At 38.7% G+C, this 576,716-nt stretch overlaps 2 protein-coding genes across 4 annotated transcripts; one reads left to right on the forward strand and one right to left on the reverse strand.

Moving 5' to 3' along the window:
* The first annotated feature begins 1,428 nt into the window (after positions 1 to 1,428).
* Positions 1,429 to 89,737, forward strand: SLC12A2 (solute carrier family 12 member 2). 3 transcript variants are annotated; one of them, XM_070412573.1, is made up of 27 exons: positions 1,429 to 2,214; positions 26,486 to 26,605; positions 29,399 to 29,474; positions 29,781 to 29,876; positions 36,188 to 36,327; positions 38,029 to 38,139; positions 40,342 to 40,450; positions 46,352 to 46,479; positions 46,595 to 46,679; positions 49,983 to 50,134; positions 56,322 to 56,429; positions 57,742 to 57,865; positions 58,878 to 58,979; positions 60,169 to 60,324; positions 61,613 to 61,712; positions 63,365 to 63,476; positions 65,272 to 65,412; positions 69,804 to 69,910; positions 72,504 to 72,583; positions 76,111 to 76,236; positions 79,616 to 79,663; positions 81,041 to 81,163; positions 82,566 to 82,677; positions 84,285 to 84,371; positions 86,617 to 86,752; positions 87,064 to 87,131; positions 88,940 to 89,737. In XM_070412573.1, exons 1-27 carry the CDS (start codon positions 1,486 to 1,488, stop codon positions 89,073 to 89,075), a joined length of 3,612 nt encoding a protein of 1,203 aa, XP_070268674.1. In that variant the 5' UTR covers positions 1,429 to 1,485; the 3' UTR covers positions 89,076 to 89,737. The 3 variants fall into 3 exon arrangements, with proteins under 3 accessions (XP_070268674.1, XP_070268675.1, XP_070268676.1); XM_070412574.1 differs by lacking the exon at positions 79,616 to 79,663; XM_070412575.1 differs by lacking the exon at positions 76,111 to 76,236.
* Positions 89,738 to 171,448: 81,711 nt separating this feature from the next.
* On the reverse strand, positions 171,449 to 415,837 carry FBN2 (fibrillin 2). Its single transcript, XM_070411499.1, has 65 exons — positions 415,587 to 415,837; positions 414,735 to 414,817; positions 410,126 to 410,224; positions 407,240 to 407,335; positions 395,669 to 395,764; positions 340,326 to 340,523; positions 325,975 to 326,100; positions 298,419 to 298,544; positions 285,383 to 285,535; positions 283,599 to 283,832; positions 282,517 to 282,654; positions 277,227 to 277,346; positions 276,221 to 276,346; positions 275,329 to 275,451; positions 273,305 to 273,427; positions 267,431 to 267,583; positions 265,623 to 265,676; positions 263,903 to 264,028; positions 260,978 to 261,103; positions 255,677 to 255,796; positions 248,585 to 248,722; positions 247,673 to 247,723; positions 247,072 to 247,197; positions 243,758 to 243,985; positions 243,118 to 243,243; positions 240,750 to 240,878; positions 239,842 to 239,967; positions 237,545 to 237,670; positions 237,007 to 237,129; positions 236,726 to 236,851; positions 236,253 to 236,378; positions 235,390 to 235,512; positions 232,786 to 232,908; positions 231,018 to 231,143; positions 225,396 to 225,518; positions 224,731 to 224,853; positions 221,569 to 221,730; positions 220,820 to 220,888; positions 220,262 to 220,387; positions 219,017 to 219,142; positions 218,024 to 218,176; positions 215,727 to 215,795; positions 214,792 to 214,917; positions 214,482 to 214,607; positions 213,895 to 214,020; positions 211,504 to 211,620; positions 209,564 to 209,692; positions 209,022 to 209,141; positions 206,195 to 206,320; positions 205,405 to 205,557; positions 204,482 to 204,547; positions 204,061 to 204,186; positions 203,360 to 203,479; positions 202,089 to 202,211; positions 201,354 to 201,485; positions 191,115 to 191,240; positions 189,585 to 189,791; positions 188,371 to 188,496; positions 186,413 to 186,535; positions 184,956 to 185,072; positions 183,994 to 184,122; positions 182,052 to 182,171; positions 176,765 to 176,996; positions 173,986 to 174,157; positions 171,449 to 172,158 (listed from the first exon to the last, which is right to left on the reverse strand). Exons 1-65 carry the CDS (start codon positions 415,835 to 415,837, stop codon positions 171,784 to 171,786), a joined length of 8,736 nt encoding a protein of 2,911 aa, XP_070267600.1. The 3' UTR covers positions 171,449 to 171,783.
* Positions 415,838 to 576,716: the final 160,879 nt, after the last annotated feature.

The following is a 576,716-nucleotide window of genomic DNA, read 5'->3' on the forward strand; positions in this document are numbered from 1 at the left end:
GCATATCAGATATTTACATTACGATTCATAACAGTAGCAACATTACAGTTATGAAGTAGCAACGGAAATAATTTTATGGTTGGATCACCACAACATGAGGAACTGTATTTAAAGGGCCAGAAGGTTGAGAACCACTGCTAGAGAAAACGGACCTGCAGAGGACCTTTCTGTTTTGATGAAAACAGAGGATTCTTCACCACCTCCGTGATGCTGAAACTTCCCGCTTAGTTACTGCTCTCACATTCACTTCTGAACTTCCTCTCAGCTTTGGAAATACCGCGTTAAAAGTCGTCATGAGACCACAGGGCATCCTAACTGATCTCCCTCCTCCCACCTTCAAACATCGCCGCCGGTACAGTAAGGTGTCCCCGGAGTGTGGACACATCCACGGCATCTCCACTGGCGAGTCTCCGGGTACGCAAACCTCAGGCTGCCCTGCGGGTGCGTTTACACCTCGAAGGCGGCAGAGGAAACCCTGCCTTCCCCCCGGCTCAGGCCTGGAGCGAGCGCGAGAGTCGCCGCCGGCGGGAGCCCCGCGCAGGCCTCCCCGGGGGCGCGCCTCGCCCGCCGCGCCGGAAGCACCTGCGGGCCGGACCGGAGCGCCCCGGGCGTCCTCCTGAGGAGCTCGGGTCCAGCACCGCCGCGGGTACCACGCGCCTCAGGGGAAGCGGCCCTGCAGCCCTGCAGCATCTCGCGAGATCTCGCCGGCTCAGCACAAGTACTGCGAGTTCAGAACTTAAAAAAAAAAAAAAAGCCAGTGGGCTCGAGCCTCTCGAGCGTCCGCGATCCGCGTGAGCCGAAGCAGGGCCCGCGCGCCTTTCCGCCGCCCGTGCCGGGCGCCGTCCGCTGCCCGGTTTCCCGAGGTCCCGGCTGCCGGCCCGCGGACCGCACCCCCGGAGGCGGGGAGAGAAGGAGACGGCCGAGGGCCCACTCCTCAGCACCGCAGAGCGGGGCGGGGGAAGGAGGTGGAGGGGTGGGAGGAGGGCGACGGAAGAGGAGGCAGCGGTGCGAGATCTTCCCGGCGACGGCGGTCAGGCGGCGCGCGGCCGCTCCCCGACCGCGTGGCTCGTGCTGCGTGAAGCGGGGCGCGGGCTGGCCGGACACGATCCTCGCGCGGGTCGCTCTCGCGTGGGGTCACGCAGGACCCCAGACGGGCCGGGCGCCCGGGGAGCGTCCGCGGGCGTCACTGCAGGACCGCGGTGGGCGGGCTGAGGGGTGGGGCGCTCGGGCCCCGCCTCCCGCGTGCTGCAGCGGCAGCCGCCACCGCCGCGGCCGCGCCGAGCCTTTAAACAGCGGGCCCGCCCCGCGCCGGCCGCACTCTCGCGCTGACTCGGCTGCCGGCGGGTCCGTGCCGGCCCGGGCTAGCGGCGGAGAGCCGATTCCTGCCTCTGGCGTTGCGACCGCGGCCACCGCCGGCCAGGGGCGCTGAGGGCGTGCAGCCCGCCAAGTCCGCCAGGCTCTCTGGTCCGCCGAGGGTCGGAGGCGATGGATCCGGGGCCTCCGGCGCCCTCCTCCGGCGTCCCCAGGCTGGCCGGGGTCGGAGAGACGCCGCGGGCCGCCTCCGGGGTGAACCTGCCCGGCACGGCCGTGTCCTCGATGCCGGAGGATGCTGCGGCCGCGAGCCGGGGCGGCGGCGAGGGCGTCTCGGCGGCCGGGGACGGGCTGGGCAGACCGCTGGGGCCCACCCCGAGCCAGAGCCGCTTCCAGGTGGACCTGGTCTCCGAGAGCGCGGGGCGGGCTGCTGCTGCTGCGGCTGCTGCGGCTGCTGCGGCGGCGGCGGCGGCTGGTGCCGGGGCGGGGAGCAAGGAGACCTCCGTGGACGGGAAAGCCACCAGCGAGAGCGGGCCGGCGAAAGGCAGTGAGGAAGCCAAGGGCCGCTTCCGTGTGAACTTCGTGGACCCGGCTGCCTCCTCGGCAGAGGAGAGCCAGTCGGATGCGGCGGGGGTCGGCGGCGACGGGCCCAACGTGAGTTTCCAGAACGGCGGGGACACGGTGCTGAGCGAGGGCAGCAGCCTGCACTCGGGCGGCGGCAGCAGCGGGCACCACCAGCACTACTACTATGACACCCACACCAACACCTACTACCAGCGCACCTTCGGCCACAACACCATGGACGCCGTGCCCAGGATCGACCACTACCGGCACACTGTGGCCCAGCTGGGCGAGAAGTTGCTCCGTCCCAGCCTAGCGGAGCTGCACGATGAGCTGGAGAAGGTGAGCTCTCCCGGCCCTCCCCCTGCAGCCCTCTCGCCAGCCCTCCCTCCTTTCCCAACCTCTGGTCAGCGCCGGCCACAGGATGTGGCCTCCTGCTTTCCACCGGTGAGGTGGCGGGAATGGATGTGCATGACTCGCTGGCATCTCTGGATTCAGCTGTCAAGGGTGGAATTGCAGAGGAATGTAACTTAATCTCTTAAAAGTTTGCAGCGGGTTAGGCTACTTACGGGATACTGGAGAGGCTGTATTTAACAACCTTCCCCATCCAGTTATATATCTCAATTACGCTTGGTTTCTCAGCCGCGTTGAACAATTAACCATCTCTCTGCATGACAGTTATGCTTGTGGGCCCGCAAGGGAATGTGCAGGAGGTTTAGGTGAGGACATCTCAGGAGAGCACACCTACCATTTGTGTCCTTTTTAAAGGTTGTATTGTTGTATGGCTCATGTACACCCATTAGGGATCCCAAGAGTAGGAACTTTAGTGTTGGAGGGAAAAATCTTAACAGGGCGTGCTTGCGGTCCATGAATTATTAAAGCTCAATTCCTGCAACCTTGAATATGCAAAGATCATAAATCTAGAGACAAGCTGTTCTTGATAATGCTATAACTCCATTTTAAATGTAAACTTTTAGGGAGAGGGCTATAAAAAATAAGATGGGGGAAGGGGCGCACAGGAGAGATTGAGAGAGGGGCAGTGAGTTTTTTTTTCTATGGAGGAAGTCCAGAAAGACTTTCTGGGGTCTTGCATAGATATACTTTGTTAACAGAAAATCATCCCTATACTGTTTTTGTAATTCCATTTTATGGCCACATATGACTTTTATTTCTTGATGGTACAAAATCGTTATTTCGAGATAACATTGATGCTTTTGAGTTTCAACTAATTAACTATTTTATGGGAATACTTGAAGTGTGCTTTTACAATGTGTAATGACTACATTGATGAAATCTGGTGAATGCAAAGAGTTGGTACCATACAGATTGAAAAGATCTTAGTGTGGAAAGTTTAAATACAGAAGTATGTAATTTCTTTTTTATGTGATTATTTGATCTCATACAGTCATTTCATACAAGACAACTTGTCCCGATGTTTGATAATGTAACATTCATACAGTTTGAAATAATTACAGAGGTCTCAACCCTTAACAGCTTATTGATTAGAAGCCTGACATCATTTGGCTTTGGATAATGCTACTGTTATTCTATTGTGGTATTTTGTTATAGTAGTATAAGAAAAACACATTTTATAATACTCATATTCTTGTAGTTTCTCTCAAATCTGTTATTTTTTCCTTTCAAAAATAATAATTTTTGTAAAGTAGTTATATAGCTGGTAATTTTCCTTTTTTTTTTAGAGAACTTTTATTGAAATTATTAATGCAGGTAAATTTCAGATATATTTCACCAAAACGGAGTAATTTGGCAGTAAAGCACTCTAAATTTACCCATGATTTTTAGAAAGGCTTTAAATATATATATAAAATGTTTTGTTAAGTTTCATTAAATATATATATATATTTAAAGCCTTTACTGCCAAATTACTCCGTTTTGGTGAAATATATCTGAAATTTACCTGCATTAATAATTTCAATATATATATAATTCAAAGAGGAAGGGAGGGAGAGATTGAAGCTTCAATGATGTGAGAGAATCATTAATTGGCTGCCTCCTGCACGCCCCCTACTGGGGATGAAGTCTGCAACCCAGGCATGTGCCCTGACCTGAATCAAACCATGACCTCCTGGTTCATAGGTCAATTCTCAACCCCTGATCCACATTAGCTGAGCTAGAAAGACTTTTTAAATTAAAGGATGTTATATTCCTTGAACTTGTATGCTTCCTAGGAAAGCTTTTGTTATTTTAAATTCAGTAACCAAGCATTTGAAGTTCTCCAAAACTTCAGGGTTTTTATGTTTGTTTTGGCATTTTTAGTTCAGTTTACATTGTCTAAAAAAGGAACACCTGTATTGTAAGCTGTATAGTAGTTGAAGTCACCCAGCTTTTCAGCCTCAGTTTTTTCAACTTTCAGGGTTATTTTGAAGATCTGGGGGGGGGGGGGGGGGGGGGGTGGAAATGCACAGAAAGGCCCATGTGCAGCGCTTGGAAAATAATTGCTAATGTAGTTATTATTTTGATCTTATATTGGTCCTTCAGAAAGTACATAGTTAAACTCTAGGATTTCAATTTTTGATCCTCTTAATACCTGCATTATTAAATGAATGTAGCATGTAAAATGTTTTGTTAAGTTTCTTTTATGCAACAGATAGTATAATGAATTCTTTGTAGTTTTTTATCATCTACCACTCGGGTCCTTTATGGCCAAAAAAAGTTTCATTAATATATGTTAACTAAGCATAGAATCTCATATTGAAGATAATTTTGTTTAGAATTCAGCAAATGGATTATAGAAATGTTTTGTGTTAAGGAGTACAAATCTGGCCATACTGCTGTTGAAGGAGGGCAGGTGAGGGGTGATAGCATAAGTTGGGCAGATCCCTAAAAGTTAGTCCTTACGCTATCTAAATTGAGTTCTAGCTCCTTAAACATTTTTCTAATGCTTCTAGCCTTCAGTGAACCCTATTATGTAGAATTTTGTGACATTTAATTCTATCACTTTGATTATCATGTAGTATTTGGTCACTAAATGCTTTAAGTATCTCCCAGGGATCTGACTGTGTGCTAGGAACTATGGAAGAACAAAAAAAGTAAAAAGACAGGCACTCCAGAAACTTCTTAGGAGAACTTGTCTTCCTTCTACTTGAATTCCTTTCATTGCCTAGCACTGTGATTTTTAAAAAGTATTTTGCCTAAAAATTCAACTGAAGGGAAATAGTTAAATATCCATGGCATATCTTGCTGTATTATGCAGCCATTCTAGGGCCAGGACTCATGAGTTTTCTGTTTCAGATATTTATTGGTGAAAGGACACATGGCTATGGCACTGTGAAATGATGCAGTGATTAGGGAAACAGATACTGACTCTGCTTAAACATACATTAATCAAATAGTTGTACATATAACATAGTTATAATTTTTTTTTAATGCTAGGGAAGAAAAGTATAGGCTTCTAGTGAGGATATAATAGGACCTAATTTTTTTTTTTTTTTTAAGGAATTATACTGAATATACTGATAAGTATATTCTTTTTTTGTTTAATATATTTTATTGATTTTTTACAGAGAGGAAGGGAGAGAGATAGAGAGCCAGAAACATCAATGAGAGAGAAACATTGATCAGCTGCCTCCTGCACGCCCCTCACTGGGGATGTGCCCACAACTAAGGTACATGCCCTTGACCAGAATCGAACCCGGGACCCTTGAGTCCACAGGCCGACGCTCTATCCACTGAGCCAAACCGGTTCTGGCATAGGACCTAATTTTAATTGGGTTGGAGAAGCCTTTTTCCAGAAGTATATAACATTGAAGCTGAAACTTTAAGGATTTTGAAGATATGGTAGGAAAACATTCCAGGCTGAAGAGACAGCATTTGTGAAGGTAGTGAGGTGAGAGAGGGATATATTAAAGAACATAAGGTGACCAGTGTAAGATTTCACCATAAATGTAGTCTGAAGTGATTGAAGGATTTTATGTGAGGTAGCAACATGATCTGTTTTGTTTTAACATTGCTTACTGCTGGGAGGAGAGTGGATTGGCAGGAACAAGAATGGAAGCAGGGAGATCCAAGCTATTAACTGTGGTCTGGGTAACTGATAATAAGGCTTGGTGGCAGATAGAATTGGATGTAGGTGGATTGAATGTGGGAGTGGAAGAGAAGCTGATTCCCTGGTTTTGGTCTTGAGCAACTGAATAGATGGCAGTACTGCAGCCTGAGATGGGAAATACTGGAGAAGGAATAGATTTGAGGGATGAAAAAAAGAATTCTGAGTAGCCTGTAAGACATCTTAGTCCATGAATCATTATGAGGAAGGGGAGTAGAAAAGTATATATATATATATATATATATATATATATATATATATACACACACACACACACACATATATATACATATATATACACACACACATATATGTGTATATATGTATGTATATGTATATATGTGTATATATATTAGAAAGTATAAAAATCATATATATGTGTGTGTGTGTGTGTATAGTGTCTAAGGTTATGAATGAAATTATTTAAGGAGAGTGCGTAGATAAGAGAACAGGTATATGGTCTGGGATTAGGCCTAGAAAATGTCTAAAAGGAAGGTCTGTTAGAGATTGAGGAGACACTAGCAAAGGAAATTAAGGAGCTGCTATGCTGGTTAGAAATAGCTAGGAGAGCTGTTTTAGGAAAGCTGAGAGAAAAGTTTTCAAGAAGGCAGAAACTCTTCAAAGCTAATGCCTGGAATTGTGTTGTTTTTTAAGTATTTCAAAAAATCAACCCAAAGTAATGATTCCTGCTTCTACAGGAAGAAAAAAAGTGGAGGGAGGGTAGCATGATTATCAAATGTGGAAAAATATGGTGTAGACAATCTATAATAGCTCCTACTAGATTTAAAGCATTAATGTTATTTGAAATCACTGTGTTTTTTTTTTTAAAAAATGATTGATTTTTAAAAAATTTTTTTTTTTAGAGAGAGGAAGGGAGAGAGAGAAACATCCATTTGTTGTTCCACTTAGTGGTGCATTCACTGGTTGTTTCTTGTATGTGCCCTGATTAGAGATCAAACTCTGAACTTTGGCATATCGGGACGGTGCTTTAATCAACTGAGATACCTAGCCAGGATAAAGCATTATTAAAACAGTTTTAAAAGGTAGCATTACCTTGGCACAGTTGTCCTTAGGCCATGGCTTGGGAGCCTTTTGCTGATGGTATGTGGCCTATTTTAGCCTTTTCTTTTCTTTCTAATTGCCCTTGACCAGAATCGAATCTGGGACCTTTCAGTCTGCAGGCCGACGCTCTATCCACTGAGCCAAACCGGTTAGGGCTTTAGCCTTTTTTATTAATAAAAAGGGAGTATTAAAGAGAACAGCTATATCATCAAGTGTCTTTTATGTCTTACTGAGCTTGTGGATTTTTTAATTACTATGAAATAGGTCTTATACACATTTTACTCATGATAAAATGGGCTCATAGAAGCTGAAGAAATTGCTTAGTGTCACTCTCATAGAAAGTGATGCAGGTGGAATTCACACCCAGGTTTTTCTGACTCCAATGCCAGGATATAGTATCCTCTTTCTTGTTATCTTTTTTTGTTTTAAAGATTATTTAAAATTGATTCTTAGAGAAGAAGGGAGAGGTAAAAACATCGATGTGAGAGAGAAACTTTGATCTGCTGCTTACTGCACACCCCCTACCAGGGATCTAGCCCACACTCCTGGGTATGTGCCCTGACCAGGAATTGAACCTGCAACCTTTTGGTGCATAAGAGGGTGCATAGGACGACACTCAACCAACTGAACCACACAGGCCAGGGCTTTTTTATTACCTTTTCTTCGTGCCTATCCCCCAGACCTGCTCTGAGATGGCAGGGGGGTTGAGGGGGACACAATGGGGATTACCACCATCACCTCTCTACCATGACCTCCTGAGAATGGAATCCTTATATAATAAAAGGCTAATATGCAAATTGACTGAATGGCAGAATGACCGGTTGCTATGATGTGCACTGACCACCAGGGGGCGGATGCTCAACACAGGAGCTGCCCCTGGTTGTCAATGTGTTCCCACAGGGGGAGCACCGCGAAGCCAGAAGCTGGGCTCATGGCTGGTGTGAGCCTCTCCTGCCTCTGTGGCAGTGCTAAGGATGTCTGACTTTAGTGGGCCTAAGGACATCCCCTGCGGGCTCCTGGACTGCTAGAGGGCACAGGCTGGGCTGAGGGGACCCCCCACTCCCACCCCCAGTGCACGAATATCATGCACCAGGCCTCTAGTGACTACATAACAGAGAAACGAGGAGGAATTCTTGTGATGATGTATCATATGACTGTCTCACTGGATCTGAACTTGTATCTCATTCATCTCTATACAGAGAATAGGTACTTAATAAAGATTTGTTCATTGAATGTCTCAGGGTGGACAATTCCTCCCACTTAACAAAGACTTACTGTAAAACAGAAACAAGTATGTTATCTCCTCTAATGTCTGTAACTGCTTCCGAGTGGGCTGTATTGATTCTTGAACAAGAAATTTCATCCACTAATTCAGTATATAGCTTGAGTTCTTAAAAGTCACCCTGAAGGAACAAGAATGGGCCATATCCCTGGGGTTAGGGAGTAGAGTAGTTCCAGGATTGAGTAAAGTTAGGACCCTGATATGAAATACTTATATATAGCAAAGTCAAGATTGGATTATTTCACACTTTCGCCAGAGGCTTCACCCTGTTAAACCCATGCCACCAGCGCTGAAGTCTGGTTTACCCATAATACTGTATACATTCTCCAAGTATACACCAACTGACTGCCTGGGTAAAAGGAAAAATAAATTTGGGGATTTAAAATGTGGAAAATAATCTGTGCAATGCTATCATAATTGATGTTTTCTCTATGTATATTTGTGTTCAGATTCATATTTCCAATGCTGGGCATTTGGAGTCTAAAGGACAGAAATAATGTTTCTTGGTTCTTGTGTATTGAGTATGCTTGCTTCATTAATATTTAATTACATATTTCATATATGTGTTTGGAAAGTCTGTGGTACTAATCAGATTGGTTCCTTGCTGAAGTGAAACGAATATGAATTTGGTTATTCAACAAATTGGGTACCAGTAACACTATTGTAAGTGCTGGGGATAATACAGCAATGAACACAACAGAATCATGGGGCTTTCATTTAATAGTAGGAGACAATGAACAAATAGGTCAGATATAATTGAAGGAGATAGATGGTTATGGCTGGGGTGATGCTGTTTTAGAGTAGTTAGAGAAAGCCTCTCTGATATGTGAGCAGACCCTAGAAGGGAGTAAGGGATCACCCCATGCAAAATACCTGGGGGAAGAACACTCTAGGCAGAGGAATTGCACACACGAAGACCCTGAGAGGGAGTGTGCTTGGTGTGATTGAGAAATAAGGAGGCCAGCAAGATGAGTGACAAGGGGGAGAGTGATAGGAGAGGAGGTCAAAGCAGGAGTGAGGAATAAATAAGTAGATCATGATAAAGATTTAGGTTTTTACTCTGAGTGAGATAGGGAGTTGTGGAGGGTTTAATGCACAGACTTGACATGATCCGACTTATGTTTTTAAAATATCACTCTGATTATTCTGTGGAGAATATCCTTCTGTAAGGGGGTAATGGTGGAAGCTGGGAGACCAGTTAGAGCAGTATTTCAGTCACGATGATAGGACTTTTATTAAGGTAGTAATAGTGTTTGATACAGTGAGAGGTGTTCATATACTGGGTATGTTTAAAGGGTAAAACTGTTGGGATTTGCTGATGGTTTAGATGAAGGGGTGTATGGAAAGATCAATGCCAGGGTTTTCTACTGTTTAGAATGGAGTCTGTAGAAATGGAGATGGGGAGGGCTGTGGGAAGAGCAAGTTGAGAGGTGGACGAAAGAGTTGGGTTTCATTCTATAAACTAGTTCTACAATGGGGCAGACACATAAAATTGCAGCTACTGGTTAGTGAAAGAAAAGAACTTAAGAAAATGGTTTTTTAAATAGTCGCATAAAAATGTGCTTTTATGCTACAAATTTAGGTAAAGCCATGAAAATCAATTTTTCAAAGAGAATACAAAGGGGTGGGGAACTAATAGGCTGAAACATAAAGTGAAAGTGTTGAGGGACAGACTATAGGGAAAACTACTTAAAATACTGAAGTTGAAAACATCAATGGCTTCCTATTTAAAATATGAAAGCTGTCATCTGCCAGTGGCTTTATTATTCTTTCATTTTTCACTAGAACCAGTACTGTCTTAAAGCAATTATACAAACCATGGAGCTGATAAAGAACTTGGGGATTTCTAATTAGAAGAAGGGGAAAATCTGAAAAGCAAAAATAGCTTAGTGGAATGTTATCTCTCTGCAGAAGCTAATAACAGGCAGGTGTGTTTGTACCACCCTTGGGCTCAGAAATTTCTGTGCTTTAAATGTTCACTATGCTGTTTCTGAACATTCACAAATTAGATATTCATTTAGGTTAAGAATTCTAAAAACCACTGGCATGGTTCTTTGTCAGTTGGTGTGAATTAGTTCTTTGATTAGTGTAGCTTCGAGTTTAGTATGCAAATCATTTTGGAGTTTTTTGGTAAGGTGGCTTGGTAGGTCAGGCTTGGTTACTCCTGTGGAGGGAAACTTAAAGGATCCATGACCATCTGCTGTAGTATGACTTCTACCCCATCATTTCACCTAAATAGTTGTTAAAGTCACCAGTCATCTCCATTCTTATCACCAATTCCAGGACACCTTTTTTTCCTCCCCAGCAGCATTCAAACTTCCAGTAGCATTTAATGTTCTTTTCAGTCTTTTCATCACTTCCTCAGCTTCCATATAGCACTTTCCTTTTTTAAAAAACTTACATTTATTGATTTTAGAGAGAGAAAGAGAGAAACATCACTTTGTTGCTCCACTTATTTATGTATTCATTGGTTGCTTCTTGTATGTGCCCTGACTGGGGATGGAACCCACAACCTTGGAGCATCATGATGGTGCTCTAACCACTGACTCACCAGGCCAAGGCACTACTCTGTCTTTTCATTTTTCTCCCTCTCTGGCTCTTTCAGCCCAGTGTCTTTTGCAGTTTCCTTTATCTCTAAACTGAGCCACCTTCAAGGCTTGGTTCTGGCTTTTCTTCTTCTGGCTTCTTTCTTCTCTCCCTAGATAATTTTGTCACCCACCCATACCCCTTTTCTGAGTTCTAGGCATCCAATGCCTGCTGACATTTTTGCTTTGTATCTCAAAGGTACCCCAGACTCACAAACCTATAATTGCCTCCTTCCCCCTTCAGAAACAGAACAACCCAAGTCTTCTTTCAGTGTGTCCTGTGTCTCTATGAATGGTACCACCATGCATCATATTGCACAAGTGAGAAACGAGTCATTCTTGACACTTTCTTTCATTCCTCCACATCCAATTCATCTCCAAGTCCTGTCACCTTTATTTCCTAAATATTCTTTTTACCTTCACTGCTACCAACCTAGACCCAATTGAGGCATGTCCCTCCTACAGTAATCTAACTGGGTTCTCCGAATTCACTGTGCCCTCCCATCACTATTGTGCCCAGAAGTATCTTTTCAAAACAGAAAATTGATTATGTCATCCATTAGCTTAAAACTAGCCCTGCATTGTCTAGCTCTGGCCTACTTCTTGAGTGTTAAAATTACTCCAAGGCACAATACCTTTGACCATAGGAACTATTTATGATACTGTGAACTCTTCCTCACTTCCACCTTATACACACAGTTAACATTTCAGTTTAGAGATTTCACTTTAATCCTTATTTCCTCAGTGAGGAAGCCTTATTGTCCTCTGGTCCAGAACAAGCCCCCTTTCCCTTAAAGCACTTATTTCATGTATATTTATTAATGTGGTTATTTGACTCAACTGGATTGAACTTCAAGCTGCATGGGAAGCAGACTATGGCTATTTATTATATTCACGGTACCTTGTATATAGGCCTGACACAGCACACCCTCAATCAATATATGTTGGATAATAGAACTAGTTTTTTAAAATAAATTAATGTAGTACAAAAAAGTCTTAAGCTCTTTCATATATCTTATATTTGTTATGTAGACTCTCTATAGTTCATTTGACAGGCATATTGCCCCAATTTGCATAGTTGGAGTTTAACACTCAAAAACAGCTAAGGAACCCTTACAGAATCATAGGGTCTGTAACAGGCAGCACCAGGGTTGGAACTTGCAGCAAACATTCTGACTCCCAATTGGTGCTACTTTCAAAGATTTGTACTCCTCACTTTCACTGTATGGATATATCTTTTCCTAATAGAAATACCTTCAAAAAGAAATATAAGAAAGTATCTTATAAATGGAATCTTCCTAATTTTTTTTTCCATTTCCTCTGACTTTCTTTATCCATGTCTCTCAAAAGTGCAACCTAAATTTTTTAAAGTTTTAGGGTTGTGTTTTTTAAAATTCTGTAATCACTAGTCACATGTGGCTGTTAAACTCAGTTTAAATTAAAACTAAAGCTTCAATTAAATTACTCAAGCCATATTTTAAGTGATAATTGCCTACATTTGGCTGATGCCTATTGTATTGGACAATGGAGATATAGAACATTTCTATCATCACAGAGGTTACTATTATACATTCCTTTTCTCTTCCTTCTTTCTTTTTTTCTTCCACATTAAATACTCACCACAAGTTTAAAATTATTCACATTCAAATTTTCTTCTAATTTTGTATGGGATTCTTTCTCAAAGGTTTCTAGAACAGAGCCCTCAGTGAAGTGTTTGTTGAATCAGGGAATTCATATTTTTTCTTTCTGAGAATTAATTGGAAAGGCTGTGGAATTTAATATTGTATAAATTGTTAGATTTTCTAAAGCACTCTTAAGCTGCATATCTGTATTTGGTCTTCAAATCTATCTTTGGAGGAGTTGGGTTTTCAGAAAGTCTTGCAGTAGCAGTATCATTTTGCAAGGTTGTGATTTGCCTAAAGCCACATAACTAATACTTGATGAAGCTGAGTTTTTTTGAAATTAGGTTTCTGTCTCCCTATCCTTTTCTTCTAGACCAGTGACCCCCAAATTTCTAAAAATTTGGAGAAAAATTACAGATGTCTCTCTTTCAAAGAATATACAGGTAGCTTTTGAAAAACTTTCTGGTGATTCTCAGAAAGCCAGGTTTGAGAAGCAGTGTCCTAGAACATGATGAGAGATGTACACTTTGATTGCCCCTATAACTTAGTACATAGTTATTTTCTTTGATGTGCTGATTCTCCATTTTGAAATACCCTTATATAGACAAGTGTTAACAATCAAAGATCTGGCTTTAACCATTAGATAACTGTATACTGAATTGTATTAAGTATTTTTAAAATTTTACTTATGTATTTATTTTTAGACAGGAAGTGAGAGGGAGAGAGAGATAGAAACATCAATAAGAGAGAAACATACATGTTCAGTTGCCTCCTGGGAATTGAGGCTGAAACCTAGGCATGTGCCCTAACCCAAATTTGAACCGGTGACCTCTTGGTGCATGGGATGATACTAAACCAACTGAGCCACACCAGCTGGACTTTTTCTTTTAACTTTAGTAAGGTTCCTAATAGTCTTCTTTTTTTAAAGATTTTTTTATTGATTTAGAGAGAGAAACATCGATGTGAGAATGAAACATCAGTTGCTTCCTGCACCCCCCTACTGGGGATCAAGCCCACAACCTAGGTATGTATCCTGACCTGGAATTGAACCAGCAACCTTTCAGTGCATGGGATAATGCTCAACCAACTGAGTCACACCTGTCAGTGCTCATCAGTATATTATCAATTAATACTTGAAGGTACAAATTTTCTGGTAATTTGAATTAAAATATTTTCAAGTTATTAGCTTGACATTAATAAGTTGTATGGGATCTGAAATGATAATTATGCTATTCTTAATGCATTCTGTTGTAACTCAGTCTTGAATGATTAGTAAAGAACATGATGGGCTAGGTAGAGGACTGAATTTTTTCATTGCAATCAGCAGTTCTGACTCGGTTTATTGTAAAGTCACATGGCCACACCATCACTTTTATCTGTGGCACTTGAGTTTTGAGCTTTGCATTAATGCCACTGGATATTAATAGACCATTGTTAACGAGAGCAGATTGGATTCCTGCAAAACAATACTTGGTTTTGAGAGAGTAGTCTGTATGGGGAGCATTACACTGAATACACCAATCACCGACAGCACGGATAGGAAAAGTTGGTAGCTTTGGGATGAAATAATTGGCTAAGGCTTGTTGAAAAAATTGTTAGAATAAATCCAGCCACTTTGGCATCTAAATTTGCATATGTGTGCATCATTTTTAGTTACTCATTTGAGTATGTGTCATATTAACACTTTGCCTTTGCTTACCTTAGTATCAAAGCAGATGCTATTAAAATATATTAGAAATTTTTATCTTTAAAGTATCTTTATTAATACTTTATTTCAGAGGTTTGTTTTTAGAATTTTAATCATAGTTTTGGGTGACCTTGAACATTTTTGAAGTGTAATTTGGAGTTTATTTAAATCAATAATAAGATGCTTGTAAACAAAACAATAAATTCTTTTATATTAACCGTGCCCTGAAATAAAGACTTCCACTCCTTTGGCTGTCATTAGCAAAGATTTAATTTGTTTAATTAAAGCTGGGTCCAGAGGTTTTGCTAATCCAATATGAACCTAAGCTAGCCCTGCTGTAAGGTGCATGTTGGTTGCCACTAAAGGAAATAGGGAAGGGGAGAAGTTATTTACTATGCACATTTTTAGTTATAGAGAAGTTGCAAAACATTTCTAGAATTGCTATGGCCAGTGTGGCTCCATTAATTGAGTGTCATCCTGTGCACCGAAAGGTTGCTGGTTCGATTCCTTGTTAGGGCACAAAACTCAGTTGTGGGTTTGATCTCCGTGAGGGGGTATGCAGGAGGCAGTGGATCAATGTTTCCCTCTCATATTGATGTTTCACCCTTTCTCTCCCTTTCCCTTCAATAAAAACTCTGTAAAAAAACAACAACAAAAAACATAGTTCACTCTTCAATCCTGTTTAAAAAAATATTTCTAGTAGTGCCATCTTTGATCATCAAAACCCACATTCTTCACACTATACCCTACTGACTTGCTGATGGTATCTATAATAATAAAAGCGTAATATGCTTATTAGACCGGACAGCCAAATGACCTTCCAGATGTCCTTCTGGACAACCTTCCGGACAAAGCCAGGGCTGTGAGGGCTGAGCCCCTTGCACGAATTTTGTGCATTGGGCCTCTAGTAGATAATAAATCCTTTCTCACCAGGCAGAATGGTGATGCCATGTTTGTATGTAAAGTTCATCCAGAGGTAATCTTAAACTCTGCCAATATCAAATTATAAGACCTATGTAGTAGAGTCTAGATGACTGATGTTTTGCAGTATTTATATTTATGTGTTTGTTCAACATGCAGTTATTTAAACTCATTACATGGGCAGTTGTAATAATAGATCACTTATTTCTTGTTTATAATATTAGGCAAAATTTATTTAGCACTTACTCTGTTAATGTCAGGCAGTATACCAGACACTTAACATATTTTTTGTTTACTCTTTTAAAAGCCTTTCTTTTTATTGTGGAATATAGCAGAGAGAAAAACCCATAAATATATAACTTAATCAAATGATCACCACCCACGTCAAGAAACAGAACCTTGCTGGCACCCCCAGCCTCTGTACACTATTTTCTGATCCTTCCATTAAAGTAGCTGTTATCATGACTTAAGGGTAATAATTTCCCTTGGGCCTTTGTCCTGACTTTTTCCCACCCAAAATGACTTTTACTACCTTTATGTATTCCTGAAGAATATTACAGTTGACCCTTGAATGGCACAGGTTTGAACTGTGCTGGTCCACTTACATGTGGTTTTTAATTGGAAAAAGAAAATCCTAGGTACATAGAAATGGAATGACTGGCCTATTTTACCTATTCTCTCTACCACAATAGCCTCCAAGTAAACTTCCAAAGTTAAATAAAACACATAACTCTCTCAACTACACAATTTCATACTTAAACATTGGACATGCCTTCCAGATGCATTATGTCTGGACACTAGCAATTCTTTCTCCTCCATGGGTGGTCGTTGCAGTTGTCTAATCATCCTGTAGGGCAGAGTATCACAGACACTGTAAATCCTGGAGGAATTTCTACAAAGCACAGAGATTTAAAAAAAAAAAAAAATCCCTCTAGTGCCATCCAGTGCAGAACTGATGTCGTTTTTATGAGGATCATGTCAGAAGCCCTTAGGTTTGGAAGCAGAGAAAGAAGGAAAGGTAAAGCAAGGTGATGAGTGAGAATAGCTGGGTAATTGGGAAGTTCAAGCAGGACAGTTTCCTGAGTCGGGTGAGTTGTCTATCTTTTGTCCCCTTGCCCAAAATAGGTACCTAAAATAATTTTCCTTGTGTAATTCTACCATTTGGAGGATTCTCTGCACTGCCACATTATAGATATATGATTTGGGGTAAGTTAACCTCTCAAAAGACTGTTTCTTCATTTGTTAAATGGAGGTAATAGTACCTACCTCTCAAAGATGGACAATAGGACAATCTGCAAAGAAAGAAAAAATATGAGATCATTGTCAATTCAGGACAGTAGGACACCTAAGCGTTAGGGAAGTGTCTGACACACAATTGGCTTTCAGTAGATTGTAGTTGTTATTAAAGTAAGCCCAGCAGATTATGAGGGTCTCACAAATGAAGAATTCTTGGTTTATCGAATAGGTAATCAGTAACCAGACCTGGATGCTGTACAACCAGATTTTATAAGAAACACTTGTTTCTTGAAGGCAGAAAAACTATTTCGTTATATCTTGCAATATTACTTAGCAAAACCCCAAATCTGGTGTATGTCACAGTAAACTTGAATTGTGTTAAGGTTCACTTCACCCCCAAATATGCAAAGCCAAATTATTTCCTAACCTACAAACCAGTTCTTATCAAGAATTATACTGGGATGTTCAGTTGACATGTGAAAAAAGTCATCCCTTCCCATTGTATTTTCAAAGTGTTTGTGTAGTTATATCAAATTGTAAGGGGATTGCTAAGAAACATATGGCAATAAAGTATATTTAACTACTAAGGCAGTTTGTTACACTGCTAACTAGGCTTTTCCATCTTGTTTTTCATCCAGTGCAAGTGTTAATTGGGATAGAATTTAAAATTAACTTCTGGAAGAGATTGCTGTATTATTGGCTTTATTTGTGTGTGCTTTTCCTTAATGTTGGACTTGTAATTCTTTTGGTAGTTGTAGAATTTTTTTAGCATTTAAATGATGTGGTCTTCCAGAATAATTTGAGTTTGGATAACCTGAATGAGGTAAACGTTTATATTTTAAAATTTCTGAATGCTCTACCATAGCTTATACCTTATACATAGCACCTTCTTCTGAATAAACAGTTGTTAAATGCATTGAAACTTTCTAATCCCCCCCCATTTTTCCCTGTTCATGTTTTTTTTTAAATATATATTTTATTGATTTTTTACAGAGAGGAAGGGAGAGGGATAGAGAGTTAGAAACATCGATAAGAGAGAAACACCATGAGTGCCTCCTGCACACCTTCTACTGGGGATGTGCCTGCAACCAAGGTACATGCCCTTGACCAGAATCGAACCTGGGACCCTTGGGTCCGCAGGCCAACGCTCTATCCACTGAGCCAAACCGGTTAGGACTCCCTGTTCATGTTTTTTCTGTCACTTTAGATTATTGAGTAAGGTTGATTTACTGTGTAAAGAGGTACATGAATGATGATTGGGATCTAAATGGTATTTCCCAGATGAGAATGTTAGACACAGTATGGTTTCCTAGTCTTCATCTGGCAGGATTAGTCATTGTTTGACCCATGTTTTGTGACAGCCTGAAGCTGATTAGCCAATATATATGACTTGGTCTTAATGAAAAACTAAAATGATCTCATATTTTTTTCTTTCTTTGCACCTTTCTTCATCTTCAATAAATAATCACCCTTGTTTTTTAGTATACGTGCTGCTGAAGTGAGCACTCACCCTTGTTTATTTTTTGTAAACCAATATCTTGTCTTACACAGTCTTTACATTAACTATGTAAGTTAGTGTATTAGTTTAAGAACCACTTTCTAGTTGCAGAGATGATGCTAAAAGCAAATTTTGTTCTTTTAAATAAATGGACCTTTATATAGAAGCATAGACTCACAATCCTATCTAATAAAAGAGTAATATGCAAACTAACCATCACTTCATGATAAAGATGGAGGCACCCACAGCAGTAAGGAGGGAATATACAAATTGACGTGACAAAGATGGCGGTGCTGGCCAGAGCCATGGAGCCAGCTGGAGAGCCAAGCCTGGCTGGGGAGTGGGAGAGCGTGCGGGAAGCGACCCAGGAAGCCAAGCCTTCCTGCCCACTCTCCCACTCCCCACACTCTGGCCAGGCCTGGCTTCCTGGGTCGCTGGGGCTGGAGCCAGCAGATACACCCTGCATCCCTAAGTCTCCTCTCTTTTCCAGAAAATAAAATGTCCGCTGTGTACCCACCTTTTGGCACAGCCCCTGCCCGCCGCAGGCGCCCCCTCCCCCATCAGGCAGCGCCACACGGCTCCTGAGCACCCGTCTTCCCATACCTTACATGGTTCCCATACCTTACATGGACAAATGCGTGCAGGCAAAGTCAGGAATTCAGGCTCCTGACGTCAGCTTCCAGCTCTTAGGGCACCGCACGGGAGACCAAGGGGAGAGGGTGGGGATGGTGGGAAGGAAGGCCAAGGCCCTTGCATGAATTTCGTGCCATTGGGCCTCTAGTAGTGAAATAAAAACCCAAACATTTCTCCCTCCTTGGAAATTAACCCCTAGAGTGCCGGGAGCACAATCGCGCTCCTACTGTCTTTCGCCAAAAGTGCCGGGAGCGCTGTCGTGCTCCTCCTGCAGTGTCACTATTAGATGCCAGTAGTTCACTCTTTATTGACAGATGGCACCTAAGTCCAGAAAACAAATGTAGTAAAGGTTTCCTTAAGTTTTTGAATATGTAACTTCATTTACTTGAGATTCATAATTTTTTTCCTAAACTGCTGTAAAATCAGCAAAAATGCCTTGGCAATTTTAGCATAGTTCCTAGGATACTGGTTGGCACTCAAAGGGTTAAAAAAATAATAGGTTACTGTCTTTTTGCCCACTATGGCCTAAAATTGCGGAGCAGACCCTTTTGCCCAGGCTTTGTCAGTTAAACTGTAAAAATACAATAAATTAGTATGAAAAATGAATAGATTGGTAATAAACAATGCCAGAAATGTGTTGTATTAGTATTTTAACTGTTATTTAGAAGCTGCACTGTTCAAATGATATAGATTTCTCTTTGCACAATGATAAACACCTTTGTTAACTTACTCTGGAAAAAAATGTGATCACAAATCATTTGATTACTATACAATCATCTTTCATGGGTATTAAGTCCTTGGCTAGTGACATTGCAAAGACCACCCATGCTATGCTACAGTGCATATCTGAGATAAAAATTTTGTGAACTTAGTAACTGGGATGTTCAAAGAAAGAGAAAAAACCATGCTATTTTAATGTAAATTATACTTAAAGCGTTTAAGAATGAGAAGCACATTAGTGTACACATTTGGGAAATGAGAAGGATGTAATGTACACAGAAAACAATCCTGCACTCTAGGATACAGAGCTGGTAAAAGCACTGTTACAGGTTTTTATTGTAAGTTTTTAAAAAACTTAAGTATTGATTTTTATCCATTATTTTAAAAAGATATCTGAGCCTGGTTTGGCTCAGTGGATAAAGCATCAGCCTGTGGACCAAAGGATCCAGGGTTTGATTCCGGTCAAGGGCACATACCTTGGTTGCAGGCTTCTCCTGGCCTGAGCCTTGGTTTGCTCACGCAGGAGGCAACCAAGCCTCTCAGTCTTACCTTCTGTCTTTCGCTCTCCTTAAAAATCAATGGAAAAATGTCCTCAGGCAAGGATTAACAAAAAAAGACAGCTGATTTCATAATAGGTTATTGCTAAAATACTGAAGGAAATTCTAGTGTTAGGGAAGAAACAATAGCTTAATTTTTAAGAATTTTTAAACTGAAAAATCATTATTAAACCAAGTCATTGGTTATAAGCAGTATTTTCTCAAGCATAATTGAAATATGACCTTTGTTATGTAAAAGAATTTGAATTTGTTAAAAGACAAGTTAACTTGGATAATGGAAACTGAGAAAACTTTGTAAATATTTAAGACTTGTGCAATAAGGAATAAATATAAAATGTATTTTACATTATAAAGGCTTTTAATTATTAAAAATTTACTATCTTCCTGGCCAAATTCTTTTTTTTAAAATGTTTTTATTGATTTTTAGAGAGAGCGATGGCGAGGTAGAAACATCCATGAGAGAAAAACATCATCCATTGGCTGCCTCCAGCATGCCTCCTACTGGGGATCGAACCTGCAACCTAGGCATGTACCCTGATTGGAAATCCAACTGGTGACCTCTTGATTGGGTCAACACTCAACCACTAAACCACTCTGGCTGGGCCAAATTCTTCTTTCTTTTTTCAAAAAATATATTTTTATTGATTTCAAAGAAGAAGGGAGAGGGAGACAAAGATAGAAACATCAATGATGAGAGAGAATCATTGATTGGCTGCCTCCTGCATGCCCCCTACTGGGGACCAAGCCCGCTACCTGGGCATGTGCCCTTGACTGGAATCGAACCCAGGACTCTTCAGTCCCCAGGCCAATGCTCTTATCAACTGAGCCAAACCAGCTAGGACCCAAATTCTTCATTTTTTTTTCTTTTCTTGTTATTTTTAATCCTCACCCGAGGATATTTTTTCCCATTGATTTTTTTAATTTAAATTCTTTATTGTTTGAAGTATTTTACTAGTCTCCTTTTTCCCCCATTGACCTCTCCCCAGCCGCTCTCACCCCCCTACTGTCTGTGTCCATTGGTTATGCTCATGCATACAAGTCCTTTGGTTGATCTCTTACCCCATCACCCCACCTTCCCTCATAGGTTGGACACTCTGTTGGATGCTTCTATGTCTCTGGTTCTATTTTTGTTCATCAGTTTATGTTATTCATTATATTCCACAAGATATCATGTGATACTTATCTTTTTCTGACTGGTTTATTTCACTTAGCATAATGCTCTTCAGTTCCATCCATGCTGTTGCAAATGGTAAGAGTTCCTGCTTTTTAATTTTTTTAATATATTTTATTGATTTTTTACAGAGAGGAAGGGAGAGGGATAGAGAGTTAGAAACATCGATGAGAGAGAAACATTGATCAGCTGCCTCCTGCACACTCCCTATTGGGGATGTGCCCGCAACCAAGGTACATGCCCTTGACTGGAATCGAACCTGGGACCCTTGGGTCCACAGGCCGACGCTCTATCCACTGAGCCAAACAGGTCAGGGCAAGAGTTCCTGCTTTTTTACAGCAACGTAGAATAACACAGTTTCACTCATTTACTGATGGGCACTTAGGCTATTTCTAAATCTCAGCTATTGTAAATTATGCTGCTATGAACATAGGGGTGCATATATCCTTTCTGATTGGTGTTTCTGTTTTCTTGGGATATATTTCTAGAAGTAGAATTATTGGGTCAAATGGAAGTTGCATTTTTAATTTTTTGAGGAAACTCCATACTGTTTTCCACAGTATTTCTGATAGTTAAAGTATTCACTGGAAAATTCAGGAAATAAAAACTAATCAAGAAAGATAAATATTTTTCTTTATATTTAGGAAAAGTTGCTGTTCATCACACATTGACAATTTCTTATTCTCATTTGGTAAGAATTAGAATAGTAAACATTATGAAATTTCTAAGTGGCAACATCAGTATTTACCTATACAGGGCTGAAATTCAGAGGTGAGGTCTGATCCAGAAATGAATGGAGGCCATCACTTATTACTTAACACATTTAGATGCTGCTTATAGCTACAGGTCTGGTAAGAATCCCTTACAAAGAAAATATAGAGTGGGAAAAGGAGATGGGGTTAGGACCAAGTTGAAGGGACTCTTACTATTTAATTGCTTGGTAGAAGAGGCTGAGAGAAAATGTGGTATTTCAGGAAATGTTTCAAGAAAGAGGGAGTGGTAACAATATATCTATCGTATGTCGTTTCAAGCGAGACAGGGACTGAAAAATGTACATTAGATTTGGCAGCAGAGAGGTCTATGGATGTCTTAAAAAACTAGTTCAGTGTTGTGTGGCAAAGCTAGGTTGCTGTGTATTGAGGAATGTGCTGTAGTATTTTAGCAAGTTTGGCTGGGCTTCTGGTGACAGGTAAGAGAAGTGGTGTGCAATAAAATGTTAACCACAGTTAAAGGAGAGAGAATGATCAAGTTGAGGTGGAAAGTTGAGTATACAAGAGAGATATTATCTACAGTGTAAAAATTCTTTACTCCCTGCAAAGAAATAATGACCATGGAGACCAAAGTTCCCTTTGTATTTTCTATATCCCCAGAAAAATGTTTAACTCCTCTTGCCTTCTCTCTGTAAGTTTCTCTTTTCATTCTGTTACCATAGCTTCACCCACTGGCTTGTTAGCCTGGCCCCTCTCCTAAGTTCCAGTCATGAATTTTTTAACTGCCTGGTAGAATTCTTTAATCATCTCATGACTCCTCAAATTCTGCATGTCCAATTTCAGGCTGACATAATTATTTACTAGTTCTCTATTTCTTTCATTAAGAGATCCTTTTAGTTACTGAGGGTCTTCCTATCTGGGTCTTCCATTATCTCCTCTCTTTTCCTCGCTTCCCCATTCTATTCTCACCTCACTCACCCTCAATCCCTGCTTGGTACATTGAGAATCACAGTACTCCTTTTTTTGAAGGGTTAATTCACCAAATAAATTCAAATTAATTTATCCCACCTCATTTAATATGGTGTTATGCATAAAGTCATTTGTTATTTTTTTGGCATTTTATTCATTATGTGAAAAACAGTAAAAAAACAAGCCCATTATTTCTGTGAAAATGGGAGATTGAAGATTTTATTTATGTACCTTTGTATCAGCATAATTTATAGTTCATAATTGTGTGAAATTTTCCCGATTGTAAGTTTTAATGTGCAGACCAAATGTCCTACCCAACAATTTACTTATTTCTCTGAAACTGATGTATTTAAAGAAACAAAATACAGGTACCCCTACTTTTTGAAAGTTTGTTTTATGCCACTTTGTTAAGACCTGCAGCCAGGCTGGTGTGGCTCAGCAGTTGAACGTCCACCCATGCACCAAGAGGTGGCTGGTTCGATTCCCAGTCAGGGCATGTGCACTGGTTGCAGGCTCAATCTCCAGTAGGGGACATGCAGGAGGTAGTCGGTAGATGTTTCTCTCTCTATCCCTCTCCCTCTTTCTCTAAAATAAATAAATAAAAAAGACTTGCATTAGTATCTATTTTCACTAACCGAAAAACAGCAACAATAACAAAACAAAACAATTTGCTTTTATGGAAAAAAGGCAAAAAGCAAAAATAGCATTCCGTATTTGTTTTGCAGCGAGCCATTGTGGAGGCAGGGCACAGTGAGAGTGGCATCACCAACCTGCTTCTCTGGGAACTGTACTCAGCAGCTTGGTATCAAGCTATCATAAGCTTTGAACTAATTGTCTGTGAGCATCTATTTTTTATCTCAGTTTATTTTGTGCATTTGTTAGCAAGATGCATTTTAAAGTAATTACTTCTTTGCTTTATGCCATTTCAGCTTATGAAAGGTTTCATGGTCACGGTCTACTTCTAGATAGTGGGAGAAACCTGTATGTGTATTCTACTTTGGTTTCCTATTACTTCAGGAAATTAATACAGTTGTAAACCCAATTTTATTACATTTAAATATATTGATTGAACTATAAATAATAGCATATTTGTGTTTTAATTTTTGAGTTGTATATCTGAGATTACTACCACACTTTTTGAAATATAACTATCAGAACATGATGAGGATTCCACATTTTATGTGGACCCCATCTGTTAAAATACTATTTCATATATTATAGAAAATCTTACTCTGTTTTTTAATATAGTTGATCACAATATAGTGGAAATTAGCATAATTACTACTAAACCTTCAACTTTGAAGTGGAATTCTGATAGACACCCACAAAAAATTTTAAGCTGCCTGCATCCCTTTGCATTGTAAGATACCCACATCAATATATGGCCTTGGAGAAAGTAGCCTACTACATACACACATCTTTAACTTTCTTTTAACAGAGATGGAAAAGGAGATGTCTTTTTGTGTATACTATGCACAGTTACTTTTTCTGGTGATACTTGGAGGTTATGTAATATTTTAAAGTCATAAATTAACTGAACAGTATCAGAATGAAAACCGAGCAACTGCTGTCTACTTTAGTTATTTGAATTTACACAAACATTTTTTGTTCTGGCTTTTATTTGAATAATTGAACAGTTAAGTCATCAGTCCTTATAAAGGATCTTTTTTAAAAAAAATCTGGGATCATCGTTGATACTTGACCATCTAGAAGACATCTAACAGTAGAAGTAGCCAAAAGTGGATTGCTCTTATAAAGAGCAACTTTCTTTTCTATTTATACATATTCTAACAAGTTTAATGGTTATTGGTTTCCATGTGTACATGAGTCTAAGCAAGGGAAAGAAGTAACAATAGACAGACACATTGACTGAAATGAGGAGTGACAGTCTGCAGTCTGATACAAGAGATGAGAAAAATTATCAGAAGTAGTCATTTCAAAAAGTTTTCATGACCCCAAAATTCCGTTCCTAGGTAAATGAAAACCAATGTCCACAAAGAAAAATTGTAGACAAATGTTCACAGCAGCATTATTCCTAATAGCCAAAATGTGGAATTAGCCCAAATGATCATCAATTAATGGATGGAAAAACAGAAGTTTTTTAAAAAGTTTAGTAGATTGGGATAATTAAAAAAATTTTTATGTGAGTGGTTAGTTCTATATAGAATAGTACATAATAATTGATACAGTAGTTTTGAAACTGTTGAAAGGTAAATTATAATTTTTTCTTAGGATTTATCTTAGATTTTTGAATCATCAGAAGTGGTTAACATTAAAATTCATTTAAGTTCTTAGTGATCTTTAAATGATTTATTTTCTATGTATTTCACATAGTCAAAGTTATAGCTGTCTGTTAATGCAAATATGGGGATTAGTTGAAAATTTGATTATTTTTCTGTTAACATTAAAAAGCTTAGATAAAGTAATTTTCAAAAGATACACTTAAAGACATTGTTGGATCTAACTTATTATAATGTTTCTTTTTTGCATAGAAATCTAAATATTAGCAGTAGTTAAAATATATAAATTGGAATCTAAGAGCTACTCTAGGTTGATAGTACTTTGAAAAAGGATATAGCAATAATGCATTGAACAGAATTAAATGAGTCTACTTGGCTAACACATTGGTCAAGGAGAATAGGGAAGTTTGATTATGACAGGTTTTGCTCTGAGGTAACACAGAACTTGCAACAGCTCGTTTCTGTGAAAATGTATTTGTGTTGAGGATATCAACCACTGAAAATGGTTTTTTAAAAAGTGCTATAGAAAATCTAGATCAGTTTTCAGGATTAAATAATAATTAATTTAGTTGGCTCTTCTGTATTTAAAGAATGATGCTTAAAATATAGCATCATTTGTTCCCTGCTGTTAAGAATATGGGTAGAGGAAGAACTATGGGGATAGTGTTAGGGACATGACTCTAGATCCAGAACATTTTCTGTCTCTTAACTCCTCCTTTTACCCTTTTATGACCTGTTTAAAGCACTGTTCCTGGTTTGGAAATTTGTCATGACTTGGGTGTATTGAGACTGAACAAAAGTTGAGAACAAAGGACAGAGGGAAAGTGAGAAAATAGAGGACAAAAAACTAAAAATGATAGAATCAGACATGAAATACAAAAATTTAAGAAGGGAACACCGTTTATGGAAATGCATGTATAACTAGCTCATGTATGAATGTGAGACAGATTACAAAGGAAAAAGTGAAGAGCACTGAGTAACTGAATGCAGATAAGGAGTAACAGGAATTGTGAGTGAATGTTGGGATCCTGGGTAATCCTGCTGTCATGGATTATAAAGAGAAAATTGTTCATTGTTGATGAAGAGGAGTTTTAAATTTTTTTATTATTATTGATTTTAGAGATAGGAAGGGAGAGAGAAACATCCACTGGGGATAGAGCCTGCAATCTGGGTATGTGCCCTGACCCGGAATTGAACCCACCACCTTTTAGTGTACAGGACAACACTTCAACTGAGCCATGCCGGCCAGGAAAAAATTGTTAACGTTGAAATTTCAGATATGGTAAAGATGTCAATTAGGCAATGTGAATTTGTGGCTGGAGAGACAAGGTCTGAATTGACTGACCTAGCTAGCCTATACTGAGCAAACAGTATTCACTGTGTTGTTCCAGACACTGCCAGAGTGTAACTAAAATTGGAAATGATTAAAATGGGTTTACTGTCATAAGATTTAAATTTTTCAAAACTTAATAATTAAAGTTTCTTTCACTTTATTGCTTTACATTTTCCTCAGGTAAGATATTCAGAAAACCTTGGTCCTTGGGAATCTGTACTATGTCCTTCTAAACATGGTTAAGTGTATTTAGTGATGTTTGTTTTTATTAGGTGATTTTAAATAATTCCTAAGCATAATTCACATTTTTCCTTTTATAACCAGGAACCTTTTGAGGATGGCTTTGCAAACGGGGAAGAAAGTACTCCAACCAGAGACGCTGTGGTTACATATGCTGCGGAAAGTAAAGGAGTTGTGAAGTTTGGCTGGATCAAGGGTGTATTAGTATGTACATATAGACTTAATTTTAGAGTTACAGCATTTCTATTATTTATAAAATCTTCCTATTATTCTCATCAATCGTCGAGAACTTTTTTCTTTTTTTTAAACTTTTTTGAATACTATAGAAGACCAAATAAATAACTTGTACTTCCTTTCCTTGTGCATATTAAATTCAGTAAAGTAAACATATTTTTAATTTAATCATATTATATTTGACTAGAGTCCCGGTGCACAAAAATTTGTGCACTCGGGAGAGGAGGGGGGTCCCCCAGCCCGGCCTGTGCCCTCTCGAAGTCTGGGACCCCTCGGGAGATAACGACCTGCTGGCTCAGGCCTGCTCCCGGGTGGCAGAGGGCAGGCCCAATCCCTAGGTGCAGCCCCTGGTGGGGCTCAGAGCAGGGCCGATTGGGGAGTTGGGGCGCCGCCCCGTCATGCACAGAGCAGGGTGGATCGGGAGGTTGCGATGCCACCCTCAGTCACGCTCAGGGTAGGGCCGATTGGGGGGTTGGGGCACCGCCCCCTGTCACACTCAAGGCAGGGTCGATGGGGAGGTTGCGGCGCCACGCCCTGTCACGCACAGAGCAGGGCCCATCAGGGGGGTTGGGGCTCCGTACCCTGTCACACACAGAGCAGGGTCAATCAGGGGGTTGGGGAGCTCCCCCCTATCACGCACAGAGCAGGGCCCATCAGGGGGTTGAGGAGCTCCCCCCGTCATGTACAGAGCAGGGCCGATCAGGGGGTTGAGGAGCTCCCCCCTGTCACTCACAGAGTAGGGCCGATAGGGGAGTTGGGGCACCGCCCCCTGTCACACACAGAGCAGGGCGGATCAGGGGGTTGGGGCGCTGCACCCTGTCACACTCAGGGCAGGGTCAATGGGGAGGTTATGGCTCTACCCTGTCACACACAGAGCAGGGCCCGTGGGGGAGAGGGGGTTGGGGTGCCGCACCCTGTCATACACAGAGCAGGGCCAATCAGGGGGTTGGGGCGCCGCACCCTGTCAAACACAGAGCCGCAGGGCGATCAGGGAATTGGGGAGCTCCCCCCTACCAGGCACAGAGCAGGGCTGATCAAGGAGTTGGGGCACCTTCCCCTGTCACGAACAGAGCAGGGCGGATAGGGAGGTTGTGGCCCTGCCCCCTGTTACTCACAGAGCCGAAGGGCAATCAGGGGGTTTGGGCGCTACCCCCTGTCACGCTGATCCCAGTGCCGGGAGGCATATTACCCTTTTACTATATAGAATAGAGGCCTGGTGCACGGGTGGGGGCCGGCTGGTTTGCCCTGAAGGGTGTCCTGGATAAGGGGGGCGGTCCCCACTGGGGTGCCTGGCCAGTCTGGGTGAGGGGCTGAAGGCCGTTTTCCCGCTGGCGGGTGACTAAAGCTCCCAACAGCTCCTTTTTTTCTTTTCTTTTTTTTTTTTTATTCTGGGCCAGCTTTAGCTCTGAGGCCTCTGCTGCTGAAAGCCTGTTTCTGGCCTTTGTTTTTCCTTCTGTATTTGATACAGTGTTGCGGTCCGGCTGACTGAAAGCTGGTTTCTGGGATTTTGTTTAGCTTCTTATTTGCAACATAGTACATAGTTGCTTAGAGTTGCAGCTGAGAGGCCGGCAACTCAGGCGGGGAACGTTAGAGTCAGCCGTCACTGGAGCAAGCAAGCCTCCCTGTTCGCTTCGGTGCATGGCTGCTGGCCGCCATCTTGGCTGACAGTTAATTTGCATAAGGATATGCTGATTAGCCAATGGGAAGGGTAGCGGTTGTACGCTAATTACCATGTTTCTCTTTTATTAGTGTAGATTAGCTCTAAACTGTATTTTATTGCCTCTTGCAAATTTCACATATTGTCACCTTTCAGTACAGGTGACAGGAGCATCGGAATCAAGCAAGCTGAGCAGGCAATAGAGTTGAAATATGCCTGTTTCCTTTTCTGCTACCCCCATTACCTTTTGATGAGAAATGTATAGAAGTTACAGGGAATATAATAAAAGGAAAATCCTTTTCTTAAGTGTTGGGGTCACGTCAGTAGACAGTTATAGGCGACTAAGGTTTAGATTTACTTCTGTTTTTCTGTGTTTGAATAGCCACTAAGGATCTGATTAGAGTAGATAAGCTAAAATAAGCTCATTGGAACTTTGAAGGCACTTAATTGGAGTTGTATTAACAACTTTAGGGGAGGGGTAGAGGGAAATCCCAGTTCTGGTAGTAATTTTATTGCCTAGCTAATAGAGTAAATGTGAAGGTCTAAAAAGTTTAATTTGCCTATTCTTAGATTTTAGTATTTTAGAAGACTATGCTCTATGAATGAGCATAATAAACAAAGTAAAAGTAAATTGGGGAAACTGTCTTTTAAATAGTTAGGATTTTTGAAAGATATGTGAACAATTGGCATTTTGTGTTGATAAATATATAAAACTTAAATCTGTAGAAATCATGAAATGAGGATGTTATAAAACAAACAAAAATTAAACTTACATGGATTGATAAAGGGGAACATGAACTACTTTTTTTTAAGGATAAGTCTACCTACTTTGGTTGCTTCTACTGCTTCAGATAATTGTGATGGGTATGTGTATATATAGGTTAATACACATAGTCACATATTATACTTACATTAGCTCACATTTAAGTTCTCATTAAGCTCTTTTAAAAAACTGTTAAGGAAAAGGGTGCAGTAAGAGTTATATTTAAAAGGACTTTCTACATTTTAGATGTAGGTATTCTACTTTTGGCTAGTTTAGCATTTATTGCTGTATCATACTTGATTACTTTTTTTCATCTATGAATTGGCCTCTTTTCCTTTCCCAGGTACGTTGCATGTTAAACATTTGGGGTGTGATGCTCTTCATTAGATTGTCATGGATTGTAGGTCAAGCTGGAATAGGTAAGTGAAGTTACATACTTCTTGTTTCATTTGAGAATGAATAAACAAAAGTAGCTGTGTGCATGTCTAAGCTCTGAACTTCATAAAATACAAGCAACTGGAATCATTTTAAGCTTTGTTCTCCTTTGTATAAGATTATTGTTTTAATGTTACTTTTTTTCCTCATAATTCTCATTTGATTTTTCTAAAATGGGATAAAAACAAGGTTATTATTATGAAATTCCACATAACTGGACTAATCATTTCTAAATATGGCAGGTTAAATAAGGTGTAAGTTTTCTCAGTCCCTTTTCTTCTTCTCTAAAGGTCTGTCGGTCCTTGTAATAATGATGGCTACTGTTGTGACAACTATCACAGGATTGTCTACTTCAGCAATAGCTACTAATGGATTTGTACGAGGAGGTAAATTCAGTCTTTTCACATCATTGTCATCAGATTACTGTTACTAAAAAAATGAGATTTAAATCTTATTATTTTTTTACCTTTAAAAAGCAGCATATTGGTCTATATAGACAAGAAAGTTGCTACTAAGCACTTTCAAACTAGTATTTGAATATAAAATTTTATATTGACCCAACATGTATGCTTTAAGTTTTTAGGGTGTTGAATGTATTTGGTAGCAAGAATGGAGCTTCTAGCTAGGTTTCTTCTCCACAGGGCTGCCCCTTGTTTCTTCCTCTTAGGCTTTAGCCCTTGGATCAATAGAGCTAAAGGATCATCTTGCATTTGGTCTGTATTGTACAAGTATAACCTCATTCCTTCTCATTGAAGGAAACAGGCACAGTTCTTTCCCCATTATCTAACAACTTTTGTGAGTTATACGTGGGACCCTGAATTCACATCCTCAACTCTAACTATCTTCTGAGGTTCCTGAGGCCTCTTTCATTGGAGTTCACAAGATCTGTCTAGTAAGATTTTACCCTCCCCAGGAAGAGCACCCAGGAGACCAGGAGAGTGGCCATGGAGCCCCTATGAACAAGAAGAAAAGAACTCCATTTTTCAAACAAAGCTCATCATCCAGCTAGAGAAAGGGAAAAGAAATATGTACCAGTTTCTGTAAAGTTATCATAGCAGATCACCTGAGAAAAAGATCAACCTGTCCCATCTGCCTCCACTATTTTTCAGATCTGTATTGGACATTATATACACACTAGAGGCCTGGTGCACGAAAATTCGTGCACTTGGGGGGTCCCTCAGCCCAGCTTGCACCCTCTCGCAGTCCAGGAGTCCTTAGGGGCCTAAGTGCAGTCTGGCCTCCCTCTGCAGGAGGCAACCGGCAGGCTGATCAGGGGATAGCGCCGGCCGAGTGGCCAGCCCCGCCACCCAATTGCCCCTCTGCTGCTACCGTTGGTTGCCACCCCCTGATCGCCGCCCCCTCCCTCTGCCCGCTAGCACCCACCTTGGCTGGCCTGGCACCACCCCCTTGCTAGCCCTGCCCCCCGCTGACCTGTCATTTCGCCGTTTGGTCACTGCATATTAGGCTTTTATTATATAGGATAATTTATTTATCTGTATTCAGTTTTGGGTTTTTTTTTTTGTGTGTGTGTGTTTTGAGAGAGAGACCCAGACTGAGTGTTTCATTTCCCCCCATTATCTTCATATTTCTTACTTACCAGAGGATTCAAATCACTGTTGTCCTCAGGGAAGGTGGTAGCTCACATCAATATGATTATGACTATGCTGAACATGAATCACTATTTGCTGAAGTTCCATGTGTACATGAGTCTGGATTGAGTGATATTTGAGTGTAAGATGTGTATATATCCAAAGAGTTATCAGGTAATACCGGAAGTTGCTTTTTGGCTTATGTACTGGATGCCCCGTGTTTCATTTCTTTCTGTTACTATTGGGGAATAGGAGTGGAAGGAGAAAGGGAATGGGATATTAGCTACTTGAGGGAATCAGAAAATCATCAAATAATTTCGCTGTTAGCTCTTCAAATCTAGGTTGTGAGCCTCAAGGGGAATGGGACATGAAGCCACTGGCAGCATGAACCCTGGACAGTTTTCCACATGAATCCAAATTTATGGGAAGTATCAATTTTCCTGCATTATGACTAAAAACCCATTTCATCTTTCAATACTACCAAAAGTTTTCATATATATTCACAAGTATATCTCAGAGACTGTCTAGTCCTCTGTCCTGAAATACTAAGGAAGTATAAGAACATGGAGTGTGTCCCAACAACTTATCATATGTTGCAGTTTTGCCTGCATTCCCTCCAAATGATAGAATCAGCTCACTAAGGAAGAAACTACAGGGAAAAACCCATTGGATCATACAATTCAGAATTCTTCTGTTGTTTTCAGATATTCATACAAATGAGAAAGTAAACACATTTGTTGAAATAATGAAACCAATAGAGGAAAAAAGGGAAAGGCATTAATTTAAAGAAATAACCAAGTACTTGGAAGCTATGCTAGAAGGTATTCATTTTTCACTTGCCAGTTGTTGACTGGACACTTGGCTGGTCCCTTACAGAATATAAATGAGCTGTGTCATCTATATTAAATGTTCCCTGGAGATTCCTTCAATGAATATAAGCCCCTTCTGTCTTCTCTGCTTTATGCACTTGGAGAATTCTTAACAGGATTTACTGGTTTCCTGAGAAAACCATATTTTCCACGTGGAAGTAAGTAAATATAGGCATAAAACTAATGAAATTACATTTGCATCCTGAACTCATGATTATAAATTGAAAGTATTAAGTCAGTATGACTCATATCCAGAAAGGACATATTTCTTAGCTTTGTTCATGCTTTAGACACACACACACACACACACACACACACACACACACACTATAGGACAATAACAGCAAATAACACGCTGGCAATCTCCCTGGAACAAGAAATTTTAATTCAACAAAATTTTCCAAGGAGCAAAAGAGATAGGGAGTTATGGTTGAGAACAAACTTTTAAAGAGTGTGACTTTGTTGTTCTTAACAGTAAACCATTTTATGTTTTAATATGGTAGGACCAAAATGCTGGATTGGCTCTCTTCTAGTTCAACAACTGAGGGCTTAATTTGGAATGTTTCCTTATTGAAAGGTCTGCACAGAGAGTAATAGAACTAGAACTGTGCAGAGGATCAAGGTGCCAAAGGTTTAGATAGGAGAAATGGAGGGATTCTATGGGAATAACGATGTGTAGAGACCCCTAACAGGATTTATTTTGGTTTACTGAGACCCATCTTAATTTTCTATGAACTTAAAGTTGTTAATAAGGGAATTAATAGGGAAATATTTAAAATTTTGCTTAAAGATTGCAGTTGTTCTGTTTAGTAATTTCAATTTGAAGAGCTCCTTTTTAAACTTGTGTAGTTTTCTTATTAATAGAACTATTGAGGTAGTACTTGATAGTTGAATTTTATTTATCTTGATTCTTATGACATTTACCTATATTTTATATTGAATAATATTTTATTCTTGTTTTGTAAGGTATGTGTTTCCATTCCTGTGAAAGTATGTGAAATGTGTACTTTTCCTAATGTTGTGCTTTTTGCCACAGGAGAGATTTAATATTACTAAATTGGTTTTATCGACATCTTTTAGAGATTAAACAGATACCAATCTAGAAAAATGTAGGTTGATTTCCCAGACAGAAAGTGCTAGGAACCTTTTTGTTCCTTGTATCAGCAGTGGAAATCATTTTTTAAAATATGAACTGCTTGTAAACATGTAATAATGTTCAATTATGAAGCCTGGCATAAAAATAATATGGAAACATTCAGTTTATGAAAAAAAAAAGAGTCAAAACTTAGAAACAAAAGAGGCTTAAAGATTTCAGGCTTGATTATATTCTAGTGATGATTTTTGGGGGGTACTGCTTAAAGTTACTGGCAGCAGATTAATTAATCATCTCCTCAGTTCTCTGTCTCCACAGAGGAAGAATAGTGTCACACCTTACCTTCATCTCGGGCACAGTCCTGCCTTAACAGACAGTTATGTTCTACAGATTATTGCAGCTGGCTGGGAGCCCAGAGCTCTTTCCTGTTCTGCAAATCTTGTCAGTCTGGAGAGTTTGGATTTGACAGAATTTACTTGGGCTGTGGGCAACAGGTTCTGTGACGTAGGTAGTCCTGGCCAGCAGCCACTTTCACTCAGGCCAGTATTTCCTAGATTCACAGACCAGAGTTCTCCCGTCCTCTGTCTGTGATATGGACTCACTTATGAATTAGGGGACATCCACATCTTTTTATAAGATGAAAGTGTAAATTCCGGTATTTTCATTCCCTTAAATGTGTCATTCGAAGAATAGTCTTACCTTTTTGTTATTGTTGTTAATCCTCAACTGAGGGTATTTTTCCATTGATTTTTTTAGAGAGAGTAGAAGAGAGGGGGAGAGAGAGAGATACATCATTGTGAGAGAGACACATTGATTGGTTGCCTCCCACATGCACCCTGACTAAGGCTGGGATCGAGCTTGCAACGAGGTACATGCCCCTGATCGGAATTAAACCTGTGACCCTTCAGTCCTCAGGTTTTATCCACTGAGCCAAACTGGCTAGGGCGAGCAGTCTTAGTTTTGATTATATCTAATTTATCACTTTTTATTTCTTTGTTGGATTATACTTTTGGTGTGTTATATAAGAAATCCTGCCTTGTCAAAGGTCCCAAAGATTTTCTTCTAGAAGTTTTATAACTCTAGGTTTTCAGTTATATCTCTCATTATTTTTAGTTAATGTTTGTATATGTACAAAATAGGAATCAAAGACCATCAAGAGTCATGTGGGTATCCAGTTACTCTAGCACAATTTGTTAAAAGATTATCCCTTTTTTATTTCATTGCTTTAGCATTTTCGTAAAAAGTTAATCGACGCTAGTTATCCAAAGCCATCTAATAGATTGAATGCAATTCCTATCAAAATTTCAATGACATTTTTCACAGAAATAGAAAAAAGTAACCTAAAATTAATATGGAACCACAAAAGACTCCGAATAGTCAAAGCAATCTTGAAAAAGAACAAAGCTAGGTGTTAGGAAAATTGGATATTCACACGTGAAAGGATTAAAATGGACTCTTTTCTTATACCACTCATAAAAGTCAACTCAACAACTATTAAGGGCTTAAATGTAAGCCATGAACCTGTAAAATTCCCAGAAAGCACAAGGAAAAAGCTCCTCGCCATTGGTGTTGACAGTGAATTTTTTTTTTTTACATCAAAAGCACAAGAACAAAAAAGCATCGATGTATTTCTCTCACATCGGATATTTCTCTCTGTCTTTCCCTCTCTCCCACTCTCTCTAAAGATCAATGGAAAAATATCCCCGGCTGAGGATTAAAGAATCAATAAAAAATTTACAATTTTTAATTATAAACCTGTGTTTTTTATCAAAATTACTTCTTGTGTGAATTTTGGGACACCCTATAGAATCCAAAAAAGTTGAACTCACAGAAAGAGAGTAGGAAAGTGTGCTACGGGGTGAGAGAAATGATAAGATGTTGGTCAAAGTGTGCAGATTTCCATTAATAAGAAGAATAAATTCTGGGAATCTAATAGGAAGCATAGAGACTATAGTAAACAATATTGTATACTTGAAAGTTGTTAAGAGTAAATCTTGAATATACTTTTAACAATAATAAAAAATGGTAATTATGTGAAGTGAAGAATATGTTAACTAACCTTATTTTGGCAAACATTTTGTAATGTATATGCATATCAAATAATCACATTGTACATCTTAAACAATGTTATATGTCAATTATATATTAATAAAGCTGGGGGAGGTTAATTGACCCTACATGCGTGATTTTATTTCTGGAATCTATGCTGGTCCATTATCTATAGATCTATCCTCAATCCAGTATCATGCTATCTTGGTACTGTAGCTTTATAGTAATTCTTGAGACTAGGTTGTGTGAGTCTTCCAACTGTGTGTTATTTTTCCAAAATTGTTTTGGCTATTCTACCTTTTCATTAAACATTTTAGAATTACCTTGCCAATTTCTGTGAAATATCCTGGTGGGATTGTGATGGGAATTGTGTTGAATCTAGAGATCAATTTGGAGAGAATAAACATCTTAACTATGTCTTCCATTCCATAATCATGGTGTACCTATTTAGTTCTTCTTTGGGTTTAAGTTGTTCAGTACACAGATCTTGCAAATATTTTTTAGACTTAAGTATTTCCAGTCTTTGAGTACTATTGTAAATAGGTTACTTTTTAAAACTTCAGTTTCTAATTGTTCATTGCTAGTACATGGGAAAATGGTGGATTTTTATATATTTACCTTGTAACATGTCTGTATTAGCCTTCTTCAGAGAAACAGAACCGTGTGTGTGTGTGTGTGTGTGTGTGTAGATTTATTTGAAGGAAGTAATTCCTGTGATTATAGAGCCTGGGAAGTCCAAAACCTGCAGAGTGGGTTTGCAGTCTGTAGGCCCAGAGAAGAGCTGATGATGTAGTTCCAAGTCTGAAGATTATCTGCTGCAGATTTCCTTCTTCCTTGGGGAAGGTCTGTCTTTGTTCTATTCAGGCCTTCAGCTGATTATAGAGGAGGACAATTTTTTTCATCTTTATTGTTGGAAGTATTACAGATGTCCTCCTCCCCCCGGCCATTGATTTCTTCTAGCTGCACTCACTCTCACACACACACACACACACACACACACACACTCACACACACACCCACACCCCTCCCCCCCCTCATTGGAGGAGGACATTTAAAATACTAACTTTAGTACTATTCTTTTTTTCCCTTTTCTTTAGGAGGAGCATATTATTTAATATCTAGAAGTCTAGGGCCAGAATTTGGTGGTGCAATTGGCCTGATATTTGCTTTTGCCAATGCTGTTGCAGTTGCTATGTATGTGGTTGGATTTGCAGAAACTGTGGTGGAGTTGCTTAAGGTAATTCACCTTTCTTCTAGTCATTTGTTTCCCACATCTTTATTGAGGGCTTAAATGCCACTCTCCATGTTAGATGCTAGGAAAGCAGTGATGAACACAAAACTCATCCTTCAAGAAGTTCAGTGTGTGAGGTAGACAAAGGAAAATCATTATAGAATGTCAGAAGTGGGTAACTGTAGAGACCTTGGCAACACAAAGGAGGATCACTTGACTTACCATCCAGAAATGGGGGTTGCAGAGGAGTGTCAAGGAAGGGAGTTTAGGCTTCAGTAGGCAGATAGGAGAGTGGGGATGTGGAATGGGGGGAACAGTGAAGAAAGGGAAACAGACCTGGAAGGATGGAGTATGGTGAGTTAAAAAACCCCCACTATATTTCTGTATGACGAGTACAAAGTGGCAAGAGATTTAAGACTAGAGAAAGGAAAAAGTATCAAGTCAGGAAGGGTCTTGTTTGCTATTAAAATAGATCTTATCTAGATTGGACTGGGGGACCATGACATGATCAGATCATCATGACGTGACCTAAATAAATATCTGATTACGGAGTAGAGATTGGATTGAGTGATCACAATGGGAGATTGAGACCATTTAAAAGGTTGTTGTAGTTATCCTGGGAGAGGAGATGTGGCTTATATTGAAACAATGATGAGTGGGGCTGGGGAGGTGTAGGTGAATTTGACAGATTTAAAAGATGTTGAATAAGTGAATTGATGATCAATGGGATGAGGGAGACGAAAGAGAAAGAAGGATTTCAAGTTTATACATAAATTCTGAGTTGGGGATTTAGACAGAATGTAATACCATTCACTTGAGATAGAGAACATAGGACAATTTAATTTCAGGTGTCTAATTTGAGGAACCAGAGGTGTATCTAAGTAAAGCTGGCCAGAAAGTAGTTGATATACTGCTCTGAAGTTTACTAGAGAACTTGTTTGGAAAGAGTCATTAGGATGTGTTGAGTTAAAGCAGAAGAGAAATAGGATTTAATATTGTTAAATGATAGGAACCTCAACTGACACAGTTGTTCATGTCAGGGCTATTGTAACTCTTCTTCTCCAGTAGTATGTGGTACATTAGCATATGTAAAATCTGAAAACACTGACATTTACGTTGGCATTGCCCTCACCCATGTAGGCTAAATGGATGAATGAAAGGTAGGGCTGTAAGCAAGCAAGCAATATAATCAATAAGAGTTCATGTTCTTTCATTGTTTAATTTAGTATATGTTTCTAATTTCATTGATACTCAATCACAAATACTTGTTTGCTTATAGAATAGGAACAGTGTATTTTGGATTACTGCATGAAAGTATATTCACCTCCTTTTATGCAAACTAAAAGACTATTTAAAGCTTGACTTCACTAATCAAAATGAATGCAAAATATTTCTGCTATGTACCTTAAGAACATTCTATTAGAACTAGTTATATGATTTTTATTTACTTGTCAGCAGTTCCCTTTTTGATATACCACATCTGATTAAATATAGCATTATTAATTTAATCATATTCTTGATGTCATCATATACTTGAATGACACATCAATAGTAAATATTCCTTTTTCATTGGTCTCCCTATTCATTTGTTAAATAGGCCTTTATTCACCTACATGTAAGGCACTATGATAGCTCTAAAATGTTCCAAAAGAAATAAAGACTATCTAAAAGAACTAATATTGCTTATTTATAATTTTCTTTTTCTAGGAACATTCTATTCTTATGATAGATGAAATCAATGATATCCGAATTATCGGAGCCATTACTGTGGTGATCCTTTTAGGTATCTCAGTAGCTGGAATGGAGTGGGAAGCAAAAGTAAGTAATGATATCTCTGGAATATAGGTAAATATTTAATATATGCACTTTTATAGCTTTTATTTTAAGAATGCAATAAATTGTGGTAACATTTTTAGGTTTTAAAAGTTCCTAAGTGGCCTTTTTCAGGGAAATTTATGTATAGGGTTATTTTCTAATTGACAAGACAGGGGATATTTGAAGATAGCCATCAGTTCAGGATCTAGTTAAACACAGTATTTTAAAAATATTTTACTTCCTATCTCCCCTCCAGCCCCTATTGTATGACTTAAATTATTTAGAGATGCTCAGGTTAATTAGGTAGCCCAAATTAAACTGCTGGCTTTATAATTTATTTAAAAGTTCAATTTCAAAAATAAACATAGGGGCAGTAAACTTCAAGTTAGTGCCATTAGGGATTAGAGAAGATAATCTTGTTCCTTGCTTTTGAAATCTTAGAAGTCATGACTACCCAAACAGGTACCATTGTTTCGGGGGGGAAACTGCTGAATTCACATGTTACTATATAGGCAAAGCACCCGAATACATATATTTCTGTATCTTTGAGGGACTATGCCATAGTACAGCTCTTGTTTCCTGAATAATGCATATCTACAAAGATACTACTGAGCATCTCAAAGTCACTTCAGGTTCCTTTGTGTTTATAGATTGTATAAAATCACATATTTGTATTGTATATGAGCTATGATAATATTTACCAGATCAAAAATTAGCAAAGTCTGAAAGAATAATTTTTCCCTGGTAGGTAAGTCATTAGTATAAAATTAAATCATTTACTTATACATTTAACAAATTGACTTTACTGAAAAGAATTTCATACAATATAAGTGGTCCTTATTCCCACAGATGACACAGTTTTTCATGAGCATCTGCCCAGTGTTATTGGGAGGTTAAGAGTGGAGGAGAGGTGGGGTGGGCAAAATGGGTGAAAGGGGTCAAAAGGTACAGATTTGCAGTGAAAAATTAATAAGTCATGGATGTAATGTTTAGCCATGGTGACAATCCTATCTAATAAAGAGGGAATATCCTAATTGACCCTCATGCTATGGCAAAGATGGCGGCGCCCACAGCCAAAAAGGAGGGAATATGCTAATTGACTGGCACGCACTCAGAGATGGCGGCGCCCAGTCCCCTCAGCCCCCTGGCTTTGCTGCTTGCCTGCCTCCAGAGTCCCCCAGTCCCCTCAGCTCCCCAGCCGCCCAGGGCTGGCCCAAGGCACAGGCAAGCCTTGGATGGCGGCTGCCCAGCTGCCCAGGGCCGGCCCAAGGTGCAGGCAAGCCTTTAATGGCAACTGCCCAGGGCCACCTGAGGCTCAAGTAACCAGGGCTGGCCGAGGCTTGCACTGTCGGTAGTGGCAGCAGCTGAAGTGTGATGGGGGCATCACCTTCCCCTAATCGCCGGGTTGCCTCCCTCGCCTGAAGACTCCCGGACTGTGAGGGGGCAGGCCGGGCTGAGGGACCCCCCCTACAGTGCATAAATTTTCATGCACTGGGCCTCTAGTAATTAATAACACTCTATTGTATACTTGACAGTTGTTAAAAAGAGTATATCTTAAAAGTTCTCATCACTGAAAAAAAATGTATAGCTATATAGTGATGGATGGAACTTCTTATAGTGATCATTTTGCAATATATAGAAATATCAGATCATTATGTTATATACCTGAAACTAATATATTGTTATATATCTGTTAAATCCAATAAAACAAAACAAAAAAAGTGAAAGAGGAGAGGTGGTAGTTCGCATGGATTATTCCTTTCTTCCAGTCCCACTGCTACTTGAATTCCCCTCCTGGGTGTTGTCTTCTTTTTATACTTTTCCTTATTTTCATATCGCTGTCACACATTCAACATTGTGTTTGGACTTGGTATAAAACTTGGGTTTTTAGCAAATATATTGTACTGTATGGTGGAGGGGACAGGAAAGAATGATGCACAGAATGAAAAGCCTATGGTGTTTTGGAATTTATAGTGTTTTATGATTTGTGGGAAGGCATGTGCATCATTAATAAATTTCAAAATATATGGCATCATTCTACTTCTGCCATCATTTTTTTATGGCGTGCCTACCCTGTGCTTAGCATTGTTTGATGCTCTGAGCAAACAAGACAGAAATCCTTTCCCCCATGGAAGTTGTATTCTAGTGGAACTGAATGTACAACATAAGAGATTTGATTTTGATTTTTAATGTTTAAAATTTCAGGCTCAGATTGTTCTTTTGGTGATTCTCCTACTTGCTATTGCTGATTTCGTCATAGGAACATTTATCCCATTGGAGAGCAAGAAACCCAAAGGTTTCTTTGGTTATAAATGTAAGTAAAAAAGCTAGAATATTTTTAAAGGTGTATATTATACCATTCTATTAGTAAATTTAGTACATTTTAGATATTTTGTAATGTAAGTAAGTTTGGTATAATAACTCACTAATTGGCAATTCAATTTAGTTTTGTATACTTATGTATGTTACAATTGGAGTTAAAAAATCATTTTTATTTGTATCTTTCCTTTTCATTATTAGCAACAAAAGGTAATAGAATGTAAAAAAAAATCAATGCTACTGAAAAAAGATGCTTTAGTTCTCACTAATTTTGGGAATTTGTAAGTGAAAGGTAACTTGTTCTGATGTTGACTTTTTCATTATTTTAGTTGTATTTTAGCACAACAGTCTAAAAGTGTCTGAGACTGAAAGTAACTAGAAGTTCAGTTTCTGTGTAATTGCAGTTTTTAAGTTTTTCTACAATTTGCAGTATTATTGTTTTTAAATATATTTTTATTGATTTCAGAGAGGAAGAGAGAGGGGGAGAGAGAGATAGAAACATCAATGATGAGAGAGAATCATTGATCAGCTGCCTCCTGAACGCCCCACACTGGGGATTGAGCCCGAAATCTGGGCATGTGCACTGACCAGGAATCAAACTGTGACCTCTTGGTTCCTAGGTCAATGCTCAACCACTGAGCCACACTGTCTGGGCTGCATTATTAAATGTGTGAGAATTACCCAGTTTTTGTCTTCTATAACCCTTTTCATTCCACATCTAATTGTCACTACTGGTGAAATTTACTTGTTATTTTTTCCTAAAGGGTCTATCTGTATCTCCCAGCCCCCACCCTTACTCCTTACCCCAGTCCTTATCTTCTCCCCACTTAAATGAGCAATTCTGAACCTATTTGCACAAAATAAAATGAAAGTGGGAAAGAATAGTTGCAGTAGCATCAGAGAAGCTTATTACTTTGGGTGACAAGTCTGTCTGTCTTCAGTTGACAAAGCACTAGGCAGCGGTTCTCAACCTGTGGGTCGAAACCCCTTTGGCGGTCAAACGACCCTTTCACAGGGGTCGCCTAAGACCATCCTGCATATCAGATATTTACATTACGATTCATAACAGTAGCAACATTACAGTTATGAAGTAGCAACGAAAATAATTTTATGGTTGGGTCACAACATGAGGACCTGTATTTAAAGGGCCAGAAGGTTGAGAACCACTGTCTAGAGCAGTGGTTCCCAAACTTATTTGGCCTACCGCCCCCTTTCCAGAAAAAATATTACTCAGCGCCCCCTGGAAATTAATTTTTTTTAGAATTTTAATAGCAATTAAACAGAAAGATATATGTATTAATGTTTCTACCTTTTTCGTAAAATATAGTAAAGTGTAAATTAGAAACATTAAAGTTTGAAATTATGAAACTATTTATTGAACTCAGAATAGAAAGGTAATACAAAAAAAGTTAAAACAAATGCACCTGTGGCCATCACCGCCCCCCTGGATCGCTGCAGCACCCACCAGGGGGCGGTAGCGCCCACTTTGGGAATCACTGGCCTAGAGGAAAAGGCCAGGTTCTCCTGCATCTTATTGCTGACTGGTAACAACATATAGTCCTTGGATCATATGTGAATAAAACTGGTTTAGTCTATATCAAACTCTGGCTTAGTTGGCTGGGCATTTTTCTGATATGAATTGTTTCAAGGACCTTGCCCATTATTTGTGCCTACTGGTCCTGGGTTGATAGTGTGATTTTTGTTCTGACTACTTGTGCTCTTGCCACCTTCTAAACTGGGCATTAAATTCCCGATTTCCTGGATTGGGGGAAGAGGTGTCTACTAAGCATTCCAGGAGTAAAAGTTTGTAACATTAGTTAGGTAGGTAATTTTCTGTACTTTATGCTCTCATAAATTATCTAATTATGAATGATTTTTATTTAAGTTTTATTATATTATTATGCATGTTTCTGAACATTAGTTTTTGTCACTTTTTTCTAAAGGAAGTATTAAAAGTTATAGTGAATGATTACTTAAAATATTCCTAATAATTAATATATTTCTCTTTATGACTTTAATTGATTTAAGTATATTTTCTAGGCCACATTTTTCATTTCCTTATTTTCAGAAATTGGGCCACTTATAGAAGTATCACATAGTTAGCTAGAATAATAATAATTTATATTTTGTTTAAATAGCACATCTGGGCCTATTTCAGTCTGAGATAAATAAATCTAAATATACTTTGGAATGTGACTTTTCTTTTTTTGGTGGTTGATACTGCTTGGTTCTCCTCTTGTTATACTAAGGCAGTGTTGGCAGTAAACAGGTTATATTGATAAACTTGTCAGTTCAAATGACTACCTAATAGGGGGATTCATTTTTCCTCTTTTTTTCTTTCTGACACAAGAAGTCTCTCTCCAGAGCCTCTCAAAGGCATTTATCCTTTTACTAGAGGCCTGGTGCACAAAATTCATGCATGGTGGGGTGGGGGAGTGGAAGGGGTCCCACAGCCTGGCCTGCACCCTCCCCAATCTGGGACCCCTCAGGGGATGTCCGATTGCCAGTTTAGGCCCGATCCCACTAAACTGGCAGTCAGACATCCCTCTCGCAATCCGGGACCGCTGGCTCCTAACCATTCACCTGCCTGCTGGCCTGATCACCCCTAACTGCCCTCCCTTGCCAGCCTGATTGCCCCTATCCACCTCTGCCTTGCCCCCCACCACCATGGCTTTTTCCGGAAGGAAGGCAGGACGACTGGAAGATGTCCGGTCAACCCGGTCTAATTAGGATATTACCTTTTATTAGTATAGATAATTGACTCTCACTTCCTTGTTTCAAAACTCTCACCTCTATATAAGCTTATGAACTTGCTCTAGTAATTCTCATCCTTGAAATGCTATCACGTCTTTTATTCTCCTCTAGTTACCACCTCATTTTCCAGTTCCCTTTCATAGACAAACTTCTCACTTATTTATTATTCCAGAATAATGTCACACTTACAGAGAACTTGGAAAATTGATACAATGAATTCCTTATATCCTTCATCTAGATTCACTGATGAATGGTTTTATATAGTCTCTGCCACATTTGTTTTATTACTTCATATGTATCTATTTATTACTACTATGATGGCTAAAACTTTTAAGAGAAGTTGCAGAAATCATGACTTACTTCTAAACATTGTACTTAAGCATTTATCTTCTAAGGAAAAGGACAATTCAAGAAGTTTAACTTTGGCACAATGCTAATATCTAATATATGGGTTGACAAAATTTTCCAATTGTTTCTATAAAAATCTTTATAGTAGCTTTTTTCCCCTTTTCTTTTACTGTTCCAGGATCCAGTTCTCTAAAAAAATTTTTTTTTTGTTAATCCTCACCCAAGGTCATTTTTTCCATTGATTTTCAGAGAGAGAGGGAGGGAAGGGGAGGAAAAGGGAGGAAAGGAGGTGGAGAGAGAGAAACATGGACATGAGGGAGACACATTGATTGCTTGTCTCCTGCATGTGTCCCTACCCAGGCTGGGATGGAACCTGCAACCCAAGTATGTGCCCTTGACCAGAAATCAAACCTGAGACCCTTCAGTGCATGGTCCAACACTCTTACCACTGAGCAACACCAGCCAGGACCAGGAGCCAATGAATGATTATGTATTGCATTGAGTTGTCATGTCTCTTCTTTTTTTTTTTTAAATGGTTCTTTACATAGTCTTCAATCTCCTTGAACCTGAAACAGCTCCTTAGCCTTTGTTTTTCGTGATAGTGACATTTCTCAAGAATATAGGCCATTTGTTTTGTAGAACTCGCTCCAGTGGGTTCATCTGATTTATTTTCATAGATTCAGGTTATTTGTTTTTGCCAGGAAAATAGCATGAACGATATGTAATGCATCACATTAGGAGACACATCTTTTTATCCCTGTCAGTGATGGTTTTAACTTTGGTAACTTAGTCAAAGTGGTATCAGAGGTTTCTTTATTGTGAGATTGCCATTTTCTTCTTTGTAATCCTATATAATGAACTAATATGCAAATGATCATAATGCCCTTAAGCCATAACGGCTCAGACATTCAACACTGGGGAGAGAGGATTGGTGATCAGCCAGGCACAAATGAGCTTGCGAGAGAGGAATGGGAACCAACCAGGCTGTGGCCTGGGAGAGGGACAAGCTGCACGCCCCACGGTCCCTGTGGTCCTGGGCACCAGGGCCTGCCACGTGGTCCCGGGTGCCTGGGGCTGTGGCCCAGGCGAAGCCACCCACCCACAGTCCCCTGTGGCTGAGGCCAGCCCAGGAGAAGCTGGCCTGGGTCCTGGGTGCCTGCGACTGGCCGGAGGAGGGAATCCTGGGTCCTGGGTACAGGGTGATCAGGCCAGCAGGGGAGCAGTTAGGGATGATCAGGCAGGCAGACAGGCAGGCAGGCAGGCGAGCGTTAGGAGCCAGCGGTCCTGGATTGTGAGAGGCAGTCGGATATCCCCAGAACATCTTGTTTTATTACTTCATATGTATCTATTTATTACTACTATGATGGCTAAAACTTTTAAGAGAAGTTGCAGAAATCATGTCCTGTACTGGAGCCATCTCTCCTACATAATCCTTTTCAGACTTTAACATTTGAGTACAGTATGTGGAAAAAGCCAGGATCTCAATGTTCCCTACCTGCCCCTTTACTTTCTAATCTTCCTCTATATTATTCTCCCCTCATAGATTGAACCATTGGAGTAACCTCCTAGTGGGTCTTCCTGCTTCAGATGTTGATGCCATTGGTCCATTATCCACACAGCATCCACACAAGCCTTAGTAACATCATGTCATTTGCATGTTTCTTAGCCTACCTTAGCTTTTCATTATATTTAGAATAAAATCTAAAATAAAATTTTGCATAGTCTCACCCCCACTGATTTTACCAACCTAATTTTATTCTCCATGTTACTATGATAAGAGCTTTACATTCTTTTAATTCCTCAAAGAGCTAAGCCTTTTGCCTACCTTTGGGCCTTTATAAATGTCATTTCTTATTCCTGGTGTAATATTTTCCCTAATCATCACCTGGCTGATTCTTGCTCAGTAAAGTATCTTTTAAGTATTGTTTCCATAGTTACATCCTTTAGCCTTCTGTAACCACATTGAATTAGGTTCTCTCATTCTTTATCACAACATCCTGTTTCCATCAGTCTATTTACTGCTATTCGTAATGACTTGCTTCTTTACTGACTGTGTAGCTCCCAATTGGGATTCTTAAGTTCCATAAAGGTAGGAACAATGTCTAGTTTTTTGCTATTCTATTTCTTGATATAACTAGATGGCTCCAGTACAGGACCTGACACATTGATGCTCAAGGATGGGTGGATGGATGAATAAAAGACTGTTAATTTGGTTTAGTGTCAGGACCTATCAGAATAGATGCAAACAGTAGGATTAGTTGAAGCTTTCATTATTGTTGAAATGGAAAGGACCTTTACCTAATTTACTTATGCTAAAATTATTTGGAAGGCCCAAAAATAGCCTCAAAAATCAAACAAGTTATCACTACAAAATAGAGAAAACTGTACAGATAGTATTTATGTTGGATGTTAAAAAAAAAAAAAGGTTCCAGATTAGTATGATGTTACTTTGTTTTCCTACCTCCTTTCTTATTTCTTTGACCTCTGAGATTGAGGGATTTATCCACGCTTTGATTTACATTTGGACCAGCGTTAATAATCAAGTTAGAGTTACTCAAAACTTGATTATGAAGGTACACAAAGTAGTAGGAAATGTCCCAGGTCAAATCATCATTTTGGTATATACTGTTCCCTCATATAAGAAAAGAATTAGGTGTGAATTAGGAAATATTCAAGAGTTTATCAGTTACCTGAACTGAAGAAATGTCAGGGATCATGCATACCACTTACTCTTGACCTAATTATTATGGTCTAATCTATCTATTAATTACAAAAAATGTTTTGTTCTCTACAGCTGAAATATTTAATGAGAACTTTGGACCAGATTTTCGAGGGGAAGAGACTTTTTTTTCTGTCTTTGCCATCTTTTTTCCTGCTGCAACTGGTATTCTGGCTGGAGCAAATATCTCCGGTGATCTTGCAGTAAGTACTGTATTGATTTATATTAAAAAGCACTATATTGATTATATATTAAAAATGGTATACATGTATTTATTTTTAAAGGTATACTTAAAAAAAAAATCTTCTTGTCTTCTAGGATCCTCAGTCAGCCATACCCAAAGGAACACTCTTAGCCATTTTAATCACTACGGTGGTTTACGTAGGAATTGCAGTATCTGTAGGTAAATAGCTTTACATTTCTTTATGTTTCAGAAATTTTAGTTATTTTTCAATTCAGAAATATTTCAGTCAAAAGACATGGTGTTGCATATTTTAATTAAAACTAGTTTTAAGTAAACTAGTAAGTGATTTTATCTAGACATTATCTAAACCACCAAATGCTCCTCCTCCAGAATTTAATTATATTGTTAGAAAATATATAAAATCTTATCTGCAAACTCTTAAATTTCAGAAATATATTTATAGAAAATATCATTTATATGTAAAAGTGAATGCATTTAACTTTGATCTTTACACATTCTTGAATATTTTTGTTTATGGTGGTTATTTAATATTTTCTCATAATCTTATATGAAGATTGTTTCAAGGCCATTAAGTGCTGTGCCTAGCATTTTTTTTTTTTACCATAAAAACTGATTTTGATGAACAGTACATAGTACATTGAATTAAAAAACTTACTAATGTCTTAGTAAATTGAATTAAAATGGTATTTAACCATTTTATTACATTTATGGACTCATAGCATTTTAGAACTTGAAAGGACTTAAGTGGTCAACCAATCTCTAAAATCACTTATAGATGATGGAATTGGAGCTTAGAGATTTCACTACCAAGGATAACTGGTGCTTGCTTTATAGAATTGCTTTCATAGTAAAGTGGGTTTTGGTTTGTTTGTGTTTTTTTTAAATAAAGTCTTTAAAGGCTATTTATAATAGTAGGTTTTTTAAGTAAACATTCTAGTCTAGAAAAAAATTAAATAACTTAATTTACATATAATTTCCATGCAGTGATTAGAGGAATTGTCTCAGATTTACTACACTTTCATTAAAGTATATACCCAGGAAACATTCTTAAGATGTAAGCATTGCTTTTAATGTATAAACTCTAATTCAAATTTTATAGTTAAATGTTTTAAGCATATTGCAAAAGTAAATCTTATTTTAATACCAATTTAAAGAATCACAAACTCTAAATTCATAGACTATAGAATAAGGTTTCCATAGTATTTCACTAAGAAAATTTTATTTTTGCTGTACATTCCGTCATTTTTGGGAAGTCCTGACAGAACTGTTTTTACAAACTCTTCTGCTAATTTTCACAAATGTAATCCTATATAATAAAAGGGTAATATGCAAATTGACCCTAACAGCAGAACCACTGGGAATGACTGGTCACTATGATACACACTGACCACAAGGGGGCAGACGCTCAATGCAGGAGGTGGCCCTTGGTGGTCAATGCGCTCCCACAGGGGGAGCTCTGCTCAGCCACAAGCCAGGCTGACAGCTGCCAGCACAGTGGTGGTGGCAGGAGCCTCTCCCGCCTCCTCAGCAGCGCTCAGGATGTCCGACTACAGCTTAGGCCTGCTCCCTGCTGGCAAGTGGACATCCCCTGAGGGCTCCCAGGCTGCCAGAGGGATGTCTGACTGCCAGCTTAGGCCCGATCCCCTGGGGAGCGGGCCTAAGCCAGCAGGTGGACATCCCCCGAGGGGTCCCTGACTGCGAGAGGGCACAGGCCGGGCTGAGGGACCCCCTGAGTGCACAAATTTTTGTGCACTGGGCCTCTAGTATTGAAATAATCAGTAAATGAGAGTTGGAAATTCTAATAATCAGTATTGTAGCAGGTTAAACTAAAATTTAAAAAAGGAATTAGATTTCATTTAGCCTTAAAATCCATAGATAAATCTAATTTTTTAAAAACAAACTATATGCTATTTGTAATCTTACCAAAATATTTTTGTTCCCTTAAAAGTTTCTACCTAGTGTTCTTATATATTCTATACATAAGCTAAAGAAAATTTAGTTTTAATTTCACAAATGATATAAATGATTATATTTCAAATTAGAAACTAATTTGTTATAGCAGATAAGTGTTTTCTGTTTGTTTCTGACCCTCTAACACTACTGGCCCACATACTCATTTTATTCTGCCTACATTAGCCCTTGGAGCAATAGAAGTAGCCCTTTCTCCCTGGTCTTCAGTGACTGAACCAGTAAAGATTGCCTCTACACCAGTGATTGTGTAACTAGTTCAAAGCAATGAAGCCTTTTTCTCCAAAGCATATTTTGGAATGTGAAACACATAAAACACATAAAAGCATAACTGCTTTAGGCATAGACAGGCCTCCATCCCTATGGTTTCAGAAGTACCTTCAAGGAAACATGGTTTTTCAAACATTGCTCTGAAAGTTAGATGAAGAAATTTAAGAATAAAGAACCATGTGTATCTCTTGCTGGTGTGGCTCAGTTGGTTGAGTATTGCCCCATGTATCAAAAGGTCACAGGTTCAATTCCTGGTCACAGCACTTACCCAGGTTTTGGGTTGGTCCCTGGTCAGGGTACATATGTTTCTCTCTCTACCTCTCCCATCCTCTCTCTCTCTTTAAAAAAGAAAGAAAGAAAAGAACTATGTGTAGTCTGTTTAGTCATTAAAATATTCTTCCCTTTATTGGTCAGTTTTTGCTATAATGACTTATATCTGATTAGATAGTATTAAAATGCTTTAAAAGTAAAAATATATGAGGTCTAAGAAACCATTATTACTTACTATACATCATATGTTATTTCAAATAATGAATTGCTTTCTTCAAGAAAACTTTTACAATTTTTATTATGGGAATTTTCAATTTTGCACAAAAGTAGAGAAAATTTTCTAATGAACCCAATATAACTATTACCCAGCCTCAAAAAAATTTTCAAGAATTATTAGTACATGGTTAATCTTGTTTCATCTATACCCATTCACTCTGCTCTAAAGGTTATTTTTAAGCAAACCACAGATAACATATTTTCTTAATATCAGGTTAGACTTATTTGAGACAAAGGTTTAAATAGAATTATAATTTATTAATATTCAAATTGTTTTCCTGTACAGAAGAAATTACCTGAAGTCTGATCTTTGATAGGTTTCAAATATAAAGTACTTGAAGTATAGGAAAATGCTTCTGCCATGTGGAACTCTTTCAACACAAGGTTTTTATATTTGCTTAAGGACACATTAACCAAATAGGCCAGGGAATAGTTTTCCTAATATACCGTTTATAAACAACTATATTTCACAAACTTGTTAAGTGTATATGTGTAGATACTACTCTTTGTAAGGTTCCATTTCATTAAGATATTGGGGACAATGATGCTTTCCCAATTCTGTTCCACATAAAGCTATCTTAACTGTAAATGCAGTGTGTGCTAATATAAGCAAGTTTATATGCAGTCAGTATCATAATTTCTTTATGGGTATATATAATTTGAAATGAACATAAACATTAGCTATATTATTTGTTCTCATTGTCACTTGTGCTTCAGGTGCTTGTGTTGTTCGGGATGCTACCGGGAACATTAATGATACTATTGTGACAGAGCTAACAAACTGTACTTCCGCAGCCTGCAAATTAAACTTTGACTTTTCTTATTGTGAAAGCAATCCTTGTTCCTATGGCCTAATGAACAACTTCCAGGTGAGTATTAAATTTATGTTATACACATTCTATATTTATCTAGAGGTAAGACTACTATCAAATCTTACCATTCAGAGTACAGCAGTAACTTAGAAAGGAGGACTGTTTTTATATTATATCTAGATTTTTTTTTTTAAAGACTGTAGGTAACTAATTGGACAAACAGAAAAATATGAAAAGTTAAAATCTGAAGCCATTCAAGAGCAGAAGGACCTCCAAGGGTAATACCAAGAGTATAATATATGTAGTATACTGTTTCAGAAAGGAAGAAAGCATCGGAGGCATCTCACATATGGTTATGTTTGCTGAGCCTATTTCTGGATTCTCTGTCTATTCCATTGATCTGTGTATCTGTTCCTCCACTAATGCTATACATTATTGATTACTGTAGTTATAAAAGTCTTAAAGTCAGATTGATTGATTTTTCCCATTTTATCCTTTTTCAAAATTGTTTTAGCTATTTTAGTTCCTTTGCTTTTCCATATAAATTTTAGAATAATCTTAGTTTTTATTCTATCTGCAAAAAACTTGTATATCAATTTGGGGAGCATTGACATATTTACTGTGTTGAGTGTTCCAATCTATGAACACAGTATGCTTTTCCATTTACTTAAAACTTATTTGATTTCTTTCATTAGCATTGTGTAGTTTTCAGAATACAAGCCTTAAACATATTTTGTTAGATATACACCTAAGTATTTCATTTTTATTTTGAGCAGTTTAAATCCAAACTAACCGAAATGAGTTTAGTTTTCTAATTAAAGTATCTCAATTACTTTAAATATAAATACTCCTTTAAAAGTACTGGTTATATATATATATAAGCCTAAGTGACCCTTATGACCGAATGACCGGAATGGCCGGTCAACCAGTCGCTATGACTCGCACTGACCACCAGGGGCAGGCGCTCAACGCAGGACCTGCCCCCTGCTGGTTAGTGCGCTCCCAGAGCCAACCTCCCGCAGCCGGCCAACTGCCCGCGGTCCCTCCCCCCGGCCTGCCGGCTTCCTGGTGCTAAACCATTCATAGACGACCAGCTTCTGGGTCAGAGTTTCATACGTAGCAGAGCAGTCCCCTTGCTACGATCTATTGAAAATCAGCCCTCAACACAAGGATTTGTCTTGCTGCTGTCCTCTCCCTTCCCAGGGGGCCACCCACCTGCCACGGTGGTAGCACGGCAGCAAGGGAAGGGGGGGGAAGGGAACTGGGAACCACGCGGTGGCGGGGCGCCGACGGCAGTGTCCTTTCCTTCTGTGCCCAGCAACCATCTCCCAACACCGCCAGGACCTTTGGGGCCCGGGCTGGGACAGGGAACCAGGGGTGGGTGGCAGCAGATGCGGCATTTTTCCCAATGGGGCCAAGGGCCAGCTCCCTCCTTGGGGCCGGCGGCCAACCTCCCACAGTCCCTCCCCCCACCGGCCCCAATTAGCCCTGATAGCCAGGCCTAGGGACACCGCCCATGCATGAATTTGTGCACCAGGCCACTAGTTTTTTTAATATAAGTTATAGGTTTTAGAAACTGAGAGTCTATATATATAAAGAGCCAGGGTCTGTAACATCCAAAATGACTGAAGACTTGACCGAACACTGGAAGTCAGTCCTGCAGTCAGTGCTGGGTTGCCATGGTGACCCAGCACTGACTGCTGAGGGGGTTGCGGATCAGGCCCAGAGAGAGGCATGGAGAGAGAAGCAGGGTCTGATCTACAGCCTCAGTGGCAGCTGTCGATCAGCCCTTGTCCCTCTTTCTCTCCAGGCCTTCCCAGCAGCCTCGGGGGCTGCTGATCAGCCCCACATCTCTGATCAGGCCCGGAGATAGGCCTGGAGACAATGACTGGCATAGAAACCAACCAGAATCAAATCGGTGAACTGCGAGGAGCCAATGGCTGCCTAGGTGGAGGAGCTTTTGATGCTGACTGGCATAGAAACCGACCAATCAGAACCTAATCTGGGAGAACTGCAAAGGCAGAATCTAAGATGGGGGCTGAGGAGGGGTTTTAAGGGCAACAGCTGTTCGGTATAAGGTGTAAGAAAGCGGTTTCATTTTTTTTTCATGATCAGTTTGGCAGTATTGTGCATATAGCTGGCTATCAGCCCAGATATAGGGATTACGTGTTTTTGTTTGCCAAGAGCACCTCCTCCTCCTGAAAAAGACCCCCTCCCCCCCCATTTAAGCAATCCTATCCTATATAATCTATCTATACTAATAATCTATACTAATAAAAGGGTAATATGTTAATTATATCGGATCAAATGGCATCTTCAGGACATCTGACTTCCTTCTGGACAAAGCAATTATGATGGGGGCCAAGGCAGAGGCAGTTAGGGGCAATCAGGCCAGCAGGGGAGGGCAGTTGGGGGCGAGATAAGGCCGGCAGTGGAGGGCAGTTAGGGGTAATCAGGCAGGCAGAGGCAGGTGAGCAGTTAGGAGGCAGCAGTCCCAGATTGCGAGAGAGATGTCCAACTGCTGGTTTAGGACATCCCCCAAAGGGTCCCCGATTGGAGAGGGTGCAGGCTGGGCTGAGGGAACCCCCCACCTCCCCCATGCATGAATTTTGTGCACTGGGCCACTAGTAGGTTATATAAAGGGCGAAGGAGCCCTAACCAGTTGCCTTAGTGGATAGAGCACTGGCCTGCAGACCGAAGGGTCCCGAGTTCAATTCTGTCTAGGGCATGTACCTTGGTTGCAGGCTCCTCCCCACCTGGGCTGCATGCAGGAGGCAACCAATTGATGTGTTTTTCTCACCTCAGTATTTCTCTGTCTTTCCCTCTCTCTAAAAATCAATGGAATAATATTCTCGGGTGAGGATTAAATAAAATAATAAAAAACAAAAAAATAAAGGGAGAAGGAATTACTAAGATAATTTTGAGAGCTGCTTGTTAAGTCATAGAATGCTAGAAGGAAAATAACACAAAAGATGTAATAGATTCAGGAGACTAAAACATCTATTTTTATAATAGATGTAAATTTTTACAATAGATGGTTCTACTAATTCAAAGTAAAAATTTTGCTTCCTAATGTGTTCCCAGTATTATGTAAACACATTAAGCAGAATAGTTGAGGATTTAATATATTTCAGAAAATTATAAATTTTATTTAGAATATATAAATTTTATATAAAAAATCTGGGACTTAAATTTTTAATGGCATTATTTTTATTTTCTATTGTATCATTTCAAGCAATTGACTACACTTTCTGTGGTTTTAAATATTGAACCCAATTATGTAACAGAAGTTTGTTTTTGCTAGTCACAAGACTAGGCAAAATCATAGGAATGAAAGAAAGTATTCATGTCCAGCTAATGATTCAGGCCAATTCTGACATTGATATTGTGTATGAAACGCACAAATGTTGGTCTCTCCCTAGTGACTGAAATGCCAATCAGATTTCTGCGTTGCTGCCTTAAAATAGAAAAGTACGTTGTCTTTATCAAGTCTAGTACGGACTCATTCAAATAAAGAGGAGTTTTGTATACATAAATCTGATTTTCTCATTAATAGAAATGAAAGAGAGAGAAATTGCCTCCAACTATGTGCCCCTACCAGGACTGAACCTGCCTCCTAAGTATGTGCTCTTACACTGGGAATCAAACCTGAGATGACACTCTAACCAATTCAGCCACACCTGCCAGGGCTCAATTTGGTATTTTGACAAATTTCAAAAATGCAGAAAGAACAGTGCAATGAATATCTGTGTACCTACCCTTCACTTATATTTACTAGTTGTTTATATTTTGCCCCATTCCTTTCTATGTATGTCTATTCTTTCTCCTCTCAAACATATAAGAATAAATTGTAGACATTGCAACATGACAGTCACTTTGAAGTATTTAAAACATTCTGTACAAGTACAGTACAATTATCTCATTCAGGCAATTTAATGTTGATGAAATACTTCTATCTAAATATACCATATTCATATTTCTCTGCCTGTCCCACAAATGTCGCTTATAGCTATTTTTCCCCACATTTAGGATCCAAACTGGGATCATGAATGGCAGTTACCATGTTATTTTAAAATCCTTTAACCTAGAGGAGTCCCCAATTTGCCTATTTTAATCTTTCAATATGCTGACACTTTGAAGAGTTAGGGCAGGTGTTCTGCATTGTACCCCTCAGTTTGGATTTATCTGATTGTCTTATGATCTAAATGATCTATCCATTTTTTTAAAAAATACTTCATTATTGGGAAATGTTTGAACATGTACAAAGATAGGGAAAGCAAAACAAACACTCAAAAATCATAATACCAATTTATTATCTTAACATCCAAAAAATAACCTTCCTGATGGAAGTATATCACATCACCTTGAAATATTCTTGCTAGAAAATTTATACTTCAATCTGATTAACTCCATATCTACTGAGCAGTTGGCTAAAATTCAGAGGTGAGAAGAAACAGGTTAAACAACAAAGTGGAAATGCAGTCAGCAAAATCCAGAGTGGGGGGAAGGTTTATAGGAGAAATGACATAAAAATAATAAAATGTAAAAGGAAAAGATGAACCTGCAGATTTTTAAAGAGACTTTTAAGAGACACATTAATTGTAAAGTATAATCTTTTTGCCAATCCTGATTTGCATAAACCAGTTTGAAAAGCAAGAGAAGAGGGATAATTTGGGAAATTTGAATGCTGTGTGGCTATTTGGTGCTGTAAAGAAATTAATTTAGTTTTTAAGCAGTGACAGGGCTTTGCAGTTACAGGTTTTAAAAGTTCTTACCCATCTATATATATAAAAGCCTAAGCGACTGTCCAGCTGTTCTACTGGTAGCTGTGATGCGCACTGACCACCAGGGGCAGATGCTCAACACACAGGCATGGAAACATGAAACAGACTGATGAATCTCAGTGAGAAGGGGAGAAGGGGAAGGCCAGGAAGAGATTAACCAAAGATCTTATATGCATACTAGAGGCCAGGTGCACGGATTCGTGCACTGGTGGGGTCCCTTGGGCTAGCCTGCTGGGATCAGGCCAAAACTGGCTCTCTGACATCCCCTGAGGGGTCCTGGACTGCGAGAGGGCGGTGCTTGGGTAATGCACCCTGGAATCGGGCTCCATCCGCTCTTCTCCCAATATTGTGTCACTTTCTCTCTGTATCTGTCTCACTTCTTTCATCTCACTTTACCCTAAGTTTGGCAGTAACTGATGACTTGTGGGCATTTAACTGCAAAATGTAATTATTTAGCAAACAGGATTTACTTAGCCTGGAATATAGTTGGCCTAGGGCAGGATTCTGCTCAATGTCAGGCTCCCACACAGGCCCTTCCACCCAGGTGGAGTACTGCGGCAGCGGGAACCTCCTTCTTCCCACCTGAGCTGCTCTTTCGCCTCCTTCCCTTCCCGGAGGTTGCCCACTGGTGCTATTGTCCACCCAGAAGGAGGGAAGCCACAGCCAGTTTCCCAACTGAGACTGGTAGTGGGAAAATATGCTGTCTCCACTGGAAATTGATATTAAGTGGATGGGCCAGCATGGGTGCCAGATGTCAGGGCCATAGCCAGTAGGTCCTGCACTTCTCATCATTTAACTAATTGAATCGAAAAGTTTCTGTAAGGCCCAGACCTACAACCTCTGCAATGGGCAGAGGACTCATGCACATGTGGGGTCCCTTGGCCTGGCCTGCGGGGATTGGGCCATAACCAGCTCTCCGACATCCCCTGAGGGGTTCCAGACTGTGAGAGGGTGGTGCACCCCCGAATTGGGCTCCCTCCTCTGGTTCCAGGTGCATCACCCGGGAACCGAAGCTGCCAAGTCACCCCAGCTCGGCAGCTCCTACGTTGAGTGTCTGCCCCCTGATGGTCAGTGTGTGTCATAGCTACTGGTCAGCTGGTCTAATGGTCGGCCTGTTGCTTAGGCATTTATATATATAGATGATATCTGCAGTTTGATTCACCATAATGTGTAGATTGGCCCTGAGTAGGTCATTGTTGAAACTAGGTGATGGATCCTTGATGATTCAATATGCTCTTCTCTCTGTCATTGTGTGTCATTTATTTTATAAAATAAAAAGTTTTTTAAGGTAAGTGCTAGTGGTCGATCTATTTCTGAATTTGTAATGCCCATAACAATTTATTACTGTTTACTATTATCAAATTTTTCCCAATATTAGTCTCCTTCATTAGAATAATGATGTATAGTATTATGTTCTTGTTTTTAAGACTTATTTTTCCATTTTATCACTTTTTTTTAAGGTAATGAGCATGGTGTCAGGATTTGCTCCATTGATTTCTGCAGGTATCTTTTCAGCCACTCTTTCTTCTGCATTAGCATCCCTTGTGAGTGCTCCCAAAATATTTCAGGTAAGTACTTTCATATTACAATCTTTATTAAAGGAGAGTTCAGGTAATAATGTCTGCGATTGTTAATATTTTTAAATTAATTGCTTCTGTCAATCCCAGATGTATATTATTATAACACACACACACACACACCGACTGGTATATTTAATTTTATGCATATGAATGTGGATATTTATATATTTGAATATGTATATTTATATAACATTTGTGCATTTACATACTGTTAGAGTGTAGTCTTTGAATTGTGTTTCTGGAAGTAGTAATAAATTTTTGCTTTTTTGGATATTCTCTGTTAGTATAAATTTTCATAATGTTGTACCAAAGATAAGGAGTGCGGTCCAAGACCATAAATCAGAAGAATTAAAGTATCTTGTTTCCAATAGCATGACGCCAACCTAAATGTTTTATTTTACAGATGTCTGAATGCCTAATATGTGCTACACATTGAGTATAATGATGAATGAGATAGATATTATCTCCCTTTAATGAGCATTAAATGAATAGCTGATACTGAATAGGAAGTATTTTTTATTACTAAATCAAATCAAAACGTTGATTCTGCAGCTTTGTTTTTAATGTTGTAGTTGTAGCCAGTCAGTACACTGAAGATTTAGGATATCTTTCTTAAAACAGTTTTCAGGCCCTGGCCAGTTTGGGTCAGTGGTTAGAGTGTTGACCCAAAGACTGAGGGGTTGGAGGTTCGATGCTGGTCAAGGGCATGTCTCAGTTGCCCCGGCCCCAGTCGGAGTGCATGTGGGAGGCAACCAATCAATGTATCTCTCTCACAGAGATGTTGCTCTCTCTGTCTCTCTCCCTTTCTCCCACTCTCTCTAAAAATCAATGGAGAAAATATCCTTGGGTGAGGATTAACAAAACACACACACACACACACACACACCCTCAACCAGTTTCTACTATTGTTTTAAGAAAAATAAGTTCTGTAATTAGGATTCTTATCTGCTTTAAGTCTAGTATTTGGACTTGTTGTAAAGCAGTTCCCATCTCTGTCATACTTCTCAAGCTTCTAAATTTCTTTTATTTGTATGCCTTCTTTCCTGGTTCCTTCTTCATAAAAGAATTTCAGCATGGGGAGGGAGTAAGGCGGATAAAAACTTCTGGTATTCTATACTCTTTCTGGTTCTTAAAATGTTTGACTCTCCTGTACAGTATGTAGGTGAAGCAGTATGAGATAGGGGAAATGAAGAGGACGAAGAATTAGAAACATGGACTCCATTCCTGACTAACCAGTTGTCACTATAAGCAAATCTGTATGTCAAAATGTTTCATTTTATTGTTTACATTTTTTCATTAGGCTCTATGTAAGGACAACATCTACCCAGCTTTCCAGTTGTTTGCTAAAGGTTATGGGAAAAATAACGAACCTCTTCGTGGTTACATCTTAACATTCTTAATTGCACTTGGATTCATCTTAATTGGTTAGTCAAATAAATGGTGTGCTAATGTAGGTTTTGGTGCATTTATAATGTTAGCTCTAAACATTGAATTATTAAATAATAAATAATGCTACTTTGCCTAGTTTACTAAATTAGTTTCTGATCAAATGAAAGAGTGTTTAAAAAATACTGCAAATAATAGCACTCAATACATATTTTCTTAAATTTTTACTATCACTAAGTCCCCATTAGGGGTAGAAAGAACTCTTAGGTTGTTGTCCCTAAAAAAAAATTCAATAATAGCATAAAGAAAAGGATTTCAGCATCTGCCCTAAAAGTGGGGCCTCTACTTATCTGCTCTTTGCCTCTGATCACCAGTCCATTCGACTTTTATTAAAAGTCTGATTATGCCACCAGGTATGGAAACTAACTCTCATGTAATGCTAGGTATGTATTTGGTATAGCTGCTTTTTGAGAACAAGTTGGCAACATTTAGTAAAGTTTTCCAAAATTCAGCAATTCTCTTTAGGGGAATGTGCCCTACAGAAACTTGCATTTGAGCCCATATACAAGAATATTTTAGTGTTAATTATAATAGTAAAAAATGTAAGCAACCTGAATGAATATCTATCAGTGGAAGAATGAAACTGCAAAATAATATTTAGCAGTAAAAAAGAATGAACTTGGTTTTTACATATCAATATGGATAAACTTCAAATATAGAAAGTGTAAAGTCGAATTGCATGTAACTTTTAAAATACCCCAAACATTACTACATAATACTGATTGACTATGTATGTAGTAAAACTATATAGCATTGGAAAAGAATATACCAGTTTTGGAAGAGTGATGTATACAGGGGGTTTCAACTGTACGTTTCAGATTTGATTTCTTAAAAGTACATGAAGTATACATGGCAAAATGTAGTTATTAAATCTGGATGGCCAATATAGGAGTAGCTTTATGCCATTATCTAAAGTTTTGAAATAATTCATAATTTTGAAAAGTTAAAAATGTCTAATATGTCAGTAAATATGCCTTGTTTCTTTTGCAGCTGAACTGAACGTTATTGCTCCAATTATCTCTAACTTCTTCCTTGCATCCTATGCTCTGATCAATTTTTCAGTATTCCATGCATCACTTGCAAAATCTCCAGGTGATTTTATACTTTTAAAAAGTTTTTTAAATGTAATGTCTTTGATTCTAGAGGAAATAAAACACATTTTAAAAAATAGTATGTGTGGGATTAGCTCATTAATGCTCAGTCTGCCTTTATAATCGAGTCAAATTGAGTCTTTAAAGATCTCTTTATTGTGAACTTTACTGATAATATTCTGTATTTTGTTTTAAAAATCTGAGCAGCACTGTGAAAGACTTACTTTGCTTTATTTTTGTTTATTTATCTGCTTTCTCTTTCAGTTCTAAGAATATTATGATACTGGGGGTCCACTGCATAAATTTGTGCACCTTGAAAGGAACTGTGGGCCGCAAGGCTGTGGTGGGCACAGGGGCGGGTCTTGGCCAGCCCCTTCCGCTGTGGCCCCTGGTCCCCTGTCTGCCAGCAGCCCTGCTCCCACCACCACCATTCCCATGCGCTGATGGCGCCAGTCCCGTTTGCACCCGCTTGAAGGCGCAGAGCGATTAGGGCCAGCGCCAGTAGCAGGTGCAAGCAGGATTGGTGCCATCAGTGGGTGCGAGTGGCGGCTGCTGCCCCGATCACCCCTCAGGAGCCAGGGGAGGTGGAGAAGCCCTCAGGGGCAGTCAGGGCCAGCAGCTGCTGCTTGCACGCGCTGATGGCACCGAGCGATTGGGACTGGCACCAGGCGCTGGCAGTGGGTGCAAGCAGGGCCGGCACCAGCAGTGGGTGCAAGCGGGGCCATTGCTGGCAGCGGGTGTGAGAGGTGGCTGCTGGCCCCGATTGCCCCTCAGGAGCAGGGGGAGGTGGAGAAGCCCTAAAAATCAAGAAAGAAAACCACCACACTATTTAAGACTCAATTTAAACTTCTTTTTAAAAAACCATCTTTAGTTTTAAGTGTTCACTATGGTAGGTTGATTAACACTTTTTTTTGGTAAAGAGTTTACTGGATACAGAACTAGTAAGATAAAATAATGTGGAAGTAAATAGGTGTGCCCTTTTCATGGCTGTCAAGAATTGTGAAATTAAATCATGATCTATGCTCTATAATTTTACTGTTATGTATTAGCTTTATACTTACTGTTTAAAGCCCTCTCTTGTAGCAGCCATAAAGAAAGTTATTTTTTGCATACATATGAACTATTGTCTAAAGCAGATAGATGATGTATGTGAGTGACTTATATTAATCTATTTTATTTGTTATTGATAGGATGGCGTCCTGCATTCAAATACTACAATATGTGGATATCACTTATTGGAGCAATTCTTTGTTGCATAGTAATGTTTGTCATTAATTGGTGGGCTGCATTGCTGACATATGTGATAGTCCTTGGGCTATATATTTATGTTACCTATAAAAAGCCAGGTCAGTAAACTTTTCTATTTAGAATTTTAAGCTACAAACATCTAGAAGTTCTTTGTTACTTTTCATATCTAAGCATCATCTGATATATAATTAAATGGTACTTTATATAGCCAAATTGGCCAGGGCTGTGTAAAACTTCAAATATTTTATTTCCAAATACATGTAGTTTTAATGAAAGAATTGTGACATTTTATTCTATGGAATTCCATTATTTTCCATAAATTAAATTTAATTTTATTTGTAGAAAAATAACAAATTCATATATTTAACATTCTGTTGCACTCAACAAATTTTAAAATTATTATTTGAAAGGCTTTGATTTGCAGTACTATAGAAGCTTGATAGCTTAATAAGCATATGTATGTATGCTCAATCTACCTACTGTACCTACTGTAATACCATGGAATTCACAAAATACCAGGACACCTATTATCTTCCCACTAGTTTACGTGTGGTGGGGAAAATTGGACAAACGTGTTTTAACTGGAAAATGGTCACAGATTACCTTGAATGTGTTTTATTAATAACTATTGGTATATCTTCACATAACAGGATGCTAAGATATATTAGGATTGGTCCACTATTCACTATGGTGACCTGTAACACAGAAGAAAGATCCAGTGATATAGGTTTAAAAGGTTTTGGCTTAACAGAATAGATTAGGAAGAGATTACAAGAGTAGTTGCAGTGTAGTCGTGAGGAAACATTTTGTAATTATAATACTACAGCATGAGGTTTTGGATTACAGTGGTGGTTTTAGAAATGAATTGGCAAAGGATACTATTTTAACCATCTTGGAAGCAATAATTTCTCTAATATGCCTATTAAGTCTCTAAAGTAACAAATGCCTAAAATCATTTGTGTTTAGACTGTTTATCAATAAGAAAAAAATTTCCCTATTAAAATAACTTAAAATTGTTAAGTACTATAAATAACATTTGGAGAGCTGCCTCTTTTCCTTTTAACCTTTGGCAATATAAACAATAATTTTAAAATGTTTCCTTTATTTATAAAAGACTCTTGAATTGCATGCATAGCATTTCTGCAGCCCTGTCATCTCCTTCTTTTCTAAATTGTACTTTCTCTTTAAATGCAATTATAGTTCACATTAGCATTTTCTTAATGTCATGCTGTGAACTTGAACTATTAAAAGTTTCAACTATAATAGTTTATTTTAGCAACTGACTTTTTAAATGGGAAAGCATTGTTTACTTCTCTGTGTGTCTCACTGGTTACTGATTGGCTGTTAATATTGGTGTTCTGCTGCATGAACACTATCTTCCCACAGATGTGAACTGGGGATCCTCCACACAAGCCCTGACTTACCTGAGTGCACTGCAGCATTCCATTCGACTTTCTGGAGTGGAAGACCATGTGAAAAACTTTAGGTAAGTGATAAGGTAATATAGAAACATTTGTCTTAGGTGGCAATCAGTTATTCACTTATTGTTCAGTAACATTTTTATATACTGATACTTCAGGAGAAGTTCTCAAAAAGTATACATAGAATATTTGTTGTTGTTGGACTTGGGCAGTTAATTCAAGAACAAGGTTGAGGTTCTTAGTTATCAGATTTTACAAAGAGGTAAATTATCATCTACAAAATATCATCTGAAAACTTCTATTTTTATATTTTTCCATTGATTTTTAAATTTTATTTTCAAGAGAGTGTGGAAGGGAGGGAGGAAGGAGAGAGACAGAGAGAGAGAGAGAGAGAGAGAGAGAGAGAGAGAGCGCTATCACTGTGAAAGAGATACATTGATTGGTTGCCTCCCACACATGCCCCAACCAGAGCCAGAGATTGAACCTGAAACCCAGGTATGTGCGCTTGAGCGGAAATCATATCTGTGGTCCTGTGGTGCTTGGGTCAACACTCTAACCACCTAGGAGCAACAGTGGCCAGCTTCCTTATTAAAGGACACATCCTGGAAACAGGAATATCATGTGGGCTGTAAATCAGTCATGAGGCTAGTTTTAGCTGCTAGGAAGGCTAGAAATGTAATCTGTACCTGGGAGCCCACCTAACCTGCTAAAGCTCAGATGGGGACAGTGGACTATATTAGCAGGCTGGGCCAGAGAGGATGATTTCACGTTTGATTACTCCAAAGCAGTTCTCCCAGACAGAATTGTTTTTTTAGATAGCTTGCTAAAATTATGAATGTTAGTATATTTTCCATTTTTATTCAGGCTTTCATGCTTATTTTATGAGTACAGTCAGTAACTACCCCAATAATTAGTGATTAAAGCAGAATTTTTAGTCTGTTTGCTTTTTGTTATTTTAATTGTACAAATTCTTGTTTTAAAGAATATTTGCCTATCTGTTTGAACTTATAAAAAGGTACCTAAATGTTTTTTCATCAAAAAACTGATTTCCATTTGTAGTCAGGGAAAATAAATATGAAAGTCATGCCACTGTCATTTTAATTGAATTTTGGCTCTCGCCATAATTAATTAGATTCAAAACGTTTAGTCCAAATAGAAGCCATAGAAGCCTTTTTTTCACCATAGGTGCTTTTACTTATATGGCAGCAGCCATAAAAATTAAGCTAGAATAGAGAGGGCTAATATTACAAAGCCGAAGTAATTATCATGTCATCAAGCTAAGAAGGACAGTGACCTGTTTTTTGTACATGAAGTCAATGCCATGCTCTGAGGAAGTTTTGTGAATTCCTTGAAAGAACTGGGATATTTATTACCTTTACAAGATGCAAAGTTGTTACATAATTTTTAATCAGTATGGTCATTTCCTTCTGTAATACCTACCAGAATCTTGATGTATCATATTACCTATTACTTTCGAAGAACATTTGGCATGATGTTTGTTCTAAGAAGGTTCTGTTTCTGCATTTCTCATACATATATCAAGAAACCCTGACTAAAAGTCATCTTTTATGAGAATCCTGTGGCATATGTCTTAAGGACACCTACTTGAATGAGATTCTAGTGTAATAATATATTCTTAGAGAAACAACTTAAAGTCATGTGCATGTTACCAAAAACCTAAACTCTAATTTTGTTTTTATTTTTAATCATAAATTAGGCCACAGTGTCTTGTTATGACAGGTGCTCCAAACTCACGCCCAGCTCTACTTCATCTTGTCCATGATTTCACAAAAAATGTTGGTTTGATGATCTGTGGTCATGTACATATGGTAAGTGTTTGTTTTGTTTTCTATATTAAAACATTTTTTACTCTGTATATAATTTGTGGGGCTTTCTAGACCTGAAATAATTTGATAAGATAAACAAATCTGTTGCATGTATTTTTTTAAAAAGGCAGTTATTTTTGTCAAAATATTTTTGCTACTAAACTGTCTTAAAATCTTATTTCTAAAACGATATTAGAATTTGAAATCTCGCCAAAACTGGTTTGGCTCAGTGGATAGAGCGTCGGCCTGCGGACTGAAAGGTCCCAGGTTCGATTGTGATCAATGGCATGTACCTGGGTTGCGGGCACATCCCCAGTAGGAGATGTGCAGGAGGCGGCTGATCGATGTTTCTCTCTCATCGATGTTTCTAACTCTCTATCTCTCTCCCTCCCTCTCTGTAAAAAATCAATAAAATATATTTAAAAAAAAAGAATTTGAAATCTTAATTGTTTTTCTTATTTATTTTGGGTAGATTTTAGCAACCTATATTGCCCTTATGGAATGGTTTGGTTAAGCAAAGTAGCTTCTTGATAACTAAGTAAGGGAGCTAAATGAAATGTAGTATGTATTTTTTCTTACTGATATTTCCCATAAAGTCCTGAGAACACTGGGAATATTTACTTACCAGAAAAAAAAGTTGGAGGAGGTAGACAAATCACCATGAATATCTCTAGTATCCAGTATATAAGAAGAATAGAGCGAATGCTGAATTTCCAAGTTCAAACACTTTTAATTACTCATTAATTTTTGTTTTGACCATGAGTAAAACAATATTAAAAATAGTGGTAAACTTTTGTCTAAAAGTAGTTTTCTGTTTTTTGGTCTGTTGGCTATTGAAAATAGTCACTAGAAGATGGATCACTTGTTATGCATAAGAAATTGGAGTATTTATCAGGTTAGCTTTTCTCCCAAGCTCTATTGTTTGGTGCTAGAAATGTGTGTTGTATGCCCATGTCCAAGCCCCTGCTAGAGTTGCTCTTCTACTTAAATAGTAGCAAAGTCAAAGCTGTGTTGTGTGTGTAGGGTGGTGGAAGAAGACATTTAGACACTGATCCCACTTGGGACCTGAGGAGTTTCCTAGTTTGTCTCCAAGTTCATCAATTCAAGTTGGGATCTTGAGCACAAGAAATTAGATATGGGGCAATTTTTCTATGAGGAAAGATAAGTTGTATTTTTCTTTTGCGTATTCATGTGTAATTAGGGAAGGCTCTTAAACTTATTTTTAGATTTTTGCTTTATACATTTGTATATTACACATTTATGTGTTGCTTGCAAGGATCAAATTGAATTGCAAGTTTAAAAAGCTCATTTCCTGCCCTGGCCAGTGTGGGTCAGTGGCTAGAGCGTCAGCTTGAGCACTGAAGGGTCTTGGGTTCCATTTCTGGTGAAGGGCATAATAACAGACATTTGGGACAAACAGCTGGGAAACTTTCTCTGGAACAACAGAAAGCTCTTTTTTTCTGCATAATATTTTCTCCAGATTCGATAACTTCTATTTGCATTTACTTAATACAAAAAACTTCTTGTTTTTCAGTCTGTGTTTCTTTCTCTTCTATTCCCTCTTCTACAGGCACTCCCTGTGTGCCTTTACTATTTCATCAACTCCATCTTTTTATAATCTTTTTATAATCAAGTATTGGAAAGAATTCACTTACATGAAAATGAAATGCCGTTATTATACTTTTCTCCCCAACCCCCAATGTTTAGGCACCTTGTTTAAGCCAATATAATAGATTTTTATAAATGTGGAATAGATTATCTTTCAATTAAAGTTATTATTAATATTTTTACCTTACAGGGGCCACGAAGACAAGCCATGAAAGAGATGTCCATTGATCAAGCTAAGTATCAGCGATGGCTTATTAAAAACAAAATGAAAGCCTTTTATGCTCCAGTACATGCAGATGACTTGAGAGAAGGAGCACAGTATTTGATGCAGGTAAATTTCTTATGTCTTTCAAATGACATTTTAGTTTATTGTAAGCTTTTAAAAACTCTTATGCTAGGTTTCATTCTTCATATTGATATAGATGGTAAACCTTTTAAAATATCTTTATTAAAGTAAACTAAGATTTGTATAATTTGAGAGGTAAAGGGACTATAAAAACAATGTGCTTTTGGCTTATTGAAGAACCTATTATCTTAGCCTATTTCTCTAACCTTAATGGGTTTTTGTTTTTTGTAGGAGTATGATGTAATGGCAGCCCTTATTTAGTTTGTTTTTTTTTTAAATCTAGTTCTTTATTGTATTTTTCACTATTTATTTACTAGTACTAAACTTAGACTTCTTTTTCAGTTTTGTGTATGGCATAGTAGCCCGATTGTGGAATTTAGAGTCAGCTGTAGGGTTAAAGGCTAGCACTGCCACTTCCTCATTATGGATTTGGGACTGAGCAAGTCAACAAAATACTCTGAAATTCAGTTTCCTCTCCTCTGAAACTCTAAAGGTTGTGGGAAGAAAAAAAATGGGTTGATACAGTGTTTGCCAACAGATTTTTACAGGAACCCCTTTCTTCAAAAAAAGCTTTCTCATTGAGTTAATTGTGGAGCTATTTTGCTAAATAGAAGTTGTAGGCTCAGTACTGTCATCTAAGCCCTTTCTGTTTTGTGTTTCTTGAAACTTGACAAACATAGGGTTAACAATAGGCTAGGCCAGTGGTCGGCAAACTGAGGCTTGGCAAACTGCGGCTTGGCAAACTGCGGCTCGCGAGCCACATGCGGCTCTTTGGCCCCTTGAGTGTGGCTCTTCCACACAATACCGATTTCTGCGCATGGGCCACGAAGTTTCAGTCGCACTGTATGTGCACGCCTGCACGTGGTATGTTGTGGTATTTTGTGGAAGAGCCACATTCAAGGGGCCAAAGAGCAGCATGTGGCTTGTGAGCCGCAGTTTGCTGACCATGGGGCTAGGCAATCCTCAGGATTCATAAGAGGTGAGAGTGGGGTTGCTTTGGCAGATATCATGAGACCATAGTAATTAAGACACTGTGGTATTGAAGTAGCAATGAAAGAAAAGAGAAGAAATAGAGCCACCCATTTAGGAAATTTAATATTTGACCGAGGTGGCATTGAAAGGATCAGCTGGGACAATTGATTATCCATGGATTAAAGACTTGTATGAAAGGCAATTTTTAAAAACTTTTAAAAGAAAATATAGGGAAGACTTTTTAAAAAATGAGACAATGCTTTCCTGCTTATAATGAAAACGAAAAAAAAGGAAGCCACACATCAAAGGAGATAGATCAGAATATACAGGGTGGGTTTACAGTTATAAGTACTTTTATTATTATTTATTAACTATCATATTATTTTCCAAACGAACAACTGTAAACCTACTTTTGTCCACCATGTATAAAGCAATACTATCTATATATAAAAGGCTAGTATGCTAAGTGTCCGACCGTCTGACTGGTTGTTATGATGTGCACTGACCACCACGGGGCAGACGCTCAACTCAGGGGCTGCCGTGATGTGCACTGGCCATTTACAGAGAAACAGCACCGCGGACCTGGCTCCCACAAAACAATACTTGGCTTCCCCCAAGTGAGACACAGGCCCCGCCATCACCCCGGAGCAACACCAAATCGCAGCCCACACTGCCGAGACCACATGGCACAAAATGCGGCCCACAGCCCAGCCCAGCCCAGAAATGGTGGCTGTGGGCACCAGGTAATAACATCACGTAGCAACGCCCGGCTTCCTCTCTCTAGCGACTAGCCTTCTTGGAGTTTGTTCAGCCCAGGAACACGACTGGCTTTATAGCCAGGCGGAAACATTTTACACTTTAACCAAATGTCTGTGAAGTGTTTTCCTACGTCCCATCTCATTTGATTCTCACAGAAGTCCTGGAGTAGGTAGATAGGAGACTCAGTGGAATCCTATTTTCTTTTCATTAGCTGGAAAATGGAGATTTAGAAAGCTTAGAAACTTGAACTGACTGAAACGAAGAAATGGTGAACCTTGAAAATGACTTAAGGTTTTCTCACTGCGCAGAATATAGTCAAATACTGCTGCAGTTAAATATTTTACCTTTTGTTCTCCCTGCATCTATAATAATAATAATAATCTGCTTCATGTTGATGTTTACTGCTGTGTTGTTGACAATTACCTGAAAGAGAAGTTGGGGTGCTTCATTCAGCTGGAAAAAGTTTAGCTAAATCAGAAAGCAGGTCTAATTAAGCAAATTTATCTTTATATATAAAGCTCTCCCTGGTGCCAATTGCACACATGTGTTTCAGTCTGTCATTGTTGATCATGAATTTGGTTGACACTTCTATTATAGAGAAAGGGCGAATAGCGATATTAAAATATTTCTTCTAATTAATTTCCTTTCAATGTGCACAAATTTGTGCACCAGGCCACTAGTAAATTAGTAAGAGAAAAAAGGAAGCAAAAGATAACAAGGTGAAGAGGAAACCCAAATGATAGACATAAAAATTAAAACTGCATACCCATCAGAGTGACCAAAATTAAGCCTGCCAAGTGTTAAAAATTGTGTAGAGAAATTGGAATAGTTGAACTGTGTGGTAGATTGGACAGTTACTTTGTACAGCAACTTGGCAATGTCCTGCAAATTTCAAAGTGTGGATATCCTAGGACAGTGATGGCGAACCTATGACACGCGTGTCAGAGGTGACACGCGAACTCATTTTTTTGGTTGATTTTTCTTTGTTAAATGGCATTTAAATATATAGAATAAATTTGAAAAATATAAGTCTTTGTTTTACTATGGTTGCAAGTATCAAAAAATTTCTATATGTGACACAGCACCAGAGTTAAGTTAGGGTTTTTCAAAATGTTGACATGCCCTAACCGATTTGGCTCAGTGGATAGAGCGTTGGCCTGCGGACTGAAAGGTCCCAGGTTCGATTCCGGTCAAGGGCATGTACCTTGGTTGCCGGCACATCCCCCGTTGGGGGTGTGCAGGAGGCAGCTGATCGATATTTCTCTCTCATCGATGTTTCTAACTCTCTAGCCCTCTCCCTTCCTCTCTGTAAAAAATCAATAAAATATATTTAAAAAAAAAAAAATGCTGACATGCTGAGCTCAAAAGGTTCACCATCACTGTCCTAAGACATGGGTACCCTAGGACATTCCATTCTTAAGTGTATACCTTAGAGAAAATTTAACATGTGAAAAAGGCTGTCTGAAACTTCTTACAAACATCATTTGTGATAGTGGAAGAAAAAAAAAAGAAGAAACTTCAGCCTTCAGCTATCAATCACAAAATTAAATTGTGGTATAATAATACAATGGAATTCTATATAATGGTAAGAGCTATATATATCAACAAAAATAAACTTGAAAAAGTATGAAGGAAAAACTGCAAGTTATATGAATAATTTTAAGATATGAACTTTTTAAATATATAAATTTAAAATATATACATATGTGTGTCTAAATAATGGAATACATAGTGAAAATAAAAAAGGGGCATGAGAAGGATACATGGGACACTTGATGAGTGTTTGTAATGTTTATTTTTTTAAGCTAGGCGGTGGGTACATGATTATTTATTACTTTATTCACCTTTGTGTGCAAAATATGTAAATATTTCAAGTAGAATGTGACTCCTGTTTATAAAGTTGGTTCTAGTGGGTAAATCTTGCTTGCTTTTGTACAGTTTATAGGAATATTTTGATACTTATATATTTAATAAATGTTATGAAAGAAAATATTTACTTAGAGCAGTGGTTCTTAAACTTCATTATGCATGAGAATCACCTAGTAGACTTGTTAAAACACACACTGCTAGGCCCCACCTTTGAAATGATTTCAGTAGGTCTGGGGTAAGACCCAAGAATTAGCATTTCCAAAAAGTTTCCACGTGATGCTCTTGCTGTATATTCCAGGCACTATACATTGATATTTCCACTTGTAGGAAATATCTAGGATAAGCAAATTCATAGAGACTAAAGGCAATGTTACCAGGTCTGGAGGAAGGTGAGAATGAGTGATTATTGCTTAATGGTTACAGAATTTCTCATGTGATTGTTTTGGAAGTAGGTGGTGGGGTTAGTTGTACAACATTGTGAATATAATTAATGTCAACAAATTATACATTTTAAAATGGTTCAAATGGCAAAATGTTTTAATTTTTTACAATAACACACACACACCCTGGGAATCAAATTTTAAAATTTTACAAAAGGAGTGCTTCATTGGCTTTTGGGGCATTTAGTGTTGACGTGATTCAGAACTGTAACCAACAATGCATTTAGTCTTTTGCTTATAGGTTTTAGTTTTCAAAATATATAACAGAAAACTGTTACTATGATTTTTATAAAACACTAAGTATAACTTTAAAGTTGTATTTTTCATTTATTTTAGGCTGCTGGTCTTGGGCGTATGAAACCAAACACACTTGTCCTTGGATTTAAGAAAGATTGGTTGCAAGCAGATATGAGGGAAGTGGATATGTATATAAACATGTTCCAGTAAGTATCCTTTTAATTCAATAACTTGGTTCAGAAAATGTTAGTTTTGAAAGCTTGCACTGATTTTTGAAGCCTGTTTTTCATAATAGTCTCTAGTAGAAGCATAAGAATGAAAAGAATCACACACTTACCTGGGTTTTGAATTGATCTATTAATGAAACATTTTGACTGATCTTTTCTTTGTCTTTTTATAGACATGAACATTCATACACATATAGAGTGTCCCAAAAAAATGTACACACACAATTTGAATAATTATAAAGGCAGTGTTTATTTTTTATTTTTTAAAATTTCTTTATTGGTTAAGGTATTACAGATGTGTCCTCATCCCCCCATTAACCCCCAAACTCCCCACTCCCCACTTGTTATCAGCTAAGGTGTGTATACATTTTTTTTGGGAAATCGTGTGTGTGTGTGTGTGTGTGTGTGTGTACACACATATATATACATATATATATACATACACACACGTGTGCACGCATATAATTTGGCTTCCCATTTAAGTTAGTTGGCTTTTTCACATCCCTACAGCTATTGTCGAGCAGAGTTCCTGAATGTTGTCAGACCCATCCCCTTTTAAGTTATCCTATATAAGAGAGGGGTATGCTAATTAGCCCTGGTATGCTGATTAGTCATGACCAGTATGCAAATTGACCATCACTCAAACACACAAGATGGCCGCTCCCATGTGGCCACAAGATGGCCGGCAGGGGAGGGCAGTTGGGGGCAACCAGGCCTGCAGGGGAGGGCAGTTGGGGGTGATCGGGCTGGCAGGGGAACAGTTAGGCGTTTATCAGGCTGGCAGAGGAGTGGTTAGGGGGTGATCAGGCTGGCAGGCAGAAGCGGTTGGGAGCCAGCAGTCTGGGATTGTAAGAGGGATGTCTGACCAGGAGTCAAACATCCCCTGAGGGGTCCCAGATTGGAAAGGGTGCAGGCTGGGCTGAGGGACACCCCCCCACCAGAGCATGAATTTTGTGCACTGGGCCTCTAGTGTCATTGTAATATCTGATGCTGAGGAAGGCATTTCATCACTGATATCAACCTCAGAGGTTAGATTTGTTTCCCACTCAAACTAATTTTGCAGTTAATTATTTGGTTCATCTATTAGGTTATTTACTTTTCTTCTTTGTTGTTATCTTTTTTTAACTTATTGGGGTGACACTGGTTAACATAATTATACAGGTTTCAGGTGCATAATTCTATAACACATCATCTGCACACTGTATTGTGTTCATCACCCCAAGTCAAGTCTCCATCACCATTTATCCCCCCATGCCCTCATCCACTTCTTTCATCCCCTTCTCCCAAGCAATCACCACATTGTTGTCCATGAGTTCTTTTTTAAAATGTACTAATATGTTTTGCTTTTCCATCCCTTAAAGTATAAGTTCAGAGTTCACTATTCACGGTTAGTGCTATTTCCAATGATCTTTACCAGGTGGCTAAGTTTTTATTTACATCATTTTAACTTCACTGTTAGGGGTTTTCTAGTGTTTGTTTTGTTACTTTGTCTTTCTGATTTTACTCTGTTCATGTTATTATTTATTTCCCTTACTGGAACGCCTCTTGTATCTATAGATAAAAGCACATAATTATTTGCCTGTATCACATAGGATAGTTTTGTCTTCACATATGCCTTAAAACAATTTGAGGAAGTAGGCAGATCTCATACTTTATTTTTAAAATCTCTTTCTATTGATTATGTAAAGTAGACGATAAAAAAATAATAATAAAGTGTACGATGAATAAGATTTCCCAAGTAATTGTTAAATGCTTTTCATAAAATGAAAGCTTTGCTGGTTTGTCACACATGTGTAACTGCCCTTCGGCTTTGGGTTTGTACTTTATTGTAACCCAGGATTCTCCTACTGTAAGCCGATCGCCCCTCAGTGGAACAACCTGAAGTTTTGCAATTTGGAACTTTTTTAGTAGGTCTGATGAGAACTTGGGTTTATGTGATTTATGGTGTTAACAAAGTTTATAGAATTTAAGCCTGGTTTTAGAGTTGTGTACAAAGGCTTAATGTATATTATGTACGTATGGGATGCTCCCATTTGTGTTTAAAAAAATCAAAACGACTTTTGAATACATGTCTGCAAATGCATATAAAATCTTAGTACTTTTTAAAACTAGTTTTGTAAAAAATTGTAAATTACTTAAAAATACCCTTTCTCCTTTGAGAAATGATCCCTTCATCCTCTACAATATGATCTCATTCTCAGTAATAAAATCCATCTTTGTCTTCATGTATTTCTCTTGACTTTAGGGGTTTAAGTTTAAATTAAATAATGGTTTGACTCCATAATTTTAGCTTGTTTCTAATAGGATAAAAATAGTTACTGCTTTAAAGAGCTGCTTTAAGTAGATTATCAGTATTATAAAGATCTTCATGTAAATTGTTTTAGAGGCATTACAGAAAAAGGGAAAAGGAATGGTATAGTATTTGAAACTATCTTGGCTCTCACCATAATATTTTAAGCATATTAAAGAATCAGATGTTAAAGCTAAAAGTAATTTTAAATATCTTCAATTATTGCCTTCATTTTATAGAGGAGGGACAAATTTTTTTTTTTATATATTTTTCCTATTATAGTGACGCCTTTGACATACAATATGGAGTAGTGGTTATTCGCCTAAAAGAGGGTCTGGATATATCTCATCTTCAAGGACAAGGTAAATCTTTTTTGAAATTTTTTATTTTAAATATATAAATTACTTTGTTAGAAAATTATAGGTCTTACAAGTCCTTCAATAATTTTAATATTTACCATCTGTTGTGAATGGCATTTTAAGATCAGATCTGGCCCTGCCAGTGTGGCTCAGCGATTTGAGTCAACCCATGAACCAGGAGGTCATGGTTTGATTCCTGTCAGGGCAAATGGCTGGGTTGTGGGCTTGATCTCCAGTAGGGGGCATGGAGAATACAGCCAATTGATGATTCTCATCGGTAATATTTCTATCTATCTCTCCCACTCCCTTCATCTCTCAGAAATCAATAAAAACATATTTAAAAAACACACAAAAAAAGTCACATGTTTGGCTCCACCAAAGTTTGTGCTTTTTCATTCATTATACTAACCTGGATGATGGCTAGTGATTAGAGAATAAAATTCAATCCAGATCATCAGTTTAAGAAAAACATAAACATTGGTAATGATTCTAAATCGGCCAAATTTGTAAAAATATCCTATATACTAAAACCCTAATATGCAAATTGGCCAAACGGCAGAACGACCGGTTGCTATGACACACACTGACTACCAGGGGGCAGACGCTCAATGCAGGAGCTAACCCCTGGTGGTCAGTGCACTCCAGGGGGAGTGCCACTCAGCCAGAGCCGGGCTCACGGTTGGTGAGTGCAGTGGCAGGAGCCTCTCCCGCCTCCGCAGCAGCGCTAAGGACCCCTTGGGGGATGTCCTACTGTCGGCTTAGGCCTGCTCCCAGGCTGAGGGACATCCCTCCCTCCTCCCCAGTGCACAAATGCCATGCACTGGACCTCTAGTATCCTATATAATAAAAGCGTAGTATGCAAATTGTCCCCTTCACCAGAGTTCTTCCGGGAGTTTGGCCAGTGGGTGGGCAAGCTGGGGGGAGGGAGGAAGGCCCTGGCCAGCGGTGGCAGCAGGTGGCTGGGGGATGGGAGGGAGTACCTGGCCAGCAGCCGGCAGCCGCTAGGGACCCTACCAGTGCATAAATTTCATGCACTGGGCCTCTAGTAATAAATAAAATTGTTGGATAAAAACAAAATTAATGAGTGCTAAATTGTTAGACATGTTCATGTTTATGAAAGTCATGCTTTATATATAGAGGCACATTAATAGTGAAAAACTAAACTCTCTCCGGAAAAGACCCTAGAAATCATTTTTAAATCATTTTATTCTGAAATAATTATAGGTACACAAGAAATTATAAAAATGTAGAGAGGTCTTGTGTACCCTTCATTCATACCCTTCGTTCTGCTGTTCGGTCAATTTGCATATTAGTGTTTTATTATATAGGATATTTTTACAAATTTCCCCCAATGGTAACATCTTACATATCTGTAGTTCTGTACATGCACACACATGTGTACTTTGTGGTATGTATCACATATTTTGATTTATGTAACCAGCACCATAATCAAGATACAGAACTGTTCTATCAACACAAAGATCTCCCTTGTTCTAGCCCTATACAGCTTTCACCATACTCTTCCCTGCTTCCCATCCTTAAACTCTGACACCCACCAATCGCTTCTCCAACAATATAATTTTCAAAGCATTTATAAAACAAACCAACCATTTTTTAAGACGTGAACACTGAAACCAGTTATGGTATAATATTAGCTTTTGCAAACTTTTAAACTATGGAAAATTCCATAGCCTCTAATGATTTAAAAAAATATTAGAAGCTTAAGAAAATTTGCATACCTAATATTTTACCATTATCAACTGATTAACCAAATCATCCAAATTAGCTAAAGCCTAAATAGCTGAGAGACATAATGAACTTTTGTCATCTGTTTCTAACCATAATTTAAACTATTTTATTCTTCCCACTCCCTCCACCATTTTAAGGATATTGTGCATTCTAGAAAGGAATGCTTTAAGATCTTTATCCATATAACACAAAAGTATGGCTTGCTGAAAATGCACTTTCTTACTCTATCTAGAGTAGGCCTTGCAACATACTACTTTAATTCTCACTTGCTCTGAGAGTAATTTAGGTTTAGGGTTAACTCTGCATAATTATTTGTAGTGTCCCCTTTCATTCAAAAATATCACAGTTTGGCCAATAAAATACATAATTCTATAATTTACTGAGATTTTGAATATTGGAACTTGAAAGTATTTTTATGTGTTTACAATCATGAAAGTTGTTTTGAAATCCTTGTTATTCATCATTAAGATTTGAAGACAGGGATTTGATTTAGCACAAGGATTAAAGAACAGAGTCATATCTGCTTTAGACATCCCAGTATTTTTTCCTAGGTAGTTTTGTAGTCTGGGCAAATGTATTGACATCCAAGCCTCAGTTTTCTCATCTGTTAAAACATAATTACTTCATAGGGTCATTGTGAAGATTAAAAAGGAGGTAAGGCCTGTGAAGCTTTTAGCAGTGCCTGCACGGAAGCTCACATAGTTTCTACTGTTATTTCTCTTAATGCACAAATCAGTGATGAGGATTATGGATAGATGATCAAATTCATATTATGTTTGTCTTCATGAAAATATTTTTATGGTGGAAGTTAAATATTTCCTAACTCTTCCCAAAAAAAACAGAAAATGAAGAAATGGTACTTTTACAATGAGTTTGGTAAAGGACTCGATTCCCTAGTTTGGCTTTGTAGTTATGGGTGTAATTTTTCAGTGTTGTCTGTCCTCTTACATTATATATTAATATCTGTCACATTTTACATTTTTTACTTGTGTAAATGATTTTGAGAGTAGAGTTGACTCACATTTCAAACATCATTCTTTTGTCTACCAGATTCTTGTGTTTCATGAATCTCATTCATTACTGATTCCCCAGCACCTAATTCAGATGTCTGACACTTAGTTGTGGCTCAAGATATTGAAGTGAATAGTAATTTCAAAACAGATTAGCACATTTGTTTAAATCAGAAATCACTTATTATAAACTTACTAGAGGCCCGGTGCACAAAAATTTGTGCATTCTGCGGGGGGGGGGGGGTCCCTTATCTGGCCTGTGCCCTCTCGCAGTCTGGGACCCCTCAGAGGATGTCCACCTGCTGGCTTAGGCCCGCTTCCCGGAGGAACGGGCCTAAGCTGGCAGTCAGACATCCCTCTGGCAGCCCGGGAGCACTCGGGGGATGTCCACTTGCCAGCGGGGACAGGCTTAAGCTGCAGTCGGACATCCTTAGCGCTGCTGAGGAGGCGGGAGAGGCTCCCACCACCACCACTGTGCTGTCAGCTGTCAGCCTGGCTTGTGGCTGAGCAGAGCTCCCCCTGTGGGAGAGCACTGACGACCAGGGGGCAGCTCCTGCATTGAGCATCTGCCCCCTGGTGGTCAGTGTGTGTCATAGTGACCAGTCATTCCCAGTGGTTCTGCTGTTAAAGTCAATTTGCATATTACCCTTTTATTATACAGGATTTTATAATAAACTTTGCTTGAAATGGTCATTTAATTGATATTATACCATCATGCTTTCCTTATTGCTTAAAATAAGGTTTAGATCATATATACTTTCATATCTACAGAAGAATTATTGTCGTCACAAGAGAAATCTCCTGGTGTCAAGGATGTGGTACTAAGCATGGAGTATAGTAAGAAATCAGATTTAGATACTTCCAAACCATCTGCTGAAAAAACCGTTACACATAAAGGTAATTTTTATTCAAACAAGAAATTTCATTAATGGTAATGTTTTAATTTGGAGAGAAATAGCTGTATTACATAACATAGCTAATAAGGTAACCTGTCCTCAAATTTTTACTTTTCATTTCTAGTTGTTCAAAATGTATGGCTTTCAAAACTATCTACAGATGAACAAGAATAGATCCAAAGACAAATGAGTTGGGGGAGGGGGGGGTTAGAGAGCAACCAAAGGACTTGTATGCATGCATATTAGTATAACCCCGTGGTCGGCAAACTGCGGCTCTTTGGCCCCTTGAGTGTGGCTCTTCCTAAGCCTTAGGAGTACCCTAATTAAGTTAATAACAATGTACCTACCTATATAGTTTAAGTTTAAAAAATTTGGCTCTCAAAAGAAATTTCAATCGTTGTACTGTTGATATTTGGCTCTGTTGACTAATGAGTTTGCCAACCACTGGTATAACCAATGGACACAGACACTGGGGTGGTGGGGGCTTGCCTGGAGTGGGAATGGCTGGCGGGGGGGCGGTAAATTGGGGAAAAAGGAGACACATGTAAAACATTAGACAAAAAAAAACTATCTACAAAATAATTAATTTATAAGGCATTAAAGTGGATCACAGAACAGAAACTATACTAATTAATTACTTACTAATATGCTCTTATATGTTTTTATTTATACTTGCTTTAAAGAAAACATTTTAATTTGAAGCATTGGTTAAATCTGAACTTGTAAAGAAACATAATTTTAGAACAGCAGTTCTCAACCTGTGGGTCGCGACCCCTTTGGGGGTAGAATGACCCTTTCACAGGGGTCACCTAAGACCATCGGACAACACATATATAATTACATATTGTTTTTGTGATTAATCATTATGCTTTAATTATGTTCAATTTGTAACAATGAAATTGGGGGTCACCACAACATGAGGAACTGTATTAAAGGGTCACGGCATTAGGAAGGTTGAGAACCACTGTTTTAGAGTGATGTACCTATTATAAGCACGTGATAATATTGAAAGAAATTAAGTTTATGTAATTGATTAACCTTTTTTATTCTTTTTAGTAAATCAAGGTATTTAAATGCCAAGACTTTTATTTATGTGTTGGTATATTCAGAATATTTCTACTTCTGCATCTGAAGTTTAGGTAAAACAATGTAATAAAAAATCAAGTGCAATTTTACTTCTTAATTTAGTCTTTCTGAAGAAACAAGCTATTTGTATTTGGGTGCTGAACTATTCAGCCATAATTACAGACATAATACCACTGGTGACTTATGTGCTCTAAGCCACAAAACAATTTCCAGGTTTCATGAGACTTTCAGATAATTTCATCCTCAAATCTATATGTAATATTTATGAGAAGAGAGATGACTTCCAAATCTTACTCTCCCACCCTCACTCTCCTACCTCTGTTTAGTTTAGTATCTCCATCTGTCCTATTCCCAGTTGACATGCAACAAGAAAAATCTGCACTGTAAATCATCAAACCATATCATATTTTTATTTCTGTAAAATAATTGCCATTCTTTGTCTGAAATTGATAGCATTGGATAGTTCCTGTCTCAGAAAATTGATCATTTCTAGATTTAGAAGCATGCATTTATTTATTTTCTCCTTATTTATCTGTTTGCTTAGAGAATGGTAGTTGAGAGCTTAGTTGAGACCCATTGTCCCTTTCAGTTCTTTGCTGGCTTGGGATTATAATTTTTTCTTTTTCATCTCAAAACTCTATAAACTGATTATGTCAGCACTGTTCTTATGTTCCTGCATTTATTTTTAGTTTATGGTATTCATTCTTTCATTTCCTCTTACTTTTCATTTGTCCTTTTCTCTTGCCGAAAATAAATCCTTTCCTTTACAGAATCTGTTAGAAATTAATAGATAAAACTATGATGGAAGGGGAAGAATATTTATCAAGCATCTACTTTGTGCCTTCCACAATTTAATAGATGTTACCCATACATTAGCTCATTAATGTGTGTCATAATCTTATGAATCATTATTTTTATGAAATAGGAAACTGGGTCAGTATATTTCTATTTATCTTCTTGTTATAAAAATGTAAATACTTTTAATTTAGTTTAAATCAAAGTGTTAATATTTCCTTGAAATTTCTGAGCTCTTTGAAATGAATACAGAATGTCCATAGTTATATTTATAAATGTTTTTTATCTTCAAAGACAGATAATATCAAATATCTATAGGAACAATAATATTTAATACTAAGAAATTAAAATAATTGAAATGTCTCTTGTTCCATAACAGGCATAAGAAATTAGCATTCAAAAATAGCATTAATATTTTTTGTGTTTATTTTCCTATTTTTCCAATTATTTTCAAAATTATCATAGAAAAGTTTATACAGTTTTAAAAGTCTTCAGAATTATAAACATTCTGGTATGGTTATTATGTAGTCATAGATATTTGATATTTCTGCCTTGATTATTGAGTATTCAAAAGAACAAAAAGAGCACCCTTTTATTTTGTGCTAAGCACTGACTTAAGTGCATTAATGTTTGCAATATAATAACATTAAGAGGTAGGTATTGTTCATCCTCTTTACAACTGAGGAGAGTGAGGAGTTAAGTCACAGCCAGGAAAGGGGTCAGTGGTAATACTGGAATGCTGGGAGTCTGGCTCAAGAGCCCACTGCAGTGTACTCTTCCCTGACCAAGTTGGGAGTTTTATGTGCCTTAAACAAATAATCCAAGCTTATATTTAAAAAAAAAAAAAAAGAGAGAGAGAGAGAGAGATTAGGAAAACTGTTAACTCCAGGAAAACATTTATAGGTATTTAAATGTAAACGGACAAGTATATGCAGACATACTTGCATATGCATATATACAACTTTATGTATTTGAAAAAAAAATTGCTCCTGTATAACCTGGCATTTATATAAACCAAGAGACTCTGGCTGATCAAATTCATTAATATTTCAAGTGGCAAATGATTTGTACAAATACCAAATATCCCTTTAGTGTTTCCAAAATTACTTTTCAGTCATTTGCATAATGATTAAAGTTTATGTGTTATCTGGAACATCAATTTTTTAATGCCATATTCCTACTCTATTAGCCATAGTTAAACATCTTGTCATCTGATTTCAAGCATAAAAGTTTAAAAATTCTGCTAAAGTTTTGGTCAGTTGTAGAGGAATAAAAGTTTAGGGGTGTTAATCAGTAGCCCCATTGGAGAGGTCTAAAATGTTTGCTTTTTTAAATCCTGAACACTCAGTGCAGAAAATATTGATCTTCAGTCTTGATTATTTTTCAGACTGTTTCTTCGTACTATGTTTTGTTTATAAATGTGCTCTAATTACATTTTCATTATTTTATTAATATAAAGGCAATTAACTTATATTTTGTGTTTTTTAAACATAATCTAGATGAGGAAGAGGATGGCAAGACTCCAACTCAACCACTGTTGAAAAAAGGCAGGCATTTTTCATCATTTTATTTTAACCCCTTTTTCATACTTTTAACTCTTTATCTCCAACCTTATTATTTTCTTTTTTATCTTAGTTTTTATTTTCATGGTGAGGTGATGTTACAGTTATTTATTAAATGCAGATTAGAAAAATTATCATTAGTCTAATTAAAGCGTTAAATCATCCCAGGAAAAGGTGATATATCAAATACAAATTCTTTTAAGTCATCATAGCATTTCTGAAATATTCAAACCCTGAAAGTCAGTATTAATTTTTTAATTTTAACTGCATGGTTTAGATGATAAGTAGAGACACTGAAATAGGTTTATTCACAGTGTCACTGCATTCTTTACCATCAGTGGTACCAAGTCCTTAATTTTGATACTAATATATTTTTCATTTCAAAAATTACAATATTTCTCACAGTCCTGCTGCGTTTGGGAGATACACAGTCATGTCAACGTACATGAATTTTATGAGAAGGAGATAGAGGTGAGAGTTATGGAGCAGTGTGGTTTGGTAGCCATATTACTTCATCATGCAAATCATTCGTCATGTTTGCATACATCGTGGCAGCATGAAAAGTGAATGATAGGCATTCTGCAAACGTGATCAGATTTCCTCCTATGGATTTTTGCTTTAAAAATTTGGTCTAGGAGTTTCACAATAGTCATTTGCTTACTCACAGAGCCAGTGTTGATTTCTTTTTTTTTAATTTACTGGGAATATAAATGGGAACTCCCTTGGTATATTGCTCTTTTGACTTGCAGCATATGGGTGCCCTTCCAGGGAGTTCCCACCATCTTTCTGTGGTTCAAAGAAAGATGTGATGGTTATGTGGCTTTATAAAACTGGGTATCACATACTAATGGGACAAATGCTAGATAAAAATGAGAGTTTTTTTCCTTAGACTAAGGTTTCGCTGTGATAATTGTAAGATTGTATTGGTATGTCTTCCATTTCTGTCTTTCATATAACATTTTATTTAAAAAATTTTTTTGAGCTTTAAATGGTTTAAAAACTAGACTACAAAAGAAAAGGCATAAACTGAATTTGTCCAGTTAGCCTAAAACATCTTTTCACAAATCAAAATTCAGCAGTTATAATTTTCTTGATTGATATTTATGATTCTCTTTCATTCAGAATGCTTCAAAATATTGGAAATTAGGCAAGATGGTCTGAATAAGTTTAACTGTTGTGAAGATGTGTTTATCTCTAGCCATCTTAATCATATGTTTAAATTATAAACAATTGAAAGCTTATGATTGATACCATATACTACTATCTGCGAAATATGTAAAAGTTAGGAAACTATAGGAATGCAGCAAAAGGGACTTTAATATTTAGCTTCCTTACATCTTCTTTTTCTGCTTAATCCTTTAGAATCCAAAGGCCCTGCTGTGCCTTTAAATGTAGCTGACCAAAAGCTTCTTGAAGCTAGTACACAGTTTCAGAAAAAACAAGGAAAGAATACTATTGATGTCTGGTGGCTTTTTGATGATGGAGGTAAGGTTGTTAATACATTTTTTTTAACAGTTTTAAATTTACTGAAGTTATGGGAATAGTACTAAAAATTGGCATGTATTCCTTACTCATAGACCACATTCCAGTTTAGCCAACATTCCCAAAAGCAACAGGATTAATTTCGGAATCAGGTGTTGCACTTAGTTGTCATCTCTCTTCATTGTCCTTTAATTTGGGAGTTGCTAGGTCTTTCCTTGAGCTTCATGACCTTAATATTTAAAAAAATATTATAGACCAAATATTTTATAGAATGTCACTTAATTTGGAGTGCTATTTGATGTTTCACCATAATTATTTTCAAGTTATATATTTTTAGCAAAAATATCACAAGTGATGCTGTGCTCTTCTGTCTGTATCTCATCAGGTGGCACGTGATGTTGCTTTGTCTCATCACTGGTGAAGTTAGCTTTGACTATGGAGTAAGGTGGTTTTCACCAGGGTTATACACTGAAGAGTTACTGTTCTTCCCTTTTATAATTACAGGCATTTGGGGGATGAGGAGTTACTTTGAGACTATGTAAATAGACCATTGTTACTGCAACTGTTACCACCATCTTTAGCATCCATTGATATTTCTGCCTGAATTTATTGTTGTTATGGTTTGTTTGTGGTTGCCAGATGATAATTTTCCAGTCCTATTATTTCTTCCCATGGATTCCTATTTTATTCACTGGGATATGATTTGTCATTCTCATTATTTGTTTTGATATTCAAATTGTCTCAGATTTCCTGTTTAGTCTGACTGCTATGTCCATGTGGCATGTCCCAACTCTTTGTTTTCTAATACAGTAAGTTGTTCCAGGCTCAGTTTTGTACTTCCCTACAGCATCCGTTGAACCACCCTTTATCTAAGAAGCCCTGATTACTTTTAGTGGAGAGTGGTATTGAGGAACCAAAAACGGGGCATTAGATGTGCTCGTTGGTATTAGGGTGTCATTGCTCCCAAGCCCTCTCAGTGGACAGATCTATGAAATACACATAGAAGTGTCTGTATGTATATTTACAGGCTGAAAACTAATTCCAGCCCAACACTGCAGGGTTCAATCCAGCTTCTCCCTCTAAGTTTCTCATTTTAGTGAGAAATGTTGCTCCCATTAGCTTCAGCAAATATTCTCCTTCCTCCCTCTTCCTGTAGGGGACTAGTCTCCCAACTCTGCCAGGCCACAATCCCATTTCACTGACTTCCTCACATGGGCCCTGACTCCACTGGGTCTCCCTCCTAGTTCAGTCCTGCCTTATGGCTTTATGACTGAATCAAGGAAGGACAGAAAGAAAAATTTAGTTTTACAGAGTTGTTGTAAACATGTTTTTAGAGACTAAATTGAATTAAAAGTTTTTATTTAAGAAATTAGCACTTAGTATATGATTTATTTTTATGATTCAGGTTTGACCTTATTGATACCTTACCTTCTGACTACCAAGAAAAAGTGGAAAGATTGTAAGATCAGAGTATTCATTGGTGGAAAAATAAACAGAATAGACCATGACCGGAGAGCGTAAGTCTACTTTAAATTGAAGGACATTTATCTGTAATACTTTATTATTACTATATAGATTTGATAGAATAATCCATAGGGAATCCATAAGATGTCAGTTACTCTATTCTATGCTGAAGCTGGAAATTCTCAAATAAACCATCTTTAATTTTAAGTTAGTCTTTATGTTTAAGTTGTAGATTGTTTTACCGATATGTAATATTTTTTAATATATTGACATTTTAGAAAGTATTAATATTTTTGGCAAAGTGTTAAGCAGCTCTTTTTTTTAAATCGGGGGAGAGTGTGCAGCCATTGTCATCTACTCCCTGTCTGTGTTGTCACAGTTCTGGTTCTGGGTTCATTGCTTCTCTAAGTGCCTGTGGTGTCTCTGACCTGTTTGCATATATTTTGCACATTGCTCCCAAATTCAGGTTTGGAAAGCAAAGCTTGATCTCATGATTCCTCTGCTCAAAATACTTCATAACGTTTCCTCTGTAACATAACAGAGAAGGTCTATGCTAAATGTGGCAATCGAAGTCCTTACAATCTACCCTCCTATTCCCTATTGTTATCTCTTGGTCCCCCAATTGCCTTATACTTCAGTTTACATTTCTGTACCTGCCTTAAAAATGCAGATGGTTTCAGACTTTCACTCCTTTGCTTACTCTCATCTCTCTACCATTAATAGCTTTGTACTTCTCGGTTAAAATACTCCATCCTTTAATGTTCAGGACAGTTGCCACCTTCTTCATTACACCTTCCCTAATTTTCTCCCTTGTCCCCCACTAGTTGTTACATTTCCTTCCTAAATCACAATATACTTGATACCACTCATCACATTCTGGGCTTCTGTTATATTTATTTTATGCCAGAATTCAATTAGGTGTTTATTCATTTCAAATAGTGAATTATGCAAGCAGTATTAGAAATAACCAAAAAGTTAGACCTGTTTCTCATCTGTTTTCTAGTATATTAATTTAGAAAACTCATTTTATTAAGAATAAAATCCTGTTTTGTTCATTGCTTTTCCTGTTTGTATGTTTCAACTTTTCTATTGTTGCCACCAAGGCTTCATTGCCAACTCTGCCTCCAAAAAGGTATTTACTGAAAAGCCAGAGGCTGTTGGAGTTCCTATCCCATGCCTGTCCAAGTTCAATCCCCTACCCCTCCCAAATACTGTGAACTTAACCTACTCTCAGTTATAACTTCAGTTTGGTCCAAAAGGTCATATTTGGACCTTTTGGGATATGCATTCAACATGGATGGAAGAATAATCCAGAAATAATTAAACAAATAACTAGTTTTTATTGAAATCCTTATACTTAATATAATTCCACTAAAATTAAATTTTAAAATACTAGTTGTATTCAAATTTAATTATTAATGTCTTTCACTGTCCATTACTGGATAAGATTCAGAAAATGTAAAATAACAGAAGTCTCTTCTCAAGGAATTTTTTACATCTACTTTGTTAATGTACAATGGAAATTAATTCAGATGGGTTTGTTTTGTATGTGATATATATTTTTCCTATAAATCATGCTTTTCAGATACATAGATTCAGCTCTAAATAGAATAGAAATATCAGCCTTCATGTGTCTAAGTGCTATTTATTTTTGTTTTAGGATGGCTACTTTGCTTAGCAAGTTTCGGATAGACTTCTCTGATATAATGGTCCTAGGAGATATTAATACTAAACCAAAGAAAGAAAAGTAAGTTATTGAATAAATTACTTTGTACAAATTTCTGATACTTTTGGATAACCTACTCAGACACTCGAGTAACAGATCATTCAACTTAAACTAATATATGGCCTTTTGGCCTGCTGTTAGTTATATAACTTTTTAAATTTAGCACTGAGAGTTGGCATGCTTATAGCAGATTTCAAAGTAAGTCTAAAGGCCTTCCATTTTCAGAGAATTCAATTACCGCTTTATAAGAAATTTCTGAAAATCATTAATACCACAGAAATTCCACATGGTTCTTTAAATTTCCATTGTTTATGCCCACATTCATTATGACCACTCAGTCCCTACTCCACATAGAAATTATTCACACTGTTTTATTACTAAAATAGGAAAGTCTAAGAATTTGCCTATAATAGTTGCATTTACAATTCTCAAGAATTAAAAGATTTGTGGAATAGTGTATCTGAAAATGGTAATATTATGGTTGTTATCATATGTATATTACTGGACAGAACTTTAATAATTCTCAGATAAACGTTGAATAAATGATGAAGTTGGTGTAAAGAATCCACTTTAAATTTTAAAAAAATAGTAAGATTATACTGTGTAAGGTTGTAATCAGGGAGAGATTTGTTTCCTGTTATAAAACAATAAAAACCAGGAGCTTTGTATGAGACATACTTGAAAAGGGTGTTCAAGGACTCAATTCCAATGTATGTGTGGAGGCTTCCCACACCAACCAATTGTCAGACAGAGCAGAGTATCGAGAATTCAACTCAATTAGGACACCATCTACCCAAAGATAGAATCGAATTACACAGGTAAAGGGCTCAGCCTCACAAGAACTGCCCTCCACTTAATTTTTTTATTTTTAAAATATGTTTTTATTAATTTCAGAAAAGAAGGGAGAGGGAGAGAGAGATAGAAACATCAATGATGAGAGAGAATCATTGATCAGCTACCTCCTGCACACCCCACACTGGGGATTGAGCCCGTAACCCCGGGGCATAGCCCTGACCAGGAATTGAACCACGATTTTTAGTTCATAGGTCAAAACTCAACCACTGAGCCACACCAGCTGGGCTGCCCTCCACTTTAGATTCCAGCCACAAGCACAGGTTGTTACCTATATTTCTGACAGACTAGCTATAAATCAGAGGTTCACATGACTTCCCTCTCCAATTTTAGTTTGCTAGAATGGCTCACAGAACTCAAGAAAACCCATTTACTCATTAGATTACTAATTTATTACAAAGGATACAAATTAACAATCAGATGAAGGGATACATTGAGTGAGGTCCCCAACAAAGGAGCTTCTGGCCTTGTGGAGCTTGGGGCTCAGCAAGGTGGCACCTGGAAGCATTCTGGTCTCTAACAAAGAGGGAAAAGGACCAAGGAGCTGTCCTCCCAGTTTTTCTGAAGCTTCATTACTTAGTCATGATTGAACTTTTGGTATAATAAAAATCAATTCCATAATTAGTTAAAAATTAGTTATGATTGACTAAGTCATTGGTCATTGGCAATTATACTCAATCTCCAGCCCTTTCCTTTTTGTGGGACATTGGAGGTTTGTAGGGGGAGACGACTGAAAGATCCAAACCTCTAGTCACAAGGTGGGTTCAACTGGCAACCAGCCCCACCCTTGGGGTTGGGTCCAAACTTCATCTCATTAATTTAAAAAAAAACCTTTATAACTCTCAACACTTGGGAAATTCCAAGGGTTTGGGGGAGCTGTGAGCCAGGAACTGTAGATGAAGACCAAATATCTTATAAATCACAATATTGCAAAACTGAAAAATGTTTTTCACATTCATAGAGGATTAGAATGCTGTTCATGTTCTTTTAATTATCTTTTGTCCTATTAAGTATTTCTGGATCTAGAGATTAATTCTCCATCTACTTAAATGTTTAGTATCTGCCCTTCAATCCCTTCAAAATGTTCTAGTACCTTTTCTAATACTACTTTTCTTTAGTGGTATTTGAACTAGGAAAGGGAAAGCCTTTGAGTGTTTTAAGTAAAGGAATAACACAATTTGACTTACTGCTCAAAGGGATCATTCTGGCACTGTGGTGAAAATTTACTTCGATTGGGGTGGGGAGTTAGACATAGGAGCAGGGATAGATGAGAGAGACCAGAGTAGTTAAGGGTCTAGAGGGGAGCACAATAGATGGAAAACAATAACTGCTTAAGTTATAATTTTGTGTTTCAAGATCATACCGTTAAGTAATTCAAAATAAGGTTATCAGTATTCTTTCTATTGTTTTTAAGTATTATAGCTTTTGATGAAATGATTGAGCCATACAGACTTCATGAAGATGATAAAGAACAAGATATTGCAGATAAAATGAAAGAAGATGAACCATGGCGAATAACAGATAATGAACTTGAACTTTATAAGACCAAGGTAATCTTTTTTTTTCCTGCTTACTTTTCATTAACCTTCCATGTGATTTTTAAAAAAATACTAAGACATAAAAGTATCAAGAACTGCAGTTTGTTACAGAAGGACCCAGTTGTATAAATTAAATCTACTTTAAGTTGGATTTATATGTGGTCATTGTAAAGAATGATTTTTTAAAATTATGGAACTGATTTTTATTTACCAAAATTGATTTTGGTTTCTTTTTTTTCTTTTTTCTATTTATAGTTTTATGAACCATGATAGATTCCAATTTTCAAATGGTCTAGGAATGACTTTGTCTTGTTTCATTTCAGACATACCGGCAGATTAGGTTAAATGAATTATTAAAGGAACATTCAAGCACAGCTAGTGTCATTGTCATGTAAGTAATACCTGCACTAAGATTTTCTTAGGTATTAATTTTTATGATAATGCAATTAGGGTTAATTTCTATACAAGTACATATCTATTTAACATTCATAATGACCTAGTAGTTGTAAGGAGGAAAAACAAACTTTTTAAAATACACTTTGTTCTAAGCATATGGGAAGAAATTAAGTAGGAGGAAAGAAAAATCTTAAGCTTATATGAACCTAAGTAATTTTTTATTATTGTATATTTTGCAATTTTCCCACCTTTTAACTGTGTTTAACTTTGCCATCAACCATATGGGGTATGATGGCCTGAAATTCAAATTTGGACCCCAGGCACCTTGGTTCTCAAACTTAATTCATTACAGAAGGCAGTACCAGAAGCGATTTGTTTGCAAACAGAATCATTTTTTCCCCATTAGAAATAATGTAAATTAAATTAATCCATTCCAGACCCCCAAATACAATGCATGTCTATTGTACTGTTTAGTCTATAAACTTATTTTCTTAAATTTATCGAACAAGCCCCCTACTAGCCTTAAAGGAATCAGTCACCTTCAGCACTTGTTACAGAGATGTCTTTCAGGTCAAAACGCTGTATCTTTGCTTGTTCATATATCACTGCCTCCAAAATGCAGTCACTAGCTCACTGCTTTTCCTTTATCCAAATCAACAACAGTTTTTCTACCTCTTCAATTACCTGTGATCATTGCTTCTTTCACAACCTTAGCAACATTAGCAACTCTTGATGGCCTCTTTATGTTTTAAAAGTGTGCTAATTGATTTCGCCAGCAACATAAGCATCCTCTCCTTTGTTACCTTGAGACGCTTTTTGTCTTGCTGAGGTATCAGCAGAAAGGGTTGTCAGTTCAAAAACTGAAGTTTGGTTCTACCACTGAGACATTTTTTCTGTGAACAACTTGGTCGAGAACCAAATTGTTTAAGATGGGAGACTTTGAAAAATGAGGTTTGACTGTAATAAAGTTGCTTGGAGGTTTAAATTTTTTAAATGGTTTCCTGTCTGAATCCTGCCCCAAGTTCCCACACACAAGACTTTACATATAGACACATTGTCCTGGCAGTGAATATAGCTAACTCTGGCTTTCATTCCACTGAACCAGGTTAGCTAGATATTAACTTGAACCCAAATTCCCTCAGTCCTGTAACCTGGGTTCTTAAATGGGTGAGAAAAGCTCAGGCCTTCAAAAACATGGCAAATGATTGAATAAAGTTAACACCAAAGGATTGTGCTTCTGATTAACAATAAACAGTTATTATTATATCAGAAATTTTTAAGTTTTGCCAGTAATCATATATCTGTAATGGAAGATGGTAAAACATAGAATCTAGAAACACTATAGAGCAATTGGCCACTACTACTACTGTCGACAAATAGAAGTGAAAGCACAGAGAGACAAGAAGATAAAAATGAATATCTAGAAATAATTATGTTTGAATCTTATTTATGTATTTTAGTTTCCACTTTTACATTCAGATGGAAACATCATTTTCTCTTAAAAGAATTCTATACTTACTGAAGAAAGGGAAATTTAGGGCTTAATGTTAGATACCAAATGGGTTATGCTAATCGTGGGAAGAAATTTTTAAACATATTTTGTTAGAACTTGAAAAAAATAGGAGTAGTGTTATGGTAGTATAGTAGTTGCTATACTATATGCAGGATTTCCCCACACTTAATAATATGCTGTAACTATAGTAACTTTTAGTTACTATATTTTGACATAATCTAATTTTTATTATATTTTATTCTTCTCAACTTAAATGCATTGCTGAATTTCCTTTCTTCTTTTGATACCAGGAGTCTCCCAGTTGCACGAAAAGGTGCTGTATCCAGTGCTCTCTACATGGCGTGGTTAGAAGCTTTGTCTGAGGACCTGCCACCAATTCTCCTAGTTCGTGGGAATCATCAGAGTGTCCTTACATTCTATTCTTAAACTTTCTACACAGTGGACAGCCCTTCAGACAGTACTGCATTGCCTAGTGAAGTAACTGAAATCTTCAATGACACGTTAACATCACAATGGCGAACTGTGACTTTTCTTTCACTATTTCATTAATTTGAAAGCACACAGGGAAGTTGTTCCATTGACATGTATATGGAGACTTCAGTTCTAGTCATTAATGTATCTCAATTTTAATGATGATTCCTTGTTGTTGGACTAAAGCTCATGAAGTAAAGTTTTCCTTTGCTACTTGAATAGCAATAAAAGTATGTTATTTTCTGATTGATGAAAGAAATACAAAAAGCCTTTAGCCTCGAGGTGCCTTCTGAAAATAACCAAATTTCATCCACATATCCTCTTTTATAAATTTATAGAATGTCAAACTTTGCCTTCAGCTATTACTTTTATTTCTAGTCTCTTCTACCTTAAAATGGACACTGCTTTTCTTCCATTGACCAGTTAGTGTTGAGTACTGTATGTTGTCTATTATTTTTGTAAAGTTTTATGTTAGACATTAAAGATGAGAGTTAGGGCAAGTTAATGGGGGGGAAATATGGGAACCAAAAAGTGACCCCAAGTTTAGACTGTATGAGTATGTAAATTTGTAGACCTAGGGGGAAAAGGTCCAATAAATCTTTTTTTTTTTTTTTTAACTTCTAAGTGGTTCTTATTTGTATCTTCATTCAATATTACTAAAACGTTAGGGAAGGTTGGAGATTTATCTAGTACTTCTATATACTGCTGAAAAATTACAGTCATTCTTTAGACAAATTATATAGTTATTCTTTTGACAGAAATTCTCAATCATTTGTATTTATTAAAAGAGATTTGTCCTAATTTAGAGTTTTCTTTAAATCTGAGGGACTTTTAAGAAATCCTAAATAATTTTTCTGGAGGAAAATCATTGCCATTTCATAGAATATTTCAAACACTACATGGAATTTCACTATACCATCCTTTATAAGTCATTAAAATAATGTTTCATCAAATGGTTAAATGGACCACTGGTTTCTTAGTGAAATGTTTTTAGGCTTAATTCATTCAAATGTCAAGTACACTTAGTCTTAATTAATATACTCAGGTTTAAACAGATTATTCTGAACATTTAAATTTAATCCATTCTTAATACTTTAAAACTTTTGTGTTAAGAAAAACTGCCAGATTGTGCTTTTGAAATGTCTGTTTTGACATCATAGTCTACTAGTACAAATATGACAGTGCGTATGTACTGTTATTAAAAGCTTTATATACAATTATTAATGTAAAGTTTTTCAGTTTTTATTCAAGGAAGGATTTCCTAAAAACATTTCAAGGGATCTATATCTACATATATGTATGTGTGTGTGCATATATATATATACATACACAGATGCATATGTATATGTAATGACATTTATGTTGCTTTTTTTTGCATTTTAAATGATCGAGATTCATTATATTAAAATGGGTTTTGTTTTAGTAAATGTAAGTTCAAAATTAGATTGAAAGAGACAGGTTTCCTGAAGAACAAAGGTGATTATTTGAAGGGCATGTAATTCACACAGTTATCATTCAGATAGAAAATGGGGAACATTTCATCTAAAGTACTGTTTAGTGGGTTCATTGGTATAAGTTCCAATGGTGAAGAATTTATGCAGGTTTTAATAAATCTTGATAGAAAGTATAAAATTACTGTTAACAGTGCAGTGTTTTTGCTGCATAAGTATGAACTAAGTTAATATAAAAATGAAGATCTGATAATAATTTTGAATTCAGAATGTTAAGAAAATGAAATAATTGTTTTTTTCCAAAATATTTTTTCCTCTGTTATAACGCACAACATTGTTGCATTTATGGCAGGTTTTGTAGTGTTTGGGGGTAAGGATGGTAGAAATGTCAGATTAGTCAATAAACTATTTATGTTTGAATTTTTAAAATGGATAATAGGGCATGAAATAAGTGCTGCTATCTTGAAATGTGCACAGGTACACTTACTTTTTTTTTTTCTTCAAGTTTTTCCCATTCAGGAAAACATCATTGTGATTTGTACTGCAGGAACCAAACGTCATGCATCATACATTGTGTATAAAGTACATAAAATATATCTAAATATGCATAATGGGGGGAGGGTAATATTGTCTGTGAAATAATGTAAGAAGCTTTTCACTTTTTAAAAATGTGCATTACTTTAACTTAACACTAGACACCAGGTCAAAATTTTTAAGGTTAATATAGTGCTCTAATAAAATTCAATAATTAATTCTTAGAGATGCTAGCTAGTGTCAAAGCTATTCTAGTCTTTTATTTATACTGAATTTGATTATTTTAATGCCATTTTTTTTTTTTTTTTTAGTTCTAATCATTCGTGGTAACTTGGAAACAAATAATTATGCAATGGCATTTGAGCAGTCATTATTCCTAGAGGTAAAAATTCAATGGGTTTAGAGAGAATGGTGGTGTTACGCTGATAATTAATGGTTAATTAAATCAGATATTTATTTGTTACATTACTTCATTTGTATTTTAGGTTTTCTTTTACATTCTTTTTATATACTTTCTGATATTACGTATTTTTAAAGACTATGGAAATAATTTAAAGATTTGCGCGCTGGTGGATGTTTACTAAGTTTGAAAATGTAATATTTTGATAATATTGTATGATAACTGTCACACATGCTTTTCTAATGTTTTAACATTGAGTATTGCAGTTGCTGCTTTGTACAGAGGTTACTGCAATAAAGGAAGTGGATTCATTAAAACTATACAATGTCTACTCATATTTTATCTGTTTTGTAAGTCTATGTCAGCTTTAACTTAACCTCATTTATATAACTACTAGAGGCCCCGTGCACATTGAAAGTAAATTAATTAGTAATTAGGAGGTGGCTGGCAGTCAGGACTGGGCAAGACGGCAGGACATGCCATGGAGCCAACCTCCCACGGTTTCTCCCCAGCAGGCCGCACCTGGGGCAGCGCAGGGGCTTGAAGGGTGTCTGTGGAATGAGCGGGGCCCCTCTGGCAGGTGGGGTCCCTCAGCCTGGCCTGCGGGGATCGGGCTGAATCTGGCAGTCCGATATCCCTCGAGGGGTCCTGGAGTGTGAGAGGGCACTCTGCAAGGTTGCTGTCGCTTGGCAGCTCCTGTATGGAGCATCTGCCCCCTGGTGGTCATTGCATATCATAGTTACCAGCCAGTCGCTTAGACTTTTATATATATACTAGAGGCCTGTTGCACGAAAAGATTCATGCAATAGGCCTTCCCTTCCCCTGGCTGCTGGCACCGGTTTTCCTCCGGCACCCGGGACCCAGACCTTTGCTCCAGCCGGAGCCGCCTTCAGTCTTCACTGCTCTGGCCGGAGCCGCCTTCAAGCCTTCGCTGCTCTGGCCAGAGCCACCTTCAGTCTTCACTCGGCTGCTTTGCGCCTACGTATGCAAATTAACCGCCATCTTTGTTGGTGGTTAATTTGCATATCTCGCTGATTAGCCTACTGAAGGTGTAGCGAAGGTACAGTCAATTACCATGTTTGTCTATTATTAGATTAGATATAGATTATTGACTCCTCTAAGTTTTTAAAATGGCTTTTATCTTAATATTCATGCCTTGAGAAAGTTGTCTGAAATTCTTCACTATTCCTAAGCCTTTGGAATAATCACTATTGATACTGATAGTGTGATTGCGCCATATAAGATGCAGCTCATTTTGATTTTTAAAAAAATGATTTAGTTTTTTAAATTCTGCTTTATCTTTGGGCCAAATCATGGATTTATAGGGTGTCCCAAAATTCACGCAATAAGTAATTTTGATAGAAAACACAGGTTTATAATTAAAAATTGTAAATTTTTTATTGATTCATAAAGGATATAGTATAGGGTTATGTAGGAATAGCACATCGGGTAAATGGCCTCCATGGCTTTGCTGGCACATACACAAAGCCGTGGTCTTCATTGGTCTTCATTGGTCTTCACTGTCCCTGCTCCTGGGCCATAATTGGTACTTGGTAATGCTTATCAAATTGAAGGGATTGAAATCAAAGGGCAACAGATATTAGAATCTGATTCAATAAACCAAGTAAAATTAGGCTTTTATTTATTTTTGTTGTTAATGCTCACGCAAAATTCAAATCTTGCGTGAATTTTGGGACACCCTATATAAATGAGGAAACTAAAGATTAAATGGGTTCATAGTTCCCTGAATATAATCTAGTTCTTTTCTTCCTAAGATATTTGTTTGGCTAAGCTGATTTTATAGTTTTAAAAGCATTTTCACTCTCATTTGAACATTACAGTAGGTGTGCTATATACACAGGTCAGCAATTAATCCCTTTTTTACTCTTGAAAAAGCATCTTGGAGCAATGTAGGGAGTTTCCCAGATCAGGTGGTAAATCAAGGAAGGATGTTTGCCTAGAGCCCAGGTCTTTCATCTCCAGGAATATTTCTGTTATGCATGTACTACTGACGAATCCATAACTTAAGAGGGTTGTGCTAGATTTGCTAGATTGGTAATTTCCAAATTTTTATACAGTTAAGAAAATATAGATTGTCCATTGTATGATCTTTGCTTCTTGCTTATTCTCTATAAGTTACTATTCAGGCTAGTTTATTCACTGCTTTGGGGAGTTAAGAGACTTCTAAGGCAACTATGAATATAGCATTTCCTAATATCAGGAATGTAATTCCTAAAACAGGAATGTAATTCATCCTTGATCTAGCAGGTTTTTTTGTTCATTCATTAGGAAGAAAGATAAATGCATGTGATACACTTCTGTCTTTATCTAGTAAGAAGATATTTGTAGGGTTTGAGCAAATAGTTGGTAGTTTAATGTTTAACTATCTGAATATGGCTCAAGTCCTAGGATATACTCATCAGAAAATACTGTTTAATTTATCTAGTTCACATACATAAAATGTCTTAGTGGCTTAATCAATTTGATACATATATGACTACTAAAATACCTAAAGATCTAAGTCTCAATACTCTTAATATAATTCGAAGGCAATGGTCATAGCTCTGTGTTACATGTGTAGGCTATTAAATGCAAGCATTAAGAACTTCAATCCATTTTCCCCCTCGAGTCTACCATTGAATTTTGTTTTACACAAGGTAAGAGTTAGAACTATTGTTTTAGGGAAAATGTGAAGGCCTCTGAATATGCCACCTGCTATTGTGCAACCTTATTTGTGGCTGCTGTCCTCACAGATCAGGAGCTCATTCTCAAAAATGAAAGTGTCTGCTCAACACATGCTTTGTTCCACTATTCTAGAATATGAATGAAAAATATCAAGATATTCTGCCCATGGCTACAAAATGAAAATAAACTTACTTTTTTGATCTATGGACATGCAAAGACAGAGGACCCCGACTCTGTACTTGTCAAATTTCATTAGAATATTGCTGAAGCCTTTGAGGTAGAGAATTGTGCGTATTTTGTCATGAAAGTGTTAACTTACCCAGTATAAGAAGGAAAGTAGGTTGCTGGGCAATTTTATATCCAGCTCTTATATCGCTAATGATAGATATACAAAGGAAAAATTTTTAAATTAAGATGGCAGTGTTTTTTATTTGCATATGGTACATATAATGGCATAGAATTACTACAAGACACATAATTACACTTGCTCTTTTACATTCTAAATGAAATTAAGCCCCAAGTCATTTTTAAAGGAGACAGTTACAATTTGAAAAGCAATGTGTTTTAGTAATTTATCTAAATAACCAATAATCCACGTTATTTTAAGCCCACAATTTTGCTTAAGCTATGAAAAATTCTCCTTTGAGTTTCTAAGAAATGTCACTAGTTAAGAAATTTAAAAGATGACAGAAACAATTTTGGGAATGGGGGTTTGACAATAGGATGGGAAGTTATGCTCTAAGAAAAGAGGCTCATAGATTATGGAAGATTTGCTTCTTTCTGGCTAAAAGTCTTGCTGTCATATTTTTTGGGAGAGAATCATAAATTTTGAAGAATGGAAGTGAGGTGTTGTGGTTTTTGTTTTTTTCTGAATTTTTACATATGTTAATCAGCACCTCCTATTAGCTACATGGTACCAATCTCAGAGGTATAACCTACAGCTTTCAGGTAATCTATTTATGGCTTTTCCATTAGTAAAGATAATCTTTTGTTTACTGTCTGTGCACCTGTGAGTTTAGCACTGTTGATATAAAATTCACACTTAGGTCTGTGTGTTTTTAAATTGATGGTAAGGAAGCACAGGTGTATTATGTATTGAAACACTCGAACAGTGGTTTCCAAACTTTAGTGTGGTCAAAATCACCTGGAGGATTAGTTAAAATGTACTTTATTCCTGCCAAACAAACTTCTGAGTGAAATTCCTCCCTGTCACAAGTACTGCTTCTCAGTATAACCCTCCCTTATGTTTGCTTTGTCCTTTACCCATGCTTCACCTACTGTGTATCTTCCACAGCTATACGTTTGTTCATCTCCTCACCAGCTTTGAATTCAAATAATGACCTCCCAAATTCAGGGTTCTCCTTTTATAATAGTTATATATTGGTCAGTGGCAGGAACAGAACCCAAAGTAACCCAACAGAAAAAGGAAGTCCAGGGAGACAAACTGAGCTCAGGAACTCAGGTCAGTGTAAGCAGGGAGACAAGACCATGTCATGAGGGCTCTGTCCCTACCTTTCCGTCTCCGGTTCTTCAGGTAAGCTGTCACCATTCAGTGTCCTTGATGGCTTCTGAAAATACCATACTCAATCCCATTGTTCAGCAACAACTGTAGTTAAAAAGAAAAAAGTGGGTGTTGGCAGCAGAATAACCTCATCATCTGTCAGGAGCCATACCCTCTCCCTGGGGTTTGCCCTTGGAGTCTGGGTATTATATAGCCCAGGAAATTAGGGAAAGGCCTCAGATTTCCAGCTCACCATGGCTGGCTGCTCCAGGTGCTAGGTTGCCCAGGTTCCAACTATTGATTTAAAGGTGAATAGCTTTGTAGGCCAAACCTGGGCTACTGACACCATTACTAGGTTCCCAAATCTGCAGCTAAATGCTTATCAATAGACACTCCCAGCTTCCACTCCAGCCCAGCAGCCACACAGCATCCCCAACTCAAAAGTCTGTTCAGAAGGCATTAGGCAGAGGTTTCCTGCTTCCTTGCCTGCAGCAGCTGGATCTGCAGCACCTCTCTTTTTATTTATTTTTATTGTTTAAAGTTTTACATATGTGCAGCACCTCTCTTGTCCTTTCACCTCTGCCCACACGAGGGGGCAGCTTATCCATTATTTTCCTTCTCCTTTCCATGTCTTCATGACCCATGGGAAAATGCAGAAAAGCTCAGCTAGTAGGCTCTAGATCACAGAAGTGTCTGCTTTTCCTGCAGCACCTAGCAATGCAATAACCACTTAGCAATCCCTTTAGAAATGCAATAGCAGAGTCTTCCCTCAGCAAAAACGGCAGAGTGTACTTTTTCTAAAGCAAATGAAAACAATCTGGTTGATTTTTCCTACTATGTTGCATTAAATTGTTAAAACAGCCCACCCTGTCTCCCTTGAATGTCATACCCAAGCAATTGTAACCCAGCATAGGTTGTTGGGAACATAGGTTGTTGAGAAGACATTCATTAGTACCCAAACTAAAGTGGGAGGGAGCCAAAGGACACAGGTGGCATCAGTACCAAATAGGTCCTTACAACAGTTCAAGTGAGAGATGATGGGAGGGAGGGACTGAACCAAGTGAGTAACAGAACAGAAAAAGAGTTTAGATTCAGAAAACAGTAAGAAAGAATTAAAAAAGCAATAACTTATAACACTCATAAAAGTTAAAATACTTAAATGTAAGACCTAAAACCATGAAACCAGAAGAAAACATAGGAATAAAACTCCTTGACATTGGTCTTGGAAGTGATTTTTTGGATATGACAACAAAAGCACAAGCAAGAAAATTAAACAAGTGGACCATATCAAACTAAAAAGCTTCTGCACATCAAAAGAAACTATCTACAAAGTGAAAAGACAACTTTTAGAATGAGAAAAAATATTTGCAAACCATATATTTGATAAGGGGTTAATATTTAAAATATATAAAGAACTCATGCAATTCAATAGCAAAACAAAACCAACCCAATTAAAAGAAGGGCAAAGGCCCAGCTGGTGTGGCTCAGTGGTTGAGCATCAACACATGAACCAGGAGGTTACAGTTTGATTCCTGATCAGGGCATATGCCCATTTGTGGGCTCAATCCCCAATAGGGGGCATGCAGGAGGCAGCTGATCAATGATTCTCATCACTGATGTTTCTACCCCTCTCTCCCTCTCCCTTCCTCTCTGAAATCAATTTAAAAAACATTTAAAAAAATTGGCAAAGGACATGAATAAACATTTCTTCAAAGAAGATACACAAATAGCCAACAGTACATGAAAAGATGTTTGACATCACTATCATTAGGGAAAGGCAAATTAAAACCACAACTGAGATATTATCACACCTGTTAGAGTGGCAATCATAAAAAAAGGCAAGACATAATAAACGCTGGCATGGATGTGGGGAAAAAACATTGTATACTGTTGTTCTGATTGAAAATTAGTACAACTACTATGGAAAACAGTATGGAGATCCTGAAAACAAAAAAAAAACCAGAACTACCATATGATCAAACAATTCTATTTCTGGGACTATATCCAAAGGGAATGAAAACTAACTTGAAAAGCTATATGCACCCTCATGTTCATAGCAGCATTATTCACAATGGCCAAGACGTGGAAACAATCTAAGTGTCCATTGATGAATGAATGTATAAAGTAGTTGTAGTATGTTGTGTGTGTATATATTATATATATAAAATGTATACACACAATGAAATGTTATTCAGCCATAAAAAGGAAATCCTATCATTTTCGACAACATGGATGGATCTTGAAGGCATTATGATAAGTAAAATAGAAAAAGACAAATCCTATATAATAAAAGCCTAATATGCTAGGTGTCCAACCTTCATTTGACTGACCAGTTGCTATGATGTGCACTGACCATGAGGGGGCAGACGCTCCAACCAGTAGGTTAGCTTGCTGCTGAGGTCCGGCTGATTGGGAATGGGCAAGATGGGCTGGACACATCCTGGAGCCTTCCTGCAGTTCTTTCCCAGCCTCTAAAATATTTCTTCTAATTAATTTCCTTTCAATGTGCACAAATCCGTGCACCAGGCCTCTAGTACTGTATAATCTCACTTATATGTGGAATCTTACAAAATATCATAAAAAGATATCAGACTTCCGGTTTCCAGAGGCAGAAGCTGAGGGAGGCAGAGTTGAAGGAAGATGGTCAAAAGGTACAAACTTCCAGTTGTAAGATAAATATTAGGGATGTAATGTATGACGTGATGATTATAGCTAACACTGATGTATGATATACAGAAAAATTACTAAGAAAGTAAATCCCAAGAGTTCTCATCACAAAGAGAAAATTCTTTTACCTTTTTCTTTCTTTTTATTGTATCTACACAAGAAGATGGATACTAGCTGAACCCATTGTGGTAATTATTTCCCAATAAAAATCAAACCATCACACTATATGCCTTAAACATATACAGTGATGTATATCAGTTATTTCTCAATTGAACTAAGGGCAGGGCAATAGTGTAGATAGGAGGAAAGACTGGGTCATGATATGAGGATGACATTCTGGCTAGGGCCATGAGTGGATGCTGAGATTGATAAAACAAGAAGTTGAGTAGGTTTGGGGAAAGGTGTGCATGTGGGAGGAGAAAAGGAGCTCTTTAGTGTGGAGACAAGTCAGAATGATGTAATATGGGAGACAAAGAGACAGTCATTTTGTGATTACTATTTACTTAGGTTTTCTATTTCTTGCTGTGTCAATTTTAGTAATCTTGTTATATGTTAATTCCTATGCATCGATTTTTTTTTTTTACCAATTAGGTAGAGCATGCTTTTATAGTTTCAAATTTTATACACTTAATATATTTTTCTTTCTTTCTTATTTTACTTTTTCTTCCTCATTTCTTATTGGATTTCTTTCTGTTCCCTAGAAGTGACACATTTTTAGATTTATCTATCACTTTCATTAATGTTCTCAGGTGTCATGGCTGAAGAAACAAATGCAGAGAAGCAAGGCTCTATGTTTTAATTCTCATCCTCATTAGAAATGACCTAATTTCAATGGAACATGTTTTTTTTTCTCATAATCCTTTAAAAATACACTATAAGATATCAATCTATGAAAATCTATTCACTGTGTTTTTAAAAGATACCAGTATCTTGCAAATCTGTTAGCTATAATCATCTGTTAGCTATAATCATCAGATAAATCTGTAAAGGAAAACTCATGCTCTTATCTCCAACAGGCTTAACTGTTTCAAAACATCAAAGTAACTCTCCTATTTCTAAAACTGTGGCACAAAACTAGCTCCTTGGCAGGAAGCTGCACATTGAGCTCAGGTTGCACAGAGAGCGGACGTGTTCTGTTGGATGAACTTCTTGTACTGGGATAGCTGATAAACAAGAGTTATCTCTTGAACTTTTAAAAAAGTGATGAACCAGTATGGTTCAGTGAAAGAAATATTGTCTGCTTACTACAGGAGACCATGTTTGTTCTGAGAAGTTAACAAGTTGAGTGTAAAAATACTGGAATGCCCTTACAAGAGAGGAAATAAAAATGTAGACATGGCTTTCCTGAGCCGGGTTTCAGTCCTACTGCCCTGCTTACTGTGATCATGGCCCCTCTAAGCCTTGCTTCTCAACTCAACAAGAAGGATAATTCTATCCACTTCAGAGTGGTAGTGTGAGATCTAAATAAGTTAAAATATGTAAACTTTATGTGAACTCTCTCTTCTCCATCTTTCCTGAATTAGAAGAAGACAATACTCCACCAATCAGAGCACCGTGATGACTCCAACTTTTTGCTCACCACCCAGGACAATTCATCATCCAATCCTATTGATGGTTCCTCTAAACATCTCAAATCTTTCTCTCTCATCAACCAATAAATTAGCTACAACATCAGTTCCGGTTTCCAGCATGGTGAGATTGGCCATGTTAGTACAGTTCTAAGCCTAACGTTATGAGAAGGCAAAGTTGGGGATTATAAAAGCCAGCGCAGAGGAAGAACTCCCCAAATCTGGGGGAGGTGGACCCTTGGGTGTTGTTGCAGACCACACTTGTTGGCTCCTCCCTCCTGAAGGCTCTCTCCCTCCACATGCCCTGAATGGGGTGGGTGCAGACCCAAGGAATCAGGGGCCACCTCAGAGCTACGCCCACCAACGTGTGCCTTTATACTGTCCCTCCTTTGCACTATTTCTCTACTAGTTCTTCAGCAAACCCATGCAAAGGCCACTTAATATGATTCCAAATTTTTATTTTCCATAGTGCTATAACTCAGACTCAGACTTGTGGATTGGCTAACATCAATACTATTTTTCTCTCTCATTACTGCAAAATATGTTTCTCATATGACCCTTCACCTCCCATAATTACATCATTCTGACCCATATCCATTCTAACGCCAGGGTGAAGTTTTTAAAACAAAGATTTGATTGTATCACTCTTCTGCTTAAAACCTCTTTTGGACTCCCCATTTCACCTATTTCCAAGTGCTTCCGCACCTTCTAAGTCCTTCATGCCTCTCTAGGTTAATTTTGAGCCACTACTGCCCCTTGCCTTCAAGCTCTCTACTCCAGTCCAGCTGCAGAGGACTCCCTTTGGCTTCTAGGCAACTTCATGTTCCATTTTCTCTGGCTGGTCTGTCCTTGACCTCCCTCTCTTCAAGAGGAAGCTCAAAATCACCTGCTCTGGGAAGTTTTCTCTAATGCCACCAGAATGCATTAGGGGCCCCTCTTCTCTGCTGTGCTCACTCATTTTCCCCTCTCATAGCCTCACCAACTGCAGTCTAGTTACCTTGCCTTGTTTTGTTTTACACCAGTCTGGGAGCTCCTGGCTAGCAGTGACCTCACACAGGGTTTACATCTTAATGTTGTGGAATATGTCAGTAAATGAATAAAGTGAATGAATAAACAAAATAACTTACTTTTTTTAATCTTATGAACCCTTTGGACCAAGTAATTAATTTTGTTTTTCACTTAACCTTGACTAATAGTTAAAGGACTATCAGGAGTTTATGGTGGGTAGTCAAGATATTAGGTCTACCCCTGTCTTTTCACATCATTTTTCTTCCTTACTCCGCTCCTACTCCTTCTTCAATGATACTATAATATCAGTACATTTCTGTAACTAAGTGGAAGTGGTAAAATCTGTAAAAACTAAACAAATTTGTTTTATCATTGTGAAAAAGCCAACTGAGCATCTACCATCAATGCCTTATCTTGTCAAGTATCTGAGGACTAAATGCCTCTTAAACCCATGCTTTTTTAATTATTATTATTGATATCAGAGAGAGGAAGGGAGAGGGAGAGATAGAAACATCAATGATGAGAAAGAATCATCAATCAGCTGTCTCCTGCACGCCCCCTACTGCAGACTGACCTCACAACCTGGGCATGCATCCTAGACAGGAAATGAACCATAACCTTCTAGTTCATGGGTCCACGCTCAACCATTAAGCCACACTAGCCGGGCAAACCCATGCTCTTTATACATACTTTGTGAATGAGAAAATGCTATGTAAACATTATTCATGACTTTTCCTAATTGACAAAATCCTGCTCTTTCTATATGACACAGCTCAAGTCACCTTCTCTGTGAAACTTCTCTGACATCCTGTAGCCATACTCCTGAAGCCCTCACCTATTCTCCTGAACCATTTCATTGTTACTTATTTGATTTCCCAATTAGATTGAGCAACTGAATCACTTCATATCTCCAAAAGCTTATCTTATTTGTGAGCAGCTAGGAAATTTCAACACAGGATTTAATTAATATTATAAATATCTATTGAACTACCATGTCATAAGTACTGTGAGAAGGGCTGGGGACATAAAAAGGAATAAGACACAGTTCCTGTCCTCAAGGAAATCACAGATTCCTATTGTAAATAAGTAATTGCAAAGCAATGCCAAAGTCCAAGAACAGTGAAGCAGGTTTTTTAAAATGCTCTAGCAAAAACACTTGCTGGGGGAATAGGTCAGAAAAATTGGCTATTATGGGTCTTGAGAGTTACACATGGATACCTTTTTCATCTACATAGTTCATGAGTTGGGACACAAAGAAATGCAGGAATTTGGATGCCTAACATGAAGGAACAGTTAGCAACTATTCCCATGTGTTATCTCATTTATTCCCCAAATCTCCAATAAGACAGTTTCTATTATTATCCCCATTTGACATAAAAGAAAAGAGGAATTCCAGAGTTTAAGTGATGTCCTTGCCGAGGATCCTTACTTTGACCTTAGAGAAAAATTAGGTGTGGTGTGCTGCCAGGTGACAGAAAACTAGGAAGCCCTGACACTGGGAAGACGTCAAAAGGAGAAGCATAAACATGCCCTGCAGCCCTGATTTCAAGAGGGATGTGAACCAGACCTAGCATGTAGGATGCTGAGCCTCATGGGAGATGAATGTGGCCTTGTGTTCCCTTTCTGTGCTAAGCAACTGAGGAGTGGGAGAGGGGAGAACAGGAGGAGAAGAACTGGGGATGGGACCTGGGACCGGAGAACTGGACATCCTTAAGAAGCCACTCACAAGTGACATGAGCCACCAAACCAGACCAGAGAAGGAAGTTGGGTGGGCAGTGTGGTGGGGCAGCCAGCCCTGGGGCTCCTGCCCACGTGGCAGGGAGACAGTGGGGCTGGGAGTAAAATGCTGAAGTCCAGAAAGGGAGCCAGTATTTAGCTAGGCGTTTAAGTATTTGCTTAAGAATTAAACACCTGCTCGGCCAAGTTCAGGCACCAGTTTATATTTTAACTGCCCTTTAAATACTTCTTGGTGCATTTGTTCTTTGAGGATTATTGAACATTTGAGTCCCACAGGTGTCTGCTGTTTTGAGAAAACTTTATGCTGCAAAGTACACAAAGAAAGTAAATCCTTATTTATTATTAAACCTCCAGTCTTTTGAGAGGTTCTTTTCTGAGACAGGTGCCTCTGAAGGTTGACCTAAATGGAGCAGGGGATTCCTGCTTAACCAGTTGCTCTCAACTCAGGTGCAGACCAACAGAAGCCTTGGTGGTGGTGTTCTTCCCTCCCTCCCTCCCTCTTCTCTCTCTTCCCCTCTCCTTTCTTCCTTTTTCTCTCCTTTCTTTCTTGTCCCCTCTGTTCCAATTACTATAACTGCAGTTCTGACTTAGTTCATTCTTTTCTGTCTTCTTTGTGACATTTCTCAAGTTTCACCATTTTATTTATTTATTTATTTTGGAGGCGAGTGTTTTGAAGGGGGGAAAAGTGACTTGAAAATATTTTCTTTTAAAAACAGATCTTTTTTCCTTATTTTGACTTGTTTTATTAAACGCCAGCCTGCAAAGTGAAGACTAGATGGGGGCCCTTGCTTGCTCTCTGGGGTGCAAGGTGGGGGGAGGGGGAAGAGTGAGGGCAAGTCTCTCTCATACATTAACCTACTGCAACCCGGCAGCGACCTCCACTGGAGCCCGGGCGGCAGAATCTGATTTTATGCTGACAAGGGCTCCCCCATGTGGCTTCAGGGTTAGTAAGATCTATGACATGAATACTATTTACTTCTGTTCTCTTTTTAGCAGAGGAGACACTCTTATTTTCTTTTGAGCACATTTTTGTCTCCAATAGAGCAGAAAAAATTCTCAGCTTTTCTCAGGATAACATGGACTCTGACAGAGGAATTTAGCTACGTCCAGTTTTAAGAACCAAATCCTGCCTGGGAAACAAGTTGGGGTAGAATTATTACAGGATGCACAAGGCTACTCTTGCCAAGCAAATGAGGTAAAGGGGAAAAGACCTAGATGAGCTGAATATTCTCCAAGGGCCCAGCACTTTACATCATTATTTAATCTTAGAATATCCTGATTTAAGTAGGGATTGTCCCCATTTTACAGAAGAGGAAACTACGGCTCTCAGAGGTCCAAGGTCTCAAAATGATATAGGCAGGTGTCAAACTTAGACCTTACTAAGTCCAAAGCTTTGCACTAATGAGACCTGATACAAGAAGGGATAATTTCCTCTCTCTAGAGTCGTCACACTCAGAGAAAGTTCCTTATGTTTTAAGACTAATAGACTCACATCGTTATGGCATCTATATGAATTTTTTTATTTTAATGGAGCCAAATTTAACAATTTTTTATTTTGTTGCCATGCTTTTGATGTCAAATCTAAGAATCCATTTCTAAATCCAAAGTCATGAAGATTTACCCTTATTATTTCTTATAATAGTTTTAGCTTTATATTTAGGTCATTGATCCATTTTAAGCTAATTTTTGCAAATGGTGTAAGAATCCAATTCAATCTTTTGCATGTGGCTATCCAGCTGTATCAGCACCATTTGTTAAAAAGTCTATCCTTTTCCCCACTGAATGGTCGTGGCAGCCTTGTTGAAAATCAGCTGACCATAAATAGATGGGCTTATTTCTGGACTCTGATTTTACTCCATTGATTATATGTCTATCCTCATATCAGTATTACACTGTCTTGATTGTTGTTGCTTCACATTTAAGTTCTGCACTTCTTTTGTCAAATTTATTCCTAAGTAATTTATTTTTTGTTGATGCTATTGTGAATGGACTAATTTCTTAATTTTATTTTCAGTGTATAAAAGTATGATTCATTTTTGTATATGGAGCCAATATATTTTTAACCTTAATCTGTTGGAATTGTATTTTTGGTACTTGAAACTGAAAGAATGCTAACTAATATTTTTCTTTAGACCTTGCCATGACTGGCTTCCCCAGAGGTTGGGATATAGAAATATATTTAATAATGTTTACAAAATGCTTTCACATGATTTTACTTATCCCCACTCACCTTGTAAGGTATACAAAGTGGGTATTTTTATCTGTATTTTAAAGGTGAGGAAACTGAGGCTTTGAGAGGGTAAATTACTAACGGAGGCCTGAGCTTAATAAGTGACATATCTGATACTAGAACCCAGATCTTCAGACTCCTGCTCCACAGCCTTTTATGTAGTGTCATCCTGAGAACCTCATTAGGCCTCACAGATTCACTGTCCTAATGGGCCTGCTGGGAAGCAAGTGCAGGGCAGAGAAACAATGCCCCAAATAATGACACAGAAGCAAGGTCTCAGAGAATGAGTCTTGACTGAGTTGAAACTCAAGGGACTAAATTCTAGTGACCATCCCAAGGAAAAATGATTACTTATCAATTGCAGGACCTTTTTTTAAAAAAAGTCATAAGAGTATGGAAAATGAAACCACAACTCCCCTTCCCTCCCAAATGGTTTGGAATATTTGTGGTAGATAATTTACACCATCTTAGGAACTATACAAACTCTTTAAACTTTAAGACCAATAGCTGAGAAGGCCAAGTTGGCATTGCATTTTAAAAAGAAACATAATTATAATGAAAATTGAGAGTTTCTCCTCACAGGACTTGTCGGCCCCGCCCTCCCTCCACTGCAGCCCAGCTGACAGACAGGGGAGAAGTAAGGAAACCCCAACTGGCAGGCGGTCCGTGAGGTCTGAAAGGTTGGCGACCACTGGTCTAGAGGACTGCCTGGATATTGAATTGGAGTATTCAAGAACTGGTTTCAGGACTGAAGAGCTCAACATTCAGGCAGAGCAGAAGTGGACCCCTGAATACCTAGGCAGAAGGTCTTCATGCTAAGCCTCTCGTATCATCTCGGTTGGACAAAGCAACTTGTTGACTCTTCTCAGCAGCTCTCATCACTCCCCTCCCTTTTCCGTTCTCCATAGCACACAATCATTTGTAGCAGCAAGAACTGCTTTTTCATTCTCCCCTTTTCTTATTGTTCGGCCTTCTTCTAGGGCAGTGATGGCAAACCTATGACACGCGTGTCAGAGGTGACAAGCGAACTCATTTTTTTGGTTGATTTTTCTTTGTTAAATGGAATTTAAATATATAAAATAAATATCAAATAAATATCAAAAATATAAGTCTTTGTTTTACTATGGTTGCAAATATCAAAAAATTTCTATATGTGACATGGCACCAGAGTTAAGTTAGGGTTTTTCAAAATGCTGACACGCTGAGCTCAAAAGATTCGCCATCACTGTTCTAGGGACTGATTGGACCAATCACTATGTCCAGGACACATGGGATGCACAGTGAGGAGATTAATCTTACAGTTTTTTAAACTTTTGAATCACTTTTCTAAAAGACTGACTTTAGGAGGTCTCTAACCTACTCACAGTTCTTTGATACCTAGAGGGAAAAAACAAAAAATGCTTACACACAACTAGCACATCGGCACAGCAGCACTGACTTTCCAACTCACCCCATACTATGGTGCTACAAGGGCCTACAAGTAGTCAAAGTGAAGACAGGGGTAGGAACAATTCTGCAGCCTTCCACACTGGGATATTATGCAGAAATTGGGAGGCTCCTGGAAGACATCCTCTCAACCCCCTTGCTACAGGACCAGGCACAGCACTTCTAAATGGGGAACCTCAGGAAGATGAGCCTCCAGGACTACCAGAAACACCCATCAGTTAGGCTCAATGGACAAGCTGTAATGTTGTCAGGACCTGAGCTTAGGAGGAGAGAGGCACCATTCTTTCCATCCCAACACAGGCCTCTCCTCTTGGCATGCAGATCTGTAGTAACAAGAAAGAATTAGGGTCCTGGAATACTCATCAGGTGTTGGAGCAAGGCCAAAGCAGAAAGACATAGCTATCACATGGAACCGCCCAAAGCTTTTTCATCCCTGTTCTGTGTGTCACTTTATTGCCTCAATGATTGTTGCAAAGTCCCAAGGGCCTCTTTAAGCACTATAAGCAGTGAACTATAGATGCCCTCCCCAAAGTCTGGATGACAACAATAATAAAAACTGTCATGGCAAATGATTTCTTCACTGTTATTATCACCAACTGCGTGATCTGGGCAACCCCAGAACTGTAACCAAAACAAGGCAAGGAGAATAGCTTAAGAAGAACTCTTCCACAGAACTTTCTTTGGTTGTTGTTCTAAAGTTCAGGAGACAAATCTGAGGTTAGGTAAGTGTGCATAACAGGAGCAGATGCTATAGGTCTGGAACATGTGAGTCCAGAACCATGAGTTGTTATTCTAGCTCTCAGTGCAGGAAAAGACAATCAAATTTAACTTTAAACCTGCCTGTGAAACTGACAGTCAACATTTTACTAAATGGGCAAAAACTACAAGCAATTATCTTAAGATCGGGAATAAGGCAGGGATGTCCGCTTCCACTACTCTTATTCAACACAGTACTAGAAGTCCTAGCCACAGAAATCAGACAAGAAGAAAAAAAAAGCATCCAAATTGGAAAGGAAGAAGTAAAACTGTCATTATTTGAAAATGACATAATACTGTATGTAGAGAACCTAAAGATTCCACCAAAAACTACTAGAACTCATATGGTTGGTAGAGGTTCGAGGAAATGGGGCAAGATGCGTGGATGTTGCAGATTTTTAGGGCAGTGAAACTATTCTGCATGATACTGTAATGGTGGATTCATGACATTATACATTTGCCAAAACCCATAGAATTATACAACACAAAAAGTGAACCTTAATGTAAACTATGGACTTCAGTTAATAATAACGCATTAGTATTAATGCATTAGTTGTAATGAATATACCACACTATAATACAAAATATTAGTAATAGGGGAAACACTGTGTGTGTGTGGGGTGGGGGGGGAAAGAGGTGGTATATAGGAACTGTGCACTATCTGCTCAATATTTGTAAAAAATAAAAATTCTTTTTAAAATATGAAAAAAAAAAACACCTCAACACCAAAACCCCCCAAACAATCCAATTAAAAAACGGGCAAAGTGTGTGTGTGTGTGGGGGGGGGGGGGGGGCGGGGATGGGGAGTAATGTGGGGATAAGGACACATATGTAATAACTTAATCAATAAATTAAAAAAATAAAATAAAAAATAAAAAAATGGGCAGAGGACCCGAATAGACACTTCTCCAAAGAGGACATACAGATGGCCAATAGCAGTGGTTCTCAACTTCCTATTGCCGCGACCCTTTAATACAGTTCCTCATGTTGTGGTGACCCCCAATTTCATTGTTACAAATTGGACATAATTAAAGTATAGTGATTAATCACAAAAACAATATGTAATTATATATGTGTTTTCCGATGGTCTTAGGCAACCCCTGTGAAAGGGTCGTTTGACCCCCAAAGGGGTCGTGACCCACAGGTTGAGAACTGCTGCGGATATGTGAAAATATGCTCAATGTCATTAGAAAAATGCATATTAAAACAACGAGATATTACCTCACACCTGTCAGAATGATTATCATCAATAAATCAACAAATAACAAATGTTGAGGATTTGGAGAAAATGGAACCCTCGTGCACTGTTGGCAGGAATGCAGATTTTTGCAGCCACTGTAGAAAGCAGTATTGAGTTTCCTTAAATAATTCAAAATAGAACTGTATTATTACCCAGTGATTCCATTTCTGGGAATTTATCCGAAGAAACCCAAAACACTAATTTGAAAGAATATATGCATACTTCTGTTCACTGCAGCAGCACTATTTACGACTAGAAACCTGATGCACGAATTTGTGCACAGGTGGGGTCCCTCGGCCTGGCCAGCCATCGGAGCCAATCGGGGCCGTCTCGCCCAGTCTGGGGGGAGGAATTGTGGGAGTTGGTCGGCTGGGGGGAGGGACTGTGGGAGGTTGGCCGGCTGCCCCAATCAGGGCTAACTGAGGCCAGCCAGCCAAGGGGTAGGGACCACAGGAGGTTGGACGACTGTGGGAGGTTGGCTGTGGAAGTGCACTGACCACCAGGGGGCAGCTCCTGCATTGAGTGTCTGCCCCCTGGTGGTCCATGCGTGTCATAGCAACCAGTCAATTGGTCATAACGGTCGCTTAGGCGCATATATATATACTAGAGGCCCAGTACACAACATTCGTGCACTCAGGGCGGGGCAGGGGTGGGGGAGTCCCTCAGCCCGGCCTGCACCATTTTGCAGTCCTGGAGCCCTCAGGGAATGTCTGACTGATGGTAGTTGGACATCCTTAGTGCTGCCACAGCGGTGGGATGCTATGCTCGCCAGCCGTGAGCCTGGCTTGAAGCCGAGCAGTGTTCCCCGTGTGGGAGTGCACTGACCACCAGGGGCAGCTCCTGCATTGAGCATCTGCCCCCCTGGTGGTCAGTGCATGTCATAGCAACCGGTCGTTCTGCTGTTCAGTCGATTTGCATATTAGGGTTTTATTATATAGGATATCTCGCCAGGATTTGCAAGCAGCTCAAGTGCCCATCAGTAGATGAATGGATAAAAAAGTTGTAGTACATTTACACAATGGAATACTATTCAGCCAGAAAAAGAAAGGAAATCTTTCCCTTTGTGACAGCATGGATGGACCTAGAGAGCATCACGCTAAAGTAAAATAAGCCAGTCAGATAAAGCACCATATGATTTCACTCATATGTGGAATCTAATGAACAAAATGAACCTATAAACAGAATAGAGACAGACTCATAGACAGAGAGCAGACTGACAGCTGTGGTAAGGTGGGGGCTAGCTAAGGGAGTGGAGGGATAGAGCAAAAAAGAAGAAAAAAAAGAAACCAAAAAAAATTAAACTGCCTGTAAATAATCGATTTAAAGGTGAAGTCTATTAATATCTTGACATTTTTGCATTAGAGTTTTCTTGGAATATTTAAAGCAAAGAATATGGAAGGTAAAGATGCAGTAGAAACTCTGAGCAAACAGGCAGGAAATTGTCTGAATTTTACTGGTATTCCTTTCATTTTGTTAGCATTTCTGTAAGTATGGACAGGCATATTGCCCATATTTTTTAATAGTGTTTTAAGAAGAAATTGTAAGTTATCTTTGAGCCTCCTGGTGGTATTCCTTTATCGTGTCTTTTTACTTCCTTTTGTTTATATCTTGGAAAAATGCCTCTTGGATTTTAAAGAAGAATGTTAACTCTTTATTTGTAAAATAAAAATGTAAATTTTAAACTAAAAAAAAAGTTGAAGCAAAGGAAATTTGGTAGAGTGTGTGCTTTATTTGGCATATAGCTAAACTGGAGTTAAGGCCAATGAGGGAGGTTCGTTATTTGGTCTGAGTGTTGAAAAATTTCTTTGTAATTGTTCTCTACTGTGGGTCTTTTTTAATTCAAAAACTGTTCAGCCATATTCTCATATTTTAGTAGGGCTATGCCATATGTAATTGTATGCATTAATAGTGTCTGTTAATTTGAAAAGAAAAATGGTTACAAAATTCTCCATCGTACTCTTGAGTCAAATTCAAATAGTTCCACTTAAAAGATAATGTATTTTCTTTTACTTCTTATTCATCTCTCATGGTGGACAGTGATTGAGAGCAAGTAGGTGGTGCCAACAGTACCTCTGCTTGGTTCAGTTCACAACTGAAATGCCAGTGGTTCACCCAAAGGAGAAGTGGTACTGATGGAGGTGGAGAGCTGTAGGCTATTTCATAATTTATAGTAGGGAGGGGTTAGAAAATTCCTCATTCATTAGAGTCCTCCCCGACTATAATTAGCTACATTTCTAATGACTCCATATCTATTTGAGAACTAGAAATCCTGTTTACAATGATAAATTATTGCATATGAAGAATATAAAGAAGAAAACTTTGGTATTTAGAAATAAGTACACACATATTCATCTTTATACACTACCTATATAACGGCAGAGAAGTCATAGATAAAAATGTTAGACGCAATTTGATGACCAAGTTGATATTCAGAGGGACCATTTACTAAGTGAGAAGGACTAGATTTCAGAGCAGAGGGTGAGGTAGAATGGATATCCACACTCAGTCCACAAGCTGGAAAATATAGTACATGCACCTTATCTTCACTATCCTGTGTCTCAATGACCCAGTTTAGTGGGTAAACCTTCCACGAAGGCCCCCAAGCTGCAGTGCTTTCACAGCCTGCTCCCATCTGAGAGTTCTGTGGAGGACAGCCTTGCTGCTGAGTGTGGGTCCAAAGGCCCAGAGCAACTTGGACTCCGGCTGCCACCAATGGGGTGCTCCCTCCTTCTCTAGGGGAAGCAGCCAGCCACCTGTACCCTCCTTTATTTCCCTTTCTGTCTTCCTTCTCTCATATGGAAAAAGAACCAGAAAGAAGTTTTATCCTTGTTTTACTTAGGAAAACCTCCCCTTTCTCCTGACATATAACAGAGTGTAAGGTCCTTATGTCCCCATTGTCCTAAGAGAGTTCCTGGCATATAATTGATTCTCATTGAATTTTATTTTATTTTTTTAAAATATATTTTATTGATTTTTTACAGAGAGGAGGGGAGAGGGATAGAGAGTTAGAAACATCGATGAGAGAGAAACATCAATCAGCTGCCTCTTGCACGCCCCCTACTGGGGATGTGCCTGCAACCAAGGTACATGCCCTTGACCTGAATCGAACCCGAGACCCTTGAGTCCGCAGGCCGACACTCTGTCTGCTGAGCCAAACCGGGTAGGGCTCAATGAATTTTATTAAAATGAACTGAATATGTAATCACTTTTACTGCACTTGTGATTCTGCTTACTTTACCTCAACAATGCCGGGTGGTTTTGCGGGGCTTTCCACTTAAATGTTCACCTCTGCTTTTGCTTTTGAAGATCAGGAAGAAGTTAGTACTTCCCTGTTCTAGATGAAGTCCTGAGTCCCGATTATGTGTTTATTTGGCAATAGAGAAATGTTCATTTCAAGTAGAAGTGGCCATTTTCTTGAGATATCACAAAAGGCTGAGCCAATATAAAGATCCCTCAAAAAAATTTAAATGCCAGTTTATACAAAAAAAGCAAATGCAAATATTTATCTAGGAAAAAATGTTCTCTCCAGTACAAATGCAAAGAAATGCAAATTAAAGCAAATTTGAGGTGTCATTTGCCACTACTAAATTAGGAAACATCTTAATTTGTTAATCAGATATGCTAATATGTTTGTAGTGAATCTGATTTATTTTTACAGCATACTGGGAATCAATCTGACAATATTCTTATCTACCAAAAGGATCTTAGTGAGTACAATTTCACAATGTAAATGTGGCCCTCCACATAATGTGTATATCTTGTAACCTTTGCTCCCAATTTTTTTTTTTATAGGACATAATACAAAGAACTTAAAAACTGTATGTGAAGGTATTGAGGACTTCTACTATTAGTAACATTACAGACTTGGTTACCTGAAAACCTTCCTACTAGAAACATCTTGAAATCACAGATAAAATATAATACATATAATAAATATCAGTTAAGATAAATAAATCAGAGTTACATGTATCAATATGACTACATTTCAAAAATGTTAGCCAAAAAAAGTTGTTCATACAGCATGATGACATTTAGGAAAAAAATGTAAGTGCTAAATAATATAGCATATTGTTTTTAATACATCTATAGAAAAATGTAGAGCCAGCCAGTAATAATACCCAATTCACAATACCAGTTACCTCTTCTGAGACAGTTGGGAGTGCTTTATCAAGAATGAACTTCCGCCCTAACCAGTTTGGCTCAGTGGATAGAGGGTTGGCCTGCAGACCCAAGGGTCCCAGGTTCGATTTTGATCAAGGGCATATACCTTGGTTTCGGGCACATACATACTCAGTAGGGAGTGTGCAGGAGGCAGCTGATTGATGTTTCTAACTCTCAATCCCTCTCCCTTCCTCTCTGTAAAAAATCAATAAGATAATTAAGAAAAAAAATGAATGGGCTTCCTACAATATCTTTAAATTTTATTCGTTTAAAAACAAAATATCTGAAGCAATATGGCAAACACTTGGTGAGTGTTAACATTTGACAAAAGTAGTTGCATGCTAAAAATATTTTATAATAAAAAATATAGTCACTCTAGTATTTAAACAACAGAGACAACAGAAATGTTCAATAAATTCTGGAATGATTAGATAAATCATGCCATTTAAATTTTATACATTATGCAGTTGTTAAAAATGAGCATTTATAAGGCATATGGTATAATCAGAATAAAAGGAGGCAGTTTTATAAATAAATTCCATAGAAAAACTCATTCAAAGAAATATCACTCTGAAATCTAACAAATTATTAGAAATACAATCTTCCAATCTAAATCTCTCAAACCAGTATTAAAAGCACCTCCATTCTTAAAGCACAATCTGCTCTGTTGAAGATGGTGGCACAGGTAAACGTGGCACTGGCATCCTACCGCCACCGCATCAAAATTACGGCTAGTAAACTTGAGAAAATTATCACTGAGAATACTGTATTTCTGTATCTCTTATTACTATCTCACAGGCGAGATTAGCTACCTAGAAAGCCTCTATCCCTCTTTCCTCCACATTTTTAACATGACTCCAAAAACATTTCATTACTTTCTTGGGTTCTGGATTTATTTAATTTTTCTATTGCCAGTAACTCTGAGCCTGTTCCAATATAAACCACTCAAGCACGTTTCAAAGCCTTTTATTCTTTCGCCTGATCCATTGTCTCAATTCTGCAAATTAAAGGCCCTGAAACTGAACTGACAAAGAAGGAATTCTTAACCGGTGAAGGAGGGGGAGTAGCCATGAACAAACTTCATTAATAACTTATTTTTCCTGCTAGTAAAAACAAGTAAAATGTTTAGGATCTATTGTTAAGCAAAGAAAATTCATGTTTGCTATGACTTAGTATAGATTTAAACTGAAGTTCCCACTTCTAGTAATAAGGTGAGCGAGATATTTGAATCAACCTTCCCAGTGGAGGAAATAAAAAATGGAAAATATTAAAAAATATTTTTAAAAAATATCAAGTGCTAAAAATAAATTATTGGGCCAATATCTAAGTGAAGGTGGGCACTGGAAAAGCTAAGTAGACCCCTCAAGACACAGTGCCCAGAAAGCATTTTCCATATCTTCCCAACATGAGCTACAGTTTTTAGGACCTTAAAGGGCACATGAGACCAGCGGAAAAACTTCCTGGTACACTCAAAGTAGATGTCTAGCAGAAGTTCCTCTCAGAAATGCTGAGATCTCAGAGGTTCACACCCTCAAGTAAGGGTTCTCCAGAAGTTAATCAGTCTAAACTCCTAACTCTAGAATAATACATTGACAATTGCTTGAGTAAAAGAAAACAAACAAAAATAATCAATCGCCAGAAGCTCATCTCTACAAGGATGTGTAACCCAAATTTTTATCTTTGTGGTCCAAAAAACTCTATGAGCTTAACTGATAATTATCCCAGAATAGTAAAGCCCTCAGGTACCATGAAGAAAACAACACTTGATAAACTTCACAGATCTTCTTTGAAGGTATGTACTTCATCCTATGCCTCATTGAACTCTCGTAAATGATTTTCCCAAGAAATAAAAAGTTAACTGGACTCGCTGTGATGCTTACTTTCACATGTCAACTTGACTAAACTAAGGGATGCCCAGATAGCTGAGAAAGCGTTGTATCTGTGTGTGTCTGTGACAGTGTTATTGGAAGAGATTAGCATATGAACCAGTAGACCAAGTAAAGAAGATCAACACTCACCACTGTGGGCAAGCATCATCCAATTCCTTGAGGGCCCAAATAGAACCAAAAAGGTGAAAGAAAGGCACATTTTTGCTCTCTCTTCTTGGGCAGAGAATTCCATCTTCTCCTGATCTTGTAGGTTGAAGCTCCTGGTTCTTGGCCTTTGGACTTGCCTGGACTGAATTCTACAAATGGCTTTCTTGGTTCTCCAGCTCGCAGACAGCAAATTGTGGGATTTTGTGGCCTCCATAATTGCATGAGCCAATTACTACAATAAATCTTTCTGTTTCTCTAAAGAACTCTGACTAATGCACTCACCATAAGCAAGCACTTGTCGAAACAAAAGAGGAACAGACACACAAGCCTCATACTGGAATTTTCACACACAGGCTATGAAAATTTTTGTTTACTTTATTGAACAAAAGACAGTGTACAAAATATCTATGGGAACGCAAAGCTGTAAGCTTTTAAGAACAGAGTTATTTAAAAAAAAACAACTAAAAAGAACGTCTAGGCTTTAACCCTTTGCACTCCGAACCATTCTGGACATTGGCTACCAGCTACTCGACGCTACTTTGCGGCGGAAACGTGCATTTACAGACCCTCGTATTATTTAGTATAATTTTGGAACCAAGTAACGTATTATAATGATATTGGACTTATATGAATTGGGTGACATCGAGGAATGTATATTTGCAAAAAAAACAATATTTTATTGTTTATAATTTTGTACAGTATGATAAGTTTTGTAACACTCCCCAATATGCATTGCAGGCTGATTAGTGCATGTTTGACAGTGATAAGTGGTTTGACGCCTGCCACCAGGTGTTTTCCTGTTAGAACACACAATGCAGTCCCGTTTTCTTTGTCCCACCACATCGGGAATATGTAGTTTATTGTTTAATCCGACACAAAACCCGCTGACATTTCTTGTATATATCTTAGTAATTTTACGATATTTTGATTTAATTTCTTGTGCCATTTTAAGATAAAACTTCAGGGAAACATGCATGTCTCAAAAAGTTGCGTTGAAATAACTCAAATCCCCGTAATCACTAATAAACTGCAATGTCCCCTGAGAGGGGACATCCGAGTGATATGCTAGAATTCCGATGTCCCCTGAGAGGGGACAGCGGAGTGCAAAGGGTTAAAAAATACTTAACATTTTAAAAATTATTTATTGAAAGTATTACATGTCTCCTTTTCCCCCCAGCCCGCTCCCGCCCCCCAGCACATGCCCTCATCCCCCTACTGTCCATTGGTTATGATTATATGCATGCATACAAGTCCTTTGGTTGATCTCTTACATCCTTCCCTGCCTTCCCTCTGAGGTCTGTCCATCTGTTCGATGCTTCTATGTCTGTATCTATTTTTGTTCCTCAGTTTATGTTGTTCATTATATTCCACAAATAAGTGAGATCATGTGATATTTATCTTTCTCTGACTGGCTTATTTCACTTAGCCTAATGCTCTCTAGGTCCATCCATGCTGTTGCAAATGGTAAGAGTTCTTTCTTTTTTACAGCAGCGTAGTATTCCATTGTGTAGATGTACCACCATTTTTTAATCCACTCATCTGCTGATGGGCACTTAGGCTATTTCCAAATGTTGGCTATTGTAAATTGTGCTGCTATGAACATAGGGGTACATATATTCTTTCTGATTGGTGTTTCTAATTTCTTGGGATATATTCCTAGAAGTGGGATCACTGGGTCAAATGGCAGTTCCATTTTTAATTTTTTGAGGAAACTCCATACTGTTTTCCACAGTGGCTGCACCAGTCTGCATTCCCACCAGCAGTGTATGAGGGTTCCTTTTTCTCCACATCCTCGCCAGCACTTGTCATTGGTTGATTTGTTGATGATAGCCATTCTGACGGGTGTGAGATGGTACTTCATCGTTGTCGTTTTTATTTGCATCTCTTAGATGATTAGTGACATTGAGCATGTTTTCATATGTCTCTTAGCTTTCTGTCTGTACACTTTCAAGAAGCATTTAAGTCCTTTACCCATTTTTTGATTGTATTATCTTCCTTTTGAGTTCCCTATAAATTTGAGAGATTAAACCTTTATTGGATGTAACATTGGCAAATATGTTCTCCCACACAGTGGGTTCTCTTATTGTTTTGCTGGTTTCTTTTGTGGTGCAGAAGCTTTTTATTTTGATGTAGTCCCATTTGTTTATTTTCTCTTTAGTTTACCTTGTCCTAGGAGATGTGTTGGTAAATATATTGCTATGAGATATGTCTGATATTTTGCTGCCTATGGATTCTTCTAAGATTTTTATGGTTTCTTATCTTACATTTAAGTCCTTTAACCATTTTGAGTTTATTTTTGTGTATGGTGTAAGTTGGTGATCTAGTTTCATTTTTTTGCATGTATCTGACCAATTTTCCCAGCACCATTTATTGAAGAGACTGTCTTGACTCCATTGTATGTTCTTGCCTCCTTTATCAAATATTAATTGAGCATAATGGCTTGGGTCGCATTCTGGGTTCTCTGTTCTGTTCCATTGTTCTGTATGTCTGTTCTTGTGCCAGTACCAAGCAGTTTTGAGAACAATGGCTTTGTAACATAACTTGATATCTGGTATTATGATCCCTCCAACTTTGTTCTTCTTTCTCAGGATTGCTGGGGCTATTTGGGGTCTTTTTTATTCCATATAAATTTTTGGAGAGTTTGTTCTAGGTCTGTGAAATATGCTGATGGTATTCTAATGGGGACTGCAATGAACCTATATATTGCTTTGGGTAGTATGGACATTTTAATGATGTTGATTCTACCAATCCATAAACACAGTATATTCTTCCACTTGTTTATATCTTCCTCTAGCTCTTTTTTCAGCATCCTGTAGTTTTCCAAGTATAGTTCTTTTACCTCCTTAGTTAAGTTTATTCCTAGGTATCTTTAATTTTTTTGTTGTTGTTGTTGCAATGGTAAATGGGATTGTCTGGGGTTGGTTTTTTTTTAGTTTCTCTCTCCGTGAGTTAATTATTGGTGTATAAAAAGGCCATAGATTTCTGGGTGTTAATTTTGTATCCTCCTATGTTGCCTAATTCACTTATTAAATCTAGTAGTTTTTTGATGGAGTCTTCAGGTTTTTCTATGTAAAATATCATATCATCTGTGAATAATGACAGTTTTACTACTTCTTTTCCAATTTGGATACCTTTTATTCCTTCTTCTTGTCTGACTGTTATGGCTAGCACTTCCAATACTATGTCAAAGAAGAGTGGTGAAATTGGGCATCTGTGTCTTGTTCCTGTTCTTAGGGGAAATGGTTTTAGTTTTTGCCCATTGAGTATGATGTTTGCTATAGGTTTGTCATATATGGCTTTTATTATGTTGAGGTATAATCCCTTTATTCACACTTTGCTGAGATTTTTTTAATCAAAAAAGGGTGTTGGATTTTGTCAAATGCTTTTTCTGCATCAATTGATATGATCACGTGGTTTTGAAAGGGCGAGGGCTACGCCCTCCACCTTGCCCCAGGGTAAGGGCTACGACCTTGGCCACGTGCTTGGCAAGAAGGTTCTTCCCGAAGTCTAAGACTCTGCTAGCCACACCCAGGAACAAGACATCGACTTGCGCCTGGCCAATCGGCAGAGCACAGTCCTTTCTCCTCCCCTTACTCCAACCCCTCCCTTTAAAACCCGTCTCTAGGCGGGGTTCGGTCTCTTGGTCACTTGGCTAGCTGATGTGTCGGTGGGTCTGGTGGATGGAGAGCTCAAGCTAGCTTGAAATACAGATTCTTATGCTTTTGCATCGGATTGGCTGGCTCCCTGATGTGGTTTCTTGGGAATCTTGAAATCTGGGCATAACATTTGGGGGCTCGCCCGGGGTTCCCAAGACCATGTAGGGACTCCCCCAATTCGTAGAATCTGCGTGGCCGCGGTAAGTGTATTCTGTTCTGTGTGCTTTATCTGTTCTGTGTGAGCTCACTTCTGAAATCTGTATCGCCCACATTGATTGTGGATGCACATGGGGATCAAAGGGCGGGAGGAGTCGGGGGACGCCTCGATCCTCCATCTGTATCTGTAGGGGTGTAATTTTGCTTCCGAAAAGTCGGAAGGTCTGTAGAAACCCCAATCTGAGACGGGCGGGTCACACCCGCTGGTTGGTCTGCAGCCACTGGGTGGCGAGCAGCCATTGTTTTCGGTTTACAGGCGGTTCGCTCCCGCTTCGGTTTTCGCTTCCATAGAGTTGGAAGACTGTATTTTCGGGCCAGTTTGTTGTTTATGTTTGTGTTTTTTCTGTTTTGTTTTGTGGACTTACTGGACGGACGTTATGGAATGGACTCAGACTGCTCTTTGGGTATTGTAATTGATCAGTTCAAGGATATTGCGGGAGGCTTTAGAGCTCCCTCAGAAATTGGGAAGTTGTTAGGAATTGAATGGATTGTTTAAACTCTGAATGAATGTCTGGTGAAAGTATGTGAGTGTAAAGGCAGGGGAGGGGTCCCCGCCCGCCTGCGCGCCTCCCACGCAGGGAAGGTGAGCAGGGATCGCTGTGCCTCGGGCCGCAGGAGAGGAAAGATGCGCCTGGATGCGGAGGCTGAGGCTGGCGCACCGAGGCCGCTTGCTGCACAGTCGGGAGTGTGGCGCGCGGTGAGCGTAGCCCTTGCCCCGGAGCCCGTCGGTTTGGCGGCGGCGGCGGTGGCGGTGGCGGGTCGGCGTTGGCCCCCGGACTTGTGGCGAGCGAGTGGAGCGCAGGGGGCGAGGCCGGCGTGTCGCTTGCGGGAGGTGGGAGCAGCGAGGCCCCCCGTCGGCGTCGGGTCTGGGGGAAGGTCCCCCGCGGAGCCTGAGGGCCGGACACCTGGGAGGCTGGGGGCGACGGCGGCTCTGGATGCGAGCTGGCCTCTTCCCATGGAGATTGCCCCAGCTAGAAATGTAAAAGTTTTAAAATGCATCCGGGATTTCTGTGCACGTGTAGAGGGAAAAGGCCAGTTTAAAAACGAGTGCGCATAGTTTTGAGCTGAACCTGACCTTTTGCTGTGTACAGAATAAAAACCCGAGACTGTTTTGGCCTTAAAAATGGCAGAGATGAACCTGACAAAGAAATGTTCGGATTGAATTGGGAAAAATTGTGTTATTGTGGTAACTAAATGCCTTTGCTTATTGGTACAGCCACCATTTTGGGCTCCAAGCCTTGGCAGCCGCCATGTTGGCCGCATGGGTTGCCGCTCCCCTGGGGGCCGCCATCTTGAAACAGCAAAGGCCCCGCCCTCTGATTTAGTCAGGGGTGGAGCTTTAAGGTGGAGTTTTATGGGGCTGCAAGCGTGCTTGCTTCGAGGATTTATTTTTAAGCTAATCTCTTAAATCTAGAAAACCCTGCTTTATGTCAAAGTCTTTAAGAGGGACTGATAGCAGTAATCTAATTTCTAAAGTACGATTATTTCAGGTAGAAACTGGTTTCTGTAAATTGATCTGTCCTTATTGCTTAAATATGTATCCTTGTTGTTAAATTTGAATGTATTGTTAATCTGAGGAATGTTAATTATTTACATGTCACCTAAAAATTAAGGCTAAAAGTTTTAACTGGAAAGCATGGCTTTGGTGTGATGGGAGGAAAGAAATGTTAAATGGATGATAGGCCAGTAAGCTGGAACTGGTCACTGGTGGTGGATTGTGAGAAGGGCTGGACACTGCCTAACTTCTCCTTCCTTGGTACCCCTAAAACATCAGAGGGTACTTCTGGCCTTGATTTTCTTGGTTTTGGATTTGTTTGTTTGTTTGTTTGTTTGTGATAAAAACCGTTTCTATCTAAATAAGACATAGGTCAAGAATCCTGTCCTGAGATGTGGGAAAGGCCCCCATCAGGGGATTTGGGGGCGGTGTTCCTGTTATCTGCTCAAGAGCCCAAGACTGTAAAGATACTTGTTCACTGAAAAGGTGTAAGTATGTTTGTAAACACCTCTGTCTGTTTGTCTGCTGGGAACTTTGATTTGCTATGTGATATTCTGTGCTGGGTTGGAATTTTGAAATTCTGGGGTAAACTTAAAAGGTATTTATGGCTTTTACATTTAACACTTGGAGTGCGGGTGAATTTCCCGCCAAAATATAAGATGGCTCTGTCTTTTGGTTTTGTTCCATCCACCAAAAGGGTGGATTACAAACAAATATTTGGTAATACGCAGTTACAATCGGCCCGAGTTTACACGTTTCCCGCACTCCACCGCAAATCTATATGAACCGAGTTAAAGACGGCTCCCGCGGAGTACGCGCAATTCACACAAGCCGACTTAACTCGTTTCCCGCACTCCAAGTGTTAAGAATGGGGCTCACAGTTCCTCAAGGCAAAGATTTAATGGCCCTTCCCCATGCCTGTGCTGAATTAGGTAATACAGGCCAGTACTGATTAAAGGAAGACAATGGGCCTTGGAATCTGTAAAGATGGGCGGGAATGAAGCTGGTCAAATATACTGAAAGGATTTGGTACCTATTGCTGCTAGCAAAGAAGGGGCTGATATCTCCTTCTAGCGCATTCCCTTGAAAGAGGCCTGGTTGCTGCTCTGCCACAAAGGGAACTGATAGAAAAGAACCATGGAAACTGGCGAGGACTGGGTGGCTCTCCTATCATGTTTGGCAGACCACCCCCTGTCATTCCTAACCTTAAAGCTGACTTTTTTGCTGCAAGAATTGTCTCTTTCCTTGAAAGGGCTCCAGAGGGCGCACGAGGACATTTGGCCACGCCTCGGCGTCACCCAGGAGACTGGCCCAACCCCAACTCCTCATCAGCACAGACCAGGAGATTGGGTCTACGTCAAAAGGCACCACCTGGAGCCTCGATGGAAAGGTCCCTACACCCTACTCCGTGGTGCTGACGACCCCACTGCTCTCAAGGTACACGGCGTCACAACCTGGGTCCATCACACCCACGTCCGGTCAGCGGACCCATCCACGGTCCAAAAAGACTTCATCACCAAATGGAGCGTCGATCGAGATCAACGCAACCCACTCAAGCTCAAGATGCCTGCATCTTCATGGACATGGCTCCAAAGAGACAAAGACAATTTATAGGAAGGCCAAGAATAGAATTCAGTAGAATTTGACTGCCTAAAGCGGCCATGATGCCAATATTATGTTTCATTGTATTGATGTGTTATATTGACTTTTAATTCTCTTGCAGGTTTGAATGTATGTTGGCTGTCCTGGAAGGGAACTATGTGGGGTAACCCCCCAAAAGTAAAGGATGCCAGCTGCCAAAAGGGCAGGTGCCCAACTGGGCAGGGAACGGTGCCCATCAGGTTTTAGTCTCTGTTGGGAGACAGCTAACAATTGGCAGCCTGTGTACTGCTTGCAGGCCTTTGTGACCATGCCCATGTCAGGGGTAGTCTGAAAAAAGCCTGTTTAGAACAGAAGGTCTAAGGCATGGTTATGCATAGAAAGAAAATTTAATGCCAACAATTACTGTTTTATCAAAAAGAATTGGCAAGGAAAGTCAGAAAATCTTAAAGTAGATCAGTATGTCTTTCTTCTTATGTAATTCCTCCGAAATTTGGCAATACTAACATGGCAATACATTTCTTTGCATAGATTCAATAAGACCAGTTCCTAATAGTGGTTTTATTAACGGAAAACTTTGACTGGAGTATCATGTTTTAAAGAGCCCTGTCTGAGCTCTAAAGACTTGAAGCCAGTAAAAATGCCACGAAGAAAGCCTGGTATCTGCTTGGAAGCCCTGAAGATGGCTGGCGCTGGAGCGTCAGGCCCATGCCCTACCATCATTGGCGGTTGGTAAGAGTAGAAGGGGAGCAGTAGGGATGCCTCTGCGTTCCTGCGGAACCCCCACACACTCTGGGCCGCAACAAGTAGGAGGGCTACTGAGATGGGCCGTAAAGCCTGGAGCGTGGGCTCAGGTGGAGTTGCTACAGGTGAGGGATTCACCTAACTCAGCAGATACTGCAGGCGGGCCTGATGGCAGCTGGGTGGCGTGGCTTCCTGGCCCTACGGGGCACATCAAGATTCAACCATGAGATTCCAGCAAAGGTAATCAGTTACCATTCTTGTTGTGTTTATGCAAACATCAGGACAGTAGATAAATTAATCTTGATTTGGCTTTTTGATAGCCATGGAGGAATTTTAAGAAGAAAAATCCTATTTCAATAGAAGTTGTTAAAGCTAAAATGGTTTCTTCCCCTTCCACCAGACCACTTGTTAAGATATGCCCAGTACGGGCCTCTAGCAACGGTGGAATAGAAATGCAGTCCATCTCATGATTGAGCCGGAAGTTCCAAGACAAAGGGGGGAATGAAAGGGCGAGGGCTACGCCCTTCACCTTGCCCCAGGGTAAGGGCTACGACCTTGGCCACGTGCTTGGCAAGAAGGTTCTTCCCGGAAGTCTAAGACTCTGCTAGCCACACCCAGGAACAAGACATCGACTTGCGCCTGGCCAATCGGCAGAGCACAGTCCTTTCTCCTCCCCTTACTCCAACCCCCCCCTTTAAAACCCGTCTCTATGCGGGGTTCGGTCTCTTGGTCACTTGGCTAGCCGATGTGTCGGTGGGTCTGGTGGATGGAGAGCTCAAGCTAGCTTGAAATACAGATTCTTATGCTTTTGCATCGGATTGGCTGGCTCCCTGATGTGGTTTTCTTGGGAATCTTGAAATCTGGGCATAACAGGTTTTTGTCTTTCAATTTGTTTATGTGATGTATCACATTTACTGACTTGCGGTTATTGTACCAGCCTTGCATCCCCAAAATAAATCCTACTTGGTCATTTATGTATTGCTGGATGTGATTTTGCTAATATTTTGTTGAGGATTTTAGCATCTATGTTCATCAGGAATATTGGCCTGTAATTCTTTTTGTAGTGTCTTTATCTGGTTTGGGGATTAGGGTAATTTTGGCTTCATAGAAAGAGCTCGGAAGTGTTCCTTTCTCTTGAATTTTTTTTGGCATAGTCTGATGAGGATTGGTGTTAGTTCTTCTTTGAATGTTTGGTAAAACTCCCCTGTGAAGCAATCCAGACTAGGGCTTTTGTTTGCTGGAAGTTTTTTGATTACTGTTTCAATTTCATCGGTAGTTATTGGTCTGTTCAGGTTTTCTGATTATCCCTGATTAAGCTTTGGAAGACTGTATTTTTCTACGAATATGTCCATTTCGTCTAGGTTGTCCAAGTATGGTAGAATAGAGTTGTTTGTAGTATTTTTTTTACAATCCTTTGCAATTCTGTGGGGTCAGTCGTTACTTCACCTTTTTCATTTCTGATTTTATTTGGGTCATGTCTCTTTGTTTCTTGGTGAGCCTGGCTAGAGGTTCATCAATCTTGTTTGTCCTTATCCCTTCAAAGAACCAACTCTTGGTTCTATTGATGTTTTGTATTATTGGGTTGATTTTTTGTTTTGTTTTGTTTTTTGTTTTGGTCTCTCTGTCATTTATTTCTGCTCTGATCTTTATTATTTCCTTCCTTCTACTTACTCTGGGCTTTTCTTGTTGCTCTTTCTAGTTCTTTAAGTTGTAGAATTAGATAATTTATTATCAGTTTTTGTTGTTTTGTGAGGTAGGCCTGTAGTGCTATAAACTTCCCTCTCAAGACTGCTTTCATTGTGTCCCATGGATCTTGGGTTGTTGTGTTTTCATTTTCGTTTGTTTCCAGAATGTTTTTTTATTTATTCTTTGATCTCTTTGGTAACCCATTCATTGTTTAATAGCATGCTATTTAGCCTCCATGTGTTTGATTGTTTTTGATTGCTTTTATTATAGTTGATTTCTAATTTTATGCCATTGTGTTCTGAGAAGATGCTTATTATGATTTCAATCTTCTTGAATTTGTAGAGACTTAGCCTATGTCCTAATATGTGGTCTATCTTTGAAAATCTCCAATGTGCACTTGAGAAGAATGTATATTCCATAGCTTTGGGGTGGAATGTTCTGAATATGTCTATTAATTACATCTGATCCAGTGAGTCGTTTAGGATTGCTGTTTCTTTACTGATTTTTTGTCTAGATCCGTGGTCGGCAAACTGCGGCTCGCGAGCCACATGCGGCTCTTTGGCCCCTTGAGTGTGGCTCTTCCTAAGCCTTAGGAGTACCTTAATTAAGTTAATAACAATGTATCTACCTATATAGTTTAAGTTTAAAAAATTTGGTTCTCAAAAGAAATTTCAATCGTTGTACTGTTGATATTTGGCTCTGTTGACTAATGAATTTGCTGACCACTGGTCTAGATGATTTATCCAGTGGTGTCAATGGGGTGTTAAAGTCCCCTATTATGAATGTATTACTGTCAATCTCTCCCTTGATATCTTCCAGAGGTTGTTTTTATGTATTTGGGTGCTCCTGTGTTGGGTGCATATCTGTTTACCAGAGTTATGTCCTCTTGTTGAATTGCTCCCTTTAGTATTATAAAGTAGCCTTCCTTATCTTTTGTTATGGCCCTCAATTTGAGGTCAATTTTGTCAGATATAAGTATTGCTACCCCAACTTTTTTTTCATTTCCATTTGCCCATAAAAATTTTTTCCATCCCTTCACTTTCAGTCTGTGTGAGTCCTTTGTTCTGAGGTGGGTTTCTTATAGACAGCATATATATGGGTCATGTTTTCTTAACCATTCAGCTACCCTGTCTTTTGACTGGAGCATTTAATCCATTTATGTTTAAGGTTATTATTAATAGGTACTTGTTTTTTGCTATTTTTATTCTTTATGCCTGTATTCCTTCTTCTTTTTTACAGCAGTCCCTTTAGCATTTCTTGCATTGCTGGTTTGGTGGTAATAAACTCCCTTACCCCCCTTTTTTTTTCCTCTGTGAAGCTCCTGATTTCCCCTTCAATTTTGAGCAACAGCCTTGGTGGGTAAAGAATTCTTGGATTCAGTCCCATGCTTTGCGCCACTTTGTATACTTTATTCCAATCCCTTGTGGCCTGATGTTTCTGTTGAGAAATCAGCTAATAGTCTAATGGGAAATCTCTTGTAGGTAACTTTCTGTCTCTCTATGGCAGCCTTTAAGATTACTTTGTCACTGATGTTTGCTAATTTTATTACGATGAGTCTTGGCGTCGGTTTTTTTGGGTTCATCTTGTTTGGGATTCTGTGCGCCTCTTGGACTTCTATGACTTTTTTTCCCCCAAAGTCAGGGAAGTTTTCTGTCATTATTTCTTAAAACAGGTTTTCTATTCCTGGCTCAGCTTCCTCTCCTTTTGGCACCCCTATTATGTGGATGTTGTTTCATTTCATGTTGTCTCAAAGCTCCCTTAGACTCTCCTGCTTTTTGTTTTTCCAGTTGCTGCTTTCTTGGGTGTTTTTAGTACCTTGTCTTCTAACTCACTGATTCAGTTCTCAGCTTCTTCTAGTCTACTGTTGAAACCTTCTCTACCACGTCGTGCCAACCACTGTGGAGGTGCTGACTGAACAGCACAAAATACAACACAACACGACACAAAAGGAACAGAACACAAATGTACACAAGACACCTATAACCCCAATAAAAGTGACCACCAGAGAAAAGAGGACTAGTAGAGAGAAAAGAGAGCAAAAATGATAGCGAGAAACGACAGTAAGAAAATAAAAATAAAGAATATGGGAGAAAACACAATGAAACAAACAAACCAAAAAATGCAAATAAAAAATACCCAGAAAAAGTGGGGGCAGAATCTATAGAGGCAAAGCTTAAATACAGAAAATAAGGTTAAAGAATTGGATGAATAGGGGAAGTACTATGGTTTAGTATAGAGAAGGGGAAAAAAGAATGAGTGGATAAGAAGAAAAAATTTAAAAAATATATAAAAATGAAAATATAATAAATTAATTAAAAAATTATTTATTTATTTTGAAAAGGAGAGAGCAGACAGGCCTGAATTTAGGAAGTCACACTAATTAAAACATTAGAAGAAGAGAGCAAGAGAGGAGACAGGGGAAAATTGAGTAGCAAAGAAAGAGAAAAGAGAAATGGAAATTGAGTAGGAGCTGGGAAGAGGAAATTTTAAGTATGAATAAGCCAACAGAGACTACAACAAGAACATATCAATAAAGCAAATAAAGATGATCAATTTTTTAAATATTGATTTCAGAGAGGGAGAGAGAGGGAGAGAAATATCGGTGATAAAAGAGAATCATTGATTGGCTGCCTCCTGCACAGCTTCCACTGGGTATCAAGCCCGCAACCCTGGAATGTGCCCTTGACCAGAATTGAACCAGGAACCCTTCAGTCTGCAGGTGGACACTCTATCCACTTAGCCAAATTGGCTAGGGCAAGAAGACCAATTTTTAGCAAGGGGCAAAAAGAAAGGAAAGAGAAAAGCTGAAGCAGGGAAAGGAGAAAACAGGATGAAAAAGTGAGAAGGAAGAAAAAGGTGATAAAGAAAAAAAAACAGAAAATAACAATTAAAAAGTAAAAAAAATATTAAAAACGTTTTTTTAATTAAAAATAAAATAATATAACGTGAAGTGTCGTTTCCTTTAGCCGTGTTTTAATGCCCCATAGGTGCTGGTTTTGGATCCCACTCTTCCGTTCTGTGTGCCAATTCTGGGCTTCCTGTTAGGTAGTTAGGTGCTGACCACTGTCAGGCACTGTGTTTGGCGTTTAGCACCCTGTTGAAGCTCCAAGTGATCCACTGCTCCTCTGCATGTGTCTGTCTCCACAGGCCTTGGGCTGCAAGCAGATGGGACCAATATTCCCGCTTTGTCTGCCAGCTGTCTATCTTAAGCACTCAAGCATCTGTTTCTGACAGGGCTTTCGGTGGGGGTGGTGTTTCGCTTTCCAGAAATCAGACTGATGTTTTTTCCCTGACCGAGAGCTACTCCTCTGCGAGTGGTCTAAGCTATTACTCTGGCCTTGGTTGGTCAGAGATCCTTGTATGAAGACCAGTGGGGTTGGCTGGCAACCTGGAGTTTAATCAGTCTGGTTCCAAGAATAGTGGGGCAGAAAGCTCCTCTTCCAACCCAGTCACCAAAGGCCCTTTGGGGCTATTCAGAGCCTTTGTTTCCTCTGTATAGCTCAAAATGCAAGCAGGGTGTGGCAGGCTGTATTTCCTGCCTTGAGGCTACTGGCAGAGGCTGGCTGGCTCTTCAGGAGAGAAATGGTCACTTAGGTTTGGAAGGTTACAAATGTCCCAACACTGGAATCCTAGGGATGTCTCCCTGCCCTGCTTCCCTCCATAGCTTCTCCTCAGGCACCTCAAGTCTGTGCTTTTCTCCCTGCTCCACAGTCTCGGGTGAGTTCTTGTAACTGAAAAGTCCTACTAGTATGTTCTGGGTTTAGCAAATAAAGGCAAAATAAAAGCAAAACCACCATGAAACTGTGGGTTTCTCTCCTGCCTGCACTGCGCTGCTTGGGCTGCTTTTCAGGGTGCCTGTTGGGGCACGCCTTTTGCAGCTGCGGTCTTAGGTCTAGATTCCCGGGCACTAGCAGCCCTGTGGGTTTTCTTTTTCTCAGTTGGGTATTATACCTTTTGCCAAGGGATGAGGCTTTGGTGCAATGCAGCTTACACCTCACCCTCTCGGCCTGGTGGCTGATAGCCCTCTCCTGCCCAGATTTCTGTTCCTACTGTTCTCCAGGCATCCTCTGCCCTTCCTTGATGATAACTAGTTGTCTCCTCAGCTGTGTCTAATTTGTTAATTCCAGGTGGATGATATCTGATTTAGTTCTTTTTCCAGTGTGGCCCTGGGACGACGAGGTGCATGACACGTCTTTCTATTTGGCTGCCATTTTCTTCTCCAATACTTAACATTTTAAAAATTGAATGGACAGATTTAATAACAGTTTCAACATGGCTGAAGAGATGATTAGTAGGCTAGAAGGTAGGTCTGAAAAAGTTATTCAGAATGGAGAAATGAAGAGGTGGGAAATATGAAAAAGAGAATGTGAGCTAGAGTGAGAAGGTCAAAATACATTTATTAGGAATTCACAAATAAGAGAAAGAATGACATGAGACAAAGGCAATTTCTGAGATTAGAACACAGATTTTCATGGGGATTGCATTAAATCTGTATATTGCTTTGGGTAATATGGCCATTTTAAATATGTTGATTCTTCCAATCCATGAACATGGAATATCTTCCCATTTCATTATGTGTTTTTCCATCTCTTTTAATAAGGCTTTGTAGTTTTCAGTATATAGGTTCTTTATTATCCTTTATTAAGTTTGTGCCTAGTATTTTAATCTTTTTTTAAATTTTCATTTTAGAGTACGTTTATTAAAGGTGGGGACAGTGAAACAAGGAAGGACCTATATTAGAAGAAGCAGCAGGAGAGGGACTAGGTGGGGAAATGAGTCTAGGCTTGGTTGCTTTGGTTCACTACAATGTCAAAGAAAGGGGGGCTTGGGGTCAGGGTCAGGAGGTTAGCTGGGGATGAACTGCCACTGTCCATTGCTACCCTGGTTGCAAGCCTCATGGGGTCCCTTAGATTTTAGTAGATGCCCTGCACCTGAGAGGGAAGAAGAGAAAGAAGGGAAAGGCATTGTATTTTATTCTTTTTGTTGCAATTGCAAAAGGAATTATTTTTTCATTGTTTTTTTTTAAATTTCATTGTTAGGAATGCAGAGGATTTTTGTACATTTATTTTGTATCCTATAATTTTATTGTATTTATTATTTCTAATAGCTTTTTTGGTGGATTCTTTCTTTATAAAGAATCATACCATCTGCAAAAAAAGTGAAACTTTTACTTCTTCCTTCCCAATTTGGACACTTTTTATTTCTTTTTCTTGCCTGATTGCTCTGGATAGGACTTCCAGTACTACATTAAATAAGAGTGGTGAGAGTATACTTCCTTGTCTAATTTCTGATCTAGGAGGAAAAACTTTCCATTTTTCACTATTGAGTATGATACTAGCTGAGGGTTTGTCATATATGACCTTTATTATGTTGAGGCACATTCCTTCTATACCCATTTTATTGAGTATTTTAATCATAAATGCAATTACATATGTATCTTATCAAATGTGTTTTCTGCATCTACTGGTTATACTCCAGAAAACAATAATCAAAACAGCATGGTACTGGCATAAAAACAGACACACAGAGTACTGGAACAAAATTAAGAGCCCAGAAATAAAACCATATGTATATGAGCAAATAATTTTTGACAAAGAGCCAAAAATATATAATGGAGAAAATGGTGCTAAGAAAATTGGAAAGCCACATGCAAAATAATGAAACTAGACTACAGTTTATTCCTATGTACAAGAATTAATTCAAAATGGATCAAAGACCTAAGTATAAGACCTGAAACAATAAATTTCATAGAAGGAAAGATAGGTACTGAACTTATGAACCTTGGTCTTAGAGAAGATTTTATGAATTTGACCTCAAAGGCAAGAGAAATAAGGGCAAAAATAAGCAAATGGGACTATATTAAATTAAAAAGCATCTGTACAGCAAAAGAAACTGTCAACAAAACAAAAAGGCAACCAACCAAATGGGAGAAGATGTTTGCAAACAACAGCTCTGACAAGGGGTTAATATCCAAAATATATAAAGAACTCATACAGCTCAACATCAAACAAATAAACAATCCAATTAATACATGCGCAGATGACCTGAATAGATACTTCTCCCAAGAAGACATACAAATGGCTAACAGGTAAGATGCTCAACTTCACTAGCTATTAGAGAAATATAAATAAAAACTACAATGAACCCAGTTGGTATTACTCAGTGGTTAAACATCAACCTTGAAGCAGAAGATCCTGGTTCGATTCCCAGTTAGGGCACATGCCCGGGTTGAGGGCTCGATCCCCAGTGGGCAGCCAATCAATGATTCTCTCTCATCATTGATATTTCTATCTCTTTCTCCCTTCCTATCTGAAATACATAAAATTATATTTTAAAAAACTACAATGAGATATCACCTCACACCTGTTAGAATGGCTATTATCAACAAGACAGGTAATAACAAGTGTTGGGGAGGTTGTGGAGAAAAAAGAATGCTCATTAACTGCTGGTGGGAATGTACTAGTAAACTGGTACAGCACTATGGAAATAGAATGGAAGTTCCTAAAAAAATTAAGAATAGAGTTACCATATGATCCAGCAAGCCTCTTCTGGGTATTTACCCCAAAAAGTTGCAAACATTTATTTGCAAAAATATATGCACTTCTATGTTCATTACAGCATTATTCACAGTGGCCAAGAGATGGAAACAGCCAGTGTCCTTTGATAGATGAGTGGATAAAGAAGATGTGGTACACATATATGATGGAATACTACTCAGCCATAAAAAAAGATGAAATACTGCCATTTGGGACAACATGAATGGACCTTGAGAACATCGTGCTAAGTGAAATAAGTCAGTCAGAAAAAGCTAAGAACCATATGATTTCACTCATATGTGGGATATAAAACTGAAACTCATAGACAGTATGGTGGTTACCAGTGGGAAGGAAGGTGGGAGCATAGTAAAGGGTAAAAGGGTCCAAATATATGGTAAAAAAATGATTTTACTTTTGGTGGTAGGCACATAATTCAATATACAGATCATGTATGATAGAACTGTACACTTGAAACCTATATAATTTTATTAACCAATGTCACCCCAATAAATATAACAATAATTACAAAAGCACACAATATGTAATTACACTAAACCCAAATGAATTGCATCCTCTAGTTAAGAGCAAAAATAATGCCTGCTTGAATATACAAAATCACAGCCATATGTTGTTTAACAAGAGACATATCTAAATCATAAGGCTAAAAGTAAAAGGATGGAAGACAGTACACCTGATAAAGTCTAAAAATATAAATGGTGCATTTATATTAGTATTCAACCAAAGAAACTTTCAGGCATAAAGCATTACTAAGAAATAAAGCAGGTTGCTCTTAAAGGATAAAATGTTCAATTTACAAGGGATATATAATAATTTAAAATGTACATGTATTTAATAATATATCCTCATCCTATATAATAAAAGCCTAATATGCTAAGTGTCCAGTTGTCTGGCCATTCAACCAATCAAAGCATAATATGGTAATGATATGCTAAGGCCTCTCAACCGCTCGTGATGACATGCACTGACCACCAAGGGGCAGACACTCTGACTGGTAGGTGAGCTTGCTGCTGGGGTCTGGCCAATCAGGACTGAGTGAGACAGGCCGGACACGCCCTGGAGCCCTCCTATGGCCCCTCCCTGGCTGGCCAACCTCCCATGTCTCTTCCCAGCCCTGATAATGCATCAATGGGGTCTCTTGGCCTGGCCTGCACCCTCTCGCAATCAGGGACCCCTCAGGGGATGTTGGAGAGCCGGTTTCGGCCCTATCCCGCAGGCCAGGCCGAGGGACCCCACTGGTGCACGAATTCATGCAATGGGCCTCTAGTAATATATAAAGTAAAAAGTGACACAGGGCCCAAGACAAAGAGACAAATCTAAAATCATAGATTTTCTCACACCTCTCTATAGTTGGTAGAAAGAGCAGAAAGCCACAAGGAAACATGCAAATAAGAAAATACTGGTGGGGTAATGCTTGATTTTTTTCCTTTTTAAAAATTTTCCTCACCTCATACTTGTTAGAATAGCTATTATAAGACAGACAAGAAACAACACGTGCTGGTGAGGATGTGGAGAAAAGGGAACCCTGGTGCACTATTGGTGGAAATGTAAAATGGTGTAGCCACTATGGAAAACAGTATCTAGTTTCCTGAAAAAATTGAAAACAGTAATATCATATTACAGCAATTCCACTTCTGGGCATTTTATCTGAAGAAAATAAAAACATTAAATTAAAAAGATACAGGTACCCTATGTTCACTGTAGCATTATTTTAATAGCCAATATATGGAAATGACCTAAATGTCCATCAATGGATGAATGGATACAGAAGATGTGATCTATTTTATATCCTATATAATAAAAGAAAACATGGTAATTAGCCGTAACTTCGCTACCCTTCCCATTGGCTAATCAGGGCGATATGCAAATTAACTGCCAACCAAGATGGCGGCCGGCAGCCAGGCAGCTGACGCGAACAAGAGGCTTGCTTGCTCCAGTGACAGAGGAAGCCAAGGTTCCCCGCCTGCCGCTGCTGGGCTCTGAGCTGCTCTCTAAGAAACATTGTTGCAAATATAGAAGCTCAACAAAACCCCAGAAACCTTGATTTCAGTCAGCCGGGATCTCAGAGCTGGAGTCACAACAAAGTTTCAAATACAGAAGGTAAACAAAGCCCAGAAACCTGCTTTCAGCAGCTGAGGTCTCAGAGCTAAAGCCGGGTCTCAGCTCCAGTGACAGCCATAGAAGGTAAATAAATCCCAGAATAAAAAAAAAAAAGAAAAAAAGGAGAGGTTGGGAGCTTCAGTCACCCGTCAGCCTGAAAACGGCCATCATCCCCTCATCCAGGCTGGCCAGGCACCCCAGTGGGGACCCCCACCCTGAAGGGGGTGTGACCAGCTGCAAACAGCCATCATCCCCTCATCCAGGCTGGCCAGGCACCCCAGTGGGGAGCCCACCCTGAAGGGGGTGGGGCCAGCTGCAAACAGCCATCATCCCCTCATCCAGGCTGGCCAGGCACCCCAGTGGGGACCCCCACCCTGAAAGGGGTGTGACCAGCTGTAAACAGCCATCATCCCCTCATCCAGGCTGGCCAGGCACCCCAGTGGGGACCTCCACCCTGAAGGGGGTGTGACCAGCTGCAAACAGCCATCATCCCCTCACCCAGGCTGGCCAGGCACCCAAGTGGGACCCCCACCCTGATCCAGGACACCCTTCAGGGCAAACCAGCTGGCCCCCACCCGTGCACCAGGCTTCTATCCTATATAGTAAAAGGGTAATATGCTTCCCAGCACTGGGATCAGCAGAGCAGCAAGGCCTCCCAGCACCGGGATCAGCGGAGCCCCAAGGCTTCCCAGCACCAGGATCAGCAGAGCAGCAAGACCTCCCAGCACCAGGATCAGCAGAGCAGCGAAGCCTCCCAGCACCGGGATCAGTGGAGCCACAAGGCCTCCTGAACCCAGGATCAGTGGAGCCGCGAGGCCTCCTAGCACCGGGATCAGCTGAGCAGTGAGGCCTCACTGCCCCTGTGTCAAGCGGAGCCGAGAGGCCTCCCAGCACTGGGATTAGCGGAGCAGCGAGGCCTCCCAGCACCGGGGATCAGTGGAGCCGAGAGGCCTCCTGGCCTGGGATCAGCGGAGCCACAAGGCCTCCCGAATCCGGGATCAGCGGAGCCGTGAGGCCTCCTGGGACCGGGATCAGCAGAGCAGCGAGGCCTCCTAGCACCGGGATCAGCCTGACGGGGCAGCGCCCAAACCCCCTGATCGCCCTACAGCTCTGTGTGTGACGGGGGGTGGGGGGAGCACAACCTCCCTATCCGCCCTGCTCTGTTCGTGAAAGGGGATGGCACCCCAACCCCCTGATAGGCCCTGCTCTGTGCCTGATAGGGGGGAGCTCCCCAACCCCCTGATCGGCCCTGCTCTGTGTGTGACAGGGTGCGGCGCCCCAACCCCCACATGGGCCCTGCTCTGTGTGTGACGGGGTGGAGCCGCAACCTCCCCATCAGCCCTGCCCTGAGTGTGACAGGGGGAGTGCCCCAACCCCCTGATCGGCCCTGCTCTGTGGGTGACAGGGGGTGGCGCCGCAACCTCCCCATCAACCCTGCCTTGAGTGTGACAGGGGACGGCGCCCCAACCCCCCAATCGGCCCTACCCTGAGCGTGACTGAGGGTGGCATCGCAACCTCCTGATCCGCCCTGCTCTGTGCATGACAGGGGGGAGCTCCCCAACCCCCTGATCCGCCCTGCTGTGCGTGACAGGGGGTGGCGCCGCAACCTCCCCATCGACCCTGCCCTGAGTGTGACAGGGGGCGGCGCCCCAACCCCCCAATCGGCCCTACCCTGAGAGTGACTGAGGGTGGCATCGCAATCTCCTGATCCGCCCTGCTCTGTGCATGACAGGGGGCGGTGCCCCAACTCCCCAATCGGCCCTCTCTGAGCCCAACCAGGGGCTGCGGGGCAGGCACCTAGGGATTGGGCCTGCCCTCTGCCACCCGGGAGTGGGCCTAAGCCAGCAGGTCGTTATCTCCCGAGGGGTCCCAGACTGTGAGAGGGCACAAGTGGGGCTGAGGGATAACCCCCACCCCTGCCAGTGCACAAATTTTTGTGCACCGGGCCTCTAGTATATTATAATGCACACACAATCGAATACTAATCAACCTTAAAAAGAATGCAATCATGCCATTAGTGACCACATGGATGGATCTTGAGGGCATTATGCTAAGTGAAATAAGTCTGATAGAGAAATGTAAATACTGCATAAACTCTCTTATATGTAGATCTTAAAAAAACAAAACACAAAAAAACCAAGCTTATAGATACAGAGAACAGACTGATGGTTGCCAGAGGCAGGTGGTGTGAGATGGGAGACATGGGTGAAGGGGTCCAAGGGTAAAAAACAACCAAGTCCCCTAATTTAAATTTACAATTACAGTTGAACAAGACACAGAGGAGCTGAAGTAAGGCTCCCATGGATTTGTGTCTTGAAGGAGAATAGAAGCTGAGGTTGCCTATCTGTTCCTGAACATCTCAGTGGCCATTAGTGACTATAAGCAGCAGAGGGGGAGGGAAGAACGTGTGGGTCAGGTATTAACAGCATTTTTTCCTAACATTCTCCTTCCTGCTTTTACCAATAACTTTGGTTTTGGAAAGTCCTTCATGCTGCTCTAAAGTAAACTACGCTGCCTCCCCTGGGATGTGCCGTGGCCTGGCTCTGGGCTCTATCCACTTTGATCCTGATTCCAGGAGGGAAATGACCTGGAAAGGAGTTGGCATCCAGTCCTGTGGTGGAGACAAACTCACTTCCAAAGATGTGAAAAATACCACTCATTCTAAGTCATTTTGCTTCCTGCCTCAGACATGAAAAGGGGCCCTTGTTCTCAGTGAGGGGGTGTGCAGTGTATCCTGGTATGAGGTAAAGGCACTTTATATTATTTTATTGTCTGTGCAGAATGAACTGTCACCTCCTCGATTATTACACAGGAGTCGTACAGTCTTACTTAGAATCAGAGGAACACACCCAGGGGCCAGAACAGTTCACCAGAGACTGAGCTAACAGCAGAGTGTGGAAGAGAGCCATTCTAAGATGAAAGATGTTTCCTGGTGCCGAGTGAGGTGATGGAAAAATAAAAAGCCAGACAAGTATGTACACAAATGTAGAAAGGGTACCTCTTCTCCAACTCCACGTAGTACTTAGGGCTTGCTTTTGCGAAGTGCCTTTCATACAAACTCTTTCCAAAACCACTTTACAGTTAATAAAAAGCTCTGCATTAGCCATTTGTTGGTGTGTGGTAATAAATCATGGTAGAGGCAGGGGAAGAACTACATTCAGGAGATGACACTGCTTCAACTGTCTATGGTGGGGACAGTTGAAGACCTGGTGCTGGGGCACAGTAGGACTAACTAACTCCACTCTTGCAGGGTCTTATGTGGCTCTGTCAAGTGAGGGTAAACACTGTGAACAGTAGCCATAAAATTGACTTCTTGATATTTCTCAGACTTCCCCCACCCTCCCTGTGTTCCCTGCCTGCCCAATTTGTAAGGTGGAGATACAAATTGCCATTCTTTAGGTCAGTCTTAAGTATGACGATTGAGGGTGAAAGGTTGAATAAAGACAGATAGACAAGGTACAAAATTTAGAAGAAATCTGACTAAATTTAGCCAAGACTCGTTCTCAATCTAGAGCCACTTTTGGGTCTCAAAAAGAGATTTTCAAACAGTGAGCCTCTATAAGTCAGAGGTTATCCTGGAAGCTGAAATATAAACTGAAGTATTCGTTTTAAATAGTAGAAAAAGTTTTGCAGCTTTACTTTGTTCAGAGCAAGTAGTTTCTCTTCGGTGATTGTGAAGTGGAAACAGTAGATGGCAATGTTGCCCTTATTTTGGGGGATGGAAATAGCTATTTGAAGCTAATGAACTAAGTCAAGAACATTTAAAATCTGGAATTAAAATGTTTGTTGTGTTAAAAACATTATATGTACTATATCCCACTGGAAGATAAAAAGTTTCCCTAAACTTTTCATGAGTTTTTTAATACCTTTCTGCAATGTTAAGGTTATACTTTTATATTGCAAGTTGTAATCAGAGAAGTAGGTAGGTATAGATAAGGTAGGAACTGATACTAAACCAAGGCCATTTGCTCTGACCTCCTAATATACTCATCAAAGGATGCAATCAGGAGCTGACAAAAATCTACTAAATTACTATTTTTGGAAAAAATACCATATATTTTTTGGATGAAATGGTAGAAAAATTGCAGGATTGATATGCTGTCACAATAGCAAATTTCAGGAAATGATAATAAAAAAGTAATGACAATAATATTACAAATATATCCACTATTTGAGTGTTTTATATGAGCCAGGCATTGTGCCAAGTATTTTACATGTATACTATTATGTAATTCTCAGAAAAATCTATAAGGCAGGTGTCATGACTCCCATTTTACAGATGAGGTCACTGATACTCAGAAAGATTAAGGACTTTTTCTGAGGTTTTAGTCAGTGGATTGGCCAAATTCAGTGTAAAGCCTGTCTGACTTTTTACTGGCCACTCTGAGACATAAAAAGAATTTCTCTCGTCCTAACCGGTTTGGCTCAGTGGATAGAGCGTCAGCCTGTGGACTGAAAGGTCCCAGGTTCAATTCTGGTCAAGGGCATGTACCTTGGTTGCAGGCACATCCCCAGTAGGGGGTGTGCAGGAGGCAGCTGATCGATGTTTCTCTTTCATCGATGTTTCTAACTCTCTATCCCTCTCCCCTCCTCTCTGTAAAAAATCAATAAAATATATTTTTTAAAAAAAGAATTTCTCTCACTTGTCTATAACAAGTCAAGATAAAGGCAAGTTTACTGTTTTCAGAATGAACTTTCAAAATTTAGATATGAGACATATAAATTTCAGAAACGGGAAATAAAGAAGCCTGTGGGGTAGAGGAAATTCTTAAAAATTTTTTTAGAACCTCCTGTATCCTATCCAAAATAATCAGATCGAGTGTGTGTGTGTGTGTGTGTGTGTATGTGTGTGTAATATATACATAGAATCCTGAAAATAACTAATATGCCAATGGCTTTATGTGCTGAGAAGCCTGCCCACTTCTCTTCTAGTGGTATTATTGCCAATTCAAAAGAGCTATGTGGTGGCAAACATAAGTTTCACAAACTGCTATATCATAAAATCAATAAAAATCTTTCTTAACCATTATATCCTTAAGTATAAATTTATTTCAAGGAAACACTCTTCCCATAGTGAACCAGGCAATAAATTTTCTTTACTGGCAAAATGCTATTGACTCTGAGTCCATAATGATGCCTGGCATTACAACCTTGCATGCTTCCTTCTACTGGGAGGTTCAGGCAACGATGGATAAGCCCATGGTCAGTACAGGTCACTCAGAATCTCTGCAGCATAGAGTACATGTGCTTCCCTTGTGAAGTCAAGGGAAATCCTTAGAGCCAATCAAATTCTTCTGAAATGTCAACATGATAGGAAAGAATTCCCCGAATATGTACTTGTGAAGGTAGTCACACTTCAGATAAGCACAATGAGCAAATGTATAAAAACCTTTAAAGGTTGCCTTTGAAATATCTGGACTTGAAGAACTTAGGTTGAAGCATAGGAGAGGCAGAAAAAAAAATCTGCCAATCTAGTTGCCACTTGGGGTTTGCTCATTCCTTTGAATGTGAATCAAGGCCAAGCAAATCACACCACATCTCCTTTAATTTACTTCAGAACAGTCTGTGAGTCTTTGTGGAAAGTGGACAGATCTGGGTGAACATGAACTCCAAATCCACACAAGTGTCGAGGCCCACCCCTCATGTTCGCAAGGTTGGGGCAAGAGTACAAATGAAAGCCCCGGATCCTATTTTCTCATTTTAATGTTATAAATCACACGAAAACACTGTTGAATAAAATATGTTCTATTATCCTAAGTTGACAAAGATACCTTTCTAATGTCCTGAAAAAAGTCTGAATTCTCAGAGCCCTCAAGGTTCTGCACGGGAACATGAACATGCAGGGGAAGCTGACTCCTGGCTGCTCAAGAGACCCTCTGTGCATGTGTGTGGACACCCATCTACATGTCCATTCTCCAGGTCTGTCCATTCTCATCACAAAGAGCTGTGCCTTGCACTTCACCCCATTCCCACCCTCCCCAGGCCTTTGGAGTTAGGACTCAAAGAAGAAACTGGCACCTCTTCTAGAAACTGTCTGGGGCCATTGGAGTAAGAAATTCTGGGAATCATGTTTGAGTTGGGGGTGGGGTAAGGGCTCTGGGTCATCATGCTCCCTTGACCCTACAGACTTTCCATTCCATGGAGAAGGGCAGGGCACACAAAACATGTGTCCTGGCTGAGGCCCTCTTGAATGAATCTAAATGCACCAAGTGTAAGATGCTTGATAACTGGTCAAAAGTATCTTTAAAGCTCAGCTCTTTCTGTAGAAAAGAGGCCATGAGAAGAGATAGAAGATCAAGAGCAGGTAAGGAAGAAAGGAAGAAGAGTCAATAGAAAGTTTCTCAAAAAAAGCAGGAGGGGTATAAGGTGATAACATTGCATGGCTCAGGCAGATGACCCAAGTAGCTCAAGGAAAGACATCCATTCCTGAATTGTGAGACCAGCATTTTAGAAATTAGAGATGTGCATCTTTTAGAAGCACTGTCATTAAAAGAAAAATCCAGTGTCATAGGAGTTAACATTTTGGTCACTGAAAACATAAATTACAATCATGCTACTATTTCAAGTTGGGAGGGACAGAGACGTGCAGGGGCCCTCAGTTACATATAGAGGGAATGGCCGAGCCCACAGTGATCTCTCCTGGGAGGTGCCCTGCTGTCATTCACCTCAGCTTTTGCTCTCATTTCTTCAGGTGGCCATTGCTCATACATCCCCAATCTTAAGACTCAGCCTTCCCCCTACACCATTTGCTATTTCTACTCCTTAGTGTGGCCCATAGGCAAACCTTTCCAAGAGGCACTCAAATTAGATTGTCCTTACCCACTATGAAACACAAAATCTTCTCAGGCCCCTCCAAGCATCCTGCTTCAGGAGGTGACGATTAGCTGAGCTACTGAGTACTTCGAATCCACCCTGGCCAGGGGGACTGGTCACTTGAGCTGCGGCTGAGTGTGGAGAGCGGCTACAGTGTTTGGACAGGTTCAAGCCTCGGACTAATGAGAGGGCACAGTCCTCTCATTGCCACGTGCAAGTCCCACCTTGGAGGGCAGAGCCCTCCCAGCACAATTATACCCAACAGCTATAGCTGTAAGTTTGAACCTATGGTCTGAACATGTGGCCCCCACGTGTCTGAGTAATGTGGGCTTGATAGAGTTCAGGTGCATGTAGTTGAGTAAGATTGAAACCCATGAGAATGTTGTAAACATCTTGACCACACCCTTACTTTGCCTCGTGGGATATGTCTATAAAATAAAGACACGGCTTGTCGTCCATGGCGATGTCTCTCCATCCAGGAGCCGCATCCAACCCAGACCCAGCTTTTATTCTCATCTGTCTTTTCTCCATCCTTCACCGCCCCCTCTCAGGGTCACTGAACCTGGCTGAGCTGGTGTGGCACATAAGGCGCCCTGGGGCTGAGTATGCCATGGCCGTGCCGGCTTGCCACAGCTGAGGTAGGTCTCTGGCTCATACCCGACCTAATTCATGTGCCCAGCTTCTTTTCCAAGGTTGGCTGCAGGATGTAACCTAGGCTAGTCCAGACCTGAGGCCAGTAACTTAATTTTGTAAAATAAGGCAAACCTTGCCTATGTCTTTTAACGCTCAGCAAAAGGCAAACACACAAAGGAAATGATTGAACGTAAGGGGAGGCATCACAGTGGCCAAACTTTTACCAATATTTTGCTTTGGCTTGCTGCTCTGTGAAATGAAATGTTTGGATTCAGTGGTCTCCAGGTCCTTTCAGGGAGTACATTTCTCCAATTTGACTTCATGTCCTGGGCTGCGTTGAGGCCTCGTGGAGGTGAACGCAGTGTTCGCTGATGCTGTGTAGCTCCATTCCCATGCAGTAACCGCCTGCTCTGCTTTCGTTACCCCCTTGGAGAGCGGCGTCACCTCCCTGTCCTCTTTCCTCTAAGAACTAGTTGTGTGCCAGACCTCAGGAGGTCATTTTCAAAATCCACATCTCAGAAAAAAACACAGACCTTTGGTGACCACAGTGTTGAGGGGGCCTGGCAGAAGCTTTGCCAGGAGCCACTCTGTTGATCCTGGCAGGGTTTCTGCCCTGATGTGGACAGGGCATGGGAGACTAGCCTCGCCTTGCTCTCACTCCCTGTTCCCGCTCCCCTGCTGTGCAGAAAGGCCTGGGTTTCGAAGACTCTCAGTGGGAGCCAAGCAGCTTGCCTCAGGCCAGGGGTTTGTGGCCTGTGCCCGTGGTCTCCCGAGCCAGCCTTAATGTGCTCAGATGAGCTTATGCCCAGAGACCCACGGCTGGAAAATGACTCAGGGCCAGATGCAATCAAATCCTGGGCCAGTCAGGTTTTAATGAAAGCTGCAATACTGCAGATCACACCTAAAATATACATCATATAAAACAAATGTAGTGGGAGGATGTGAATTACTAACTGGAGTTCCACCTCTTTCCACCACTATGTCCTCGCCAGTTGGGCTGAGACCAGAGCCTGGCATTGTCCCTCAGGTTGGGGAGGAGTATCAGGAAGAGAGCTGGAGAACAAAGACAGCAGTCCGAGCTCTTAATTTCAAAATACCTTGGGTTTGGGTATTTTAGGACCTTGAGACAATCAGCTATACCTAGTACTCACCCCTACTAGATAAAGGTGCTTTCTAGGCTGGGGGAGAGGGATATTGAAAAGAGAAAGAAAAAAACATTTTTAATTGACTTTGCCTATAGTGATGCTTGAAGGGGAGGGAGGACTCAACCTGAGTCCTAATACTTCCTGGGCCAGATCTGGGGAGGAAATAATATCCCCAGTGGGTCTGGTGACCCTATGACTTAATTCCAAGAGTGCAGCCTTGGGAAGCAATTCCACGTCCAGTGTGTGTTCTGTGAGGCCAGCAGACCTAGGAGAAGCTCATGGAGGCTCCAGCAAGCCCAGCCTCATCCTTCAAAGTGCTGGGAGAGACCACCCAAAAGTTTCCAAGGCCCTTTGATTAGGCCATAGAAGAGAACAGCAAGAGAGAGCCTGCAACCCTGGGGGTCATGGCTGTCAGGTAAGGTGGGCACAGAGTAACCTGCACAGACCTGACAGATTGAGGCCAGGAGTCCCTGGATACAAGAAGAGATGCCCATGGGGCCAGGTTGAGGGCTGGTAGAGGGCAATGATAAGAGGACTATGATAATAGGACTACAAATGTCACTGGGAATCCGGTGAACTGCTCTCTGCTTGGCACAGCCTTAGGTACACTCCTCAGCTCTTCTCTCTCTCTCCCAGGGTTTTGGTGGCAGGTTTCTGGGGGTAATCTTATATTTGTATATGTGTAATCTATATATATTTTTTATTTCATAACTTTTTGAAAATTATACTTTAGCATCTGCACAGTCCCCCTCTCTGACTTAATAACTCTCTTGGTATAAACAAATGAGTCTAGATCTACCTACCTTAGAATGTATGTATGGGTACTTGTTACTCTTTGTCCTTGGTTGCAATTCCAAGAGAGAAGACATCCCACTTAATATCCTGTTTCGAGTAGATATCATCACCATTTTACACATGAAGAAAGAAAGGCCAAAGGTCACACAGATAATAGCAGCAGAGGTGGGATTCATACTCCAAGCCTGCATGTTTCCCAACTCTTTGCTTTTCCATCACATCACACAGACTTCCCTACTACTAGCCTGAGTCAAACATCAAGTTATATATGGAGAAATAATCCAACGTGGAGTAACCATTCACACACAGACACACACACACACACACACACACACACACACACACACACACACGACAGAGCATAGGTGTGAATAGGAATCCAGTGGACTACTCTGTGCTTGAGGAAAGGGGGGGGGGGGAGGATAGGGAGAAGGGGGTGGGGGAGGGTTAGGAAAGAGAAAGAAGAAGGAGGAGGAGGAGGAGGAGGAGGGGGAAGGGTGGGTAAGGAGGAAGGGAAGAAGAGAGGGAGGGGGAGGAGGATAAGAAGAGGAAGAGAAAGAGATGAAGAGAGAAAATCTCCAACCAATTCGGAACAAAACAATACAAACTTAAACCTCATAAAATAACTACTTTTTGCTTTATCCACAGGCACCCCAAATAAAACATGACTCACACTGAGTTCATGTCTTGTCTTCCACTCCAGTCTGCTCTTCCTCAGATATTTCTGAAGTTGATTGGTACCAGTAACACCTAAACAATGTCCCCCTAAATTAGAAATTAGGTTGTCATTTTTTTATTTCTTTCTTCCCAACCCTCCTGTCTGCTGGAGCCAAACTATTAGCCTTCAGAGTTGGAATACTCCTCAGTAAATCCTTTTCTTCCTGTTTATTTCTTCTGCTGATATTTAAGAGTGGTCTTGGCATTTTCCCCCTCAAGTCTCTCCTAAAATAAATTTTTAAAATGATCTAACACCTACATACTATCAATGTTTCATCATAATTTCAAGTGTCTGCAAAGGATCTAATCCAGCATATTATGAATACTCACTATTGTAAAGGAAAGATTTTTATTACTTACTAGAGGCCTGGTGCACGGATTCGTGCACACTGAAAGTAAATTAATTAGAAGGTGGCCAGCAGGGCAGGACTGGGCAAGAGGGGCTGGATGTGCCCTGGAGCCAACCTCCCTCAGTCCCTCTCTGGCCAGCCGCACCTGGGGCGGCGCTGAGGCTCAAAGGGCGTCTGCTGAGTGTGTGGTCTCCCTCTGGTAGGTGGGGGTCTCTTGGCCTGGCCTGTGGGGATAAGGCTGAAACAAGCAGTGTGACATCCCCCAAAGTGTCCCTGGGTGTGTGAGGGCACTCTGCAAAGTTGCTGTCGCTCAGCAGCTCCTGTGTTGAGCGTCTGCCTCCTGGTGGTCAGTGCACGTCATAGCTATCAGCCAGTTGGCTGGTCACTTAGGCTTTATGTATATAGATTGTTACTCTTTAACATCTATTCAATAAGATCTAAATACTAGTGATTGAGACTCAGTATAAATTCATTAAAAAAATATGTCTCAACAAATGGCATTGGTACAAATGGATGTATACATGAAAAAATTTGAAACTCACTCCATACATCAAATTTTACAAAGGGATTAACTCAAAATTATCACAGACCAGCCCAAGCCAGGTAGCTGAGTTGGTTAGAGCATCATCCTGATACACCAAGGTAGTGGATTTGGTATATGGTCCCAGCACATACAAGAAGCAACCAATGAATATATAAATAAGCAAAAAAATAAATCTCTCTCTCACTCTTTCTCTTCCTCTATCTCTGTAATCAATAAATAAAATTTAAAAAATTATCACAGACCTAAATTTAAAACCTAAAACTATAAAATTTCTAGGAGAAAATTTTTGTAATCTTGGGTTAGTAAAGTGATTTTAGATGTGACACCAAAAGCACATTCTATAAAAGAAAAACACTGATAAATTAAACCTCATAAAAATTTTGCTATGTGAAAGATACTGTAAAGAGGTTTAAAAGACAAGCCACTGACTGGGAGAAAATATTTGTAAATCAAATATCTGGCAAAAGACTTGTATCTCTCAAAACCCTATATTAATAACAAAAAACCCCAATATAATTTTGACAAAATATTTGAACACCAAAAAAAGATATATGGATAGCAAATAAGTACATGAAAAGATTCTCAATGTCATCAAGGATACCCTAATTAAAACTATACTGTAACTAGAGGCTCAGTGCACAAAATTCATGTATAGGAGGGGTGCCCCTCAGCCTGGCCTGCACCCTCCCCAATCTGGGACCCCTTGGGGGATGTCCAACTGCCGGTTTAGGGCCGATTCCTGTGGGATCAGGCCTAAACCAGCTGTCAGACATCCCTTTCACAATCCAGGACTGCTGGCTCCTAACCACTAGCCTGCCTGTCTGCCTGCCTGATTGCTCCTAACTGCTTCTGCCTGCCAGCCTGATCATCCCCTAACTGCTCCCCTGCCGGCCTGAACACCCCCAACTGCCCTCTCCTGCTGGCCTGGTCGCCCCCAACTGCCCTCCCCTGGCGGCCTGATGGCCCCCACAGCCCCCACCCCCTGCAGGCCTGATCTTGCCCCCAACTGCCCTCCCCTGCCGGCCTGGCCACCCCCAACTGCCCTCCCCTGCAGGCCTGGTCACCCACAACTGCCCTCCCCTGCCGGCCATCTTGTAGTGATCATCTTGTGGCAGCCATCTTGTGACGACGTCACATGACACCACCTAGGCTTTTATTATATAGGATACCATTAAACACCCATTTAAATGGCTAAAATTAAAAAACCTAAAATAAAAATCTGACATGATCAAGTGCTGGTGAAGATGTGAAGCAACTAGAACTCTCATGCATTGCTGATGGGAATGTAAAATGATACAACAAAAAGTCTGTCAGTTTCTTTTAAAGTTAAACTCATAGTTGCTACATGATTCAGCAATCCCACTTCTATTTACCCAAGTGAGATGAAAACCTATGCTCACACAAAGGCCTGTATGCATATGTTTAAGGAGTTTATTCATAATGGCCAGAAAACTGGAAATATGCCCTTCAAATGGTGAATGGAAAAACACACTGTGATCTGTCCGCATAATGGAATATTACTGAACAATAAAAAGGATGAATTATCTGATGAGTAAAATAGAATGGTTACAGTCAGACCCCGAAGGTGGTATGATTTCATTATATGACATTTTGGAGAATTTATCACAATAACACTATCAATCATTACTACAGTGGGTACCAATGGTTGGGAATGGAGGAAAGATAGACTACAAAGAAGCATATGAGGATATGGGGGCGATGTAACTGTTCTACATCTTGATTGTGGTGATGAAATCATTTGCCCAAATTCACAGAATGGTAAACTATAAGAGGAAATTTTACTGTATGCAAATTTAAAAATATACATATATATATATGAACTACATCTTCTTAATTGAAGATTTTACACCATTCCATTTTCCCTTTAAATATGTATTTCCATTTTACTGCCTCCAAGAATTTTATCCTAATGTAACATATTTTTATATTTGAAAGTCTGTTATTGAAATCATTATGTTTTCAGTTTATATAAACTGAAAATTAAAATTTTTTTAATTGTGTATATGTGATTTAAAAATGCTGGTTAGAGTTATTTCTGACATTCATAATAGTTCATAATGGACCAAATTAGCAGAAATAGACTATGTATTCTGGTAATAAATAAAAATTTATATAAAAAGGCATTACATAAAGAGTAACTATTTTTTGGAAATGTTATCTCCTAATGAGATGGATGTTTATGTTTTGACTTGTCCCTTTGTTTGCATCTTCTTCCTCCCTGCCCCAAGTATTTCCAACTCAGGATATTACACTATAGTAACACTCTGACTGCTTCACTTGCTTTCATGAGGTGGGAGAGGGTGATTGTGGAAGCAGAATCAGTCCACCACTGCAGGCATGTTCTTAGGCTGGACATGCCTGCAGTTTGAGGAAAAAGGATATAGGGATATCAAATAACTGCTTGGGTAGCACTTGGAATGACTTGGATACCTGCTGCGTTAGAGTTCATCCTTCCCCATCTCTGCCTTGGCTGTATCAACAGCTTCAATCCCCCAGCCCCCTTATCTGTTCACTACCCAGCCATCAGGCTTATCTCTCTGAATGACAGACTTGACCATTTTCCCCCTTGGCCTTTAAAATTCACTGTCTCCACCTTCCATACACAACACCCTCTTTATCTACTATATCCAAACTCCTGAGCTGCTCCTTTATGACCTGGGGCATGAACACCCTCATTACATCCTTACCTGCTCCCACTTCTGCCCTTATTGCTTTGTCTCCCCTCTAGTCTGAGCATTTTGAGAGCACATCCCATACATTTCTCAGCTCTATTCCTAGCAGAATGAAAGGCTTTTTTTGGGGGGGGGGGGGCGGGGGTAGCAGAAAATTGAATGTCAGAGAAAGGGAAAGAAGAATACTGTTATTTTTTAAAAAATAGCCATAAAGTGTTTTAGTGTGGAATAGAAAGGGACAGAGAGAACTTACACCTATCAAACATAAGGTTTATAGGACCCTAAAATGATTGGTCCATGCCTGTGTGGCATTTTAATATTTTTATGGAAAGGATATGCCAGATGTGGGCCTTGCCTCTTTGGGCAGTAAAGTCTGATTGGGAAGGGGCCACGTGTGTGTTCTCTCTATTGCTTCACACAGGGTGGGCTCTAAATATATATTAAATGACAATGAATTGCCAGAGGGTTAGGCTGGTTTGTTAATCTTGGCACTCAGGTTAACCATGGTGATGTTAATAACGAAATTCCCTTTCTGAACACAGCCCCTTTTCATCCACAACATGACATACTGTGGCTTTGAAGTCTCATTTTATGAAGGGAAGAACAAAAAGAATGTTAGTGTTATAAAGTCCCAGTACTGTTTCCCATAAATGCATCTTTTAATTGTACTTCCATAAAAAATATGCTCGATTGCAACAGATAGGGACCTTTCTTGTTCTGTCCAAAAGGAAACTGAATGAACAGAACACTTGCCAAGTCACTTGGAGTGTATGGATTTGTACAGTGGCATCAGCCCATGGGGGAAGGCTGCGTGCTGTACCCTGGACTCCAAATCAAATCTGTGCCACCAGAAGGGACCAGGTAAGTCTCAGAGGGAAGGGAATGCCATGTAGTCCAGTAAGCAACCAGTCAGCAACCTTCACGGTGGATCAAGGTCCAACCACAGAATACCTTTGGGTTCTGGCTCCCTTTTCCCACCAGAGACTTGACTGGCAACCTTACAGTATTTCAGTTTTACTTATTTTTAAAAATTCACCAGTCTTTATTCAATTTGGCATCTCCATGGCCTCTCCAGATAATGTGCCACAGACACACATGGGCCTTTTGGAAACCCTGGGGCTTCCTGGCAAGGTGAGGGAAGGAAGCATTAGCAGAGGCAGCTACAGGCAGGGGATTTAGCTCCATCCATTGTCAGCCTGACCTTCCCTCTGGTCCCAGGCCAACAGTTGCTCTAAGACACACAGCTTTGACAGATCTCCCAACTTACTGAGATTACCAACAGCTTTAACAGGCTTCAGTGCTGAGTGTAAAACCTATAAGTGGAATGAGTCCAGAAATTCAAGTAGAGAAACTTGCTGGCTTTTTAACTTAAAAAAGACAGTGCTATATACAGGTGGGGGACTCAGGAGAGGTGGTGGGAAGGTAGAGAGAAATTGCTGAATGTTCAGCAATAGGAAAGAAAAAAAAAGACGGCCTTCTCTATCCTGTAGCCAATGGTATGTGCAACTCCCCAGTATTAAATGCCCTTAGAAAAAAGCTAAGAGGACAGAGAAACTTTTTAGTGTCCTACTTTGGCCTGGTGGCAGTGGCAACTCAGAAGAGGTAGATTTGGAGAATGGGGATAGGCTGAGGAAGGGGGCAGGTTTCAGGAGGGTGGAAGGTTTCAGGAGGGTGGAGATAGCAATGCCGTAGCCTTTGAGGGCCCCGGTTCCTGGAAGTGGGAAAGAGACTACTTTTCTGGGAGAGGGAATTAGGCTAAAAGAGGTGGGAGACCTCAAGTGTAGGCCCAGTGGCCTAAGGTCCACTGCTATGAACAGGAGAAAATGAAGTATTTATTCTAGGGAGCTGTGACAGAAAAAGAACCCGGGCCTGGATCAAACCTGTACATCCTCTAAGATTTTCACCTCAGACCACAGTTACTTGAGAAAGAATTTTAAGAGTTGTAGCCTCTTGAGAGACTGTAGCACTGTATATATTTCTTAAAACTTTCTCCCATGTTCACTCTGAGGGATAGTACCATATCCACCCTAGTGAAGGAAGCTCTGAGAAGGTGTAAGCCTTTGAGTTAACTAGTGTATTTATGGGAAAAAATAAGTCAGGACAAGAAACAGACATAAAATCAGGTCAAGGTGGGAGGGATCACAGGAAGGATCTGGATACAACACTTTTATTCTACAATGAATTGAAACAACAAAATGTTTCTTCCCTGGGTCACACAGTAGGAAAATCAGACAAAAATGCTTAGTGATTGCTAATTCAGTACAATTTAGCACTGGGTCCATACTACCGTGTGTGTGTATGTGTGTGTGTGTGTGCGTGTGTGTGTGTGTGTGTGTAAAAGGAACAAAGAAGTGGGGATGGGTATCATGGGCCCACAGCACACCCACACACATACTTTTAGGCTGATTTATACTAATCCTTAGCAATGACACACTTACCATTGGTGGGCTCTCTCATCTCATAATATATACATACCCCCAGCGTGGCTGTGGTGATAGACAAACACAGTTACACCCGCCAAAAGAGGTGTAGATCTCCTCTGATGGAGTGATTCACTGTCTTCACAAGCTGCTGGCTTGTTTAGGGAATGGTTCACTTCCCCTGGAAGAAGTCACTGACTCTTAATGGCATTTTGGGCCCTTGATTGTAGGGACCCCGGTTTGCAGCTTTGCGATATATGATCTTGAGGGCAGGCAGCAATGCAAATTCCTGCTCTGAGTAGGATCGTATCCTTCTGAAACCCGGATGTCCATCTGACCTGCTCTGGCCCTACCTAATTCACTGCAGCAAAGTTAAAATTTAAAAAGTATAGGTAATTAATTTTTAAAAATTAATATACATAATTTTAAACATCTCCTGTGAACATTTATTAGAGACATTAATGCCAACCCAGGGACGATGAACATATGCAGGACCTCTGTTTCATCTTAATTATGCTTCACTTGCACCAAGGAATTGAGATTTGATTCTTTCTAAACTGTGCTATTGGCTGACCTTGCTGGAATTAGGTCATTAAACACCAGTAATTCTAACTCAGATTCTCTGCAGACACTACACATTTGAGCAACCATTTGTTTTACTGTCCCTCTTTGCTAAAGCATCTGTTGTAGTTGGCATTGTTCCAATCCCACTTAATCAACAAATTAAACTTTCCCAGGAACAAAGAATAGTCCCTAAAACTTCTTCAACCAGCCCTGGCTTAAACACAGCCTGGTAAAAGCTGAAGGGTGACTAATGCTACCAAAAATGGGTGTTCCGACTCTTACATGGTGGTCTCCTTGGCTTGCACTGGGGCAGCATCCCACATACCACAATGAATGTGATATACAGATGGGGATGCAAGCATCTCACAGCAGGGCCAGCTTGTGGGCACTATTAAATAATGCAAGAAAACCTCGGATATGTTAACTATTTAAACCTCACATTGTCCCACAGTTGTTGTTTTTTTAATTTAAATTCTTTATTGTTGAAAGTATTACATATGCCTCCCCCCCATTGACCTCTGTCCCACAGTTTATTGCTGGAGCCACATGGTAAATACTTTCTCTACTCCCCAAAAAACACATTAGCATGGTTCTCAATATTGATGAGTTAGTCACAAATATTTTATAAAACGTGCTTTTAAAAGTTAACCTCAACTTAGGCAAAGTCTCTCCTTTCTCTCTCTCTCTCTTACCTCTCTCCCTCCCTCTCTCTCTGTTTAACCAAAAGGGTTTTCTGGCTCCAGCTCATATGTAAATTCCAATGCTCTTTCCTGGCTGTCTTCATTCAATGACACCTCACTTTCTAAGCCAATTATGGTGCTTTAGCTTCCTATTGCATGTGCCCCCCCCCCTTTTTTTCTGTAACAACAATGACAAGAGGAAAAGTAATCCAGACACCTGAAAAATTACCCAAACTGAACTTTTGGAGAAGGAAGCTCAAACCCACCCTGGATCAGGGTAAAATCCACAGGCTCCCAAGACTCATACTTTGCTTTCCTTTGATCAAAGTATAATTTGGGCATGTCCTGAAGAACTTTACATTTTCTAGAAGGTTTAGGGATGGAGAGGCTGGTGTGACTAGAAAAGGGAGCTGATATTTCTGGGTTGGCAGGGATTATGTGCTGTTTGGCAGCTATCTGATGACTGAAGTATTGAAAAAAAAATCAGCCAAATTATTGCAAAAATTTATTTTGACATTCAATACTAAAGATAGTTGGAGGTCACACCAAAAGAATTTGTTCCACCTCTTCTAACCTAGACTTTATCCATATGGAGAGATGAGGGGGAGGCAATCAGTCATTTGAGTCTTGAGCTGAACATGGGAGAGTGTTAACTGCAGGAAAGTTGGTATCGAGTATGGAATGGAGGTGGGAATGAGCACCTCACTCTGTGCTTAGAGTTCTAAATTCCTTACTTCCTCTAATGCCACCAACAGGTTTGGGTAGGTAAATAGTAACCCCTGCTTTCGCTGAAGTGAAGTGATTTGCTGAGGTTCTGGGTCATGGAGATAGCAGCCTGAGCTGGGCCTGGAACCCTTGTCTAATTCTGAAGCCTACTGTCTTTGCACTGTGTTACCCTGCCTAGGGTTAGTCTAGATGTGGAACAAGAATGCTCTCTTCATGTCCAGTTGCTAGCAACTTCCTTACTCAGTGATGAAGTCGATTTAGAAGTCATTCTTTTCCTAGAATGCCCAGAATTTACCCACATGAAACCCACAAATTCAAATCAATTTCTCCCCTAAATTTAAGTAAACCATTTCAAAAGCAGTTTTCATATTTAGAAATGATGATGTAACACCCTTCCTCATCCAAAGGCACTGCTACAGACTGAATATTTGCGTCCACCTAAAATTCATATGCTGAAACATAATCCCTAATGTGATGGTATCTGGAGGTAGGGCCTATTAGAGGTGACTAGATCATAAGGGTAGAGCCCCCATGAATGGGATTACTGCCCTTAAAAAGGGCCTCTTCTACCATGTGAGGACACAGTGACAAGACAGTCATCTATGGCTCAGGGAGTGAGCTCTTTGCTGGTGCCTTGATACTGAACTTCCCAGCCTCCAGATCTGAGAAATGGATTTCTGTTGTTTATAAGCCTATGGTATCCTATCTAATAATAGACAAACATGGTAATTGACCGTATCTTCGTTATGCCTCCCATTGGCTAATCAGCACGATATGCAAATTAACCGCCAATAAAGATGGTGGCTAATTTGCATACTGCAGGCAGGGCGGGTCAGTGCCATCCCGCCTTCCCTGCCGCCATCCAGGCCTGCCATCTGTGACCCGGGGCGGCCAGGCGGTGCAGCAGCAATCAGCCGGCCCACCCGGCCGCCATCCGGGTGTCCCGTGTGCGACCCGACCCGGGGCAGTGGGGCGGGACAGTGTGGCCCCTCTGTCACCCCAGCTTCCTCATCACAGCTCCCTTGGGGGCCTAAGCCTTTAGTCAGACATCCCCCGAGGGCTCCCTGGCTGCCAGAAGGATGTCTTACTGCAAGCTTAGGCCTGATCCCCCGGGGAGTGGGCCTAAGTCAACAGGTGGACATCCCCCAAGGGGTCCTAGACTGCAAATGGGCGCAGGCCAGGCTGAGGGACTCCCTCTGAGTGCACAAATTTTTGTGTACTGGGCCTCTAGTTTTTTTATAGCAACCCAAGTGGACTAAGATAGGCACTTAAAATGAAATTCACCTTCAAGAGAAAATTCTTTTAGACTTTGTGATGGGCTAAAAAAGAGGACCTATATTTTTATTTTAGTCATACAGTGACTTCTCTCCTGGAGCTAAGGAGTTAATATCATTGTACATCAGTCTTTTAATGGTTAACTCTGGGGGAGAAAGAAAACCATAAAACCACTCAAGAGTTCTGTGGCAGGTGTTCCACTACTTTATTTAAGGGCCATACTTTTCAAATCGGATCTCTAACCAGACCTTTGTAGAAGGGCCTCCCTTTGGCCATCCCCCAAAGTGCCTTCCCATATACATTTGGGGGAATCCTTCCTCTGTGAGCTCAGAATGTAGTCAGATTGCCTGAGTCTTCTACAACACATAAGGCAAGGATTTCTCTGAGCTTGACAAATGATTTCTACTTCCTTTTGCACAGGTAGAATACTGAGAGAAGTGTTTAGAGCCTGCTGTAAAAATCTTTTCAGAACACTTTAAAAAAAAAAGGCACCACCACAATGGAAAATAACTTTGTCATCTGTTTCTTGTTATTTTCTTATCTGTGTCTCATCCTTCATTTTGATAGGTGAGGTTTTATTTTTAGACTCTTGTCTTTCAGGCTAGAGGGTTCTTGCTGTGGTTTTCCATACATTTTCACCTCTATTCCCGTCAGTACCCTTTTAATGGGGGATTGTTTGGGTTAACTTGACTGCTCAAGTGTAAGTGCTGCTGGCATATAAAGTGCTGGGTCTGTGCTTAAAGCATGTGTGTGGGGAGTGTTACATCTGCAAGCTGAGTTTCAGGGTTGTGGTTATTCTACTCAGCATTTCCATTTTTAAATATCTTTGTTTTTTGAACCATTCTTGTGGCAGATCTGATCATGATCATTAGAGCTGGGCTGACTTTCTCACCACCACTTTTGGAAGAAATGCCTCTTTATTTAAGAGCAGGTTGGAGGAAGGGTCCATTTTGCTGCTGCTTTAAGAACCAGGATTAGAGAACAGACAAAGAAGGCTATCTGGATATTTACTAATTGCTAACAGGATATTTATTAATCACTGAATATTTAAGTTGCTTTCCGATGCATGTTCTTTCTTCCTGAAGTTACCAGTACTATTTTCCTATTCCTTATTTTGCATGCTGCCAGATCTTTCTATTTGCCTTTTTCTTTTCTTTTCTGAGAGGATAACCACATGGTGGTGGTGTTTTACTAATCCAAATTTCTCCAATGTCTTTTTTTCTTCTTGGACATACTCATAGGGTATGAGAAATTGGGATGAGTTGTGGCACTTTGTTTCCAAGAGCTCGCTCGGTTCATGTTCTGTTTGTGAAATGGATGTGTAGGGCTGGGGAGGACTGTGAAAGCAAAGTGATCCTTCGGGAAATCTTGGTTTTGGATGACATCTTCTTTTTTGAAAACTGATTTTTAGAGAGGGAGGGAGGGATACAGCAACCAGTTGCCTCCCATATGTGCCTTGACCAGGAATTGAACCTGAAACCTTTTGGTGTACAGGATGACACTCCAACCAACTGAGCCACCTGGCCAGAGCTGGATTACATTTTCTTTGCTGAATAAAGCCCATGTGGCTTCCACATATTAAGAATCCTCATTGGATATGGCAGTTAGGAGAAAATACTTTTTCTGTCCATTTATTGGATACTTTTGATACTAAACCAGGCTGTACTTTAGGGCAACAACTTCCTGGTAGGGAAAAATATTTTAATGGGACTCATATCAATCTGGTGGAAGGGACAATTCAAATCTCTAGCTTGGAAGAAATGTATGGTGGTTTTAAAAAGTTCATTGCAAAGACCCTTTACCCTTTGTGGCGCTCCTACCAGAGCAACTAAAAAGGGACACAATGAAATTACCTAGTATTTTCAGAATACCATCGGTTAAATGATAATGAAGAAATGTTCTCACAGGGAAAGTGTGTCCTGGTCCCAGCAGAGGACAACAGTGGCAGTTTTTGGCAGGCTCAGTCACCATTCAGGGAAGCTCCTTAACCAATGTCATCTTTTACTCCTTTATTTTCCCTTTAATATTCCATACCTGTCTCATCAACAAATCCTGTGGGCTCTACCTCAGATATACCCAGAAGCAACTCCTTTCCACCACCTCCATCACACCTCCCTGGGTTACTACAGTGACCTCCTCTATGATTCAACTTTTGCCCTTGGCTCTCCATGGAAAGTTCAGAGAAGCTAGCTAGTGAGGAGATCAGATCATTTTATTTCCTGCTTAAAGCGTGGTAATGGCTTCCTATTTCATTAAAAATAAGATTAATTCATAAAATCCAGTGTCTTTTATAGGCCTCAACTTCCTTCACATTTCCCATCTCTCTAGTACCCCCTCTCTCCTTCTCTTTTCTCTGAATTCCAGTATTAACCTCTTTTTCAATGAACATTCCAAGTTCAGTCATTCTTTGAGTCCTTGGCACTCACCATTCTCTCTACCTGAAATTTCTTTCCCCAGATGTTTGCATGTCTGACTTTTGTCATTCAGGTCTCAACTCCTTAGCCCTGCCCCAGACATTCTCCACAAGGGTCATCATTACTCAGCTTACTGCCTTCATAGTCCTTGTCACTAGCTCACGTTTTCTTCTTCGTTTTTTGTCTCCTCTCTAGCATATATGTTACACAACATTGGGACCTTGGACATTTTTTCCTTGCTGAAAGCTCAGGGCTTAAATAATGTCTGCATATCGTAGGTTTTTAATACAGTAAATATTTTTCAGTGAAATGAAGAAAGCAAGAAAGAGTACATACCCAATAGTACATACAGAGAAGATGGTAAACTGGATACAAAAGGTCTTACCACCTATTCATGCTGCATTTTATCTTTAATCTTCTTCTATTTATTCATTTAATAAATCTTTAATTGCCTACTATGTGCAAGGCACTGTTTTAGGTCATGTCGATGGAGCATTAACCAGACAAGACCTGTGTCCTCATGGACATACATTTTAGAGTGAGGACACAGATAACAAATGTACAGAATATCAAATGGTTATAGGTGCAGAGAACTCTAAACCAGATTAAGAAAATAGATAATGTTGGGAAGGTATGAATGTTTGCAATGTTAAAGTAAAGGGTCATCAGGAAAGGTTTCTCACAAGATAACATTTGAACAGAAAAAGACATGTGGGTATCTGTTGGAAGAGTGTTCCAGATAGGGCGTATCCACTGACCTTAAGCACAGGTCAGCCTGGTATCTTCAAAGAGCAGCAGCAAGATGGTCAGCAATAGCAGGAGTGGAGTGAGCGAGGAGAAGAGTAATAGAAGTTAAAGAGTTGGAGATGGGGGCAGATCACCAAGGGCCTTGTGGGCCCTTGTGAGAGACACAGGAAGCTGCAAGGTTTTGAACAAAGTAGAGAAGTAATCAGACTTACATTTTTAATGGATCTCTTTGGCTACTCTGAGGTGAGAAGACTGCAGTGGGGGGAAAGGGTGAAAGCAGGGAAGACAGTTGGGACACTATTGCAATAATTAGAGCAAGAGGCAACAGTGGTTTTAAGCCCAGTCAGCGGAAGGGGTGAGAAGTGGTAACATGTTTATTATAATGAAGGTGGTGCCTAGAGGATTTGATTTAGAGTGTGAGAGGAGAGGAGTCAGGATGACTCCTTGAATTTTAGACTGGATGGTCTCAGAGGCCCCATCCAGTCCTACCTGCTCCATTTGCACCTGATATGCAATAAAAATAGAAATATGCTGTTCCATATTTGAGACATAGACATTTCAAAGACACACAAGAAACAGAATAAGCACCAGGATTTATAAATAAGTTTACTCATCTGGACTGCCAGGTTTATTCTGAGGAGCACAGAAATCATACCTAGTTGGGTTCTCTTTAACAATTACTTTGCTAATCATGTGGACGCTGAGTTGTGTAAATGACTAGATTTTGCTATTTGTGTTGGCTAGTAAAAACTAAGTGCTACTTTCTTTTGCATAGATAGAATGTTCAGAGAAATCTTTGCTATATAACAAATCCTTGCAAAGTTAATGTTTTAAACAACAAACATTGTATATACTATTGGTTTAGTGGGTCAGCAATTTGGGCTGGACTCAGCTGGGTGATTTTTCTTACCTGTTTTTGTTGTTGTTGTTGCTGTTTTTAATGCAGCTGCAGTCATCTATTGGCTCAATGGGTACTGGCTGTTGGCTGGGTCAAGTGTCTCCAGCAGCCTAGCCCATGGCTCCTCACATGGAAGCTGGGTTCCAAGAGGGAGCAAGCAGAAGCTGTAAGATATTTTGAGGAGTAGCTTCAGAAGTTGTACAATGTCATATCCATGGCATTCTATTGATCAAAGCAAGTCACAAGGCAGTCCATTAAGCTTCTCTTGATGGGAGGAGCAACAAAGAATTTATGGCCATTTAAAATATACCACATGCCAAATCTGTGGTTCAGAGAAAGTATAAAAAATTGAATGTACAAATTTTTTATTAGCTTCAATTCACTCCTGGCTTTTTTGTATGACCTATGCTTATCTGCACTTCACTTTACTTCCTATTTATGTTACCTTGCTATATTTTATACACATTGCAAACCTACCTTTAATACTGTTATTTATTATACCTTAATATAATTTACAATATACTTTTTACCTCAATATCTGGGATGCTTTGTTGTAAAGAACTTTGCCCTTAGCTTTCTGTGAATTTCAAATGAACTCAAAGTTAGTTATCAGATATTTGAGGGAGTTAATATCTTCCCATCTGGGTCTGGCTACCACTCTCTCCAAAGACTTATTCCATCTTCCTTCAATGAAAAGAGGAAGTTCCAGCATGTAAGAGTGACAAACCACAAAAATTGCTTCAATGTACACCATGGGAACATTCTATTTTAGTTTCATCTGTGATTTGATGGACTTTGAAACTCATCCACTGGAAAGAAATAAAAACTGTAGAGCTGGTGGATTCAGGGAGAAACATGATCTTTTTGTGTGGTTTCCTTCTTACCCCAAGCAGCTGGAGAATGAAACAGATCCAATAGTAAAGTGAACACTGATGTCCTTAGCAACTGGAAAATGATCTATCATGATCAGATTTCTTTGAGGGTTTCTTTGCTATCTCTCCTTATGTCCGACCACCAAACCAAATTCCAGGAGAGCTACTGTGTTGTTGAGACCAGCTGTCCAGTTACTCAATTGGCTTCTCTGGTCATGGGGGCTGCTGAAAAGACCTCTTTTTCTAAATAACTAGAAGAAATGTATTTTTTTTTAAGTCACCTTATTAAAAAATGGCAGGGTTTGAGTAAGAGCAACCCTTCCATTGCTAATGCCATGGCTACAACCACTGTCACCTCTCACTGATATTATTGCAATAGCCTCCCACTTCCTTCCCAGCTTCTACCTTTGTCCTTACTACTGTCTTCTCACTTCACAGGAGCCAAAGTGATGCATTTGGATCCCAGATAACCAGTATTCTGATTCTTTCCCCACTATAGGTTAGTTTTGCTTATTCTGGAATTTCTACAAATGGAATCATTCTGTTAATACTATTATGGAAGGCCCTTTCATTCAGAATATTTTTGAGATTCATCCATATTCTTTTGTTTATTACTTTGTTCATTTTTACTGCTGAATAATATTCCATTGCATGAATATGCCAGTTTGTTAATCCATTCTCTTATTGGACACTTGGCATTTTTGTAGTTTGGGGCTGTTACAAATATAGCTGCAATGAAAATTCTTGTATATCTTTTTATAGATATATGTTTGCATTTGTCTTAGGTAAACAGTGGAGTTGCTGGATCATAGGATAGGGGTATATATACATATATATATAGTTTTATAAGAAAGCATTAGGCATTTTCCAGAGTGACTATAACATTTTACATTCCAACTAGTAAAATATGAGTCTCCTTGTTTTATATCCTTGCTAACATTTAGTGTTGTCTGTAGTTTAAATTTTAGCCATTCAGGTGGGTGTATAATTACATTATATTATGGTTTTAATTTTCTTTTAAAATTTTTTATTTTTCAACTACAGTTTACATTCAATATTATTTTGTATTAGTTTCAGGTGTACTATATAGTGATTAGACAATCATATACTTTACAAAGTGGTCCCCCTGATATTTCAAGTACTCACCTGCCATCATATATAGTTATTACCATATTACTGACTACATTCCCTAGGCTGTATTTTACATCCCCAGGAATATTTTGTTACTCCCAATTTGGATTTCTTAATCCCTCTACCTTTTTCACCCCCCCCCCCTCCAAAACCCCTCCCCTCTGGCACATAGTTTTAATTTTTATTTCAACTATAACTATGTCGAATTTCATGTGCTTAATTTTCATTTGCAGTTTTCATTTGTGAAGTATCTGTTCAAATATTTTGATCACTTTAAAATATTGGGTTATCTTATTATTGAGATATAGCAGTTCTTTATTTATCTTGAGCACAAGTTCCTCTGAGCTATATGTTTTGTAAATATTTTCTCCCAGGTTGTGCTATGTCTATTCATTTTCCTAATGATGTCTTTTGCTGAGCAGAGATTATACATTTCTGCAAAGTCTAATTTATTATTTTTTCTTTTATGATTTTGCTTTATCATTTTAGCTTTTACATTTAGATCTATGATTCTTTCTTTTTTTTTTTTTTTATCTCACCTGAGGATATTTTTCCATTGATTTTCAGGGAAAGTGGAAGGGAGAGAGGAAGGGAAAAGGAGAGGAAGAGGGAGAGAGGGGAAGAGAGAGGGAGGGAGGGAGGGAGGGAGGGAGAGGGGGGAGAGAGAGAGAAAGAGAGAGAGAAACATCAATGGGAGAGAATCATTGATTGGCTGCCTCCTGCTGATCCCCTACTGGGGACTGAGCCTGCAACCTGGGCATGTGCCCTGACCTGGAATCAAACCCTGACCTACTGGTTCATAGGTTGATGCTCAAACACTGAGCCATGCAGGCTGGGCTTGCACCTTATTTATTGTATATATTACAATAAAAAGAGAAGTTTTAAGTGGGTTCCATGGAATTCATTGGTGAGAGCTTAGGAAGGTGGGAGAAAGCAAAACTGGGAAATCTCTGGGATTGGATAAAACGAATACTTCTTTTACATTTATGGGGATCTCATAATTAACAGTCAACAATTAACCCGATAACAATAACAATGAGGGGACTTGTGGTCTCTGCTCTGGTGCTCATGGTTGTGCCCAGAGGGTTCTGGGAAAACAAGAGGAAGTTACCCTGACATTCCAAAAGTATGTCATCCTAGAAGCAAAAAGACGACAGACAGGCTCCGTTAAGGCAAAGATTGACTTGTGTCAGGGAAGACACCAGCCTAGGACATGACTACCTGCCACGGCCTGCTTTCAGTCAGAAAGTTTTAATTTCAGACCCTCTTGTGTGGTTACTTCTGGTCTCCGAGTTTAAGGCCGCCACACAGGCCTCGCTCGGGCTTGTTAGGTTTAGTACGTGGTCCCTTTTTTGTCCACAGGTTATTCCAGCACTATCTGCTGAAAATATTATGTTTTCCTTATAAAGATTATTTATAAGATTCTGAGTACGCATCTCTTGCTTTTCTAATGCTGCTGCAGCTAATTACTACAAACTGAGTGGCTTAACAAGGTGACCATTCCATAGTTCCAAGGGGTCCGAAGTCTGACACAGGGACCCCTGAACTGGATCACGGTGCCGGCGGGGAGGCGGGCTTCTCTGAAAGCGGTAGGGGAGGCCTGGTCCCTTACCTTTCCCAGCTTCTAGGAGGCACCCCCATTTCTTGGCTCAGGGTCCTGGGTGGGCTGAACTGCGTCCTCCGAAAAGATGCGTCGAAGTCCTACTTCCTGGCGCCCGTGAACGTGAACGTCCCCGGAAACACAGTCATGCGCCACAGAACCACACTCTGGTGGAACGGCACATAGGACGACAGGCGGGGAAGATGAAAATTGAGCAAAATTGAGCTAAAAATGCCCTATGCGCTGGTGACGAGCAATGTTGCAGCTGCGGTGACGTCGTAGCCATCTTGACTTCGTAGCGTGCAAACGTCAGAGCGTAAAACGTCGTCGTAGCCGTGTAGCGTGGTTACGTCACAGACGTCAGAACCACGCAGGGGAAGGCGTCGCCGTTGGCGCCGGCTCAGCCTGCGGAGGGTGACGTCACCGGCTAGAAGCGGCCCGCGGCTCTCAGTGGCCCCGGGAGCCTCCCACAGCTGTCTCCCCTTCTAACCAAAGTGAGAACTGGACCCACCTTGTAGTTTCTATTACGATTGCACGATGCCCTTCCAGCGATGACCATTCGGAGACTTTGAAGAAGAGTTTATTACGTACAGGCCCTGGCGTATACAGGTATGTCAGGGGCAGGCAGCCAGGTCAAGGGGGGAGGGGGGAGAGGAGGGGGGAGAGAGAAGGAAAGATTCTGCTCTGGGGGGCAGGGGTCTAGGGTCTTTTTATTGGGGTCCAGGGTAGGGGGTCTAGGGTTTTGTGGGACCACTCTTTAAGGATGAATTTATAACGTAAGAGCGGGCATTTGAAGACGGGGAAGAGATAAAAACAAATAGCCCAAAGGATCCAGCTCGGCCAAGATCTCTGATGCAAAGGGGCCTCGGCGGAGAGGGGCCGAGCGCCTTCCCTAGCCCTGCTCCTGGCTCTGTGCTTGTTCCAGGGCAGACTTTGAAGTGGAAGCCTCCGCCATCAAAACATTCAAAGCTTCATCGGGCGCCACCGTTACAGAACCAGAACGAAAAGCCAGCTGTCGGGGCTTACACGTGTTTGCGGCAGTGCTGGTGTAAACAGCCGCCCTGCACGGCCGGCCTTAGGAGCGTGTAGCCCATACAGTCGCCATACGGGGCTTGCCATATAGGTTTGTGTAAGTGCATAATGATGTTTGCATAATGACGAAATCGCCTGGGGACACATTTCTCAGGACGTGTTTGCATCGTTAAGTCGCACATGACTGTAGGTGTAATTTAGAATGAGGTCATCCTGGAGGAGAGTGGTCCTTTAATCCAATATTGGTGGTGCCTTGGTAGAAGAGGAGAAGGAACACAGAGATAGCAGGCGGGGAGAAACTGTGATGACAGAGGCAGAGAGTGAGTGCTGCAGCTGCAAACGAAGGAATGTCCAGGGTTCCTGGTAAACCCCCAGATGCCAGGAAGAAGCAAGGACGGGACCCTTCCATACAGATTTCAAAGGGAGCATGGCCCCACTGACACCTTGATTTCAGACTTCTAGGCCCCAGAACTGTGAAGCAATACATTTTTTATTGTTTTAAGCCACACAGTTTGCAGTATTTCGTACAGCAGCTCTCGGAAACTAATAATGCCTCTGTTACCTATCTTCAAAGCAAACAGTGATGGGTTGAATCCTTTTCAAGTGCTTTTCTCTGATCCTTCTGTCTTCACATCTCTCTCTGATCACAACCAGAAAGGTACTATTTTAGTCGGTCCAGGCTGCTGTAACAATATACCGTAGGCTGCGTGGCTTATAAAAAACTCACTTTCATAGTTCTAGAGGCTGGGAAGGCCAAGGCCCTGGTGTCAGTGAGGCCCTGCCTCCTGGTTCAGAGACAGTTGTCTTTTGCTCTGTCCTCATGTGGAGGTGCGGAATGAGGAAGCTCTTCGGGCCTCTTTTGTAAGGACACTAATCCCCTACCCGAGTGCTCCACTCATGACCTGTCATCTCCTAAAGACCCTGTTTCCTAACACCACCACATTGAGAATCAGAACATAGGAATTTGGGGGGGAGGGGGTGTTACAAATTCAGTTTATAGGATAATCTCTGCTTTCAGGACTCATGTGTTTACATCGGGCCCACCTGGATAGTTGTTCAGGATAATTTCCCCATCTTAAGGTCCTTAGCCGTAATCACATCAGCAAAGCCTTTTGGGCCAGATAAGGTAACATATTCACACATTCCGGGAATTAGGATGTGGACATTTTATGGGTGCTATTAGTTTGCCTATCATAACTCATACTTTGCAAATCTTCTGTAGTGAATTTTAGAAAGCATTTCTATATCCAGAAATTAAAAATAAATGTTATTTTAAAAAGTCAAAGATTCTAAGATTGGGTAAAAATCAATTTGAGCCAAAAAACCTCTCCCCATTGAACATATAATATTAATAAGCTCCAATTATGAAATTACTGTTTCATTGTTAACTCATGAATGCATATGAACATTACATGAATTACTGTTTTGGCTTATTAATGTATGTAAATGTTAAGCTTATGATACTGTATTTGGCCAAATATATGTTGCACAGTGTTACTTAATGTGTTAATTTTATAAAATTTTCACATTTTATGGAGTATTTACCCAATAACTGTATTATGAATAAAGTACAGGTTTGGAGAATTTGTCTTATCCTGAAATAACTTCAATGTTAACTTTGGTTATTATAAAGGTCAAGTGATAGATGTATGTGTGTGTGTGTGTGTGTGTGTTATAAGAAGATAAATTTAACACAGAAGTAATTATTCCTGCAGTATGATATCATAATTGCAAGTTTCAGATCATCTTTTGAAAAAGCGTTTTAATGATAATTTTAAAAGCATTATAGTGAGTGATTTCTTTGTAAAGATCTTTACTATACATTGATAGGATGAATGAAAGTAATAAACTGTCCTAAAACCATGCAAATGAGCACTTGTAGCTGGGGAAAGATTGTAGTACAGCCTCCTGAAAAGTGCTGTGTCTCAAAAGTATTTAGGTGACACTGGAGAGAGCATGCTTGGGAAATCTGTGTTAAATTATTTAAAATAATTTGAAAAGTGCAGAGCATACCGACATCAAAAATGCATGCAAGAAATTGAAATAAAATTGGTTTGTAAAATGTGAGCGTAGGAAAAATTTAAATAAATATATTAAATGTGATATAGTTTTTAAGTAGGTATGTAACTAAATTGATAAATAGAAAGTAAAAATTATTTTATACAGTTCCTAAAATTTTAGATTCAATTGGGAAAATGGGAGCTTACGTTACACTTGGAGTTGCCTCGCATTCAGGCAAATAAGTTATTTTAGGAGGCATGCTTTGTTTGAGGGCTTGTCAGGTGGCAGCTGATGAAGTCAGGACCAGGGTCTCAGAAACACAACTGCTCATCCTGGCTTTCTGATCCCACAGTGATTTCCGTTTCCTCTTTTGAAGAGCGATCAGTCAGTCAGAGTCCTTGCCATGGAAATGGCTGCTATTAGGAGGACCCTGGAGGGACACTCACAGTCACTGACTTCCCTTCATCAGCCCTCGAAAAAGACTTGAAGGAAGTGAGGGAAGTGGATGTTTGTAGTTCATGGACAAGATCTATGCTATAAAACATATCTCTTTTTTTTTCTTTATTATCAACAGCAAAAGGCAACTTACAGATATATAAACTTCCAGGGACATGGTTGATATCTTTCCTCTATTTTGTTTTTGCTATAAAATAAATACAAGGACAAAGTTAGACACATAAAGTAGATAAAAACAAATTTAAAACAGACACCGGAAAGCATTTTTCTTTCTATTCTGAAAACCATTTGTGTGTAGTGTAGCCAAGGAGACAAGGGTGAAGAATTAAACTGCCACGTTGCTGGAGAAAGAGTTTGCTGACATCACTGGCATTGGAGAAGCTGACTCCTTGAGATGTGAATTGGTTTTGTTAGGCCAAATGCATTTATTCTTTCAAAAATGTCTTGTGTAATTATTTATTCTACACAGAGCCTCACATGCATGTACTCAATCAGCCCATGGGAACAGTTTAGCAGAATATTGCAGGAAAAGCAAAGGATGACAGCATGGAAAGAAACTTAATTAATTAAAGTGGTTGACATAAAACGACAGCATTTGATTTATTTCTCTCCTACTTAGCTGTGCTATTTCCACCCTTCTTTTTGGGCATAATCCTCGGAGATCATGAATGGTTCTTATTGCAGTTTTCCTTGGTCCTTCGTGAAACATAGAAAACTTGCTCCTGGGAGAGCAGACCCCACTTTTCTCCAGCATGTGCGTCAGAAACAAAGAAGCCTGGCTGTGGCTTACCTTCCTGGGCCTGAGCCCAGCGCAGCCTTGCCCAACTCCATCTTTCCCAGACTAGAGAGATGGGAGGATGCAAACAATAATGAATTCAAGTGGCAAAGACCTTGTGAACAGTGAACCAACCCATCTGGAGTAACCCCATTCTGGCTTAGTTATTCATGGCAATGGATGGCACCGGAGATGGGATTGAGGAGAACTCAGGGTCCTTCTTGACATTATTAAAGCAGATGCTGGTCTATTGCATGCCCTGTATTCTACAGATCTATGCTTAGAGATTGCAATACTTCTCATCCTCATAACAGTCTTAGGAGTAGGGTAGACATTAGACTTAAGATGCAAGCAACAATTTATTCTGACAATAAAAATAACTGACTGCAAGGATAGCTTGGAGACTTGAAAAAATGGAAGAACCAGGCTTAGAAAGAACATAGAATGGATCAGCTCCTGGGACTGAGGTTGCAGGAACAGACTGACAGTTCCATTGGGGTGCTACTTGGATGAATGCAAGAGCTGGTATCTGCTCTTGTATTATTCTGTTCAAAACTCAAATTCCAGGGAGAGAATGGAGGCAAGTAGAGATCCTTGAAGTCCTAATGTGACTGTGTGCCATGGTGACTGTGTCATTATCTAAAGCAAAGTTGGCATGTTATCACAGAAAGAACTGGGAAAGGATGCTGGAAATGTAAAAAAAAAAACAAAACAGATGGGCCACAAATCGAGAACATGACTACTATCACCCAGAAAATCAGTGCAGGCAGAATATAAACCCAATTCTTTTTGCCACAAAGGCAACTCTTTTCCCACTCTGCCATTCAGCCTCTCAGGTCTACATGTGGACAAGGATCATGAACATGGTTTGTTTTGTCATTTATTGCAACAAAGTGACTAATGTGAAAGAAGGAATGAAGATTGGAAGGTGTGGTGAGTGAGTACATATGGGTAGAAAAGGAGATTTGATTTTGGTAGCAAAAAATTCTCATGATACTTTTCTCAAATCCTATCTGGGCATCCTGACACTCCTCTCTTCTGGTTTTATGACTACATCTCCACTTTCTCTTTTTTCCAGAGGCGCTGACAGGTCTTCCTATTCTATTTCTAGATATGAGTTTCCCAGGGCTTGGTTCTAGGTCCTCTTTTCTTCATCAACTCTTACCCACACACCAATAACCCCTCATTAGTTATTGACAACAGGATAAAGTCCAAATTGCTCAGCTTGAATTTTAGGATTCCTTACACCTGAGCTCCACACTACCTAATAATTTTTTGTTCTTTTTTTGTTTGTTTGTTTTGTTAATCCTCACCTGAGGATATTTTTCCCCTTGCTTTTTAGAGAGAGTGAAAGAGAGGAAAGTGGGGGGGGGAGAGAGAAGCATCGATGTGAGAGAGACAAAGTGCTTGGTTGCCTCCTACATGCACCCTTACTGGGGACAGGGAGTAAACCTGCAACCCAGGTATGTGTCCTTGACTAGGAATCCAACCAAAGGCCCTTCGGTGCACAGTCCGATGCTCTAATCACTGAGCAACACCGACTCGGGCTTATCTTTTGTTCTTCATGGTACCATCATTCAAGTCTCAACATTTTTTCATGCGATTCTATCTTCCAGGAAGTCCTTCCTACTCTATACCTTGTTTCCAAATCTGCCTCATTGTTCAAGATCCAGCTCATTTCCCACCATCTCCAAGAGACTGTCTCCAGTAGCTCTACATTTCAATGACCTCTCCTTTTTCTAAGGCAAAGTCTGGGCCATTTGTCTGAGAATATATATTCCCTATGGTCCTTAACCATACACCATTTTATAATTTTATGTGGTTATGCTGTTCTTTGAGTTGACTGTAAGCTTTTGCAGGGAAAATCTTTTTAGTATTGGGTAATAGATACCCAACAAATAACTCATGTAGTCAGTTTGTTTCAAAAATGAGAACTGTGTAATCTTCTAAGAAGAGAAGTTATTGGGCCTCTTCTCTCATCCACCAAACCATACAAGAAACAGCATCTTCAGCACAGCTCTGGATTGGGGTCTTCTCATGTCACAAACCCAAGTTATAGTCAGCTTCTGCATGGACGGGCTTCCTCAGTCCAGGGTGCTGAGGTCAGACAGCAGGGGGAAGGAGGTAGACCAGGAGTGGAAACCCAGGCAGATTATGCAGGCCAAGGGGCTGCTTTTCTGACACATTTTCAGGAATTGGCCATTCACAGCCTCTCCTGCTATTTCATTAGTGGAACTCATACATGTAGCAGTAGTTGTCTGGAGAAGGCTATGAATATTAACTTTCCCTATGGTTTGCTCTAAAAATCATGTAAAGCATTTTCCTGTTTTCCTTTGGAAAATGTCTACACTACATCCTGACATTTCATCTGCAGCCCTAACAGAGTGACTAATGTGAGCTCTTGGTTCGTGGCTATTTCAAAAGTAAGCCAATTTAATCTAGTAGTAATATCTTTTTTAGGCTCACAGGAAAAGGGGAGAAAAAAAAGACAATTAAGCAGCACAAGCAACCAGTGTGCTTTCCTTAAACATTCTCAGTAAAACAAATGTGTATGTGTTTTTAAGTTTTGAAGGTCTGGTTTAAATAAAATGTTTAACCCTTTGAGAACCAAAGCTCTAATGTGCTTTTCGAGAGCTATAGGATTTAGGTGGGGTCTTCTCGGCGGCAGCCAGTGTCTTGGCATTCTACTGTGTACACAGATCTCTGGTCTATAGGCGGTTGGGAGCAGTTACACAGAGGGTGGGGTAGACAAAACCAAAAGCAGAGCTTGAAGCCTGCTTGGAAAACATTTTTGGATTCAATGTGAGCCAAAACCATGGGAACTGGCCCATATCCTCAGGGTTTAAAAGAGATCCAAATAGGCTTACCTTGTAGTGGAAATATGACTAGCACCACACGACAACCAGGCCACCAGGGCTTTGGTCTCACCTCGGTGGAAACCAGCAGTGTAGTTAGCTGGGTTACAGCTCTGGGACTCAGTTTCCTCACTGGGCAATCTATGTTGGTTTCTAAAGGCTTTTCTAGCTCTGACATTCAATGACACTAAATCGTCCCAAAGGGATTATCAGATGTCCGTGTTCTCCTTCAGGTTTGGTTTCCTGGGGTGGTTGGGGGGGTCTGTGGATGTGAGAGCTCTGTCTGGGTTTGTGGCATGGGCTTCCAGGGTGGCAGCCCACGACTGTAGTCAGTGACGAGCAGGGTGGAGATTGTAAAGGCTCAGGACCATACCAGGACTTCTAGAGTCCCCGGAGGTGCTGACCACACAGGAGACATGGCCTGGAAGCTATTTACCTGAATGTGATCCTACAATTCAGAGAGAAGGTCCGTTTCAGGGCCAAGCATAGGAAAGAGCTTTGTAAGAGGATGGGGGCTTATTCTCCTACTGGTGGTTATAGTGGGGGAGAAGGAAGAGTGCTTGGTGGGCTGGGCTGGCCCTATGCTGACAGTGTGGCCTGTACTATCTCACTCAGTTCTCTCAAACACACTGTAGGGAAACATCAGCCTGGAAGAGAAACCAAGGCTCAGAGAGGTCATGTAGCTTGTCCACGGGGACAGATTCAGACACAGGTCTGCCCAGTGACATCAGCATCATGGTAGCCCGAGTTGTTCCCTTTTTCTCTCCTCTTTTATTTACAACTAATTGTAGTCAAACTGAAAAAAAGTGCCATGCACATTACACCAGGACACCTGGAAAACGTCTACCCACCTGGCATCCAAAAGTGGGTGGTGATGCCCAGCCCGCGTGGTAGAGGTCTACGTATGAGCCAGGAGGTCCCAGTTCAATTGCCGGTCAGGGCACATGCCTGGGTTGCAGGCTTGATCCCCAGTTGCGGGTGTGCAGGAGGCAGCCAATTAATGATTTTCATCATTTATGCTTCAATCTCTCCCTCTCCCTTCCTCTCTCTAAAATGAAAAACAAAACACACATTAAAAAGAAAAAGTGGAGAGGCTCTCAGGCTGCAGATCCAAGGAATCAATCAGCCTGCCCCAGCCCACACAGACTTTCTCTCTTTTACTTGCAAGGTGATACTGCCCCAGAAGTTAAAATGCTGAAGTTTTAATGAGCTGTACATTGTATTTCAGGATATCCAGTGCTCTGTACATGTAAAGGATTTTAAGGAAAACTAGAGTTAGAAACACATATTCCTTATTAAGGAAGGTAACTATGGTTTTGTATTTATTTGAGAAAGTAATCATGCTGAGAAAAGAAAAGAAACCAGAAACTTCAGGCTGGCTGAGATTGCAAATACGCTGTCCCCCTTATGTTCTCTGGGGTGTTCATGAATCTCCATCTTTGCAGTCTCCAGAAGTAAAGATTCCTGAAGTTCCCCCCCCCGCTTTTTAAACATTGTACTATATTTTCACCATTCTCAATGGGTTTGTCTTTATCTTCAAACAGATTCTAATAATCCCCTCAAGGTCCCAAATATGTGTGTTAGACTCTTTCCAAAGTTTTTGGAGCATGAAAGAAAGTAGCTGTTTGAATAAATTATGTATATTCTCCTGTGGACTACTGTAAATTAGGAGTAGAATGGGCCACAAGCAACATGGAAAGACATGAATGGAATTGGTTCTTTCAAAGAGAAGGGAAATTTTCAGTCTATTCTTGAGAAATGTGAATATTTCTAAACTATTCAATTGAACCAAATGAAATTGCCATTTTGTAGGTCAAATGTGGCCAAATATTGGCAGTTCCTCATGGTTCAATTTAACAAATGAATTGACCTGTTTACCTTGAAGCATTAACAATATGAACCTAAAGAATTGTAGACTCAAGTAGACTGATGCTTTGTAAATTTTAGTTGTTTTTTCCCACTTCCCACCCCAAGCATTTATTCTGTGAACCAAGAAGGCAATGAATGCAAAACAAAACAAAATAAACCCCTAAGAATATTGAGAAGGGACAGATTATATGAATAATCCTGTTTGATATTCCTAGATAATGAAAAAAGGGCACATGTTTGTATTGAGTAAAATTCTTATATATTATCCTGAATTATTTTCAATGCTCATGTGGAAACATGACCAAGTTTCATCTACCATAAATAAGCAGCAAAATCAAATTTAAAAAAGCTCCAAACCTAACTATTAATGGAAAGCTAATCCATTTCAGCTGAAGAAGAAATTATTGCTTATCAATAAGCAATAATCCAAAACCTATTTGGTTTATATGTCAGGGCTTACATCATACTTTACTCTTGTGCAGTTTTTTGTAACCTAGCCGAGGTAATTTCTGAGGGGACAATGAATGAGGATGACAACATGATACATACACTATTATTAGCAGAGACACAAAAATTAATCATGGCTGCATCAGTGCTCACACTGTGAGAATTGCAATCACGCTACCAGAGGTGCCTAAGAAGGTTCTTCCGTGAAGGAGCATCTTGGACTAGTCATTTCCCTCTAGTTAACATTCTTCTGTGTAAATCTGCTCATGGGCTTTTATATTTTCTGTGTAAAGCACCTAACAGTGTAGATTATCAAGTGTCCTCAAAAGCAAGTTAAAGCTAAACTGGGACTGTTGCCTTCTCAGTTAGAGAAGTTTGGTTCCAGGTAATTTCATATTACAGCGCTCATGCTGTGCCAATAATAGATGCCAGATGAAACAGAATACGCATGTTAACTTTTAAAGGATGCCCCGAGGCAAATACATATTTTCCTTACTCCATGCAGCTAATTTCTGATTGGCAAAGAACAGCATTAAGATCAGTCATAATCTTTCCTTGTTTTCTTATTCCTTGGATGAAAAATTTAACCACACAAATTCTCAAACCTGATATCGAATTAACTTCCAAGATGTTTCTGTACTCATTTCAACAGTGAGTCAGAAGAGAGTTTGTGTTAAATAACGTGTCATCTCTAGCCACTTCTCCACTGAGGAAAAGTGGGTGACCCTGCAAGAAGTAGGACACTTTGGATGATTTAGGGTGAAGATGCCTTTGGGCCTGCTGTACACCTACGTACTTTTGCTTAACAACTCCAGTTCAGGAAAACCCAGAAAAAGACAGGCTCTCTGAGAGAATGTTTGACTTCCCCACAGGTGGTTTAGGGTGCTTTAACACAATGGCACTCAAAGCACATGTGAGGATGAAGTGGAGAAATTCTGAGGTCTTAGAATTTCTAGGAGGCTTGGACTCTGTTTGGAAGTGAACAGCTAACTGTGGATTGTGTCCTTCTATTTGAATGCGACTTTAAGTGGTACTCGTTGGTTGAACACTGCTGCTAACTTTGTGTCTCAGATTTGACAACCTTCCCTTGTCTTCCTATAAATGGGCCTCACTTGCCTTCTGGTACTTTCTTTCATACAGGTCTCCATAAAGCCAAGCCCCTGCCGCTCCCACAAAAACAACAGGGGTTACAGTCCCATAAAACTCTCAATCAGAAAACTACCCCAAAATAAGCTTTATTGCAAGAAAAGTGACATATTTGATACATAGACCTACAAAAACAAACAAGACCCAAAACCATTAGTTTTTTTCACAAACACTTGATTACAAATTTACACTGTTTCTTTTTTTTAGTTATTAAAACAAAAGAACCCCAAACTGGATATAACTGGTGACTAATCTTTGGTCAGCACAGGTGTGAGAGGAACAACCCAGAGCCTGCATGAGCTTTGGCCATTTCACATATGAGGTTTGGTCACTGGTCCAGGGACAGGTTCTTGGGTTGAGAAGAACATGGGAGATGTACTCTTATTATAGCACATCTGGTACAATATCTTTTTAAATGACTAAAGCAAACTAAAAATCAATTCATTGTACAAACATCTTTCATACACAATAGGCTATGATAAAATGAGGCATATGGTGTATAACTACAGTATTAATGAAAATTCTAAAAAAAATGGATTTAAAAAAACAACATATATTCCTTGGCTGTACTGCATGATTTGTTTGCACATATGGCAATCCTGAAATAGCTTGAACATAATAAATGCACCATTAATCTAAGACAGCACCAAACACTACAGAACGCCAGGTGTTCCTTTTCAAAGGAACGGCAGTTCTTCAGCTGCCTAAGTACCACAAGTACGCAGCACACCCTGGGTACGAATGAGGTGTTGTGGGGAGCACATGTGCTTCCTTGAGGTTATGAGAAGGAAATACAGTACGGTTTGGCCTGCAACGCTACTGGTCTCACAAGCAGTCAAGGTATTTTGCTACAGTGTTGTGCTTCATCTTCATTGCCTGGTGTGTCTGGTGATGTGAAATATCGTCACAATGAGCTGCTCTGGCTTTGATCTCCTTCGTAAAGGAGCGAATGACACTTCCGTCTTTTAAATTATTGATTACACTGCCCATTCAGCTCTGCGAGGCTTTCTTTAAGATAATCAGATGTGTACCAGTTGGACGACTGGCAGAAAACCAAAGGAAACATCTCTTGAATCTACTGAATTTTTAAAAAGCACCTCTAAAAGACATAGCTCAAATTTATAAATCTAAAGAAAAACAAGTGAGTTTCCCTTTTTGTTTACATAGTTTGTTCATTTCTCCATATATTACTGCATTAAAAATAAATAAACATCTATATTTTTTTAATTAGCAACTATAGCAAAATACCCAAAGTGTTACAGACTGCTAACAGGAAAAAAAAAGCTCACATTATTTTTGTGCATTTAGTGCCATATGCTGATCTCTTGAACATTTACGTTTTTGTTTTTTTTAATATATTTTAAAGTGAAGTTATATAAAAAATACAGTAACCACGGTTGCCTCTGTACTCAAATCTTTGGCCACACCAGAGTCTAAATTATCCCACCCTGTGAGGGTCAACATTCTGAAGCTGAGACAGGGAGGAAAGAAACAAAGGTTGTCTTTTTTTCCTCCTTAAAACTAGTCATTGATTCTCAAAGGCTTCTGAAGGCTGGCTGTGCAGGGATTTGAGCCTGGAACCAAGTCTGCAAGTGTTAATAGAGTTGAATCTGCAGCCTCATTCTGAGAGCCTCCCCGAGTTCCCCTAGGAGGTAGTCATCCTCATTGCTGTCTTCCAGTTTCTTAAGCTCCTTCTTCTTGTAGAGAGGGATGCTCGTGATTTCCAGTGTGTAAGTGCCAGGCACCGGCTTCCTCTTGGCTGTGTGCAAGTAGCTGAGCCCGTTCCTTTGGTGGATGCGGAAGATGCCATCGTCATTCCCTTGGGAGATGACATAGCGGATGTGGTTGTTGAGGGGCTCGATGGCGGGCATGAGTTCCAGGATGTGCTCCTTAGAGCCAAGGCCGGAGAGGTTGAGCTTCATTCTCATGGGGCTGTCCATGTCCACACTCTCCAGGCTGATCTGTTCAACCTGAAGAAAGAGCAGGAAATGATGTGGGAGGAGCAGCTGCAGCATAGCAGAGGACCCGGAGGGGGACTGGATGGTGGGGCTGCAGCCACAGCAACAACCTATTGATTCCTGCTTTCTGCACTTTAGGGAGTAGTGCTTGGGAAGGAGGTGACTTTAGCTTCATGTGGGCTGGGAGCAAAGGTCAATTCCATAGTGTGTGTCCTGTAAAGCTCTGGGCCTTACCCAGGTGACGTTACAGGGCTGAGCTTACAGACAACATTCACATTTCAAGTTTTTCTGATGAGTTTGTGGAATACCATGCTTCTTAATAATAAAGATAATTTAGAAAATAATTGCTTTTTTTTTCTTGCTGGGGTCAAAAGAAGTACAGCTGTTATCCACCAGCAGGGACTGTCCCCAGAGGAATCTGCACTCAGAAGGCTTGGCTTGGTTTGTAAGGCCCACAACGCACAAGCTGAGTGTGGGAGTGTGTTTGCTAAGAGCCCTTGGTTCAGAGGGAGGGGACTGTAGTCCTCAGGGCTCAGATTTGGATCCGCTATGGTAAAAGCCAGTGGGGCAGGGACCAGATAAATCAAGTCTCACTTGATCAGAGGGATGGGAGGTTCAAGGATGTTATCTTAGTAAAATAAATAACAAAACAAAAAACAAACAAAAAAAGACAACAACCAATGCTTTGACTGGGCACCTGTTGGCTACAGTGGCCCCGAGTGCCCATCAGTGTTCTGACAGACTCACATCCCAAGTCCCACATTGGGAAGGTTTCACGGAGAGAATTTCTGGATTTGATGAAAATCTCAATCATTATATTTACCTCAGTGAAGTACCTTAGTCTATTTAAGGTAGATGTAACGCTGGCCTATTTATTATTATAAAGTAGAATCATAGACCTTTTGGCTAGAAAAATCTCGTTTTATAGATAAAGTTTCTGAGCAAGTTGCCCAGTTCACACAGCCAGTTAGCTGTTTTTGGTGGAGGAATTTCTCAGTAACATTCACTGAAGGGTGTGGTGCTATCCCTGATCTTAGGGAAAACATCAACATTTCTAGATATTATAAGTGAGATTCACTGAACAGGTGTAATATACATGCCAGGAACCGTTCTAAGCACTTCACAGTATCAACTCAATTAATCCTCCCATCACCCTTCAGCAGTATTTTTATTCCCATTTTATAGGTGAAAAAGTTGAGACAGAGAGAGGTTAGGTAAACATGCCCCATGTAACGTGAGTAACAAGTGGAGGGCCAGGGGACATAGTCAAAATCAGGCAGCCTGTGGCCCACCCCTCAAATGTCTCTGCTAAAGGCCATTTATGACCAAGAAACACCAGCACCAGGCAATTTAGATCTTCAGTTCTTTATAAACTACAAGTTATTTGGAGATATCATCTTATGGGAGGAATACCTAACTTACAAATGTCACAGAATAGGAGACCAGACCTACTTGGCTTACCTACTGAAAATGAAAATCAGCCTACTTTACTATAAATGCATAAAACAGAACTGGGCACATTTAAAATAATTTTTGAATCCTTTCAAGTAACTATTTCTAGGTGGGCATCTTATGCCCTTTGGCATAAATAAAAAAGAAAAAACATATGACATGTGAATCTTAAAGTCTTCCCCCACCTCCCCGTCCTTGTGTTTTGAGCTAAAAATCAACTTATTTTATTTACTTGTCTCTGCCATGTTGAGTCCATTAATTTAGCCATTAAATTTCAAGCTAGTTTTAGCTTCACTGAGCCTGAAACCTACATCAAGCTTTACTGCATCATATACATGACTCTATATGGATAAAATCTGATACAAAACAATAGTGAGGTTTACTCACAGCAGAGGGTTCGGGCTCATGAACACTTCTCTTCTGCCTGCCTTCTTTCTTAGAGTAGCCGTTGATTTTGCACTCATAACAGGCTTCCGGGGACAGAGCGTTTTCCTCATCCACCTCTGTGTCCATTGGCAGGTATTGCCCTTTGTTAAATCCCATTCCTGAGACACAGTGGCTATTTGCAACAAGAAGCAAGGTGTTGTTAGATTTTATCCTTAACTTTGACTATAGCTTTCCAGTGGTAGAGCAAAGACTTTTCAGAAAAAACACCAACAAAGCAAAATCTAAGCTCATACAAATAAAAACCTAGTAGTCTCTGTAGCTCTTTTCTTTAACACTTCATACACAAGATTTTCCCTTGTTTTGAACAGCAAAATTCTGAGAATGAGTTTTAAGCTTCCCCCAATTTTTTTCTTTAATATACCTTTTAAACTTAAGCATAGTTAGTATACAAAATTATACTAGTTATATTAGTCTCAGGTGTGCAATATAGTGATTCAGCATTTGTATACCTTATAATGTGATCAACCCACTAATTTTAGTAGTAATCAGTCATCATACAAACTTATCACAATATTATTGACTATATTCCCCTTCACCCTTTTCAGCAATCACCCCCATCTCCCTCCCCTCTGGCAACCATCCTTTGGTCTCTATTTCTGTGAGCCTGTGTTTGTTGTTTAGATTTCACATATAAATTAAAACATACATTATTTTTCTTTCTCTGTCTGACTTATTTTACTTAACATAATACTCTCTAGGTCCATTCATGTTATCACAAATCACAATATTTTGTTCTGCATAATGTTCCACTTTGTATGTGTACCACATCTTTTTTTTTATCCATTCACCTATCAATGAACATCCAGGTTGTTTCCATATCTTGGCTATTGTAAATAGTGATGCAGTGAGCACAGGGGTACCTGTATCTTTTCAGATTAATGTTTTCATTTCCTTTAGTGGCATCCCCAATTTTTAATCCCAATTAGATGAAGCACTTGAGTGTAGTTAACTGGGGAAAGCAAAAGCAGAGTGTGAAGTTCCAAGAGAGTGCTAAGAGAAGTCCTGTTCACAACAAAGCTCTCTGCTGTAATGACTAAGATTTCTCAAGTCCTATTTGAGTTAGTGAAAGAGTCAATGTCTAGACCAGTGATGGCGAACCTTTTGAGCTTGGCGTGTCAGCATTTTGAAAAACCCTAACTTAACTCTGGTGCCGTGTCACATATAGAAATTTTTTGATATTTGCAACCATAGTAAAACAAAGACTTATATTTTTGATATTTATTTTATATATTTAAATGCCATTTAACAAAGAAAAATCAACCAAAAAAATGAGTGTCATAGGTTTGCCATCACTGGTCTAGACCATGCTTTTTGTTTCAAGCATTATTATGTAACAACTAGAGGCCCAGTGCATGAAATTTGTGCGGGGGGGGGGGGGTGTCCCTCAGCCCGGCCTGCATCCTCTCCAATCCGGGACCCCTCGGGGGATGTCCGACTGCCTCTCACAATCCGGGACTGCTGGCTCCTAACTGCTCGCCTGCCTACCTGATCACCCCTAACCACCTCTGCCTGCATGATCACCCCTAACTGCTCCCTTGCTGGCCTGATTGCCCTTAATCGCCTCTGCCTCACCCTGCACCCAGGACCCAGGATTCCCTCCTCTGGCTGGTCACAGGCACCCAGGACCAGGGCTTCCCTCCCTCTGGCTGGCCGCAGGCACCCAGGACCCGTGGGCGGGTGGCTTCACCTGGGTCACGGGGCGGGAGGCTTGTCCCTTTCCTGGGCTGCAGGTGCAGGCACAGCCACTGGTGCCTAGGACCACGGGGCGGGTGGCTTGTCTTTCTCCCGGGCTGCAGCCTGGCTGGTCCCCATTCCTCTCTCGCAAACTCATTTGTGCTTGGCTGGTCCCCATTCCTCTCTCCCCAGTGTTGAGTGTCTGAGCAGTTATAGCGTGATGGCGTGAGGGCATGATGGCATGACAACCATTTGCATGTTAACTCTTTATTATATAGGTTGGTGGACAGATAAGTCCTCCCCCCTCAGTGCCTGTCTCATACACTGCTCTTTCTGAGGAAGAGGACCCTGAGTGACTCCTCAGTTCCCAGCTTCCATGCTGTTGAGCACAGGCTGCCTTGATGGAAGGAGACAGGTGGCCAGCACCCCAGGCCCAGCCCACAGGGCTTGAGAGGTTGCACTTGGGATCGTGTGATGGGCTGGAGGAAACCCAGCCCTGTGGAGCCAGCCTGGCACTGAGCAGTGCCACACCAATGAGGCAGGTCTTCCATGGGCAATAATATAAAGCCTGATGAACAAAGAGAGGGACACACTCCTTCTTCAGGAACCACTAGACTGGCACCTGTCAAAATTCATAGAAAAATCTAAGAGAAGCCATTTCCACTTGTGCCTCACAACCCAGGTGTCTACAGCAACACGTAAGCTGCATTTTAAAATATCTGCCAGTCTCTGGCCTTGAGGGACCCGACTGAATGAATTCAGGCCTTTATGCGGGGCAAGAAAGTGCTATTTGTTTACAAGTTCAAGTCTTATGCACACCACACGGGAGGTAATCCTGCAACATGGATATAATCCATATGCCTTCTTAGTGCTTCGCCCTCCTATATCCTAAGTGACCAACGCTTTCGTCTCTTGGGCTTCTAATCACCATTCACTTCCTTGCAGTGCCAGGCAGCCTGAAAGCCTGAACTCAGGGAGGAAACCTGAGTTGGACCCACCCTGTTGGACCTCCCTTGCTTTTCTGTGTGCGAAAGGATGGCCTTACCCTTGTCCCACTCTGTAGTACCCAGGTGGGCAGCCACAGAGGTAACCCCCCTCCGTGTTGGAGCAGCCATAATTGCATGGGTTCTTGGAGGATGAGCACTCATTCACGTCGTGGCAGGCACTGGAGAACTGGTCAAAGGAGAACCCGGAGGGGCAGGCACACTTGTAACTCCCCAGGGTGTTGTAGCAGGAAGCAGAGCCACAGGCATTCGGATTGGAGCATTCATTCTCGTCTATGACAGAAAGTAAGAAAATATTACCTGAGGAATATTTATGACAGAAAGTAAGAAAATATTACCTGAGGTGACACGGAGGAGGGCCCGAGTCTCAAAGTACCTATGATTTCACAGTAGAAAGAACTCTACAACAGCATTTAAAAAACATTTAGTCCAATGGCTGACTTGCAAAGTATGTGAAAATAAAAAAATAAAATGCCAAAATCCAACAAATCCTCCTAAATTATAGCTGTAAAAAACCTTGTCCAACACTTTTTTTGTTGTTGCTGTTAATCTTTACCCGAGGATATTTTTCCACTGATTTTTAGAGAGAGGGAAGAGAAAGGAAGAGACAGAGAGAAACACTGATGTGAGAGAGACACATCAATTGGTTGCCTCCCGCACTGGATTGAGCCTGCAACCAAGGTATGTGCCCGTAACTGGAATTGAACCTGGGACTCTTCTGTCCGTGGGTGGATGCTCTATCCACTGAGCCAAACCAGCTAGGAAATTACCCAACACCTTTATATACTGTTTGTGCTGTTTATGAATCTGCTGGCAGCCCTTTGGGACAGGTATCTGCAGTTTGCCTACAGAATCACCCTTCTATTCTCTTAACAGCAGGATAGTTACCAGCCCACACCTCAGATGAACGGATTCTCAGGGACAGCAGATTACTCACTGTGAGGCTGTGGGAGCCAGAAATGAAGAACCATACTAATGGGGATGAACTCTTAGGGGTGCTGAAAATGCTGTGGTGTTCCTGGTGGCATACTCTTGTGAGGACATACTAAAAACCATGAACTGTACACTTTAAAAAGCCTACATCTGTATCTGTATTTGTGTCCATTCTCCCAGCAATTCCCAAAGCCTTCATTATATTGTAGATGGAGAAAACATAAAAATCTAAATACCCTAAGTGAAAATACTTGAAGTGAACATTATTTAATTGGGTCTATTGAACCAACAACCAACGTCTACCTGCGTGAGGACCCCTTAGGTGCAGACTGTGCCTTCTGAGACTGTCTGTATCCAGCCATCAGCTGACATCCACCTTCCTGGCTTCATGACTAACATTAATACGTTAAATGCCTGACAGCAGGATAATTATGTTATACCTTCAGTTGCATTTATCATTTTAAATTCAAAGAGTGTGCTTTTAAATTTGGAGACTACAACTTAGCTCTTAACTGTCTGGTTGATATATAGCCCCTGGCTGGGCTCCTTCAGAGTTTATTATAATTCAAATTTCACCCTGGCACAAGTCACATCTGTCTCGTGGGAAGTTCTTTCAAATTCTGTGACTCCAGTGGAGCACAGTGTGCCTGTTTACTTAGTATGTGATAAGTATATGTTTCAGGCCACGTGGGGAAATGAGCCTATTTGCAAGAGAGTGTGCACCTGGAACACAACAGGCAGAGGGAAGGGCAGAGCGGCATGGCTCAGGGAGGTTATGGAAGACGCAGATGGCGTCTCAGCGAAGAGGCCTCTCAGACAGGAAATTAAACTCCATTAAGTACGGCACAGAGGTTACTGAGAGGGTAGATGTTATTAGGTACATTTTTGTATCATGATTATAGTTTCAGAATTAAATCAGACCGCCAAATGTATAATTCTTAATCACTGGATATAAAATCTGCTATGATTACCTAATATGTACCAATTCTTAGCCTTCATTTCATGGGGAGGAGAGATATAAATAAATTCATAATAACTAAGCTACCTGTGACATAAATATAACTGCCATTTTATTTCTGCCACAAATGCTCCTCTGATTTTATAATTAAATCGGACGTTTATATGCACCATTTCTCTAATGGAGTATGTAAATTAGGTTATAATTTAACAAAATGAACTTTCTATGAATATAGTATTAGACATTGTGTTAAGTAGAAAATGTACCAGGAAAAACTGAATAATTGAATAAATTCCATTTTAACATACCAATGACAAGAAAAAATTTAAATATATAATATTTTTGGAAGCACCATTATATACTTCATGTTTATATGCTATAAATGTACATCATAGTATAATTTTATAGACTTACGTAATCTGACTTTTAAAACATGTTCCTGTGTGAGAAATATTTTGAGTTGACTCAAGCCTCACCAACCTATGTTCAAATTATTTTGAAAGGGCAGAGAAGCAACTGGAAGTTACTAACACTAAATAACTAAAAGCTTCATATATTAAGACATAATTTTTCTTCATATGCAAATGTTAATAATATTCACTTATTTTCAATTCTGAATAATTATAATGCTTGCAAATATTGGAGAATGTTACCTACATCTGTATAATCAATGCACCAGAATGGGATAAATGTCCTATGGTAACTGGCGGGAAACTTCTCAAATTATTCCTTTGAACTAAAAGCTTTTGTCAGTATTAACACTTACAGAGAAATGTCATTTTTCTTTCTTTCTCTTATAAAGATTTTTAGAGTGAAAGGAAGGGAGAGGGGGAGAGAGAAATATTGATGTGAGAGCAAAACATCCATCAGCTGCCTCCTGCACTCCCCCTACTGGGAATCAAGCCTGCAACTCCAGCATGTGCCCTGACCTGAATCGACCAGCAACCTCTGGGTGCACAAAACCATGTCCAATCAACTGAGCTACATCGGACAGGGCAAGAACTGCCATTTTTCTCAAATTGAAAGTAGTATTAACAGCACTGTAAGTTTTCAATTTAACAGTATTTAAATAATCTGATGCATTAACTAGCAGTTCTGTTCCTTTACCAGGAGATCCCAGATAAATCTATCTGAAAGACTTCATTCTCTATCTCCTCTCAGTCATATGAATGAAGATATTCACACACATAGTGACACATAAAAATGATTTGTGCCTTTTAATTTGCACTTTGTCATAATTCTTGTTGCTTTTATTAGTTCCTGATGGGCTGTATAATGCTATTCTTGTTACGTATTTCGGTTAAAATTCCAACTGTGTTATGTGGATTCAAGGCAAGAAAGTCGGCAGTTTTATTAGAGACCAGCTGGGTTCCTCAACCCTGCACAGAAAAGTCTAGAACCTTTCAAATAAATGTCTGTTGCCTCTTGCTCACTCAGGGACCTGCTGCTTATGGGTGCCCATTTTAGCAGAGCAAGCTCACAAAAGAATACTTATAGTTGGGGATATCTGCTTATGTGACTTTAGTTTTGAACTCATCTTTGAAAACCTTTATCCTTCTGTCCAGAGGGTCCCTCCCAATTAGAAGGCACAGGGGCATCTGGCTGGACTCCATTGTGAGATGTTCTGGGGTGAATGCCTTGCTGAGGTGCTCAATCCAGGAGACCCCACAAAGGAGGCCTGGGATATACCACACAGTCTTGATTTTAAGTCAGACCAAATTTAGTAAAAGCCTCCATAGCTATATTTGCACTAGATATTTACAGACAGAAACTTCAGGAAACTTAAAAACTTGGAAATTGAGTTCATAATCCACACATAATCCTATTTCTATTTATGACTGCCTTAAAATGAAGAATTCTATATAAGCTGACACGTGAAATATTAGAGGATCATTCTTTTGCATTTAGTTTCATAGAATTAACCAAGAAGTCCATTTTATTTGCTAAATAAAGTACTGGACATATGTTATGAACAACACAATATAATAAAATTGTTTTACACTTTTAATAGCTATGTAAAAAAATACCATTCTCTATATTTTGAACAGCGTGCATACACTTTGCCTCTTTATGAATCAAGATATCAGGGCATAAGGACTTTTGCAACATATTTTGTTTTCTTTTTTCTATAAAGAGAAAAAATAAATTACACTTCTGAGATTATTCTGGTTGATAGCCTAACTCTGTGGTCGGCAAACTGCGGCTCGTGAGCCACATGCGGCTCTTTGGCCCCTTGAGTGTGGCTCTTCCTAAGCCTTAGGAGTACCTTAATTAAGTTAATAACAATGTACCTACCTATATAGTTTAAGTTTAAAAAATTTGGCTCTCAAAAGAAATTTCAATCATTGTACTGTTGATATTTGGCTCTGTTGACTAATGAGTTTGCCGACCACTGGCCTAACTCAACATTTTGATATCCTTTAAAACTCTGTCCTTAAACTCTTGATCAGTAATAGTGTTTGAATTTCCTGCCACAAGGATGTATCCGTGGTGTGACCTGGCACGTAGCCATGGAATAGCTGTGACTTTCAGAGTTGGTTCTTCTCCTTTGAAATTTATCTTGTGGTTTTTTTTTCCTTAATTCACTAAACTGTCATTTGAAATTTCTTGTGAGAAGACCATAAAGGATAAAATCAGATTAATTGAACGAGTAGCCCGAGCACAGTAAACTATCTGAAGTCACTACAGAGAAACAGGAAGCACCCCGCCATCTCCCTGCAGTACCACTGTCCTCCTTTCTGCTCCGTTATGTTAGCATCTAATGTCACAGGGTATTGGGTGTTATGTCTATGAAGTGCATTCAAATGGAACCAAGAAGTTAGGCGGGTAAGTTAGCTGGTTACTCAGAGAACGGTGCTCTCTTTGATCAACCTCTCCTTAAAAGGAGAGTTTCCATGACGATCATCAATGCAAGAAATGGAGCACAGTGCCTACTAATTTGACTTTACAAACACTTCTGTCTGGAGTTTTTAATGGAATCTGCTGTAACTAAGTACTATTTCTACCTTAAAACAATTCAGCTCCTTCATTACATCTATGTGACTGGACAGCTCAGATGGACGATCCTCATTAAGTTGATCTGAATTCCTTTATATTTGTCTGAGGGGGACAAAAAGCCCCTGACCTCGGCAAATGAAAATGATGATTCTTAACACAATCTTCAGAAACTTAAACTTATACTTAGCAGAACATTAAAGTTTTTATAAACGCTCCAGTTGCATTACTGTTCAGGTACTTAAAACCATATTCTCATTGTGAGCATTTTCAAATATACACAAGTATAAAGACTAGAATAATGGATCAGTTCTAAGCACTGTTTTATTAAGTTCTAGGATTCAAAGGTTACATAGAAACAGCAACCTTTATTATTTGTTCCTTTTACTTAAAGATACTTTAAGGTCAGAAAAGCAGATGCTATGTAAGAAGTGAGTGCTCACCAACACACTGATTCCACTGGTAATGCTGAATATACCCTTGAGGACAACCACACCTGTAGCCTCCCAGGATGTTCTGGCAGCCGTGCTGGCACCTATGGTTTCCATCACATTCATCAACATCTGCAAAAACAAGCCCAGCAAGATCTTCATGTAAGTTTTTTCTACTATTCTTAGATACACTCCAAACACAGCCTGGGATAGCTATTATCAGGGGAACAAACAAGACACAAAGAAAGGCTGTGATTTTTCCAAGTCACAAGGTTATTAGGCAGTGGTGGTACAAAGAATGTTTCTGAGATAAGACTTCACTCTTATACTATCCACCAGACCACACCACATCAATGCTCTAAATAACATTTAATTTCATCAACTCAACCACAGCAACCACAAACGCTGTGCATTTTGGATGGATTAACTTGCAGATGGTCTGATTTATTTGGTAAGTGATATAAATATATTTGCATTACATTTCTAGTAGATTCAAAAGTGATTGACTGTAATCTTCATTTTCAGGAAGGTACCAGCACTAAAGAGATACCTAAAATGTATAATTGTTTTGCCCGCCAATGTGGCTTAGTGGTTGAGTGTAGATCTATGACCTAGGAGGTCATGGTTCAATTCCCGGTCAGGGCACATGCCTGGGTTGCAGGCTCAATCCCCAGGAGGGGCCACGCAGGAAGCAGCCAATCATGATTCTCTCTCATCATTGATATTTCTATTTCTCTCTCCCTCCCTCTCCCTTCCTCTCTGAAATCAATAAAATTTAAAGAAAGTATAATTGTTTTGCACGCAGAAATTTTTTATTACCATTCAAGATTAATTAGAGGCAAATTTTAAGTATTTAAGAATGTTATTTTTAGACACGATGTGGTATTATTACACATATGGAATAATTTCTTTGTTCATACGTGCATACTCTTTTGGAATGACAATGAGGCTTTGAAATCTACCCATAAAGAGTGAAATAAAATTGGCATGTTTGATGTGTATGTAACAAATTTATATGGATAATTAATAAATGGTATCTTATGTGGATAGTCACAAGCTGAACTCACACGTGGCAAGCAGCTGTATGTTCAGAATGCTTTCAAAGTCTCAATGACTTCAAATGTAAAATATTAAAGTAGAAAAATTTAAAACTAAATTTTTCTTGGTGGCAAATTAGATACATATATAAAAGCTCTATAATACTTATAAAGAGTATCTTAAAAACTTTGAATATATTTCTAGAATTCATAATAATTTATTTCTTTTAAAATTTTTCATTATTGTTAAAAGTATTACAGATGTCCCTCCTTTTTTCCCCCCATTAACCCCCTCCATCCCACATCCGCCCCTCCAGGCTTCACCACGCTATTTTTCGTGCCCATGTGCTATGCATATATGCATGTAAGTTCCCAAGTTAATCTCTCCATAATCTTATATTTCTAAGAATAAGAAGAGGGCGACTAAAATAAATAAAACACAAATTGCCATCTGCTAAAATCTATATAATTAGCAGCATGCTTTTGATACATTTTTCCAGTTCTCTATGACAATTGGTTCTTTCTCTTACACTTAATTTTATACATTTAGGTATCATAGAACAAAAGTCCTCCCCCTTTTTTTTCCTGGTACAGTATACTCATTCACTACTGTAAACCATATTAGGTATAGAATTCTTTTTCAGTTCAATTCTTTTTTAGATCAATAATGAAGTAAACAGTTCAGTTACTTTAGAAGCCAGTTTGTACTCACCAAATTTTGTTTCAGCACATTAAATTTTTCCTCTGCCCTCAGAATAATTATGGAAACTTATGAACAAAAATAAATTGCTGGGTCCTAAATTTTAAATATATTTTTCTTCTTTTGAGATGATCAACATTTCTCATTTAGTGGCTCGGAAGGAAAAAGAAAACAGCATGCTGTATGTGATTAAGGGTTTTTGAGCAAATAAACTCACCTTCACAGTTGAGTCCAGTGGCATCAAGGGAGAACCCTCGTTGGCATTCGCAGCTGAAGCTCCCAGGGGTGTTCTGACAGATCCCCTTTGCTCCACAAAGGGAAGGCTGAGACCCACACTCATTGTTGTCTAGCAAAGACAAATTATTACATGATTCAAATTTCACTACATAAAATAAAAAGTGAACTATGAAAGGCTAAGTTTCCCAATGTGAAAAGAGCACTTTAGGGAAATGGATGCCAGTATTCACTGTCATATAAAGGTAAAAGTAGGAAGAAAGAGTATATTTCAAGAGATGTGAAAGTGGAACATATTTTGAGTTGACCGAGGACAAGGTTTTCAATAATATGACCGAAAGAGCCTTAACATATGTGTCTTCTAACATTAAAAACCCCAACATGTTCATTAGCATGGTCCAAATTACAGTGAACCTTTGATCAGATTTTATCTGAACACATATTTAAAATGCAATATAAAGGCACTGCTTGGAAGATGCCTACTATGTGTGTGTGTGCTCAGACTACACAGTATAGGTCTTTTTTCCCTTTGAATATTATCCCCGAGAGAGAAAAAAATCTATATTATTAGCAACATTTTTATTTATTTTATTTTATTTTTAAAATATAGTTTTATTGATTTCAGAGAGGAAGGGAAGGGATAGAGAGATAGAAACATCAATGATAAGAATCATTGATTGGCTGCCTCCTGCACGCCCCCTACTGAGGAGGATAGAGCCCGCAACCCAGGCATGTGCCCTTGGCCGGAATTGAACCTGGGAACCTTTAGTCCGCAGGCTGAGGCTCTATCTACTGAGCCAAACTGGCTAGGGCAAGCAACAATTGTAGACCACTAATTATGAGGGATTGGTTCTAACTATAAGTACTGAGACATTACCATTTTAAGTACAAGTTTTATGCATCTATCAAAGTTTGTAAAATTTCCCATTTGTAGTTTTGTCTTACCAATACATGCAGTGTGGTGCTGGGTGAAACCAGGTGGACATTTACAGGTAAAACCTCCCAGAGTGTTGACACAGAGAAACTGGCAATTGTGCTGTTTGGTTTGACATTCATCAAGGTCTGAAATGAGAGAAGCCCATGCAAATCAGAGCAGTGGTATCTGGATAGGCATCCTTTGTCGTGAAGCCACACGAGATGTGTTTGATCTACTGGGAATATTCTGCCAAAGTTTTTGCTGGAATTTTTATAGGCTTCAATATGCATATGACAAGCAGTTTCTTTTCACATACCTAAGCAGCATACATATTATGGGCTACTGTGACAGACTGATGAAGGTGATACATCACACTAAGTTTTCTTAAAATAAGAAATTGAATGAAGGAATCACTGTGGTTTCCATGAATTGTTCTCAAAGTTATTATCCAAAGATTATAATTCTTGTATTGAATGTACAGTTTAGTACATGGCTGGTCACTTATTCCTATTAAGGGAGAGGGTTAAATAAAAATAAAACAGAATTTGGAAACTGATGTAGGTCGTAACGCAAACATCGAGTCAGGGTCTCAGGTTCCAAATGAAGTCACCATCATAAACACCAGAGGAAGCAAAAACACAGCATCTGTGACTCTAGTCAGACTTGGAGGTAACAGCTGGACTGGACGGACAGAAAACTCAAAATGTGATTTTGGTTAGATTGGAACTTAAGATAGAAAAATATATTTAAGTACATTTACAAAGCAATGTAAGATATAAACAAGATTAATTCATTATTTTAAAGTTTAAAAACACACACGCTTTAGTTGTACTCATTATAAATGTGCAAAATTAAACTGACTCATAATGGTTCACTAAATAGGTACAAGAGAACAGTACTGCTTGCTATTTTTTTATTTATTGGAAATAAAACCCCATTTTCTTGAACATAATTTGTATTTCAAAAATTTAATTAGACAGGAATTTCCTCAGTCTAATAATTTCATACTGATGAGATTTAATATAAAATTCAATATATGAGTATAGTATTGGAGCTATTTTAATGATCTAATTTAGTTTGATAATTACTTTTAATACTACCAAAGCAAAAAAATTTAAATTTAACAGTTCATTTTTAGACTCTGGCAGTAATAAAGATAGTTTGCAGAAATGAAATCTTAGATAAGAAACAAAAACAAAATATCATTTTAGTTATTTGTCTTAATCTCTTCCTTCACCAAAATTAATTTGTTTTCATTTTATTTGTTTTTTAATGTGTGTGGGTTGCTCTAGGAAGCAACATGGGTTTTAATTTTGCCTGCCTCCTACCACGTGTCCTTTATTAGAATTTTCTATGAGTAATAAAATGGTCACTAAGAAAATGAGATTGAAGAAGGTGCATGTGGCATAGTCCCCAATTAGCTAAATTTGAATCTGAAAGAAGAGACATAGATAAGGGTCACAAATGCCAGAAGCTCTTCCCCCACCTTTGCACGTTTTCCCATCCTCCTGCAGGACATATCCCCTCGGACACGAGCACTGGTAGCTCCCCTCGCTGTTCTTGCAGATGAAATTGCATGGTTTCGGAGACTGGGAACATTCGTCAAGATCTAAATCAAAGTGATGTGAAGATTAAATTCTTGGTAAAAGAAACAACTAGCTTCTTTCCTCCCTCCTTCTTCTTACTTCATTCATTTAGCTTTTCCTCTTCAACTTAAAATGGAAAACAGCCAGGGAGAAATGATGCACAGAACAATTTTCCCTCAAGTAATGCACTGGTTTACTCTGTAGATCAATCTATGGATCTTGGACAAATATAATATCTTGACAGTTGACCGAGTTTAAAACACCCACTCAATTCTTTAGATTAATGTACTTTGGTTTACAATTTGAGAGCCATAAACTTAAAAGCAAGGGTTTAAAAACATTTTTTGACATGTAGATGTAGCAGAATTTCTCTTAAACTCTCCAGGCTGACACTCCCTGAAGTAGCTTGCGGGGGCATGGACTGTGCTGGAAATCTTCCACTTGCCTGGCAGGTCCAGTCCTGTCCCTAGTCCAGGCTGCTCATGGCCCAGGACCCTGCTCTCTTGCTCTCTGTCTTCTGGCTGGTCCTTGTCTCCTCAACTCTTTCCCTGCAAGGTGGGCTCAGGCTGACTGAGTCATGGGATCAGAGGTCATAGCTCCTCTCAAGGCAGCCTTCTGTGCATAACTTTCTCCTTCCAGATCCCAGCAACCTCTCCCTCCCTCCTTTTGGTCCAGGAGTAGTATGGCCCTAGTACACAGCACTCTCCCCGTGGTTCTATAGACACTGTCCACACCACTATAGACGGTTCCTTTGTTAAGCCCTCCTTAAACTGTCCTCATTCAACTATGCCACCTTTTTTTCTGCTAGGACTCCGATCGATAGCAAACAATTTACATTTCCTCCATAAAACATATTGATTGATACCCACAGAATGCTGAAAGCTCATGGTTAAGAGCCTATTCTCCATTACTTTCATGCCCAACCAAGTGAGACAAATGCTTACTATGAGTCTGTTTTTTCTTAACTTTCTCATGCCAGGTGTGCTTTATTAATGAAATAGGCAATTTAGAGACTATCATGTTAAGTTGATGAATCATAAAGGAGAAAATATTTTTTTTCTTCAATGAAAACAAAGTTGAATATTTTGGGAAGACTCAATAAAGGCAAATCACCTTTGTCCCCAAACTGTGATAGAATCACGTGGGTGAGACAATAAAAAAATTAAATTAGAAAAAGAGATTGTAAAAATGTAGAAGGTTTCTGTACTGAAACTGTTTTGCTACTGGACATTTATATTATGCAAAAACCAGCAATGAGAAACAAGCACAAAGCATTCCCTCTTTATATACAAACACACACATCCACAACCAAAATCCCTTTTCTCTCATCAAAACAATGACAAACAGCCGAAACCGGTTTGGCTCAGTGGATAGAGCGTCGGCCTGCGGACTGAAAGGTCCCAGGTTCGATTCCGGTCAAGGGCATGTACCTGGGTTGCGGGCACATCCCCAGTGGGAGATGTGCAGGAGGCAGCTGATCGATGTTTCTCTCTCATCGATGTTTCTGACTCTCTATCTCTCTCCCTTCCTCTCTGTAAAAAATCAATAAAATATAAAAAAAAATAAGTAAAAAAAAAAAAAAAAACAATGACAAACAAATGTCATTTATACATCTTAAATTAAAATATAAAATGTTGAAAGTTCATTTTTTATAATTGAACAGTTCTGTGTCCCAAATGATTGGACAAGGCCTCAGACAACTACGATGATACCAAGAGCCACATTACTGAAAGGAGTGGCATCATTTTAATAACATGTACATTGCAGAGCTCCCTAATAAAGATACTCTACTGACAGTAAGTGACTTGCAGGAAACAGTAGCTGACAAGCTCCCACACACAGAGATGTCTTGCCTTACCTACACACGAAGTTCCACTGATGTCTGTGGTATAGCCCACCTTGCAGAAGCACCGGAACGAGCCCATGGTGTTGATGCACTGACCATTGGTGCACAGGTTTGGCATAACCTTACATTCATCAATATCTGTGGGCCAAAACAAAACCGAAACCAAAACCAAGTAGAAGTCAATATATATTTTAGGTTAAAACTGGTTAGAAACCAAGAAATTTAAGGAATTGACACAAGATAACTAACAACCAACATTCATGGTGCCTTTTCATCATTCAGACGAATGGCAACATGGAAGGGACATAAAAATAATCTGCAGTGATGGGAAGAGATAAACAAATGAAGACTGTGTTGAAAGCCCTGTTTAAGTTTACTCGTTTTGCAACCTAAGTATGAATTATATTGGGGGGAATCTAGAAAACTTTCTTTGTGAAGTTCCACTAATTTGGAATTTGTGATAATTTCCCATGGATTGGCCTCAAATCTGCACTAGCATTAGACTTGAAAGAAAGGGATTTATTAGCAAATAATCAGACATAGGGTTGGGAATCTGTATAGGGATAGAGGAAAATGGTATTTTTCAGGAAATTAGTTGGTTGTACAAAAAAAATGGAAACCACTAATCAATTATGAGAGTTGCTGTTTTGTAAACATGTTAAAACAGACTAAATTTTGGTGCACACTCAAATAAATAAATAACATTTATTTAAGTCAGTATAGTTTGGGGGTTACAAGCATGGCCTTTGGGGGTCAGACAGATATGTTCCATTCCTGGGTCCATCCCTTAAAAAGGGTGTGATCTTGGGAAAATTACTTGTTATCTTAGCTTGTGTTTTGTTTCCTCATCTGTTAAAATGGGAATAATAAATTCTACCTTTTAGATTTGATACAAAGTCTCAAAAGTATTAGCAAAAAGTATATACAAACACATCCATAAAAATATTTTAGCGATTATTATTGTACTAGAGGCCCAATGCACAAAATTCATGCAAGAGTAGACCTTCCTTCTCCCAGCTGCCGGCACTGGCTTCCCTCTGGCACCCGGGACCGGACTTCCCTCGCAGCCCTGGCTTCATCTGGAAGGTTGTCCAGTCCAATTAGCATATTATGCTTTTATTATTATAGATTATTTTTATTATTATTTTTCCACTTTTCCTTCAAACTAATCATAATGAATGAAGTTCACTGTTTGATAATATGCACGAATTTCCTCAAGTTCTTACCTCTTCCATCAGTGGTGTATCCCGGGCCATGAGGACATATCTTTTTGTACTGGGCAGTTCCAGGAAGTGGGCAAAGCTCACACTGGTGACCCCAGCCTCGCCCCCCATCGCAGCAGCATTCTGACTTGGTGACGAGGTTGCGGCTGCTGGATGCCATCTGACACATCGTTTGTAATACCTCTGCAAAGCAGAGTCCCTGTCGATTGTCTGAAATGACAGCATCGTCAATAGGAATCAATGTCATGGAACTGACACTTCATTACCTTGAACTTCAAATTAAACAGGATAATCAATACTTTCATTCTTAGCTATAACTTAACAAGGTAAATATTCTTTGATAGCAACAGTCATACTAAGATGGTTTAACAATTATAACATTTTATTGGGAGTTAAGTTCATAAAGTGTTTTATCACTATAGACAGTTTGTTAAATTTGGACAAAAAGTGACACTATATTTTAGAGAGATTATTTTTCTTTAATCCATCAGCAACTAAGTGATAGTAAACTACCATTTCTGTAGAATCCAAATAAAAATCAAATTATTTCCCTTTAAATAAGCAAACAAGTATCAGAAGTTGTTTTTGAAAAGAAAATTCTAGACTATGTTATAAATCTGGTACATATTCAATTTAATCTCTTAATTTCTACATCTAAAAGATGGTTCAAACATTTAGACTAAGTAGATGTTTTTAGAACAAGGATAGGGATCTCTCTGATGTAGAGAGGGAAGAAATCATTAATATGGTTTTTATGAACCATCCTAGTGAAACTGTTAATAATATAAAAAGAAAAGACCACTTTTTATATTTGAAAAGGCTGATGGTTAGTAAAGGTCTAGACTGAACAAACTATATATTTTCTTGACTAATAATTTCCTAGGATTTAAAACAGATGACATCATTTTGAGAAAAATCTGATGTAGTTGAAACATGCTGTTTTTACACCAAATCAAATGATGAGTAATCTTATTTCTCTTGGTTTGCCTTAAGTTTTACTATTCCATACTTTAATACCTGCTCATAATGTACTAAAATAGCTTATAATATATGCATTATAATACAACACAATGTTTGAGATTTATATTTTCCATAAGAAAATATTTTCTAAAACATTTTTCTGTACCATAAAATAAAATTTAACCTTTATTGCATTTTTTAAAATATGGCCTTTACTTTAATATCATTAATTCAGCAGAGCTTACCACACATTAAAAATATTTTCTTTTGGAATTAAATCATCATCCCCTGATGTAAGTTTTACTAAAGTCACATTTTCCATAGACTTTAATTAATATTAATCTTGGGAAGACTATTTAAAATGTTATTTATATGACACATAGATGTGCAAGTAACGCACATACGGACAAATACGTCATGTTAATAGGTGTGTATCTTCAGGAAGAGGTATGTGGGTTACTAAGATTGAGAGATTTGTTTAGTAGACAAGGATATATATGTAGAGCTCTTCTGTGATGACATCATAAAACATGTTTTATTTACCAAGTAAAATACACGCATATATCAACTTACCAAGGCATTCAGTGCCTGAGGAACTTGATTGAAATCCTTCATTACACTCACACCTGTAGCTCCCAATAGTGTTAACGCAACGCCCATTTTCACAGATTCCTGGCTTGGTCCTGCATTCATTTTCATCTTTAGAAAAATAAATAGTGTGAATAATGAATAGATTATAAAATTATAATTTAAAATTACCTTATAATGGATTATATCTTGTTTAAAACGTCTTCACTAAAGTACTAATATGATGAGATAAAAACTAGTCATGTGTGAATACTGATTTATTTTCAACTTTAACTCATCTTCCAGGTGGGTTCTTTCTTAACAAAGTGTGCTCTTCCTCCTTGTCCCCCCTTGCAGGGACGGGGTGGTGTTTGATGAAGAACTGGAAAATTGACCTCCAAAAGGGATAGACACCAGACAAGGAGGAGAAGAATCTTGGGGAAGAGGATGTCATTTTTGTGATATCAGAGAAAAACTGGGGCATAGGGGTGGTAGGTGCTAGGGAAGGCTGGTGAGTAAAAGAGCAAAATGTTGTTTTTTTTAATTCTCTATACACCTACTTATTGTGATCATTTAATATTTTGTAAATTTTGTTTGAGTTTTTTTACCCCCAAAACTATGTTGTTAGGAGTGTAAAAAAGTGTAAGACAATGAAATCTTTTTGATAAATTGTTCTTTATATATTTTTAAATTTTCAATTTATTGGTTTTTATTTTGCATGTGCTTCTTTTTTCAGCAATTGCCTTGAATATCTTGTTCCAATCCTTTATTTTTAACCTCTCTCACATTTTGATTTGGTACATTTCTTGTAAAAAGCACTAACCTGGATTAAAAAATTTTTTAGAAGTACATTTATTGTTAACCAGCCATTTCAACTACTTATATCTATTATGATTACTGATGACTATTATGATTACTGATATATTTGGATTCTTACCTGCCATTTTATATTGTTTTATATCTACCATGCTATTGCCCCCTTCTCTCAATAGTTATTAAATTAGTCTACTTTTCTATGCCATCCTCTCTCATCCCAAACTCATATTTGGAAGTTATAATCTTCTTTCTATTCTTCTAGTGGTAACTATGGGACAACTTCAATACACACTCTTAATACTTTTCTAATACGTATCTGTTTAAAAAGCTTCTGGCAACAACAAGTACCTTGCCATGAGTTTACTTCTTTCTGTTCTCCCCCTGTGGTACTTGCCAGGTCTTTGTGATCTAGAAATTTTTTTTTAAAAATATATTATCCACCATGAGCATCTATTTTAACCAAATTATGAGGTTTACTGGTTTCTTGGCTCACCATTGTTTCATATGTACTACTACTTCCTCCTGAATTAATTAAGAAAATATATGAGTATATACTTTGGTTATCATTCTAGAGAAGGTACATGTGTGGTAAATATTCTAAAACACACATCTGACAACTTCTCATTTTGCTTGCTTTCTCACTTGGATTGAGTATAGAATTTCAGTTCCAAAGTATTTTTCCTTGGAATGTTTTGAAAGTATTGTTCCATTGTTTCCTTTTACCCAATTTTCCTGTTCATGTGTAGGAAATCTGGTTTTTCTCTCCTTCTAGAGAAAAAAGGATTTATACAGTAAGGGTTTACATTCTGCTCTTAAGTGTTCTGAAATTCATCATGATGTATGTTGGTATAGATACTGTTCCCCTTTTAGCAAAAATAACTTGTGCGGAAAACTTAAAATATATGCAGAAGGATTGAGCTAAGGTATGGATTTAAGTAATTGCATAGTGTCTGTTATTTCTAGAACTTGAGAGTTCAAGGTCTGTCTTCTTGATTTAATCCTATCCCTCATTCACCTTTATTTTTATTTGATTTGTTTGAATTGAGCTATTTTTTTCAAGAAGGGCTTTTGTTGGATATACTTCTTGAGTGCCTCAACATTTGATAATGTATAATATAGTTTTTATACTTGAAAGATAACTAGATATGCCTCAAAATCATAGCTTACTTTTTTTAAAAAAACATATTTTTATTGATTTCAGAGAGGAAGGGAGAGGGAGATAGAAACATCCATGATGAGAGAGAATCATGGATTGGCTTCCTCCTGCACGCCCCCTACTGGGGATCGAGCCTGCAACCCGGCAGGCATGTACTCTGACCAAGAATCGAACCCATGACCTCCTGGTTCACAGGTTGACGCTCAACCGCTAAGCCACGCAGGCCAGGCCTACCTTACCTTTGTTATGCTACCATTGGCATTAAGAATTACTGAGAGAACTTGAAAAAAGAGTACACTGATTTTTTTCCTACCTTGCAGGTAATTTCTTTTTCTGCCTGGTTGTCTACAGCCAACAAAATTCATTTCCCATCTTTACTTTCTTTCTTTCTTCCTTTCTTTTTTTGCTGTTGAAATTTGTAAATCTACTAGGGTGTATCTTGGTGTGATATTGTGCCACCTATGAAATTCTGATTTCCAGCATTCCACTTTCTATGCTTTGGCAATTTCAGGATTGCCAATGACCCATCACTTCACTGTCCATTATGCTATGCACACTCATTTCCTTCTACCTACTTGTGCCTGATGCAGTGCAGCAAACAGACTAGGTCTTGCTTTAGTGCAAAACTGAAATCTCAGACCAGTAGTGATACTCCCTTGACAATCCTATCCTTCCTAGTATGTCCACACTTCTGCTTTCTAAAATGACTATCACATATTAAGAACTCATTCATCTTCCCACAATGAACCACCTGTCTGCGCCCTCATTTTTAATCTCCTGTTCTTTTTCAACAGCAGAAGTATCTCTGGTTTTTCTCAAAGGTCAAGTGTTTGAACTTGTACTCTGGATTACCTTCCAGACTTCACAATTCTCCTTTTTTTTCAATGAATCATTCCCTCAGCGTGATTAAAAAAATAATCTCTCTCAACATATTATCCCTCCAGCTACTACCACATTTTTGTTCCCTTAGGGAAAAATTTCTTTTTTTTTTTTCTGCTCAGTTCTCTGACTCCCATTTTATTTTACTCCAGCTTTATTGAGGTATAATTGACAAATGAAACTGTGAGATAAAGTGCACACCATGATGCACATATTTTCTGAAAGGATTCCTTCCATCAAGTTCATTGACACTTCCATCAATCACAGATTTACATTTTTGTGTGTGAGAATATTTAAGTTCTACTCTCTTAGCAAATTTCAATTATATAATACAGTGTTACCAACTATATCATCATGTTATACATTAGATCCTCAGACCTTATTCATCTTATAACTGCAAATTTGTACCCTTTTACTAACCTGTTGTGATTTCCCCAACCCCTGCCCCTAAGGAACCACTTTTTCATTCTGTTTCTGTGAGTTCAACTTAAAAAAAATTCTACATATAAGTGATAGCATATTTGTATATATTTTTTTTAGTCTGTTCATCCACAGACACTTAGGATGTTTCCATACCTTGACTATTATAAATAATTATAAATGAACATGAAAGTACAGATACCTTTTTGAGATAATGGTTTTGTTCCATTGGATATATACCAGGAAGTGGAACTGCTAGATCATATGCTAGTTCTATTTTCAATTTCTTGAACAGACATAGTGGTTGTACCAATTTACATTTCCATCAACAGTGCCCAAGGGTTCCCTTTTCTCCACATCCTTGTCAACACTAATCTTTTTTGTAACAACCATCCTAATAGGTGTGAGGTAATATCTCATTATGGGATGTGTTTTTTCCCCATTTACCTCAAGATTAGTGACTGTTGAGCACCTTTTCATATACCTGTTCACCATTGCATGTTTTCTTTGGAAAAATGACTATTCAGGTCCTTCGCCCATTTAAAAAATCTAATTATCATTATTATCAATTATTATTACTTGCTATTGAGTTGTATGAGTTCCTTGTATATTTTGGATATTAACCCCTTACCAGTTTCGTGGTTTGCAAATATTCTCTTCCATTTCATAGGTGGCCTTTCCACTTTGCTGATGGTTTCCTTTTCTGAGCAGAAGTTTTTAGTTTGATACAGTCCCACTTGTTTATTTTTGCTTTTGGTGTTGAAAGAAAATCATTGCCAAGACCAATGCCAAGGAGCATACTCCTATGCTTTATTCTAGCAGTTTTATGGTTTTAGGTCTTACCTTCTAGTATATAATTCACTTTGAGTTGATTTTTGTGTATGGTGTAAGAGAGTGGTCCAGTTTCATTCTTTTGCATGTGGCTGTCCAGTTTTCCCAGCACTACTTATTGAAGAGACTATGTTTGCTTACAGTATATTCTTGGCTCCTTTGTCAACAATTAATTCACCATATGTATAGGTTTATTTCTCGGTTTGCTATTCTCTCCAAAACTGACCTGTGTCTGTTTTTATGCCAATACCATAATATTTTGATTACTATATTATAATATAGTTTGAAATAAGGAAGTATCATGCCTCCAGCTTTGTTCTTCTTTCTCAAGATTGTGTTGGCTATTTGGCGTCTTTTGTGGTTCCCTACAAATTTCTTGAAAGAATGACCTATGGTTGCCGTTTCCACTTCCTAATCTTGGGTCCTTTCTGTAACCCTCGTGGTCTACCCCAACATGGAAAGTACTCCTGAAGAGATCACCAAGTCTCTTGCTTCTCTGTCTGTGTCTTATTCGATATCTCAGCAGCATCAGACACAAGTGACTACTCCCTATGTGTTTGAATAATCCATTCTTGTAACTCTCATAGCTTCACACTGACCTAGAGAACTTCCTATCTTGCGGGCAACTTATTTTTAGTCTTCTTGATATGTTTTTTAAGATATATTTTTATTGATTTCAGAGAGCAAGGGAGAGGGAGAGATAGACAGAAACATCAATGATGAGAGAGAATCATTGATTGGCTGCCTCCTGCATGCCCCCTACTGGAGATCGAGCCTGCACCCTGGGCATGTGCCCTTGACTGGAATCAAACCTGGGACCCTTCAGTCCGCAGTTTGATGCTCCATCCACTGAGCCAAACAGGCCAGAGTGTCTTCCAAACATTTTTAATCACTGTGGTGCCCAGAGGTCAGTCACTACGTCTTCCACTCTCTATATTCTCTCTTGGTGTTCTCATCCAATCTTACGATTTTTAAACACTACCTATTTTCCAGCAATCTATAAATATGGCCTACTTGGTGTTATCACTGGAAAGCTAAACCATATCTTACACTTAACATGGTCAAAACAGAACTTTATACTTGTAATCACACCTGTTTCTTCCAGTCTTTCCCTTGTCAGTTAATAGTAGGTTCATCCAACCATTATTCCAGCAAATGCCCTAGAACTCATCTTTTATACCTCTTCCTTCACCCACCATATCCAATCCATCCATCAGCTAGTTCTGTTGATTATCTCCAAAGTATATTCTGAATCTGTCAATTTCACCACATTTCTATTCGTCTATGGCATGCTCTATGCTTTTATCTGAGCCTCCTTCACCTCTCATTTGGATGATTAAAATAGCCACCTAAATGAATGCTGCTTCTGCTCTCACACCCTTACAATGTATCATCTACAAAGCAATCAGAGGTCTTTTAAAATGTAAATTAGAGAATAACAACAACTAGCCCTTAATCAAAATGTAACTATATTTCAAGGGCTGTTCTAAGGGTGTTTTACATGCATTCCCTAATTTAAAGCTCCCAATAGTCTTTGGAGGTAAGTCACCTCATCATTCCTATTTGTTTTTAGATGGGAAATTTGAGGCACATGGGGAGGCAAACTTGCTCTAGGCAAGCCATTGATTATGAGATAAAAGATTTGGCGATTCCCTCCATTTTGTTCTATATAAAAATAACAGTTTGCTCCTGGCCAGGGAACACATCAGATAATTTTAAGCAGCATCTTTCTGTGAAACATTCTTAGTAAATCATCCAGCTTGGTCAGACCAGCCTGCTCTCAAGAAGGCACACCCTCCCCCAGATGCTCTCCAGTGGTCGGCAAACTCATTAGTCAACAGAGCCAAATATCAACAGTACAATGATTGAAATTTCTTTTGAGAACCAAATTTTTTAAACTTAAACTATATAGGTAGGTACATTGTTATTAACTTAACTAGAGGCCCGGTGCACAAAAATTTGTGCACTCGGGGGGGAAGGGGGGGTCCCTCAGCCCAGCCTGTGCCCTCTCGCAGTCTGGGACCCCTCGGGAGATAACGACCTGCTGGCTTAGGCCTGCTCCCGGATGGCAGAGGGCAGGCCCAATCCCTAGGTGCAGCCCCTGGTCGGGCTCAGAGCAGGGCTGATTGGGGAGTTGGGGCACCGCCCCCTGTCATGCACAGAGCAGGGTGGATTGGGAGGTTGTGATGCCACCCTCAGTCATGCTCAGGGTAGGGCTGATTGGGGGGTTGGGGCACCACCCCCTATCATACTCAAGGCAGGGTCGATGGGGAGGTTGCGGCACCACCCCCTGTGATGCACAGAGCAGGGCCAATCAGGGGGTTGGGGTGCTGCCCCCTATCACTCACAGAGCAGGGCCAATCAAGGGGTAGGGGCACTTCCCCCCCCCCCCCCCCCCGTCACGCACAGAGCAGGGCCCATCAGGGGGTTGGGGAGCTCCCTCCTCTCATGCACAGAGCAGGGCCCATCAGGGGGTTGGGGAGCTCCCCCGTCACGCACAGAGTAGGGCTGATAGGGGAGTTAGGGCACCGCCCCCTGTCACACACAGAGCAGGGCGGATCAGGGGGTTGGGGCACCACCACTGTCACACTCAGGGCAGGGCCGATGGGGAGGTTATGGCTCTACCCTGTCACACACAGAGCAGGGCCGATCAGGGGGTTGGGATGCCACACCCTGTCACACACAGAGCCGCAGGGCCATCAGGGGGTTTGGGCGCTGCACCCTGTCATGCTGATCTGGTGCCAGGAGACCTCTCGGCTCCGCTGATCCCGGTGCTGGGAGGCATATTACCCTTTTACTATATAGAATAGAGGCCTGGGGGCCGGCTGGTTTGCCCTGAAGGTTGTCCTGGATCAGGGTGGGGGTCCCCACTGGGGTACCTGGCCAGCCTGGATGAGGGGATGATGGCTGTTTGCAGCTGGTCACACACCCTTCAGGGTGGGGGTCCCCACTGGGGTGCCTGGCCAGTCTGGGTGAGGGGCTGAGGGCTGCTTTCAGGCTGGTGGTTTTGACTGAAGCTCCCAAACACTCCTTTTTTTCTTTTTTTTTTTCTTCTGGGCCAGCTTTAGCTCTGGCTCTAGCTCTGAGGCTTCCGCTGCTGGTTTGTTTGCCGTTCTATAATCGAAACAATGTATAACTTCAGCTCTGAGATCCCAGCCGGCTATATTTGTTACAAAGTTTCAAACTGCCAGCTCAGAGGCCTGCAAGGCAGGCGGGGAACGTTGGAGTCCGCAGTCACGGGAGCAAGCAAGCCTCATGTTCGCTTCCAGCTGCCTGGCTGCCGGCCGCCATCTTGGCTGACAGTTAATTTGCATAAGGATATGCTGATTAGCCAATGGGAAGGGTAGCGGTCGTATGCTAATTACCATTTTTCTCTTTTATTAGTGTAGATTAGGGTACTCCTAAGGCTTAGGAAGAGCCACACTCAAGGGGCCAAAGAGCCGCATGTGGCTCGCGAGCCGCAGTTTGCCGACCACGGCTCTAGGTCATAGAGCTAGTAAGTATGAAACTAGAGTTCTCATACTCACCATCCATCTTTAGGGCACACACCCTGAGTTACTCTGCCACATGCCCTTAGCATAAAACCAGCTCTTTACCATGGCCTGCAATGCCCGTGCCTACCTTTGGACTTCAGCTACACTGACTTTCATTCCTGCCTTATGGGTCTTTGCTCTTGCTATTTCCTTATTTTTTCTAGTTCCCAGTTCAAATGTCACTCATCAGAGAAGGCTTCCTTAGAAGTGTATTCTAAAGTAGTTCCCATCCAGTCACTAATCTTACTTTCTTGAAAAGATTTACCACTCTATGAAGTTATCATGTTGATTATTTCTTTATTTGTTTGATGAATGCTCTTTCTGACTAGAACATAAACCACTTGAGAGTAGGGTTGGGGTGGAGAAGGGAAAACTTGTCCTTCCAGTTTATTATGATATCCCAAGAATCACAAACATAACAGATGTTTGGTAGATAATTGAATAAATGAATGACTGTTCGCAACAGTGTTCCATGGAGCGGTGGGCTCTTCTGATATGCTGGTTTAAATACTTTCTACAAGAATTTCTTCTACAAATATAGTTAAACATTTTTTCCTGTTTTATTGTTCAGTTTTCTTTTTTCCCCAGGGACTTCATTTATACATATACTGACTTTGTTTTCTACCCCTGTCGTCTTCTTATTAATTACTTCCATATTCACATTACTGGCTGTGTTGTCATCCCTTTCTATTTTTTATTACTTCTAATGTGATGTTAATTTCTGTGGTAGCTTAATGTTTTTCCTAAGCTCTGTTAGACCATTATCTCTTGATATTGCTTTATCTTTTTTCAATCTCTTCTTTCTATTTGAATTTTATTGATATCTATTAGAGTTACCAAAACATTTTAAAAAATCTTCTTCTTTTGTTTTCTGAGGCATTTAGTCTAATTCTTGTTTCTTTTGTCTTCTTTCTCTACCCACTTCCCACCCCAGTATATATATGCATTAGTTGTAGTTTTGTGTAATTATTCATCTCTGAACAATTTTCTCCAGTTCAGCTATTTGCTGAAAAATGGTGTAGGAGGTCACCAGTGCTGAACTGGGCACAACCCATAGTTCCAATTCAAGGCTGTTGTATAAATAAACTCTCACCAAATCTGTGATGCTCTCTGTCCTAGGGACATGTACTCTCAAGCTTTCAGGTAACTTGGAGGTCAGTGTGGCTCTGAGTAAAGTCTTAGTGTGTCAACACGATTTCTCTTTCACTTCTGCATCTTTTGACACTGCAGTACGGAACTGGGCTGCTACAGAAACATTCCATACCGCTCTCATTCACCTATGTCCTTTATCTTCTAATCGAAGATTGCTGGATGAACATTTTAAATTGGGGCAGTTTCTTTTAGAGATATATGTATTCTGCCAAAGCCTAAAGAAAAATATGCTGCTGAACATCTGTGTTTTTGTTTGAAATTTTCTATTATTTCAAGAATATTTTTCAGCCTGTGGTTGTGACCATTTCTTCACTTAATCTAAAACAGTTCTCTTTCTCCCTTGTCATAGTTCTAAAATTTTCACAGGATGGGCGTGAAGTAACACATTTTTATTCCATCATCTTTAAAATGAAGCCTTCTCATCAATTACATTTATATAATGTTAATGAATTCCCAAAAAGTATTCTGTTGGCATTTATTGAAGTATAACTCAGATACTATATAATTTGTGTTTTAAGTGTGCAATTCAATGATTTTTAATAAATTAAGTGTGCAATCATTGCAAACTAGTTTTAGAACATTTCCGTCTCCCAAAAGGATCCCTAGTGTCCATTTGCATCCACTCTCTATTCCAGTGCTAGCACCAGGAAATCACTAATAGATTCATTTGAACACTTGTTTTGTTTTTTACCAAAATAATAAATTATTAGTAATCTTCAAATGTTCCTCCAAAATACCCACATTTCTCTACATACTGGAGGTTAGGAGGGAGCAGCAGGTTCTTAATTAAAGGAGGGGAGCCACCCATTTTCAAGGAGAAGGAAGACTGTGGAGTAAATAGGCTTCAGCGTCTCAGGTGACAGCACCTTTGGGAAGAAGTGCTGAGATAGCATGCAGGGGCCATGGCCAGCTTACATGGCATGAGACTTTGGCTTGCATTGTAAAATCATAGCATTTTAAACCCTTGAAGTCATCTCAGAGAAACAGCCCTACCTCCTTGCTTTATAGGTAAATTAACTGAAGTTCAAATATGTTGAAAATATGGCCAAGGTTAGAGATATCCAGCCTGTAATAGGTTTCTGGAGATTATCTGCTTCTACTCTCCTTATTCATGGAATGATTAGAAAAGAGATAGAGACCATTAACTCATACTTTTATTTTGCTATATGAGCACAATTGCTGCAAGGAGTTTTTTACCCTTTTAAATTCAGTGTTTTAGATTTACAGGACACAGAATTATGAAAAACAAGAGGGCATAGATTCTAGGATGGGCATAATTGCCACTGCATTTTCCAGAACCTATTGCATTGGCTGGACCCTGAGATGGAAGAAGTCTAGCACAGCTTGAAACAGCTGGGAAAATAATTGCCTTGCAGTTGGGATGATTTTGGAATAGTGCCATAAATCTATCTTGGAGTAGAAATATTAAATAAGCGACATCATCCCTCATAGCCTTACCGATGCAGCCTTCTCCGTCAGGCCTCCGGGTCATTCCAGGCGGGCAGATGCACATGAAGGTGCCGATCAGATTCTTACACATCATGCCTCTGGATTCACAGTCATGGAGCCCTTCAGCACATTCGTCCAGGTCTATAAAATAATTTTAACAAAAAAATATAAAAATAGGAAGTTCTCAGAAACAGACCATTGTTTAGTACTTTTTAAAAATACTTTTTATTGATTTCAGAGGAATGGAGAGAGAGTTAGAAACATCAATGATGAGAGAGAATTACTGATTGGCTGCCTCCTGAATGCTCCCCAGTGGGGATCAAGCCTGCAAACCATGAGCTATGCCAGTCAGGTTGTTTTGTACTTTTAAGTCATACATTTGGTTTTTGGAGTCTGAAAATGTAATCACGTAGGAGCTCCATCTTTTTAAACTGTTGGCTATATTCTAGATTTATAAGTTTCAGCATTGGTCCTACTGGTAAGAAGTCCCGGAAAGGACAATCTTTTCTTTATGAAGAGCCCAAGAGTGTGACAATTGGTGAGCTCCTCAACCCATCTTATCTTTGACTTGACTGAACAGATCATCAAGTGTCTTGTCTCTAGGTATGAAAACCTACCAGTAAAATGCTGTCATAAACATTTCTGTAAAGCTCTGAAAGAAGACTGCTGAGAACTATAAATCATTACAATATCTTCCCAGCATGGCAAATAAAGGTCTAACCACTTCTTTGCCTGTGGCCTTACCTTTGCACATCTTCTGGTCTTCCCTGAGGGCGTAGCCAATCGGACATGTGCATTCATAGGACCCGAAGGTGTTCATGCAGCGGAAAGCACACAGCAGAGGGTTCTGGGCACACTCATTGATATCTGATCAAAGAGATAGGCAGGGGCTCAGCCGAGGGCTCTGATTATTTGTTTAAACAAACACTGATGAATTTACTTGGCAGTTACACAGAAAGCAATAGGATAATCTAACTTCCACTTCTGGTATGGAGACAGTATCACTTACCTTTACTTGCCTAACAAGCTAATCCTCCCACAAATAACAACTATAAACTCTAAATCAGGGGTCCTCAAACTACGGCCCGCGGGCCACATGCAAATACAAATATTGTATTTATTCCCGTTTTGTTTTTTTACTTCAAAATAAGATATGTGCAGTGTGCATAGGAATTTGTTCATAGTTTTTTTTTTAAACTATAGTCCGGCCCTCCAACGGTCTGAGGGACAGTGAACTGGCCCCCTGTTTAAAAAGTTTGAGGACCCCTGCTCTAAATGCACATGCATGCACCCGCATACACACACACACACACACACACACACACACACAAAACCTATCTAAAGTAGTTTTTGGTTATAGTTGAAACTCAGCAAACAACCAGCAAGGAATAAGTTCCCAATTTATTGTTTTAAAAATTACAGCACCTGGCAGCTAAATCTTCAGTAGAAACTTTCTCGGCTTCTGTAGGAGTCTTGGGGCAACCAAGATGGCTGAAGAGTGAGGGGGAACTCCAAAAAGGAGAGGGCCAGAGACTTAACCAGGCGTGTGTGTGTGTGTGTGTGTGTGTGTGTGTGTGTGTGAATCAAAGGGGCTAGCCACTAAGGTTTAAAGAACAGAACTGAAATCTGAACCACTGTCTTCCACAGGCCTGTCAGTCTGCTTTTATTTTCATCCAAGTTAACTGCCTGCTAAGAAAAAAGCATCCACATTCATAGAAGCAATATAACTGATTCCAAAAGATATTATTCACAATACCCAGGGTATAATCCAAAATTAACCAACACAAGGAAGAGCCAGGCAAAAGGCTCAAGGGAAAAGACAATCAATGGATGCCAACTCTGAGATGACCCAGATGCTGGAATTACCAGGCAAGGGCATTAAAGCATCTATTGTAACTATGCTCATTGAAGTAAAGTAAATACATTTGTGATGAAATGATCATCACTTGAATATCAGGATACTATAAATAAAAACTGAGACATTAAAGAAGAAATGATAAGGAATTATCACTTGCCTTCACAATTCATCATGGGCCCTGGCTCAAAGCCTTCATTGCAATTGCATTCAAAACTCCCAATAACATTGGTACATGTACCATTTCCACAAGGATTACCAATTGAACATTCGTCAGTATCTGAAAAAGAGTAAGAAAATGCCATAAAATTTGGTGGAGTTTTAGTAATCAAAGCACACCCATGAACATCTACCTGGCCCTCACACATTTCCAGGTTCTATGGAGGGCATACTTGACTCTTGTCTCCCACCCCAAACCCCTCCCTCGGCCTTGGCTGACCAGCCTTTGTGAAGTGCAGAGGACCGAGGACCCTGAAGGATCAAGTGTGCCCTGAGCCCCCAGACAGCCATGCCTGCCCTGAAACTCAAACTCAAGAGAGGGATGTGGTCTTCTGCTGCAAGAGCAGGCGTGGAAAGTCATAAAGTAAAACGGATCTCTTTCCCAGTTAGTGGTTTTGGCAACTGTAAATCTCTAGACACATCAGATTTTGTATATTTTGGTTGAAGGCAGAGTTTGGGCAACTCTCTCCACTTTCACATAAACCAGGCCTACTGGAAAATGTAGGATGGGAATAGAAAGAGCAGTTACTAGCCATTTATCCTGGCTTTGCAAATCCCACCACCACCCAGGGTACCAGAGAGACCTTTTGCTGAATATGAGACATAAAATAGAACTTTAGGTAATGTGGATTCAACACTCACCCACACAGCGTACTCCAGTGTAATCCAGGTTGTAACCCATTGGGCATTCACAGCGAAAAGACCCATCTGTGTTGATACACTGACCATTTGAACAAATGCCCGGACTCTCAAGACATTCATTGACATCTAAAATACAGAATCGCCCAAGAACTTCCTCATATGAAGTGATATGCTGAAGCTGTGTACACCTATTCAAAATTTCTAAAACTTATAAACACTTCTATAAGAGAAATATATATTTCATAGACCACAACATAGTTTTACAAGTGTAATGCATGTGATATACAAAAAATACTGAATATGTATACTAAATACAATATAATAGGTATTACACAGGAAAACCAGCAGGATTTATAAAATAAAGAACAATAATATATTCATATAAAAGAAGACTATAGGAGTGAAATATATCCAACCACACCTTCTCGAGTATCATGAAGACTAGGAACAGTTCCATGGCCATAAGGACACAAATCCTGGAATGCAACTACAGAGAAAAAAATAAAAATTCTCCATCATTGAAGAGTCTCAACTACTAGAGAACTTAAAAGCTGATAAACAATCTATGTGCAATTATACTTCTTTTCTTTATAAAGCTGTTTTTAATAAGAGCCTCTTATTTTATTTTTATTATTTATTTCAAAAGCAGCACTGAGCTTATTTAGAGAAGATCTCCTGAGCTTTCCCAGCTCCCTCTGGGGTGCCACCTACTGAGGGCTTCTGGTTCTCTCTGCTCTCTGTGCACTGAGCAGCTAAAGAGCCCTCTCTCCTCATTACACATAGATGCCACTTCTGACCTGGAGGCCAAGCCAGTCCTGAGCTTGCTGGGAACTAGCCTACAATTCAGTTGTGCTAACAAGACCTGGAAGCTCTTGGTCTCTTCCAGCAAATGGTCATTGTGTTGACTCAGCTTCCTTTTAAGACCCTGAGAGCCCTAGCCTGTGATACAATGGGACTCCCATAGCAATTTGGAATATAATTTTAATTTTCTTCTCGCATCTTTCTAATTTTATTTATATTTTATTTTTATTTATTTTTATTTATTTACTTTTTAATGTATTTTTTATTGATTCTAATTTTCTTGAAGGAAATTAATACTAACCTTGGGTGTGTGTGTGTGTGTGTGTGTGTGTGTGAAATAACAGGGTAACTTCCTGTGCTTACACATGTTGAATACAGATGTTAAAAGAAGTCCCTCAGATTAGGTTGCTCACTGAACCATTCAAGTTTATGTGTGAGGGGGTAATTTCACCTTCAAAATATTCATAAATTATGTAGTCAAACCTACTCCTAACAAAAATTCCCAAAACAGTGCAAAGGGGTGTTTTAGGTTGTTGATCTCACCTTCATCATCTTTGGGACACAGCTCACAGGGGTCCCCCCAGCCCTCTCCTGGCATCTTACTACAGCAGCATTTTGCCTTTGTGGTGTTGAAAGCTTTGGGTACAGAACACTTTCCATTTTCAAAGTTTGTGAAGCAGAAGCTCTGGCGAGTATCTATTCAAGAAAGCAAAATCACAGACCTCCTTATTGGTCATTTAAAAAGATGGAATAATTTGTATAAAACTCTATTTCTGACAGAACATTTCTTATGGGTTGAACATATGCAGATCAGATTAGCAATTAAAAGACAGGTCTGGAAATCCTCAATGGCTGATTTCATTTGCCAATTTCAGTTACTTGTTTATAAAATGTTATTTAATTATTTAAAATGATTAAAATATTTTTATAATGTGCCTTGGAAATTTGAGAAATTATGCTCAATATTAAAATGATTTCCAGATCTCTTTTCTACTATCACACTGTTGCCTAAAAAAACAATGTAGGTAACTTTCATTTAGTTAAATCACATAAAAAACAATTCATATATGAATGTACATACAAATCTATGTCAACAACATAACAGAAGAGTAAAACAAGAATTTTTCATGAAAAATTTAAAATATGAAGAAACAGAGCCAATAAATCAAAGTACCTTAAAATTTGTCCAGTGTAAATTCTTTTGAGGCCTACATTTTTAACTCACAGATGATATAATTGCCATAGACATGTACTTTATAGTGACAGAGATCAGTGTAATGGGTTTGAAGTTTCTAAGAGTGAATTATGACAGAGAAGTGATTTTAAAGCTTACCGAAGCATCTCCGTCCATTATCAGACAGCACAAAGCCAGGGGGGCAGATACACTGGAAGCCCCCAGGAGTATTGGTGCAGGAACCAAAAAGACAGATGTTGGGATCTTCGTCACATTCATTTATGTCTGCAGAACAGCAGAATTTATTGATTTAATCAAATCAGCACACTGCTCAATATTTCAAGATAAATAATTTGTTCATACCACAATAGTCCACTACCCATGGGCTATTTAATATAAAACAAGATATTATATGAATTTTATACTTATTATTTAAAGTAAACTATTATTTCTTAGAAGTCAAAGATTATATCCAATTTCAATCAACCATATGCCCTGATCTCTCAAGTTAATCTCTGGCTCCCTGCCCTTGGTCCTTAGGGGTGTATGTACATCCACCTGTCTACCTGACAGGACCAGTTCAATCAATATCTTATGAGCAGTGCAAGCTCAACTGGTTCCCTTCTCTGATGTTCCTCTGAGCAACCTAAGTTGGGATCCTGTAGTCACCTTTATTCTTCACTCTGACCTTTTAACCTCCATATACAAACAGCATGCGGCCTATCAATGCTACCTCCTTTGTACATTCAAGCTCACTATCATTTACCACTGGGATTATCGTAAATCTCCTGACTGCAGTATCTCCCTCTTTTATTCTTTTCTCTTCACAATGCCATCAGGGCTGTCTTTCTAGTTGAAAATCTGTGCCTATGGAATTAGGACTCAGACGTGTTTTGAGAATTTCATTGTTCCCACTTCACCCCAAAATGGTTCCTTAAAATAAATAAGGATTCCTTACCAGTGATGTTTAGCTTTTTTTCATTGGAGGTGCTTATGTAATGGGTTATTTTAACTGAATGAAGAAACATTACATAATTCCAGACATGAGAGAATGCAAGCTCCATGAGGACCCGACATGTCTGTCTGTCTGGAATACTAATGCCCCCTCAGCTTAGTCTAGTATACTGTCTGGCACATGCTATGTTCTTAATTTATATTGGCAGAATGTTCATGAGTGAGTTATATTCCATTCTTTCTAAAAACAAACAAACAAAAAACCCTGTAATGCTTCACACTGCCTGTAGGACTAAGTTCCATCTTGTCAATACCCCTTACCTCACTTGTGTTACCTGTGTCTTCAAATGACCTCCTCTGTGCTGCCCCTTTCCTTGATTATAAATTCCTATCAATATTTAAGAGCCACCTAGAGTGTCACCAATCTTTTGTGGTGAGCTTCCTTGACATGCCACCTGTCACCACTATCATCATTATTCTCAGCCTCCTCCTCCGCTCCCACATCCTGGACATGCCTCCAGTATAGTGTCTCTCACACTGGATTATAACAATATCTTTATAAAACAGGTTTACCAACACAATATGAATTTCCTGTTAGGCAGTAAGTTACCTGAGGCAAGGCCTGTATTCCAGCACCTAAAAGGTGCCGTGGTCACTATAATATCCATTGTATGTATACACGTGTAAACATATGTGTTTGTGTGTGTGAGTGTGTGTGTATTAGTCATGTTAAAAAGCATTTCATCTGGGAAAAGTTGATAGTGATTCTAGTCTGAAGAAAACAATCTTACAGTGAATTAAGTTAACTAAAAAACAACTTTTCAGAGATGCAAAATGGTGGCACTGCCAATGGATAAAGGAAATAAAATATTTCTGAAATGTAATGAAATGTAACTGAATCATAGATGTTTTTCACCAGGAGAAAAGGTAGCTGAATCTTTGTGACACAAAGCAGCACATCTAATCTATTCCCTCTTAACGGGTGACACACTGCCACTGTCACTTTTCCATAAAGGGGTGGAGCACAGGCACAGTGAAGACTGAGATTAAATATGGATAAAGAAAATGAAAGAAAGGATCTTAAATATTTCAATTTTGCATTAAGGTGCTTCTATTATTATTTTTTTAAGTATTAAAACACTAGACAATCTTACGGTGAACTATACAAATCAGATAGAAAAGGGAAAAGGTATAAAGACCAAATTGGAATGACTAGGGATACCCATTATATGTAATTATATGGGCTGAAAACTAATTAAGTTTGATGAAGTAAACTGTTCCCTTCAGTTCTGTTTGTATATGTCCCTTGAATGTGAAAAGTAGAGCTACATGGAATATTTTTAAAAAGTAGATAACTCAAAGGACAAAAACCACCTTATCAATCACACTAAGATTCTGGTGCTTCTGAATTTCAACAAGACTGTAAAAAATAATTTGTATAAAAGTGAAATCAAGTAACTGTAAAAAGTTCAGCCTACATCACATCCACCAGGAAATTCTGGGACCCACTTCTGATGTGGTTTACAATGTTCTTGTAAGCTGGAAGAGTTTCAACAGAAAAACATCTGTTATGACAAACGGATTAACGTTTTCTGATCTGACATGAGGCCTTCCCAAGGAGAAAAATGTCTCAACAGCAATGTCAAGGTTTTCTGCTTCACATTTCTAGGACTCTGGACACCTTTAATAGATGTTTTAAAATTGGTTGCCAAAGATTACATTTTGTTTTTATAGACACTCTTTAAATTCAATAGGAAGTCTCTGTTGGCATTTGGAAAAAAGATTAAAGTACACTGAAAATTCTTTTCCTAGTATAAGACTTACGTTAATGAAAAGCCCACATCCCTAAACTCTGTATTCCCACCAATACACCTTCAAATCATTTCTGATGATTCAATAAGACATATGAAGGCAGCTGTATGTTTAAACTCTTTGGGTCAGCATACTTGGACTGAGTAGACTTCCACAGAGTCTGTAGCAGGTCTTATTATACTGACCAGCTCGGGAGCCTCAGCATAAATGTCAGCCTTACCGATGCAGTTCTCGCTCTTCACTTCATACCCCGGGGGACAGATGCATCGGAAGGATCCCTCCAGATTCTGACAGGTACCGGGAGAACAGGAACCGGGAAGGGCTACACACTCATTAGTATCTTGAAAGAGAAACGAGAAAAATTATTCAAATATGAGGTCACTGTTGTCAAGTGACATAAACATTAATGCAGCTTGGGCCCTCTGTTCCTCCAAGTCACTATGGACAAATACGCCTGAGATTCTCTTTTGACATCTTGGGTATTACTCATTTGACAAGAGGCTAATTTCCTTGTTTTGTTTCCTTTGTCTACTTTTACTGAGACACGGATAGTTTCAAGCTCTATCCCAATAAACATTGTGGACATGAGTCATTTCCAATTGTTGGCTTATTCCTTATAAGAAACATTTCCCATGATACCTTAACTTGTTCATGTGATCAGATGAACAAATGGAAATGTGAATGAGTCCTTAAGTGGAGCTTGGGGGAGTCACATCATTATTTTACAAAACAACGTAAAGACTTTATTATTTAGATACTTACCTATACAGTTCTTTCCATCTGGAGTTAGTTCATAACCTTCATTACATAAACACTTGAAGGAGCCAATTTCGTTAAAACACCGCCCATTTCTGCACACCTGACCGAAAAAGGAACTGCACTCATCTATGTCTGTAAGCAAACAGGAGTTGGATTTTAGGAGAGAACTCTCACACGTATACTGTGTCACAAGTTGCAACTTAAAACCATATTTCTTGGAACACATTCACAAAAACCCTCCACTACAATTCCCCATCAACACAGAGGGAAATAGCTCATATTGTAAGCATCACCTGCCTTATAAGGTCACATAGAGCCCTACTGTATTTCAACCACCAGGGTACATTTTTGATATTACTATAACTCAGGAATTTATAAGCAAATTTATAAGTTGAAGGTTTAAGGTAAAATGTTCCCTTCTTTCCAGTTGAAAAAATATTTCTTTTCCCAGAGGCAGAAGGATATATAAGTTTAACTTGACTGCGTAGCTTGCAAGTGACCTCACCTGGAGATAAGCTGACTATATTCAAAGGACAAGTAATGGAGCATATTAAATATAGAAAAATCAATTATATTAAAAAGACTAAAATAGCTGATAGAATATAGAATCTGGAGGGGGGGATTGGTGTTAGGTTTCCAGTTAAGCTTAGGTTTGACTGCATTTGAGTAATTCTCTGGGTTGCTTGAACATTGTGCTTTGATCAGAGCCATGTCCCTGTCTTTAGTTCTCCATGGCTGTACAAAGTGTCTGAGAAATGATAGACAAGATGGTGATAGTTGAATAAAATGTCCAATTAGCTCAAAAGTTTTCCCAGTGAAGAATTTTGAGACAAAAAAGAAAGAAAATAAAACAGAGGAACATATGTTGGGTTAAATTGGGAGATAGGTTTGAGCAGGGATAGTCCCATAATGGTAGAAAGCCTGAGTTACTTTCACATACCTTAAAGAATCATGTGAATTAAGAGATGTTATGTTTTAAGTACCAGTATAGTGCCTGGCACATGATAAACAAGAAATACTGTCAATGCTGGTTGTCATTTCTCTTACTATCTCCTCCATCACATATAGACACCTCCCCTACTCACTAGCAATTGTCATTTTCATCAATATCTGTTAGGGGCAAAGGCTAAAATCCTGTACCAGTAGACAGTTTTATTTTCCACTGAGAATCTAAAGTTGGTCCCAAAAAGATATCAGCACATGCTATTTCTATGGGAAAAGGCATCATCCCTGGCTTCAAAGCTGCCGGAAAATAGAATTTCAACACACAGCATGTTGTTAAGTTGGAGACTGTCAGTATTTGAGCATTAACCAAGAATGGAATATATTAAATACTAGTAATGGAATATATTAAATAATAGTAATAACGCTGAAACAATGACAGGTCTATCTTCAATGCCATTTAAGAGGTAAAAAAAGTAGCCCTAACCGGTTTGGCTCAGTGGATAGAGCGTCAGCCTGCAGACTCAAGGGTCCCAGGTTCTATTCTGGTCAATGGCATGTACCTTGGTTGTGGACACATCCCCAGTAGGGAGTGTGCAGGAGGCAGCTGATCGATGTTTCTCTCTCATCGATGTTTCTAACTCTCTATCCCTCTCCCTTCCTCTCTGTAAAAAATCAATAAAATATATTTTTAAAAAAAGGTAAAAAATAACCCCAAACCACAGCACAGCCCCAATACATCTACTATCACCTGCATGGCCCTTTGCCCTGAATCAACTGGTTGATGAAGTACTCAGCTCAGCAGATTGTTTTGTGATTATTTATGCCAATACTAAGGCTTGAGTTAACTAGAAATTAGTCAGCAGTATCACATAGCGTTTGGCACACATTTGTAATTTTAATGATAAAAATATTTATCCTCTGGTTTTATTTTTCATTTCAGTATATAGTGTGTAAACAAAGCAGAAGCAATAAAACACCAAGATGGACTGAGTACTTACCCAGGCAATCATTATTATGAGTGAGTTCAAACCCTGGATAGCAGAGGCAGTTATAGGATCCAACAGTGTTTTTACAGGTTCCATTTCCACATGGGTGCCGCTCACACTCATCCACATCTACAAAGAAACATGGGCTCAAAGTAATTCAGTCTTTAATTAGAAAAACATAGCCTATTAAACATTCACATTATCTTAAACTACTGATTTACTTAGATTGTCCTCATTCAGCACAAGGAACTCCTATTTATTTAAGGAAAATGAGTATGACGTAGAGAAAACTCTGAATTAAAAAATTACTAGAGGCCCGGTGCACAAGGTGGGAGGTCCCTCAACCCAGCCTGCATCCTCTCCCAATTCGGGACCCCTCGGGGGATGTCAGGCCTAAACTGGAAGTCGGACATCCCTCTCGCAATCCGGGATGCTGCATGCACCAGTGACCATACTTTTCATACAGGTGAAAGGCATCTTGCTATTGTATGGGCAGCTACATTTTGTTGCCCTGATTATAAAAAGTAGTACATAACATGATCCTTCTGAGGCAGTAGTAGGCTGACCACAAAATGTGCAAGTCCATGTCATCGCTGCACCATCCTGTTTTTTCAGTGTTAGAATAGCCTTGCCAGGCTTTAATTTTTAAATCTAAGAGACTGTTCCCAATATATAGGGTAGGGTCCCTAGGTCTGGTCGGCAATCAGGGCCATCTGTGGGGTGACCATCTGCTGGCACCCGCCTTGGCTGGTGGCCTGGCGCCGCCTGCTGGCTGGCCCCACTCCCTGCTGCCGCAGCCAGTGCGTGTCCCAGCAACCGGTCGATTTGCAAACTAGGGTTTCATTATATAGGATAAGAAAAAGGTGACAATTAATGACTGACAGGCAATGTAACACTCAGAATGAGGCTAAGCAAGCATCCCCTTAGTGGAGATGTTTTAACAATCAGTTTGCTTGTCAATTGTAGGGAAACTAATCTTTTGAAACACTAAAATAATTTTGTTCTATTAAGCATTATTAAACACTCCTCCAGACATTTATAAACCTTAATTTGATCAGCACAACAAAGATACACTTTAGGTCCTAGCGTCTATGAATTCATGAAACCCAAATTGAAGAAGTCGATTGAAACTCAGTATCATTAGCCTTCAAAACAATGAAATTAAGAAAATATTTACAAGGTCATTCTCATATAAGAGACCCGATTTTCTGGACCATGAATTTCAGCCTGCTGACACTCCTCTGCCGTGAAAAAAAGATACTGGTCCTTAGGAAGGAAGCGTTGTTTAAGAGAGGTATTACCAAGGAGTCTATCTGACTTTTATCCTGGGTGAATTGTTAGGGTTCAGGGCAGATTTCTCCATATGAATTTCTGAATCATAAATCTCATATTTTTTCTTAGCAAATCCTATTCTCTAAGAGCACAGCCAGGAGAGGCATGTATAAACAAGCATTCTCAGAATGTTCCTGCCAATAGGACCAGATTCTGTTTGTCCTTTGAATAAGCATCTCCTAGAGAAGTTTCCTAGGGACAAGTCCATAGCAGGGCCCTTAGGAGGCAATGAATGAAGGAAGATTTTCCTGGTGGTCCTCACTGTGTGGCAGCTGTACCATACACTAGTTCTGCAGTTCTGAAACCTGACTTCACTCTTCATACCAAAAGAGTCGATGCACAACTTCAGCTTTCCTAAACTGAGAACATGCCAATTATAAACAGTCAAGTTATAATTTGATTTTCCTCCTTCAAGCTCAAAGCGTGGAGAACTCTTTCTGCAGAGGCAGAGCCAGTGGCTGACATCAGATTTAAAGAGTTACTCTGAGTTCCAAGGCATCCAGCCATCTGTTTTTGAAATCTTATTAACCAACAGCTCAGCAATTACTTACTGAACACTATTATTGCTTAACTAACCATTACATTGGCTTCTGTTGCTTCTAAAAAATGTCTTTAAGAGTTAAAACACAAACGAAGCAGATAAATCCCATGTGTTCAATGATTTGGGGGGAAAAGTGTATGGATATATGCATGTATGTATGTGCATGTATATATAGTCATTTCAATACTGTCACTCTTACTACTCCCTTTTCTTGAGTGGTACCAGAGAGGGTGAAGGACAGCTGGTACTGCACTGACTTCCACATGACCCCGAGTGTCCCAGAGCCCAGGTTAAACATGTGAAAGACATCTGGGGAAAAAGGTTGGAACACTGAACCAAGGAACATTTGTAAGCAGTGTGTCCCTGGCTTGAAAATTTTATATTGAATGAAACCATAAACAGTTTAGCATAGTTAACTTTTTGCAAGATTGTTTCTTATAAAGACATGTTAATTTGGCAAGTGACCAAACTGTAATCTCTTCTGGACGCTCAGCTCCATTTCACCCCTGGAACGAATGTTCTCCTCTTACCCATGCACATGGTCTGGTCCTGAGAAGCCTTAAAGCCGTTGTGGCAGATGCACTGGTAACTTCCTTGCAAATCAACACACAGGCCATGACTGCAAACATTAGGAATTTCTAAACATTCATTGCGATCTGAAACAAAAATAAGACACGTTACACGTATCTGATTTTTATTAAGATTCCTTCATTTCTTTCACAGGCATGTTTCTATAACCTGTTATTAATTATTACAGATAGTCTGAAAATGAACCATGACAACAGCTGAATCAAAACAAAGCAAGGCTTTCAAGCATCCAAGTCTCTCTCTTTTAAAATCATGCAGTTTTTATATGTTGATTGCTATCTCGAGGATACGATTTTATTTTTGGGTCCAATCCTAGGAAAATCCACTGAAGGGACCTCTTTTCTGAACAAAATAACCTAATGTGTATGGTGAAATAGGTTCAATATTAATCAATAAATTTACTAGGAAAATCTTTCCAAATTATTTTTGGAAATATTTTTTTATAGAAATGCACACACGACTTTTCATTGTTGGAAATCTAAAGAATGCAGTGCTCAGCGCTAAAGAATGAAATTAGTCTCCTTCTTACCCACACAGGCTCCGTTGGGCGAGAGCTTGAAACCCGCAGCGCATTCGCAGCGGTAACTGCCGGGACTATTGATGCAGTCTGCATTCCGCTGGCAGAGGTTATCGCCATTGCTGCACTCATCAATATCTGGAAGAGCAACGATTTCATTATTGCATTAGTATTACATTCACTGAGCCCTTTGGTGATCAACTCCTACACACTGAGAAAGGAGCTGTAAAACAATGACAAAGCTGTCTAAATCATAAAGCTGTCTAAACCAGTTATGTCTGCCAAACTTATTTGGATAAAGGTCATACATCATTGAGATTACCTTCACAGACCAGGAGCAGATCATTGTAACTGAATCCTGTAGGGCATTCGCAGCGGAAACTGCCAATCTGGTTGATGCACACACCATTTGCACAAATGCCTGGAATCTCTTTACATTCATCAATGTCTGAAATTGAACAGATTTGGTCAAATATATGTCGTTCTGCTTAATGTACTTACCATAGAACCTTGTATAATGCTACATGTACACTGGGATGCAAACACACTCAGGGTCACAGAAATCAATTCTATACTGGTATGAATGACTTTGTGCTTCATAAAAGCATATAGACTATAAAATACACTATTTCCTTTAAACAGTGATAGAAAAATTTAAGTAAGCTGATCAAATATACCAAGTGCTTTTACTGTCAACGTAGCAAATGAACTTCCTGGGGAATCACACCTTCTCTTCAGGTTATATGATAAAGAAAGCTATGTTTTCTTAATTTTATGTACTTTTGTATATATGCATTGCTAATAGAGACTTAAAATTACATTACTTTTATAATCTTTGAGGAAAAGTAGAATGATAAATAGAAAGTACATTTAAAAGGAAGGAAGGGCTATAGCAAAAATACAACAGAAACATATATGCATGAAAATAACAACTAAAAGTTAAAATAGGGAGGGTTATTTGGAATCACGCAATGTAATGTTCATGAATAGGAAAACTACAGTTTTAGCTTGACATGTATGAAATCTTGAGATAACCACTTAACTATCATAACTTAATCAACAGACTATGTCGATACAATACCATTATTAGCACTTGATTAGATTCTGTAAACATGTTATCTCTTTCTTGTCTCCCTATATTATATCAGAATTCAGATTATTACATTTTATGGTGCTTCAAACTTTAAAGACATTCAATAGAATTTTACAAAATGCTACATAGATGTATTAAAATAAGCATAATATGTAAACACTCACCAACAGCTTTTCCTGTGTGAATGTCAAAGGTGAATCCAGGAATATTTCCACATATGGTTTTAAAGTCAGCTTTAAAATACAAACAAACCAAATTCACTCTTAAAATTCTCAAACTCCTTCAAAATAACATTTTACATAGTAACACTTTCACTCACAAATATCTTATATTATTCACAACCAGACATTTTAATTTCAATTATATTTATTTGAAAACAATACCTGCTCATAGATCCAAAGAGTAGGTCTAAGCATTCTTTACCATTATTGTTATTATTGTTAATTGTTATTGTCATCGTTAACTTTTTAATGCTGATATTAGAAGATAAATCATTATAAGATAAAGTATATACTTTAGGCACATAAATTATTTTTCTTTTGATATGCAGGGCTTTAAATTATTCAATTTATGTAGATTGAAAAACCAGAGTAGAGTACAAATTTTTAAAAAGGATTACTCATTGCACAAAGGCATAGGCATAAAAATAATTCTGTGGTGGTCAAGTGGGTCAATAATGAGTAATAAATGAGACATAAATTTTGTCTTTTTTAAAACCTAAGTGTCTATTTGTTAAAATATGAAACTTGAGGCATCAAAAACAATGCATCTTGGAATAAAATAGAGAATATAAGAGTTATTCCTACACATAATTCACCAAACTAATAGAAATTAAAACAAATTCCTATTTTTAAGAAGCAGGTTGCTACCGATGCCCACTGCTACACACATGAGCAAAACTCTTGAAAAGAGTATCAGGTAAAATATATATAGCATACTATGTAGTCCAAGTGCTATCAGGGCAGTCTCTTTGTCTATTTCATCCACCATGCATCCAAAAGATATAGAGAAGCACATAACAGATGGTTTCTAATTGCCTGGAAACTTGTTAACTGTAATTTATATCACCTCGTTTAATCATCCTTATAACCATATGAATTAATTACTGTCATTGTTGATTTATTGGTCCTATTTTATATGTGAGGAATCAGTTTCAGAAAGGATAAATAATCTATATAAGGTCAGACAATAAGTGGCAGAACTTTAATTTAAACATAGACCTTCTCCCAAACCTAAGCTCTTTACTTCCTTTTACAAAAAAAAGTGGTATTTCATTCCCCAAACCAAATGTCAATTTCTAACTGATGGAGTTTTTAAATTAGAGACTTGTAAAAATGTTTCTATTAGATTTTTCGAAACACAACTATGGCAAGATAGGGTTAAGAAAATTGCCGAAACCGGTTTGGCTCAGTGGATAGAGCTTCGGCCTGCGGACTGAAAGGTCCCAGGTTCGATTCTGGTCAAGGGCATGTACCTGGGTTGCGGGCACATCCCCAGTGGAAGATGTGCAGGAGGCAGCTGATCGATGTTTCTCTCTCATCGATGTTTCTGGCTCTCTATCTCTCTCCCTTCCTCTCTGTAAAAAAACAATAAAATATATTTTAAAAAAAAAAAAAGAAAGAAAATCTATTTGCCCATTGAATTTTAGCCACCAGGAAAGATCCCATGTGTCACTTTTTATCAAGTCTCTTATTAATTTTTCACCATCACATTCAATAAAACATTTCAATACATATATTCTAAGTAATATCTGGTAACAAATGCATAATCATTGTTTTACATTTGTCCTATTGGATAAAGTAACTCTTAGCATCTAAAACTATTAAAAATGAACATTTTCCAGGTCATAAACAAACTGAAATAGGCAACAGTTTTAAGATAATTTTTTTGCTTGTCTCTATTTTCTTTCAAAAGAATCTGTGCTTGTAAAAAACATTTTACCATGTAACATCAGTTCTATTTTCTGCCTAAAAATTTCAGAAAGTTTGAGGGGGGGAAATGCTAAAGACTATTTTGACAAAAAGCTGCTTTTCTGTAAAGTTTGCTCAAATCCATTTTTTGCATATATTTCAAAATTGAACTAAACAAATAGCAACACAAACACCTTACTGCACTTGGTAGAGTTTAAATCACCACAAGTTTTTCATCAAAATATTACATCTTCCAGGTCTGGCCCATTTGTTAAGTGAATAAATGAAGAGTTAACCAGCACGGTATAAGATAAAGAATTTAAACAGACCAGTGCTATAAACATGAACTCTTCAGCAATGGGGCTCGTTTTCAGGATCCAGACTCCTATTCAACAGATAGATTAGAATTTAGTGTTTCAATCCCAAAGAGGGCTACTTGGGCTTCAGAACTGAGCATGTCTGATTTCAGTATGTTTGCTTTTACTATACTGCCTTCTATATTCGTGTGCCACTGATTTGGCCTTCAGCAGAAGCAGGAGCTATGTGCTTACCTGTTCCTGGTGTTGGGCAAGGTTCACAAGGTTTGTTCCAGGCTTTTCCCACATTGTATGTGCAGCAGCACATCCTCTTTGTCACATTAAAAGGCAACTCATTCTCACAGGTGGTTCCATTATAGCTTCGGTAGCAAAAGCTTTTTCTCATGTCTACATAGAGAAAAACAATAAGCCAACCAATCATATCAGCAAGCAGCTAATAATGAAGCCTACGCACCTGGATATGCCAAACTGTCACCATAAACACAACTCTAAAAAGTTTCTCAGTCATTTAGGGGTATCTTAAAATAATTCTTTAAGTTGAACATAAATCATTTATAGGTTAACATCTCTCCTGTTTTTAAATAAGGGATTTCATTTCTAATTTTCTTGGGAAACAAAGTTAATAGATATTTGTTTCTACATTTAAAGGTATTTGTTTATTTTAAAAAGTATTACATATTAAATTTTAAATTTTCTCATTTGTAAAATAATGTTCACTTTATAGAAATGAAAAATTAAAATTATTTAAAGACATGTAATTGTAACATTTGATGAAATTTTCTACTTCAGACTCATTTTTAAAAATATGAAACAATCTCTTTTTTCTTTTTAGCACTAAAGTATAGCTGATATACAATGTTATATTAGTTTCAGGTGTACAACATAGTGATTCTGTATTGATATACCTTAGGATGTGATCATCCCATGTTTAGTAACCATCGGTCACCATACAAAGTTATTACAATGCTATTGACTATATTGCCTGTGCTGTACATTACAGCCCCATGACCTATTTATTTTATAACTGCATCAAGGAGTAACAAAAAAAAAATGTAACTACACAGCCAAAGTTCAAAAACATGATACAGAGCCAGAAGTTTATAAGACTTTGAAATACTTATTCATAAAGATTTAATTTCCATATTTTATGCAATAATTCTGAGATAGAAGCATCTTACACGGGAGTCACCAACTGTGACCTAATTAATCTCAGAGACCTTTACATACCCATGCAGTTGTGGCCTCCGTTGACCTGCATGTATTCAGGTGGGCAAATGCAGGTGTAATTTCCCAGAGTGTTGTAGCAGGTCCCAGGCCCACACACACCGGGATGTGCAAAACACTCATCAATATCTAGAGTAGGCAAGAATATCCATTAATTAAGATGTTTCCACACGAGTCTTTATTATTTAAACTACTGAACAAAAGCATAAGGTGATTCCCCAAAATCATATTTTCATAAAATTCAGAATTTAAAGCAATTACATTGAAAATACTTCAAAATATGATGTATCTTTCTTTAAAAGAAACAACCCAATATTAAAAAATATAAATGATCAAAAGAAATTATTTCAAAGTGGCAGAAAATAATTTCAATGGCACCTGCATTTTTTGATTGAAATTTCATATTCTTCAAATGGAATTGCTTTAAAGCGTACTTTCCTCTTATGTTATTTAAACTAAATTTTAGTGTCAACTTTAAACTGAATCCAGTTAGGAGGGCCTTTCTGTTCATAGTGACCTTCAAATTAGTACTCATTAAGAGATTCTAGAAGCCATGCAATTGCTGATTGTTCTTACTAAATCATATTTCTTCCAGATGTATTTATCTAACATGTTCCAAAAGAAAGGTTATAATGGAGATGTTTACAAGTTTAATGTTCATCTTTAGAAGCCTTCATTGGTACCATCAGTAAACATTGAGATTTACCTGTAAGCCAGGACTCATAGCTACAAACATGAGTAAGCTACAGACCTTGCCTCAAGAAGCTCCCAGTCCTGTGGGGAGATGGCCCCCCAAAAGGATGACTATGGTGCCAAGTGATAAGTGGGGGATGGAAGCAAGAAAGATATCTGCATCACCTTTGAATTTCTTCATAGTGGTCCAACGTGTAGTCCAACATATTAAAATTACTGAAAAATATTAACTTAATAGTCTCATTCAAGCCTACCTATAATCCTAATTAATATTTGCATTAATAACTTATTTGATATTGAATATCTTCACCCTACTCTGGTTTTCCCCATTTATATTTAATTAATCCATTTACTCAGAGAAAAACAATAGTAAATTATTGCAAATGAGCTGTGAATTTATTTATCTAGCAGCGTTGACATGAAAAGAAAAAAAGCTATGAACCCGTCTCAACAGATACTTGGATAGAATGTGAGGATGGAACCTTTTCCCCAGGCCTGATCAGGAATTTTGTTTTAAACAGCGCTGACTGTTTTTTAGGTGCAGATTCACCTCACCTTCACAGATGCGGGTTTCCTCGCTGAGGTAGTAGCCCTGTGGGCACTCGCACTGGAAGCTCCCGAAAGTGTTGATGCAGTTTCCTCCCTGGCAGAGACCTGGTAACTCCTGGCATTCATCAATGTCTGCACAAGGGGAGATAGCTCACTTACAACAAAGACCATCCCAAAGGACAAGAGTTTCTGTTAACGCTTCCAAACACTCCATGCGCCTGCGTGAATGCACACTTAGATAGCACGTTTATTCTGACCATGCAGATTCTTGGCTTTGTATGGAATTTTGCTATAATCTGAGAAGTTTTAAAGTAAGTTGGGGATTACTAAAGTTGGGGGATATCAGTAAAGACAGCTTCTCTGTGGAACAGACACAAGATCTGCAATGAGTCATATCTTTCTGACTTCAAGTTGTTATTTAGCATCCTGGTAATTGACTGTCCATCTGTAATTTTGCAAAATAATTTTGTTGGGATTGCTCCACAACTTTTTTTTAACCAGCTTTTCTCTAAAGTAAATGCTTGACCTTGGTTACAACTGGGTGAATAGTGGAGCTGTACTCACCTTCTAAAATGATTGTGATGGGGTTAGGTCTGAAGCCCTCACCTCCAGGACACAAGGTGTAATATTCAGCTACAAAACAATGAAAAAGAAGAGATCTGACACCTGTGTCCAAGTGGCTGAGACAATGAACAGGGGAGGTATCTACAGTTTCCTTAGTACTTTTTCAAATACATTTCAAAGTATATTACATTTTACACAAAATAAGATAATTACTTCATAAGTGATATAGACAGGATAACAAAAATCATTTGTTTTTAATTGAAGAAAAAACTCCTTTGCAGACAATTTATATCACCACTTTTTTGGCCAGTAAATAAAAACTCAGACTTGACAATTGACAAGTTTCATCTATGTCCCTATCAGAACACATGTTTCAACTTAAGGCATAATATAATTGACTTCAGGAATACAACACAGCTCTGAACCTGAACTAGAACAACCTCTGAGAAGAACCAGAAATGATCTAATTTATGTGATACCACGGAGAATTGATATTATCACCATTCATATTGGATTGTGGTTACAATTATTTTCTTTTTATCATATCATGAAAAACAGTAAGAAGAGGAGAATTCAAATTCGCTTTATATAAAATACTCTTGGCTGGTTTCAACATAATCATTGAAGGTAATCCAAAGGTAAAATTTTGGCCCTCACTATTTCTCCCATCCCCGGCACAAGAATAAAATTGCAACTAGTCTTCAGCTACCAGAGTTTGTTCCCTTCCTCTTCTTCAGCTCCATACTCACTGCTATTGACAGGGGGGCATGTCTCGCAGGGGTTTCCCCAGGCCTTCCCTAGGGAGCAGCAGCAGGAGGAGCGACTGACGCCCACCCCAATTTCGGTGTTGCAGGACAGGCTTCCGTCTCCTCGAGGACCGAACTTCAGGTAGCAGTTGCCCACGCGGTTGTCTGCAGAGCAACATAGGAGCTTAAAATTGCCCTTCACGTAGTAAGAATTCCTTTTAAGAGAAAGATCACTCAACTGATGAAATTCAAACTCTTGTACATTAGTATAAAAGGTTCATTTTCATCCTCAGTACAAAACAATCTTTTGCATAGTGAAAAAACCTTACTAGAAATTTTAATAATAACTGAATCCTAAATAACTCAAATTTTTATTTCACATTTTGTTTTGGTTTTGAGGATACAGTATATATACCTGAATGGTCCTATGAATGCAATGAACTGTCAGCTCTCATGCATGAACCCAAAACGTATCCATTTTGTAAAAGCTGATTCGACATTTCAAACACATCTCTAGTAGGTTCTAGCTTATCATAACTGCTCGTTCTTGCATCATTAAAACACATATCTAAAGACATTTCTGAAAACTTCGACAGCTCATAATTTTGTTGATGAGAGGGCAGCTGTTTTCTTTGCTCCACAAATGGACCTATTTTCACTTTCAAAGAATCAACACCAATTAGATTCATCAATGATTTCCTTTATTTCTACATCGCATATTTCCTTCCAATAATCCTTGTCTAAACACTTGGCTTCACCATTTGTCTATCTAAGAATCTATCAATTAAATTTTGGATATGGGAGAAATAAGAACCTGGGATGACTCAGGTTCTTGTGCAAATACTGCATGTTGAATTTCTTACTGACTAACAGACAAAAATACCACATTTCCTTTGTTTATAGAAACATATAGTTCACCCATTCTTTGATTCTTGAATATGAAAAATTCCATGTAGGATATCAGCCTCTGAAGATTCATAACCTGGCATTTTGCTTATATGATCCATTTCACCTCTTTAGAATCCAGACTAGAGTGCTGGTCTCTGTTGCATTCATCTTCTGACACATCTAACAACTGTAAAATGTTTTCCACTGTCAATTTTCTTCTTGCCATTATGGCCAAAAAGTGAAAACTTCTAATTTTTCAACTGTGTTCAATAAATGCTCAAAGAAGGTTCAAAATATAATGTTTCCAGTCTTCTTTTACACCTTCTTGAAAGGTGACGTAATAATTCCCTTGGGCAACACAACAAGAAAATTGAAAAATGATGCAACAGTGACATTTTATTTCACTATTGTATCATCCTTCTAGGTGACACCATCATTTCCCACTTTAATAATGTTATTCTTTGTTTTTAGCATCATTGGGCATAACTAATGAGTAATGGTGAATAAAATGGTTCAAAACAAAAGAAAAATAATATCACTAACATCTCATTTCATGCAATTTCACACTTACAAAAGGGCCCAGAGAACCGTTACGGTATTTGTGAAACAGAATGAGTCTTTATTCTTTGGAAAACCTCTAAGGAAGAATAAAGCTATGAAGTATCAACCCATATAAACAGAACTGCTCTAAAAAAAGAAACTGACTATATCCTGACAGTTAATCTGAGTACCGCAGTCCAAACTCTGCAGGGCTGTCCTCATCTATACTTCTACCAGCAGAACAGAGGGACTTCTGAGGTCGCTGAGACCAACACCGCACATTACCCAGTCTAATTGTTGCCTGTCTATTAGATGTAAAGTAATACTTATATAATTGTTTTAATTTGATTTTTCTTACCCCTAATAGTTTTGGGTATTTGTTTATGTTTGTTACCTTTTGGAATACTTCCTTTTTATTAGTTGCCTTTTCATCGCTTTTGTTTGCTCCAAGAAAGCTTTTAAGAAATGCTGAGGCTCCAGTGACTCCATTTCTGGGAGCAACACAGGCATCATAACAATATTAAGGTTCCAAATGGGATTTTACTGTACAGCTAGGGTTGAGAACCACTTTGTGAACTGGGTTGTTGCTTCTTCTGTGACTCCTTTCCTCACGCTCCTACCCCTCACTCCACTCCTGCTCCTCAGCCTCGTTGCTGTGTCTCCAACACCAGCATTCTCCTGCTGCAGGCCCTGTGCAGTGGTTGCTCCTTTGCCTTGAAGGCATCTCCTCTCAGAGGTCCAGTCAGCTTGCTCCCTCCTTTAAGACTCTGACTCTCCCATGCTCCAAATAACAGCACTTATCCTACAACTACCTCCAGTGTCAGAATTTCTTCTCCCTATGTCTGTCTCCCTGCCACCAGAATGGAAACACAAAAGCAGAGAATTTGGTTCCTCTGTTCCCCTTGCAGCCCCTAGAATAGAAAGCACTCAAAATTTACTGAACAAATAATTCTGAAGGAAAAAGTCAGAACTTGGAGGAGCCATACACCATAACTCAATATATTCTCTAAAATTTGTAAACATATAAAACACAGCAGCAAACTTTCCCTCCACATACTGCAAGATCTGTAAAACTGGTGCTGAAGACAGCGGGCAGATTCATACTGAAATAAGACTTTTAGACTTTTTTTTTTTTTTTTTGTCTTCTGTCAAGAAATTCTCCAGACCACTTACTGGCAAAAGCTGGACAATTATTTTATAAAGATCAGAGACGTCAGGAACATTGAAGACAGATTCTTAACCATTGTTACTGCCTTCTTTGCTTTTTCCCAATCTCCCAACTTGCTTCACTCCAATGGTTTGGCTCAAGAAATCCAGTTCTCCCATTCCTCTCCTCTCATCATTCACTTATTACACCCTTACATGACCCTGCTCATAGGAGAGATAAATGTAGTAATCCATTAGTTCTACCACTTTGAGCTGTTCTGGCCAATGCACTGGACAGGGCACCCAGCAGTTTAGGACTGGGCCTCAGCTCTGCCATTTGCAAGCTCTGGTTCCCAAGCCTGTGAGAGGAGGAAGTTGGAGCAGACATCTTGAAAATTTGTTTCTAAATATGTCTTGGCAGATAAATACGATAACAATGGCCATATGATTTGATAATCTAGACTTCCTTAAGGAAAATAACTGTTTTGTTTGCAAATTAATTGTAGCAAATACTCACCACAGTTCATTGTCAAGAGAGTTTGAATATTCAGCTCTAAATAATTCTATTTGTTTCAGATAGCTTTTACTTACCAACACAACCCACACCAGTAGGGTTCAGCTGGAAATCAGGTGGGCAGTTACACTCATAACGACCAGGTGTGTTGACACACAGGCCATTTACACAGTTTATGGGATCTGCACATTCATCAATATCTAGGAAAACATTTAAAATGCCCATGTTAAGATCTTTACTTTCTCTATGCATACTGCTGCTCCAAAAAAATTTGGTGGATTTTTTGTGTTGATCATTATAAAGGCCTCAGCATAATAAAATAAAGATTAAATCCTTGTATATAGCACACCTAAAATGGTCTCCATAGATCAATCACATGGTATTTATGATAATGTCATTTAATGTCCTTAATAGGTAAGTAAGAATTACATGTTAGAATTTTGATGAAGAAAAAAATTGTCACTATTCGCTTAACTAAAATTTTATACACACACACGTACAAAGAAAATATACAAGACATTATTTCTTAGTTCCATGTTAGAAATTTAATATTAGGTTGTTTATATAAAAATGGATGAATTCCATTTAAAAATAAATGTATCACAATGCAATTTTCTGTTTCAAAAAAATGTATAACTCAAGGCATAGTTTAGCTAAGTAGAAATTTGAGGAATTTTTAAAACTAGCACAAAATATTCATTTCATCTAATAAGAACACAATCAAACCCTTTGCAAACCATACCTGTACAATTCCCGCCTGTTCTGTCCAATTCATACCCATCATCGCAGATACAATGAAACATTCCAGGCAAATTATTACATGTTCCAAAGACACAAATATTTTGGAAGGAGCATTCATCAATATCTGAAAATTTTTAAAAAATAGTCATTTCTTGTTTATAAGGGCATTTTAAATATTTTAATGTAAAAAAATTAATGAATTTTTCTATCTCCTCAGATATTCTTATGCAGTAAAAGATAAATAAATAAATGGCAAGCAACTAATACTTATCTAAGAACAAATATTAAAAAAACATTATTTTATTTTATTGACAGTATTTTAACTGTCTTGGGTTAAAATGTACTTTAAAAAAAGAATTCTCCAAAGGCATAAAAATACAAAAATTAAATATGGACATGTGAAAGAAACAAGGCTGTGAAAATTAAAAATAAAGACCAATAAAATTATAAAAGATGAAAAAAAAGAAAATTAAGAATAAAAACAAATTCAAAGATTCGTATAATTTAGTGCAAAAAGATGTTTTTAAAATATCTACAACATATAAAATATATCTTATTTTAGATATTAAAGATCTCATTAACATTACTTTTTAATTTTTAAAAATTTTTATTCTATAATCTGATCTGTTATAAAGTCAGTTTAAAAAGGGAAATAATTTTTTTCCTAAGAGCATGAAATAAAATCATCCCTTGCCCCATATTCCTAGAAATTTCATTAAAATAGCTCTATTAAAGCCAGAAATTCAGATTATGAAACTCTTCCATGAGGCTTTAACTCAGTCAATAAATAAAAAAATCACTCCTCATTCATATTAAAATGAAGGCACGTGTGTGTGTGTGTGTGTGTGTGTGTGTGTGTGTGTGTACAGCTGCAGAAATAATCTATATTTCTTCACACAGGAAGCGGGTGAACATTTCATACACAAATTACCTCATATTCTGAGAATGCAGACTAGGCATGTCATTTTAGGTTGGACCATGCAAATTATCCTAAAGTGTTGTCTTTAGTCAAAAAAGGACACTGGTCAATTAAAATATGATAATTAATATTAAAATAATGAGTTTCAACTAACTTAGATTTAAGTTCAAATTGTTTTTAAAACTTCAGCTGATATTTAAAGGTGACTCTTTTTGTGTTGCTGCAATAAACGAAATTATTCTCTTTATATAAATGAATAAAGACTCATTAAGCTAGTTTATCACTGCATTGTGTTGATCTATAACTGAAAATGGAATTGTGTTATCAGCCCTCTGAGTATGCATTTTACTTTTAAAAACTTCTTGTGTTAAAAAGACCTTCCATTTAAATAATGTAATAGTGGTGTAAAATAAGGCTTTAAAGAGATTACTGTCTTGTTTTTATAAAATTGCTCAGAAATTCAAATAATACAGAAAAGTATTGATATCAAACAGAAGACAGGAAACAATACAGAAAAATAGCAAAACCAAAATCACTCCAAAATGCTTCCATCCAGAAGAAACTGTAATTGATAAACATCATTCCAAATATTTCTCTATGCATATTCAGAGAATGAAGCCGAAACCATTTGTATGCATCAGATCAATTTTTCTTTACCTCAACAGTTTCTAAAATACTTTCTAATGTTAAGAATTGATGCAAAACACAAAAAAATTATCATCTTTTGGCTTTATGTTAAAATTCAAACATAATCTTTAGACAGTATTAAGGAATACTATACAACGAATGATAGGAAAATTCGCATTCATATATGCTTCCATCTTATTTTTGTTATTTATATTATTTTAACTTAAAAAAAAGATTTTATATTGAATTTTAGAGAGAAGAAAAGTGAGGGAGAGAGAGAAACATCAATCGTCCATGCCCCCTACTGGTGATTGAGCCTGCAACCTGGGCATGTGCCCAGGCCAGGAATCTAACAGGCAACCCTTTAACGCACTGTACAGCACCCAACCAATGAGCCACACTGACCAGGGCTACCTTCACCTTTTAAATGTTTATGGCATTTACCACTATCTCTACAGTATATTCGCACTAATTCTTCACTTAAAGTAATCAATATTTTAACTGCATCTTCTCCATTAATTCTTGATTTGGCTGTGTTTCATTGCTAAGTTTTTGCTCTTTTTTTTTTCCTAAGAAGGGAGAGCCCACAGGTGTTTTCTTTCTCAATTATTTCACATGTAAAAAATATACCTATTGTCTTTATAATTAACTAATTAACTATGAAATTAATTGCTGAAGTATAATATTATTTTTAAAAATGTTTTATTGATTTTTTTTTTTTAGAGAGTGTAGGAGAGAGAGGGATAGAGAAATATAAACATTATATAAATGAGAGAGAAACATCTATTGACTGTCTCCTGCACATCCCTTACTGGGGACTGAGCCCACAACCTGGGCATGTGCCCTGACCTGGAATCAAACCAGTAACCTATTGGTTCATGGGTCAACACTCAACCACTGAGCCACCCCTGCTGTGAGGTATAATATTCTTGAGTCACATGTGCCCTAAGAACTTTGTGGGCACACTGTTCTAGTTTCTTTTGATACTGAATGTTTCTGTTTTGTTCATGACTTGCCTTTTTTATCAGTGTCTGAACAATTCTTCACTATGACATAAGTCAACAAAAATAATAAGGCTAAATCTTTGTCTAATGGTTTACCCTTTCCTGTACATTCAGGTCTTTCTTCTATTTCAGGAAACTGTTTAGTACTTTTTTCTATTCAATTTTTTGGGGTGTTTGATTTCTGAAACATCAATTATACTTCTGTTAACGGTCTTTGTCTTTTTTCTAATAGTGTTAATTTCTTTCTTTCCTATTCACTGCTATTATCTCAAGTTTATTACATATGTTAGTAGTTACAATGTCATCTCTCTCTACTGCTCTTTGCTGTTTCTATTAGTTCTATAAATTTGCGGTATTGGTCCCCATACTTTATTTCCCGTGACACTGCAATCTCCCTCTTTGTTTTTTTGTCCTTTTTTTGTTTTTATAATCTCTTTGAACTTGTTCAATTTTATCTTATTAAGGTCATCTATCATGGCACAAAGTACCTATGGGAAATTTGTTTTTGTCCCTTGAACAGTTTTTTTCTGCTCTGGGTTGGTTCTTTATCTGCTTTCTGAATGTTCTTTTTGTTGTTGTTGTTGTTGATTCCATAGGATGCCTGAACAGGTACCACTGTTTTCTTTCAGTCTGTGTACACATTGTTTGGTCAGCTCTTTCAAGAGTTTTTATATACCCTGATACAGTTCAGATAGAGCTTCTTGACACTCTCCTTTCTTTACCTGGAAGACATCTTGGGGTATGAGTTTCATTAAAGCTTCTATTCTATAGCCTCACTTTTCATAACAGTTTCATAAAGTGGGGATCAGGGAAACGTGGATGGGAAGAGCTACACTGTGTGCTCTCTTTAGATATTATATTAAACTAGAGGCCCGGTGCACGAAATTTGTGCACTCGGGGCAAGGGGGGTCGCTCAGCCTGGCCTGTGCCCTCTCACAGTCCGGGAGCCCTAGGGGGATGTCCTTAGTGCTGCCGCAGAGGCAGGAGAGGCTCCTGCCACCACCGCTGCGCTCACCAGCTGTGAGACTGGCTTCTGGCTGAGGGGCACTCCCCCTGTGGGAGTGCACTAACCACCAGGGGGCAGCTCCTTTGTTGAGCATATGCCCCCTGGTGGTCAGTGCATGTCATAGCAACTGGTCATTCCGCTGTCTGGTTGATTTGCATATTATAGCCTTTTATTATATAGGATAGCCTGTGTCTAGGTTTAGTCCATCTGAAGTTATCCTAACATGTCCCTTAGAAGGTTCCTCCAGGTTTTGTACTCTCCCATTTTGTTAAGAAATACTGGGAAATGCTCAACCCAGCAATTTTTTAGACTCTAGAAATGCTGAGAATTTGTGGTGAAAAAATAGATGCTGAGTTGATCATGTTGATCAGAGGGTCAATTCAGAGGGGCATTTATTTGTAAGATGGAAAGACATCAAGGCATTCAATTAGTACATTCAGTAGAAACTGTCTGGATGAGCCAGATTTTATAGGAAGAGAGAAGACAAATACAAGGAGAAACAGGCACAATCATGAAAGTACATTTTTAGGATCTCAAAAGTTGGCATTTAGTTAAATGGAGCAGTGTTTAACTGAGGGTAAACTATAGGTGTGCCACTCTCAGTTACCCTGGCAACTGGGATTTCTCTTGGTGGTAATGATATATTATGAGAAAATCAACATGTGAAAAAAGTACAGTAAATAGAAACAGCATCAACTTGGGAGAGGTCTGGGAGAAGTTCTGGAATGTTCTATGCCATAGATAAAGGAACAGAATTACAAAGAGGAAATTCCGTGTTACGTATAAAGAATTAATTTTCAAATTTTATGTTGGCACAAATATCTGGCTACTGCTTGCTTGTTCCTTTTCCCACTAACTCTTGTCAAACTGACATGGGTAATAAATCATGTAATTCCATAACCATACTGACTCACATTTTCTACTGACTGGCTTCACTGCTTAGAAGAAACAAGGACTGGGGGGTGCGGGGGAACTAAGCTCACTGTACAGTTGCCTTGTGTAAAGTGGATTAGACGCTGCCCAATCTAGCGGCTCAGTACAGAGAATGGACGCTTTCAATTTCTAATATCACCTTCCCCAAGGCCCACTATTCAGTCTCTCAAAATTGGTGGATATTTATGAAAAATTCCATGATCTTTTAGACACACTTTCTTCAGTGCCTCTTCTGTAAGTGGGTCAGTCAGGCCCGACTTCAAGCCAACCTGGATTGTATAATTTGGTCTTGTTGGACTGCTGCTGGTGAAGTGTGTGTGAGTGCTGCTATTTACTATTTCTGTTCATTTGATTAGACACTAGTGTAAGAGCCTGTAATCTGGTTTCATTTTATAATCTTTGCTTAGCAGCAGTCAGCCTGAGTTATTTTTTAAAGGTTTTCTATGAATCACTAATTTTGTTCAAGCCGTATTGTTTATATGAATTGTTTTCAATCTTTTTCCTTTATTTACATTTCGATGAACTCCTTATAAACACAATGATGGCCCAAAGATATGTAATGCGAACTGAGTCTCCAATCTAAAAGGAAATCCAAATTCTTTTTCTTGGAAAGATATGATACTAGGCACAAAGTCCCATTTCTAGGAAAGGGGGATGATGTCATCACTGAGAGGAAGGAGACATTGCTATTAGGCAAAATGCAGTCCTCAATGAGTCCCCGAGGAGGACTTCCAGTCCCAGCCACGCAGACAGCAGACTAAAACACGAAGGCAAATGCCCAAAATGGGCTACTTAGATTTTGATAAACACATTAAGTAGCATATCCTATTTTAAAAACTGAATAGTTTTTCCACATGTCATTCATTTAGTGATAAAAAAAGAAATGGTTAAAAAAAAAAGAATGAGCCAAACTTCCAAATATTGGCTCATGCCCAGGAAAACTTCATAAGAGATGAAAGCTGCCTTCCTCATTATTCATTCGGCAAAATAATCCATGCTTAAACGAATGACTTTTTTATGTGTAGCATGTGCTGTGTATTCTGTTTCCAGGTGGAGCCTGTTCCAGCCCTTTTTGTGGTTTCATTTGGTGTAGTTTATCCAGCTTGGAAATGAGTTGGAATCCTGGTGACCCACCTTGGCAAGATCTGCTGTCTGAGGCTGGAGTGAAGCCCATCTCACACTCGCAGCGATATGCACCCGGAACGTTGAGGCATTGTCCATTCTCACAGAGATTTATGTTTTCTGCACACTCGTCAACATCTGGGGGGTAAGCAAATGACATCTCCATTAAGTTCCAAACTTCATGACACACTTTCCCCTTGTTCTATAACTAAATCAATTTCACTGGCTTGAGTGAGTGCTCATTAACATGAAGCAACAATTAATCATATTCACCTAAATAAGGGTATACAACTTGATAGTGGAGCTATTTAACCTACACCCGAACATTAAATTCTAACATGACTAACAGGAGGAATGCAGGTGTCTCTCACATTTGTCTTAGTTCTACTTAATGCCAATTTCTTGCATCGGTATTATACCAACATCATTTAAATAGGACAAAGACCATTGGTGTTAAAATGGTGTTAATTCACTTGAAAACATTATAGTGTTAGAAGAAATAACTAATTCTTTCACTAGTTTAAGCATTTTTAAGCAAATGAGAGACACTATAAGAATTAGGAAAGGCTTTTTCCTGTTACTACAATCATATCAAAATATTTCCATGTTAATTATGCAAATGGACATTACTCACAGACCTAAAGGATAACTTATTAATTCCATCGAATGGAAAAAAGGGAGGAGAACAGAAACCAATCTTTATTGAGGGCCAATATTCGCCAGGTAGTGTGCTAGTTGCCTGACATGAATTTTTTTATTTAGTTCACCAATCATGTGAAGTTTAGAAGAAGAACCAAAGCCAAGAGCAGCCAACTGAGCTGTGGGAGCCCCCGCGAGTTAATCTATGGCTGAGCCAGGATCTAAGTACAGTTGTATCTGACACCAAAGTGATGCCCTTCCTTCACATCATGGTGCAGAGAAATTCTAAGAGAGATGAAACAGCCAAGGTTTAAAAGTAATGATGCTTTAGAATTGAATAGACATGTTTTCTTAAAAAGGCATTTGAAAATGATGAGTCTGTATAGTTATGGGTTTAAGGTGTGTACTGAAATTCAACTGACAAAGACTGATCTTAAAAACAAAAGCATCCTACTTTATGTCCAGAAAAATGATATAACTTTAAAAATGAATATAATGAGTAGGTGTTTTATCCTCAAGGAATATGGAATGAATAGCAGCTAAGTAGCAGCTAACATTTATTAAACTTGTATGATGTGTTTTTCTAAGTTCTTTATGTGTTTTATTTCATTAAGTTCTTTCAAAACCATGAGATAAGGTGAGATTTTGATAAACACATTAAATAGCAGTGGTTGGGTAGGTCATATATCATATCTGAAGATGCTGAATAGTTTTCCCACATGTCATTCATGTAGTGATAAAAAAAATAACAAAATAAATGGTTTCATTACTATCACTATGTCCATTTTAAAGGCTTCTAGTATACAGCCAGTAAGCAGCACAGGCAAAATCTGAATTCAGGGGGTCTGATTCAGACACAGCCTGCATTTTGGCCAATGTGTTAATAAATAAACAAGAGAAAATGATAGTCATTAGCAATAAAGAAGATTACTAAATGTCATTATTTTAAATCTTCCAACAACGTTTTAGAAATATTTTTCCAGGTTTGTGTTTAATGTAAGAGAAAGATACCTAGTAACCTGTAAGTTTTTAAACAGAGGTAGGGATTTCAGCCTCCTTTAACTAGTTTTCTTCAAATAAAGAAAGCATGTAGAGTGTTCCAGAAAGTCCTGCCAGAACGCACAGCAAGACTCTCACCTACCTGAGCAGGTAAAGCCATCTCCAGTGAACCCTTCAGAGCAGGCACATCGGTAGGAGCCTGGGGTGTTCACACACTGAGCGTTGATGCTGCACTGGTGGGTTCCATTAGAACATTCGTCCAGATCTTCATGCCAAGAAAACATAGCAAAAAAGTTCAGAAACAAAAATAGAACATTAAAACATTCAGAAAGGTTTTCATTTGTCTCAATTTAAATGTAAACTGGCCAAATGGAATGTGTTTTAGTTTATCTCTAAAGTTACAATTCTAATTCTCTAAGATGTCAGACTCACAACCCAAAATGCTCATGGCACGAACAGGGGCCGAAAGTACAAATTCAAGCATTTTGTAAGGTATCTTATCAACTAGCTCTTTAATGACAAAACAACAAACAAAAAAACAAACAAAAAAACCCCAAACCACACACAAAAAAAACAAAAAAAACCCAGGGTCATATTCCATTCTGGTTTCTACTCAGGGTGGATTTTGTCACTGGTTTCATAATCAAGAAAAAAATGGTCAATTTCTAAGATATTACTGAATTTCAGAGCAGGAAAATTAGCAGATTTTAAAAGTTCATTTTATAGATGAGGACACTGGTGATTCTTGACCACATGAAGCCCATTGTCTTGTGGAAAAGATTGAAACACAGAAAACGAAATTAAATATTGTTATATGTACTAGGAAGAAATGTTACAAAGTGCTATGAAAGACTAAAGAGGGCATCTAATTTGGAGTACAGGAACAAGGAAAGTTCTAATAAGGAAGTAAGTTTTAGTTAACTACACACCTAAATGATGAATAAAAGCCTGCTGAACAGAAGTAGGGAAGGGTGTTGCTTACAGAGGGAACAACACATATAAAGACACTGAGTAGGAAAAGAGCTTGGTGTGACAAACTAAAGGAGGTCAGATGACAAAGCATAGTGCAGGGGAAGAGGCTGATGGAAGAAGAAACTGGAGAGATAGTGGAAAGATGCTGTAGGGTCTTATAAACCATGGAAGGAAGCTAGATTTTATCCTAAATTCAATGGATTAAAATGACAGTTGTGAAGACATCAGGTCCGTGGTTTAAAAGATTTGTCTGGTGCCCTGACTGGTGTTTCTCAGTGGTTAGAGTGTTGGCCCAGGCATGGAAGGCTTTCAGGTTTAATGCCTGGTCTGGGCCTGTTCAGGGGCAACCAATCTATGTCTCTTTCCCACTCTTTCTTTCTCTCCCTCCCTCTCTCCTTCCCTACCGCACCTCTCCCTCCTTCCCTTCCTTCCACTCTATGTAAAATCAATGTAAAAATATCCTTGGGTGAGGATTAACGAAAAAATAAAAATAAAGAAAACATTTGTCTAGTTGCTATATGAAGAGTGGATTAGTAGGAGGAACAGAGAGGATGCTGAGAATGGTTGAGACCAGGGCAGGGGAATGGAGATGGAAAGGAGTGAGGAATCTGGAGGACATTTTGTATTAGAGAAGCCTGGGCACAGCAGAATCTCTGGTAGTGGAGGAAGGCTATTTTGCAATAGCTTGCCAGAGTGATAGGGGACAAGCAGCACACAAAAGGGAGGCTAAAAGAGAGAAAAAGAGGAGTCAAATGGGACTAGACAAATGGGAAATGGGATATGGCTGAAAAGTTGTGAGATTAATGATAGAGATGGCTGGACTAGGTGTGGGCAGCTAGTGGACTGGACTTGAAGCCATCATAGAACATTCCTTAGCAAAGTTATTTGGAAACTATAATAATTTAAATTCTATAGTCAGCTCATAAACATTTGACAAGTATAAAACAATTAAATGGATGAAAATGCATATTTAAATGGATATATTATTGATAAGAGATTTTAAGGCTATTCTTTAATGCTTACTGCAGGCTTATAAGATTTTAATGGGCAATCATGGAGAGGTCAGTTTAGCTTGCTTAATTTTCTACTTTAAATAGACTTGCATAAGTCTTACCACTTGGAAAATGCTTTATTGTTAAGGCATGTAAAACACCGAGCACAGTAAGCAGCACTGTGCATGACACCAAGGGGAAAATCCAGTCTTCTGCCTCACAGTTACAAACACTTATTAACCTTTGGCTAAAGATCTGTAACACTTGGAATATGTCAACTGTTTCCCCATTCTCCTTTCTTTAAATCGGACCCCTTGCAATCCAGCAAAACATTAATATTTCTCTGGAAGAAAAATTCTATTTTTATTAGGAGGCTGGTATGGACTACTTACTCCAGACTTAGGTTATCTGAAAACACCTTTTCATTCCCTTCATTTATTTCAACAAGTTTTAAATCTCACTGATTATGAAAAGATTGGGGAAATATATTAGTCATTTTCATGATACAGCTGTTTGAATTTTTGGCTACACATCAAATAATTTTTACTGAACAACACACTGAAAAACAGATGCCAAGGCATACTGTTGTAATTTGATCATTTATACTATTGTTAAAGGAAACTCTTAGACAAGAACTATCTTGCAACTAAAGATGGCCTTTGGTTTTCAAGAGAATAAATAAAAGAGCATGCTCCTCTTCAAATATGCGGGTTAACAACTACGTAAAGGAGAGCCTCTAAGAATTTGGTCTTAGCCAAGGTTAGTTGCATTTGCAAACTCACCAATACATTTGATGCCATTTCCAATCCAGCCTTCCCTGCAGCTACACTTGAAGCTTCCTGGGACGTTTAGACATGAGGCATGCATGTCACAGTTGTGGGCACCAATTTCACACTCATCCACATCTGAGAAACATAGTTAATATGAAGAAGATAAAATACAAGCTAATTAGTTCTACTTCCCACTATCTTTCTGTGCAGATAACATTTTAAAATGTGGAGGTATCTAAAACTGTACAAAGAAAACATTAACATTTTTATTTTTCATAGAGTCCAACAAGATTTGAAACGTCATGATCCAAATCAAGCAAGCCCTTCTCTAGAAGAAACTGCCATCCCTTTTCCAGTGGAGATGCAGCAGCTCTTGTCCTGATAGATGTGTGTGCCAGCCCCTACCCACACCAGCAACCCTTCCCCTTCCTGGGCCCAGACAAAACTCCATGTGGAACTATAGACAAAATTCCATGTAGAACTATAGATGACAAGAGAAATCTTATTTCCAAAAAGAGACTGTTTTTCTTCCTTACGCATGTCTCCTAGTTGGGCAGCAGTCCTCCTAGGAAAGTGGACGCTGCTTCAGGAGCCACCAGAAGCACATCAGAGCCACAGGGCCCAGACTCCACACCCACTCTCCACTCCACCTGTGGGCCCACAGCCAACTCTGCGGTGGGGAGTAGCTGAACGGTGTGCCACCACAAAGAAGAGCCAAACACCTCACACATGCTCTGTGTCAGCTCCTCATCACACATACAGTCACAGCCTGGTGTGGGTAACAGCCTAACGGATGCTGGTGAGCAGATGATGTCAAAGGTTGGCCTCTGAAACATAAGAAGCCGAAACATGGAGGATACAAGCTTGAGACCTACCTGTGCATCCTGTGGTCCCCTTCTTCACTGAATAACCCAGCTGACAGTGGCAAATGAAGGATCCCTTGGTATTCTCACACTCCCCAAACATGCAGATGTTTGAATTTAAGTCACACTCATTCACATCTAGAAAATGTATTTTCAATATCTTGGTTAGTACTTGTTCATCTTAGTAGTTCTAAAGCAATCTTTTAAACTGAATAGCATAATACTAAAATACACAAATAAAATTTGAAAATATAATCTATTTGCAAGATACAGTGTTGCAGATAAATATAATGTATTTAAGGATTTTTTCCAAATAAATTCTCCATTTCAGCTTTTACATCTTTTAATAAAATGGTTTGATTTTTAAAATAACTGAAAAAGCCTCTTCTTATGTTTATAAGTGTGTGCGTGCATAAATGTGCCTAAATTTGGATATGTGTGCGTGTGCGTGTATATAAATATTTATCCACTTTTATGGTACCCACCGATGCATGTTTTCATGTCCATTGAAGCCATGAAGCCATCATAACACAGACAGCGATACTCTCCAGGAATGTTGGTACACTGGCCACCATCACAAATATCAGGATTGTTTTCACATTCATCAATATCTGATGATACAAAATTAACATCAAATGAAAGGAAGGATGGCTTTGAGTAAGCTCAGATATTTTTCCCCATCCAGTTCCACTCAAATTATCTGGAGCCAGATGTATAAGATAAAATTAATTAAACGCACAAAGTGTGTGTGTTTTCTTTTCTGTACCTGCGCATGATCTCCCATCAGGCATCAGGGCATAACCCTCACTGCAGCTGCATTCATAGCTTCCTTCTGAATTGGTGCACTGGGTGTCGCAGCCTCCGTTCATTATCATGCACTCGTCAATATCTGTAAAAACATTGCCACCACATTGCTTGTCAGGGCTACTTCCTTAAAAATAAATAGCTTTTCTTCTTTTGAAACTTAAATAGCTTTGAATTTTTCTTCCCATTATTCATGTTGCTTTAGCATCATACCATTAATCTTACTTAGTTTTTTTTTACTGCCTTTTAGACAGCATTCCATTTGACATTTAGCTCCAGTAACCTAAGAATAAAGAGCTCAAAAGCATAATAACTATGGAGTTTAGGTAGTTTTCTATGATAAAACCAGAGATTCCTGTGCAAAACCACCAAACCATGGCATCTTAGATTCATTTTTAGGACAAATAACTCCCATTGACTTCATTATAGAGTTAGTGCCAGCAGTTGCCCTAGGCTTATCTGAGAAATACAGGTTCCAGATCCCCCTGGCCTACTCTCACCTGTACAGCCCTGCCGGTCAGGTGTGGCCTGGTATCCAGGATTGCAGGAGCACTGGTAAGTTCCTATCATGTTCACACATTTTCCATTTCTACAGAGATTGTCACTCAGGGAGCATTCATTAATATCTATAAAAAGAAACACAGAATTAATGTTTTACACAATTAAAAACATCACACAAACTATCAAGAATATGCTGCACTGGAGCCATGGTCTGCAAAAGGCTTTGTGTACTTCAAAGGGAAGTAAAATAATCTCCTGGGGCACTATCTGGAATATTAAGAAAATTTTGGATTCTATATTTCTTATTTCTACCCACAACAGTGCTGTCCAGTAGAACTTTCTACAGTGATAGAAGTGTTCCACATCTGGGCTGTCCAATATGTAGCTCCTACTGAGCACTTGAAACGTGGATAGTCTGACTAAGGAATTGACTTTTTACTGTTATTTAATTTTACTTAAATTTAAATAGCCACATGTGGCTAGTGACTACCACATTAGACCACACACATGTAGCACATGCCGGAAATGAAGCTTGCTCACGTTGAATAGATGGGTTTACTTTGGCACGCTCAGCTGGTCCTATCAGATGGTCAAGTGTTGATGTCTCCTGAGGGAAGACATCTGGTTCCGCAGAACAGCGGGGCTGCCTACAGGGCCCTCACCTGTTCATCTGTTTTCACTGAGTTGTGCGTTCAGTGTGCCTGGAAAGGTGGACCTATATATTATGCTGCCTATTTTAAAATTAACTAACCCTTATAAGATAAACAAGTGCCTTAAAAAAAAAAAAACTCCTGCAAAGATCTATGAAATAAGCTAGTAGTAATGATGAAGTCACAAGAGAACAGCAAGGAAAGGGTAGTGACACTTTCCATCAGACAAACTCGCTGGCAGACACAATATAAGGTGAAAACAATGACAACATAACCGGATATAGCAAGAAATTCATCCCCAGTTCTCAAAATTAGTAAGACGACTATGTGACATACAAATGTATGTCTATGATCATTATATGTTTTATTCTATATGCAAAAATATGTACCTTATATTGTATATTATACCTTTGAGGGGTACATTTTTTTTCAGCTCTAAGATCCATAAAAACCAATCAACAAAATAAACTGACCTCTGAGTCACTGTTTGACAACCATGAATAAATATTTTGTAATTATTTGTGTAAAAACACTATTTGTACCACTATTAAAATAAAATAAAAATGTTTAAAGCTTTTAAGTTTACCTTTAAAAAGTGTCTATTTAGTCTGTGATTTAAGATTCATCTAATATATTAGGATCTCGCTATAAATAGAGTTTATAAATAAATATACTAAGATGTGCTTAAATTATGTTTGTGTGTGATCTGCTCTATCTTACACTGTCTTTTTTGTTTATACTTTCAAGAAAGATGTCTGTGAAGAAAATGTTTATTGGCTAAATCCAAGTTTTAAAGCCAGTATACGAGAATATAGTAAGCACAGAGGCCTTCGTATATTTATGAAAAGCAGTAGGTGGGAATGCTCTGAGACCAACAGCTGGTCTTCTCCTGTGGCCCCTGACATCCCTACTGAGCTCAGGGCCAAGGAAGAGACCTGGTATTTCTGTGAGAAGAGGGAGTAAGGGGAGCTCACATGTTCTCACATGAGCTAGTGGAGCCTATGACAGTGATGGCGAACCTTTTGAGCTCGGCGTGTCAGCATTTTGAAAAACCCTAACTTAACTCTGGTGCCGTGTCACATATAGAAATTTTTTGATATTTGCAACCATAGTAAAACAAAGACTTATATTTTTATATTTATTTTATATATTTAAATGCCATTTGACAAAGAAAAATCAACCAAAAAAATGAGTTCGTGTGTCACCTCTGACACGCGTGTCATAGGTTCGCCATCACTGGCCTATGATGACAGACATGGGCACAGAAGCAAACTCTGCTGAGTGACTGCACAGGTATATGCACAGGTGAACTATCAGGGAGCAGGCCTTCCAAGAGGAGCAGCTATCCCATCCCATCTACCTGGAGGAGGGAACGACATGGCCTTACACAAAGTCCCTCACCCAGGATCCTTTCAGGTGCACTTGTAATGAAAAAGAGGCTACCAGGACAATGCTGGCTCATTCGCGTGTGTCCCCAAAGCATTCTCTAAAGATGGCCTTAATCCAAATGTAGGGACTCTGAATTTATCATTTTTAATCAGCTAGATTTCACATGGCAGAATCAAGTTTATTAGAATCAACCACTGATCTTTATCATCTTCACTAGCTGACCTGAGTGGGTTTATGTGCTGAGGAGACAAACTCACCCACACAGTCCTCACGGGAAGGGGATAGCTCGTGTCCCAGTGGGCAGTCACACTGAAAACTGCCCTCAGTGTTCACGCAGGTGCCACCCCTACAAAGGAGAGGGTTACGTTCACATTCGTCAATGTCTGAAAGGTAAAAATGTGAGATCCATTAAAGAACTCTGAGGAAAAAACATTCACGCATACAGCATGGGAGAAAGAATCATTATGCGAGGTAAGTGTGACTCAAATGGAAGAGACAGGCTGAATAGGAGATGGGATAATGCTCACCTCACCTTTTCTTTTGTCAGCGGATAAATGGTTAAAGTTCTACTCTTAAAGACAGTGAGCTAACAAAGAATTTACTTGTATGAAATAAACAGGTTCGCACAAGATAAAAATAAACAATATTTACTTTATGTCACTCTAAACTCCAGATATCATTTATTGCTGTCTACATCTCTAATCAAAGTGAAAGAAAAATCTTAGACTTTGCACCTCTACACAGCATGAGTGAGTCCTATAGGCTGCTGAAAACGAGTGGGCTAACAGATGGGCAATACCAAAGAGTGTGTAATAACACACAAGTAAGGAAAATCACAGGAGATTCACATGAATCTAAATTTTGGGATCACCACACAATGTCATACATTTTAAATGAATCCTTCCTGAGTAGTCTGTGTGGATTTTAGATTCTATGAATAAACAGAACCCAGCCTCAATATCTCACTGCCATTAAGGTGCCAAGAGGTTGGGGCTCCCCAAGAGCCATCCGGGAGCAGACTTCCTGTCTGACATGTGAGGGTGTTCTCTCACACCACAACTCCTTGCCAAGCAAGCTGTCAACAGCTCTGAGACAAGCCATGGTCGAGCCAGAGTCTGGGCTCTATTGGTTTCAAGCCTGGAGAGGAAGAGCTCAAGCCGCTTACCCATGCAGTTCTTCATCATCATGAACCCACTTTCGTAGCCTTCGAAGCACTCACACTCAAAGCTGCCTGGCGTGTTGACACAGATCCCACTTCCACAGAGATCAGGGGAGATCCTGCACTCGTCTATGTCTAATTCATAGGGTTTAAGAGAAATAAAAAAATAGAATGAGATGAGAAGGTGTTAGAGATTTGGCCTTCCAAGTGAAGGTGAAGCACACTGGAAATGTTGGGGAAGTCAGTGGCTAGCGGTTTGAGGATGCATTTTCAGCAGATCAGCTAGAGGGGGTCAGGCCTTGGGCACATTCCTTTCCCCAACTGCCGAAACTGTCATGGCCAATGGGCAGGTGGGGCCTTTTGCCTTCAAGAATTCTGGAATTAGGGATTTCTTTCTGTGGCTTTGAAATGGTGACAGATGGATAAACCAAGCAACTGCAGGAGGAGCCAAACAAGGCAGATGGCAAACGAGGAAGCAGTGGACACAGGAGGAAAATCTCACGCACGATGCAAAGACCATGCTGGTTCTGCGACACTAACTCATGCCCACCCTGGTGTCAGAACAGGGGGCTGCTGCCTCTGGCAGAGTGACCAACCACAGAGGGACAGCCTCGGATGCAGAAGCAGCCAACTAACTCTGAGCCAGAGAGCGCTCATATTCGGCAGGGCCTTGGAATATGCCGTAATTTCTGTTTGTTTTTTTTTATGTCACATTCAGATGTGATCTAATTTTAAAAATATAAATTAAAAAAATGTTTGTTACTTTTTATATACTATAGTAATTAAGAATCTTCAATAGCAGCATTTATATTCTAAAAAACAGGATTCTTGGAGAAACCTCCCATGCCTGTAACTAAGATTTTTCAATAGAGAAGTCGTGTCTATAAAATATAATGAAGAAAACATGACTTTTTAAAAAAAATTTTTGTCACAATGGGAAAAAAATGCTTTGCCAGCATCTGTTTATTTTGCTGAATTTCCATTTTTAAGTTTCTCTATAGCAGGATTTATAAGTCGCTAACATATGCATGCACTGCTTTCTCCCAGCTATTAATACATAGAAGGAAGTCCCTAGGCAGATGAAGGGGGGCTGGGATAAAGGGAGATGACAGCAAAGAGAAACTGTCCAGATGGAAGTCAGAAATGTTGGAGGAGTAGAGGGCAAGAGATAGCTCCTAGGAGTCAGCTCAACAGAGGGCACCCATGAAGTCATTAAGGTAAATGTCATTCTGAGAGGCAGAATGCTAAGAGAGCAAAGGACTGTGGAAAATGCTAAAGGGATGAAAAATGCCAAAGTCAAGAAGAATCTGTGAAGATTAGAGAAGAAACATCATTGTCAAAGAAGGGCAACTGAAACAGGAAAGTACCATGGAAACCAAGAGAGAAGAAAATCCAGGAGGGGATCTAGCCAGAGGCTGAGGAGAACATGCACAGATGAGGAAAACATGTTACAACTTCTCTATTTTAAACTTTACCATTTTTAATAGGATACTATATCAAGTGTGGACAATTGTTGATTTAATGGCTATGTTTTCTAGTACTCATATACACTGAAAATTTTATATATATATATATATATATATATATATATACATATATATATATATAAAACAAATATATATATTTCTTAATCCTTATCCAAGGATATTTTTTCCCACTGCTTTTTAGGAAGAGTGGAAGGGAGGGGGAGAGACAAAGAGAGAAAAACATCGATGTGAGAGAGACACATTGACTGGTTGCCTCTTGCATACGGCCCAAATGGGGCCAGGGATCAAGCCTGCAACCAAGGTATGTGCCCTTCACCAGAATGGAGCCTGAGACTCTTCAGTCCGTGGCCTACACTTTAACCACTGAGCAAACAGGCTAAGGCAGAAAATCATGTTTTTAATGTAGTTCTGTAGATAAAACAGCATTTTCATTCTATTTTGCAGCGCTCTCACAGGTTTGGAGAAGTGGTTTAAGAGTAGGAAAAAGGAAACAAACAGAAAAATGGAAAACTGTACATGTTCTCAACAAGAGGATGGGCTTTAAAAAAAAAAAAAATATATATATATATATATATGTATATATATATATATACACACACACATATATATATATATATATATATATAATTGATTTCAGAGAGAGGGAGAGACAGAAACATCAATGATGAGAATCATTGATTGGCTGCCTCCTGCATGCCCCCTACTGGGGATCGAGCCCGCAACCGGGGCATGTGCCCCTGACCGGAATCGAACCTGGGACCCTTCAGTCCACAGGCCAAGGCCCTATCCAAGGAGCCAAACCAACTAGGATAGGGCTTTTGATGGCAGTGCTTTCAAACAGCAAAAGGAAGAGAGCCAGGGCTTACCAAATACAAGGAGCGTCTTACCTGTGCAGTTTCTTTCCTCCATGTCTAGAGCAAAGCCATTATTGCAACGGCACTTGAAACTTCCAATTGTATTTCTGCACTTTCCATAGGTGCACATTCCAGGAAAAGCTTTGCATTCATTGATATCTAAAAGCAGAGTAAAGCCGGACTGAAGAGTTGGTTGATATAAAACAGTAGGCCTATCACTTTCAGTTTAAAATCTATTATGATGGAAAAGAAAGTATCCAAGTCAAAAATGTCAATGATCACATTGATGCTACACAAAAAGTTTCAACTGTGAAAAAGATTCTGTGTTCTTCATGAAGGATTCTGATGCCTTTATTTCTGCTGGTTTGTTTTGTAAAGTTTAGGGATCTAGAGAAGTTTTCGCTACATCGGGGCTGCATCTAGTTGGGCTGTGCTAAGGAAAGCAGAGTTACAGTAGAGTGATAGTAGGAAAGCGAGATTAGCAGACTGTTTTGTATCTTTACTTCCATATCATCTTATATAGGTGATTTTCACACCTGGGATATAAGGTTGGCCACAAATTATGCCTAACAAAGAAAATAAAGCGGGAAATCAAATGTCTGAAGCAAAACCAAATCTCAGAGAATGTGGAGGGTGAGTGTTAGTGTAGGGGACTGATGTGCCGCTCAGTTACCTTTGTAAAATGGTCTCCCAGTAAGGACATCCCCTCTGTTAGCAAAGCCAGGACCCCTGGGGCACAGGGTGTCGTACTCCTTGGTGCCAGGTTTGGGGCATTCCTCACACTCAGTGCCCCAAGCTGCCCCCACGGCACAGCAGCAGGCATCCATGCGGAACTTCCCAGGAACAGGATGGACGCATTCATCTTCATCCCACTTCAAGTAGCATTGCTCCATGCGGATGTCTATGCGGAGGGTGAAATTGCAGTTTGAGATGAAGTTATAACACTGAACATTCAGATACCGAACTTCTGCTCGGTGCCTGGCATGAAGCCAGGCCCTGGAGATTCACCAGTAGGTGAGAGCCACAAGCCCAGCACCTCCTGGAATGGAGTCCATAATGACAGTCATCTAATGAGAGCAAGGTGGGTTCTCCTTCAGTATCACTAATTCTCACAAGCCACCTTCAGGAGAAAAGGTTCCCTTGTGACAAGGCTTTTCCATATCATCACCTATGACCCCCTTCTTGTATTGCTCACTTCAGAAAGAATGAATTCATTTCAGTGACAGATTCTTCTTGTTCACTGAATGGCTTAGAGTGGCTTGTGAGCAGTCCTGTCGAATCCTAGTTATAAACAGTAAATGATCAACTTGAATCTACTGGCCAATTGATACAGGGATTAAAATACCTTTATAAAGAAAAACTATTATTGCACTTAAAGTTTTTTCTCCTGCCAAACTTATCTTTTCACCATGGGTTTTGCCCTAGGTTATGTAAATCTGCTCTAATAAGGGGCCAAATTATTTGTTTAAATGTCACATTTTCCCTTCAACTTCAAAGCATATTAAAGTCTCGGCATGCTAGCTAGGACCTCAGAAGATCAATCAACAGTCACAAAATAGGGTAAATTAGCATAATCTATAGATAACACATTTATCCGTTAGCCAGGAGAGTTGTTGGTCAAACTACAGTCAAACACTTGGCTGTTAAATTGCAAATATAGATAATGAGTTCAGAAAAGGCTTTCCTTAACCAAATTACATGTTTTACTTGATAAGATTATTTCAAGATATTAAATCCTTTCCTAAACCTGAAAACTGTTTAACAGAGGAAAAGAGATCCCTAATGGAAATGTAAACACAAACAAGTAAATGTGTTTTTTATTTTACTGTCAATACTGATTCTTTCAAGTTCTCAACCAAAAGTAGTATCAACTCTAGCTACTTCCTTTAGCCTAGTATTATATACATTTCCAAGTATTATAATTAAGAAGTCCTATTTTTAAAGAAAAAATAACAGTGGTAAATTTTTATTTTGATTTGGTAGACTGAATATAGATATTCACAGTAGGTGATTTTACCCCAGATAGCTGCACTACCACCAACCAAAAGCCACATTCCCCACCAGTGTGAGATGTAACAGTAATCCAATGAGTCTCCTTACCACAAGACACTCAGGGACTGGTCCCACTTATAGCCAACTTTATCCTATGCTGTCACTAGGGCAGTAAGGATCTTAACAAGATGTGACAGTTTTATTTAAGTACAGGTAGCCTGAGAACTCTGGCTTGAGTCAAACTGTTTCTGATGTAATTGAGGTAATTTGCTCAAGAAGCTATTCTGGAATTAATCTCTCTCTTTTTCTTTTTTTAAACAAAGCATTTGAACTAAGGATGTAAAAAGTTATGATAGCCTGGCAGAGTAATCTGGTGTCTTTACTATGCAGATTCATATCAGTATTTACATCAGGAATCAAAACACTGTCAGCACACTTGCCACATAGGTCTGTGAATGTTTTGATTGGCTTGCACAGAAACTAAAATATAAATTTGGAAGCCTCTGGATGGTTTATGTACTCTACAGTTTGCTGCAATCCCCACCACTCCTTATTACCACCTCACTCATTTATATTACCTGCCTGTCCCCTCAAAGTGTTGCGGTTTGGGACCGCTGATTTAGATAAATTCTATCAAAGCAGTTTACCTCTACTTTTATTCTCAGAAAATTTTACATTTTCTTATGTCAATCTCTTCTTGAAACTTTCTCACATCTCCAGCTACAAGCAATTAATGTAGCATAATTCAAGTAGTGACAAAAACATTTAACCAAAGTACAGAGATGAAAAACTCAACATATCATTTTAGAATATTACAGAAGGTTTAATTTTGAGGGATGTTATTGGGAATTAATTCTGCTTAGTGATGATTCACAATCCATGATATATCTTCATAAACAGTATCCTTTGGTTACTGAAGGCAACTTGATTTCATTAGTCAATTAGCATACTGGCACTCTGTCATCTTCAAGAGACACTTAATTTTTTTCTAAACTTTGTAAATAATTTAAGCATAAAAATCTGAAAAGAATTTTTCTTTATACAGACTTTGAATATTATAATTTCTAAACATTTCCATATGATTTTACAGTCATACCTTATATTTAAATGTCATAAAAAATTAACTTAAAATCTGTGTTAATTATAAAACTAAACTGTATAATATTGCAAACATTTTTTTCTTACCACTAATTTTAAAAATCACTGATGTATACATAAATGCCTTAAGGATCTTTGAGTATAACATTACCATTGCTCAGGCTTTGTCTATAAACTTAAAATTAAAATACAAACCCATATAAGGTTATTTTTAAAACTTACTTTTCCATTGCATATTGGAAAAATCCTTTAAGTAAATGAAAGGTTGTTTAGATACAGAATTAATACAAGTTTCTTTTCAATCATGAAACTCAACTTCAGTCAAGCATGACATTGATAAAGAATAAGGTCAACAAGGCATTTCTATAATACAATGTTGAAAAAAAAAGCTTCTTCATTTTTAGAAAATAAAGCATTAACAAAATTTAAACTCTAAAGGAAGTTAAGGAAGAAAAGGGATCGGTCAATGTTTTCAAAGAGAAACAACATAACTTTGACCATGACTTCCCCCACTGTTGTCTAAGAGCACAGCTGCATTGAGCTGGTAAATGTTAACTTCAAATACTAGTCTCCAATTTTTCTTCCATGTTCAAAATATACATAGTTCTCCTACTCCACTGACTCAGTGTGAAAGCTTGAACTTGCCTAAAATATCTGATTAAAGAAATTTAATTTTGGGGGTAAAATTTTGAGCAGTATCAACTTTCTGTATTCTATAGAAATCATTTCATTGAAAAACGTTTATTTAAAAAATATCCATTAGTGATTTTCCCTCAAAATATCTCATTTAAAGTGTTTCCAGCTACATCCTAACGGTTTTTGACTGGTCACTGCCCAAAGAATAAGAAAAATTCATGGCTGGTTTCATGCATAAAATACACAAGGGCATGAACCTACCCAAACACACACGGCCAGTTCCATCCAATGTAAGGCCTTCAGGGCACTCACAATGAAAAGATCCTTTGCTATTGATACAGCGTCCATTTGGACAAACACCAGGAAACACCTCACACTCGTTAACATCTGCAGGGAAATGAAGCAAGTGCAGGAATAAAGATGTTACAAATAGAAAAGGCAGGTGTAGTCTTACTTCCCACATAGTATATTCAACTTGCAATACAATGTGAATTATTACTTGAGCTAAGTAGAAATATTCCACAATACAGCCACCGGTTTTCCTAGACAGCAGCTGTGAAAATGACCACAGCCTTGCCTGTCCATAGAACACAGCCCAGACGTGTTCCTCTGCCAGCTGCTCTGTGCCTCAAAGGCTATTGGTGGCCTCATGAAAATTTATGCAATGGTATAAAGAGGAAGAATGGGAGACTCGAAGCTGTTTCCTAAGAGTAGTATTCTAAAACATTTATTGATTACATTGAGTATTTTTATTGAAACTTCAAGAGTTTTGAAAATGATAAATATTTCCAAAGTGTGAGAGTCAATGACAATTTTACATACTGCTCTAAAGATTTACAATATCATCTGGGAATACACTCACCTTCACAGGTAACACCTTTAATCCTGGCAAAACCTCTTGGGCAAGCTGTATCTGTGAGAACAACAGGACACATTTTACTTCATAGTGAAAGAAAATACATCTGTCTGAAGCTCAAGAAACAGTATAATGGAATCTAAATGGGACTAGTAAAAACCACAAGCTGGGGAGTAGCGGACAAGGATGCCAGCTGCCCTCTGCTGAATTCAGTGTGGCACATGACATGCTGTGGTAACACCATCAGTGCTGACCCATATTGTAGTCCCATAATTTCTCCCATGAAAATTCCTTTTTGCTTTCACATTGCCAATGGAATTATAAATAAACAAATAAAAGATTTAAGGAAACATCGTGTTCTACAAGGACATATGCCAACAAGGACACTAGAGAATATTGATAGTCATCCAGCAGCTAAATTCCAGCTGACTCCCTTCCTTGTCTAAAATATTCAGAAGGGCCTGGCTGGGTGGCTCCGTTGGTTGGAACATCGTCCTATATACCAAAAGGCTGCGGTTTTGATTCCTGGTTAGGGCACATACCTAGATTGAGGGTTTGATCCCCAGTTGGATGTGTATGGGAGGCAACTGATCAATGTTTCTCATATCAATGCCTCTCTCTCTTTCTCACTGTCTCTGTCTCTGTCTCTGTCTCTCTCCCTCCCTCACTCTAAAAATCTATAAACATATCTCCAGGTGAGGATAAAAAGAAAAGACATTAAAAAGGTTTGATTACATAAAAGGATAAACCAAATACATATTTTAAGAAATGAATAAATTCCACCATAAAAGACAACATTTTAGGGAGGGTAATGATGTTATAGCCTTCCTCACTATGGAAATGCACAGTGGACAAGGTGCCCAGTTGAGGGAGAAGCTTTCCAATGAGAAGCCAAGAGCCCCTTGGTCAGGCTCCTACCTAGCTCACAGCGCTCACAGGGGCTCCCCCAGGCGGCTCCAAGGGTGGCACAGCATTCAGATTTCAGAGTGGCTCCATTAATGTTCACCTCACAGCGATTGTCCTGGATGTTGAGCCAACACGTCCCTTTCAGGCTGTCTAAAAATGAACAGGAAAGGATGGGGAGCTTTCATCTTTTGTATACACCAAAAACATTTTCATAGTATTAAAAAAACACAAAAGGGTTATTTTTAATAAATGTTAATAGCATATCCTTTGAACACATTTACATGAATATGCACTTAAATACAGTATATTACATACATGTAAATCAAATATTGTACTATATGTATCTCACAAAATATGGTAATTAATATAATTATACCTGCTGGTATTCTAGGAGCGGCCACTATTGCCCAAGATGTTATGCTTGTACTTGCGAACACAAAGCATTACCATAATAAGATCACTACTTTTGTGAAAAATACTCGTAAGATTTGTCCTTTATGATAACTGCTTTGATATTTAAGATTTTGTCAAATAATAGAATTCCTCAAATAATCTCTAATTTCCACCCAATACACCAGTATTTCTCCAGCTGAAGACACTTATTTGATGAATAATTTGAAAACACAAAAGAAATTAAAAAGGTAAAGAAGAAAAGAAACATCTCCTAAAAAACCACCAATAAGACATACCAGGGCTAATATTTGATGTATTTTCTTACAGGCATTTACCTATGTGTAGTTTTATTTCCAGTTCAAAAAGCAACACATATTTACAATAAAGTATTTGAAGAAACCAGGAAGCAAAGAAAATATAGAACTCATCTGCAATCCAACCATCTAGCGATAACCACTACTGATATTTTTAGATGTCTCCACATCAAATTGAAGTTCCTCCTTCCATGACTGTTAGGTAAGTGATTCTGAAGCCGCAACAAGGAATCCAGTAAAATACTGACATGGCAAAAAGTAAGTGTGTAAAATATGTCATTTATAAAGTTTTCCTTGTAGAACTGTGCACAACAGTTCCCAAAGCTCCTGATAACATGCAGATTCCTAAGTGTCCAGGTGTGAAGCCCCGGAATCTGCATGTGACAAACTCCTTAGATGGTTCCAATGCAGGTGATGTGTAAAACACAATTTAACAAAATCTTAATAGCATACCGTGACACACAGATTTGGAAAACAATAAAGAAAAAGCATATTCCAACATTTGTTTAAAACTCGATTATTTTAAAACTCAGTTAATACAGTTTTACTGCTAAAATTCAATAATGAAAACAAAACATAGCCAGAAACACAGAAGAGGAACTACGATGAAACTGGCAGATCCATGAAGGGAACACTGGAAATTTCTGATTTTGTATGGAACACAGCAGTGGGCAAGAGGAAGCTACCTGAAACCCAAGTCATCTGGGACAGAGGTTGAAACAAAACAAACAGCTCTGTCCTTGACTGGATACAGAGAGTTACGGGGCAAGGATGCGGAGAAGAGATGGACAGCCACTCTGCATTTAATTGTTTTGAGATTCATTTGAGTAAAAACTGTATACAAATGAAAAAGACTTGCTCATCGGCATTTGTATCAGGCCTCAAATTACAGGCTTTTTATAGACTTAAACCTGTAAATTCCATAGCATAGAGGAAACAGAAGCTCCTGTGAGGCTACTGTGTACTTAAATAGTCCATACTACTACCGTGTATTTTAAGGACCAGGACTAATTACTAATTATCACCTGGTTGTAGTCATTTTAAGTAAGATATATTGTAATAGCACTTGCTAATATTTATTGAGGTAGCAATAAGCAGTATTAAAGGCTTTCCATGTATAAGCTTACTTACTTAAACAACCCTATATGTTATGCACAATTTGCAGATGAGAAAACTGAGGCAAACTGAGGTCAGCTATTTTACCCAAGGTCACCCTGTTAGTGTCAGCATCGAGTCAAACCTGCATAGTCTGATTTCAGAGCCCTCACTCTGTAACATCATGCAGACTCTCTCTCTCTCCGTCTGTCTTATTTGTGTGTATATGTACTCACAAAAGATATATACATGTAGTTATATAGTCAGGAGCTAGAGAAGATGAAATACTGCCATTTGACAACATGGATGGATCTTGAGAGTATCATGCAAAGCAAAAAAGTCAGACTGAAAAGTCAATAACCAGATGCTTCCACTCATATGTGGGACAGAAAACAAATGAACAAACAGGACAAACAAAAAAACAAAAGCTCATAGACACAGACAACAGTATGATGGTTACCAGAGGGAAGGGCAGTGAGGGGAGGTGGAAAGGGGAAAAGGGGTCAAATATATGGTATTTAAAGGAGACTTGACTTTGGGTGGTGAATACACAATGCAATATATGTGATGTATTATAAAATTGTACACTTGAAACCTATATAACTTTATTAACCAATGCCACCCCAATAAATTTAATACATTTTTTAAGCCTCTGAAAAAATAAAGCAGGGTAAGGAGGTTGGAGGCTACAGTAATAGTCAAGAAGAGAAATAATGATGGCTGAGATTGAGGGCTGCTGGTGGTGGTAGTTGAAATATGGATACACTTCAAGTACAATCAACAGGATTTGCTGATGAATTCAATGTGAAGTTTGAGAGAAAGGTATTACAGATGACTGCAAAGTTTTGGGGGCTGGCAACTAAAAGAATGGGGTTATCATTTTCCTGAGACAGAAATGATTCTAGGACATACAGGTTCATGCTGAAAGATATGTTAAATTTGAAATGTCCATTAGAAATGTCTCCAAATGGAGACAACTCTGCAGACAGATGGAAATACAAATCTGCAATTAGTAGAGAGATGAATTTGAGAGTCTATGTAGAGGCCATCTAAGCATGACTGTAGACATTGGAGAAGCTAAGAGGTTCAAAGATTGACCTTTGGTACACTTCAAGTTTGAAAGTAGGAAAATATGAAAGACTTAACAAAGGAAACTGAGAGACCAGGCCAGAAAAGAGAAAGGAAAAGAGATAAAAAATGAAAAACTGCCGAAACCGGTTTGGCTCAGTGGATAGAGCATTGGCCTGCGGACTGAAAGGTCCCAGGTTCGATTCCGGTCAAGGGCATGTACCTGGGTTGCGGGCACATCCCCAGTGGGAGATGTGCAGGAGGCAGCTGATCGATGTTTCTCTCTCATCGATGTTTCTAACTCTCTATCTCTCTCCCTTCCTCTCTGTAAAAAACCAATAAAATATATTTAAAAAAAAAAAAAAATGAAAAACTTCTTGAGAAGGGGTGAGTGATGAACTGTGCCAAGCATTGCTAATATAGGTTAAGATGAGGAATGAGAATAGACCACTGGGTTTGACAACAGAGAGGTCACTGCCCTTGTCACATCCACGCAATCTGAAGACAGGATGCAGACCCAAACCAAAGATTAAGGCAATGATTGTGTAGAGCAGTGGTCGGCAAACTGTGGCCCCTTGAGTGTGGCTCTTCCACAAAATACCACGTGCGGGTGCACACGTACAGTGCGATTGAAACTTCGTGGCCACACTCAAGGGGCCAAAGAGCCACATGTGGCTCACAAGCCGCAGTCTGCCGACCACTGGTATAGATAATAGAACAGAAATTTTTTTTTTAAATATATTTTATTGATTTTTTACAGAGAGGAAGGCAGAGAGATAGAGAGTTAGAAACATCGATGAGAGAGAAACATCGATCAGCTGCCTCCTGCACATCTCCCACTGGGGATGTGCCCGCAACCCAGGTACATGACCTTGACTGGAATTGAACCTGGGACCTTTCAGTCTGCAGGCCGACGCTCTATCCACTGAGCCAAACCGGTTTCGGCTAGAACAGAAATTTGATTAATGCATTATATTGCTCATATCTGATGGCTCTACACCAGTGGTCAGCAAACTGTGGCTCACGAGCCACATGCGGCTCTTTGGCCCCTTGAGTGTGGCCACGAAGTTTCAATCGCACTGTACGTGCACGCCCGCACGTGGTATTTTGTGGAAGAGCCATACTTAAGGGGCTGTAGTTTCCGACCATTGACCTATACTAATAAAAGGGTAATATACTAATTAGACCAGACATCTTCTGGACATCCTTCTGGACAAAGTCACAGTGGCGGGGCCGAGGCAGAGGCGGTTAGGGGCAATCAGGCCGGCAGGGGAGGACAGTTAGGGGCAACCAGGCCAGCAGGGGAGTAGTTAGAGGCATCCAGCCAGCAGATAGAGGCAGTTAGGGGCAATCAGGCAGGCAAACGGTTAGGAGCCAGTGGACCCGGATTGCGAGAAGGATGTCCGATTGCCGGATTAGGCCCAATCCCTGTGATCGAGCCTAAACCGGCAATTGGACATCCCCCAAGGGGTCCCAGATTGGAGAGGGTGCAGGCTGGGCTGAGGGACCCCTCCACCCCATGCATGAATTTTGTGCACCGGGCCTCTAGTCCTATATAATAAAAGGCTACTATGCAAATCAAACAGCAGAACGACCGGTTGCTATGATGTTCACTGACCACCAGGGGGCAGATGCTCAATGCAGGAGCTTCCCCCTGGTGGTCAGTGCACTCCCACAGGGGAATGCAACTCAGCCAGAGTGGGGTGGTGAGGGCAGTGGAGGTGGCGGGAGCCTAAGCCATCAGTCAGACATCTCCTGAGGGCTCCTGGACTGAGAGAGGGCACAGGCCGGGCTGAGGGACCCCCCCCCCCCCCGAGTGCATGAATTTCATGCACCAGGCCTCTAGTAGTTAATATAACTTTCCACCAGAAAACAATCCTTTTTTCAAGCAGTTTACAAAACAGTTTAAGATTAAATTTAGGAAGTTTGCAGAATAGATTCTAAATTCCTAATTATTCTAAGTATCTAACTAATTAATGTGTTCTAGATTAATTTTAAATTTGTAACCACATAGGAGAATTTTTATTCTATTTTAAATTTAGAAACCCTTTGAAAGAGCGGTTTCTTTGCGGGCTAAACACAGATTAGAGTCACTTGATAGTCCTCTTAAAAAAATCCAGCCCTAGCTGGTTTGGCTCAGTATTTGAGTGTCGACTTATGAATCAGGAGGTCACTGTCTGATTCCTTGTCAGGGCTCATGCCCAGGTTGAAGGCTCAATCCCTAATGGGGCTCATGTAGGAGGCAGCCAATCAATGATTCTCTCTCATCTTTGATATTTCTAAAGTTCTCTTCCTCTCCCTTCCTCACTGAAATCAATAAAAATATATTTTTAGAAATCCATAATTTTTCTATAAATATATTTTATTATTTATTTCATTTTAAAAATAGAATTGTTTTAAATTTTAAAAAGCAGATAAAATGATGTCTAAATTTTTAAAATATTAAGTATCTATCTTTCTGAGCAGCTTTAGGCTAGAATATTAAAATTTGATCATAATGAATAAAAAATACATAACACATTGGCTGAGAAAAATATGGTGGTATTTAGTTGCCCAATATAATGACTTGGGAATAAAAAGCCTTTGTTCTTTTTTTCATCAATAAATATAAGGGTAAAGGCCAAAATAATAGAAGTGTTTATGATGAAGCAAAGCTAAGATATCTTTGATTGTCCAAGTGGCACACAGATTTAGTATTCTGAGACATTAATTAACTAATGCTGAGTTCATTTCCTTTGCATAATAAAAGAACTCTATCTCAGTTGGAAATTGTGGCTTAGCAAAAATACTTCTGCCTCACCAGATCCAACCCACATGCCTCCTTCCCCGACCTCCCAATCTGGAATTCTATAAGAAGAAAAGAAATGCCCCAGGCAGTCTATTTCCTAATATGGAGAGCTGAGCAAGCCTCAGATTCCACCAGCTAACCTGGCATTTCCAAAGGGAAGGTTTTCATTGGTAATCTTGGACTTGGTCATTTCTCTTCATGTTACAAACACGTACTCTAGCATTATCATATTATCAGCTAAATATTGTTAACATCAGATAGAATACTGAAAATACTATTGTCTTTGGCAAATATTAAATTGAAAATTCGCACTGGCTAGATCACAAAAACTTTCAGTGTATTTGGCACTATGTAAAACTGAAATATCTTCCCATTTGCAAGTATACATTTAGTTCACTTTTAAGGTGGATGCTAGCTAATCTATAAATATAAAAGCCTAAGCGACCTTTCGACCAGTAGCTATGACGAGCACTGACCACCAGGGGGCAGATGCTCAAGGCACAGGCATGAAAACATGGAACAGACTGATGAATCTCAAAGGGAAGGGGGAAGGTGTAAGGGTGGGAAGAGATTAACCAAAGATCTTATATGCCTGCTCCCTCTCACAACCTGGGACCCCTCGGGGGACTTCGGACTGCGGGTTTTGGCCCAGTCCCCGCAGGCCAGGCCAAGGGACCCCACCGGCCTCTAGTGATATATAAACTGTGATATGCCTAGCCAATGAAGCCATAGACACTAGAAGCAGGAAAAAAAATCACAGAGATAGTTTTATTTTACCCTTTCATGTGCTGAATTGCTCCTTATGGTAATTGATCAGATGATTCCTTTTACATATTTGTCCTACTATCATTATCATAAGAACTGACCTTAAATGTTTTGAGATATATTAAAAGATGATAGTTTGGAAGTTTTGGAATCTTTCTCCCTTAGAGATTTCCAAAAACAGGAAAATGGTTATCTTCTCTTCCTTGAAGCCCATAAATTTATGATTGATGGGAGAAATGAGAAAACAATAAATTCTTTCTATTTGTTTAAAGCTAAAAAATCTTCAAATTCTTGTCCTGAGTCCAAATGCTATCATATTTTGTTTACCATGGAATGTTGTTTATAAAAAGTATGCAGCAGGAATTTGATTGTATTGATGCCTAAGGCATTCTTAGAGTAACGAATATAATTATGTGTGTGGTATGGAAACGCTTATAACTTACAGAATAATATATTATTTATATGAAAAGAACACTTCCTATAATCTAATAAAATTTAAGAGCCTGTCCAGTTTATGTTATCCTGTTTTACACCTATGTTGATAAAAAGAGAAAACAACTAGAATAACTCCTAATTCTTAAGCTTCCTGTAATCATGTTCTGTTTTATCCAAAGTAAGGCCTGAGGTCTCTGCTTATCTCTGCAGGGAAACTGAAACATCAGCACCGTGCATGCATCTTACCAATACAGATCAATCCTGTTGAGCTGAGTTTGCTGCCAGGAGAACATTCACAATTGAAAGATCCAAGGTTGTTCCTGCAGGCCCCATTGACACATGGGTTGCTTTCACATTCATTTATATCTACAATCCAGAAGGAAAAGATTCTGTTAGAACTGCCATGTGTTTCTGGAAAATATTATTCCAACAAGCCATGCTATGCCAGAATGTCTGGTAAACTTGGCTCTTGTAATTTTAATATGGATCTATGAGGCATAAAGTGAATGGGGGACGAAGTCATGCATTTTACAGCGTGGATACACACATACAGGCCTGGGGACCCAGTAGGACTGCAGAAAGCAGCCTATTTTAAAAGGGTTTAGTATGCGATCTTCACTACTTTACTATAACTTTACATAAACTGGATCAATTTTCCTCCATAATAAGATGTAACTGTCTTGTGGGAAATTTGAAATCTGGTTCCATGGAAAGCAACACATTGTTAGGTGCCATGTGCTGTGTACAAACAAAGGTTGACTGTCATTTATGGCTCCATGAGCTTTTGGAAGAATTTAAAGAACCTATAATAGAGATAAAACATCACCATGCTGGCTTTAACTCCAAATTCCTGAAAATAAGGTATAAGAAAATAAGGGATAAAACTTCAATGCCAGGTGTAGCTTTCTCCTCCAGTCCTTGCCCACCTTCCTCCTATAGCCTGTTCACGTTTATACATGTTTGCTGTGGAGAGTCTTTTAAAGCACATATAAGTTTGGTAAAATAAAAAAGAGAATAAACTTTTAATTGCTTCATATAGACCTTACTATCATTAATTTCATTTGAGTCCTAAATCAAATCATATACCATAATCTAAACAATTCCTATTGACAGTCAGAAGTAAACAGAATTAGAGCATGCCTATGTTCTCAGGTGGTGACTAATGAAAATGTCAAACCAATAAAGTTAAATATTTTAACATGAGTTCATTAAAAATATATACCAGTTTCAGCTAAAGTACTAGCAACAATATCAAAGACTGACTTTCAGTATAAATTCAACAACTCAATTTAAAGAAGAAATACACAGGTTTCTTTTTGTATTTGATTAATTATCTGAAACAGATCAGCACACCTTAAGACATTTTCTTTTGTCGAACACTAGGGTTTCTGAGTTCACCAGAATACTTAGTATTTTTTTAAACACCTCTTTGAGTTAAATATAAAATACTATATTGAGGAAAACATGAAGATAAATAACTATAGCACTATAATGCTTACTCTTGACCATCTCAAGTCAAATGTAAACTAAACTGGTCGTGAAAAGGCAATAGAATTGAAATGTAAATTTAAAAATCAATGTGGAAAACAGGTGTGTTCCTTCTTTCCTAATTCAAAACTAGTAAAGAAGTATCCAGGTAGTCATTTAATTTTTGAAGTAAAAATTGTTTGAGGAAATATAAATACATCTTTCTTTCAGGTTGTCTGTAGCAAGAAAACCTCTTAAAAGAAAAATACAAGAGCAGGTTTTGTAAATATAGCACAGATTTGGAATGAAAAAAATCTATTCCAGAGTACTGAAATTCTTTCAGTAAAAACAGTGTAAAAAAGGAATCAGATGGTCAAGAAGCAAATAACTAATCTGAGGACTGTCTATATAGAGCTCACCTATTCATTTCATTTGTAAGAAGCTCCCCAAACAAAAAAATGTGAATATCATATATTTTCAAAATCCCTATTTTAAATTAAGCAATTATGAACTCCAAACTATAAACACATGCAATGACAGCTACAGATATCAACTGTTTAATTTTTCCTTAAATACAATGTTTTTATGTTATAAATGTCATGGAACCAGGAATTGAAACAGTTCACTGTACATTCCTGGAAATAAACTTCAAAGCACATCTGGTTTACATTTAACTAGTTATGTCACTGGAAACACAATCTAAACCACAGTGCTTGCCGTAAAAATTTTAACTTTCACAGGCTCTCAGAGCTCAAACAAAAAAGCAAAATAAATTTTTTTGTAACTTCAGTCTGAAATATCAGAGGAACTTTATTATTACTGCTATTATATATTTAAAATAGCCTATTCAAAATGTGAATGACAAGCACAATTAGTGAATATAGCAAATATACACAGAGAAAGTTAGAGTCTGTATTAAATCTGCTAATAATTCCCTGTCTCGTCTTTCGAAATTAGTTTAGGAAGAATAGAATGAAGAGAACTGCTTCAGGCAGACAAATTTACTGTGAGAATTCAATGGTGGCAATAAAAAAGAGACCCAAGGGAAAAAGAGATTTGTGGCCTTCAGGTCTACTTTTTTGGCAAAACATTTAATAAAATGCAAATAACAGTGGGAAGGAAATAAAAAGTTATTTGGTTAGGTTTCTCAGGATAAATCATTTATATTTCCACCAATGTCATAGGTTATAGCCAAAATATTTCTCTATCATTTCTTTTTTATTTACATAACATGAACTTCTGCCTTATGGATGACAGATATAAAATATATTTCATATTAAAGAAAAGGCTCAGATTTATCAGGAACAATTACCCTTTGGACAAAATAAGTAAAGAGAACTGTTCCTAACCCTCAACATTGTCTGATTTTGCATTAATGTGCCGTAATGTTTATGGAATCATCCAATGTTATACTATTAAACATCATTTGCTCCTATTTTCCACTTGTTTGTGTAAGTACTAGAGTCCTGCCTTTTCCTCATTTTTTTGTATGTTGGCTCTTCGTATCCTTCAACTCCATCTTGCTTGGTAAAATGGAGGAAATATGCTATAAATATCATTGACAATTCAGTATACAAACCAAACTTTGACCAAACTGAATCAAAGGCACTGTCTATTTCAGGGGAGGGCAACCTTTTTGTGAGTGTGTGCCAACCCTAATTTTTTGAGAACATGTTACGCCTACTTGATATCTCTTAAGGTGTACGTATGTGAAGAACCTTGAAGAAATAATAAAATTCATTCGAGCGACAAAAACACAGTATATGATGATGAAAAATACATTTATTTTTTAATGTATACATGTACACTGATAGTCTGACAGAAAACTTTATGACTCCGTTTGATACTATCAGTGGGACTTTTGCAGCTGCATCACTGATGACAGAGATTTTACATCAGGTTTATATTTCGTGACCTTCAGAGATATGCACGAACTACTACTTTCATCCGTCAGGCTACTCCTATTATGAGACTTAACAAAATTCATCACTGAGAACAAAGATTCACAAGCGTATGTGGATGAAACCAAAATACTGGTCGGATCTAGGAAGGCAGGGAGAGTTAAGGCAGAGGCATAGAAATTGCTCTTCCCCTCTCTCGTCAATCCATGTCTATGGTCTTTAAGATAACTTGTTATATAAAATTATTTATTTATCTAAGATGCACCTACACTGAATTTATCTGAAAAATAAAAGTCGATATTAAGAAAAAAATTGTAAATGGAAGATTATAAGAGAGGGTTTCACGTGCCAGCAAAAGTTACTGGCGTGCCATGTTTGGCACGCGTGCCAGGGGTTGCCCACCCCTGGTCTATTTAGTTCTCCGTTAAATGTATCTTTCACAATAGCCCTGAAGGGTACTGCTGCTGCAGCCGCAGTAATCATCAGCTTCCTAGTTACATCAAGAAACTAGTATGACCCGATCTTGCTTCCAGAGGTTCTTAATATTTAACAGAAGCTTATCCTCCAACAGACACTAGACAAAAGGATAAAAGACAGTGGGAAGCAAGTGGGAATAAAGAAAGAAATGATTAATAAACTCTGGAAATCTCTACTCCCACCCACCAAATTCCCTACTCATGGAGGGTATAGAATAGTTTTTTACGGGGTATGTTTCTCAGAGCAATTTTGAAGAATAATAGGTTGGGGTGGGTGGGAGTGGGTGCTAGAAAATAAAGCCTCTGGTTGAATATATTTAGAAGCCTGAGCTAGTTTAAAGTGAGAGCTTTTATATTTTACAGAAAGATATTCTAAACTCTCAAATGTGCCCCTGGTCATCTATGGAGAAGATGAACCTTCAGGTACTTTAACTGGGAATGGAATGAGCGCTTTTTTTTTTTTAAAGGAGCTTCTGCAAAATGGGGTGGGCAGGAGGGAAAAGATTTATCAGAACTAAGATGACAAAAACTGTATTTTACACTGTTTTCTTTCTTTCTTCAGGCTAATTACTGTTTTTCAGTGGTCTCTCCAATTCAACTCAAATTTAGGATTGCACTTTGTAACTGCATTTCATTGACTTCAGCTGAATCATTTGTGTTCTGGCATCTTGTTCCAGTCCTAACTTGTTTCTGTTCACAAGAATGCTTTGAAGTTAAACAATAAGATGAAGAGAGAATGTTAACATCTTTTTGCATAATATTACCATTGCAGTTTTCTTGGAGTTGGAGTCCTAAGAAACCAATACTTTAACAGATAAGGAAAGGGCTACTCAAAATAATTAAAGATGAAATCTCTTTTTAAAAAATTACTATTCGGAAGTAGCTATTGCATTTGATAGTGTCATGGGACACTTCTGTAAGCTCATATAGTGAGACTTAAAAGGAACAATGGCTAGTAGTCATACAACAGATTATTCTGAAATACACAGTACTTTGATCAGGAAACAAAAACATAATTGAATACACTCATTACTTAGCTGGTATCTCACTAAAAACGAGTCCTTCCCTAAGCATTTAACTCATTCATGTAACTTCCACTGCAGAAAAATGTGGTTAAAAGAAAATAAGCTTTTAAACACTGGTTTATGAGCTACAAGCCCAAGCAATAACTTTTAAATGATCAAATGAAAAGGACAATTTTTTTAGACTATAAATTTAATTAAGGTGACCATTTTTACTCAGGTCCCATATTTTCTGGGCTAACCTCTGAGGTATAGCAATCATTTCATAAGTAAAATGCTTCAGAGCTGAATATGCCAATACAATTCAGGTTCCCCTAGTCTAATGTGTCAAAGTAATTTTTAAAAAGGGAAAACAAAGTAATCAAATATCTGGCATTTTATTTCAGCAAGTAAAACAAACTGGTTCCTTTCATTTTTTTCTTCACTTTTGTTTTTAGACTTCAAAATGTTCCAAATGTTTGTTGTTATTTTATCTGAATGGAACAAAACTGACAGTATTCATAAACTGTGTTAGGTGCACACTATTTCTGAAACTGGAAGATTAGCTGAATGACACTATAAATTCATAAAAAATATTCACACAATACTCTTTTTACTATATTACTTTGTCCATATACTGGACAGTTTTGCCTAGCTGGGTGCTTACTTACTCACATCTAAGGCAAGGAAGACAGCGCTTACCTTCACACGTCTCCGTTTCGGTCCTGAACACATACCCAGGTGGGCATGTGCAGCTGTAACTCCCAGGTGTGTTCCGGCACAGGCCATTGTCACAGAGCAGTCTGTTCACCAAGCACTCGTCAATGTCTGGAAGCAACCATCAGAAGACAGGAGATACACATGTTGAAACATACAGCCCAGTGGCCAACAATGTTTTCTTTTTCTTTTTTCTCACCCCTCTCCTTGACATAGTCTCTTTGTAGTCACAGCACATTCTTTGATCCCAAACAAAATATATTCAGTTTTATTCAAATGGCAAATTCTTATGCTGGTGGCCACTTTTAAGATGTTTTGAAGTCCCTGGGGAGTATGTTGTAGTTTGGAAAAGATACATTACTGGTTTGTTCTTCATTTGCTTACTGTCCTGTAGTGGTATTATATTATATATTATATATATTTTAGTACTGATGAAATTGATTAAAAGACGAAACTCATTTGCCTATATACGCCTGCTTATGTGTAATAAAAATAACAATTTTAAAAAACATTTTGATTAAAACTCTAATAAAAATGCATTAAGTGGCAGTTAAACAAAAGGTATTTACTAATCCTTTCTCATTATGTTTTTACCCCAGAAACAATGAATTATTAATGGAAATTAATGATGTATTTATATATTCCTTTAACAGTCTAGAGCAGCCTAGAAGATATTTAAAGCTCAAATTTAAGAAGCTGATATTGAATTTTATTTTTTGCAAGTATAATTAATAACAGAAAAAATTAAAATTGCAATTTGGGATGAAGAGTTCCTATCACTGAAAGTTACATTTTTAGCCTTGCAAATAACAATTGTTCTTGACCAAACCACATTGTAAAAATTTGGAAACCAGAGATTGAAAAAACGTTTCCCATAATTCTATCACTACTACTAATATTAACGTTTTGTGTTTTATCTGATCTTTTTTTCTTTGGATATTATGCTTTTGTTCCAATTCTGAATCTTTATTTTTAAAAATCAGCATATTTTAAGCTTTACCATAATTCCCCCCTATTGTTTGTTTTATCAAATGCCTGCATCACAATTTAGTTACCCATTCCCCCATGGTATGAGTTGAATTGTGTCCCTCAAAAAAGCTATGTTGAAGTCCTAACACAGAATGTGACCTTATTTGGAAATAGGACTGTTATAGGGGTGATCCAGTTAAAATGAGGTCATTAGTGTAGGTCATAATCCAACATGACTGAAAGGTGCTCATATAAAAAGGGGAAAGAGAGACAGACCACATAGAGGGAAGATGATGTGAAGACACACAGGGAAAGGATGAACATCTGACTACAGTGACACATCTGCAAGTCAAGAAATGCCAAGGATTTTCTGGCAAACACCAGAAGCTACAGGAGAGAAGGAAGGATTCTCCCCTCGTGCCATTAGAGGGAGCATGGCTCTGTGGACACCTTGACTTTGGACTTATGGCTTCCAAAACTATAAGACAAATTTATAAGCTATAAATTTGGTATTTTAAGCAACCCAGATTTTGGTATTTTGTTACTGCAGCCCTAACAAATGAAAGCTGGAACTTGGCCTCATTTTTATTTTTAAAAATCTAGTTGTGATTTTAATCAAAATTATGCATACACCTAATTTACAGAGTTAAGCAGTGCCATGAATGGTGTTCAATGTGGAATGCTCACTGATCTGTTTTCAATAGATGCCTATGTGCCCAACTGTACTTGGAAGGTATGCTGGAAGCAACTTGGCTTTTGGTGAATAAAAAAGCTAGCTGGTTTGCATATTTTGTAGATGTTCAATAATCTTTGGCTAGTGCTTTTCTTTCTAGGTGTCAAAATCTATTATAAGTACTTGATATTTAATACAGTTTTATATATCCACCTGTATGTATTTCTTCAACTCAAGATCAAATGGACATATTCAATAATAAGAGCCAGTACCATGAGTGCAGGAAAATGTATTAAAATTTAAAAAAAATTATAGAGAGGAAAAGGGGAAAAGAGAGAGAAAGAGATAGAGAGGGAGAAATGTCGTTTGGTTTCCTCCCACATGTATGCCATTTGGGGATCAAACCTACAACCTGGGTACGTGCCCTGACTGGGAATCGAATCCACCACCTTTCAGTGCATGGGATGATGCTCCAACCAACTGAGCCACACCAGCCAGGGTGAAAAATGTATTTCTTTCTAATCATAATAATCAAGATTAGAATGCAAGATTCATCAGTGATTAGAAATAAAAATTATTCTGTATAATGATGGATCGAATAACATTCATTTTGGAAAGTGAACTCAAGTTCTCTTTAGAAAAATCTAGATTCTTCACAAATTCTTGAATATATGAACTACATACTTGAATGTTTTCAAACATCTATAATAATAAAAGTGTCATGTGCTAATTAGATTGGACATCCTTCCAGACATCCTTCCAGACGAAGTGGGGCATTGAGGAAAGCCCGGATCCTGGGTGCCTGCCTGCGGCCAGAGGGAAGCCGGTGCCAGCAGCTGGGGGAAGGAAGGCCTACTCTTGCGTGAATTTCGTGCATTGGGCCTCTATTTCTCTTATAAATTACAAAAAGAAACACCATCTCAGTGAGCATGTTTAGATATGTTGTAGCATCTAAATTAAAGTCTATCAACCTGTAAGACTTTATGTTCTTAACTTACAATTATCCATACTGCCCTATTCATTTAGTATATACCCATTCATTTGAGAAAAGACAAATTTAAATACTAAGCTGTGCCACTAAGAAGTTTGTTACTGTGTAACAGAATTTTTCTGATTCCAAAATTTTTATATGTTTGTGTACTAAGAAGGAAACAAGGGAAACTGTAAGATTTATAGTTTTAGAAATTTATTTGTATTTTGATTTCTCCTACAATCCATGGGAATAAACTATATGAAAGGCTCCTCTATAAATATAACAAATAACTTACCAATACAGTTTCTCCCAGAGGCATCTGGTTCATAGCCACTGTTGCAATTACAACGGTAACTACCACGTAAGTTTTCACAAATTCCATTGGCACATATATCGGGATCCAAAGCACACTCATTGATATCTGCATCAAATGTTGAAAGTTTAATGCTCACAGACATTTTATCATTTGTTGATACATTCAGGTCTAATAAAGATCACTCAACATATGAAGTGTTTAACTCGGCAAACCCACAATTTGCCTACCTTTCAGGAAGGGAAAGGAAATGAAAATAAGGAGTAAGAATAAAACTGAGAAATATAAGACACTTTCCTGGGAAGCCATAAGGAAAATGAAGGGAACTGGCATAAATTCAAAGAATTAAACCATGTGATGTGCCTGTATTTATGATAAAATTAATGAAGAAATGTGTAGGCAGTTGGCTCAAAATCCAAAGAAAAACTCATCTTGATAGGTATTATAACCATCTAAGCAAAAGACAAAGATTTACTAGGGTGGCCTATATAATTTCATGGTCCCCAAAGGCATGGAGTACTTGTATTTCATTATCATATTTTTATAGTCAACTAAGTAATATGATACTTAATAAATGTTTTTCTGTTGATGTTGAAATTAATGGAGAGGACAGTTAAAACATGGATGCTTGAGAACATGATGTTTTATAATAAACCATGAACATGTCTACTTTTTGTCACCCATGTGCAGTGGGACTTTGAGGAAGGATGAGCTTGCATGAGCAACCAAGCAGTTTTAACAGATGGCTGGCTCTGTTGGGGAGGCCTTGCTGAGGTGGAATAAAATACAGAATAGGGATAAAATAAATTTTTGGTCACTATGCTCAAATTTTGGTGCTAGCTATTGTTTTCTAGAATTTGGAAGACCATAAACACTCCAGAAATGTCAGCCTTTACATTTTATTTTTGGAAGAAACACGTTGTAAAAGTTTTCTTCTTTACTCTGGTTTATGATATTCATTGCAATATAATAGATTATATTGTCAACTAACCTAAATTTGTCTAAAGTCTTCTCAGACATAAAAGTAGAAGAATATATATGAAGAATAAAATGAAGATTAATAGCACCCTACAGTTTTATTTTTTAAAAATGAAACTATATGTATATTAACATATAAAATAAACTTAAAATATAAACACATATGTATTTAATACTTAAATTTCCATTTTAGAATTCTGTTAAACATATTACTAAATTTAAAATAAGAAAACTTTAATAAATTTCATTTCTTTAGTTGTATAAAAACATTTTAGTATTCGTAGGCATAAATAGTCCTAACAATTTATTTTTAGGGTAGTATATTGCAAACTTCCATATCAAATATGTCTTAAACATTTTTTTAAACCATGTCAATACCATTATTTAATTTTTAAATAAAAATTTACATACTCTTTGTTTTTTTAACCTAATACTAACTGTAGCCTCTTCATAAGCAATGGTCTCCATAAAATCATGGGTGTAGTTGTTCCTGACATTTTTAACAATGCATATTTAACTGATACATCCACTATGGAAAAGGTGCATCTGCATGCCACTTCATAATCTAGCTTATAACCATTGTTCTAAGAAATAATTTATCTTATCATTTTACCCTAATATATTTTTGTAATATTAAATATAATCATATGCATAATGTTACAACAGAATCATAAAGCTATACAATTATATAATTATTATAACATGGAGAATAGAATAGAGTTACCTCTTCCATCCACTGTGATACCTACTCCACTACTACATAGACCATGGAATTCAGCTATATGATAAAAACAAATAGAGAAATTAAATACTCTAAACTATATCTGTTTTATACAAGTTACTTACAAAATTCCAAAAATATCATTTGAAAAAATTACATGCATTAGTTTTTAAAATGAAAAAAGACTATTTTTTTAGCCCATAATTATTACAAGAATTCCAATAATAGTCCTTCTTTCCCTAAATGTGCCAAGTTACCCTTCTATAAGCAGGATAAGAGAATATCCATTTTGTACACCCTCTTGAACACTGGGAAAAATCAATCAATAATCTAATAAACAAAAAGCACATCTTATTTTAATTTTAGAAAGATTGGGCATTTTTAAAATCTGGTAATGTACTGTTTGTATTTCTACTTTGTAAAATCTTATTTGTGCACATTGCCACTTCTATGAGCATTTCAACTTCCCTTATTAATTAATGTAAATTCCTTATACATTAAGAAAAATATTTTTCAATTTATATGTATTAGTCTTTAATGTCTTCTTTGAAAACCCTTTATCATTACAAAATAAACAAAAGTTTATATATCCTATAAGAAAATAATTTTTATAAAGTATAATGTTGGGAGCTAACTTCATAATTTTTTCTGACATTTATCAACAACTAGAGCAGTGGTTCTCAACCTTCCTAATGCCGCAACCCTTTAATATAGTTCCTCATGTTGTGGTGACTCCCAATTTCATTGTTACAAATTGAACATAATTAAAGCATAGTGATTAATCACAAAAATAATGTGTAATTATATATGTAATTATATATGTGTTTTCCAATGGTCTCAGGCGACCCCTGTGAAAGGGTCATTCAACCCCCAAAGGGGTTGCGACCCACAGGTTGAGAACTGCTGAACTAGAGGCTTGGTACACAAAATTTGTGCATGGGTAGGGTCCTCACTGATGTAAATGCTGTGTTTATCATATCTTATATTCCCATTTATTTCTAGATGAACTCCCATTGTTTTGCTAAGGTTTGAACAATCCATTTAGGATTTTTAATGGAATGACAAGCCATTTCCTTTGCTGGAGTGCTTCTCTTCTATCTTTCTCATAGGAAATTCTTATTTTTTTTCAAGACCAAACTAAACATTATGCCCCTCTCTTTCCCAGCTTCCCCAGGAAACTATTTCTTCCTTTATGCTCTCCCAGTTCTTTATGTCCCTTTAAAAGGGTTAATCGTACTACACTATATTTTCAACTATCTCCAACTTAAAAAAAAAAAAAAGATTGTGTATATTTTTTAATCCACATTTTGCTTACATATACTCAACACAGGCTTATATATTCAATACAGGTTTAGTATGAATAAACAGGATCAACCTTATCAACCTAAGAGCCTGTAATTACTGATAGACTGTGATATAAGACCATTCTGTGTTAAGATAAAAATAAATAAATAAAATCATGTTCTGGTAAAGTTATTACAATCTTGAAAGCAATAAGTAAACTTTGTGCTATTTGTCTTAGATCAAAGACATTGTGACTAATACATCCATGTAAAAAATCTGCTTTAGCAATCATAATTGGATCAACAAATACATTTTTCTATTCACCATGTGTTCTCTTTGTCTAGAGATTTTAGGTAAATACAAGCCAAATCTCATTAATTGTCTCACATACCAACACAGGTTTGGACTTCTTTTCTTCAATTAAAAATAATGACAAAACACGTCAGACTTGACGTACTCCTTGGCCAAATATCTAATATTACATTTCCAGATTCTTTATCAGGTGTGAAACCAGCCAATGGGACTACCTGAGTTTTTAGCAGGGCATGGCTGGCAGGGCTCTCCAAAACCATAGTCTGGATTGGCACAGCAGCACTCGGACTTGGTCACCGCACCCGGGAAGGGACGGACACACACTCCCTTCTTGATTCCACCATAGCATGTACTGCGCATGTGAGTATCTGAAGGACACAGAGGAACAATGATTTGAGGTAGTGACAAAGAAAAAGAGGGTTCAAAACTGAAGGCTTCTTTTAGCCTAAGTCTGGAAGCTTCTAGAGGGCATCTGCCACTTCTTTTTCTTTGTATCTTTAGCATCTAATAGTGTTAGGAAATCAACAAATGTTTGTTGAGTGAGGAAAAAAATGAGTCCACATCAGCAACTCATTTTCTCCAGTTTTATGTGCTGCACAAGCAGCCATTATACCACTTATATTCACTGGCCTTTTGTTGAATCAGGTATATTCCCACAGTTATAAACAACTCCAAGCTCTAATCACTAGCTATCTTCTACTCAAAATGACACATTATTATTTCTATTTTAGAAGTTCTCATGAATAATGAAGTGCAGTGAAGTTAAACTACCTTGAGATGACACTGCTTGACCATCACGTTTTTTACTTCCTTTTCAAACCCCTTTTACTATGTTTTGACCTCAGACTCTCAATAAATCCAGTCTTTAAAAATACTAACAACCATTATGTGTCCTTGGCATTGCACTAATTGAACATTCAGGTCAACAACTCCCTAGAATAGTGATCATTCCCACACATTACAGATGAGAAAGGTGAGGTTCAGAGGGACTACATAAGTAGCTCCCAGTCCCAGGCGATCCATTGCCTGAGCTGGGATTTAGGCTCACACTGTGTGACCTCCAAAGCCCTTCCTCTTTGTACTGTGTCATGCAACGTCTCAAAGAAGAATAATCTGCTTAGTTTTCTCACCCTAAATTCTCATAAAATATGCTAAAATTTTATGAGATAGTATCTGATGAACTATAAAAAACTCAGTTCATCATAAAGCCCAGAGAAGAGTATAGCTTTTAAGTAGTGTAGATTGACATGTTAATCCCACCAAAGAGACAACCCTTATTATAAATATTTATAATTATTCTCAAGTTGTTAGAAATTATTTTATATGCTTGTTATGCAAAGTGAGTCACTCAGTGATTTCTTATGATCTGGTAGTGTTTCTCATTAAAACAATGAGATTCATGGCTGCACTAAAACAACGCGCTGTGTATATGCTCAAATGAAAGCGGGCCATGAGATTTACCACGCCAACCCTATGGAGAGCATGTGTTGCTTCGGCTGTGGCCGAGTCTGACAGTTTGCTCCGAGTTATACACAAGTGTAGGACTCAATGCAAAGACAAATTTGCACAAAGACTACATAGTTCATGATTCCCAATATTTTTGTGCATCCTTCAAATTTTACTAATCATATCAGAAGGCATCATTAGAATGGTCAAAGTTATTTCTGTTTTCATGTGAAGAACATAAGCCACACATTTTTTAGAAGTATGTCGATAAAAAGCCTATGGTACTCAGTTGAAGAGTGAGACAGGTTACATACTGGTTTTGGTTACAGGTTAACAACACCAACACCAGAAGATTCATGAAAAGAGAAAGTAATGTAACTCATGTGAGTGTTTTAGGGACATGAATATGTCTGATCCCTGTGGGATTACCTTACTTAAATTAATTAACATTTTTATCATTGCTTAAATAAGGATGGAGTTTTTATTATATATGAGAATGTGTTTGTTAAACATTAAGCACAAAGCCTAGGACACACAGGAAATACTCAAAAATGGTGGCAACCATTTCTTTCTTCTTTCTTTAATGAGGATAGTTGGCCTTTTCCTATTCAAGACTGGAACCCTAGTTCATATTATACTCTTCAAATGTAACTCAGCCACTGCTCACAGGTGGACAGGGTAAGAGGTGCCAATGCCAGGGGCACACTCAGAACATGCCCACAGGAATGCTTTGGCAGGGAATGGGCCTAAATGCTAAGCAGTACAAATTATAACTAAAATACAGAACAACAATCATCCAGAACCACTGGAAAGCTAGCTGAATGGAAGTCCTACATCTAGAGAAGTAAAGAAGAAAGCACACTGAGACTGGTAGGAGGCTTGGAGGTGCGGAAAGGGCTGGTCTGACACCCACTTGTGCCGCTTCTATAATTGGGAGGGAGATTGCCTCTGCGGAGGCTGCCCGGAGGAGCAAGGGGACCTAGCCCCACACCAGACCCCCTGCCCAGGATCCCAGAGCTGGAAAAAGAAGTCCCTATGGGCAGTAAGAGCTACGGGCTGTAAAAACCAGTGCAGATTGGGGGTTAGTGACACAGAGGCTGCTGGAGACCCAGCTGTTCCTCTAAAAAGGCTGGCACCATGAACTGAACTTATAAGTTCCTGCCTCCTCTGAGCTCCAACACCAGTGCCAGGCTCTAGGGGACACAGACACATACCAGGAGGAACTGGATTGTCTGTCATCAGAGCAGGAACTCGTGGGTGGCTTTCTCCCAGATGGAGGTGCTCGCAGGGATCATTATTCCTATGCTGGGACCTTCCTGGTCGCAGGGCCGACTGGTAGCCATTTCTGTTTGCTTGACTTGGTGATTCACTGAGACTCCACCCCACCCAATTTACAATCCCACCCAAGCTGTGTGCAGTGGCTTTTGAATATGAATGGCCTGTCCTAGCTCAGGCTAAAAGCTCTCAAACAACTTGCACTTAGGTCAGGGAGCCCCAAACCTATCAATAAAAGGCCCAGGACCCAGCACCAGCAGCAGCCTGCCTTGCTTCATAGCTGGGCCTCATCTAGGCACTTCCAAACCTGATATAAAGAGGAGGAATCTGCAGATCTCCTTGTAGCCCCTTCTGGGTGGCCCCAGGCAGTGGCTGACTCTGCACCTCCCTGGAGATCCAAGAGCCAGTGTACCCAGTGGTCAGTGTAAGACCATACCAGATTACAACTCTACACATCCATAAGCCACACACTCAAGGGGAAGACTCAGTGAGCACCAAAGCCCCACTGAAGCAAGTCCTGCTCCATAAGGGTGTCTCGTGCACAGCAGCTCTCCCACTGTAGTTCCAGCTGGTCCTCATAGCCAACTGGCCTAGAGGTCAATTCCTCCCAGCGACACCAACAGCAATCAAGTCTCAACTACAACAAGATTGTGTTCACTGCCTACAGAGGGGTGCACCTAGAGCTCTCAGCTCAGGTGACTGGGGAGGCTGAGCCACTGGGTCCTATAGAACACTTACTACACAAGGCCACTCAACCAACTCAAGGAGACATAGCAGCTCTACCCAATACAGAGAAACAAACACAGGGAAGCAGCCAAAATGCAGAGACAAAGAAACATGTCACAAATGAAAAAAGTGGAAGAAAGCAAACTACTGGATATAGAGTTCAAAACCACAGTTATAAGGTTACTCATGAATCTTCTAGAAACCTCCAAAAAACAAAAAAGGAGCAGTCAGAAATTAAGCATACACTGACTGAAATAAAGAATAATATACAGGAATTCAACAGTAGAGTAGAGGATTCTGAGAATCAAATCAATACTTGGAAATATGAGGAAGCCCAGAAATCTTGAAGCTGTCCTAGGAAAGTATCAGTGTGTCTGTCTCCTTCCCTCCCCTCATGCACTCTTGCCCCTGGTCAAGTCAGAAAATGTCCTGTTCATGAAGGTTATACCTGTCTGTGAGTCAGGCTTCTTCAATGTACTATTTACAAAAACAGTTTAATTTTCTGAAAATAAAGCCCCACATCTCAGTATCTAGGGAAACGAAAACAAATAAAAAAGAAATCTAAAATTAAAATGCTACACCAAATACTAATTCATCACAGTGATTTGTTTCTAACTAACTCCAACATTCAGTGGATCTCAAAAGCATCACCAAAGTCAGAAGACATGAAGAAAACACATCTAGCATGTTATGGGAAGAGTAACATAACTTTACACAGAAAGGTGTTTTTATTAAAAAATTTAAGTGAGCACAATGGTGAAAAACCGGAGAGGGCTTTCCTACAATTTCTGATGCCTTTTCAGTATGTGAATGATTTTGCGTGTTTGAACACTGAATTCCTAACAACTACCTAAAATATGTTGGTTGCTTAAAATAAAAATAATTTCTCCCTCCAAAACTGGTTTTGTACTCATTGTAGATTTTGACAGAATCATTTAGGTAAAGGAAAAAGTCAACTAAGTGTATCAAAGCAACTGAAAATCTTTGAGCTATTTAAGCAGGAAGGAGCTACATTCTTTTAGTTGCTGTATTTGAAATATCCCTGAACAGAGTGCTGACAATTTTGTAAGCTGAAATAAGTCATAGATGGGATAGAGTGGATGAATTTAAACGGACAGATTATTTCCATCTGCTGTTGCTTCTTTCTCTCCCCCCCCCCTCCCCCCCCCCCCCCCCCCCCCCCGCCATCTTCCTCCTGCGCTGGCCCCTCTGGGATCCAAATGTTTTGATTCCCACAGGTAAGAGTAACGCTTTATCATACTATACCTAAGAAAGAATTTAATTTCTCTTAATATTACTTTTAAACCAATGAGTATGTCTGCCGTCTAGAGTATAACCTGAAAAATAGAGGGTGCACAATAGCTAATGTACCCGGGAGGTCTCATGAAAGCACTTCAGAGGAAAAAAGGCAATAAATGTATTTTTACAACTAACTCACTTTGTCACTGTGATCATGAGAACATAGTGGTTGTTTTGAAATGCCAATAACATTTTGATCTTCCTGCTTCTTTAAAGCTGATGACTGGTAACACTGATTGATTTTCATGGAACACTTTTGACAAAAGCATCCAAAAGAAATTTCGTATGGCTTAAAAATAAAATTTTTTCTCATGCTCTTCTCTTGTTTCTATAGTTAATTGCACAGTGATGAATAATAACTATATAAAAACATTTCTAGCTTTTGACATAAGTCCAAGAGCTAGGGTACTGATTATTTAGATTTTAATTTTGTGTGGGTGCAAATAAGAGTTTACTTAAATATAACTATAATCCCTGTTTCCTGCCTTTGTTATTAATTATGAAATCTAAATCCACTGTATTTAGAAACTCAAGTTATCTAACATCATCAAGGATGCTGGATTAAGGACATTTTTTTCTTCTTCTCCAGCATTTAAAAAACAATTTTTTATTCATTTCAGAGAGGAAGGGAGAAGGAGAGAGAGAGAGATAAGAAACATCAATGATTAGAATCATTGATGGGTTGCCTCCTGCACATTCCCTACTGGGGACTGAGCCTGCAACTCAAGCATGTGCCCTGACTGGGAATTGAATCATGACCTCCTGGTTCATAGGTCAACGCTCAACATAGGTCAACACTCAATCCCTGAGCCACACCGGCCAGGCTCCAGCATTTTTGACTGGCCTCTCCTCAGAGCCTTCAGAGGGAGCTGGCTGGGGTATCTATCCATTTTTTAAAACAGCTTTATTGATATATGATTCATATCCCATAAATTTCATCTATTTAGATGTGTACAATTCAATAGTTTTCAGCATATTAATAGATATGTACAGTCATTACTACAGCTGATTTTAGAACATTTCATTACCTTAGAAATACCCTTTAGCTATCACCTCCTCTCTTGCCACCCTACCCTCTCTCTTCTAAGCAACCACTGACTTGCTCTGTCTCTGTAGATCTGCCTAATATGGACATTTCTTATGAAAGAAATTACAACCTATGTGGTCCTTTGTAACTGGCTTCTTCCACTGAGCATGTTTTCAAGGCTCACCCTTGCTTTCTCATGTGTCAGTATTTCATTCCTTTTGATGGCTAAACATTATTCCACTGGATGGATCTATCTCTGCCCCCTTTTCAAAGATCATTTGGACACTGGGGACACATTATAGAATGTTTCACTTACCGACACATACACGTCCATCCACACCCACAGCCAGGCCTGGGGGACAGTCACAGCGGAAGGAACCTTCATTGTTGATACAATGCCCATTCATGCAGATTCCTGGGGTTTGGCATTCATCGACATCTGCCCAGAGGGGAACACAAGCCAGGCCACAACTGGGTAAATTTAACTTTCTTTTTATCTGTTGTCACTGCTCTATACTCTCAACCTTTTGTTTTTAATTTTGAAATTTGTGGGAAAACAGATGTTATAATAAATCTTTTTTTAAATTAAATTTATCAGGGGAATCTTGCATCTTAATACAACTCTAAAACATTTTCAGAAAGACTAAGTGAAAGTTTACCCATTCGGAAAAAAAAGAGCCTTACTATTTTTTCATTATTTATTTGGCAACCCTGTTTAACATACATAATATCTAATCCCAGTTAGTTAGGTGAAACAAATTCTTAAAAGTAAGGTAAACTTTTGTAATCACCTTTTATTTACACACACACACAATTCTAACTACGAGGGATGTTTTAATATTAACTTTATCAGTTCATAATATCAAAATAGTTTGGGGTATCTCTTCTAATTTTCAATCTGCTTCAAATTATCAAAGGTAACTCACAATTAAAAGGCTCCCCAAATGATGAAACAGCCTTCAAAACACAGGGCTGCTAAAATCATGAACATTTCAAGTCTTACAGACTACAACATTTGTTTTTTTTAAAATATATTTTATTGATTTTTTACAGAGAGGAAGGGAGAGAGATAGAGAGTTAGAAACATCGATGAGAGAGAACCATCGATCAGCTGCCTCCTGCACATCCCCCACTGGGGATGTGCCCGCAACCCAGGTACATGCCCTTGACCGGAATCGAACCTGGGACCTTTCAGTCCGCAGGCTGACACTCTATCCACTGAGCCAAACCGGCTTCGGCGACTACAACATTTGTAATAAGAAAATTAAAAAATAATTTCAAGAAAGCAGAAACTGGTGAGATCTAGGTTATCTTTCTATGTGTATTTAATTTTCTTAAATTGTTAAATAAAGCACATGCTATAATGTAATGCTACACACTGGATGGAACATAATGCTAATCTCATATCCTGTGTTACATTCAACCTTGAGATGACTTCCGAGTGATGAGTTCAATCAGCAAAACTACAATGGTTCTATTTAATCCTGCACTCTCCTTTCTTGAATAGTCAAGAAGCAATTTTTTATTCAGAAACACGAGAATCAGTCTTGATTTTTCTCTCTAATGTCCCTGGAATTTCATTGAAATTATAGGGATTAGTTATGAGTCTTATTTGGTATTCAAATAAATTTGTGCAATTGAAGGCAGAAACCATCCTCAAAGTTAATTTTGTCTAAAATGAGAAAGCTGGGGGGGGAGGGTAATGGGGGGGGGGGACAAGCTTGTTTCTAAGTAGGAACTTCAAAATTTGTTGCATCTTACTAAATTCCAATTGTGAGTACACACATAAGAGAGCCTTATTGATTTCCAAGAGGCATTATCTTTTGCTAAGTTATCACTAGAGCTTGGCCTTCAAAATGGCTTTATGAACAAAACAACTGGTAGGAATATTTAAATTATTTCTTCACTAAATCAATGTAAAATTTTTAGATAATGATATAATCATAAATGATCTGTATATTAGCTTTATGGAAAAGATGTAATTCAAAACTAGTTCTGAGAATATACAAAAATGAAAACCTTTCAAGATTTTTTCTTCCCCTTTTTAATTTAGGGCAGAGACAAATGATTTCTATGTTTTCTCTTTCAGACTTAATAAAACCTATCTGTCATTCTCTTAATTTTTCCTATATCATTATTAGTTTTGTAAAATATTACTGTTCCCTAGACCACAATATGTGTTTTTCTAGGAAGCTTTAGACACCTGCCTTACTGAATTAGCAAGAGATGTGAATAATATAAAACCCACATGAAGAAACTGAAGTAATTCTTGCGTGATTCATTCAAAGAAAAAAGATGGTTTCAATCACAGTGATTTTCCTATCTCAAAGCCACACATACCAGTACAGTAACGCCCATTTGGAGCCAAGACAAATCCTGGTTTGCAGATGCACTTGAAGCTGCCATCTTCATTAATGCACATCCCATTCAAACACATGTTGGTAGTTGTACATTCATCATGATCTGTGGAGGAGAGAGAGGAACTCACACCACTGGCCTTGAGGGAACCAGTTTCCTCTCCTTCCACAAACAATCAAATTCCACTGCGTAAATGAGCCATGTGCTCATGAATTCCTCCCAGCCCCCCTAATATGAATGGAAATTGAGTGAGAGCAAATAGTGTAGGGAATGTGTATAAGGGATGTAAAGGAGAAGAATTAAGTTAATTTTGTGCTTAGTGACTATTAAAACCACATGAGTAGCTTTTATTTTGATTTCCAAAAAAGTTAATATGATTTCAGGAATTTTTTTTTTCTTTTGTAAGGGAGAATGACACAATGATAAACTTCATTGTAAGTGAAATGATCTCGACTTTTATTAGTGGGTGATTTGATTTTAACATATGCCAAACGTTTTTATATACCCCCAGAGTGAGGATGGGGGAGACCTGTTCTATCTTGTCAGTGTTGTCACCCCAACATGTGAAATGCAGTAGGTAGTAATAATTACTACAAAGAATAACTGCTACTTACAATTAAACATATACCACAAGGAAATTTCCAGAAGCAGTGAAGTGTTCCTTGTTATAACATTTGCCAAAAAAAGAAATAAATAAAAATCTGTTGTTTCACTTTAACAGTCTTATGTTAAAAGCATTTATATTTTCCCTAAGTCACCTGAAGAACTCTCACATATGTGTTGTGTGAGCTTTCATGGAAATAGTATATATGCTTCTAAATAAAAATGTATATCCTTTAAAAATCTTTTGCAAAGGAGCAGGCAATTTCCATACCAACACAGTTTTTTCCATCTGTAGTTAATTCAAAGCCGGCATTGCAAATGCACTGGAAACTTCCATCTGTGTTCACACATCGACCATTTTTACAAAGAACCCCATTCTGGATACACTCATCAATATCTGGGAAAATTAAGAATGGCCAAACATTTTTATTTTACAATAATTAAAGATACAAACAGTAAGATAATAAATTTAATTTCAAATATCCAGTTTATTTTTACATGTACTATACAAAATCATGCTGCTTCTTTAGCAAAATTTCCATTTCTCACTAACTTTTTATTTTTTCTTGGGTAGGTAGATGTAGCAATTTTAAAGCCTTGAGTAATTGAAGAGGGAAAGAGAGAAAGATGACATGGGTGTGCAGTGAACCTAATCGAGGGCTGGTAGGGGAGCTGTTTTTGACACAGTGGTTGAAGACCTTAAACATCAGAGCAAGGAGCTGAGTAAGAATCAAGTAACTACAGAATATTTGGATTAACAGCAACATGATGAAAACTTCTGGAGCAAGTTTGTTTAAGCAACTACCTGTGGATGAATAGGAAATGAACAAGAAGACAAGCAGAGTCATCTGTGAAAAGAATTCCTAGATGAATCAGCAGTGGGGTAGAGTTTGAACCATGGTAGAGACCGCGCATAATTTGGTGTTGAACTGTGTGTGAGGTTCACAGGCAACAGTGGATGAAAATGACTATAAATATTAAATTCCATTGATAGGAGAGCAGTAATGCTACCGGTGTTACTCAGAAAAAGAAAGCTGTGATTTAGGGAAGAAAGATAAACTGAATTTTTCTGAAGCCAGATACCACAATGCCTGGGTTATATATGCAAATAGTGTTTATGTATAAACGGAGCCCTTCTGAAGGAACAGAAATCTGTAATAACGGAACAGCGCTTATTTCATTCCATGTTTTATTTTAATAAATCTACTTTTAACCTCAACAGCCTGGGTCGCTGTATTTCACGGAACATTTTCAAATGTGAAAGCAAACTGCCTTACCAATGCATGCTTGCTTGGTAGGAGTCCTCTGGAATCCAGCATGACATTTACAATAATAGGATCCAGGTGTGTTAACACAATCTCCATTAGTGCAAGGATTTGATGTGCATTCATCAACATCTGTGAGCAGCAAAAGAAACCATTATAGACTTCACTCCATTTCTAGAAATGTTTGTTTAAAACACATTTAGGCCCCCTAAATTCGAGAGGCTAGTCAGTGGTAATAGTCTAAATAGCAGAGTATTTATAAATGAATGAACATTCCTTTCTTTAAATACAGAGGCCAGTATGGAGATTTATAAAAATATTGCCTATTGGAGAGTACAAGCAAATTTGCTTTAATCAAGAAAACAATGATTTTTCAATCTGAATAATGCACAATGATTAAAAGCATGGACTCCTTACTATCGTTATTAGTCTGGGCAAGTGAAGAGCCTCTCTAGCCTCAGGATAGTGATAGAAGATCAATGGAAGATTTTTGAAAATATATATTTATATTACATGTTGTCACTTCTATTAGTTTTAATGAAAGAGATAGCTGGATTATGGGATTCATCATTTTGTGAACTCAACTATATACGTAACTATATATGCATGGAGGCTTGGTAATATTTTGTAGTAACAGAGGGTGGGGTAAAAATGGAAATTAATTAAAACAAAGTCTATTATTTTCAGTAGCTTCAGGTTTTTCTAGGATCTTTATATTGGCACAGGATTTTTTTTTTTTTTTTGCATAAAACCAAGTTTTATGCAAATACTAGTTCTGATCCTAAATAGGAAAAATGCCACTGCTTCCCATTCAAGGCTCCCTAAGGCCTGATTAAATGCAAACCCATTGCAGAATTCAGGAACTGCACAACCAAATGGCAGTCTCAACAGTCTGGAAGTCAGCTCCCAGAAAAATCACATGTTAGAAAAAGTTTAATTCATCTTCTCTCAACAATGCCCACTAAACAGTATTTTGAATGCTGGCAAATTAAAAACATGGCTGGCTGGTGAGGGCATAATGACTTGCCATTTCACATACATGTAGAAGCCATTAACATATACAATTTCAGCTAAATCAGAGAGCACAACAATAAAATCAATTCACAGGTTTAACATTTTAATAAACAGATTATTCTTTTCACAGATGTTCTTAAAACAGGAACTGTACTCTATCAAACTCACAACCTCAATTATATAAACACTCAGGCAGAACGCAATTAAGCTCTCTTCAGTAAAGGGGAGTGGGGAATCTCATAGCAAATAAAAAAACAACAACAAGAAAATAACCCCAAGATTAAATGATTTTTCAATTCATCCAAAGACACCTTCAGCCCATTAAGACTTAACTCACATTTAAACTTTTGGTCGATAACATCAATTCTACTAAGCCAAAGGAATGAAGCAAAATGAAAAAAGAGAGTTTAGAGTGTTAGTAAGCATACAAAGTATAATTAATGAACTTTCCAATACGAAATTTCATGTTCAGTGTGCAGTGTTGAAGATCCCTTAAGTTCTATGTCTTTGTAATATTGACTGTAACAATTAAAAATGTGCTATAGATGCATCTCTATAGAAGCTTCATTGTAAAGATCTGTTCTAGTGAAAAACATGCATCCAATCCCCTCTCTTTAGATAAACTTTCTGGGAAGCTGGGTCACTATCAGAACCTCTCCCTCCCCTTAAGAACCTGTTCCCAAAGCCTCTAGTTCCTAGGATTGCCTCTGCCAGTTATTTTGTCATTAAAACTCCAATTCATTGCTGTTTCTGTAGCTCCTTGCCTAAGAACCAGTACTCAGAGAATTCGTTCACTTATTTATTTTGGAAGGACGACAATCACCAAAAACCTGTAAGTGACTAAAATCCATGACTTTCACACCCCATTTGTTTTCTAAGTTAATGGAAGACTAATCATAAATGAGCACTGCCATGTTCTGAAATGTACACCTCATGGCCCTACTTTATTTTGAGTCTCACACTTCAAAGTGTTCCCCTTTGTTTTGCCTTGTGCAGAGGAACAGGGGCACTTAAATTTTACAGTCTGTATACTTTGATTTCTGCCTATATTTTCACTGTGGACTGAGCATTTTTAGGCAAAATTCACAAGATTTTAAACTCCTAAAATAAATGAGAAAGTAATTTTAAACTCCTAAAGTAATTGAGAAAGACATCATCAAAATGGTTAAATTCTCAGATACTACTGGTATAAGAAATAGTAACCTTTGAAAAAGTACTTTATATTCCAACTTAGCAAACACTTTTAATTTGCAAGGGCTCTACGATTATCTTTGGCCCAACAGAAACAAAAATTATTTCTTACTCTTCCGAAATAGAATAATTTAAATGGAGTTAAAAACCACTGCTAACAGCAGTCTGACTTAGACAACAAAAGAGTCACAAAAATTCATTTTACAGGAGAATTCTCAGGAAAAAGAGAGAATAATGTGATGAGTAAATACCACTTTCCAGATCTCAGGAGTAACTCATAATAGCAAAATGGACCCAATTCTATTTTCCTGGTCTTTGATTCTTTAATACAGTTATTGACTTTCAAGTTATACCACTTCCTCAGTATCTAAAGCAGCGGTTCTCAACCTGTGGGTCGTGACCCCTTTGGGGGTCGAACGACCCTTTCACAGGGGTCGCCTAAGACCATCAGAAAACACATATATAATTACATATTGTTTTTGTGACTAATCACTATGCTTTAATTATGTAACAATGAAATTGGGGGTCACCACACCATGAGGAACTGTATTAAAGGGTAGCAGCATTAGGGAGGTTGAGAACCACTGAAAAGGAAGTTCCCAAATAGCAAGGGCAGTTTGTTATTTTTCAAAACACAGGTGCAATTAACATAGTCACCACTTTATCTTGGGTTTATGTCCTCTTTAACTTTTTCTGACACCTCAACGTGTTGTTTATAAACTCAAACACAAATTGGCTAGAAGTTGACACTAGAAAGAGTATAGGATGAAAAACATTAAAAACTTCTCTTCTGAAAAGATGCCCCAATACTAATCTTTGTCCCTAGGTATTACAATAGAAAGATAACTCTGCCTAGGCTTTAACTTTTCAGGGCTGGATGATGAGATCAAACTAGAATGGAACTGTCTGTAATAATGTTTGGGTAAAACTCAGAAGTTGAAGATTTATGTTAACATACTAACTGTGCAGACATACAATCCCAATATTACATTAGACATAGAGTTTATTAAAAGGGTGGCAGCAGCCTTTCTCACCTGGGTTCCAGGAAAAGTACCTTAAGTCATCCATTTCATGTGGTTAGTTCATTTCCTGCACACCCAGCATTGTACTAACCATGCACCACCCTTGGGAGAAGTGAAGTTCTGCAGGGCCTCATTCTCTACAGGAACCCTGGTTAAGAAAGCTGGACCAGCATCATGACTACAATAGGAACTGCTGATCCTTAAAGACAGTTTATCTTTATGCTAAAGGTTTGCAAGCTCCCCTGTGAGTGGAGGTGCTTTTCTAGCTAGAATAAAGTGTATCCAGGCATTAACATGAAATAAATGGTGGTTTCTGGCTAGTTTACAAAAAATGTTTAACTTCTGGCCTACGTTTACTTGTTAGTTAGTGAATCATGCAGTGACACATGAATGACAAATATTAATAGCAAAGCAAAAATAGCCAATCAAATTTCAGTTTGACAGATTGTAACTGTGTATGTATGTGCAAGACGGAATTTTTATATATTATATACTTACAATAATGTTTTCTGGTAGTAAAATCATTTTCAAGACACATAATAAGAATAGATATATCAGTATTTCATGATGTTCCCAAACTAACCACCTGGTCTATCACTTAAACAAGCATCGAGTATTACCCCCTCAGCGAGGGTTGCTGTGTATGGTTGCACTGCACAATTGAGGGTGCCCGATTCTGTGTGAGTGGCACCTGCTATGCTTGTGCAGTGAAAAACCTATGCAACGGTACATAGGGATCCTGAATTAAGCCTTATTTGATCATTCTCATCTTGTAACTCTGTACATAGTTTAGAATAATCATTTTTCCAAAACACTGTATTTGGCTCACATTTTCCTTCATAATCATAGTCCACTTAGATCTTTTCAGTTTAACTTAGCAAAATTATAATCCTAACTCTCTGTTCCTGGTTTCGCATCTATATTTTGTAACAGAAGAACTGAACCCAGATCTGGTATTTAGGGTTATGCTAATTATGAAACATACATGATCATTTGTTAATATAAAGAATAAATAAAAGAATAACCTCAAAATGGCTCAATTCCCATAGTCCTAAAACTACTCTTAATAGATCCTCAAACCTGTTCATTATGAAATCTAGATTCCCCGCCCCCCTCGTTGTATTTGATTTTTCTGCCACATTTAACACACTTGACACTACTTTTCTCTTGAAAGTGTACCCTTGGCATAGCTTCAGGGACATAATACTTTCTGCATTATTTTTTCCTCTCTCCAACACTATTACCACTATTACTGTTTTCTTTATGAACTTATGTTGTTGTTCCACGAGATCCAGCTGCAGAACTACTATTAATCTTTTCATCCTTCTTGCTGTTCAGTCCAGGAGACAGTATTCACTCTCATGGTTAATATCCACCTTATGTTACCGATCTGTACCTCTGGCACTGAACACTTCTCTTAGCTTTCTTTAGACTTTTATAATTAAACACTCTACACACCTAAAACTTTACATGTCTAAAAAAATTTTTCATCTGCCCTGGCCAGTTTTTCCTAGTGGTTAGAGTATTAGCCCATGGACCAAACTGTCGTGGGTTCATTCCAGGTCAAGGGCAAGTACCTCAGTTGTGGATTCGAACCCTGGCCCCAGTCGTGGTGCGTGTGGGAAGCAATCATTGGATGTGTCTCTCTCACTCCAATGTTTCTCTCTCTCTTACCCCACACCCCTTCTCCTCCTTCCACTCTCATTAAAGATCAATGGAAAAAGTATCCTTGGGTGAGGAGTGAAAAAAAAAAAATTCATCAGCTATTTCCTCCCAATCTGTACCTTCCTGTGCACGTTAATGACACTATCATATATTCAGTGTTGTTCAGCTAAGAAGGAAAGAAAGCAAGGAGAGACAGAGACAGAAATCTCATATTTAGGGTGGGGATTCTTGATGTGGCCTAGCTCAGCAGTAGGTTAAGGAAGCGTACGGAAGACCATGCACACAGGACAGACAACTTGGAAATTAGCTTTACTTCAAAAGACTTTTTTTTCTATCACATTCAGTCCAGTTTATCTGTACAGTGTAAAAGCTATCAAAGACTAAGAAGGATTAAAGAGTCAAGAGCTTACCTATGCAATCCCCATTTGCATCCTGCTTATAGCCCATATTGCACTCACAGCGGTAGCTAGAAACAGTAGGTATGCAGCGTCCGTTTAAACAGAGATTAGCATGGTGCTTGCAGATATCTATTGTCTGGTTCAGAATAGCTATGGAAAATTAAAACACAAGTGATAGTTCATCATTACATGGATTGCTTTTCTTAGAGCTAATTTTTAAAAGGATATTTAATAGTACATTACTTAGGTGTACATATCAAAAGCTCACATTATTCTAGATTGTATTAAAACTTTAAGGTTGAGGATCTTAAAAATATTCTTGTGACACATGGTTGTAACTGGCATTTGTTAAGTTATGCATCTGGAGACTTTGCCCACAATAATGTCTTTAAAATGTCAGGAATGTTCTACTGTACATTTGAATGCTTTCCATTTCTTTTTTTGTAACTGTGCTGAATATTTAGATATAGTATACAGGCAATATGCCAAAAATAATAAACACCACACCGTGGGACATCATAAAATATTATTAGCAAGAGCAGTTCTTTTAAAAAGAATGAACTCAAATGTCAAGTACACCGATGCCAATTCTGGCCTGACGCCCACGGTTCTCAATTTCTTAAGTTATTCAATAAAAAAGAGTGAGGAAAAGAAAGATATTTCATTATAATATTTGGATAGGCACAGAGCAAGCCTTATTCAGTTTATCTCAGTTGAGAAATGGTTCTGGAACTAATTCAAGGGTTGTATGAATAGGGCAGCTGCAAAGGGCCAAGTGAAATACACTGGAACCAAAAACGTGCTTTTGAATGGCGTCATCTGGATTGGAGTATCACTGTGCTCTCATCTCTCCTTTCAGAGAAAGCCTGGATCACTCATTCTTTTATCCAATTTGGAAAGTTAATGAAACACACAAAAAAATAATATTTTTCTTAATAATTCTATATTACTGCATTATATTTTAGAGCCTGAAACAGATTTTTACACATATATGTATATATGCACACACACACCTTTTGGAAAAAAACGTTAGGGATTATAATATCATTTAAGGCAGAAAACTAAAGAGTTTACACAAAAAAGTGAACACTCACTTAGTCCAGTGATGATGGGCCCCTGTCCCCCGGCCCCTACACCCGCTCCCCCAACACCAGGAGAAAAGCCATTGCCTCCAGGGATGGGGATGAAGCCTGCCCCTCCAGGGCCATAGCCATTGCCATTGCCATTTGGGGCAAAGCCATTCCCCCCAGTGCCTCCAGGTCTGGAACCAGCACTTCCTGGAATCCCTCCTATTGGAAGTCCATCCATGCAAAGTCTTTGATACTCCTCTAGAAAAAAAAGAAAGTTCAGTTACACACAAACGGCTGTCTTTCTGCATAATAAAAGCAATCTGTGTTGGCTTATCTGTACCTACATGATGTGAGTAAGTAGCGCATTATCCTGATAAATATTTTCAATGCTAACAGTAGCTGAATACATGTTTCAGAAAAATATTAAAACCTATATGCCATATTTTAACTGAGTTGCATAACCAAAGAATTGTCTGTATGAGTATTTTGAATTTATGTCCCTTAGTGAAACTCTTAAAATTCTAGATATAAACTTTGAATGAATGCAAGAAATTTATTTGAATGAAAGAAAATTAAAGCTTTAAATAATTCATTCTATACATTTTATTTTGCTTGAAATGTCTTCAGTATTGCACCTATACATGTTTCCTATCTCTTTTCTTGTCTTTAAGGGATTAATACGGCTTCAGAGTAATATTTTTTTTCCAATGTGGATTTTAACAGATGATGGTATTTAATAAGTTTTAAAATCTGCTCCTTATTTATCCAAGTATCAAAGTTAAGAGAAAAGAAGCAAGGATAGTGATTGCCTTTATTTCCTTAATTGTTCTCAAAATTAAGAAATTCTATCAGAAGAAATGAAAACTATTTAGCTCAAGTAATTGTTTCAGTATTAATATTACTATTATTTATTATTATTAATATTACTATTATTTATTACTAGTGGAACTATGAGTTTCCAAAATTATATACTATGTATTAACTCTTTTTTTAAAATTTTACTACTTGGTTTTGATATTTTCTAGCTTAAAGATTTTGAAAGAATGTGCCTTGTTTTTCTCCATAACAGTACATATAGTTACATATTTTATAAGCATAGTTCAAAAAATTAGTTTCCATAAAAATTATAATTTAATATGAAGACAATACAATAACAAATATTGATATACCTTTATGTGATAAGGTATATCAATATATGCTATTGTATATTAATTGTACTTTAACTATTCATATTATATTAATAAGAGACACCATTGCTCATTCATCCTAAAGTGATTTTCCGATTTAGCCTCAGTTATATGGCAGTTAATACAGCAAAATGAATGAGAGGCATCCTCCTACCCTTGTATTCTTAATGTTCAGGTCATTAGAAAAAAGAAAATATCTTCAAGATTGGGACACTATAAGATAAGATAAGATAAAGGTACTCCTGAAATAAAATATAAATGGAGGTTGAACTTTTTAGTCAAAGATATTCAAGCTCTGGAATGAAAGATCAGGAGGAGGTTTTATAACTGAATTGAAATATGGGCATTCAAAATAATTTTTAAAAATACTTCACAAAGACCGGTGGTAATCAGCTTTTAGGTATTATTTTAATATCAATAAATTACGTACAGTCAAAACTGATCCCAAGAAAATAATGCTATCCCAACTCTCCCCAAAACACCCAAACTGTCCTCCGTTAAATCAGTAAGACAGTAATGGGAATATAGACATGACATGACTTCAAAATGAAGAGCAAAGTACATTAGTACAAATTTTCTTCATACTGTCTGTCTTGAGGAGACTAGCAGCCAGCCACTCACCAGAGCCTCTGACGGGACAGGCTTCAGGAATGGTTCCAAGGCCCCAGCAGCGGCCGGGCTCACAGCAGCATTGCATTTTTGTCATTCTGCCCGGGAGCTCTTGTGCACAGCGACCATTCACCAGGCCTGAGAAACATGTGCCTGATCTTTGATCTGAACATGTGAAAATAAAATAGAAGGCATGGTAGAATTATCTCAAGTTCTTATTTCATCATTTCACACATTAGAAGAGGTTAAATGAAGTGAGTTATTTTACTTAATCTCTAGTGTGTCTATTTATTCTCTTCATTTCTATTACATTTATTCATTCCTTTACTTATTTACTGAGCAAATGTTCATTGAGAACCTATTCCATGCCACATCCCAGGGATACAAACATGAAAGACATAAAGCAGATACGAGCCCATTCTGCAGTGAGAAGCCAACACAGCCAGGTCTGGAACTTGAAGAAAAGCAGAAAGGCAACAACCCAACCCCATCCTAAATCCTCCAATCCCAGCTGACCTGGATATGTGTGCTGTTTTTGGCCACTGAGATTTTTGTGGATGTTTGTTACACAGCAGTATCTGACTGATAGAGGCCTACTTTAGAAAGGTTGATCAGAAGCATCTCTCTGAGACAGTCACAGCTGAGAAGAGACTTGAATAAAGTCAGATCATGAACCATGTAGCTATCTGAAGGAAGAGTAGTTCAAAGAGAAAAAAGGGGATGTACTTGATGTGTGTGAAAAGCAAGAGTCCAATGTGACTAAAGAAGAACATGCAAAAGGGAGAGACTATGAGCTCAGAGAGATATCAAAGGCAAGATCATGGAGACCTGAGGACCATTCAGGAGGACTTTGGATGTTATTTGGTGTTCTTTAAGATTAATTAAATGGCTTCAATTAGAAGAAACACAATAGTTTACATTTAAAAAAATCTCTTTGGCCACTGACTGTAGCAAGCACAAGAAGACCTTCAGGTGAGAGATGATGGTAGCCTGGATGAGGATGGCAGCAGTAAAGATGATGACATATTTTGAAAGTACAGACAATGGGAACTTGCATGGGTGTGGGGTCTGAGGGAAAAGAGAGAATTTCCTAAGTTTTTGATTTACACAGTTGAGATGGGGATGACAATTAGGATTAGAGGACATAATATAAAGCTTCTCTTTAACGTGTTACATTTGGGATGTTAAATATATGAACCTGGAACCCAGGGGAGTGGTCAGGCTGAAGATATATACCTGAGAGTTATCAGTGTATCTATCAGTACATAGGTATTATAAGCTATGAGGCTAGGTGAGACATTTTCAAGAACCAGGGGCAATAGATCATGTCAAATGGTGATAAGAAGTAAAGTAAGGTGCAGATTCAGAAGTAACCACTGGGTTTGGCAGTATTGGTATGATAAGGATTGTGTGTATTATCCTACAGTATGGGGGAAGAGAAGTGACATGATCAAATGTGACTATGATAAAGGTCACTCTAGCAGCAAGGTAGAGAATGGATTAGAATGGCAGATAAAAGCTAGAAGATATCATCAAAAGACTACATAAAAAGCAAAACTGCACAAGGATAAAATATTAGTGTCATCTGTGGGTTTATAACTGAATCTACCTTTATTGTGTAAACAATGAAAAAAATTGTGTCTAATTTCCTATGTATTATTCAACTTTTATCAAGAAGCCTTCAAAGGTATTTTGTCTATGACCACCAGAAGAAAGATGTAGCACAACAATCAGGAGCTGCATATTAATAATGCACTTGAAACTATTAATCACAAATAATCCCATTAATAGATAAAGCCTATTTCTTTGCATTACATATAGTTTAAAATAAATATATTTTCTCGAATGGTCCATAGTATACCTTGGGTTGCTTTGCTTCCAAATTATCCTATATAATAAAGAGCTAATATGCTAATTAGACCAGATGGCAGAATGACCTTCCTGAATGACCAGTGGGTAGGGCCGTGGGGCTGTGAGGGCAGAGGCAGCCGGAGCTGTGAGGGCCTACTCTTGCACGAATTTCGTGCATTGGACCTCTAGTTGTTAAATAAAAGAATTGACTTTAAGATGCTCCATGTAAAAATCAGTACACCTCCCCCTGTATCCCAAAAGAAACCCAGTATATCCCAAAGCAAAGTACAGATGGTCCCCAACTTTAGGATGGTTCGACTTAACGATTTTTTGACTTTATGAAGGTGTGAAAGCAGTATGAATGATCCAGGAAAATAATTTTGGAAATATTCATTCCAGAAACCCAAAGCACCACATTCCTATATTTACTGGATTATTACACTCCTCCAGAACAGGATGTAAATTAGAAAGTCCCAAACTCTTAACAGTAATCACTGCAATGAAACAATACTACCAGGTAGATTGAATTGTATTGATCTCTTCAAGGTTTCTGCAAGGAGGAGGCTATACCTTAAGTTTTGAAGAAGCAGTGGCCTTGAATCGGGAGACCTAGGTTTACATCAAAATGCTAATTGATTATGCAATATATTGAACTCTTCTTTGTCCTGGAAAAGGGTTGGTGGGTGAATTAAATGAAACAACATATGTTCTGTTTCTAGCAGAATGGTGGATTAGCTACTCTGAATGTCTCTTTCACTAGAAATATCACAGATAAAACAATTTTAAAAAATACATCACCTGGCTGGCATGAACTATTTAAAGAACATATCACCTAGTGGGCATGAAAGAAATGAAAAACAGTCTCAAAATGAAGTGAGAACAGGAACCATAGGAGGTAAGTGAACAGAAAGTTTTCAGTTTTAGGGCTTACTTCTGCCAAACTCTAGAAACCTGAAACTTCAACTCTGATAGGTTCACAGGACCCCACGCCTGCACAAGAGATAAGAAGCCTAGTCTCTCCCCTCCGATATGAATGCAACAGGGGACTCCCTGATGAAGCAGGGGCTCCACAGAGCTGTATCCCTAGAGTAAGGTTAACTTAGAGAAGGGCAGCTAAGAGACTTGCCTGTCTCTGCCTCAGTCCTGGGTGGAGGAAAAGAAAGACCTTCCCAAGGAATCTGTAACCACAAGCTCTTCCTCACACAGACAGCTTTGATGTCTCAATTCCTATTAGGTCTAAAAAACTTCAAAGGAGGAATCTAATATAAAGATGTCCTCAGGTAGAAATATTTCAAGCAACAGGCAAAAACTAATACCACTGAGGATTTAATATTGACACCAGGTCTGAAAGAATTCCCACAAATAAAATTCCAAGAAAAACGGGTAGCTAACAGGAAAAGAATAAGTAAACAAGTAATACACAAGGAAACAAGGCTCAATGAAAAACAGCTAGCTGACTGAACAAATAGCAAATTTCAGATACTGAAATGGTCAGACTAATTCTGACCATTATTAATTAATGATAACTTATCAAATGTCAGTTAATAACTACATTATAGTTAATATGTCTATGACTATTAAAGTATAAAAATTTGAACAAGGAGAAAGAGCCCATAAACAAGGAAAGAACAGACTTAAAAGAATTCAGTGAAACTTCTATAAATGAAAATGATTGTAACTGAAGTAAAATGTTCCGTGAATATATTAAACAGTTTTGCACATAGATGAAGAGAAAATTACTGAGCTGGACGATATAGGTGAATAAATTAACTTCATTGTAGATTAGAGAGACAAAGAGATAGAAAATGTTAAGAAGAAGTTAAGAAATATGGACATGAGCTTGAAAAGATAATATATATCTAATTAGTGTACTAGAAAGAGGTAACAAACAGAGGTAATTGGGAGAGGCAATGTTCAACAGATATTACTTTAGAATGTTCTAACAAGGTTGCAACAATCTCAAGTCTAGGAATTCCGGCAAATCCAAAACAGGAAAAATAAAAAGAAATCCACAGCTTATCACATCACTGAAACCACAAACCAACAAAGGAAAAGCAAAGATCTTAAAAACAGCTAGAAAGAAAAGACAGACTACCTGCTAAGGAATGATATTTAAACAAGCATGGACTTCTTAACAGAAACAATGGATGCTAGACACAATGGAATATTATTTTCTGTCCACTTAACATTCTGTATCCAAAGAAACCATCTTTCCAGAGGGAAAATCAAGGTCATTTTCAGGAATTAAAAAAAAAAAAGAAAATTTTCTCTAAAAGTTCTCTCTAAAGAAAATTTTTGAAGAGGTGATTTAGGCAAAATAAAAATGATTCCAAGTAGAAGGTTTGGAATGTATAAAACAATGAAGAGGAAAAATATTGTTAGGTACATAGGTAAAATCTAACAGGCACTAAAATATCAATCAGCAATAATAATGATTTATTTGTTGCAAAGAGGGAGTGGCAGTAGCTAGAATTTTTTATTTATTTTTTTAAATTTTGTTTTATTGCTTAAAGTATTACAAAGAGTATTACATATGTCTCCTTTCCCTACCTCCCCCCCCTTGACATTCCCCCAGCCTTCCCTACCCCTGAGTCTTGTGTCCATTGGTTATGCTTATCTGCATGCATACAAGTCCTTCGGTTGATCTCTTATTCTCTCCCCCAACCCTCCCCGGCCTTCCCACTATAGTTTGACAGTCTGTTCAATGCTGCTCTGCCTCTGTATCTATTTTTGTTCATCAGTTTATAATGGTCTTTAATATTCTTTTATTTTTTAGATATGGTTAAAACTACAGATTATTTTTAGGCTTGAAGTTACACATACATCTGAAAACAGCTAGGATAACCACTAAAATCACAGAAATAATGTATGTAACTTCTGAGCGACAAAGGGAAAATAACACAATGTGGGGGGAAGAGGAAACCCTGAATAAATCCAAAAGAAATAGAAAAAAGAAGGTAGGAAGCACAGAGAAGGTAATAGAAATAAAAACAAATATATCAATGTAAAACTTTCAACAATAAAGAATTAAAAAAACAAATATATCAGTTACTATAATTAATATAAATGAGTTTAGTCTCAACTTAAAAGGTAAAGATTTTCATATTGTGCAAAAACAATTTAGATTTTGCTTGTTTAAAAGAGACAAATTTAAAACATAAGGAAGCAAAAACAGTGAGAAGAAAAATATAAAATAGGCATATATTTAAACATTACACTTCCTCTCACAAAATGTGATGCAAAATAATATGAGATAAAATATACCAAGAGAAAATATTTAGAAATTGACAAAAAAGGAAAAGAACTTTAGAATCAATACATATTGAAAAAAGGTTCAATTTATCGGGAAAATATAATATTTTTAAACTTCATCATCTTATAACATAACATCAAAATATATAAAACAAAAACTTAAACACACAGAAAAACTGAGAAATCTACCATCATATTTATTTTTTTATTTATAGTTTTATTGATTATAAATGTATTTTAGAGAGGAAGGGAGAGGGAGAGATAGAAACATCAATGATGACAGGGAATCATTGATTGGCTGCCTCTTGCATGTCCCCCAATGGGGATCAAACCTGCAATCTGGGCATGTGCCCTTGATGGAACCCAACCATGATCTCCTGGTTCATAGATCAACACTCAACCACTGAGCCATGCTGCCTGCCCATAGTGGGATATTTATACAACTCTTTCAGTAACTGACAGACAAAGCAGATAAAGTTCAGTAGATATAGAGAAAATTATAATAGTATAGTTAATAAGTTTCATCTAATGGATATATCTATGCAACAACTGGAGAAAACACTTTTTTTTTTTTCAAGCCCATATGGGAGATTTGCAAGCCAGAAAAACCTCTTACACTTCTAAACAACTAATGGGCCAAACACAATAGCACATTGGAAATAAGTGAATAAATATAAAAATGAGTAGGTGCTCATCAGGAATCCCTCAGGAATCTACATTTACCACTCTCAAACTTTGGGAGTCTGTAATATTTTAAGAGATCCATAAATCTTACACTGAACATTGCAATGCATGTGAGCAACACCTACTTCCTGCTTATGAAGATTTCTATGACTAATAAAATACAAATTCATTTAAAATTATTACTTAATACTCAGTAACATTTTAATTATGTATTTTTCTCAAAGATACTGAATTATCCTCATATGTCCAATAGTATTTATTGAAAGAACCATGTCACTGATGAGAGGGTAGAGAGGCAGAAAGTGAGGATTGGAAAGTAAATCATAAATTTTTTCATAAATTCCACAATTATTCTCTTCTAATAACATCAAGGAGGCAAGGAAGTCACCTCCAACCTTTGAGTCAAAAACATATCAGTATGAAATACAGATCAGTGATGTCTCATTGTTAAGGTTTCCCCAAAATAGATTTCAAAGGCAAAAGAGTGGCTAGGAATTAGGTTCTTGCTTTGCATATCTCTGATAAAGTACTGTGTTGGAAATGTGTCATATGATAAAATATTTGAAATAAAAAAGGGACCTCCCACAGAACTAACCAAGAGTCATCTAGGCAGACTCTTAAGATAGGGAATTATTAGGAGCAAAGGCAGATGAAGCATATTTATTACCCATTAGGACAAATCCTTCTAATGCTTGGTATATGTTTAACTGTAGGACTGATATGTCACTGGAATGAAAACAAGTCTATTCCTCCAATAATAGCCTATTGCCCTCACTACACTCCCAGAGCAAGGTTTACATGAAGTCTTATTTAAAGCCACACTGAAAAAGAGGAAGCAATCCATCTCTTCTGATTAAAATATAAATCTATCTTGAAGCAAAATAATGGTACCATTATCAGAGTTTGTTTCATGGCTTGACATTCAGTCTAAACTTGATTTAAGAGAACTAAAGGTTAATTATACATTGTGATGAAAACTTGGTAAAAGTTGGGGGTTGTACCTTGAAATAAATATGTCTCCTGTTGAGTGAGCTTTACTTGTTAAAAATGAAGGGTTCAGCCAGAAAACACGGATGAGGTTGGCTCAAGCCAGAATACTAGTAGTGATAGTAGGTGTTCGGTAAATAGCAACCATTGTCTCAGGTTTTATCCCCTGATCCTGGAGGCTGCCCCGCCTCTTTGATGGTCTGGCGCCAACATGGGTTTCCCTTGATTGATTCTTCAGATTCGGACTATTCCTAAAATACATTCATGTTGCTTTCATGTTTCCGTTACACAAGACTAACAAGAACTAGGAACAATGGTTCTTAGAGTTACTTCTTTCTTTAAAAGTGAACTGTTCATTCCTCACTGTCTAAGCTTCTCTTTCTGGGACATTCTTTCTTAATTAAAATACTATCCCTGATCCACCAATCACCTACTACATAATTCTGAAGTTAAAACTAAAACACTATTCAGTACTTTGTTTCATCCCCTTCTCCCTTTCCCCTTTAGTTAAATATTTAGTTTTTGGTTATCTTTCAAGTGTTGTTATAAATGTGTATATGCATATATAACCAACACCCATCATTCACATAAAATGCTGCATAATAACAGCACATCCCCACATCCTTCTACATCATCGTATCATGATCTTCCTCATTTCTTTATAACAGTTTTCCCCCCACTGATTTTTGTCTATGTTCTGCTCAAAAGTCTTGATGGGCTCTCACTGCCCTTAGGACCAACCTGGAACTTTTTAGCATGGCAGTTAAGAACTTTAGCAATAGAACCCTTCATCTCAACCCATCTTTCCCGTTTTACTCAGCAATCTTTCCCAGACATGCTCTTCTCACCATCTCCTGAGTCCACCAAGATATCCAGCACCTGTAATCTTGCTCACACCTTTCTCCTTGCTCAGCACATTCTAATTCCTTTGGGGAGCTCCTGCCCATTTTTCAAGATCAACATCAGTGATCATTTCCTGTGATCAATTTTTACTACAATAATCAGGCCTTTCATTTCAACTTATAGCATTTATTGCCTAAAAATTACTTAGCAATTAATCGCCTCAAACTTTCTCTCCTCCCCAGCCCCACATTATGTTTTCCAGTTTTGTTTTCTCAAGAATACTCCAAGGCAATATTGTGCACTGAAACTTTTGTTTAACGCTCATGGTAAAGCACTTGGAAGTTGTGGCGAAGTCATGTTACTGCAAGGATTTCTAAACCCTTGCTCTCGTTTTTTGAACTTCACTCGCTGCTGACTGGCACTTGGGAGTCGCACTGCTGAGGGTTCCTACTAGAGCTCTGTGTGCACAACAGCAGCAGTGACATTACTTTGCACACAGAATTTGCTCCATGCTGTTTGTCAATTCATTATTTACTCATCGCTGGCTGCCAGTCACTCTTCTGCCTATATTACAATATAAAGCTTAGGTATTAAAAATGCCATGGATATGACAATGACACTGACTTCCAAAATGATATAAGGGCCATCAAGTTGTGCTACTAAAATTACTTCTAAAAATATTATTAGGTATGTTTCAACTCTTTAGAAATGACATATGTTAGTACTCTGTTAAAAATAGAAAGCTCTTTCCTGGATATTTAAAAAATTTGATGAAACACACCAGATAAATTTAAATTAGGAATTTGACTTTTATAGTTAGCATGAAATTAAATGGGAAAACTATCCTCTTTTACTGGTATAATTAAAACTAGAGGCCCGGTGCATGAAATTTGTGCATGGGTAGGGTCCCTAGGTCTGGCCGGCGATCAGGGCCAATCTGTGGGGTGACTGGCAGGGCAATTAGGGGGCCCCTGCTGGCACCCACCATGGCTGGCCTGGGGCCTGTGGGCAGCCCCTGGTGGTCAGTGTGCATCACAGTGACTGGTCATTCCACTGATTTGCATATTAGGCTTTTATTATATAGGACTAGAGGCTTGGAGCACAAAAATTAGTGCACTCAGTGGAGGAGGGGTCCCTCAGCCCAGCCTGTGCCCTCTCGCAGTCTGGGACCCCTCGGGGGATGACCACCTGCTGGCTTAGGCCTGCTCCCCGGAGGGATTGAGCCTAAGCTGGCAATCAGACATCCCTCTGGCAGCCAGGCAGCCCTCAGGGGATGTCCACTTGCCAGCAGGGAGCAGACCTAAGCTGCAGTCGGACATCCTTAGCGCTGCTAAGGAGGCAGGAGAGGCTCCCAGCACCACTGCTGTACTGGCAGCCATCAGCCTGGCTTGTGGCTGAGCAGAGCTCCCCTATGTGGGAGTGCACTGACCACCAGAGGGCAGCTCCTGCATTGAGCATCTGCCCCCTGGTGGACAGTGTGTGTCATAGTGACCAGTCATTCCCAGTCTTTCTGCTGTTAGGGTCAGTTTGCATATTATCCTTTTACTATATAGGATAGAGGCCTGATGCACGGGTGGGGGCTGGCTGGTTTGCCCTGATGGGTGTCCCGAATCAGGGTGGGGGTCCTGCTTGGGTGCCTGGCCAGCCTGGGTGAGGGGCTGATGGCTGTTTGCAGCTGGTCACACCCCCTTCAGGGTGGGGGTCCCCACTGGGGTGCCTGGCCAGCCTGGATGAGGGGCTGATGGCTGTTTTAAGGCTGGCCACACCCCCTTTAGTGTGGGGGTCCCCATTGGGGTGCCTGGCCAGTCTGGGTGAGTGGCTGAGGGCCGTATTCAGGCTGGCCGGCGACTGAAGCTCCCAGCCTCTCCTTTTTTTCTTCTTTTTTAATTTTGGGATTTATTTACCTTCTATAATTGAAACTTTGTTGCCGTCACTGGAGCTGAGAGCCGGCTCCTGCTCGCTCCAGCTCTGAGGCCATGGCCTGCTGAAAGCAGGTATCTGGGGTTTGTTTAGCTTCTATAATTGAAACTTTGTTGCTTTCGGAGCTCAGAGCCGGGCCGCGGCAGGCGGGGAACCTTGGCTTCCTCCATCACTGGAGCAAGCAAGCCTCCTGCTCACTTCAGCTGTGTGGCTGCCGGCCGCCATCTTGGTTGGGTTAATTTGCATATCGCGCTGATTAGCCAATGTTTGTCTATTATTAGATAGGATGTCTAGCTAAGCTCTCATGCCATATGAAAATATTTTCCTACACATAAAAGAAACAGGCAGTTACTGTGACCAGGTGGCTGAGTTGGATGGATGGTCATCCGGTTTTGGGTTTGATTCCCAGTCAGGGCACATACATAGGTTGTGGCTTATATCATAGGTCGGGGTATGTATGGGAGGCAGCTGACCAATGTTGCTCTCTCTCTTCCCCTTCCTCTCTCTCTAAAAATTAATAAAAAACATATCCTCTGGTGAGGATTAAAAAGAAAAAGAAGAAGGCAGTTTGTTGATGCTTTACAATGTGGGATAGACTTTGGATATATCTGTTAACTAGAATAAGGAAGGGAAGCATTCAGCATGTGCCATTCTTAGAATAAAGCTGCAGATAACATGCAGTTTCACTCTCAAAAAAAGTTTTGAGTTCGTCCAACTTATTATGGTTAGCGTATATTTGGTTACAAAATAAATAGCATGGGAATATCTATGACCTACAAAATTCAATTATAAATAAATTCAATCTAAGAAAATACACCCAGATTTTAAAAAATCAAAGTCAAAGATTTCTTACACATTAGAATGTTAGATTTATTTTTTCTCATGTATAGAAAACATGTACTTATTCCAAATGTAACATAGTTATTCAAAAAAATTTTAAGCTGCTCACTTAATTTTAACATTGATTTCGTAATTTTAGAGAGTCGTTCTCCCCTCCTGAGAGGTTTTCCTTTGTTCCTGGCTTAGGATGTTGATACTGAAATAAACAGGGACTCATGCTTTGCACAGGACTCACTATGCCTCACTCTTAGGAGCTCACGCAGGCTCTGAGAGCATCTAGGACCACAACTCAGTACCACCACATCATGTCCAACAGGGTGAGAAACAATGAAAAGCAGTTACTAACCAGCAAAAATTCTTACATTTGATCTGATCTCATTCATTTGTTGGCTGGGCTATTCATTCAGAAAAGACTTATTGAGACCAAACTTGTATGCAAGGTACTACTACACAGACATAAAGCTGCATAAGGCAGGACCTAATGAAGCTCACAGTTTGGCCAATGAGTAAAGCACAAGTTCCTGTGACAATATGGTAAACCCAGAAATGAAGGAAATTTAAAATAATACGGTAGGGGCTGATGAATTTTGTCCAAGAGAATGTGGATTAGGTAGCAATGGCTATAAAGAAATGTGGTATCTGACTGGGGACTTGAAGGATCAGTTGAATTTTTGTTGTTGTTTTTTTATAATTTAAAAAAAAATTTTAAAAAGCACTTTTACTAAATCATTAATAAAATGTGAGGATTTTCACATTTTCATAAACTAGGTAGGTCAGGCATCCTATTCGTTGAAGGGCCTGAATTTCAGTTAGTTTTAATGAGCACAGAGGGGGACATCAAGATGCTTCAGGTGGAGGGGATATTGTGGGCAAGGACCTGGACTGTGCTCATGTTCACAATGAGAGAAATGTGCTGGGTGAAAGATGAGTCCTGAATACAGTCTGGGTCATGTTCTAAAGGGCTTTGAATGCCCAAGAAAAGGCTTAGGACTTTTATATAGCTAGGCAGGAGATAAAGAGTGTTTATCATGATTTAATGGTAAACCAAATATCTGACATTAAAGAAAAACAACCTCAGTAAACCATTAGAAATCTTGATTTTGACTATCTGAATATGATGAAGAATATGCCTCCTTTTCAATGCAAACAACAACAAAAAAGAACAAGTGTCATCTGACTAAAGAAGGATTTAGCAATTTAAGAAATCAAGGATAAAGAAATAATTTAGAAATATGATATAAAGCAGTAATATTTATTATGGCAAGTTATGCCTTCTAATTAGTTTGTCTTTCTTCTTACCCCTCCCCAACTCCATTCCAATTCATTCTCAAAGGCCTTACCCACTTTCCTACCAAATAAAATGTTACATATACCTTATTTAGTATTTCCAGAAATTCACAGTAAAATCCTCATTTATTTCTCCAGCCACATTTCTTCTAGCCATATTCTAGAACAACTTTCCTGAAGCCAAAATCTATGACATACAGCCATTGATGTTCAGTAATGACTCCCAAGTTGACATTTTTCCCGCAGAGTTGAGTCCATTAACTGTTTCAAGCAGATGATTGTGTGTGTGTGCATTATTTTCCTATATAGTTTAAGAAAATTAAGCCAATTTTGGTTGTTCTACTAATTTTCAATTCTCATAGCTGTTAAATTATGTTAAATGAGCCCTGGCTTACGTGGTTCAGTTGGTTGGAGCTTTGTCCCATACACTGAAAAGGTTACCCACTCAATTCCCAGTCAGGGCACATACTTAGGTTGTGGATTTGATCCCTATCTAAAGCAGGATCTGTATCTCTCATATTTACTGTTGGATGGAAAGAACTAGCATAGTGTCTGGCATATCAGTACATTTTAGTAAATGAATTCAGGCCTCGGCCCTTTTGTTGGGGCTGACTCTGTATTTCCATTTCAGCAACCCAGTTCACTTGGGCACCATCATCAGGATCTACAGAGGCCTGGCAGTCAGTTGCTGACATATCCTCCTGGTAAGGATAGGAGACTGGCACTGTCCAGATGACTATCCTCTAGTAAACCAAGCAACTCCATTTTTGGGTGCTGGCTTAATTTTCCTAATTCCTGTATCTCATGAATCTTTAATGCCCCAAAAGTCTAAGACTTGCTCAATAATGGTTGACCTACACATGATCAAGAAGCACTGTTCCGTTTCTCTAAACAAAGAAGAACATAAAATATATTTAGCTTTAATTTGAATGTGTTTAAAGAACAAAATTAAAGGTGTCCATTACTTTTCCATCATAAATATTTTCACTAGAATAAGCAAGGCCTAAGTAAATAAGACACTGACTATATTCATGATTCAAAAGAATATTTAATTACTACATTCTTCTCCAAAGTAGAATTTTTAAAATCTTTCTCATGCCTTTGTGTCGCTAATGCTGGGCAAAAGCAATGTCTTGAGGAAGTTTTTCTTCATTTCAAAAATGACTCTGACAACATAAAACAAACCCAGATGGCTTCTGAAACTGAAGTCTTTGCAAAGAGCATCTGGTCCATCAATCTCTCAATAGTGGTACCATTTATTTTAAACAACTCTTTCAGCCATTTTCCCAATGGTTTTATAATCGTTGCCATCTTCATACCTGTTTGGGCTGTTCTATCATTATAAAGAAGCAGTGTATTGTGCTTTCAAAAACACAAGGCTTACCAATGCACCGAGAGCCATCAGTTGAGGTTACATATCCACGTGGACAAATGCAAAAATAGCTTCCCACGGTGTTGGAGCATTCGCCAGTTTCACATATCCCAGGAATGACGCTGCACTCATCGATGTCTAATCAAGGGAAGAAGGAGAAGACGGTGAGAAAGGCCTTCATTAAATAGCTTTTAGAAGGGATTTAAAAAAAAAAAGAGTATGAGTGCAATCATGGTTGATTAAGTCAGATCATATAACCCTGAAGATACTCTTGTTTCAGGCCCTAAAGAATTTCTCACACATATCTATGGGAACTGAGATGAAAGTAAACTCCCATGGCAGTAAAACAAGGCCAACTAAAGCAAAACTCTATATCCTTTTTTTTTTTCCCAAATGCAATTTAAATTGGAAATAAGTAAAAATGTCAACGTTTTAGTTTCCATTCTACAACAGTTAGGAATTATCCTACTACAGCCTTTATAAAAACACATACAGGGATTATATTTTAAAATATGGAGTAGCTACACTTTAAATTTTTATAGCTAATTTTCACACTAATCTTTTGAACCAATGGAAGGTGGCAAATGCTTTTTTTTTTCTATTTGGCTTCAGGAAATGTTTTTGTACTTACATCTGAATATGGGTATATTTGACATTCTGGGAATTAACTCCAAATCTAAAATAATATAGAAACACCACAAAGGGCAAACTTGGGAGGTGTCCAGTTTTCCTATTGTACCTCCCTGCTAATTCATTCAGTTTACTCAATGCTGGGACTAGTCTATTCCCTTTCACATTAATGAAAGGTCTGCTTTCTTTTAAACTTTCACTAAAGCAGGAAACCTGGCCATTTATATAAGCTTTAATGTACTTTTCTTCTAGTTCAATAAGCATCGAGAGGTGGAAAGTCAAAGCTACAATTTGGTACACTGGGCACTAATTGTTAATACACTGAAAAGGAAATGAGCCATTGTGAGGAAAATCCAGCTATGCCTGCTGGGAGTTGGCTGTCCTTCCTAAAGAACAGAGCTAGTAAAGACCAGTGAATACAGAGACCAATACTACAAGACACACAAACAGATAATTACTGAAATATGAACTTGAGCATTTAGTTTTTTTAGTTACATTTATTTTTTTTAGAAATGTATTAATAAAAACAAAGGAAAATGTTATTGTAAATACAAGAAAAAATGATTATAAAAATAGTTGGCAATACCTTTCTTTTTTTCAATATATATTTTTATTGATTTCAGAGAGGAAGGGAGAGGAAGAGAGGGATAAAAAAATCAATGATGAGAAAGAATCACTGATTGGCTGCCTCCTGCATGCCGCCTATTGGGGATCCAGCCTGCAACTCAGGAATGCGCCCTGACCGGGAACTGAACTGTGACCTCCTGGTTCATAGATCGATGCTCAATCACTGAGCCACACCAGCCAGGTCGGCAATGCCTTTCTTGAATTCCTCTATAAGTCTATTCATTTATCCTTTCCTTTCCCATTTATTCTATCACTCTTGCTTACAAGCTGCATCATGAAATAACTATATGCTCATGCGTCTTCTTGGAATATGCATATAAAAAATTACCAGATTCAGACATTCTCTAAAATAATATCTTTATTTGAGGCTTAATAGTCAACAACTGAAGGCACAATTGTACAAATCAAAATCTACCCACTCCCCAGGAGAGATCAGAATTCTAACAGGAACTGACTACATGAGGGGCATATATGTAATTTGGTGAGTTACCATCAGACTTAATCCAACAAAATGAAACCATGTGTACAAAATTAAGACCCGTTGCATCTTGTGTTTGCTGTCTTAGCTCAGTGCATCCTAAAAAAACTGAACTGGATTCAGAAGAGAAAGAACACTAGAATAGTTGTACTTGGTTAACCAAATAAATTAATCAATCACTTCTGGACAAGGAAGACAAAAAAAAAAAAAAAGAGAAGAGCACAAAGTACAGCAGCAAGAAGTGCAAAAGTGAAGAGCCAGAAAACTTGCCTCTGATCCTCTTACATCTAAAGTTATACCAACAGTCAAGGCACTTATGGGGCTCGGGATTAATCCAAATTCTTAAAAATTAAGAACTTAAGTCTTTCATTTAACCATTAACTCTCATTTCTTGGCATTTCCTTTCATAATAAAGAACTTCTTTGTTCTCTACTTCCAAATATCCTTCCTGACAACAAAAAGAGTACACAACTGAAAGATGTTTAACATTTTCTTTTTTTAAGGAGAAAAATATTTGGAACATAGAAGATCACATGGAATGATATTAAATTTGTGGGTTTTGTGTTAAATATTTTATTGTTCAAAAACTCCATGTTTCACAATTCTCCTTAGAATTGAGTAGGAATTTTAAAAGGTTACAGTCAAAATAATTACATGTAAAAGGCTCTCGGCAAAGTATTTAAGAATTCTATATGAAAAATAAGAATGTTTTTCATTTATTTTTGAGCTAGACTCCCTCCAAAAATTTTTAAATTAAAACATTTGGTGTTTTTTTTTTCTTTTTTTACTGCATTTCAATGTAGCAATGCCCAATATTTATTCATCCATTTAAACTTAAATTTAGCATTAATATTTATGTTAAGAAGGATGTATGCATTTAACTCTTTTGTAGTATCATTTCTTCAAGAGCATCCTATATAATAAGAGAGGAATATGCTAATTAGCTGTTACGCCCTGAGGTGTAACGACCAAGCACTTCAGGACCAGATCACAGATCAGCAGGAGGGTGGGCCAGCGAGGTATAGGCGGCTGCTGAGAGCTACAGGAGGGGGCAGGGCAGCAAGCTATGGGGGCAGGGGGAGAGGGGAGAGGGGCAGACGGTGAACAGCTACAGGAGGGCGGCAGTGACCTACTGGCTACAAGCACGTGGCAGAGAGCTACAGGACGGGGCAGGGCAGCAAGCAAGCGGGAGGTGGAGAGCTACAGGACGGGGCAGGGCAGCAAGCAAGCGGGAGGTGGAGAGCTACAGGAGAGGGCAGGGCAACAAGCTATGAGAGGTGGCCGGGGGAGCTACAGGAGGTCAGAAGCCGGCGGAGAGCTATAGGAGGGCAGCAGCGACCTACTGGCATACGGATTCATGCGCAGGGCTACTAGTATGTCATAATCTGGTTTGGAAGTATTATCTTCTCAAATATAAAGTGTATATTGCCTAGATATATACAAATGTGCCTATGTCTATTCATTGGGAAGCCATTTGTTTAATGGGAATTATTTTCATTCATGCTCTGCATACCTAATGTGCCTCCACCTACCTTCCATTAACTTTTTTAAAAAGTTTATCAGTTTGGAGGCTTTGGTCTGCAAATAATAGAAAATCTGATCCAAACTGACATAAAGCAGAAACTTAATAGCTTGCATATCTGAAAGTTCAGAAGGGGCATGGACTTCAGGACTGGTTTCTGTGAGATACACTCAGCCATGCCCTCCTCTGTGCTTCGACGTTATCCTGAGGGTGCCTTCCTTGATAGAAGCAACATGGCCGTAGCAGTTGTAGGCTAGACCTTTGACTGGGACATCAAGCAGAAGAGAGGGTGTCTCTTCTTGTGATTCTCTCCTAAGAGCAAGAAACCTTTTTCCAAAGAAAACCAAGCAAAACTTCCCTTTTGTTTTAATGTCCTCAATGAATCACATGCCTATTTTTGAAAACTCCTCTAGTCAGGAGAGTGTGCTGATTGGAATAGAGCCCTGAACCAATGACAGTGGCAAGTGGGAATGCAGTTAGCTTTAGACTAATAATAGAGAATGTGACACAGAGGGAAGAACATATTTTGAGATTAAGTTGAGTTTGGGACATTTTGAACTTGAGATGTTTGAGAGAAACAGGCAGAAATTCCAATTGTGCCACTAAAAATTTGAAACTCAGTAAAGATGTAAGGCATAAATATGTACATTTGTGGTTTATCACCAACTCCATGAATTGCATTTTGAAGTTGTAACAATAGATTGGATCTCAAAGACAACACATAAATGAAGAGTTGAATTTAAGGAAGGAACTCTGAGAACCACCACCATCTAAGTGAAAGTCAAAGGAAGAAAGGCCAGTATAGGAGGCTGGGAAGGAAAGGTTAGGGAAGTAATAGGAAGAGTATGATGAATGGAGGCTAAGAGAGAACAATGTCAAAAAGGAGGTGGTTTTTAAGTATGCCATGGAAAGGTAAAGAGAGAGAAGGAGTGGAAAGTGTTTGATAATTTGAAGAGGCTGAACATATTTTTTTTTTTTTTTAAGAAAACTAGATCTAAGCAAAACCATCTGACAGGTTACTGACTGCCAAACCACATAACCTCATATTTGTCAACCAACATTTACAACATTTACTGTAAATCTTACTCAAAGCAGAATATAATGAATAATTTGGTAAGTAGTGCTAAGTGTGATCTCAGATATCACTGAATTCTAAGAACAGTGCCCTAGAGATTGTCAGTTCCAATATGTACATGTCATACATAAAAGCAATCCATGGAACAATTGTGTTACAGAGAATTAGAACATCAACAAGAAATTTTGTGTGTTTTTTAAATGTGTTCTTAGAATATTTATTTCCATGTATGCCAAGGAACTTTACGTATTTGGCCATTCTGTATAATTTTTTTTTGGTATAAAAAGTATATTCTGTTGATATTCAACTTCTATTAATTCATATACTGTTTAAAATTAGGAATATTCATGACCAAAGTTTAAACCCAATAAATTGCTAACTATTTCAAGCTTTTTAAAGGACATAAGCATTATTGAAATAAAATAAGTTGTAATGGAAAATTAATGTTTTCTTTCTCCTTTTCAGATTTTGAAAGCAAGGTATACACAGAATTTCATTGTATATTTATAAACAGCCTTATTTAAATACAATAATTGTGTGGTAATGTAATTCACTTTTATTTAAAGTATAAAATTCAATGGTTTTTAATATATTCATAGGATAGTGCAAACATCATTACAACCTAATTTGAGAACATTTTCATCCTCCCAAAAGTAGTTCCATCTCATTAGTAGTCACTCTCTCTGTCTTCTTCCAAGCTCTAGGCAATAACTAATCTATAACTAATAGATCTATAAGTAATACTAACTAATCTGTCTCTATAGATTTACCTGTTCTAAACATTTCATATAAATGGATTCATACAATATATGACCTTTCATGACTGGTTTCTTTCACTGAGCATAATGTTTTCAAGGTTCATCCATGTTGTGGCATATATCAGTACTTCATACCTCCAGACTGTTGAATAATATTCCACTGTATGGACATACCACATTTTATTTATCCATTTATCACTTGATGGTATTTGAGTTGTTTCCATTTTGGGGCTATTATAAATAAAGCTGTTATGCACATTTGAATACTAGTTCTATTAAGATATGTTTTCATGTCACTTGAGTATATACACAGAAGTGAAATTGCTGTCATATAATAACTATTAAAAACTGTCCAATTGTTTTCCAAAGTAGCTGTAATATTTTACAGTATCACTAGCAATATATGGAAATTCCAATTTCTCCACATCCTGCAAACACTCATCATTATCTTTTTTATTGTAATGGTGTGAAGTGGTATCACACTGCAGTTTTGGTTTGCATTTCCCTAATGACTAATGATGTTGCATACATTTTCATGTGATTATTGGCTTTTTATAACTCTTCTTTGGATACTACTATTCAATTATTTTGCTCAGTTTTTAATTGAGTTGTATTTTTATAATTGAGTAGTAAGAGTTCTTTATATATGTCCTATGTATATGAATTTCCATATGAAGCTTAGAATCAGATTGTCAATTTCTGCTAAAAAAAAAATAGCATTTTAATGAATACTGTGTTTTATCTAAAGATCAATTTAGGAAGCATTGCCTTCTTAATAGTAAGTTTTCTGGTCAGAAAGAAAGAGTATCATGAGGGTGATTAAAGAGATGGAGGAGATGCCCTAGCTGGTTTAGCTCAGTGGATAGATCATCGGCCTGCGGACTGAAGGATTCCAGGTTTGATTCCATGCCTGGGTTGTGGGCTCTATCCCCAGTAGGGGGCATACAGGAGGCAACTGATCAATGATATATAAAGAGCTGGAAGAGAGAGCTGGAGGAGAGAGGTTCTGTGTTAATGTGTATTAGGATGGCTTTGACTGTAGGTAAAGAGGAGGTGTCAGGAAAGAGAAGATATACAAGCTAGAAACTTAACTAATTAATGGCAAGAGTTAGAAGGAGTCTAGAACAGTGAAAGAATTAGGTGCAGAGTTGGAACATTTTTTTCTGGAAAGATGGAAAGATAATTCATCAAACGCAGGGAAATGGAAAATGCAGATGTAGTAATAGAGGGAATCTGAGCCTGAATAAGTTCACATAAAATAGCTCAGTCTTTTCAATAGAATAAAACAGAGTACTTATGTACAAAACTTTCATGTGCATAAGAATCACCTGGACAGCTTATTACACATGCAGATTTTGACTTCTAGTCAAGATACTTCAGTACTCCCCTTCTGCTCCAAACACATAGCAGTGACAGATGACATATAAAAAAAGAAAACAAAAAGACCCAGCTGGTTTCAAAATACAAGATAAACATTTCCTTGGACCAGAAACATAACTGCAAAGCAGAGAGACAGCTGAAACTAGGGGTTTGCTGGACTCCTTCCCCAGAAGCTGCCAGTGGTGGCCAGGAGATCAGAGTTATGCCCAATGATGACATTGTGTGATAAAAACTAGAGGAGAACAAGTGCAGAGGAGAAAAGGGTCAGGAAAAACTTCCACAGGAAACTGACAGTTAAACTGAAACATAATAAATAGGTCTACCAGAGGCTATGGCAATGAAATGGAATATTGTTTTCCAAGCAGAGTAAAGAGCACACACAGAGACAAGGCAAAAGAGAGCATAATTTATCTGAGGAACTAAGTAAATGTTAATGTGTCTTGAGTCACAGAGCATGTTGAAAGAAAGGAGGCTGGAGAGGTAAGCAGAGGACGACATGCAGGAACTTTATCCTGAGAATAGGGGACTTAAACAAGGGAGTTACATGACTAAATTTGTGTTCTGGAAAGTTCACCATGGCTGCAATATGGAAAAGGGAATGGAGTGCAACAAGCAGGAGATAGACCTCAAAGAAAGCCGTCCCAAAGATAGAGACGAGAGACAGTGGTGATGAAGGTAGAAAAGTGGATCAACTCAAAATATATTTAGGAAGTAGAATCTATCCAAATGTCTTGGGATAAAATGGTTGTGTCAGGAAAGGGAGGTATTGAGAGTGGTACCCAGATTTCTGTCTTGGGCAAGAGAATGGATGGATAGTTGGGTCAATCACTGAGATGGATGACATGAGAAATGCTGGTAAGGCACATGTAGAGTGGGCTTAGTGGAGCTAAAGTCTGTGTACGAGTGTGAGGTAACTGTGGGACACTGAAAGCACGCGTGACTCAGAGGCAGCTGCATAGGAGAAATCTGTGTCCTCTTTTGGGAATCCAACTCTATAATTTTTTTATAGGAATGGGAAAAGTCTATCTAGTGATTCTGATGAAATCAGATTTACTTGACTGGTGAGGCTATTCCCTAAATTACAATGCGTTCAAGAATAAGTCAGAAGAAAGAAAGTAGAGAATGACTGTAAATAATTCTAAAATTGGATGTGAAGAGAAAGGAAAAAAGAGGGCAGTAGCCCAAAGGGAAATGAAAAGAGAAAGATACCATTTTTTAGAAAGACAGAAAACACCAGGGGCCATGTAGAGGACAGAAGCCTACTATCTGTCATGTAATGTCAGTATCTTTGTGTTATTTCAGGGTTTTACCATAGAAAGATTATATATTCCTTCTTAATCCCTTTTTCCTCTTGTTATTGATCTAGGGAAGTACATTTTTAAAATAGTTTCTGTTTGTTAATATTAATAGGAACTTTTTAATAAAGAGTTTGGGTCTACGTGGGCAAAATAATAGCATTATTAAAGGGTTACAATGGTAGCAATGTAATGAATGGTTCTCTTTTGGCTTGAAATTAATACTGCATCTTTGTAAATACTAATTTGGAGTAAGTAACTCAGGCATGAATTAAAGGCAACAAGAGGCAATTCCATCACAGTGCATTTTAACGTTACAGCAATAGTTGGAAAGCTATTTCTATTTCAAAATGCATTAAAGTTACTGATAACATAGTCAAACATTATGAGTTTAAATTTTTGGTCTGCATTCCAAAATGGTATTTCTTTGGAAGTGTAGCTATTTGCCAGCAGTGACTTTTCCTTTCCTTTCTTTCCTTCTCTTTTTTCTTTTCTTTTTAATTTACTCTGGGTGGAAACATTTTGTTAGTCCAAGATAAATAAGACCAAATTATTTATAAGTTTTAAAATATTGAAGACTTAAGATGATGAAGCTGAGTTTCTGTAGGAAAATACTTTTAACAATTGAATGGTAAGCTATTAAAATTATGTCCTCCAGAATCTTCCTTTCTTCTAATCCTCCCTGCCTTCTACAATTACCTAAAAATATTTAAATATAGGGAAATTAAATCAAAAGGCTCCCTTACTGTTGAGTAAAACCTACACTTTCAACAACACAAATGTCAGGAAATTCCAAAGTTAAATTCACTATAACCATTTGGACTTGGCAAAGATGCAAGAATTTAATATTTTCTGTTCCCATTTTTTCTTGTTAAACATCAGTACATTAAGATGTAATCATAAAATCCCCAGGATTTTAAAAATATTTTGGCACAATGCAGTAATAACCGCAATTTAAGAAATCTTGATCTTTTATTGATACTCTAATGATGCATCAAGTCACTTATTTTGTATCTTCTAAACAAATGACATCCAGTGGAAAAGAAATCTATCCTATATTCCATTATAAAAGTATCTCAGACATATTCATTAATCTCTGTGCTTTTCATACTTATTACCATTAAAAGAAAATAACAAAAATGGTATGTTCAGTTACAAGACTATGAGCAATTCTTATAAAGAAAGTTAATCTTTGAATTAGTACAGATGTGTTTTCTTGGGTTTGTTTGATTTCCTTATTTCCTTATTCATCTGACAGGTTACATTGATATACAGTCAGTTTAGATTCAACAAGTAACTGTACACACACTGAATTACAGACATATCTGTGTATTATACACAAAATGCATACAAGAGCAGATATGTGAAGACAAGGAGCTCATTCCTAAGGCTCAGCTTCAATTAAACTTTGATCTGTTCAACGGGGTGATGCATGCCATCCGTTAGCATTCTCTGAGCCAAGTGGCAGATTTAAAATGGCTAACATGGGAGGCTCAGCAAGACCTTGACTGGATCTCCCTCAGGTCACACTCTAACCAGGCTACTGGAGCACAGACACATTCACACTGCATCTTGAATGATTACTTTATGGTGCAGGACAGAACTGTTACTTATCCATAGGAAGTTATCTGGACAACTCATCTCCTTTCTTTGAGGTCCTGATTGGGCAGATGAGAAACATACATTCACTGCCCCTTCCCACACTCTAGTTCATAGACAACAGTTTCCAAAAATGATCCTCACTACTGTTAGTTCTCTTCAACCTCTTTAAGGATTCTCTTTTTACACAGCCTGGAGGTGAGGTATGAACCACTGAAGGCAGGACAATCTTCCCCTTTCTCTCCACCTCCTTTTCTCCCTCATCTCATTCCTATTGCTCAAAAGTTATGCAAATGATAAAGACAGTAGTTACATATTGTATAGTAACATTCCTAAATTTTAATTACTTTCTTAAATAGGAGCATATTCTAGAATACATTTTATTCATGAGATCTACATAGTTTGATTCCAGATAGAAATATTAATATTTAATTACCTAGCTACTATAAATCCTATATACACTAGTATCCAGTTTATATAAAATTGCAAGATTATACTTTGTGAAAAGAAAACATCAAAAATAACAATCTCCCATCTTGAAGCTATAAGGAAAAAACATACAGGAAATACTTTAAAATGTAAAATCAAATTTCAAATAAATGCCAGAATGCTTTACTTCCTGTTTTTCTTTGCTAGTTAATTATGAAAAATATTTTTCTATCATAATAAATTAAGAGAAAATCTTCCATGTGGGAGAAAAAAATTATGATAATCTAATTTGTGAATAGCTGTATTGTATGAGTTTGTTAAGTTGAATTAATTTTCTAAGCCTACAACTAAATATTCACAATATGGTTTTACTAAAGAATTGGACGAAAAATTTTTTTAGTAAACTTCAAATGTTTTCTATTACAAAGTATCTTCAAAGGCTTCAAATCTGTTATGCTTAGAACCAACAAAACAAGAAAGCAACCTCTGATATTTTTTTTCAAAATATCATTAAAAGCACTTTTATATATGCCTTCATGTTAAACAGAAGCTTTAGAAAAAGTTTGCTAATATTTTTGTTTCTTTTTAAAAAATAAAATACAATACTGACTGCGATAACACACACATCCCTTCTTTTTGAGTGACGCACTGATTCACATCCCATATAACTTACAGGTAGATGCATAAAAGTAGAACAACCTGAAATGGTGTTAACAATGTTGAGAGCACTTTCTTCTAATTTTAGGAATGGCCAGGTTTCCAACTGCACTCTAGGTAATAGTAGAGATTAGGAAAGGAGCAATATTATATAAAGAAGGGTAGCAAGAATAGAAACTTATAGTTGGAGGTAAGAAAGGTAGACCTACAAAGAAAGATAATAAAGCTAAATTTACCACGATCTTTGCAGGGCATTATTTTCCCTTTGGAACTCTTTGGCAAACATAATGGCAACTCTGAGTTCCAGTTGAAGAATATTCATTTTGGGAAGTCAAATAGCTTTCTGATGATGATGATGATGATGATGATGATGATGATAAATCTTACTATATCATTTTTCAAACTCATCAAAGAGCCACATCTCCTTACCTATTGCTATATCACTGAATCATCTATAGTATTACATATATATATATTTTTTTTTCTTTTAAAAAATTTAATATAAGAGAACTTTTTAGGGCAGTGAAAATACTCAGTGTGATGCTATAATGATGGATACATATCATTTTAAATTTGTCCAAATCCATGAAATGTACAACAGAACTTTTAGGTAAACCATGGACTTTGGGTGATTATGATGTGTCAATGTGGTTAATTACTGTAACAAATGTACCGCTCTGGTGGGGATGTTGATAATGAAAGATGCAGTGCATGTGTGGGGGCAGGGAGTATATGGAAAATCTCAGTACCTTCATCTCAATTTTGCTAGGATCCTAAAACTGCTCTAAAAAATTAAGTCTTTATTAAAAAAAAAAGTAATATGATCTTTGTTCTAATCAACAGTATTTTCTGGAATAACATCCATAAACATGTATGATGTACTACTTGTGTGCTTTTTCTTAAAACATTTTATTAAAATTATTATAACTATTAAAATAAAAAATTGTTTATCCATGATCCACCTAAAGTCATCTATCTAGTATAGAAAGTCATCTATCTAAGGAAATAGCTGCAGAATTAGATAGAGAGAGACTATTTGAAATAAGGCAAGAATAGTGGTAATCAAAAATGGACTAGCAATCTGAAACCCACTGCCTGTTTTTGTAAGTACAGTTTTCTTAGAACATAGCCATGCTCATTCAATTATGTATTTATTTTCTATGGCTGCTTTTACATGTGTGTTAGGATACTAGAGTTGCATATTTGCAAAAAGAGTGACTTCTACATCCTAAAATGTATTATTATCTGGCCCTTTACAGAAAAAGTTTGTCGACCCTTGATCTAGAAGGGTTCTGAGCTTAAGAGTGTCTCACAAGCATCTTGAGGAGTTTGCTTTAATTTAAAGTAATAAAACTGAAAATCATAGCATTTGGGTAAAATTTATACGAAAATGAAAGTTCAGGATGTCATTTGGGAAACTAACCTCAAAAAGAAGACCTGTATCAGAGAATTGGAAAATGAAAGTCAAAAAACAAGTTTTAAATTAAACTAGAATTCTAAAGGATATATTAATTTTCTGATACTTTCTTTTACCAGAATTAAAAGAAAATTAAAGTATGCCGTTGGTATTTTAATGGGGATTGCACTGAATCTATCGATTGCATGAGTAGTATGGACATTTTAATGATGTTGATTCTACCAATCCATGAACACAGTATATTCTTCCATTTGTTTGTGTCGTCCTCTAGTACTTTTTTCAGCATCCTGTAATTTTCTGAGTACAGGTCCTTTACTTCCTTGGTTAAATTTATTCCTAGGTATCTTAATTTGTTTGTTGCAATGGGATTGTTTTTTTAGTTTCCCTTTCTGTGAGTTCATTATTGGTACATAAAAAGCCATAGATTTCTGGGTGTTAATTTTGTATCCTGCTATATTGCCGAATTCATTTATTAGTTATAGTAGTTTTTTGAAGTCTTTAGGGTTTTCTATGTACAATATCATGTCATCTGCAAATAATGAGTTTTACTTCTTCTTTTCCAATTTGGATGCCTTTTATTTCTTCTTCTTGTCTGATCGCTATGGCTAACACTTCCAGTACTATGTTGAACAGGAGTGGTGAAAGTGGGCATCCCTGTCTTGTTCCTGTTTTTAGGGGAAATGGTTTTAGTTTTTGCCTACTGAGTATGATGTTGGCTCTAGATTTGTCATATAAGGCTTTTATTATGTTGAGGTATGATCCCTCTATTCCCACTTTGCTGAGAGTTTTTATCAGGAAAGGGTGTTGGATTTTGTCAAATGCCTTTTCTGCAATGGCATACTTCAAAGACCTAGAACAAACTCCAAAAATTCACCTGGAATAAAAAAAGACCCCGAATAGCTGCAGCAATCTTAAGAAAGAAGAACAAAGTTGGAGGGATAACAATACCAGATATCAAACTATGCTACAAAGCCACTGTTCTCAAAACTTCCTGGTACTGGCACAAGAACAGACATATTGACCAATGTAACATAACAGAGAATCCAGAAATTGACCCAAGCCATTATGCTCAATTAATATTTGACAAAGGAGGCAAGAGCATACAATGGAGTCAAGACAGTCTTTACAATAAATGGTGTTGGGAAAATTGGACAGATATATGCAAAAAAAAAAAAAAAAAAAAGAAAGAAAGAAAGAAACTAGACCACCACCTCACACCATACACAAAAATAAACTCAAAATGGATAAAGGACTTAAACCATAAAAACCCTAGAAGAAGCCATATGCAACAAAATAGCAGACATTTGTCGTAGAAATATCTTTACTGATACAGTTTCTAGGGCAATGGAAACTAAAGAGAAAATAAACGAATGGGACTACATCAAAATAAAAAGCTTCTGGACAGCGAAAGAAGCCATCAACAAAACAACAAGAAAGCTCACTGCATGGGAGAACATATTTGCCAATGTTATCTCCGATAAGGGTTTAATCTCCAAAATTTATAGGGAACTCATACAACTTGACAAAAAGATAAACAATCCAGTCAAAAAATGGGCAAAGGACTTAAATAGACACTTTTTGAAAGAAGATATACAGAAGGCCAAGAGACATATGAAAACATGCTCAAAGTCACTAATCATCTGAGAGATGCAAATCAAAACAACAATGAGGTACCATCTCACACCTGTCAGAATGGCCATCATCAACAAATCAACAAATGACAAGTGCTGGTAAGAATGTGGAGAAAAAGGAACCCTCTTGCACTGCTGGTGGGAATGCAGACTGGTGCAGCCAATGTGGAAAACAGTATGATGTTTCCTCAAAAAATTAAAAATGGAACTGCCATTTGACCCAGTAATCCCACTTCTGGGAATATATCCCAAGAAAACAGAAACATCAATCACAAAGGATATATGCACCCTTATGTTCACAGCAGCACAATTTACAATAGCTAAGATTTGGAAACAGCCTAAGTGTCCATCAGCAGATGAATGGATTAGAAAACGATGGTACATCTACACAATGGAATACTACGCTGCTGTAAAAAAGAAGGAACTCTTACCATTTGCAACAGCCTGGATGGAACTGGAGAGCATTATGCTAAGCGAAATAAGCCAGCCAGAGAAAGATAAATATCACATGATCTCACTCATTTGTGGAATATAATGAACAACATAAACTGATGAACAAAAATAGAACCAGAGTCATAGAAGCATCGAACAGACTGTCCAACCTATGAGGGAAGGTGCGGTGAGGGGGTAAGAGATCAACCAAAGGACTTTTATGAATGCATATAAGTATGACCAGATTGGGGGGAGAGTAGTGAGGGCATGTGCTGAGGGGTGGGGGCGGCTGGGGAGAGGTCAATGGGGGAAAAAGGAGACTTATGTAATACTTTAAACAATAAAGAATTTAAATTTTATAAAAAATAATAATAATGCAGGGGAGATAAGACCTATTGAACAATGCCTATCCAAAGTAGACAAGCCTAAAATAAAAATTTAAAAAGCAAACAACAACAACAACAACAACAAATTAACGTAAAAAATACTGATTTTGCTGGGAAAGAGGTATTCTTAATGCAGACAGGAACAAAATGAAAAGCTGCTTACTTTTATGTGATAGAACTATTATGATATTCTATGACAAATAGAAGGAAAGGAAACTTTTATTTATAGGCACATAGTCCTGGAAGCATTTCCAAGAATTTGGAAGATGGAACCATAGCTGAAGAATATGTTTATGCTACACCTTAGCATCAGCTAAAGGCAGTTAAATTAAGCTGCACTAAATGTAATCTGATTGCATATAGCTGTTGGTAAATATTGCCTAAACTGTCTTCTGTCATTCACTAGAACTTAGCCACATTCCCAACTTAGCCATGCATTTGCCCTAAATGTGCTGCTGCTGGACTGGGACAAAAATATATACCAGATAGTTTTCACAGCTAAACTGAAAAAGACATGTCAGCATGTGAAATATGAAACTACAGCCCATTAGGAAAACTAAAGCTTACGTTTTAAAAAAAACCCACAGTAACCAATCTAATATCCATATGATGACATTAAAAGAAACATACTCATACCATAGCTAAGTTTATTTATTTGTTCATTTATCTTTAATTTTGTGTCCTTGAAATCAAAGCTACTTAAAATAGTTGTGTTCTGAAAGTAAGGAAAACAATAGGTACTTGGAGAAACAATTTACCTCACTTTGACCAAGAGCAGGTTCTATCGTTAAAATGTTCAAAATCATTCACAGTATCCTTAAAATGTAAATTAATTGTACTAGAACCTAGCAAAGGCAAAGTAGAGATGAGAAACGTTGCACACTGAAATATGAAAGGACTGCATTAAGAAAAAGATTCCTAGGTCAGGACTAAGAAAGAAAGATAATTCAAGCATTTCACAGCTTTGATTATTTATATCTGTACTAAATGGAAGCATCTAACATAAATTAGCAGCCTGGAACAATTTTCGCCAGTCCGTCATATATTTTTCAATGCCTGGGTATTGAATGAAGTATACACAACGTCAGTAAGTGACAACACTTGCAAGAAATGCAGTCCTGGATCAAGGTATTGTATTTCAAGTTCTGTTACATTTTTACTTGACTACAGCAGGATATTTCTTTAGAGTAGACTAATTTCCTTCAGGCATTGAGCCATGGTAATTTGTGAAATGGCCTCTTTCTCTCTCTCTCTCACTTTTCTCTCAACAGAAGCTAAAGATATATTTCAGGAATATTATAAAACTAGGATTTTATTTTGTTTATTTTTGTAGGCATTATTACTTTTCCATTTCTACTATGAAACAAAAATTATTTATTAAGTAAAATGAAGAAATAAGGAGGTATGTTTCAGTTTATATCTTTTTCCCCTAATGGCAAAGCTCAAAAGCGTTCATCTGATCCTTTCATTCCAGGGTAGAATAGATTTTTCTATCAATAACACACACCTAATTTTGTTTCTAAGAAAGGTGTTTTGGAGGCTCTCAATTTTTCCAGTGATCTTCAGCAGAAACCGAACTGCAAAAATAATGGAAATTACTTTACCAGGCTTTTTTTTTTTTTTTTTTTGCCTTTTTTTTTTTTTTGTATTTTAAAAGGGATTTAAATATACGATGACACAGGGGAAACAACATTGGTCCCCACCATTTGGGAAAATTTCTCAGAATCCACTAAAATGCAATTTCCTGACCATTGTGTTATGCTAAATAAATCAAGTCCTCGGGGTCTCAAATGTCCATTTCTGTAATTTGGATGGAACTGGGTTTGGGGGAGTAAAAACAGGCTGAAACCAGTCAGGAATTAATGGATAACCTGAAACCACAGTTCCATGTTTCCTCATCTTGATGATGGATTTGGGTCTATTTCATTGTCTGTGAATACTGTCATCAGATTAGGCAAATATGTATTCTAGTAGGTCAATTTTGCTATTTTTTTTTAGGATTAAAGGAGTTTATTCATAGGAAACTACTAGAAGTCATAATTGAAATGTTATATTAGAACTCCTTTACAATTAATTTGTAAAGATCTCAACTCACATGGTTTATTGAATCTTTAAAAATTAATTTGTCTGTACTATCTGTGCCTTCTTTAACAAACACCTAAAGTGTCAAATGCTTTCTTTATCTTATATTATACCATAAAGACCTCTTGCAGAAAATACCACTGTCATCCCCATGGTAAAGATGAAGGCATTCATTTGCTAGAGTTCACACAGTAACCACAAGGTTCAGCTGGAGCACAGATCCTGACATTTGGGTCCCAAATCTTGGGCTATTGACCACCATGCTCTCTTCTCTCTCAGCATTTGTTTATTTTTAATTGTACTTAAAACTTAAATTGTCATTTCTCTTTACAATGTTCCTCTTGTTATTAGAATAAAACTTTAAAAAATAAATGTGTTATAAAAGTTAAAATGTGGTGTGCATATTCCCAATTTTGATTTACAACCTGGATGACATGCGAAAGAATGACTTCTTGTTGAATTTTTTATCCTGGAATCTGTCTTTTTCACAGACTTCATGTTAGTAATGATGATGTTACCCACTGTGCCTCAAATAAAGAACTCTTTCTCCTCTAGGCTTTCATAGAAAAGTATATGTGCAACTTTCCATGTAAGCCATTTTGTTTGGGTTGAAGTTAAAGGGGTGATGTCACTTTGGTAACCCCCTATGAAATATTGCTGTTAGTTGACTAAGACTGTCAAGGTACTGCCCAAGTAACTTAACGCAATTGTTTCATTTGTGGGAAGAAACAAAAAGAGTTTAGATTGGCAACTTCTAATAAATATGCTTGGAGTAGTATGTCTAATTCTGCCTCAACTGTCAGCTTTGGGCTGCTGTTGGCTGCCCCTTTGGACATCCTACCAGTCTTCACAGCTGGTCCCACTTTCTTGGATGTGACCTTTTCATTCATGAGATACATGGGGGCTTCTAAAACTCAATCCTGAAAATCCCACTGCTAGCCTGGCATATGACCAATACACCCTTTCCGATGATTTTAAAAAGCATAAATGGTTCATATTTCCATTTTAAATTTTATTTAATAGACAGGCAACAAATTTCTAAGCTACTCAATGCTCTGCTTCCAAACATAAATGCACCATGAAAGCAGATTCTTAAGAGCAAAGGACTTTTACTATCAAGTGATTACAAGTAATTGCCTATTTTATATGAAGAGAGGAAGAAAGATAGAGAATGAGAGAGAGACACACACATCCTGCTGAAAGTTATTTTTGCTTAGCATCCATAGGAAAGCATGGCAAGTTAAGACAGGCTTTGATTCTCAAAGCTATTAGTTCCATTAAAAAAGTTTATAACCTATAATAAAAGGTTATATGTCAATTATACCTCAATGAAAGAAAGAAGACCAAATGAAAAGGCTGGAAGAGAGTGAGCGTAGGAAAAAGGAAAGGAGGGGAAGAAAATGGAAAACATAATCCATTCACTCACTCCTGTTTATTCAACAAGCACTTATTAAGAGAATACTCTCTATTAGATGTTGAGGCATTGTGAAAAGTTCCTGAAAACTAGATCATAAGAATGTGGTTGGGGAGTAGGAATTATAATGAGGAATTGAATTCAACCCAATTTACTTTTGGGTCCAAGGTATCACAAGGAGATGACAAAAAAGTTTCCATTATTGTCCCTGTGTTAAGAAAAATTTATAATTTTGCTCTTGGGGTAAAGAGTATGGGGAGCTGGGATGAGGAAGGGTTAGGGTTAGGGTAATGTTGAAGTACCTCTGTTTCTCCTGTATGACTTCTTGACCTGTATTATGAGCCCAAAGCCTAATGGAAGGGCCCTAAAGAGTGATCTAGAAGATCAACTTAGTTTGTGAACCAGAGTAGGATTACTGACCACTCAGCAGATGCTTCCTCATCAAGCTGGGAAGAGGCCTGGGCATCACACAGGCCTGGGATGAGGTTGACGTCACCCTAACTGAAGAGTATGAAGTATGAGGGTCTTTATTCCCCAACTGGGCACCAAGCAACAGTGGGAACAAGGCTCCAGAATGCTAGTGATGGTGTGACCTAAGCTGCTTACACAGACATCAATCATAACAGAAGTATGAATGAGACACCTTTTAGAAATAAATGGATCAAAAGGAGGACAAATATTCCTCTGGAAAATCAAAATGACGCTGGCTCCATAGTTTGTTCTATGCTGAGCAAACTAGTGGGAACAGTGGGCCCTACTCTGAAGGAGACACCTAGTTACAAAAGTGCACCGAGTGTATGTGTCTGGAACAACATGCAACTATATAGGTCAATTATAACATTTTAAAAATATTTTTTATTGGTTTCAGAGGAATGGGGAGAGAGATATATAAACATCAACGATAAGAGAGAATCATTGATCGGCTGCCTCCTGCACACCCCACACTGGGGATCAAGCCTGCAACCTGGGCATGTGCTCTGACTGTGACCACCTGGTTCTCTGGTTGATGCTCACCTGTTCACAGGTTGATGAATTATAACTTTTAATATTAAATGAAAAAAGTAAGTTCCATAATAGCATTAAATCTTTTTTTGTAAAGTTTTAAAAACTGAGATGTATAACAGTAGTAGTAGTGATAAGAAATGGAGTGTCTATAGATTTAATAAAAGTACCTTTAAAAAAGGCAAGAAATGTTGAATCCCAGATACAAAGTGATAGTTATGTAGGGGAGGGGGAGGCATCATGGGTAGTGCAGGTAATTATCATAGTCCTAGATTTTGTTTTTGGTCGTTTCATAGGTGCTTATTTTATTATTTAAAATAATTAACTAAATAAAAGCAGGCTACAGGTGGAATAATAATGAGATTATGTAATAAAACAAATCCTATTATTAATATAATTCTGTGCAACACAGAGAAAGAGCTACATATTATATAAACGCATATGTATGTATGTAGAGAAAGAGTGAGAGTGAGCAAGAGAGAGAGAGATGAATTGCTGAAATAAAGAAATGCAAACACCATAAAGTAGAAAAAGATTGACATGTTTTCTACTTAGAAAGTCCTAACCCACCCCACTGAAAGGAGCAGCTGTATTCTGGCTGCTCCATCAGTTCTACCTTCACTGGTAGAACTGCAGCTTGATGACGAGGATTTTATCAGCTTTTGTTAAAACATATAATGACAGATATCTTTTTTTCTTCACAATAGACTTTCACATACACCCTTTTAAATAATGCTTGTGTTTTTGTCAAAAGCAAATTATAATCAGTTTCATTGTAATTATCATCTCTGGCCCACCTCTCTCTTACTGTCTATTTTACTCCTTCTTCAAGCCACTGCACATATTTTAATGAGATTCTTTTCCTTGACAATTAATGACAATACCATTAAAGTGAAACACATTTCATTTGATGCTTCTAAGCACTTAATGATTTATAAAAGTAGTAGTTTTAAGGTTAAATAAAATTCTGCTCAAGTTCCAGATTTTCATTCCACATGTGAGAAGCATTAGATGTGCATATATTGTCTACTTGGCAGCACATAATGTGCCATGGACACAGTGCCCTGGGGGTTAAGGTTGCAATGCCCCATTACAAAGGCTGTACTAAGGTTGTACTCACTGTTCCAGGCCATCAGGAGAGAGACAAGAATCCTGCTACAGGAATTTGTTGAGAGCTTAACAGAGAAAGTGGCAAATAAATGGGTCTTTCCTTCCTCTTCGTTTTTATTTTTTTGAGTAAATAGTACATTTACATGGCTCAAAGTAAAACACATATTAGAGCACTCAAGAAGTCTTTTCTGTCCCTTTCTCCAAGCCAGTCAATTTCCATCCCCACAATATCAATGGACACAGATTTTCCAATATCCTTCTATGGACATTCTATGCATAATAAGCATTCACACACACTTTATCTTTTTAAGATGAAAATGTTTTACAACTTGCTTTTGTCACATAATAAAATATCTTAAACATATGTTTATATCAATATATAAAGTCAGCAACCTTTCTTAAGGATGAATAGTTTCCACTGTGTATATGCTTCACAATTTAACCAGTTACTCTCATGTGTATGTTACTCTGTTTTGCTATTACAAAAAAGACAGGAGGAATAAGCTTGTAAGTCCATCATTTGATTGAGGATAGGATAAATTATAGAATTAAAATTATGAAATAAATTTTATGTACATTTTGATAGATAGTTCTAAATTGCCCTCTACCAAGGTAGTACCAATTTTACACTTATCAGGAATTTATGAGTGTCTATTTCCCCAAACTCTCACAACAGTTTTTCCATTAGAATTTTGTTTTATCCAAGTTCATAGGTAAAAAATGTTATCTCATAATTTTATTGTGCACTTTCTTATTTTATTGGGTATTTTCTTATTGATTTGAAGAATTTTTTATGTATTAGAAACATGTCTTTATTTGTGTTATTAGTTGCAAGTATTTTCCGAGTTTACCATTTGTCTTTAATTCTTACTTGTAGTGTGTTTTTTTCTTTTTATTGCCTTGCAATTTATTTCATTAAATGTAGCTGAAATTACCAATCTATACCTCTAGAACTTTTAGGTGAAGTAACATATAAGAAATACTTTCTCAGATCTAAGACTGTATAAAAATCCCCATGATTATTTTAAATCACTATATCTCTTTTGTTGATATTTACATCTCCGATTCAGTTAGACTCTATCTTGGTATAAGATGTGATGACACCAAACTAATTTTTTTCCCAAAAGATACCCAGTCATTTCAATATCATTCACTGTATATTGTATCATTTCCCCCATCGATTTAAATATTATATATTTGGGTAATTACACTAGAATTTCTATTGTGTTCCATTGGGCTGTTTGTTTACAGGCTAGTACAATAGTAACTTAAATATTTTAGCTTTCTAACAAGTTTTATATCTAGAAGAGATAATTATCTACTTTTCTTTGAAATGTTTTTTCCTTTTCTTATCTTTTCATAGAAATAATAGAGTATATTTGGCTATTCTAAAACTATTTCTTTAGACCTCTACTATTGACTCTTTTCTATAAAGAACTACTTCAGTTCCACTTATTCCTACTCTTAATCTCCTAGACCTTCAATTCCAATGCTAAAGTCATAGTAAATGAATTACTTAAGATATTTTAATGAATAGAAAATACAACAAAAATCCATGATTAAGTATCTAACACATCAGCCATGAGAGGCAGTAGAACATACATTGAAGGGAAAGGTTATGTTTTTCAAGAATTAGTCCTTGTGGGCTATCCTTCCAAAAGGTTCCTTGGAAACCAGCTACATCTGAGTGCTTAAATTGGTTAACCTGCACCCACACCACAAGGCTTGGACCCCTGAACCCTGATGACATAAAGGAAAGGTTCCCCCACTCATGAAAGGTGAGGTAAAGAAACAGAAATAGAGGTCAAGGTTCCATCTTTTTTCAGACTTTATCATATTTGAGGAGAGAGGCAGTGCTTTTATCAATCATGAAAATTCCACTGCCAATGCCAGGACCACTAAACTGGGTGTAATTGTGGCCTTTTGCTGGATCGCAGGGCATACTACATAATACAATAAGCAAAGAGAGAATTGTGCTCATATTGCTGCTGCTGTCTTCATGAATTTCCCCCATGAAATGTACTCTGTGGGCTGGGATGTGTGCTGCCAGGTTATCCACCCTTGTTTGCTCAACAGTCACTAAGAGTGGAAGCTCTAGAGTGAATCTAGCAGGTTGGAATCCTGGCTCTGTGGTTTCCTACCTTTACAACCTCGAGAAAGTTACTTAGCCTCTCGTGTCTCAGTTTCTTCATCTATAAACTGGGTTCATGGTAGTAACCAACCTCACAGCCCTGTGTAATGATTAAATAAGAAAATCCATATAAAGTAATTTAACTATTGTCTATAATATATTAAATGTTCCATAAATATTAGCTCTTACGAAGATGTTATTTTGGTACGCATCATCTGCTGGCAGAATCAGGTAAGAAAAATAATTAAAATACAATGTAAAAAGTGCCATGAAGGAGGAACAGCTTAATAGTTATGGGAGCAGAAAGTAGGTTTGGGTTTTTAGCAGCCTGGCTTTCTTATTTAAGAAAGAGGAAATTTATGTTTTAACTACAGTGTTCTAAATGTCTTTTTAAAAGAACTTAAAAGATGATAGTTTTGTGGTTTTTAAACTGATTACCTAAAAAGTTTTATCTCTTTCCAATATTTACAACCCCCTTACTTAAATCTCAATTTTAATATATATAGCTTTCTTTTTGAGGAATAGTCAATGAATTTATTTAGCATTTATTTTAAAGTTAAAAAAAATATAAAGTTAATACACTTTTGGTACTATGAGTATAAGCAAGTACTTTTCAGTTTAGAACAGAAGTTTATTTTTCATGGTTTATCAAAGCGGAGTTGGAACAGCAGCTATAGCTACTATGCCAACAAGTTTTGTAAGTTTCATGAGCATAAATAAATTTATTTGTTGTCACAGATTTCAAACAACTAAATGCTGTGGTAATGGAACAAAGCTGAAGACTCTTCAGAATAAATTGTAAACAACTATTTGGCCTATAAAGAGGCATGGAAGGGAAACTTTCCAATACAGTGATGCTATTTTCCTGCCTTCCATTTAAGCCAGGAAAGAATAACTAGCTCCAGGAATGTTAAAGAAGGTATAGTCTGGAAGGGGGGATCATGCAAGGACATCTGGCACCTACGTGTGCTTTATCCAAATGGACTAAAATTCAAAATAGCATTTATTATAAAAAAGAAAAATTCTGGAAAGTCTTCTGATATACCATTTCATATTATATTAATGGGTTCTGCTTGCCTTCTTCATTTAAATTAAACAAATACTTAGATGAATGAATCTTTGAATAAAGTAAGTAACCGAAACAACCTTCTCTTTGGATGTGAAGACATACTTTACTACACCAAGGAATCATTTTGCCGACGGTGTGACAAATAGGAAAAGCTTTTGTAGCCAATCTGGCCCAGGAGAAATAAGACATGACTTCAGTAGGTATAAGAGGTTTTATTAAGTCTGGGACCCTAACTGAGTAAGAAGGAAAATAACTGATTCTCTTCTTTCTTACACATATACACACGCACACACATACACAGATTCCTTTCTGCTTTGGGCTCAGAGTTACAGCTTGGACAGTAGTCTGTATCTGAACATGCATGAGAAGAACCCATATGAGAATCCATCCAACCAATGAAATAAAACAAAACAAGTCTCAACGATAGACACTGAGTCATATGCTTCAAACACTGAACTGGGAGATGAATATCATTCCACCTTTTTTATTTTCGTTTTAGTATAAACTGTGTATGTTCAAACTTAAATTTCCAGCAGAACAAGCCTTTGAAGATAAGATTTTAGTTAAGAAGACATCCAAATGAACAAGCAGAAGAATGTTCTTCGTTTTAAATAGAGAGCAAAGGTGTCTCACCTCAAGAGCATTAGCTGCAGGTGAATGAAGAGGGACAATGACACAAAGATCTAAAAATGCCAAATTGCATTTAATGTTTATGCTCTTGGTCTTTGAATGGCAAACAGAACAAAATAAAACTATGATAAAAATGAAAAAAGTCAGATGAAGGAATTATTCCTATGATAAAGACCATTGGCCTCTTTCCAAATACAATTTTAACTGTCCACAAATTTCAACTTCTTTTTGGACATTCAACCCAAGTCAAAGAAATTAACTTATTATGCACACCACTCCCAACTAATCAACACATATTTTTTGGAGCCTACAAAACATCATGAACAATTCCAGGAAACATCATTTTGTTTTTGTCCTTAAGGAACTTACTCAAGTGTTGGAGTGAGATGGTCAACAAACAAAGTATCAATAACACAATTTTTAAAAGTTAATAAGCTAACTTTGCAGTTTATTATTAATGCTACAACCATTTCCTCAATCACTCAGATCCAAAACACTGGAACGACCTTTCCTATTTCTGAACAGACTTAGTAAATTAAAGATAGAAAAAAATTCTTTAGAGAATTTCATTGCCATATAAACAGAAATATGATATGTGCTATAATAGAAATAGGAACAGCATCATTTTAAAATAAATTTTCCAAAACTACTATATTTTACATTCACATTTTAATCCACATAAAAAACTAAAATACATTACCTTTGACAGTTTGTCAAAGGTTACTGTTATGGTTGTATTTTTATTTGGAGCAAACACTAAATTTATGTCAACATCTTTACACTGATACAATATAAACTACACATAAACTGAGTATAATTTAAAACCTGTCACTGAGTGAGGCAGTAGTTTACAGTCTTTCCAGATACATTATACTACCAATTACATTAAATAATTTACATAAGGAAATGCCACTCTATCTTTTACATAGAAGAATACTATTACCCAAAGAAAATCGACAATGTTGTCACTTTTAAGACCTATCTAAATAAGTATGACTTATACAAAAAGTAAAGACTTCATAAATCCTTTAGTTTTCAAATTCTAATTACCACTTCTTCCAATTCTGCTATTACCCTCCAATCCCAAATATTAAATCACATAATTCTTTCTGGGCAGTGGCTAAATGAATTTGGCTGCCTGGGCAGGAAGCAAGGAAAGGGATGGCTGGATTCAGGGCTCAGGGTGGTGCCTCCATTACATCAATAGCCCCCTTTCCTAAAGAACATAGACAAGTGCGAATACAGAGTTGCACTGTCTTTCTCCAAACTCTGTCTTGGCTCTGTATGTTGTTTTGATGAAAAGTGATTTAGAAAAGGCTCATTCTATTTTCAACTAAGAAGAAATATATATTGTTTGATGACTAATGGAAATGTTACACCCATTTAAATCAGTCAGTGGCTGTGCCTTCTCATCTATAATCATACACAGTCTTTTTGTTCCTAAATCTACCATCCTTGAATCTTGTTCGGATATTATTCCAGAAGTACAAAGTGAAGGAGGTGACAAAAGCTTGAGTGATAGAATCAACCCTAAAAAATGTCAGTAGAAGTAAAAAAAAGTAGTAAGGATGCAGCAGCAGCACTGCCCAAGCTTTTTGCAGATTGCTAACCCTGGTTTAATTCCTGTGCTAACTCAGATAATTTTCTATTTTCCAAATATTTTTCTTAACCTTCCAATATAGGCAGACTTTGATTATCAACATTGCATTTAAGTAGGATAAACTAGTTGAACATTCATGCTGTCAGTTACAGAAAGAATTTATTTGGTCTTTAAAATAATTAACCACATTTTATTATCTTCTCTTTTGGGTGAGCATGAACTTAAGTTTAATAATGCAAAAATTTGTGAGGATTACTTTGGAGCTAACTATAAATGAACTGAGGCAAATAGGAAGTATAGAATGATACATGTCCCTTGGGCTCAGATAGCATGTGCACCTACTCCATCTCCTGTCTAGTGAAATCATTCATGTTCCTGTTTGCTTTCTTTAATTAAACTCTAGATTTTACCTTTTCCCATTTTTTCTTCTACAGAGAGGAACACAACTTTTTATAACCAAGTAACAAAAAATAAACAGAAATACTGCCTTTTGAAAGGAAAAGAACAAAAAAATTATATACACCAGAGGGTTATTTTAGTTATTGGAGGTAAGGGGGTCTAAATGAACTTGTGACCATTTTTTGCACAGGAAGCAATTACATGCTTGATACTTTTAGTCTCTGGAACTCAGAAAATGCTTCCAATTATGACCATAGTAGGCAATATGAAATAAATTGAAAATACTGAATTTCCCATATACATTTTTCCACCCCAGTTAAGCTAAGATTGGCAAAAACAAATTTTTAGAATAAAATTTTCTAAACTTTGAGGAGATAAGAATGCTTACATCACACACAAAAAATGAGAATAGATATACTGTATTATTTTTATAAAACTACCTCAGTTGAAATAAATTGATTTAGGAATATAATAATTGAAAAGATAAACATTATACTTCAATACTAACAGAAGCATAACAATTATTCCAAATATCCATGTTCATTAAACCTCAACACACTTAAACGCTTCTTGAATTTTATAATGATGAAGCTTTGGATCACAATTATAAGAAGTTAATTTATTTTATTTGAGTAATGCTGATGGAATTTGTATTTTAATACTATAATCTAAAACTATATTCTGGAAAATTATTATTATTTTTAAAATATTTTTGCCCTAGCTGGTTTGGCTTGGTGTATAGAGCATCAGCCTTTGGACTGAAGGGTCCCAGGTTCAATTCCAGTCAAGGGCACATGCCGGGTTGTGGGCTTGATCCCCAATGTAGGCCTGATCCCCAATGGGGGACGTGAAATTATGCCTGTTTTTCAGTTTGGTGGGCAGTCAAGCAATAATATTCAATATAAAAATTAGAATATTTATTGTATAATGTATGACAGAGTATGAAAATCATATGAATCATTCTACACAGGACACTATATTTCTTTTTTTTTTAAATATATTTTATTGATTTTTTACAGACAGGAAGGGAGAGAGATAGAGAGTTAGAAACATCGATGAGAGAGAAACATCGATCAGCTGCCTCCTGCACATCTCCTACTGGGGATGTGCCCGCAACCCAGATACATGCCCTTGACCGGAATCGAACCTGGGACCTTTCAGTCCGCAGGCCGACGCTCTATCCATTGAGCCAAACCGGTTTCGGCCAGGACACTATATTTCACTTATACTTCTCTTTACCGAATTTTAATATTTATATAATTTTGTAAGTGAAATGGCAAAAATTCATTATGGAAAAATTCTAAGTGGCTGGATTCCATTCTCATTACAAAATAAAAACTGGGTTGCCGAAACCGGTTTGGCTCAGTGGATAGAGCGTCGGCCTGCGGACTGAGGGGTCCCAGGTTCGATTCCGGTCAAGGGCATGTATCTGGGTTGCGGGCACATCCCCAGTAGGAGATGTGCAGGAGGCAGCTGATCGATGTTTCTCTCTCATCGATGTTTCTAACTCTCTATCTCTCTCCCTTCCTCTCTGTAAAAAATCAATAAAATATATTTAAAAAAATAAATAAATAAAATAAAATAAAAACTGGGATACTACACCAGATGCAAAATGCTCATTGGTTCTTCCCAAATCAAACCCATTAAATATACAAACCAATACAAAACTACTCTAAGGTTATGATGCCACTTTCATATCAAATTAAAGAATTATAATTATGATAAAATTCTTCAAAATTAAAAATGAAGGTATGTTTTTGGGATTCAGAGTCATCAATTAGATATATGGAGACACTAAAAAGTAGAGACACTCACCCTCACACTTCTGAGTAGTTTCACTCTGCTTGTGACCAGCAGGGCATTTGCATTCAAAAGAGCCCACTGTATTGATGCAGTTTCCTCCCTGACAGATCCCAGGAATAGCTTGGCACTCATCAACATCTGCAAAAAGAAAGCATTTTAAACATAGATACCACTAATTTTGAGACTATCTTTTTTTTTAATGTATAGAAAAGTTCAGTTTTTCTCAAGAGAATGGTGTGAGTCAGGACCGCTTTGTATGCATATTTTTATTTTATTTATTTTTTTGTATGCATATTTTTAAATTAATTTAAAGAATATGTACATGTTATAGATTTCATTTTGTTTCCTGATTTTTTTGTTTTGAAATTTTATTTTTAAAATCCTTCCATGTTATTATATGGACAAGAAATCTCTTGCTTTGGTGTGCTGCAGAATACTTCTGAGTGTGTTCACTCTCCTGCGGATGGGCACTCAGTATGTACCTCCAACTTCTCACCACCTCAGTAAATAATACAATGAATGGGTTCCTACTATGTCTCTTTATGGAGTTGAGTGAACGTGAACTTTAAGGACTCAAAATGATTCCTTATTCTTTTGCTGTAGACACAAAACAGAATTACTAGATAAAAGGGTATATATACAACCAATCTATAATAATAAAAGCGTCCTATGCTAATTAGACTGGATGTCCTTCCAACCTTCTGGACGAAGCTGGGTCTGCTAGAGAAGTCCGGGTCCCAGGTGCCAGAGGGAAGCCGGTGCCGGCAGCCGGGGGAAGGAAGGCCTACTCTTGCACAAATTTCGTGCATCAGGCCTCTAGTGTGAATAAATAATGCCCAATGGTCAGAAAGCCCTCAGTAGTCTTAATACCACCAGCAATCTACACACCTATGAGTAGTCCACACACCTCTACTGTTCATGAGGATTCTTGTGTTTTCTCTTCCTTGCCATCACATGATATAATTATCCAATATCCTAATTTTCTTTGGCCTAATAATTGTAAAAGCATATTAATGATCAATTTTAGTTTTCATATACCTAAATATTAGTTTCATGTTTGTAATCTTTTGGATTTCCTCATCTGAAAGTTGTCTGTTTATCCCTTAAGCACTGCTATACTGAGGTTGTTGTATTTTTTTTGTAAATTTAAAACCTTTTCTGTTTTAGACATGACAATTATCTTCCTAATCTTTTAAGCTATTAATTTTATTCACTTAGGAACAGATATCCTTAATGTTGACAAAATTAAATTCTAGAAACTATAATAAAGATTTTCACACAAATGAAAGCTGAGAGTCTACAAAAAATGTTAAAGGAAGTTCTTCAGGAAAAACAAAAATACGATGGAAATTATGGTCTACACAAAAAATGAAAGGCACTAAAAATTATAAATATTTTGATAAATATAAAAGACATATTTCTCAATTTTAAATAATCTTAAAGATTATTGGTTGCTGAAAATAACAGCAACAATAACAATACTGTATTCTGGAAGTTATAAAATACATAGAAGTAAAAAGTTCAACCACAATAGCATAGAGGATTAAAACAGAAAATGGAAGATTACATCAATTATTACAAGTGAAGTGGCATAATATTATTTGAAAACAGACTGCATTAAGTTAAATAAGAAATGAGAAACAAATTACAACATAAACAAAGAGGCAGAGTTAATAATTCAATTTTGGAGATAAAATGAAATACAAAAATGTACTCAGTCTAAGAGGGGTAGGAAAAGAGAAAAAGCAATAAAGAACAGGTGAGGTAAAAATACAGGAAATAATAAGATGTAGATTTAAACACAATAATATTGATATTACTTAAAATGTAAATGATATAAAGAATCCAATTAAAAAGGCTGAGATGATCAAATTTAATGTAAAAAGGCAAGACAGGAAACCTACTTTGTCAAAGATAGCTTAAAAGTAAAAGGTGACAAAACTATATCATGTTCATTAATGAAAAGAAAGCTGGAATGGCTATCTTAATATTATACAAAGTGTTCATCAGAATAAGAAATATTACCGTGGATAAAGAAAGATGGATATTTCAGGATGACAAAGGGCTCAGTTCATTAGAGGACATAATAATGTGAAATGTGTATGCACAGATAACAAACTTAAACACTCAAAACAAAAACTGACAGGACTGAAAAGAAAAATAAATAAACAAATCTACAATTATAATTGTAAATTTCCACATCAGTCTCTTAGGAACAAACAGAATAAGTGGACTAATAGAATAAGTAGACTAAAAATCAGCAGGGATATATAAGAGCTGAACTATACTTTCAACCAACTTGTCCTAATTTACATTTATAGAACACTCCACCCAACTTTAGCAGAATACACATTATTTTCAAGAGCACAAAGATATTTACCAAGATAGACTATATTCTGAGGGCATGTAAAAAGACTCATCTATCCTATCTAATAATAGAGAAACATGGTAATTAACTGTAACTTCGCTACCCTTCCCATTGGCTAATCACCAGGATATGCAAATTAACTGCCAACCAAGATGGCGGCCGGCAGCCACGCAGCTGAAGCGAACAGGAGGCTTGCTTGCTCCAGTGACGGAGGAAGCCAAGGTTCCCTGCCTGCCGCAGACCAGCTCTGAGCTCCAGATGCAGCATGTTGCAATTATAGAAGCTAAACCAACCCAGAAACCTGCTTTCAGCCGCCAGCGGGCTCAGGGCTTAGAGCACCAGTGATGGCAACAGAGTTTTAATTATAGAAGCTAAACAAACCCAGTTACCTGCTTTCAGCCAGCCACAGCCTCAGTGCTGGAGCCAGCTCTCAGCTCCAGTGACACCCATAGAAGGTAAATGCATCCCAGAATAAAAAAAAGAAAGAAAAAAAGGAGAGGTTGGAAGCTTCAGTTACCCACCAGCCTGAAAACGGCCCTCAGCCCCTCACCCAGACTGGCCAGGCACCCCAGTGGGGACCCCCACCCTGAAGGGGGTGTGACCAGCTGCAAACAGCCATCAGCCCCTCATCCAGGCTGGCCAGGAACCCAAGCGGGACCCGCACCCTGATCCGGATCACCCTTCAGGGCAAACCAGCCGGCCCCCACCCATACACCAGGCCTCTATCCTATATAGTAAAAGGGTAATATGCAAACTGACCCTAACAGCAGAAAGACTGGGAATGACTGGTCACTATGACACACTCTGACACCCAGGGGACAGGAAAATCAGTGCAGGAGCTGCCCTCTGGTGGTCAGGGCGCTCTCACATGGGAGGAGCTCTGCTCAGCCACAAGCCAGGCTGATGGCTGCCAGTACAGCGGTGGTGGTGGGAGCCTTTCCTGCCTCCTCAGCAGCGCTAAGATGTCCGAGTGCAGTTTAGGCCTGCTCCCTGCTGGCAAGTGGACATCCCCTGAGGGCTGCCAGGCTGCCAGAGGGATGTCTGATTGCCAGCTTAGGCCCAATCCCCCAGGGAGCAGGCCTAAGCCAACAAGTGGTAATCCCCTGAGGGGTCCCAGACTATGAGAGGGCACAGGCCGGGCTGAGGGACCTCCCCCTCGCCAGTGCACAAATTTTTGTGCACCGGGCCTCTAGTATATATATAAAAGCCTAAGTGACCAAATGACCAAAGGACCAGTCGACCGGTCGCTATGATGCGCAATGACCACCAGGGGGAAGATGCTCAATGCAGGAGCTGCCCCCAGTGGTCAATGTGCTCCCACAGTGGGTGTGCTGCTCAGCTGACTGGCACCAGATGCTGCCGGGCTCACCACTGGTAAATGCAGCTGCGGTGGCGCGGGCCTCTCCCGCCTCCACATCAGTGCTACCAAGTGGTAGCGTTAGACGCAGCAGCGCCGGGATGAGTGGGAGTGGTGCAGTACCCAGCCAGGGCTCAGGCTCTTCCCAGGCCGCCTGCCGCTTTGTGCACTACTACATCCCTTGGGAGATATTGGACTGTTGGTTTTGGCCCGAAACTGGGGATTAGGCTGAAACTGGCAGTCCAACGTCCCCCAAGGTGTCCCAGATTGTAAGAGGGCACAGGCCAGGCTGAGGGACTTCATCGGTGCATGAATACATGCACCGGGCCTCTACTTGAATGTAAAAGGATTAAAATCACCCAAACTATGTTCTCTAAAACACAACAGAGTTAAACAAGAAATTAGTAACAGAAAATATCTGGGACATCCACAAACATGTTATCCCAGGAATTTAAGGGTGTTTCAACATTCAAACATCAATCAGTTTAATTCATCATATTAACAGATTAAGGAAGAGAAAAGATGATTATCTTGTAGATGTGAGAAAAGCAAGTGACAGAATTCACCACTTATTCATCATTTTAAAAAAATCTCAGTAAACCGGGAATAAAAGGGAACTTCCTCAACTGATAAAGAACATGTGCCAAAAAACTACAGCTAACATACTATTGGAGACTGGGGAAAAATCCTTTGATTTAGTTTTTAATCTATCATTTTATATCTATGTAAATTTGCCTTATTTTCTCTCTGTGTAAAAGATAATCTCTAATTCAGTGTACTGTCATGATAAACACTGAACATAAAATAAATATAACATATAAGCATATGTAAATTTGCACTATTCAAATTAAAAGGTTAACATACATTTATTAATATATCTTTAATTACAAAATAACATGCTCATTGTAATAAATGTTAATGATACAAAAATAGAAAATTAAAGATATAACCATTAAAATAAGTTAACTGTCTGTTCTTTCACTCTTATACATTCAGAGTGGTGATCTGTTTAACACAAATAAGATCATACTTTATGTGTTGTTCTACATCTTGCTGTTCTCATTAAAAAAAGATTTTGTGGGTACATCTGTATGTCAGTATATACTGATTTACCCTATTATTTTTTGATAAGCCCACAAGTTTGGTGTATGTTAACTTGTAAAAGAGAATCCAAGCCTACAAAAGAGCCTAGCATCTGAATTATTTCTTCCTCACTTTAGCTATCTATATATATAAAATCCTAATATGCAAATAGACCAAACAGCAGAACCAACCAAACAACCAGTCGCTATGACGTGCATTGACCACCAGGGAGCACAACAGGCGTCGGCAGCAGGCAGCAGAGCGCAGAACATGGTGGGTGTCCGCTGCAGCAGAATGGTGGAGCAGGTGATTAGGGGTGCCAGACCAAGGCGGGGCACTGGTTGCTGTCATCGGGGTGAGCCTCTGATGGTTACTGAAAATCCTTTGCTCCCACGCACCACAGTCCCACTTGGCGCTCGCATCTGTTGCCATCACTCGGCTCCGGTCCAGATTGCTTGGCGATGTCAGCATGTGTGAGCTGTGGCTGCAGGCCCTAATCACCCCTGAGGGCTTCTCCACCTCCCCCTGCTCCTGAGGGGCGATTGGGGTAGCAGCCACCACTCACACCCGCTGATTGCACTGGATTCGCTTGCACCCACTGCTGGCACCAGCCCCAATCGCTCTGTGGCCGTCAGCGGCTGCAAGTGGGGCTGGCACTGTCAGCGCATAAGAGCAGCGGCGGAAGGAGCGGGGCTGCTGGCAGAGAGGGAACTGGGGGCCACGGTGGTAGGGGCCAGGCGGGGGTTGGGAGGATAGGCCGAGACCAGCCCGTACCCACCGCAGCCTCGTGGCCCACAGTTCATTTAAAGGTGCACGAATTCATGCACAGGGCCCCTAATCTGTCAATAAAACTGATTACAACAGCCCAGAATATTTTTATACTGAAATTATGGTAGATGTCTTTTAACATTTTTTATTAAATTTATTGGGGTGAGCCCTGGCTGGTTTACTCAGTGGTTAGAGCATTGGCCTGCAGACTGAAGGGTCACAGGTTTGATTCCAGTCAAGGGCATGTACCTCAGTTGCAGGCTCCATCCCCGGTCCTGGAGGCAACCAATCTATGTGTCTTTCTCACATTGATGTTTCTCTCTCTCTGTCTCTCCCCTTCCCTTCCACTCTCTCTAAAAAATCAATAGAAAAAATATCCTCAGGTGAGGATTAACAAAAAGGAAAAAGAGAAAAATTTTATTGGGGTATCATCAGTTAATAAAATTATATAGGTTTCAAGTGTACAATTCTATAATATATCATCTGTATATTGTATTGTGTGCCTACCACCCAAGTCAAGTCTTCTTCCATCACCATTTATCCCCCTATACCCTCTACCAGGCTAACTCTGAGTAGGTGAAAACCTAAGCAATTAGAGTTGAACTCTTAGGTGCCTTTCCTTGCTTAGTACTACCTGCTCATAGGAAATGCCTCCCAATACATCAGCCAGAAAGAGGGCTCTTATCATCCAGTTTCCTAATCATGTTGACTGAAGGCAATTACTGTGATACACTACTATACTATCATGTAAAACGGGTCTTAACTGAAACCCTTATTAAAAGGGCCTAAAAAAATGACAAAACTTAGTACAGATCTAAAATACTAACCACAATCCAATCTTGGCACCTTTACATAGTTATTTTTATTTTATGTGATCTCTCAGTTCACAAAAATAGTCTTATTAAAGGATATCTGACTCAAACAAAAAGCAACTACAGTGAAATATATGACAAGAAGTTTATATACCAAACAGTTTAATTCAGAACATTCAAACCGCATTATTTTTTAAATGTACTACATTTCCACTCTCATTACAATGTGGTATAAAACATCCCTAGAAACCTCTTTTCCTGGCAGATAAATCAGAGAGAATATCATGGTATAAGCTGGAAAACAAGGCCAAACCTATAAATCCCTTAATACTACTCATAAAATCTTTTGACTACATATTTAGTAGATTCAGTAATTTTTCAAAGGAAAAAGCAAACTGCCTAAATAGTATTTTCCTAGAAGGAAAGACAAAACCTTTATTTTTTGAAGTATCCTAGACTACATAGCTATACAGAATTAATTTCTTTTAGGTAGATCAAGTTAATCATGAAAAAATAAAATTTTAAAGAAACCTAATAGAAATAATGAACTTGAACCTAGAGGCATACACAAATGCTCTCTATAAAACTCAAAAAAGGCAAGACTCAGACCTTCAAACTATACGAGTTTCTACATCTTCAAAATGCAAACATAAGCAACTACTAATGTCTGATTAGTTTTCCACTGCCCAGATTACTATACAGATGTGTTTCCATTTAGCCCTTCAATTCAGGCACAATGTTATTATTTCTTTACATGTTGAATTACTTCAAATCACATGTAAGAATTTTATGGAACAAAATTAAATCTTTTGAAATATAAACCTTATATAATCACTTCAGTCTATTCTATAAGGTTATAAATAATGTAACAAAGCAATAGTAATTCTAGTTCATGAACTCATTTACTCTCCAACTTCTCCAAATAAACTTGCTATAGAGAATCAAACTAATTTTATTATATAAAGTAGTATTAGACGGTATATTACTTTTAGTTCACATTAAAATATGGAAAATTTGTGCAGTGGTACATATAAAAATTGTTGATTTGCCCTAACCAGTTTGGATCAGTGGATTACAGTGTTGGCCTGTGGACTGAAGGGTCCCAGGTTCGATTCTGGCCAAGGGCACGTGCCTGGGTTGCGGGCTTGATCCCCAGTAGTAGGTGTGCAGGAGGCAGCCGATCAATGATTCTCTCTCATCATTGATGTTTCTACCTCTCTCTCCCTCTTCCTTCCTCTCTGAAATCAATGAAGAAATATATTTTAAAAATTGTTTATTTAATTTATATCTGTGGGAACCAAGGACCAATTCTTATTACTATATTTAATAGTGAATGTTTCTGAACTTTGCTTGTCACCAAATTAGATACACTTTTAAAATATAAGTTCTTATATTTACATTCCATAGATAGTAATACATAGTACTTGTTCTATATAATAAAAGCCTAATATGCTAAGTGTCTGGTCGACTGGTTGGCCGTTCAACCAATCAAAGCGTAGTATGCTAATGATATGCTAAGGCTGCTCAACTGCTCACTATGACATGCACTGACCAGCAGGGGGGCAGTCGACGGGTTGACCAGTCGCTATGATGTGCACTGACCACCAGGGGGCAGACGCTGCGACTGGTAGGTTAACTTGCTGCTGGAGTCCAGCCAATTGGGACTGAGCTAAATGGGCTGGACACACCCTGGAGCTCTCCTGTGGTCCCTCTCCGGCTGGCCAACCTCCCACATCTCTCCTCAGCCCCAATCATGCATCAGTGGGGTCCCTCAGCCAGGCCTGCATCATCTCACAATCCGGGACCCCTCGGGGGATGTCTGAGAGCCCGTTTCAGCCTGATCCTGCAGGCCAGGCTAAGGGACCCTACTGGTGCACGAATTCGAGCACTGAGCCTCTAGTATTTCCATAAAAATGAATGTTAGCCATATTGGTTCCATTTCTAAAATGTAAGTTCTTATTTCTTGTCTCAGTGATGTTCCACATGGTATTAGTTTTTCTATAAAAAGGAATGTTAGTCTTTAAGTACAACAATTGAAGACGAGGTGTCTCTCATTCTGAAATCTGAGAAAAACAGAGTATCTTAGCAACCATTCAATATGGTTCGATTCAGCCAGAATACATGTTCATGTGCTCACATAATTCAAATGAATAAATGGTCATCTCATTAAGCAAATATTAGTAACTTACCACCTATAGGACTCTGCACTTGTAATAAAAAGACCAGAGCATGGTTCCCTCTCAATGTTCCTTATCTCAACAAATGTCATCATCATTTATTCATTGTCAAAGTCAGAAACCTAGGCGATAAACTCTGTTTCTCTTGTCTCACATCATTCCATCAGTAACAAGTTTTACTTCCCAAATATGTCTCAAATCTCCCCTCTGCCTCTACTCTAGTCTCAACCTCCATCATATACCACCTGTACTATTGCAGGCACCTTTCTTTGTTTCAATTCTGGTCCCCATAATTAATACTCTACCAAGAAACTAATTTTTTTTTCAATATAAGTCTAATCAAGTACAGATTCTTACCTCAGAAGTGTGTAGACACTGCTACACTGCTTTTTGGTCAATGAGATGCTCTACAGAAGTCAGAGAGGAGTTGGGATATTCCCTTTATTTAAAAAAAAAACAACTTGCTTATTATTCTTCCTTATGCCCACAGGATTCTCTTATCTTTTCTTTTTATTATAGTTTTGTGCTTTCAATCGCTTTTATCTATTTTAGAAAATTTTTCTATTTTATCTTTGAGCATATTTTCAGTTCCTTTCATCAGCTTTCTCTAGTCTGACTTCATTATGTATCAGTTTCTTTATAATCATTCTTTACTGTTCTTTGACATTAACTATTGATTTCCTTAAGCTTACCCATCGTCACTGATTCTTTTCAGTTATATATATGTCTGTATATAAATACGTATACATGCATTATTTGCCTTCCACTAGGTAAAGATTTAAATCCTTTTTCAATTTATTTCTTGAGTATTATCAATTCATTTTTATCTCTGAGTGTCTTTACTGAACTTATAACTCTCCCTGTAAGTACTTTTTAAAAGAACCACACTGTCTTTCATTTACTTGAGATACGAGAGAAGTATATGAACTTGGTATTTATTTAGGAACTCTTTGAAGCATACTCATCTGCCTTTTTTTAAATATTCTCTCCTTTTTTCAGGTTTTTTTGTTTGTTTGTTTTTTATGTAAGCCTTTTCTCTTTACTACTCTTTAAATAGCGTCATTTCCTGCTGAAGCAAGAAAGGGGGTAGATAGCCAAGAGGAAATGTATTGGTTTAAAAACTTCCATAGGAAATATTGCTTGAAACAGTTTCACACCCAACTTCCACCATTCCATGCCCCTCCCTGGGGTATTCATTTTCAACTTTCAGGTGGTGATGTGGCTCCCACCTTATGCCTTTTCAGATACTAACTCTGTTTTGCTCATGAGTGGTTCTTACATCCTCTTTTACCTTCCCTCTCCTTTACCTCAGAGAGTGTCTCTGAGCTGGAAGGCTGGGTAGTGGATACGAGAAATGGTTTGCCTCCAAAGTTTCTGCTTCACCATCCCTTCTTTTCTCTGAGGGTGTCCAGTAGATCTATCTCACAGGGACATTCTCTTCCTCTCCAATGGAACATCCACAACCACTGAATGGCATTTCAGGATGTTGATACTCATAGAAGATTCTCCTTGTCCCAGTGACTTCCAACAACTGCCTGTGTTCCTCACTTCTTTTAATTGGGGGGTTGTTGAACTTTACTTTAGCATGCCTTGTTTCCTATTATCCATTTTCTTGTTAAAAGAAGGGGAATATTCTGCTATTTTAAATAAGAGTGTCTATAATCAAGTATATTTTAAGTAAAATTTTTGAATTGTATTGGAATGGCTTTTATATTCACACAATATGAATTAAAATTGAACTTTGTAATGATCTGGTTAACTTAGTCAATGCAGACAGCCAAGATAAATTTGTCTTTAATATCTTATGCTAATCAAATGAACGAAATCTCCTTTTTATTTAGTGCTATATAGAAGGCCTAGAAATAACTTTCTACTTTGGACATCTTCCTCCCAGTCTACAATGGAGGAACTAGCCATGTTCATCTGATTTCAGCTGAAATTAAACTACTCTACATTATTCATGTGCAGTCTAACTAAAGGAATTAAATATTTCTGTACATTATACCACTGGAAAAGAGGTCACACCAGCATTTGTTTTGCAGGGAGTGATTTAGGGTCTGTACTGCTTACCGAGTTGTAATTTTTAACCATATTCTTTTCTGACTCAGTTTTTCCTTTTTGTCCTTGAATTCCACTCTATCTGATACTGATTTTGCTATTTTGGCTTCATTTTATTTATATTTTTCCTGCAGTTTCCTTGTCCTATTTTCACTCTTTTTTGTTAGTTATTGTTGTTAATCCTCACTCAAGGATATTTTTCCATTGATTTTTAGAGACTGGAAGGGAGGGAGGGGAAGAGAGAGAAAACAGCATATATACATTGCAGTTTAAAATTTGTAAATATTCTTGAAAAGGGGCCTAACACCAATTTTTAAAACTTTGTAAGTTTCTCATTTTATGATAGCTTAAATCTTTAAGATCTATGTTAATTAGTTTTGGTCCTTTTACTATATAATAAAATAGAAGAAAATACCATACAAGATTACATGTGATTAGCCATAGGCACAGGGGCTTGAACTGAAATGGCTCTCAATATGGAAGGAGTCAAGACTCGCCATGGCTGACCTCATAGCACCCTAGGAATGCCCACCTTTCCAACACTGCTTATTTAAGGCCAGAAAGTCAATATGGCAACAGTTATATTAACTGCTTTCCTTATAGCTTAATTTTTGAAAAACATTTAATTTTCTGTTGGCCCTGATTTTTCTGTTATTCTGTTTATTACATGATCATGTTTCAGTCCCTCTTAGGCCATTGACAGGGTAATTTTCTAATTGCGTCACCTATGGGATAACATTATGTTCAGAACTTCAGAATGTCCTCCCTTCATTAATATAAACCATGTTTTAGAACCAATATTAAGATATTTACAGTTATCATCTACACAGCTGAAATTTATCAACTCTATAAAAACATTTAATTATCCTATTAAAAGATGACTATTATAAAGAAAAGTATGACATGTACATATCATGTTTTATTATGTTATTTTTTCATGCCCTATATCATCCAAGTTAATTTGGCAGCAGTATTTGGGAAACAGTCTAGGAATTTAAAGGGAAAAATAAAATCACAGTAAGATGTGGTCTTAAAATAGCCTAAACTGTGGATTACTATTTAATTGAGAACTTTCTGACTATGCCATGATTTTGAAATAAAGCAGAACTTTTTAAACTTGCTTTTCCAGACAGTTTAACCATGTGGCAAATTTCATTTTGCTCCTGTGGCTCTATTAATCTATTAGATTTTTTTTTAGGGAAATGGAGCCCAAAACTTATCTTTGCTACATAAACATAATCAAATAAATAGGACTTCAGACATTACCAAATCCTGAAGGACATTCAGAAAGTTTGAGATCAGGTCATACATTTTTAGTAACTGTGTTCAGAAAACTGGAGCTCTCTGACAAAATAGCAGGCTAGAAAAGCGTAAGTGCAAATACAAAAGATGAGGAGAGTCAATAACTTGGGATTTTCTGGTTGAAGTTAAAGGCTTTTCTCAACCTGGACTATTTCTATGAAAAGTGGTTTTGGGAAGTATTTTAATTTTAATCACATTTATTAATTCAAAAGATATTTACTAAGCATCAATTGCATGTTAGACACTAGAATTAATGAATAGAACAGAGACATTAATGAATAAAACATATATCTGCCCTAATGAAGCTTACATTCTAGCTGGGGGAGAATAAAGACAATAAATAAGCAAGTATATTAGAATAAAACAAAAAGTGTTACTCTAACAAGTCTAGTCAGTATTAATCTACTAAATCTATACAGTTCTTCATCTTTAATGGTAATTAATCTATATAAGTTATATGGTAATTTATATACTAATCTGGGAAATCTATGTAGTATAGTGAATACTAGATAATCTATAGTATAACTTATCTTCTATTTAAAAAATTATTGCTTTATCAGGAACTATATGTAATCAGACTGGTAGTTGTATCAAACTGAGCCTATGTACAAACTCTGCAATCTACAATTCTCATTTGAGTTTTAGGACACTGGACTGGCTTCCTGTAATATGCCATTTACATGGGCTGAATAGATGACATCTCTGCCTCTGCCACGGGATATTAACATCAATTTGAAAAACTTCAGATCTAACTTTTTATATGATTTAATTATAACAAATAAACCTAACTCCCACGTGTAAAATATGAATAATACAATTTCTTTGAATAATAAAAGAGTACTTTTCCATGATCCTACTGCCTTTTGAGAGTTCATTACAGAGCTCTGTTTCTAAGCTCTAAAAATGGGTTTAGTACATATGATATCAGAGAAGTAGCCAAAAAAATGATAAGAATCATGGTGGCTTGAAATTAAGGCAATTATCCAGTGAATATGTAACAATTTTTGCTTACTTGGCTTGGAGTTTACTGTTGCAGTATCCTCAGAAACCTAATCTAGCCCTGATATATAAAACTAGTGGCCCGGTGCATGACATTTGTGCACGGGGGTGGAGGGGGGTGTGCCCTCAGCCCAGCCTGCACCGTCTCCAACTGGGGACCCCTTGGGGGATGTCTGACTGCCAGTTTAGGCCCGATCCCTGTGGGCCTCCAGCAGTTGACATCCCTCTCACAATCTGGGACCGCTGGCTCCTAACCGCTCACCTGCCTGTCTGCCTGATTGCCCCTAACTCCTCTGCCTGCCTGCCCGATCATTCCTAACTGCCTCTGCCTGCCTGCCTGAGAGCCCTTAACTGCCCTCCCCTGCTGGCCTGATCTCACCCCCAACTGCCCTCCCCTGCCAGCCAATTTGGTTCTTATTGGGCGGTTCCTATGCCAGTCAGCGTCAAAAGCTCCGCCTCCTAGGCAGCCATTGGCTCCCCACGGTTCACCCAGATTTGGTTCTGATTGGTCGGTTTCTATGCCAGTCAGCATCTCCAGACCTATATCCAGGCCTGATCAGAGAGGCGGGGCTGATCAGCAGCCCCCATGGAGGCCCGAAGAGAAACAGAGGCGCAGCTGCTGATGAAGCCGGAGAGAGAGAGGCAATGGCTGATCAGCAGCTGCCACGGAGGCTGCGGATCAGACCCTGCCTCTCCCTCCTGGCCTCTCTCCATGCCTGATCTGCAGCCCCCTCGGCAGTCAGTGCTGGGTCGCTGCGCCCGCACCAGTGGCAGTCAGTGCTGGTTCACCACTGCAACCCAGCACTGACTACAGGACTGACTTCCATTGTTTGGTCGAGCCTTTGGTTGGTCGTTATGGACCCTGGGTTTTTACATATTAGGATATGTATCAGAATGAGTTTGGGAAAATTGTCTGCAGACAAAATAGCAAACAACCAGGTTATAAACTCTGAAATAACTGTAATCCTGGAAGTCCACACTTTGTCTTTGAAGACACTATTAATTGGGTATTGGGTAGCTCTCTTCTCCCTGTTGCCTAGGCTCAGGTTCTCAGATTAGGAAAAAGGAATAAAATGTTTTTCCTGAGTATTTACATGTGTATAGTTTGAGGAGCTGTGGAAGAGAGCATAGAGTGCCAAGTGGATGAAGACATGGAGTGATTTGTCTTCTGACTCTATTAAATATCTTAAACTGTATTTTAAAATTTTCTCCAGTTTTTCATATTACCTCTCGCTTCTCCATTTATGTCAAGAGTTGAAAATTAATTAGTTATTAGGTGCCCAAAAGATAAGCCATCTCTGGTCATGCTTGCTAATGAAGCTGATCTCAGAAATGGTACAGGGTTAAAGGTTACCCCCCATAGTGGCAGGTCCTGCAAGTGCAATGAAAGAAGACCTGACATATGGGTGACTCTGTACATAGGCAGACGGCTAACTCACCTTGGCAAGCTCCAGTGCGGATGTTGGGGATAAAGCCCCGCCGGCAGGGCTGAGGCTGGGCCGGACACATCTCACAGGGGTGGCCCCAGGCCCGGCCAATGGTGGCACAGCACAGAGTCTTCGTGCAGACAATGCCTGTCAGCTGCCCTTGGCACATCTGGTTGTTGACCTGAGTGAAACATGGGCCAGTCCTGTAATCTGGAATGTGAAAGAAGATGAAAAGACAGGTTTACTGATCACACACCAATCTTACTCCAGTACCTCCAAATACATAAAGCAGAGTCTATTTCTTCTGACAAAAGTGGCTAAAGACAAAAGGTCAGAAAGTTTCATTTTGAAAATTCATTTTTCAAAACATGAGACTTTAGTGTAGTCTACAACATTAGACATTGTAAGTGGGTGGCTCAGGGGCTGTGTCTGGGACACAGATGTGTTTTCTTGGCCCGCATAATGTTTTAAAAGAATTTAAATTTAGTAGCCAACATTTTTAAATTGGGAACTTTCACATGAAATTTTTATTTCTGGCTTTTCTTGAAAAGCTGAAGCTCTGGCCATGCTAGCCTGCCATGCTTCATGGCAGCGATGGAGCCATGTGCACCCTCTGTGTGACACCGCTCCCCAGCCACTTCCAGAACTCCTCACTCATTCACATGCCCCGCCTGCTCCCTGGTGCCTACTTGAATAACTTCTCTTACCTAGCAAAGATTTTCTTTCCTTACTAGGTAGATAACAGTTCACAAAATCAAAACAGAACCGATAAAGATATATCCTTCCACATCACAAATATATTTGGCCAGTCTAATAATTTATGAATATTTAGGTCTAGCAATTTGATTTTTGTTTGTGTGTCAGTCTGTTTAGTTGTATATGTAGCTCAGCTAGCTAGAAAGACAGTACTAAGGAGGCTCATAGTCATGGATTCTTTCTAAGTATGTTAATATTATATGATCTCCATTCTCTAGAAGATGACTATACCGTTGTTCAACTTTGGTATGATGGCAATAAAAATGTTTGCAAATGTATGTCACATATGATCTGTAGGAAGAGTTTTCTATGAATATTAAGGACAGTCTATTTAGACCCCCGCATCTCACAGTGTGGTCCATGGACTAGCAACTTACTGGTAGTGCATCACTTGGGAGCTGGTAAGAAACGCCAACTCAGATTCCACTCCAGAATCACTGATCCAGAATCTGCGTTTTAACAAGATATTCAGGAGATCCATATGCACTTTAAGGTTTAAGAAGGACTGATCTAGACTGGGCAACTTGAAAGCTAGGCATTCCTACTCTACACCTCTTCCTGCTATAATTTACTTCAATGACATTTTTAGATGATCAGTATATGTTCTTTCAAGCAGAACTGAAACATTAAATCATTTTTAATTTGAATGTTGTTGCTGCTGTTTTGAGAAACACAGAAAATAAAGGTCAGTTTCCTGAAGACTGACCAATTAAATGATTAATATTTGTTAAAAATTACAACAGAAATATGTGGGGGGAAATTTCCCTTTCACAGAGATTGTATGCATGCAGTTTATTAACTCTTGGGAATGTAACATAATAGTCAGGATTTCCTAACAAGCCCTAATGCAAGGAAAAGCCAGAACAGTTTATTTGAGATTTTTAAAAGACAAAAAAAATCTCACATTCAAAGGAACAAGACTCAAAGGAAGCATGTGGGGGGGGGGGGGAGAGGGGGGATATAGATGAGAGGAAAACATTGATTGGTTGCCTCCTACACAAACCCCAACCTGGGATTGAACCCAAAACCTAGGTATGTGCCCTGACCAGGAATGGAATCTACAACCTTTTGGTGTATGGGGTGATGCACCAACCAACTGAGTAACTCAGCCAGAGCTGTTGATAAGGTTTTATGAAAAATTGTTACTGGACAATATCAAACTTGGATATAATTTAACATTTAAAATGTTTAGATATCATCTAAATACTATAGAATGACAAAAATACAACTTAAAACCACATAAAACTTCCATTTTTTTAATGAAGAATGAGGTTTTCTCATACAGAGAACACTTTAAAAGTTCATTATAAAGGAACAAAATTTGAAAAAGGGAACACCTTTTTAGCAAGCTGCTTTAACATTCTGTTACTCTGCAGCTGAAGTTCAACTAAAATAGTTCACTGTAATCCCTTACATAAGAACAACAGATGTGCTGGCTACAAATCACATTTCTGAAAAAGACCATCTTTGTAGTATACACGTAGATATGTCAACCTTGTAAATAAGCATGCTTCACACACCACAAATTACCAGGTTATAAATTTTTTAAACCTACTCTACTGTCCTCCAGACAACACATTATTTTGCCATTTTAAATAAATATTAGACTCACAACAAAGTAAGTCAAATTCTGAAGAAATTGAGGAAAAGTTTTCACAAAAAATATAAAATGCTTATTTCTTTGGTAGATTCATGCATATATACCTATGTTGACATTCTGTACACATTTAGGATTCCCAGAGAGAAGCCTGCATAGTCTCTTTCATAATCCCATTCTTAAATAAACCAACTTGTCAGGAAATTCATTCCTTCTAACTGCAACACCTCCTTAGAATTATGTCCTTTCAGTCTCTCTTTAGAGAAGAGGAAAATGATAGATGTGTGTCCTTTCATGTTGAAGGTTCTAATAAAGCCAACCTCAGACTCCCCTTCCTAAGAATAGAGTTTATGCCATTCCTTATTTCTTTTGCCTAAATTTCCTTCCTTACAAATTGTGATGAACCCAGTTTCTTATATGATTGCGTTTTACTTTCTGGTTGGCAACTGATTACTTTAAAATTCAAACTTACAATGTCACCTCATTATTCAAGAATTACTAACATGTATGTGAACAAATATTAGAGATTAAAAAGGGATTTAATTTTCTTAGATCAAAACATTCTATTCCAAACTTTACAGTATTTTAATTATGGTCAAAGAGTTCTAAAAGACCTTCATTAAATGTTATTGGCTATGGATTCTCTTCACCAAGATTTCATCATGGGTCAGATATTCTATGCCATCCTAACCATGCATAGTCAAGGAAAGGACACACTTGCAGTGTGTTAACAAAGTATAAAAGAAGAGAACTCCTTATCACTTTGGTAGCTGGAACCAGTGGGTTGGAAAGAGGTATTTCCCTCATTATTATATGAGCAAGAAAATGTTGTTTAAAATTAGCTTGTGAAACACAAATATTGCTATTTTGATATCCTAATATCTAAGAGCAGTAGATCATGTTAACTTGTTTTATATAATTTCACTTTCATTGACATTAAGCAAATGGTGCAATTAACAAACTTATCAAATGATTTGGTGCTTGCTGCTTCTTTCTGTTTCACATAACTTCATTAAAGTACAACTTATATATCATATATTTACCTGTCTTAAATATACAATCCAATAATTTTTAGTAATTGCACAACCTTTACTGCATTCCAAATTTTGTTTTTGTTTTGTTTTGATTTTGGCTTCTCAGCAGGTATTTTTTTAAAAAATTATAATTGACATACAATATTATGTTAGTTTCAGGTGTGCAACATGGTGATTAAACATGTATATACCTTACAAAGTGATCACAAAGGTAAGTCTAGTAGTCATCTGTCCCCATACATAATTATAATACTAGAGGCCCGGTGCATGAAATTCGTGCACTGGGGGGTGGGGGTCCCTCAGCCCGGCCTGCCCCCTCTCACAGTCCGGGAGCCCTCAGGGGAGGGCCGCGGAGGCTCGGAGAAAGCTCTCCGTGTGTGTGTGTGTGTGTGTGTGTGTGTGTGTGTGTGTGTGTCCTTGCTGGGGGCCTGCCCCAGCCGTGCCGCAGAGGCTCCAGGCAGGCACCCCGTGTGTGTGTGTGTGTGTGTGTGTGTGTGTGTGTGTGTCCACTGGGGGCCTGCCCCCAGCCGTGCCACAGAGGCTCGGAGCAGGTGCCCCTCTGTGTTGGTCTCTCAGGCTTGGGGCCGCACCCAGACCCTCTAAAAGTGTGTACTTCTCCCTTACCACAATCCAATTTTGGAAGGTTTGCATCACCCCAAAAAGATTCATTGTGCCAATTTCCAGCCCCAGTCATCCATGAATCTACTTCTGTCACTATAAAATTGCCTTTTCTGGAAATTTATATGAGTGGAATCATATAATATGTTGTCTTTTTTGGCTGGCTTCTTTAGCTTAGCAAAATGGATCATCCATGCTATGGCATGAGTCAGTACTCGACTCCTTTTTCCTGCTGAGTAGTATTCCACTGTATGAATATAGCACATCTGCTAATCAGTGGCCATCTGCTGAGTTGTATGGCAAATGTATGTTTAACTGTTTAAGAAACTGCCGAATTGTTTTCCAATATAGCTTCGCCATTTTATATTCTTACCAGCAATGAATGTGTGCTCCAATTTTCCACATCCTTCTAATATCTTTTATTTATTATCTTTTTAATTATACCCTATGTTACCATTTTACTTTAAATAGACATAATTGAATATATTTGGGAATTTTGCTATCTATATATATAAAAGGCTAAGTGGCCAACAGTTCATCCAACTGGCCAGTACAAATGACGCACTGGCAACTTAAAAATAAACGTTGACTCACACATGCACGATACATATAAAGCTCTCACTGGCGCCACTGCTATTATAGAGAAAGGGCGAATAGCGATATTAAAATATCAAACCCTCTGGTTTGCGGGACAACACTCCAACCATTGAGCCAAACAGGCCAGGGTTAGAGTCCCAAGTTTTAAACATTCTCATGTTATTTGCAAGTATTACTAATTAAGATCTATGTATATATAAAAGGCTAAGTGACCGACCATCCGTCCATCCGACCAACCAACCGGCCAGTACAAATGACGCACTGGCAATTTAAAAATAAACGTTGACTTGTGCATGTGTGATACATATAAAGCTCTCGCTGGCACCGTCTATTATAGAGAAAGGGCGAATAGCGATATTAAAATATTTTGTATTTTAATTTTATAATACTATATTATATATACTATTTTGACATGTAATTTTTTGTAGTAATGTAATTACTGCACGAATCTTTCTTCTAATTAATTTCCTTTCAATGTGCACGAATCCATGCACCGGACCACTAGTAATTTCATAAGTCCACTTAATATAACTAGAGATGCTAAACAGTGCTAGATAACCAAAGTTGAGTATTATTTCTGTGCAATCAGACTACCTTTGGAGAGGTTACTGGAAGATAAAGACAGAAATAGGTCTGGTAGGGGGTTTGGGGTTTAGGAAAAAGAGATTTTGTTATTTTTTTAATGTTATAGTTTTCTTCTGTTTTGTGGAAAAGATGAGCATTTCTAAAAGCCAATGGGAATGAGATGTAGTTAAAGGTGAGGGATTATAATTATTAAAGGGATAATAATATTTAGTACAAGATCCCTAAGGAGTTAGACTGAGTGAAACCAGAATTTGTGTGGAGCAATTACCTTAGATAGAAGAAAAGCACTTCTCTTGTAGCCTGGGGGAAGAAGGGCAGGATGCACAGAGATACAGACATATTTATATAGTAGAGGGAAATGATCAATGTCCTCTCACACCTATGTCTACTTCATGAAACAGGAGATGGGGTGATAGGTCTTTGGTGCTGGGTGGCTGGAAGTCTGATCTTTGAGGCTGAAATGGTACTGCAGATACTGTGCGTCAGAGCTGACCTGAGAACCCAGCAGGTTCCCAGGGGACATCCGGGGCCTCTCTATGGTAGATGAACAAGATGAACTTACAGTGCCAACAATAAGCCTATTTTCCAGTGACTCTAGGCAACTGACAGGCTCACTCAGAGATTAGGGTTCATCCATGGTTAGGGTTTTGTCTATTAGATGTGAGAAAGAAATTCAGATGGCAAGGGAGTTTAGAGTATTGTTAATACATATTTCTAAATGATGGACCATGGAATCTATGGTGGATTAAATGGGAAGTGAGAAAAAGAGAGGAATGGAAGATTAAGTAGTAGGAGAAGGATCAATGGACTAGGTACCCCTATAAGATCTCACATGAAAAGGGAAAACAGTTACGGTGATAGTAATACATCATTGGCTACCCATGTGGCTGAAATAGCACTTACTTAAATGTCAGAAGAATATAGATATGCTATACAGCAGCAGAGATTGTACACCGCATAACAGGGAGAAGCTATCCACACATACTGTAATGTAAATGTCATCACCTCACACTATGCAATGGGATGCCCTGTTAGAGACTTTATATGCTGTAACTACAAGTCAAACAATGCCACAAGGTGTCAGAATTCCATCCATTCCCACTTTAGTACAAAGAATTGCCTGATCCTAGAAAGTATATGAAAATATATGGAATTTCCATCAAGCTGCATAGTCTTTGGACTTAGGCAAGAAGGCATTTCCATTCTCAGGAACCAAAGAAATGCAGCATGTAATCAAGTGATCACTTGCATGAGAGCTGCATACATGAGTGTGTATAATAAACAGTGAAATGTGTCTAACAATCCTGGATATGTGACCGTCTCCTTTGAGTAATAGAGTTTTTACACAGTAATTATAAATAAGGTTTGATATATCCTATTAGGAAAATAATTGAGAATCTAGTCAGTATGCCAGCTGAAATCTCTGATCATAGACATAAATGGAGCAAGCAGAGAAGGAAACTTCCCAAATATATGAAATGATGTAATAGTTTCTATAGTTTCAATAAAAGGTACCCTGAATGTCTGCAGATCCAGACTTCATGCTGGGTTAAATATTCAGGGTTAAATAAACTCAAATAACTAGATGGTAATTATCTTCCTTGATGTCAATCTTGGGAAATGAGAATGAAGTACAGAAATGTTTAAGAGAATCAAAGCCATTAAGTGAATACTTTTCCTTTAAGAAATCTGTGCAAAAATTATGTACCTGTAATATTTAACAGCATTTGGCCCTTTCCATTAGATTGTCCTGTAATCACAATTTAAAATAAATAATTCATTTATTTAAAGTTGTGATTTTTTAAGTTAAATGTGACTATGCATACATACAGAATTAGGTCATTGAAATGAAATTCAAGTTTTGTAAATTAATATAGGTTTGAGTATTGATACATTTAGTTTTTAATTACCTTTTTAAGAGTTGAGTAGCTGCCAAGATTTTTAAGTTGCACAATTGAAAATATTACATGTATTTAATATATAAAAGCAGTTTAAAATATATGGAGGTGATTCATTAACAAGTATGAAAATGGAATCAAATATCATTTAAAAGCCTCTTTAAGTGACTACTAAAATCCACTAGATTTTTTAATGCATTAGTAATATTTATAAGTTGCATTTAAAAGCTCAAGGAATATACCCTAAACAATTGAAAACAGGGACTTGAAGAAATATTTGCAGACCCATGTTCATAGCAGCATCATTCACAATTGTCAAGAGGTGGATGCAACCCAAGTGTCCACTGATGGATGAATGGATAAACAAAATACACACTGTGGAATATTATGCAGCCTTAAAAAGGAAGGAAATTCTGACATTTTTAAAAAAATATATTTTATTGATATTTTACAAAGGGGAAGGGAGAGGGATAGAGAGCTAGAAACATCGATGAGAGAGAAACATCGATCAGCTGCCTCCCACACACTCCCCACTGGGGATGTGCCCGCAACCAAGGCACATGCCCTTGACCGGAATCGAACCCGGGACCCTTCAGTCCACAGGCCGACGCGCTATCCACTGAGCCAAACCGGTCAGGGCGGAAATTCTGACATTTTAACAACACAGATGAACCCTGAGGACATCACTCTCAGTGAAATAAGCCAATTCCAAACAGAAAAATGTTCTGATTCCATTAGAGTAGTCAAATTCATAGAGACAGAAAGTAGTATGGTGGTTGTCGGGGACTGGAGGGTAAGTGAAATAAGGAGTCAGTGTTTAAAGGATACAGAGTTTCAGTTTTGCAAGATGAAAAGAATTCTGTGGATGGAATGATGATGGTAGCACAACAATGTAAATGTACTAAATGCCATGGAAGTGTACACTTAAAAATGGTTTAAGATGGCCAATTTTATGTTATACATAGTTCACAGTTTAAAAATATATTTTTTAAAAAGCTCAAATAATAACTATCGTTTTGAAATTATATTTAAACTAGAGGCCCGGTGCATGAAATTCATGTGCTGGGAGTGGGGGAGGTGTCCCTCAGTCCAGCCTGCAACCTCTCCAATCTGGGACTGCTGGCTCCCAACCGCTCGCCTGCCTGCCTGCCTGATTGCCCCCTAACCACTCCCCTGCTGGCCTGATTGACACCTAACTGTTCCCCTGCCAGCCCGATTGCCCTCAACTGCCCTCCCCTGCAGGCCTGGTCCCCCTCAACTGCCCTCCCCTGCAGGCCTGGTCACCCCCAACTGCCCTCCCCTGCAGGCCTGGTTGCCCCTCAACTGCCCTCCCCTGCAAGCCTGGTCCCCCCCAACTGCCCTCCCCTGCAAGCCTGGTCCCCCCCAACTGCCCTCCCCTGCAGGTCTGGTCCCCCTGAACGGCCCTCCTCTGCAAGCCTGGTCTCCCCCAACAGCCCTCCCCTGCAGGCCTGGTCTCCCCCAATGGCCCTCCCCTGCAGGTCTGGTCTCCCCCAATGGCCCACCCCTGCAGGCCTGGTCCCCCCAACTGCCCTCCCCTGCAGGCCATCTTGTGGCCACATGGGGGCAGCCATCTTTGACCACATTGGGGCAGCCATCTTGTGTGTTGGAGTGATGGTCAATTTGCATACTGGTCTTGACTAATTAGTATATCATGGCTAATGAGCATATTCCTCTCTTATTATTGTGTTGGAGTGGTCAATTTGCATACTGGTCAAGACTAATTAGTATACCTTGTCATGACTAATTAGCATATCAGGTCATGACTGTGAGGGTGTCGTGACCAATTTGCATATTACTCTTTTATTAGTATAGATAAAGCAAACCTGGATTTTTTACCACCAAAATAAACTTTGAGTCTTTTTCATATACAAAGTCACCATGGAGGGCACTAAAGCATCCCCAGCAACACTTACTACTCGCCTTGTGATGGACACTTATGTTGTTTACAATTGACTGCAATTGAACATATTTATTGACTACATGCTTTGGCTTTCTGTAAGGCAAATTCCTAAGCACTGGATTTCTGGGTCAAGTGTCCAGTTTGAAAAATACTCAAACTAATATTCTGAACTGCTCTCTGAATAGGTGGCACTACTTTATACTCTCAACAGTAGAGGCAAATGGTTTGATGGTATCTCTTATTGTTCATGAATTATGACAACTCATTGTCCCCATTTTTGACAATCAAGGGAAGAAAATTAAACCTGTTGCAGGCACTTTACAGTGACCCTTTCTATAAACTATCTCTTTTTATTATGAAGTGCTAAAAATATTTTTGCCATTTTTACAAATAAAAAAATTAAAAGTCAGAGAATAAGTCATTCATAGACAATCAAAGAGCTAGTGAAGCTGAGCTTTGACTTGGAGACCCGCCTCACTCTAAGCGCTACACCAGGGGTGGGCAAACTTTTTGACTCGAGGGCCACAATGGGTTCTTAAACTGGACCGGAGGGCCGGAACAAAAGCATGGATGGAGTGTTTGTGTGAACTAATATAAATTCAAAGTAAACATCACTACATAAAAGGGTACGGTCTTTTTTTTTTTAGTTTTATTCATTTCAAACGTGCTGGATCCGGCCCGCGGGCCGTAGTTTGCCCACGGCTGCGCTACACCATGCATGCTGGGTTCATTAAACCCAATGTGGATCATCTGCATTCTTAGTTTCTGGTGGCTTTGCCTTCTCCTAAGAAACCAAAGTGCTTTACCATTTTAATGAATATTGTCACAACCTCACAAATGCCTGCTGCCACCCCCCAAGTATAATCTCCTAACTCCAAATTTGCAAGCCCAGTCTTGCTTTGCTTCTGGTTTCTCCTAAAGATGAGTCTCAAACTAGCAAACTAGTATATCAGGGAGAAATTCTCTCTCTAAATTGAGACCCTTGGTAGATTAAAGACTTTTGCTCCTGCAAATAGATGAGTAATTACTTTAATTACCACAGTTTCACAGCATCATCTTTCTAGCATAATACCATTATTTAATATTTCAGAGGAGCATGAACTCAGTAGAGACAGATCCCTTGCACCATTTTCTAGTCTTTCAAAGCACAAGGCTACTGCAGACATCAAAGGGCTTTTTAAGAATGAACAGGCAGGGAAGGTAATTAGGTGTTGGGCAATGATGCAAACAAAATTGCTATCTTTGATGTCATGTTTCATAAGGATGAAGGTCATCAAAGACGTGGTCCCAAAATTCATGGCCTATGAACTTCAAGTGCACTCTCCCAAGAGCAAAGCCAATTAACTTACTTTAAGGGCAACAAACAATGCTGACAATTAAAAACTAATAAGATTATTCAAGCAGAAGGATATCATCAGTTTTGAAGGAGAAAATTAAAGAGATGAAAATATTTTGTTGAGAGTTAATAAGGAGGCCAGAAACACAAATGATTCACAACAAAAGATGGATCATACACAAGTCAAATTGACAAAGTACCAAATTTTATGGTATCTAAGAAAAACCTATATGTAGTTAAGTAGGCCTGAGTAATTCCCGGAAAAATTGGCATATTCTCATAAAGCATTTTTTCATTAGTAATAAACTCAGAAACAGAATCAATGAAAACCAGTGCTTGAACAGATCTTATATTTCCCTTGATCCAAATACAAGGCTGGATTGCAGTGGCAGTGAATAAAATACTATATTAGGTACATTAGTTGACAAAGCCTTTCTATAATAATATGGATTCAATATACTACTTTCTTTTTTTCAATATATTTTTATTTCTTTCAGAGAGGAAGGGAGAGGGAGAACTAGAAATATCAATGATGAGAGAGAATTATTGATTGGCTGCCTCCTGCACAATTGGAGATCAAACCCGCCATCCTGGCATATGCTCTGACAGGAATCAAACTATGACCTCCTAGTTCATAGATCGATGCTCGACCACTGAGTGACCGTGACTGAGCCAATATGCTCCCTTCTTATTGAAATTTCTGCCTAAATCAACTCCTCCTGAGCAAGAAGCAGCAGTATGCATATTACTGAGTTGATTAAATCAATAAACCACACCCTTCCCAGGAAATCAAAAGCCCTTCTTCTATAATTCTGTCCTGACATCCAACTTCAAGTATAACATCTAACTAAAGGGGCTGGGGCTTTCCTGAGGAATGAGAAAGTGTCATGTGACTCATTACTGGGGTTTTAATTACTTAGTTTTAGGAAAATGCTAAAGAGCAAGGAAGACCACACACTGATCATATGCCCTTCTAAGAGGACACAAGTAGCATCTGTCAATGAATCCATCAGATTCAAGGGGGAGCCCTGACTCTGTCACTTGCTGCATGAAGTGTGGTCAACAGATCTTGCTGGCACAAATGGCCCAGCATGGGTGGTAGTCCACACTGGGGAAGTGAATCATTCCTGGACCTCTTGTTGGAGCCTTATACCTGTTCCTCACACATGAACCCTAGGAGGGGCTCAAGAACAAAGAGATCCCCCTGAAACATCTCACTAGAAAGGTCAAAGTACTATGACACCAGCTCAGTAAAATAAAATGATCAAATCTTACACAGCCAGTAAGCTTCTAGTTGCTGGAGAAACCCATGTAGCCTGACTGGTATTGGTACTGAGAGAATTTGCTTCACAAATGCGCATATAAAAATTCAAAGTCCAAAGTCTTTCTTTGGTTCAGGAAAGTGAACCCTTTCAATATTCAGAACAGAAAAATGAATGGCCACTGCTTCAAGCTAAATTAATTGTCTAGAAGATCAATGGAAGAAACAGCTTATAACACAGAGCAAAATTTCTAAGCAATATCATAAGATAAGATTTAGAAGACAGAGACTAGAGACCAGAATATAAATAATATGAATTTCAAAATAAGATTTAAAAAACAGAGAATAAAGAAATACTAGGAAAAAATTATCTATGCTTAAATAAAAAGTAGCCCTACATCTTCTTGTTAAATGGCTCATGGTGTCCTAGATAACAATAATGAATAAAAGGTATATCCCCAAAAAATACAGCCTTGTGAAATCTCCGAACCTCTGAACCCTATGACTAAATGAAAACAACAACAAAAACGACTTTCATTTCCATAAAGAAAGAACAGGGTCACTGCGAAAAGTTTAAATAACTTAACATTAGTTTTCTCACCTATAGTATGGAGTTTTAAAATACAGTGAAATAAGATATACAGGTTATCCTATATAATAAAAGGCTAATACGCAAATTGTCCCCTCTGGAGTTAGACCCACCAGAGTTCGACTGCTCACTATGATGTGCGCTGACCGCCAGGGGGCAGTGCGTAACAAAGGAAGGCCCCAGCCAGCAGCTGGCAGCCAGGGGAAGGAAGGCCCTGATTGGCCCTGATCACCTGCCAGGCCTAGGGACCCTACCCATGCATGAATTTCGTGCACCGGGCCTCTAGTTAATTCATAATTTTGAGAAAGAATTCTGGAAACAAAAGAGCCATATGATAATATCTTGAAATAATAATGTCAGGAATGGGGGTGCAGAAGTATTTGCCATGATGAGAACTTAGAAATTAATTATTCCTAAGAGTTCAAATCAGGACTGGGAGATATAAATAAGTAAAATGTCTCTTGGGATAAGAGAAATAGGTATTTAATTTCAATAGTACAGTATATAAAAGTTGTAAGAGAGAAAGAGACAGATTTCAATATAATGGTGAAAGACAGAAAAGTAATCACAATTTTAATGAGGAATATAATTGAATTTCTTAATTAATGAAGAAAGGCAATGCAAGTACAGGAATAAAACATTAAGCCAAAATGATAACAAAGGTGAAATGAGGAAAACTACAAAAAACAATAATATATATTTATAAAGTAAAATGGTAGAAATAAACCAAATACATTGAAATCACAATATATTAATATGCTTAGTTTTTATTCAAACAAAAAATCAACTGTAGATCTGATTAAAATAAAATTCAATTCAGCTTTATTCTATCTATAAGAAAACTATCAGACTTGGAACAGACTGACAGCTGTCCGACAGGAGGAGGACTGGATGAAAGAAGGTGAAGAGACTAGTCAAAGAACATATATGCATAATTCATAGACACAGACAACAGATTAGTGATGGACAGAGGGAAGGGGGGCAGGGGCTGGATGGAGAAGAGCAAAAGGTGGGGGGAATGGGGACATTTGTAATAGTGTCAACAATAAAAATAAAGTAAAAAATATAAAATAATAAAAATAATAAAACCATCTAAATGAAATGTTAAAATAAGAGTGAAAGCCCTGGTGGTGTGCTCAGTGGTTAGGACATTGGCCTGTGCACCGAAGGGTCATGGGTTCAATTCCCAGTCAAGTTGTCCTGGGTTGGAGGTTTGATCCCCGGCTCCAGTGGGGGCACATGCAAGAGGCAACCAACAGAGGTGTCTCTCTCACTTCAATGTTTCTCTCTCTCTCCCTCTCCCTCCCTTCCAATCTGTAAAAATCAATGGAAAAAAATATCCTTGAGTGAGGATTAACAATAACAAAACAGAGTGAAAATAGGAAAAGGAAACGGCAGGAAAATATAAATAAGATAAAGCTGAAATAGCAATAATCAATATCAGATAGAGTGGAATTCAAGGACAAAAAGGAAAAACTGAGTCAGAAAAAAATATGGTTAAAAATTACAACTCGGTAAGAGGATACAAGATTCATAGACTAAAGCTATAGTGAAATACCAAGAGCAAAAACTACAAGAAGAGCTTAAAGTTGTAAAAGAGGTCTTTTCAAATTTTACTTTCAAAACAATAAGAACATCACAATAAAAAAGCTTGACTTAATAGATGATTTACAATTTTGTACCATAACAGAAAATGTGACATTATTCTTTTGTTTCAGAGAATATTTAGATGAAATACTTGCTCATACGCACACCATTATTTCAGTGAGATTCAACAGATCCCTGGGGATATCTACTGAATATTTTCTCCTTCACAGTATGAAAGTCTGGAACTTTCCACAGTATCTTGCATAGAAGGATTTCAAGTAATGTGGCCAATAAATTCACCATAAAAAATACCCCTGTGCCCTCTTTTAAATTAATGCTAAATTAGTTGATTCCTTTTAAAGGGATCACCACCAACTTTTTAAACTGTAGAATCTTTGACATGAAATTGAGTGTTTTAGAGAAATTTTAGCAGTTACAAGATTTCACACCAATGTGGTTTGTTATAATCTATAGCTGTGCTGTCCAAAACAGTATCCATTAGCCACATGTGGCTTTCTAAATTTAAACTTTGAATTTAAATTAAATTAAATAAGCATTCAGTTCCTCAATCACACCAGCCACATGTCAAGTGCTTAAGAGCCATGTGTGGTTAGTGGCTACTGTGCTGGCAGCACAGAGAATATTTTCATCATCCCAGAAAGTCCTACGGATGCACACTGGAGTAGCTGACGGCCTCTGGTGTGGAGGCACCAGTTCTTTAGGAGGTTATGTTTGAAACTATAAATAGTTTCTATCCTTTTTAGTGCCAACCATGAAGTCTGTGCAGGGCATTATACCCATCATTTACAGTTATCTGTACAATATCCTTATTTGGTTGGCATGAATAGCTTTCCTTTACAGATGATTCTAGTAGGCTTGATAGGTTAAATAAAATTACCCAAAGTCACAAATTACCCAAAGATAGTGCTTAACAGAGCCAAATCTGAATGACAAATGTATCAGACACCAAAAACCACGTAGCATTGATTATGGAGGGGGAGTGAAGGGGGAAAGGTGGAATCTCGTGTTTAACCAGTGGTTCCTGCTCAGCATTGAATTCTCTTTTTTGTGTACATTTATTCCTTCCTCGGTTTAAGGCTGTGGCCCCTTCTTTCAACGAATAAATGGAGCCCAGCTCATTAAATGCTTCACTGGCCACTTTGATATGCCTCCAAGAGAGACACCCCGTCTCAGATGGCTAAATGTCTGCCTGGATTTAGACTTTCCACTTCTTTAGTACACAAGTACTTCTCAGCTATGGAAATTCTTTCATCAGGCGCCCCATGGCATGGCAGCCAACCCACTTCAAATCATATCAGCAGCTTAGCTTCTGTTCTCTGAGTGAATGGACTATGAACAAGTATCACTTCAACACTTGAGAGTTTGCAGTGCTGGGGTTGGTCTACAGACAATGCTGGCCAAGTGTCCAAGAAGACACTGTATCTACAGAAGATGAAACTCAGTAAACTTCCAATCCAATCTGTAGTATTAGGTAGGTGCTGGGTTTTACTGCCAGCTTCCCAAAAGGAACCAGGCCATTCTAGATGAGACATATAAGAGCATTTTGAGAACTGTAAAGTATCATTTAAATTTTAATTATTTTCAATAACAACTTTTAGATGGAACACCCTTACGAGATGACCTGATCTGATCATGTGATTAACAGATGAGAAAATAAAGGCCAGGAATTTCAGCAACTGGCATCAAGATAAAATAGATTTGATGTAATAGCTTAGGTGTCCTGACTCATTCTCCTGCAGTATCTATAATAAAAGAGTAATATGTTAATTAGACTGGACATCCTTCTGGACAAAATACACCTGCTGAGCTCAGATTCAGAAATATAGTCTAACTCAGTAGTTCCCAATATGTGGTCAATGGAACACCAATTTCACAGATTAGGAGTATTATGTAAAAAAAATTATATGGTCAAATACAGGGGTGGGCAAAAGTAGGTTTATAGTTGTGAGTACACGAAACAACTTGTATTATTTATTATTTGTATTACAACTGTAAACCTACTTTTGCCCACCTTGTACATATTAGAGTTGAACAAAGACATAATCTCTGTGTGAGTGTGTGTGTGTGTGTGTGAAACTTCACAACTTTCAGAAGCCTTTAATGTACTTATGTGCATTATTAACTGCCAAGGCAGTGTTCAACATTTATTTGCCCATAAAATATTTTTATCCAATAGTATATCTCAAGACTAGTGTGGGATGAAACGCACTTAGGCAAACACTTATCTAACTTTATCAGCAGATGAGTCCCTGTCGTATCCTCAAACATCGCTGCCTGAAATAGATTTAATAAAATGATATGTTTGGTGTGACTGGCTTTCCTCCAGATGACATCACTACTACCATAAATATCATGGAAAACTTTAGAGACTTGTGACATGATTGTAACTCTCAAACTGTCTTAGCAGTGCTAAACTATTGTCTAAACAGCAAATAGTACTGAAAATATTTATAAGTGATCATAGTTCAGAGGTTTTTCTGTTTCTTTGCATTATTTCTCTATATACCAAGGATCCCATCTATTCTTCTTGGGCTTAAGATCTGATATCCCATAACTGGTGATAGAAAGCACATGGTCCCATATTCCTGTGTAGGCTGTTGTCAGCAATGCAAGGCAGAGAAAAGTGTGACATGTATAGAAATAGCGATAGAGTAATATATCACTACTAGAGGCCCAGTGCATGAATTTGTGCACAGATGGGGTCCCTCGGGGTGGCTGTGGGGATCAGGCCCCAGCTCGCACCCCCAGCCTCACAGTCCTGTAGCCCCGCCTGGCACCCTACTGTGATCTGGCGCCCCCCACCCTCACCTGCTCCACCATTCTGCCTGCAGGGTGATCCATTAGGGCCCGGCTTCCTCAGTGTCTGGGAGCCAGGTGTCGGCCCCAACCCCGCCGCCACCGCTGGTCACCATCTGTGGGGTGATTGGTAGGGCGATCAGGTCCCTGTTCACATCCGCCTTGGCCTGACGACACCCGCTCACCTGCTCCACCATCCTGCCATGGTCCTCCCGCTCTCGTCAGGACCCATCGGGGCCAGCAGTGCCTCCACTGCTGCTTGCTGCCAGCACCGCGTCACCGACACCTACGTTGTTCTGCACCACCCCCTGGTGGTCAGCGCACATCATAGCAAGCAGTCGAACTCCCGAACTCCACATTGAACAATTTGTATATTAGGCTTTTATTATATAGGATTGTAAATATGTTACATGCTTTTACTTTTCTCATCATCACAACAACACCATGACATAGATACTATTATTATGCCCATTTTAGAGATGAGGAAACTGAGGCACAGTGAAGTTAGGTAACTTGTGCAATGTCACAAAGACAGTAATTAGCTAACCCTGGGGGAAAAGAAGATGTGGTAAAGGTCCACACAATTAACTTTCTCAAATTTCTTTTAAAGCTAATAACGATAATGAGTTGAGATGTCTGTTTATTCCACACAAACTACTAGCATACGTTACTTTAACTCAGTTACCTTAGTTGTAAAATTGCTATAACAAAGAGAACTTTACTTACAGTTTATGATGTGGATGTGTGCATGCCATGACATGCACACATGCATCTTGAAGTTTACTTCAAGAGTACTTAAAACTTCAAGTACTTAGCACAGTGCTTGGCTTTTCAAAAATGCTCAGTACCTGGTAGCTGTTCTTATTATGGTTATCAATAAACAGTTTAGAGCACTCTCTAGTTTACAACATACTTTCCTATGTTTTATTTCATCATGGCCATTATTTTGACATTGCAATGTGAAGGATGAGGGAGGCAGAAAGGCCTATACAAACCTCATTATGGCTTTGTTCCTCATAATTCTATATGGATACAATTTTCTTGGATATGAAAGCTGGAAGAAACCACTTAAATGGAGAGCAGGATCCTTCCAAGATGTACTATACTTCCTTATGGGGTTATTTTCTGTATTATTCAAGTTTCCTCTTTCCCAAATATCTGCCTGGAATCAAAGCCAGGTTTCACAGCCTGAAAATTAATACTTCACAGCCAGAAATAGATTATTTTGAAAGGAGAAATACCAGACTCACATAATTTCTACTCAGTGAAAAAAAAAATCTCCCTTTTTACCTAGCAAGCAAGTATGATGGACAAATACAAAGCAGAACATTTACCCCCCATGTGGTCTGTAAAGGAGAGCACCTCTTTTGATTCACAACGCTTGGCCTTCATTCCAGCAGTACTGCCCTGATCTGCAATTAGCCCTGACATTTCCTGGTTTTCTGATTATCGATTTCTACCTGCAGCCTTGATCTACTTGCCAGAGGACTGAGCCTCGTGCCACTGCGTAGGCCCTGGGTGGGGAGGAATATGGCACAGGATGCAATGAGATACTGCAATGAGATCCTCAGGGTCTGAGCCACGGGAGAGGCTGTGCCTGCTTGATGATGAACATCAAAGGAAACCTCAGTTAAACGTCCACATGTTTCCAAACTTTGCTAACTTTCCAGATCTAGAAAAACATCCTGATGCTAAAGTAAATTTTTGAATTTCCAACCAGATGTTTGCTAGGTTGAGTATGTGTATCTGATTGCCTTCAAAAATTAGAGGATTCTGATTCTTATTATTTTATATTATCTATTTATATTCTCTGTTCCTAATTAGTAAAGGAAATCAAACTTGAAATTTTCTACTAGAAAAAGACATATTCTTTGAGCTAGTATAAATATACTCACATATTTCATATTATTTTTGCTTGGTACATAATCCTATCTAATAAAGAGGGAATATGCTAATTGACCCTCACACCATCACAAAGATGGCAGCACCCACAGCCAATAAGGAGGGAACATGCTAATTGACTGCCCCACCCTCAAAGATGGCCAGCAGGGGAGGGCAGTTGTGGGCAATCAGGCCAGCAGGGGAGGGCAGTTAGGGGTGACCAGGCTGGCAGGGGAGGGCAGTTGGGGGAGACCGGGCCAGCAGGGGAGGGCAGTTGGGGCAACTGGGCTGGCAGAAGAGGGCAGTTGGGGGAGACCGGGCCAGCAGGGGAGGGCAGTTGGGGACAACCAGGCTGGCAGGAGAGGGCAGTTAGGAGTGACCGGGATGGCAGGGGAGGGCAGTTGGGGGCGTTCGGACCAGCAGGGGAGCAGTTAGGCGTTGATGGGGCTGGCAGGGGAGTGGTTAGGGGGTGATCAGGCTGGCAGGCAGAAGTGGTTAGGGGCAATCAGGCAGGCAGGCAGGCGAGCAGTTGGGAGTCATCAGTCCCGGATTGTGAGAAGGATGTCCGACTGCCGGTTTAGGCCTGGTCTGTGGGATTGGGCCTAAACCGGCAGTCGGACAGGGATCGGACCTAAACCGGCAGTCGGACATCCCCCGAGGGGTCCCAGATTGGAGAGGGCGCAGGCTGGGCTGAGGGACACCCCCCCGCCCAGTGCCCGAATTTCGTGCACCAGGCCTCTAGTACTATTATAAGGGTTATCACATTTCTACTCACTAATTGTTCCAATTCCTAGTTAACTACAGAAAGCTTACCTTAATATATGGACAGTAAATAATAAATCCCTTGCGTTGTTTCCTTAATTAATCATATATTTTGAGGGTGATCTAAACTTTTTACTAAAAAGGGTCTATTTTAATTCTTTATAAGTTTTAATAGTTGAGACCCATATGGCTGCTATAACATTGTAGTTAATATTGTTTCATTCTAAAGCTGGACTCTCAACAAAAATAGGTTTATAGAGTTCATGAAAAGCCTGGTCAAAATATAAGATAAGCTATGTAGAGAAAATGTGAATATATTTGGCCTGTCCTGCAACCAAACTGTTTCCCATTTAGGAGAAATCTCCATTGTGTGAATCTATGGAAGGAACAGATGCAAAGACAGATATTTAGAAACTTGTCTCAGCAGCAAGAGGACAGTGGAGGTAGCAAAGGAATGAACCAGACAAGACTTCACCTGAGTTTTCTGCTGGGAGCCTCTATTGGCTCTTACCTATTCTCCAAGCTTGCTTCTCCAGACTGCTTGTAGATTCTATAGTCACTCAGTGCCTTTCTATTATATTCCTTTTGTAACTATTTTTAATTCAATGAGCCAGATTCTGTTTCAGTTTTCTTGCAGCCAAGACCCCAATGATACAGGTAGCATTTTATTCACAATGGGAATTGCAAATTAAATTTTAAGTGTTTGATAAATTTAAGGACTCTATATAATTTTTTCTATTGTACTTTTTGGAAGTATGGAGTGAGGTTCATAGGCAGCTATTATCATTCTTTGCATGTGTATCTGAGCTTTGATTACAATTTTAGAACACTGATATATTAATATTCTGCATTAGAGTCCCATTTTTTTTCAGGGAGGGGGCGTTAATCCTCGCCTGAAGATATTTTTTACATTGGTTTTTAGAGAGAATGGAAGGGAGGACGGAAGAAAGGGGAAGAGAGAGAGAGAGAAATATCCATCTGAGAGATACATATTGATTGGTTGCCTCCCACCAATTACCCTGACTTGGCAGGGGATTGAGCCTGCAACCCAGGTACATGCCTTTGACCAGAAATCGAATCCTCTGGTTTGCGGGACAACACTCCAACCATTGAGCCACACAGACCAGGGTTAGAGTCCCAATTTTTAATCATTCTCATGTTATTTGCAAGTATAAATAATTAAAAAGTTTAAATAAGACTTAACCCTTACAAAGAAGCGGCATTGTTTACAAAAGCTAAGTTTTAGAAACAGGCCAAGTGTCCATCATTAGATGAATGGATTAAAAAACTGTGGTACATTTACACAATGGAATACTATGCAGCTGTAAAAAATAAGGATATCTTAACCTTTTCAGACAGCATGGAGGGACCTGGAGAGTATTATGCTCAGTGAAATAAACCAGTTGGAGAAATACAAGTATCAATGGATCTCACTTATATATGGAATCTAATGAACAAAATAAACTGAAAAAGAGAAAAGATCCAGAGACATTTGAAGCATACAACAGACTGACACATTTCAGAGGGAAGTGTGTGTGTGTGTGTGTGTGTGTGTGTGTGTGTAGCCAGAAGAGATTAACTAATGAACTTATATATATATATATGCATAGTGCATGGATAGACAAGTGTGGGGAAGGCCTGAGGAAGGGATGGCAGCGGGGTGGAGGGGATCAATGGGGAGAAAAGGGGAGACATCTGTAATACTTTCAACAATAAAGATAAATTAAAACAAAGATTCTTTGTACTCGTTATACATGAAAACCTGCTCTTGTCTAATTCATACTACCTTGCCAAGATGTGAGACCAGCCATGAGGATTCTAAAAGATATGAACAAAAAATGAGATGGGCTGCACTGATTTGGGGCTGATACAAATAAAAAACACTTTATGAAAGGTGACATGCAACAAGTCATGAAGAAAATGCATACTAGCTGAAAATGAGATCCAGCCTTTTGGAAAATTACTTAGGACTGGCTGACTATTTAACTTCTCTTAGAAGAAGCTGACAGTCCCAAAGCAATCTGTTACATTTGGGGCAGCAGACTCAGGAAAGCTTAAAGCCCACCCATTTCCAAGTTCTGAATTTTCACTAATTCTATGTTAAAATTTAATGAACAACTCAAGACAGGTAGGTCTGTGAGATACATAACATGTTAATAACTTTGAACCCATAAAAGTATTACAAGCATTGAAAAAATTGAGTTGCCTGGGGGAAAAGACAAAGAATTTTAATATTTTGTGTGAATCAGTTCTTAAAATATTTTAAATGATAATATTTGGGGGGAAAAATTAAGTATATAGTAGTTCTCTTCAATAACAATCCTGTGTATTGAGTAGATGAATCTGGTTGCCAGTAGAGGCTCTTTAACATTTCAGTTCTACTATCATGTCTGACCCAATTGCTGTGATGGAAGCCAGTGAGTGACAGGGCTGTCTAACATACTCCTATAAATTAAATTGCATATGTCATGGGCAAGCATAGGGGTGGAAAAAAATAATTATTTAATGTAAAAAAGTTAATTCGATTTTTTTTGTTTTTATAGGATTACAGTTTATTTTTCATTCTGTTATATCATCCATACTTGAGTACATGCATTCTCATTCATATTCATTCTTTCAATCTCTCTCTCTCTCTCTCTCTCTTTCTCTCTCTCTGTATTTTAAGTTATTACTACTTAAGCATTAAGCAAAGAATATGAAGTATTTTAACATACCTAGAAATTACTTTTAAACAGAAATCACAAGGGAAGATATTAGTAAAAGGGAATTATTTAAAATTAAAATGTTCTATATAAGAAAAATCACTAAACCAAACTTCAAAGGCAAACAACATTCTAAGAGCAGATAGTGGAACCACAGAAATATACATATTTATATATATTATATAGTTTTATAATATATATTATATAGTTTTATAATATATATTATATATACATAAATCTTTTGTTTATGGCATACATACACCTATATACATACAAATGCCATAAGCAAAGAATTAATGTCTCGAATATATAACAGACATATGCAAATCAAGAAGATAACACCTTTAGAAAAATAGAAAAAATGTTAACAAACAATTCACAGAAGAAAATACAAATAGTTGATACATATATGAAAAGATATACAAACTCATCTGCAGAGAAACAAAATTAAGACAATAAGGTATCATTGGATACACATCAGAGAAGCCAAAACCTATCGCAAGCATTGTTCTAAGCACCTTACATAGTTTATGTCATGTAGTCCTCATGAACTTAACCATGCATGGCTATTACTACCCTCATTTTACAAATGAGGCAAACAAGACACAGAGAAGTTAATTCAATGAGCTAATGAATGACAGTCCATGCAGCCTAACTTCTCAACCTAGCAATACCAAGTGTTGGATAATACTGGATAAAACAATCCTGGTTAAGAGAAGACTGTTTTAATGGTCAAGTCAACTGTTTTGGAGAGCCATCAAACAATACTTAGTAAGAGAAAGATGGATATTGCCAAACCGGTTTGGCTCAGTGGATAGAGCGTCAGCCTGCGGACTGAAAGGTCCCAGGTTCGGTTCCGGTCAAGGGCATGTACCTTGGTTGCGGGCACATCCCCAGTAGGAGGTGTGCAGGAGGCAGCTGGTCGATGTTTCTCTCTCATCGATGTTTCTAACTCTCTATCCCACTCCCTTCCTCTCTGTAAAAAATCAATAAAATACATTAAAAGAGAAAGATGGATATGTATAATCTTGTTTAGTCAAGAGAAATTCTTGCACATGTGTACAAGAAAACATTTTAAAAGATGTTCACAGTAACACTTTTTTATTGGGAAAAGATAAATAATCTTAAATGTCTATCAGTAAAAAAAAATGGATAAACTGCTTTACATGTATGCAATGGAATACTTCACAGTAGTTAAAATAAATAAATTAGTTCTATAGTATTAACATTACAAGATCTCAAAAACAATGTTGAATAAAAACAGCACATTGGATAATGCATGGAAACTGATAGTATTTTGTGTTCACTTAAAATATAAAACTGGAAATATTTTGCAAAACAGGCTTCTTGAAAAACAATAAATGTCCATAAAACATTTTGAGCATCATATTACTATAGTGGGACATATCTTAATTTTTTTTCTAAGTATGCTAGCTTCTTCACAATGACTGTGACTTAAGTGCAATATCAATGAAAAATTAGCCATCTGTCATTCTACTAATAGTGTTATTTTCCTGATGTTTAAAAAATAATTCAGATATTGCATTTCAAAAATAAAAACATGCCAACAAGAAAGCAAATATATATGAATTTGTTGAAAAGTAGTTGAAAGTAATACTTATGCATAAGTAGACATCTTCCTCTCTTGTTTATTTTTTTCTGTTCAAAAATATATAAAACTGATATATCATGGTAACACTGGATGTAGTAAGTGTATAAAAACATGAACTAAATACACTACAAGTTCATGACATTACCTCTGGGACAGGAGAGGAGAGAGAGAATGAATGAAAAAAATATAGGGGATTTCAATTTTATCTGCAAAGTTTTATTTCTTTTAAAAAAAAGCAGACGTGATCAGAAACAATTTTTTAAAAGTTAGTTTTCATTTGCTGGTATGCACATGAAGATATTTTGAAATGTCCTTTGTTATATACCAGACTTTAAAAATTATCCAAAGTATTTTACTTAAAAAGATCACTTACTTAAGAACAGAGCATTTCTAAACAACTGAGTAATCAGGGGACTAAATCAAACTTATCATTTAAGTACAAAATTTATTTAAAGCTATTTCTCAGTTTATTTAACTGCAGGAGATCAGACATATCTCACTAATGCCCACATATAAAAAGAGTTTTAAGGTTAGAATGTTATCTGCCCTATATTCTTTTACTCTTCAATTTTAATCCTTAGACTATTTCTCTTCTAAGGACTATCAGAGCTAAGTCAAATCACCGAAGAAACAAAACGCCGTTGTTCTTATAAACTTAGAAGGCTTTAAGTAAAAGTCTTCTAGAGAAAAATTAGTATATCATGACTTCTTATTCCAGACAACTGCGCATCTACCATAAATGGAGTATAATATGGAAAACTTTCACAATCTAAAGATAATCTCCAATGACAATGAAGGAAAAGTCAAATAGCTCTAGCTGGTTGCTCAGTCGTTAGAGTGTTGTCCCACAGACCGAAGGGTCATGGGTTCGATTCTAGTAAGGGCATTTACCTCAGTTGCAGGCTCGATCCCCAGCCTTGGTTGGGGCACATGCAGGAGGCAACCAATTGATGTGTCTCTCTCACATTTATGTTTCTCTCTCTCTGTGTCTCTCCCCTTCCCTTCCACTCTCTCTAAAAATCAATGAGGGGGAAATATCCTCAAGTAAGAATTCACAAAAAAGAAATTAAAGTAAATGATAAATAATTAGGAAAAACATTTTCAGCATATTAGTTACTATTACTACATTAATATTTTTAATGAAAGACAGATAATTATTCAAAATAATGATCTCCTAACCTATATTTAATTGTATAAAAATTATCTTTCACAATAATCTAATTATTATTGTTATTTTTTTTGGTCTTTAAAACATACCTCTTTCCTAAGTCAGGGTTTTTTCCTATGTAGTCTCCTTTTCAAGAACTTTATTCCTTCAACTCCCTAAATGGCCAGTTTCTTCTCATCCTCAGGCCTACAAGTCACTAGATGTAGCCATGTCTTGTGATATTTTTTTAAATTTATTTTAATTTTATTTTATTTTTATTTTTTGGTGTGCTCAATCATATGAGTACAGATAACACTGTCAGGTAAAAACCTTTAAGGGCCAGTGTACAAGTCACCAGATCCTCCTTCCTTGCTTTGGTTACCATGGAGGCATGTGCTGAGGTAGTCTGCTTTGCTCTGCATGCCTGAGATGAACAAAGCTCCCCAACAACATCGGACACTTGGTTATGTAGGGTGAACAGAAACTAGCCTTTGTTTATTAAGTAAACAAATTGCAAATATTTTATGATTGTTTGCGTAAAACCATAACCTAAATAACCTAGATCCTAGGTCCTAGAACATCCTAACTAATACAAAGTCTCAGATTAAATAGCATCTCCTCAAAGTGGAATTTCTTATACAATCATTCAAAATTGTTTTAATTCATTATCTTAGAAACCTCTTTGTTTCCTACAGAACATTTATCACTATACAGGCAGTCCTCAGGTTATGTTGGACTCAACATACGTCGTTTCATGGTTCGTCACCATCTCCCACTTATTTATAAAAAAAAAAGTTCCATCATTTTGACGTATGTACATAGTGCTTTATGTTTTTTATTATTTGCCACAAGGTCAGGAATTGTTATCTTTCTTTTAATTTTTTTTTTTTTTTACTGTTTCACTTCATCACTGCTGTGTATGTGCTCCATGTGAGTGACATAGGTGCTTATGTAGGTGGGTTCCAACTTATGGCGAAAATTGCGTTATGTCGCACTGTAGGAACGGACCTCCGCCGTAACCCAAGGACCTACTGTATATGTATACTAGAGTCCCGGTGCATAAATTAGTGCACGGGTGGGGTCCCTCAGCCTGGCTGGCAATGGGGGCCAATCGGGGCCATCTCGCCCAGCCCCAATCGGGACTGATGGGGGGGGGGGGAGGGACTGCAGGGAGGGACCACAGGAGGTTGGCTGTGGGAGCACACTGACCACCAGGGGGCTGCTCCTGTGTTGAGTGTCTGCCCCCTGGTGGTCAGTGCGTGTCATAGTGACTGGTCGACTGGTCGTTCCGGTGGTTTGGTTGTAACGGTCGCTTAGGCTTTTATATATATAGATATGGTTTCTCTGTTTTAAATTTTCCCAGACTGTACAAAAGGAATTTCAAATGTCTTGGTTATAGTGGTTTCCCTAGTACCTAGCACAGTGATCAGCAGACAGCATCTTCTTAGTAAATACTTGTTAAATGAATGTTTCACTTTATTTCATTTAAAATAATATATTATGCTCTTTACAAATTCTGATACATAGTCAACATGCTTGGGCAAGAAATTCCAATGACAAAAAAAGTTAAAAGGTACAATAAATTCTCACAATACATAAAAGTTCTAAATTTGAACATCAGCATGACTTACAAGCTATCTATTTTACATTTGGAACCCAACTGCTTCAATTTAGAGAATATCAATTACAGATTTCTTCATTTATCAAAAAAAAAATAATTTCAGATAAAGTTAGTCACAGTTCACATCAAGTGTAATTAAATTTACCCAATATATAAAAAGCCCTAAAGTTATAAAAATGGCATTTTATTGAAGTTATAAAAGACACATATACTAAGCTAGAGTCCTTATTTTACTGCTAGCAATTTAATAAATGTTTCAATCACATTTATGACTATTTCATTTTCCACATATCTTTTGCTGCCAGGCTAAAACTCTTAGTAGTTCATGCTACAGTAAACCCAGACCAAGAATCTATTACAAAAATGAATTTTAGGTTGGCTTCCACTGAAGTCTTCTTGTTCAACTGCCAGGGTCTAAGGTAAAAACAGTTACTACACTAACAATCTTTGTCAGCTGCCATACTTTGCCAATGACTACATATCAACCATGGATTGTTGGTGAGCTGCAATTTATCATACATTTTGTGGTAGAGTTTAGCATGCCTGGTGGTCTCCACTCAATGACATTTCAAAACTACCATCAGACAAGCCAAAATGCCAGTACTAGAAAGCAAATTTAAACTAAATGTGTTAGAAATGAACATTTCTATGCAATCATGCTAAATCAATAGTAGCAATTACACCTGTGGCAATTTAGCTTGGATTCCTACTCACTAAGAAGTATTTGACCAAGATAGCCCACAAAACACCTGATGAAATTTTACTTGGAGTATTTGTTCTTATAAAAATTATTTAATTATATTTTCCTCTAATATGGATTTGTTCTTTTCTCTTTTAGATGTTTTTATACTTTTATTTTCATATATTTGCATTTAAAATATATATTTTTTCCTTTTAATACTGCTTAAAAAATGTTTACTGCAATCAGACAATGCATGCCTCTATACCATAATGATAGAAACCCTGGCCTTCTAGTAAATGTGTTTATATCTATGTCATGTAATCATTAATGAAAATAATAACAGCTAAATTCATTTTTAAAAGTAAATGATTCTGATTATTTATAATAAAAATATTATCAAATAATTATAAAATACTTATAAGCATGAAGCATTGTTCTAACTGCTTTATTAATAATAATGCATTTACTTTTTATAGTGAGATAGGTGTAACTATTATACTCAATTCACACATGAAGAAACAGAGGTTCTTCAAGGTTAGGTGCTATGTTCAAAGCAATATAGCAACGTAAAAAAAATGTATGTATATGTTATTAGTGTAATGTACACCCAGGAGAAAAAAATAGTATAGAATAGCAGTACAACAGGAAGAGTAGACTCTGGAATCAGACAGACCTGGGTTCCAATTTAAGTGTCATCATTTACAAGCTTCTTGACACTTAGTGACATAATTCATAGAAAGAGCCTTACCACATACTAGGTACTCATTTAAAAAGCTATTTATTGTATCATTATTTAGACATGCATTCAGTAACTTTCTGATAACAGTCAGCATTTTCCAAGCACTATAAGAAATATAAATTATTTTTATAAAAATAAATAAATAAATCATGCAAAAAGTTATTTTAGCCGGGTTGGTGTGGTTCTACCCATGAACCAAGTGGTCACAATTTGATTCCTCATCAGAGCACATGCCTAGGTTGCAGGCTCAATCCCCAGTAGGGAGCATGTAGGAGGCTGGCAATCAATGATCGTCTCTCATCATTGATTTTTCTCTCTCTTCCAATTCCCTTCCTCTCTGAAATCAATAAAAACATATTTTTTAAAAATTATTTTATTATTTTGACAATTTGAGATTAGAGCCATATCTAATTCAAGTATTAAAAAAGAAAAAATAACCAATTTCATGCAACTTAATTTCAACATATATAAGCCATACTGATGGTGAGAAAGGTTTGTGAAAAAGAAATGTATTAGTTATGAGAACTTCCACTGGCATTTCTACTGAAGACAAAACCAATACTGTTGGGATTATTCATGGAAACTGCAGCAAATGAAAAATAATCTATATAATAAAAGCCCAAGCAACCATTACAGTGGAACAATCAGTCACTATGAAGTGCACTGACCACCAGGGATAGACGCTCAATGCAGGATCTGCCCCATGGTGGTCAGTGTGCTCCCATAGGGGGAGCAGCCACTCAGCCAGAAGCCGGGCTCATGGCTGGTGAGTGCAGCAGCAGTGGCGGGAGCCTCTCCTGCCTCTGCAGCAGCACTAAGGAGCAGCGAGCTGAGCAGCAAGGAGTGAGCAGGCAGGTGGTAAGGAGTGAGGGATCCCAGACTGCGAGAGGCATATCTGACTGCCAGCTTAGGCCCAATCCCCGTGGGGAGCAGGCCTAAGCTTGGCAGGCGGACATCCCCCGAGGGTCCCAGACTGCGAGAGGGCGCAGGCCAGGCTGAGGGACCCCTCGCCAGTGCAAGAATTTTGCGCACTTGGCCTCTAGTAATTATAATAAAAGAATAACAAAAATCTCCAACCCGTTTCTTAAAATTCTACAGCTTATTCTTTTAAATAGAAACTGAAAAACAAGAGTTTACTTCTTCATAAATGAAAATACTTTATGTATTCGAAAGTGGAAATATCAATGCAAATGCCCACACTGAGACATTGAGTACATACAGTAATGCATGTGCCATCACCAGGTTTATGTACCCCAGACACTCTTCATTTCTAATGTCATCCACTTATATCCAGGTATACAACTTAACATTAGCCGTAATAAGTATACAAACAATAAGTAGCAACTTTTCTACTTTACTGACTAATGGCTTCTATGAAAAGTAAACAAGTTATTCATCTATTCCTCATCCATCAATGACCCAGAAATCTTGGAGTGCATTTTCCTTCCAAGTAGAGTGCCCCTAAATTTTTGTTCATCTATTTCCATAATTGTTAGTTGACCCAATATTCAGAAAAAGTAAAAACAAAAACCATTCACCATATGTAAGTTCTTCAAGTGTTTAAATGATGAACGTAACACCCTAGTAACACCCTAGGTCTAGAGAAAATGGTAATATGAGGTGAACAGAGATAATAAAGTCATTTTTTGAGTTAAGAAGACAGGAGAAAAATGTCAAAATGAGAAAAGACCTCCTTCTTTGGGTTACAATTAAGAAAGGGTACATACGATCTGTACTAGGCTTAAAACTATCTTTCACAAGTTCAAATAATCTTTAAAAAGAAAAGCAAGCTCTTTACTGTACTTTCTAAAGTATAATTGGAATTTTCTTGATAAGACACTTAAAGTTTCTGCAATGTAATCAAATGTTCTTAGAACATTGTAAACTATGCTCTTTCTAGGCAGTGACAGACCTTGAGATCCTGAGATTTACTGAAAACAAAAGCAGATTATTGGCAAAAGCCCTGTTGGCATGCTTCCTGCCAGATCAGGTGGTAACAGAACTTAGGGAATAATCACATTTTGTCCACACAAGAATTGGAGCACGTGAAGATTGTTAGGAATACTGTGTCATTAATGCTACCAGAGCTAGGTACAGGCTACAAGCCTGATGACTTTGACACAATGCTGCCATTTATTTCATAGACAATCTTCTTACTCTTTAATAGTACTAAAGTTATTTCTCCAAAGTCATCCCAACATCTGAAGGGGGTACTTTACTAATGTTAAATATGAGCAGGGGAAGCAATGCAACAATAATAACAAACCAAGAAAAATCCCACCTTGATGAATAAAGAAAATCTGTCACCAATTTTAAAGGTGAAAAACCAATCTCTGAATGATGGACATTTTTTTCTTAACATGAACCAAGATTACCCTACTATTACATTCTATTGAGGGAATTAATGACAGGGGGTTTATTTTCAGATTTTTTTATTTTTAAATTATAGTTATACAATATTATATTAGTTTCAGGTGTACAATATAGAGATTAGACATCTATAACTTATGATGTCTGGTACCCTTCTGACACCATACATAGTTATTACATTATTAATGACTGTATTCTCTACATTGTACTCTACATCCCTGTGACTATTTTTAGAAGTGTCAATTTGTACTAATGACAATTTTTAAAAATACTTTTTTTGCCATTCTGTATCTGACAAAGTGATACTATTTTTAAAAAATGGTCAGAGAAGCTTAAGAAAAACTTAGTGACCTCTAGATTGTCCTTAAGACAGCATTAACTCTATAATGTTCTTGGTATTTAAAAAAGCATATTCATCATAGAAATTTAGTTAACATCTTAAAACTGAACATGTATATATGTTGTTTAGATAAATGTAATCACCATAAGCATCTATATGGTCTGGGATTTTGTTTTCATTTTGAAATGGGAGCTTTCTTGTTTAAAAGTTTATTAAAAACTAAAAATTGTTCTGTAAAAATATAAAATAGAAAATAAAAATGGTCAGAGAGGAAGAAAGTTGAAGAATTAGAATATAAAATATTAAAAGGATAAAATTTGGTACACAGAGAGAATACACAGGAAGAAAATGGCAGATGAGAAGCTCCATTAACTTGGTCCCCAGATAAATAACTATAAATGTTAAAAATATTTTTTAAAACAACCATTTCAGGTCTCTGAATATTGTCCTGTGGGCATAAAGCAAACAAAGACACACTTATTCAAGAAGATCTATTAAATATAGGTAAGAAGAACAACATTCTGTGTCACTTGAGCCACAACTTTCCCCCCACAACTAAATTCATTATGATAGAAGCTCCAATCCAGGCAGGTATAACCAATAAAATGGGGCTGGCTTCCTCTCCCCCTCAGTTCTAGGTGAACAGCTATGGTATCTCCCCAGAAGGAGGAGCTGCCAGTATTCTCCCCTCAGCTTTGTGCTATAGAGGATAAATTCCAAGTGAGTGTGGCAAGAGGTTGGGGACCTCTTTTTTTCACCCAGCCCCACCACTTGTAGGATGGAGGATTCAGCCCAGGTGCAGGAGACTAAGAATACTCACTGCCATCACCCCAGCATGCTAATAGGACAGAATCTCCATGCCAGGAGAGGCGAGCCCAAAACACCAAATGTTACCCAACCCACACAGAATCCTACTCATAAAATTGGATGTCCCTTTTAGACAGACCACTATCCCCACCTCTAATCCAGAGCAGCAGCTCCGTGATTTTGTCCAGAGGGAAAGGCAGGTCAAAAGAAAGAGGGTTGTGAAGCTCTCACCAAAGGTACTGACTTTGTTTGAAAACAAGAGATTTCAATGGTAAGCAAGGCTGATAGTTCCATGAGGCCAAAAAGCTAAATTATAGGCCAGATTATCAGAGAGAACCAGAGTAAGACACAACTAAAAAGAGTCTTTCTGGGGTCAGAACAAATCTCAAAGACTGAGACTGGTCAGAAAACCTACTCCTGGAAAGAGGCCTGCATTTAATTGGATCAGATTATAGAACAATTTATGACTCAGGGCATTGTGAATAAATAAACAATAAGCACACCATTAGAGAAGCCTAACAGTTGGATGTGATAACAACAAAAGCAGACAGCTTAATACAGAGATCAGGAAAAGAGAGCCAAAGGGAGCCCTGCTAAAACCACTGCCATTTCAGGTGACTGTGGATGTGTCTAAGGCGGGGTTCTCTAAGGAGTAACATTAGAGGCTTCACACTGCAGGGGCATAAATGAGTTCAACCAAGTCATTACGTGAACAAGTAAACAACAGATGGCATCAAACCCCTGAGAGGGAAAATCCCTATCAAGTTTTGCTGCAGAGAGAACCAAGATGGCGGCATAGGTAAACGCCTGCACTTGCCGCCTCCCACAACTACATGAAAATTACAACTAAAATACAGAACAACCATCACCCAGAAAAGCCAGAAAGCTGGCTGAATGGAAGTCCTACAACTAGAGAAGTAAAGAAGAAAGCACACTGAGACTGGTAGGAGGTGCGGAGGCATGGAAGGGGCTGGTCCAACACCTATGTGTGCTGCTTTTTTAACTGGGAGGGAGAGTGTCTCTTCAGAGGCTTCCCAGAGGAGGAAGGGGTCCCAGGCCCACACCAGACCCCCAGCCCAGGGTCACAGAGTTGGGAAAAGAAGTCCAATGAGCAATAAGAACTATGGGCTGTAAAAACCAGTATGGATTGGGGCTAAGTGACACAGAGGCTGCTGGAGACCCAGCTGCTCCTCTTAAAAGGCCAGCGCCATGAACTTAACTTACAAGTATCTGTTTCCTATGAGCTCCAGCACCAGGGCAAGGCTCTGGGGGTCCCAGGTACATACGAGAAGAAACTGGACTATCTGGCATAAGGACAAGACCTTGGGGCTGCTTTCTCTCAGACAGAGGTGCTCACGGGGATCATTGCTCCTATACTGGGACCTTCCTGGTCGCAGGGCTGACTGGCAGCCATTATGTTTGCTCTGCCCTGGTGATTCCCTGAGACCCCGCCTCATCCAATTTACAACCCCACCCAAGCTGTGTGAAGTGACTTTTGCATATGAATGGCCTGTCCTTGCTCAGGCTAAAATCTGTCAAACAAGCTGAAGCTGGGTTAGGGAGCCCCAAACCTATCAGTAAAAGGCCCAAGACCTGACACCAGCACCAGCCTGCCTTGCTTCACAGCTGGGCCTTGTCTGGGCACTTCCAAACCCCATACAAAGAGGAGGAACCTGCAGATCTCTCTGTAGCTCCTGCTGGGTGGTCCCAGGCAGTGGCTGACTTTACTCCTCCCTGGAGACTCAAGAGCCAGTGTACCCAGTGGTCAGTGTGAGACCATATCAGATTATAACTCTACACATCCATAAGCCACACACTCAAGGGGCAGACTCAGTGAGCATCAAAGCCCCACTGAAGCAAGTCCTGCTCCATATGGATGTCTCCTGCACAGCAGCTCTCCCACTGTAGTCGTAACTGGTCCCCACAGGCAATTGGCCTGGAGGTCAATTCCTCCCAGGGACACCAACAGCAAAAGGCTCAACTACAACAAGACTGTGCACACAGCCCACAAAGGGGTGCACCTAAAGTGTCCACTTCAGGTGATTGGGGAGGCTGAGCCACTAGGTGCCAATGAACACCTACTACACAAGGCCACTCTCTCAACTCAAGGAGACTTAGCAGCACTAACCAATATATAGAAACAAACACAGGGAAGCAGCCAAAATTTGGAGACAGAGAAACATGTCACAAATGACAGAAATTGAAGAAAGCAAACTACTGAATATAAAATTCAAAACCATGGTTATAAGGTTATTCAAGAATCTTCTAGAAACTTCCAAGGGACTTAGTGAGACTTCCAAGGATCTTAGTGAGAATGTCAAAAAAATGGAAGAGGACCAGTAAGCATACACTGACTGAAATAAAGAATAATATACAGGGATTCAACAGTAGACTAGAGGATCCCCAGAATCAAATCAATGATTTGAAATATGAGGAAGCAAAAAAACACTGAACCAGAAGAGCAAAGAGAAAAAAGAATCCAAAAATATGAAGATAGTGTAAGGAACCTCTGGAACAACTTCAAGCATACCAACATCCAGATTATGGGGGTGCCAGAAGAAGAGAGAGAGCAAGATATTGAAAACCTATTTGAAGAAATAATGACAGAAAACTTCCCCCACCTGATGAAAGAAATAGACTTACAAGTCCAGGAAGCACAGAGAACCCTAAACAGGAGGAACCTAAAGAGGACCACACCAAGACACATCATAATTAAAATGCCAAGGGCTAAAGGCAAAGAGAGATTCTTAAAAGCAGCAAGAGAAAAGAACTTAGTTAACTACAAGAGAGTGCACATATGACTGTCAGCTGATTTCTCAACAGAAACTATGCAGGCCAGAAGGGAGTGGAAAGAAATATTCAAAGTGATGAATAGCAAGAACCTACAAACAAGATTACTCTACCAAGCAAAGCTGTCATTTAGAAATTGAAGGTCAGATAAAGAACTTCACAGACAAGAAAAAGCTAAAGGAGTTCATCATCACAAAACCAGTATTATATGAAATGCTGAAGGGTATTCTTTAATAAGAGGAAGAAGAAAAAGAAAAAAAAATATGAACAACAAAACAGCAACAAATACATATCTATCAACAATTGAATCTAAAAATCAAATGAATAAGAAATCTAATGAACAGAATAAAGTGGTGAATAAAATAAAATCAGAGGTATGGAAATGGAACAGACTGACGATTCTCAGAGGGAAGGGGGTGTGATGAGATTAAACAAAGATCTTATATGCATGTATGCATTACCTATGACACAGACAATAGGGTGGCGAAGGCCTGCACCCTCTTCCAGTCTGGGAGCCCTCAGGGGATGTCTGACTGCTGGCTTAGGCCCGCTCCCTGCAGCCCTAAGCCATCAGTCAGATATCCTTAGCACTGCTGCAGAGGTGGGAGAGGCTCCTGCCACCACTGCTGCACTCACCAGCCACGAGCCCAGCTTCTGGCAGAGCATCCCTCCCCCTGTGGGAGTGCACTGACCACCAGGGGGCAGCACCTGCATTGAGCATCTGCCCACTAGTGGTCAGTGCGCATCACAGCAACTGGTCATTCCGCCATTGGGCTGAAACCAGCTCTCCAACATCCCCGAGGGATCCCAGATTGTGAGAGGGTGTAGGCCAGGCCGAGGGACCCCACCAGTGCACGATCAGGGCCAGGGAGGGACATGGGAAGTTGGCCAGCCAGGGGAGGGACCATGGGAGGGATCATCTAGCCCATCTCACTCAGTCCTGATCAGCCAGACCCCAGCAGCAAGCTAACCTACTAGTCGGAGCATCTGCCCCCTGGTGGTCAGTGCATGTCATAGCGAGTAGTTGAGCGGCCTTAGCATATCATTAGCATATTATGTTTTGATTGGTTAAACAGCCAACTGGATGACTGGACACTTAGTATATTAGGCTTTTATTATATCAATAATATATAGGATGGTGAAAGACTAGCTGCTTTCCCCTTAAGATCAGAAATAAGATGAGGATGTCTGTTCTTGCCATTTCTGCTCATCATTGTAGTGAAGTTCCTACTCAGGGCAATTAAGCAAGAAAAGGAAATAAAAGGCATGCATATGATTAAAAAAAGAGTAAAACTATCTCTATTTGTAGATTACATGACATATATGTACGTGTGTGTGTGAGGCCCGGTGTGCAAAATTCATACACAGGTGGGGTCCCTAGGCCTGGCAGGCAATCAGGGCCGATCAGGGCCAGGCCCATCAGGGCCAGGCGGATTGGGGCCCAAAGGCCCCAGTGGGGTCGGGAGAGGAGGCGACAGTCGCCAGGCCAGGCACAGAAGGAAGGATGCCAGACATCGATGCAGCCCTCGGCATCCCGCCACCCCATGGTTTCCCACCTCCCCCACTCCTCCTTCCCTTGCTGCTGAGCTGCCACTGGGGCCTGTGGGCCGGGAGGAGGGACAGGGCCTGCCGGCTGGGGGAGGGATGAGTGAGGGACCGCAGAAGGTTTGCCAGCCAGGGGGAGGGGCCACAGGAAGTTTCAATACTTTCAGTTTGAAATGTGCAGGAGGCAGCCGATCAATGATTCTTTATCATCATTGATGGTTCTAATATCTATTTCCCTCTCTGAAATCAATCAAATATATATTTTTAAAATGCAAGGTTTTTAGAGGAAGAAAGCTAGGGCAAGGAAGCTATTGAAAAAAAAAAAAAGGACAGGGGGGCCTTTGAGATCTTGCTCACATTTCAAATAGATTAACATAAGGTGGTCCTCAGGGGGTGACAGGTAAGGAGTGGCAGTGGGTGGAGCAGGGCACTGTGGGCTGAGGAACAGGCCGTAAAGACTGGGAATGTCTTGACAGTGACACCGAGCCTGGGTTGGGGCCATCGCTGGGATCATTCATCCCCAAAAGGTTTTGAATTCAGATGGGAGGAGAAACATAGAGATCAATGGGCCTTTCTTAGCCTAGGTGGTGACGCAGGCGGCAGGAGCAAACTGCCCTGCTTTCCTACAAACGTAAACACGCAGTATAACTGCACATGGATGTCAGTCACGCAGCCAAATCAATGCCCAGCCAGCCCTGGTGGCTGTGTCCTGCCACTCTCTGGCTGTGCTGTGGCACTATTGGATGGGGAGGCCGAAGCCAATCTCCGAGTGCATGTAGCATACAAAGGGGTGAGCAGGAAGCTGGAAACTGGAGCTGACGTGTAGTGGCCTGGCAGCGCTGTGTCCGCCATGGAGCGGGACGGGGAGCAGCTGTTGGCGCAACTGGCTTTGGAGTCGGAGTGGCTGTGTGTGCTTCCTGCACGTCACCAGTGAGTCGCCGTGAGCCCGCGACATGCCAGCCAGGCCAGGCAGGGCCTGAGGAAGCCTTTCCCTCCTGGAGCTGCTCTTCCCAGCGTGACGGCACCCGGCGCTTTTTTTTCCAATTTATTTATTTTCATTGGAAAGCAAGCTCTGGGCTTGCAGTTCCTGGGATCCCTGGGCCATAGCGTGCACCTCCAGGCCTCGCTGCACCCCCTCTCCCTCCTCCTGCATTGAGTGCCTGCCCCCCGTGGTCAGTGCGCATCATAGTGACTTGTCAACCGGTCATTCTGGTCAGTCTGGTCATTCTGCCATAACAGTCACTGGGCTTTTATATATATATAGATATCCTAAATTGTCTACTAAAAATATTGGAATTAATTTAAAAGTTCTGCAAGGTGTGATATAAGATCAATACACAAAAATCAACTGTATTTCTAGACACTAACAAGGAAAAATTTTAAATAAATTAAGAAAACATTTCCATTTATAATAGCATAAAAATACTTAGAAATAAATTTAACAAAAGAAGTGTAAAATTTACACTCTGAAAACTATAAAACACTGTTGAAAGAAATTAAAGAAAGATTAAATAAATAAAAATATATCCCATGAAAGAACGAAAAAGAACAAGTTAAAAAATCATTTTAAGACCTTGTAGGATACCCTTTCCAAAATGTCTTCAATGAAAGAGTGTAAGGTGGGGAGGATCCTTGCTTTGAGTTGTGCTGATTATCAGCCTGATGGGCACAGTTTCTAGGGCAGTTTGATGTCAACACCTAGAACACCAAACACGAGACTTAAGAAAAATTAATATATGAAACATGTGCATGTGTTGTTGATGAGCACACCAAGAAATCCCAGATCTTCTGAGATCTGTGGACAAAATTTCCTTGAACCAGTATGAATTGTGAACTGAATTTCCAAATCTGGCTTGGTAATCACCATAAATCTAATCTCAAATGAATGAGGAATAAAGTAGAGAATTCAATAGTCCATTCCAAAATTCTTAGAATGCACTGTGTCAACAAGTACTATGCTTACTAGTTAAGTAGCTCCATTGGTTAGAGCATCGTCCTGATATGCCAGGGTTGTGGGTTCAATCCCAGTAAGGGCACATACAAGAACTAGTTAAGTAAATACTGTAGTTAAGGTTTTGCTTTAGTGTCATTCTAATAAGCATTAAGATAGCCTGAACCATCCAGAGCCATAGTGTACAAGATAATTCATAATATAGTCATCTAGAATTCTACATTTATTATGCCAAATTTCTGTAAGTAAAGTGACCAGAGAAAGAGACATGTTTTCTAGTTCATGGTCATGTCTTTGGGCTAGTGGCAGGGTTAGAGCTATATTTCAAGATCCTTTGTAATGTGATATTTAAAATAAGTAACATCTCCAATAACTTTTGACTGAATGGCTAAATGAGTTTGTTTCATAATTCTAGTAGTTAAATAATAGAAAACATTTATTAGGCATTTGTATCAAGCAAGTTCTTTATACATGTCAGAGTATACTTAAAACAATTCACAATTCAGAACCCCCATTCCTATCGTGGGCCACTCTCTCTCTCTCTCTCTCTTTCCGGCACTCATACGGCACTAAATTAGCCACGAGTCTGGCATCTGAAGGAAGAAGATATGACTGAAGAGAGTCCTGTTAAGGAGGAAAAGCAGTAGGAAAGCCTGATGCCTTCGTCCTGAGTGCTACTACTATCTGAAGTCAGAGGGAAGCGAAGAGGCAACATGAGAAGCCCAGAGCAGGGTCAGTCAGTGTAGTGTGTTAAATACATTAATGGAAATGCAGAGTACAGAGCACATTTACCTCCTTTGGGCTCTATGAAGGTCACCTCACAAATGCACACCAATCTGATGATGATCACATCAAAGTGGTTCCTGTATAGCCCCACTGAAGGTCTGCAGGCCATGGCTTTTGCAAAATCCCAAATATAATCGTGATCATACTTAAGAGAGAAGCAAAAAGCCCCTTAACCATCTCACCACAGAGTTTTGAGATTAATTCATGAATATAATACTTTTCACCAGATTCCCCAAAGTACCATCCTGCCCCCCTCATCAACTTTGCCATTATCTGCTCAGCTGCTCTTTGATCTTATCTGTTTCCGGCTCTAGGTTTTTTCCTGAAGTACCATGTGCCCGAAAAATGCTGAGTGGTATTCCCCAGCCCCCGCAAAGCCCTCCAAACTGTCTGTTTATCAAGCAGCTTTTCAGATACCACCTCCTTCACAAATCATTCCTGCAACAAAGACAAGAAAGTGATCAAGTCTCTTGGCTCTCACTCAAAAGTAGAGAAATCAACTATACTTATTTAGTTTTACATAGTCATAAGCAACAGGAAATGCATAATTGTGTAGTGAGAAATGAATATTTATGAATTCCAGCAATTATTTTTAGAAGAGGAAGTATTATAAATAAAGTATAAGTGATATGAAAAGTACATGATGTCATATCCCTTTGTTCATCTCACTATAATTTACACTACAATAATGTTACTGAATAAATGATAGGGTTTAACTCTAGCAAGGTATGACGTCAGAAGGCTGCTTCAAACAAGTGGGATTTTCCTTTTTAGAAAAAACCAGACAAAGCTTTCAGTTTTCTATGTATGATTGCTAAAGTATATTTGGATTATTACTTAGTTTACCACGTAGTAACAAAGCCAAGATTTGAAGCCATTATAAACATTGCTGGCTCAGTTGTGCCCCCTGCAGGGAGTACGTATTTCTTACTGAGGTCACTGGGATTTAAAAATATGTGATATGGAGTAAAACCTCAAGATAAAGTTGACTCTTTTCAAATCCAATTTTGCCACATCATAAGGAGGCAAATCCTATTCTGATAACAGAATTTTAGGACGTTATAAATCTGTTCAAAATAATCCAGTAGTAAATTTCATCCAGAGTGGCTTAATTTGGGGCTCTAAATGTAAAAATTGAATTACTGGATAAAATTTTAGAGATAATTTAATAAATGATTTTTCAATTTACCTAATCATAAAAATATGCCAGGATATTTTTTTAAGGACTGCATGCTAGACCAGTGTTTGACAAACTTCATTCTGCAGTAGAATTACTTTAGGGACTTTATAAAAATGCTGATCCTGGAGTGTGGATCCCACTGCTTTAGAGATTCTTATATAATTCGCCTAGTAAGAAGTCTGGATGTCAATATTTTAAAGCTCCCTGGAGATGATAATGTGCCACTATGTTTAGAAGTCACTGAATTCAGAGCACTGAATCTGATTCTCCCGGGACAGGCATAGGAGGCAATGTTTCTCACAAAAAAAGCAGGTGATTCTTATCAAGAAAGATGGGTAAACAATGATCTAGCTCAATGTTTTCATTTTTCAAAGAAATTACTTATAAATTGTCTTGCTTAAAAACACAGTTAATTTGTTAAATTCTAACTAAAATCTCTTTATGACATTCAAACTTAATTATTTTAAAAGATGAAAACAATCATGGTCAAGATTTGAAATGTGCCTTGAATGCTATTTCTAATTCAGATGAAGATGTTTACAAACATTCAGCTTTGCTCATGTGGAAGAACTTTGCATACATTAAACTGTGATATTAAGTATGGTCATAGGAAACAAAATTTTTAATCCACAAAAGATGAAGCACCCACAGAACTAGTGTTGCTTGGTTCAATGACGTGCACTTAATAAACCACCACAATATTATTTGAAAATGATAACCACAATGTCATAAATTATATCATCTTCTATTAGAAACCCTTATACCTGGCTTTCTGTGTGACTTTAGATATATTCCAGATAATATCAACTTCCTGAAAATCTCTGGAGACTGAAACTATATCAGAGAATCTCCCTTTCCTGAAGCTAATATAACAAAAACAGAGGGCAAAAGCTACAAAACCATCTACCTATAGCACCTAAAGAAGAAAATGGCCACAAACTCCTGCATAGTACTTGAAAATCGCAACCTAGGAATAAAACAGAAGAGAGGCATAACCCCTCTTCGCCCACATGACTCAGGGAATGAGAATAACTCATCAAAATCCCGAGAAATCTCACTAACTCTCCCTGGAGAACTGGGGGTGAGTTCAGCTTATGGAGAAATCAGAGAACATCTGGAGGAGTAAAGTCCCTCCCTACCAACATAGCAACTCATCAGAAAGCAGGAACACAAAGAGATCCAGACACTGTGATCTCTACTAGATGGGAGGAAACCAGACAATGAAGGCAGGATGCTCCTCACCACCCAGGGTCAATTATCCCAGCATCCAACCAGAGGAGACACAGAGGATGTAAGAAAAAAGGCTCTCCTCCAGCGGGAAGCTGGGCTGAAGCCCCTTACCATCACAATGAGTATGGGACACCTGGGAGAAGCCAATGCAAGCATGACTTTCCAAAAGCAAAGGTGCACCAGGGACTATAGCTGAAAGAGGAGGGTCCTCCATTTTCCATTTTGGATCATCCTTTTTGAAAACAGATGTTTCCATGACCAGATGAAGTGGTCCTCGCACAAGTCATGCAAAGAACAACCTGAGAAAGTGCGGAGCTCACATCTTTTAATAAAAGCTGTCCAAATCCCACCTGAGGTCTTCCGCTCCTCGTTTGGGCTCAGAACATGAAGCACCCTGGTTCTCAAATAGCAACTAAACAGACAGGAAGACAACTCAAGCAAATTTGAAAGAAAAAAGTGTAAAATTCACTTACATCAAATTAATGTGAATAGAAGTTCTGGAAAGAGCTGCCCATTTTAAGCAAGCAGAAGACAAAAGAAATGGGTCAGAAACTGTGTAACATATTGTAATTGATTTTTTTTCTTAAGGTACAAAGCAAATTAAGAAAACAAGACTGTTGCATTATAGGAAAGAAGCATCATCAAGGAAACAAGATAATTACACGAGTTATCTGTATTACAGAGGTAACTGTAAAGACCTACATAAGAAAATGAATTCAGAATAAAAAGGCTCTTTTAAAAAAAAAATTTATTGTTGGTAGTATTACAGATATCTCCCATTTTCTCCCCCTTTTCTCCCCTCCTTTCTGCCCCTACCCACCCGCTAGGTCTTCACCACCCTACTGCCATGTCCATGGGCTATGCATATAAGTATATTAGTTCTTTGGTTTATCTCTTCTTGTTCCCCCAACCCCACATGAGGCATGTCAGTTTGTTCCCTGCCTCCCTACTTAGGGTCTTATTTTGTTGGTCAATTCTTTTTGTTCATTCGTTTCTACAAATAAGTGAGATCATGTGATATTTGTCTTTCTCAGTTTGACTTATTTCACTTATTATAATATTTCGACAAAGCCTAGTTGATAAACAAACGAAGCAAATAGAAAGGAAACTTCTAAGCTAAAGAAACAAACTGAAGACAAAATAAAAACACCTCACAGAATTACAAAACCATTACATTAATTTGAAAAGGCAAAACAGAGCAGATGAAGCTAACAAAAACAATTACTGACTCAGGTCAAAGCAATTAAAGAGCAAACAACATTATGATCACAAGTCTAACAAAAAAAAAGTCAATATACTTGGATTAGAGAACGTAACTAATGAAGCATAAAAACCATTCAAAGACATAAAAGAAATTCCCTGAATATTAAAGAAGAAACTGTCATTTCAGATTAAATGACCACACCATTTTCACTAAAACTTCTGTAGAACAAATAATTATGAGTAAAATTGTTCAAGCATCTGAAAAGAGACAGCAAGTGAACGTAGAAAGTTGGAAAAACTGGGGTTAGATTCAGATTTTTCATACAGTCAATGACAGAAAACAAATGGATGATAACTATAAAAATTTCAGAGGAAAGGTATAAACCCTCAGACTTTTTCCCATCCAAGTTGGAGTTCAAGTATAAGGCAACAGGCCAACATTCTCTATAATGAGAAAGCACTCATTGAATACTTCCTAGAAAAATAACTTGATGACAAATCCAATCAACCAACAGATGTGTTGGGGGGCAGGAAGGGGAAGCAATAATAAAGCATGTAGTACTTACTCCCCTCAGGGTGGGGAGATAACAGAAATTGTATAATGTTATCTATCAAGAAATGGTGACCTAAGTACATATATTGACCAGCTTTTACAATCTTAAACAAAACCAGTAAAAAAAAATTAGAAGAAAATTTGTATAATGTTTAAAATGAGTCTAAAATAATATTTAAAATTTTTAGTAAGGTCAAAAGCTCCCAATAAAGAGAAAATAGGCAGACGGAAAATATCTCTTCCCTATATGTTCAGCATAAATTTAGTTTTTAACTTCTTGAGAGAATATGTTTGATATGACTGAAACTAATAAAAATGTACCCCGACTATTTATCTAGTGATACGTCCTGGCTCCTTGGCTATGCACTCCTTGAGAAATCCACACTCATTATGCACACAATAATTAGTGATATTGCTTTCTCAAGGTCCCACATTAATATTCCCAAAAAGAGTGGACACAGTAATTCAGGATGTGTCCCTCAATGTGTTTCTTTAACTGTGACTGAGTACAAGTTTAACTCTCACAGAGGATCAAGAAAGCATAAAGGATTATTGCACTTCCCTAGGAAACTGATTTGATTATATTTTTATGGCATTAATATACTTTTTCAGAGACACAGTTTCAATTCCCCTTAAGATTTGTCCTCCACTTCATCCACAAAAATTACTTCTTTCAAGGAGTTATACACGGGGTTTATTTTTATTGTATATTAATATGCAGCATCAATTAGAAGGTGCAAAAAACAGATTTTAACTTGAGTTGTTTTTCTACAAGCAGATAAAAAAACATGTATGGCCAGAGGCATTAGTCTCAAAACCTAAACCAATTTATATGAAAAAAAAGGATAAATAATTACTTTCATTTTCCCATTCTTTAAAACAACTTTACTGAGGTATAACTGATACAATAAACTACACATAAAGTGTACAATTTTACATATGGTATACGCCCATAAATCATTAATAAAACCTACATAATGAACATATATCCATCACCCCAAAGTTTTCTCTTGTTCCTCTGTAATTTCTCTATCCTGCCCATTCACACCTCTCCATCCCTAGGCAACCAATGATCTGCTAGTTGTAACTATAGATTAGTTTGAATTATCTATAACTATATTGATATGAAATCATACCACATATACCTTTTTGTGTACCTTCTTTCACTCAGGATAAATATTTCGAGGTTCATCAATATTGCATGTATCAACAGTTCTTTTACTTATTCTATATAATAAAAGGGTAATATGCAAATAGACTGAATGGTAGAACAACTGAACCACCAATCAAAGCGTAATATGCTAATGATATGTTAAGGGTGCTCAACTTCTTGCTATAACACGCACTGACCAACAGGAGGCAGACAGTCAACTGGTCGACCAGTCACTTTGACATGCACTGACCACCAGGGGGCAGATGCTCCGACCGGTAGGTTAGCTTGCTGTTGGGGTCCACTGATTGGGACTGAGCCAGATGGGCCAGACACACCCTGGAGCCCTCCGTGGTCCCACCCTGGAGCCCTCCATGGTCCCTCCCCGGCCCCATCGTGCGCCGGTGGGGTCCTTCAGCCTGGCTGTGGCCTCTCACAATCTGGGATCCCTCGGGGGATGTTGGAGAGCCAGTTTCAGCCCAATCCCGCAGGCCACTCCTCTTGGGAGGGGCGCCTGACACAGAGCTCATGGCAGGCAAACGCTGCTCTGGCAATACGAGCCTCTGCCGATCAGGACTGATTGGGTGCGAGCCCACGGCAGGCACAGTGGGGCCGGGATGAGCAGCAGTGGCAGGTGGGAGCTGCAGGCGGCCTTGGACTGTGGGTTTCGGCCTAATCCCTGCAGGCCACCCAGAGGGACCCCACCCGTGCACAAATTCGTGCACTGGGCCTCTAGTTATGAATAAGGAGTATTCCATTGTATAAATATACCACAATTTGCTGATCCATTCACCTGTTGACAGACATTTTGGGTTGTTTCTTTTTTTAAGGCTAAGGGGGTTTATTAATCTTCTTGGTTCTGTCCATTTACAGCATTCATCAAATTTGAACATTTTGTGACCATTTCTTCAAATATATTTTTCTGCCATCACTCTTTTGATAACTCTAAAAGTTGCCACAAAATTCAGTGATACTCTCCTATATTTTTAAGCCTTTTATTCTTTGCATTTCATTTTGAATAATTTCTATTGTTATATTTTCTGGTTCATCTACAATGTCTAACCTGTTATTAAACCCATTAAGAATATTTTCACATCTGATTTTGTAGTTTTCGCCTTTAAAATTTCTATTTGGATTCCATATCTGTTTAACATTTTGAATCTTTCTCTAGCTTTATAGACAAGTAGAATATACTTAAAAGAACTGTTTTAGCCTTCTAGTCTGATAATTCTAACATCTGTATAGGTCAGTGATGGCGAACCTATGACACGCGAACTCATTTTTTTAGTTGATTTTTCTTTGTTAAATGGCATTTAAATATATAAAATAAATATCAAAAATGTAAGTCTTTGTTTTACTATGGTTGCAAATATCAAAACATTTCTATATGTGACTCGGCATCAGAGTTAAGTTAGGGTTTTTCAAAATGCTGACATGCTGAGCTCAAAAGGTTCGCCATCACTGGTATAGGTTCTGGGTATTTTGATTGATTGGTAAATCTTCTTGTTATGATCATACTCTCCCACTGTAAAATTTGGTTCTTACACTTTCTAATTGATGCTGCACATTATTATACAATAAAAATAAACCCCCATGTAGGAAATTTTTATCAGTAATATCTTATTAGATATAATATATTGTGAGTTTTACATTATATAGTGCATAGCTTTTTTTGTATTCTTATAACTATTGTTGAACTTTGTTCATAAGTAAATGAACCTTCTGGATTTTGCTTTCAGAATTTATTTGCCAGGGCCAGAGTAGCATTTAATCTATGACTATTATTCCCATTACTGAGGCAGGACCTATCTTAGTACTCTAACCATTGCCCCACAGATTATATGGTTCTGTTCTGATTTGAGTAAAAAGCAGTAATTTTGAACTGTGTGTTCTCTGAACATTGTTCCTTCTAGTTCTTTTGGGGGATTCCTTCTTCAGTATCAGGTAGATTCTTCACATTCATGTGCTGATCAGTGTGCTGCTGAAAATTTAAAACAGACCCTCTGCATAACTCTATAGTTCTCTTTATTCAGCTTTCTCCTCTCCCATATTCTGCCCTAAGAACTCTAGCCAACTCGGTCTCCTCAGCATCTCAACTCCATCTCCTCAATATAAGGAGCCTGACAGGCTATGCTTGGGTTCTCTATGCCTTTAGCACAGCCTGGAAAAACTACTGAGCAACAAGCTAATGGAATCTAACAGAGCCCTTCTCTCAGCAGTCACTATCTTTTGTAACCTGATGCCCAATATTTTGAAAATCATTGTTACATATATTTTATTGTTTTTCAGTTATTTTCAGGCACTTTTTTCACCCTATTTCTTCTACTTCGAACCATATTCTATATGGTATGGTATTTTTCAATATATTGCATTGTGTGAAGTAGAGGGAACACGCAGCTATAAAAAAGAAAAACTCTTACCATTTGCAACAGCATGGAGGGACCTGAAGAGTATTATGCTTAGTGAAATAAGTCAGTCAGAGCAAGACAAATATAATGACCTCACTCATATGTGGAATCTAATGAACAAACAGATCCAGAGACACAGAAGCATGAAACAGACTATTAGACCTCAGAGAGAAGATGGGGGAGGGTGGGAAGGTGGAAGGAGATCAACCAAAGAACTTGTATGCATATACATAAGTCTAACTTACGGAAACAGACAATAGAGTGGTGAAGGCCTGGGGTGGTGGGCAGGGGCAGGCTAGAAGAGGTCAATGGGGAATAAAAGGGAACATATGTAATACTTTGAACAATAAAGATTTCTTTAAAAAATCTCTGCTCTTCACTGGCTCACAGACAAGTAAATAAACAGTCACAACACAATGATGGAGTGGAACATATGGGAGGTATGATAAAAGGAAAGCATGCCTAATTTTTTTGTCTGAGAAATAAGGTAAGGTGGGGGGGGGGGGGTGCTGTCAAGGAAAGCTTCACAGCGGAACTGATCTCTGGACTGTTCAAAGACCCCCATGATCTACTTCTATCAGATTTAGCAATATGCAAATCTACTGATTACAAGTACCTCGGGAGAAATAAATCCTACACATATAGTCATTACACTGTGAAATGCTTAGATCAAGGCTTTGTGCACAGGGAGAGACTGAGACCAAAGAGACCAGTTAAACAGTGACTACTGACAGCAACACTGGTATTGACAGTAGAAACATGTCTAAACAAAATAAGTAGGATTGGAAAGTTCAACTGCGTAATATGTAAGATAGTGATAATGATATATGATATTATTCAATTGATCTGTTCTATCACAAAAACCCCATAAAACTAAACAATGAAACTTGTATTGTTCACAACTGATGTACCCTGACCTGAGACAGCCCCAGTGATCCTGGGACAGTCCTCCTCACCCAATAAGACAATTTTGTCTCAGAGAGCATATCATATCTTGACATTATTTTTCATAAATTATAACTTATCATTTATTGAGCACTTACTCTGTGCCAGATACTGGCTAGACACTTTACTTCTCATTTAATTCTCATACCAGGAATGTGAACCTCTCTTAAAATATGGTATTTACTAGAGGCCCGGTGCACGAATTTGTGCACCAGTGGGGTCCCTCAACCTGGCCTGTGGGATCGGGTCAAAACCAGATCTCTGACATCCCCCGAGGGGTCCTGGGTTGCGAGAGGGCACAGGCCAGGCTGAGGGATCCCACCGGTGCATGATCAGGGCTGGGGAGGGACGAGGGAGGTTGGCCAGCCAGGGAGGGACCCGGGAGGGCTCCAGGGCAGGTCCGGCCTGTCTTGTTCAGTCCCAATCGGCTACACCCCCACAGCAAACTAACCTACCAGTCAGAGCATCTGCCTCCTGGTGGTCAATGCACATCATAGTGAGCAGTTGAGTAGCCTTAGCATATCATTAGCATATTATGCTCTGATTGGTTGAAAGGACAACCGGAAGACTGGACACTTAGTATATTAACCTTTTATTATATAGGATTCTGAGTACTTCCACTCTCAATAAAAACAGGACTGAACTCTTTTTGTTGTTTTTTACTTTTTAAAAATATATATATTTTTATTGATTTCAGAGAGAAAGGGAAAGGGAGGGAGAGAGAGAGAGAAAAACATCAATGATGAGAGAGAATCACTCATCAACTGCCTCCTGCACACCCCCCACTGGGGATGGAGCCCGCAATCCAGGCATGTGCCCTTGACTGGAATCAAACCTGGGACCCTTCAGTCCGCAGGCTAACGCTCTATCCACTGAGCCAAATCAGCTAGGGCTGAACTCTATTTTTAAATACTTGAAAAAATCCTTTTATTCCCCACTCAAAATTCCATTTTTGAATATTCCATTTGGAATAGCCAACCACCACACATCTATTTTTTCGATAACGGAGGAGTCCGGTTAAAAGAGATGAGCATCAATGATTATCATTTACCGAGTGCCAAGTATTACACTATATCATTTAAGAATCACAAAAATAATTCAAGATTGACATAGCAGACACAGGATCAGAGAAGGCAATCACATTTCTAAGGTTCAGGTTACACCCTATATTCCTAAAACACAACAAATCACTTAGTGGATGCCTACCATGTGCCAGGCACTCTGCCTATTATGCGTGCAAAGCTTAACACATTATCGCTTTTAATCTTCCCAATAAATCTATGAGGTAACTACACAACCCTTTATCTGAAATCCTTGGAAAAAAATGTCATTTAGCAATTTATAGTGTTTGGAATTTTTGAAATATATAGTGTATATTACATAAATCCCATCCCCACACACATGCACATTTTATTATTAATTACTTTTGGCTAAATCCTATATAACATTTCATTATATTTAATTTGTGTGTGTGGTAGTTTTGTCCAGTATCCATATCCTTTAATGTCTTCCAACCTGATGATGAAATTGGAAAACAGGAAAATATTTATGGAGTTACACAAATATAAAATATTTGAATATTTTATTATGTATTATAGATTCCCCTGCTTCTAGATAGAGAAACCAAAAATAAACAAAAGAATATATAAATAAAAGCACATAGAGCTGTAATAAATGAAAATACTGCTTTAATTCAAAGGAGTTTTATAAATTAAGCATCAGTATCTAACAGGCTGCATACACATTCAGTCTTACTGCTTAAATTGAAGAATGAGAAATAAAAACTCTCACCTCTCCCAAATTAGATCAATGAATAAATTGATTTTCTCCCAAACTTAGACCCTCCCTTTACACAAACAAGCATCTCTGCTCCTAGGCTTAGCATTACATCTCCCTCTTCTATCATCCTTCATTTTCTTCTTCCCATGCCTTCCTTCCAGCCCCCACTGTCTGCTTTTTCTCTCCCATTTTCCTTCCCTTGTGTTCTTAATGGCATTCAAGATAAGGATGTCATCTGAGCTAGCGCCAAAAGTTAAGTTCTCACAGATCTTTTGGTATTTCTCTGATGCCCATTTAAGGCTAAGTTTAGTTTAGAGAGTGCAAGGTTATAAAATGTTCTTAACAGCTTCACGAGTATGGAATATTGTGTTTGTGTGTGTGTGTGTGTGTGTGTGTGTGTGTACGCGCATGTGAGTTTGACATCTGCTGTTGGTAACATTCTCTCTTGCTATTCCTTGTAATTTCATCCTCATTAAAATTTCAAAGTGCAAAAAAAAAGTGACATCCTATTTCTATAAAACAAATATCAGCTCAGTGACTGTGGTAACTAGTAATTAATTATGGAGTTTAAATAATGTTAAAACTCAATCATGATACAGCTTAAAATATCATTACAGGAATTAGTCCAAAATTGTTTTTCCCATTAGAATGAGGTGGGTTTTTTTTGTTTGTTTTTTTCATTGAGACTAACTTCAGGAAGACTTTTCTTCCTGAAAAGTCTTAATCAGGAAACATTTTGTCTTAATCAGGAAGCATTTTTGAGCTTTCACACAACTTTGTTGCTACTTCTATTATAGCATTTCCTGTGTCCTATTAGATTTTAAGATTTAAAGTGCATGACTAGTTCTGTTCTTTAGAGAGATTATTTGCTTCTCATTAACAGAGAGCACAAATTATTTGTCTTTGTAACTTGAGTTTCAAGTACTTAGCCTAATATTTAATAAACATTCAATTGATATTTAAAAAATGTTTATAAATAAATTTGTTACTCTCTTGTATATTCTAACTTGTCATTAGAAAGTCAAAAAGAAGTAAAATCCCAAATCCCAAAAGCACTCGGAATACAACTACAGATTTTTATAAGACCTGTGAATAAGAAAAGACTTTCTAAACACAATACTGAAGGAATAATTAATAAGGAGCTTTTTAGAGGGAAGTGAACATAACAAAAGTTTTAAATTTTCACAAACTCAACAACTCAGCAGTTAAATTTCTAATATATATGCTAAGAATAAAATCAAGGATATAGATTTATCTGTGTAAATTTTTATCACAGGATTGCTAAACTACAAACAAACCAACAAAATGAAAAGAAAACCTGGAAATGACCCTAAATGTCAACTAATAGGAAATGTAATTATGGCAGGCAGCTCTATCACAGCAATTGAGTTTAAGGTGTTCAATCAGATCGTTTGATAACCTCCTCCTGTCTTTATACTCCCGAAACTACTATAACTTTGACCTGGGAAGTTTCCTCATCTGTAAGGTTGAAAAACTAACCTTACAAATATCATATGGTTGTACAGAATGTAGAGGCCTAGCCCTCAGTGCAGCTTTTACAATCCCTAGCATAACGCATTTTGTAACACAAAAGGAGAAGCAGGATATAAGTACATTTCATGTTACAGGAGATTCAAATATAAATGGAAAAATCCTATTCTTTGTAAACACTATATACGCAGTAGGAAAACGTACTCAAAGTCTATTCTCCAAAATGTTAAAAATAATTCATTCTGAATAAAGAAATTATAAATAATCGCATTTTTTTTGTTTTATCTGTTATTTTTAATTATCTTATAATAAAAATGTATTACATTAGGTAAGTATATTATAATGAAAGGAATGTCTTCTGAAAAGTACTGCTTATACATTTCTTAAAAGCATGAAATCTACTGTGTATAGAAGTCTGCATAATACCAGCATGTTCTCTCACCATGCTCCCCTGGTTCCTGCTCACACTACTAATTTGCTATGTTACTTGAATGTTCACAAAGAAATCCACCTGGCATACTTTATAGTAAATTGCAAGACCATGGAATTAATGCTGGTTAATTAGTATACCAATTATTTCTGAATGAACTTGGATCCTGAGTTCATAATTCAGGAAAACCCTGATTTGCCTGTCTCCACTCTTGTTCATGAAGAATCTGCATAAGGTCTGAGTAGGTTTAATAGCTGTCATAGTTACTTTACCTCCTGAAATGTAGCTGAACAAACAAAAATGTATAGAATAATTCAAGAGCTTATAATTAGACTTCAGCTCCCATAATGCAAACCCAAGTGGTAGATTGTGGTTGACTCCTAGAACTGAGGTTAACTCCTTTTGGAGGCATCACCATCATTAAGTTCCCACTCAGACAATAAGGGAGGTGCTGCTCATCTGTTAAATTTGCAGCTTAGGCAGGTGTGGGGTAATGCAGAGTTTAAACAATCAAGACTGACAATGAAACACTGTCTCATGATGGGGTGAGTGAGAGCCCTATGACTGGAGGCATTCAAGCAGGGGCTGAGTGTCTCCTTCTGCCATGCTTTCGTCATTGAGTTAATGCATTAGATTTTGTAACTGGATGATTTTATGAAAGTAATCCTGCAGCAAAATCCTTCAATTTTTCATTTTACATAAAGGTTTGAAAGTTTAGATTTTATAAACTTAAACATTTGCAACTTGAGCTCACTTTTCCCCCAGATTTTTAAAAATGAATTATTCTTAAAAATTTCAATAGATTAGAAAGTAAATTTCCAATCCTTTTTAAGGCACCATGTACTGAAAAATGAACACTTCAAAAGAATTTTCACTAAGCATAAGGACATTTGAAATTTTAACTAATTTACACAGTTTTTAAAGAAAGTCATGATTAAATGACAAAAACAATTTGTAGTAAGAATTTTTATATAATTTAAAAGGGTCTAGAACAGTGGTTGGCAAATGGCGGCTCACAAGCCACATGCGGCTCTTTGGCCCCTTGAGTGTGGCTCTTCCACAAAATATCACGTGCGGGTGTGCACGTACAGTGCGATTGAAACTTCGTGGCCCATGTGCAGAAGTCGGTTTTCGGAAAGGAGATAGACGAAACAAGTATACAAGATGAGTGTGGATGGGAAAGTTGGAAGGGGTCGACCTCAATCAGCGAACGTACCTCAATCAGATTTAGGTCGTTTTTAGCAAAAGCCAGCTTAGGAGTACCCTAATTAAGTGAATAACAATGTACCTACCTATATAGTTTAAGTTTAAAAAATTTGGCTCTCAAAAGAAATTTCAATCGTTGTACTGTTGACTAATGAGTTTGCCAACCACTGGTCTAGAATATATTTCTAAGAACTAATCTATAATAATAAAAGCATAATATGCTAATTAGACCGGACGTCCTTCCAGACAACCTTCCGGACGAAGCCGGGGCTGCAGCCATGGGATCGAGGCAGCCACTGAGGCTACGAGGGAGGGATCTAGGCAGCCGTCATGGCTGTGAAGGCCTACTCTAGCACAAATTTCATGCATCGGGCCTCTAGTCCTTATATAAGGTACAAAGAAAGCTCAATTAAAAAATAAGATTTCAAAAACAACTTAAGTCAAAGAAACTGAAACAGGGACTTTGGGTAGGCCACATTTATGATCAAGTAATCATTATATTTTGTTCAGAAATCTCTCAGGTAAATTCATTTTTTTGTCTGACCACCCTCTCCAAATTTCTACTGATAAATAATAAGGTACATTTTTAAGTGTTGGGGCGGGGGGATGACACAAAATCTTGGTATATAATGCTGATACAATTTCTATGTATTCTTGGGTGTATTTTAAGTGCAATACTTATTGTTTTTCAAATGGCATCTGTTTGGAAAGAGAAACAAAGAGAACTGAGAACTTTCATGTACCTTGGATACAGCTGATGTGTCTGCATTTTATAATCAGCATGTGGTCATGAGAACTTTTTTTTTCAATGTTAAGTATAAAAGGTCATTGTGCATATCAGCAAGAGAAGAGAACTCTTAAGAAGTTCAGCTTACCCAGCACCAAGATTCAAGTTAAATACCATAATCATGCCAGCCATTAGTTACCATCAGTCTCAGTCTCCAGTCTGGAAACGAGTCTGCCAGAAGCCCAGATAGCTGGAAAAGCAGCCATGTTTATCACACAACTGACCACCAGAGGCCAATTTAAAGGAAAATTTTGTGTTCTACATTAAGAGGAAAAATATCCCTAAGTTTACAAAAGTCTTTTTTTAAAAGAACAAATAACATATATGTTGAAATTCTGTAATTGAAAAACACAATGTGAACTTTAAAGGTTAACAGGACACGCAAATCTAGTCACTACACTCAACATAAATAAGTTATTCCTTTTGTATCTATGCAAACAGTGTTTCTTGAGAAAAGTTCTGACTCCACTTTTAGCAGGTTTAGCTATTATACATTTACAAAATACAATTGTAAGTATCTCTTAAAGGTGTTAAAGTTCATGGTTGCAATCTAAGAGTGGAAATTACTAACTCCTTCTTTGGAAGAAATGGAGCTTTAGAACTTCCATGTTAAGGGTAGTAATTTAAAATATGTTTAAGAAAGAAGCCCATGTTTTAAAAAATATCCTTCAGGCCAATTTGTTAACTAATTAATTTTGTAATTTCTTCTGAAAACATGCTACTGTACGTGTAAAATATATGTAGGTCTTTATTGCGCTCCCATAAATTTAGTAAGAACTAACAAATCTAGTGAATGAATAACTGTTGAAGAACAATGATGTAATGCCTGGAAGCCTCTGAGTTGAAAGTACCCAATGCTTTTGCCAATTGAACTTGAAATCTGCTTCAAAATGACAGAGCTGCAAAGCTTACATGACTTCCAGAAAAATGAACATTATCTCCACCAATTATAATTATGTTTGAAATTTTAAATTTAACTGTTTACCATTCTATGGTCTTTAAATAAACAATATCAACTAGGGAATTTGTGTTATCCCATTCTTAACAACTTATCTTTTTATGCTAACATTTCATAATTAATTTTTCTTCCCCAAATAAAAGCATCTGGTAAAGACATTTAAATGTATCCAAAGTGTAACTGTAAACTCTGTCATTTGCGTAATGTACTTCGATTTCAAGAAATCTGTTACCTTAGCAGTAATATAAATATCTTGATATATATATATATTAAAAGGCTGCATACATCTTACTTTTCTAACTTCACCATACAGTTCTAACTTCTCAGTTTCTTCTCAAGATTTAACCTGAATACCAAGATGAAATTTTGTCAGAGTAATGAGTTTAATTGTTAAAATATAAAGTTTCTTTGCAATTCAATGTCTTATATAAACCATCACCACTACTTCTCTGTTATATTTCAATGACACAGCTTCATTTACTCTAAAGCTTTGCAACAAAGGAAGTGCTATACAATTTTAGATGCTATGACAAGCCCTGGAAAAATAAATTGAGGATGTGTGTAATTATGAATGATTATGTAATATTGCTTTTAGTTTAATCTTACTTTTACACTTATGGTTCAAGTGCTAAATAGTTATTTATCACTATGAAGTTTAACTTTTTTGATATACCATTGGCACCCAATTGCTACCAGGACATTATTAATAGTTCACTTAGCATATCAACACAGGGATTTTCAGAAGTCTACAATAGGTCACGAGTTTAACTGCTAATCCAAATTATGGAAAATTGGTTTCATGTTGGCTTGAATGACCATTTACAAGGATAAAGTAGACAATGCTGGATGCCTACCCAGGATTCATTCCTCTACCACTTTCTTCCTGTCCAACAGAACCTCTACTGAGTTCAAATACCAAACTCTTCCCGCCCTGTGACTTTAAGGAAGCTCACATTATTTTCTCCTCCAAGGAAAGGTCCTGATAAGTCTACATCAAACATAGTATTAATACCATCCACCTTGCCATGGACTGGTTCAAAAACTAAAGCTTAAGCCAATCAGAATATGGAATTATTATTGGCCCATGGTTAGAGGAGAAATTTTATCTCTTTAGATGTGAAGAGGGGAGCAACTTGCATCAGTTACTGCTGGCATTATCTTACAACCACAAAGAACTTCATGGTGGGGGAAAACTGACACCCAAACGAGAACAGGGCCAAAAGAAACAGAGGAACAGAGTGAAAGCTTTAATCACATCCCACTTGAGGCCCACCAGCTCTGGGCTTTTTGTTATGCAATGTAATATACTGTATTTCCTTATTGGTTAGGAAAATTTATACCACTTTTGTTGGTTTTGCATTCAAGAATGTCCTGATATTATTCCTTTTAATAGAGGCAGAACTCCCAACAATGACTCCCAATTTTAATTAAAAGCACATTATTAGAATGTGCCATCAGTCACTTATTCAATAGATATAGGCCCAGATTTGGCCTCTTGAAGTGAGGCCACTTTGGTGGAAAAAAACTGATACACTTCTGCTGCTATTAGCTATATTTCTAAAGCTTACCATTCAAGTTACAGACATAACTAAAAAACGAAAACATTGCTTCATTTGAGAACTTCTGATAGGATAACAAAAAACTATACATTTTTACAATGAAATAGACTTCTCCAAAGTGAAGTTCTCATTTCTCTTTACTTACCTCTTTCGCACTGTGGACCAGTGAATCCGTAAACACAAGCACAGCGGTTGGGTCCAATACAACGTCCACCATTCTGACATCCATTTTCACAGACGGCTGCACACAAACACAGCAAGAAGCTTATTACATAGCAAATCCCCAAGTACATCATAGTAGTGTGGAGATGCAGCCAATCATGAGCCTTACCTCCAAAACACAAGTTACAGTTCACATTATACATTTCATAAATATATTTAAATGCATAGTGAGACAAAAGCCTACACAATTCATGTAAATCACATTGTTAAGCAAGTATCTGATAAAAGTTGTTCGTTTTTTTAAATCCTTACCTGAGGATATTTTTTAAAACATATTTTTATTGATTTCAAAGAGGAAAGGAGAGGGAGAGAGAGATAGAAACATCAATGATGAAAAAGAATCATTGATCAGCTGCCTCCTGCACGCTGCCCACTGGGGATCGAGCCTGCAATCCAGGCATGTGCTCTGACCAGGAATCAAACTCACCCAAGAATATATTTTCCATTGATTTTTAGAGAGAGTGGAAGGGAGGGAGGGAGGGAGGGACAAGAGAGAGGGAGAAAGAAAGCGAGAGAGAAAGGTGAGAGAGACACATGGATTGGTTGCCCTCTGTACACACCCTAACCTGGGCGGGGGATCGAACCTAGGACGGAGGTATATGCCCTTGACTGGGATTCAAACCCGCAAACCTGCTCTAACCGGTTTGGCTCAGTGGATGAAGCGTCAGCCTGAGGACTGAAGGATCCCGGGTTCGATTCCGGTCAGGGGCATGTACCTTGGTTGTAGGCACATCCCCAGTGGGGCGTGTGCAGGAGGCAGCTGATTGATGTTTCTCTCTCATCGATGTTTCTAATTCTCTATCCCTCTCTTCCTCTCTGTAAAAAATCAATAAAAAACAATAAAAATATATTTTTTTAAAAAAACACCCGCAAACCTTTGGTCTGTGGGCCAATGCTCTAACCACTGAGAAAACCGGCTAGGGCTGATAAAAGTCGTTGTTTTAAAATCATAATCACAAGGATTGGCTGGCTCTAATGGCCATCTATTTGGAAAATAACTATTCAATTCTCTATTTCAGTTCTAATAACCCTATAATCTATAACCTATAGGTAAGAATGTGAGTAAAATCTGGGGAAATATAGGAAAAAGGAGGCAGATTCTAAGCAGAAAGAGGGAGAAAGGAATGAGGGGATAATTGATATAGAAAAATAAAGAGGATTTGGCAACAAAGCTAAGAAGCAAAAATCAGAGAAGAGAAAGAAGGCAAAAAAGGAGCAGAGGTTAAACTAGGAAAGGGCAAAACTATCATGAAAAAATGAGGGAAATATCAATTCAACAATAAAATACCAAAAGAAATAACTAATGTGTACAGAGAACGTGCAAGTTATAGATGAAAGAAAGGGAGAAACCTCACTGTGTCAGTACAATAAGTTCTTTCATAGAAAACTAACCCATAGTCCAAAATTTTTAAGTGATGATGACAAACACATGCAGACACACTCTTTCACTCCTTCAGACTGAGGATGGGGAGTCCAGGATTCAGGGGTCAGAGAGATCCAGGGAGCCAGAACTGAACCTGAGCAGCTACTCTCTCCCCACTACACCACCCTCCATGTAATTTAGCTCAGCAGCCAAGACCTCAACAAGAAATCTCCGAAAAGATCACTTTCCTGATTCCTTGAAAAATAAATACCCTGTGAACCATACTGAGGACTAACTGAATTCAAGAATCATGTCTTCTCCAAGAGAAAATACTGATGCTAAGAGCTTGTCTCTCAATCCATCCACCTTGTTGAACAGAATAAACACTGTCCACACAGATAAAGAAGAGGATTATACTCTGTGAGCTGAGTCCAAGAATAGGGTTGAAGAGTTTAAAGGGAAGTGAGGGGGGAAAGAATAGTTATGTGCCCTGCAAGTGAGGTAAATACAAAAAATAAGAAACTCAATAAATAACCTGATATTTAAAGATGCAATAATGCCTTTTCCTTATCAGGAATATTGAACTGGATTACCTATCATCAACCAAATGCTCAGAGTAGCTTCTGTTCTGCTGGCAGTAGCAAGACCAAAGCAGACTTTGAAACAAAAAGTATCTTCACCTTAAAGCATCAATGTGCCAATGGTCTTCAAATTCTTTGTCTGCACCAGGCTTTGCTCAAAGGCAGGATTCTGTGTACATTTGCACAAGGACATCTCCCTAAGAACCATACCTTTCTGTTCTTCATTTCTCCAAAGGACCACTTACAAATAGTCACTGCCTTGAAATACGGATAGGGCAGTAAATTAGATGAATATAGAGGATAAAAGAAAGGGAATAAAGGGCATGAGAAAGATGGGGGTGGACAGGAACGCTGGAAGAAAACAAAAACCTGAAAGAGAACTCTCAATAGTAATTCCACAGAAACAAATGCCAAGATTTGAAGATTTCGATTACTAAAAATACATACTGCAAAAATGTAGCACTCAGCTAATGTAATTAATTATAATCATGAGGAATTTTCTTTAAATACTATCAAACTGTAAGAAATGTAAATGAAAGTCATTTTTCCACCCTGATGGATAGCTCAGTTGGGTAGAGCATTGTCCCAAAGTTGTGGGTTTGATCCCCAGTCAGAGCACATATACGAATTAACCAAGGAATGCATAAATAAGTGGAACAATGAATCGATGTTTCTCTTTCTCTCAAAAAAGTATCTTTCCAGATATATTTTCATTAGACTTATGCTAGCCTTTCAGACATGAATGGGAAAAAGCATTCATGATTGACACTCAGAACCTATCTATGGGAAGGCAGAGGAAGGGCTTCTCTCAGGGTTTTCCAAAACAGAGCTTCCAAATGCCAGGTAGGAGAACAGGCTGGGTTCATCTTGAGCTTGTATTGGAAAGAGAAGATCCAATAGAGATGAAGCCTGGTTTAATTTAGATTAGCAATGCCTCTCTTTTCTCATTCAATTTTTTTTTTGTTTTAAAAACATTATTGTCCATTAAAAAAAGTATGTTAACATACAAAATGGTTTTATTTTGTTATTTTAAATGAATTCAACATTTTTTAATTTCTCAATTTTCATTTTTAATAGATAAATATCCATAGATATAACCCATTTAAACAAAAGATTTGGGGGGTATCTGAGTAATTTTTTTAAAAATATAAAGGGGGGCAGTGAAGAATAAAAGATGATATCCACTGATATAGCCATTTGCTTGTATTCCTAGTTCTCACATAAGAGTGAGTTCTTCCAGGACAGGGACCAGAGTGTGTTTGACTTTGTTTTCCCATCACCCACTGCAGTATTTGATGTACCACAGATACTTTTTTAAAAACCCTGCAATATGTCAAAATTCACAGTCTTTTTCCCACTGTTTTGGGAAGCAGAATGATTCAGTGAATAGATCAGGAGTTCTGCTGTCCCCAGTATATCCTAATCACATCTTTCCAATCCTCAGCCTGTAAAATACTGCGAATAGTCCCTATCCCATAGAAGTATGAGGATTAAATAAAACAGTGTATAAAATAACATACACAGTGGCTAGACATTAAAGGTATTCTACAAACCTTCACTCCCTTTCTCTTTTATACTACAGAGTATTTATATGAAAACAATTTGCTCTACAACATCCAACATTTACACTGAAGAGCAACAGCAAAAAAAGGGAAGCGGTAAATACATATAAAATTAGAACAACAAAAAAGAGGTAATTTTCCTTCCTTTGAATGAGTAATAACAAAAGTTACTTTATAACATAATATATTTTGTAACAAAACATAACAGAGACAGACATTTACATTCAACTAGAGTTGGAAAGAAACTTGAATATGCCTACATTTCCACCATGGAAAGAATGCTGACCACCCAAGATGAAAAAAATGCCTACACCTGGCATAAGATATAGCAAAAGACAGGAGAGCAAAAGACATACTATAGAGGAAATAGAAAGCTGGTTTCTTAACTACAGAAAGCTGGGGAGAAGGGAAAAGCATACCCTGTTTCACGCTGGTCAGCCTGTGAAACAGAGCACTGACAATGTACTGCAGAAGCTTAAAGATTTTTATTCAGTAAATATTTACTGAGAACCTACTTGTACAAAGTAATATGGCAAGTATATGTTTTTATTAGCAGACTCTTATACCATTAACTTAGGTACAGACACTGAGACATGTTATGGTTGATACTTTTACACAAACATCTATCTATATACATAAATGCCTAAGCGACTGTTACAACAGGTCGACCGGTCTCTATGACAAGCACTGACCACCGGGGGACAAATGCTCGATGCAGAAGCTGCCCCCTGGTGGTCAGTGTGCTTCCACAGCTAACCTCCCACTGCCAGCCAACCTCCTGCGGTCCCTCCCCCTGGCCGGCCCTGATCAGCCCAATCAAGACTAGGCAAGACGGGCCCCCATTGGCCGAGGGACCCCACCCGTGCACGAATTCGTGCACCAGGCCTCTAGTATTAGATAAAAATAGCACACTAGACCAGGCTAAAATGTTAAAGAGATGAAAGAAACAAAAGCCTATTGCTTTGACATAGGACAATATGAATCTTTACTATTGGCTCTATCTTCTTTGTCTTCCAGGATTCCACATTCTCCCTGTTTTCCTATTTCATTGTCTACTCTTTCTCATTCTTCTCTGCTGGCTTCTCTTCCTCTTCTCCATCTCAAAACGTTGGGCTAAATCAGGGCTCTGCCTTCAAACCACTTCTCTATCTATATCAACAACCTAGTGGTTTTCATTTAGGCCTATCATTAAAAGAGTATCGACTGGTATATAAAAATTCAATCTATATGTTCCCAAGTTCATATCTCTATCTCTGACTTCCCTGCTAAGGTATGAGTTCACAGCTCTTTTCACTTGGAGGTCTAAAAGACTTCTTAAACTGTTAAATCCAAAACAGAACTATTGATATCCTGCGTTCTCAGCTGCACCTGACTCCCCAGTCCAACCCACTCCCCACTTAGTCTTTCCCATCTCAGGAAATGACATCACCATTCAGCCTGAAGCTCCACCCAAATCCTCTAGTTGTCACTCTGGATCTTTACTTTTCCTTTTTTTCTTAACCACCACACCCAGTCCACCATGAGCACCCACTTTCTTTCATAGATTCTACATCCAAAATACAAGCAGAATCCTAGCACTCATCACATCCACAATTACTACAGCATCATTCACCAGCACCATGAAGTAGCCTCCTAACTGGTAGCCTCTCATTTTCTCTTGCCCTTTCTATAATCCAGTTTCAACAAATCAATCCAGCCAGAATGATTTTTTTTAAAAAGTCAGATCATATCACTCCATTGCTCAAATGCCCCAATGGCTTCTGCTAATATTGAGAGTACAGTCCAAATTTCTTTCCTTAGTCTATAAGGCCCTACACCTCCATCCCTGAACTCACCTCCCACCATTATCTCCTTTCCTCCAGCCACATGCATGGGTCTTCTTATTGTTTCCATAATACACAAAATCTGTTTCCACCACAGGTCCTTAGAATTTGCTTTTCCCTCTGCTTATAACCCTTCCCCCACTGATCTAAAAGCACAGACTAGGGAGTGTGTTCAAAGTCATCTTCTCAGACATCACCAATGTAAAATAGAGAACTGCTTATCCTGACCCAGACTATCTCCCCCTTACTCATTATTCTTCTAGAACTCTCATTACCTAATTTGTTTTAGGTATTTACCTTTTCACCTACTTGTTAATTGTCTTCCTCACCAAATATAAGCTCTGTGAGAGTAGGGTATCATCTTGTTTGCTCACTGATGTACTCCCAGCACCTTGCATAGTGTGGGGCGCACAGTAGTTACTCAATATACATGACAAAATAAAATGAAAAGACTGCTTTCTGAAGAATGCTTTATACATTTCTAGGAAAGCAGCTAAGCAGTTTTAAAATGTTTTCATAATTCTCATTTTTGCAATCATATTTCCAGAATTTTTCTGGATTCACAAGCTGAAAATTATTACACCTGCTTCTTTACTCACAGTATAGTAACACTCTTAGAAAGTATCTTCCTTAAACTATTTCTTGAGCTGATATGTACTAGTTATCTTACCTTCCCCTTTTATTTGCTGACCAATGAATTTTGTTGGTTACATATTCTGTTTGTACTATATGTTCTACTACCCTGAGATAGATGTTGGGCAACGATGGTTTTATCCCATAATATATCTTAGAGAACAAATTTTCAGGTATAGGCTGCTTTTCTGACCCAGTGTTTTTCGCTTTCCCCTGAATGGAAATCAGTATGGTTTGACACGGGCAGAAGAACATAAAAACACCTCCTCCAGGAAGGGAAACCACTTGTCATCCCTCACTTCCCATTTCCGTGTGAAGAACAGGGAAGGGACACACCTACCAGAGCTCTTTCTGCAGAACCTTCAGGAAAATACAGACACACACACATACACCCAGATAGGTACAGCAGCTGAATTCAGACTGAACGTGGCTAGTTTCAAGATAGCTTTGAGCAAATACTCTGAAAGATTAACTTGAGGCGAGGTTCTTCACTCTTTAATTTTAAAGTAATTATGATTTTCCCCTGAAAGAGTGAAAAGTTGAGTTTCCAGAAGGATAGTTGTGTCTCTCTCCTCTGGCTACTGAACTCTGTAAAAGACATGATCAGTTATTCTAATGCTTTTATAGATATAAAAGTAAAAATCTGGCCAAAACCGGTTTGGCTCAATGGATAGAGCGTCGGCCAGCGGACTGAAAGGTCCCAGGTTTGATTCTGGTCAAGGTCATGTGCCTGGGTTGCGGGCACATCCCCAGTGGGGGATGTGCAGGAGGCAGCTGATCGATGTTTCTGGCTCTCTATCTCTCTCCCTTCCTCTCTGTGAAAAATCAATAAAACATATTTTTTAAAAAAAGTAAAAATCTGCCTGCTTATTAATGTCATGTTCATAATATATTTTTCCTTTTTTATGATTATAAATTGGAGTCCACTGTATAAATTTTGGAAACACCTGAATGCATGAAAAGATATAGAAAAGAAATCAACCATGAAAAACTAAACTTTGCTAGAATTTCTGTTCCTCTCGTCCAGCTCTTTCCTGCTTTCACCAGGCAAACCAAAAAAAAATGTGTTACATTGGCAACTCCTACTTTTTGCAAGAAAACTGGCCTCAATGCACTGTATTCTCTTAAATACTTTAACAATCCATTTCCCTAACTTCAGTCAATCTCAGATTACCCTAATAGTTTTTGCCATACTTAAGAACCACCCACATAAGAGGCTTACAAACTGTGACCCACAGGCCAGACATGGCACAGGGCCTGTTTTTGCACTGCCCATGAACTGGGAGGAGATTTCACACTTTATGTAGTTGAAAAAGAAAAAGAAAAATATTTCTGTGACAGTGGAAATTGGATGAAATTCAAATTTCTGTGATCATAAATATAGTTTTACTGAGACACAGCCAAGCTCCTTCGTTTACATGTTGCCCATAGTCACCTTTGCACTAAAATGGCAGAGCTCAGTAGTTGGTCATGAGACCATGAAGTCTAAAATATTTACTATCTAACTTTTATAGAAAATGTTGGCCTAATCCTTGTCTTAACAGAATATTTTTCTTGAAATTGATTCACTACTTATTTAAAATGATCTTAAAAGAAAACTTTATAGCACTTATAAGCAGAAAACTATAATCACCCTAACTTGAAGACAATCTTAAAAATAACTTTAACAACCACAAGGAGATATAACTTCATATCTATTAGGATGCCTATCATTGAAAAACACCCACAGAAATAACAAGTGTTGGCCAGGGTGTGGAGAAATTGGAACCCTTGTGCAATTGCTGGTGGGAATGTAAAATGGTGAGCCACCATGGAAAACAGTATTGCAGCTCCTCAAAAAATTAAAAATAGAACTACCACATGATCCAGTAATTCCACTTATGGATATACTAGTATACCCAGTAGAACTGAAAGCAGAGGCTCAAATGGATGTTTGTACACTCATGTTCACAGCAGCATTATTCACAATAACAAAAAGATGGAAGCACCTCATGTGTCTATTGATGGAAAAATTCATAAATAAAATATGCTATATACATAAAATGGAATACTATTCAGCCTTAAAGGGAAGGAACTTCTGATATCTATAATAATAAAAGTGTAATATGCTAATTAGACCCGACAGCCAAACAACCTTCAGGATGTCATTCGGACGTCCTTCTGCACAAAGCCGCGGTGGCAGGGGCGGAGGCAGAGATGGTTAGATGAGATCAGGCAGGCAGGCGAGCAGTTAGGGGTGATCAGGCAGGCAGGCGAGTGGTTAGGGGCGATCAGGCAGGCAGGTGATGGTTAGGGGTGATGAGGCAGGCAGGAAGAGTGGTTAGGGGTGATCAGGCAGGCAGGTGAGTGATTGGGGTGATGAGGTAGGCAGACAGAGTGGTTAGGGGCAATCAGGTAGGCAGGCAGGTGAGCAGTTAGGAGCCAGTAGTCCTGGATTGCGAGAGGGATGTCCGACTGCGGGATCGGGCCTAAACGGCAGTCAGACATCCCCCAAGGGATCCTGGATTGCAAGAGGGTGCAGGCCAGGCTGAGGGGCCACCCCCCCGCCTGTGCACGAATTTTGTGCACCAGGCCTCTAGTCTACACTAATAAAAGAGAAACATAGTAATTAGCGTACGACCGCTACCCTTCCCATTGGCTAATCAGCATATCCTTATGCAAATTAACTGTCAGCCAAGATGGTGGCCGGCAGCCAGGCAGCTGGAAGCGAACATGAGGCTTGCTTGCTCCAGTGACTGCAGACTCCAACGTTCCCCGCCTGACTTGCTGGCCTCTGAGCTGGCAGTTTGAAACATTCTAACAAATATAGAAGCTAAACAAAACCCCAGAAACCAGCTTTCAGCCTGCCGGGATCTCAGAGCTGGAGTTATATGTTGTTTCGATTATAGAACGCAAACAAAAAAGAAAAAGAAAAAAAGGAGCAGTTGGGAGCTTCAGTCAACAACCGCCAGCCTGAAAGCAGCCCTCAGCACCTCACCCAGACTGGCCAAGCACCCCAGTGGGGACCCCCACCCTGAAGGGTGTGTGACCAGCTGCAAACAGCCATCATCCCCTCATCCAGGCTGGCCAGGAACCCCAGTGGGGACCCCCACCCTGATCCAGGACACCCTTCAGGGCAAACTAGCCAGCCCCCAGGCCTCTATCCTATATAGTAAAAGGGTAATATGCCTCCCAGCACCAGGATCAGCAGAGCTGCGAGGCCTCCTGGCACCGGATCAGCGTGACAGGGGGCAGCGCCCAAACCCCCTGATCGCCCTGCGGCTCTGTGTGTGACAGGGTGCGGTGCCCCAAACCCCCCCCCCCCCCCCCCCCCCGCACAGGCCCTGCTTTGTGTGTGACAGGGTAGAGCCATAACATCCCCATTGGCCCTGCCCTGAGTGTGACAGTGGCGGCGCCCCAACCCCCTGATCGGCCCTGCTCTGTGCATGACAGGCGGCAGCGCCCAACCCTCTGATGGGCCCTGCTCTGTGCGTGACAGGGGGCAGCACCCCAACCCCCCTGATGGGCCCTGCTCTGTGCGTGACAGGGGGCAGCGCCCCAACCCCCTGATTGGCCCTGCTCTGTGCGTGACAGGGGGTGGCGCCGCAACCTCCCCATCGACCCTGCCTTGAGTGTGACAGGGGGCGGTGTCCCAACCCCCCAATCGGCCCTACCCTGAGCGTGACTGAGGGTGGCATTGCAACCTCCCAATCCGCCCTGCTCTGTGCATGACAGGGGGCAGCGCCCCAACTCCCCAATCAGCCCTGCTCTGAGCCCGACCAGGGGCTGCACTTAGGGATTGCGCCTGCCCTCTGCCACCCAGGAGCAGGCCTAAGCCAGCAGGTCATTATCTCCTGAGGGGTCCCAGACTGTGAGAGGGCACAGGCTGGGCTGAGGGACCCTCCCTTCCCCTCCCCCCAGGGACCCCCCTCTCCCCCCCCCCCCCGCCAGTGCACAAATTTTTGTGCACTGGGCCTCTAGTATACTATAATAGGGATGAACCATGAACAAAATTATGCTAAGTAAAGTAAGCCAGTCACAAAAAAACAAGTACTATATGATCATAGTTATATGCTGTACTTAGAGTAGTCAAATTCATAGAGACAGAAAGTAGAATGGTGGCTGCCAGTAGCTAGGGTGAGAGAGAAATGGGGAGTTACTGTTTAATGGGTACACAGTTTTAGTTCAGCCACAAGAAAAAAGGGGCTGTAGATGGATGGTGGTGATGACTGCACAACAATGTGAATGTGCTTAATGCTACTAAACTGTACAATTAAAAATGGTTAAAATGGAAATGTTTAAGTTATATACACTTTACTACAATTTAAAAACATTTTAACTGCAACAAAATAAAATTAGTTTAATTTAAAAGAAGCTAGATGTTCTTGCACATCTAAGACTCAGTCTATTTTATGTTAAAAAAGCTTATGAGCAATTCTTAGGGAGGCCTTAAAGATTAGCAACAGCAAAACCAGAGTCTGAATCTGATGAAATGCAAATGAAGTAAATAGGGACTTTCTTACAATTTATGATTCAGCTTTCTTTCATGTCATGTCCTTCCCATAAGAGTCCCACAATTTGGGAAACACTAACCTAAAGTATTCCCCAGTGATGTGTCACAATCCAGTAGCTACAATCTTTACATCCTTGCCAAAATGTTATTTCTTGATTAGTACAGGATATTCTCCAGTGATTGAAGATAAGAGCTTTGCTGGATTAAAGTTCCCTCTTTCATAATGACATCTAATTTCTCTTTTAAAATTTTTTATTGATGTCAGAGAGGAAGGGAGAGGGAGAGAGAAAGATAGAAACATCAATATGAGAATCATTGATCGGCTGCCTCCTGCACACCCCCTACTGGGGATCAAGCCCACAACCCAGGCATGTGCCCTCGACCGGAATCGAAACCAGAACCTTTCAGTCTACAGGCCAATGCTCTATCCATTGAGCCAAACCAGCTAGGGTGATGACATCTAATTTCTAAAAAATCATTTCACAACCCTGTACTATGGTATTATATAATTAAATATATTTTGAGCAAAGGACAATTTATAAGATTGGCTCTCCAAGGTTTAATTTTGGGAAATCCTAAAAAAATCATATATATGATTATATAGACATACACACACACACATATATGTACATAAATATAAATATGTGTATGTGTGTGTGTGTATATATATGTGTGTGTGTATATATACATATATATATATATATAGAGAGAGAGAGAGAGAGAGAGAGAGATATCAAAGAAAAGAAAACCACTATTTTTTCAGAAAGGTATGCCAATATTTACGGTGATATGTGTCAAATTTGATAAAGCACTAGTGGTATTCAACAACATCAATACTACACAATGCAAAAATTATTTAAAAGTCAGAAAAAAACCCTTTAGATAAAATTTAGAAATTCAGTTGTAAAGTATGCTTACTACATAAAATTTCTTTTTTAAAGGATCATGGGCTTCACAAGACCTTACATTATGACTTAATATGAAATACCTACTAAATCTCATAATTTCTACTAAATCAAGTCTATGCTAATGTTCCTTACGTTGTCCACAGTAAGTTCCAATATATCCCTTCTGGCACTGGCAATGGTCTTCTGCACAGGTCCCACCATTCATGCATCTAACGCTGCACTGCTGAACTGCAAAGGACAACAAAAATTATAATAATATCAATGGTCAAAATCACAGTATCTGTGAGTTATAGAACTATACCAAATATTCAAGTCAATGAAAATGTTATACCCCAAGCAGATCTGTACATATTTGTAATAAGTGCACAAATGAACATATATGTTACAACATATGTTAATATATATTATACTTTTATATTATACATGTTTAATATATATTATACTTTCAGTGTGAAAGGAAATAAATATAAGGTAACTAGTAGTGTAGTTTCCAAGATGCAGGAGACAGTGTAACTGTTCAGAATGCAGGGGCTGAGTACCTGCCATATGAGGTCAGTGCCCTGCTATCATGATGGTCTTGGTATCTACTCTCATGGAGCTTCCATTTCCATGGGAAATAGACAAAACACAAGAAAACAAATACCATGATGTCATTATAAATTGTGATAAGTTCTCTGAAGGAAACTGTGTTGTAAAGAAGAACAGTTTGGAGCCAGAAGGTACCTCGACACAGGAACCAGATGAGACCACTCTCATGCAACATTAAACTGAATTCTGAAGGACTAGAATGAGCCACGCATGAGAAGTACCAAGGAGGAACCTCACGGGGAGAGGGCCCACCAAACCAAAAGGTCTTAGGATAATAAAAGGTTTCCTCTGAAGAACTAAAAGGTTCACATGATTATAAAGAGGATGGTTGGGAAGAGAAAACCTTAGAGAAGCCGTCAGCTAGATAATGCAAGGCTTCCTGTGCCACAGAAGCATTTGCATTATCCCAAATTCAACTGGGAATCATCGAAAGGATATAAATAAGACAATAAAGTGATGATTTATATTTTTAAAAGACTACTTAACTGCTTTGCAGAGAATGGATTTAATGAAGGCAAGAGTAGAAGCTAGGGAAACCATCAAGAGGTTACTGCAATAGTCCAGGTGAGAGGTGAGGGTGGCTTGAACCACTTGGTAGCAGTGGTGATGGAAAGAAGATGGATTTGAGATATACTTTCCAGTAGAACTGGTAGGTCTTCTTAAAAAGAGTTGATGTGAGAAAAAGAGAAGCAGTTGCTTAATTACTGTGTGGATGGTAGTGCCATTTGGCAAGAAAAACTGTGGAAGAAGTCGACTGTGGTCCGTAATGAATCAACAGTTTCATGTGACCAAGTTTCAGATGCATTCAGGTGGAGACGTTGAATAGATAAATGGAACATGTGAATATAAGGCCCAGTGGAAGGATCTACTCCAGAGATAATTATGAGTTAGGAACATCTTGGTAGTACTTGAAGGCATATATGTAAATGAGTTCATCCACAGAGGACAGACCTCTTAGGAATACCAAACATTAAGTAAAAGGCTAATGAAGGAGATACAGAAAGGAGACTAAAAAATAACAACTAAGAGAAGGAGGATTGTAGGCCACTGATAAGTGAAGGGAAAGGAAAGTGCTTCAAGAAGATAGTGATTAATGGTGATTAATACTTTAGGGAGGTGGAGCAGGATAAAGACTAGAAAGAGTAGAAAAGTTTGTGGTGGAAAGGTTGATAGTATTAGTCAAGACTAAATGACTAATTCATGGATTCCCTACTGAATTATACACCGTAAACCAAGGGTGGGCCAGGGATTATTCAGCTATCCAGGTAGAGGAATTAGGTAAAATTTCTTCAGGATTGGGTTTTTTGTTGAGGGCATATATGATAAAAATAAGAAAATAGGATAATGAAGATACAGGCTAGGGTTTCTTCCAGGCAATCAGACAAGGGATGTTCGGGATAAGTGTACAGGAAATTTGCTAAAAAGTCTCGATGAATTCTGAGTAATAGGCTTTAAAAGGCTGTGACAACGACAAATTATTTTCAAAGAAAGTGAAACTAGAGTTTTAATCAGAAGTTTCATCAGAAAGACAATGACAATTCTTATATGACTCTTGAATCTTATATTACTAAATCATTGGGATTTTCTATTACCTTTACTTGGGGAAATTTTGTGGAGAAAAATGTTAAAAGTGTAACAAGTTCACACTACTTTAAGGCAGACATAAAGATGTATTTAATTATTGAGCAGTTAAATAAACAATACCAGCTTCCTCCTTGTTATAATGCTATCTTAAACACTGCCTAAAAGATTAACCTGGGACTTAAAGACCCAACACTTTCTAACTGGGTCGTTAATAATACAATCTTAGTCCACTGTTACAGTGATCTTACAGAGATGTTGGGAGTTAATATGTGTAAAGCAAAATAAGTTAATATATGTGAAGCATCTGGTCAGTAAATAATAAATATTTGTTTTCTCCTCAATCTTTTGATCCTTCCCCTTTAGTTAACCCACAAAACAGGATATGAGCCACAGGAGTTAAGCAAGACAATAAATAGAGCCTAGGGTTTGAGTCTATAGGTTTAGGCTTCAGAATATCTGAATTCAAATCTGTTACCTTGGGCAAGTTACTTATGTGTGTGCTTCCATATCCTTCTCTGTAAAATGGGGTAACAATAGTATCTCATAGTGTCCGTGTGAGGATTAAATAAGTGATACAGTCAAACACTTGGCACATTGTAAAAACCCAGTAAATTATAGCTATTATTCACAAAGAATCACTTCTCCATTGAATCCAGGCTCTTTCACTGCACAAACACATAGCTTCTGGACCAGAAATAAATCACCCAAGACTTACTCCAAAGATTAAACCAGACGTGACTAGTGAGGAAAATAATCATGGATGTATAGCCTCATTGAAAAGGACATTTAGAATTTACTCAAAAGCTTAAGGATAATGCAGTAAATAAGGTCACATAAGAAACATACTTGATTTTGATCCACAGGTCGGTGATATTTGGCCACTGGAACAAGTACACATGTTAGGACGGGAACAAAATCCATCTCCACAACTATTTCTACATATTGCTGTAGAAAGCACAATAGGGAAATAAATGAATAATTAGGTAATAAACCATGGTTTACAACACAAGAAAGCTATAGTTAAAAACAATAAATTTGGAAAACTAAAATATAAAATATGCGATATGTAATGTCTAATTTCAGATATGCAATCAAATTACCCATTGTAGACATGAGAACAAGTATCATAAGGTGCAAACAAATGAAGCTATTTCAAGTTGCATATTTCTAATTGTTGAACTCTCCTATATACAGGTTGTCTTTTCTACAAGTCAGAGTTTATATGCAGAATTTACCATGAGAAGACAGTCTTGGTCCTAGTAGGAAGCTGGGAGGGTTGATGAAACCCAGAGGTCCTGCATACTCTCGGAAAACACAACCCACTCTGTAAGGGACCTTCAGATGAGACAGGGAATGTGAAATTGGCTGAGCCAGCGACTCCAGGCCCTAATGACTTGGCCAAGCCCCAGGGGTTCAATGCACATTCCTTCCCGGCTGGTATCTGACCTGCACCATCATCAATCTTTATTCCCTTAATAATTCCTTCTCTCCTTCCTCCAGCCTTTCTTCTCCCATATTATCTCCACAACCTAGCCTATTCCTGCTGCTCAGAGAAGCTGCTGCGACATTTTGATGGAGGGAGAGTCAAAGCCTCCTGCAGCTGTGACCTCCAAGGTATGAAGGTCATCACAGCAAAGAATGATAGGCACATACCATGGATCCTCAAAATCATTAGCTGAGCACATTCAAATGGAAAGCCTCTCCCATATTTAGAGTCAGTTCATTTAGGAGTGGAGAGATTTATCTCTATACCCACAACTGAATTCTCTCTTTGTGTACAAAAGCTATGTGCTTTAATGCTCCATGACTGGGTGCATGAAGACAAGAAGAGGAGAGAGAGTCTGGGAATACCCTGAAACTAGCTATAAACATTTATGCCAATGTGCATATATGTCTTATGCTAGAGAGGGATCCCACAAGTTTCAAATAGATCAGAGAACCCCAATAATGATAAGGATGTGTTCTATAGAAGCAAACTAACTTAATAATAGTTTTTCTTCTCTAAATTGCCTTTTGACATCCACATAATATCACCACCATTTCCATTAATATTCCCTATAAATGAAAATGTCATAGATCATGGTGTGAAAATAGAAAACTGATTTTAGGCAAGAACATGGTTCCTACCATGAAGTTGACCATTCTTAAAATGTACTAGAGTTTCTGATCACCAAAAACTTTCTAATGAAAAAATGTTCATTAAAATATTATTTTGTTTCAAAGCCCCCTCATCCCCAGCAGGTAGACATTTAGTCTAGGCTTAGGTGAATACAAAGTATTCCTACCCAGGTCCTAAACCCAGAGAGAGCCTGATTGGCTGGAGGTGGATTATCCTCAGACAGATCCATGTCATGGCCACAAGCTTGTCCACTATATCTGTGAGCCACTGAAAAGCAAGAATGCTCCTCACCTAAATTTTTGTCCCTTCCATAATCACACAAAAACCATGAGATCCAAAAATACCACAGGGAGAGGGAGAGAAGAGCTGGGTGTTGGGATTTCAGTGATGTTGGGAGGAGATGCATGGCACAGTAAAGAGTATATTGTATGCAGGAGGTCTGAATTTGAGTTCTTGTTCTGCCACTGCCCGCGTGGGGAGGGGAGAAAATACAGCTTCTTTGGGTTTAATTTCCTCATTGGTAAAATAAAACCAAAGGATTACATTGGAGTGTTCTCATCTCTCTTCAGGTCTCAAAGGCTATGTTTCTGGGCCAACCCCTTCCCATTGTCGTTCCACTGATCAAAATGGCCTTTGTAACAACTTCCCAATAAATACATTAATAAGCAAACTTTTCCATTGCTTCATGTTCTAACAAGATTTTAAAAAACAAATGGAAAGTGAGAAAGTCAATTCCATCCTTTTGGAAACAAATATTTGGAAGCTTGGAAGTACTTCAGTGATCTTTGCAGGCCACAGTTAAGAACAATGACAAAGAAACACAGAGACTAAAATAAAGATGCAATAGATTTCCAGTAGTTTGAGGAATGTTTTACTTTTAATATCTTCTTTTCCTCATGAAGCCTAGTCAAGGCCAAACATTAAAATTCTAGAAGTTGACATTTTAGTATCTTTCTATAGAGAAAGAATGGTGATGTACAAATGTATGAGAAAATTAATATTTGGCCCTCATTTTCTATTTGTATTTTACTTATTCTCTTTTTGTAAGTTTCCTCAGAGGTTTTCTTTGGTAAAATGAAAATTAAATAAATAGAAAAAGAAATGTATTATCATCAGAAAATCCTGGAATCAAAATTCTTGATTTTGATTTTATAGTGATTTCAAGTTGGTTAATACCTCCATCTATTCTCATCTTAAATGTTTAAATAATTGGACTACTGAATTTAGTGCAGAAATATTAGAAGTTAAAATTTAGGTGCGACCCATATAAAAGACTATAAAGGCATTACATTCTCCCTCCCCTTATTTTGTGCACTATTTTATATTCTTGGTACTTTTAATATTTTCTAAATGCAGTAATAAATATTTTTGTAGATATATATCTCTTGACATAAGTATAGCAAATGTTTCTTGGATATATATAAAGATCATTTCAAGTATATGCCTTTTATAGATTCATGATCCATGTACTTTCCAGTGTATTTCATAAGCACCTAAATATTTCAAGTAGTAGAAATGCAGTCTACAATATTAGATGTTACTCTGAGATTTCTAAAACTGATCTTCTAAACAAGTAAAGTGCACAGTGTTATTCAAAGACCAAAAGTATTTAAAGCTGACACTCAGAGGAATATATATATTCCTCTGAGTGTCAGCTTTAAATACTTTTGAATATATATATATATTCATTCCTACTGTAAATATTCTGGAAGGCTCTGTTCTCTGGAATTCCCATTCCACGCTGATCCAATAAAATCTGACTTTACAGATTTTCAACACGTACCATAAACCAATCCCTTCTCCTCGGCTGCTCTCCAATTCAATAATGGCAGTCACATTCATTACATTTAGTGAGTCAGACTTTCCGCAGTGCCTAAGTCACTCCCGGCTAGTATGGCAGGTGTGTGGTGAGTGACGTTAGCTGTGTTAGGATTCTAGGAACCATGTAAGTTTAAAGCAGACATGGTAATGCCCTACTGGCCTGAAAGAGTAAATGCACCCTCCATAAATGCCTCACATATATGGCTTCTGTGTTGGAGAGAAAAGATTGCCATACACCTCTCTTTCTTTTTAATAAAAGCTAAGGCTTATCATCAGAGGGTTTACTTTAAATATTTATGAACTGCCTTAAAGAACACAATTGTTGTTTCCTAGTTTTGCCTCTTTACTGGAGTTGTGGGATTTTTAGGGTAGAAAAATTATTTTTAAAATGTCTCCACAACACTTGAGATTTTGTTCTTTAAAAACTGTACTGAAAAAAATTAAGAGTCTATCTCAAACCCACAAAACCAATAAATATAGAGTCAGAGATGCCACTATATCCTTATTATCCCTTGGCTAGTGTGGCTTGCCCTTTTTCTCTGTTCACAGTTGCATAATTATCTATTCCCTGGAGAACATCAAGGTCAATCTAAAGTCAAGATTGGGCCTAAATGAATACGCTGTCTATGATACCTGGCTCTCCTCCCAACAAGACAAATGTGGCTGTGCTATCTAAACACACAGGAGAAAGTGGGTCACACTTCAACTCACAAATTCACAGGCATGTGAAATAAGACATCCATAGTCCATCACTGTGAGGCTGATAACTAATAACTTCTCCAATTAGAACTTGTAGAGCTGGATGTACACTTTGGAAACTGAATAAAATAATCAAAACTTTTAAGGTCAGGTATGCAGGACTGGTAAAGTTCTAAGACTCACACTTTGAAAATATACAGTAGACTATATTTTTGGTCTGTAAATCCTAAATCTAAATTTCTTCCAAAAAATAAAAAAGTCAAGCCATTTGGAAGAGTTCTCCCTTTTAATAATTTTGTTAACCTGGGTCAAGTGTAAATTTGCTCCTTTCATATCTATGTTGTGTGGCTGTTGAGATGAAATCAGATACAATTAAGTGGTTTTGTACAAAGGCTTAAGAAAGCTTGATCTTCCTAAGGCCTAAACCTCATGCAGAGTCAAAACCAGTTAATTTACATAACCACATTGTGGTCTTATCTGGACTCTTTTAGGGAAAAAAAGTGGTTTTGATTTATCAAGGGAATTGCTGTACTTTCCCATCAGTTTGTATTAATAGACATAGATAAAACTTCCAAGTATCTTTGAAACCTTTATCATTATTGCCCTTCAGCAGAGTCTATAAGTGAAATCTAAGCTAATGCAAACCGGCTGCTTCTTCCCCACCATTCAAATAGGGCCACATCCTAATTATCACGCTATGTGGGCCACTGGATTCTAAATGCAACTACGTATCCAAAAGACTAAATGCAAGAGGTCCCACCCTGAGAAGGGGCCTTAGAGTGCTACCCCAAGCTGCTACCCCAGCCAAGCACTCACGGACAATGCATTGGTTTCCTCCAGGTAGCGTCTTCCATCCAGGACAGCAGTAGGAGTGGAACCTGGATCCGCACACATTGGGCCTGCGATGGAGGGGAGCAATAACACATTAGCGGTATTGATAAGCAAAGCCCTAACAGAGTAGATTTCAGGATAACAAACAAACCCAAACTACCCTTCAAATGTTTGGGGAGCAGATGTGGAAAGAGATGGACTAGACACAGGAATGGGGAGGCCAGCAACGTCTAAACATTGCCTTTCATCTTCCCTCCGTTGCTGCCTTTTTAAAGGGAAAAGAAACATGGAAACATATAATTTGCTACTATTCTAGCCTCCGGATGCAGAGAACAAAGGGAACATTTCGTTTCAAAAATCCTTGCCCTTGTCCCCCCTGATCAACTGTTCCTTTGGCCCCGACGTGTCAAGGAAGAGGCGTCGAAAGGTGGAGCGCTTGGGTTCTGGATTAGGGTGAACTGTAAGCCCCGCACGCGTCCTCAAACAAAAGGCTCCGGAGCGGCGCCCCCGACGGTGGGGAGAGCAGGCTGACTCCACCAGACCCGGCGCGGTGGGCTCAAGCGCTCCTTCCTCCCGACATTCGGAACCTGTTCCTGCACCGTGGGCTCCGCAGACGCTCTGCGATACGCACCCGGGGGCCTACGACCCATCTGCCGCCCAACCGCACCAAGGGAGGCCCGCGCGCGGACAGCAGAGGAAAAGAGGGCGGCGTTCCTGAAAGTCTTCGGAGTCTCCTGGTGGAGGGGGCCGAAGCTCTAGCCGCCGAACGAGATTAGGGGAGGGGGAGGTTGGAAAGCTGCCAAGCCGAGGTTACCCTCGTGCGGACTGCCCACCTACCCTCGAAGCACGTCCTGTTGTCCTCGCCTGCGGACGCGGCTGGCCACCACGGCGCCCTCCTCCCGGTACTCAGGCACCGCGAACCCGCCTTCGGAGCCTGTCGCTGCGGGTCGGACCTGTTGCAGCGGCTGGGGACCGGGCGGCTTGGGCGGTGGAGGCTGGGGCTGGCCAGCCGTGCCCTGCGCCCAGAGCGCCACGCAGCCCAGCCACACGAAGTAGGGCTGGAGACACTGCCGCCGCCGTCTCCCCATCGCGGGCGCGGAGAGCGCGCGGACCCTGGTCCGCGGAGAGGGAGCGCTCAAAGACAAAATCCGCGCGGCCCGAAAAAAGTCAGGGTCTAGCAAGCCCTTCGTCGGTTCCCGAGACGCCCTTGGGCTCGGGCTCCCAGCTCTACCGGGAGCCCCGGGCCGAGCGCCGGCCCCTTCGCTGACTGTGGGGCGCGAGCTCTAGCGCAGCGGGCGGCGAAGCGCGGCTGCGGTGCGGCCGGCAGCCCCGCGCGGTCCACGTTGCATCCCCCGGGCCACGGCCTCGAGCGACTCCAGGACCGCCAGCGGGCGGGGGCGGGAAATTACAAAAGTAACCCGAGCAGCCGCGGCGTAAAGTTACAAAGAAAGCGGACCTCAAAAGAAAAAAAAAGGGCCTGCGCGCAGCGGCTCGGCGGATTCCCGTGCGCTCCCGGCACAGATCCTGGCAAGCTGCAAAAGTAACCAGAAAGAAGCCGGCAAGCAAATAAAAGCAGCCCCCCAAAGAGGAGGCTCTGCTCCCCGCTCGCCCGGAGTCCCGCGGGGCTGCGACGCGCCTGCGGCGGCTGAGGAGCCGGGCTGAGGTGCGCGGGGCCGGGCGAGCCGCCGGTGAGAGGAAGGGCGGGAGGCTGGACCCGGGGAAAGATGCGGCAGGCGAGGGCGCGGCGCGGGGGTTTTGAGGCGAGGCGGGGCGCGGGGCGGGCCGGCGGGCGGTGGCTGTCAGTGGGGGCTGGAGCGCAGCCGTCCACACGTGGGGCGCAGCCCCGACCCAGGGGCCGGCGCAGAGTGGGCGGGGACAGAGTCAGGGGGCGACTGGGTGGGGAGGAACAAGGGGAGCTAGGGCCTGGGGGAGGGGAAGAGGAAGGAAGGGGGTAGGATGAAGGGAGGAGAGAGGACTGAGATTGGGGAGTAGGGGGGGCAAGCCGGAGAGGAAGGCCAGGGCTGGAAGAGGGGCTTGGAAAGAGGACTGGCGAGCCGGGGTACGAGAGGAAATGAGCGGGGGATGGGGGCGAGGTTAGGGCGAGGAGAGAAGTGAGAAAGGGGAGGGAAGGCCAGGGGGCCAGAAGGAGCGGGCCGTTGGGCCGGTAGGAGGGGGCTGGGGGGCCGGCTGGAGGGGGCGAGGTTGTAGTCGGCTTTGCTTCCCGTCCCCCTCAATTGGCCGCTAGCTCTGTTTTGACTGCCTGTACAAAGCGAGCAGACGACGGGGGAGGGGGCGGTTAGGGACCGGATTTGGGAAAGGAGGCAGCAGCCCCTTCCCCTCCCCCTCCGCCCTCGCCGGGCGGCGGACCAGGGACTAGGGTCTCTAAAAGTGCTTGGCTCGCTAGATCAGCAGCTGAACTAACCGACCGGGCAGACGCCACAAGTTTAAGAATGAGGACTGTTCCTCCCGCTGGGACCCGGACCCGGATCCGGACCCGGGGTGCGAGAATTCGCAGCCAAGCAGGAATAGAGACCCGCACGGCGTTGGGCTGCAACCTCAATCCGAGAAGGCTAGGCCTTCCCTATCATCGTCCCACCCCCACCTCCCCAACGGGAGTAGCGTCAGTCCGAGGGACCCAAAGAGGGGCTGGGTGTTTCCAGATTGAAATTCGCTGCCCTCCGGCTCCAAAAAGAACAGGCGGCCGCAGGGGGGCCTAGGCAGCCTGCCCGCACCGAGGTCCCAGGGAGTCAGCGCAGGGGATGTCCCTCAGGGTGACCCCGGGCAAGGCTCTGCCTGGGTTTGCAGCCAGGAAGGAGTTAGAGCCCCTGAAGTGTGTGCATAGGGGAAGGAGTAGAGGGGGTGGAGGGGCGGGGGACGCAGGGCGGGTAAATGGGTCTTGGGGCATATCCTTATTTCCTGGCTTGGACTCCTGATTAATTATTAAACCCTAGCAATTGGTTCATTCAGGCTGGCGACTTGCCCTCTGAACCCTTAGAGCTGCCTTTGCACTCACCCGCCTTTGGGGTCTTCCTTTGTGCCCCAGCTTTCATGAGGTCTCTGCGAAGTCCTAGTAGTCTCCCAATCCGTGGCATTTCATAATTAGAAAGCAACACCCCTGAAAACTAGGACAGACCATTCAAGCACAGTTTAGGAAACAGTACAAGAGAGCAATGTCTGGATTATTCAGGCCTAGAGAACCTTACTTTAAAGATATGTATACACAAAATTTTTTTCCCTGGCCTGAATTGCCCAGATGTGCTATTTGGCAGCCAAAATTCTCTGAGAATTGGCATAACTCCCTGCGTTATTTTCCCAATGTAGTCGAACAAAGGGTCTTAAGGTAGTATCCTTTCTTACAATATTCTCACAAGTCATAAGAAAAAGGTAGGAGTCACCATATTTTCATGTGGGACATCTATTTGTTTAAATACAAAGAAATTAAAGACAGCAAGAGAAGTATTTTTCATTCAGTTGAAGTTATGTTAATCAAAAGTGCTAAAGTAACTATCCCCTGGGTCAGTGTTGTAATCATATTCTTAAAAACATTTAACCATGTTAAATAGGCTTTATTTAATACTTAAATTGTTTCATTGTTCATTCCTATCACATAAGATCCAAATGTTCTAAAACTGCATATGCATTTATCTTTTGATTCACCAATTCCACTTTAAAAAATCTATTTCAAAGATATGCAAGGGAAAAAAAAGAAATGATGAACACATTAGTCTGTTCACTGAAGCACTGTTAGTAATAGATTAGGAGCACAAATTTCCCATCAATAAGGAATTAGTTGAATGTACATAGCTTAACCCATTCAATGGATTAAGCTGTAAAAAATGAATGAGGATCTCTGTATACTCCTATGGAGTGATCTCTAGAATATACAATTCAATGAAAAAAAGCAAGGTGCAGCTAGTATAGGTAAATCCATTGAGACAGAAAGAATAAAGGGGGAGCCCAACCAGCATGGCTCAGTGGTTGAGCATCAACCTGTGAACCAAGAGGTCGTGGTTGGATTCCTGGTCAGGGCACATGCCCAGGTTGCAGGCTTGGTCCCCAGTGGGGGCTGAGCAGGAAGCAGCTGATCAATGATTCTCTCATCATTGATGTTTCTATCTCTCTCTCCCTCCCCTTCCTCTTTAAAATCAATCAATCAATATATATATATATATTTTTTTTTTTTAAATAATAAAGGAGGAGAATGGAATGAAGAATAATTGTTTAGTGGGTACAGTGTTTCCATTTAGGATGATGAAAAGTTCTGGAAATTATGATAATGTATTTAATAAACTTAATGCCTCTGAATTGTATGCTTAAATATGGTTAAAAATTGTAATTTTATATAATGTATATTTTATCACAATAAAAAATTTTATGCAAGGTGAAGGACATTGCTAATTGTATGCTATCTTTTGGTTATCTTAGAGAAGGGAAAGGACATGGAGGAAGAGATGGTGATAGAAGCTATACCTTTCTAAATATGCTTTGTTTTACTGTTCTAACTTTGAACCCATGTATATATTATACTAAAATTAAATTTTAAAAGGGCAATACCTAAAATTGAAAAAAAAACTTAAACAAATGAACCTGTTTATTACACTGGTGGCAAAACCAGAGAATAATTAAAGTGATATTGAAACACAATATTTTGACTGTACATCTTTAGTAGGATGTAACCTAAGGAAAAATGAAACACAAAGAAGTCTGAAATTGCATTCAATGGGGGGTAATGTGAGAGGGAAGAGGTGGGAAGAGGAAGAGGAAGAGGAAGAGGGATGGGGGAGAGAAAAACTGATATTAGAAATCATGATTTCAGCATAATTGAAAGAGACTAAATATAAAATAAAAATTAAAAACACTGTAACCTTAAATTGAGTTAAAATGTCAATATGGAATCAGAACTTAACTTTGTCTTTCAAAAAATATATGCATTTCCTGGCCCAACACATTGAAAAAAACCTGGAAGTAGTGACAACCCAAAAACAATAAACACCCATTGTGCCCAGATTGTGGTCCCTAAATACCATTTCCCAGTAAAATAAATGAGGGCTTCTTGAGTAAGTGTATGATTTCAGGGCTAGGACAGAAAATATGTAAGATGAGTCTGGACTATCTACACTGTCATACTTGAAAGCAGGGAAATTATCAATAATTAGGATAATGTTGAAAGGAAACTAGAACTACTTGAAAAAGATCCCACTGACCAAAGATGGGAAAACTTGGGCTTAAAAAAAAAAATACTGCCAAGGATTGAAATAAATGAAATGTGTAAATAGTCAAGAGTTCCCAATGGTACTTCAACCAGAAACTTAATTGATCACTTTTGGAGGTTGTTGGGTACAGCTAATTGTTCTAGAAACACTGATAAATAAAATAATCAAAACCTTATCCTTCCTTTGTTGGACAGACTCAGAGAAAGTATTTCTTTAAAAAACAACAACACACAAAGAGTTGTGAATGCAGAAATGATAGAATTAGAAAAATCATGACTACAAAATCTAATAAAATAATGGAACTAGGCAACAGTTATCAATGATTGCTAAAACTATTAAGTCAATGATTCTCAACGGGGGCCTATTCTCCCAGGGGGGCATTTGATAATATTTGGAGACTTTTTTTTATTGTCACAACAAAATGGTATGGTGTATGTGTGAGAGAGAATTGAGGCGAGCAGGGATGCTGCTAAATATCCTACAATGCAGAGTCCCCTATATAGGACGTTCTTCTATATCAAAGATTATCTGGTCCAAAATATCAATGCATTTAGAAATCCTGCATTAAGAGGTCAGTCAATAGGGAACTTTTAAATGAATGATTCAAGCTGTTACCACCAGAACCTACTGATTGTCAATTTCTGAAAAGCAGAACAACCAGAATTGTATATCTACTTAAGTGGTACAATAGGAGGCACACAGAACCACCTATGAAATCTGTGTCAAAAAAAAAAAATGAACCTGAATGTAATACATTTTTATTGAACTATCAGTTTCTAGGAACTATGGAGGATAGTGAAACATATTAAATGATACCTATGAATATAATCAACCATATCTAGAATATGGGAAATAACACAGAAGCAATTTCCTTCAAATAAATGACATGGGTAGAGAGAAGGAAAGGGAACTGCTTTGGTCCAACAACCAAATTTAATGTCTGTGCCTTATTTGGGATTTTGATTTAAACAGAGGTGTAAATTTATAGTTTTTAGGCAATCTGTGGGGCCATTGGATATTAAGGATGTATTTTCAATTTGTGGAGGTGTGACAATAATATCATAGTTATAGTTTCTAATACTATTTTATATACTTACTGAAATATGGTGTGAGTGGAGAACCTGGGTTGCCACTCCCACCTAACAGTAATGAAGTACCCTGTCTATTGGGATGGTATCAGAGGAGCTCTAGTAGAGGGGTCAGTGCTTTTATCATTGTTCATCCCATGGTGTCTTAGGAAGCCATGGGGAGCCACATGGGGAGTAGTAATGAAGCACCCCTCTCCCTCCTAGCCAGGGTAATACAGCAGAGGTTTAGAAGGCAGTTGGTACGTCTACCCCTGCTTAGCAATGGTGTTCCTCACACTCCAAGTGTGTCAACAGAGGCTGAACTTGAACTTTTACTGCTATCTAGGAGTAACAAGGCAGCACCCCTTTTCCCTACCCCTCTGCATAGTGCCAGAGGAGGCTGCTAAAACAGGTGATTTAAATATGATCCAAAGTCTCATAACAATGCCCAAACATAATAAAAAATTACTCATCATACCAAGAACCAGGAAAATCTCAACTTAAATAAGAAAAGAAAATCTAACTCATCAATGTTGAGATGATACAGGTATTAGAATTGCCTGGCAATGATTTTAAAGCAGCCATGATAAAAATGTTTCAATGAGCATTTGTGAACATGCATGAAACAAAAGAAAAAAAGTAGAAAGCCTCAGCAGAGAAATAGAAGATATAAAGAAGAACTAAATAGAAATTTTAGAAGTGAAAAATACAATAATCAAAATTTTAAAGCTTGATAGATGGGATTAACAGCAAAATGAAGAGGACAGGGAAAAGAACCAATGAACTTGAAAGTAGAATAATAGAAATTTCCCAAACTGAACAACAAAGAAAAAATAGATTAAAACAAACAAATAAACAGAGTTTCAAGAACCCGTGAGAGTATAACACAAAATTTAACATTTGGTCATCAGAATCTCAGAAAAAGGGGAAGAGTATAGAGCTGCTAAAAAACTACTTGCAGAAATAATGACCAAAAATTTGCCCAAATTACAAAAGGATTCAAGAAGCTGAGTGATTTACTTTGTAAATTATTCATGTAACTGCTTAGTGATTTTGAAGACATCAGATTTGCTGATATTTGCTTATTATTTTAGATCTTTCCATACCACTCTCGTTCCCCCAACCCCATTTAAATTTTTTACCATATGTATATTTTCTTCTATTTAACACATAAGGGATAAAATAAGAGTACCTCAGTCAATTGCATGGAAAAGCCTGGCACGTGTAGCATGCAAATCTCTGTCCTTCACATTAATTTCATTAGTGGCAGCAGCAGTGTCGAGGTGGGCGGTACCTGTCAACAAATTACAGCTTCTCAAGAACTCAATTAGGGTGAAAACTGAACATTTTTTAAGGTTTAATGTTCTGGTTCTTCTTAGTAAATTTCTATCAAAATCACTCAGAAATTCTAACTTGTAGGATTTTATTATTTGTAAATCACAGAAGATATAGCATAGCTTATACTTTAGAATTTTTCATTCCAGGATTTAAAAGTGTCTTTTCAATGTATTGACAGGTATTTTTATAACTTCTTTGTGGAGAGATAATAAAAATAATTCTTTAATGAAAAAAGTTTAAAGCAAAGTTACTATTACAGCATACATGTATATTTTGTGTAATAACATTAAATTCTTCATTTGTACACTGTTTGCAAACAGCTAAAATTTAAACAAGAGAATCAAGGGATGTGTTTTTGCTTCCAGTGGCATAGTATATGAGCAGATAAAAACCCTGCCCTTCTCTTGTAACTGAAAGCACCTTAGGAGATGTCTAGACATATGAGAAATACCACCCAAAGATTTTTAGATTTTGTGTCTGGAAAAAATGATTAGTGAGAGCAAACCAGTCAACTATATTCAGAGACAAACTAAAGGGAAGGAGCAAATTCTATTGTTTAATACATTTTAGCCCTTTGGGAAAACCTTGTTTGACCTCAACTCATATTTATGCAGGTATTCAAATAAAGCTTATTTATCTATGAATATGTTTTTAAAAGAATCTGAGTGAATCCCAAACAGTATAAACCCAAAGGAATCCATATTATTCACCATAGTTACACTTATGAAAATTAAAGACAAAGAAAGCAACAGAGAAATCACACCTTAATGGTAGGTGAAAACAATTAGAATGACAGCAGATTTCTCACAGGAAGCATGGAGGCCAGAAGGAAGTGGCACATGTTTCTCAAGTACTGAAAGAAAAGAATTGTCAATGGAGAATTTTATCCCCAGTGAAAATATCCTTTAGAAATGAAGAGGAAATCAAGACATTCTAAGATGAAGGAAACAAAGAGGATTTGTCTCCAGCAGATCTACCCTAAAACAATGGCTAAAAAATTATCTAAACAGAATAGAAATAATGACAGATATGATCTTGGAATGTCAGGAAGGAAGAACAATAAAAAGAGTGAAAATATAAAGAATATGGATAATTAAAATAGACTTTTTCTTGCTTTTCAAAATTATGCTTCATGATTAAAGCTAAAAGTATAATACTGTCTCATGAGCTCCTCAATGTATATAGAGGAAATACAAGGTAGAGAAAAAGTAGGTTTACAGTTGTGAGTATGCAAAATACTAAGTTTATTCTTGTATTATTATTTATTAATTATTGTATTATTTTCCATATAAACAACTGTAAACCTACTTTTGCCCACCCTATAATGTATTTATAACTAGAGGCCCAGTGCTGGGGTTCCTCGGCCTGGTATGCACCCTCTCGCAAAGTGGGACCCCTCAGGGGATGTCAGAGAGCCAGTTTCGGCCTGATCCCTGAAGGCCAGGCCGAGGGACCCCACTGGTGCACGAATCCATGCACTGGGCCTCTAGTATGCATATAAGATCTTTGGTAATCTCTTACCACCCTCTGAGATTCATCAGTCTGTTCCATGTTTTCATGCCTGTGGTTTCCGCTCCTGTGTTGAGCTTTTGCCCCTTGGTGGTCAGTGCACATCATAGCTACCAGCCAGTTGGACAGCTATCCAGTTGTCCAGTTGCTTAGGCTTTTATATATATAGATGATTATAAATAGAGCAGGATAAAAGTTCAAAAAGGGTGGTAAAGTTTTTATACCAGTTAAGTGTTGATACAAGTAGACTATGATAAATTAAAGGGGATTTTTGTAGTGAGGGAATAGTTCTCTAAGTGATTAGTGGTGTTTATCCTGATCTACATATGTAATCAATTGGCATAGAACTATAGACACACATTATGCCAATGTCAGTATCCTGGGTTTTATATTCTACTATTAGAGGCCTGATGCACAAAATTTGTCAAGGTGCTCGACCCTCGCCACTGCAGAAGCTGCCTCTGCCTTGGCCCCCAGCCGCTGCAGTGGTCACCTCGGCCCTCGCAGCCCCAGCTTCATCTGGAAGGATGTCTGGTCTAATTAGCATATTATGCTTTTATTATTATTGATAGCTACATAAGAACCATTGGGGGCCCTGGCTCGGTAGCTCAGTTGGTTAGAGAGTCATCCCTATATACCGGGGTTGTGGATTTAATCTCCAGTTAGGGCACATACAGGAAGCAACCAATGAATACATAAATAAGTGGAACAACAAATCGATGTCTCTCTCTCTGTCTCTCTCAAAATCAATGAATGGAAAAAAGTAACTTTGGTGAAACTCTGTGAAGGGTTAACAGGACCTCTCTTCTTCCTGTGATTCTATAATTTAAATTTTTAAAACTATTATTGGGAAAAACATGGATTTTTGTTTTTTTATTATTTGACTCAACTGATTTTTATCTATCTCCTATAAATGTAAAGTTGAGACACTGCATTTCATGGGACTGAAAAAAAGAAAAGTTAACAGAAGAAATGAAATGGCAAAATGTTGATAATTGTTAAAGCTGTGTGTACAACCTCTATTAGTAATTGACATAACCAGCAAGCAGAAAACCGTTAAGGATATAGCTGAACAGAACAATATCACCAATCAACTGATTTTGGCTGACATTATAGAATACTTCAACCAGTGATAGAAAACACATTCCTCTCAGGTTCACATGAAATACTCACCATGATAGACCACATTCTGGGCCATAAAACAGACTTTAACAAAATTCAAGATAATAGAAATCATGCCAAGTGCGGTCTGAGAGCACATGGAGTTAAATAAAAGTGAATAACAGAAAGTAGCTGGAAAATCTCCAAATATTTGGATGTTAAACAACACACTTCTAAATAGTACACATGTCAAAAAATAAATATCATGAAAAATTGAAGAATATCTTAAACTAAGTGAAAATGAAATTCAACTTAACAAAATTTGTAGAATGCAGTGAAAGTATTTAGAGGGAAATTTATAGCATTGAATGTATACATCAGAAAAAAAGGAAGAGCTAACAATGACGATCTAAGCTTTTATATTAGGGAATTAGAAAAAGAACAGCAAAATAAATCCAAAGTAAACAGAAGAAAATAAATAATAAAAATTATAGCAGAAATCAATGAAATTACTAAAAACAAAAGTTGATTCTTTGAAAAGATAACTGAGAGAGAAGAAGGGGGGAGAGACATAAATTACTAATATCAGAAATGAAAGACAGACATCATTACTTACCCCATGGATATTAAAAGGATAATAAAGGAATAGTATGAACAACTCTATGCTATAATTGGATAACTTAAATGAAATGAACTACTAATGCCTTAAAAGACACCAATTACCAGGCCTTACACAGGATAAATGGGAAATCTGAAGAGATCTATACTTAGTAAAGCAATTGAATTAAAATTAATAATTTTCCAAAAAAGAAAGTACCTGACCAGATGGTTTATACAAATTCACTGGAATTTTACCAAATATTTAAAGAACAAATGATATCAATTTTCTACAATCTCTTCCAGAAAATAGAAGTAGAATGAATACTATCTAGACCCATTCTACGAGGCCAACATTCCCGATATCAAAACCAGACAAAATACCAGAAAAAATTACAGACCCATATCTCTCATGACCATAGATGCAAAACCCCCTCAACAAAATAGTGGCAAATTGAATCCAATGATGTATAAAAAGAATTATACACTATGATCCACAGAATTTTATTTCAGATATGAAATACTGGTTCAATATTTTAAAGTAAGCTAATGCATTCTATCATATCAATAGCCTAAAGAGGAGAAACTTTCTGATGATATCAAAAAATGCAGAAAAAGCATTTAACAAAACCCAATATCCATTCATGATAAAAAACACTCCTCAAACTAAGAATACAGGGGAACTCCCTCAACTTGATACAGAATAAATAACAAACCTAGAGCTAACATCATAATTTAATGGTGAGAAACTGAATACTTTCCCCTTAAGATTGGGACCAAGGCAAAGATGTCCCCTCCCACCACTCCAAGAAAGTACTGAAATAAGATAAGGATATAAAAGTTATACAAATTGGGAAGGAAGAACTAAAACTGTCTTTGTTTGCAGATGACATAATTGTCTATCTAGAAAATTCCAAAGAATCAACAAAAAAACTCCTGGAACTAATAAGTGATTATAGTAAGTTTGCAGGATACATGGTCAATATAGACCAGTTGATTGCTTTCCTATATATCTATGAACAATTGGCAAAAAAAAGAAACAAAACTACTTACGTATAAATCTAACAAAATGTAGGGTATCCCAAAAAATATATACACTCACTTTGAATAATTATAAAGGCAGTGCTTATTAAAATACATTTCATTTTCAAAACTGAGCTATCAGCTGTTAAAGTGTGTATGCACTTTATTCGGACATCCTATGTATACAAGATCTATATGAGGAAAACTATAGAAATCTGAAGAAAGAAATAAAATAAGATATAAATAAGTGGAGAGATATTGCCCGTTTATGGATAAAAAATAACCTCAACATTATTAAGATGTCAGTTTTTTTTTTACTTGATCTATAGATTCAAGCAGGTGCCAATTAAAATCCCAGCAAGTTATTTCTTGGATACCAATAAAATGATTCTAAAGATTATATGGAGAAGTAAAAAGACCCAGAATAGATTACACAATCCTGAAGAACAGTCACAATACTGAAGATTTACCATAAAACCTCCAGTAATCCAATAGTGTGACATTGGATTCATGGATGTACATATAGATATATTTCTCTAATTTGGTAAGTTTGAAGGCTTTCATAAGGAAAGGGGTTTTTGTTTATTTATACTCACTGATTCCTTTGAGCCTTCCTCAATTGTCCTTTTCTCCATGTTTTCTCCCTTCCCCTAATAACCACAGGCTTTATCCACACTCTAGGATTTATTGATTTTACTGATTTTCTGTTTTCCAAATCAGTAATACCTACTCTAGTTGTTGTAATTTTATTCCTTAATAAAAAATACATGATTTAATTTTCTAGTTCTTATTCAGAGTTTTAGTCCAATGCTTAATTTATTTTAGATTCCTTTTAATTGCTTACATATGTAAAACTATGAGTGCTGTCTGAGCTCCAATTTAGGCAATCCCTAAATTTTTTGATACATGATGTAATCATTATTTTTATTTTATAAAGTTTCTTTATTTTCATTTTGAATTTGAAATATTTGCGAAAGATGTACATTTTTTCTGTGGTTAGATTTTTTTCATTTATGATTATTAATTTGTAATTCTACTGCAGTATATCCATGGGTTATGGTCTGTTCTTCATGTATTTGTGGATATATTTGGAAATAATCTGAGCTCTGTATGGCATTGATTTCTGTAAATTTTCCATGGGGGCTTGAAAAGAAGGTATGTACTATTTTATGTTACAGAGTTTGAGGCATATCTATTACCTGAAGTATAACAATTATTTTATTAAAATTCTGTATATGGTTATTTTGTTGGGTAATTGATGTCACAAGTCTATAGAGGCAAGTTAAAATCTACTGCTAATACTGTGTTTCTGTCCATTTCTTCTTAGTTTTATGCAGTGTTTCATCTCCTATTATAAATGTACGCGTTTATTTCAGCTCTATCCTCATTGTAAATTTTGTGCCTCATGCTTATAAAATGTGCCTCTATTTTGTTTAACATTTGCTTTGGATTTAGTCTTTGTGATATTAATATTTTGAATTCATATTTCTTTTAGCTACTATTTGTCTATTTTTCCATATAATCTAAGTTTTCCAGCTATGTTTCTTGTATATTCAAAACGTTTTGTTTTGATTTTCTTACCCTGATTACCTTATTTACATTTTATGTCAAAACAAATTTATTTGGTTTTAATTTTTTGTCTAATTTTATCTTTTATTTTTTGTTCTAACTGCTTTCTTTGTCTTTTGCCTTCCAGTATGTGGATTTTCTTGCTGTTGCTTGGGTTAAGAATATGGAAACATTTATAAGTTTATATGTTTTACCTAACTAGCTCTTGACATATTAGCTTTAGACAGTATTTGTTGATGTCCCCTATGCAAGATTAGATAATTAGTGCACTACACTTTTTCCTACCTCTTTTCTCTTTCTCACTTTCTGATTTTGTCCGTTGTAATGCTATTTTTATTTCTGACAATTCCCTTCATAACATGTAAATAATACAAACTACCATTTATTGATTTATTCACCTTGATATGGTTATTGACTTATCACCAAAAAAAGGTGAGAAAATGAATACATTAAAAATTTTCCCCAAATTTTGTTTTATGATTATTACTAGATGCCTGGTGCACAGATTTGTGCACCAGTGGGGTCCCTCAGTCTGGCCTGTGAGGATCGGGCCAAAACCAGCTCTCTGACATCCCCTGAGACGTCCTGGATTGCGAGAGGGTGGTTCTCAGGCGATGCACCCTGGAATTGGGCACCCTCCTCTCTGGTTTCAGGTGCGTCACCCGAGAACTGCAGTTGCCAAGTCATCACAACTGGGCAGCTCCTGCGTTGAGCATCTGCCCCCTGCTGGTCAGTGCACATCATAGCTACTGGCCGGTCACTTAGGCTTCTATATATAGAGAGAGACCCGGTGCATGGATTCGTGCACCGGTGGGGTCCCTTGGCCTGGCCTGTGGGGATCAGGCTGAAACCAGCTCTCCGACATCCCCTGAAGGGTCTGAATTGCGAGAGGGCAGTTCTCAGGTGACACACCCCAGAATCAGGCTCTGACTCCTCTTCTCCCAACATTATGTCACTTTCTCTCTGTATTTGACTCGCTTCTTTCATCTCACTTTACCCTAAGTTTGGCGGTAACTGACAATTTGTGGGCATTTACTAGTAGCTGAAAAATGCAATTATTTAGCAAACAGGATTTATTTAGCCTGGAATCTAGTCAGCCTAGGGCAGGACCCTGCTCAATGTCAGGCTCCCACCCAGGCGGAGTCCTGTGGCAGCAGGAACCTCCTTCTTCCCACCTGAGCTGCTCCTTCGCCTTCTTCCCTCCCTGAAGGTTGCCTGCTGGCACTACTATCTGCCTGGAAAGGGGGAAGCCACAGCCGGTTTCGCAGCCGAGACTGGTAGTGGGAAAATTTGCTGCCTCCACTAGAAATCGATATTAAGCGGATAGGCCGGCGCAGGAGCCAGACATTGGGCCTTAGCCAGTAGGTCCTGCCCGTCTCATCATTTAGCTAATAGAGTCAAAAAGTTTCTGTAAGGGCCAGACCCACAATCTCTGCAATGGGCTAGTGGCCTCGTGGGAAGCCAGACCTGAAGTGGGGAGCCAATGGGCTAGAGGTCTGGTGCACGGATTTGTGCACCAGTGGGGTCCCTCAGTCTGGCCTGCGGGGATCAGGCCAAAACCAGCTCTCCGACATACCCCAAAGGGTCCTGGATTGCGAGAGGGAGGTTCTTGGGTGATGCACCCTGAAATTGGGCTCCCTCCTCTCTGGTTCTGGGTGCGTCAGCCAAAAACTGCAGCTGCCAAGTCACCGCAGCTTGGCAGCTCCTGCATTGAGTGTCTGCCCCCTGGTGGTCAGTGCGCATCATAGCTACCAGTCAGCCAGTTGAATGGTCGAATGGTCAACGGTTGGCCAGTCGCTTAGAAAGCGACTCTATATAGAGAGATTGTAAGTTATAATTTACCAATATGACATTTTCCTTCTCTAATTAAGAATCCTATAGTGATTTAGTTGTTATATATTTAAATTAATCCACATATGCTATGATTCCTCTGATCATTAGTTGGATAGAAGTCATTTTTTTTTCAAAGAAAGATTCACCACTGTATATTTCATGCTTCAATTGTTTGTTTTTAAAGGTTTATGTCTACTTGAGACTATCTACCTATTGACTTTATATTTGAACTAGAGGCCCAGTGCACAATAATTTGTGCACTCAGGGGGGAAGGGGGGGGGGTCCCTCAGCCCGGCCTGTGCCCTCTCGCAGTCTGGGACCCCTCAGGAGATAACGACCTGCTGGCTTAGGCCTGCTCCTGGGTGGCAGAGGGCACGTCCAATCCCTAGGTGCAGCCCCTGGTCGGGTTCAGAGAAGGGCTGATTGGGGAGTTGGGGCGCTGCCCCCTGTCATGCACAGAGCAGGGAGAATCAGGAGGTTGAGATGCCACCCTCAGTCACGCTCAGGGTAGGGCCGATTGGGGGATTGGGGCACCGCCCCCTGTCACACTCAAGGCAGGGTTGATGGGGAGGTTGCGGCTCCACCCCATGTCACGCACAGAGCAGGGCCAATCAGGGGGTTGGGGCGCTGCCCCCTGTCACGCACAGAGCAGGGACCATCAGGGGGTTGGGTGCTGCCCCCTGTCACTCACAGAGGAGGGCCCATCAGGGGGTTGGGGAGCTCCCCCCTGTCATGCACAGAGCAGGGCCCATCAGGGGGTTGGGGAGCTCCCCCCGTCACACACAGAGTAGGGCCGATAGGGGAGTTAGGGCACCGCCCCCTGTCACACACAAAGCAGGGCGGATCAGGGGGTTGGGGCGCCGCCCTCTATCACCCACAGAGCAGGGCCGATCAGGGGGTTGGGGCGCAGCCACTGTCACACTCAGGGCAGGACCGATGGGGAGGTTATGGCTCTACCCCATTACACACAGAGCAGGGCCTGTGGCGGGGGAGGGGGGGGTTGAGGCGCCGCCCTCTATCACCCACAGAGCAGGGCTGATCAGGGGGTTGGTGTGCCGCACCGTCACACACAGAGCCGCAGGGTGATCAGGGGATTGGGGAGCTCCCCCCATCAGGCACAGAGCAGGGCTGATCAGGGGGTTGGGGCGCCTTCCCCTGTCACGAACAGAGCAGGGCGGATAGGGAGGTTGTGGCCCCGCCCCCTGTCACACACAGAGCCGCAGGGTGATCAGGGGGTTTGGGCGCTGCCCCCTGTCACGCTGATCTGGTGCCAGGAGGCCTCGAGGCTCTGCTGATCCCTTTTACTATATAGGGTAGAGGCCTGGGGGCCGGCTGGTTTGCCCTGAAGGGTGTCCTGGATCAGGGTGGGGGTCCCCACTGGGGTGCCTGGCCAGTCTGGGTGAGGGGCTGAGGGCTGCTTTCAGGCTGGTGGTTGTTGACTGAAGCTCCAACCGCTCCTTTTTTTTCTCTTTTTAAAATTTTATTCTGAACCAGCTTTAGCTCTGGCTCTAGCTCTGAGGCTTCCGCTGCTGAGCGTTCTATAATCGAAACAATGTATAACTCCAGCTCTGAGATCCCAGCCTATATTTGTTAGAATGTTTCAAACTGCCAGCTCAGAGGCCTGCAAGTCAGGCGGAGAACGTTGGAGTCTGCAGTCACTGAAGCAAGCAAGCCTCATGTTCGCTTCCAGCTGCCTGGCTGCCGGCCACCATCTTGGCTGACAGTTAATTTGCATATACTCACTGATTAGCCAATGAAAAGGGTAGGGGTCGTACGCTAATTACCATGTTTCTCTTTTATTAGTGTAGATAATTACTCAGTTTGTCATAAAGCATAATATTTAGGGGTTACATAATCCTTTTATTAGCTCTTTGTAGATTACTGCTACACTTCTAATGGTATCAGTTTGTGGTCAGCCTGATCTGACCCTCCCACCTCTACCTCACATTTAGCCTGATTTTTCTCCCTAGAAAATTCTTCCATTACTTTCGAAGTTTTATGAACTTCCCTAAGACATGTTTCAGTACATATCATCATTTATATTTTTTCCTGGAACATGATATATTTTTCTACAGATTCAACTCTTACTATTTCTGGAAATTTTTCTTTTGTTCTGCCTTTGAATACCTTCCCCATTCTGCATGTTGGGTTCCTTACCTCAAAGACACAAATTATCTTTACTTTATTATATTATTTGCTTTCCACTTACTTTAATATCCTTTTCATTTATATTCACTGTGGTTATCTCAAACCTTCTTTCTTTGTTAGTTATTTGATTATCAGTCAAGTCCATAGTTGTTAAATTTAGGTGTTTTTTTTTTCTCTTTTTGGTTTAATTTTGCTTCTCAATTTTCTTCATTTGACTTCATTGTTTATCATCTTTTCTTTAAGGTTATCTGCTTTTATTAGCTTTATGTTTTTATCATGTTCTTCCACAACATAAAACCTTCCTAGAGAAATTTTTTCTGTCTCTTCAATTATGCTTTTTCCTAGCTAAGATTTGTCGTATGTAGCATATATTGCTAGTAGCCTACTTAACATCCATTCTTCCCTATTTTCTCATTTCCAGACCACTCATATTATCAAGGGCAATAATTTACCCAACTAAAAGGAAACATTTCCAAGATGCACAGCTAGTGATGGCTAACCCCTTTCTTCTTAGTTTTCTTACCTGCACAGGGATATTTAAATTAAATATTCCCATATTTTCCCTTGTGCAGATACAACTTTTGTGCATTGGTTCATCTTTCTATGTTTGAAGACCTTAGTGTAATTTAAAATACCTTTTTATTCACATTTCTTGCATAATGTGTGTGTGTGTGTGTGTGTGTGTGTTGAGGGTTTGAACTCCTCTAATATTTTTGGTTGCATATTTTGAAATGTATGTCATAAAGCTCTGTCCTTTTCTTTGAAAGGTATTTTGGCTAGTTTGGTCCTATTTATTATTCTATCATTAGGGCTGGGAAAAGGGAGAATTTCAGATGTTTTTATTCTACCATCTTAACTTAGAAGTCTGTACAAGTACTTTAAATAAATTTTAATCAAAGTAATACAAACAAATGGTCACAAATCAAATCATGCAAAAATATTGTGATAAGAAACGACTGAACTCAACTTCACTGTGGCTTAACCCAAACCTTATTCCCAAGAGACATTTTTTTTTCTTTTTGTGTGTAAATGGAAGAAGAATTTACATACTGTGAAGTACACACATCTTAAGTGTATAGTTTGATGAGTTGTAACAACTGCACATACCACTGTGACACTCTCTATTAAAATATAGAATAGTTTTATCTCCAAGAAAAATCCCTTATGCAACTTCCCCATTAACCCCCACTTTATTCCATGATCCCAGAAACAATCACTGTTTGGTTTTCTTTTATCATAGATTAGTTTGTTTACTGTAGAACTCCAGATAAATTGAATTGTATAGTAGGTACTCTTTTATATCTGGTTTCTTTAATTCACCCTAAAACTTTTAAATTTTTTTTCATGTTGTAGCATGTCTTAGTGCAGTGGTCGGCAAACTCATTAGTCAACAGAGCCAAATATCAACAGTACAACGATTGAAAATTCTTTTGAGAGCAACATTTTTTAAACTTAAACTATATAGGTAGGTACATTGTTATTAACTTAATTAGCGTACTCCTAAGCTGGCCTTTGCTAAAAACATCCTCAATCTGACTGAGGTACGTTCGCTGAGGTCGACCCCTTCCAACTCTCCCATCCACACTCGTCTTGTATACTTGTTTCATCTATCTCCTTTCGTTCATCCTCTCTATATGTCCAAACCATCTCAACATACCTTTCTCAATCCTCAACACTACATCTTCTTTCACTCCACAACGTTCCCTAAAATTAACTTAATAAATTTTACTTAAAGTTTTAAGTCAACTTTGCACTGTACGTGCGCGCCCACACATGGTATTTTGTGGAAGAGCCACACTCAAGGGGCCAAAGAGCCACATGTGGCTCGCAAGCCGCGGTTTGCCAACCACTGTCTTAGTGGATTGTTCCTTTTTATTGCTGAAGAGTATTCCATTGTCTGGAACATAATACTTTATATTATACTTTGCTTATCCATTCTGATGATGGACATTTAGTTTATTTCCAGTTTGGAGCTATTATAAAGAAAACTGTATGGACATTATTGTACATATCCTCCTATGTACATATGTTTTCATTTCTCTTGAGTAAATAACTGAAAGTACTACTTAGAGTAGTACTTTTAACTTTATGAGAAACTACTAGAACAATTTTCAAATTAGTTATACCATTCTACTCTACCTCCAGCAATATATGAAAGTTTTGATTGCACCATATCCTCAACATTTGGTGTTGTAAGTGTTTTCATCTTTTCTATTTTAATCATTTTGTGGTATATGACATTGTGATTTTCATTTGCTTTTCCTAGATGACTAGTGGTTGATGTTAAGCATATTTTCATGTGCTCATTAACCACTTTTATATCTTCCTTCATAAAAGGCCTGTTCAAGTTTTTTGCTGATTTTTTATTAGTTTTTTTTTCTTTTTATTATTGAGTTGTAGGAATTGTTTATATATATGCTGAATACACGTGCTTTATCAGATATAGGTATTGCAAATATTTTCTCCCAGTCTAAGGCTCATGTATGTTTTATCAATGGTATCTTTTGATAAGCAGAAGACAAATTTTGATGAAGTACAAGTCTATCTTTTCTTTTTTATTATACGATTAGTGATTACTAGCTAATAAATCATTACCTAACCCAAGCTAATGAAGACATTTTCCTATGCTTTCTTCATAAAGCTTTTTTTGCTTTTATAATTTTATCTATAATGCATTTCAATTGCATTTTGTGGAGAATGTAAGGGATGAGTCTAGGTTTGTTTTTGTTTTTATATAGCTAGTCAGTTCTAGTAGTACTGTTTGTTAAAATACTTTCCTGACTTCATCACCACCAAACTAGTATTATAAGAAATGTTAAAGGGACTTCTTTTTTAAAAAATATATTTTATTGATTTTTTACAGAGAGAAAGGGAGAGGGACAGAGAGTTAGAAACATCGATGAGAGAGAAACATCGATCAGCTGCTTCCTGCACACTCCCTACTGGGGATGTGCCCGCAACCAAGGTACATGCCCTTGACTAGAATCGAACCTGCGACCCTTGAGTCCACAGGCCGACGCTCTATCCACTGAGCCAAACTGGTTAGGGCTAAAGGGACTTCTTTAAGAAGAAGAAGAAAAGATAAAAAATATGAATAACTAAAATGGCAATAACTACATACCTAATATCAATAATGTTCTAATCAAAAGAAATAGGGTGGCTGAATGGGGAAGAAAACAAGACCCATACATATGTTGTCTACAAGAGATCCACTTCAGGTTAAGGACACACAGATAAAGTAAATGGATGAAAAAAGATATTTAACGGAAGTGGAAATGAAAAAAAAAAAGCTGGGGTAGCAATACTTATATCAGACATAATAAACTTTAAAACAAAGACTATAAAAAGAGACACACAAAAAAGACATTTCATATACAATAGCCAAGATATGGAAGCAACCTACAAATGATATAGAATGAAATCTTACCATTTGGAGCAAATTGGATGAGCAAAATAGAGGATATTATGCTAAGTGAAATAAGTCAGACAAAGAAAGATAAATACCATACAATTTCATCTATATGTGGAATCTAAAAAACAAAATAAAAGAACAGTCAAAACTTATAGATACAGAGAACAAACTGATGGCCAGATGGGAGGGAGATTAGGGGACTGGGTGAAAGAGTGAAGGAATTAAGAAGCACAAATTGGTATGTACAAAATAGTCATGGGGCTATAAGGTACAGTAAAAGGGATATAGTCCGTAACATTGTAATTAATATATATGGTGCTAGGTGGGTACTAGACTTACTGAGGAGAATCATCTTGTAAGTTATATAAATGTCTAACCACAATACTGTACACCTGAGACTAATATAAGATGTCTAGTTTGTCTGTTGTCCCCACCCCATTTTTAAAAAATTGCTCCATTGTCTAGTCAGTGTGTTATCAATTTGTGTTTATTAAGTGAACAATTTTTAGTCATTTATAAATAATTGGATCTATTGGTCCTATTTATTTATCAAAAATTCTGGCATCGTGGAATATGCTTTACTTTTAATTGTTATTGGTATTGCCTCCCCAAAAAACATTCTGTGCTTTTACTTCTAAAAAGTAAGTATTCAAAAAGTTTTTCACATATTATTAAAATGGTACTAATCACTAGAATATTATATAGCAGGTATTATAGTTTGGCTATTTATTTAATTACTAGAGGCCCGGTGCATAAAAATTCATGCACACAGGGGGTCCCTCAGCCCAGGTAGAGCCCTCTCACAGTCTGGGACCCTTGGGGGATGCCCACCTGCTGGCGTAGGCCTGCTCCCTGAGAACAGATGATCTTAAAGAAATAATCATATCCTTGGGTAAGGATTTTTAAAAAGGTAATGGTCGCATAAAAATTCACTGCCAGTGGGGCTGAGGGGACTGGGGGACTCTGGCGGCAGGCGTAGGGCACGGCCGGACCTGCTTGGAGGCGAGCCCAGCCATGCCACATGCCTGCCGCTCCCTAGCAGGGCTGAGGGGACTGGGTGTCACTATCTTGTAGCTGTGGGCGCCGCCATTTGTGAGGGCGTGACATTCAATTAGCATATTACCTCTTTATTATATAGGATACAAGTGCAAAATTAAAAGTTTAATAAGATGACTTCTGTTATTTTACCATTAAGTGAAATTTTTAATTGGCTGATATTCTTTTTTATGTTAAAGATGCATTTCTATTTTTAAAAAATATATTTTTATTGATTTCAGAGAGAAGGGAGAGGGAGAGAGAGAGAAACAACAATGATGAGAGAGAATCATTGACTAGTTGCCTCCTGCACACTCCCTACTGGAGATCGAGCCTGCAACCCGGGCATGTGCCCTTGACCGGAATTGAACCCAAGACCCTTCAGTCCACAGGCCGACGCTCTATCCACTGAGTCAAACCAGCTAGGGCTGCATTTCTATTTTTAATGAGTACTACTTTATAAATAAGCTGTAACCACTGAATTAAAAGACATAATCATTTACATTTTATCTGTTTGACACATATTATATGAAGAGACTTCCTAAAATGGCACAATCCATCCGACCATAATTTAAATCATTACTTTACATCTAAATATAGTCATTGTTATTACTCCCTAAATGCTTACCTATTGGATTTTTATTTTTAAAACTTTTAAAGGGAGCACATGAAATCTCTGTTTGAGACTCTTCCTGTACCCAGTAGAAATAAGAATAAGATTTTTAGAGATACATAAATCTTTACAATATTAACATATATTACAGCTTTAACTTTTTTGTTACTAAAATATTCATCTTGAAAATGTATATTTCCCACTTTCTAAAGTCATCTAATTTATTTAAAGAAGCCAATCCTTTCACTTTACAAAAACTTTAAAACACTAAACTAATTTTTATATTATTTTTATTTTATATACATTTTCCAAGTTATTTTGACTCTTATATTGATACAATATGCAGATAATTTATTTAATATTTTTCTTGAAAACATAGTCAATAAAGTTCTATTATTTACTTAAAAGGAATAAATAAGAAGGTGAGCTTTTGTTTTCTTCCTCCACCTGCCAAAAGAATTTCTCAATTGATTTAATAAAGAGTATTTCCTTAGGAAAAACTAAAATAGAAGTAAGTGATATTATATTGCTAAGAGACTTACAATTTATTTTTTTCTTAAATTTTAAATTGATTATGGATTTATTTGAATTTCTTTTACACATTCCCATTTTCATTTATTTCTGCCCCCCTTCCCTTTACCCCTCTGGAATAGGGAAAGTTTCTTATAAAAGTAAAGTCCTACAGTTTCAAATTTCCCATCTTTAAACTATATTAGGCAATTTATGGAGTGAATTTTTGAAGCCAATTGCAATAGTACGTTTAAGATTCTTGGATGAAAAAAACCCTTTATAAATAAAATTTTCCTGTTCAAATATAGAATGTCTCCTGCCCAAATGAAGAGAAATTTAAGCTACTATGTAAAGGATGTTAATTCTTTTGGTGCTTATTTCTTGCAAGTTTGCTTTAAATCCATTTCTGAATATATAGGAATTTTCCTTATATTTGTATCAATACCTTTTAATGACTATCTCTCAGTTGATATTTTTTAAGTTTTACTAAAGATATTTTAAAGTTTGATTCTCGTAGTGTTTCAAAAGAATAACAAACCTGGTTTCCTTATGTTCACTAGATTTATTTATTTATTTTTTATTAAAAAAATGTGGTCTTGAAACATTTTGATCTTCTTTCATGTAATGATTTTTTTATGATTATCTTGGAATTGATGTAAAAACAGGCCATTATTTATTTCCCTAGAACCACAATTTTGGTGTTTCTCTACTTTTTCTCTCTCTAGCCTAAATTTTGCTTTGCAATTTCCAGTTTCTTAACTTTCCACTTTTATGACCTTGTTTCAAACTCCCTTACCCCTAACTAGATCTTCAGCTTAGCCTTCCCAGCAACCCTCATGCCATAGTAAATCTCTCTTTATATAGATACATTTTTATATAGAAGCAGACTGAACAGATCATCTTCCTCACAACCAGCTCAGACACTCTATTCACCCCCTTCACAGTTTCTAAAATAAAATCCAAACGTCTAAGAGGGTATTCTAAGATAGCAACTACCCAAACTCATATTTGCTAGTTTCCTTGGCCTAGATTTTCTATTCCTGTAGAATGAATGAGATTTCTCTCTAGTCCTAATATTACTGTCCAATCATGGTCATTATCATCACCACTGATCACTAACACAGATCTTTACAATCACACTAGTATCTCCAAACTTCTGCATATGTCACTAAAAGATAACTTTTCTTTTTTCTCCAACAAAATGCACTTAAAAATGTATTCACTCTACACTATCTTTACTGGCTAAATTATTTATTATATATTTTCTAACTGCCTTAAAGATTTAGATATAAAGTTTCCATAGTACTGTAATTAGTTTGCGCTCATTTGCAGGATGTTTCTTTTTCTTAAAAAAAAAAAAAAAAAAGAAAGAAAGAAAAGAAAAGAAAATCTTTATTGTTTAAAGTATTAGATATGTCTCCTTTTCCCACCCATTGACCTCTTCCAGCCTGCCTCCTGCCCCCCCCAGGTTTTCACCACCCTATTGTCTGTGTCCTTGGGTTATGCATATATGCATATCCAGTGGTTCTCAACCTTCCTAATGCTGCGACCCTTTAACACAGTTCCTCATGTTGTGGTGACCCCAAACCATAAAATTATTTTCGTTGCTACTTCATAACTGTAATTTTGCTACTGTTATGAATCGTAATGTAAATATCTGATATGCTATATGTGTTTTCCGATGGTCGCGACCCACAGGTTGAGAACCGCTGAAACTCTGGTTGATCTCTTCCCACCCACCCACCCTTTCCTGAGGTTGCTTCTTATATGTGTGTTTATATAATTAATTTTTTTTTTTTATATATTTTATTGATTTTTTTACAGAGAGGAAGGGAGAGAGACAGAGAGTCAGAAACATCGATGAGAGAGAAACATCGACCAGCTGCCTCCTGCACATCCCCCACTGGGGACGCGCCCGCAACCCAGGCACATGCCCCTGACCGGAATCGAACCCGGGACCCTTCAGTCCGCAGGCCGACGCTCTATCCACTGAGCCAAACCGGTTTCGGCTATATAATTAATTTTTAAAAAATTCATGAGCAAGAGGTCACCTGTCATTTTGGAACAATGGCTTGTTATTAAAAATGAGTCCAGTGTTCTTTCTCAAGGGTTCTGATCTTATGCACTGTATTCCATGGCTGTTTCCTAAGTTGCATTAGTCTTTTCAATGGCTTATTTAGACAAACATACAAGCTGCCCTACCAAATTGAAACTCCAAGTTTTTAAAAAAAGTGAAAAATTGAAATAAACAAGCCCTTAGGAGTCAAAAAATACTAACACCATGAGTGATTTCCCAGTGGAGCCACATAAAAAAAGACAAAGTTTAGGACTGAATGTCTGATAGCATGATTAATGAAGCAAGAGTAATCTGTCTTAACTATATTTACACTTATGTGAAATGTAAGCTTGGACCACGTAGAATCCATAAGTTAAATAGCAAAAGAAGATTCCAAGATGAAATCATTTTATTACATAGGAACGCTTAATTTGTCAACTTCGAAATCCCAGAATGCTGTCTTTTTATTTTCCGGAATCCATTTGCTTGTTTTGGTGTTTAGCCCAATGAAAGATATCTCAGGAGATCATATTTTACAAGTGAATGCAAACATATGAAGCAACTTGATGGTTTAGAGTTTATATTTAAACAAGTTTGCATTATCCTGGTTTAATTATGTTACCCATAATGTAGACAAGTCATATTTTTATTAAAGGAGGTGAGGGGTGGGGGGAGGCTGATCTCAGAAGCACAGAAACTAGAACTGGAGGGTCACATGAATCTATAGCATCAGCTCTGCTAATTCCATACAGATGTGCTAGTGCATTCCTGTAAATTTTCAGACTGAAAAGGAAATGTTAGTTACACCCTTCCTCTTTACAGCCTGGGGTAAAATATTTCACATATTGTACATGTGTTTCACTAACAGAAAAAATTAAAAGACAAAAATTAAGAAGTGGTCATATTGGGCTTACTATTTTACTACAAACAGAAAAGAAAAATGTATGTAAAACCTGCACACAATTCCTTTGCAGCTATCGATCCCCCTGTTTCAAAGTATAAAAGCATAATTTGTGTTTTTAAACGGTGATTAATGGAAAGAGTTTATGGAGAAAATTCGTATGCATTTCTAACATGCGAAATAATATAGCTGTCCTGTGGATATGTTTACCTTTGTCGAATATTTCTCAGTACAGCACTATGGTAGCCATTACCATTCAAACAGAAATGACACGTGATAAAGACTGTTTATCTTCTCTGATTTAGTCCAACACTCACATTTTCCTAAAGAGTAAACTGAGGCTCAGAAAGCCTAAGAGACTGGTCAGAAATCACTTGACAAGTAAGTGGCAAGAACAGAATCTGAGAGTCTGAATTTAGTCCTGAATACTTACATTCTGACAGTTCTTCTGTGAAAGATATGGACTTTTACTTACAATTATTCATTAATCAACTAATATATAAAGGCAACTGAGACCAACCCTGGCTCAGCTGGTTGGTGGTTGGAGCATCAACCTGATGCGCCAAGGTTTTGGATTCAATCTCCAGTCAGGATACATTTAAGAGACAATACATGCATAAATAAAGTGGAACAAGAGATTAATGTTTCTATCTCTCTATCCCTTTCTCTCTAAATATCAATCAATCAAACTTAGCCGTAACTGGTGTGACCCAGTTGATTAGAGCATCATCCCATGCCCCAAAGGGTCAAAGGGTTAGATTCTCCTTCAGGACACATACCCAGATTGTGGGTTCAATCCCCAGTCAGGGAACATACCAGAGGCAATCAATCTCAATCTCTCTCTCTCTCTCTCTCTCTCTCTCTCTCTCTCTCTCTCTCTCTCTCTCTTTCTCTCTCCCTCCCTCCCTCCCTCTCCTTCTCCCTTCCTCTTTCTAGAATCAATAAAAAACCTATCCTCGGGTGAGGATTACAAAAAAAAATTAGAGGCACCTGAGACCTGGAACCCTCTGTTAAATATTCTGCTGTGGGGAAAACCCTCAGGCTAGCTTCCGAGCCATAAATAGAAGCCTCCTGCTATCAGAAGCTAGAATAGTTTTCAAGGAGTGTAGTGCCAGGGAAGGCAGATGACTGAGTCAGAGTTAAAACAATTCAGGGACATGTTGATGGCAAGCGTTGGAAGAGGACAAATGAAGGGGAGTTTATAGGATCTTGTTTTAGAACCTGCATAAGGGTCTCTGCTTATACCAAATGTCTAAAGATAATGCAGCAAGAGCTAAGAGAGAAGCTGTTGTTTAGTGTGTGAGGGTTTGTAAACAGGAAGCAGAGATTTGCTCTGCACATATGTTTAGATTTGAGATATTGGCAGCAAGCCTTGTAACAACGTGCTGGGCAAGTTTCAAAAACTGGGATCAGCTACAGCGGGTTAGTGCAGCAGCTAAACCTTGCCAGCCAACAGAACTCTCAGTCAGTAGCTGCCTGTCTGGAGGACCTGGCTGGAGGCGGGAGGACCCGGGAGTGTGACTCAGTGTCCTGCATCTGAACCTCCTGAGGAGCAAGATGCTAGCCAAGACTTGGAACTGGTTGGCTCTTCATAGCCAGTCCATGGCTCGTGTCAGAGACCACACTGCAGTTTGATATTTTTGAGCCCTTGATATTCATAAAGAAGATACAACTAGAAGTGTTGAATCTCAGAGGGAAGGCAGGGGGTGGGTGGGTGGGTAAGAAGATATCAACCAAAGAACTTGTATGCCCATATGCATAACCCATGGACACAGACAATAGGGTGGTGAAGGCCTGGGGTGGAGGGGAGGGGGAAAATGGGGGGAAAAGGAGGACATATGTAATACTTTCAACAATAAAGTCTTAAATAAAAAAAGAGCCCTCTATGCATAGGACATATTCACAATCAAACTGAAACCAGTTCTAGACTTTGGGAGTTTGAAATGGTCTATTATTTGTCTTGGTGATGGCAAGAAATTAGAGTGAGGCTATAATACATTTTATGACAGAGTGCACTAGTCCAGTGGTCAGCAAACTGCGGCTCACGAGCCACATGCGGCTCTTTGGTCCCTTGAGTGTGGCTCTCCCACAAAATACCAGCTCTTCCACAAAATACCGACTTCTGCGCATGGGCCACGAAGTTTCAATCGCACTGTACATGCGCGCCCGCATGTGGTATTTTGTGGAAGAGCCACACTCAAGGGGCCAAAGAGCCGCATGTGGCTCAATGAGCCGCAGTTTGCCGGCCACTGCACTAGTCTATATTTACAGGAATCAAGAAATTTGGTGGAAGGTGTTCCCTTGATGCTGCTTACAGATGTGAGCTGGAAACTGAGGAGATGCTAAAAAAAAACTCCAGGTAAGAGAAGTGGGACAGGGAACCTGACTCAAAACTCTGCCCTTCTCCTCCTCCTCCTCCTCCTCCACCTCTTCCTCTTCCTCTTTGAATCTGGGTACTATGGAATGTATCCACATGGCAGGTATACTTTCTGCAGTTTTATGTTTCGAAATGCTTTGATGAACGCAGCCAGGTAGAGCCAGACAGTGGAATAAAGACAGTTTCAGAAACAACCCTATACTCTACGCTGTAAAAGAACTGGGGGAATTGGTGGATGATGGGCCATGAGTGGAGTGACCTAGGGGCCATAAGAAAATATTGCAGTCTCCTTAACCAGCAGGAAACTGTGGTAAAATATATCATGTCTTCCCACAACAGGTTTTGAGGGAGAGACAATGGTTAGACTTAAGGTTAATAAGCTGAATTTATTTTGCTCAAATTTCTAAATTACCTGTGTGTGTGTGTGTGTGTGTGTGTGTACGCACGCGCGCAGAATGGGCTCAGCATGTGGCATACCATCTGGAAGAAGATTTACAGGGTAGGGATGAGAGAGACTGAGAGAGATACAGAGATGTGAGAATTACTTCAGACAGTAAAGCTTTAGCAAAAATGCGGACATTGTATTGTTCAGTGGTCCTAGAAGAAAGCAGACAGCACATTCAAAGTAGGGCAATTGGAAGAGAATTTAATAAAGGGTTTATTCATCAAGATGTATGCAGTGTGTGGGGAAACCCTAAGGGAGAGTCCAGAATCCCTATGTTATTTTTAAGGGTATCATTTTCATTCCTAGATCTGAAGGGAAGGACTGGTTATCAGAACCTGGAGGCAGTGAGCCCCGTGACAAAAGGGCTGCCTAACAAGGAGTAGAGCTCTCTGTCGAGGGATGTGGGATAAAGACAATGCAGAGCTGTCTGCAGGGCAGGGTCTGGGGCAACTTCATCTCTTACTCTGCTCTTACCTTGACCACAGGACAAGGAAGGCCAATGACCAGTCAACACAGGTCAACCTTGTAAGGCCCTAACCAGGGTAGAGAAAGGTGGAGGTAGAATCGAAGGGAACATAAAAGACATTCAGCACTAAACTTTGAGGAGGATGTTTAGAAAGTTTTGCTATTTAAACCACTACTCTATCTCCCCATGAAAATGTCAGTAAAAATCAACCTTACTTATCAGTGCTTCCTGGAATTAGGTAGGTGTGTGTGCGTGCATGTGTGTGTGTTTGATGAAAGATTTTGACTTTAACTTTAAGGCAGGTGCCGCATGAGGTTTAGCCAACAAAATTCAGTTAAATCTGGTTGCCCTTAATTGAGAGATGTTTAGCCAGCAGTGTTTCTTTGTAAGAAGTAAGATGGGATCATACTCCCTTTTGACTTATTCTTAAAGAAACTCAATATAATAAAAATTGTGGAACTCTCTATCATTGGTAAAATTAAGACAAAGCAAGAATTGGGGCGTATGAGCTGTAGGGATTCTTAGGCTGTGAATGGAGTGCTTTTACTGACACCTCCCAGCACCTAAAATAGTGTTGCACAGAATAGGTACTCACTTTTTTGGACTAAAATAAACAAATGTATGAATTAATAAACAGAATGAGAGGTTTTTTTTTGTTGTTGTTAATCCTCACCCAATGATATTTTTCCCATTGAATTTTAGAGAGAGTGGAAGGGAGGAAGGGGGAGAAAGAGAGAGAAACAGCAATGTGAGAGAGACATATCGATTGACTGCCTCCTGCACATGCCCCATCAGGGACTGAGGATTGAACCTGCAACCCAGGTATGTGCCCTTGACTAGGAATCGAACCTGAGACCCTTTGGTCTGCAGGCCGATGCTCTAACAACTTAGTCACACCAGCCAGGGCCAGACTGAAAGGTTCTTTTTTAAAAAAGTATATTTTATTGATTTTTTTACAGAGAGGAAGGAAGAGGGATAGAGAGTTAGAAACATCGATGAGAGAGAAACATCAATCAGCTGCCTCCTTCACACCCTCTACTAGGGATGTGCCCGCAACCCAGGTACATGCCCTTGACCGGAACCGAACCTGGGACCCTTCAGTCCACAGGCCGAAGCTCTATCCACTGAACCAAACCGGTTACGGCCAGACTGGAAGGTTCTTGATTCAAGCTAGTGGCTACTTCTGACAGGATAAACCAAGGGAAGTAACATGCCCTTCTCCAGAAGCAAACCACCTCCTTTTTTCAGATTATTCCTTCTTATCTTTCCTGTTTTGCCGTATGGAGAGAAGGAACTGAGAAACCATGGCGGCCTGTGGTTCATAGTCACAACTCCAGCCAGAAACGGATCGGAGAGGCCTAGCCCTTCTGCAACTGCATAAAGTCCAAGGAAATGAGTCTTGTTACTAGGAAGGCTGTCTGGCTTTCCCTTCCTAGCTGCACAAAGACCTTAGCTACCTACCACCCTTCTGCAGAAAAACAGCCCCCTTGCCAACTTAATATCTGCATTTAAGGGAGGGAGCCATTCATTGAACATGGGCAGACAGCAAAGGAGGACATCTCCTGAAGACTTCGTTGTGGAGTCTGGTTTTACTTCCATGCTGTTATACTACACTCTGAATGTTCTGCAACACAGACTGCATCTGAATATGTTGACAGTTCATCTTTATTTAGAATTGTATCCAATGATGTTACATTTCCTTAGCCGCCCAGTGCTTGTCCATGGACAACAGTGAATCTTCTAACATACTGTGGCTACAGCTTCCCCCACCCTCCTGTGTTTCTTCCGGACATTGCTTTTTCATCATCCATACAGATGTCTCTATATTTTTGCCAATTTATTTGATGGTGTGTTAAAAACTGATTTAAACACGTAAGAATTCATTCTCCTGTTGTATATGTGTCAAATATTTTATGAAGCAATAAATCAACCTAAGTGAACATACTGTACAATCTACAAACATCCTTACTCTTTTCCCCATGAACCATAAAGATTTCATATATCTTTGTCTAAGGACTAATTTTTCAAGCATTGTTCCTGGGACTAACGTACCAGATAATGTTACTAGTTGTATTTTTGTGGTAAACCTTATACTTCCTACCTTAGTAACTGTTAGTGTTTAATAAGTTCATTTCTTTTAAGTGTAATGTTATGACTTATTTTCAGGAAACTTTAAAATGCATTATTAATGTTAGGGCAATGGATAAGTCAAAATTTTGTTTGTATAAATATTTTTCAATTTCATTAAACTGTTCCACTCACTCAAAAGAAGTTGAGACCCTCATTACTGTTTTAGTTTTATTTCAGAATGATGTAACTTGGTAGAGACCATAAAATATTGTGTTCCCACAAACATAAGACATTTAAATTTAAACATTTTAACACTTTTAATGCCAGGAGGACTTCTATAATAATATGTGTGTTTAATGTGGCAGGAGTCTTATTTTTCCTGTTTTTTAATTGTCAGATACATTTTGGAATAAAGAAAAGCTATCTTCAAATTGCCAGTTACACTTTAAAATCAAGAAAATTTGTTATTCTATAATTTTTTAAAAATATTTTGTATTGATTTCAGAGAGGAAGGGAGAGGGAGGGAGAGATAGGAGCATCAACGATGAGAGAGAATCATTGATTGGCTGCCTCCTGCTGGCCCCACACTGGGGATTGAGCCCGCAACCTGGGCATGTGCCCTGACTGGGAATCAAACTGTGACCTACTGGTTCATAGGTCGACATTTACTGAGCCATGGTGGCTGGGCCTATAATTTTTTAATGCATAAAACATATTGAGTATCTGGGCATTCTAATTTTTGAGTGATTGTGTAGAACTATGTAGTACTTTTCTTCCCTTCTGTTGCCTCCAGGCAGTATAATCAACAAATTTTTAGGTTCACTAGGTCTATAATGTTATTTGTTATTTTGTGATGAGACTGGCACTTGAGTCCTGGGAAAATGTTTCTTTCTGATACCTCACTTTATTTAGTCTTTCCTTCTATGTAAAGGCATGAATTTTAAAAAGCCAGTGTCTGATATCTATAAACTCAGGACTTGGTGGGGGGTACTATGAAGTTTGGGGGGTCATAGATAGCACAGTTTGGTGCTGATCTAAAGCATGGAGCAGGACACAAAGTAGGTTCCCTAACTTAGTCTGGGTCTTCTTATAGGTCTGTCCAGGTTGTTCATTTTCCTCTCCAGCAAATTCATAGGGAAATCTTAGTGAGCTCATTTTCTCATTATGAGGGTGGAGAAGAAGCTCAATAGGACAGGAGGCTGACATTAAGGAGAGCTTAATGGAGAGGAGGAGGCCCATTTCACCTGTTTCCCAAGGTGTTGGTTTCCCCTGGGAAGGTCCTTAGAGCACCAGGAGGCAGCTGAGACTGGGTACTTTTGACAACTTGTTCATCTCCTCAAGGGAAACAAAGTATATTTCTTCCTTTTCTTTTTTTGTTGTTAATCCTCATCAGAGGATAGTTTTCCATTGATTTTTTTTTTTTTTAGAGACAATGGAAGGGATGGAGGGAGGGGGGAGAGATAGAGACATCAATGTGAGAGAGACACATTGATTGGTTGCCTCCTACACATGCCCCAACCAGGGCTGGGAATTGAACGTACAACCAAGGTATGTGCTCTTGACTGGGAATTGAACCCAATGCCCTTCTGTACTCAGGCCGATGCTCTAACCACTGAGTAACAATGGCCAGGGCACAAAGTATATTTCTTGAGAGAGCATAGTCTCTGGAGGATAGCAATTCATTTTTATGCCTTCATATTTGCACTACTTTTATTTACATCTCATCAGACCTTCTGTGACCCACCTGTGGCAGCCCTCATACCCAAATACTATCCCGTATTTTCATCTTCACCCATGTTTCTTACCCACCTAGCCTAAAAAAGCAACAACTCCATCAGGTCCTCCTGACTGAGGGACTCAAGGCTTAGGTTTCCCCATCACTTATACAACTCCACTGCATTCAAAGAAAATATAAAATATTCCCCTTAGGTGACTGAGTCACTGGTGCGTTCACCTCAAAGTAGGTGACTTGGTTTTAAATAAATACGTAGAGATAGGGCATTTCAGCTCTCACATACTAAGGGCTTGGAACCCAGCTTTCCTATCCTTAAAGAGAAAAAAGAAAGGCTGAACAACACCACCAAAAATGCTAAACAAATTGAAAGCCATTGACTTTCCTTAGACTCATCAGAAAATTGAGTTTACAGGGCGTACTGCCATTGTGAAATCTAGAGACAAGATGAAAACAGAAAATCACAGTTGAGATCAACTCTCCTGGAGCAGAAGCCAAGGAGCCACAGGCTGGTAGGAACCTGCAGTGGTAGTTCATCTTCATCTAATTGGTGTTTCTAGAATACATCACCCAACCATGACACAACACACATTTTCCTCAAATTTACAGAGAACATTCTGATGAATTGGTGGAGGCTGAATATGAAACAGCTCGAGAGAGAGAAACTCATGATGGCTCAGTCTTAGGGGGCCCCCATAAGACTTCACTATGTAGTTTTTACCTTCACTATGTTGTCAAAGTGAAGAACCAAGGAAAGTCCTCTCAAGTTTCCTGTAGTAGGAGAAGAAAAGCAGTCATTTTGAAATATGCCCAGAATATTCTCTGTAGCAAAGGATTACTGTCCCTGGGAAAGAATTCTATCAGATTCTTATCTGACATGGGGAAGGGCAATTAGCTAACCCCGCTTCCTCTAGTCCTCCTGTCTTACCTCAGGAGGGAAAAACAAAGCTAAGAAACATTTCTGAATATCACAGCACAAGGATTTAGGCCTATTCAAAGAATGACATCCTATATAATAAAAGGGTAATATGCAGATTGACCCTAACTGCGGAACTACCAGTCGCTATGATTTGCACTGACCACCGGGGAACAGATGCTCAATGCAGGAGCTGCCCTCTGGTGGTCAGTGCACTCCAACAGGGGGAGCTCCGCTCAGACACAAGCCGGACTAACGGATTCAAGCAGCAGCGGTGGTGGGAGCCTCTCCTGTCTCCTCAGCAGCGCTAAGGATGTCTGACTGTGGCTTAGGTGGGGAGCAGGCCTAAGCCATCCGTCAGACTTCCCCTGAGGGCTCCCAGGCTGCCAGAGGGATGTCTGACTGCCAGCTTAGGCCTGATCCCCCCAGGGAGCAGGCCTAAGCCGGCAAGTGGACATCCCCCAAGGGGGTCCCAGACTGCGAGAGGGTGCAGGCTGGGCTGAAGGACGCCCCCCAAGTGCACAAATTTTTGTGCACCGGGCCTCTAGTTTAATGATAAGTTTATAGAAGACTTCCATTCCCCACATCTTACCATCACATTAGCAGGATTCCAGAGCATTGAAACAGGACGTTTGTGGAGATAGAGATGATATCTCCACATGATAGTTGGAGATTTCAACAATCCTTAAGCAACTAGAAAATCAGCTCAGAATATAGTTGAACTGAATAAAACCATCAATCGACCAGATCTAATTGACATTTATAGAACACATTATCCAACAACAATTTAAAACACACTTTTCTCAAACATACATGATACGTTTACCAATACAGGCACTCTTCTGAGCCATAACATGTTTCTAAATAACATGAGTTAAAAAAAAAATCTCAAGGGAAATTTAAAAAGATTTTGAACTAAATAAAGAAGAAAATACACCTTATCAAAATTTGTAGGATATAGTCAAATCAGCTCACAGGTAGAAGAAAGAAGATATAAAGTCAATAATTAATGCTTGTACCTTAGAAAACTAGAGAAAGAAGGACAATTTAAGCATAAAGCAAGCAGAAGAAAAGACAATAAAAATTAGAGCAGAAATAAGTAAAATTAAAAACAAGAAATCAATAAAGAAAAATCAATGAAATGAAAAGCTGGTAATTGGATAAGATCAATAAAAATTGATAGACCTCTAGCTGGCTAACTGAGAGGAAGAAAGAAGACACAAACTAATATCATAGATACTAGGGGTCATCTCTTTTGATCCTATGGATAATAAAAGAATGATAAGAGTGTATTATGAGTAATTCTGTGCCACAAATTTGACAACTTAGAAAAAGGTACCAATTCCTTGAAAGACAATATCAGAACTCACACATGGAGAAATAGATGATCTGAATAGGCCTGTATCAAATAAATGTAATCAATAAATAATAACCTCCTAAAACAGAAAGAACCAGGTCCACATGGGTTCACTGGTGAATTGTAACAATTGTATAATGAATAAATGGTACTAATTTTTCACAATCTCTTAAGAAAGTAGAAGCAGAAGGAACATTTCTAAACTCATTTTATGAGGTCAGCATTACCCTAACACCAAAACCAAACGAAAACATTACAAGAAAAAAATTACAGACTAATATCTCTCATGAACATAGATGCAAATAAAAGTTCAACAAAATATTAGCAAATTGAATCAAACTATGTATAAAAAGAATTATACACTATAACCAAGTGAGATTTATTCCAGGTATGTTTCAACTTTTAAAAATCAATTAATGTAACCCATTACATCAACAGGCTAAAGAAGAATATCATATGATTATATTAATTAATTCAGAAAATGCATTTGACAAAATCCAACACTCATCCTATCTAATAAAATGGTAATATGCAAATTAACCATCACTACATCACAAAAGATGGCAGCACCCATACCCACATGATGGCGGCGTCCAGTCCTCTCAGCCCCACCAGAGTCCCCCAGTCCCAGGGGGGCAGCCACTGAGAGCGGGCAGCATGAGAGGCCTGGCAGAATGCTTGCTTCATCGCCATGGCGACAAGGCAAGCATTTCACCCCAGCTGCAGAGGGCCTCTGAGCAGTGGGTACAGAGCGGCTATGGTGGTGAGGGAATGCTTGTGTCATTGCCCCGGCAACAAGGCAAGCGTTCTGCACCTGGCCACAGAGGGACTCTGGCCAGGCCAGGCGCGGAACACTTGCGTCATTGCAGGCCAGGCTGAGGGACCCCCCAACCCCTGTGCATGAACTTCATGCACCGGGCCTCTAGTTAATCATAAAAACTCTCAGCAAACTAGGAGTAAGGGGGAACTATGTCAACTTGATAAGGAGCATCTAAAAAAAATCTACAGCTAATATCATGATTAAATGATGAGAAACTTGGTGCTTTTTCTCCTGTGAGTAGGAAAAAAAGCAAGATGCCCCTCTCACAACTCCTATTCAACATTGTACTGAAATAAGTCAAGAAAATTAAAATGAATCAGCAAAAAGACATACTTGGAAGAAAAAAACTGCTAAAAAATGATTCAATTGTCTAGAAAATCCAATAGAATCAGCAAAAAAAATCCTAAAACTTTCAATGATAGCAAGTTTCTAGGATTAAAGGTCAGTAGAGAAAAGTTAACTGCTTTCCTATCTACACTAATAAAAGGGAAACATGGTAATTGGCGTACGACCGCTACCCTTTTCATTGGCTAATCAGTGAATATATACAAAGTAACTGTCAGCCAAGATGGCGACCGGCAGCCAGGCAGCTGATGCGAACAGGGAGGCTTGCTTCCTTCAGTGACAGAGAACTCCAACGTTCCCCGCCGGCCTCTGAGCTTCAGTTGGAAACATAGTAACATTTATAGAAGATAAACAAAACTCCAGAAACCTCCTATCAGTCAGCCGGGATCTCAGAGCTGGAGTCGCAACATTGTTTCAAATACAGAAAACAAAGGCCAGAAACCTGCTTTCAGCTGAGCCTCAGAGAGAAAGCCGGCTCTCAGCTCCAGTGACAGCCATAGAAGGTAAATAAATGCCAGAATGAAAAAAAAAGAAAACAAGGAGAGGTTTGGAGCTCCAGTCGCCCGCCAGCCTGAAAACGGCCCTCAGCCCCTCACCCAGACTGGCCAGGCACCCCAGTGGGGACCCCCACCCTGAAGCAACAAGATGGCGGCTAATTTGCATACTGAAGGCAGGCGGCAGCAGGCAAGGCTGTCTGCGGTCTGGGACCCCGATCTGTGACCCTGCCGGGCGGGATCAGCGGAGCCTCGAGGCCTCCCGGCACCGGGATCAGCGTGACAAGGGGCAGCGCCCAAACCCCCTGATTGCCCTGCGGCTCTGTGTGTGACAGGGGGCAGCACCCCAACCCCCCCCCCCCCCCACGGGCCCTGCTCTATGTGAGACGGGGTAGAGCCATACCTCCCCATCGGTCCTGCCCTGAGTGTGACAGTGGCAGCGCCCCAACCTCCTGATCGGCCCTGCTCTGTGTGTGACAGGGGGTGGTGCCCCAACCCCCCCCCCCCCACGGACCCTGCTCTGTGTGTGACAGGGGGTGGTGCCCCAACTCCCCTATTGGCCCTGCTCTGTGCGTGACAGGGGGGAGCTCCCCAAACCCCTGATGGGCCCTGCTCTGTGTGTGACAGGGTACAGCGCCCCAACCCCCCTGATGGTCCCTGCTCTGTGTGTGACAGGGGGGAGCTCCTCAACCCCCTGATCGGCCCTGCTCTGTGCGTGACAGGGGGGAGCTCCCCAAACCCCTGATGGGCCCTGCTCTGTGCGTGACAGGGGGGAGCTCCCCAAACCCCTGATGGGCCCTGCTCTGTGTGTGACAGGGTGCAGCGCCCCAACCCCCCTGATGGGCCCTGCTCTGTGTGTGACAGGGTGCAGCGCCCCAACCCCCTGATGGGCCCTGCTCTGTGCGTGGCAGGGGGTGGCGCCACAACCTCCCCATCGACCCTGCCTTGAGTGTGACGGGGCAGTGCCCCAACCCCCCAATCGGCCCTACCCTGAACGTGACTAGGGGTGGCATCGCAACCTCCCCATCCGCCCTGCTCTGTGCATGACAGGGGGCGGCGCCCCAACTCCCCAATCGGCCCTGCTCTGAGCCCGACCAGGCGCTGCACCTAGGGATTGGGCCTGCCCTCTGCCACCCGGGAGCAGGCCTAAGCCAGCAGGTCATTATCTCCCAAGGGGTCCCAGACTGCGAGAGGGCACAGGCCAGGCTGAGGGACCCCCCTCTCCCCCCCCCCCCCCCGAGTGCACAAATTTTTGTGCACCGGGCCTCTAGTCCTATATAATAAAAGGGTAATATGCAAATAGACCAAACAGCAGAACAACCGAACAACCAATCAAAGCATAACATGCTAATGATATGCTAAGGCTGCTCAACCACTCGCTATGACATGCACTGACCACCAGGGGGCAGATGCTCCGACTGATAGGTTAGGTTGCTGCTGGGGTCCAGCCAATCAAGATGGCCAGACACGACCTGGAGCCCTCCCATGGTCCCTCCCTGGCTCGATTGTGCACCAGTGGGTCCCTCAGCCTGGCCTGCGCCCTCTCGCAATCCAGGACCCCTCAGGGGATGTTGGAGGGCCAGTTTCAGCCCGATCCTGCAGGCCACTCCCCTTGGGAGGGCGCCAGACGCAGGGCTCATGGCTGGCAAGTGCTGCTGTAGCAGTGCAAGCCTCTCCCGGATCAGGACTGATTGAGCAGGAGCCCATGGGAGGCACAGTGGGACCGGGATGAGAGGGAGTGGCAGGTAGGAGCTGCAGGTAGCATTGGACTGCGGGTTTCAGCCCAATCCCTGCAGGCCACCCAGAGGGACCCCACCCGTGCACAAATTGGTGCATCGGGCCTCTAGTATACTAATAATGAACAATTGCAATTTGAAATGAAATCCATAATACCATTTCATTTGTAGAAAGAAAGAAAGAAAGAAAGAAAGAAAGAAAGAAAGAAAGAAAGAAAGAAAGAAAGAAAAAAAAGAAAGAAAGAAAAAATTTTAGGTATAACTCTAAGAAGATATGCAAAGAACCTATATGTACAAACCTACAAAACACTGATAGAAGGAGTCAAAGAGGAACTAAGTAAATGAACAATTATGTGTTTATAGATTAGAAGGCTCAGTATTGTTAAGATGTCCATTTTCCCAATTTTTTTTTTAATATATTTTATTGATTTTTTACAGAGAGGAAGGGAGAGAGATAGATAGTTAGAAACATCGATGGGAGAGAAACAGCGATCAGCCGCCTCCCGCACATCTCCCACAGGGGATGTGCTCGCAACCCAGGTACATGCCCTTGACCGGAATCGAACTTGGGACCTTTCAGTCCGCAAGCCGACGCTCTATCCACTGAGCCAAACCGGTTTTGGCGTCCATTTTCCCAATTTGATCTATATACTCGATTATGCAACACTCAAAATGCCTACAAGGTATTTTGTGGATATTGACAAACTGATTCTAAAGTTTATATAGAAGGCAAAAGATCTAGAAGAGCCAGCACAATTCCGAAGACATCAGTTTACATAACTCCCCTGAGAGCGGGCAGCAGCTGGTAGGACCCTTGCTGCCAGTGGAGTACAACGCACATTTGTCAGCGCGGATCTAGCAGCAAAAGGGTGAAATACACACTTTTTTTTCTGTCCAGCCATCATTTGGGAGCCTTCAACCTAATGGCTGCGCTGCCTGCACACTCAGGAACCCGTGTGAGCCAAGTACTCAGGACACAAAGTGATAAAAGTAAGCAAGAACTGTCCCTGGGAGTGGCAAGATCAACAACAAAGAGTTCCTGAAAGCAAATTCACCAGTCACAATTCAAGGTTCTAATTCTTAGAAATGTTTTTGTTTGTTTTTCTGCCAATTTGAAAGGAAGGAGCATTGTGAGGTTACTTTCCCTCCCTCCCAGGCTGCAGGTGCGCTGACTGGAATCATTCTTACCTTTGCAGGTGTCCTCAGTGTCCCTTGTGTCCGTCCTTGGGCTCCAGAGTGAGGGGGGCTTCCCGGAGGGTCTCTGACACTGGAGAGGAGAAAACACGATTTCCCCTCAGCCTTTGCAGCGGTTCTCAACCTGTGGGTCGCGACCCCTTTGGCGGTCGAAGGACCCTTTCACAGGAGTCGCCTAAGACCATCCTGCATATCAGATATTTACATTACGATTCATAACAGTAGCAACATTACAGTTATGAAGTAGCAACGAAAATAATTTTATGGTTGGGTCACAACATGAGGAACTGTATTTAAAGGGCCAGAAGGTTGAGAACCACTGCTTTAGAGCGAGTACCTGGCCTAGGCCCTCTTTCTCTTACCAGGGCCCCTCGTCCATGGACAAGCTTATCTAAGTTAAAAGTTCTCCACCGTGGCCACTACGGTTCAAGACTATCTTCGGTAAGACTCACCTACTTTTCAGCCTGAAAACAAAGTTTTATTTACCTGAGGCCTCACACGGGACTAAGACCAGCTTAAGGCAAACCAGTCTGTCCTCAGACCCAGCTCGGTTTCCAAGTCGGACCCAGTTTGGCCACGGACCCAGCCAAGTGTCCATGTCAGACCCAGTTCTGTTCCCAAGTCGGACCCACTTTGGCCACGGACCCAGTCGAGTGTCCATGTCAGACCCAGTCCTTCTCAGAACCCAGTTCTGTTCCCAAGTCGGACCCAGTTTGGCCACAGACCCAGTCTAGTATCCCAGTCGGAACCAGTTTGGCGACGGACCCAGTCCTTCCCCGAACCCAGTTCTGTTTCCAAGTCGGACCCAGTTTGGCCACGGACCCAGCTCTGTTTGCAAGTCGGACCCAGTTCAGCTCCGGCTGGTTTCCGAGAACGACACGGACGTGCTCGGGGCCTAAAGCTCCTACGGAGGCGCCTTGGAGCTGGGATCTGAGAGCGCCTCACCCGCAGCCCACAGAGGCCGCAGAAAGAAGCAGCTCCGGGGGCTCCACAGGTACTTAGGTCTGGTTGCCCGCAGCGCCGGGAGCCATTGGAGGCCCCTTTGAGCCCCCTCTTCTGAGGCCAGCACTTTTAAAAGATAAACTAAGATACATTAAAATCTGCAAAGTTTTATTTGAGCAAAAATCAATTTTAACTGGGCAGCACCCAATTTAGCAAATAGTGAAGGGCTTTGAGGAGATACACAAAATGAGATATTTTTGTGGGCCAAAGGGAGCAGAACGAGGACGTGGCATGAGGCAAAAAGGCAGGTTGCTAATTGCGAGTTGCTTACCTTTAGGGCAGTGGTTCTCCACCTTCCTAATGCCGCGACCCTTTAACACTTGGAGTGCGGGAAACGAGTTAAGTCGGCTCGCGTGAATTGCGCGTACTCCGCGGGAGCCGTCTTTAACTCGGTTCATATAGATTTGCGGTGGAGTGCGGGAAACGTGTAAACTCGGGCCGATTGTAACTGCGTATTACCAAATATTTGTTTGTAATCCACCCTTTTGGTGGATGGAACAAAACCAAAAGACAGAGCCATCTTATACTTTGGCGGGAAATTCACCCGCATTCCAAGTGTTCCTCATGTTGTGGTGACCCCCAACCATAAAATTATTTTCGTTGCTACTTCATAACTGTAATTTTGCTACTGTTATGAATCGTAATGTAAATATCTGATATGCAGGATGTATTTTCATTGTTACAAATTGAACATAATTAAAGCATAGTGATTAATCACAAAAACAATATGTAATTATATATGTGTTTTCCGATGGTCTTAGGCGACCCCTGTGAAAGGGTCGTTCGACCCCCAAAGAGGTCGCGACCCACCGGTTGAGAACCGCTGCTTTAGGGGATGGCGGGGGTACCGGCTGCCAGGATGAGTAACTAGTGCTGATCCGGTGATTCCTGGGTAGTTTAAGAGCTGAAACTGGAAGTCTCCGTTTGGTGACATAAGGCTAACCATAAGTGACTCGATTTGGGGCCTGCTATCTTTTTAAAAACAAACAAAAAAACAAACAAAAAAACGGAACCAAAGCTGCCCTAATAATGATTATGGCTAAAATTTGAGTTCTTACATGCATTATCACATACATTTTTTAACATGTTTATCCTCACAACAACCCACAAGAGATGGGTATCATTATTATTTTAATTTTCAAGATAAGGAGATCCAAGCACAGAGACATTAAATAATTGCCCATGGTCCTAGAACTGAAGATGGTATAACTGAAGCCCCGGTTTGAGCCCCAAAGTCTTGATCCAGAGCACGTACACTTAGCTGCATTGGGAACAATCTCTGTGCAGGTGTACAAGGTTTTCTAGGGTAAATGAAATAGTTGGATTAAAAGGTGCAAGCATTTTGCTATTGTTAGAGTCATTGTACTAGCGAACATTCCCACCAGCACCAAATGAGTGTTTTAGGCTCCAGTCTCACTGCTCATGCCCAGAACTTATAGTCACACTAGAGGCTGATGCACGAAATTCGTGCAAGGGTAGGCCTTCCTTCCCCTGGCTGCTGGCACCGGCTTCCCTCGCAGCCCCGGCTTTGTCCAGAAGGTCATCTGGAAGGACATCCTGCCTAATTAGCATATTACACCTCTATTATTAGAGATATTGTGCGTGGTCTAAGCTGGTCGTCTATACTTGATAAGCACCCAAAGCCGAGGAGGTGTGTGTCTTCAGCTACACTTAACTCATCCAGTTTTGCTTTGTTTTATTTTTGTTGTATTGTCTTTTTTGAACTATCCTTTACATTTATTTATTTATTTATTTATTTTTAAATATATTTTATTGATTTTTTACAGAGAGGAAAGGAGAGAGATAGAGAGTTAGAAACATCAATGAGAGAGAAACATCGATCAGCTGCCTCCTGCACATCTCCCACTGGGGATGTGCCCGCAACCCAGGTACATGCCCTTGACCAGAATCGAACCTGGGACCTTTCAGTCCGCAGGCCGACGCTCTATCCACTGAGCCAAACCGGTTTCGGCTACAGTTATTTTTATATTTAATTGTAATTGTTACATATTTGAGTAGAGAGCATTCTCAAAACAAGAACATAAGCATCACCTGCACCTTCAATTTTATTCATCCTCCATTATAACCACCAAATATTTCTTAAAACACTTCCCCTTTTCTTCTATTTACCCAGGATTCAACACATATTTATTGATCATCCTTATGATGAATAAGACACTGTGCGAGATTCCAGGCATACAAAAACGAGTAAGACAGATTTTTTTTTTCTCTCTAAAGGACTTACAAAAGAATTAGTCAAATAAACAATTATAATGAAATGTGATAAGTACTGGAATGGAAGTATAATTATATGCTACAAGAATATACATGACTAAGTATTTATTTTTGCTTTAGGTGGAGCTTAGGGATGGTGACATATATGCCATGAATTGAAAAATGAGTATGCTTTTCTTAAACTTTGAGGAGAAAGTGAAGGTATTTAGTGAAAGGGAGGGACATAAACAATTGCACAGCACATTCAAGAATCAGCAAGTAAAGAAGTTCAAATGGTGGGTGATGGGAATTGGGAAAAGAAATCACAGCACATAAAGATAAGAAGATAAGTTGCCGAAGCTTTGGACATGATTTCCTGGCATTGCACCTGAGAGGGGAGGAAGAAAGGGTCACAGCTCACTACCACCTCCCCAGTTCAACTTTTATTGGTTTTTCATACAGTCAAAATTTTCATATCACTTTTTTCCTTAAAGATTTTTTTTTACCATAACAGTTCTTGAAAACTTATACCACTTTTTAGACAATGGCTCCTTTTTTTCCAGCATAATGACTTTGCCTCACTAAAATCCACTAAACAAGCATACTATGCAGTTATATTTCAACATTACTGTTTCTGGCAGAGGCTCACACATAAATTTATTTTATATAATAGTTTCTAGTCAAAAAACATTACATGGAACAAATTTGAAATGCATGCTATATTTGGATGAACCCAAAAGTTTTGCTTTGCCTATGGATTGCAAGCAAGAGGAATAAAAAGAAATCTGCTCCTATCACTCCTCATTCTTTTGTTTGTTTGTTTGAAGTATTACATATGTCTCCTTTTTCCCGATTGACACCCCCCATCCCGCCCCGCCACCCAGGACAAGCCCCCACCACCCCAGTGTCCGTGTTCATTGGTTATGCTAATATGCATGCATACAAGTCCTTTGGTTGATCTCTTACCACCACCACCCTTCCCCTGCCTGCTCTCTGAGGTGGGATAGTCTGTTCAGTGTTTCTTGGTCTCTGGATTTACTTTTGTTCATCAGTTTATGTTGTTCATTATATCCCATATATGAGTGAGATCATATGATATTTATCTTTCTCTGACTGGCTCATTTCACTTAGCATGGACCTGCTCTCCAGGTCCATCCATGCTGTTGCAAATGGTAGGAGTTCCTTCCTTTTTATAGCAGCATAGTATTCCATTGTGTAGATGTACCACCATTTTTTAATCCACTCATCTGCTAATGGGTACTTAGGTTGTTTCCAAATCTTAGCTATTGTAAATTGTACTGCTATGAACATAGGGGTGCATATATCCTTTCTGATTGGTGTTTCTGGTTTCTTGGGATATATTCCCAGAAGTGGGATTACTGGGTCAAATGGCAGTTCCATTTTTAATTTTTTGAGGAAACGCCATACTGTTTTCCACAATGGCTGCACCAGTCTGCATTCCCACCAGAAGTGAAGGAGGGTTCCTTTTTCTCCGCATCCTCTCCAGCACTTGTCGTTTGTTGATTTGTTGATGATAGCCATTCTGACAGGTGTGAGATGGTACCTCATTGTTGTTTTGATTTGCATCTCTCAGATAATTAGTGACTTTGAACATGTTTTCATATGTCTCTGGGCTTTCTGAATGTCCTCTTTCAAAAAGTGTCTATTTATATCCTTTGCCCATTTCTTGATTGGATTGTTTATCTTCCTTTTGTTGAGATGTATGAGTTCCCTGTAAATGTTGGAGATTAAATCCTTATCAGAGATAGCATTGGCAAATATGTTCTCCCATGCACTGGGCTTTCTTATTGTTTGTTGATGGTTTCTTTTGCTGTACAGAAGCTTTTTATTTTGATGTAGTCCCATTTGTTTATTTTCTCCTTAGTTTCCATTGCCCTGGGAGCTGTATCGGTAAAGATATTGCTACGACATACACTGAGTGGCCAGATTATTATGACCACCTGATGTTTGTAGGCAAATTAGCCATAATTTCATGCTGAAGTTGCTAGAGGGCCAGACCATTATAAATAGGGAAGCAGGTTGTTTACTACGACAGTAGAAGTGATTTTTTTCTGAAGATATGGGTAAACAATGCGATTTAACAGCCTTTGAACGTGGGATATATATATACTGAGTGGCCAGATTATTATGACCATCCCATCAGTACTTCGTTGGGCCGCCTTTTGCCTTCAATACTGTGGCGATTCTTCTTGGCATTGACTCCACGAGATGTTGAAAGGTGATGCGAGGAATCTGACACCATGCCTGATGAATAGCACTGTCCAGTTCTGTGAGATTTGATGGTTGTGGAACCAGCTGCCTGATGGCTCTTTTAACTTCGTCCCAAAAATGCTCAATTGGATTGAGATCTGGTGATTGTGGGGGCCACCTAAGCAAGGTAAAGTCTCCCTCATGTTCTTGAAACCACTCCTGCACAATATGAGCACTGTGGCATGGCACATTGTCTTGTTGGAAGAAGCCATCTCCATTGGGATATGCCATCAACATGATAGGATGAACTTGATCAGCAACGATACTTAGGTATGTTGTGCTATTCAGACGTTGTTCCACACGAATTAAAGGGCCCAAATCATGCCAGGAAAACATGCCCCAAACCATAACACTGCCCCCACCAGCTTGAAGGGTTGTACTCATGCATGTGGGGTGCATGCTTTCATGCTGTTTCCGCCAAATTCTCAGTCTGCCATCTGCATGATGCAACTGGAAACGTGATTCATCGGACCATATGACTTTTCCAATGCTCAACTGTCCAATCCTTGTGTTCCTGTGCGAATTGGAGACATTTTATCTTGGTAACTGCAGACAGCAAAGGTGTTCGAACAGGCCTTCAGCTTCCATATCCCATACGATGCAGTGTACAGCTAATTTGCCTACAAACATCAGGTGGTCATAATAATCTGGCCACTCAGTGTATGTCTGATATTTTGCTGCCTATGGATTCTTCTAAGATTTTTATGGTTTCTTGTCTTACATTTAAGTCCTCTAACCATTTTGAGTTTATTTTTGTGTATGGTGTAAGTTGGTGATCTAGTTTCATTTTTTTTTTTTTTTGCATGTATCTGACCAATTTCCCCAGCATCATTTATTGAAGAGACTGTCTTGACTCCATTGTATGCTCTTGCCTCCTTTGTCAAATATTAATTGAGCATAATGGCTTCGGTCAATTTCTAGGTTCTCTTGCTCTGTCCCTTTGGTCCATATGTCTGTTCTTGTGCCAGTACCAGGCAGTTTTGAGAACAGTGGCTTTGTAATATAGCTTGATATCTGGTATTGTGATCCCTCCAACTTAGTTCTTCTTTCTCAGGATTGCTGTGGCTATTCAGGGTCTTTTTTTTATTTTTTATTCCAGTTTCAATGGAGAGTTTGTTCTAGGTCTGTGAAATATTCTATTGGTATTTTAATGGGGATTGCATTGAATCTGTAAATTGTTTTGGGTAGTATGGATATTTTAATGATGTTGATTCTATCAATCCATGAACATGGTATGTTCTTCTATTTGTTTATGTCTTCCTCTATTTCTTTATTCAATGTCCTGTAGTTTTCTAAGTACAGGTCTTGTACGTCCTTAGGTAAATTTATTCCTAGGTATCTTAATTTTTTTGGAGCAATGGTAAATGGGATTTTTTTTTTAGTTTCTCTTTCTGTGAGTTCATTATTGGTGTATACAAATGCCATATATTTCTGGGCATTAATTTTGTATCCTGCTACATTGCCGAATTCATTTATTAGTCTAGTAGTTTTTTGATGGAATCTTTCAGGGTTTTCTATGTACAATATCATGTCATTTGTGAATAATGACAGTTTTACTTCATCTTTTCCAATTTGGATGCCTTTTATTTCCCCTTCTTGACTGATCTCTATGGCTAGCACTTCCAGTACTATGTCAAACAGGAGTGGTGAAAGTGGGCATCCCTGTCTTGTTCCTGTTCTTAGGAAAAATGGTTTTAGTTTTTGCCTATTGAGTATGATGTTGGCTGTAGGTTTGTCATATAAGGATTTTATTATGTTAAGGTATGATCCCTCTATTCCCACTTTGCTGAGAGTTTTTATCAAGAAAGGGTGTTGGATTTTGTCGGATGCTTTTTCTGCATTGATTGATATGATTATATGATTTTTGTCTCAATTTGTTTATGTGATGTATCACATTTATTGATTTGCAGATATTGTACCATCCTTGTATCCCTGGAATAAATCCCACTGGGTCATGGTGTATAATCTTTGTAATGTAATGCTGAATCTGATTTGCTAGAATTTTGTTGAGGATGTTAGCATCTATGTTCATCAGGGATATTGTCCTGTAGTTCTCTTTCATTGTGATGTTTTTATCTGGTTTTGAAATTAGGGTAATGCTGGCTTCATAGAAAGCTTGGAAGTGTGCCTTCCTCTTGAATTTTTTTGAATAGTCTAAGGAGGATAGATTTTAGTTCTTCTTTGAATGTTTCATAGAACTCCCTTGTAAAGCTGTCCGGACCAGGGCTTTTTGTTTGCTGAAAGATTTTTGATTACTGCTTCAATTTCATTGGTAGTTATCAGCCTATTCAGGTTTTTTTATTCTTCTTGATTGAGTTTGGGGAGCTTGTATTTTTCTAAGAATATGTCCATTTCCTCTAGGTTGTCCAGTTTGTTGGAGTAGAGTTGTTCATAATATATATATATATTTTTACAATCCTTTGTATTTCTGTGAGGTATGTTGTTACTTCACCTCTTTCATTTCTGATTTTGTTTATTTGGGTCCTCTCTTTTTGTTTCTTGGTGAGCCTGGCTAGAGGTTCATCCATCTTGTTTACCCTTTCAAAGAAGCAGCTCTTGGTTTTGTTGATTTTTTGTATTTTTTTTTTTTTTTTTTGGTCTCTATGTCGTTTATTTCCACTCTAATCTTTGTTATTTCTTTCCTTCTGCTTACTCTGGACTTTTTTTGTTGCTCTCTAATTTTTTAAGTTGTAGGGTTAGATAATTTATTACCATTTTTCTTGTTATTTGAGGTAGGCCTGTAGGGTTCTGAACTTCCCTATAAGGACTGCTTTCACTGTGTCCCATAAATTTTGGATTGTTGTGCTTTCATTTTCATTTGTTACCAGGATGCTTTTTACTTCTTCTTTGATCTCTTTGGTAACCCAATCATTGTTTAATAGCATGCTATTTAGCCTCCAAGTGTTTGATTTTTTTCATTGTTTTTATTGTAGTTGATTTCTTATTTTATGCCATTGTGATCTGAGAAGATGCTTGATATGACTTCTCTCTTCTTGAATTTGAAGAGACTTTGCCTGTGTCCCAATATGTGGTCTATCTTTGAAAATGTCCATGTGAACTTGAGAAGAATGTATATTCTGTAGCTTTGGGGTGAAATGTTCTGAAGATGTCAATTAATTCCATCTGATCTAGTGAGTCATTTAGGATTGATGTTTCTTTGCTGATTTTTTGTTTAGAGGGTTTATCCAGAAGTTTTTTTTATGTATTTGAGTGCTCCTATATTGGGTGCATATATGATTACCAGAGTTATATCCTTTGTTGAATTGTTTTCTTTAGTATTATGAAGCGGCTTTCTTTAACTCTTGTTATGACCTTCATTTTGAGGTCTATTTTGTCAGATATAAGTATTGCTACCCCAGCTTTTTTTTTTTTTTTTTCATTTCCATTCTACTACTCTTCATTTCCCCCCCACTCTTTATTCTTATGTATGTACACTATTTCCTCATGTTTTGAAGCACATATTTTTCTATCCAAAGATTCCAGTCTTTTCTATTTATGTCAAAGCCTTCCATATCAGGTAGTTATTTTAGGGTTAAATTCTCAAGGGAAAGAGAATTGTCAAGCACATATGATTCTGATATTGAATGCCTGCCCAATATTCAGACACCTGCCTTTCCACAGCTATTAGAAGAATGATACCTCATCCCACCCCCTCCTTCAGCCATCATAAATCTTCATCCTTTGGGAATATAATAAAACTTCATTATATTACTTTATATGTACAAACAGTATTTATTTTTAATTTGGTATTTTTATAAACATGTTTTTATTATGTAGTTGATATATTATCTGTCTGAAAAAACATTGGATATATTAAATTGGTATGGACACATCCCATAGTTTTATATTTAACAACTTTGAACTTAGTGGTATTATTTTTGGAATAAGTTTGTGTCATTACAGAAAGAACAGATGCATTTGGAATTCACATAAGACCTCATTTTTGATACTACATTTAAAAACATTTACAAACTACTTATATAGATTGACAAGACTGTGCCTGTTGTACCTGATTCCAAGCAAAGAACTCAATTATTATTTTAAAATATATTTTTGCTAGATGCCTGGTGCTTGAATTTGTGCACAGGTGGGGTCCAGCTGGCCCGCCCTGATGGGGGTCAATGGGAGCAGGGCCGGCTGGGGGTAGGGGCTGCAGGCCGTTAGCTGGCCATCCCCAACCCTGATTGGGGTGGCGGGGGTCGATCCAGGGCTGACTGGCCAGGGGGAAAGGGCTGCAGAAGGTTGGGGGGAGCCGATCGGGGCCCCAGTCAGGCTGGTTGGCCACTGCAGCGCAGGTCATAGCAACTGGTTGTTCCAGTCACTTGGCATATATATATATATATATATATATATATATATATATATATATATACACATACACACACACACACATATATATATTGATTTCAGAGAGGAAGGGAGAGGGAGAGAGATAGAAACATCAATGATGAGAAAGAATCATTGATTGGCTGCCTCCTGCATGCCCCCTAATAGGGTACGATCCCGCAACCCAGGCATGTGCCCTTGACTGGAATTGAACCCAAGACCCTTCAGTCCACAAGCCGACACTCTATCCACTGAACCAAACCAGCTAGGGCCAGAGAACTCAATTTCTACCACTTAAGCAAAAACAGATAATTTATGGGAAAAGAAAATTATTGTATTGGTATTTCATCACAGGATATGCCAAACAACCAGTTTAGAAGGATAAGAATGAGTACTGTTAGGGATTCCAGTAGCCAGAGATGCAGGACCATCTTTTTATTTGTGTTGCCATTCTTGCCTGCCTCATTCTTGTCTATCTCGGCATCTGGTTCAAATTCCAAGGAGATCTATCTAATTGGCATGGACTGGGTTATTTCTATACTTCAGTGACTACTTTGAATGAGAGACAGATAGTTTCCCAAAGAAGGATTTTTATTAACTATAAAAATGATGAATGTGCTTGATATGGGGTAACAACAGATGCCAACCAGATTCTATACACACACACACACACACACACACACATACACACACCTTTTACTCTCTATATAAAAATTTTTAAATACCCTTAGTTGACGTAGTGACTCTCTCAAACAGAATGTGGTTAACCAAATGATAACCACTTATGTAGCTTCAAGCCTGGAATCCCTGGATTATATATCATCCTTGTTTCTGTAGCTTGTCATAAAGCCTTACCAGCTATTCATATCTTCTTTTCACAACCTTTTGTATGTGGTGTTGTTGTCTTTGTTGTTTTTCTAAACACTTCTTAAATAGTGGTGAACTTTCACATGGGACATAAATATTATTAGTCTTCGTCTACTCTGAGAGCTCCATTTGAGCAAACCATTAGCTAGTGCCTATGCACCAGTATAGAAGTGCTTCTCAGGTTATCTTTTCCTTAAAGAAATAGCAGATAAGAGAGGTACAATTTCAAAGACTGCCCATTGGAAGAATTGTCTTTCTCCACTGTCTTCGGGACCACAAGTAAGTAGGACTGTAATTCAATAGCAGTCTTTACTAGCTGTGGGAGAAAAGCTTGGAGAATCATCTGAAAACCAAAGCAGTTTTTCATCCTCAATCATCCATTCAAAAAGAATTGCTAATGAATCTGTTGATAGGGTTTAGGAAGCAGTGCATCTTTTAAATGTTTGACACAACATAAATCTCTCAAATTCTCTTGTGTGTCAGACTACTGGCAATTCACCAAAATTTTTACTCTTTTATTCTCCCTGGAATTATTTCTAGGATATATCTAGCAAATTCCTTTGTAGTTAGTATGATCATGTGACTTGTTCTAGCTAATGGAATGCAAGTGGAAATGATGGCTACAATTTTCAGACCAAGACATTTAAAAAGTTTGTTGTTGTTTTTTTAAATATATTTTATTGATTTTTTTACAGAGAGGAAGGGAGAGGGATAGAGAATTAGAAACATCGATGAGAGAGAAACATTGATCAGCTGCCTCCTGCACACTCCCTACTGGGGATGTGCCCACAACCAAGGTACATGCCCTTGACTGGAATCGAACCTGCGACCCTTGAGTCCACAAGCTGACGCTCTATCCACTGAGCCAAACCGGCTAGGGCGACATTTAAAAAGTTTTATGCTTCTTTGTGAACTTTTATTTTCCCTGCTACCATGTGGATACAGAGGATGACAGTGCTCGAGGAGCAGTGATTTTCAACCGGTGTGCCCCATGCTACCCCTGACTATTTAATCAGGGGCATTGACCTTTTTTCCCTTAGATTGTCAAATAAAAAAACCACAACAGCCAACACAACAATAGCCATCAACTGTGAATGCCCTGTCTTGAACCATAAATATATAGGTCATATAACAGAGTTGCAGCTTATCGGTCACATCACATAATAAGGTTGCATCTGATTGGTTAATTCTTGGTACCAGAAATCTTTATATACAAGTATGGACACCTGGTTTTTTAAAAAAGTCACTTGGGAGAAAAAAAAAAGGATAGGCAATTACTATTATTATTTTTTGTAAATATATCAAAATTATACCAATTTTTTTGTCAGATTAGCAAAAAAAAATTTTTTTTGGTGTGCTGCAGAATTTTTCTAGTTAGTTTATGTGTGCTCTGAGATGAAAAAGGTTAAAAATCACTACAGAGATTTAAGAGGCAAAGATTCTGTATCTCTGAACCACTGTGTAGAATGAATGCCATCATCCAGGAATACCCTTACTGGACTGTCACATGAGCAAGAAGTCCACTTCAATTGGGCTAAATGCCTGAAACTTGTATATATTGTGAGAAATTAGTATTAGGCCCTGGCTTGAGGAATACTTATGTTTTACATTTGGCCCTTCCTACTATAATGCCTTTACATCATCATGGGTCAGAGAGCTAGCAAAGGGATTATGCAAGTAGCCAAAGATGTCCATTCAAGTATACACCAATAAGCTTGGAAAGTAATCATTGGATGGGTTTATTGTTCCATTGGCCTTGGGACTAAGAACTCCATTTTGGTAATGGATCCCACAAGCCTCACTCTGACTACCTGACTATCTGGAACTTAGGTTTGCTAGAACTAGGGAACCAATACTATCTAAAAGGTTTTGGTATTTTTCTTTATTGTTTTTCATAGTGCATACTATTTTATGTTTGTTTGGGGAGGGCTGGAAGGAAGGACTAGAGAACCTACATATAGTGTTAGAGTAAAGCTTCCTTAAATAGGTATGATTTTGACTTTATTTATGGGCTTTTAAGTACAGGGAATTAGCTCAGAGGCAATGACTGTAGTGTGAGTGGTTCAAGTTGGTGTCTAGAATATTTTTGGTTATACAGATCTAGTAAAACCTACCTATTAATTATATTTCTGTGACTCCATGATTAATAAACTTCAGCTAGATGTATGTAAGTGTCTGGTATTCTTGGAACTTACATAATCTTGTTGTGTCTGTTGCTTGATATGAAAACCAGGGATATTATTCCAATTATATTCCACTTTATAGTGGCTAGTGTCCATTTTGATTCTTGATGCCTGTGCTTTACTGGTCATTCATTATTTCGAATTTATCCTCTGATAATAAGGATGCACACTATACTTCTGCCATCATCTGGACTTGACAGCCCAGAGTTCTTCCCATTTCTGTTGATATCAGCAAGCCCAATTATGATGGTTGAGGGCTAGATGGGACTATATGTTTATTTCAGAGGATTTAAATTATAAAAAATAAAGTTACATTTCTCACTCATTTGAAATATGAGAAATTCATATCTACCAGAATAATTTAAAATTTATTAAATATTTTAAACTGGATTATTCAATTAAATACTACTAATGAAAAGTTCTACTCTTCAGGCTCTCAGAAGGAAATACAAGATTGCACCATGGAAAAGCCAAACTTTGCTGATATTACTTGCTCATGTTTGTGCAACTTTTAAAAGTTCAATAATTCAAGTCTTATTATCTCCAAATACTTAAGTAAAAACTTAATTTTCTAGGAAACTATGAAGCAAATACTCTGCCAATTAATTACGTCCGCGCGCGCGCGTGTGTGTGTGTGTGTGTGTGTATACATATATACTAATTATGATGCATAGGAAAACATTATAGACACAATTGGAGGTTCAGTAAAAGGAGGTTTTAAGGTCATTCCTAGTGCCTCTATTTTTTTTTCAGTTAAGTGAGTAGTTTATCATTTTTTGAGAGTCAAAGTGGGGGGAAATGATCTTTAAATTAATGATAAAGGCTGAAACTTCACCATTAGCTTTGGGGAATTAGAAATGGAATGAATGGATAAAATGACTACCAATTAGCAATAACCTTCCCTTCTTATACAGCTAAGAAATAATGATCTTGACTAGAATTGAAGCCAAACTGTCATTTTCCTGCTACCCCATTTTGCCTGCTACACCATTTTGCCTGCCAGTGGGTTCCTTTTGTAGAGGTTTGTGTCTCTCCAGAACTATTTAGTCAATAGAATGATGTTTTCTCCAGTTAGTAAGATGCATCTATAATGGTGAAATTTGAATAAATATTCTTTTTCATTGATATTTTACTATTGAGTAATCAGAGAATATAGTGAGGTGATAAGTAAAGCCCAGGGGTTGCAGTACTGAAAGTAAAATGAGGTAGAAGCTTTCCTTAGATCTCAGAGTGAATACATGTACCAATACAATATGAAAAATCATAGATGCTTTGTGTCCTTCTTAAGTGCGTCCTAAGAGTGGAAGAAATGGCATAACTTCATGAGATGCACACAAAGGAAAAGGAAAAGCATTCATTGTTCTGGCATTAAAATTTTCCTCTGGTCAAAACACCAGTTTTTCAATGTTATGGAACAAACACTATGAAGACTAGTTATCTTATCATTGGCATGATAATTTCATCACTTCTGTGTGAGAATTTAAAACTGTTGTGCAATATTACTTCGCATGAGATTAAAGATCCTCAGTCTTTTGTTGAGACAATCAGTATCTGAAATAAAGAATCAACTTCTTGCCCTCCCCCAGTTAAACTGGACAGAACAAATAAATTGGAATGATTTTCATCATCTTTTCTCTTAAAAAGGGATATTCAAAGGGCTGAATATGGCAGTAGTCTTTGAAAAGTCTCTTTAGATTCAACGACAGGCAGCTCAGATCTTTTATAGAAACTCTAGTCCTCACTGAGTCCCTTAAGAGTGATCAACCTAAGATGTGTAATATGAAACTTCTGTGTGAATTGTTAACTTCCCCCAGATGGGACAAACTACAGTATCTTTTAATGTACTAATGGTATCAAAATGCATAAACATCAGATGAAACTGCGCTCTTGCATTCAACACCAATCTGGTATTATAATAAAGGAATTATAATGTTGGGCACTAGGGAAATCATAGCACATCCTCTTGTCCTGCTTACTACTGCTTGATGAGCTCATAAACACTTCTGTCAGTCAACCCCCCTTCCCAGGTTTGAATAATAGGATCACACTAAAGAGATAGGCAGAAATTAGGACTCCCCAATATTAATGACTAATGGATTTCCCATTTTCCATTAAATACTGAAACCACTGCTGATTTTCTTATGGGGAATATTACTTTCTTTTTATTTCAAATGAAATAAAAATAATAAAAATATTTTAGGAAATTTATTTTCAGGATCTGTTCTTAACTCATGTTAACATTCATGGTAAGGTATGTGACTACTGGACTTTGAAATACAAATGGAACTTGTAAACACCTTTTTTAAAAAAAACAAAGTTCCAACTATGAGATTTGACCATAAGAAAAGCCTTCACAATATTGATTCAAATCTTTCATAATTTCCTAACTTTCATCAATATTTTATATTAACATGGAAAATTAACACCTTACGCTTTTCCTAAGAATACATTTTTCATAATTAAAAATGTTAGAAAATTAAAATGTAAGACTTAGTTAGAAGAAGCATATGGATACACAATCTTTCAGACATTCATCTTTTTCACTTATTTCCTCATAGTTTACAAAATTTACAGGAGAGAAAGTTGTTGTTTTCAAAACATACACAGTTATAGAATTTCTGTTGCTATTGTGTTTCTATAACAATTCTAAAAGGGAATGTTAAACACTTTTTATCTCATCTCCTTAAATGAAATGAATCCAGAATTCCAGCAGACTTAATTCATCTTGTAACTTCTACCACAGACATTTTAAGAATAATTAACTCATCACCATTAATATCCTTTCTTTCCACATATTTTAAGCCAGCGGTTCTCAACCTGTGGGTCGCGACCCCTAAAACCATCGGAAAACACATATATAATTTCATATTGTTTTGTGAGTAATCACTATGCTTTAATTATGTTCAATTTGTAACAATGAAAATACATCCTGCATATCAGATATTTACATTACGATTCATAACAGTAGCAAAATTACAGTTATGAAGTAGCAACAAAAATAATTTTATGGTTGGGGGTCACCACAACATGAGAAACTGTATTAAAGGGTCGTGGCATTAGGAAGGTTGAGAACCACTTTTAAGCTAAAGCATACTGAAAAATTAACAACTATCTTAAAATATGGAATTTGGTGACGTCTTCACAAATGCTTCATTTTCTTCAGTTGCACACTTATTTTCCTACTCGAACCTCAGAGAAAACACACAACAGCCACTACAACTCCTCCTTTCTACCTGCATTGCAGAGGAATTCTCAGAGAAGGCAGGTTTGAATATCTGCATTTTCAATTCAGATGTGCATTTCTCTTTTGAAATAGGGTATGGTTTTAAGCCTCAATTTTAAGCCAAAATTGCAAAGTTGAAATGTATGGTGAGCCAAGGGCTGACAGATGTGAATGTCAGGTTTTTTAAAAACCAAGAGAAAACAAGGAATTTTCTTGCCAAAAAATTATTCTGAATAATAATTAGTTTGCTACATATAACTCCTGGTTGTGGTAGAATGATTTAACTCTCACTGGTCTAAACAAGCTCCATTCTTTTCAAAGGTGGTAAATTATTATATCTTTAGCATCAAATGACAAAGTGCAATTTCAAAATGTAATAGTCCTATCTTCTGTATTCAACAATATTTTTTCCTCATCAGTCTGCTTGGCTATTCTGTCTTGTCTAAAAATAAATTTAAGGCATTTTAAGGCATTGCTTTAGTATAGAAATGAATCATGAAGGTCATGGGACCAGGAACCGAAATTCTATAAAACAAAACTGAAGAAAATCTTACTGCCTATAGAGTGTGTCTACTTATGGAAGGGAAAATAATAATAGAAAAACACCCAAGTTTATAAATCATTCTGAGGCTATTTATTACTTACTGAGTATTAGATAGGCCGACATTGAAGAGCACACAGTCACTGCCTTGGGGATACAGACAAATAGCAATTGCAGCTCCTTGACAGACTTTGTAGAGCTTTTTACACAACAGTCCTGAGGTTTGAGCAATTGAGAGGCAATCCATGTAGAAGCTGGAGCAGATTTAGCTAATGGAATACTAAGTGCATGGAAGGGAAAGACATTTAAAGCACTGTCTCCACAGCCTCCCCCAGGTGATGCCTCAGGCACAAGAGAACAATACATGTGATGGAAATAAATGCAGGTGGAATCACAAGGTAAGAAGTATCAACAATTATACTCGGTTGGGAGTAGAAGACTAAATTTTGTATGGCATTGCATGTATGCTAAGGTGTTTGGACTTCTTCCTAAGGCAGTGGGTAGCCATTGAATAATTTTAAACAGAAGAATGATTTGTTTTAGAAAAGTCATTTAGGTGTATGCTGGAGTCAGCAGGTGTACCAGGGCAGAGTGACTCGAGCTTCCAGAGGGCTTGCAATCCATGTGAGATATGATGACAGTCTGCCCGAAGGAATGAAGAGAAGTGGACAGCTTTGGGAGGATTGGTGAGGAGGACAGAGGTGGGAACCAAGTCAAGTCCACCTCTTTGCTTTGGGGGACCTGACTGAGAGGGAGTGCAGGAGAAGGCTGGGGCTCACTAGCGACTTTTGAAAAAGAAATTGCATTTGGGTACCATGCTGCCTTGCTTCACCTTCAAATGAATTCAGCTGAATCTGACTCTGAGAGAGGATAGCTGGCCAGGAACAAAGCTTTATTTCCGGTGCTAGATTTAGATTAACAGAGGGAACTTGAATTATTGGCCTCTATGGAAGCCACTGACTCCAGAGTAGAAATTCTCCCTTCAGCAATGCTGGGCACTAGTCCATTTGGAACAAAAAAAGCTGGAATAGGAAAAGACAAAAACTTCATTTGGATATTGTAAAAGGAAAGAGGATATTTTAAAATGGACCAAATAAAGAGGAGTTAATACAAGTATTACACTCTGTAGCAAAACTTCATTTTATGTATAGTTATTACATTGTAAAGAAAAGATATTTATGTGGAAAGTTTATATAGTTCTTGAGTTGGTGCCTTGACTAACAAAAATGTACTTTGTAGATTTTGTTTCCTTCCATTGTCTTGCTAAATATAATGCTCAGTTCTGTGCAGTTTTCAAGAATTAATCAATAGTTTAATTAGTCATATCTAATTTGGGGATTCTATTAGGGGCACTGTCCATGTACTTAGTTACTTATTATCTTTTGAATGACTTTGTTTGGGGGCACCTAAGACAGGAAAGGTCTTTTGGGATCCCTGAATCCCTGAAATTACATACAAACCGGGTGCATATGTGGTTGGCACCTTTGTCGAACAGAGAGTGCATTAGAGTTGATGCTTGGGCAGGCATGAGGTGAGGCTTTTCCAGGTCTCAGTCATAAATCCTGCAGTGCTTCCCCCCCTCACCCACCGCCCCCCGCCTCCTTTTTCTCTCTTATGTTAGCTTGGGGCAAAGATTTTGACTCAATATCATCTGACTTTCTGATGTATTTAGTTCCTGGTTGGAAAGGGCCTCTTTGAACAAAGCCATATATTCTTCCCTTCCTGTTTTCATATAGGCTAGCCCCACAAAGTGGCTGTCTTTCTTCTAAAGTAGTGAAACAGTTTGTCTCACTTGGCTCTTGGTTGCAAGCAATGGAAAACAACTCTGCCTGATTTAAAAAGAAGGAATTGACTGGAAAGGTAGGAAACAAGGGGAGGCCAGGAAGAGGGACCATAGACAGAGTCTGATGTCTGAAATGCTCTGGTTAGGGCACTGCCACTGGCCCTGCTGACAGTGTCCCAACAGTAAAGCGACTATCACTGCCCATCCCCGCCCCTGAACCTGTGCCATAAACTTCATCTCTGCATCACTCACTGAAGGTACAAAAGCTGGGGAGGAGAACCTGCTGGCAGAGAGTGGGCACACCTCTGTCTGCCGTTGCTGCTGGGGTAGGGACTTGGCTTCCTTGCGCCTCTGTATCTCCCCAAGGCCCACACAGTGAGGACTCTTCCCAACGGAAAGGAGTTTGTGTAGCCAACAAATGACAGATATGCCTTTACCTTTTGACTACCTTTGTTTGTTCTTCTGTACATGTTTACATTTAAAAAAGGCCTTCACCTAACATAATGTAACTTCTACATACCATTTAAAATGTGCTCCTTTCCTCCCCAACAAGGGAAACCCTAGACGATTCAGTCTCCAAGTCCAGAATTTCTGGATGTTGTCAATTTTCTCTAGTTTTGCACAACCCCACTTCAGAATTCTGCCAATGGTGATATGTATGACATCATTAATTATTGCCAACAAAGAAAATGAGCTTAATTAAAATGTGTAAATATAGCCACGACTCAACAAGGAAGCAGAAATAGGTGGAGGCAGTAGTCTTTGTTTCTGCAACTGGCAATAGCTGGTATTTATGACTTTCTTCTTCCACCAAGCATTTCTGTTTGCTTTGCCCTCTGCTAGCACCTCAGCTGTCTGGGATTCTTTACCCACTTGGGGCCCCCAAAAACTTCATTTCTGAGGGATCTAAGCTTTTGGTGGTTCTGCCTGAATGGATTGCCAGAGTCTTTGATTAACTTTTAGTGCTGGACTTGGTAATATGAGAAGGTGTTCTGTTTATTCTCCTTCCTGCTCCCATTGTATAACAGCAATCCTGTTTTTTTCTTGAGAATTAGAATCAATCAAACCAGGCTAAAACTAACGATCTCTCTCTCTCTCTCTCTCTCTCTCTCTCTCTCTTTCTATATATATATATATATATATATATATATATATATATATATACTCTTCACATCAGCAGAGCCTGTAGATGATGGGATGGAAAATAAATTTTTGCAAGGCATAATTAGTCATTAGGTAGTTGTGAATAGCACTGTCTTTCTAGCCCTTAGTTCCCAGACTAATGCAATTTGACTTTGAGAAAAACAGAATCATTTATTGCTTGCTGGTTCAGAACAGTTACAGCATCTACAGAACTGCACCATGAGTTTTCAAGGTATTTCTCCCACATGATGACTTAAATCAATACTCACTAGCCTATTTACCTCTTTTTGAATCTAGATGATGGACCATGATAAAACTACTAGTCATGTGAAGTAAATGTCTTAGAAGCAGTGTTGTGTGAGATGCCAAGACCTGTCTTGCCTTGAGGTGGATAAAATGCCTACTAGCTTTCATTCGATGGATAGTAGTGGATAGCACTAGAATCCAGATAGCGTTAGTACTCAGGAGTTAGTCTTGGCTCTTAGACAGTTCTCTACATATTTAGATATTTTTCTCTTTCTATAACACTGTTAACTTTGTAAATACCAAAAGTCACACAGCTAGTAAATAGTGGAGCCAGAATTTGAATCCAGGAGCTTGATTCCAGAATCCAAGAGCTTGATTTTGAATCTAAGCTCTTATCTTTATACAGTGTGCCTCTTCTCTGAATTTATTATTTATTATTTATTATTTTATTATTGTTCATGGTCACTAGGCTCTTCTTTAATAGAGACATGAGTTTGTGAAATGATCTTGTTCTAGGAATCAGGTGAAAGGTCAAGAATTTAATTTCTATTTTGGTGATATGTTTATCAAACCCACAAGTTTTTTTCAATTATATAAATTAAGCATGACTTTAGTGGACTGTCCTTCTATTTCAACTCCAGAAATCCCATGATTGCTTAACTATTGCCAAAAATATCTAGGTTGGAACATTCTGATTGCTATAGTAACTATGCCTCCTTTCCCTCTGAGAATTAAGTGCCACATTATAGACATTTTACTGAACCAGGGAAGCTGATTCCCTGGGCATTTATCCCACTAGCATCCCCAAAAGAGCAATCATGAAAATATCTTTTGAAGATGCTAGTGCTATTCTCACTAATTATATCAAAAACCTTGAAGAAAGAAGGGAGTTCTCGGCCCTCCCAGGGACTGAAGAGAGTGGATTGGAGAGTTCACACATGGTAAGTCCACTGTGACCTTCCTGTTTTCTGAAGTCTTGATATACCAAGGAATGTCTGGCATCTCAATGGATAGGGTATGGAAAAATAAACCTTCACTATATCTGTAGTTGCACTACACAGAAAAAAACTCTTAACTAAATTTTAATATTTATCAAAGCAAACAAATGTATAAATGTACCTTTAAATGCCAAGTGAGGTCTTAGCCGGATAGCACAGTTGGTTAGAGCATCATCCTGATATACTAAGGTTGAGGGTTCCATCCCCAGTCAGGGTACATACAAGAATCAACTAATAAATGCATAAAGAAGTAGAACAGCAAATCTCTATCTCTCACTCAAAATGAATGAATGAATAAGTAAATAAATAAGCCAAGTAAGACAATAGGCAATAGATAGCAGCTGAACTCACACACTATCTCTTCCAATTTCTGCTTTCAGGGGTAAGGATTATCAGCTCTTTCTTCTGCTATATTTTAAAATATTTTTCTTATTCAAATAATTTGGATCTCTAGATTTTTTCAGTTATAGGTATTAGCTATTGATTTCCAACTATGAAAGATAAGTATTTAGTTTTCTTTTACCACCACTCACCATCTGTGCCCATAATTTCCATTTCCCATCACTTCCAAAATAGTTATAGCATAATTTTTGCTTAAGTCAATATTGTCTACATTCCTTTGACTCCATTAATATTGTCATCAGCTGAGTTTGTAATATAGTGATATTCTACTTCTTGTAAAGCTTTTTGTTTTTCTTGGAATTCTTTTTACATTTTTGCTTATTTTATATATACCTATTACTAATTACCAAATTCTTCTGGTCTATGAATATTCCTCACAGTAAAATAATAAATCAAACACAACAGAATCTATCAATCTCATTTGACTTTCCTGAGTGACACCTCTTTTTGAGTATTGGGTTCTACAAAATTTGTTATCTAGACCACTGCAGAGCTATGATCCTGGGCTTCTTATCACATTAAACCTGAGAGTGGCCCTAGCTGGTTTGCCTCAGTGGATAGAGCGTCAGCCTGCAGACTGAAGGGTCCTGGGTTCGATTCCAATCAAAGGCACATGCCCAGGTTGCGGGCTTGATCCCCAGTAGGAGGTGTGCAGGAGGCAGCCAATCAATGATTCTCTCTTGTCATTGATGTTTCTATCTCTTTATCCCTCTCCCTTCCTCTCTGAAATCAATAAAAAAATATTTTTTTTAAAAAAAGAAACCTGAGAATGCTTTTTACTTTGCCCCTATATTGAATTTCTCTCTCTTGGATGCCATACTTTTCTATTTCTTAGTTTACTCTATTGTATTGGTGGAGCATACCCTACTGAGAAAAGATTATTTATAGGCAAATTTTTGAGATTCTTAACCTGAAAATGCCTTTATTTTACCCTTACATTATTTCATAGCTTCTAGTTTGAGGCCATTATATTTTCTCGCACTTTTTTGATACCTGACCTCTTGAAGTCTATAGGATTTTTAATTAATCTGCAATGTCTGGGACTTGTTATGGAAATTTGTAACTATACCGAAAAGTTGAAAGAATTTTACAGTAAATACCTACATATTCTTGCCTAGATTTTGCCATTAACATTTTATTACACTTGTTTTATCATATATCTGTCCATCTATTCATCCTTTATCCATCCATCAAACTACCTTGCTTTTTTGATAAATTTAAGTATTTGCGGAAATTAGTATATTTCAGCGCACATCATCAATTAAAGTTCAGTATTTGTTTATAGTTCTTGTTTTGTGGTAAAATTATAGTTGCTCCATATATTGACAAACATTTGATGTTTTTAACTTTAGCGATTCTGATGGATGTATAGTAGTATCTCGTTTTAATTTGCATTCCCCACAGGTCTAATGAACACTTTCATTTACTTTTTGATAATTTATACATTTGCTTTCTGTAGAAGGCCATTTTATTTTTACTTTATTGACTGGAATTGTCTATGGACCATACTGTCTCAACATATATCTCCCTAATTCTCCTTCAGAATCTATATCACAAAATTAGGTGTGGACAGAGAAGTTCTGGCTCATTACATTCAAATGTTTAATGAAGTAAGCTCTACATCTTTCTCTAAGAAATGACATAACTTTCTTTTCTTTTTTTAGTTTTTTTTTAGTTGAGAAATGTGCCAAACATCTGTAGTGTCTCAGTTTCTATCTGTTCAGTAGAGCAGGTGTGGATTGCCAGAGAATACCGATTATGTGGAGGATAAGTCATGTCCTCTCTGGAGTAGTTTGTCTACAAAGCTCTAAAGTGGGATCCAGATGGGGTCGCTGGCCTCAGGCATAAGATAAAGGATTGTATGTATTGCTGCTTATTATAAAAAGGAAGCTATATGGTCTGTCCTGTTGAGGAAAAAAAAAGAGTTTCCTCATCTTCCCTTTATTTAAACATTGACAGTGGGCAACATGGGACCAAGAACATGGGTTTTAAGTCACAGAGATCTTGTATTGAACCCTGACCCACAATTTACCTACTTGTGACCTTAAAGAAATTAATTAAATTTTCTAAGCATCATTTTATTTTCTTTTTAAAGAGATAGCTATTTCTGTGAAACAAACCATCCTAAAACACAGTGGCTTAACACAATAACAATGTATTATTTCTTGTAAATCTGTGGTATGACTGGAGGTTCTTCTGTTTAATATTGAGTCTTCAGGAACACTGAGATGATTAAAAGGTTCAAAAGGTCTCATTCACATGAACAGTAACTGGTCCTGGCCCCTGGCTGGAAGCATAGCTGGGATCTTAGTTATCCTCTACCTGGGCTTCCCTGCATAGCTCCTTGGGTATCTCCAGAATTGGGTTCCAACAAGAAGCATTCTAGGAAGGCAAGTCCTAATGCGCAAGCACTTGCCAATTCTCTGTGTACTTTACAGGTGCTAGTGTCCCATTGGCCAAGGTTAGTTACATACCAAGCCCGGAGTCCACAAGGTAAATTCCTGGGAAGTGGGCTTCATTGAGGACCATTTGGTCCATCGCAACTTTCCTAAGAATTTCTTCATCAATCAGTTGCCTCTTGTATGCACCACAACCGGGATCAAACTGAAGCCTAGGTATATGCCCTGACCAGAAATCAAACCCGCAGACTTTTGGCATACAGGGTGGCACTCCAATTCACTGAGCCACCAGAGCCAGGGATGTAGCCTTTATTTCCCTGATGGCTCTGTTTGTGATTCTTTCTAATGCGAATTTCATACTCTTCTAAAAGTTCCCTGTTTAATTTTTTTTGTTTGATCAAATGTTTGAGTAAACATTTTTTAAGGTAAAGAAATTAAAATACATTTTTAAAGAAATATAACTTAAAAGCAAAAAAAAAGAATATAAGAGATAAGGTCTTGTTTTTTTTTCTTTTTACTTATATTACATCTTAAATTATCTCAAGATTAAAATTAGATATATCTTTGAGATAACACCACGTCTTGTTTTTTCTTTTTAGTGTTTTTATATTTTTTACCTTCAAAATGTTCAAGATGCTTGAAAGAGTTTTAAATCGGAAGTGGTGGTAATTTACTCCTCTCTTCATTTAAATTAACTACTCCTACGATTGAAAGTATAGAGTTGTGGCAATCAAAGTTTTTCTAAAAGTTTTTATCTAATCAAAAGCCATAGCCATTTATTTACATTATACAATGGTAAAGGACTTTAATAATAGTGAGTAGCACTGTTTAAGCACATTCTATTTGGTGGTGGTGGTGGTAAGTGATGGAGATAGAGGACACCGAGTACACGCAAGTTAGCTGTAGGGTGTGAATGATTCATATTTGAAATTTATAGCTTATATATTTTAGATACAACTTACTGGATATCCTAACCTCTCCCCACCAAAAAACCCCACTCTTAATTCAAATATATGTCACTGTAGCCTTTAACAAACTAAATTCATAGTGTTAAATTAAAAGTAAATTATAATTAAAACCAAGGTTAGAAACAATTGGTTACTCTGACCAACTCAAGTCAATATCAAGAATGCACTGCTAACAAGCTGTCCTTAAAAATGTGCAAGAATTCTAATTAGTGCCTCACTGCTAAGCTATGTATGGAAGCCAGCTGATTAAACACTTATCTTTGGAATACAGTATAATTCTCAAGAACCTTATTTTTCTATTCTTCTAGGAAAACCATTAAAATATGGAAAATTTCAGCTCTTACTATTATGATTTTTACTCCCCAACTTCTGGAAAAACTATTTATGCCCTAAAAATATATTAGAAATATCCTAACGTCTGGGGTGGTCTATTTTCCTTTTCTGTAAAAATACACATGCATACACACACACTCAAAACTGTCTAACCTTCAGCATCAGGAGGAATGATCTATTTTGGGAAATTGGCTATAAAACCTCAATGCACTGGAGTTGAATAGCTGTGAGATAAATTTTAATCTTACTAGTCAAACCGTGGCTTGTCACTGGTGTCATTAGAAGTGATATAAAGTGTACTAGGTCCACCACAATAAAATGTTCACTGTTTCTGAATTCCACTAATTTTTTGAATAATGAAAAGAAGATTTCCTCTAAGGTAGTAATTGAGGTAAGACAAGACAAACCAAAGTGGTTTTGAGTCCATTTTACTGTGTGAATGGGGACCTAATGGATGTGACTTCCATTTTACCACTTCTCAGTGAGTAGGTGGTCGTTTCCTCTTTTTTTCTCAGGAACCAAAGAGTATTTTTAGTTTTTATTTTCCCTAAAGTTTTTTTTTGAGTTAAAATGGAACCTGGTATATACAATCACTGTTCACTAAAATCATATACCATATATATTATAGAGATATATTTGTCTGATTTCCAACTGCAACATTTTCTTGACATTCTTAAATGAGGGAACACTTTAACTTTCGAGTTAGTTAATAAAAACCCCAAAGTGAACACTTAAATGAAAAAGTCAACATTTGAAAAAATTCAAAATGTACAGTCATTGTGGAAAAACTTGAAAAATACGATTAAAAGAAAGAAAAAGTAATTTAAAAGCTCAGAAGTCCCTGATACATACCATTACTATTTTGGGATATATCCATTACAACCATTTTTAAGTAAATGTATATATTGGGTAGGATAACTTATTGAAATAATAATTTGTCTTTTGTTCTTTTGCTCTAGGTAATTTTCCCTACCATTTTCCAAGATAGCAGCCAAGTCTTTTTACCTTACTGTGGGAAGTTAATAATGGCTTTTGTGTGGCAGGGCCAGAAGTAAAAGTTGCCAGACAAAGAAAAACAATACCCACTGAGAACTTTTGTTGAAGGTAGATTCATGGAGCAGTTAAATCGGATTGTCTAAGGAGAGGAGGACTTCCAGGAACTGGGCAGAGCTGGGAGGAAAAAGGTTTGGATAGCTTCTCCCAGGATGGGCTTGAGGATGGGTGTATGAGACCTTCTGCACCCTGCTGCCTCCTGAGACCCCAAAGACTGTCAGAGTTTTTGGGGTACTGGATGGGTGGTATGCCTCTGAGGCTGGGTACAAAGTACTGTGATGCTCTGTCCTGATACTGACCCCTGAGCTCAAGCTTAGCATCTAACAAGCAAAGCTTCTGAGTTTAAGGCACCAGGCTGGGTTGTTCAGCAAACACACCCCCAGTGACCAGTTTGGAATAGGGGGGTTATAGAGCAAGGGGGCTTTCCCAAATGTCCTGGCCTGGTGCCTCTAGGATTCTTGCATAAGCCTAGAGATGAGATGCTTGATGGCGTTCCTACAAGGTTGACGGAAAAAAAAACCTCCCACCATTCAAGTAGGTGGGCATTTGGAGGAAATACTGTATTTTAGAGACACATAGTAATGTGACATTTTAGAGTAAAAGTCTGAGCTACTGCACACGAATCCAGCTGGAATTGCACACAGGATGATTAATAAACTACACAACTGCAACTGCAAACATTGATTTGGTGCCCTAATAGTGACCAAGATGGAATTTCCCTTCATCTGAGGTCTCAGGGAGCAATTTAAGTTTATTTAAAGAAAATAAAGAAACTGTGCTATTTCTTGAAACCTAGCACAGTGGTTCAGAGTGTAAACTCTTAATTGCTGCATGGGTTAAAGTCATACCTCTGCAGTTCTATCATTGTAACCTTGGACAAGTGTCTTAGCATTTCTATTACTTGGTTATTTTATCTGTAAGTAAGAGTACCCATATCATAGAGTTGTTGTGAGGAATGCATGAGTTAGAATAATGTCCGACACGTAGTAAGTGCTCAATAAACATCTCAATAAACATGAACTGTTGGTGCTAACTTTTGTGGTTGCTTGGACTTGTTCCCACTATTTGTGGGTCCACATCCAGGATTGCTGAGCATGTGCTGCAGTATGCATCTGCTCCAAAGACTCAACCCTGAGGGAGATTTATTTAATCAGTATTTTTGTCCTTGTTGAGGAAATGGGCAGAGATGAAGTAGGCTCAGAATGCACTGTGGCTTTTGGGTCCATTAGTTGACAGTAATTGAGACTGAGTTAGAGAGGATCTTAGGAGTACTTAAAAACCCCTCAGGGACTACAGCGTGATCAGCAGAGGGTAGCGGAAACAAGGGGAAACAAATGCAGCCTTTTTAGTGTTTGCTTATGAGATGATTTTCTCTGGTATTCTTAGGTAAACTAGTATCCTCCACTAACACCCTGCACCCCGTTATCCGCAGTTTCACTTTCCGTGGTTTATGGCCAAGTTTGAAATATTAAATGAAAAATTCCAGGAAAAAAAAGTTTATAAGTTTTAAATTGTGTGCCATTTTGAGTAGCATGATGAAATCTTGCACCATCCTGCTATCCTGCTCTGTCTCTCCCATGATGCAAATCATCCTTTGTCCAGCATATCACACTGTATATGCTACCAGCCCATTAGTCATTTAGTAGCGGTCTCGGTTATCACCCTGACTGTTGCAGTATTGCAATGCTTGTGTTCAAGTTACTCTTATTTTACTTAATAATGGCCCCAAAGTGCAAGAGTAGTGATGTTGGCAATTTGGATATGCCAAAGAGAAGCCATAAAATGCTTCCCTTAAGTGAAAGGGTAGAAGTTCTTATCATTTATATCATGACAAGGAGAAGGATGAGTACAGTAAGATATTTTGAGAGACTAAATTCGCATAACTTTGATTATATTATAATGTTATACTTGTTTTATTTTATTATTATCGTTAATATCTTACTGTGCCTAATTTATAAGTTAAACTTCATCATAGGTATGTATAGGAAAAATACAATATACATAGGGTTCAGTGCATCCACTGGGGCAGTGGTCGGCAAACTCATTAGTCAACAGAGCCACATATCAATAGTACAACGATTGAAATTTCTTTTGAGAGCCAAATTTTTTAAACTTAAACTATATAGGTAGGTACATTGTTATTAACTTAATTAGGGTACTCCTAAGGCTTAGGAAGAGCCACACTCAAGGGGCCAAAGAGCCGCATGTGGTTCGAGAGCCGCAGTTTGCCAACCACGGCACTGGGGGGTCTTAGGACATATCCCTGTGGATAAAGGGGGACTACTGGTGAACTCTAAGAGCTCCATTTGCACTTTGAATTTGCACAAAAACAAAAACTCATCTTGGAAATCTAGGGATACCGAGTAGCTACTGTTGCTCCGAGTACTGGAGGTAAAAACACACTAGATGTGCTGATGGGGGCTTGGGGTAATACACTGGGCCAGGAAATAAGGGACTCTATTTTGCTTCGGAGGGTAATGATAAGTTATTGAAAACGGCGGGTCATCTCTCAGGAGCCATTTTACCACCCCACAACACACCAACACCCACTTGAAATTTGCCTTGGGCACTTGGTTGAATTGTAGCAGAAAGGGTGGTTTCCTAGACTGAGAAACAGTGACTGATGGAAGAATCTAGGCAAAGTGGCCATGGAATTCTTCTGCTGTTTCTCACTCTTAGGCAGATTTTTGGTATATAAGCATTAACAAGTTAAGGGATTCCTCTTTTATTTCTACTTGGTCAAGGGTTTTGTTTTTAAATGGGGCTGTATTTTATGAAATTCTATTTTTGTATTCGGTAGGATAATCATATGATTTTTCTCCTTTAACCTATATATAGTGGTGAGCTATAGTAATTGATTTTATAATATTAATTCAGGCTTGCATTACAGTGATATTGCATGGTGTACAGCTTTGGAAGCAATTTGCTAATATTTCATTAGGGTTTCTTATGTCTATGTTCCTAAGTAACATTGGTCTATAATTTTCTGTTCTTGTACTGTCCTCCTCAGATTTGGTATTTGAGGTTACACAAATCTCCTAGAATGATTTTAGGATCTTCCCAGTGTTTTAGTTCTCTGAAGTATAAGAGAAGGATTACCTTTTTCTTGAATATAAGTTAAAATGTACCAGTCTATTTGGTCCTGATAAGAATTCCTTTTCCTATTGTTGAAAGATTTTTAACTCCTGATACTATTTATTTAAAAGTTAAAATGCCAATTCAGGTTTTTAAAAATTTTGAGTCAATTTCTTATGTTACATTTTTTTGGGGGGAAATTGATCATTTTATTCAAGTCTTAAAATTTATTGGTTTAAATTGGTTCATGGTCCTCTCCTGTGGTTTATTTTATTAGTATCTCTTTTATTTGCATTTATCCTTCTCTATGTATTCTTTTAGGGTTTTCACCCCATTTTCCTTGGTCAATCTTGTGAGGTATTTATTATTGGCCTGGTTCACAAATTCGTGCACGGGTGGGGTCCCTTGGCCTGACCAGTGATCGGGGCCAATGGGGGTGTCTCGTCCAGTCCTGATCAGGGCCGCCTGCGGGGAGGGGCTATGGGAGGTTGGCTGGCTGCAGGGGGAGAGGGGCCACGGGAGGTTGGCTGGCTGGGGGGAGGGGTCGAGGAAGGTTGGCCAGCCTGCGGGGGGAGGGCGGAGGGAGGGTGCAGGAGGTTCAGATCAGGGTGATTGGGGCCGGCCAGCTGGGGGGAGGGGCCACGGAGGTTGGCTGGTTATGGGAAATTGGCTTTGGGAGTGCACTGACCACCAGTGCATTGAGCATCTGCCCCTTGGTGGTCAGTGCACATCATAGCAACTGTTCATTCCGGTCATTTGGTCGTAATGGTCGCTTAGGCATATATATATATATGTAAAATTACAAAAGGATTACTTTTAAAATTTTTGTTTTCTATTGTTTCTTTTAAAAAGTTCATTATTAGTTTTTCTACCTACCAAACCTACTTTAGAATTTTCTTTTAGTAAGGGCCTTCAGGGAGCTTAATTAAAATGGGTGAATATAGCCATGACTCAGCAAGGAAGAAAAAATAGGTAGAGGCATCAATCTTTGTTTCTGCAACTGACAGTAGCTAGTATTTATGACATTCTTCCAACAAGCATTTCTGTTTACTTTGCCCCCTGCCAGCACCTTAGTTGCCATGGATTCTTTACCCATCTGATACCATACATAGTTATTACAATATTACTAACTATATTCCCTATGCTGTACTTTACATCCCCGTGACTATTCTGTAACTACCAATTTGTGTTTATTAATCCCTTGCCCTTTTTTATCCATCTCCCTACCACACCTCCCATCTGGCAACCATCAAAATATTCTCTGTATTTATGAATTTCTTTCTGTTTTGACTGATTATTTTGCTTTTTAAATTCCACATATAACTGAAATAATATGGTATTTGTTTTTGTCTGTCTGATGTATTTTACTTAGCATAATACCCTCTAGGTCCACCCATGTAATTGCAGATGGCAATATTTCATTCTTTTTATGGCTGAGTAATATTCCACTGTATATGTGTATCACTTCTTTATTCATTCATCTACTCATGGACACTTAGATTGCTTCTATATCTTGGCTATTATAAATAACTAGAGGCCCAGTGCACGAAATTCGTGCATGGGTAGGGTACCTAGGCCTGGCCGGCGATCAGGGCCGATCTGTGGAGTGACTGGCGGGGCGATCGGGTGGGCCCCCTGCTGTCACCCACCTTGGCCGGCCTAGTGCCGCCCACTCACCAGCGATGCCTCCCGCTGCTGCCAGTTGCCTCCCTCTACAGGGCGACTGGTGGGGTGATGGTGGGGGGCCGCTGGCACCCACCTTGGCTGCCCTGGGGCCTGCGGGCTGGGGGCAGCTCCTGCATTGAACGTCTGCCCCCTGGTGGTCAGTGTGCGTCATAGCAACCGGTCATTTTACCGTTCGGTCAATTTGCATATTAGTCTTTTATTATATAGGATGCTGCAATGAACATATGGATACATATGTCTTTTTGAATTAGTGTCTTGGTTTTTTTCAGATAAATACTCAAAGTGGAATTGCTGGGTCCTTATTTGTCTCTTGTTACATCCTTTGTTTTAAAGTCTATGCCCTAACCGGTTTGGCTCAGTGGATAGAGTGTCAGCCTGCGGACTCAAGGGTCCCGGGTTCGATTCCGGTCAAGGGCATGTGCCTTGGTTGCCGGCACATCCCCAGAAGGGGGTGTGCAAGAGGCAGCTGATCGATGTTTCTCTCTCATTGATGTTTCTAACTCTCTATCCCCCTCCCTTCCTCTCTGTAAAAAATCAATAAAATATATTTTTTTTTAAAAAATAAAGTCTATTCTGTCTGGTGAAAGTATTGCTACCCCAGCTTTTTTTTTCCTATTTCCATTTTCATGAGATACCTTCTTCCATCACTTTACTTTCATTCTGTGTGTGTCTTTTGATCTGAAGTGAGTCTCTAGTAGGCAACATATGTAAGAGTCTTGTTTTCTTATCCATTCAGTCACCCTATGTCTTTTGATTACAGCATTTAATCTATTTGCATTTAAAGTAATTGTTGATAGATATGTAGTTATTGCCATTTTATTATTCATATTTTTATCTTTCTCTTCATCTTCTTTAACATTTGTTGTTATACTGGTTTGGTGGTGAGAACACCTTTAGCTTCTTGTCTGGGAAGCTCTTTATCTGTCCTTCGATTTTAAATGATAGCTTTGCTAGGTAGAGTAATCTTGGTTATAGGTCCATGTTTTTCATCACTTTGAATATTTTAAGCCAGTCCCTTTTGGCCTACAAAGTTTCTGTAGAGAAATCAGCTGACAATCTTATGGGACCTTTTCTCTTACTACCTTAAGATTCTCTCTTTGTCTTTAACCTTTGACATTTTAATTATGATGTGTCTTGGTATGACCTCTTTGGATTCATTAGGAAATAATGTTTTCATTTCTGCTTTTTATTTTTTAATGTTGGTCATTCTTAAGAGTTTCTCTTTTTCTTTGGTGTTTGAAGTTTCATTATGGTAAGTCTAGATATGGATTTCTTTATATTTACCCTGCTTAGCATTTGTTAAGTATTTTGATTCAGTTCTGGAATAGTCTCAAATATTGTAATTCTTAAATAATTATTTCTGGTCCATTATCTTTTTTTCTATGCAGAACTATGTCTTAATATATGTCAGACTTCTTACTCTGTGCTTCCTGTCTTTCATTTTTTTTCTTTGCTTCTTTGTAATACATTCTGGATAACTAAGATTTATCTTCCAATTAACTAATTATCTTTTGATATATGTGCAAATTGCTATTAAACATATACATTTATATTTTTTACCATTAAAATTTTCATTTCTAGAAATTTTATTTTATTCTTAAAAATCTACTGGGTCCCTTCTTATAGTTTCTTGATATTTGCATATATTTTCATTTATATTTTTTATTTCTTTAAACATAAGAAGTATATTTTTAGAACCTATGTACTGATATTTTTAGTTTCCGAAATTCCTGTATTTCTATCCATCTCTTTGTTATTTTTGCTTATTCTTCTTTAGGGAGCTTTATTTCTTTATTTGACTAGTTCTTTGGCCTGCAAGTACTCATTTTTATTGTCAGTTTATTTACAGGAATTTTTTAAGGCCTAAGATGTAGGTGATTCCTCCAGGTAGAATTGTGTTTGCTTCAGCTAAGCATATGAGAATGTTATACTTCTTGGATCACTCTGAATTTCATTTATGAATTAGGTAATTTGGGTCTGCCTATGTAGTATAGGTTCAGGCTAAAGAATACTACTTTTCTGGTCCCTAATTTTCAGTAATAATTTCCCCCCTTTTTCGGTGTCTAAGTAGAGGAGAGTTTATTTCTACTCCCACTGAGCAGCCCAGAATTTTAGAATCCAAGTTTTATAAGCAGAGGAACTGTTCTCCTCTTAGATTATTTCCCCCTTTTGACTAGGCTTTGAAGCTTATCTCTTATTCTTGCTTATCATAAGGCTGTGAAAACCTCCGTTTGGACAGTGTCTGGGAATTATTTACTTTTCTGCAGCTCATCTGTGCTTTTACAGGTTTAAAAATTCTTTTTATCTAAGACTTTCAGTTGACTTCAATGAAAGAGTGATCCAGGTACTTAGCCTACTACATTAGCAGAAACTGAACAGTGTTATGTATTTATCTTAATGTTAATAAGAAAGCATATAATAGCACATCAAATCTGTGGTTTTGCTGATATATTACATAGTAAATATTTGTTAAAATAAGGGGTGGGTTTAAAATTTATTGAAAAGCTGTATGCAAATCAGACATAAATTATGAAGACTGTAAGCCACATGACTATTGTATTGACAAGTGTCAAGAGTATGTTTGCACTGAGCACATTCAGAGACTCATGGCATGTCGTATGTTAGACAAAGTTGATAAACTCAAAGAATAACAAATGAAGCCAGAGCAGCCACTATTAAGAACAGAAAGATCAGCAACATTTTTCAAGTCAAATAGATATGTAAGTTCTGAGACCTCAGAATCTTCTTAAGGGGTCCACAGGTTTCAGATGATAACATGAGTCATTGAAGGTTGCACCAAAACTTCTAGCAGCTCAGCTGTCCCCTCCAAGGTCCACCTTAAATACAGAAGGCTAGAGTCATTTATAGGTAAGCTAGTTTGACTGTGTGCTGGATACTTCCATCATGAGTTGCCAGGTTTTAGTGTTGTACAATACACAGTGTGACTATAGAGCCCATTTTAGTACAGAACACTCAAGCGAGAAACACAGCCCACATTTATCACCTTCTCCCTACCCCACGCTGGCCAAATCTGGTTCAAGGATGTCTCTGAACTCAGTGTTGTGACATGAGAACAAAGATCAGTTACTCAGACTTCTTTATCCTTATATGAATAACTGAAGTTTTAGAAACATAGGTCAGGAATTATGGACATCAGTCAAAGGGAAAATATATCACATTCAAATTAGCGTAACTTGAGGAAAGTTTATTTATAAAAGGTACTAATTACAAAGGTGTGTCTGTGGTGGTGAGGGGAAACACAAGAGAGAGTGCAGAAACCCGTAGCTAGCAGAAGCAAACTTTCATCACCCTTAGAGCTAAATGGACAATGGAAAGAAGATATTACCAGGACCCAGAAGGAGAGAATGTCTCATAGAGCTGATACGTAGAGTGGAAAAGTGATCTTCTGTCAAGGTACACAGGCTGCCCAAGGGGAAATACTGTAACAGCATGGAAATCAGGAAAACAAATACTCTGTTCTCAATTTCCTCCCACTCCCAGTTTCCTTTTGGCCAAACCAAACTGGACCCAGAGGACTTGGGAACCCATTGATGTAATTCATGCAGGTCAGGTTCCCTAAGTAATGAGCAAGATGGAGTTGGATGCAGAGTTGATTTGGAGGAATATTTAAATGAAAGATTTCTGGTATATCAGAAAAACTGACCTCTAATCCAAAATTAGTCAATAACTGCATCAATTTGTAAATCAGCTGAAATCTCTAATACTTTACATGCATAATCATCAGAATGTTTTTACTCTTATTTCAACAATAATTTATTCAGTGTGCCAATCATACTGATTTTCTTCACATTTTGTAATTTAGTCTTTCTAATTTCACCTACTTTATTCTCTTTGGATGTTATTCTGATTATAAGTCTTTCAAAACCTCTCCAAAATACTCTAGTTTTCCAGGATCTTTGCCATTGGTCTATTTTTTCCTCCTCAAAAAATTTTAAACTGCCTTGGATAAAACCCATGTGGGCAGAGTACTTATTGATATTGGGTCATGCTAACTCATTTATCACTTCTGTTTTACTGACTCTGAACTCAGCACAGTGGAGTATGTAGCCAGTTCAGAATGTTCACTAAGGTTTTACCCTTTTCAGGAATCATGTTGCTTATGATTGCCTGGTGACTTTTATTGATGTATACTAGAGGCTCAGTGCATGAAATTCATGCACTCAGAGGGATCCCTCAGCCTGGATTTCGAGAGGGCACAGGCCAGGCTGAGGGACCCCACTGGTGCACAATCGGGGCTGGGGAGGGACTCGGGAAGTTGGCCAGCCAGGGAGGAACCACAGGAAGGGCTCCAGGGCGCGTCTGCCCCTTGGTGGTCAGTGCATGTCATAGCCACTGGTCGACTGTCTGCCCCCTGGTGGTCAGTGCACATCATAGCAAGCAGTTGAGTGGCCTTAGCATATCATTAGCATATTACTCTTTGATTGGTTGAATGGATGACTGGACACTTAGCATATTAGGCTTTTATTATATAGGATAATATACTTAGTAGTATAAACAAATAATATATAACTTGGATGTACTTTGGAAAATTTTCTTGGTAATGGGATTCTTAAAACTTAGAACATTTAAATATTGCACTGTGTTTGGTTTCTAATGAGGAAATAGTAGTTTAAATGAAGTGACATCAATGTACCATGTTTTGGAGAGGATTACCTAAAGAGGAGGCACATGGGAGTTAATAGTTTTTGATCATTTACTGTAGGCCAGTTGATGTGTGAGGTATTTTACACATCCTTTCAACTGAGTCACATAAACATTACAAGTCAGATCATCTGTACTGACAGAAACATACTTTAAGCTTTCAGAAAAATGTTACTGGATAGCATTTATAAGATCTTTATAACCAAAGTAAACGTTTTAGATAGGATTCTCTCTACCCAATGGAAGCCCAAGAGTCCAATTAATGTTCAATAGAAAGGTCTATGTGTCGTGCCACACTTGTAGATGGTGAGTGCCCTGGAGAACTGTAGTAGCCTCCCATTTTCCTGCTTTCTCAAATGGTTCATGTAGTCCGTAGTCCATCTCTGTGTTCTTTTGAAAAAATGTAGTTTAGCCACATTGCTTCTTCACTTACAACTTTAACTTCAAAAACTGTAATGGCACTTAGGCTAAAATTCGAATCTTCAACATGACCCTATAAGGTTCCGGAGGACCTGACTTTCTACTTCTCTAGCTTCATTTCACATAATCTCTCCTACATACATTACCATTGCCCAGATAATTCTTATCTGTGTTTTTTCCTGAAAAGTTCCTGTCCTTTCATGTTTCAGATTAGATATCACTTTTTAAAGGAAGCCATTGCTTGCCCTCCCAAGGTTTCCTGATATTCTCTCAAATAGCATCTTATACTTTTATTTCATATTTCTTACTACACTTTGTAAGAATACATTTGTTTCTGTGAGTTTTTCTATTGTCTGCCTTTCCCATCAGATTGTATATTCCATGAGGTCTAGTGTGTTCACTGTGGTATCTCTATATGTGGCATAAGGCCTAGCAGTAACTAGGAGGCACTCAATAACTTGTGCCAAGTGAATGAATAGATGACTAAAGTACAGAACCTATTCTCAAAGCATTTCATTTTGGAGGCTGCAGTGTAAAGTAATACTATCACTGCAATGTGGTAAGTGCTGGGAAAGAGGACACACGATGGCACATGCAGAATCAATCAGGAGGTTCTGATGCAGGTTGAAGCCATTGGTGCCTTGGGGAAAAAAATGAAATTTTTCTTTTCAATAAATACCATACTGAGTGTGTGATAACTCTACTATTAACAAGGGATGAATGGTGGAGGTACTCAAAGGTGATGAGGACACAGTCATAGCTTTCTAGGCATTTGCATCAATTTACATTATCAAGGACTAAGTATAAAGGTAAATAAATGAAATGCAACATGTAATTAGGATCAAAAGAAAAGTATACAGTAAGCTATATAGAAAGTAAGAGAGAGGCCAGATCACACTGGAAGGGATTCTTGCAGCACCAGCAGGACTTGGTAGTGGAGGGTAAAGGGAAAGATGCATTTCGGGCAGAAGAAACTAGGTAAGAAAAGGTACACAGTTGGGATACTATGAGGGTGATTTGAGGGAATGAGTTGTTTTGATTCAGCTGGAGTATTACTTAGGGTCTTTGATAGGCAGAATTCCCTAAATATCCACCTCCCCCCAAGATTCCATTTCCTAATCCTTGGAGCCTGTGAATATGAGATATCATAATTATGAATATGTTACTCTCATGGGAAAAAGGGCACTTTGGTAATAAAATCAAAGGTACTTATCGGCTGATTTTTAAATTGAGAGGTTATCCTGGATTATCCAGGTGGGCCCAATGTAAGGACATGAGCCCTCACGCAGCAGTTCTCAACCTGTGGGTTGCGAACAATGAAAATACATCCTGCATATCAGATATTTACATGACGATTCATAACAGTAGCAAAATTACAGTTATGAAGTAGCAACGAAAATAATTTTATGGTTGGGGGTCACCACAACATGAGGAACTGTATTACAGGGTCGCGGCATTAGGAAGGTTGAGAACCACTTTAGTAAAGGCAGAGATCCTTCTTAAGCCTGAGTCACATTTCTCTTGTGAAAGAATGCCTGAGTGCAATAAAAGAAAATTAAAAATTAGAGTTTTGGGGGCAGGGTATGACTCACTTTCTTCCAGGTTTAGGGAATACTGTCTTCCCCTCTCAGAAAAATGTAAATCCTGAATCTCCCCCCCACCCCCACCCCCCGCAAGACTTTGGAAGGAGAATTGGGATCAGCTGCCTTTTGGGCCTTCATGTTCCCTCCCAGTGGTCCTCAGTAATGACTGCCACTGCCAAGCTGAATTTCCAGGAGTTTGTTCTTCTCTATCCTCTGCTCAAATATGGACGAAAGCTCTTTTTCTTGTTTTCATTAGCACAGTTTAGACAGGCTAGAGCTTCAAAATGACCAGGGGGAAAATGAAAACTGCAGAGGGTATAAGCATTATAGACATTTTTGCATGCAGAGCACATGAGTCTGAGTTGATCACTAAGTGTTCCACCCTGCATCCTGCCTGGAGACTAGTGCAGGCAACCATCGTTCTCAGGAAACGTCCTCACATCCTGGCCCAGATCCCCATGGCTGCCACTATCTTATTGCCTGCCACTTGGGCATGGTCCTGTAAACATATTAGTATAAACATCGTCTTACAAACATACTAATCTCAATGAACAAAGACCTTATTATTCTCTTTTCTGTCTATAAAAGCACTATTTGTTTATTGTATAACACTTGAAAGTAGATTAAATTGTAAGGTAGAAAAGAAAAAAATCCCATAATCTTAACATCTATTTACTTTACACAGGGACATTTTTTTTAAAAAATGTGGGTTGTTTACTGTTTGGTAATGAGCTCTCCTCTCTTAATTACAGATGTAGATAGCTTGACTTTTCTTCCATGATCAAGACCAGGAGAAGTGGAGTGCCTTCTGCCTCCCTTGTGTTCTCAGTTTTTCCATCCTAAAGTCAGGAGTCCAAGACTGCTCATCCACCTCTTAAGCCTCCTGCCTCTTATCACAGAGGTGTGGCTTTGTTGTTATGGGTCTTAAAGCAAGCATGTTTAATTTAGCCAGCGTAATGTTTAAGACAGTTGAATTTAAATATTTCTAGGTAGGAGTATGTACTGCCAGATTCACACATTTATTTCACCTACCTAGCTCCTGTGGACATTTCAGATTGTGACAATCACCTTAAGGAAATAATTGTAATATAAAATAATAAGTCTTATGATAACATGACTTAAAATATCTAGTAGGAGATTGTTCCCTTTATACAAACCATAGGGAGGAAATTTTTTTTAAAAAAAATGGCTCATCAGCAAAGGAGAAGGCCATAAATATGGTACCTTTGTGGTTCATATTTAAGGTTGTGGAGTGGTTCTCTTATTCCCACACCTTCAGAATTCTCCATCAGCTGCCAAAAGAGAAATTAAAGTTTTCATGTCCTGTAGGTCATGTTAAAATATTAATGGCTGTGGATAGAGTAACACAGTGAGGCACCGATGTACACTAACATATTACTGAAGATTAATTGATTATGTCAATAAGTGACATCTAGGATAACAAAGTGGACTGGAGGAAATGGAACCCAAGATGAAAGAAAAATAGAAGAAAAGATCCAGATTGTAGTGCCCCGTCTAAGGTTACATCCAAGCTGAGCCTCACAGTGCAGAAATTAAAGAGAGGAAATTAATGAAAGGGAAGAGATCAAGAAAGCTGAAAATAAATTTCACCTACTACACTATTTTGTTGGAACTTAGTTCTGCTTCCCAGGACTCTCCAATTTGTTATTCAGCCTTTCTGGTCAAATGAATCATTATTCCACCAGTGATGATAACTGTTCCAGAGAACAAACTATCAGACACCACCCATCCAACCCTCTAGTTCTAAACTAGGCCAGATATTCTTGGACTGGACTAGGATGAATAAATGGATGAGGAGAATTAAGCACTGCTGACTGGAAAATGATTTTTTTAAATGCAGCCAAGGAGGCATTATTTTCTTTTTTCTCAGGAGGTCATTCAAAGAAGACAGAAGGACAAACAGATTATCTTTCTCCTAAAGGGATTGTCACAGGGGCGTTTTAGAAAGAGAGTCCATTAAAGCTATTTGATCTGTAGCATTATTATTCTGGATATTCTTTAAAAATATACAATTGAGATTTTTAAAATGGTTTAAAGCTTTTCTGGATTATAGTTTAAAGCTTTGTATTTTCTTGGAATAGTTAAAGAATTTTGGTGAAACATCTTAAATTAATCATTTTCTCTAAATTGGATTGGTTATTTCATTTCCAAGATATAAATTAAGAAGAATGTTTGGAGAACTCTTGGAGGTTTATCCCAGGGAAAACCAGGCTAGAATTACATAGAGCTCTAATTTATGTAATTAAGTATATTCTCCAAATTTTAATTATTATTATATTATTTTCATATCACATTTGGTTTTCATGTAGCCTTTTAAAGTCTAAAATGAACATAGATTGTGTTTCTGTAATCTGTAATTACCTTTGTGTAATAAAAACCTTTTTATTTATCATTAGTTTTTACAAAATCAAGTCAATCAATCAACTACATTTTTTCAATTAAAAATCAGTAATAACAATAAAAGTTGCTTTAAAAGGCATTATTACTCAGGGTTCATTTACCTAAAAGGTCATATTTTTGGAGCATTTCTTTTAGTTCCTATAGAAGTAATGTCTAAATTCTGTAATGATATGTGTAATACTATGGAAGGCAAGTTTCAGTGCACATTATAGCAATGAAATAGCTTGTTCATTGACAGCAGTAATTCAGAATATATTATAGTACAATACAAGAAAAATTAAGCTTAATTCTCTTTAAAAATATGTTTTTATTGATTTGAGAGAGAGAGAGAGAGAGAGGAGAGAGAGAAACATTGATGTGAGAGAGAAACATTGATCGGCTTCCTCCTGCATGCCCTTTACTGGGGATTGAGCCTGCAACCTGGGCATGTGCTCTGACTGGAAATTGAAAGGGTGACCCCTTGGTGCATGGGATAATGCTCATCCAACTGAGCCACACTGGCCATAATTTTTTTATGTTAAGGAGGGGAATACAATATAGAAGGAAGAAAATCTTCCTCTTATATCATGCTTACTTCTGAATATCATTTTACAGTATACAGGATAAATTTGTCAGTATGTGTTGGAAACATTAAATGCAGTGGAGGACTTCTGTGGAAGAGGCTGCTGTGTGCTTACTCAAATGTGCTTCTTCCAAGCCACACAGCTAGACTACATATCTCAGTGTTCTTTGCAGTTTGATGTCAAAAGGCAACTGAATTCTGTCTAATGCAACATGGATGGACTTGATCGATGTCTGCCTCTTTCACCCCTGATCATTTAAAAACTCTTGCACCATTTCCCATACTTGTTCTCTCTATCAGTTTCCTGGGTGTAGGCAGAAACTCCAGCAGGGGATTCCTAGGCCTTATGGAATGAGCCATGTGATGGGAAAAACCTTGGTTGCTGAATGATGCTGACCAGGAACTCTGAATTAGACTTTTTATGAGTAAGAAATGAACTTATATGTGTATACCAATAAGATTTAGTATTTGTTGCTAAGATAAGTAAATTAACTTATTTTAGCTAAATCTTAGCTAATACAACTAAGAACCAAGGGTTAGAATCTCTAATAAGAAGTTCTGAGATCTTGAAAGTTAAAGAAACCAGGTTTCTACACAACTGTGGGCAATTCAGTCTTGTTTTCAAATGAAATTAGTGAAAGCTGGTAAACTTAGACAAGAAAATAATTCTCATCTCTTAATAGTGAAAATTAAAAAATGTAGAAAACTTACTAAATCCATATCAAGAATTATTTAAGAAAAGGAGAAACACAGCAAAATAAATCAATAGTGATAAAAAAATTTTATTTGATAGTAAGTTGTATGCAGAGAAATATTAGCCTAATGTTCACAGAAAATAAAATAGCACTTTAATAGAATGCCTTTTGATTCTCAGAGGTAACCAGAGCAAAGCAAGAAAGGTGAAGGTTTCCTGGGTATTAATGATATCAGGACATTTCCCCATCTAGAATATAAGTTCCAGGTTTGGTTTCTTTAAAGAGAGGCAAGAACTTTAAGAAGTTGTGAAGGAATCTGAGTGCAGAATCCTTCTGTATTTTTGTTCCAATCTTGTACAGTTTTATCACATACACTAAAATTGATAGTATCTTTTCATAGTGGCGTATTTCTATTGAAAAATCACTTAACTAGTTTTCAGAGAAACAATGATTTCTTTGCATTCATTTTCATTGGTTTATATAATATTTAGGAAATATTTGTCTTCACAGTCACAGATATAGCAGATTTTGTAGCAGAATGATTAATTCTTGGTAACCACCCATGTGGTAGTAGCCAAATTGTGTGGCCATGGCAGAGAGTGGCTTCACAGGCATTATTCACATTGTTTTATGGAGAGAATGCTGAACATTAGAAAACCCAGAATTGACTAAGAGGATTTGGATTATACGAGAATGCAGACTAAAATTTGGTGATGTTCATTCCATCTTCAGGGTTTTAGCTCCCTAGAACTTCCCCTCCAATATTCAGAGCCTTGGAGGTTATTACCTGCTCCTGTGAGGATCACATGGGTCTCCTATTTGATTCTTGTTCTGTCCATTAAGTCAGTGGACAATGACATAACTTCTGTCAAGTTTTGCCATTCCTGACGGTGTCACTGCTCCTCCTGAAGATGTTGTTACCCATTGGGCACTAGTCCTCTGATGGGTTTAGACTTTCGGGATATCAAAGCTGTGTTCTGTAGCAAAGTGGACATGTGAGATGCTTGTGTGCATTATCTTATGAGAATTTAACCGAAATAACTCCTTCAGGCTTTGATTATAGTACTCTTCCTCTCCATAACTCACCCCCAACCCATGGCAAGCCTATCTCTATATACACAAGAATTAGGACACTAATTCAGGTGAGGCTGGGTAGCAAGGTAGGTCCCAGCCACATTTACAGAAGTCTAAGCATTCTAATAACTAAAGTGAGTCAGGATTATCTGCAAGACTCTATTTTTCCTTTTAGAATTATTTATTTTTCAGGAATCTCCTGTTTTTAAAAATATATATGTATATTTTTATTGATTTCAGAGAAGAAGGGAGAGGGAAAGATATAGAAACATCAATGATGAGAATCATTGATCGGCTGCCTCCTGCACGCCCCCTACTGGGGATCAAGCCTGCAACCTGGGCATATTCCCTTAACTGGAATCGAACCCAGGACCCTTCAGTCCGCAGGCTGACGCTCTATCCACTGAGCCAAACCAGCGAGGGCAGGAATCTGTTTTTTAAAAAAATGCAAATGCACTTAGATTCAGGCTTGCCTACCCCCAAAATGGAACACACCTAAAGCTTATGATGAGACGGTAACCTAAAAATAAGCTTAATTATAATATGACCAGCTCCTAAATAAAGTCTAGCCTGAATAAAAATAGTGTTCAGTTATCTTCCTGCATAAAGAACTACCCTAAAACATAGTGGCTTAAAAAACAAGTCTTTTTACTATATTATAATTTTGTATGTCAGAAATTCAGACAGCTCAGGCTGGCAAATCTTTGGCTCTATGGTGTTGATTAGGTTCACTCTGTAGTGTTCAACTGGGTTGGACTGGAGGATTCAATATGGCTTCACTCACATGCCCAGGGCCTGGGCAGGGATATTGGAAAGTTATTCTTAGCTGCTGTCCTATCCATGTAGTCTCAGGGTCTCTTTTACCCTCTGCAACATGTACTTGGACTTCTTACCTGGAAGTGGCTATCCCTATATGATGGTTAATTTTATGTGTCAATTTAGCTAGGCTGTGGTCCCTTAATGTTTGGCCAACCACTATTCTAAATGTTGATGTGAAGGCATTTTGTAGATGTGATTAACATTCATCCAGTAGACTGTGAGTAAAGCAGATTACCCTCCATAATATATGGACTTTATCCACTCAGTTGAAGGCCTTAAGAAAAAAAGGCTGAGGTCCCCAGAGGAGGAAGGAATCCTGCTTCCAGATTGCCTTTGGACTTGAGACTGTAGCCTCTAGTCTTCCTTGAGTCACCACCCTGCCCTAAAGGTTTTGAACTTGTCAGACCCAATAATTCCATGAGCCAGTTCCTTAAATTAAATCTATCTATATATCTATGTATTTATCCATCCATCCATCCATCTATCCATCCATCCATCCATCTCCTATTGTTTGTGTCTCTGGAGCACCCTGGCACACCCAAAAAGAGCATTCCAAGGGACAAAAAGTAGAATCTGTCACTTTCTTAAGACCCAGGCCTGGATACTGGCATATCATCCTGTTAATCAGATGCTATTGGGCAAGTAGTCATAATGTAATGTAGGTACTAGGAGAGGGGACACAGAACCCACCTTTCAGCACAAAGAATTTGTGGTCATCTTTACCACAAATAATAACATTTGTAAAATGCATTGCCCCATTATATTCTTACCTTATGAAATATGTATTATCCCTATTTTACAGATGATAAAATTGGTGGGCAGAGAGATAAAGTGGGAAAGAGAGTATTTGAAGTGAAATAGTATAATTTCAGGATCTTTGCTTTGCCTCTGGTGGTTGTGCTGGAGAACTGGCTCTCTGGGGGTGGGGGGTGGGGGTGGAGAGAACACCCTAATTTGTAATGCTTGCCAAATTCTGTGTAAATTATCTCATTATGACCAATTTTGATGCAGGCATTACCCTGGACCCAAAGATCTGCCACCCATGGTAGGGTTTATTTGCATTGCACAGGAAAGAATTCAAACACCAGCTATCATATGGTAGAGTTTAAAATGACAGAGTTTTATTTATTTTTTTTATTGCTTAAAGTATTACAAAGGCTATTACATATGTGTCCCTTTTTTTCCCCGCCCTTGACAATCCCCTGGCCTCCCCTACCCCCAGTGTCTTATGTCCATTGGTTATGCTTATATGCATGCATACAAGTCCTTTGGTTGATCTCTTACCCCCCTCCCTTCTGCCCCCCAACCCTCCCCGGCCATCCTGCTGCAGTTTGACAATCTGTTTGAGGCAGCTCTGCCTCTGTATCTATTATTGTTCATAAGTTTATAATGGTCTTTATTATCCATGAATGAGTGAGATCATGTGGTATTTTTCCTTCATTGACTGGCCTATTTCACTTAGCATAATGCTCTCCAGTTCCATCCATGCTGTTGCAAATGGTAAGAGTTCCTTCTTTTTTACAGCAGCATAGTATTCCATTGTGTAGATGTACCACAGTTTTCTAATCCATTCATCTCCTGATGGGCACTTAGGCTGTTTCCAGATCTTAGCTATGGTGAATTGTGCTGCTATGAACATATGGGTGCATATATCCTTTCTGATTGGTGTTTCTGTTTTCTTGGGATATATTCCTAGAAGTGGGATCACAGGGTCAAATGGGAGTTCCATTTTTAGTTTTTTGAGGAAACTCCATACTGTCTTCCATAGTGGCTGCACCAGTCTGCATTCCCACCAGCAGTGCACGAGTGTTCCCTTTTCTCCACATCCTCTCCAGCACTTGTCGTTTGTTGATTTGTTGATGATAGCCAGTAAAATGACAGAGTTTTAAAGAAAGAAAAGTTTATTAGTGAAACAGTGAGACAGAGAATGGCTATTCCTCAGGCAGAGAAACCCCTTTCTAGTGAGATTTACCCTTTTTTATTAAATCCTCACTAAATAAGAGAGAGGAAGGGAGTAAGAGAGAGAGAGAGAAGTGAAAGAGAGAGAGAGGAAGAGAGAGAGAGAGAGAGAGAGAGAGAGAGAGAGAGAGAGAGAGATGAGAGAAACATCAATTGGTTACCTCCCATATTCTCCCCTACTGGGATCAAACCTGCCCCTAGGTATGTGCCCTAATCAGAAATTGAACCCATAACTACTTCTGTGTACAGGAGGACTCTCCAGCCAACTGAGCCCCCAGGGCAGGGATTTACTTCTTTTATGGAGGCTCATTTAATCCAGGGGTAGGGCATTCAAAAAGGAGGAGGAATATTCAGGATTTTTTTTTTTCTTCAGGAAAAGGGTGGAGACTTCTCACACTTCACATGCCCAGGGCCTGGGCAGGGATATTGTCCATGTTGTATCCTTATATGGGCTTTCCGTTTTTTGGTCATGGCATCCTGGGGGTGTATCATTTATTATGCTAATGGATCACCATGAACATATAATGTGGCTAGGGGTTAGCACAAGGTGAAATTAGTCACCATGTTGGGTTGAGCTGGTCTTCTGTCAGTTCTAAGCTATAAATCTTTTGGGAGTTGGTCTAACTATCTTCAAGATAGTGCTTATAGCCCTTATCAGTTACAGCCATTTCACCACATACCCTATCTCAGTTTCAAGTTGCTAACATATTGTTATCAATCTCAGAATTGGGAAAGGATGTTCATAGTTAGCTCTAGTGAGCCAGTATGAACTGACTGGTTCCCCCAAATAGAGAAATAATATCACTGGTCTTAACAGAGAAAGAAAGAAGGAAGGAAGAGAGGGACAGAGGGAGGGAGGGAGAGAGGAAAAGAAAAGGAAGAAAGAAAAAACAAAAAAGCAAAGGAATGAAAGAGAGAAAGGAAGGCGAGCAAGAAAGCAAAGAAAAACAAAAGAAAGAAAAGGAAAGGAAAAAGTAAAGAAAGCGGGGGGGGGGGGGGGCGGGGGAGAGGGGGGGGAGAGGGGAGTATTTCTAATGGAAATCCCAACTATACTCTATGCTCAAAAGAGGAAGAGAATAACTATATATGGGGGGAAATGTTAATTCAATTTAAGAATCAAACTTCCATAAGGTTGTTAACCACAGTTTCATTGCTGATTAAGGGTTGCTGATTTACTTGGTCCATGTTTTCTAACTTGGTAGCCAAGATGTAATTTGCTTCTTCCAGCCTTCAAATGTTTTGTACATAGAAAAAACTGACCCATTTTCTTATTGCCCCAAAGGAGATGCAAATGAAGTAAGTAAAATTGATCATTCCTTATCTCTTATCAGTTGGGCCATTCTAGAGCTACAAAGAGCATTTTCAGCATATTTGAATCTCTTTAGGATCTGAATCTCCTCCTTAAGCACATGATATATACAATTTTTATTTTTCCTTGTTATTTGTCTTTTTAAATCCACTTACTTCAGTGTTACATTAAATTATCACTCAGCTTGGCATAATCAAGCCAATGACAAAAAGATCTTAATCCTATTGTTTACAACTGAAAAAGACCTACATGATGATAGCAAATATTGTTTGTTGCCTTCTCCAGAGCCTTGTTGATAAAAAAAAACAAATTTTTACCAGCTATCAAACTTTCCCCAACATGACCCTTGGCTAAACCCCTTTACCCAGTTGTTGAAACCTAATTGTTCTTGACAATGACTTCCTTGGAAAAAGGCATGTGACCTTATCCTAGCCAATGAGGCTCCAGAGAAGACTCCTAGGGTGATTCAGGGAAAGGTTTTCTTGTTCTTAGACAGTACCCTTTCTTCCATTGGATCTTGTCGTGTTTATATGTGACATGTGGTCCAGTAACCCTCATGAAAGAAGCCAGCTGGACTATAGGCTGGTGCCAAGAGAATTGTAGAAGAGCAGAGCCAAGACCCTGGAGTAGAGTGTAGAGCCTGTTCCATTTATGGAAGTCTTGTTAATACGATAATATGTCTTCTAATTGTTTAAGATAGTTGAGTCAGGGTATTCTGGTCATTGTAGCTCAAAGTATACAACTACCAACCTCTTTACTGAAAACTGAGAAAATTGGGGTCCACAGATACTACCTCTTTTGACTGTTGCACACAACCAGGACCTCATTTACTGACATAATCCTTGGTGGTCCACAAAGAAAGAAATCCCTTCTTCCCTACTCCCTTTCACCTGACAAATGTGGAGAAGTCATTTTTGTAAGTTGGAGACTTACTTAGTGGGTCTTGGCAAAGACTTGCTCCTGGGCCTGACACTTAAACTTATCCCACTCCATTACTTAATAGAAATGTGTATACAATATTAGATTTCAATATATATAAATGGATGTTTCAGAGATAATTACCTTAAAATTATGAGTTAAATATTTTCACCATTACATACATATTTTGAAACCTCATTCTATAATTGCAGCAAAATATTTCAAAGCATGTGGTGAGGTACATTAAATACTTGTCAGCATGCAAAATTTATATTCATATGTATACGCCATATTGAGTATGTATATGATACATATCTTAGGTGTGCAGTATTTGATTGCAAGAAATTTTCATGAGATCCTTCCAGTCAATAAAAATCTCTAGTATTCACTGAACATATTGTTTGCTAACTTAGAGCTGCTACATGAGTGAGCTCATTTAATCCTCATAAGAGCCCTATAGGTAAGTTTTATTATTGTTCTAATTTTAGAGATAAGGAAACTGAAGCCTAAAGGTTAAAGTGACTTGCCCAAGCTCAGTTGCACAGACCATGTAGGCAATGGTAGGTATTGTCCAGGGTCAGTTTCATGGCCCACCTTTGGAATATCTTTCTTGGTGGAGCCTGGAATGAATGGGGTGGGAATGAAGGGTGATGAGTAATGGGTCTCTTTCCTGTGGGGCTGGAATTGCCCTTTTAAGGGGTTTAGGGGTCAAGCCAGAAGGCAGCAGGAACTCAAATCTTGGCAAAAGCCCCATTCCACCCTTCTTACCCATCCGTAGGCACCCTTAGATATTTTCAGCTAGAAAATGGAGCTTCTTTCAGGTCTATAAGGAGATCTATAGAGAGATAAATACATGGCCAACATCTGAGCCAACTCTTCAGCAATGATTATTTGGGAGAAACTGATGGTCTAGACCAGTGGTCGGCAAACTGCAGCTCACGAGCCACATGCAGCTCTTTGACCCCTTGAGTGTGGCCACAAAGTTTCAATCGCACTGTACGTGCACGCCCGCACGTGGTATTTTGTAAAAGAGCCACACTCAAGGGGCCGCAGCTTGCCGACCACTGGTCTATACATACTACTTTTGGTGCACTCTCCATGCTGTTCTCACTGGCTGGACCAGATACATGAACCAACATAAATGTAATTGTGGCTTAGATCATAACTGGGCCTGAAGCACTGACAAGCCTGACAGTTTTGCTAATCCTATATAATAAAAGGCTAATATGCAAATTGTCCTCTCGACCAGGAGTTCGACTGGGAGTTTGACCAGGGGAGGGGCTGGCCAGCCAACCGCGCTCAGCCCCTCCCCCTAGCTGGCTCTGCCCCCCATCACCCCCCCACCCCAATCGGGGGCGGGGCCAGCCCACCAACCACCAGTGGCCCCTCCCCCTGGCTGGCCCGGCCTGATTGGCCCCGATCAGGGTAGGCTGGCCAGACCCCACTCATGCATGAATTCATGCACTGGGCCTCTAGTTTGTACTATAATCTCAGATCACCATAGACAGATTGACCACCTGATCACTGGTCATTCTAGATATAAATCCTAGGAATCCCTGCTGACTTCATTCTGGCTACATGCAATAGGGCCCAGAAGGAAAGTGTTCAAAGGGTCATCTTGCATCTTCTACTTGCAAGTACTTATTAAAAACTTGAATGTGCTTTTGCAAAGTTCTGCTAGACCTGGTTTTGACACCAGAATATAAAAATTTCCAGTGGCCACATAAAAGTCAGGTCTTTAATTTATAAACATACAATGACATAGGTGACAGCCAAGTCATTTTCTTAAAATTGTATACATTTCTTAAACTATTTACACCATCATTACTTAGATTTTTACTATTTAATCTTTTTTTAAATTTTTTATATATTTCTTTATTGATTCCAGAGAGGAAGGGAGAGGGAGAGAGAGATAGAAACATCAATGATGAGAGAGAATCATTGATCAGTTGCCTCCTGCATGCATCCCACTGGGGATTGAGCCCGCAACCCCGGCATGTGCCCTTGACCAGAATCAAACCCAGGACCCTTTCATCCGCAGGCCAACGCTCTATCCACTGAGCCAAACCGGCCAGAGCTACTATTTAATCTTGATGTATGGAATTATTAGGGGTTGGTACTACCAACGAAACAGTTGGTAATTTAAAATGAAGCACTGAGAACAATTAATACAACATTCCAAAGTGAAGTGCCAGGACAATTGTAAATACTTAAATGGAAAAACAAAATTAGATATATTTATCTGCCAGTACTTTTAGACCCTTTATCCGCAGTTACAGAATAAAGGAATCAGAATGTGTAGGGTTCAGAGAGGATCTGGGAAGAATTTCTTTAGAGGATCTGTTGGAGAGAGAGTGCTATTTAACACTAAACTTGAGAAAACGATCTTTAAGGAGAGTACCCAAGAAGAATTTCTTAATAGAAAACACTGGGTGTTCCGAATAGCAATCTCTCCTCCCAAAGGTGTAGGAATTAGGTTGCATTAGCTCTTAGTCTGTAGAAAGGAGGTTTTAATGAGACCACTCCAAGAGTGGTGTCTTCGTCTCACCTGTGAAATCTCTAGGATGAGAGGTGTCAGGCAACATGCTGGCAGTTAGCAAGAGGAGAACGGTCTCATTCAGTGGCCTGCACTTGCAGATTTTATTATGGCTAAAAAATGTATACTAGTACATGTACTCCATGAATCAGGTACAGACATGACAATGAACATGGAGAAGCTTCTGTCCAAGAGGGGCAGCCTAGACTGAGGGATGAACAGACCTTAACAGATGCAAACTGAAAACATCATAATAGTTCTATGAACTGAGAAAGGACTATAGGAGCTATACTGTGGGGAAGGCTATCCCTTAATTTTAAAATAAATTTAGAGTTTTAACTCTTAAATGGTTCTGAACATGTTAATATTTGTATTGAGACCATTACTTCCAAGGACAGGGAGAATCTAGCCCCATCAAATAAAGTTATGAGACAGTGGGAGATAAAATAATATTTTAATACTACATCCCAGGAATGAGTTGTATTTGTGCAATGCAATCGAATGCAGTTCTGCAGCATTAAATGCTGGTTTTCAATAATCAAATACATGAAACAGATTAGAAGAATGGTGTATAGTTTGAAACCTATCACAGGAACAAACTTACAGTTTCTATTTTTGAAATGTGTCATGTTACTTTATCAAAAATTCAAATATTAATTAAATGTTATATAAAGAAAAGAATCATCTAAATGACTTGTCAAAATAAATACATCAAACTAAATTGAACATGTCAACCATAATATCTAAGGTAACTGGTTTATTTTCCATTTCAAATCCAACCTTTATGTCTTCATAAAATCCACCCTCATCACCTCTAGTAGCATAATACTTTTCCCTATGTTTGAGTCTCATTTTTAGTATGGTTATAGTATAATTATATCTGCTCGGCATATATCATATCTGATATTTCAATTAGACATGGAGGAAACCTAGTATTAAAAATATCTCATACTGATAACCTCTTTACTACCAATATTTATGTCTTGGGATAATCTGTCATTGTGTAGATTTAGTATATTTAACTATAATAATAGCAACATTAAGAAAATATTTATTTCTATGAAATACATGTATCTTCTCATTCACAGTTACTTGCTGGCTCCTTATTTATTTACTAGAGGCCCGGTGCATGAAATCATGCATGGGGCGGCAGGGGGGGGCGGTTTCCCTCAGCCCAGCCTACACTCTCTCCAGTCCGGGACCCCTTGGGGGATGTCCGTCTGCTGGTTTAGGGCCCGATCCTGGACCCTAAACCGGCAGACGGACATCCCACTCACAATCCTGGACCACTGGCTTCTAATCGCTCACCTGCCTGCCTGCCTGGTCACCCCTAATTGCCACGACCCCCACCAGCCTGATCGCCCCTCACTGCCTCTGTGTGCTGGCCTGATTGCCCCTAACTGCCCCCCCTGCTGACCTGGTCACCCCCAAATGTCCCCTCCCCACTGGCCTGGTTGCTCCTAACTGCCTCTCCCCCACCAGCCAGGTCCCCCCCCCCCAATGTCCCCCCTGCCATCTTGGTTGCCCCTCACTGCCCCCATGCCAGCCTGGTTGTCCCCAACTGCCCCCCCTGCTGGCCTGGTACCCCTCACTGCCCCCCTGCCAGCTTAATCGACCCCAACTTCCCCCCCCCACCAGCCTGGTCACCCCCAAATGCACCCCTCCACCAGCCTCGTTGCCCCCAACTGCCCCCTCCCCCCCTGCTGGCCTGGTCACCCCACGCAGGCTGCTTGTTCAGTTGTTTGGTCAAAAACCCCCCTGCTGGCCTGACTGCAGGCAGCCATCTTGTGAGGGTGTGAGGGTTAATTTGCATTTTACATCTTTATTATATAGGATTAATTTTTAATTTCACAGAGGATATCAGTGGCAGTTGCCTCTATATTTTCCTAGTGATAAAACCCAGTACTTCAGCAACCTCATATTTGAGCACATTAATTGCATCTTTGTTTTTTTTTAACATATTTTTATTGATTTCAAAGAAGAAGGGAGAGGGAGAGAGAGAGAGAAACATCAATGATGAGAGTCATTGATCGGCTGTCTCTTTCACACCCCCTACTGAGGACTGAGCCCGCAACCCGGCATGTGCCCTGACCAGGAATCAAACTGTGATCTCCTGGTTCATAAGTTGATGCTCAACCACTGAGCCACACCAGCCAAGCTGCATCTTTGTTAATATGTTTCTTACCACAATATGTTTCTGATGTTTGTTCAGGTGATTAATTCAGGAAGTTAAGAAATAAATTACTTTTTCTTACTGATATAATTAGTTATTACTTTATAATATTGACTTGGAAGTAACATTTTATTTATTTATTTTTGGTTTTATTTTTTTTTAATTTCTTTATTGATTAAGGTATTACATATGTGTTCTTATCCCCCCATTACACCCCCAACCCCCCCATTCATGCTCTCACCCCCCTGTAACATTTTATTTTTTATTACTAGGGGAAAACCTAAAGTGCACTGTTATCTCCACGTAGATTAAAATCTTAGGATTTGCACACAGAAAGTGAAGTTTATAAGTCTAGAAAAGAAAGGTTACATAAAAGGTAGATGTAGAAGTGACCATCAGAGTATGACTCTTCATAAACTTAAAGGAGGTCTACTAGGGAAGGAAGGGGAATCTAAAAGCACAGTGAAAACATAGAAAGGAAACCAGGACTCACTCAAGAGATCACTCAATGATTTACAGCTTTAAGAAAAGGGGATAGCAGAAAAAGAGGGATGGGGAAATGTTTAATGCTTCAGGTATACAAATTACAAGTTTTAAAATTTATTTAAGGAACACTAATCTTAAGATTTGTAAAAATATTCTACTAATATTTTTATGATTTTAGGATTTCATGATTTTAGGATTATCTTCAATGTCATCAATTTTCATGTTATAGGTAGATTTATCATTTTGAAAGGAGATAGAGCTTTTATAAAGCAGAATAGAAGATTGTAGTGAATTATAATTGCTTAGACAAGAAAGGCAAGCAGAATTTGCAATTAGAAGGACACTTTTGACTGCTAATTTCAAGAGGAAGATGGTATAAAGAAAAGGGTATGGGATAGATTTCTTGTTGCTACTATACTGCAAATCATGCAAAACATGAGCTACATAAATTAATTAAACTTTCTGGGCTTCAACTGCCTCAGGTAGAAATAGAAAGATTCAGTCTAAATAATCTTAAAGGTCCTTTTCTGCATCGACAATTCAAGAAAAATGCTTTCAAAGTCTTATAAGAAAAGATTGCAGATCTTTATCAAAGATTATGTCATTCATTTACAAGATGTTCTGTTAGAACCCCAAAAATATGAGGAGCTCGTTTAAAAAAATGTGCACAATGGTACTGCAATGTAAATTTATCCAGATCATGAAAATCATTTGTGTCTTAATGCTAATATAAAACTAGAGGCCAGTGCACAAAATTCGTGCAAGAGTAGGCCTTCCTTCCCCCAGCTGCCAGCACCGGCTTTCCTCAGGCACCCAGGACCCAGGCTTCCCTCTGGCTGCCAGCAGGCACCTGGGACCCGGGCTTCCCTCCCAGCCCCGGCTTCGTCTGGAAGGTTGTCCGGAAGTATGTCTGGTATAATTAGAATATTATGCTTTTATTATTATAGATAGTACTGTTGGTCAAACCTGCAACTGGCATAATCTATCACATGTAGTTATAAAAGTGAAGTATTTTACAGTGCTCCATCTTATGCAATGTCATGGGATTCAAGCTAAGCACAAATTCCTCTATGGAAAAGTTTCATGTTGAGTCCAAAAAGTGGTGATTTGATTATTCACCCTTGACTTTAATTGTGTGTGAAAGTGTGTTTAGAGAGGATAAAATGCAATTTTTATTACACATCTATTAGAATAACCAAAAACACTGACAAACCAAATGCTGTTAAGAATGTGGAGCAATGGGAGCTCCCATTCATTACTGATGGGAATGCAAAATAATACAACCACTTTGGAATACAGTTTGGGAGTGTCTTACAAAACTAAGTATAATCTTACTATAGGATCCTACAATCACACTCTCTGGAATCTACTCAGATGAGTTGAAAACTTACATCTACGAAAATGCTTGCATGTGGTTAGTATAGCAGACATTCATAATTGCCCCAAATTGGAAGCAACCAAGATGTCCTTCAATAGGCAATTCAGTAAATAAACTGTGATATATCCACACAATGGAATATTATTCAGTCATAAAAACAATGAGTTATCAAGCCACAAAGATCAGGGGAACTCTAAATACATAATACTAAGTGAAGACAGTCATTCTGAAAATCAATATATTATGTGATTCCAAATATATGACAATATGGAGAGGGCAAAGTTATGGAGTCAGTAAAAAGATCAGCGATTGTCAAGGGGTAGGGAGGTGGGATAGATGACTAGGTGGAACACAGAGGATTTTGATGTCTGTGAAACTATTCTGTATGATCCTCTAATAGTAGATATATGTAACTATACATTTGTCAAAACCCATAGAACTACAACACCAAGAGTGAACCCTAATTTAAACTATGGACTTTGATTAATAATGATATCAATGTTGGTTCATCGACTGTAACAAATATACCACTCCGATGGGAGAATGTTGATGGTTTTCAGGATACAAGATCAATACACAAAAATCTATTGTATTTCCATATACTGGCAATGAACAATTCTAAAATTAAATTAAGAAAACAATTCCATCCAGAGTAGCCTCAAGGTCGACCAAATCATATTTCACTTTAGAAGCCTCCAATTGTTTCCCTTTATACTTAGAGTAAAATTCCCATGTGCTCATCATGCCTTGTAAGGCTCAGCAACGAGCTTATTCCCAGCTATTTCTCTAACCTTCTCTCTTCCCATTGTCCCTCTCATTCATTCTGCTTCAGTCCCCTTGGCATGTTTTCTCTTCCTCAAGTCTGGCAGGTGTGCTGCTTGGAACTCTTGTTTCTAAGACAGTTGCATGGTCTGCTTCACTTCTTTCTGCTACTATATCTTTGCTCAGATGTCAACATATTAGATAAAAAAAAAGAAACATATTAGAGAGGGTGTCTCTCATCACAAACATAAAACAATACCCCCACCTCTACCCTCATTGCTTTTTATCCCTTTACATTGCTATACATATACACACGTACTTTTTATTTATCCTACAATATTTCATTTTGAAAACTTTTTTAAAAATCACAATAACATTAGCATACTCAAGTACAATTATATTGATCCAATCCTAGTATCTATTATTCAGTCCATATTTAAATTATTCAGTTGTTCCAATAACGTTATTTATAGCTGTTTATTTTTAAGTCCAGAATCCTAGCAAAAAAAAAATCACACATTACATTTTATTATTTCTCTTCGGTCATCGTTAATCTAGAACAGTTCCCAGCTTCTTTATTTTCTTTCATGTTGTTAACAATTTTGAAAAAAATAATCTTTCAATGTTCCAACATTCTGAGATGGCTGAGAAGTTCCAAAATGGGTGCCTGTATCAGAATTGGGATATCCATATAGACAATCATTGTTGATCATGGGTCAAAACATATGTATATCTCTAGTTATATATTGCATTCATGTGCTACTGTTCTAATCTATTAGGTACATTCTAAATGTATGCATAATTTTTTTAAAATAACTTTAAATATAGATAGAAGTTGTAGTGTTTTCTTTATAAACCCCAATGGTTTGTTTTCCCAATTCCTGGGGGGCACAGAAATTTTCCCTTTACAGATCACTGTTTTTACCTATCCTTGAGCAGAGATGTTTTAGTGTGTTGAATGTCCATAGGAGTCTCTTCACAGATCAAAACTTTGGGAGGGATCCCAGAATTCTTTGCTGGCCTCTGGAGAGACAATCAAATGTTGCCTTGTCCTGTCAAATCCAGCTGTATCTTTTGAGGCCTTCCTAACAAACTTCTAAAAGTCACTCAAAGTTGATAGTATTTAAGATAAAGATTCTCTAAATCCCAATTTTTGACTTCTAAATGTTCAGCCAGGAAATATCTTTAGTTCTTGGAAAATTGTAAACTCTCAGAGGATAGCCCTTCCAGACCAGGCTTTAAATGATGCAGCTCAGAATGTTACTAGGAATTTGAATCATCTAGCACGCCTTTGAAAATCAGTCCCATAATTATCTGAAGGGCTCCTTTAATTAAATCCATGTTTCAGGATGCTTAATCCAAACTGAAACATTCCAGAAGTGTACTTACCGAAAATAATATATTGTGACCGTTTAAACCCCTGGTGCTTTAAATCAACTACACCATAGTAGGTCCTCCAGTATCAGGGTCTTTGTTCCCAAGTCAAAGTCTTATTTAAGAAGGAGAGCTTCCCTAAATGAAATATCGATTTATGTCACTGTTTATTTAATTGTTTCAAATTTTTTGCATGTTATGTCCATTTCCTTACATCTCCTTATGAAATTACACGAAATATGTAACTTACATATCACAATGTTTTATATTCTTCAGCACAGATCTGTGAATTAGGGCAGGATTGCTTAATGAATAACCAAATCACCTTTGAAAGTGCAACAACCAAGGCTTCAAGATACACAGATTTTTCTGGGAAAATAAGATTTTCATGTGTCCTTCAGTTTTCTCAATGTTATTTATGGTGGTTGAGTATTTGATGAATGCATCATGCCATTTGTTTAAATAAAGAATATGTTCTTCTATATAATTTTAGAATTTACAAAGGCAGCTTAAAATTTTGAAATTTCAAAAGGCATTGATGATATAGTACTTACTTCAAATGAGAGTACAACTCCTAAGGGGAAGAAGGTTCAGTCAGTGTTATAAATTATGTTTGGCAAATGTTATTGGAGAACACTTAAGATACTTTAGCAATAATTTCTGCTCAATCTTTTATTTGGGACATTTTGTCATTTTTGTGAATCTGTGAGTGATTAAAGGTCTTTTGGCCCTTCTTATTAGACAGAAATTGTTGTCCCTGTACACAAGACATTTTAAAATTAAGATGTCCAGAGTTTCATTAGCAAAAAAATTTAAGTCATGAATTAAAAAGTGTGTGTGTGCGCGCGTGCGCGCGCACACACACACACACACACACACACACAGACACACACACACATTTTTCATGTATAACTACCAGCTATTTTCATTGGCATCTGCTCTGGTTTTGCAGCATTCAACTTTACAGTTTTCTAAGCATCTCAGGTACCATTTTATACCATTCAGTTGTGTCCAGCTTTCCATTATTATTGGCAGGACATCCTTTGGAATGTCTGCTCTACTTGGGATGATCTGGTGCCAGCCTCTCATGGAGAAAGAGACAAAAAAGAATCTGCAATTTAAATAAAAAATAGTGGTATATAGTAAAATTGACAAGGAGGCAAATGTCCTTAGAATGTTCATATCCTGAACAAAACTCAATTTCAGAAGGGCAAATCTTTCTCAAAACATTTAAAAGCTCTTGCTCTATGATAAGGATCCTTAGAGAAAGATACCTCCCTTAGCTTCAGTCAGAAATTACTTGGATTACTAAGTCAGTAAAACATCTCAGAGACATCTAAGCATGTACTTTTTAAATTAAAAACTGGCTTTGCTCAAAGTAAATTGAGACAGAAATGGACTTGGATACATTTTCCATAGAAGCACCTGCTTTGGGTGCAGCCACACATAGAAGGATTTTGGCACAATAAATTGTCTAACCCATTCAAGGATGATAGTTTGGATACTGTTCATGGCACCTTTTAAAGGCAATTTTTTAGTGTTCTGTCTAGACTTATGTTCCGAGGTCAGCACACAGCCTTAAGATGCTGTTTATTGGCTGAAATCAGAGATGAGACAAGGAAATTCAGATTAAAGTCTTACCCTTTTCAGAGAGGCAGTGCTTCAGTACAGGGTTTTTAGGAGATCACTGTTGTGAGAGGCCAAATATGTCATTATGAGCCCAAACGAATTGCTTTGCAACAGGATTACCTTTGTAGCTTTATAATACATTTTAAAAATCTAGGAAAAGCTATATTCCAAGAACATTACCTTTGGTGATTGAAACATAGTGTTATCAGAGAAAAAAATCTTTCTCCATTGCTAGTGGGAATGGGGTTCTTGGGGTACCGCTGGAGTATTTCCAGAGATCCCCACAGGAAGATGATATATGGTAGAAAGCTTTATTTTCATGAAATTACATTCCTGGGTTTCCAAAGTCCCATTCCTGGATTTTCAAAGTCCCATTTCCCTTAGTCCAGTTGTAGAAGTGTTGCTGGGGTTTTACTAGAGCTAGAAGCAAAGCCAGTGTCCAGAGTTTACTTTCCATGTTGGAACAGGATCCAGTTCAGCATCGGGCTAGTTACAGTCCATTAGTTCATTGTGTGTGGGGTCCACATGGCCATTGGCCATGTGGGCGAATACAGGAGAGCTTGCCCGGTGCAATAAGAGTCCCAAGAGTATAAGAGAAAACAAAAGTGAATTCCTTTGTTCAGGGTATTAAATATTCCAAATTTTGTGCCCTTGCAGTGGCTACGCCCATCCTGGCCAATGTCCTGTCAGTTCTAGGTGTGACTGACAGGTAGGAAGCACCTTCCCTGTGTCACCCCAACTTTACTGGGCACGAATCTGTCTTCCCTTTGCTCCTTTCCTGTTATTACAACAGTATCACTAGATGGTGACTCAGGTCACTTAATAAGGTTGTTACAGTTAATCCTATCTTGTTTGTGAAATATATGTGTATATATATTTTTGTGGCCCCTTACAACAGTGCTCTCCTAAAAACCCCTGTACTGAGGCACAACCTCTCTGAAGAGGGTAAGGCTTTAATGTGAATTTCTTTGTCTCATTTCTGATTGCAGTTAATAAACAGCATCTTAAGGCTGTGTGCCGACCTCAGAACGTAAGTCTAGATAGAATACTAAAAATTGCCTTTAAAAGGTGCCATGAACAACAATATAACTATCTTTTCAGCATAGCTATCTTTTGATTCATTAATATTGGGAACTACCTTGTAAAATGTGTCACTCTAGGGCAATGATGGCGAACCTATGACACGCGTGTCAGAGGTGACATGCGAACTCATTTTTTTGGTTGATTTTTCTTTGTTAAATGGCATTTAAATATATAAAATAAATATCAAAAATATAAGTCTTTGTTTTACTATGGTTACAAATATCAAAAAATTTCTATATGTGAGGCCTCCCCCATCCTCTCCTCCAAGACTGCTTCCAGCTGACCAGATATTATAATATAATAAAAAAAAGAGAAAAAAAAATTTCTATATGTGACACGGCACCAGAGTTAAGTTAGGGTTTTTCAAAATGCTGACACCCCGAGCTCAAAAGGTTCGCCATCACTGCTCTATGGGATACTTCAAATCCTAATAGTAATTAATTGTCTCCTCTGACACACAGTGTCTCGTCACTTGGTGACTTTGAGTGACCCCTATAAATTCCCCCCTACCAGAGCTGGGCATACTTGAGCAGTGAATATCTAACACATTGATACTTTTTTGTTTTGTTTGTTAATCCTCATCTGAGGATTTTTTTTCCATTGATTTTTAGAGAGAGTGGAAGGAAGGGCGGGATGGGAGAGAGAGATCGATGGGTTACCTCTTGCACATGCCCCGACTAGTGGAATGAATCCACAACCCAGGCACATGCCCTGACTGGAAACCGAACCAGTCACCTCTTGGTTCATGGTTTAACGCTCAACTACTGAGCCACACTGGCTAGGCCGAAAGCTCATACTTTTGAACCATGAAGATACTATCTATGATGCCTATACCATGCTTTTATTTTTCCTTTGACATTACTATCAAGGTTCAAAAAGCTCCTATTCTCTAAATCAGGTGTGTGGGTTTTTTTTTTTTTTTAACTCTTAAGAGGATATTTTTAAAAAAAAAGAAAGAAAGAAAAAGAAAAGAAAAGAAAAGAAAAAAGGTATGCAAGCCCTGGACGGTTTGCTAAGTGGTTAGAGCACCTGTCTGTGCACCAAAGAATCTCAGGTTTGATTCCTAGTCAAAGGCATATACCTGGGTTGCAGGTTCAATCCTCAACCCTGGTCAGGGCACATGTGGAAGGCAACCAATAGATGAGTCTCTCACACATTGATATTCTCTCTCTCTCTCTCCCCGCCTCCCTCTTTTCCCTTCCCTTCCACTCTCTTTAAAAAGAAAATCAATGGAAAAAAATATCCTTAGGTGAGGATTAACAACAACAAAAAAGGATATGCAAAATTATATCTGCATATGGGTACTTGGAGCATGGAGTATAATTTCTATAAGGTTCTTAAGTTTATCTGTGACTCCGAATGGTTAAAGACCTAATAGAGCAGCATTTTAGTCACTAACAAAGAGTGCCTCTACCACTCTAAATAATCAGATACATCATCAAGATCTTTTTAAGACTATGTATTGCATATGTAAATTATAAACTGACATATGTAAAAGAAAAATGCGTGGTTTGTTGCTATTTTTATTTATACCAATAACATTTCACATAATTATTCTGTTCTTCAAATTTTGATGTAGGTTATGTAATGCTAGAAACCAGAAAGAGTTGTGTTCCAAGTTATAAGTGATAGAAAATATGTAATTTATGCACAGAATGTTACTTGGAAAACATATTTTCTGCATGTTGTATACATTAGCATAAGGAGAAAATGTGTTTTTGTGTGGAGAGGCATAGCACTAAACAAAGAGGAAACTGATGAAACCAAAGGAAAATAATTGGTAAATCATGATGCTTCTGTGAGAAGCCATATATGTCAAAAGTAGTTGGTGCCTCTTCCTCAAAGAAAATTAGGGGTAACACAAAGGTAAACCATACCTTAAGATATGTGGTAATGATAATTGTAGTTATTAAGAGTAATAAAATGCTATTTTATGCATTATGTCAACACTGGCATTATATTACATTTCTTGTCCTAATCAGCTTATAACTAAAAGACATATTTCTTTCTTACTGAGATCATGTTCCCATCTATCTTCTGTATCTTCAAATTTTCCTTTATTTTCTCAGTACATAAACATGATCTAATATTTCCTATCATATAGCCCTCTTTTTAATAAGTCTTCAAGATACTGACTCATTTTCCTTCCTTTCATATCCATTATGGGTCTAACTCATTTTTGCAATGCTCTTCCTAGGGTTATTGATAACCTCCTCAATGTTACCTTCAATTATCAATTTTCACACCTTTTCTTAAATAATGGCTCAGAAACATATTTTCAATAGCTTATAACTTGGAACACAAGTCTTGGCAATTGACTGTTAAACATGCTCTCCTTAAAATTCTCTTGACAGTTTGTTTCTGTAGCACTACTTATTCACGTTGCTGCTTCAAGTTTGACCCCATTTCCATTTTAGTCTCATCATGGGCTCCTTTTATTTTGCCAATACCTTAAATGTTTGTGTTCACCAGGTTTCTTCTGCTAATCTTTGTCTTTTCTCATTCTATATTCTCCTTTTCCACCCTCACATGTCATCTGAAGGCTTGATTTCAACTACCATTTAAATCACGAAAACACTATTTTACAAAGACTATCAGTTCATAATGATAAAGGGAGTAAATTCATCAAAGGCACAACAAAAAATCCCAAATTTTTATGAACCTAAAAACAGAGCTTCAATATTCGTAAGGTGAAAACTGATAGAGGTGCAAGCAGAAATAGACAAATGCACAATTTTTGTTGGAAAATTTAACACATTTCTCGGTAATTGATAGAAGTATACTGAAGACTAGTATGTAGAAAACTTCTACCAACTTGACCTTGACATTTATAAAACAACTCACCAAATCAAATGACAGTAGGCCACACATTCTTTTCAAGTACACCTTGAACATTCACCAGGATAGCCAAGATGCGGCATTATAAAACAATTCTCAATAAATGTAAAAGGATTGAAGTTATAAAGAGACCGGTCTCTAACCAAAACAGAATTTTTAGACATCAATAACCAAAAAATTTTGAAAAATTATCAAATATTTGGAAAATAAGCAACACACCTTTAAATAACCTATTGAGCAAAGAAGAAATCACAAGATATATTTAAAAGTATTTCAAACTGACTGAAAATAAAAAAATATCAAAATTTATTGATTGCAGATAAAGCAATATTTAGAAAATATATAGAGCTTTAAACGCTTATCTTGGCAAAGAAGATCTAAAATCAGTGATCTGAATTTTTACCATAAAAAAGCACAAAAAAGAGGAGAAAATGTCATCCATAATAAGTAAAAAAAATAATAATAATGAGAAAATCAATGAAGCAGAAACACAGAAACAATAAAGAAAATAAATGAAACTACAGCTGATTCTTTGATAAAATCAATACAATTGATAAACAGTTAGCTTGACTAAATGAGAAAGAAAAAATAGAAATTACCAATGGCAGACAGGAAAAAGGAGTCATCAGTATGTATCTTATATTAACAAAAATATGGCAATATCTTAAATGATTTTTTGATAATGAATTTGGCAGTTTAAATGAATCAGAAAAACTTTTTTTTTTTAAAAGTTTGAGAACTTTTTAAAAATATGTTTTATTGATTTTTTACAGAGAGGAAGGGAGAGGGATAGAGAGTTAGAAACATCCATGAGAAAGAAACATCGATCAGCTGCCTCCTGCACACCCCCTACTGGGGATGTGCCCGCAACCAAGGTATATTATTAGTACAACTTATTTTTAAATATTTGGGGATGTGCCCGCAACCATATACACTTTTTTGTGTATATGCCCTTGACCGGAATCGAACCTGGGACCCTTCAGTCCACGAGCTGATGCTCTATCCACTGAGCCAAACCGGTTAGGGCAGAAAAATTTCTTAAAAGGCACCAATTGTCAATATTCATATCAGAAGAAATAGGAAATAATCTACACATCTTTTTAAAAATTTTATTTTCTTATTGATTTCAGAGAGGAAAGGAGAGAGAGAAACATCACTGATGAGAGAGAATCATTGATGGGTTGCCTCCTACATGCCCCATACTGAGGATCGAGCCCGTAACCTGGGCATGTGCCCTGACCAGGAATCGAACCGTGACCTCCTGGTTCATAGATCGATGCTCTTGATATTTATTTAACAAAACTGAATACATAACTCAAAACTTTCTCACACATGTACACACACAACTCTAGAGCATGTAAAGCTTTATTAGTCAATTCTACCAAATATTTAAAAATAAGTTGTACTAATAATATATACACTGAGGAAATAGAGGAGTTGGGGAGACTTCCCAACTCATTTTATGAGTTCAGCATTACTCTGCCCAAAACTAGATATTATTAAAAGAACAGAAAACTTGAGCTCCTAACAGGTAGCTCAGGATGTCACAAGCAGTGTCTGACATTGACCTGCACCAGACAGAGTACCTGCCAAACGGCCCCGCAACCATCACACCTAGGGCTGAATTCAGACCACGACAGAGCACCACCCAATTTGCTCCACAAGTGGCACAGCGAAAGGGAAGTCTTGGCAAGCACCAGACCCTGATGGGGCTTTGTAGGGTCAGCCCCTGTACAGCAGCTTGCATACTGTTGTCCTGGCCAATCCTCAGAGCCAGCCTGAGGGCCAACCTCACCCACAGAATGAAATCCTACTATTTGCAACAGCATGGATAGACCTAGATGGTATTATGCTAAATGCAATAGGTCAGACAAAGACATATAACATATGACTTCACCTATGTGTGGAGTCTAAAGAACATTATTTTGTTGTTTAAATAAAAGAGCAAACAATAACAGACTCATAGATGCAGAGAACAAACTGATGGCTGCCAGAGGGGAGAGGTTTTGGGGGATGGATAAAAAGGTGAAGGGCTTAAGAAATACAAATTGGTAGTTATAAAATAGTCATGGGGATGTAAAGTTCAGTATAGGGAATATAGTCAATAATATTATAATAACTGTATGGAGTAGGTGGACACTTGGATTATTGGGGGAATCACTTTGTAAGTTATATAATTTTCTAACCACTATGCTGTACACCTGAAATTAATACAAATATTTAATGTAATTTTAAAGTACAAATTTTAAAAATGTAACATATTTAAGGGAAAGTAAAAAAGCATTTGTGCAAATCTGTACTTTGGAAAATATATCCCCCCAAAAAAACTTTCAGAGAAATTAAGGAATGCCTAAATAATTATAGCCATATACTGTGTTTATGAGTTGGAAGGCTCAGTATTTTTAAAATGTCAGTTTTCTCTAAATTGATCCATAGATTTTTATGCAAATCTGATCAAAATACTAGAATTTTGCAGAATGAATCAGAAATTTAACATGTAGAAATGTAAAAGAACTAGAATATCCAAAACAATTTTGAAAATGAAGGACAAAGTTGGAGGACTTATACTACCTGATTTCAGACATTATAAAACTGCCATTATCAAGAAAGAGTGGTATTGATGACACTGTAAGCCTTACTTCATACTACTAAAAAAATAATTCAAAATGGATTCATACCTAAAAGGACAGGGTGGGGAAAATGTAGGTTTAAAGTTGTGAATACACAAAACAGTTTATTCTTATGTTACTATTTTAATTTTAATCACATCTGCAAAGTTAACCTCCCAAGTGCTTAGTCTTTTTGAATATAGGTCTGCTTTGAATATAACCAGCCTTAGCAGCTTGCTCAAGAAGAGAATATAGGTGACTGCATCACTTCTGAGTCTATGTTATAAAATCTATGACACCTTCTTTCTTGCTCTTTGAACCCAACCACCATATTGTTAGGAAGCCTAGGCCCCATGTAAGTGTTCTGGCCAATAACCCCAGCTATGATATCAGCTGATAGACCTTATCATCCACCAGACATGGGAATGAATGAGTATATTAATTTCAGAGAGGAAAGGAGAGGGAGAGAGAGAGAGAAACATCAATGATGAGAGAAAATCATCGATTGGCTGCCTCCTGCACACCCCCTACTTGGGATTGAGCCTGCAGCCCAGGCATGTGCCCCTGACCAAAATCAAATCTGGCATCCTTCAGTCTGTAGGCCAACGCTCTATCCACTGAGCAAAACCATCTAAGGCATTGAATGAGCCTTTAAATGATTTCAGCCCTAACCTTCCAGCTGCTCCAACTGATACTGAGTAGAGCAGACATAAGCAATCCTCACCAGGCTTGTTTCAAAATGCATATTCATGAATAAAATAAATGTTGTTGCTGTTTCAAGCCAGTGAATTGTGGTATGTTTTGCTATGTAGCAATAGACAATTAGAACAATGTAGGACCTAAACTATAAAACTTTAAAATGAAAAGGCAAAATTTGTAATGCAAATATCTATTGGTATATAGAACATATAATACATTCCCATCCTATATAATAAAGAGGTAATATGCAAATTGACCATCACATCCTCACACAAGATGGCCGCCCCTGTTTGGGCACAAGATGGCCACCACAAGATAACCAGCAGGGGAGGGCAGTTGTGTGCAATCAGGCCTGCAGGGGAGTGCAGTTAGGGGTGACCAGGCTTGCAGGGGAGGGCAGTTAGGGCAACCGGGCTGGCAGGGGAGGGCAGTTGGGGGCGATCAGGCTGGCAGGGGAAGGCAGTTGGGGGAAACCAGGCCTGCAGGGGAGGGCAGTTGGGGGTGATCGGGCCAGCAGGGGAGCAGTTAGGCGTCGATCAGGCAGGCAGGTGAGCAGTTGGGAGCGGTTGTCCTGAGGGGTCCATTGGAGAGGGTGCAGGCTGGGCTAAGGGACACCCCCCCCCCCCCCCAGTGCACACATTTTGTGCACCAGGCTTCTAGTATCTCAATAATATGAAGACAAACACTCTTTTTAAATAAAGACAAAAGATTTGTATGTACATTTTACAAAAGGAGATATATAAATGTCCAAAAGAGACTCAGCATCATTAATCATCATCATTAGGATAATGCAGCTTTAAACTTTAGTGAGATACTGCTACACACCCACTAGAATGCATAAATTAAATAGGTTGACAACATCAAAAGTTTGCTAGTATATAGAACACTTGGAATTCTTATATTTTGTTGATGAAAATGTAATTTTACAACTTTGTGCATTGTTTGACAGTTTTTTATATAGTTGTACAGCCCTTTTGGAAAACAGTTTGTCAGGTGTTTTTTTTTAAATTAAATCTTTATTGTTCAGATTATTACAGTTGTTCCTCTTTTTTTCCCCCCATAGCTCCCATCCACCCAGTTCCCACCCCACCCTCTGCCCTTACCCCCTCCCCCCACTGTCCTCATCCATAGGTGTACGATTTTTTTCCAGTCTCTTCCCACACCCCTACTTCCCCCTGAGAATTGTCAGTCCACTCCCTTTCTATGTCCCTGATTCTATTATAATCACCAGTTTATTCTGTTCATCAGATTATTTATTCACTTGATTTTTAGGTTCACTTGTTGATACATGTGTATTTGTTGTTCATAGTTTGTATCTTTACCATTTTCTACTTCTTCCTCTTCTTAAAGGATACCTTTCAGCATTTCATATAATACTGGTTTAGTGGTGATGAACTCCTTTAGCTTTTTCTTATCTGTGAAGCTTTTTATCTGACCTTCAATTCTGAATGATAGCTTTGCTGGATAAAGTAATCTTGGTTGTAGGTTCTTGGTATTTATCACTTTGAATATTTCTTGCCACTCCCTTCTGGCCTGCAAAGTTTCTGTTGAGAAATCAGCTGACAGTCGTATGGTTACTCCCTTGTAGGTAACTGACTGTCTTTCTCTTGCTGCTTTTAAGATTCTCTCTTTGTCTTTTGCTCTTGGCATTTTAATTATGATGTGTCTTGGTGTGGTCCTCTTTGGATTCCTTTTGTCTGGGGTTCTCTGTGCTTCTTGGACTTGTAAGTCTATTTCTTTCACCAATTAGGGGAAGTTTTCTGTCATTATTTCTTCAAATAGGTTTTCAATATCTTGCTCTCTCTCTTCTTCTGGCACCCTCATAATTCGGATGTTGGTACGCTTGAAGTTGTCCCAGAGGCTCCTAACACTATCTTCATATTTTTGGATTCTTTTTTCTTTTTGTTTTTCCAGTTGGGTGTTTTTTGCTTCTTTGTATTTCAAGTCTTTGACTTGATTCTTGCGATCCTCTAGTCTGCTGTTGGATCTCTGTATAATATTTTTATTTCAGTGTATGCTTAATTTCTAGTTGGTCCTTCTTCATATCCTCGAGGGTCTCACTAGATTTATCGAGGGTCTCACTAAATTTATCGGCAGTTTTTCGAAAATTCTTGAAAAACCTTATAACTGTGGTTTTGAACTCTATATCCAATAGTTTGCTTTCCCCCATTTCTGTCATTTGTGAGCTATTTCTTTGTCTCTGCATTTTGGCTGCTTCCCTGTGTTGATAGAGTGGCTTTCTGTGCTAGGTGTCCTATAGGGCCCAGTGGCTCAGCCTCCCCAATTACCTGAGGTGGACACTCTTGGTGCACTCCTTTGTGGGCTTTGTGCACAGTCTTGTTGCAGTTAAGCCTTGATTGTAGTTGGTATCACTGGGAGGAATTGACCTCCAGGCCAATTTGCTGTGAGAATCAGCTGTGTCTATGGTGGGAGAATTTCTGTGCTGAAGACACCCTTATGGGGCAAGACTTGCTTCAGTGGGGCTTTGGTGCTCACTGAGTCTGCCCCCTGAGTGTGTCCCTTATGGATCTGAGGAGTTGTAATTGGATGGTCCCACTCTGACCACTGGGTACATTGGCTCTTGGATCTCTAAGGAGGTGCTAATTTAGTCTCTGCCTGAGGCTACCCAGCAGGAGCTAAAGAGAGATCTGCAGATTCCTCTTCTTTGTTTGGGGTTTGGAGGTGCCCAGATGAGGCCCAGCTGTGAAGCAATGAAAGCTGCTGTGGGGCCTTGGGCCTTCTTTTGGATGTTCTGGGTCTCTCTGACCCAGCTACAGTTTGTTAGGTAATTTTAGATTGCAAAGGGCCAGGGCCATTCATATGCAAAAGCCTCTGTGCACAGCTTGGGTGGGGCGGGGTCTCAGGGCTGATCCTCAGCCCTGCCCTAAGAGGCCCGGGTCTCAGTGTCCCGCAGTAATCGCTGCAAGCACCTCTGAGAGAAAGCCGCCCTCGAGTTCCACCCGCTGCCAGACAGTCCAGTTTCTCCCCGTATGAGTCTGGATCCCCAGAGACTTGCCCGGAACTGGAGTTCAGAGCAGTCAGGAGCTTGAGACTCCCTCCTAATTGAAAAGGACAACCGCGTCCTCCGTTGCCAGCCCTTTCCACGTGTGCCTCCGTACCTCTGCACTTTACTTCTGCACCTCCTCTGAGTCTCAGTGTGCTTTTCTCTTTCCTTCTAGTTGTAGAATTTCCACTCAGCCAGCCTTCCTGTGGTTCTGGATGATGTCCATTTTGTCTTTTAGTTGTATTTTTGAAGTGGTTGTGCGAGGCAGCAATTTCCGGTGTTTACCTATGCCGCCATCTTGGTTTTCAGTTTGTCAGTTTTTAATATAGTTTTTATATATTTAAACACCAAAGGACTCGGCAATTTTATTTCTAGTTGTCTATTCAAAGGAAAGGAAATAATATGTCTATACAAATACTTGTACAACTTGGTTCTCAGAATCCATATAGGTTGATGCATTCTAAATTCTGTATTTAATGCCTTTTGTTGGCCAAGAATTTTAATTAGACTTACTGCTCCTTTCCTTTCTCAAAGGATACACAAAGTGGATCCCAAGGTCATGGGCTCATTCCTGCACTTCCTTTGCTATACAGTGGTCAGATGGTCTCATGGTTCAATGCTATGCTTTGTAAATTCCATGCCTGTGAATGAGACATTGCTCAAGTCTTTGGAGAGTGATGGTGACATAGGCAATATAGTGAAAGCAAGGGTGTAGTAAAGCTGTAAAGTGTATCCAGAGATTATCATTGACAAAATTTGAAGCTTCTTTTTGTTTGTATTTGTTTACTTTGCATACTCATTGTTCCTAAATTGCTCAGGATGCTGGGGACTCTGGGTTGCCCACAGAGGCAGATCTTCAAATACGTTCTGTATTAGTCAGGGTTCTACAAAGAAACAGTAGGAGATAGGTATGGAATTGTCTCCCATCACTATGGAGCATGAGGAGTCCCATGATCTGTCACAGTCAGCAAACTGGAGACCCAGAAAAGCTGGTGGTATAATTTAGTCTGAACCTGATGTATTGAAAATTAAGGGGGAGGATGGTATAAATCTCAGCTCAAGGATCAGAGGAGAAGAAACGAGACGTACCAGGTTAGCAGTGAGGTAGGAACAAATGGAGCATATTTCTTCAGGTCCTCAGGGATTGGATGATGCTTCCCCACATTGGAGAGGGCAGTCTTCTTTACTGAATCTACCAATTCACATGCTTATTTATCTAAACACATCCTCACAGACATGTCCAGAAATAATGTTTTCTTTGCACACCCTGTGGCCATTCAAATTGACAACAAAAATAACCATCACACCTATGTGGGAACTTCCCTCACCTCTAAAGTTATTACTCTCATCTCCCCCTTCTCTTTCTTTTTTAGTGGCCTGATCTCAGCTAGCCGTTAAGGGGGGAGATGATCTGGTAAGTTTTAGACTAAATGTAAGTAATATTCAAGTTCTAAATATTTGAACATTTGCCTTTTAATCAACAAGGATAGTCACTACTTTTTTAAATGTCAATGAATGAACAGTAAATCTTGACATACATTTTTTAGATATTAAAAATAGTAAAATTTTATGTAGAGAGCCTTCAAGGAACTCATCACATATATAATTTCACATGTTGTAAGGGTAATCCTGGATATATGTAAATAAAAACTTTGCCAGAATATAATATAGAAAAATGTACCAATAGAATCAACTCTTTGAAACTCAGCTTTCTCAAACATAAAGCATTCTCTTTATTGTCTACAGGGAATTGTTAAAGATGAATGAAAGAAGTATTTTGTTTTCTCCAGAGAGCATCTGCATATTAATAAAAATTTTATATGTTTTTTCAATAAATAGCCTGGAATAGGGTTTCTATCCCTGGTGACAGCCCAATCTCTGGAGCATATCCCTCTATTGTAAACCTCACTTAAAGGAGTAATTTACATAGTTCATGGACCAGGATTTCTATAGAGGATTGTGAGAACCTCTTATAAAAGTTGGGCAAAAAATTCAAATTAATTCCAAATGTTCTATGCTTCACTTAGTGTTTATCTTGAAATTTTTATTCATTACTGAAAAGAATTGGCTATGTATTCATAAAGAGTAATATCTTAAGTGTCTAAATTTTAAAATACATGTGCATTGTGACTGCTGACAGGCTAGTCTAATGGAATTTTGAATTATGTTTTTATTACATACAATTAGTATAGACTGCTTAAGTTTACTTTTCATTATTATGCTGTTAGGCATTTCATATTGTCCACTGTTAATATATGTAACAATATTAATTTTTCTAGGGATAGAAACAAATTTTTCTACCAATATAAAAATTATAAAATACTTTTTATATGAAAGTAGAAATACAGGTAAAGTTGAAAATCTTACCTGGTTCTAAGAATTTTATTTAAAAAAGAGAAGCATTATGTTTAGTTAAGAAGTCTTTTAAGTGGAGTAATTTGTAGAATGAATCCCTCCAAAACCTTTAAAAAGGGAGGCCAGATTCAAAGACATGATGCATACTGTTTCTTGGTTGATGGCACACAAAAACCTCACCTTCCATCTTTCTGAAATATCTTTTCCCACTTTAGTTTTTGTTTTGGCATTCTAGTCCAACGATGTACACTGTTACATATACTATAAATCTAGGGTTTATACTCTTTCCTTTCACTCACCTGTGAAATTCAACTGTTACCATCTTATTTTTACTTTTGAAATCAGTCTTAAATTTATCTCTTTCTTTTGATCAAGCTCACCCTTTTCTTCTGAATTGTAATGAAAACTTTCTGAATAAATTCCCAGCCTGTAATTCTCTTGATACCTGGCTGATATTTTGCTGTATCAAAATTATCTTTCTTAAAGGCAAGTTGGATATGGCATTTACCTCATTAAATATTGTGCAGTAGAACTTACAAAACCTATGTCCATGATCCCTGGATAGCCATCAGAATCATAAGAGGAATTAGTAAAAGGCATGAATTCATAGAGTCTGGAAATCTGCATTTTCAATAGTTTCCCAGATGATTATGATGATCACCCTCCATCCCAGAAGTAGGAAACAGGGATCTACAGAATAAAGGGTAAATTCCCTGGCATCATGCCCAAAGTCTTTTAATATGTGGACCCTGATTACCTTTCCTTTCTCATCTCCACCATTAACCCCAAGGTTAATGTCATCAGAATGGAACATTTTAATATTGTTTAATAATCTCTCAGTATTTCAAAATTACTATGTTTAATAATCTCTCAGTATTTCAAAATTACTATGGTTACAGGCTATTTGAGCCACATAATTAACACTAGGGCCCTGCACCTAACAATTAGGATATGTGCATTCTTGTTAAGTATACATGGGATGTTTATAAAAATTGACTGTAGATTAGGTTCATAAGGCAGATCTTATAATTATATTAAGGAATTGGTATCATAAAGGCCACTTTTGATGATGGCAGAATTTTAAAAATCCATAAAAATACCTTAAAATACATTTGATTAATTCAAAGCATAGTTTTTAATAACTCAGAAATTAAGAAATCAGAAGTGGAAAATATTTAGAACTAAATGATAATTGAAACACTATTTATCAAAATTAGTGGGATATTGCCAGGGTACTTATAATTTATAAACTTCATGCATATAATAGAAAAACAACTGAAAAATAATGAACTATGTGTTTAAACTTAAAAGTTAGAAGTACAACAGAATAAATAAAAAGAAGAAAAAACAAGAATGACATCCAAAACAAAAAAATATTGCTTTAGATTTATATTGAATTAACATATTTATTGGTCAAAAATAGTTGAATACTAGCAATTATGGTTTAAACTAAATACAGTAGAGACAATTGTTAAAGCCTCAAGTTGACCCTTGGAGGTATGTATGAGTAAAATGAAAAGAGAATGGCCATTGGTAGGAATGAAGCAAACCTGGAAAAAATCTCTTCTTGTCACTTACTATTTGTATGATATTGAACAACTTAAGTTTTCTGATCTTCAATTTTCTTAATAGACAAATGTGAACAATAATAATTTTCTTCTAAATATTATGTAAGAATTTAATGAGACACATAATTATATGACTTATAAATTTTATATATTTAGTTCTTTTTCTCCTTTTCTTAAAATATAAGATAGTATTCATCATTCATCCATCTATTCTTTCAAAAAACAGAAACACCCATTAGGTTTTTAATTTAAAAAACAATATATTTAAACCCATTTTCTACAGAGGAACCTCAAAAAACCTCAAAGAAAATAAAATCTGAATACAGATGATTTGTTCAATGCAGATTACATTATAATTAATGTCATTATGTTTAGCCAAATTATGTTTCCAGGAAGCTGTAGTTCCCAACCTAGTAATGAGATACTCCCCTTTGTAGTATTTTGCGATGGATTAAGAAGAAATAAAGGGAAGGGCACACAGCAGAAAGAAAGAAAAAAAAGACCCTCAAATATGTACTTAAGTCAGGAGTAAGATTCTAATTCTATGGCAATTGGATAGGCTTCCTCCTGTCTTCACTGCGTAGTTCTCCATATGTCTCCAATTTTAAACAAAGCCACTCCCAACAGGAGCTCTACCTCAAAGAAGCCTGAGAAATGGCTGAGTGTCAGAGTCTTCAGGGTACTTAAAATACATTTGCTCTGACAGGATCTTGAACACCTGCAGTTATTTCAAAGGAATTTTGATCCAACAATAATTCACATAATTTATCATCTGGAGATGCCAAAAATTCTTTGAAAAACTGTACTGTAGTTAGAAAGAAAAAAAAAGATGGTGGGTGGCAGTATTTTCACATATGATGTTTTTACAGGAATCATTAAATTCTTTTTTCTTTCTAGTCTTTGTTTCCTCATAGTTGAAACACAGACTGCTGATTTATGTTTGGAACTTTATTGTGTGTTTACAATGAACACACACAAAGGGACTGTTCTATTATTTCAAGGGATTTGGGTTTTTCAGTTTTATTTTTATCTCAACTGAGAGAAAACTGAGAGTCTAGCCTTAATAACATTGACAATTTTTAGAAATGTCATGATTTTCCTTCTACCAAAATCACACTGAGATTTGAACATATTTAGTGAATAAGTGAAGAAGCATGCTTAATCAGAAAGAATAAGAATTTGGATTCTTTACAGCCTCAGTCATAAATAAATCTGTCATCTAAATTGAGGACCCTGAGCAAACTAGAGCAGAAAGGATAACGTGTTGTGATTTCCTTTGTGAAAATAATCAGAAGTGCTCAGGAAAAAAACAAATCAGTGGACTAGTGGATTATAGAGTGAGGGCTCATTGACGTTAGGGAACTTTTGCACCCATTGAGTATTCAGAATGCGTAAGAGAAGTAATGCTTTTTAAGCAGATGGATGCAAAGTGGAGTTCACTGGAACAAATCTGTAAAAAGCCTCCTGGACATCATTATGGAAAAGTTAATTAGAAAATGTGCTTATAAAAGTTAATTTTTTCTGAAGTTATTTTATGAGTATCTTTGTAATAAAAAGAAATACTAATATTAAGTAGAAAGGCAGTTAGTGCTGTCATCTAAATAAACACATTTAAAAACAAAAACGTATTAATTCTGTTGAAAGGTGTTTACCTGCTCTTCCCCTGGCAGCCCATGACTGAGATAAGTCTAATTTCTCTGTTGGTCTGGTCCTCAGTGAAAACTACTGGGCACAACATTATAGCTTTCAGGGTGAAGACTTGAGTTTTCTGGGGAAATTGGAAAACCTCTACATTTTCCTGTTCTCAAGTTCTTCTCATTTAATAGAAATGATGCTTCATAAGAGCAGAATTGCTAAATATCAGTGTTCTTTCAATCAGGATAAATACCTAACTAATATTTTTAATATTTCATCCTGAAAAATCTGATCTTTCATTGATTTGCACGAATCAGTCAGGATTCAGAAAGGGTGGTTAAAGGACATAGCGTGCAAAAATAAAGTGCCCATTTTCAGTTTGGATCAATTTGCTGTAGAAAGTATTGCCAACATAATTTTCATTGAGCTCTTCCAAACCTCAAGACTTGACTTTCCTGCTTTGAAAAAATATAGTTGCGTGACCATGCTCCTGGGAGAGCTTGTTCTGCACCTCTAAAAGCCAAGTTACACCCAGTGATGTGAATGAAAGACCCCAGATGGCCTAAATGGAGCTCTCTTCCAGATGGGTAAAGGGAATTGGGCAGTGAACATCGAAGCAACATATTTAAACAGCATTTCTTCATCCTTTTTTTTTTTTTTTTTTTTGAAGTGCAGATTGATTGACCTACCAGAGAGCAGAATTGAAGAATGTTGTGGTTTTACTTGAGAGGTGGGTTCAAAAGCTTTTTGCTGCTAAATAGTATGGATAATTTTTATTTTATATGATGATGGAAAATCGACTTAACCTGGGTAACCCTGTTAGCAAAAACTCAGTCCAACTTTTCAAATGGATACTATTGAATCAAGTGTTCTAAGTTAATCTTCAGTTTTCTGGCTTCAGAAAAAAAAAAAAAAATACCATGTACATTCTGAAATGGAACAAAGTTTAAACACAGCTTTCTCTTCTGCTCCTGGGTGGTTTGACACAATTCTAAACTAAAGACTTGTGCACTCACAGCATGACCAAGATTACCTCCCCCCCTCCTGCTGTTTCTTTATGGTGGCCCTTGATTACAAACCTGCTATTACAGCCTTCTGGAATCCTTAACCCTTTCAAAGTAATTTCCCCCACCCCCCACTCTCTTTTTTAGTTTGTTCCACTTATCAGTAATGGGTCTTGCTGAATCCCCTCAGAACTTGTGATTTTTCTAGAAATGTTACATGACCATAATGTTCATAGGCTCCTATGGTGCAATCATGGAGTTTATTAAAGTTTAATTGTTAAATTGTATTTTTATTCTAATTAGGGCAAGTTTGTGAACAAAAAGAGTGTTGGTTTAAAGCATGGGGTTTGGGGCCAAACAATACTATTTGTGTATATATCTGAGCATTCCTTACTAGCTACATGACTTTTGAAATGTTTTATCACTTGAAAAAGGATTGAGAGATGAGAAAAGTTAAATGAGTTAGTATATATAAAAAGCACCTAAAACTGTGCTAGACACATATGAGCTCAGTAAATGTTAGCTCTTAAAGCCTAAAAGTAGAATGTGACTCTTAAGATGTAGGAAAAAATAAACTTTTCAAAATGGATTCTCAGAATGCTATAAATGATTGGTTTAACCTAGCTACATTGATATAGGTCATTAAAGGCTAAGATACAAAGTATTTAAGTTTCTTGACATATATGGTAGAAATAGCTATTTCATTATAAAGATTTAAGAAATCGGTAGCACAGACTTATCACAAAAGAATTGGCAAATGAAAATAGTTTTTAAAAATTATAAATAGATACAAATGAGAATGTTCAGTCCTAGGAAGGATACTCTTAGACATGCAGGGTCATAGCTTCTTGCTGCCCCATAGTGGCAGTTGATGTCATTGCAGTCTCCTCCCTGCAGGTGGCCAGTGGGAGGAACTCCATGTAAATATAATCAAGAGAGTGCTACAAAGTAAACACAACCTTCTCTAGTCTTATCAGTAAAGACCACTGGGGAAAATAGATGGTAGGAAAAGAACAGGATCCCACCCACATAAGAAAAAACAACAGAAGTGTTGGAAAAAGTCATCCTGGGAAGTATATCAGTCTAAATGGCATGTACAGAATGTCCCTTAATTGTTTGTGAGTTTACATGAATGGCTATGCAGATTGGCCCTTGCAAGTCTGCTCCTTTGCTCTATCTATCTATCTATCTATCTATCTATCTATCTATCTATCATCTATCTACCTACCTATCTACCTACCTACCTATCATCTATCTATCCTATCTATCTAGTTTATTTTTCAAGTAATACTACTTTTGTGGTAGTACCCAATGTATGTGCACTTGGAAAGCTGATAATTTGGTGACACGTCAAGTCATTATATTTGAAAAACAACTTAACCTTTGTTTAGAAGGAAGGCTGAGCTTAAGTAGGGCAAATGCATGGTACAAAAAATTGCACTATCTTTAATCTCTTATGCCTTTCTGAGCAATTCAGCTCTGCCTCCAAACTTGCATTCCTACTTAGTAAGCAAAAGTTAAATGATCACTAGGCTACTCACTCTTAGAAGGCAACTTGGGATTAACTGTTGTTTCCAGAGAATGCCCCTTACCCATCCAAGCAGCTTGTCAAAGTATTCACTCCCCCTTTTTATATATATATTATTGATTTCAGAAAGGAAGGAAGAAGGAGAGAGAGACAGAAACATCAATGATGAGAGAGAATCAGTGATTGGCTGCCTCCTGCACACCCCCTACTGGGGATCGAGCCTGCAACCTGGGCATATGCCCTTGACCAGAATCGAACCTGGGACCCTTCAGTCCACAGGCCAATGCTCTATCCACCGAGCCAAACCGGTTAGGGCTCACTCCCCTTTTATAAGTACCCTGGTAGGTAGATTTTTCTTTATTTCATTGTAATTTCAATTGGATATTGGCAACTGCTTGATATCAGTGTCTAAGATATTGCCCGGTTCTGCTCTTTCCTAACTGTTAAACTTGAATTTCACCATATCCATTATTTCCAGATCTAATATGTTGTCATACTTGGTCCATTTTGATCCTGCAGTATCAGTACCACTACCACCAGCTCCAATTCCCAGCCATGCTTTTCTTTCTGTTTTTCTCATACTGCCAAGGTCAAGCCCCAATTATATCTAAATTTTGCCACAGTTCACTTCCCTCCTACACCCCATTAAGAAACAGTGTGTAGAGTAGAGATAGTATATGATTTGGAGTCAGAAAAACCTTGGTTTGAATTCCAACTTCACCACTTACTTTGCTGTGTAATCTTTGGCAATTGAGGCTAATATTTTTCATCTTAAAATGACAAAATAACTTCTCATCAAAGAGTTATCCTATATAATCCTATATAATAAAAGGCTAATATGCAAATAGGCCAAATGGTGGAACAACCAAACAACTGGTCTCTATGATGTGCGCTGACCACCAGGGGGCATATGCGGGACATGGCGGGCATTGGCCACAGTGGGATGGTGGAGCAGGTGAGCAGGGGCGCCAGACCAAGGTGGGGTGTCGGTCGCTGTCATCAGGGCGAGCCTCTGCTGGTTACTGAAAATTCTTTGCTCCTGCGCGCTGCGGTCCTGCCCAGCGCTCACACCCACTGCCGGTGCCGGAGCCGCCACTTGCACCCATTGCCAGTGCCAACCCTGCTCGCACCCTCTGTTGGAGCCTGGTGCTGGTCCTGATCACTCAGTGCCATCAGCGGGTGCGAGCAGCAGCTGCCAGCCCTGATTACCCTGGAGGGCTTCTCCACCTCCCCCTGCTTTCAGGGGCAATTAGGGGCAGCAGTCTCTGCTTGCAGCTGCCGCTCGCACCCACTGCTGGTGCCGGCCCCAATCGCTCCATGCCGTCAACAGGTACGAGTGGGGCCGGTGCCATCAGCGCGTGGGAGCAGCAGCGGCAGGAGCAGGGCTGCCAGCAGACAGGAGACCAGGGGCCGCGGCAGGAGAGGCTAGGCAGGGGTGCAGAGGCTCGGCAGAGACCCACCCCATGCCTACCGCAGCCTTGCGGACCACAGTTCCTTTCAAGGTGCACGAATTTGTGCACTGGCCCCCAAGTTTTTATATATAAGACTCCAACATACTGGTGGGCATAGTGTGGATATTTACCAAAATGCCAGTTTCCATTTTCCCTTTTCTTCTTAGTGGCAGACTTAAGAGCAGGACAGTGGAAACTGTTGCTATGGTTACAGATAATAAAAGAGTGCATTTTAAATTGTAGGGAATTTAAAGTAACAATGTAAGTGACTGAAAGATCATTTGCTTGTTGTATAACTCTAAAAATGATAAAATGTTTCTCTAAAATTTTTTGGTTGATATAAATTCTAAAGAATTGCTGCTGGATTAAAAAAATAAAAAATAAAAAATAAAGAATTGCTGATGTTGCTATTGAATTTCAACAATAACTTCAAATTACAAGAGCTTCAAACTGGCATGTTTGTATTATTTATCTTTTAATAAACATTGTATTATACATAGACATTAACCCAGAGAATGCCTTGTTGAATAGTTCCCTCCAGACACACGCAGACTAAGCTATATGTTTTTGTTCCCTTAGTATGTTCATATCAGGTTGGAAGTGCTTAAGCATTCTTCAGGTACAAATCAGATCTCAGTCCTGTAATGTTGCATATTCTTCCATTTTAACAGAAGATCTAAAATAAACAATGAAAGCCCAGGATCTGTAAAGATACAAAAGCAGAATTTGAGTTAGTTCCATTCTGTCAGTCTATGTGACCATTTGGAGTTTTTATTTGTGTTTAAATTTTCTAAAATTCTTGTGAAATAGAATTTTTATGAATCTCTGCCAAATTTAGAATTAAGAATATAATTAAGGCTATAACTGCCCATAGAATATTGGTTGCCTCATGTGAAAGAAAAATTTCGAACTTAAATTTAAAAAACATATTTTCCAATCAACTCTGAGTGAAGACAAATTGACAAATCTGCCTATATTTCCTATTGACCATGAATATGCAAGAATCTCAGTTTTTATAAAGTTGCAAAAATTAAGGCTCTTAACAGAAATTTTAATGTTAATATTTATTATTGTGATGAACTTATATGTATAAATAAGAGTTTCCCTTTTTTTTCAAAAATACATGTAAGTATATTAAAAAGTGTACCCATTGTATATGTACTGTAATTGCTCAATAATATTATTTTTGTTTTCAATTTTTAGTGGCATAATTATATCACAAAATTATAGAAAAAATCTTAATTGCTGCCTTTCCCCCTGTCCATTATTATTTATTTCATTTCACGATTATTACTAAAAAATAATCATTTCATGATTATTACTAAAATAATTTTGTTGCCCTGGCTGGTTTTACTCAGTGGTTGGAGTGTCAACCTCTGGACTCAATAGTCTCAGGTTCAATTCCAGTCAAGGGCACATGACTCAGTTGCAGGCTCAATGGAAAAAATAGCCTTGGGTGAGGATTAACAAAATAATAGTATTAATATCCTATCTAATAATAGACAAACATGGTAATTAACCGTACCTCCGACACGCTTCCCATTGGCTAATCAGGGCGATATGCAAATTAACTGCCAACCAAGATGGCGGCCAGCAGCCAGGCAGCTGAAGCGAACAGGAGGCTTGCTTGCTCCAGTGATGGAGGAAGCCAAGGTTCCCCGCCTGCCACTGCCGGCCTCTGAGCTGCACTCTAAGAAACAATGTTGCAATTATAGAAGCTAAACAAACCCCAGAAACCTGCTTTCAGCCAGCCGGACCTCAGAGCTGGAGCTGCAACAGTGTTTCAATTATAGAAGCCAAACAAACCCAGATACCTGTGTTCAGCAGCCAAGGTCTCAGAGCTGGAGCCAAGCCTCAGAGCTAAAGCCGGCTCTCAGTTCCAGTGACAGCCATAGAAGGTAAATAAATCCCAGAATAAAAAAAGAAAGAAAAGAAAAAAAGGAGAGGTTGGGAGCTTCAGTCACCCGCCAGCCTGAAAAAAGCCCTCAACCCCTCACCTAGGCTGGCCAGGCACCCCAGTGGGGACCCCCACCCTGAAGTGTGTGTGAACAGCTGCAAACAGCCATCATCCCGTCATCCAGGCTGGCCAGGCACCCAAGCAGGACCCCCACCCTGATTCAGGACACCCTTCAGGGCAAACCAGCCAGCCCCCACCCGTGCACCAGGCCTCTATCCTATATAGTAAAAGGGTAATATGCCTCCCAGCACCAGGATCTGCGGAGCCGCGAGGCCTCATGCCCCGGGATCAGCGGAGCCGCGAGGCCTCCTGGCCCCTGGAGCAGCGTGACGGGGCAGCGCCCAAACCCCCTGATCACCCTGTGGCTCTGTGTGTGACAGAGGGTGGGGCCACAACCTCCCTATCCGCCCTGCTCTGTTCATGACAGGGGAAGGCGCCCCAACCCCCTGATCGGCCCTGCTCTGTGTGTGACAGGGTACGGCGCCCCAATCCCCCCATGGGCCCTGCTCTGTGTGTGATGGGGTAGAGCCACAACCTCCCCATCGGCCCTGCCCTGAGTGTGACAGGTGGGAGTGCCCCAACCCCCTCATCGGCCCTGCTCTGTGTGTGACAGGGGGCGGTGCCCCAACCCCCCTATCGGCCCTACTCTGTGCGTGACAGGGGGAGCTCCCCAACCCCCTGATCGGCCCTACTCTGTGTGTGACAGGGTACGGAGCCCCAACCCCCCTGATGGGCCCTGCTCTGTGCGTGACAGGGGGCAGTGCCCCAACCCCCTGATCGGCTGGCTCTGTATGTGACAGGGGTGGCTCCACAACCCCCTGATCGGCCCTGCTCTGTGCGTCAAAGGGGTTGGCGCCGCAACCTCCCCATCGACCCTGCCTTGAGTGTGACAGGGGGCGGCGCCCCAACCCCCCAATTGGCCCTATCCTGAGCGTGACTGGGGGTGGCATGGCAACCTCCCAATCCGCCCTGCTCTGTGCATGACAGGGGGCAGCACCCCAACTCCCCAATCGGCCCTGCTCTGAGCCCGACCAGGGGCTGCACCTAGGGATTGGGCCTGCCCTCTGCCACCCGGGAGCGGGTCTCAGCCAGCAGGTCGTTATCTCCTGAGGGGTCCCAGACTGTGAGAGGGCACAAGTGGGGCTGAGAGACACCACCCCCCCGCCAGTGCACAAATTTTTGTGCCCGGGCTTCTAGTATATATATAAAAGCCTAGTTTATATTTTTCTCTCTGTTGGATTAAAAGCTTTTAGAAGGCAAACTTTATATCTTATTTTTTCTAATTTCGGGAGCCATCAAGGCTGCTTGCATAAGCATGCTGCCTCTCTAGCTTCCCATTTTCCCTTGCTGCACACCCTGAAATCTTCAAGTTCAGAGAGCTTCATTTAGCCTAGGCTCTGAGGATGATCTGAAATTCTGTATATAAGCGTGTGTTTACATGTGTAACTGTTGTATTAAACTAGAGGCCTGGTGCACAAAATTCGTGCACTGGGTGGGGGTGTCCCTCAGCCCAGCCTGCATCCTCTCCAATCTGGGACCTCTCAGGGTATGTCCAACTGCCAGTTTAGCCTTGATCTGCCCTCCACTGCCAGCCATATTGTGACAATGTGGGGATGGCCATCTTGTGGTGGCCACCCTGTGACAACGTGGGGTGGCCATCTTGTGATACGAGGGCATGAAGGTCTATTTGCATATTACCTCTTTATTATATAGGATAGGATGAGGTGGACTCAAAGGGATTTAATGAGCCATCAGCCTTTCAAGCATGTCCAATAGGCTACCTTTCCTGGACCTTGGGTAAAATTTGGCAACTGACAGATTTTTCTGGACCTTTCCAATCATAGCTACAACCTTACTGAAGAAATTGCAATGCTAAATTTTCTCTGAGCTCTGTGTTACTAGAAAACACTGTTCAGAAATCCCCCTCACTTTTTGTGTTCTGGGAAACATCTTGTAAATTGTCACCATTCCTCATATGACTTAGATAAGACAAATGTGCCCCCTCATTCACCTCTAGCAAGGCCAGGCACAGACCCTGTAATTTCTCATTCTTTGCCTCATAAATGAAGACCTGAACCTCGTGTCCCCCACTAATCAATAGGAACAAAATCCTTTGCCAACCAAATTTTGGTTAAGTTTCTCTTCTTTCTCCAGCAGTAACAACAAAAACTGCAAGCTCTTCTCCAATTTAGAGCTTCCTTCTGCCTCAGGTTGGTACTGTTTTTGATCTAGAAGGCCCCTTGGCTTCTTTTCTCCTTTCTTTGTCACTTCTTTACCACTTACTAGCTAAGGTTCTGGCTTCTACACAGCTGGCAGGGGATGGCATGGAGGTTGGGGGTAGACAGAATTTGTGGGAGGGACTTCAGCTGCTGTCCTTTATGTTTGGTATTGATAATCTCTAGGCTTATTCTCTTGGTATATATTTATTGGTTTTTTGGAAAGTTTCACTTCTGGGAATATCCAATGACATCCTCTCTATTCCAGCTAGCTATCTCAGCCTCCAAGCCTCAAAAGTTCACCTTTCTGTTCTGGCCGGTGTGGCTCAGTTGGTTGGCGTGTCATCACATGCACTGAAAGGTCATGGGTTTGATTCCCAGTCAGAGCACATACCTAGATTGTGGGTTCTATTTTCAGTCTAGGTGCATATGGGAGGCAACTGATCGATGTTTCTTTCTCACATCTCTGTTTCTCCCTGCCTCACCCCACTTCCTCTTTCTCTAAAAATCAATGAATATGTCACTGGGTGAGGATTTATTTAAAAACTTCAGCTTTCTGCAGGGGCAGTTTGCTTATCAATTTGAAATGGAATCCCTTTCAAAAGGACCCCAGGCTGGTGGTTCCCTCCTGTGGTATTGCTTCTTTGGAGAAATGCAGCTCACTCCCAGTGCACCCTGGTCTTTCTCAGTCACTCAGTGTCTTTATACTTCTTAGTCATGAGGTAGAGCCTAGCTTGTTGTGTCTCCCAGGGATTCTGAACCTCTTGTAGCTCTCTCACTTGGCTCCACTCCTCCCTCTGCTCTTTCTTTCCCCACATGAAACAATAAGGAAAATACTTTTGCCCCCATAATTCTTCTACCTTGTTACAGCATCCTCTTCCTCCCTCAAACCTCTTATATGACCTCAAGCTACATGAGGAGCAAAGGATTTCAAAACCAGTTTTTGCAAATCTTGCAGAGGTGTATAGAACCTTAATTTGGAATATGAAGGTCTGTGACACCTAACTTTGTGCCTTTTCCAAAACTATGCAGAAAAACACCCTCTTATATTTAAGTGTTGCTTTTTCTGGAGCAATTTGGTCAAATTGGTCATGAAATTCTCAATATTGTCTTCAACCCAAAGAATGGTAAGACTAATGGGTTGTACCAGATGGCCTGCCACACATTTTCACATCGCTCATGTCTTTCACTCAGCCTCGACAGCTCTTACCCCTGTCTCAATTTAACATATTACTATTTATCATTCAAGATTTAGTAACAACAGTCTCTCTTTTCTGAAGCCAATCTTTTCATTTCTCCATCATGCAGAACAAATTTTCCTGCCTTTCACCAGTTTTACCTATACATCTGTATAATGCTTCACTTTTCATTAACTTTTCAATTCAACCAATATTGACTGAGTACCCTGGATGTGCCAGGATCTATGTGAAGCCTTAAGACACAGCAGGGAGCAAGGCAGACATGGTCGCTGGTCTCATGGAGCATTGCTTCTCCTGCTACATCAGGAACTCAGGAAGGGAGGGTGTTTATTAATCTTTGATGCTCAGCCTCAGGGGAAGTGCTCAATACATGTATTAAAAGGGGAATAGGCTTATGAGGTCTGAAAGAAGCTTGTGAAACTGACTTTACATTGAACTTCAGAATCTGGCCTAGTGGCTTCTGCAGTGTTGGTATGGCTGCTGGCCTCTGTGGCTGTTTCAGAGAGGCACAGAGGGGTAAGACCTGCTCACAGATTTTTGTCATATTCTTCAGCATCTAAAACTATAGTGCACTGTTGATGAATTGTAATATTGCATTTATCCAACAAATACTTCATGTGTATGTACAACATGCTAAAATGTGCACTTGGCAATGGTGATGATCAAAGAATGATAAACCAAATTCTCTATCCTAGAGGAGTATACAACTTGATGAAGAAAAGAGAGGTAAAACACTAACTGTATGATATAAATCAAATATATGTCACTAGAGGCCTGGTGCACGAATTCGTGCATGGGTGGGGTCTGGCTGGCCCCATCCCCTGGGGGCCCGCCAGACTGGTTGGGGGGAGGAGCCACGGGAGGTTGGCCGGCCAGCCCCACCCCTGGTCTGGGTGTTGGGGGCTAATCAGGGGCAGGGCCAGCCAGGGGAGGGGCCAAAGCTGGCCCTGCTCTTGATCCAGCTGGGGCCAGCTGGGGGGAGGGCCCCCCCCCCATGCCCCGCGCCGCGCCCCGATTGCACCAGTTGGCTGGCCGCAGTGCGCATCATAGTGACCAGTCATTCCAGTCATTCCGGTGTTCCAGTCCCTTGGCTTTTATATAGAGAGAGATAAGAAAAGTGTATTAGTAAATGATGGTATGGGAGACTCCAGAGGTGGAAAGTGATCACTTGGACTATGGTCCTAGAGAAAGGAAAATAATAAAAATGATGCCATTAGAGCTGCAACTTGAAAACTATAAATTGTGAAAAGCAGAGTTCTTCAGGCAGAGAAGAGGAGGAACAAAAGCAGGGAGATAGGAAAGTGCAGTTTATGTTCATTGATCTGTGAACAGTTACATGTGTGCATTTATCACACAGTTTCTCATGTAGGGTTTGTCTTTGTCCTTAGTTCCTAAGCACTTAGTTTAGTTCCTAAAGAACAAAGTGATGCCTTAGGGCTTGTGATGCCCTGAACCCTATGGAGAAGTCAACCTGGGATATGTGTAAAGACTTCAGGAGTCCAAAGGCTTGTCCCCCCCTTTGGTGTCTGCTTTTAGTTAGTGGGAAGCAGACTGTGTAGACATATTTCTTGCTTAAAATTAACAAACTATTTGCAACAGCTTTTCTTTTGTCTCTTAAGTCTTCTCATGTTTTTAAATTGCCATTGGCCTTTACATATAGATGCACTAAAAGTAGAATCTAGGTCAGTGTGTTCTTGGGATCACATTTAAACTCAGCCACCACCATCTGCCCTGCCTGGGAAGGGTCACAGCTTTATGAGCCACATATTTGACTCCGAATCAAAATAGTTTTCCTCTTAGCTCAGGCTTTTTCTCCCACATTTATCTGCATTTTCCTGTGTTGATTTTTTTGTCTTTGTCTACCTCTCCCTAAATTTTTTTTTTCTGCCATACTTTTGCTTTGCAGGCTGTCTGCATAAAGCACAGAAAATGGACACTTTGCCCAGTTTATTTCTCTCAGACTTTAAATCTGCATGGATTGGTGCTCAGCTGATAAGGCTGATTGGCATTGCTCATTAACCCCACTGAGGTGTGGCAGTCATTGAGCTAACTAATTTACATTGTTTATTTCATTAATCCTTATCACAATCCTTAAAACAGATAATACTAGTCCACAGATGAGGAAACTGAGACTGATGAGATTAAGTAAATCCCTTCATAAGGGCAGGGTAGGACATTTAAATATACTCTGCTACCTTTAAAATCTCTTCTGTCATTGCACAGTCCTGAAGCTTTGAGATGTACAGTTAAAGTTGGAAGTATTTAAACAATTTGCCATAAATTTTTAAAAATTGGTAGGTACTTATGAGGAATATAAACTTAAATAATTGTTTGCATACAATAAATAGGTGTTTTGTTTATACTACTGCCATACATGCTAATCTATACTAATAAAAGGGTGATATGCTAATTACACTGGGAGACCTTCCGGACAAAACCATGGTGACGGGACCGAGGCAGAGGCAGTTAGGGGCGATCAGGCCAGCAGGGAAGAGGCAGTTGGGGGTAATCAGGCCGTGGGGGGAGGGGGGAGTTGGGGGCAATCAGGACGGCGGGGGGGGGGGGCAGTTGGGGGCGAGCAGGCTGGCAGGGAGTGGCAGTTAGGGGCGAGCAGGCCAGCAGGGGGGGCTGTTGGGGGCAATCAGGCTGGCAGGCAGGCTGGTAAGCGGTTAGGAGCCAGCGGTCCTGGATTGCGAGAGGGATGTCCGACTGCTGGTTTAGGCCCAATCTCACAGGGGGGTCCCAGATTGGAGAGGGTGCAGACTGGGCTGAGGGACACACACACACACACACCCGCACGAATTTTGTGCATAGGGCCACTAGTATCATATAAAGTAAAATATGATATCATCTCTTTTCACATGTTTCATCTGTCACTATTCTATATAATAAAAGCCCAGCGACCAAATGGCAGAAAGACCAGAACAACCAGTCGACCAGTCGCTATGACACGTGCTGACCACCAGGGGTCAGACGCTCAATGCAGGAGCTTCCCCCTGGTGGTTAGTGGGCTGATCCCCGCAGGCCATGCCTCCTACCAGTGCACAAATCCCATGCACCAGGCTTCTAGTGTTCAAATAACAGAACCGGTGAAATACAGCTCAGAACTTGCGCTCACAGATTTAATTTGCCCTGCTTCCTCCTTTGTAGATAGGAGACTGGGGACAGAAAAGGCTTTCTTGCCTGAGGTTATGTAGATAGTGGCAAAGCATGACTAGAAGATGAGTTCCTGACTCTACTACAAGACTTTTTGCTGCTAAAATATATAGAAATTCTTATATAATATTAAGAATTATACAATTCTTAACACTATTAAGTCTTCCAATCCATGACACAGGATGTTTTTCCTTTGTGTGTGTGTTCTTTAATTTCCTTCACCAATATATTGTAGTTTTCAGTGTAGAAGTTGTTCACTTCCTTGGTAAGTTTATTACTAAGTATTTTATTTTATTTTTGGTTCAGTTTATTTATTTATGTATTTATTTTATTAGATTTTATTGGGGTGACATTGGTCAACATTAACATATAGGTTTCATGTGTGGATTTCTAAGTTACAAAATCTGTATATAGCACCATGTGTCCACCATCCAAAGTCAAATCTTCTCCTGTTACCTCATATTAGGACTCCCTTTGCCCCCCACCTCCTTTCCTCTGGCAACCACCACCATAAGTTTCAGTTTTATATCCCATATATAAGTGAAAACATATGGTTCTTAGGTTTTTCTGACTGACTTATTTCTTTTATTTATTTATTTATTTTTATTCTTTAAAGTATTACAGATAGTAGTACATATGTCTCCTTTTTCCCCCATTGACCTCCTCCTGGCCTCCCCCAATCCCCGGCACATGCCCTCACCCCTCCAGTGTCTGTGTCCATTGGTTATGCTTATATGCATGCGTACAAGTCTTTTTGTTGATCTCTTACCCCTCGCCCCGACCCTCTCCTGCCTTCTTGCTGTAGTTTGACAATCTGTTTGATGCTTGTCTCTGCATCTATTCTTGTTCATCAGTTTATGATGTTCTTTATATTCCACAAATGAGTGAGATCATGTGATATTTATCTTTCTCTGACTGGCTTATTTCGCTTAGCATAATGCTCTCCAGTTCCATCCATGTTGTTGCAAATGGTAAGAATTACTTCTTTTTTTACACAGCATAGTATTCCATTGTGTAGATGTACCATAGTTTTCTAATTCACTCGTCTGCTGATGGGCACTTAGGCTGTTTCCAAATCTTAGCTATTTCACTTAGGATATGTTCTCAAAGTCCATCCATGTTGTTGAAAATGATGCTATTTCATCCTTTCTTATGGCTGAGTAGTATTCCATTGTGTATATGTACCACATCTTCTTTATCCAGTCCTCTGTCACAGGAATAATGCTACAATGAACATAGGGGTGTATATATCTTTGAAAATAAATGATTTCGAGTTTTTTGGGTATATACCCAGGAGTGGGGTTGCTGGGATATATGGTAGCTCTGTTTTTAATTTTTTGAGGAATCACCAGACTGCTTTCTTTTGATGCAATTATAAATGGGATTGTTTTCTTAATTTTTGTTTCAGATAGTTCATTATTAGTGTATAGAAAAGCAACTGATTTTTGTATGTTTATTCTGTATCCTGCAACTTTCCTGAATTCATTTTTTAGTTCTAACAGTTGTTGTTATTTTGTAGAGCTTTTAGGGTTTGCTATATATAAGATCGTGTCCTCTTCAAACAGATAATTTTACTTCTTCCTTTCTGATTTGGATGTATTTCATCTTTTTTCATGCCTAATTGCTTTGTCTAGGACTTCCAGTACTGTGTTAAATAGAAGTGGCAAGAGTGGGCATCCTTGTCTTGATCCTGATATTCCAGGAACAGTTTTCAACCTTTCTCTGTTGAGTATGATGTTAACTGTGAGCTTGTCATATGTGACTTCAATCATATTGAGGTAAATTCCTTCTGTACCTAGTTTATTGGATGGGATTTTTTTTTAATCATGAAAGGATGTTAAATTTTATCTAATGCCTTTTCAGCATCTATTTATCTAATGCCTTTTCTGCATCTAATGAGATGATCACATGAGTTTAATTCTTCCTTCTGTTAATGTGGTTTATCACATTGATTGGTTTTGTATGTTGAACCATCCTTGCATCCCAGGGATAAATCTCACTTGATCATTGTTCATGATCCTCTTAATATGATGTTGACTTTTATTTGCTAGTATTTTGTTGAGGACTTTTGTATCTATGGATATTGACCTATAGTTTTCTTTCTTTGTATTGTCTTTGTGTTAGGATGAGGTTAACTCATAAAATGAATTTAAAAATGTGTACACTGTTGATAGGAGTGTAAAATAGTGCAACCAATATGAAAAACAGTAGGAAGGTAACTCTAAAAACAGAATTACTATATGATCCAGAAATCTCACTCCTGGATATATATAAAAAAATAGTTGAAATCAAGATACATGGATGGGCCTGGTAGATATTACACTAAATGTTATCACAGAAAGACAAATTCTGCAAGCTTTCACTTATATGAGGTATCTACACTAATAAAAGAGAAAGTTTCAAATTGACCGTGCCTTTGTGACGCCCACCAGCCAATCAGGAGTGAGTATGCAAATTAACCCAACAAAGATGGCATGTTAATTTGCATATGCAGGTGCCGACCGCCCCCAGCCGCTCCAGGCCTCTGGGCAGTGTGGGAAGGCGAAAAGGCGGCTCCGGGCCAGAACGAAGGCAGAAAGGCAGCTTCGGGCTGAAGCGAAGGTGGTGCCGGCAGCCAAGGGAAGGAAGGCCCATTCTTGCACGAATCTTCGTGCATCGGGCCTCTAGTTTTAATATAGTCAAATTTATAGAAGCATAAAATAGAATGATAATTGCCAACAGATAGTGGAGGAAGAAATGAGAAGTTGTTCAATGGGTATAAAGTTACAGTTATACAAAATGAGTAACCAAGAAATCTGTTGTATAACATAGTACCTATAGTTAGCAGTATGATATAGTGCACTTAAAAAATTTTGTCAAGATGGTAGACCTCATACCAAAAAAAAGAAAATCTTATTTAGACACTACTCAATTTAATGCAATTTACTGGTGAAATATTTAAGAATTAGTGATAAAACACATATAAACATAAACTACATGATTTTCTCCTCCATTCTTTTGTCTTATTTACATGTTGTATATCTTCTACTTGGGCTGTCCATACTATCTCTTTTATTTGTTCCTATGTATGGAATTCTCATTCTATTTCCACATTTTCTCCTTGGCTTCCATGACTATTCAATTGTTTTTTTAAATATCAATGTCAATATATTTCTAATTTGTTTATTTTTGCTAACTTCTATAAAATATATTTAACTTGTTTTCTATTCATCCATTGATGAATTATTCCTAACATTTAAATTTTTACCTATACTTTTGAGTCTTTCTATGCTACTTCCTAGGTATTTAATATTAGCTATCACTAATATTATTAATTAATATATTAATATCCAGCTTTTATCTTATAAAGTAAGCACTATTGATATATTTTATTTTTCTTAAATATTAACAATATAGATGCTGTGGCTAAAAAGTGAGCTGTGGGCTCAACATCTGCCTCCATCAGTAATTATCTGGGAAATTATGGCCAAATTAATTTATCTATTTTTCATTTTCTGAACTGTGAAATATGTATAATAATGATCCCACTTTGTCTATTTGTAAGGATTAAATGAAATAACACATTTAAAGCCATTAAATTAAAAAATGCATCTCAACTTAAAAAATCTATCCCAACACATTCATTTTGACTATATTTTTTTTAAATTAAATCTTTATTGTTCAGATTATTACATTTGTTCCTCTTTTTTCCCCCCATAACTCCCCTCCTTCCAGCTCCCACCCCACCCTCCACCCTCACTCCCCACCCACTGTGTTCATCCATAGGTGCATGATTTTTGTCCAGTCACTTCCCGCATCTCCCACACCCCTTTTTCCCCCAAGAATAGTCAGTCTATTCCCTTTCTATGTCCCTGATTCTATTATAATCACCAGTTCATTCTGTACATCAGATTATTTATTCACTTGATTCTTAGATTCATTTGTTGATAGATGCATGTTTGTTGTTCATAATTTGTATCTTTACCTTTTTCTTCTTCTTCCTCTTCTTAAAGGATACCTTTCAGCATTTCATATAATACTGGTTTGGCGGTGATGAACTCCTTTAGCTTTTCCTTATCTGTGAAGCTCTTTATCTGACCTTCAATTCTGAATGATAGCTTTGCTGGATAAAGTAATCTTGGTTGTAGGTTCTTGGTATTCATCACTTTGAATATTTCTTGCCATTCCCTTCTGGCCTGCAAAGTTTCTGTTGAGAAATCAGCTGACAGTCGTATGGGTATTCCCTTGTAGGTAATTGAGCCTCTTTCTCTTGCTGCTTTTAAGATTTTCTCTTTGTCTTTTGCTCTTGGCATTTTAATGATGATGTGTCTTGGTGTGGTCCTCTTTGGATTCCTTTTGTTTGGGGTTCTCTGCGCTTCTTGGACCTGTAAGTCCATTTCTTTCACCAGGTGGGGGAAGTTTTCTGCCATTATTTCTTGAAATAGGTTTTCAATATCTTGTTGTCTCTCATCTTCTGGCACTCCAATGACTCTGATATTAGACCGCTTAAAGCTGTCCCAGAGGCTCCTTACACTGTCTTCACACTTTCGGATTCTTTTTTCATTTTGCTTTTCCAATTGGGTGTTTTTTGTCGAATCTTTGGTTTGATTATTGTACTCCTCTGGTCTGCTATTGGGTATAATATTCTTTATTTCAGTCCGTGTATGCTTACTTTCTAATTTCTTTATCGTAGCATCGAGGGTCTCATTAGTTTTCGTGAGGCTCTGCACAAATTTATGGCAAGCCCTCAAAATTGCGATTCTTAGCTCCATATCCTCCATTTCTGTCATGTTTTTTTGTCTCCGCATCTTTTATGCTTTCTTGGTGCACCCCCTTGTGGTCTCTGTGCGCAGTCTTGTTCTAGCCAAGCCTTAATTGTTGTAGTTAACACTAGAGGGATTTGACCCCCAGGCCGACTGGCTATAGGAATCAGCTGTATGGAAAACGTCTGCCTTCTGGGGAGGCGCTAATCCAGCCTTTGCCTGAGGCGATCGGCAAATGGCTGTGCGCAGGCTTTGGGCGGGGCGGGCTCAACAGGGCGGGCGGAGGGAGCAGTTATGGCCACGCTCAGTCCCGTTCCCAGAGGCTCTGCTTCTCAGAACCCCGGCAGCCGCTGCAAACCTCGGAGAGAAAGCTGCCCTCAGGTTCCAACTGATGCCGGATAATCCCGCTTCTCCCGTTTGAGTCTGGGTCCCTAGAGACTCGCCCGGATCTGGAGCCCAGAGTCTGAGACTCACTCCCGACAGAAAACGACAACCGCGCCCTCAGCCACCAGCCCGCTTTGCGCGCGCACCTCGGTACCTTTGTATTTTCCACACTGCGCCGCCTCTGAGCCTCGATTTGCTGTTCTCTTTCCTTCTAGTTGTAGAGTCTCTCTTCAGCCAGCCTTCCTGTGGTTCTGGGTGATGTCCGTTCAGTCTTTTAGTTGTATTTTTGAAATGGTTGTTTGCGGCAGCGGTCTCCGGTGTTTACCTACGCCGCCATCTTGGTCTCCTCTCCATTTTGACTATATTCAAGGGACAAAAAACAGGCATTCTCCTTCTTTCAATATATATTTTTTTCACAAAAATTTTTATAACAATGATAAAAACTATATTCAGAATCCTTCATAATCCTATCACCACTTTATCAAATAATTATTTCATTTTTACATCATAATAATCATCACAAGATATCTACCTATTGGAATTCTTGTTCATGAAACAATTATAAACATTTCCCATGGTGTTAAATTTCATAATTTGGTGCTATATTATACTCTTAGAAGTTGATCATTTGCCATTTATCTTAATCCTTTTCCTTGTTTTTTGTTGTGTTTTTTTGGACATTTATGTGGTGTAGTAGAAAGCTAATGGATTTTAGAATTAACGTAATAGATTTGAATACTGGTTGAGTAGTATTGGGAAGGCTATTTAACATCTCTGAGCCGTAATTTTCTAATCCATAAAATGTGAACAATTATTTATATCTTCCAGGGTTGTTTTGTGGGTGTTTTTTTTTTTTAATTGTACAGGTAAGGCTATGATGTAAAGTAGTTAGCAAAATACTTCTCTTCTACCCCACCCCAAAATAGGTTGCACCCGTCCCCACTCCAGTTTTTGCTCAAATATTTTTCTTAAGTAGAAGTTATGTCTAGTAGTCTTTTAAAAGAATAATTGGGCCAGCCGATGTGGCTCTGTGGTTGAGCATGGACCTATGAACCAGGAGGTCATGGTTTGAAGCCCTGGCACATGCCTGGGTTGCAATCTCGATCCCCAGTAGGGGGTGTACAGGAGGCAGCTGATCAGTGATTCTCTCTCATCATTGATGTTTCTCTCTCTCTCTCTCTCCTCCCTTCCTCACTGAAACCAATAAAAATATATATTTAAAAAAATAATTGGACTGGATATGTTATATTTTACTAAGAAACTAAGTTATCAAGTCTAAACTGAGCCTAGGTAGAAAAACTATACTTTCAAATGTTTTTATGTTCAAAATTTACCTGAGATGTTTTACCTAATCCATATTGGAATTAAGAAGTAATTATTTTGGCTGGAAGCTGTCCTAGCAAAAACCAACCAACAAAAACTGATTTCTTATTCATAATCAGGTTATATATCTACCTAACAACATGATGTACTTCATTATTTTTTCTTCAAATACAAAGGATAGAAGCAAATTCAGAAGTATGTTGCCGTGCCTATATATCTCTTACTATATATTCCAGTAGATCAAGGCAACATTCCAATAGATTAAGTCAATTGATATCCTTTTTTAAATAACCTGAAGGAAATTGCAGCAGAATTTTTACAATAATTTCACAATTGGAAGATGTGATAATTATTCAAATCTGTTTCATTACTTGCCAAGGGAATACTGAGATACCATTAATTTTCTGTCACTTCTAATAGGTTTTTCCAATTTCAAAAACGTGTTGGAACAAAAAGAAAAGATTTACAGTAAACTAAATTCCTGAGAGTGCAAATGAAATCACCAAAATATGAGAAGTGAATTTTGGATCCATGCTGAATGCTACTCAAACCTATCTTTAAAATATCTCATTGCTTAAGGCATTGAGTAATTCTCCTGCATAGGGTTGTTTGTGTGTGTGTGTGTGTTTTCAATCAATATCTGACCTAAAACACAATTAGCATTGAGCTAGCAGTTAATAAAATATGTTACACAGTACATTTTATTGGTGAAATGAAATTAGAATAAAATGTTTTCATCTAAAAATATGATAAGGATTGACTTAAGAGAGGTCATTGCAGGCTATTAAACACATAGAAGTTCTAGGAGGTATAAAATACACAAACAGTTATTTGAAAGACTTAAAAGTCCATTTTACTTGGAAATATGATGATTATTGTATTTATTATTAGATATGAATTATGCTAAAGTTGTGCCTGAAAATTTTGGTTAAGCTTCCAAATTGGCACCATTCACAGTAACCACTGTAAAGAAGAGATAGTTCAAGGACAAAAACTCTGAAATGTTTTCTGAGCTGGACTTGCAGTAACTTTCAGCTTTCATGTCCAGTGTCTGTTTTGCAACCTTTTAGCAGTAAATGCTGAGTTATTGACAAAAATTTTAAATATTCATGTTTCTGAAGATAAACATAGGCTTATATTTTTTCATACTCATATTTCAGATACAAAAGAGTTAGAACTTGGTTGATGCTTAGGGCAGATATACTATCTTTCTTGAATTGTTGGCATGGTTTTTTTTGTTTTTGTTTTGTCAGGTTCTTTTCAGTTACACATCCAAGGAAGGGCTAGCATTCAAGTGGTGTGATTTCAGGGAAAACTAGGAGCACTTCTCCTTCTCCCAGCTTACCCAAATATCCCCTGTCTGCTCTATGGTACTTGAAATTTCCTTAATAAAGAAACGAGATTTAAATTCCACACTTGAAGATAAGAGAAATGGGAATTAAAACACAAATACTCCCTTTGAAAGAGAATGCATTGACTTAAAATCACACTAAAATATTTGGTTATATCAGATCCTTGACTCAAAGCAGGTTTTGTTGTTCTGGTAAGAGGAGAAGAAATGAACTTCATAGAAGGAGATATGTGTCAGCAGAGTTTTATAATAAAAACTATTTCCACTTTTTCACCTTCCTTAAGCAAATTCGTTTTAACTATATTCAAGTGTAGCTTCCTTTCTTTCACTTGGTAAATACAGCACTTCTCTCTCTCTCTGTTTTTTTAGAACAGCTTACTTTGAAATATTGGATGCTTTTAGTCCATCTCAGTCTCCTGGTTTGGAAAAAATTACAGAATAGAGCACCGAGAATGTGTGTTGGCACTGTTGAGCCTCTGTTCGATAATCTATAAAGTCTTATGAAGAAACTTATAACAAATATCACATGATTTCAGTTATATGTGGAATTTTAAAACATCAGAACAAATGAACAAACAAATAAAAACACCCAAAACAGATTCATAGAAACAAAGAACAAACTGATGGTTGCCAGAGGGGGTGGGGTGGGGTAGGGTGGGGTGGAGGGATGGGTTAAAAGGTGAAAAAGGGGAGAATCCAAGATGGTGGAGTAGGCAAATGCCTGTACTTGCTGCCTCCCACAACCACATCAAAATTACAACTAAAATACAGAACCACTATCATTCAGAACTGCTGGAAAGCTGGCTGAATGGAAGTACTACATCTAGAGAAGTAAAGAAGAAAGCATACTGAGACAGGAAGAAGGTGCAGAGGCTCAGAAGGAGCTGGTCCAGCACCCATGTGGGCTACTTTTTTAATCTGGAGGGAAATTGCCTCTGTGGAGGCCGTCAGAGGCTCAAGAGATCCCAGCCCCACACCAGATGCCCAGCCTAGGGTCCCAGAGCTGGGAAAAGAAGTCCCTATGGACAGTAAGAACTATGGGTGTAAAAACCACTGCGAATTGGGGCTGAGTGACACAGAGGCTGCTGGAGACCCAGCTGCTCCTCTTAAAAGGCCAGCACTACATACTGAATTTACAAGCTCCCGCTTCCTCTGAGCTCCAGTGCTAGGTGAGGCTCTGGAGGACTCAGACACATACTAGGAGAAACTGGACTGTCTGGCATCAGGGCAGGAACTTGAGGGCAGCTTTCTTCCAGACGGAGGTGCTCACAGCAGTCATTGTTCCCATGCTGGGACCTTCCCGGTTGGAGGGTTGACTGGCAGCCATTTCTGTTTGCTCTGTTCTGATGATTCCCTGAGATCCTGACCCATCCAATTGACAACCCCACCCAAGCTATGGGCAATGGCTTGTGCATATGAATGGCCTGACTTTTCTCAGGCCAAAAACCTGTCAAACAAGCTGCAGCTGGATCAGGGAGCACCAAACCTATCAAAAGGCCCAAGACCTGGCACCAGCACCAACCTGCCTTGCTTCACAGCTGGGCCTTGTCTGGGCACTTCAAAATCCAATACAAAGAGGAGGAATCTGCTGAGCTCTCTGTAACTCCTGCTGGGTGGCCCAAGGAAGTGACTGACTTTGCACCCCACCAAAGACCCAAGAGCCAGTGTACACAGTGATCAGTGTGAGACCATACCAGATTACAACTCTTCACATCCATAAGCAACATACTCAAGGGGCAGACTCAGTGAGCACCAAAGCCCCACTGAAGCAAGTTCTGCTCCATAAGGGTGTCTCCTGCACAGCAGCTCTTCCACTGTAGTTACAGCTGGTCCCCACAACCAACTGGCCTGGAGATCAATTCCTCCCAGTGACACCAACAGCAATAAAGGCTCAACTACAACTAGACTGTGCACACAGCCCACAAAGGTGTGTACCTAGAGTGTCCACCTCAGGTGATTGGGGAGGCTGAGCCACCGGGCCCTACAGGACACCTACTACACAAGGCCACTCTGTCAGCTCAAGGAGACTTAGCAGCTCTGCCCAATACACAGAAACAAACACAGGGAAGCAGCCAAAATTTGGAGACAAACATGTCACAAATGAAAGAAATGGAAAAAAGGAAACTACTGGATATAGAGTTCAAAATCATGGTTATAACATTACTCAAGGATTTTCTAGAAACTTCCAAGGGACTTAGTGAGACTTTCATGGATCTTAGTGAAAATGTAAAGAAAAAACAAAAAAGGAAAAGGACCAGTCAGAAATTAAGCATACACTGACTGAAATAAAGAATAATATATAGGGATTCAACAGTAAACTAGAGGATCCCCAGAATCAAATCAATAATTTAAAATATGAGGAAGCAAAAAACACCCAACCAGAAGAGCAAAAAAATAAATAAAAATCCAAAAATATGAAGATAGTGTAAGGAGCCTCTGGGACAACTTCAAGCGTACCAACATCTGAATTATGGGGGTGCCAGAAGAAGAGAGAGAGCAAGATATTGAAAACCTATTTGAAGAAATAATGACAGAAAACTTCCCCTACCTGGTGAGAAAAATAGACTTACAAGCCCACGCAGCACAGAGAACCCCAAACAAAAGGAACCCAAATAGGACCATACCAAGACACATCATAATTAAAATGCCAAGGGCAAAAGACAAAGAGAACCTTAAAAGCAGCAAGACAAAAGCAGTTAGTTACCTACAAGGGAGTGCCCATACGACTGTCAGCTGATCTCTCAACAGAAACTATGCAGGCCAGAAGGGAGTGGCAAGAAATATTCAAAGTGATGAATAGCAAGAACCTACAACCAAGATTACTCTACCTCCCAAAGCTATTATTTAGAATTGAAGGTCATATAAAAAGTTTCACAGACAAGAAAAAAACTAAAGGAGTTCATCACCACCAAACCATTATTATATGAAATGCTGAAGGGTATTCTTTAAGCAAGAGGAAGAACAAAAAAAAGGTAAAGATAAAAAATTCAAACAACAAAGTGACAACAAATATATATCTATCAACAATTGAATCTAAAAATTAAATAAAAATCTAGTGAACAAAATAAACTGGTGAATAGAATGGAATCAGGGGCACAGAAATGGAACAGACTGACAATTCTCAGAGGGAAGGGAGTGTAGGGGGATGCGGGAAGAGATTGGACAAAGATCTTATATGCATGTATGCATTACCCATGGACACAGACAATAGGGTGGCGAGGGCCTAGGGTGGGCTGGGAACCGGGTGAAGGGGAGCTATGGGGGGGGGGGGGAGAGGGACCTCTGTAATAATATCAACAATAAAGATTAATTTAAAGAAAAAAAGGTGAAGGGAATAGTAGTCAATGATAGTATGATAATTTTGCGCAGTGACATGGTTACTACACTTAATATGGTGATCACATTGTAAGGTATATAAATGTCAAGTCACTATATTGTGCACTTAAATCTAAAATAATGTATGCTAATTATACTTTAATGAAAGATAAAATAGAATAAATAAAATATATTTTTGTCTAATTTTTAAAATGTATAGATTCTGAAGATGAGATCTTTTTAAAAATTCACAAGAAAGTGAATTCTGCAAACTTCTTACTGGTCTTGAGAAAGATTTCAGAACAGATTATTAAAAGATTGCCTGTCTGAGCTCAAATGATAAGTGATAACCACCAGATTTATGAAAAAAAAAAGCATGACTAGTTTTGGATTTATTCCTTTTTTGGAATGTGGGTCAGTAAAAGCATTTAATAGACTCTCAATGTATTAGAAGGAGAAATTTGAGTTGGAAAATAGTATGTATGGTTAGATGGATTTGTAACTTGTTGGGGAACTATGTTCAAAGATCACTGATTAAAATTAACTTATGTTATCTTTGGCTGGTTCTGCTCAATATTTTCAGTTATGACTCTGATAAAGTTGTAGATGATGAGAAACACAGTGGTGATTTAATATATCAGCTGCTGGAATCAATGTTCAGAATTGATTGGCTGGCATTTTCTACTGTCAATCTTACAGTTAATAGGAGTAATTTAGGACCTCAATCTCACCGCACAAATTTAAGATGAATTACATATGGTTTAAGAGCAACATATGTGAGAAAGATTTATGGATAGAAGTACCCTATGCATAGTAAGCATGATTACAGACCTGTTCTCCTCTGTGCTGGTCAAACTGTACACTATGGTGTATGTATGATCTCACCTTTTAATTGAAACACAGATAAACTATAATGTGTCTAAGGAGAAAGACTGAAGTTGTGAAGAAATCTTGTTAATGTTATGAAAAGGTTCTATATATAAAATGTGGATATTGTTATCATCTTCTTTGTCATGTGGGAACTGTTATTTGTTGAAGAACCATGCAAATTTTCTGGAATTTTAGTCAGTGTTGAGCAGAATGATCTTTTCTAGTAGGATGATAGAGTTCTCTCTCCATCATGGACTATGGAAGTCAGGGAATACATTCTGATGAATTAGAGAAAACATTCTTTTATTTCCCCAAAGTGAGAAAAGAGAAATAATGCATGAGTCTACTGTATATCAAAAAGCAGTGGAGAAGCACAAAATTTTAAGTTTCATGTTAAGTTGTTAAGAACTCTTATTAAATCATAGGAGTCAGAGATTTCTTTCATTTTCTCCCCACAATAATGATAATTTCCAGTTTATCTTTTTTTTCTCTATTATACCATTGTTAATCTGAAGGCTGCCTGCACACTCAGTATCTGTTCAATGAAATTGTTAATTTTCTTTTAAATTGATACCAAGAAATAATGACCTAAATATTTTCAAAGGCCAAAAGGATTTATTTTTCATACAAAGATTATATAAAAGAAAACTGGAAACTTTGATCCATTTCAGGAACTGGAAAACCAAATCCTGCTTAAAAAACTAAGTCCAAAACATTTTTGGCTTAGATATTTCTTTAACCTTTGTCAACTTAAAGAAACATTATTTAAAAAAATAATTTGGAAGCACATAACCAGCCATTTCATAGCACCGAAAGGAACAGAATGGTGAAAAATAGCAGCAATTATGGAACTAGTCATTCCAGAGTCTAAAAGGTAAAAGTATTAGCGACCAGAAAGGATAACATTACATGTCCTTTTGTTGCTGGCACCACTAAGAGAAGAAAGAGAAACTGGGAAAATAAAAGAATAAGGTCTTTGCAATTTTGTGGCTTGGGTTACTAAGCACTTCCAATAAATAAAGCTTAAAACACAAGCACACCACCTAAGACAGCTATGTATTAAAAATAAAAAAGAACCTTCAGGACAAAATCTCTATTTTTCCAAAAACTGAACTTAATTATTTTGTAGAAACAAAGTACTCTGAATTATTTGATCATTTAAATTATTCAAAACAGTCATATTTATTTGTGTTAGCCATAACTCTTAAAGTACTCAATTGGTTGATTGATAAGATAAAACCACAGATTGAGTGGGAGCCAGTTTAAAGTGTACCAATAATGTTTATGGTTTTTTTTTATCTTTATGTAGTCATCAGGGTCATAAATTAAATGATTGATCTAGATGTTAAATTCTTCTGAGCCCGGAATCGCTCCAAAAGAAAATGTTTTGCAAGCCATCGGGAGGTATTTAACCTATAATTATAATGTAGAGAAATCACCTTCGGTGTGATCAAACTAATGTAAAAATTGGTGATTTAAGAGAAATTCTAGTTGTTATTACTTTTAGCTACGTAGGATCCCCAAAGCAAATGAAAATAAATGTGAACAGAACTTGCAACTCTATTTTTATGAACTTGAGTACTTTAGCTATTGGCAATTTCAAGGTCTGGAGAGAGAGAAGAAAAAGAATTGGTGGAAAACCCCAGTAAAAATCTCTTGGTCTGAGAGAGTGCAAAGGTAAGAACATTCAAGAAACAAATGAAGATAATACTGTCACACAAGGGCAAGCTTGTAACTGCTGTCTTTATTAGGAGTCATTGGAAATAACACATGGAGAATGGATGTCAGCTTTAGGGATTACTTATCTCAAGAGACTTCATTCTTACCAAGTGCAAATATTGTAGGGATAGATTTTTTTTTAATTCCCCAGACAGAAACTACTAGACTTATTCTTGGACTGTCAAGAAAGAAAGGATTACAGACAACACTCTGAAAATGATGAAAAATTTTAACTTCCAGATGTTTCCAGGAATTCCAGTTTCTTAGAAACTTTGTTAAGTTTGGTAAAGCTCCTGCATAAGTGACTAAGTTCAGTAGAAGATGAAATAATAAATTTGCTTCAATTTAAAAATTATTTGGTAAATGCTCAGCAAACTCATGATAATTCTCAAATGTACAATATTGCAAAATAAGTGTGCAGTGAAATTATAGATCAACATGTACCTTGAATCTTGAAAAAATTATATCATGACATGCAGATAATTTTCAGTAAATCTCCACTTTAACATTTTTAAAAAATTGTGAGGTATACATTTAGGAAAATATATGAAATATAAATATACAGTACAGCCATATTTGTGAAGTCAACTCCTATGGAATTCCTTCTTGGTCATGAATTAGAACTTGGTTAGTATCCTTGAAGTCTCGTCTGTGCTCCAGTTGATCACAACTTTTATTACAAATATTGTCCTCTTTTCCTTTATAAATTTGCCCTCTCTGTGTGTATGTCTACACAGTATAGTTTAGTCTTACCTCTTTGTGATATATATATAAATGGAGTCATAATGCATGTATTCTTTTGTTTCTTGCTTCATCTGCTGAATTGTGAGTTTGTGAAATTAATTCATTTTGGGGGGTGTACCTGTAGCACAAATTATTATTTCTGTACTAGAGGCCTGATGCACGAAATTTAAAATTCGTGCAAGAGTAGGCCTTCCTTCCCCCAGGCTGCCGGCACTGGCTTTGCTCTGGCACCCAGGACCCCGTCTTCCCTCCAACTGCCGGCAGGCACCCGAGACCAGGGCTTCCCTCACAGCCCCGGCTTCGTCTGGAAGGTCATCCAGAAGGACATCCGGGAGGATGTCCATTCTAATTATCATATTACCCTTTTATTATTATAGATGGTATTCTATTATATGAATATGCTAGAATGTATTTTTTCCCATTCAACTATTTTGAGATATTTAGTTTTCTAATTTTTTGTTGTTATTATTAATTTCTTTATGAACATTCTGTATATAAACCTTAGATCACATGTGCATAGTTACTCTAGGGAACCTAAACTAAAATTATTAAGTAATAGGATATACATACTTTCAGCTCAATTAGATGACTCCAGGTTTTATCCAAAGTAGTTACTTTAATGAACATACATTGTAGCATTGTGTGACAGTTCTCATTGCACCTCATCCTTGCCAGCATTTTATTTTGCCAGACATTTTAATATTTACCTGTTGTGGAAATAATGACATTTCATTGTGGTCTTAACTTGCATTTTTTTACAAATAATATTGGACACTTTTCATGTATTTATTGGCTACTAATAGCCCGGTGCATGAAATTCCTGCACATTAAAAGGGAATTAATTGCCCTAACCAGTTTGGCTCAGTGGATAGAGCATCGGCCTGCGGACTCAAGGGTCCCGGGTTTGATTCCGGTCAAGGGCATGTACCTTGGTTTCGGGCACATCCCCAGTGGGGAGTGTGCAGGAGGCAGCTGATCGATGTTTCTCTCTCATCGATGTTTCTAACTCTCTATCCTTCTCCCTTCCTCTCTGTAAAAAATCAATAAAATACATTTTTTAAAAGGGAATTAATTAGCAGAGATATTTTAATATTGCTATTTGCCCTTTCTCTATAATAGAAGTGTGAGAGATGAAAGGAAATTAGTAAAATGTATATGAAAATAATATATAAATTTATTAATAAATAAACAGTAACAAAAGTATATAACAACAGAGGCATGATATGAAAACAAAAACATGATATGAAAACAACAAAAACATGATATAAAAATAACAGTGATGCAAACAATGACTGATAAAGGGATTAAACTTATTCTAATATCTCTCTGTACACCACATTAAGAGTAAAAACACTTTCAGAGTGCTTGACTAATTTCCCTTGTGATGAAGTACTTAGAACTTTAACTGTAACATCACATGCTCTTCAAACTCGAGAGAAAGCAACATATAACTGACCATGTGCAAAAAAGGGTTCAGGTAGGAATATGCCTACTCTGTCTAGAGTTTGTCCTTGTGATTTATGAATAGTCATCACAAATGCTGGCATCACGGGAAACCGTTGTCGAATCAATTTAAATGGGAGGCCAGTGTCAGATGGGGACAAATTAATTCTTGGAATCAGAACAGCCTCTCCCTCTGCAGATCCTGTTAATACTTCAGCTTCGATAATGTTAGGTTGTAATCTTTTGATAATAAATCTGGTACCATTACAAAGACCCCATTTACTATTGAGATTTCTCAATAGCATGATGATTGCACCCACTTTCAATTTTAATTTATGACACTGCATTCCCAAAGGAGTAATACTATTCAGAAATTCGATGGGGAAATTTTCCTTTGTTTCTTTGTTATGGGGTGGGGCCACAGCATTAGTAACAAAGAAACAGAATTAAAACTTTATTGTGGGGAGCCACTACAGTGTTTTGTACAGGTTCAAGCCTTGGACTGATGAGATGGCACAGTCCTCTCATTGCCACGTGCAAGTCCCAGCTTGGAGGGCAGGGCCCTCCCAGCACAATTATAGCCAACAGCTGTAGTTGTAAGCTTGAACCTATGGTCGGAACATATGGCCCCACGTGCCTGAGTAATGTGGGCTTGATAGAGTTCAGGTGCATGTAGTTGAGTAGGATTGAAACCCAGGAGAATGTTTGTAAACATTTTGGTCATGCCCTTACTTTGCCTCGTAGCATCTGCTATAAAATAAAGGCATGGCTGTGGGCATGGTCGCTGTCTCTCAGAGAAGCAGCGTCCCACCGAGACCTGGCTTTCATTCTCTTGTCTGTCTTTTCTAAGCCTTTCTGCCGCCCCGACTCAGGTTCACCCTAGGCCATGCTGGCAAGGCACACTTTAGAAAGATCTGCCTCCACACTCCCAGGGCGGGTTCCTGCCTCAAACCCTGCCCTTACAGGAAACAGCTCCGGAAAACAGCTCGGGGGAGGGCGCAGCCGTTGCCAAGACAACCCCTGTAGGACTGACTTCCTTCCGCGAGGTCACGGCTGTTTGTATGTGATGAATACCACCCATGGTTTTTATATAAGTAGATTGGAATCTCCTCTTTTAGATGTGGTGTTCAAGGGGTTAAGCTATTTAGGGAAGCATTTTTTCTTTTTCTTTTTGGTTTTTAGTAATTCTTTATGTATTTGTGAGACTAGTCCTTCATCAGTGTTGAGTATTGCAAAACAAATAAACAAAATATCTGAGGGCTTTCTCAGAGAAAAAGAACTGTCAGGGGAACTTCCTCCAGTATATATATAGTGGAGATAACACAAAGCATCCCCATGGGAAACCCTCTTCCAGTAGGGGTAGAGAGTGAGTGAATAACATTGCAGTCTTCCTGTCTCTGGTTGGACAGTTATAAGGAATAGCCTACATGTTTTTCAGATTATCCCCTGTGAGTCTGAACCCTGGTTGCCTAGATTTACTGGATTTACTTGCTTCCTGTCTTACTTCCCCATTTCCTCATTTCCTCATCCCCTCACTTGTGCTTTCTGGGATTGCCTTCCAAATACACTGCCAGTACTTAAGTTCTGTCTCAAGGTCTCGTTTTGGGAGAATCCAATTTAAGATAAATAACAACTTCGATTGTTCAACCCCTTCTGGACCCTATACATTCCATTGATCCTACTGTCTTTCCTCTGTCCCTCACTGCATCCTCTCATGTTCTGATTTCTTTTCCTACTCAGTTTAGATTTCACAGTACATGATTATAGTCACTCCCTTACATATGCCCTCAATTCCCTTGTCCTTTCCAGTCTTTGCCATGTTGGCCTGGCCCAACCTTGCCTTTTGTTAAATCTTATTATAAGCCGACTATTTATCCCTTTCTCTGATTTATTATGACAAATCTGGAAGAATATATAATCTACTTATTTGTCTTTTGCCCCCAACTAGAATCTAAACACTATGAGATCAGAAATTTTTGCCTCTTTGCCTCATTTCTGTGTCCACAGTTCCTAAAAGGTGGCTGATACATAGTAGGAGGCTCAATAAGTATCTTTTTAATAGCCGAATAAGTCTGGAATTACCCCACTAATACCTTTTTATAGGAAGTGATTTAGGCAGCATGGGGTTCAGAGTTATCTTCATCAAACATTAAAACCAGGTTTTTCTGATTTCAGGCTCTAGGTTTTTAATTACTATGCTGTACTATTCTCTTTGCTTCACATAAAAATAAAATAAGACAGGCAATATGTTAGTGGGCATTTACAATGTGCCAGGCATAATGTTATGCATATATGAGAAAGTCTCTGAAAAGCAACATGCAGTTATAAGAACTTTGGATTGCAAGCTAAGAGATCAGATTTGTCTCTGTTGTCCCTGGAACCACAGACAAGGCATTTACGTTCTCTGGTCTTAATTATTTTCATTCACCCATCCATCTGTTAAACACCTCTTAAATGCCTGGAACAGTGACAGATCTTAGGAAAATGATAATGAAGAAGAAAATATCCAACTTATTGAGCTGGTTTTAGTTCCATGGGAGAGACAGTCATAAGTGGCCAATTACTGCACAATATTAAAGGTGCTGTGACAGAGGAAAGTATGGGATGCTTTGGAAACATGAAGAGGGACATGAATTGGGGAAGATGTTTCCTCTGTAAAATGAAGGCTAAATGAACTCAGAAGCCTCTACCAGTAATCCACGATACTCCGTATTCCGTATAACTAAGGGAGAAGTCTCAGAGAGGGCAGTCATACCCCTTTGCCTTGAGTTAGTATCTGCAGAAATGTAAGGACTCATTGTGACATTACCACTTTATACTTTGATCATCTGCTTTTTACCCAAGGTTAAGCGATCCAATTACACTGTAACTTTAGGCAGTCTTTTTCATATGTAGAGTCCCTGCATTGTTTTTTATCACCTTGTGTCCCAGTAAAAAATGCTAATGACTGGGTTCCTCCCAGATATACTGATTCTGACTCTAAAGAGCTGCAGCCTGTAACTGTACAACTCTATACATAGCTTCCTAGGTGGTACCCCAGAAGGTAAACTGCGCTGAGAACTGCCTCCTAGAAGGAATCCTCATAAAATAAGGCTCTTTGGATTGTCAGAAATTAAGCCCTCTAGCCCATGCTCTAAGCCATTAATGAAAATCACAGAGTAGTGTTATGTGGTATACCATTATTTAAGAATGAGTATCTTAAATAGTATCTTTGTTATTAAAGTGGTTCAATTTTAAACCAGCTCCTCTGTCAAAAGGGGAGCTACTAATTGATGTACTACTTCCACTGACAAAAGTGCCTGTTGATCTGGAGCTTGGGCCTTAGTTTTTACATTAATCTCAGAAAGTGTTGTCCATATGGATAGAAACGTTAGGCTTCTCCAGAATGTAGTTACTTCCCATCATGTATTTCTTCCATGTGGGGGGCAATTTTTGAGAAGCACAAGTCATGTATGCAGCTTTTTTCAGCAGAATCCAAGAGGCTTTCCCTAAATGTTTGCAAAGTATTGGAAGATCTGGAACCCTTGATGACAGCACCTCAGTTACCCCAAGAATCATGCTAATTCAGAGCCTTTTATATAGATGGTTATATTATAAGAAACCCGAGAAGTAGATATATTAAACTTATTTGAGAAATGAGGGGAAAATCACAGGAAAGTTAAAAATTTGCTTCTGTCAACACAGCTTGTAACAGAGCCAAAAATATCACTTTGGTTTCTTGATATTAGTTTTGTTTCATATTCCTTTCTTCTTGAATAAATTATACAACTCCAGGAATAACTTTTTACACAGAGGAAGTTTGTTGCATGGTTAAAAGGAATGGGTCATTAAAAACTTATCTTGGCATGGCAGATTAAAGAGGGCCACCAATTCTTTGCTACTTCTCCCAAGAGGACATAGAGTGAGTACTCCACTACCTTTGTTTCTGGACTGGCCTTCATGACTTAATTAATAGGTGAAGTGTGAGCCCATTCCAAGGCAAGATAGCAGCTTGGCTTAACCGCTGGAACGTGCACGCTTGGAGTCTTGAGTCACAATATAAGAATTTTGACTGCTCTGAAGAGACCATGTGGAGAGGACCTGAGACTGAATAAAGAGGGAGAATTGCCCAGCTGAGCCCAGCCTTCCAGAAATCCCCACCAAAGTGGCATCTTAGATTCTTTAGGTCTGCCCTGCATCAAAAACATGAACAGTCGAGTCCTGGTTAGATTTCTATCACACAAAATCATAAAATGTAATAAAATATTTGTTGCTAGCCACTCAGTTTTGGGGTAGTTTGTTATTCAGCAATTGATAACCAGAACACTAAAGGAAGTGCTACTGAACTAAATCTTAAACCCTCAGTAAAACCTCCAGCTTCAGTGTTCACCAAAATATCTGTTGTTTCTGTTCCCAAATGATCTCTTGTTCTTTAGGCTGAAGAGTCATGATGACTTCTGAGCTCTTTTAAACTACTAGTCAGTTAACCATATGTGTTTGGGGTGAAGTGTATTGCAAACCCCTTGATCCTCTCTGCCACTGATTGGTCATCATTCCATGTCTGTCTTTTAGACCTCATACTGTCCAAATCATCTTCTCATCTTAGTCATCTTCAGTCTTCAGGAAATATCTCCCCACTTTCTCAGTGACTTCAACATTTGCATCTAAATCTTCCTTTCCATCCCTCCCCTTGTTTTAATCATCAGTGACTTTAATATCCAGATTCTTGACCCTTCTGACACTCTGCCCTTGTGGTTATCTAACCCCCTTAACTCTATTTTTTTTTTTTTTTTAAATTAAATCTTTATTGTTCAGATTATTACATTTGTTCCTCTTTTTTTCCCCCATAACTCCCCTCCTTCCAGCTCCCACCCCACCCTCCACCCTCACTCCCCACCCACTGTGTTCATCCATAGGTGCATGATTTTTGCCCAGTCACTTCCCGCATCTCCCACACCCCTTTTTCCCCCAAGAATAGTCAGTCTATTCCCTTTCTATGTCCCTGATTCTATTATAATCACCAGTTCATTCTGTACATCAGGTTATTTATTCACTTGATTCTTAGATTCATTTGTTGATAGATGCATGTTTGTTGTTCATAATTTGTATCTTTACCTTTTTCTTCTTCTTCCTCTTCTTAAAGGATACCTTTCAGCATTTCATATAATACTGGTTTGGCGGTGATGAACTCCTTTAGCTTTTCCTTATCTGTGAAGCTCTTTATCTGACCTTCAATTCTGAATGATAGCTTTGCTGGATAAAGTAATCTTGGTTGTAGGTTCTTGGTATTCAGCACTTTGAATATTTCTTGCCATTCCCTTCTGGCCTGCAAAGTTTCTGTTGAGAAATCAGCTGACAGTCGTATGGGTATTCCCTTGTAGGTAATTGAGCCTCTTTCTCTTGCTGCTTTTAAGATTCTCTCTTTGTCTTTTGCTCTTGGCATTTTAATGATGATGTGTCTTGGTGTGGTCCTCTTTGGATTCCTTTTGTTTGGGGTTCTCTGCGCTTCTTGGACCTGTAAGTCCATTTCTTTCACCAGGTGGGGGAAGTTTTCTGCCATTATTTCTTGAAATAGGTTTTCAATATCTTGCTGTCTCTCATCTTCTGGCACTCCAATGACTCTGATATTAGACCGCTTAAAGCTGTCCCAGAGGCTCCTTACACTATCTTCACACTTTCGGATTCTTTTTTCATTTTGCTTTTCCAATTGGGTGTTTTTTGTTGAATCTTTGGTTTGATTATTGTACTCCTCTGGTCTGCTATTGGGTATAATATTCTTTATTTCAGTCCGTGTATGCTTACTTTCTAATTTCTTTATCGTAGCATCGAGGGTCTCATTAGTTTTCGTGAGGCTCTGCACAAATTTATGGCAAGCCCTCAAAATTGCGATTCTTAGCTCCATATCCTCCATTTCTGTCATGTTTTTTTGTCTCCGCATCTTTTATGCTTTCTTGGTGCACCCCCTTGTGGTCTCTGTGCGCAGTCTTGTTCTAGCCAAGCCTTAATTGTTGTAGTTAACACTAGAGGGATTTGACCCTCAGGCCGACTGGCTATAGGAATCAGCTGTGCGGAAAACGTCTGTCTTCTGGGGAGGCGCTAATCCAGCCTTTGCCTGAGGCGATCGGCAAATGGCTGTGCGCAGGCTTTGGGCGGGGCGGGCTCAACAGGGCGGGCGGAGGGAGCAGTTATGGCCACGCTCAGTCCCGTTCCCAGAGGCTCTGCTTCTCAGAACCCCGGCAGCCGCTGCAAACCTTGGAGAGAAAGCTGCCCTCAGGTTCCAACTGATGCCGGGTAATCCCGCTTCTCCCGTTTGAGTCTGGGTCCCTAGAGACTCGCCCGGATCTGGAGCCCAGAGTCTGAGACTCACTCCCGACAGAAAACGACTACCGCGCCCTCAGCCACCAGCCCGCTTTCGCGCGCACCTCGGTACCTTTGTATTTTCCACACTGCGCCGCCTCTGAGCCTCGATTTGCTGTTCTCTTTCCTTCTAGTTGTAGAGTCTCTCTTCAGCCAGCCTTCCTGTGGTTCTGGGTGATGTCCGTTCAGTCTTTTAGTTGTATTTTTGAAATGGTTGTTTGCGGCAGCGGTCTCCGGTGTTTACCTACGCCGCCATCTTGGTCGACCCCCCCCCCTTAACTCTATTTAATTTATTGCCACTTCCTTTCAGCCAGTCACTGGAAATATTTGTCTTTGAGCTCGTCATTCTTGGAAAGTGTTCAGTGTCTCCAATTCCACTCTCTAAACACAATTTTCTTTCTCAAAACCCTAAAATATAGGCATTCTCCAAAGCTTGTTCTTAGTTTTGTGGCTTTTTCTCTTTACATTGTATCTATTCTAGTGGCTTCCTCACTGACTTGAAGGTGATGTCTCAGGTCTACATTTCTCATATCAAGTTAAAAATTACTTGCTCCTGATATTCAACATGACCTGAATCTTACCTTTCTTTTCCTAACATCCCTGTTTTTATAAATTTCATAACCAGTTTTCTAAACTGTGGACTCTAATCACCAAGCCATCTAAACGCTTTCCTCCCTGGGCCTGGCCACAACTGATTTCCATTTTCCTATTCTTCTCACCACTCCAGCCATACTATACATTCCTCAGGTGTGTGTGTGTGTGTGTGTGTGTGTGTGTGTGTGTGTGTGTACTGAGTGGCCAGACTATTATGACCACCTGACATTTGTAGGCAAATTACCTATAATTTTGCTCTGAAGTTGCTAGAGGGCCAGACCATTATAAATAGGGAAGCAGGTTGTTTACCACGACAGTAGAAGTGACTTTTTTCTGAAGATATGGGTAAACAACGCAATTTAACAGCCTTTGAACATGGGATATATATATATATACACTGAGTGGCCAGATTATTATGACCACCCCATCAGTACTTTGTTGAATAGCACTGTCCAGTTCTGTGAGATTTGATGGTTGTGGAACCAGCTGCCTGATGGCTCTTTTAACTTCGTCCCACAAATGCTCAATTGGATTGAGATCTGGTGATTGTGGGGGCCACCTAAGCAAGGTGAAGTCTCCCTCATGTACTTGAAACCACTCCTGCACAATACGAGCAACATGGCATGGCGCATTGTATTGTTGGAAGAAGCCATCTCCATTGGGATACGCCATCAACATGATAGGATGAACTTGATCAGCAACAATACATAGGTATGTTGTGCTATTCAGATGTTGTTCCACACGAATTAAAGGGCCCAAATCATGCCAGGAAAACATGCCCCAAACCATAACACTGCCCCCACCAGCTTGAAGAGTTGTACTCATGCATGTGGGGTGCATGCTTTCATGCTATTTCCGCCAAATTCTCACTCTGCCATCTGCATGATGCAACTGGAAACGTGATTCATCAGACCACATGACTTTTTTCCAATGCTCGACTGTGCAATCCTTGTGTTCCTGTGCGAATTGGAGACGTTTTATCTTGGTAACTGCAGACAGCAAAGGTATTCGAACAGGCCTTCGGCTTCCATATCCCATACAACGCAGTGTACTGCTAATTTGCCTACAAATGTCAGGTGGTCATAATAATCTGGCCACTCACATTCAAATATATCCCACGTTCAAAGGCTGTTAAATCGCATTGTTTACCCATATCTTCAGAAAAAAAGTCACTTCTACTGTTGTGGTAAACAACCTGCTTCCCTATTTATAATGGTCTGGCCCTCTAGCAACGTCAGCGCCAAATTATAGGTAATTTGCCTACAAATGTCAGGTGGTCATAATAATCTGGCCACTCAGTGTGTGTATACATATGCATATACACATACACATACACATACATATACATATACATGTACATATATTTTTATTTTTTTAATTGATTTCAGAGAGGAAATGAGAGGGAGAGATAGAAACATCAGTAAAGAGAGAGAATCATTGATCAGCTGTCTCCTGCATGCCCTCTACTGGGGATCGAGCCCACAACCCAGGCATGTGCCCTTGACTGGAATCGAACCTGGGACCTTTCAGTCTGCAGGCTGATGCTCTATCCACTGAGCCAAACCGGCTAGGGCTTTCCTCAGTTTTTAAAATAAATCTCATTCTCTCCCATCCTTGGTCCCTCCCATATGCAAGTCCTTTTATCTCCTAGAATGTTCTTCCCTCTTTTTTTTTACCTATCTACCTCCTATTCATCTTTTGTGTCTCTGGCTATCACTGTTACTTGCCTCCCTAATAGCCCATTTCCCTCTTCTCTTTGTTAACTGAACCCTCTCCCACAGTTTTATTTAGATAGTGGGTCACATGCTTAAATATCATGCCCATTACGGTCATACTATTTTTCTCACCAGTGATTGATTTGGGCATTAGCACTTAAATGTTGTATATCAGTGAGGGTATACTTAGGAGACAGAAACCGAGAGATTTAATATACTGAGAGATTTTTAACAGAGATTTAATATACTGATTAACCAGATATGGGAGAACCAGAAAGGCAAAAATGGAGTATTCAGGTATCATGCAAGAAATAACTTAAGGAATAAGCAAAGAGGAAAAAGTTGTAATTACTGAATTTAGCAGTGCAGAGATGGGGCTCCGTGGATCTGGGCCCCAGACATCTGCAGAATAGATTTTGGCTGGCTGATGTTAGTGTTTCTGAAAGGGTGTAATGACATTGGTTCTGGTAATGTGGCAAAACAACAAATTGAAGTTATTTCACTGCTCCTCTAGAGACAAACTGCTGCCATCAGACTGAAGAAACATTGTTGGGGTTACCTTAACAAGAAGAGCAAGGAAAAAAATTGCCCCTCTCCTACAGCCTTAGGCTCTCTCTAGTACCCTCTTTTGGTACAGCATAACAGGTAGCAAGAACTCCTTGTTCCCAGACGTGTCTACCCCTTTTTATTTCCTTTTATGCATTTTTATGCCATTCCTTTGGATTGTCCCATACATAGACTCCTCTCATAACCTCATGATCCTCTCCATCCTACAAGATCCAGCTCATGATCTACTATGCCCAGTATAACTTTCTAATTTAATGTGACCTTTTCCTTCTCTGATCTGCATGTCTCTCTTGGGACATTTATTTTCTGCTTCCTGTTACAGTGAGTTATGTACATGCCATGACTCAGACGTTAAAAGCATAAATTTAGAGTCAGAAAGAACAGGACCCATTACTTGGTAGCTCTGGGTTCTTAGATAAGTTATTTAAACTCTCTAACTCTGGAAGTGCATGTGTTAATTTAGAGGTACAAGGTTCTTCCACAATCTTTTCTCAATAAAATTCCTTTAATGAGTAGAGTTAAAAAGATCTTGGTACATTTTCATGACCTCTCAGACAGTACTGCAATAATCTAAATGTTAATTGTTTTACATAATATCCTCATGTATTAGTAATCAGGTATAGACATGTCACTGGAAGGATTTCCCTATGAATTTGGTGCAGTAAAGTGGAAATATATAGAGTGCATTCTCTTCTTTCTTGAAGAGTTAATACTATTAGATTCCTTTTGATTCTGTTCCAAAATGACAGGCTGAAATAAATGGCTCATTTCAAGGATGATAGGCTATTAAGGTTCTAACCATTAAGAGTTTCTACACAATAATTTTGGATGTAATTTCACCAGCAAATGTCAAAGTCCTATTATCTATAAATTATGAGCAAGTCAAAGAGATTTAACAAGTTAAAAGAGAACATAACATTTTTATGTTTTGTTTTTAACACATATACCTAGAACACTGTTACGAGAAACTAGAGAATTATGATAATATTGATTTGGGGGAATCCAAAGAAATCCTAGGGATTTGTCCTTTCAGAAATGTGCTATCTTTTAAAATTATTTATATAAGTTTCAGGTATATATTATAAGCCAACATCCACTACAAAATGATCACTCTCCCAAAAGTCTAGTTACTATCCAACACCATATAATTAACTTTCTTTACCCTCTGATAATAACCAATCTGTTCTCTGTATCTGTGAGGATTTCTTTAGAAATTTGCTAGTAATCATTTGAAATTGGTTTTTCCAAACATTTCTGCAGCTGTTTCAGATTGAAAGTTGTGCTGTCCTGCCAAAGACTAGCTGGCTCTGTAAGAGCCCATTGCATTTTAACAACAATGAAAAGGCAGGGAGGGAGTATCACCAACCTGGACATGGGCCAAACTGAGTAGGAATTAAATTCCTACTGTTTTATTCTTGTTATGGACAGAAAATGGTCTAGGTAAAAGAATGAAGTTTTGTATAAAGTCTAAAGGGAATTTAATTTGCCTAAAAGCCTAAGCTGTTTCTAAAATATGGTGAGATGGGGTGAGGGGTGAGAGGTGAGGGTAAAGAAGAGTTTGAGGGATAGATTAGAAAGAGAGGGATGTCAGATATTGAAACCTAAATTGTATATGTATAGTTTAATGGATCTTTGAAAGCAAAGCTTAAGTTTCCCTACAATACTGTACAGTTTTTCAAGAGTGAATTGCATCTTTCTTAAAAGCAGGTTTAACCTCTAGTAATGAGGATATAATCTAATCTCCTGCAAGGACTATATTAGGAAAATAAAGGTTGTTCTATTCTACATGTTTTGAAAGTGAATGGAAATTCTACCTCCAGCTCCATCAAGATTGGCTTAACCACCAATGTAAAGTACTCTTATTTGGTTATTGATGTCATATGCTAATGCTTTTTGAAGCAAGAACAGACAATCAGTTCAGATTTGTAATAAAGCAGACATAGACCTCAGCATTGTTACAAGCTTGATGATCATGGGATAGCTTCTTCATCCTGCAACCTCAATGTCTTTATCTGTGAAGTGGCAATAATGCATAGGTTACAGAGTCTTATAAAGTGCCTTATATAATTCCTATGGTACAAAGGACACACTCAATAAGTGATAACTAGTATTGTTGTTATATTTGTCTAGTGTTCAGGTCTGAATTATAGGTCCTAAAGAGGCTTTCTTACAAAGGTAATGACACATTTCTACTATACCTAAAATGGCAGAAGCATAATGCATACTCTTCTGTAGAACAGAGTTAAACTAATAAAAGGTTTTCACCTTCCACCACTCTAAATTCACCCATAATTCTGAGTTGCCTTTACTGAAGTTATTCCTATTTACTTGTCTCTGTCAAGTCAGCATCAGGGAAAGCAAGGTTGACTCTTCCTTAGGCCTCAGATATTCTTAATATTGTTATGGAGAAAAAAGAAAGAAAATGACCAGTACCAGCTTCACAGTCTTAGGAGGAAGCAAAACTATTAGACAAAAAGCTTTTCTGAATGTGATCTTTATTTTCAAACTGCACTGGAAATTATAGACCTTGCCTCTTCTATTCCGTTAGCCCCCTGAAGTTAATTGAAGCTAAATTATATAGTGCAAACTTAGACGAAGAGACTCCTAGGAAATGTTTGCCGCTCTCTATAATGTATTATTCCACATGCCAACTTTGAGAATAGCAGAACTGAATAATTAAAGTTCAGCTGGGTCATAAATAAGGTAACATGAGATATAATTAATTCTCTACAGTTTAAAACAGGCCATCTTTTCTTTGAGTTCTTGTTTCAGGTCCAATGAGAAGTAGCTAGGAACAGATGGGATGGGTGGGGGTGGAGCAATAAGGGGAATTCTTATTCTTTGTAAGTAAAAAGATTCTTGTATTCTGTTTCGATTCGTGTATGTGCCCAAAGAAAGGCCAAGAGGCAACTTCACTGAATGATTGAAGAAGCAAAGCTTGTTAACTATCTCTCCATAGCATTCCAATATCACTTTCTCTCTTTATTTTTACTTCATTGTAGTTATTCATTCTTACCAGAAAGAAATTGTAATCATATCAAAGTAATTTTTCTCACCCCTTTTTTCACCTCCCTCTCTCTAATCTCATGGTTGACTGGAAAAATGAATAAATAAGTTCCTAAGAGGCCAAACTCAGGGCCTTTTGATGATACAGAGGGAATCCATATGTTCACCCTGCCCCCACCTCTTATCAAGGTTTTCATGGAATTTGTTGCTGGTCATAATATGCCTCCTAAAATAGAGGAAACACTTTCATATTTACAGGTAATATTAAATTAAGTGTCTACCTTTTGTTTCAAATAGCAGATGAAAAGCATATCTTGCAGTGCTGGCTTGTTACCGCTGGTGACTAGATTCCATATGTTCTCATAGGCGTACTGCTCAGTATGATGTCATTTAAGAATGAATTTGCCCTAACTGGTTTGGCTCAGTTGATAGAGCATTGGCCTGCAGACTGAAGGGTCCCGTGTCCAATTCTGGTCAAGGGCACATGCCCGGTTGTGGGCTCAATCCCCAGTAGGGGGCGTGCAGGAGGCAACCAATCAATGATTCTCATCATTGATGTTTCTGTCTCTCTCTCCCTCTCCCTTCCTCTCTAAAATCAATAAAAATATATATATTTTTTTAAAGAATGAATTATATTTGAGCCCTAACCAGTTTGGCTCAGTGGATAGAGTGTCGGCCTGCAGACTAAAGGATCCCAGGTTCCATTCTGGTCAAGGGCATGTACCTTGGTTGCAGGCACATCCCCAGTAGGTGTGCAGAGGCAGCTGATCGATGTTTCTCTCTCATCAGTGTTTCTAACTCTATCCTTCTCCCTTCCTCTCTGTAAAAAAAATCCATAAAATATATATATTTTTTAAAAGAATGAATTATATTTGAGACAATTCATTTCTTTGTAAGTCTATACTTTTGTGTCTCTGACTAGTCATATGGACACATTGCTCTGATCTCCTGTCCTTTTAGAGCAAAATAGACACCAGACGGTCACCAGCATAAGACAGTAGTAGGTAGTAGGATACAGTTTCATTGGATGTGATTTAATTTAACTCTGTGGAAAAAATATTTTTCTTGACTAATTTCAGACAATTATGTCTCAGAGTTGGAATAGGCTACTTTCTCCTAGCACTTTTCCAACTTTAAAACATGTGTTTTAAAAATTTATTTATGAAATGTGCTTGTGGCAGTGAATAAGAGCATTCATAAAACCCACATACATTTAATAATTCTCCAGCATTATGAACTGTTTCCTCATATGACCCTGGGAATGGGAAAAATAAACTGGGAATGAACAAGTGAACCTGGTCCTATAGCTCTACTGTTTTAAAAAAATACAGGAGGTTTTGAAAATGAAATTCTTTCCACCATCTCCAAGGTAAAGCACCAGACTCTAACTTGTAGAAATTCAAGCCCAATAAATTAAAAAAGAAGGAGGATGAGAGGAGGAGGAGGAGGAGGAGGAGGAGGAGGAGGAGGAGGAGGAGGAGGCTGCTGCTCTAAGGAGTCCCAGAAAATAAAGAGGGTACAATAGAGAGATAATCCCCAAAGCAGGACAACATTAGAAGAGGAATTTGAACAGGAAAGTCAATAAAGTATATTAGTTTAGTAACTGATTTCAAGAGACAAGTCATTCTGAACCCCTGTTTTATGGATGAATGAAATTCTGAAATTTGAGATAGGTCATCATGAATTTCAGGGCAACAACTAGCAAATAAAATCACAGCTGGGATGCTTTCTTTAGGTCTGGATGTTTTTAGTGGGTTAATAATGGTAGCAATTATTAAGATAAAAATCTTTTAGAAATGTAAGGTTGTTTTAAATTTATATGTTTGCCTGACTATGGAAATTTAATATATGGTATCCTTTTTGCAGAAAAAAAAGAAGAAAAAATTAAAAGAATGTATAAACTGTCCAAAGTAAAACAAAATCTCAGTCCAAGTTTTTCTGAAAATACAGGTTTTGTTTGAAGGATAAAAGGTTTTAATTATCACCCTGGCTCTGCCAAGAGAGCAAACACAAGCAGACAATTGAATTTATGAGACTGATGGTGTCATTTTACCTAAAACATAACTTCCCTCCTATATCTATTCTCACCCTTTGAGGTATAGGATTAAGATGCTATTCTCATGTCCTGGGATAAGGGATTAATAGTTCTCCAATGTTATTTCTCATTCTTTATAGCTCTATTACAATGCTCCATTGAGAATATAATATTACATGTAAAACTACAGGAGAACTCTCATCAAAGAATTAATGAACAAAAAGATGTAAGAAAAGAAAACTCTGTTAACCGCAGAATGTATTTATAAAGTCTTTGTGTCGTTTACTTAAATACTTTATATGACTAGAAATAATACAAAAAAGAGACTTGATAGAAAGTAATTTTTGTACCAGACATGTCAATCACATGGAATGTGTCCACAGCCCTTGCTGAAAGTGTAGCCATGACCACCTACTGGACCCTGAGACCTTTCCAGATGCCCACAACTGATTGGACCAGGGATGGGCACCTGACTCAAGGGTTGCCAATTCATAGATGGGCAGAAGACTATTACCTTGTTGAGTGTAAAAAGTCCTATCCAAATAGGGATGGTAGAAATTATCTAGACCTATCAGGTGCTTTTTTTGTTCAGGAATTTGACCTGAGAATATGAAAAGAATCCACTAGACAGCAACCGAAATGAAATTAGTTTGATACAAAGGGAAACATATTCAAAGAAAAGCTTCAAAATGATAATGTGGCTGAGATACCCAAAGCTGTCCAGAACACCATCAGATTCAGTATCAATGAGACCAGGCCCAGATTTCTGCCAAAATCCATTCCCTTTTATTGTCATACTAGAGGCATGCACATTGAAAGGCAATTAATTAGAAGGTGGCCGCTGGGGTGGGACTGAGTGAGATGGGCCTGAGGTGACCTGAAACCAACCTCCCGTGTTCCCTCCCCGCTGGCCACACCTGGGGTGGCACCGGGGCCAAAGGGTGTCTGCAGAGTGAGTGGGGTCCCTCCGGCAGGTGGGATCCCTCAGCCTGGACTGCAGGGATCGGGCCAAAACCAGCAGTCCAACATTTCCTGAGGGGTCCCAGAGTGTGAGAGAGCACTCTGCAAAGTTGCTGTAGCTCAGCAGCTTCTGCATTGAGCATCTGCCCCCTGATGGTCAGTGTGTGTCACAACTACCAGCCAGTCGTTCGATCAGCCGGTTGTTTAGCCTTTTATATATATAGATAATGAAGCATAATCCTCAAATAAATACCTTTTCCATTAATATAACAGGTACTTGGTAACTTTAGGATATAAAGAAAAATACATTTTGGTAAACCATTCAGGATTCAAATGACTACTTCAGATTTGTTTCTTTAAAACTAAGGAAATTTATCCAGTAATCAGTTAATCACAAATTAAAATCCCTGTTTTTATTTTCAATCATGAATCATGTTTTCAAAACATTGTGTGTTCCTTTAATTATGGCAATTTAGAATAATTTTATTCTATTTTTAAATAGTTTTACAATAAATGGCACATATTTAAAATGCATGGTTTGATGAGCTTTGACATATGTATAAATACAATCATGACATCTTCACAATCAAGGTAATGAACATATCAATCAGTTGAAAAATGAAAACCAATCTATAGTTACAAAACATTGGTTTTTAACTAATAGGGATCTCAGCTTTTCAAAAGGGAAATCTGCATGTTATAGGTCAAAACAAAGAGGAAAACTAGAACATTTTTACATCCATGTTATTCCGTTCAGGTAGCCTGATAAAAAAAAAGGGTTCAGTGATAGAAATTGGAAAGATTTTGTCTAGATTTTTATAGGACCCACAATTGAACTTCACACCACAGATCAAAGATATATTTATAGTTTTGTTATTTCTTTCATTAAGAAAATGATTATAAAATGCATGCTTTTAATTTCACTTTAACTTCTTTAATAATAGTTTGGCAAACAAAGATAATAGTGTCATTTTGGATGCAATTAAGCTATATGAGGAATGCTACATCAAAATCTGTTTGATCCGATTCCTCTTTTTGGCTCAGCTGATAAGTTAATGACAAGTGATTTAATGAGAGCAACTATCATAAGCCTTATCCTATTGTTGCAAGGCATGTTCTTGGCAAAAAAAGAAGCCCACATCTGTGAAGTCTATAAACATGCCCCCTTTTTTCTCTTTTCTTCTGAGATCATTTTTTTTTCTATTTCATTATACCTAACTACATATTCAGTTGGAATTGAATCCCTGTGGCCTCAGATGCTTGCATTTTGATTGATGGATGATTAAATATCAAACATGGGGTTGAAACTTTTGTCTGAATTCCTTTTTTGGTGCTAAGTTTCTAGCCACTCCATGTTTGGGTGAGTTGTGTGTGTGTGTGTGTGTGTGTGTGTAATTCTTTGCTACACTATTTTAATGCAACCTCTGAAAAGTCACTTAACGAGATTGTATTCATTTGTAAAATAATGGGAATAGAGTAGATCATTTCTAAGATGGTTTCAAATTTTGAAACCTTTTAAACTTAGAGATTTTAAATATAGTGTGTGATCCAATAAGTTATCCCAACTGTATTATCTTTATTCTAGGTGATGCTCTTGTTTAGTAGTATGCACTCAATGTAAATGATTTTTTTTCTAACCAATGATTTAATTGCAGCTACAGAGTTTCCTAAAACTTGCCCTAAGCAACTCATGTGTTATCTTCACATATTTACCTTTTCTCGTTTTCTTCTTATTGTAAACTATGTTATCATAAAGTATACATCAAACTTAGAATGTTTTTAAGAATCAGAGAATGCTTAGTAATAATTATTAAAATATGAGCACTTCTTGTATCACAACATATCTGTTCTTCATTCAAATCTGTATCCGGTTATATAAAATTACTTTTCAGTTTCTTAAATATTTCGCACATTTCCTTCCACTTCTAAGTCTCTAAAATAATCTGAAAAGTAGCAGAATCACCACAAAGTAGGAGCATAAAAGGAGTAATATCCATTTAGGATTTCATTTTGCAACAAACTAACTATACTTTAAAAAGAAAAAACTCTGTCATATATTTAGGTGCTTGTTAAAATGTTGATATTATATATTAAGAGTAATTTGGAGAAAGAAAGTAAAAAACGGAGACATTCTGGATGTTTAAGAGTCCTTTGATGGAATTATATCACTACATTCATACATTGGTGGTGGGAAATCTCTGGGATCTGACTCAAACAGATTTCTCTTTTTGGAAAGTGAACATCTGGTGACTCCAGCTTTTGGCTTGAAGCAGTTGCCAGGGGAGTTTCAACTACAGTTCCACAGGATTCCTTTACAACTCCACAGGCTCTTTATGGTCTTGTGTTTGTTTGTTTGTTTGTTGGCGTTAAACAGGTGACATACATTTCACACTGATAATTAGTGTCATCTGCTTCTCTTTTCAGTTTCTTGTGTCCTTTGCATTGCTGTCTTGTCCCCATTTTATATTTGTCACATTGAACCATCTCAAATAGCTCCAATAAAGAAAACATTTTGCCTTTGTCTTCCTTTTAATGCTTTCACTTCCTTTTAAATGCAACATTTTTTTAAAGTTATGTATCAGGATTTCTTAGATGATATCTGGTCAATCATTCTAGTTTCATTGATATTTGCCGGATTCACCATCTGCATTTGATTTCAAGTAGCTTCTAGTACTTAAATATACAAACTTATCCTATATAATAAAGAGTTAATAAGCTAATTAGACCAAACAGCAGAACGACTGTCCAGATAACTTCCGGAGGAAGCAGGGGCTGCGAGGGCCGGCTGAGGCAGCCGGCGTTGCGAAGGCCAAGCCCCTTGCATGAATTTCATGCATCGGGCCTCTAGTTTAATATAAAGGCCTTTAGATCAGTGATATGGTCTAGTCATTTAAGGTCAGTCAAAATGCAAATGTCATAAAACTTACCACACTGATCACACTTTGGTTTAATTACTTTTTAAAATGGCCTTTTCCCTAGAAATTCTGCATGTCCATGATGCCAGAACACTATTTTATTTTGGTTTGGCTTGGTTTATTTCCATATCCCTCAGTGCCTAGCAAAGTGCCTAGTACAGAATAAGAACTCATTGTTATTACTGAATGTTGGTTATGCTAGATAATAAAAGCCTAATATGCAAATCAACTGAACGGCAGAACGACTGGCCGCTATGATGTGCACTGACCACCACGGGGCAGATGCTAAACACAGAAGCTGCCCCCAGCCCGCAGGCCCCAGGCCAGCCAACACAGGTGCCAGTGGGAGCCCCCGATAGCCCTGCCGGTTGCCCCGCAGAGGGAGGCAACCGGCAGGGCAATCAGTGTGCAGCACCAGCCCACTCACCGGTTGGCCCTGCCGCTTGCTGCCGCCACTGGCACCTACAGAGGGAGGCGACTGGTGATGGCAGTGGGGTGATTGGGGGGTGGGGCCAGCGAGTGGGCAGTGCCAGGCCAGCCAAGGCAGGTGCCAGTGGGGGCCCCCCCGATCGCCCCGCTGGTCGCCCCACAGATCAGCTCTGATCACTGGACAGTCCTAGGGACCCTACCCATGCACAAATTTCGTGCATCGAGCCTCTAATATTCAAATAACATCAAGCAATGTTGAACATTTATTGAGATTTCTATGTATAATTCAAATATGAATGCTGGTGCATTATTAAAGAAAATTTTTAATTCATGACTTAGATGTTAGAAAATTAAGGGGATTTATAAGGAGGTTTCTCCTCAAGTGATATGGCCAATCCTTTGAAACCAGAATCTGACATAATGAGCCACATGCTAGTTATAGACAACAAGACAAAGCCTGGGGTCAAAACAAGAGTGGAGGTTAAATAGAGATTTCCACATAAAACCACGTATTCATCTTTACTGATTGATGTATTACCCTTACAACAAAGAAAAACAAAAAACAGCAAAGGGGAAAAAAACCAATAAACCAGGCCCATGGAAATAGAAAATGATGATACATACTTTAGCTCTACATAGAGCAGAATAAGGAAAACAACTTCTCTGAGAATTTGTAATCCCAATTTTGTTCTCATTTGTGTTGGAAGTCAGAATTCATGTTGCTTCTATGACTCTCAAAAAAATTAAGAAAAGAGCCCTGGGTGGTTTAGCTCAGTGGTTAGAGCATTGGCCCATGGACTGAAGAGTCACAGGTATGATTCTAATCAAGGGCATATACCTCAGTTGCAGGCTCCATCCCCTACCCTGATGGGGGAGCGTGCTAGAGACAGTCAATGTGTCTCTCTCACATTGATGTTTTTCTGTCCTACCCCTCTAAAAATCAATAGAAAGATATCTTCAGGTGAGGAGTAACAAAAAAAGAAGAAAAAAAGAAAAGGGAAAATCCTCTTTGGATATAATAAATTTTAAATCGAGGCTTAAAAAATTCTCCCAGCTTAAATCACTAATTCACAAGAAACAAATTATCAAGAGTTAGAGTCATGGAAACAATAAAGCACAGAATCGGATTTTCAAAAACTGAATTAGAGATAAAAACTATAAGCTATAAAGGTTACTCACTACCTTTAAATGCGTAAAGGAAGAGCTCTGATTGGTGTTCTTAGTGGTTAGAGCATCAGCCAGGATACCAAAGAGTTGCAGGTTTGATTCCCTGCCAAGGGCATGTACCTGGGTTGTAGGTTTGATATCTGGCCCCAGTTGGGGCACATGCAGAAGGCAACCAATCTATGTGTTTCTCACATGAATCAATCTCTCTCTCTCTCTCTCTCTCTCTCTCTTTCCTCTTTTGGTCTCAAAACTAATGGAAAAAATATCCTCAGGCTAGGATTAACAACAACAACAAAAAGAATAAATGGAGAAATTAAAAGTATAATTAAGGAATTGAAGAATGCAAAATTTAGGTAGTCATTTAAAAATGAATGAGGTGAAATTTCTAAAAATAAAATAACTCATTGGAATGGTAAATATTAGATTTGACACAGCTAAAGATAATCAGCTGAAAGACCTATCTTAACTATCCAGATAGTACAGACAGAGAAAATAAATTGCATGAAAGAATTGTTAAAAGACATGTTGGACAAAGCTAGAAAATTCAACATACATCTAATCAAAGTTCTTTAAGGAATATTAGAAAGAATGAAGGAGAGGTAGCTCTCTAAAAAGAACTGAAAAAATTCCAGAACTGACGAAAGATACCAACCTATGGATTCAGGAAGCCCAACAAGCCATAAATAAAAATGATTAAAGA

This window comes from Myotis yumanensis, unplaced genomic scaffold, assembly GCF_028538775.1.
Source record: "Myotis yumanensis isolate MYYU_CA2020_CCGP unplaced genomic scaffold, mMyoYum1.0.hap1 SCAF_4, whole genome shotgun sequence".
In the NCBI taxonomy this organism is placed as follows: domain Eukaryota; kingdom Metazoa; phylum Chordata; class Mammalia; order Chiroptera; family Vespertilionidae; genus Myotis; species Myotis yumanensis.

Coding starts and splice junctions, on each gene's coding strand:
- FBN2 (XM_070411499.1), bottom strand. CDS start 415,837: ATGGGGAGACGGCGGCGGCAGTGTCTCCAGCCCTACTTCGTGTGGCTG. Junction 214,918..215,726: donor TCACACAGGAAAAGCTGTTG/GTGAGTGTTTAC, acceptor GTTCAATTTCAG/ACATTGATGAATGTAAAGAG. Junction 185,073..186,412: donor GGATGGGAAAACGTGCAAAG/GTGGGGGAAGAG, acceptor CTCTCATTTCAG/ACCTTGATGAATGTCAAACC.
- SLC12A2 (XM_070412573.1), top strand. CDS start 1,486: ATGGATCCGGGGCCTCCGGCGCCCTCCTCCGGCGTCCCCAGGCTGGCC. Junction 63,477..65,271: donor TCTGTGGTCATGTACATATG/GTAAGTGTTTGT, acceptor TTTACCTTACAG/GGGCCACGAAGACAAGCCAT. Junction 84,372..86,616: donor ACTAAACCAAAGAAAGAAAA/GTAAGTTATTGA, acceptor ATTGTTTTTAAG/TATTATAGCTTTTGATGAAA.